The sequence below is a fragment of the Melospiza melodia genome, chromosome 2, assembly GCF_035770615.1.
Source record: "Melospiza melodia melodia isolate bMelMel2 chromosome 2, bMelMel2.pri, whole genome shotgun sequence".
In the NCBI taxonomy this organism is placed as follows: domain Eukaryota; kingdom Metazoa; phylum Chordata; class Aves; order Passeriformes; family Passerellidae; genus Melospiza; species Melospiza melodia.
This window is the reverse complement of record NC_086195.1, coordinates 19,849,852-20,326,738: the sequence shown is the minus strand read 5'-3', so window position 1 is coordinate 20,326,738 and position 476,887 is coordinate 19,849,852. Positions and strand designations below refer to the sequence as shown.

The 476,887-nt window shown below is 40.6% G+C and overlaps 2 protein-coding genes across 9 annotated transcripts; one reads left to right on the top strand and one right to left on the bottom strand.

The window, feature by feature from the left end:
* Window positions 1-104,280: 104,280 nt before the first annotated feature.
* Window positions 104,281-415,049, bottom strand: ARHGAP6 (Rho GTPase activating protein 6). Of its 6 annotated transcripts, none has more exons than XM_063147746.1 (13): window positions 414,546-415,049; window positions 163,009-163,168; window positions 145,634-145,705; window positions 136,115-136,371; window positions 131,363-131,558; window positions 128,315-128,370; window positions 124,487-124,637; window positions 123,110-123,258; window positions 119,860-120,039; window positions 115,504-115,601; window positions 109,165-109,427; window positions 107,081-107,161; window positions 104,281-106,360 (listed from the first exon to the last, which is right to left on the bottom strand). In XM_063147746.1, exons 1-13 carry the CDS (start codon window positions 415,047-415,049, stop codon window positions 105,672-105,674), a joined length of 2,856 nt encoding a protein of 951 aa, XP_063003816.1. In that variant the 3' UTR covers window positions 104,281-105,671. The 6 variants fall into 6 exon arrangements, with proteins under 6 accessions (XP_063003816.1, XP_063003822.1, XP_063003825.1 ...); XM_063147752.1 differs by lacking the exon at window positions 414,546-415,049 and adding an exon at window positions 261,476-261,554; XM_063147755.1 differs by lacking the exon at window positions 414,546-415,049 and adding an exon at window positions 209,647-209,664.
* A 38,245-nt stretch (window positions 415,050-453,294) lies between these two features.
* Window positions 453,295-473,599, top strand: MSL3 (MSL complex subunit 3). 3 transcript variants are annotated; one of them, XM_063147721.1, is made up of 13 exons: window positions 453,295-453,453; window positions 455,307-455,389; window positions 455,961-456,056; window positions 456,620-456,720; window positions 457,623-457,714; window positions 458,483-458,605; window positions 459,022-459,182; window positions 461,104-461,262; window positions 461,911-462,173; window positions 462,557-462,666; window positions 462,852-462,951; window positions 463,382-463,466; window positions 472,690-473,599. In XM_063147721.1, exons 1-13 carry the CDS (start codon window positions 453,355-453,357, stop codon window positions 472,787-472,789), a joined length of 1,572 nt encoding a protein of 523 aa, XP_063003791.1. In that variant the 5' UTR covers window positions 453,295-453,354; the 3' UTR covers window positions 472,790-473,599. The 3 variants fall into 3 exon arrangements, with proteins under 3 accessions (XP_063003791.1, XP_063003800.1, XP_063003794.1); XM_063147730.1 differs by lacking the exon at window positions 453,295-453,453 and adding an exon at window positions 454,204-454,234; XM_063147724.1 differs by lacking the exon at window positions 453,295-453,453 and adding an exon at window positions 454,431-454,463.
* Window positions 473,600-476,887: the final 3,288 nt, after the last annotated feature.

Here is a 476,887-nt window from a genome sequence, read left to right as displayed (position 1 = left end):
CATAACTATCAGATTAGTGAAATCAGTAACACAATTTGGCATGGAGGAAAAGGATGATGCTGCAAATGCAAGAGTCATTGGCAGATGATTTTTTTTATATTTCATCCCATGTAACATTGCAGAAAATAGAAGAAAGCATGTGTGCTGGAAAATCCTGGAAAATGAGCCCAGAGAGGTGTTCCAGAGCAGGAGAAGGCAGGAAGGGCAGAGCAGGGCTTCAGGTTCCCTGGATGGCCATGAGGGCAGCATCAAACCCACGGTTTGTTGACACACTTTCCCTGGTGCTTTTGGAGCACTCACAGCTTGGCAACTACATTAATTCACTTTACCTGAATACAAAGGTGAAGTGCTGAAAATTGGAGCCCAGCCACCATAAGCTCTTCTGTAATTTCTGGAAGAAAAATATTGCTGTTTCCCAGACCGTGAATAAGTGGATCACCTGAGAGAGGTGCACTTCTCTTAACCCTTCAGAGGGTGACCACACACATGGCTTAGAGTGCCAGTTACATGCCTTAAATTGGGAGATAGGACTGCTAGCCAAAGAGCACGTGAAAATGAGCTACAGGACGAAGAAAATATTGAACAAAATGGATAGTAAGCAGATTATGTGACTCAAACAGCACTATTTCTTGGTAGAACACATGGACTAGGTAGATCCTTAGTTTTAAACAGTGCATATCTTGAAGCCTGTGTGTATAACAACATCAAAATTTAGGGAAAGACAGTAAAGGCCAGAGAAAAATTTGCATTCTGGGAGATTGGAGTGTTTAAAGGAAGTGTGGATGTTTTTTTTATTTACAGGCCTTTGTTATGTGGAAATCCTGAAACACTGCTCAAAAGCAAGTTTTGTCATGGAGTTCCCAGATGAGGAAAAGGAAGGAAACCATTCAACAGCACATAAGGAGAGTTGTGTGTGTATTGCAAAATCAAAGGTTTTTAATAAAAAGTGATCTGTCCCAGCCACTACTTAAGGTAAACAGTGAACTCTTTTGTTCCAAAACTTATTGAAAATAACTAGTCAAAATGCATTTTTAGCTTTTGTGTCTAAACAAACAAAAATCAGAGATAATACTCTGATCTATTCTGAAAGAACACATATTCCAAGAACTGTATTTAAGAGTAGGGGGGTAATAAATCATGTATACACATGACAGCTGAGGCCTCACTTAGGATATCCTTTGACCTTCTCACTGTGAAGATGAGAAAGCAGCAAAGATGAAGAACATTAAGAAAGCTGCAAGCTATAAGGAACAAGATGGAAAGGACATTTAGTTTAAACAAAATATGGAACATTTAAGAAGTTTTTGAGAGAAACAAGATGAAAGAGAGAGACTTGATTGTGGTTGTTCAAGGAAAACGTTCAGCTAAAATACGACTAATTTAGATTAGATGTGAGGACAAATCTCCAAATAAGAGTTATTCATCAATAGAAAAGTCTGCCAGGAGAAACTTCTGGGATATCAGAAGAGGAAATGCTTAAAGGGAGATTAGATAGTATACTCAAAATAGTGAAGCAGATAAACCTGTAAAATATGCAAAAGACTGGAGTGGATAGCTTCTTTCAGCCTATACTAACTTCTTTCAGCCTATGCTTCGGAGTCTTTGTTTAGGACTTTACATATAAAAATTCTTTTACAGTATTTGGCTTGTGAGAGGAGTAAAGATCCAGTTCTGCAAAGTATTAAGCATTTTAAAATTTCCTAGCTATGCAAGTAGCCTCTCTGAATTCAGTTTATTTTAACTCAGTTCATATTATTATATGCATATAATATAGTGTGACCAGAAATACTCCCTAACTACCTTAATAAAAAACTATTTAGACAGCAAGCAAAGAATTGTAGCTGAAGACTGGCAGACTGGAAAAAACAGAGGTAAATTTTCATCTACTCTAAAGAAAATACGTTTCCTCCATTATTACATTGTCTCCTGCTACCCAAGGCTTGCTGGTGAGCGACACCTTGACCTCCTTAAACTGGTGTCTTCTTCCCAAGGATTTCATTACTTTTACCCATAAACACTCTTGGGATGTAGATTTAAATGTTACTAAATAACAAGTTCAGGAGAGCCATGGGGAAGAAAAGGGGGAAGCTTTATCATGCCAGACCACTCCATCATTATTCTGCTCTTATGGCCCTGCCACACAGCATCTACACTGCCAGCCACAAACCCAGGCAAAGAGAAACCATTGTCCTGATGCCTCAGGTTTTAGCTTTTATATTTTCCAGATTCTGTACTGCTTTAGTGTGTAGTTCTGAGCTTTATATTAGGGAATAGTAAGCTCTCTTCACAGAGGAGGTAGACAAAACAATTCCTTTCCTAGCTTGGGACCAATGACAAAGGATCCAAATCTCAGGCCCAAGAGTATAAACTATGGCAGAATGAAGAGAGAAAAACAAGAAGGATGGGACTTCATAACCTAAAGCTATAACTGGACAATTAACTCCAATATGCAAACGGACCAGAACTTATAAAAGTGAGAGACCCCGTGACTGGCCGTCCATTTTGTGACTGTTCTGGGTTCATCTTGGGTGCACGCCTGGCTGGGCTCTTGTGCTGCCCAAGGTGTATCCATTGAGGAACTATTCTTTATTCTTTAACTCCTTCTAGGCTCTGTTCTAGGTCAGCCTTCCCAAGGCTTCACCCTGCCAAGCTCTTGCTCTCTCAAGCAGCATTTAACACCTGGTGAGGAATGCTGGGATGGGGAGTAATTAAACTTAAACTCACTTGTCCAGGCAGCTCTCAGGTGTTGCACATGGCACAACAATCAGCTCTGTGTATGTGGAGGCCACCTTACCCTACAGCAGCATCTTCTGTAATCAGATTCCTGCCGTAGGAAAGGTTTACCCGGATCCATATTACAGCTGCCTCCACCTCTGAGCTATGGGCTGTTGCTGTATTTGAAGTCAGCACTTCCAGGGCTCGGTTTAGCTCAGCTATTTTAGGCATCTGCTTTAGGAATTATGCCCTCTAAGTGCCTGTTTTTCTCTGGGGACTGTAAAGTGAATATTGATCGTTGGCTCAGACACTTTGTCAGCTGATTCCCACCTCTAGATATTTATTTTTCTGTAAAATTTGGCATCACCTTACCAACGATGGCAGGCAGTCAGGCAGTAGTAGAAAAGTAGCAGATCTGTCACTGGAGGAATAGAAGCAAATCATCAAATAACCTCCAACCAGTCATCTTCACTGCCAGGATCCCTTGAGACATTATGTGCAATAAAAAAAGTTTAGCTATTTGTTCTTGTAACTAAATATAATCACATCTGTAAGTATTTGGTGGGTAGAAGCTGGCTGGTTAGATTACTTTTTAGCTTTTTAATATTTTTTTGTTTAACTTCACAGGAGTGCTGACTGTTCTAACTCTTTTTAGTAGAGAAAAGCAATAAGCTAGCATTTTTTTCTCGTCTTTTTCTTTTTCAAAGCCCTCCTGAAACACACTGCACTCTTCTAAGTAGGAAACTAACAGGTCTGTGAATGTTGTTTTAGACCTGCAGTTTGACCAATTCTAAAAGAAATTAGAGCTGCATGAATAATTAAAAATAATTCCTCTGTTAAAAAATCTACAGACTATTGCACAAGCATGTTGGCCCAAGCCATGTTAATCACAAAGGTGAGAAATAAATGCTCAATTAATGGCAGATAAAGAAAAAGAAGTTTAATTAAATCTAACTGTTAAGAAACTTAGTCTGTGAGCTGATCTATAGCTAGGAAAATGTAGTCACTGTCCTTGGGGTTCCATTATCCTGGCAACAACATCTACTTTTTTCCCTTTCCTATTTCCTCTGTTGCTTAAACACCTCTTGTTATTCTCTCCTCCTCCAGCAATATTGAAGGTGTAATTGAAGGAAGAAGTGGACAAAATTGTTCAGCCCATTATGGAAAATGCTGCAATACATTTTGTAAATTAATTTGGAAATATTACCAGTTGTGTAGTAAAAATTGAAGGTAGGAGTGTCTTGTTTTCAATCCAGGAGTTTTAAGTTCAAAACAGTGTTAGAATGACAGCCTTCATGGAATCAGAAAACAATTTTGTTTACTTTGGGAGCTCATAAGTCAGGGCAAATGGAAAGTTTAAAGAAGTATTTTTTTTATGGCTAGAGATACCAGAACAACCTAAAGTGCTCAGAAATCTCTGTGAACAAGACCAAAATCTCTGTGAGAAGTGAAGGCAACTTTCATTCCCTGAAACATTCACTCTTCTGTATTGGAATATAAGCTTTCTGCATGCTTTGTCTCCAAACTTGATCGCAAAAAAACCTGACAGGACCTGTTGTGGCTTGAAACATACACTCCAAAAAGAAGCATCAGAATTTACATAAAACATTTAAATACTGATTTCATTTTGCATAAAAAATTATTTATTCCACTGTTGAAGTAATTAAATGTACTTCAGTAAACACACTACAAAACGATATCGAGTAACACTTGCCCTTGTTTAAGAAGCCATGTTTCAATGGCCTGTTCAAAAGGCAGGTGCTTGAAGGTCACTTGCACTTTAAAAAAGGAAAAAACATTGCTCATTCTTCATGGGGTTGAAAGTCTAAAATAGGAAGGGTACTAATAAGAGATACTTTGACATTTTCATTGGTTGTAGGCTTAGAAGAAGCTGAGTCTTATAGGTACTTAGACCAGTACCTATAGATTTATTTATGAAACACTATTATTTGAGGACATTCAATAATGAAGAAATTATGCTGTGATATTGGAAACAAGGTATTTTAGAGCATAAAGGGAGTTGAAGCTTTAGCTGTTTATATTTATTGAGTGCTACTACTTATAATAATTTCATAAGGTTTGCAATATTAACAGTTATCTCAAATGAATTTCCAGTTCAGTTAAATCTGCATGGCATTCTCTTCACCTTTCAGTTCTTTACCTGAGCAACTTTTTGTAATAGCCATGTCCAACAAAATCCACAGCAGACTTCTAAAAAGTGAAAATCAGCAGGAGAGTCACCCATCAACATTTGAAAATGAGATCTTGTATCAGGATTATTCAAAAAGTCATACTTCAGTTGTTGCTCAGGCCACAGGAAGGCTTTGCACCTTGCTCTCTTCCAGGTCTACAACATCTCCCACACTTCCAAGAAGGGATTCCCAGCACCCTCCTCCTCTTCACTCCTTTTCCCAGCACAGGGAGTAGAGCAGTATGTGCCTTTCTCCCGAGCAGCCCCAGTACAACAGCCCAAATGGTTTCAGCAGGTGATGTGTAAGAGCTGCTGTTTGTCTGTGTGGGTGGGGATGTGTATCCAGGCTCAAGATTCCTATTGATCCTAGGTGGGAAGGCAGCTCCTTACCCTCACCTTTTCATGTATCTGCAACATATTTCTGGTTTGCCAGAAACTGGAAGAACCAGTCACCCATTTCTGCTGGGTGGGAGTGCTGGTAGATGGGGTGGCCCAGCTGTTTGTTTGTTGAGAGGCTGCTGAGCTGTTTGGAGAGGAGGTGACACTGCTGACATTGGCTTCACCTCTGCAGGGTTCAGCTGGCACATGTATGGTACATTTTGGCTTCCTGTAGAACTTAAAGAAAACACATCTAAAATTAAAAAAATTAGCAGGGGGAGCACTTTTTTTGCTGTCTACAGCAGCATATAAATAGCAGCAGCAATAGGAAATTCTGCACTAGAGCAACAGGCTGCACAATGGCTTTCTTTGAAAGTTATATGGATTAACCTGAGAACAGTTTCCAATATTCATCTTACTTACATATTAAACAATTCCTTGGCTCAACCCACCTTGTCATATTTGCTCCCAAGCCATGGAAGTAACAGATTATTAAGCTCAAGAACTGTTCAGGCTCAAGGTTTATCCCTGGACAATGCCTTCAGGAAAGCTGGGGGAAGGCAGAACCTTCTCTGCTTTTGGAGAATGGTGGACACTGCTAACATGCAGGAAAAAGAAGAGTGTTGCAGTGTTTTGTAGTTACTCATGTAGAGAAGACAGCTTTTGAGATGTAATTCCACTGTTAAAACCCAGGGGAGACGGTTCAGGTGGTAAACTGTGATGTCTCTATAATCATCCACAGTGTACATTTCCTTGAGGTCCTGCAGTAGCTTGTGCATATATTTACAAACCATGTGTCTGATTTTTTCCTTTCTTGTAAGTATAAGCTATATGATAGATGTGACAAGGCAGCTCATTAACATGACAGCAAGGTGCCCCAGTGTGTTTGATACCACAGTTTTAAGACATGAGTGACAGTAAGGTGCTAGTAAATAGATAACAAAGCTAATAATGTTCTGATTCCCTTTAATTTGGGACAGTGAAGATTTTAGAATTAGTTAGGAATTTTTCCTTTTTTTTTTTTTTCTTCTTCTTTCTGGTTTCTGTGGTTCTGTGGTTTGAAGTATGCATCCCTTGGAATTCTTCTTCAGAAACATGTCAGTTTGAGGTTTCCTCTATTTCCAGTGAACAAGAAGATAATTGAAACCCTTCCTGAGTTACAGCTATGTTTCCTGCTGGAGACAGTGACAGATCCAACCAAGCAGAGAGAACACTGAAATGCAAAAGAACATTTGCTGTTTTATTCCCTTCATACTTTTGACATATACAGGAATTCCCTGGATCAGACTACAGGTTCTAAGAGGCAAATAGCAAGAGATGCCTGATAAAGAGACAGAAACAGAGACCTCTAAATTTTCTGCAGCCTGGGAAAGCTCCAAACCCATCATCTACAACAGAGCACAGCAGCCTGGCTGCTGAGGGGCAGGGAGGGAGGCAGATCCAGAGGCCATTCACCACCTGGTTTCCCTGCTGAAAACCATCACAGTTACCTGCCCATTGTAGCAGTGGGATGGTTTGTGCCACAAACACCTGCCTGGGATGAGTGGTGTGGTTATCCCCACTGTGGGGATTGCCCGGCTTCCCAGCTGCTTCTCTGAGAATCTGGGGTCTTCTCTGCTTAGTCCTTTATGGTGGGACCTTTGTTTCCCCTTGTATCTGCACCCACAGACTAGGAGAACACAATGTAAAGCCCACCTGTGAGACACAGCAGCTACAGAAATCTGATGTGACCATAGGTATAATAGGTTTTTGTCTGATGTGATGGCACACTCAGACTGTGCTGGTAGCAACTAGCTGGGCTGGATTTTGTTTCTTCATCACAAATGGAAATGTTTATATTTCTAAGAAACAAAAAAAATTCCACTTAAAAAAAAAATAAATGTTGGAAAGTGTTTCCCAGACTCCAGACAGACTTTTCTATCAAAGGAAAAGAACAGCTGCTGGGTAGGGAATACAGAGCTGTCAAATCAGTATCCATGTTATGCCCATCGTGCACTCCTGTGACAAGGGATCTGTTGGCAAACAGCAGCACAAATTCACTGCCCCTGGGGTGGCCAGCAGAGAGCAGGGCAGCCAGAGCAGCAGGGCTGTGCTCAACAGGAGTACACTCTGTGGGAGCTGCCATGGTGGGCTTGAGCTCAGCAAGGAGCTCCACAGCCTGTCCTTGCATGTAGGAGGCATCTCTTATGTGACTGGACACCTATATTTTTATAAGGGCTGGATATGTAAACATTAAACCAGTGCAAATTATGAGAATTCCACCTTTGGGTTCTCTACCAAATTCATGCTCAGGCTATCCTAAATACAGCTAAGATTTCTCTATGATTGCAACATACAAAATACTGATAACTGTATTTTACATGATGATAAAAGTGCACTTTTCCTCCCCATTTTGATATTGAAAAAGATAGATCATATTGTTTCTGCCTTACACTGGAATTATATTCAAATATTCGTGAACAAATAAAGCATCATTATTCAATTCTTTAAGCTGTTTGCAAAATGATTCAAGATTTTGTAATGCTTTTTTCACCTTTACCCTGCAGAAAGTCTCATGAAATAAAAACAAGGAAAAAGAATATTGCCAAATTACTTGGATTTTTTAAAATAATAAAGACTCTACTCTGCTATGACCTAGGAACACAAGAGATGTAGCTTTCACAGTCTCAGACTGGACACTGAGTCCCTCTTTTTGGCTTCTGTTTAAAAATTCTAATTGATTGGAAGAGAAAGATGGAAAGAAAAGATTTCATAATTTAACACACCAGTGTAAAATCAGCATTTTGATTACAAATATAGCACTTGCATTTCCTAAATGTATGTTCTTTTTAGCATAAGATGTGTCACTAAATGCATAGCCTAATGTGCAGGGATGTGAGTGGATAACACAATAGGAGCAAATTTGAAAACATAGCATAAAAAGTAAAAGAGGGAGGCAGGCCTGCACATAATTTATATCATCAAAAATGTATTGTAATTTTTTTTCATAAAATAGATGGGGGAAGAGAATGGCAAATTTTCTTTACATTTTCTTCCAAAAATAATAAAATACTTGGAGCTTTTTCTGACTCTAATGAAGCAACTTACTGGGTGGTGGAAGTAGAGAAGGGAAGCATCAGCTGTTTTTAAGAAACTTACTGCTCTCAGTTCAGACAGTGTCTGAACACTTATGAAGACACTTCCTGACAGGACACATTTAGCAAGGAAAAACTCTGTGGGAATCACCCAGTCAGTAACAGGACAGTTATATCTATCCACAGCAGAAGCAAGACAGGGCTTTGAGTGAAGTGCTAGTGCAGAAACGTCATTTCTGTATTTTAGAATTAAAAGCCAAAAGTTACAGACCATATGAGAGTGAGCTGAGAGAATAAATAGTCCTTGGCACCAGTAAATCTCAGGACTGGGATTTAATTCTCATGATTGGTCTTTGTAGTCCAGTTTTTAGTCCTGTAGGATCACACATTTGGTAAATTTGAAGCAGAACTGCTCTCCTGGGGATGTCTGCCTTTAACCAAGTTGGCTCAGGTGTGCATCAAGCAATATCTAGCTGAGCTTCTCAGTTACCAGGCTTTTTTGGTGAACTCTGCACTCCATGAGTTTGATAATGTCATAATGCCTTCATATTTGCATACTGCTAGCTAGGTATTCCTGCTGAAACAGCTCTAAGTGACAAGCTGTCATCATTGTGACTTCAATACATACTGTTTCCAGCCTGTCCTCTGTAGTATCCCCATTTTATTGACCTGGTAGTTCATAGTTCACACTTTCAAACACATATCAGGTAGATAATGCATCAGCCTGCTTGTACACTTCAAAAAGCAGCAATGTTCCCATGGAGTGCAACTGCAGAATTCTGGTCTCCCACCAGCACAATAGCCTGGAGTGTAATATTAGAGCTTAATTTGTTTTACATATGGAAGACTTTATAAATGTACCATACATATTTCCATGCTGTGGTTGGATTTTATGGAAAGACTGCAGAACTGGACGATAAAAAATATAATGTAATTCCTGAGCAATTCACTATAAACTGAATCTTGGAGAAAGGCCTTTGCATAAACAAGAGCACCAATAATGCTCACAGAGTATTATTGTGTGGGCACAGAAACGTAGGGGCACAGAAATCATATAGACGCAACAGAAAAAGCCACCTACATTAAGTCCCAGGAGGAGAAACGCTGCATTTTATCATGAAAAAGTCATTTCAGCATGCTGTGCAATAGGCAGCACAGTAACAAACCACTGTCATTTAGATGCCACTGAAGGAATTGTTTCCATCATCAGTGCTGGTTCACCTTCCCTGCACCTCTTTGCCCACTGTTCAGCTACCTTCAAGTCTCATCCAACAGAGCAGGGACCATGTCAGACTGCAGTGCACAAAGCAGTCCCATTTACCTGTGAGCATGGACTGCATCTCTGCGAGACACACACAGAAACCTGCTGCTGCCCCAGCCTCCCGGCACACAGAGCTACTTAGAGGTCTTTAAACGTGTTAATGTAGTACTTCCTGACTGTCCACTGCTTTAATTCCTCCACTAAAGTACTTCACAGACTACACATATGTTATTGGAATTTACACCTTGGTGGAAAGCATGCCTGGGGAGGCCAAGAGAGGCCATTTATTTACACTTGCTTTCTACTTCAATCAGCCTGCTCTTTCCTCATTTTCTCTCAAACTTTTCCTCTTTATTTACCTTCATTTTCTGCTTCTCTCACCTGTTGACACCAGGAAAGAGAAAGGTCACAATAAGATCATTAGATTTAAATTGCCCTATCCCATTTGATGTTGCAAGGACCTTTCTCTGGGACTCAGCTGTATTTATTTTTCACCACCTGCAGCAGCAGTAACACTGTTATCTTCCATCTCCCTGGCTGCCCTGGAAAGCTGTCAGTCACAGCCAGAATGATGCTTGGCTTCTTTGGGATGATGTCACCGTGGTTACAGGTGGTGGGGCAGCAGGAGACAACTGAGCCTCCAAAGGTCACGAGTGAAGCCCCAGGTAGCAGCTTGGAGAAGGACATGGATGATGTCCTTGGAGAAGGATGATATAAAATCCTGCTCCTCTTCCACAGCTACTCCCCTTCCCCTTATTGGTTCTCACAGATGGGGAATCCAGGACCTCCTTGCTGCCCCACACATTAAAAATAAGCTCTGCACCTGAGCATGCCTCCCTTCTGTCTCCACGGGGCAATTATTCATGGTTTTCTGAAATGTTTTTTGGTGGATCAATATTTTATTCCATTATTATGAAAAGCAAAACAGGTATATTGCTATCAAATATTTTGTTTTGTTTCCCAGGAGAGCTCACTCTCTTTTCATGCTTCTAATTAATCTTAGAGATGCTAACAGGAACATCCCAGGTCTTGCAACAACACCCACCTCTTAGGAGACCAGCTGCCTCTTTTCACTTGGAATTTGTGGCTCTCACTGCCTTTTTCAGTGTCATTGCTGCCAGACCTCGGGCTTGTAAACATAATTCTAATTTTTCCTGTCTCTTTATTTGTTACTTATAACAAATATTTTTGCAAGCTGTTCCTCTCATACAGAACTTCATAAATTGGTCTTAGTACTGCTGGATTAAACTTTTCAGCAAATGTGAATTATAAACTTTCCTGCACATACAAAGTCAGCTGTAGTTCCAGTCATGTTTTCCACATGGACCTCTCTTAAAATTTATTTTAAAGCTGATGTGGTATTTTTTTCATATGGTTTTGGGATGAGAGTTTTCATCTGACACCTTCATGCTCTGTACCTTACAGTAAAATATGCACTTGGGCTACATTTGCTTCAGGGAGCCAAACCATCTATTTTTCACTCTTGTCCTTCTGACTGAGTAATTTCCCAGATGCAACAAGGAGAACCCAGAGGTGTATAACTAGACTGAAAGAAAATTAGACAATCCATTTCTGGTGTAATCGCTCTATTATTCTAGAGCATTTCTAACAGAAAAAAACCCCACTCCATTTCCATTTGCAAAGCTTGTGTGTCATCCCTAACCCTGTCCACAACAGCTTTCATCCCTTGGGAGACAACTTCCACTCAGGAAATGAAACTATCAACCTCAAGAGGAACAGGTGTGCAAAATACAATCAGTGGGTAAGTAAACCACGGGTTTGGAAATCCCACACATACGGAAGGAGAGCACAGCAAAACATGGCAAGGACAAGGAGAAGAGCAGAGCCAAATGTGAGCAGCTACTGAGGTGTTTTCAAGGCTGAGATCCAGCACAAGTTGCAGCTCTGCCATGAAGAGGCAGCACTGTCCTTGTGCTTCCCCTCCACCAGAGCTGGAGCCCAAACAGCCAAATGCCACAAAAATGGGGCATTTTTCCCTTTCTTCAGGGAAGCATTTGGGCTGGAAGACAATGCTCCTGGCTGAATTTGCTTACAAAGAACTGTTCCTTGACCTTCCCTCATCCTGGAACATCACATTAGCTGGTGCCAACAAAAGAGATGAAGTGGAAACAAGGATTGTGCACCCTCCTTTGAATAGTTGTGGGGATTTATCCTATGGTAAATGATGGCACAAAGCAGTAATTTGCCTAAATTTTTTTAAATTCTTTCTTTCTTTGTAAAATTTGATACCAGAGAGAGAAAACAGGTAGACAAACATATACATAGTTCTGGATTTTTACACATTATATTTAATGTTATGGACATCAAAAATCTGGATATTTTAAATTTTATCATACTTCACCTTTAGCTCATATAAATCCAGACAAATAGGTACCAGCCTTCAGCTCCAAATTCCTTTTTCACCCACTCAACTTGTGCAACCACTGTAATCTCTGTAGACTCAGTTTTGCATAATGAATTTTACATAATATGAAACTTTTTTGTTCTCTTGCTTTTCATTAGGCTTTGTGCTGGTAAATAAATTACAACTTTAAATTACAACTAACAGTGAAAACATAACTTAAGACCTCAAATAATTACTTTTACATTCTGCTCATACAAACAATTCTGAAGCCAATAGCAAGCCTGTCTTACTTGTGGGTCCCACTTCAGCTGGTGTGTGAGCCCCTTGCAGGGGGACAGGATGAGTGCAGAGACAGCCCAGTGGGTACGGGCAGGGAGCTGGCTCAGGGGCCACAAGCACAGTCAGTGTCATTGTCCTCAGCCAGACTGGCATGCCAGGCAAGAGGAGTGTGAGCAACAGGAGCAGAGCTGCACCCCAGCCTGTGCAGCCTCGCATGCAAGACTCTCTGCAGGCAGGAACCCTGACATCTAAGATCACCTTTTGCTTGCATCCTACCAGTTTAAGACATCCAGATTGCTTAACTTGGCTACTTAGTTCTCCATACTTTGACATGCTTTATATCATCCATAAATTTTATTCACAGTGCTTTTATGTTTGCTTTTTCAGTTTTTTATAAAACAGTATTTCATAGTCTTGACCTGTAACTCATCTCTGCAAAATCCTATTTGAAATACTTCTATTCAGTGATAAATCTTCCATGACACCACCTTGATGTATACCAGCTACCAAGTGTCTAAATCCATTTAATTTACACTTAATCAATATCAGATAGTGTTGACTTCTAATTACAATAACATGCAGTTCAGGGCTTTATGAAAGGCACTTTCTATGGTATGAAACAATTGCTTTAATGAAGCAAACTTATCTCATCAGAGGAATGAAACCAGATCCACAAGCCATAAAGGTTGGTTGACTCATATTCCTATCCTTTAAATTGTAAAGAATTAAATCCCATATCAGCATTCTGATGTTCACCCTGCTGTCTAGGACTGATGACAGCCTGCTTGGTCTAATAGCTTCAGTCATTCTGTCTGCCCTTTTCAGCTACTTGTATCTCCTTAGCACACACCCTCCTGCCTGGAGCCTCTGTGCCATCAGGTAGATAACTCAGGGCTTTTATTTGAATCATATGATATTAATAGATTAATTCATTTTCATAGTTATAATGAAAAGCATACACTTTTCCATATCCTTCACAAAATCTTTTTCTGAATATCTGTTTTATTAATTGAAGTAGTACCATAGAAGGCAGAAATTGCTATGGCTCTAGCACATACAAAAACTCTAATGTAGCATGACTATTCAAAATCCTTGCCTCAGAAATATTTTATTCAAGGTACAGTAGTATAAGTATTAGTACCTGGTTTTGCAAACAATCTCTCTCAACTTCAAAATGGATGGAATATAAATGCTATAAAATATATGACTTACAAACAGTGACAACAAAACAAAATCTTTTTTCCATGTTGTTTTTGCCATAACCACAAAAGTACAATTATGTAGAAAGTCTAGTTTCCAGCTTAACATACTAGAGGGCACAAGCAAAAAAAAGAAGCTCTTCAAGTGACAGACAGAAAGTTAATGCCTCCCATCTGTAGGCACGCAACTCCACAGCAGTATCAGAAAACTATTCACTATGTTAGCACTTCATTTTCAACTGCCATTTAAAAAGACCAAGTCCATTTAGTCTACCTGATCCTCAGTTATGTTAGATGAATTCAGCTTTGTTTGGAAAGATCCTCTGTACATTTTTCTTTATGGGCACAGGAAGCCTAAGAAGAAAAAGTTCAAAACATCTGACAAATGTTTCTGCCATTTGATTTTCTCTGAAGACAGATGCAATGGTTAAAATTTAGCTACACCATATTTTGGTATTAGCCATAACATTTTGAATTAACTGCAACCTATTCAAAATCTGGTATTTTCAATTAACTGGGGCTTATTCACATCTGGCAAGCTAGCAAACAGAGCGGGAGAGTGTTACAGCAGCTTAGCAGAAGCCTGCCATGAATACACATTTGGACAGTCTGGGAGAGCATCAATGTCATTCTGGGAATGTTCCTGGCATGGTGAAAGAAAAACATCAAAGACATTACTGATTTAAAACTGCCTCCAAGAGTGCAATCTGTGGTGACAGGAAATGGAAAAATTGGTCTCAAAGGGACTGTGAAGAAAGAGCCAGTCCAGCATGATAGTGGGTTCCACACATACAGCTTATGTTTTGTCACAAAAGCAAAATAATGTGGTTTCTTTTGGCTGAAACTTAGAAATAAGTCTTCAGGGCAGCTCAGAAACTGCAGGAACCAAACCAAGTTTGGGAAGGGACAGCTCAAAAAGGAAGCCTTGTCATCTGCATGGTACATCTAATATTTTAAAAGGCTACTGTAGCCTAGATACCAGCATTTAAAAAACAACAAAAGACTAATAAGGTCTGAAGATGGAACCCTAAAGAGCTATGAGAAGGAAAAAAGGTTGAGCAGAATAGCTATCTGTGAGCTCTGCCTGAGACTACTCCAAACATGCCAAAATAGTACTTGTGGTAACCCAGCAGTGCCTTTTCGAAGCTGACATTGCCTTGGTGTGATTGATGGAATCAAAAGCTTCCAATAAACACAGGGAAGAATAAGGACACAACTTTGATCCCAGGGTAGGCTGAGGACTATTATAGTCCATGGAATTACAATGCATGATTCTCCTGCCTAAGGCACAAATGCAAATTCTCAAGTATATGTTATTAAGGTTTAATTGGAGGAATTAATTGACAGAGGGTTTTGCAGTAGGAAAATCTATTTATAAGATGTGTTTTTGTAAACCATGGAAACAGCCTCTTAAGTTCCTTTAGCAGTTTTCAAGCTGAACAGCCTAGTTGCTAAAATGTATTTTTGGAAAACAGTTTAAGTATTGAGGGACAATATACAGAGCAAATTTCTTGTTACAGCCTGAATCCAATCACTACACAGTGCCCTGTAAGAGCACTTCAGTACAACATATCATGCTGTTTACTCTTTAGCATTTGAATATTGCTCCACAAAAATTAATTTTCTATAGGGAAGACAGGACATTGGTTACACTCCAACTTGGCTCCTCACTTCTGGGGCATTCCCCTTTGTCCTAGGCCACCCAGAGATTAAGTCCTAAAAAAAAAATTGAAAGAGGCTCACTACACTAAATTCATGAGCTTCAATGAACTCTTCCCACCTGCAGGGACTGTGAGAATGGTGTAAAAGGGTTGTAGTAAGGCTGAATTTTTGATCTACCACTCCTTAATGAGTCACAATATCTATTCCTATAGAAACTAAATAAATATGTACACACAGTCAATTCTTGTATTCCTGTTATGTTTTGGAGGTAACAACACCGAAAGCAACAACTAAGAGTTTTGGGAGGAAAACTGATTTTCATATATATTTCCTTGGGACATAGGTACTTATTTTTATAGCTCACCAAACAAACTGTAGATCTGGGGTATTTTTGGCTATGTCTTGGATTTGTCTGCCAAATTTATAATCACTCTTAGGTTTCCCATGTGTCCAAAAGATAATTCCAAACAGCTGCAGTATTTGACCCAGGGGGCCTGTATGACCACATCAAGAAGCTCTGAGGAAGAACAAGAGCATATGCTACAGGATGGCAGTGGTTGGGGAGTAAGTGTGCATTTGGGATACAGACAGCCTGGAAAAGCCAAGGGGATCATTCTTGCTGAGAGTCAGTCTGTGCCAGTGATCAGACCAAATGCAATCAGTCTGAATGGCAGAGGAGAAGATGGGCTGTGTTAAGGGACACAGGACGCTGGACCACATCCTGCATTTAATTCCACTTGGAAAATCCAAGGCAGCCAAGGAAGGAACGCGATTTAGAAACATTACATGCATGTGTGACTACTAAATGGCCTAAGTAGACAGCTTACATGTTTAAAAAAATAAATCTAGACAAAGCCATATCTTTGCACATGTGCTGAGCAACATTGGCAAATTTCTTCATCATTTAGATCTCTTGAGCAAATGAGTACATAATATCTCCAGTCACAAAAAAGTCAGAGGACACAAGAGATAACATTAAAAGAAAGACAAAATTACCTGGTTTCCACCAGCAAATCTGCACCTATGATCACAATGTCTTTTTTGATATCCTGAAGCAAGAAGAGGAAAACAGAAGTTACTGAGAGCAAATTGTACAATATATATTCTTTTTAACAGCATTGCCCTTGCAGTTTCCAGGGCAGAGATGTTGTACTTTGCATTAAAAAATCTCCTTTTTCTCACAGTACAAATAATACAAAATTCTGGGCCATGGTGGAAACGAAGCCAAGCATATTTTACTCTGACTCATGTTAAGCCAGGTTTTTTCTAGTCAAAGTGATTGGTAGTAAAGTCCAAGTTCCCTAATTGTTTTAGGCAACCTTCTCAAGATTAGCTGCTGTATTTTACCTGTTATTTACCTAAAGCATAGATTTCAATTCCCTGACCTTTTAAAAAAAATTGTACACGAATCTTATTTGGTTATGCAATGCCATTTTTTCCTCCCCAGTGGGGAGTTTTCATATCATGTTGGGACATTTAACATTAAATTACATAGAAAGTGTTGCCTGAACATGATATTGTACTAGATCTTCAGACAATGAAAACATTATGAAATCTTTATGGGCATCATTCCCACCAAAAAATATTTTCCATATTAAATGTTGCCATAATTTTACTCCAAAGCGCAATCAATATTTTTAAAAAAAGTAAATATAAATGTATTTTCCAAACAGTTGATAAAAAAGAATAGACAGGTGTGTTACACGTATATGACTCTAAAACAAAGAGCTACATGAATCTTTAGATTTTAATTGTTTTTTGCAGTACTGTGCTTTAAAAAAGCATTCCACCACCACAAAATTGAGAGGAAATCAATTCAGCTGGAGAGTTTTTGAGGTCATAAGGACCAAAGATACTAAAACAGGCAGAGACATTAACAGGTATAATATAATTAGCATGGAAATATTGGTATATTGCCATTTTTAGACCATCATAATAAATTTTAGAGTCTTAATCAGGGTAACTGAATTGTTGATGATGTGCAATAAAATATAAAGTAAACTGCTGCTCGGGCTATCCAAAAAACATCTCCTCCCCCTCATCAGTCCCATACCCTGACCTTACTTACATTCCTGTAGGCATCAGCAGACTGGATTTGGGATTAAGAGATTCAGACCAAATTGAAACATGGCAGGTCCTTTGACTTTAGGTTATGCTCTAACTTGTACCTTCATACTGACAGAACTGCATACTAAGAGTGTCTTCATTCACCTTTAAGCCTTTAAACCTGCCCTCAACCACACTGATTGAGCACAGTCTTTTTTGCCTTTTCATAGGCAAGCTCAAAGGACACAGCCAAGAAATGGGGAAACCCACTGGGCTCTAGTTCAGCACATTATTTCTGTTGCTGTCTCCAAAGTAAGCATTTGAAGAGAATCAACATATGCAAGTGGTAAATAGCACAAACAGTGGTAACAGCAGGACATCTAAAACACTGCTGCTTCTACACTTACTGAGAACCCTCAGCTCCTAATAATTGTCCCAGGGCCTCAGAAAGTGTTCTCAGAACATTCTTCAGAACCTGTTCCAGTAAAATACTGAAACAAGTTGCCCACAGAGGTGATGGATGCCTGATCCTTGAAAACATTCAACATTAAGTTGGATGGGATTCTGAACAACAAGGTTTAGTTGAAGAAGTCCCTGCTCATTGCTGTTCCTGCTAGTCTTGGACCAGGTGACCTTTAAAAGATCAAATTCTATGATTGTATAAACATACAAAGATGAATTTAGGAGTTAATTTTTTAAATAGAAGTAGCTGTTGTTGTAAACATCTGAGTCAAGTTACTGTTTTCTTTAGTTCACATGGGCTTTTTACCCCATTACTTTAACGTAAGAGCTGTACCTTCCTTTAAAATGTAACTTAAAAGATTTTCAGCAGGTGGGATAATTTGTGTACATTTGATATAACCAATTACTCTACGTTTTTAAACAGACACTATAGGTACACTTTTTGCTAAGCAAACCTGAAAAACCAGTAATATGAAATAGCAATAGCAGAAGTGGATCGTTTGAGAGAAAAATAAAAATTTTCTTAAGTAACTCTACCAAATTCCAGTCACAGAGAGGAAAAAAATCTTTCATATGTAACAGTGATTATCTACTGTAACATAAACTTGAGAAAATAGGGAAAACTCATTAGTAATTTAAAAATAATATTAAGGAACGGCTCATTTCAGTTGTCTGAAAAGGCACTCCATCTTCCCTCCTGCATTCAATTCTCACTATTGCACAAAAGTAACACACTAAAAATGTTATGAAGACTAAACTTTGCTTTCAGTATTGACTCTTTCAGGAAACAGATGAATTTAATAGATTATGGAGAAGAATCTTATCATACCATTTTCTAGGCATAAGATGGAAAATATTTGTCCCATTTATGCACTAGTATAAGTTCCTTTTTAAAACATTATGTCTATATATATAGTTACATAGATATGGATAAAGATATAGAATCCATGGTTTCATAATATTTTCCCTTCTTTACCTCATATGGAAGAGAAACTCTGAGACACAACTTACTGAACAAGGCAGATGGTCGGATTCAGCCATGGGATATAAAACAAAACTTGCCCACAGTTACCAATGTTTCAGCTTTTTAACCTAACTCCAGCAAAAGGAATGCAGCAGAAATTGGGGACAGATGAGGACAATGTGGCTGAAGTAATTTGCTGCATTAAGCAGACATGGTGACTCCAAGCTGAGGGAGGCTGAGTGACAAACATTACATGACAAGAAAACACCGATTTTCTCATACGACTCAAACACAAATTTAAAACTGGCAAGAACTTCAGGATATTTTTGTAGCTTCAAAAATGAGGAACATAAAGGGAGTAGATAATGCCATTGTTGTAAACTAAAGGTACGAGGAGATACAGGCAAAACTTAGTTAACCTCTTTGCCAACTCCACCACCTTGTCCTGGATTTCTTTAAGCTTTTCTCTGCCCTAGTTCATGAAGATGAATACAGGGAACATGAAATCACACAAAACCTCGGTTACATCCCTGGTGGTTGCAGAACTGTAGAGGTGGGCACATTTAAAGAGCTGGGGGCAAGGAACTGTTGGCATTACTGTCACCTGGATGTCAATATTGCCAGCAATGTGTAGCTGGATTGCAACACATCCCATCACAACTGCATGCTAAGAGTGAGCAATCTTTTTAAGAGCTTAACCTGCACAAACAAGGATCTATTTATTAGTCATATTATTAAAAAATTATGTGCCTTCCTAAGCAGTTCGAGACAGAAATCCAAAATACATCAACACTTGAGAATCTGATGAGCAATCAAGTACTAATACAGAAGCATTTGCCTCCACCCAAAATTGCTAAATACTGAGGGTCTTGTTGTAATAGTGCCATAGAACAGGACGTTAGTATTATGTTTCTTTAAGTTACTATTTCTGTGGTGAGAGGACTGCTAATTCCTGTCAGCCATCCTGGGTCTTATTGCTTTTATAGTTAGAAGTCGATAAGAGTTTACTCAATAAATTTGTAGTTAAAATTAACTCCCTTTCTGCAAGTTTGGGGTCAGCAAACACATGTAATTTTATTTGCTTCCACAGATTGCTTTCACTTTTGTTGTGCTTCAATAAAATGTCATGGTACAGCTCTGGGTATTTGCTCAGTTGTAATGAATTAAGTGATTGAATACAGGATTTTAATAAACCTACAAAAAGAATAGCAGAAAATTTCATAGTGGTGTAGTCAGACTCCACCAACTCCTAATAAAAATGCACCATTAATAATTTTGTCCAAGTTGATACCTGTGAACACCACAATGCATCTTTAAAGAATTAAAAAGCAATCCCAAAACTTTCAAACAGGCTACCTCAACAATGGCATTTGCCACCTGGTGTTTCCCTCATTTCTTTCCTTTTTTTTCTGTATCTTCTCATGAATTTGATGTGCCAAACCAAGAGGATGACCTCCTTGACTGACATGGCTCCCTGAGCTGCCCAAGGGCAGGGAAACCCTTAGAAATCCATTCCCTGACTGATGGGAGAGTTTCAGCAATATAACAGAGTAATGGTATGGTAGAATTCTCCTTCACTGCATTTCTTGCCTTGCTGTTTTCAGTTTATCAAGACATTGCACAACTTCAAAATTTGTTGAACTGCAAATAAACCTGCTTTCTGGTAAATTTATATAAAATATGATCCACAGCAGGAATATTATATTATGTTAATAAGGTAACAATATGGTTTTATGACTTGGGAGCTCTAATATCACACTATTTTTAAATCCTTGAAAATTCCAGATTTTCTATCATTTACATAACATATTCAGTATATTGCTTTATAAATCCTCTTGAACTCAATTGCAGTTTTAGGACTGCAAAATAAAATTTACAAATACTCAATGTAAAGGATCCAATATAGCTGAATTATCATCTCTCTGTATATTGGAAATTCAGCAGAGTAGCTCTGTGTGCATTTGCAGTTGTGACTGCTCGGGTCATGGCTGTTCTGAGGTGCAGGACGTGATGGATCTCGGAAGGAAAGATGCCACAAAATGGGAAGAGTCAGTCTTGCCTCAGCCATAGGAGTGCCACTGCTTGAGCTCAGTAAACCAAAGGCTCCAAAGTACCCTTTCATACCTTAGAATTACAAAGCATAAGACACTCAGATGTGAACCTCGTTGTTAATATGAAACTACCAAATGCTAAAACGGCTGAGCTGAAATTCATGGGGAAAAGGTCAATTAAAGGACTGCGTCCCTGTGAAGAGCCCATATTTGACCTATTTCTGGATCTCCTCACAGGTGTCAGTAAAACCAAAGCTTAGTTGGTACATTTCTTTCCAGCTATCCATTGACAGTAATTGGACTCTGCAAAAAGATTTTAGAGGATTGAATTGACCAAGAAACTCACTCAACATTGCTATGCCTGTGATAATTATACAAAAGTAGGTCACAACATCACTACAGGTGAAACATAAAAAGCTACACAACTTTGTATAGAAGTCCTACTAGATAGAAACCTATTCTATCACTTCTGTGGCTTTTCTACCATTAATACTTTGATATGGATATCCACAAGATCATCATATCATACCAATCTCTAAATTAAAGGTATGCTGAGGAACTCCATAGCTGACATTCTCAGTAGAACCATGTTTTTGTTACCAATTGCTTTAAACACACTATAAAAGTTCGGTAGAAATCAAGCCCTATTTGTACTCCATTAACTGCTTTGGTAGAGACTGCTCAGAACTCAAGCTCAGTGGGACAGCAGAATAGGATTCTTAAGTCATTTTTTCAGTATATATCTAAATACAGTATTCTTTAGGCATCATGACTGCCTGAAAATATAAATGACAAGGTTGCTGAAGTGATATAGTTACAACTTTTTACTCACACACATAGTTTGCTTTGCAACACATTTAAAAGATTAAATTTTAACACTTCATGCAGTTATGAACATTTTTCATCTCAATGTACTTTTAAAAGACTCCAGCTTAGGATGTACTCACGTAAATTTCCACTTCATCTTTTACAATCACTGCAGCAAAGCTGCACAATTTCCCCACATTAGTCACAGAATGAAACAAAGCAACTCGAGTGCTGCAAGTATCCTTTTGCAAACAGCTTGACAACTCTACACACTCGTTGAAAGTTAGTAGAGTACAGTTTATTTTTAGGACAACTTCAGTGTTCCCTATTGGAATTCCATTTCCTACAGTCTAAAGAATACAATTCTGATCACTGCAACTAATTAGTAACTGAAAGTAAACAGAAAAAGAAAGCAGTTATTAACTTTATTTGCATGACTTGGGGAGGAAAGAATTACCTAAGGCTTCATCCATTTTTCCATTAAGGCCTAATTTAAGACATTGACTCATAAATACATTTTAGGAGAACAATCTACAAGTAGGAGTGAGTCTCCAAATGCTTCAAAAATAAATCAGTTGCAACAACAAATTACTGAATACCCAAAGGATGTCTAATTCCCTTATTTGCCACCACCTACCATTGCAATTCATACTCAGGGGGATGACACAGATACATTACCTACAACACTGCATTTTTTATTTGTTTTTTTCTGTGTTTACAAAGTTATAGTCATTCACATAAGACTAAAAAACAACATCACAGATGGATGAGGTACAGAAGTGGGTTATTTCAGCAGAATGTACACAATATTTTCTTAAATAACACCACCAAAACCCAGCCCTAGTTCTGAAGAACAGTGAGAACAACTCTCACCCACTCAGTCCCCTTCAATGTCTCAGTTTTTCCTAATTAAATATTAGAGGGTGCCCAAAACACTGTACTATGTTGCTTGGTTTTAAACTTGAACAAAAGTAGGAAAAAATGCAGAGATTTTTGCACACTGGAATTTCATGAAGATACTACTTTTTATGATCTGCCAGGTAAATGCAGGCAAAATGTGGATTAAAGACTCTCACCCTAGTTTAGCCTCTGGCCTGAATATTCAGTCAAAATCTAACATGTAAGTGAATAAGCACATCAAGGAAAATTAACTTTCCATTTTCTGTAGTGGGCTAAGCATGAGTGCAGACTGTTTAAGTGTTTGACAAGCAGAGTGTCCTCTTTCATTGTTTCCTTGGGAAAAAACAAAAATATCTTTAAGATGTCATACAGCCAGATATTTGACAATTTGAAATTAAGTTGGTTGATTCTGACTATGGAGAAGTCTGAATTCCACTGTATTATCAATTTACATGAAGAGAAATTTCAAAATGTCATCTCCAGACCAGAGGGCAGGACAACATTCTTCAATCAAAAGAGAAAACATGTCAGCTTCTGAAATGTTAATATCTAAGCAATCTTGCACATTGATTTTTGCAGCTACAAGGAGAACTCCCTCTTCCATAAGTCAAACAGCAAAATTTTAACCCTTGCAAAGGCATCTGTGATTCTTTGTTAGATTGTAGATAGGTTAAGCAACCTCTTCACATAGATTCCAAATTTATTTAAATGTTTTCCAATTAAGATATCAAATTTGAACAAAGTTTATGATCCCTAGCATCCTTCTTAGGTTATGAGATCAAAACAAAGCATGTAGAAAACTGAAAAATAATCAGGGACATATTCCTACCTCTCTTAAGCCATAATTTTAAATTACTTGCATTTAAAAGTTTAGAGAGAGGTTATTTTAAATGCTCAAAAAGTTTAAAAGTGTGCATACCTTCTACGTGCCTAACCAAAAAGGAATGAAGTTAATAATCTTATATTTAATGCTGTACTTCTTTACTGGAATGCTTCCACCATACTTTACAAACAGTATTGAAAATGTATCAAGTAACACTCCAGAGACTCAGCAAAAATGACTTGCACAGTAGAGGTTCTTTTCTCATAAAGCTGGAGAGGATCTCAACTCTGCCATATACCTGGAGACATTTCAGAATATTCTCCCCATAAGAGGAGAAAGCCTAAAATGGTTTCATAAATTTCAATTATTATGCTCATACATCCATATCTGTGTCTATAGTTGTGTCTAGACATACAGATACACATTTATTCTGCATATGTAATATATGGTAATATACATACACCTCATGGATTTGTATACATATCACACACATTCTCACAAACACTTGGCATTTTAATATCCTCCCTCATAACTCACCATGGTGCATAACTTTCTTAACCATTTGGTTTTGTCTTTTTAAGAAAAGCATGATGTTACTTAACATCAAAATGATCTCCTGGAAAAATAATCTTTTAGTGGTAAAGAAAGTGTGCAGGAGATCATAATTTTTCCATATTCTTGCTCTCCAAGGCTGCACACATTCTCTCTATCACAAGTTTCTTCCTAACTTTAACCCTTGCACAGGCATCTGTGATTTTTTTGTTAGATAGTAGATGGGCTAAGCAACCTCTTCACATAGATTCCAAATTTATTGAAATGTTTCCCAATTAAGATGTCAAATTAAGGGTCTCAAAAGTAGATCTCTGTTTCAAAGTGAGGTTATGCTACAGCAGCATTTTCACTGCTCAGCAAGTACTAGTGACCAGCCTTCTTACCAAATTTCCTTGTCTCCATTTTTCCTCTATTGACCAGCTTCATTTGTCATGATCAATGCAGTCAGTATCATCTTGTTTCATCACTACTGTCACTCTCTCCTTACAAGTTGTTTTTCTTTTCTTTCATTTCTGCCAGCACCTTTTGCCTCCCCATCTCCAGGTGTTACTACTCATGTTCTTAGCTTTAAAGTTGTGCCTCCCAAAGTGCAGGCACAGCTTTCAAAGTCACTTCCTGTCCCTGGCATTCACTCTCAGATCTACCTGTCGGCAGGGAGTTCCTCAGAGACCAGCACTCACCCTTCCTTCAAGCCATTCTCTCCACCAGCACCCCTGTTCTGCCACCCCTGTCCCATGGGGTGTTGCAGCATTGCATGCCACTGATTGCAGCTTCCATGCCTGGCTCCCCAGTGATTTCTGAGTTTGGCACCTTGCGGCAAACAAGACACCCTGAGACAGGCATCTGCCATGAGGTACTTAACTCTGAGCTCTTTCCACCTAGACCTCATGGCCCTGAATTCTCAACTCTGTAAGAGAAAATAATGTCCCCTCCCCCCTTGACAATTAAAGGGACTGCATTGCTAATGTTTGTGGAAGGGTGCTGCCTCTCCAGCGATGAAAGTGATTGGGAGCAAAGAGCACACTTCACCTCCAGACAAGAGAAACAATGGACTTGCTGTTGTACCCCTGTGTACTACTTACCATCTCCAGTGCCCACCTTAAGGTTTCACTGCATTTTGCTAAAACTGTTAGCTGTTTCTTACTGCTTGGTTTGCTATTCTTACTCTTTTGTAACTAATTTAAATGATTTAATGAAATATTTCTGGCAAAAACACCCACACCTCCCATGATACCTCTGCACACCCAGGCTGGCAAAGCAGAGATGTGAATGGGGACAGACAGGTCTGATGCAAAATTCATTGATGGCTACTCTCATTTGTTCTAATGGACTTATGCTCAGGATGATTTGGCTCATTAGAACAAGTGAGAATCTGCCACAGTATCCCTAATCTTTGTTAGCAGATGTCTGTCTTTGGACCATATGTGGGGTGTAATCACTTTCAGTTGCCATTTCTACTGCATGGTGAGCAATTTGGCAACTACGTCCTCTCACATGAGAGGCATCTGGCATAGACAAAAGCAAACCCTGTGGATTTCTCTACCAAACAGAAAGCTTTTGAAAACAAATTATGAATATCAAAGACTGTATCTGGAATGGGCAGATAGTGTTTCCACAGCTATTTGTCTTCAGTTATTCCGTTTTCTGTGTGCATAAAATTATTATTGAAAACTCATGATATTCAGAAACATTGTTATGTGTGACTACACAGAAAGTGAATAACAACATCATGATTTTCATTAAAGCATTGGTACTTGTGTTGTTCTGGGTTTCAGGACATTCCCCCACCTGCCATACAGTGACATTGTAATTCATGCCAACAATTTGCATTTCACTATCACCAGAGTGTGTTGGTCTTTCTGTATCTCTTTTGTATCTTTTCATTATGAGCACTAAATAAGTAAATCTTGTAGAAAATTAGTAATTAAGGCTATGGAATAACATGAGCTCTTTGAAGTGTTCAATGTTTGTGATGAAATACATGAGGACAGTGAAACAGCTCATAAATACTCCTCCCGGTTTCTTTTGACAAATTTCAAATATTTTGCAGAATTCAGACTTCATTTCTTTCAGTCTTAACAAAAACATTTGAAAGATGAACATAAACCAAACAGTGTTATTCACACTGCTTCCTCCTACTTGGTCCTCATGTTCCATGTCAGGTGTCCATTGCTACTGCACTATAAAAACACTGATATTTCATCCAGCAATGATTAGTAGCAAGTTGTCCTTTAGGATTTCTTTTTGTTTTAAGGTGCCTTGTTGCTAGAGGAATGTTTCTTTGGGACACAATACAGAAATTCATTTTGATGCCCTATAAGGCAAATAGCATTTGTAGCATTTATAGCATTTTAAATAAATAATAAATTAATAAATTTTATAGAATTTTAAATAAACCCTCCCATTCTGTCACTCAGTAAAAACCTGCTGTGTTACTGGCATAGCTTTGAGTACCTTAGGGACATCTGCCAACTCATCTATGCCAGTGGCACTACTCACTTCCGCACCTCTTTGACCAATATGATTTTTTTTTTGATTTTTGTTATTTTGAAAGAAATGTGGTCTGTGGGAACAACTTCTGCTCAAGAGTTTGATCTCCTGATTGAGGCTCAAATTCCAATTTCCAAGCACAGTGACATAAATCCAATATAATATCAAACACCAGGATGATTCCAGATCCTATACCTATAGAGGAAAGTTGCTTGGTAGACTGCACACACATGAAAATGAGAACAGAATCTGAACTGCTGATGAGGGAGCACCACAAAGTTTCATTTGTTCAAAACCTCACAAATTGCAGGTAGACTTTACTCAGCATGTGTAAAGGTGGCAGACATATGCCAACATTTAAAACAAACACACTTGCTGATGTTTTAATCAAATCTTGGTTCAAAGTTAATTGAAATAAGCTTAAGAATTCTCAGCATCATTATTTGTTCAGTTCTGTGGGTACAGCATGGATGGAAGGCAAGAGACACATGCTGATGAGGGCATATTAGGGAAAGCATCCAAGGAGCATGTTTCCTTAGCAATTTACAAAGCAAATGAAGGTAATGTGAAACTTCAAATCTTACAATATCTGCTTTATTAGGCTTTAGTTTCTTGTTACTCTTTTCTCATTAGAAAACACTTTTAAACACTAAAGCCTCTATATAACTCCTCCACCTCTTTCAAATCCCCTTCTCTAAACTCTAAGTCATGTAGTAGGCTTCAAGCTTGGTACATGAATTAGTTCCTTGTGATACTGTCCCACAGAGGGTATTTTACTGATCTAATAAAACCACAATGAAATTACTGTACACAGCCTAATACTGAAGCCAAGTTATTGATTTTTAGGGCTTCATTTCCAACCCTAAAGTGGCAGCATTCTTGAAATCCATGCAACTATACATGTCTTTGGCAAAGAACCAGCCAGCCATAGCGACACACTGCTCAAGCATTACATTTTCACCACTGCTCCAAGGGCCAGGAAATGATGTGTGCCTGTGGGTACATATAGCATAGATGCCACTCAACCATACTCCACCTCTCCAATTATTTTTTATTGAACAGGTTTGGGGGTTTTTTTTCAAACATTGAGATGCCAGAATAGTAAGAAGAATGCTGGTGCCTCAGTGGGGACATGAGAAAAAAGTATAATTTTATGTCAATTTTATGTCAATCCCAAAGTGTTATTTATTCAGATTGAGGGGCTTGAGAGGAAGATTAAGTACCTGGCAAAAAAATCCCACAACCCAGCTGGTCTTGTCTGTGCTACAATACTAATTTCCACATTAACTTTGCTTCAATATAAGAAAATGTTGGAAATTTTGCCTGTGAATATTTGTTCATGAGGGATTTTATACCATAGTGACTGCATCCATGACTGATCCAAAAAATTGCCTTAATTTCTATAAACTTGTAATGAAAGTGCAAGAGTTCATTCATACAACTAATTGGTGGAAAATTTTGTAATATACTATTAGAGGAAGATTTCAATGTGCACATATAAAGCTTTCAGAGAACATAAAATAGTAAAGCAGAAACTATGCATAGGAAAAATAAGGTCAAGAACTCATATCCCATCCTGAAATGTATTCCTAAAGGAATAGCTTAAGTGCTGTATGAAACTGAATTACCTGCTTGCCTTTTCTTTTAACCCTCTGAAAACAATGGAAAATGAGAAGAGAAGGAATTAGTGGCAAAGTGTGTAGTACAAAGTTAAATAAAAGAAACAAAGTGAAGAGAATAGACAACAGTTGAACTTTTGTGGAACTTGGAGCTCTAATGTAATTTTCTTAATTTAGTTTTCTTGTTCATTTAAATCCTCTTATTTCCGGGAAACCATTGAAAATTATTTGATTTCACATTTTTCCAACCAGTCTTTCACTCACAACAACATATTAATGTCTCTAAGGAGGCTTAGTTTCTACGTGAAAATAAGAGTTTTGACCTGTATGGCTCAATAGAGAAAGTCTCAATTTGTACAAAAATTACATACACACATCAAACAAGGTCTTCTACCTTCTTGATACTTAGATTATTACTATTACTTATCAGCCTCATGTAAGAAGCAGCTGAACTGCCTATGCAGTACTCAAGAGATGGAAAAAAATAATATGTATAAAATGAATACATAAAGAGTGTCTCAGAGGTATTAATGGGAGTAGAAACAAAAAGCTAGCAGAAGAGGACATTTTGCACAAGTTTTTAGAAGCCACCAGTAGTGAAGCAAACTGTTCTGTCATTAGGGTGTACAGCCTAAAGGCATGCCTCTAGGGTATTTATTGAATTATGATGATGGTTAACATGAAGTTAAAAGTGTCACTTGATCTCTTCTGCTTATAGAAGAACTTGCCTGCCAAAAATGTTGAAGCACCAGAATCGAGTTTGGACAAAAAACCAGGAGCAGTACTGGCTCATCATGGGAAGAAGCAGTGAGTTACACTAACTATTCTCTTCTAGCAAATCTCTTAATGTATGCTTAGTGCATCTGTTTGGTTTTAGGGCATGACTTTTTTGTCTTCTAAGTACAAGAGCTGTCTGCAAACCTCTTAAAATACTTTTCATAATGGTCCCATCACACTGTGTATTATGTAAATATTTTCCCCTACTCCAATTCTAGAACCTGTGCTGTTGTTTCAGTCAGATCTTTACCTTTCCATATGGGAGGAAAAGAGTAAGGAAAGCTGAAGTCATATCTCAAGTGCTTGTTCTCCCACTGTCACTCATAATATTATGTACAAATCAAAGCAAAGTGGATTTTGAGTCTGGAAACTCCCATATATAATTTTCCTTTTAAGACTGAAAGTCAGACATTCAGACATTATCTCCAGTTCAAAGCTCCCTTATTTTATAATGCTTGCAACATTTCTTCATTACTTATAAGGAAATCAACTGAAGAACAGCTATGTAAAATTGGAAGCCATAATCTTTTGATGGAAAATCAGAGCCCAGTAGGCTGTCTTCCATAAGGAACAGTAATCTCAGTCCATTCAATCTGAAGATTTACAACAGCAAGAGTGGATTAACAGTATTCTAACTCTAGAAATTACCTCTCGATTTCACTTAATTAGAGTCTGAATTCAATATACAATTTCATGTTGAGCAAGCAAAAATAAGCTAACAAATATGCAGCCTGTCAGTTCCAGTGAGCCCAGGCTGCAGAGAGCTGACAGCATATAGTCTCATACAGCTATGAAAATTACAGATTGCAGCATGAAAGATTACATATTGTTAAGCAGTGTCAAACCATGTTGGCAGTTCTCACATGTCAAATGTGTAATTACATAAGGATTATTGCTAGAAAAGCACAAGATCCGGTGATTTGAGCTGAGTGCCAACTCAGCCATTTATTTGAAAACACTTAGGGTATATATGTGGTCTGGATTTAAAAATCACTGTGTTCCAATGAATTCGATTTTTCTTTTGCCGATTCTTGCAATGTAACACTGATGCCATATTGCCATCTCTAAAGGAGACTCCTCCAACCTGAAAGCATCATCCTGTGAATGTCCGAGTTTGAAGGCATGCACACACAGGAGCTCACTGATTCTGCAGTGCTACACAAGCATGAAACAAAGCAGCCCTTACTTCAGATTTTCTTGCCTTTGTCAGTACAAAGCAGAGTTAATATTCTATTATTTTGAATAGGATGCTCACATTTATGATTTTCAGTGGTGCTATGAAAGACTATTACCCACATTCAACTACTGCAGGTATGGCAAAATAATACAGGGTGGAGAAATGAAAAAGAACTTTGTAGAGAGATGCAATTGGACCAGCTGGGGATCAGGAAGAGAAATGAAACCTGTCAAAAGTCTAAATTTCATAAAAATGGCTGAGCTGGCAGACAGACCTCACTGCCACCTGCACTGGTCTTTCTGTGACTAAATGTGAATTTACAGGGGCCTGTGAATAGGTGACCTCTAGCTGAATTTTAAGAGCCTCTTGCTACAAGCAGAAGTTACTAACTCTTTATTAAATTTAAAACCCTGTGAATATTATCCCAAACACTTTTTTGTAATTACATAAATTATAGATGTTGCTTTTAGGGCAAATAAATGTCTATTTCTTCACTGGACAAACGTCATTACATCTATCAGGACTTGAAAATAGTGAAGCAGAGCTCAAATCTTCACAGGTGTTATCAAAAGAGGAAAAAAAAAAGAAAAATCAGAACCCAAACAACAAGTAGATATTTTCTTGGAAAAATCCTCATTTTTCTCCAACCAGGATTTTCAAGGCTATTTAGGCAGGGCCAGAAGCTGAATCCAAGTTAACATCAGAAATTTTAGATCAGAGTCTCTTCCTTGGAGACTGGTATCTTGAAAGTGCAGACAATGGACTGCCATCATCTGCCTTCTCCTGCTACTGTCTTCACTCCAGGATGTCTCACCAAGAGCAGTGGCAGGTGCTACACTAACCAGGGGAATCAGTTTCCATCTCTAAAACAGACTCACTTTGTAGGTATGCCAAGAGAGGTCACTTCTTTCTATTTTCAAGATATATCTGGCAACAATTCTCACTTCAAAGCCTGGGAAGGCAGGTTACAATTTTCCCTGAACTCCCCTGATGATGTGAATTTGTTTTGCACTGTATTAGTGAGCACTCCCAGCAAAGCACAGTTTCTCAGCTGCACTCCCTGGCAATGGTGCGGGACAGGGTCTGAATGAAGATTGCCAAGAGCTTGGCTCAGTCACTCCCAAAGTGTCGAGTACCATCTGTGATGGGCATATTCCCTAGGGAATATATCCCCTCTTTCAACTGCTGTCCCAAATTAGCAGGATCTGCCATAGTCTGATATATCCTGTGCAATATCTGTCAACTACATAAGGCTGTGAATATATTAGGGAGCCCCATAGCGTGTCTAAAAATTAATTATACCCAAATTGATTGTTGGCATCCAGCATGGTCAAGATATCTCACCAAATCATTCTATTATCCAAAAAATCATGGAACCAGACTTACCCCTTCACAGCTTGCTTTCATTAGAAGAGCTCATTGAAATATAAGTAGAACTTATCTGCCTAGTTGAATTTTGTTATTAGAAAGCTATTGTCTGTATTGACAGGGCAGCCTTATCTCAGACCTGTTTTCCTATGATGAGGATCTCCTAGCAGCTATTACTTGGGGTTTTCAGGGCCATATATCAGACCCAGTGTTTGAACACTCCTGCACAAAGGGCACATATCCCTTACCAGCTTGCAGTAATTTTAGCAATGTTTTTAAGTCATGCATAAAACATAATGAGTACCACTAGATTCCTATTTTTCCATAATATTGATAAGAGTTTTACAAATATTTGGCATTTCATATTGGTTAACTCAATTGAATTCATTTTTTGGTATGTGCTAGAGTGCACAGAAGTCTATATATTTATGCTTATAGAGTTATTTGACTAAATGAGGTCTAATATTTTCTGCATCTTACTTGAAGTCTGCTTTGCAGTAAAAAGAAGACTCTCTCTACACTGCATGTTTGGTCTAAGCTCACAGAAGGATATCATGACATGCTTCAGAGAGAATTTCTATTTAACCTAATAGGAAACCAAGCAGTAAGACTTAACAGAAATTATCTGATATTTCTCATCTTTTTTTTTCCAGGACTATGATGTGCTTCAGTGAGTATCTATACACAGACCAAAAAAGGGGAAAAAAAAAAATCACTCTAAGGCTTCTTTGGAACTCACACCAGATGGCATTTGTTGTCATTACATTACAAAGGTTCTATTGTCATTGTATTGCAAACGTTCCGTATTGCTAGAGTTTCGTACCTCCTTGACATTTCTTGTAGGCATCTCCTCTAGGCACTGACTCTTCCTTCTTCTCGCAGCAGCCGACTCCAGAAGTCCCTCAACCAACCACCCACTCTTTTATAACACTGTTCTTCTTATTGGCTACAGCTGTGGCCTGTTAAAGTCAGGCCTGTTCCCAATCTCTAGTAAGTGGTTCAGCTGCAGCTCCTTAAGGGGTAAAATTACTTTCTATACTACCTTTATTTCCTTATTTTGTATCCCCCTACAGGCATTGTCTTGAATGAAAAGTGGAGAAGGTGTAACCATGTGCCTGGCAGATAAGCTCAGGGAGGAAACAGCAGATACCGATGGAGCAGACCCACAACACATGAGGCCAGTGCTGTGCACGGTCCTCTCGTGCTGCCCCTTTTGCCACCAGACCCTTTTGCCTTTCTCTCTGGCTGATGCCCTGCTGGGTGCACCAAGCCACAGTGACCTTGTGGACACTCTGTGCCCAGGGCATGGGCCGTGCCTTGGGCATGGTGTCATTCCAGTGACACCACAGCAGTCCTACCCCCAGGCAGGAGCTTCCCTTCTAGTACATCCTCAAATTTTAAATCCTCAGCCTAAAGAATTTATGGCAAATTACCTGGCACTTTTACACACTTGATTTGCCAGAAAGATGCCTTAAATGACAATATTTGATATGATTCTTTGTAGAGGCCATTTCTAACAAGCTTGCAAATGGTGAATTTTCTAACGATCATAGTTTGGGGATCACTACCTTAATATCGAAATTCTTTGGTAAACATTGCTAATAAATAACATGGGTATGTTCCCAGGATGTTTGTCAAACTACTGCTCTGTTCAGTCTGCTCATCAGCCACATTCCTCCTTTTTCCACTGCTCTGAGTATGAGCCACTTTCAGCAGAGGATTTCTTACTCAGTATTTATAGCTCATATAAACCTCCTTTTGCTCCTTTACACATGATAAAAATATTTAAGGATTGGCAATTACATGCAGTTTAATGGGTATCCTCAACAGCCATTGTGATTTGATAGAGAAAATAATTGTCCTGTACTTCTAGCCCCAGCTTGCCTGACTTTTACAAAGATCAGCTCTCATTACCTTGTGGTTCCACAAGCTTCTGTAAGTCCTTGATGGAACTTTCTTTAATAAAGACCCTTTCCAAACTCAATACTTCTTTTCAAAAGCTTTAGAGTTGACAGACTTCAAGAAGTCAAGAACAAATATAACAAACATAGCAAAATTCCAGCTGCAGGCTGTAATAAAGAATTAAGGAATTACAACAACTACTGACTCCCATAAAATTAGCTCAAGTCTTCACATATTCACGTACTTCCAATCTTGCTATAAAAAAACGAAGGCTGATTATTAGTTTCTATATCTATGTTTATTTTCTGAATTTTAAACATAGAGTTCTGCTGACAAACTGAAGTAACAGTTAAATAAAAACAAACAAAAAATTAACCTTTTAAAAATTATTTGCATAGTTTGTGATTTTCAGATTCACCAAGGTTTCTGGGGATAAGTTTTCATCTTGACCCTCACAAAACAGTTTCTGTAAGTTTATAGGCTCAGGAATTTTTGTGAGTGTCCAGATATCTCAGAGCATCAGATTTATAAAGCCTTAAAGGGAGACAACATTCATATAAAGCTGCTTTGTTCTGTTGGAAAAATAAAAAAGCTTCTAATGAGTGTCTTATGTGAAACAACCAATACAGCTTAATATTTGCAAATTGGAACTGTTGGAAGTTCTTTTAATATTAATGTCATTTTGATATCTGCTTATTCATTTACTAGTTTGCTTTCAAATTCTTTGTTACTTGTCCCTTGTGTGCTTTGTAGCATACTGAGTTACTTTCTGCTCATAAATAACAAATGTATGTGTGTTCTGCAAGGATGTGGGACCCTCATGGAAGCAACTCTGCTACGCATCAGAGAGACAGGAGAACTTGCAGACAGTAGTTCATATCACTGGCTTTAAACCTCTGTGTCCAAGATAGGATGTAGGGACCTTTAGGAATGCTTGTTTTTTCCAGTTACTTACAGAGTATATTTAAATTTGTGGTTCAGACTATTTTTATTGACCAAAAGTGTAAATGATAGGGGTTTCCAGATATTCAGTTTTCCTGACCTTTTTTTGCCTTGAATATTTGTTGGGTTTTCCCACAAGCTTGTTAGCAAACCCTCCACAAACAATGTGTATCTCAGCTAAAGAATTTTTCAGTCTTACTAGAGTACAGATTTCTTCACAAATTATTTTTTCTAAATCTGTTCCAGTACACAAATAACAATTAATACAATCTTTACTTCCTTTGGTATTCCCAGTACAGCACAAGAAACTTTGAATTACATCTCTATGAAACTAATGTTACTTTGATAAACGAAGCATTTTCTCATTAGCAAAAAGTACCCATGCATATGATAAAATCTCCAGCAGGGTTAGCAGCTGTTTATTAATGGCTGTTGGCTTGTTGATACAGACATTTATGTTTAAACATGAGCCAACACATTACTGCAATGGGTATATCTGCTCCTGTGTTTTCCATTTCACCCAGGCATATCAGATCATATTCCTGTTTCTTTTAGCATTTGAGTCATTGCAGACTGGGAGCTAGTCCTATTAAACTCAAGCAACCACACCAGTGTAACACTAGATAAAAATGAGAAAACAGACAAAGCACATATTTTTCATGCACAAGCATTTGCCATACATTATGGGTTCTTTATGCTTTTCCTGTTCATTTTCTACTTATATTTTCTGAGATCTGATACACTAAAGTATTCAAAATTATATTGATGAATTATTCAACAACTCTCTTAACTATGATTTATCTGAAAACAGAAAGAATTCATCACCAGCAGAGCTAAAATAAACACTCTCTTATGACTCTAAGATTAAATTACTGATATAAACAGAATCTGAAATTCCTTCATACAGTGCTCTGCATGAACATCAGCAGAGAAAGGAATATTTTCTTGTGGGGGCTGCAAGAGTGCAGAGACCATTTCTTAGCAAAGATAATACTTCTTTCACAAGGGTAGCAGAAGAGCTATGCTCCTAAATATTTCCTCCAGTTGTATTTCTCACAATAAATGGTGACACAAATGGGAATTTACAGGTAGTGCTAAAGGTTTCATATAAAGCAGTTAATAAAAAGGGCAGTTTACCAAGGTTCTCTTGATGCCAGTTTTCAGCAATGAGTAAAATCTGTAGTATACAAGAGTTATATATTTTTTTATTTAACTTTACCTGGCGTGCTTTTAATTGGCCCCTGAGGAACGAGTTACAACCAGTGAATCCAGTCATCCCCTGGGTCCTGTAACCAGGGGTACACAGTTCAGCTTTAGTTCTATGCTTCATAATTAGGCATCCATGATGAATACACACACGAGATTGAAACACAGGATTCCATTGTGCTTTCACTTATTTGCAAACCCGAAAAGTTTATTTTTAAGCTCAGCATTGTATAGAGGGTCTTTTCTTTCCCTCCTGTCACATGAAATGCCAGAGAGGGATGGTTATTCTGGAAAGCCTTTTTTTGTTAAATGTGAACAGCAAAGAAATTAAATCCCAGGCCAAACATTTTAGGATTTGAAAAAGGACAAAAATTATAGAAAGCCAAAAACAAAACAAAATTCTTTTTCTGCATTAGGGGTTTTAAAGAAATTAGTGTAATTCTACTGACTTACTTCACACTTATGATAGCATAATAAAGTGTAGGACTGGTGGATTTACAGAGCATTGCACTGGGTTAGTGCTCCTCTTAATGTTTTTGTAGATTTTCCTGTCTGTTTCAAGAAGTTCTCACAGCTCCACATATATCTGTCAGATCTAGGACTGACTTTCAGGCATGTGAGCTGTTTAAATCCAAGGCCTGAATTAAGTCAAACATCTAGTGACTGGTGAAAAGTTATTATCATTAAATATAAACTTGTTGTCTTTTTTCAAAAAAGATTTTTTTCTCAGTTATCTTTCCAAAGTTTTCATAATATTTGTCAAAGTTTGATTTATCAAAACACAGCTGCTGGTAGAAAAGACAAATGTGTATTTTTAGTGTCATTTGAAAATATTAGAACTTTAAAAGCAACACTCTAGGACGTCATGTTTGGCTACAAGTGGATATTCTCACAAAATACTTTTTAAAGTACATTTTTAATCTAAAAAGTTTACATCTCAACTGCTTCATCTCTGCTGTATTCCTCATCTACTTGCTGGAATAGCCATATCCACATGACTGTTTTCATCTTGTCTCAACTCTTCTCAAACTCCCTCACCCTATAAATTTGCACAGCCTTTAACAATGGTACTTCTATCTGGGATATTATTTTAGATATGACTGAGATACCCATCATAATAGCAGTAAGAACTGTAAGCCTTTTAAAATCTTGCACAAAATCCTGCTCTTTCAATTTAAGATATTACTCCATTAGCTCTTTCACAACCTTCTTCTCCAGAGCTTAGCCTTGGGACATATGAGAAATACTTGAAGTCATTTGAAGTGTTAGATTGGCGCATTTCCTAGAACTGAAAATAAAAAACTTCAGCTTCTGAAATAAACAAAAAAGAGCAAGCAACAAGCTGTGTGTTTTAGACATTGTGAAATCCTGGATTTTATTTGACCTTTCTCCTCTTCTGGAGTGCACACTGGGGCACAAATTCTCCTTCCTGATGAAGTACAACGTGCTATACAGCTGAGGGTTTCAGAAGCAATGAAAAGCAATTTTTTATTATATTAGTTCCTACAACAATATGCCTCCCAAGGAAATATTTTCCTTTAAAGTTATTACTGCAAAATATTAAATGCATGTTTAACTTTATGTTAATTGGTAGTCCCATTGTCTTCAAGTGCAGATTCTTTAAAATTACAGCTTACATTTCTCTTGTTACACACAGATGCTTCTCCTCAGTAGCAGAAGAAGACATCAGGAAAAAAAAATGAAATTTCTCTCTAAATGGATATGTTAAAATGTTATGTCTGAATTGACAGGACCTTCTCTGCTTTAGGATTAAGAAATGGAGAAAGTGTACTTATAAAAGATAACTCCAGCAAAATGTATCCCCAAACTAAGAATCCTGGTTAGTGCAGATGTGTGGCAGCCTTTTTTCCTAGAAAGAGGAGAGTTTATTTCTGGTTTAAGGTTTTAAAATTATTTTTCATGAACTCTCAAATGTCAGTTTATGTTAAATAATATTCCAACCTTCAAAAGTTCCCTCTGGTAATGGAAGAACAAAACACAGGAGAAAGTAAATTCTCAATATGCAAGCAAACATAATAAAATCAGACCTTTATAATGCACATTGACATTTTCAAATGCCTTTTTATACTGACATATAAAATTTTCATCCTTATAATCTATAAGAAAAAATTATTTTAAAGATGGCAAAAGACATCTTCTGACACTGAGTGTAATACAGGTTTTTCGGATATTTTGACTTTCAACTCTTAGCATTTTCAAAAAAAATTAATCCAAATTGGGTTTATAATAAGAAAGAAAGAAAAAAACAGCAATAACCACAAAACCATTAACTTGACCATAAAGTATTTTTGCCTTACTTAATCAAAATTTCAGCAAGCCATAGAAGTCTTAACCTGCTAGACTTAATCTTTAGATTTGGACCTAGTTCAAAGCTTTACTAATGGACTTCATTGTTCTGAAAATTAAAATTTAAAAGAAGGGGAGAAAAAATTTAAATAAAGTGTTTTCCAAAGAGATGTCTAAGGGTATTTTTTAATTTATTACCCTGTGGCAACAAAACAATTTCAGAGGAAAACAACCCAAAATCTCTAACAGAAAGAAACTCTGTAAAACAAATAAATATTCAGGTATTTTGTCATTCACATTTTCTTGAAACAAATTTATGTCACATTTTCTTAAGTCCCTTGGGCTTATTTATTTCAGAGTAAATTAGCAAGCCTTGAAGCTTGTGGCTTGTTCTTTAGTTTTCTCTCCTAATAGCAGCTACACAAGGTAGCATCATTTTAAAATGCCCTCTTCCCAAAGCCTATTTGGGTTTACATTTATCATTTGCATATATAACAAAAATTTAGAATACCAAAATGCTGTATCTTTTGATGAAAAACTGGAAAGTTTGTTTTAGGAGCCTCTGAACAAGGATTCAGTTTGAATCTGAAGCTTTCAGAATTCTTGTTGTCTCTGTGAAATCATCTGCGGTTCAACAGCTGTGATAGGGATTCACAGAGGCTAAACCATTATTTAGGGGAAATGTGAGTCTCACTGTATGTCATACATTAGAGTGAAAAGCATGAAACATCCATTTATAAAAATCTATTTTTCCTGCGACAGAAGTAGATCAAAACTCAAGAGTATGTGTAACAGCTGTGATGCATTTAATGCACTGTTCTATCCTGTTTAAACCTGTTTTGAAATAATGTGTGAGAGGTTATTAGTGGAACTGGTATAAAGAGGGTTTTGACTGAAAAACATTTCCTTTACAGAGTGATGAGGCAAAAAACTAGAACTACCTTCCTGTGTTAAACAAAGTAAGCCATACCATTAGGAAGGCATCATTTACTTTTTTCTTATTCCTAAAGGTTATTCCTAATTATATTTAATGAAACAGAACTATATTTTTGACAGAAGCACAACTGCAAAAGTTTGATGGTCTTAATTAACAAGAGCTAATTAAAGCACTAGGAAAGACTGTAGCAGAATGGTGATTTTGGTCCATTCAGTACAAGTCTCTGCTGATTTAGAAGATAGTTTGATTCCTTGCTTGCATTCTTTAGCTAGGACTTGTGCAAGCAAATATGAATAACAGAGGAATACTATTACTGCAGGTTTGGAAGACAGCTGAAAGCCAAAAACACTACAAATGAAGCAGTGCAGATCAGATTTCTGAAAGAATTGTTTTTCTAAGCATGGCTGAAGAATTAACATTGAAAACAAATGTTAAAAGCTTTGAACAGTTGTGTGTCTTTACCTGGGTTAGATTATACCATTGTAAGTTGAAAATTAGTCAAACAAATTAACTCTGTGTACTTAAGCATCACTGAAAACAGAATTAAAAGAATTGAGATGTATTTCTTTTTTAAATGAAGTATTTACATTTAAGATATTATTGACATTATTTTAAGGTAGTCCTGAAACTTTGTTAGGACTAGTTTGGAGAAATAATATATGCCCAAATTTTGCTGAGACAATCATGTTGCACATTTTCATCACTGAAATGTACAATATTACAGGGGAATGTTTACTTTGCATACGTTAGTTTACTTGGGCCTGCTCATATATCCTGGGCTTCTGGAAGGAGAATTTTGAAGGAAGTGAGTCCTAACAGGCTGGGTTAGTCATAAACAGCATCCATCAGGATACTACAGAGTGGCTTCAATAGAAAGTATAACCCAGTAAAGTGCTTTTGTGTCTACCAATTAGTTGCTGCAAAGCTCTAAGCTCTCGGGGAATTCATCTCCAGTAAGTCATTAGAAAGTCCAAAGCTATGACTTGGGCTGCCCCTGGCCTTAAAGGATCCCTGGGACAAAAGGATACCAGAGGCTGAGACAAAAATGGACCATTTTGCGTAACAAGCCACCTATATATTCCCAAGCAAATTGATGACCATAAAATATTTCTGTACCAGCCTTGTTGAGGACATAAACTTTATCCTTACAGTCTATGCAATTCCATGCACAGAGGCCAAGACTTTTTTGAATAATGGAGGCCAGCTATCAAAGGCAGGACAGGTGCACAATTAACCTGTCATAACAGCCTCTTTTCCCTCTTCTGCCTCCAAGAAAATAGTTCCAAGCAAGGTCTGAGTCTCCTACTCCTGAAAGAGTCACCATGGCTGCTCAGCAGCAGAGGCAGTGCTGGCTTTCTGTGCCTGCCCATGACTTCCCATTCAGCCCCAGGTTATCCCCAAGAGAGGATCCATAGTTTGGATGCTGCATTGGCAGAGGCAGGACTCCAGAGCACAGAGTCTAACCACTGCCTGAAAGAGGCATTGTCCACCCAGTCAGCATAATGTTCAAAAGTTGGCTACAACTGCAATTTCTGTGCAGTGCTCCACCCACGTGGCAGCAGCAAGACATTCTTCTAAAGCACTTGGGAGCCATCAGGTGCCACGTAGCTTAGGATTTTAAGGTTCTGTATTTTAAGCAGGATTAGGTATGAAAGACTTAATGGAATTTCTCAGGGAAGACAGCAAGAGAAAGCGTGCATCACGTTTAGGCTTAAAATAGACTAGGCAGGTACTGGATGGGGATTTTTCACAGATTATGCTTCAATTGTCCACCAAGAATAATCTCAAACTCTGCATAGCAAGTGAGAACAAGAGGCATCTGAATTATTGGTTTAATTGAAGCACCTGAAATGTAAGGTAGTGCAACAGGAATGGAGACTCTCCATGCAAGTCAGCATGTGTTGGCTGACACACAGCTAGCAAGAAGTAAGACAACTAGTGGTCTTGTAGACTGTAGTAGCCTCACAGGTCATAGGGACACTGTAAGATGAGGACTTCAGGGTACAAATTTATAGCTTAAATTAGTCAATAGGATGTGTGGTTGTAAGGGTGGGATGATGACTTATCCCTTCGGGCATGCAGAATCAGATGAATTGTCTGCTGACCTCTTTAGCTACTTGGGACTTAGCAGAATTATGCATTATGCTTCCCTGGTGGTCTTCTCATGTTCTACACCATGTAAACTTAAGTTACACTACACGCAATTCTCACTTTTTAATTCCAGCTGAATAGTAGATTTGACAAAATTGTTTCACAAGAAATAAATTCACAGATGTCACAGAGAACTTCCACTTGTTTTAAATCACAGAATTATCCAGGATTTCTCTCCCTGTAAAAAGCTACGCACAACAGCAAAAATGGAAAAGAATCTTTCAATGGAAGTATCAAAATAATGTTTTTTATATAACATACACTCCTACTGGAAGCATGTCAGAGTTTATGTATCTCACACCAGAGGAAAGGTAATTAAATTCTAGATTCATGCTGAAGCCTGTTCCAAATAATTGAGCTTTAATGGGAACTTAGTGATTTGAGTCAAGAGGTCGAGGGCTATGTGATCTTTGGCATGACATTTCTCTGTAAACCATGCTGTCTTGTAAAACCATAATCTATTCTGAACCACAAAAATTGACACAACTTTTCAACCCTGGCCTAAGAGGCTCAAAAAGTTCAGGTGACTGATTCCCAGCAAGACAGGACAGGCCATAGAGCTGTAAGTGCAGGGAATAACTGTGCTCCTTTTGCAATGCCTGCAGTAATATTAAGGACACTGTCTTCCTCACAGGCAGGGGATTCTGGCCTCTTGGAAAACTTTACAACAACATTTAATCTACTCTTTCGATTCAGCCTATTTACATCATAGTTTTTTATTAAAATGACTGATGTTTTATGAGAAAGCAGACATGAGTTAGACATGCCCCATGACTTAGAAGCTAGAAAAGCAGCTTTGATTTAATTATATTATTTATTTATTATTTCATTTCAAAGTAGCATGACATGTAAAAACTGTGATCACTTCAGCGACTTAAATATGAAAAACAGTAGGTAATTTGGGGTAATAGAAAGGAACTACTATCTCAGGATTTCTAACAATGCACAAAAATGATAGAAATGTCAGACGGTATAATCCACTGCTGCTCATTAATGACCTCGTGTCAATGAGTTGTATTTGTGTGTGAGAAATACTTGCTCTCATTGGTGAGGTCTCAGGTTATATTTGATCAGGGAACTTGAGAATGTTTCCCTGCTTTACATTTGTCTCCCTGGCCCAAACTAATTCTTATAAAGACAGAACCCAAATGCACAACATCATTTCTCACTTTCCACATAAAGGAAACCCAAATACAGGGGTCAGACAAGATGCAAGTGATGCATGGACCAGAACCACAGGGCATGCATCGTATGCTCAGCAAAAAGGTTAGACACAGCTTTGAAATATTAGTAGGAAACTAATTGAAGAAATCTCATTTGGTTTGTAATGTCTGAAGTGCCCATCAAAAGTGAGTTTCCCCAACATCTTGTCACAAAACCCAGACTCTCAGAATGGGGCTCTGCAGGAAGAAACCTCACTCAAGCAAAGATTTGGCTATCAACATTTGAAAAATTCTTCAATATCCACTTTCTAGTCAATGAAAAAGTAATCTAGAAAAACTTGCATGACTGGCATCATGATAGGTACATCTTTCAATTCAGTGAGCTAAGCTAATTTAATTTTATCCCTTCTTTAGTGTATCAAGTGAAAGAATCCCCTAATCAGTGAAATATAATATTAAAGCAAAATAGAAGCTTCAATATTAACCCAGTGTAGCATATACAAAACCTCACAAACCACAGTTCTGGGTCCCCAGGTTTTCCGAATTCAAAACCACATGGGTTTCAACTTTCAAATCATAATATTATTTCATTATGCTGAAATATTTAAGATGTTACTACATTTCCTCCTCAGTCTTAGAGACAGATGGAAGAAAAAAAGGAGAAACTACCAAGGAGATGAGTGGGAATTATAATAGCACTGCACAACAAATAATACTATCACCATTTAAAACTACCTGTGTTCTGTGCATGCCAAATGAGACTAGGCTTTCAAATTTCAAAATTAGAGCTTCTAATGGCAGTTTCATTTCATTTTTTTTCCTTGTTTTTGTCCCTGTGTCACTGTAACCCTATTACATCTGAAGTTACTAGCAGATTCACATCAACACATGAAGGAGAAAAATACTCCTTTCTTTTTGTCTGGCCTCTGAAAGAGTTTTTAATGCCTCCCTTATCTATATGCATTGTTTATAAATATGCATAATTCAGTACCTAATTTGGATAGTGATGGACCAAAAGAATTTGCATGGATCACATTCAGAGCAGCTCAGAGAAAATTATTTTGTCAGAGGCACCACTAGTAATTTGTGCTAAGCAATGGATAAAAAACCTCAAAGACATCTGCTTGAAATACCTATGCGTGTATTAGAATAAAACTAACAGAAATATAGAAATTGTTTCCTTAGAAATTTAAGGCAGATTTAGTGAGCTTTAGTCAAATCAATATTGTTGCCAGAACAAATATTCTGGATACACTGGTTTAGGGATTTGTTTTGCTCAAAGTTCCACTGGAAGAATCCCAGCTACAGACTGCCCCATTGATTCGCAGGACTATGTGCAGGAATATCAGTTTTTCCCATGCTAAATTACAACAGCAGAGAGGAAAGGTCTTTCCATTCAGAAGAATATTCAGCATAAACTGCTGTAAGAAGGCTTCTTTTGAAACATTATTTCTTTTTTGTTTAATTTAGTTTGGCCGATATGAAATTTGAATAAAGACATGAAAGCCTTACGGGAAAATCTGGGGTGCTTCTAGTCTGTAAATGACAGTTTTAAGCCTCTTATTTTTCTTTTTCATTCCCTTTGTTACCATAATATTGTCAAAAAGCACTGGGGGATGGATCCATCCCTTAAAACCCTGAAGGAATCTTAGCTATTTGCTGAGCACACACAGCAGTACACAGTCAGCACTTGTCTTGTGCAGTGCAAGACTGCCTTTCTTCACAAATGCAGAAATACACTTTATGTCTACAAACATCGACACTATAAAGGTCTTTAATAATTTCAACAAAGTGCCCAAGATGTGATGAGACAGATTGCCAATATGTCTCCTAACTCAGTGACCCATTGTAACCAGCAAAGGTGGCTCTGTGCACTTTTTTCCATTAAGGAGTTCACCACTACAGCATCAGCTAAATCAGCTCCATCCTGATGCTTTACTTCACTTCTGACCTGGACTTTCAGTGAATTTTGGTGTGGACCCATAGATCTCTGCTATTTCAGTCCAAGTGCAGGCTCAGCAGCGTGACTAAGCACGGTGGTTATCCTGAAAGGATCCGTACCTAAAGGTTGTGCAGGGGGTTATGGTGCAGGATCCCCTGGTCCAGCATCGACCCAGCTTGTTCCAAATAAAAAACAATACACTCAGCAGTGAATTTGGCTGCTTTGCTCCTGGAATAGAGACTGGCCACCTTCCAAGGAATCCTGCAGTCCTAAGGAGATCTGCTACTCCGCTGTGAGTCATGGGGGCTTGTGATTTTCCCTACAGACACCGGAACTTTAAGAATCCATTAATTCTCCTACATAATGTCCTATGGCTCTGTCTCTGTGTGAGCACAGGGAAATGCCAATAGTTCATTTAGTACTAAATAGTTGACCCAGTTTTTTAGTTTTTAAGTTGACCCTCTACCTTCCTTCAGGGGCTCCATGAAGTCCAGCATCTCTTTTGTCAGACAGCCATACAGATGGGGCAGCCAAACAGTGGTTATGGTTTGAGAGAGCGGTGAAAAGGGAAAGCTGCCCCCTTCCTGTTAAGATTTCACTTTTTGGTGGCAAGGCATAAAGTTGGCTTGAGACTTTGTGGTATAATGCAAACTGAATAAAATTACTAGATCTTGGAAGGGCTGAAAGGTACTTACAACCACCACTCATTCCAAGTAAAGGTCTCAGCCTTAAACTTCACCCAACTGAACTGAACTGGCGACAGTGACTCAGGGGAGAGGGCGAGAATGCCTGTCATGGGAGGCACAACTCACAGACATCCCATGGGTGGACAAGACACAAGATGCTGGAGGTGACAGTGCTGGCAGACATGGTGCCACCCTGACAGCACACTGGGAGAAATGGATCTCCAGGAGAGGCTGACAATGAGCACTGCACGCGTTCTCAGGCTCCATCCCTGGGGATGGACAAAGCCACAAACTGTGGGTGGCTCATCTGCACTCACATGAGGCAAAATGCTGATTAGCAGCTTCAGCTTTTTCAGTCTGGGTCTCAACTGGGATAGTGTTCAAAGGCAGAAATACGACAGACTAAAAATAGCTGTCAAAAGCAGAAGTTGGAATCTGGTATAGTATCTGGGGTTATTCAGGCTTGTGAATGTGTGATGAGAGTCTAGGGAATTACAGACCTAACTCTCTTAAGGTATTCCTCCTAAGGCAAACAGTAAAACTCCTGTGATAGGAAATTAAAACATCAAATTGGGGCCTAATCATCTCAGTAGTTTGAGAAAAGAGCTTAATACCTTGACTTTCATTTTATAATTTGCTCTTGATTAAAAAGAGGATGAATTACACATCTGTGTGACTAGATTTTATTCAGACAGTATAGGAAAGGAAGAAAAAGTCAGTTTTGTGGATATTTTTAAATCTAAGTTTATTTCTTTCCTTATTTACAGTGACAAATGGATTACAGTACAAAAGCAAAGGCTGATATACTTAATTTTAGTACCATAGTGACATATTTTCCTCAGTTCACATATCAGTTTTTCTACAGCAACACTTTATAGAAGAGAGTGCAGCACAGCAGAAAATATTGCTGGCTGAAGTGCACCCTGCTAACAGCCACCTCTCTACTACACACTTGAAGAATTGAGAAATTAAAGATCTTTGCCTCTTCCCAGTAGAGAAGATGTCCAAAGTAAACCATGAGTTGCCAGCAGCTTTCCTTTTAGAGTTTAAGCCACACTCATCCAAAGCCTCCAGTGTTTGCCCTCCTTTTGCTTTATTAACCTATCAAAGTCTCAGAGAACGCATCTGTGCACAAGCTTGAACTGGCCAGGGGTGTGCTGACAACTTATCCCGTGGCCAAACACAGCATTAGCTCTTCATCCTGCAGGGCTCCCAGCCTCCCCCACACAGCCGTGAATGCAGCTCCCTGCAGGAGCACATCCCCAGCTCCCACTGCTGCCCTTCGCATTTGAGATGGAATTTGGTGTAACTCCATCCTGTCTGCTGTCCTAAACAGTTTGTGTGTTCAGACATTCTGTGTTCAAGCATCTGCAAACTCTGTGGGGACATTCCAGGATGAGACAGCTGTTTCTGTATCATTTCAGAGAATTTTAGGAGCCACTGTTGAAGCTGTGGAAGCAAGCAAGGACCTCTTTAAAAGGTCTGACTTATCATATTGCTATTAAATGTGGACTGACCACTATTAATCCACAGAAAATTTGTACAAATCTCTTGCAATAAGAAAATAGGTGTGGAGGAAATAGCAGCTTTGCAAAATTGAAGCCTGTGTTTAATTTTCTAACAGGCAAGTTTATGAACCTGATTCCTATAATTGATGGCTATACACGCAGTTCCCTGTCCTGAATTCCATCCAATACAAACATTGGGTTTCCAGCAGAGGAGAAAGCTGTGATATGAGCTGCAGCAAGAAGGCCAAGCACTAGGGAAGAGCACACACTACCCAGATGGTGCAGAATGTACAAGACAGCCTTGCTGCTTCTTTCATAAAATATATGTTTACTTTTAGTAGGTAGGTCTTGATCTAGGAAAAGAACAGGCAAGCAATGGTATATTGCCCAGATATAGCCTGGAAATTAATTTCATTTAGCCTGTGATGTCTTTCTCTTCTGACTTAGACTGTGCTTACGAAAAGAGTATGCATAAGATAGATAGATAGATAGATAGATAGATAGATAGATAGATAGATAGATAGATAGATAGATAGATAGATAGATAGACAGATAAAAATATATATATATGGATATATACATGGATAGATACAGTTTTCCAGTTGATTTAGGTTTGTTCCTTTCTACTCAACAGCGGCTGCTGTCATTCCTTCATCTTTCTCCTCTGCTCTCATTACTCCTTTCCCTCACATTTGTCCTCTTGACATTTTCTTTCTAAACTGGATGCAAAACCAAAAACGTTTTTTCTCAATGTGTTAAAGGCATTAAAAATGTTCATGAAAAGTAAATTCTCCCTAATACATAGCAGCTTGCTATATATAACTCTAATCACAGCATATAAAGCCTATCTATAAAAAGTTCTAAAAACAGTGGGGTTTTCTCACAACTTTCATTTGTCATTGACATTAGCCCTGCTACAAAAAGCTAGGTAACTATAAATAAACTAGTCAATATCTGAAAAGGGAAAACTATTAGAGCTAGCTATGGAGTGTTTGGGTTTTCACTCCTGAGGCTATACAGCAGTAAGCCCCCTATTAAAGTTGTGTTTTCTGAGATCCCAGTGAACTGCATGAAATTCCAAATATGTAACCAAGGCTTGCTTTTTTAATACTTTAGGTACTTGTTTGCATGTAAATAGAAAATGCCCCTTTCAGCTTTTGCAGTCTGTCTCTCAGAGAGGAAGATCACCAAAAACTTTCCCACAGAGGCAAGTAATTTATAACATCAGTCAATGAGCAACTGGGCCTAGGTGCAAGGGACACCAGATAATGAATATAAATGTCTGAGATTTGCCAATAGCTTTTTACTTTATGACCTTGGGCAAAATATTTCAATATTTTTTTAATTTTTGACTTTGGGCAGAACTCCTCATTATTCTTTATGTACATATGTAGAGTCATTTGTGGCTGCCTGCTACCAGAATTATCTGATAACATATGAAATATTTTAATTGTGCTTAGGATAACAAAGTTGATTCTAAGATTTCAAAAGCTGAGATCAGAGTCAAACTGAATTTGCTTTTCAGCTATGGGGGGGAAAAAAAGAATTGTATTGTATGCAGAACAACACACCATCACTTTGCATGTTGAAAGATTGTCTCCTTAGCCCTATGATTTAGTCAAAAAGGAAGCAAATTTTCTGGATAAGCAACCCACTCTTCATAAATATGAACAGTATTAACTATCAGGCAAGATAAATCCATGGTGCTGTAAGTGAACCTCACTTTAAGGTAAAAGCCATCCCTCTGGCTATTGCTTGCAAAATGTGCAAGACAGAGAATTGTACACATTTATTTTTTTTCTACTCTATTTCTCTCTCTGTCTTTTTAACTTATTTGACCACCCTGGGCTCAAAGCTCTCATTTGCAGATGAGTGTACTTTCCAGGTGGCTTTCCCCAGCCTTTCTAATGGGAGAAATTTTCTCTTTAAAGTGTATACAAACCATCACTTAAGTCCAAAGAAAAACATTGGCCGAGTGATGTCAGTTTTACGATGCTGTTTATTACCAGCTATATAATCCCAGTTTGGGGCAAGGATTACTCAGCATTTACAGATAATCCACTCAGATCACTGCTACACCAAATGAGGACAGCACAAGGTTATACCAATTTAATCACTTTAGTTTCAATAATCATTTCACAGAAAAAAACGACAAAGTGACACTAACATATGACTTTAATAAAAGTAATAAGTTTCTTTTAGCTCTCATGTTGAAAGCCACAAGGTGGAAGGTAGAGAACACAAAGCTCATTCAGAAGTACAAGGAAATTGGCAATACCAAGCATCTCCTGTGTTTCTCCAGCCCCTGTAGAATTAGGGTCACTTCACACATCAGCCTCCCAGCAAATCAGATCAAGGAAACTGAAACTGAGTATTAATGAAAATTCAGAAATAATGTCATATACTGATATTTGCTCAGCCACATCAAGCACATTTTGAGAAGCCATGTCTAACTAGATGTGACAGAAATAGCGTCTTAATTGCTAAATTTACAATCTGATTTAGCAATCACATGATTTAGGAAGTAAAGGACCTAATATGTCAGGACACAGATATACTGAATGCCTTTCCCTAGTTTTCAGGCACATATTATTCCAAACAGGGTCAGACACCACTCAGCTCAGGTAGAATCACTGAGTTCATCACGGGATGTGGGTTGTGAACATCTGTCTAATTCACAAACTCAGCCATGGGGAAGAGTCAAAAGCCAAGTGAACAACTTTTACAAATATTCCCACAAAAGCTGCAATACATGAATCACCAGAAGACTGAACTTGCAAGTGACAAACACAGAGCAATTTGGCACAGGCATCATGACAAAGACAAAGAGAAACCTCCAAGTGGGCCTGGGGAGACAGCCATGAACTGCTGATAAATCCTTCTCCTACCCATCCTCATATAAGAAGTACAAAACAACAAGTTATTCCTACCTCTACAATATGTCTTTCACAAAAAGGTTCATTTTCTTTAATAGCTGGGATAAATTCATTGCTCACAAGAGTCACTATCATGCTCTCCTAGCCCTGGCTCTGCTGTGCAAGCAGACAGCTAGCACTGAATAATTTAGCGGGGGAAGGGGCGTTACTTGGAGAAGCAGGGTGGGGGAAGGTAAAGAAAGCTAATAACTCCAGCAGTCCCCCTCAATCATCTCCTAAAAAGGGTCAAAGTGCATCTGCCCTGAAAAATCCAGGCCATGTCTTGCCTGAATTCCTGACATTTGCAGAATTCCAGACACGATTAAGAGAGCATTAACAACAGGGAAAAGCACCGACCGTGTGCAATACAAACAGCAATTATCAAAACCATTGCCAAGTTTATGTCCCAGGGATGCACACTTTGTTAAGTGAAATGGTTCTGATAAGCAAAGTATGGCAGCTAGGGAAAGCAAAGCATGGCAAAAGAGTTCTTTGGTGAGCTCTCTCCCTTGGGCTGCCAGGAGGGGCAGGAGATTCCACAGGGCTGAAGTCATCTGAGCTCAGAGAAGGTCCTCAGCGTGGGAATGACACACCTTCACTATCACCAGTTGCCAGCTTGAGAGGAAACCACCCTACCAGCCAGGGAGTTATCTGTACCTTCTCCTAGGCTTTTCTCCTCTTCTCTCACTCCTTCAGTAAATCATGTTATCAATGAAAACACAAACAAAACCCAATTTAAACCAGAAGAATCTTTCCTTTTTCTTTTTTTCTTTCTTTATTCTTCAAAAGAGAGCCAGCAGAATTTCAAACATCTTATGACTGGTGATGAGAACATGAAGAGAACATTTCACAGTATGTGGCAAACATAAATTTTTAATTTAAAGCATGTAGCTGCTTCATGAAAAAAAATTCCTTCTGGCACAGGCTAAAATGGTTACAGAATCCTGAAAACCAGTACCGGCCATATACATACTGATGTGACAGGAGGCAAACTGTCACCAGCTTGAAGGCAGTGACTGGATCCATAATCTTAAATTAATGTATATGGGGATAATTCACTTAATGCATTCAACTTTTATAAGTTATATCAAAGAGCATATTTTCTTAATTGCCAAAACTGCCAGGAGGCACACAGTAACACATTAAGATGCCAGCTACAATCCACAGTTTGCACCTCTGAAAGACTATTGAGAACATTGTGAAAGGTACAAAAGAAAGGATTTGAGGCAGAGAAAATATCTAAAATATCTTCAAGAGGCAGACATAGAGACTGAGCTTACAGGGAGAGGATTGACAGACGACATGGCTGCATGCAGTTATGTCATAGAGAAAAACAGCAGGCTCATTAATTGAGGAGCATAATCCTCACTGGTCAGAAGCTGATGCCAGATAAAGTTAAATTGAAAGTAATCATTTGTTTGGACTTTGTCAATCATCAACAAAAAGCTATCAAAGCAAACCTCCCCTAATTTCAGATCAAAACCGGATGCCTTTGGGAAGGCATGTTTAAGTTAGACAGGAAGCAATGTGTTCAACATGGATAACAGGATAAAGTGTAGCAGCCTGTGAGATACAGAGAGCAGACCACACTATTGCCTTCCAGCTCAGGCCTCGTGAATCCCTGAGTTGTTGTGGTGGGCTTGCTCAGACACTGCCATGAACCATTGCTGTGCATTTCACAAGGCTTGACCCTGGGCTGCACTGTGCATTCTCTGCATGAACCTCTCCTCAGCCTGTGTCAGAGGCAACTTGTTAGTTCACTAAAAATTCATCTGAACAAATTTAGCACAAATAAATCAGTTCTGAAACCTGTGTCTGAGAAGCTAATTTTCAAAATATGTGTAAGTTGGTGAAATAAGAATCAATTTCCTCTGGAATGTGCTTCTCCTCAGCAAGGGCTATTTCAATGCCAATGTGCTCTCTCACATCATCTGGTTTGGCTGTTATACTATTAAGTGGAAGTGGTAATGGGTAAAAATGCTAATTTTCTGATGTGACTGAGCAGGGTTTAAGGTCTAGGAGGGTTTAATAGCCTTAATATGCATATTTGAAAGAAACAAGACCTGAAATTTCCAGTGTAAAAATCAGGGAATATTAGATTACAGTGATTGAGAAAAACAGTTGGGAGAAGATTTGGAGACTTGAAAACACAACTATGCTAAAGCTGTAAGTGCAATTCTGAGAAGCGATAAACCAACCAACAAAATAACCAAAACAACCAAATATCAATGGAGTTGCAAGGAACGGGGCAGGGGGAAATCAAACCTCATCCCTGCCATGGGCTTCCTGCAGGGCAGCACAGCACAAAACATCCCCTTCCCTCAGGGCAGGCAGAGGGAGCACGTGGGGAAAAGCAGCAGCAAAACCCCAGCAAGGCTGGGAGCTCCCGGAACACTGTCTGCTCCAAGCACTGCCCAAGAAATTCATGCCAACAGTGTTCTCTGGAGGGGCTGGGGCTGAACATGCTGCCCTTTAAGGATACAGGACATGTTTGGATCCAAACATTTGAGATGCCACTCTTTGGACCCAAGCACAACAGGAGAGAGAATGGAAAATTGTGAAAGAAAAGAAAAAAGGAAAGGAAAGGAAAGGAAAGGAAAGGAAAGGAAAGGAAAGGAAAGGAAAGGAAAGGAAAGGAAAGGAAAGGAAAGGAAAGGAAAGGAAAGGAAAGGAAAGGAAAGGAAAGGAAAGGAAAGGAAAGGAAAGGAAAGGAAAGGAAAGGAAAGGAAAGGAAAGGAAAGGAAAGGAAAGGAAAGGAAAGGAAAGGAAAGGAAAGGAAAGGAAAGGAAAGAAGGAAGGAAGGAAGGAAGGAAGGAAGGAAGGAAGGAAGGAAGGAAGGAAGGAAGGAAGGAAGGAAGGAAGGAAGGAAGGAAGGAAGGAAGGAAGGAAGGAAGGAAGGAAGGAAAAGAAAGAAAGAATGAAAGAAGGAAGGAAAAGAAAGAAAGAAAGAAAGAAAGAAAGAAAGAAAGAAAGAAAGAAAGAAAGAAAGAAAGAAAGAAAGAAAGAAAGAAAGAAAGAAAGAAAGAAAGAAAGAAAGAAAGAGCATAATAAAATAATAATAATTTTAAATAAATATATATATATATATATATAAGAAGAAACAAAGAAAGAAGAGGGAAACAGGAGGGAAAGGAATATAGGATGAGAAATCTTTCCTGCTCTCTCTGAGCCCACAAATCCTCAGGACCACCCTGGATATAAGTGAAAACATGCCAAAAAGAAAAGAGGAAATGCTTTTCACAGAGCTGTTACATTTCACCTCTCAGCTTTAGAAATGCCAGGCTGCCATTTTCAGAACTTATATAAGTACTGGTTTTACCCTCAATTTTCTTTAGTAGTGAATCATTTTACAATAGCAATCTATTTTTAAAAATTATGGCAAGAATCAACTCTCAGAAAGCAGCATCTGTCATATCCATTCCTAAATGCAAACTTGTTTCATCCCATTCTGAATCCTGGTTAGTAAACAAATCCATAAATCCATTTTGACAATGTCATCAGATCAAGCACTGTTTTATTCAGGGGTGCAGGAGGGCATGACAGGACAAGAAAAAACTTCAGAAGAATAACAGAAGACTAATTTTTTTAAACGAAGTGAGAGAAAACATGAACAGTTCAGTGAAAAATAATTATTAAAACCCACACCAACCTCATTTCTTCATATCCAGCAGCATTGAACTGGGCCTGTTTCCACTAGGAGTGAAGGTTTTCCATATTCCATATGGGGAAAAAAAATCCCTTCCCAATTACACAGCTATGATGGATTTTGGTGGGGTTATTTTTGGTTTGGGTTTTTTGGGATTTTGTTTTGTGGGTTTTTGGTTTTGGGTTTTTTTTTTTTTGTGCCAAATGCAATACAGAATATTAGTCACCATCCTTCATTCATCTGAGGGGAAAAACTTGAAGCAATTTCCTTTGGTTGAGGACAAGGAGAGAGCCTTCAATACAATACAGTAAATTTACAGTACCCATGGTCTGAATGCATTTGCTTCATGACATATGAGATATTCATATGGGGCTAAAATACACACATGTCCTGCATATTTATATCTGGCAAGGGGCTACATGACATTTTCCATTCTAAAAGATTTGTGGAAGATTTTATAAAGATTAACTTCATTTAAAATGAAAAAAAAAAAAAGGCAACAACAACAGAACCAAAAGTGTTACTATTAAAAAAAAAATATCCTGGATTAGGGAAATGGCCTTTTTTATGCTGTGAAGTTTAGCTAAACTAGGAATTTTCACAACTCTGTATGTACCCTCATAGGCTTTTCTAGGGAAACTCCACGCCAAGAGCAATAAATTACACAGGGACAATTGGAGTATGCCTATAGCAGTAAGTGACACAAGGAGATGCTCCCAGGCACTGCAATTTGTATCATTTCCTTCTGGTTGGTTTTGACTTACACTGTGGGGAGCACTCACAGACTGTTTCCAGGGATAATTTGGAAGTCAGCTTGGGTCCATTGCTGACAGGTGGTCTGCATGGCTGCTTTGGAGGGTGGGAGTTTGCCAGCACAGCTGAGAGCTGCTGCCCAGGCAATGCTGAGTGCACCAGTCTGCACCAGTGCCAGGCTGGTGCTGCTCCTAAGCAAGCACACTGTGAGCAGCACATCTAGAGCTGCTCTTTTTGCCCCCAGAGAATGAGAGTCTCCATATGAGCTGTGTCAAGCTTTTCCCACAATCTCTCATGCAGTCTCAGGGCTTCCCACATCCTCTACGAGGAGGAAGGAGGAGAAAGCTCAGCCCCCTGTTCCCTGCCCACAGACCCCACACAGAGCCCAAAGCACCCTGGGCCAGCAGTTGGACAACTTCACTCATCCCCTCATCCCTAGCAGCAGAAAGCACAACAGGAGAAACTTGCTCAGTGCTTAAATAAAAGTTACATATGCTACAAGAGTGATTATAGTTTGACAACACACATTTCATTTTACTTTTTATACTGATGTTGGAAAATTTTCACAAATTCTTTATGATATTTTGGTTGACAAAGCAAATGTCTGTGAAAGCTACGAAATGCCACATTGAGATTTCTGTGCAAACATTATATATCTGCATCTCTGATGTAAGTTTCCTCCTGAACCAGTTCCCCCCCCCCCCCCCCCCCCTTGCAAATTCCTCACTGCCAAATAAATGTATTTCCAGCTGTATCTGTGGGAAACAAACAGTGTCATACAATGAATGAGCAGCTAGGAAATGCACACCTGTCATAAACTAAAGCGCATCTCGTGGGATATATTGTATTCCATTCCCAGCTTACCAAGAGAGGATACAATGAAAAAATGGATTGGTGTCAAATGCCAGATGTTTTCAAACCTCTCTAATTAGGTAAAAATTAAACAACTGCTATGTCCTATATTATAGATATTTTGCAGATGTGTAATTCACATAAACATAAAGTCTGATTTTCATTTACACAGAGGCCTCTTTACACTGCTTTGGCATCACAACATTGCTTAATATTGGCCTTAGTTACTCATGTTTGCATTTCAAGCTCTTTTTTTTTTTTTTTTTTTTACTGAGAGAGTAAAATAATCAATTTCAATTTTAAGCATCCCAGAATAAAGCCCACAGTATGATGGGGATGATTTTTGCAAGGAGTCTTGAGGGATACCAGAAGGAAAAATAAGTCATATTCTCTTTTAGTACTTATATTCCATGCAGAACAAGTCTGCTGAGAATGACTAGGTTCAATTCATCTGTACTGTACAACTTTACAAATATCATTGCATATTTGATTGCAACTGTGATTAATTTGCTCATGAGGAACACAAAATATTAAGCTATTTCCATTACCTGCTTAGCCCCTCTCCTCAGGCTCTGCACAAAACCCAAAGCTGAAGAACATCTAGGGAAAGAAATAATCAAGTAAATCCTGTTTGTACCAAAACAGGACAGTTTCTCATCTTACAGATTAAAATAAGAGGAAAATTATCATTAGTTAAGGTAAAGGGAATAAAACTTCAGTGAAAAAAATCAATATTGAACTTAATTAACTACTTAATTCTGTTCCTAACAATCTGAGGGGGATGGGGGGGAGAGAGTTCCTGTGTTTTTTTTAACAAAAAGGCTGATTTATCTGTCCCACACAGTTATCATACATTAAGAGCTATAAGATGAAGGATACTTCGGTGCAAATAGGTCTGCTCACAGGAACTCAACATGATTTCTTTGTACCTTCATCCCAAGTAAAAATTGCCAGATCTTTCTATAGTCAGATACAAATTTGTAACCATAACAATTAAGTCGTGTTTTAAAAGAAAGAATATCTCTTTTATAAAGAACTAAAGATGGGAACATGATTGACAATGTTTATCAGCATCTGACTCCAACTATTTCAAATACAGCTTTCTCATTCTCCTCAGACATGGATGTTTGTATTAGCACTGCAACTGCAACACAGTCCCTCCACTGGGGACTGCTGCTGGGAAGAAAAGCCTGATAAACCATATGGTTAATAGAAAGAATGCCTGGACTGAAAATTATTATTACTACAGAAGATTAGACAAACACATTCACAGTGTATCATTTTGCCCTTGGAGAAGATTCAAGCATGGTTATTAATGTATTTGATTTCTTTCTCAGCATTCCTGAATTATTATTTGTCTTTTAGCCATCTGGTCCAATTGTTAATTTTCCTTAGAGATGGGCAGTCACACCATGTGCTTATGGTAACCATCATTTTGGTAACTATTTTTTTTTTGCTATTATAGGCAGTATCTGTCCAAATGATATTGCACTAGTTGAAAACATTTGTCCTAAAATCCAACAAGACGCCATGAGATAATCCTGATTACAATGCTGTGAGTTTTCTTGCTATGTTACAAATTGCTCAGAGAAAGAGAGTGTTAGTCTAATCCCCGTGTTCAGCTCTGTTTGGAAGAGAGTTTTGCGAACTGCAGAGAGGTCTGGTTTCTTGCTTTATTTCTTGTTCATTTTGTGAAAAAATTCAAAATTACAAGGGGAGAATTGTTTTTCACATGCACGGAGCATAAGGATGAAGGCTGCCACCTGTTCATGGACAGCATATGCAGAAGTAAACTCAAATATGGGCTGACAAGGCAAGGAGCGCCCAGGAGACATCAGCAGTTGGGCTAGAAACACCATCCCAGTAATCCAAGATACTGTGCAATATGCATGTGGGATAAGTATGTCCAAGACCATGTAACATACCCTAAAAGTCACACATAAGTCCTGTTCCTCCTGATGTAGTCTAAGCTGCAGGCATGTCAATGTGTGTGATGTTGTCACGGTTTGGAAAGACAGGTGTCTGCTAAGGAAGGCAGGAGCCTCCCCTGAAATGGAAAAATGTAAACCCCCTCCCTCTGAATTGTTATAAATTTGAAATTAAGGGGGGCTCTTTGGAAAAAATATGGGAGCAAGAATAACAGTTCTTTAATAGGGAAGAAAATAAAAAGATAAAATAAACAATGCAGTAAACTAAAACAACACTGACAGAGTCAGAATACAACCTGGCACCCTGTGGGTCAGGGTGCTGGTAATAGTCCTGTTGGAATTGTGGCTGCAGTCCTCCTGCAGTGTCAGGTGTGCTTCTGTTGGATCAGTGATCCTGTAGAAAGGTGTAATCCTCCTCTGGAGATCCAGTGGAAGAGGCAGCTGCTCCTCTGGGAAATCCAGTGGAGAAGCTGGATTTGGTTTCAGAACCTCAAGATTATATCCAGGTAGCAATGCTTGGCTCCTCCCTCTGGGTGGAGCATCTCCCAGTGGGATGCTGTAGTTCTTATCAGTCACACAGTGACATTCAATAGCTGTTATCAGCAGATGCCTCCCCAGAGAGAGGAGTGGTTGTGGAAGAGATAAGGAAAACTGCCCATTTAACAGAAGACAACTGCCATAGAGATGGCAAATAGAATACAGATAGAATTTGCTTGGCAATCCAGGACAAATGTCAATACTTTCATATCTTTTCTGTCACTTTTGTCTCATTTGCTTACTTGTTATGTCTCCATCTCTCAATTCTTTTCCAAAGTCTTATTTAATACTTGCTCTGTCACTTTTTAACCTTTACTTCAATCATCTTTCTTCCCTGTGAAAGAATGGGAATAATTTCATGGTACGATGCAGTATTATCCAAATGCACTTGTGCAGGCTCTGGACTGGACAGGCAGTGTCTGGATTCATTAGCATGCACTCCCAGACTAAATTTCATTTGCTAAACACATCTCAGAGAGGTGTTAGTTCAGCTGCTTGTGGTGGCCATGCCTTGGTGTTCCATGCTTGGTGTTTCAGTGGAACATTGCTGCACCTCGCTGTATCAGCAGACACTGAACACAGCTGCCTCTGGTGCTCAGACTAAGGATCACCATGATTTTTTTTTTTTAAATAATAGGCACTCTCAATTCACTCAGGCATGAAAAAAGCTGCAAAAGTAAAATGCTGGTTGAGATGTAGGTCACAGGATCCAAACAAATTACACCGGCATTGTCCCTTCTATATCCTTCTCTCAACAACTCTCAACAACATCAGCACGAACAATTAAATACCAGTAACAAAAGGGCAGTATCCATCTCAGCAACACTTTACTAGTGGAGCCATTGAAGAGGGCAAAAGACTGATAGCTGCATGTATTGCCATCCATCACAAGAGCTCAGCACTTATGCAGGATGTATTAGAGAGAACTTGCCCCAGGAGTTATGGTCAAGGGGATCACAGAGGAAGGAGGAAGGGGCTGCTCCACCCCATTCACAGGCAGCAGGTAGCCCAATGAGCACTCACACCTCCAGGTTCCAAAAAAATGCTCCCAACCTGGCCCCCTGCCTGCCCAGCTATGTCTCCCAAGGCCTGTCTGGCAACTGCAAGCTGCTCCAAGAGGAGTCCCACAGTATGGGGAACAAGCTGAAATACACACCTGCCTCATATTGGAGCAGGAGAATTTCTTTCATTTTCCACTTGTCCAGCAAAACTACATGTGTGTGAACATGGAGGACAGATGCATGGCTGAGCTGGAGCTGCTGGAAACTCCTCACAAACATCTGCATCACTCAGTGGCTTTGGGAAATATCAGCAAGGCTTTATAGGATAGTGGGTATTCAGGTAGGGGAAAGGAAGTTTACCAGCAGTGTTGAACAGTGGGGACAGAGACCTCTGTCTCTCCCCACCAAAAGCCAGCCCAACCACTCATTAAAATATTCCTCTCTCTGCCAGCGCAGGAAGAGCTCTCACCTCCTCTACAGCCAGTAGATACTTTGTGCTCTAACCCGAGTGCCCTTACCCCACACAGACCAGACAGCCTGATTCCCTGCCTCTGCTCTTCACCATCCTGCCCATTCTCACCAAGGAAAGCATTTCCTTCCTCCAGTAAGAGCCCCTTTCCTTCCCTTGGTCACCCCTCACAGCACTCCTTCCTACACCCCTGTGCTTCCAGCAGCGCTGACACAGCTGGGAAAGAAGCTGTGGGAAATGTTCTCCCTGTACCGTGGGGAGAAGGAAGCCAGAGTCAGGAGGGTCCCATAGCTTGGACCTGAGGATCCTGCATCCCCACCAAAGATGGGAACCAGCCACCACTCATCCTGCAGTGCTCAGCTCCCCTGGGGATTCCTCCTGTAGCTGCACCAGCATCACGAGGCGTTTGGTGAACAGATACTCCTCCTGAAGGTGTTCTTCAGCAGGAACACCACAGGCAGCCAGCAGTCACCATCTCCTCATTCCTCTTCATCTCTGCAGACAGCTGCCTTGGGCAATCACATCATTAAAGAGCCCGATGGTTTTACTTCCACCCACTCCTTTTCCCAGCAATCCACTGAGCCCCTGGCCACCCAGACACCTCTCCCCTGAGCCTTCCCAGCCAGGAAAAACTGCTCCTTGGGGGCCTCAGAACAGACCCAGCTTTTAAGATACAGCAGCAGCAACAACAAAATTATTTGGGAAGGGTTTTAAGTACATCTGGTCCTGTAATGAGTTTGTAGCATGGCCTCTTCAATGCAACTGAGGGGATAGAAGTGAGCAGCAATCAAAGGATCCCTTTGTCCCATGGGAGCACACAATACATCACCAAACCTCATCTGTTTTAATGGCTTCCCTTCCCAAACACACCCTGGGCCTTGTAAAGCAAGAAGAGTCATTAGACCATTGGCCTCACCTTGAGGAAGTTTACTGTTGATCTGTAATCTCTTGGGTTTTATCTCTGAGAAAAGAGCAGTGGCACGTCTGGAAGAACCTCTGTCTACGTCAGTCCCTATGGCCCTGTTTGCTTGCCCCCACTGTGAGCCTCCTCAAGAGCTAAACTGCAAACAAACCAGCTCCTACTTTCAATAAAATTCAAAGGAAGTCTTCGTTGAGACTTACTGGGAATCTTAAGTGCCAAAACAAAACCTTTGTGTTCCAGTCCTTAGCTTGGGGATTTAAATGGGATGCCTATTTCTTTAACTTTCTACTTTTAAAGAGCATTCCAGTTCTTACTACATCATTATTTTTATTCTGAATATGATCATTCCTATCACAAAGGAGGAACAGATGGACTTTCTGCCCATTATTGTAAAGCAATTTAGTTCCCTCATATTGACTGTGTCAATATTGAACTCCTGAGCTTGAATGCTATCAGAGAGTGAAGCCCTTGCCGAAATCCTTTCCTCAAAACCACAATATTTCTTGATGTGTGTAACTCTGAATGTCTTAAATGAAGCGTTCAAGTGTAAAGAAGATAGGGACCTTGAAATTTGGTCTGTGATTATGAACACCTTTCTATTGGATTGGTCAATTATCACACATCACCTCCCAAGTAATCTCCCTAATCTTTTTGCATGAACATGTATCTGCATTCTAGAAATACAAAGATTAATCAGAAAAAAACCTTTCTGTGTTACTAAATCATACAGAGGAAACAAAATAGAAAGTTTAACAAAAATTGTTTCACCTAAGCTTGTTCAAATAGAAAAAACAAAACAAAACAGGTGGATATGTGACAGCTATAATTGATACAAACAATGTTTTTAATTTCAACTCAACATATAAGTATCTTCTTTGTAAGTCTGATGAAATTAAAAAACATAAAACTGTTTATCAAGTTCATCATGCACAGAACCAGAAATAAATGGTTTTAAACTGAAGCAAATGAGGTTCATGTTAGATGGGAGGTTCTGTAAAGCATTTGAGAAAGATGATTGCCTAAGGAAACTCAGAGATTTCTATCACTATAATTCCTACAAGAACAAGTTAGACAAATTTGACAAGACATATATTATATATTCACCCACGACTTCTTGGCTCAGGAAGGAACAAAAAAAAATATTCAGTGCAGATCCTTGTTCTGTGTTATCACCTAAGTGATATTAATTTTTAATTACACAGTATTTACTACCTATCATTTAAGAAACATGTAACATGTTTGTATTTTTGCAGCTTTCTTTCTTATTTGACAAATAAGAAAACAGCAGAAAAATTGTTTCATTACAGCCTTTAACAAATCTATAGCAAAGTCAACAATTCAGGAGTTTCAGCACTCATTCTTATGTCCATTAGTGGGATTTAATGGCTCTTCATAAAGGACTAGCAAACACAGATTGGTTTCTAGAGACACTACCCAGAAATTCTTTGCTATTGGTGCACTCTTTCAAATGAAATATCATTTAAAGCAAGTTTTATTAGTTTTAACCGTGGCAGCTGAACTTGCAAAAATATTCCTTCTACCATCACCTTGAGAACACAAAAGAAGTCCCAGGAGACTTCAACCAACAACTGCATGAGCTGACTGTGGTGATGCTACATGTCATGTGTGGTGGAATAGGGAAATGCAGAACTAGGGTTTTACAAGCAGACTTGAAGGGGAAAAAGAATTTAAAATCTCTTTTAGGGCTTTGTGCAACATCAGCATCTTATCTTATTCAAAATACAATTTTTAGATTTTATCAAAGTACCTAACATCAAGTCATTAAGAATTATTTTTTTTTTTTTTTGGATCCTATGCTTCCCCTTACTTTTTTTTCAAAAGCAACATGGTCAGGCTTTGATTTTCACATAAATTTAGAGTTCAGCTCTGCATTTGTTTTTTAGAAAACAAACATACTTTCAAATCTTTAGAAATGGTTTATTATTTAAAGAATCATATTTGATACATGAATTGTGATAAAGTATACTAAAAACAAAGCACAGATAATGATGAATTGTGCACAGGTAATAAAGAACTTGAAGACAAAAATCTTCAAAAGCAAAAATAAAATAGTCAGAATTAAAAAGCTATTAATAGCACTTATGGAAAGTTCTGAGATAAGATAAACCTGAAATACTTTGAAGTGTGCATTGAAGTGAAGGAAACAACCTTCCCTTTACTCTGCTTCATCAGCAGCATTGGTTTAGAGTCCTTCCTGGCTATGTGCACCCTAGGAATATATGCTCCTGAAAAGTAGTTTGCTGAATTGAACACTGGGAGGGTGGAAAAACTCATTATTTTATTAGGAACCTGAACTTCTTGGATCTGTCTCTTTGGCTACATTTGCCAAGGAGCAAAATGCACTGGAAGAATAATTTAAAAATCAAGAAACATTTTTCCAGCAGTGACATAATTTTCCATGTTGGTTATAAATGTTTTAAGGTATTTCTAGGTTTGCTGTTATAGCCCTTTGTTTTAGTACCATCATTGTATCCCATCACATAATAAATATTAGCATGCACAATGTACCAGTTTGTATAAACTGCTGTACATATTTCAACACCTACCTACCTTCAGCAACCTTGTCCAAGTATTGAGTTAATCATAACTGTACATAACTGTACTGTACCAAAGCCTGTACATTTGAGCTTTTGCATTATTTTTAATTTTGTCTGAGTTGTAGTGTATCTAGCCCCTCCATAAGACAGCCCTCATTAAGAGTGCGAGTGAAGAATGTCCTAGGAGTAGAGACTGTGTGGAAGCTGAGGTTCACGTTTGTGCAAGGACACCTCACGCCACACCATATCAGTAGTTTTGGTTCCTGGGCTACACCTGAAGGAAGGAGGAAGAGATTGATTCTTAGGAGCAATGCTTACAAACCAACACATTGTGGAGGTTGAGATTTTGTTTTCTCATGCACACCTGCAACCACAGCCCGAAATCCCAACAAGAACGGAGCTCATGTGTTTGGGCATGAGAGCATTGACTTACCCCTTAATAATACTTACATTATTGCAATAAAGTCAGCAGTAGTTGTGTCTACCTCATTGAAGACATGGTTAGAGCATTTCTCCATTTGAGCTTGTTTAAGCCACAACTCAGATTTTGCCAGAGACTGCCATAACCAGGCATTCCTCAGTTTGGGAAAGAGACAGACCGACCACTTTCGATCCTTCACGTGAATCAGAATAAAAGGCATGTGTTGGGACAGGCACATGTGGGACAGCACAATGTGCTGCTGTATTTAAGGAAGGAACACAGAATTAAGACCAAGACCTGCTGACACACATTGTGTGAAACACTTGCTGAGGACCATGGTCCAACACTAAATATATGACCTGGAGTCTGGTATCACAGGCTCCAAGACTAATTATGCTGCTGAACACAGTGGACAATTTTGTAGCTCTAACTGTGTCAACATCTCATTTTCCAACCTGTTAAACTGAGATAGTTCAATCAAGCTAATCTGTAAAGTATTTTGATATCTAGGGAAGTGCATGCTATGGAGAAGCTCACATTATCTTGCACCTGCTTTGAATGGGAACTGGATCTAGCTCATGTTGCATTTCATTTGGGTTGGCTGGCTTGGAGGTGCCCAGTACCAAAAGTCATGGCAGGCCTGGGCTGCTTGAGACCCAACCTGGTAGGAGCAGATTTGTCTGCTCAAGAGAGATTTTAGGTGCTGAGATCCAGCGTGGTGCACGTGCGTGTGAAGCTGCCCTCCCATGGACAGCATCAGCCTCGCTGATCTGGAGGGATGAGAGGTGCAGAAGGTCTCACTCAGCACCACAGAGGGGCAAGCAGGGGTCAATTGTGGCTTCACAACTCCTGAGAGTAGGACTGCTAAGGTTTGTTTCCCACAAATATCCCAGCAGCAACATTTCACTCTTCCCCTTCAGGCAGTCTCTGACTGCGGCCCAGCACTGCTGAGGGAAGGGAGAACAAGGAGGGGAGGGAATGGATGCTGTTATATAAATGCTTCCATAGGCCTGACTACTGTTTCCTGGGAAAGGAAACTCCATTCATCAAGTCTGTAATGAACTGACATCTCATCAGCAGGGGAAACAAGAGGAAGGTACTTGTGAAGGGAGAAATCTGTCCCTCTACATACAAGAACTGTTTTCCTTTGCATGCCTAATCTGTGAGGTGACTAAAGTTTCACCCACTAGTGCTATAATACTCACATGGGAAACATTAAGTTAAATATTACAAAATTAAAGTGTAAGAGTTATTGGAAACTAGAGCCGAACAAAATATTAGAATTTTCATCCTGGGGGAAATTCTAACATTTCAACGTTTGTTTTCATCCAAAATTAGAATGGAAATGTTGAAATACCTCTTATTTCAGAGAATGAACATGTTCTCAGCTACTTTAACATTAAAATGAATTTGACAAAGGTGTTACAACATCTCCTGGGAATTGTTGTTAAGGTATTTTGTACTTAGAACCGTGTTAACAAGGAATATTTCATTTGGGTTATTGAACCAGAACTGTAAAAAAATGCTTGGGGTCAGGCAGAACTTTCATTTGATTTTTGTTTCCTTTGAGGTTATTTAACCCTTGTATCCCCTTTAGCAAATGAAAAAAAAACAAAACCCAAGAAACAACAAAACAAACAAAAAATACAGAGAGAAAAAAATCTTGCTCTGTTCTGTAAAGGAAACAAGTTTTGCAACCATTCAGTTTGAAGATATTCAACAGTCTTCTGGATTTTCTATCTGATCCTCATATATGGTGCTTTTTATGGTTAAACATCAAAATGAAAAAACTAATTTTGTTTCGCATGTTCTTGCCAAGAGGAACTATTAATACAGACTCTAACAGTTGCTTCAGTTGATCCACAACTGAATTCATTGGGACAATAAATCACTGAAAAAATCTATCTCGTTTTTAAAAATATCTTCATAGGCTTCCTTCTTTGGTTGTGGGCCCCATAGTTGATCTTCAAGCCATGAAGTTGAAATCCTCTCATGGTATTCTTCAACACTGACACCTTTGCAAGTAGCATCCTGGAAACTTACTATTTTTTTTCTCTTCAGAAGGAATAATTCTTTTGTCCTGATATTGTGTTGCTGGGTGCTGCTTGCTGGGTAGGTCACTTCTTTTATTGGAGTATTGCTGGCATGCTGGCTGAAGTCTGCAGACTTAGTAAGTGATGGAAGTGAGAAGAATGGAAAAATCTCAGGGAAAAAATGCCCTTATGGAGGTGAAAAGGTATCTTGCTGTAATTAAATGCACTCTAAAACACTTGAGAAGCAAAAAGGGGAGACCCCACTGTTCAGATTCATTTTGCAGATTTAATCAGACTAGAAATTTTCCACTTACTCACAGATCATTCATTGATCTTCTGATGTTAGTTTAGTTGGCTGGTACTTTCTAAGGTCTCAGACCATTTTTTTCTATTAAATAAATAGGACCTAAGACCTCAGATGTCTATATACCCACTTTTTAAAAAATTCCTGTCCATTTTTTTTTTGCTGTTCTCATACAAAGGCTAAAGGTTAGGGTTTTAGTTTAAACATAATATTTTCATGGTTCATAAGAAAATCTGTATTGGTTTACATTTTTGGCAACTGTCATAATACCCTAGTGATTCCTAGAAGTCCTTGTACTTTCCTGCTGGTGAGAGATACTTTCCATAAAATAACATAGTATAAAAATAGTAATTATTAACTCACTGTGATGTATTTTCTTAAGGTGCAGAGAGTGTGTCCAAAGGAATAAATATATTCAGTGTCCAGTTTTGTGGCCATGTCTTCCAGTTAAAAATTATTTTGTTGTATTTAAAAATGTACTTTAAAATCAGCATTAGAAGTTTCACTAATGGGAAAGACAGGAAACAATCCTAGTTACTTGTAACATCCCCATATCCCCTACATCTGACAGACAACAACAGTTCAGTGTTTAAAAAGGATTTAAAGAGGATTTTAAAGGGTCTTTTCACTGCAGAAAAGTCCCACTTTGAAAGCAGCTCTAAAAATAATTCCAGAAATTCCAGCTCTCTGCTCTGACACATTATCTAGGTTGATACCTGCAAAATGTACATTTAAAGGCTGCAGATATTTTATATTCAGTATACCGATGCAAAAGAATTTTTCATATTGTTTTTTCCCTAAAGGATGTTTGAGTTGTCAGAAAAGTGTGGATTCAGCAAATTCTAAATAATGCACATAAAAAGCCAAGCCCATACACCACTGCTATGCACAGTGCTGCTCAGCTGAGCTCAGATCTAGGAGATGCCTTAATTTAGGTAAAGGCTCTGTGACTGGGAATGGTTGGTGACTGGTGGGAAATGGCTTGGCCTTCACACACACTGCCTGAGCTGAAGATGGGCATTGTGATGAAAGGTGATCCTGCCCAAATTACAGGAGCTCCTCTAAGCTAAAGTTGTGTCCTGCATCCCTTTGCTGACTGTGCAAATACAGAAGAGTGGCATTTGTTCCCAACAAATTTAACTTCCCACCCCTGAAACAAACTGTGCTTGCTGCCATGAGCCTTCCTAGGCCACAGAAACTGGGCCTAGCTCAGCAAGGTCAGACTGAGTAAGGCTCAGCAAGGTCAGACTGAGTAAGGCTCAGCTAGGTCAGACTGAGGAAGGCTCAGCTGGGTCAGACTGAGTAAGGCTAAGCCAGGTTAGACTGAGGAAGGCTCAGCCAGGTTAGACTGAGGAAGGCTCAGCTGGGTCAGACTGAGTAAGGCTAAGCCAGGTTAGACTGAGGAAGGCTCAGCCAGGTTAGACTGAGGAAGGCTAATCCAGGTCAGACTGAGGAAGGCTCAGCTAGGTTAGACTGAGGAAGGCTCAGCTCGGTTAGGCTCAAGTCTTCGCAAATGATCCTTGTCTTGCTGAATTTAAGATGGTGTTTCTGCAGGACCATACAAGCCCAGGTTGTGTGTGAATCTCTGAGAAAGGTAAATTAGTAGTAGTGCTGCAGGGGACTTTCTTGTGGCTATTCAATATTGATAAATGTATTATTGTCTTTTTATGGAATTCTCTTCAAGAAAGAAATGGAATTTTATGTCATTAAAGCTTTTAGAATTTCTCAGAATTATTTTTCTCCACCAAATCCCTTTGAATGTTCCCATCAAGTTGATTCACTCTAAGATTGGAATACATTAACAGACTGAAAACATTTAAAATTTTATATGCCTGTCTTTACCAAACACACTGACAAGAAGAAGTCTAGATTCATCTACAGAACAAAAACAGATAACAAAAAGAAATAGTTCTAATAGTGTGAGACATGTAGATTTTACAGAAGTATACCCTGTAACATATTTTACATGTCAACAAGAAAAAAAAAGTTGATCTATTTCTGTACATATTTAGTACAGACAAATTTCTAATGTTTCTTAAATTGCTTGAAAAGATGTCTACCAAAAATTACATCCAGAGGCATCTCATGTCACTTTGAAGTAGAAAGCAGAGCTGCAGGAAAAGATAGGGTAAAAAAAAAAGCAATCCTGGTAATCTTTCACACAAAAAATTCACCCATAGATCCAAAGCAAGTATAATATATACATTTTAAAGATGGAGAAATGCATAAGCAAGGAAAAGGAGCATTAGCCTATTTGCTTAGGTTTTTCAATTCCTTTCTGCTGGATTTCCACTTGGATTTCCCCACTCCAGTAGCTGTAGGGTCCACAGAACAGCATACAGTAAAGCAGTAAAGTCAAATACTAAAGCAGATTAAATACAGTGAAACACTGAAGATCATGAATGGAAACTCTACATTAAAGTGTGCAAGGGAACACGGTGGGTGACAAGCTGTAAAGGAAATCATTATTAGCAGGATAATATTAGGAGAATCTAAGGCAAATGCTGTGATTTCATGAAGTGCATTTAACTACTTTAATATTTTTATTAGTAAATGAAATGAAAAAAAAATAAAAATCCTACTTTGCAGAAAATAAACTCCTACCTCCTAACAGCAGAACTTTACATGCTTCTCTAGAAACAGCAATGGCATGTGTTCATCAGAGACTGTACAATTCTCACAAGTAAAAGCTAAAAGCTGAAAGCCAATAGCTTTGTCACACTGACAAAGAAAAGCCATAACTGTTCCTAGGCTGGACATGAATACTAGAGGTTCTACAGTTACAGTCTATTGACAAAAACAGAGACCTTGCCTCAGATTTTGAGAGAGGCAGGAGCAGACCAGAACTGCTTTAGCTAGAAAGAATGAATACCAAACTATCCCTTATATTCATATATTCTTTTTTACTTCTTGCATTCAAAATTCCTGTCCCTTTATTTAAAATATTTCCACTGCTCAAATTTTTCTAATCTTTCTTTCTTTTATTACTACTTTGTCTGGACATGCTGAACAAGTTATTCCTATTTATTGACTTCAGTCTGTGAGGCAAATTCTGAACATGCCAAAACAACTCATACAGATTGAGTCAGACGTGTCTGGTATCATATTTTGCAGAATACTTAAGTTACACATGTAAACACACATACACCACTGTGAGCTAATTTTTTGAGATATGTTCATTTTAATATGGTTTCCAAATTCAAGTATTTCCAAAAAAAATTTCTTGTGTCCTTTAATCTACTGATCAAGCAACTATGAGTACAAAATGAGTATTGTACATAGTCTGTGTCATATCAGAACCAGCTAGCTTGAAAATTTGTCTAGGGATAAATGAGGGGAAAAAAATCCTTTGAAATAAAATAATTCTAAGAATCCTGTATGACTCTTAATGACAATCTTTCATAATTATTTCACAACCTAGGTCATATTATATCTGAAGTGATAAGCCATGTTATATTTGAAATTATATGAGGAAAGCAGTAAAAATCGAAGCCAAGTGAAGTAAATCATCAGTTCTAAAAGATTAAATACTTAAGGAACCATTACCATAAAAGGAAACTTGCTGGAATGAGGAAAGAATATCGGATATGTTTCATCTTCAATATCCCATGTATGAAAGAAAAATTGTTCTTTTCATAATGCAACTTCAATTGCACAATTTAAAACAGTTCCAGAGCAAACAGCATGCAATCAAGAGTCCCAACAGGTAGTTATTGCTATGCACTTAACACATGAGCTCAGGTACTTGAATATTCTGCTTTTAAGGGAAGAAAAAATACTGCTGCTTTTTACATGTAGAATTTCTAAGTAGCTAAACATTAAAGATTGTTTTTTATCCCTTTATTTCTGTAAAATGCTGCACATTCCCATCATATATAATGTGGAAGCAGAAATCCACCCATACAATGTGTTGCCTGAATGATACCAAGCAGCTATTCCTTCCTGTCCCAGACAAGGTAAAGTTGCCTTGGGAAGCAACAGCAGCTTTGGCAGCACCCAGAAAAAAATACATCCACAGGCACAGAAAGCAGCTTTGCCCCCTCAAAGCCAGATTTAGCTCAGACAAAGCAAAAATCCAAAGCATCAATGAAAAGAAGGTAAATATCTTGTCTCTGCAATCAAGTTTGGAAATTCTAGATAATCTAAGTATTGAGAGAGGAGATCCTGTCTGCTCCCCAAACTATCAATTCTTCCTCACTACTGAACTGAAAAGTATTTTAGCCTTTGCAAAATCCAGTTCCTATTCACTTTTCACTTCAAATACCCCTTCAATTTTGCAATTTGGATTCTTCCTACCATTTGCAGCCTTTTGAACTTCATTGTGGATACTGCTCAGACTTCCTTTCCTCTTATTCTTAACCTTTCTTCCATCCTCTCTCCTTTATTCTTCACAAAGGCAAGACCACAAAGGCACAAAGGCTGAGATTTTAAATCTGAAACACTTCTGCAGAACTACACCTTCCAGGGAGGCATTTGGGCAGCTTGATGGTGTGTCCTTAACGATAACAGTTATTAGGGGCTACGTCAAGGAGCTCATTTTCAGTTAACAGTCTGTCTGAGCTCCTGTAAAACTGCTACGTTATAAATCACTTCACTCTGTTATTTTAAAAAGGGGGTAGCAGACAATTAGCAATATAATTATAGAATTATTATGCTCCACAAATTATACACCCAGGCCCCCAACACATGTAGCTGCAGGGCCCCAGTGCAGCCAGGAAATTTTTTTCTTCTAAAGAAACAGATGTGTCAAGACAGATTAGAAAGTTTTTGCAGATGCATATGATTTTAGGTTTGTTTTATTTTTTCTTTTGCTGATGTCTTCTATAAGAAAATGTACAAATGAAGATATGGTAACGATGTAAATGAAGGCTGTGAAGTTCAGCTTAAGATTCCAAAATTTAGGAAGCCTAGCTTGCATCTTGAAGTGAGGATGCTTGTGTGACACAAAGATGAGCCCAACATTACAGAGGGAGCTGAAGGCCAGCTGGCTTCTTCTCTCAGAAGAAATCCTGCAGAATGCTGAGCATGTCCAAGCTTCTCTGACAAAGATTGGAGTCACTTGCTGGTGCCAGGGCAGCAGCTGAGGACCCTCTTCTGCAGAGCTGAGCCCACCAGGCCTGCTGCTACTCACTGGCTGCCCCAGGACAGTAAAATACAGCACTGTTCCCAAGAGCTTAGTTAAGCCTCATTAATCAAAAAGGGTTTTGAGACAAAACTCTTGGCTATTTTGTACAGGTGCCTACTTAAAATGAGCAGTAGTACCTGACTTCTGCTTACATGAACATAAACATGAACACAGGTAGCCAGAGAAATTAACCCGCTGACATGCAAGAAAAGTTAGAAGCTGGTCATCTTCTACATAACCTGACATTTCCATAAGGTATTAAGAATAATCTGAGTTATTTATTCACCTACCCTAGCCCTAATCACACACTACCCTAGCCCTAATCACAAACATAACACAGAAACAGATTGGAATTGGATCCAATCTTTCCTTTTATGAGAGGGGATGAGGGAGAAAATAACAGTTCTTTTTTTGCCTGCATGGTGAGGCAGCTGCTGAAGTCTGTTCTAATAATAAAAAAGCAGGAGTCACCAGGATGGGTTTGCATTCTCAAAGAACAAAAAACAAAAACAGCAACTGCTAACTGCTGCATCCCACATCTTTGAGGTATCTTTGACAAACTTGAGGCACAAAGGAACATGTACAAGGTAAGCAGCATTCAACATGTCCAGGGAGACAGCAGTTTAAAATGCAGCAGGATTTCCAGGCTGCAGTGGGGCTGTGGAGTACTTCTGTCAGAAGATCTCCTGTCTCACTGTCTGGGTTCAGTTTTCTACATAGCTCCATGCTATAATTAGTCTGATAGCTGTGCACTTATTTTAATGAGTAGCAAAGCAGCTGCTGGAGTTGCCTATAGCTGAATTGGTATGTCAACTTATAAATTACAGTTCTATTGCCTACACATTGGAGCTTTAAGGCCTAAAGACATTTCTCTGCAATTTGCTAATTATTGTAATTTTGATAATTTTCCATGACCACCTCTTTACCAAACAAACAACATATTGAAGAGTTTTAATAGTTTAAACTGTCTCAGGAGTTAAAAAGAAAAGCATTTAGCACTTCCAGCATGGTTTTCAGTGTGTGAGTGCTAAGGGAACAAGTGGATACTCAACTGTTCATTTAGCTCTCAGGTGTGTAAAGAATGTCAGTCTAGCAGAAATGCCTACACAGATGAAGAGGTAATTTTATTATAAGGAAGTGAATTCTCAGTCTGCTCTCCTTCCAGACATTTGCTGTTTTTTCTCATTAATTTTTCAATGCCCAAAAAAAGCAGCTTCTTCAAGCATCTCCTACTGGCATCCGCTGAGTGGCACAGCCCTGCTCCAGCAGGAGGTCCCTGAATGAGGAGCTCAGGAATCTGCTCTTATCCATCAAACCCTCAATGACCTTCACCCACCCTCACTTTCTGCAGTTCAAGCCCTCATCACTCTGGCACCCCTGCTATATATTCAGTAGAATTCATGTCAGGGGTATGACTGCACCCCAAAATGGATTTCAGAGAGGTTAGCACTGTGCTTCAGCTGTGGACATCTATTTTAAAAAGCCAACACCAGCATGCCCCAGACACTTGTAGTGACTTCCTATTTGAACCTTATCAGCTTCCCCATGATCCAAAATAGCAGACAGCACCTCAGTAGCACGGGACCTTGGCACTCAGTGGTGTTGAGCTGTTATTCTGTCACTGCCCAGGGTCAGCCACCAGAGCGAGTTTTTCAAGGAGCAAATCTAGATGGACTGCCTGCTCCCCTGCCACTGACACCCTGCTTCCCTCCCCGACCTCCTCAGGCTCTGGAATCTTTATAAACAAAGGTCAGTAGGATTCTAGCACGGTGTTCTCTGCCTAGGAAAAAGAGAGGAAAGCACATCATTGAGCATGTATATCCAGAGTGAAGGAGAGTTAATTCCCTCTCAATTAACACCTCACCACTCTCTCCCCTCATAAAAAAAAAAAAACAAACATCAAGGAACTAATAGCCTGCTCTTGCCAATTCTTATTAAATTATCTGGAAGCTCACACCAGATTATCGCAGTGGCTCCATCTGGTCATATAAACCACTCTCTCCAAGTTCTTGCCCTTTGGAAAAGTCATCTGTTCCTATGTGAGAAGAGTGGCAGCCCACCTCACACAGCAGTGAGGTGGCACCTGATGGAATGGGGGGATGGAATCCACCATCAGTGTACCCTAATAAACACCCACAGTCCCAGCTCCCTGGCATCTGGCACTGGGTGCCAGGGTGAGCTGTCAAACCCTGCCCAGCTTCGCAAAGCACAAGCAGAGCCACATGGGACTTACAGCTTCTCAAGTCCTTTTCAGTGCATGCCTAAGAATAGAGAGTCTCTTTGAGAAAACAGCCTTTTTTATTGTAATTATTTTCCTTTTACAATATTACAGCATGTAAGTGTGGATGCACAGTAGTTATAAAGCCAGAAAAAATCAAGGGTGGACGTTCTGTATCAGCAGGAGGAATATTACTCCTCTGCTCAGTCATGAAGACTGTCCCTAAGGTGACAGGAGAAAGGGCATGATCAGGATGGTCTGAGCCCAAGCATCCTTTTTGAGCTTGGACTGCACCTGGTACCTAAGCCATGATCTCATCCAGCTGAGGGGGAGCCACAGTGGCAGAAGGAAGCATAGTGACAGGGAAGGTTTGCTCTACACTTTCATAGTTCCCACTAGACCTGTTTTTGTAGGCTTTTCTAGCAAAGCAGATTAAAAGATGTATATCAAACCACATAATAGGTACATGAAGAAATCCAAGCTGTTCCTGGTGCCCTCTGTAAGTACTTTAACTGTTCTAGCAGTGATGGTAAAATAGAAAACAAACTAAAGAATCATGGATTGTTGTTTGCTTTTCACACTTCAGTAAATATTATTCATTGTCAAGACAATTATTCATTGTCAAGACTATTAAGTTGTAAATTAGAAAAAAGGGTCATTACCTGCAATGGGCTTTGTAACAACTTCTCATGTGTCCTTTCTCACACACAGACTGAGCTGCTGCGTGCCTGTGTCTGCAAGCCTGGGGATAGCCAGCAAAATCCCCACGGCTGGCTGCTCCACAGGCACGGGAATGCAGAACTCTCTACATTCTGATGGGGTAGTTAAAAAAAGCCTAGGCATACTGTGGTTCTGGGGTTTGACATGGCTAAAACCCTTTTTTGCAGAGTAATTACCCCAAAAATTTTTACTTTGAGATTTTATTCCAAAATAATGAATCTGAGGAACCTTTTGCCATTAGTTTTCTAAATTAATTTTGGGAGGAATCCTGCTTATATTAGAAAACTTGACCAATAAATTAAATAGAAAAAGCTGCCAAGATTCTATTTACCTTTAAAAATAATTACTTAGTCATACACACTGAAAAAAAAAATTCTGAGAGCTTTAATTATGTCTTCATACCTTGTATCTTAAGTCTGCAATATCAGGTAGATAGAGAAAAACAAACCAACCTCCCTGCACTTTGTCCCTTCCCAGCTTTCATTGCTAGTTATTAAAACAGAGAATAAGCAAAACCACAATGAATGCTCTTGCACTTAGATTTTATTGAAAGATTTTGGAAGACAAAATTGGTTCAAAATACTAAAGACAAATCTACACAGAAATCTCTCCAGATCAAACCCAGAAACATGCATGCATTTATTTTTTCATTAGTTTTGGATAACCACATTAAAATTGTATTTCGTGGTCTCTCATTCCCATCTTTGCTGGATATGAACCAAAGAAAGTCCTCACTTGTAGTGAGAAGTCCAAATTTCCACACTGGGCCTTGCTCTCAGCTCCTTAGAAAACCCCAGTGGCTTAACCTTTGGAAGCTATCAGTTTTCATCTAAAAGTGTAGTTTGAACCTGTATTTTGCATCAGTAACAAGATTAGCATCAGACCATGCAGGATGATAGTTTGAATGAGTTTCAGTCAAGCTGGGTATCTTTCACAATTGGACATTACTGCCTATGAAAATGGCATTAACACACATTGACATTGGTGGCTGGCATCAAATCATCAGCCTCATTAAATCTCTTCCCTACAGAAGCTAAGAAAGTCTCAAAAGCATAAATGCAAGCTAATTTTGAGTAAGACGGGAAAAAGACGGATAAAAGTGCATAATTATATGAAAGAAAATATTTCAACATTGTTGGTTACTTCCAAGGACTTTGCCAATTCCTCTTTTTATCACCCTCTTCCTCTCCTATTTTAAGAGTAATCTAGAAATCTCAGAGAGAACTTCTAGAAATTTGTAGAAATCTCACTTCTCAACTTAATTCTTCAGGGAGATGGGTTTCATTAGTATTATTATGATTTCTTTCTTTCTATTAAAAGTTACTGGCATTTAAAGTTCATCTGTGAATTGGTGTCCAGTAATGCATGAAGGGGGAAATATGCCCTAAAGAAGTGCAACTGAAGTGTACAAAAACCAATTTAAACCTCTGAAATTAATATTTCAGAAACTATGTGTTTTGATATGAAAATGAGATTTAAATGACACAAAATATGATAAATTTATTTATTTGCTCTGTAATATCCCTTCCAAATTTTTCAAAGCTCTGTGGCCAAATCATCTTATTCCAGTGACATCAGAAGAGCACAACTGTGAGGCCTGTGCTTGCAAAATACAGTCCTTTAAAATGGGAAATAAAAGTGCCTGACTGAAATTCTCAGACTGAAGGGGGAAACACGAAAAAGGAAGTTGTAAGCAGGGAATGATATCTGCAGCAACACTTAGCAAGGATGGACAAATTGCAGTGGAAAAATAAACGGCCACTTCCTTTTCTAAAGAGAAACTAAATCAGAATAATTTGCTTTGATGTTGATGGGAAATCACTGTATACTTTGAAACTTTGGGACCTAATAGGCTGCCACTCGACTGGAACCACAGTGTCTGAATGTGAGGAGAGAGGTGTGTGGGCAGAGGAGTTCATATGGACAAAGCACAGACAGGGTTGCCCCCAGTGATGTGAAAAAGGAACAGGACAGCTGTGCTTCAAACCAGTTACCCACTGGATTTCATGGCTATTGTTAATAACACTTTGTAAAGAATATTTATTTAGTGTTAATTAGAAAATTCAGCTCTAAGGGGGAAAAAAAAGCAGTTGTAAAATTAATGTCTCTATAGAGATTGAAGTGGTCCATTTGGAATTTCAAAGGCAGGAAATTCATGAAAATGATCACACAGTGGAACTGTAAAGCATTCAGTGATATCAGTTACTTAGGGAAAGGGCTCAGTATCTCAGAGGCAGAATCTGTCACTGATTGCTAAGTATATCTAATGGTAACTTATTCAACAATTCATGTCCATGAACACAACAGGAATACCCAGTATGTGAGCTGCTATTATTGAAAATGTTCCCTTTTATTACCACAGCATATTGGGAAGTGCTATAGCTAAGCACACACTCTAGAATGGAGTGCACACTACACACTCTAAAGAAAAACTCTTGCCAAGCTTAACATCTGTGCAGGGCTTTTAATTTATGAAATAATTGCAAACAGGCAATAATGAATGGACTACAACACCAATTAGTTGTTTTTATTAATAAACTATCCATTTTATCCATTCTGACAGCCATTGCTGCTGTTTGATCAGTGAATTCTACAGCTCCTCAGATGACAAAAGCAAGGCAGGACTGAATTTTGTCACGAAGCCAAATTGCAGGGTAAAACCTTATGTAAGTTTTTATTTCTCCTCCATAATTAGCTAAAATAACTCTATTGCTGTTGTCATTCATCTCTGACCAGCTCACCTTATTTCAGTATATTTCTCTTTCTAGCTTGTCTGTGCAAAGGGATATAATTCTGCCCATATTACACATAGGGATGGGCCAAGAAAAAATAATTTTCCCCATATGTTCCTTGTGATGTATTTCAAACTACAACATAATCCACAATATATAAAAAGCCCTGTCAGATGCCATATGCTAATGGCAACTCTTCTCAATACTTTGGAAGAGTCCTGGAGTCCCCTCACTACTTCCCTTCCTGAAGGAAGGAGGAGCATCTGACAGAACTAAGCCCACATTTTTGTGATTTAGTGCAAGTAGAATATGATTCCTAAATTTCTTTGAGCAAACCCTCTACATTACCTGTACCCTTCTTTACTCTGATCTACCAGCGCCATGGGAACAACATACCCTAGGTTTACCAGCACCACCTCTACTACTTCAAACTAAGTTTAATGACAAATGCAGAGACATTTTTAGCAGAACTCTCTACTTTGCAAGATTTAAAGAAGGGGTTTTAGATGCAAGCACAGAAAAAAAAAAAAGATAAATTACTAAATCGTAACTCAAATAAAATCCTATGCTCCTGCATAGCTGTTTCAGCTCCACTCTGTCAGAACCTCTGTCTTGCCTCTCCTTGCTGCAGGTCCTGGGACCCTGAACTCCGATACTTTCCTACCTCCCCAGCTGCTCCCTTTCTTCTGGACTCAAATTTTCCTGCTAATTCAAGTGCCCCATGACAATCTACCTAGCTCAGTTTTTCAGACTACTCAGCAGGATTTCTTCAGCCCCACTTTGCTTGTAGCCATCCAGGAACACATGATCCAAAAATGAACACTGATGGGACTGCTAAAACTATGTGTTTAAGACTACTGTCCTTAGTCAGCCCTGGTGTCTGCCCCCACTCAGTGCAGATCACTCCTTTGGTCCACTAGAGATTACTAAAACATTCATATTAAATGTCATACAATGCATACATTTTGTCCAGCTCGTGATCTGGGTCCCTTGAGAGCTTTCTGTGGAGACCACACAGTGCTTTCAAATAGCTGAGAAACACTCTAAGAGGTTAGGAAGAGAAATCCATCTCTGCAGGACCACACTGAAGATCCTTTTAATTCAGAAGATGCAGTGAGAGTAGTGTTTTGGAACAGAGTAAGAGACAAGGGAAAGCAGACAGAGATCTTTCCCTTGTATATTCTACTAGTTCCTGGCCCTGCACAATCTAAAACTTTCTGAGCCAATGGTCACATCAGCATCTTAATGTTTAATAGGCCTGGGTGGAGAGTTCTTCCATGAACTTGTCTTATTGCTGTGCCTGGAAATGCTAGAAAGGCAAGCTCTTCTCCAGTCATTTGCTTTTACTGGGGTTCCCATGACACAGGAGGCAGTGAAATGCATAAGATGTTTCAGCACTTCAGAAGATAAGTACCTGGAAAACAGACAGCTGACTCAGCTTTGGTCTGGATGAGAGCTCAGTGCGGCTGTTAGATGGAAGGAAGCCTCTCAAGGGTAAACCACAAGCCTGGAATTAAATTTTAACGGAATACATCTGCCAGGCTCTGATTATAAACCACTGCACATTCAAGGGAGCTTTCTCAGCTGCCAGATGCCCAAGCAACAACACCCCAAAAATCTACATAACAAGCAGATGCATCATTTCAGAGCATGAATAGCAGCAGTCAACCTCACCCAGGCTCTCATCACACCAGAGCAGGGCTCAGAAGAGGCACCAGCCACTTTCAGCCAACCTGTGAGGTTAAGGGTGTTGGGTTAAATAGTTTAATGGTGGGATAATGTACAGGATTAACCACCAGAGGTGTTTCAAGCCGTGGGCAGCAGGAGCCTAGAGCTCAATATCCAGCTGATCCAGCTAGTGCAGACAGTGCTGCCTGTCCCAAACCCGGCGCTCTGCAGAGCCCAAGGCTGAACACGATGGCAGTGGTTTCCTCCACCCCTAACAAGGAGTCAGAGTCCTTCCATCTACACAGCAAGATTCAGGCTTGCAAACAAACACACAGCACTGACAATATATGAGACGGCCCTGAAGGGAAGAGAGCATACAAATGTCCCCAAAGAAGTAAAGTCTATGTGAGGCTCCATTCCAGGAAAAAGGATGCATATTTCCCTCTGTGTAGCTGCAAAAACATTTATGGCCATACAACAAACCTCTAGGTGGACTTAGCAGGTCATGAAAAAGTACTGAAAATATATTTTATTTCTGATGATTTTTTTTTTCCTAAAGCAAACACTTTTTGGGAGCCATGGTGACATCTAGACATCCACAGATTTCTCAAGTCATCATGTGGGTGCAAAGTCAGAGTCCCTGAAGAGCTTGGTCTCAGATTCTAACTAGACAGAAATGCAGAAAGAGCCAGAGGCACAAAAGGCTTGCCTGGAGTCAAAAAGGCCCAATATCATAGAAAAGAAAAACCCTGCTTCTCCTGAATTCCAGGCTAGTTCCCAGTGTATGCAGTCCCAGGGTCTGCACAAAATTCAAGCCATATGAAGGACAAAGAATTATAAAACCTGAGACTAATGAAGATAAACCACGGACAATATCATAAAGTGGATGTATGTGGTATAAGCTCAACAGAGCCAAGAAAATCATAGAGAATCCTTTCTATTAGTACAAATAGATGAAATTGATGTATATTTGTACAAGTCTTCTCCAAGAGCAATGGCATTAGCCCATGCTGTAATGCAAACCAAATGCAAAGGGAAATCATGTGACAAAGGCCTATTGAAAACAATAAATAAACATACACACATTTACACATACACATGCGTATATGTATATATTGTATTCTATGAATTATATATATTAAATGAATACTCTAGAGACATCTCATGGAAATCACTCTTGAACTCTTCTTTCCAGGATAAGTTTTGAAGTTAAGACTTCCGAAAAACTGTGCTGTGAAAAAAGCCTAAAGAACTCACCTATAATATTTGACATGATGGGTATTTGTAATTTTATTTTCAGTCCTTTGACATTCCTGCCAGCTGAGTGCATTCTCATCCTCTCATTTTTTCAACCTTAAAATATCCTTTATCTGCATATCAGCAATTGCGTTGAGTGTTCATCACATCTTTCTGGTTAGCTTTCCAATATTTGCAGCAGGATCCACTTGGTTGTACAGAAAATAAAATCCTATTATACAGTCTCCTATATACAGGAGACTGTACAATATACTCTGCTGCTCAGCCATAGCAAAGCAGTCTTTGTAGCACAATTCAAAGTTTGCCATTGCTGCTGTAATGGCAAAATAAACCATTCAGGACCGTATTTGGAATACCAAATTTCTGTCCTAAAGAATAAAATTGCTGATGAAGATGGTCACAAAAAGGGCTGACCCAGCATTCCTCCAAGCACTTCTTTGGAGGGTGGCAATATGAGAATGGATCCCAAGTATAACTAGTATTTCTATTAATATATTATTATTTTCCAGTGATGGAAATGTTTAACCTAATCCAAAAAAAGCACAGTTCTGGTTTGGAACAAATTCCTTTACTGCATCATGTCCAACATATGAATTACTGCAGTGCCTTCATGGATATTTTTAATTGTCTTGTTATATAAAACATAAACACTCAGGAAAAATGGGAGGAAGATCCTCATTTTATAGAAAGCCTGCTGATTCCCTAAAGACTGGAAATGCATTTCAAGCGTTATTTGTCTTAACGCAAATCGAAGCCATGGCTATTTTTGATGCAGTGACTGAACTCATAAAATGAAATAAAAACATTTGTCAGGAGTTGCAAACCAATTGTTGAAAGGCGTGCATTTATCATGGGATGTTAAATATAAATTTACACAAGTCCAGACGGCTTTCCTGTGATGAGCCCTTTACAGAAATATTTAATGTTCAATTCAATTCATTCATGGCAATTAGCAAAGGCGATCATAGTAAAGTGTCTTTAGCAGCCAATATTTGTCATCTGGAGACTGGAACAAATCTCAAAAATCGAGTTATGAATATGGGAGTGATTTAAAGTTTATTAATAATAGAACAAACAAACCTGATTTCCGTCTCTTCGAGGAATCATTGTAATTTGCAGATTGCAGTGCAAAATGAGATGGAGCACAATGATTAACCTTGTGAGCTACAGAATAACTACTATACATGTAACAGATGTCTGCTGTGACAAGGGGCACATTACCTTCATGTTTATATTAAGAAAGAAGAGGGATTCAACTGTTTCATATGGGAGAGTTGTGGGAAAGATCTCAGAAAGCTCCCTATGAGAAGGTGGGGAATTATAAATATTTGCAAGTGTTTATTCAGGTGCCACTACAGTACACGGCTTGAATGCAAAGGGGAGCGAGGAGGAAAACATCTGATCTAAATGTTACTGGATTCATTTCACTGGTACAGATATTGACCCAGTTCATCTCATTTGGTCAACATCAGCCCCGAGCCAAAACTTGCATGTTCATTAACATCAGCTGCACAAGCAACAGGACATTTTTCAAAGTAAAATCTTGCTGGAGAAATAATATTACTGAAAGTAATTACTCCTGAATAATTAGAAGCACAGGAAGCAGCTTACCTTCATAAAGGTGGGTGGATCCCAAGATGTTTGGAGACACGGCCTCGATACCCTTCTGCTTTCCTTGTGCTGGGCTTTAGTATTGAAAGGAGCTGATGCCGTTGCTCTTCTACGACCATCACCCCCACCAGTTTGCACCACAAAGCCAGGTTCTTCTAGAAATGTGTAAAGTCCATCTTTGCATGAGCTGGTACAAGGATTTAGTGATTTTAGTTGGAGTCCTCTTCAACTTCTGATGGGAGAATGAAATTATTTCTGCCCTATATGAAAAACAAAAAACCAAAACAGCAAAGCAGACAATAGACAGAAAGGGTCGGATTCAGCTAAAACCACTGACATATTGTCATATGCATGTGTGACCCCTTGTCAGCTTGGGGCTTCAGGTCCCACCACGTTCGAATTGCTCATCTGAAAATGGAGCTGTAAGTGATCTCCTGGGCAGCTGTCTGATTTCTGCTGAGCTCACTTTGCCCACATGGTGACACCTACACAGAGATATCTAAATGTAGGTGTCCTAATTTGCAAACTGAATATACCTGAATTTTGTCTTTATGAAAGAGAGACTATGAAAACCAGGACACAGTGAGCCTGTTTGTTGAGATGAGCCTTCCCTCCTCACCCGTGACTCTGAGCATCCAGAGAGATTGAAGTTTTGGAGGTCTTGACAGCAATTACACTGTAGGGCACCCATAATCATTCTCCTCTCTAAAAACTGATCCCATCATATAAAAAATTGAAGAGTCACAACTGGCTGTTTCTCTCTCCTGTTTAATAACCTTGAGCAGTCCAAATAACACACATTTCATTCCAAAATCTTGCTGTTTAAGTTTGTCCCCTAATGGGAAATAGCTCCAGTGCTCACCAAATTCCCTTCCTCCCAACCACTGCCTGCAGGGAGTGGGTCTGGGAAGAGAACTGGTTCAGAGCACACCCAGCTCCATTTGCCCCCATGGACAGTGGCAGGAAAAGATCCCAATTAATTCAGCTTTAGGAATGCTGCCATCTGTACTGACAAAGGCAAATCATGAGGCCATTGTCAGCTGGTGCTTCCTTTGCCCAGTGCTCTAGGTGGCTGATAAGAATTACTATGCTAAATGATGATAAACTGGGGGGGGGGGAAAGAAGTTAGGCTCCAATCCAATACACCCCAAGGCTTCCCCAAGTGTGGCAAGGATATAAACTCAGTAGCTGGGTATGCACAGTGTTTATTAGCTCTGCTTTTCTTATCATCAATTTCTGATTTCATTTTAAAGATCTCCCAGAGGAACTCAAATGAAAAAAAATCAATTTATGTTCCAAAGCCAAAACTGGAATAGATAATGTCTAACCAAGGGAAAAATTAAATCCAATCTGCATCTTAGTTGAGCAGAGCAACTTGATTGACTGGCTAGGCAAGCATGCTTTTTGTTTGGGGCACAAAAGGTGTGAAATTCCAACTGACTTCAAGAGAAACAGAATCAGGTCCTCCAGAAAACAATCTATAAAATATATATTCACTAAAACCCACGGGCATAAGCCTAACTGTATTTATTTCACAGAAGTTATTGGTATAAAACTGCAGTATCATCAGGCAGCAAAGCAGCATTTGGCTCAGTCTCCAATGAAAAAACTGAGAAATGCTGTACATGTAAGGTTTGTGGCACCTCCTGCCTGCCAGTTCTCTCCATGCTTCTAAAATACCAATTTCAATTGAGACCTGGCAATCTCATGTATATGTAAACAGACCTGAATTGCATGCAGTGCAAAATGTGCCAGGATCAGAAAGCAAAGTATTACTAAAAATGGCATTTTCCTACAAACCAGAAACTGGAAGTGCAACTACAAACTCTGAATCAAATCTCATCTCTAATACAAAACCATTGGCCCTGCATGGTCTCAGTGGCACCAATTAAAATTGTCTTTGTTGGAGCTGATAATCACAGGAGGCAGGAAAAGGGACACACAACATTTCTGTTTGACCTTGGAACATCCCATATGCATGAAGCAACGTGAGAAAACATAATCATGCACAGAAGATGTAAAATAAGATAAAGGCAAATTCCTGCGGAGAGGAAAGAAGCACCTCAGGCCAGCCCACATAAGCAAATAGCCACCAGGAAAGGGAACATGCTGCAGAACATGCTGGAGCCCTGACAGATGATCAGCCTGGGGATTGTAAAGGATTTCAGGGCTGCCCAGGGTTTCTCTTCCACACTGAATTTCATATGAAATGTTTAACAGAACGACTTGTAGCAAAAACAAGATGGCATTTGCTAAAAGAACCACTCAGTGTAATTAAAATATCAGGACAGTCAGAGGAATGCAGTAACCATCCTTATTCCCTGATCTACCTCCTCTGCCTGAGAGTGTGGAGAGGTGAGAGGAAGGAGAAAAGATTTCCAGTTTGCACAGTAGGATAGAAGCAATCTTGTGGGCTCCTGCTGTAGTACTCTACTTGTGTACTATCACCTTTGCTGAGGATGCAAACACAAAGGTCTACACCTACTTTTAAAAATTCAAACCAAGCACAACAGTAAGCAAAAGAAAAACTAAAAATAAACTTAGGATCAATAACTTGCAAATAAGAAACATAATGGGGAAAAAACCCAAATCCTTCTACAGGAAGATCATCCTGACAAACTTAAGCGCTAGCTCCTTTAATTTTGTACAGGAAGAACATAGCAGCAGTCTGGAAAATGGTGAAAGAAGGAAGAAAATCTAAATGCCATTTTGCAGCTGCAGGTGTCTGGACCCAGCATTTATACTAAACATAAAGAGTATAAAGAGCTTTCAGATCAGAAAAATAGCCTCTTCTGCCCAGGGGGAAGAACCTATAGAGGCAGCAAACCAGCTGTAAGGACAATTCTGACTGAGGACATTCACATGGGAATTGGGAAAAGGCCTCTAATAATCTACAAAGCTAAGCTGTGGAGCATTCAAAAGAGTAGTGGGATTAGACCTTAAGCCTATAAAGAAGAATTTATCAGGTGTTGGTAGCATATGGCTGTCTAAGTTAGCAGTGGGCTGGACAAGGTGATTGAGGTCCTTTCCTATCTGTATCTATTTCTGTTTCTGTTTCTGTATCTGTATCTGTATCTGGTCTCCACATAATGAGCACAAATAAACATGGCTACTGTAATACAAACACCACACATCACCATTTCAGAGATTTTTTTTCTGCTGAGGTAACCTGCTCACTTTCATCTAGGTAAGTAAAGTAGATCCAAAATAAAGTAAGATAGCTCCTTAAAAACAACAACAAAAGAATGATAAAAAGTTGAAAGTTCAAAATTTTTGATCAAAAATAGTTATCTGGTTAGCTAGGTTTAATTTTCATCCATGACCCTCATCTCCAGAATGCCAAAATTCATTAGGTCCCAAAGGCAAAATCTGTCTTCAAAAGTGCTTACCAAGGAGCAAGCACAGCCCCATGAGCTGCTGTACATTCTGGGTACCCAGCATGGCCCCTTTGAGGCAGAAGCTGGAGTCTGAATTTTGGTGTTCAGCTTGGTCCCTCAAGCACTGTCACTGTGTGAGAAGGGCACTCCAACTCTGCTGCCTTTAGCAGCACAGCCACGTGTCTGTCCTTCCCACAGGCACATTCCTCCTCTGACAAATGGGAGGGAGAGCAGGGGCAATGGCAATATTTGGATTAAACTGATTAATCTGGAAGTGATCCAGTTCTAATCAACACTTAAAAGAAAAGCCCAATTTCTTTCCCACTGCCAAAATTAGGCCATAGTCTCCCTGATCATCCAGCAGTATTGAACTCAGATACATTTTATGTAGCTAATTCACATATAGTCAGACAAAATGGGAAGAACAACTGCTGTCTTCCAACATATTAAAAAGGATCCAAAACAGCTCAGTCCAAATCATCACATTTGAAAATATGTTCACCACACTTGCAAAAACTTAGGACCACCTTTTATTTAATTATTTCCAGGAAATAATGGAAAATTTCTATTAAAAGTTAAATCCTAGGATCACTGTTAGCAGAGTGCACAATGTAGGAGATCCTGGTTTAATGCAGCTTTCAGGAGTCAGATTTTGCACCATGCTTCAAGATGTAGTTTGAAACAAACATCTAGTTATTAGTTGAACCCATTATTATAAAAGTGAGCAATTCTGTAGCAACAGAATATGTGAACAGCTGAAAGAAATACAGAATCATGAATCCTAAGCAAATAAAAATCTTTCATAAAGGAAACATTCCAAAATATATTTCTAAACAATGGTTGATTGCAACCAAGTAATTCACACCCCGTTGTGAAACAAACAGTAATAATTTCTAGCAGACACTGGGGCTCAGAAACAAACAACGATCCCCTTTATTTCCCCCTCCTCTTCCAACTGTGTTTACAAAAAAAAAAAAATGTGATTAAAAGTAGAATATATTAAATAAAAGAACTGAACTCACTTCCCACTCTAAGGAGAAAGTAGTTCAGTAAATGCATTTTTTCCTTTAAGTGCTATTCCCAGCAGAACAGTCCTTTAAAAAATCAATCTACAAGCTTCAAAGTCAGCTCAACACTTTAAAAAAATCACTTTCTATCAAAAATATTTTTGGCATGAGGTTTGGCTATTGTTTTCAACACTCCTCCCAAAGGCTGGTATGCTGTAACAGAGTGACTACAAGCACAGGCCCCACATAGGTGACAGCAGCTGTATGCACTAATTTTGCTGTTCCTTGAACTTGCATGAATGGGGGCAATGCTCACCTATGCTCTGTGCTGAAATCACACAGCATTTTGGTTTAAAATTATTTTGCACTTCAATACAATTAATATTTTGTATTGAAACTGTAGAGCACATTTCCTCCTTAGTCAGACAATGAATGTTTTGAGTTCTTTGAAGCATTCCAGTAATAAAACTCGCAATGTTAATAATACAGGGTTTTTGCCAAAGCTGTGTGAGTGACACTTTCTGGCACTCTTTTAGACAGGTGAGGATGAGGATCAGCAATTAGGTGTCAAGCACAGAAGGGCTGCCAAGGCGCCACAGGCTCTCCTGGCCCTCCAGGTTTGGGCAGGTGGAGCATCCTTGTCCCCAGGACCTCCCATTGTAGGACAGATGTCCTTGTGTCTGTTCTGTCTCTGACCCAGCCAACGGCAAAGGGAGGCAGCTGGCTCAGGGGCAAACCTCAAGCACGTCAGAAGTTTCTGAGGTCTGTTTAATCCCTAAAAAGTTGGGTCAATTTGAGAAATCTGTATCCCCATCTGGAATAAAGACCAGTCTGCTACGGGGCCCAGAGCTTTAATAAAAGCAGAATCTCCAGAGATTTTTAGTGGTCTTTGTGTCAGAGAAGAATTAAAGTGCCAATGTTGAGGGGGATTAGGGGGGTTCTTTTTAATCATTGACATTTTGTAGTTGATCTTTTACTTTGTTGCAAACCCTGAGGCTGTTTTCTTTTTACCAAACCATTCACCTGCAGCAGAGGTATGAACTTCAGCATTTCAGTGGTTTGGATATCATGCAAAGATTGAGGGTATTTTTTGTGCTACGTACACTGCTAACATCAGTGTGCACATCCTAATGGAAAAAAAACCACCCTGAACAAGTTAGCCAATGCTGAATTTCTCTTTTTAAAGAACAAAAGAGTTTGCTGAAGCCTGATGAGACTGACCCAATTTTACAGAAATCTCAAGAATCTGCTACTGCTCAGTAATAAAATCATAACAGAAATCCAATAATAAAAGAACTTTAACAACAAAGTTATGTGTAAATTATTTTGCTTTGCCAGCTGTTCTAAAATGCCATTCTAAAACTTTTCCTTCTAAAACTTTCTCTGAAAGTTTTTTTCCCAAGTTAGAAATCACAGACATGAAAGTTTTCAAAAGTAGAAATTTGAAAATTTTTATTGATGCAAATGAAATAATCTTTCTGTCCAGAAAGATTATTTAAAGAAGTTTCTTATGACCATGTTTGTTTTTTCCCTTGCTCTTGCCTTCTATAAATAAAAATTATTCAATTGTAATGCAGACCATCCTTATATAAGCTGTATGGAGCAAAGACAGACTTTCTTTTTATCTATCTATCTATCTATCTATCTATCTATCTATCTATCTATCTATCTATCTATCTATCTAATTATCTATCATCCATCCATCCATCCATCCATCCATCCATCCATCCATCCATCCATCCCATGGTACTTGGAGCAAAGCCTTGATTGGACACTGTAGCATACAAAGCAAGGATGCTTTTTCACAGAAAGTGAAAGATGACCAAGGTGCTGCTGCTCTTGCACCATTCTAAGCATTACTTAAATTCTGAGGCTGAGGTTGTTTAGAAAATTGGTGACTGTGACAGAATCAGCCCCAGGAGTTTGTATTACTTTCTTGTAGGAAGGCGGCAATACAATTGCCAGGATGCTAAAAAAAGAGATGTCACATTTTATTTTGTCTTGTTTGGGAAAAGGAAATATTTTTCTGTTAGTGGTTTTGATTAGCATAACCTGACTTCTCTGCTGTGAGGGACAATAATGCCCCTCAAGACAGAGGGAATAGTGAGTCAAACCCTGCATTACTATTTTCCCTGTAGATTTGATTTTTAGGCTTTGTACCATCAGGGAAGAGATTTTTGACTCTTCTACAAGTTCCCTGAAAGTCACTACCATGGCCTTCCCTCTCTTCACCTCTTTGAGCAGGAAAACTGGAAACAATAAAAAGACTTTAGAGAAAAGCCATTCTGTCTCTTACCTCTGTGCATCATCCCCAGAGGTTTCAATGCAAGTTCAGGCTCCCTGCAGGAAGAAAGAAGCAGCAGCTTATGTCCGTGAAGGCTCCAAATTGGACCTTATTCTCCATGCTGTGGATCCCCCAGATATCAAAGGAAGATAACTTAATGAATCCCAAAAACAATCTAATTAGGAAAATTATTATGGATCTGAACAGGTGTGCCTGAGCAATTAGGCGTCTGTACTCTGAGTGGACCCTACTTAAGGAAGTAGATATAAAAGTTTTGAAAATTCCAAGACAGTTGGGAACAAATTGCGTTGCATCCAAAATTTGCACACCATATGAAAAAAACTCTTCAAGCCTTATTAGGCCTTTTCCCTATCATCCCTATCCTTCTAAACCTCCAGCATGGAGATTAGGCTCACACAGACCACTTACATCCTCATTTCATGCCATCCAAAAGTTCAGCTGCACTGAGTGTTCAATGATTTGGGGAGGAAGGATTTACCACAATGAATATTAGCAAATGGTCTACAGGAAAAAGAAAAATTCAATGGACTCACATACGATGAATAAAATACTGAAGCTCCCTCACATATAGATGCCAAAGGTAAGTTTGGCTTCTTCAACTCTGTGTGTGTATATAGAAAAATAAACCCACACAGGGTTACAATGCAGAAGCTGTGCTATGTTTGTTTAACAAATGAAATATAGATACTTAAATGAATATTAAACAGTCAAAACTTTGTTATTGTAGTAGAGCCAAACGAGCGTAAAAATCCATAGAATAAATAATCTATATAATCCTCTGGTTAAAGTAATTCAACAGACCAACTCATATCAACTCCAAGGATTTGCTTATCCCTGTCTGCCTGACTAGGTCTCTGTCTTAAATTTAAACTGCAAATAGGATATGCAGTTATCTTCTGAAGGACTTTGCAATTGCTTTTCTCTAAATTGTTTGTAGGATTCAGCTGCTTCTTAATCTGGATGGGACGAGATATGTCATACAGAGAGCCTTGTTTGCAATTTCATTTCAGGTTTTTGTAATCAATTTCTTAATAGGATTATATTCAGGGTTCATTCAGTTATCTCTGCACTGAGCCTTAAGTTTCCTTGGCCCTATGCTTTACAGCAACACTCCTACTGTGACATTGGATAAAGTTGTTTACTCCTTATGTATCTGTAATTATCAGCACTGAGTGTAAATGATATAATGCTGAGCATGTATTTAAAATAACAAAAGATGGAAGAAAAGCTAGATGTCATCTCCAAGCCAAGTGTACAGCATGAAGGAGAGATACTCTGACTGCTTAGAAAATATTTAATTCTAAACCCTCAGAAGCCTAAATTGTTAGCAGTTAAATAAAGGGGGGAAATGGGAATAAGTGGGATCATATTTCTCTGAAATGATTTCATTTCTGATTTCCATAAGAAGCAGAGATGCCTCTTTGAAAATCCTGATGGACACTGATTGTAACTGCTCCCTCAGCCTGTGTCAATCTCCTGAGGGCTGCTACAAAAAGTCCTCAGGCAGAAGCCAAGCCACACTGCTTATTTTTGTTTCCTCTTTTTACAGCTTCTGTCCAAATACTTTGACCCCAAAATTTTAGGGTTTAGAAGACAATAATACTGGGTGTCAGTCAGTCTCTCTAGCAGTTTCACCAGGTGAAAGGACATTAACTACAAAGGCTGTGAGCACCAGGTAAGCCAGCACAGGGCCTTGCCTTAGAACAGAATCACAGAATAGTTTTGTTTGGAAGGGACCCTTTAAAGGTCATTTAGTCCAGACCTCCTGCCTTAAGCAGGGACACCTTCCACTAGGGCAGGTTTCTCCGAGCTTCATTCAGCCTGGTCATGAACACTCACAGGAATGGGGCATCAGCTTCTCTGGGCAGCCTGTGCCAACGCCTCACCTTCATTGTAAACAAATTCTTCGTTGCATCCAGTCTAAATCTACTCTCTTTCACTTTAGACCATTCTGCCCTTGTCTGACCTCTACATGCCCTTGTCCAAAGTCCACATCCAGATTCCTGTAGGTCCTCTGCAGGTACTGGAAAGTGCTATGGGGTCATCCCAGACACTTGTCCAGGCAGAACAGAAACTCTCAGCCTGTCCTCACAGGAGAGGTACCCCAGCTCTCTTACCATCTTCATGGCCCACATCCTCCTTTTGTTTGGGGTCCCAGGGCTGGACACAGTGCTCCAGGTAGGTTTTCACCAGTGTCCTGTTCCTTCATCTTGATAAAGAGCCACAAGGTTTGTAGGGAGGAATGGGGATGTGCATTTTTATTCTATACATGGATGTACGTGATTGGGGTCCAGAGTCATCTCAACAGAAGGTGCCTGTGGAGCACCATGGGGTGCAGTGGCCCTTGCACAGATGCCTGGGAGGGCACTGGGCAGTGGAGGAAGAGCCTCTCAGAGCAGGTTACAAAACAGCCCCCATTTTTATAGAGACCTGCAGAAAATGTCAGGTCAGTCCTGCTCCACTGGCTGCCAGATCTCCTGTGCTACCTCTGCTGGAGAGAGGTAACAGCCTGCTGTTATTCACAGCCTGCTCCAAACCCACCCAGCCTCTCCCTGGCTGCTGCTCCCCAGCCCATCCCCACTCTGAGCTGGACCTGGGAAAAGGAAAGGACCCTTATAAGGATGTTTATAGGGGAGGAAAAAACACCCCAAAAAAGCCTAAACATACAGCTGAAAGAGTTCCTCTATCACTAAGAAGTCCAGCAGTCTGGAAGTATGAAAGGTCTGGGAGCACCGACAAAAAAAATTTTTATTAGAGCCAAAAAAAAATTTTTATTACAGGAGTTTGCACCAGTATTCCCACTGCTGAGCATGATTTTCCTTGAAATCAATTATTGGAGAACAGATTGCTTCATAGGGAAAAAACCCTGACATGGCATCTCAAAAACTCAAAAATTAATATTTTTAAATATTGTTGATAGTATTATTATTATGAAAAACAACAAAAATTCGTTTCGTTGTTACCTTTAAAACCCATACTTGATGTGATTTTTGTCAGTTTAGAATCTGCATAAACCTCATTCTTGCACAAAGCAAGAAAACAGACAGTACCTCATGACATGGGTTCAGGGGTATATGGTGGAGCTTCTCTTCCATTGTGGACATCTTCCACTTCCTCTGAACACACAGCTAACAGTCATTTTTTGTATTTCTCCTTTTCTCTTCCTACCCCTATAACCCTCCATTGTTTCAGTCCTCATAAAAGGAAAATTTATGCAGTGGTCAAGCACACCTTCAGGGTGTCTTTTCTCTGAGAATCTCAGCTGTGTCCAAAGACCAAATGTTTCTTATTTGCCTATGAAAACTCTCTGATAAGGGATGCAAGATAAAAGGGTAATGGTTTACCAGAGGGCAATCAGTGTCCCAGCCCCACAATACTGACCCTACATAGGAATAGCTCTGCATTTCCCCAGGTTATCCCTGGACATCAGCCCTCCTCCACAACCTCTTCAGACAACACTGGTAAAGCATCAGCTCCTGAAAGGCAAAGGCAATGCATGGCTGTCAGGTATGCCAGTCCCACGGGGTCACAAACCTGCTGCCAGCAGCACCTGTGGAATGCAGCAGGGCTGGAGGCAGCTGGGTTGCTCCCCAAGGAGAGTCAGACCGGGACAGAAGGGGCTGAGCATCCATGGCTGCAGGGAGGGATTCGGGCTGGAGAGGAGTCACACAGGCAGCAAAAGGATGGGGTGGAGGAGAAGGCAACTTTTGAGCCCGTGCAGCAAAGGCAGCAGTAACCCAGTGGGTGCAGGTATTGCAGAGATAACTCTGGGGAGACATGCTAAGAACTCCCTGTAAAAAAATCTGCCCATTCTCCCAAAGTACTGATGACAGGAGAGAATGAAGTAAATTAATCAATCCTTAACTAAATGCATGTATTCCTGAAGTTCAAAGTGTTTTCCCATTCATTGAACCTTAACTAAATGCATGTATTCCTGAAGTTCAAAGTGTTTTCCCATTCATTGAACAAATCCTCGCTGGCTAGGATATTTCCAGTCACCTTTGTTTAGAAATCCAGTCAGTTACTAAAGAGAGGAAAGTTGGATTATTCCTGTGCTTATCTTCCAGAAGAGAAAACTCTTGCAGACTCTACTTAACAACCTAAGAGGGGAAAAATAAACAAAACCTTAGAAAGGTTTGAAGTCTTTGTGGAAGAAAGGATCTAATCCTGATTGTGAGGGGATCTTGACAGTATAATAAGATAAAATAATGCATCCCTTTAAAGTCATACTAAACATTTTGTATTGCACCTATATAATAAGATGAAATAATGCATCCCTTTAAAGTCATACTATACATTTTGTATTTTACCTATATATTCACTGGAAAGCAGAACTGAATCATAAAAATAAAAGTCATGTGAAATGCAGTGTAAAATATAAATGAGCTGGTTAAAGGACATGTGTCTCATAAGCCAAAACAGAACAGAATTTCAGTCTAGATAGCTGTACCTTCAGCATGAGCTGAGGAAAAGGGGAAAATGTGCACAAGTGCAGACAGGTTTCATATGTGCACACCTGAAGCTTTGCCCTTGTGGAAAGAAGAGGGTTGGGTGGTGCATGTGCTACACTGCATGGGGGCAAGGAAAGAGCAGAGGCTCAGACTGACTACCAAGGCAGAGCTCCCAGTCTTAAAAGAGGTATTTTGAGATTTTTAACATCCATTGCAGATAGAGTCTGAGGTGGTCCTTTAAATAGAGCTTTCATGCTTGACAATACAAAGGTTGTTATGTAGGACTTCCAGAAATGCACACACACCTGTCTCCAAGGGCTTTAAAACTAGCACAGTAATATTTAAATCAGCTGAAAATGCTACAGGAGAAATAACATCTCCTCAGGGTAAAGAACTGGTTATTCCCTCATTCCCACCCCAACCTTTACTTACCTACAGACTATAGACTACAATTGTATTTGTCATATTTGGGAACTTTCTCTTGCAAATACCAATTGTTTCCTCCTCTTGATAGACTAGATTTTTTTTTCTGCTAAATTTTCATTGTATAAAGCATCTATTTTCAAGAACCACCAACAATTGCAATGTGACTTCCTTATACCCGCAAGTGCTCTCACCTGCATTCACACTGGTGCTCACAGCCAGCTCTGAAGGCAGACAAGTTCACTGCAAGGACTGAACATGCTCAGTGTCCAGTATGTTTTTAGTAAATACAGATTTCTTAACCATCACTCTGCTGATTGCAAGGGCCAGATTTTAATGTTACAATAGAAAAACAGGTTTAACACACACCTGGAAGAAAATCTCAGTTTGCAGCACAAATTTACACAGTCAACTTTGCAAATAATATCCTGGTGTTTAGCGTGGTCTTGTTCCAAAAATCCTAGAGGGAGCTCAGTAGTTTCCACTCCAAAGAAGCAAAACATCTCATTGCCCTCTGAGATTTCTTACATATTATGTATAAACCTTCAGACACCACAATGAGTGCAGTGCATAAAAAGTAAATTATGTATATTTGGAATTTTTGTGTGCAGTAAGTAACCACGAGAACTAACAAGAGGAATACAAGCTCTTACTCAACCTAGGGTCATTATTTTCTGCTTTCTTGAATGCTTTCAGGTTATTTAGCAAGGAACCAATTCAGAATTCACTGAATGGCTATGCCCCTAGGACCAAAATATCAACATGGTCCAAAATATCTGAGAAAAGGAAAAGAAAGAGAAGATATTTTTTCTTGCAAGAATTTATTTCTCGTGCAAGCCATAACCAGCATCTCTGTCCTCCTGAAGATACCTGTGCAACCCTGGCCCAGCAGCCTGAAGGACCACACTATTTATCCATCTTTCAGCTAAATGAGCACTTTGCTGCTAGGCACCACCATGTGCCTTGGAATGGATATTTCCAGTTCAAGAGCTGGTCTTTAGGCCAAAATAAAGAACATATCACTGAATATGTTGATTTTATTTTCTTGGAAATAATTCCACATTTCATTCCAAATCAAGCAAACACTTGTCAGGACCTAAACCAAGAATTTCAGTCAGCACTGCTGCTCCCCCCAAATACACACTCCTTCATTCAAATGGTCAGGAAATTTACCTGAGGCGTGTGAAATTAAGTTTAAATCTCATTATGTATGTAAGGCTATTTAATTTTATCATCTGCCTTCTACATGCCTTGTTCTTCAAGTGATGAGGGTTGTCTGGGCAGAGTTCCCTCACTCTCCACAACACAGAACTTTGTTGAAAATACTGCGCTACTGCCTGTGGAAAGAGCTGCATTATGTCTCACACTCCCAGCATGTCTCACCTCTCAGCACTGCTGCCTATTTATTTCTAATATCTGCACATTAATAATGGATGACATAGCACCACCAGGTCGCCCTGAGGAAGATATGCCTGCAAATACCCTTTAGCCTTGCATTTCATAACCTGTCCTCAGAAAAACTGGGATGGGAGGAGGAGAGAAGGAGCTGAAACTCCTGCTCAGGAAGAGAAAGTGGTCAAAACTTGGTCTTCCACATTCCTGCTGGACTGGCTATTGAGCAAATTGCAGAGATGACTGACTCCCTTCTATTCATCTAGCATAAAACAACAGAATGCACGCTACCCAGCAAGTTCAGACACATAGCTCTAGGGTGCCAAAGCTGCATTTTTCCTTGAAGGAAATAATCCCTCTCCCCAGTCCCGTTTCCAAGGGGATTAAAAAGAATCTGTCAGCCCATCCCTCTAGGCTTGCTTGTACAAAAGCAGCACTCCATAAGAGCACTTATCTCTTGAGTCAGAATAGTTCCTCCATCTAGTAAATAAAATATTTTTTGGTTTGAATAAAGAACCATTCATAGTTAATATCTTTAAAAAGAACTTTTTATATAGTTCCAGAAAATAAACCTGCAACTAATATCCTGAGTCTGAGAGCGTTACTGATTTTGCCAAGTCAATCTAATACATTGCTTTAGAGAGTAAGAAAGATAATGTAGACCCTCTGGATGGGATTTCTTAAAATGGGCTCAGAGGAGAGAAGTTCTAGAGGCAGATCAATAACAGGGAAACCACCCCTTCTCCTCTCTGGAGAGTAGAAAAAATATTCATATTCCATCCCTGTCCCTCACAGCAGTGGTACATTATGTACCATAGATCCTGGCACAGATAAAACCCTTATCTTCCCTCACCATCCTTATCTCACTGTGGTGAGCACAGGATGGCCCATAAAGACAGCTCCATGCTGAGAAGTGTTAAAGCTTCTGGGGGTTCATGGCTGAGAAATGCAGAGGCATGGAAAGCATGAAGTATACAACAGCACAGAGCAGAGAAACAGAGATATACACAACATAGAGAAAACAAGGATTCTTTTCTTTCATAAACAGTTTTGTGAGAAGAACACATGGATGTAAACACTAAATAAAGGCTGCAGCAACTGCCCTTGGTACAATGGGAGGAGTGGTAGGGAGAGAGGCAATTTCCTATGATACTGGTCCCAAGAGGAGGGGGTTTACACAGAATTAGTAGAACAAAGGGCTTAACCACTTGCCCAGCAGCTTTCTCTACAACTCAGGACTAAAATGAGGGGTCTTCTGGAAGGACTGGACTTCATCAACAAAGCATTTGTTACCATTCCTGTGTCTGGCTCCATCAGTGAGGGGTGCTGCGAGTCCCTGTCATGAACATATGTGCCACTGTCAGTCAGGGCAACAAAAGGTCACTGAATTATCCTTTAGCTGAGGCAGATTAAGCCAAAAAACACACTACAGAAGGCCTTCAGTTGCTGCAGGATCTTAAGTGCTGATACCCAGTTTTTGTGCAAGAGTCCCAGACATTTTGTGGAAAGAAAAAGTTTGCGGGATGAAAGAGGGCAAGCAAAGATTCCTTTGATGGTGATAGGCTCTGAAAAGAATTAAAATGGTAATTTGTCTGAGTAGGTTAAGCCTAGGTATACAAAAATCTCCAAAATGCTGTAGCTGGCTGTTGAACTAGTAGGGACATAGCTATCCCATCACAGCACTGTGTGAACACAGTAGATTTTAACAGCCTGACTGAAAGCCAAAGCTCATCATCCTCTTCAAAATCCTAGAGCTTCCTGACATAGTGATGAGCTGCTTTGGAATACTGATCCTGATGTTTTACATTACAAAACAGGGTAACTCCCTATTTGGCTGGGATGGAAGGTGTTGGGATCAGCAAGGTTGAAGCTGAGCCTCCTGCTCCACCACATGTGCTCCCATATCTGCTCTTGTCTTCCACAACAGTGGAGGCCTCAGGAACCACTAATGAAGGATAGCAACCCAATCTGTTCTCCAGATAGAGCTTCCAAAAGGAGAGATTTGGGAAACTGTGTGGGTGCTTCCCAGTGGTCAGGATACAGTGGCCATCCCAGACTTTGAGAGAACAAGCTGCCAGCATGCAATTCAGCCATCCCAGGTGATGCCCAAGACACCAGAGCACAATTAGGAACAGCAGCACAGCTGGGATGCTAGCAAGGATGGGACCTTTGCTTATAAATTTGTCTTGAGAGAAAAACAAGGCAAACCCCAAACATTTTGGGTAGCTAGGGCAGCAATATCAGATAACAATTCTGAAAGGGGACTTTGTCAATTTTTATTTCATGCTGCCTGAAAGTTTATAGGTATAAGAAGTCCTTTGTAAACTACTGCATCGCATCACAGGATGTTCATCTGAGCCCACCACATTCGCTCTGCCAAGCATCTATCACGCAATATAGAGGTAAATGCTAAGAAACATTTTAGGATTGCTCCTGTCTGTGAGAACAGGCATTGGGATGTGCGCCCCCTCATGCTTGGGATGACAGAAGAGCTGAAAGGAGGGCTACAGTGTTGCTGTTCCCCAGGTGCTCTTCCAAAACTTTGGGAAATCACCCCAGCCACACCTGGGGCTGTGCAAGGATTTATCTTTTCCCCCTACAATATCCAGGAATGGATGTCTAAAATAAATGAAAGTCATTCTAAGGGTCTTCTAGAAATGACCTTTGATGTGAGCCATGAGGACATTTCTTGGGACACTGTGCTTATAATTCCATCAAGTGCTTCAGACACCGCCTGAAGAGCACACAAAGGCCTCTCTGCTGTTTCTGTCACAACACACACATTTGCTTCATACTGGTTCTTCTATACTGGCTGAAATCTCAGTTCTCCCAATGATACTTTCTGGCATTCAGTCAGGTGGAAGGGTCAGTGTTCCATGAGTCTGTTCTGCATTGCAGTGCCATCCTGTTAACATGAATCCCCAAACAGATTTTCCCTGGCAGCCCAACCATTCACTATTCACTCCGGAGTGGCCCTGGTGTTAAACATGTGACAACAACAAGTGGAAACACTGAAACAGAACTTAAAGCCCTTTGAAAAGATCTGACAAACAAAGCTATTTAATGTCTGCTCTGCTGTATCTACCAGAGTATAATGTTCAGGAAACATGAAAGGTACTTTAGCCCCCAGACTGGCAGACAGCTGGGCAATGAGACACTTTCTCTGTTTAATCCCTTTTCTGGGAACATGGTCTAAAACTCTCACACTTTACAGAAAAGGTCCACAGGTTCTGACATGCAACAGATATCTGAGTTTTCTGCTGGTCTTGCTGTGTGACTTCTATCTTGGTTTACTGAATAAATCTATAAAGCTGAAAGGAAAGGCCTGTGTGGATGTATTTTCAGAAAAGTCTTTTTTCCTGTCTCCCTTCTCACTGAACATCTAGTTCACAGGGGACAAGGTTGGCAGGGTTTTGGCTGCAGCCACGAGGAACTGAGCCCAGCAGCCTGCTTGCTGGTGGAGGAATTAAGGTATTCAGCACGGTTCTTGTTGATGCCAATATAATGGGTTTACATTAACACAATTGTGCAGTGAGCATAAACTTTCTGAGCAGAAAGGTCTGCTCCAGTTGCCCTGCTAGTGTGTTTGCATAGGCCTGCCAAATAAACAACATTCCCTGCTGGGTGATTGGGAACAAGTGTGAGAGGTCCTGAGTCTAAAATGCTAATCCTTATGGTATAATCTCATTGCTGCTCTACAAAGGCTTCTCCAGCCACTGGATCTGACAGGGTCACACAGCACAGCCTGTGGGCTGGCAGTGAGAGCTGGATGCATGGCCACTCTGAGATCCTGCCTGCAGCTGAGCTGAGGATGCAAAACTCCTGGGGCTCATGGATTTTTGCCCACCTACCCCCTGGCACAGAGTCTTGTCCTGCACAAAACTTCCAGGCAGGGAGGGATGTGCTATGGAGGGGATCAGAGCCATGGAAGGTCTCTCCACAGCACTCAAGGAGAATGGCACATCCACCAAACTGCCTACAAAGATGTGAAGTGGATCTGCACCAAGGGGCAAAAGCATCATGACTGTGGTTCATGTTTCCTTTTTCCTCTCCCTCCCATCTAAAATATCCTTTAAGGTTTTTTCAGAGGTAAATGCAAACCTGAGGGTCAGGACAAGGCAGTTTTTGGCTTTTGACATTGAGTGAGTCCAAACCTATCCCTACAATGGGCACGCAGAGTGTTTGCTGCCCTTTTCTAATATGCAGAACTGCAGAGAAGTGCCCTCCTTGCTGTGACTAGACAAGTTTATAGAAACACTAGGTTTTGTTTTTTTAAAGGAAAAAATTAAGAGGGAGGATACCATTTGTTATTAAGTTGTAAATACAAATCATGACCTGGAAACTCTGATCTTATCCTATTTATTTTAGTTTTCAGGGACTCTGCATGTTGTGGCAAATGTCCAGAATTAGGCAGAAGTTATCCACATTTTACCATTATGATTGATATGCTTTGGTACAGCAGAATATGGCATCAACACCTTAATAGAATTGTTTTGTTGTATGTGGTGCCCAAATTTATTTCCTTGCCTTATACTGTACTCAGTTCTGTCTCAATCCACTGGCTGATCAGAACTGACATGGGGTATTTCTTACTTGCTTGAAGGAAAAATGGTCATGGAAGATTTCTTTAAAAATCTTTCCTATGAAAAGGGATGGTGGAGCTTTCTGTCCTCCCAGTCTTCTATGGTTACTTTTATTCTTCCACTGCCATCTGCATCCCTGATGCTCCTTATCCACAGCCTTAAGCTAATCCCTTGATACCAGAGTAAACAACCACTGCATGTTCTCCCTGCCCACTCCCTTAAAACACAGAGCAGAAAATTGCCTGAGGGTAGCATGAATATTAAACCAAAACTCCTCTGAACAGCTCTCCTCACAGGGCAGTGCAGGTTTCTGCTCCCTCTTTAGCACACAGGGCAGATCCTACATTCCCTGTGCATGTGAAGATGCAGAGACAAAGGAACAGAGCAGACAAACACCAAACTAAACCAAGACCCCACAGCAACCACAAAGAGGACACACACCTCAGGCACAGCTCTTGTAGCAGGAGCTGAGCACTGCCCTGCCCATCCCAGGAGGGTGTGAGAGCACCTCCATGCAGTGACAATTGGATGTCTCCTTGTGGGTAGGGGCAGGAGTGATGAATTACCCCTACCAAAACAGAGGTTTCTCTGGGATCCTTAATTTCTTTTCAGAGCCTCCCCTTGGCACCTCCACATGATTCTACATTAGGAGTGAAACAGAAATTTTCTGGTACCAGCTAGCAAGGGCTCATTTTGCAGCAGTAACTCTGCTGCTTTCCCAAGGCTCCTGGCTCAGCTTATCTGGCTCTCAGGGACAACTCTCATTTGGTGTCTGAAGGTGTCCAAAGGGCTGCCTCAGAGTATGAGCCTTTCCATTTACTCACAGCACAACGTGTGGTGCTGGCACAGGGCACACAAAGCTCTCCCAAGCTCCCTGTGCCTCAAAACACCATGGGCCATACCCACATGCTCAAACCCTTGGGGCATTTGAGTCCCAGTGCAGCACAAGCCAGAACAGCTCAGGCAATTTAATCTTCAGTGCTGAGCAACTATCCAAGGGTCCTAGGGCACAGAAACTTCCACATGGATCCCAAGTACTGGGCAGCACCATCTTCAGGTGTGCTTCCCTGTCCTTGGGGAAGGCATCAGCTTCTCAGCTAAGCTCTGCCATCATGGGCTGTGGGAGAGACACACACACAATTCTGAATTCTGCCCCCAGAATTCAGCCCAGTGGGAGAGCCTTGAGGAAGGTGGGACCTGAGAGCTGTGTGTGGCCCATTGATGAGAGCTGTGCAGCTGCTGCACTGCCCTTGGTCCCTCCCATTAACCAGTGGGATGGTGAGGTATTTTCAGGGTCCCCCGTCATTGAGAGGAAAGATGAATCTAACTCCATGTTCTTAGAAGGCTATTATATTATGTTATGTTATGTTAATTATAGAATGCTATACTAAAACTATACTAAAGAATACAGAAAGGATACTTACAGAAGGCAAAAGGATAATAATGAAGACTCGTGACTCTTTCCAGAGCCCTGACACAGCTGGACTGTGATTGGTCATTAAGTCAAAACAATTCACATGAAACCAATGAAACGATGACCAGTTGGTAAACAATGTCTAAACCACATTCCAAAGCAGCAAAACACAGGAGAAACTAATCAGATAATTATTGTTTTCATTTTTCTCTGAGGCTTCCAGCTTCCCAGGAGAAGAAATCCTGGTGAAGGGATTTTTCAGAAAATATGATGGTGACAGGATGGGAGAACAAGATGATAGATACTCAGGGTTTAAATATGCCTGGTACATCCCAGAAGTATTGCTCAAATGACCAGGTGACAGGAGGGACATGTTGAAGATTACTTCTTCAGTCCTGGCTAGGGCACAAGGCAGAAGAAACGAGCCCTAAACCCAGAAGAAGAGCAGAACAAAAGGCAGTGTGGCTCTGTCCCTGCATTTGTGTAGCAATGCCATTCCAGCAAGGTTTAAAATTCACACAGATTCTCACACTCATCTTCTCACTAGCACCAGGATTAGGCAGAATTAATTCCAGTGCCATGGAGGACAAGACATGCAAGAGAGCAGGGCCTCATCACACCTGCTGGGTTCTCTGGACCTTGCTCTACTCTATCACACCACTTCTCAATGTTTCCAACTACAAATCTTGACTCTTCAAGGACAGGAAAACTTGAAGATTCGGAAACTTGTCTGCTAGAGGCAGATATGGGAAAACAGCATTCACTTTGCATCACAAACTTTGTCTCCATCTTTCTTTCCTTATTTTTTAAATTACCTTTGTTGTTCCTTTAACAGGGGAGCCTCCCAGCTCTCTAGGTTCTGCCACTTGCTTGCCACTGTCAGAGTTATAAGCAATAGGTTCACATGAAACCAATGAAAGCACCAGTGGGATGAGGCTGCTACTCCGGAGCTCTTTTTTTTCACAGGCTGAAAAGTGGCTCGTAATACCGGAGCCAGGGCTTTTTGTGTTTTTTTAGGAATATTTCAGAAGAGCCTTCCTTCAACTCTGAGCTCTTTCAGGGCTCCAGCTCTCCCTGCAATCACAAATAAGGCCACAACTACACAATGTCAATACCACCCTGGGCAATACCACCCTGGGCATGTTTTACGGTAACCTTTAGCTGCTCTTCAGATCTACAGAAATAGCTTGTGGGTGAAAGGAAGAGTTTGTTCAGCATTTCACCCTTTTAAACCTTTTTTTAGGAGAAAAGCCAGATGTTGCTTCCATATTCAACACTCCATCTCCCCAAAGTGATTCTTGTCCTCAAGTGAACAGTGTGTTTTTACTGCAGTAACACTGCTTGGCAGGTTTCCATGTGCATTTGTTATTTTCTTCATGATAAAGTGCTTTTTAGTTTGAATTTATTTATTTCCTTCCTTCCTTCCTCCCTCCCTCCCTTCCTTTTTGAATGGTGTCTCTAACTCACCTCTGTGAAGCTGAAGACAGTAATCAGGGTCAGGTAGTCTTTGGTCTTTTCTCATAATGATTGAAGAGTTTCTGTATTCTAAAGGATGCCTTGCTTGGTCAATACTCCTTTTTCAAAGCAGACAAAATTTGGATTTCTACTAAGATGATGCAGAAAGAAATATTTTTCCCAGGCCCGTTATATTTTTTTTTAATTGAAACCCATAGCTATGGTTGGAAGTAAACAAAAGAAAATGGAATTGAGCAAACACAGAAAAAGGAAATGGTGATTGAAGTGTCTATTCATGTCCCTTTTGTTCAAAAGAGACACTGTTAAAAGCTATTCTCTTTTATTTAAAAGTTTGAATAATCATTAGAAGAGTGCACAGAGTCTGGGGCGGAAGTCCTCCCCCAGAGAGTGTTTCAACCACCCAGCTGAATACTGCTCTCACCTGCACCTGCTTTCACCCCTCCCAACTGCAGCTTAAGAGAGAAGTGGATCCTCTTTCCTCCTTCCTACTCTACTCTCTGACTCTAAAACTCCAGCGGCAAAACCACTTACTTTCTCAGAAGCAGAAGAAAGAGAATTAACACCCATCTTGCAAAAGGAAGATTTCATCTGCCTGTCTCCATTTGCCAGTGTCACTTGAGAATCAATACAAACCACCTTTCTCTATATATATAATGCCCAAATTAAGTTACTTCTAGAAATCATATATTCATTTTTAAGTCTCTGAACAAATTATTCAATTTTTTTGTGTTCAACTTTGTTGTCTGTTCATAAAAACTTTCACTTCATCTGGGAACAGAGTTTCCAGTGAATAAAGAAATCCAACTTGAAAACAAACCAGCCAAGCAAGCAGTCACACATCAAAACAAAGGTTAAAATCCAGCCCAGGCAGTGTCCCTCCCTCACTTTGCACAAAGCCAGTATTTCTCCCAGAGCTGAGTGTGCCATCTCCCCAGGAGCAGCACTGACTCTGCCAGCCCCACAAGTCCCAGGTTCACCTAGGAACCACAATGCTGAGGCCTCTGGGTAAAGTTCATTTTCCTAAGGGCTGGAAACCTGTGTTGAACATTCACCATCCCATTTCTGGTTTACTAGACCCTCAGGGTGGAATTCACTCCAACAAATCTGGAGTGCAACCGTATTTGGGTGACTTATTTAGGCTCCCTTTATATAGCAGGGGAAGGAAAAAAATAGGCCCTTCTAGCAAACAGACCTTCAAAAGAGACTGTCCTTCAAAGAAAGACATGTAGGCTCTATCAAGGTGGCACAGAAATACCCACTTCTTTCCACTAAATAAAAAGGGAGCCTGTGAGTAACTTTTCCAGATGCAGATACCACCTTTTGAGATGCTTTGCACTTCAGAAAAAATTAAATTAATGCTATTCTCAGAGATGGTGCATTTTATGACCCAGCAGCCTGAGTGTCTACATGCCTGGAATAGCTGTGTGGTCTCTGCAGCACTGGATGGCTGCAGACACTTCCCCTATAGCAAGTGTAGCACAGCAGGCCTTTACAGTTCCCAGTGATGTAAAAGGACTTGGTAAAAGTCCATTACTCTTTAATGCAACTGAGAACCATTTCCACTGCTTTGCAGCTCTGTGAGGTTAAGTATTGCACAGTGGAGCTACTATTTTCTTTCTCTTTTTTTTTTTTTTAATTAATGCAAAACAACAAGGGAGGGAGAGACAGAGATGAAGCTCAGACATCCTGTTCCCCAGAGAAGAAGGAAGGCCCTGATCCCTGCAATGCAGGGCAAGCTGGTGCTCCAGAAAGGCTGGAATTGAGATTTCTGACCTCCACCAATGCCTGTGAAGCAACAAAACCAGTGAAAACCCAGATAACACCACCCTCCCCACACCATACAACCACAAGTTCCAGTCCACTGCACCTCATCATTTCAACAGCAGAGAAATTCTGAGTGGCATTAATTTATGGTGGCAGCCTGGGCTCCCAGTGCAGACAGCAGAGGGCTTGAGATTCCATGTACCCCAGGCAGCAGCTGGGTTGGCTCAGGTTTGTACCTCAGAGCCACTCTCAAGTGCTTGGCTGGGCTCCTGGCTGCAGGTTGAAGCAGCAAGCCTCAAGGTTGCTGGAGCACCTGACAGAAGAGCCAGTCTCATCCTTTTCCTCTCCCCATCTCTGACCCTGTCCATCCTCTTCCTCCCCTCTGCCCACCACTTGTGAGAGCCACTAATTTTATGTGTTCCTTGTTCAGGACAGGTTTTAGCCAGATCAACAAGCCCTGAACTCCTCCCACCACTCCTTTAATGCAGATGTGATAGACACCATGACCCCTTGGTAAAACAGGAATCCTCCTCCCAAGGGAAAGGGTCAGAGAAAAAGCTTTGGTACCCTCACACTAAAGACTTTCCCTGTAAAACAAGCTTTATGGCTATTCAAGAGCATGTGTATTCAAGCTGGTCTAAGGGATGGGATAGTAAACTGGGGAAGAGGAACAAGGTGCACCTGACCCCTCAGCTGAGGAGCATGGTCTTGGAATGCACAACACAACAGTGCGGCCATGTCTTGTTTTAAAAGATGGCAGCAACATGAATGTTTAAAGTAGTGCTTTAAGGTCTGTATTTTCTTTTTCCCCTGGCTGACAGGTTCCTCACATCTGGCTTGTGCCTAGAGCTGTACTGAATCCTTGCATTTTTTGTTTCTGAAGCAGAAGTGCAACCCCTGCCCCATGGGCAACTGGCAGGAGCCTGTCCTTGGAGCACCCACATCCCATCTCTCCTGGGCTCACCTGTGAGTGCAGCACAGCCTCCTCCCAGCTGGGAGACACCTCCTGAGAGAGGGAATTCAGCCCAGGAGGGGAAAGAGTTTATTTACAACCCTAGGTGGGAACCAGTGTGGTGTGATAAGAAGTGATAGGAGAGAAATTGAATTTGCCTAGAGGCCTTGAGACCTCCAGAGGGGGCCTTCTCTATCACATCTTCACTAAAGCCTGTGCTTTATTGGACAGTGTGATAGAGACATGAGCCCTTTGCTAAAACAGCAATCTTCCTCCCAAGGGAAAAAGTTAGAGAAAAAGTTTGATACCCTCACAATGGAAACTTTCCCTGTAAAATTATTTTTATGGCTATTCAAGAGCATGTGTATTCAAGAGCATAGGATCATTTAGAGATCTAAAATGGAATATCCCACACAGATTTATCACTCAAAATAAAACTAGAAACAAGATTTCATGGTTACCTTTCTTACAAAATATATATTAAAGAAAAAAAAAAGGCATACAAATTATGTCATTGATTTCAGCCTGGAAAGACTTACAACTAAAAAGTACATTCTTAACCTGCTCATGGTAACTCTGTAATTTTCATTTGAGCCCTGTTCAAATGAAAAGTACAGAAATTATATAGTCTTGCCAAGTGTTACTTTAATTTATTGGAATTTATTTTGTATCTTTTCCACATGACAATCTGTTGAAATGTGTGCACACAAGGCTATCCTCCAGCAGTGGTCTTGTCTTTTGTTTTCATCTTTTGTTGCATAAACTCTATGTAGATGGCAATACAAAGATATATATAAATACATACAATGAGAGGGAGTGGAAAAAAGCAATCTCTTAATGAGGCTGAGTAATCCTCAGACATCTTTCACTAAAAAGGTGCAGGTGCTCCTGTATTTAGAAGGGTTTGAAATGAAGAGATGGACATCTAGTAAATACAGTATCTTCTGCAGTAAGACTTACACTATGACTGGTTTTGACTACCTGGGAGCTAATTCCCTGTAGCAAATCTGTATAAAGCCTGGAACAATATTGAGGCAAGATCAAATAGAGAAGATTGTAAGAGCTCATTTTTGTCTGTCTTTATGTTCCACAATCATTTTAATTTAGGGTGGACTGCCTTTTTTTTGGGAATGAATTGACACTGAGCTGCTGCAACAAAGGGACACACGTGAACCTTCTCCTGTCAAGTCTCATACCACAATAATATTTGGAAAAGCTTTGCAACTACCAGAAGAGAATTTTATTTATTCTTCATAAAAAGAGCTATAACAGCCAAAAGGCCAAATCCTGCCCCTGTCTACTTGGCTTTGTGCTTTTATCTTATAACTTTACTGGGGAAATGGAGATACAATGAGAAATGGAGATCTGAAGGGAAGGACTCTTTTATATGATGGATTTTAAGCCTCAAACCAAAGTAAAACCTTGAATCTTGTATATTTAAGTTGCATTTGAAGGTGGCCCATAAGCTCCTCTTAGATGTTTTTTTATACAGACACTTAAGAATGCAATAAAAACACATCAATATCCTTAAACCTTCAAAAAAAAGGGAGCAAAAAATATGCTCATTGTTTTACTCAGCTTTTTATTCCATCAGTATGATACAAGATAGACAACATCACTGAGTAAGTCTTCAACTTCATTAAAATTAAGCCTAATATGTTTAATGAAATTATTTTGCTATGATACACTTTCCCTTGTGGCGTGCCAAGAAGGAATTTCTCTGGAACGCTGGAGTACATTGCCACCCGCTGCCCACAGGCGGCTCTGCAGCTGAAAAACAACGTGAACAGAACAGCAACATTTAACACAACACAACATTTAACACAGCTACCGAGGCAGCGGGACTGACCCCGACTTTGGCACAAATTTCATGGAAACACAGTTGTGAGCTTCTCCAAATGTCACGTTCTTTCCTGAAACTCTACTTCACTCCCTTTCATGTGTCTGTCTGCATTTTTTGCTTTTCTCTAGCTTTCTTAATACTGGAGCTTTGATATTTCAAAGGAAAAGCCATATTCTTTCTCAGTGTTACACATCTCAATTTATTAGGTTTGGTTTTCTAAAATTTGGATTCCAGTTTATTGTTTTAAAACAATACATAAAACCACACATTTATAAATATATATATTATATCCTGCATATATAACATTGGTTTTCCTTTGGAATGGGAGGGCAGACTTTGCACTACATAGTTCATTGGTTAAGGCACAATGTTGTTCTTAGATTCTCTGAGCTGCTTCCTATCAGAACCTAAAAAAATACTTTTATAATCTTGTATCAAATTTTAAAGTTTTTTGCAAATACATGTAGAAGAAAAAAATATTTTGTATTTCCCCCTCTAAGCTCACTACTACCCTTATAAAATATATGGCTTTTCATGTTCCACTTTATTTTAGTGTTTTTCAAAAGGCAGTGAAAAGAAGTACAACTTTACCCCTTAACAGCTTTTTTTTTTAATATAATATATATATATAAGCACAGAAACCAGCTTGTGCACTTTCTATAGAATTCCAATGCATATCATGGTAATGTAAGTGCAGTGATTTTTTAAAAAAGCAGTCACGATTGATTGACATCTGTATATGAAAACATAACATGATTATCATACAATACCCATTACAGAATATACAATCATCAAAACTGCAGATATATAAATACATTTTTAGCAACATCAAAGCAACAGTTTTCTTATACACAGCATATGAATACAGAGTTATTACACTTAAGTTTTCACCTTGCTTTTTCTCAAAAGCTTGCTGAAAAACAGGCACATGCTGTAGTTGCAAATTAACTGCTTGACAGTGCTGTTGAGAAATTAAAGTGAACAAAGTTTTTAAAAAGTATATGCAATTGAGTTGGTATAAAACAAACAGCCTCCCCCATTTTCCAATGTCACCGTTGTTTTCCTATGAGACGGAGGCACGGGTAAAAGCGGCAGTTCCACAGAGTCAGATCATACAAGGGTTTCTGGGAGGGCATCAGGGTTATCAGCTGATAACAGCTCCCAGATCTGCCACCTCTCCCTTTGCCACTCATTCCAGTCCGCCTCTGCAGCACTTGTACTGTTCTGGCTGTGAGGCGCTGTGGGACAGCTGCGACCCGCTGGCGTGCGCGGGGCCGGCTGCTCCTGCCTGGACGTGGCCTGCTCAGGGGCTCTGCCTGGCGGGCCTCCAGCTGCTCTCGGCCCCGAACTCTTTTCTGGGCGTTGAAGTCTCCACAAAGAGTGCAGCGTTGAGGAAACACTCGAGCTGGTTTTTGCTGGGCCTGGGTAAGGGGGCGGCGGCCGCTCTTTCCTGTAGGAGGGCTTGGCCGTGCTTTGCAAACAGCCCGCGCTCGAGTCGCGCTCGCTCAGGTCCTCCACGCTGCTCAAAGTCAAGCGCTGCTCCGAGCGGGAGTGGGACAGCCCTGAGCTCCTGCAGCCGCCGTCCCTGTGGGCGTCAGTGCACGGGCGGGACGCCGCGGGATGGAGCTGGCACTCGGCAATGGCGGCCGTGGTCTGGCTCCTCCGCATCGCCTGCCGGCCGCCGGCCAGGTCCGAGGAGCTGCCCTGCCAGCGAGGGGAGCACGTGGCCAGGTTCCCCTGGGACAGGGAGCACTGTCCGGGCCGCAGCGAGCTGCTCTCGTAAATGTTCCCGTAAGAACCTGGGCGTGGGGACAGAAACACAACATGAGCCTGCAGAGCCGTTCCTGGGGCATTTAACAAGCTACTACTGCTTTTTCCTTGGACTACACGGTAGAGGAGAAGATTGCCCAGAAACCTCATAGCACCTTTCAGTATCTGGAGGGGGCTGACAGGGAAAACAGGAACTGTAGTGATAGCACAAGGAGTAATGGGTGGAAATTGAAAGAGGGGAAATTCAGGTTAGATATGAGGAAGAAATTTTTACTATCAAGGTGGTTAAACACTGGAACAGGTTTCTTGGAGATGCTGGGGATGCATCCAACCAGTGTTTAAGGTCAGGCTGGGTAAGGCCTTGAACAAACCAGTTTAGTTGGAAGTGTCCCTGTTCAGGGGAGGGGGGTTAAGATTAGATAATCTTTAAAGTCCCTTCCAACCCTTATCACTTTATAGTTCTATGATTCATAGAATCATAATAATTTAATTTAAAACTATTTCTTGAAGCAATTTTAAAATAACTTTTAAAATTATATTTAACAGTTTGAAATGTTGCTGTTTTCTGAATTTCACTGAATACAGAGAAGTATAACCACTGTGTTCCTCTGTATTCTACTTTAGAGTCACCTTTTTGAAGTCCAGCTCTGGACAATGTGAATTCTGCTGGTTTCACTGTGATTTCCTGACAACAAGAAATTGTTTTTTTCTTTGTTAGATTTGGGCTTTAAAATTGAGAAATTACTGACCTGTGATTACTGGATCTTTGCAGCCACTTTTCAGCGTTGAATGCCAAGTGCCCCAGATATCAAAATGATCTTCAGAAACATCTGAACAGCAGTAAGAGCAGGGAAAAGATGATTAATCAATCATCTTCAAGACATTATTTAGAAATACACAAGTAGAACACTTTATGCATCAGAGTCATTAACATCCAGTGGCACCTTCACTGTGTACCTAACACAAGCACCTCATATGTGAGACCCCACCTGGAGTACTGTGTACAGTTCTGGTGACCCCAACATAAGGACATGGAAGTGCAGGAAAAAATCCAGAGGAGAGCTATAAAGCTGGTAAGAGGACTGGAGTACCTTGTGTACAAACACAGGCTGAGAAAATTGGGGCTGTTCAGCCTGGAGAAGAGAAAATAGTATGGAGACCTTGTAACAGCCTTCCAGTATCTGAACAGGGTCAACAGGGAAGCCAATAAGGGACTCTCCATCAAGAACCAGTGACAGGGCAAGGCGTAATGGGTGCAAATTGAGAGTGGGGAAATTCAGGTTAGATACTAGGAAGAATTTTTTTACTGTGAGGGTGGTGAGGCACTGGAAAAGGTTGCCTAGGAAGGCTTTGGATGCCCCAAGCCTGGCAGTGTCCAAGGCCAGGCTGGTTAAGGCTTTGAGCAATCTGACCCCCTAATGGGAGGTGTCCCTGCCCATGGTAGGGGGGGTTGGAACTGATGAACTTTAGGGTCCATTCCAACCCCCTGACATTTTATGATTCTATGTATTTGCTCACAGCTACTTGTTTCAAGAACAGACCCTGCAATGGATTCAGTGAGCTCTGTATGGGCAGGGTGCCTGAGTTTGCTGAGTTCTTAAGTCCTCTGCCTTACTGCAGTCAGAGAAATTGCACAAGAACAGGGGAAATTGCTCCACAAAAGGTGGTTTCTGGCAAAGCTCCCTCAGGCAGCCCCAGGGGTCACCATAAGGCATGATATATCAGCCCAAGGAAGCTGCCACTCTTACCCAGAAATGCAGCCACAGGACAAAGATTTAATGAAATGCTGGGTTATAAACAATTTAATGCCTTTTTCTGATTTCACTAGTCAGTAGAGGAACTTCCTAATTTGTCCTGGTCCAGTATCATTGTGATGCATATTAAAATCCAAAAGATGGTTAATACAATAAAACTTAATGTAATTTCCTATTCATAACTTAATAGAAATCTGACCAAATTCTTAAACCTCTTCAGAGATTTAGATTTTGAATACAGAAGATAAATTCCAGTTGGCATTTATAAAGCATATAATTGAGATAATAGTCTAAATCCCATTAAGTCCAAAGCAAATTAAATGCCTAGGCAGTGCATCTGAAATTAGGAGGTTTTAAAAATACCACCAAACAGTTATGTGCATCCCTAAGCATTGAAAGGTCTCAAAGTTTGGCTCACTAAGTATAAAATTAATGGATGACAATTTTTTAATATATATATATATATTTAAAGAAAAAGCATCTTGAAGTGCTGATGAGCTTATTTAAACCACAGTTCTTTACCAAAGAAATCACTCAGGTATGCACTCCACAGGTAGCTATGGGAATAATGGATCCCTGCACTAGTATTGCTCAGTGTGTAATTGGTTGCAGACGTAAAGCTGTGCAGCTCAGCTATGTTTTCCAATGACATGGTGTTGAGGTCATTCTTTGCAACTGGAAATCTTAAAATCTCAGTTTTTTCCAAAGCCTGAACCATAACCTTGCAGGTATTACAGTCCCATGGATCAGGACTAGACTTTGCCAGGCTATCAGAGACAGGCTGAAAAACTGGACATATACAGTTCTATTTTCCTAATTAATATCTCCAAGTTTTGAGAAGTGCCATACCATGAGCATGCCTGACTGATGGCTGAGTGAATGAGAAGGACTCAGCACAGATCCTTTGGGCTCAACACAAAAAAAAATTATATTGGTCTGTCATTTTTTTATAAGGTTATTTACGCTATTGCTCCTCAAATCCTGGTTGCTGATAATACAAATCTGGCCCTTTTCAATTATTTCAGGAGTGTCCATCAGTCACTGAGAAGGAGGAGGAGCACAAGCAGGATGCACTATACCTTTTTCAGCCTGTGATGCAGAAGAATTCTCCTTTGGCTTAGTTTGCAAGTGTCCAACCAGCGTGTACTGCTCAGGTACCTTGTAGAGCTTATCTGGGCTGTGGGCAACTTCTTCTGGCATTGCCACCAGCGAGCGCTCGGACAGCACTGGGGAGTTGTTGTCATAAGGGGAGACATCACCACTGGAAGCTTTGTTGGAGTCTGTGGAAGAATGTCTTTCTCCTGTGGAGTAGGAACCTTCCGACCGCAGCATCTCAGGGCTCCTGAGAAATTTTGATGAACAAACTGTTGTTAATAAAAGAATGCTTCATGTTCACAGTTACAGGTGCAGTTTGGCATCAAGGCCGGGATGGAAGGGGCTCTGAACAATCTGGTCTAGTGAAAGGTGTTCCTGCCCACAGCAGGGGGTGTGGAATTAGGTTACTTTTAAGGTCCCTTCCAACCCAACCATCCTATGATTCTACGATCATACAGATAAAATCAAACACATGAGAATGGTCACAGCTGCTGAAACGAAAACACTTCAGAAACACTTATTGAGGTGCATTTTCCATGAGTAAAACTTTTGCCATGAAGTGGCCAGCAGAGGCCACTCAAAATCAAAAGATGATGTTGTCAAGAAAGAAAACAACAAAAACCCACACAACTGTACAGTAAACCAGAGGAAACTAAGCAGTTAATAAATTCCTTATGTTACCTTGACAATGTAGCTTGTGGCAACAATAAAACTGAAGGCGTGATAGGGAAGATTAGTTTGATGCTAAGCAGTATGCTAAAACAAATTTTTGTATTCTGAAGTTTTCCAGAGAGAAATCAAACACTTAGCTTGCCTGTCAAACTACAAGAATGATCCTCTTCTAGAGACATAAGAAGGTAAATGTTCTACAAGGGACAAACAGATGTATTTATTGTACTTATGGCTGGGGCATCAAAACTGGTTCCACTGATACCTTCTACAACTTCTTTTACCTTTTCACCTTCACACCCCCAACAACATGAATTGCCTTTAATTCTGCCAAGAAAAGGCAAACACACCTCCCACCTAAGTACAGCCAAAGGTCAGAGAGACAACTAATTTTTGAAATGTGCTGGGAACATTGATGGAGATTTCTTGAACTGTCACAGTTTGCCATGCAGGTAGGAGGCAGACTGTGAGTCACTGAATATCCACAAAGAACATGCAGAACTACTCTGTAAATAAACATAATTTTTTTCCCTGTTGTTCCTTGCTAATTCATATTTCTATTACTCATTTTTCATTTCTCTGCACCTCTGTTTTGTAAATGCTTATTTTTTGCTTGAGTCAAACACTTCTTTAAGCAACCTCTCATTAATATCTGTTCTAATTTCATGTGATACAACAGAGGCTCATTCCTCTAAATGCCTGAAAATGGTCAGTCCTTTTCACAGTCAAATCCAAAGACAGCTTGAATGTAGTGAGCAGCCAAAATTCATTTCTCATTATGGAACAGTAGCTGTCTTTCCAGACAAATAAAATAAAACTGAGGAAAGAAAATAAAGAAAACACAAAAAAACCCACAGGACAATAAATATTAATACAAAAATAATGACAAAACTTAATACCACTTTCAAGCTGTTGGTTTTTTCCCTGGCTGATTTACATATCCCATGCCCCAAAAAATAAAATATATACAATCAGCAGCATAATTACTATGTTATTCAATATTCCTTTTTTCTTTTCCAGTATGAAAGCAATCATAATGTGCTGGTAACTAATTAAATAATGTTACTCCTCAGTAACTCTCAGTGACAAAACCATCACTGGAGTTAAACTCAGGCAAGCCCAAAAAGCAGAGCTGCCATTTGGCAAAGTTGCTCTGTCACAAGCTTCCCAGAGAAGCATGGTAATGCTGGGGAATCATTAAAAAAAAAGTCTCAAGTATGTAACTTCTCAACTAAATTTCTTATCTGAACATAAATCCAATGTAAATTAATCTATAAGCAGACACACATTGAGGAACTATAGTTTTGTAAGTATGTACAATTCAATCAAAAAACTTTTTTCTTGTTTTTTGTGACTTGCTTCTTTCTTTCTGTCCTCCTAAGTCCTAAAAACCCTCGTGCAGTGATATGAGATTTAAGCAATGTCTTGGGATTTTCAGAAGAACTAGAAGGACTTAGAAGAACTTAAAAAAAGGGAGAAGAAACTAGAAGAACTTAGAAAAGGGGAGAAATGTTGCTATCTGCAAGTTTCCTATGACCAAATGCCCTTTTTTCCAGCCTTCTAGATTGAATGTCATCCAAACTGGAAGGTTTATTGCATGTAAGTCTTTGCAGCATCAAAACCATCAAAACTCTGCTGCACAGGGTAAAGACAAAGGTAAAATAGCACTTAGCCATGGCAAGGTAACACAAGGAATAAGGGAAATGGAAATGAAAGAATGTGGGAACATAAACTTGAGTTTTGTGACACACTGATTTCATGTCTTACCTTGAATGATCTGTTATAGTCTACCTCTTCTCAAGACAGAGCTCCTGCTAAAAATTTACCTGAATGGAAACTTTCAAGTCTTTGGAAAGGTTCAAACATTCAAGTTTCTAAACTGATTTATAGTTTTGGCTGGTAAGTCCATACTATTTTTTATATACATATATAATATCACTTTAAAATTTGTTCAGGCAAAATAGCTTTAAAAATCAAAGGAACTGCAGTGGACTCTGTCAATCTTACTATAAGAGACCATCAAAATGGATTAAATACTTAAAAGCAGGAAATTGAACTCATACATTTGCAAGTTTGCTTCACAAACAAAATACAACAACTTGCAAGAAGACTTTGGCTTGCTTCTTTGCAAATAAAGAAAGAATTCTCACAAATCCCTTAAAATGAAAGTTTTGCATCTGTTTGCTTTACTGTTTGAGTTCATTAGCAAATGGATGTTTGCTACAATTCAAAATTCTTCCCATGGACAGTGAGATTCTCTACCCACTCACCAGGGAGCAATTAAATTGGAAGGCAAACATAAATACTGTGTAAGATACCCACTCCTCAATATGCAATATATGAGGAAGGGTAGATAATTGTCCCCACAAGGAATAATAGATGATTATTTGCAATCAAATGTGAGGAATGGGAAGGCAGGTAAAGTATTTTTCAGGGACTATGAAGTATGTTAAGGAAAAGATTTTAAAAGTGGCTAAGTAGTAATGGAAAGATTTGAAAGCAGCAGAAGAAACCTATGCCACATGAATTTAAAAATACAATTTCAGATTCCAAAACAACAGGCATCTTTCTATGAATTGATATTGTCCACCAGAGTCCAGCTGCATGGGTGAACTGGAAATGTGTTAATCACAATAACTGCTTCTACTGAGGATATTCTTACTTTTCTACTAGCATCAAGGTTATCAAAATAGGAAATCCCTTTCTGTTTCTGGCAGAAACCCTTTTCTGTTATAACTTAAAGCTTCTGAGTGGGAAAACAATTACACCTTCAAGAGGCAAATCATCTGGAGTGATATGGCTTGGCAGCACACAGTACTAATTTCCACACATATTTGAGTAACACAGGTGCTACCAACAAGGCAGATTACTGTGGGATCGTGATGAGGTTGCTGCTGTAACAGGGTAAAGGACTCAATGTTTCAGGGAGCCTCTGCAGCTTTAAAAACTGTATTTACACATACTGCATGACCTGTTGTATGGCTTCATTTTGTGTCACAGATCAGGATGGATTGAAACTCATTATCATACTCCAAAAACATCCAAAACTGCTGTAACTTTGCAACTTATTTACTCTGAAAGGACTACTAACCATGATAAGCATTAAATAACCATAAGAAATAGATTTTATTTTTTGTTAGTTTAAAGATGCTTCATCTTACAGCTGTAAACCCAAATTCCATTGCCATCAAGCCAACATACAAAAAATTGGGAAGTCACCCACAAAAGCACACTTCACAATTGCTGCCATTTGTAATTAGCACTTTATCATGAACAACTTCCATAAATTCCCTGACACACTGTTCACAATGCTTAGCTCTTAAGAGAACTGAAAGATGAGGAACATGTGATTTGTCCTCCTCTGGGGAGGAAAAGAGATTGTGTTTTCTGTGTTAGATCAGAGCCAAGAAAGCATTTATAATGACAGCAGGAGCAGAAATGTGAGGGCAATTGCAGAACAGGACCTTCAAAGCAATTAAAGTGACATTAAAGTCTCAAAGTTGATTCTATACTTATGCAGTCAACTAGCTTTTCTGATGAAGACTGTCTCAAGAATATATAAAGTTTTTTGTCCACAGATCCACATTTGTATTTTGAGTATGTGACCAGGCAATTTCCAATAAGAAAGATATATTTTGGAGGCTCATTTTTATGAAATCAAGACAAACATCTCCTTGTAGTCTGCTGTCTCACATTTCTTATAGGAAAAATAAGCAACACATTTGTAGCCTCAAAATTGAGATCATGTTGTGAAATACATTAATCTCTTAAGAGCATCACACTCCTAGCAATAACACTAAGCAACATTCTCTCTAATTGCCTGGAATATTTTAACCAAGAAGTTGCAACCACAGTGAAAACATATCGCATTAACACTAAAAGTAAATTACTTACATGACAGCAAAGTAGAAAAAAAATGACAGTAATTTTTTCCTAACTCAGTGATATTTCATCTACCCATTACTGAAAACACAATAAATTAGTACTACTGTAGCTATATGCTCCTGTTTGGCTTCAGAACATTTCCTTACAAAATGCCTTTTGTCAGTTGTGACCAGCTTTTCACAAAAGCTGCATTTTCTCCTGAAGGTGTGCATGCTGGCTAAGAGTAAGAAACTTCAAGGAAAAGTCAATTAAGGAATCAGGATCTAACAATTACCTGTTACATCCACAATGATTTGTGACTAACTTATGCACAATTGGTATGTGTAGTCACAAGTGAGATATGGATTTGATGTCTTTTTGTTATACAACAGTGAAATCCTGCATGAAGTTTTTATTAGCTTGAGCTAGAAATTATCTATCATTCCAAACTAAGGGCTGAAACATATGACATAAGCTCAACACACTACCTTATGTCATATGTTTTGTAGTGTCTGTCCTGATTGTAGTCTTGGCTTCTGGCAAATGTGAAACAAGTCTAAAAGACAGTTTATGTACCTCTAACTAACCTGCACTTACTGTGATCTAAATATACACATGATTACTTGTCAGTCAGACAAACTAGCTGAAATTACTTCACACAAAGAAAATTACCCCAAATCAGATGATCTGTGTTAATTTTCTCCTTCATGTGGTAAAGTTAGGAAACTAATAAAATCCTTTACAACTCAATATATACTGCACTTATTTTTGTTTCCAAATTTTGTAGTTAAAGAAAGCTTTTTCCTGAAGGTGTTAGTTAAACTATTTCTTGTATACCTTTCCCTTTGAAGCCAGGCACACCATTACATTACCTCCAAATATAAAATGTTAAGAGGGAGAGAAAAAAAATCATAGCTGACTACACAAATTCAATTTTAATTATATTCTGAATGCACTAGGCACTTTCCACAAACACAGGAAGACAAAGTCCAATATGTCCCAGAGAGTTTAGAGTCTACAAACCCTCTTAAAAATTACTTAAAGCAATTCTATCAAATTTTGTGATTTTGGGGTCTGCCATATTGGGATTCACTAGAATAATGACAATGAGTGTGTGGTCCCATAAGAAAGCCAGGAATACTCTTAATCTGAATGTACAAACTCACAGCATTAAGGCACAAGGGTGCAGGTACACCATACACAAGAATATGTTATGTATCATAACTGCTATAGAGACCAGTGTGATTTTTTTTCTCTTCAGATCCTTCACAAAGCATACAATTAAATAATATCCAAAGTCTCCATAGGGCTGCTGTTGTGGCAGTTGGCTTGTTCACAATGTCCTACATGTATAGGATAGGAAAAGAACGACAGAGTGGTCAAGCAGCTCGCTGTGATGGTGTTAAGGCACTCTAGGGTGTGTTTCAAGGATAGTGGAATACATGCTTCCTGTTACTGAAGACTACAATAAACCCAAGACACAAACCAGCAGATGACTAAAAAACATCCTGTCAGATAATAGTGCACTGAATATTTTTATGTACATATCATTCTGTTCTCTGCAGCAGAACACAATCTTTCCTCTGAATCAGGGAAACAAGTTTTGTCCTTAGAAAATGCTGTACAAGAGTCAGAATTTCTTTGGCAGAGTCTGTGTAATAGGGAGGATATTTCTACTCCATTGTAGACAGTGCAGAAGAGCTGTGGAAAACTAGAACCTTTTGGACACTTCCAGTGGGAGATAGAAATTCCCAGAAGAAAAAGGGATGATGAAAAAACAGATTACTCACGATGACTGGGAAGCTTTCCTCCTCAGCAAATAGTCTACAACATCTGGATCAGTCTCTAATAAGCTAATAAGCACTTCATTCTGTAAATCAGGGGAAACCTATGAAGACATAAAAGAATACTTAGTTGGAGGTTAATATCCTTTCATATACATTAATTTTGGTGCTATGCTTAATCTAAATGAACTAGTACAAGTACATTTACAGAAAGTATATAAAATATTCAGAAGCTTTCACTTAAAAGAGAAATTTCATGTAAGAACAGATGAAGTAGGACTGAAGATCACTTTGTACAATGTTCAATGCTGATTACTGTTGAATAACTGGTAGGTGTCCAGTTGGTTATTATATCTGGAAATAACAGTGGGATCACTTAGGTATCACAATCTCAAAAGCTACCGTTTAAGGTATTTACTTTACACCACCCTTCAAACATCTGAGGACATTTACCAATCTCCATCTCTGCCTCTCCAGCCACTCTGATCAACAGACTCAGAATTTGTGTCACCTTTGGAGTTTGGCCTTCTGATGTGCTTTCTCTTTGCACTTTGTATGGATATGAACCTTCAAAACCCTTGACAGCTTCAGATGCTGCAGGATACAGCAACATCTCCTGGGCAGGTAGCAGAAATGGCACCCCAAAATCTACACAAGTAAACTTTGTGTTTCCAACTGCACTTTACATGACTCTTATCAATCTTCAAGTAAGGATTTGTCTGCTTTGTCTGCATTACAGCAGAACGCTCAACACAAACTTCAAAACACTGGAACAGATGAAACCATCCAAGAACAGCCCAGGTTCACTCATGACACGTGAAAGTCAGTGCAAGACAATCTCAGCAAGGGCTCATCAGCTGGGCAATATATGTTTCTGGATGTAAGCTGTCAGAGCCTGAATCTCTTGAGCTTCAAGTCACACTTCATGGACCATTTGTTCTCCCTGATATTTCCTGGGAAATAGGAATAGCATTACTAACATGTTCCCCAGAGGAATATCCCATTTTGGAAAGTATTTAAGGAGTCTAGTTACATAAAAGGCATATTTCTTAAAATAAGGAAATAATTAGAAAATAAATAAAGATATGCATAATTTAATTCAAACTGATCCAAAATCTCTATGAAAAACTTGTGTAACCACATACTCATTTTTTTTAATATTGTTTTCAATCTCTGAACTGGAAAAATATCTTACTGATGGTCACTGATACACTGGTCTTTAAACAATTCTTTTTATAGGAATATAATTTTTAGAAACCTGGTGTACTGTAACTTCTCCATTTAGACAGCCTTTCTGTACACTAGAAGAAACTCCACATAGAGTTTAATGGTAACAAAAAAATCCACACATTTTTGTCTGTATCTTTCTACTCAGCTTTTTATCAAACAACTTTCTAAGAAACTACTGAGAGAATTTTGTCAGAAAACAAAAATACATCTTGCCTTATTAAAAAGAATGATAAATCCATCACAAAAAGTCTGAAAAAGTTCCATGAGAAGCTCAGTTCCAACAGAAAGCTTCTCTGAAACCCAAACTTAATGGTTCTACTGATTCATAGGGGTTTTACCAGAATGAATCTGCAAGTAGATTTGTACTGATGGTCTCCTTGCTAGGTGCCTATTGGGTTTGGGGGTTCCTCCTGTGCACAATTTTCTTCAGTTTAGTTCAGTAACTTGGCAAGTACAGAATTGATATGTAATTGCAAACTTACACTTATAGAGAACTACAACAGTAGTATCTCAGGAAGATGTCATCATATTACTGAATTGCTTCACTGGTAATTGCACCCAAGGAGATGGATAAGAACTTGAAATCTGGGACAGAAGGGAAGCCAAGGGAGCTGGTGAAAACACAGCTCTGGAGGACATACAGGGACATAATCAGAGGGCTCCAGGGTTGTGAGGACTCCAGTAGAGTACCAGATATTCTGAGATTTTGGGGTTTGGTGCAACATGACAGTCATAGCTGTTGACACACAGAAGGGCGGAGGAACCCTTGAAGTGTCTCCTTGTGCTGTCCCTGGCCATTGATGTGGCACAGCATGGCAGTGTGTGGCTGCCTCCACAGTGGGAAGGTCACAGTAGCCTCTAACTGTAAAAATATGAAATTTCATATACTCTGTAGTACTTCTTTGCAGCAGGGCTGGATTTGGACACTAGGAGATGAAATACATGAACAAGCTGCTGATCTCCTTTCTTCATGCAAAGCCAAGCCAAAAATGAAGAGTGGCTGAGTTGTGCTTCCTTTCATTCAGCTGCAGAGACTGGCAAAGAACAATCCTTAATTTTAATAAGTCCCCAAGACTCATTGAAATGGGCAAGATTTGGATATGAAAGTGATTATCATCACTGACATCAATGAAGCAATGACCAGATTCCATCTTCTACAGGAAATCCACTTTTGCATGCTACTGATGCTAATCATAGTTACTCAGTAAAAATGGTGCTCAATATCCTGAGTTGTTCCAAAAAACAGAATTTCTCTGATCCACCAATAAATCAGAATCATTCTGATATTGTGGTCCACCACCACATTTTGTTTTCCTAGGGTTTGGTTCCAAATGTTCTTCCAGTTTCAATGCTGAAACCAATCACAGTTTCATAACCTCCCCGTATATAAAAGTAACAGAAAGAAAAAAAAAAAAAACCCAAACACAAAAGCATCTGAGAATTAATACACCATGTTATAGTTATAGCTGAATGTTTAACTCCAGATGTTCTTTTTTTTTTTTTTTTAATGTAGCATAAATGTCGAGTATAAACAGTAAAAGCAACTCTGGAAAACCAAAGAAATTCTTTTTCCCACACTCCATTTAACCCCCAGAAGAAAGCTGAAGCACTGAAGAGAAGAAGGAATAAATCCATCAGAATTAGGGCCCTGATGCAGGTTAGTCTAACCTTAGCCCCATCCTTTCCACATTGAAAGTCACAATGCATGCCTTAAGTATCATGGACTGAGTTGTGTCTGTGCTGTTAGAAGTTCTTAAAGAGAAACAACAATAAGAGCACTTCAACTATATTAAGTATTCTTATTCAAGTATTATCTCAAACTTGATAGTGCCATCCACACTCTGGCCAGCAGACCTTCACACAGGAGTGCAATTCTGTCACTTTCTTTTACTGAGGTGGAAGGAAAAACAGCACCTAGCATTTCGCCCAACTGTAAAAAGCATTAAAAAAAAAAAAAAAGAAAGAAAACACAAAAGAAAACTATTGCAAGTGTCTCTCTGGTACAAGAATACAAATAAAAGGCAGGAAAACCACAAAGAAGTTCATCTGAGGCTAAGATATCTGAGGCAGGGCTCATGATTGCTTTCTCATGCTCTACTCCCTTGCTGAAACCTGATAGACATCTTCCATTTACAGTTCTATGTGGCCATCAGCCCACAGTTCAGGGTTGTTCATCTTCTTCCAACAAGGTCTCCAGCACTTAGCTTTGCTGAAGCACTGAAGGTTTCCAGAGTGTTCTTTCTGCCTTGGGAACTTATCTCCTCAGTGCTGCTTATTCTCACACAACAACCAAAGTTTTTTCCACTTCTTCAAGACTACTGGTTTTGTTACAATGTGTATTTTTACAAAAATGAATACAGAATAATGAAGACCACTGCTAGGTCTGACTGGCCTCTGCTACCTCCAGAGCAGGGCTCCCTCAGACACAAGTCATGCTGAGCTGACCTACAATTCTGTAGACAAAAAGAGGATGAGATAAAGCCACAGAATGAACTGCTCAGGTAACTGCTAGGCATAAGAAATGTGACCTAACTCAGCTTCATCTGAAGTAAACAACATGTCCAACTTCAAGGCCATCAGCCTTCTTATGAAGAACTTGCTTCAGCTAAAGAACTGAAGGGAACTCAGGAACTACACAGATTTATGTTTTATTCCCTTTACCCAGCTAATAAACAAGAAAGCTTTATCCTTCCTCTCCATCCGACCAATAAAAAAGTCTTGGGTAGGGAAGGTAGTTCCTTAAATTAATCAAGGATGTCTTAATCCCTGCAGAAAAATTTTCTTCCTGACTTATAAAACTGAGATGTGAAAGATCATTTTCAGTCTTGTCTATACATTGCTCAGTATACAACTGAATGGCCAACCCCATCATTTTCATGATCTTCTAAAAAATGTACCTTTACCTGCACAGAAACCATTCTAACCAAGATATAAGCACACATTTTTAATATTTTTACTTACTGCAAATCATTCTCCTTGCTAGAAGACTACTCTTTGTTACCGATAACTACTGATCCTAATTTAATGCAGCTTCTACAGTTTATTTCATCCTCATCTACTTTAATACTAATCAGCTATTTTTGTATTCATCTTACAAATATATAAGAGAAATATGAAAAAATATCCACCCACCATGAACAGGGTTTCATAGTTTTCAATCATCTTTTGCACAACAGCTATGATAGCAGTACTCTCTTCAGCTCGAGCTGAGCTCTGAACTGAGAATTCTTTGTCTGTAGATTTCTGCTTGTGCAACAAGTTAGGGCCAAAGATGGTGGCCAGATTAAGCGATGTCATTTTGTTCCCAGTAATCTAGAAAAGAGAAAAAAAAATGAGGTGGGGTCTCACAGGCCCTAATGTATACAGATATGTATATAGACACATCTATACACACTCACACTCCTAACACCCACACACAAACACACACTCTGTCCCCCCCGATTTGGTAGATGCTTCATTCATCAAAACCAAAACTGCTGCTTGTCATTAAAAACGAGCAACTTTTAGAAACACCTTGTTTTGAACATCTCTGCAACAAGCACTGTAGATTTTCTGGATATATTTTCAAGTGGATTAGAGGAGTAGAAGGTGGAAATGTTTTCTGCCTTTAATTCCCTGGGAGCTCAACAGTGGCAAACTTCTGAACTCAGAGCAACCTCCCTCCTACCTCAGCATCTCAGCACGTTACTGTCTCCTAGGACCTAATGCTGAAAGCTCCTGGCTTTCTCAAGCAGCATTCATGATTTGAAACAAATACAGTGATACTTTTCCACATTTAAACTCTTGAGATTATTAAGGAGCAGGCTCACTTCTTTTATGAGTATTTTCCTGTATTTCTACAACATGCCAAATGTTTACTTGTTTGGTGGCTTGTTTTAGTTTGTTGAGGTTTTTATCTTTTTTCCTACTTTTATAAACCTGTGCTCAAGGACGCAACGTTAACCTGAATTTTGAGGAAACAAAAGGCTAGGAATACATACTAGACTAGACAGGAATTACCTGAAAAATATGTCATATACATTATTACATCAATACTTTCGTTGTCATATTTGTGATTGGACTATTAATTTCCCTTTCTATTCTTCAATAAAAAGTAGAGGTCATTTGAACAAATAGTTTTTAGAAAGGATATAAAGAGACACCAAAAAGAGATAGTAAAAATAGAACTTCAAAAGTGAGTTGTACAAAACATGATTTCAAAGCAGTATTTTAAATTTTTTTTGTAGTTGATCATTCATCAAAGACTCTAGTCAAAACTTTAAAATTGCACTGACTACATCTGTTTTATTTTTCAAAGAACTCAACTAGACAGCACAGAAATGACAGTAAAAAGCTTTTTGTTTGTAGGAGCCGTGTGTAGTGTTGAAAAGAACCTGTACTAAGTAGGTGCATGGGCAGTCATAGCAAACATGTTGGCTCTTTGTTTAGAGATCCATCCCAGCAGGACTGTGAGAACAGCAAACCTTGTTTGCACAGCACCAAGCACCAGCTGTTTCTCAGGTGACCTGCTTTTTAAACTCTGAGTTTTGAGCCAACACAGATGCACAGGCACAGGGGGCCTCAAGTGTGCCAGGGCAGCCTCAGGCTGTGCCCAGATCTGCATGTGCAGGCTATTTGTACAGTGAGCCTTTTCTTAAGGGCAGCCTCAGGGCAGCCTTAAAAAATGTTGTAAACATTTCCACAGAAGTAAACTGAATGAGCAATTTTAATAAAATTAGTCATCCATCTTCATCTTTGTGAGAGAAGGGTTGTTGAAAGAAATCAACAAGAGGGTCTGTGTGCCAAAGCTTGGCTGTTTTCCTTCCAGTGATAGCAAACAGTCTGATAAAATACTTTCTCTTGCCCTGAATGCTTTTATTCACTTAGTTCTTCATAAGTTGCTTAAATAATTGTGAGCAGAATACTGTATTATCTATAAAAGGTATCCAGTTGCACATAATATTCCTGATGCTCACAGTACTGTCAAGATAAGTGACATAAACCTGCCTTACCAAAACACCTGTGGCAAAGCTGATGTACCATGGCTGAGCCAAATGAACTCTGCTCAGCAGCATCCCCTAGCCCTGCAATAAGATCCTCTTGGGTACATTCCTGAACCAACAGAGAACTCTTTGCAGGACCAGGGGGACCATGACCTTAGCTGGCTTATACATGTTTTTAAGCACACTAAAGTATTACAGGCTGCTTTTTTTAAATGTTTCCCATCAGAGCGATATAGTTTTTTATCAACTCCTTGCTGAGAACAAAAATAATAGCATTTAAAGTGGATTTAAAAGTGAAATGGGCCTTGAAGTCACATGCAACACTGGAAGTTAGGACTTGTAAAGATGGAATAACTGGAAGTTAGGATTTGAGGCAGAAAATTGGCAAAAATAAGTCTCAAAGTGCTAATTGTTGAAATCAAACAACTGCAAAAGGGATCCAAATATGACAAAATCAGCAGAATTTTCCATTTGGAAGACAAAATTCTCAAGGAGTTTCATAAGAGTCTCAGAAGTAGTCTCTGCTGCAGTTCAGATGACTGAGAAGTCCTTCCATAGATAAACCAGTATATTTTTGTCAAGCACTGACAGATTATATCCATTTTATTCATTTAACAGAGTTGCCTCCTTTTACACAGCAGCCTACTGGTGCCAGCACTTCCCTGGTAGGAAATGGGAAGCCTGGATTTTCAGGTTTTCTCCAGCATGAATGGGCACAGGGTGCAGACATGAAAATGCTCAGGGCTAGAGCTCAGCCCCATGGCTGGGGGTATTCTTGTCTCTGTGGGGTGAGTGCACATCAAACTCTCCACAGAATTTGGTCCAGGCTGCAAGAGTTAAGGAGGTCAGAAAGAAAATGGGCAAAGATGAACCCTGACTCCAGCTAGTGATGAGGTCTGTCAGTTGCAAGGATACAGATGGAGTTCCTGTCCTCTGTTTATTTTTCACTACCCAGGGCCCACAAGGAAGCGAAGAGAACCAAGAAGCGAACTGCTCTGTCCAAAAGTCATGTAAAACAGCAACAACAGAGAATGAAAAGTAAATGAAGAAGCATATCCTTGCATGCCTGACCTTTTCCGAGTACTTTTCCCATAAAATATTATGGGATAAAACAAGGCAGCAGGGGAAGAATGGATGACATTAGACGTTCTTGACAGCAAGGCTGGTACGCTGAATCTCCCAAAGGAAGTGGTAGATGCTTTACTCGTTAAGTCATACAAAAATTAAACCTTCACAGCCCTAAGAACATTGTAAACAAATGGCAGAAGTACAGACAAACAGATAAAGTCTCTCCCACCTTTCAGGGATATGCCACCATTGTGTATGTTTCAAGGCTTTAAAGATCTCTTTTCAGACCATGAATTCAGTAAAGTCAAAGGACACAAGTGACCAGGACTTACCTCTTGGCCATCCTTGTCTCTGGTGTCTTCTGCATGGCCAGCTACTGTGGAGAGGAACTGCAGCAGGCGGTGAAGGGTATCGCAGTTACAAGGAGGTAGAAGATAAATGAGAAGCTGTAAGGTGCTGAGCTGCTCATCTGGCTCTAATACTAAGAGGGGAAAAAATATGTTCTAAGAAATCACTCCAACTAACCTAAAAGCAGAACAAATATACTGATCCCAACCCAAAGGAAGGTATAGGAATAGCTTTGTTTAAGAACCATTTTCCTTACAACATCAGAAGAAAAAGAGAAAACTCTAAGGAAACATCAAAACTCTAAGAACTACTACTATGGGATTTTTGCCTTAGTTGGTCAACATTTTGCTCACGAGATAAGATTTTTCAATAAGATTTTTCTTATCCTGAAAGAGAGCAAAACCCATGTTTTACACTCCATCACTGTTACTGGACTCAAATATTCTGCTTACTTTTCTACTTACTCCATTCATTTAGGTATGGCTACTGGTATGTACAGTAGCTATCAAGCATTCCAGTCAGGTTTATGCTTCAGACATTTTTAATCAGTTTTCTTACAGTTTTTCATCTCGCAGAAGTACCAGGAGATTGGAAAGCCACCAGAGCAATAAAGGACACTCTGCTATCACTACCATCTACCATCTAAATGGTAGCCAGTGACAAAGGTGGGACAGAGGCAGGATCTCAGACATGAGGGCTAGAAAGCATCTGAAGAACCCATACCAGGCAGCTGCTTAAGCTTGAACTGTCCAACTTAACTTTTTTCCTAAATCCCTGACAGTGTGCACTTGGGTCTTAGGCAACACAATTGGGAGTACTTAATATGATGGCTTTGAGGACCATCAAAGAAGAATAAATGAAAGGAACAATATGAAGAAACTTGAATTTTTCAAGCCAAGCTGGAACTTTGGTCAGTAGACAGATCTAAAAATTCTAAGAGACAAAGATTCAAATGGGAGTCTGTGACCTGGCACTGCTGGATCAAAGACAGGGTCAGGTTTTAATAGAAAACATGAATTCTATCCTTACAAATGCAAAAATATATATAGTTAGTGAAACCCTTGTTCTACTTTTCTGGATTATATTTCTACAATATAAAACCAAGAAGTAAAACCAAGACCTCAGTAAATTTATACTAAAGAATATACTATATTATTTATATTCTTATACACTATATTGTATTATATATATAATTGTTATTAAATATACTATATAATTTATAGTGTATTAAACAAATACTTGGAGAAAATCGAGGCCAGAGCATTAAAGGAATAGATTAAAAGAAGGCTATTAGTAGAGATCAAAGAATTCAAACAAATTAGCCTTTGAAAATTGATAAATCAAGATGCTGTAGAGCTCACAGAGAGTGTTGATGAAAGGTGTATAAAGCTCTCTGGTGAGAAGTGGATCAGGCATGTCACGCAGAAATTCCTTTAACAAGGCAGCAACATCGTGAATGCTGTGCTCTTCATCTAATACAACATCTACACCTCGGTCAAACTCTTCACGTAACTGAAAAAAATCATGAGAGAAAACTACAGTCACTTATTGTCCCCAGTAATGCATCCCAACACAGAAAATCTTTAGAAAAGCAGATTTACTCCTTTTTAATTTCAAGAGTGAGCATGACTAGTCTTTGGTAAGGTCAACGACATAATTAATATCTAATTGCTGCTTAATATGTAATAAATAACTTAAGGTTTGCACCAGGTTGTAATAAAATACATTTTTTTTCTAGCTAATATATGACACTCTTGTATGAAAACATGTATCCAAGAATAATTTTTGCAGAAATGCAAGATTCATAGCAAAGGCAGAAACCAGAGAAAATAAGGAAAATTACAAGACAGGCTCTCATATCACCTTACTGCATTATGGAATCAGAAAGACTAAAACTGCATTTTATAACACTTATGATTTTGTAGAAAAACATTATTAGTAATATCATGTTAATATCCACCAAATTCACATTTCTCTTGTCATTTAAGACTGTATGTAAAGATAGGTATCAAGCAGACAGGTTCACTAAGACTTCACAGTATTCCTTCACACACACCTTGTTCTGCCTTCCTAATTTAGTTATGTTCATTAAGTAATCATCATTACAGAGTTCACAAACAGCAAGCTAACATCATTACAAGGTATTGCTAATTTTTTCCCCTGCTTTGGTCCTCAGACAAATGCTGTATTAAAGGCATCACACTTTGAATTAAAGGCATCACACTTCCCAAAGGCAGATGAAAACACTCTTCCAAATCCAAGATATCTTATGAAAAGGTAAAAGCTTGCCCTTCTGGAGGGATTTTCCAGCAGAAAGAGCAGAATACTTTCCTCAAGGAAGACAGCTTCACCTTTTACTCTTTTTGCATTTTGAAAACAGTCTAGAGGTTTTAAAACTATTTCCTAGAAAAAAATTGTACCTTTGCTAACCTTATGAGGTATCACAATGTCACACCTATCTTCTCAGAGAGTGATTACAGCTAAATCTTATAAACAAGGAAATGTGAGGTATCAGGTTTCTTCATCAGGAATATTACAAATATACCAAAGAGAGGAAAGAAGCTAAGTCACAAGCAAACTACATGCCTGTAAAAATTTGTAGCAAATCTTGGTCACATGCAAATCTATCTTCAGTGTGTTCAGTGTGAAAATCCTTTGTTTTCAGCTCAGACTGTGCTTTCATATTGGTTGATAGATATTCATTAAAAACCACAGTCTCCATTCTAATTTATTAGGATTACTTTTAACGTTATTAATATCAGTCATTATTAATAATAAATAATTATACTATGAGGACCAGAATATGTTCTTTATCTCATATTATTCTTTGATTTATGGTCAAAGATTTTCCAGTGCCAACTTGAGAACTTCATTTCCAGCCTAATTCTACTCTCCAGACTGGTGACAAAAGCAGAACATCCCTGCAGAGCACCATAAATTACCTCAATCCAGAAGATTGTTTCTGTGCTTAAGTGCCCAAAAGCAGCTGAGGAAACAGATTAGCACTGCATCAGGAATTCAGACTTCCCAAATAGCTGGCTAAATCACAAACTGCTGTTACAGACTTGAATATGGCACTTGTGATCTGATATCCTGTGAGACCTACAGAGATATCCTAAGCAGCAAAATATCATAGAAGCCTTGATGTGGCCAATGTGGCCACATTTCAGGCCCAGGTATCATGGCTGTTAGAACTGTATATTGTACATTTAAACTTCAGCTCTTTCAGACTCCATTCACATGGAATGCTTTCAGACTTTGGAAGATACAGGTGGTGAACCACAGCATCCACTGAATCTTGGATATGAGAGATGAGGACATCTGTGCTGGAGCAGGGGATAGGAGAGCAGAGCTCTAGCTATTTCACTCTTCATCCTCGGGGTTGAAGCTGCCGCAATGTCACCAGGCCCAGCATCAAGGGTTCCCCATCCCAATCTTGGCAACAATGCTCAGACACAAGATGGAACCTGGCACCCCGATGCACCAGATCTCCCACCTTGAGTCAAGATGAGCTGGGGAATCTCTGTCCTACACCTCACTGAACATGAAAGAAGAAGTTTGCAAGAGATACACATGTTCTATGTTTTCTCTTCCTGCTCACCAAAAAAAAACCACCTCTGGCACATGTATCTACTTACTTATGTATTTACTGCAACAAACTACAGTTGAAACAGGACATTTTCTAACTGAGGAAGGAAGGCAAACAAAATATGCTTACTTTCTACACAAGAAAAACTAATGAACAGCTGCAAAAGCACACCAAAATCTAAGTGCTGGGTTTGGCTTTCTACGGTTCAGAAAATGAGTGGAATTTTAATTGAATCAAGACTTTCCCATGTGTTCATGTTGACAGCATTTATTACTGTAACTACAAGGGCCAAGCTGATGCTTGTTGTTTAATGAAATATATCAGCTTACCTAGTTCAATAAATTAGTCCATGTAATAAAAAACATAGATACCCAAATCTCTTCATTTCCCCACCTTTTGAAAACAAAGTAGAACAAAAAGTGGTGAAAGTCATTAATGTTCAGAGTAAGGCTTAGTTTACAAGTGAATGATAGAAGCTCTCTGCTTTTTCCCCAGATGTATGATGCGATTGTACTCACCCCTAATGATTATGTATATTTTGACACTGAAGCTTGCAACGCAAATGTGAGACAACTTCACTACTTTATCTAGTTCAGTGTTGATCTGAAAACTGCCTCTGCAGATGTTTTTATAGCCTAGTGTAACACCAGTGACTCAGGAATAGAAACTGCTGGAGAATGAGCTACAATTCAGTAGGCTATGCTGTCATACCTGCCAAAATCAATTCAGTTTAGCTATTCAAGGTAACTTTCCAGAATGATAAAACATTACACTATGAAGTTTTTGCAACTTTTTGCAAAGAACTATAAACTGTAGGATCAGATGCAGTCAAGCTTTCTGTTGCCTTTTTTTTTTTCTGTTTGATGATTTTTGTCTTAACTTCCTGGAAGGGACATTTTCCTCTATCTTTTCATCTCTTCCTTATGCATCATGCAAACACTAACAACCATCTCCACTGCTCTAATTCAACATGTATTCCCAGCTGCTGGGAACGTCTAGGTGGGTATATCTAGGAGCTAACACCCACATTTGACTTTATCTCTGGAACCTAATTGCACACCATCTGTGCTTTTTCATAATTTAGCTGATACTAAGACTTGGAAGGGTCTGCTCTGACCTTGAAGTCTAGCAGGGGTAAAAGAAAGGTGATATTTAGGAGCAGCAATCTTAGGGTCAAAGAGATTGTTCTGTACTTGCATGTTTTCTCATACCGTGAGTTTTCCAAAGAAGATTTACAGTTTGAGTTTACTTTGGGAGCTTCAGCTGTTTCTGAGATGAAACGAACAGCCAAGATTTTTTTTCCCCTGCAGTGTGACCTTTGGAAAATTTCTTCACTGTAGTTTATTTGGATCTCCAACCCTGTGCTACTTTTCCAGAGCAAAACATACAGAGACTGTTAACCTGCTGAGAACCTGACAAGGATTTCACCAGATGTAAAAGATACTGGAATAGCCTTTTATGAGCCATCAAAAAATCAGCAAAGTCACTGACCCAGAAAGACTAAATTTCACCATGCTACAGATGGGAAAGAAATAACAGAAGGAATCAGATTTGTTTATATTATAGCTGATGAAAGAAAATCATATCCATATCCACTCACCTGTCTTACTCTCTTTTTTGAGCTTCCAACTCTGAATATTCCTACTGTCTGGAGACCTGCAAGTGAAACACATCATAGCACTATTTTACTGTTAAATTTTCTCCTGAAAATTGCATTGAACCAAAGCATTCTGACCTATGTGTGTACTTATAAGAATAAATAAAAAGAAAAGTAACATATTTCTCCACAAATGTTTACTTACCATTGATGCAAGATGTGATTAAGAAGCCATCCACTGTGGTTTTAAAGGATCATACTTAATCTGCAAAATGGCATCTCTGTGACATTTCTGATGCCACTTCAGATGTGCCTCTGCTATGAGGAACAGAAGTATGCAGAGACTGGGGCACTGCTCAGGGTTTGGAGGTGTAACTTCCAGGACTGATATCAAAGGAAACAGGCAGTAAAACAACTAAATATGTGGGCACTGAGCTGTGTATTTGGATACAGGATGAAGCTGGTATTTGGGGTAACTCACTGGCTCCAAAGTTCCTGTCATGACAAAGTTGAGAGTCTCCTTCAAAGGTACCTAAACTGGGCACTCAGGCAGACTGTGAGAGGGAAGAACTTCAACAGGGAGTTGTGTGCACTTTATAAGGTAGGAACAACTATTATATAGAGGGAAAGCTATAAAGAAGCATTGTGGTACTTTAGGCAAAGTGCAGAAGTGTGTCATTTAGACTTAAAGCGATTAGGAAATTTGTGTTGTCTGCTATTTCATAATAAATCAGTTCAAACCTTCTTGTAGTCCTGCAGAAAGCCACTACAAATACAAAAAATTATAATTTGGTTCTCAAGTGGACATATTTGAGAACTAACAGGACCTGAAAAATTTGAGAGGTGACATGGTCTTTAGCAATGACAATGTGCGTGGAAATTTTAGAGCCTGAAGGGCCTGTGTATATAATATAATTTTACATGGTTATACAGTTTTGCAAAAGGGATGAAATTATCCATAAGCTTGGAAGTTTATGGTCTAACAAGGACTACTCTGCAGCTCTAATCTCTACTGACATACAGGAAGTGTAAAATTTCCTTGTGAAATGCCTTCTGACAGCCATTAGGCTACATTTGCTTGCTGGAGATGTGTCAACTTGAACAGTATTTGGAGTTGCAGATCTTCATCACAGAAATTCAGATAGGATTCTGCTTTTTAGATTTTAGTCTCAACATAACACCTCTTTTCAAATCTTCTCTCTTTGCTTAACAGAAAATCACATTGATGGACTACCATTCAGTAAATCCAGGAACACTGGCAGGGAATCATCTGAGATGGAGATTACACACATTGGGCAACCTGCAGGCTGCTTACCCATTCCTACACATGCAGCGTTTTTGCTACACTGCAGGTCTACAGAAAGCCAGGCCTTTATATCTCTGGGATGTGAATCCAGGGAAAATAGGGAAGGTGAACAAGGACAGGTGCTCTAATGTCTAAAAACATAACCATTTTTGTCATACAAGGCTCAGAATTATCCTTTAAAGCAGTCATCAGAAACTGCTGGTGATCTGTTGCTGGAAAAGAACTTATGCGTATAGGCAAGTATTTCAGAATCACGAATGATGTTGCTACAGTGTCCACCTTCTACCACTTTCAGGTTTCTCTCAGTGCCAATGACTGTCTTGTGAAAAGCAGATTAAATTCAAAATTGAAGAATTTGCCCCAGATTATATCGGATTATTGCACTGTGGTATATCATAGTTTATTCTTAAACAAGGCACAATAACTCATCATAAATTTCCTTTAAAAGAACACTTCAATGTAAAGGAAATATAAAGAGCATCATATGGAAAAGAACTTTGTTGTGAAAGTGCATTAACAGGATTAAAAAATTTATCACAGATGATCAGGTGACATAAAATCACAGTATGCAAATGATGCTCAGCTGGATGGCTTTTTTAGCTGACTCAGATACTTTTATGTTCTCCAAACTCAGCTACCTTTGCTTAAAGGGGTGGAAGTCATTCATCTCAAATTTAATCATCCCATCCTTACTTGTCAGCCATGGTATCTAAGCTCTGTGAAAGACTAACAGCAACTATCTTTTGCAATGTTCCTTGATACATTAGTAAGGAAGATAGTTTTCAGTTATGAATTGTGAAAGCTCAGCATTGTTGTTTAAATTGCAGTCCCTCATCTTGCAAAAGCCTTTCATTCAGAGTTAGTAAATGATTTCTTGCTGGTGAAATTAGCATCAAATACATAATTTGCTGTTACAATCACCATTATTTTATGGTTTGTTGATTATCTGGCCATGGGATAACTCCATCTTCCTGTGGCCAAGTTATTTCAATTATCATTAAAAAACTTTACAAGGCTAAGATCCATTGGCACAGATGGTGAGCAGATACCTAGATTGACTATTGTTTCTGCGTTAGGTAAAGCTGTGGGAGGCTTGTGTCTGGACAATCATGAACACACAGGAAGAATGCTGGCAGGAGTTTGTGATTTCCTTTGGAGAGAGCAGGCCTGAGCCTGAGGCTGGTCAGGAGGAATCAAGCCAGAGACAAACTGAGTATTCAGCCTTCAAGCCTTGCAGTGAACAGGAAGAGGCTACTTGGAGGTTAATATATATGTAGCATGGAATGCTTTCTTATTCTGAACCCCCATCTTCAAATATCAGAAGCCTTACAGTATAAATAGTTAATCTAGATCTCACACCTTAAGATCCACTGGCTGTGCATGACTCCAGACTGACTGGAACATTTCAGACCTTTTGCTCTGAAGGAACAGGTAAACCTGTGGGGTGTGAAGAGCTGTTTCTGCAGAGCTGAGCACCCCAGTACAAGATGGGTGACCTCCAAGAAAAGGCTCCATCCCTGTGCTCTATGGGCCAGATTACAAGCTCACAGCACAAATCTTTAGTTTGGAAAGCTATCATGTACGGAATTACTTGTGAGACAGTATTTTTAGCAAGAGGGAAAACATGAGGGAAAATGTCTAGCTTTCAAAGATGTCCTTGCATATACTTACTTCTCAAAATAGGCATTTATTTATATTACAGTAAAAATACATCTGGCACTCCTGGGAAAACAAAATATTCTTACCATGCTTTTCCAAGTGCTGGCAGCAGCTATCTACAAGCCGGGGAACCTGCCTGTAAATAGGGTTCAGGCTTAGTTTCTTATCTCTTGCCTTTTCTTTCTTGCTCTGAGCTTCTGCTGGCAAAGAGAGCTGGAGAGCCTCCAACAATCTTGAGTGATTGTCATCAAGATCTGTGATAGAGTCCACAGACATTGCACCCTGTAAAATACACACACGTGAACAATCAGTAGGGCTGGGGAAATCTCAGCATCACAGGATGTCCAACAAAGACTTTTGCCTACCTGCATTTTAAACAAACTAATATAAAAATATCATTAGCTACAACATTTTTATAAATTAATTAAGTTATAATACCAGTGTAATGGATAGGAACGGTACCAATGTTATTCTTATCATATTACAATGAATACAAATTAAAATACTGAAAATTGAAATGCTTTCCACTCCTTCACTCCATGCTTTTACTGATGTAAGCCTGCACATACTGCAGGGCAAGGATGAATCATGGTCTGTGGGTGCACCTCTGAAGTACTGTATTCATGTGCATGGAGATATATAAATATTTTTAAATCTTATTGACTAGTTCTTCTGTATCTTGGACCATTGTATCAGTGAAATTTATGCAAAATGATTAACAACCATACACCATATATATTTAACAGTTAATATCCCAAATTCATACAGCTTTGGAGTTTGAAATAATCCCACTCTATCACAGAATAAAGATACACCAGAGAAGTTGAGGTGTAATATTTTTTAAATAATTCTATTTCACATATCTTAATTTTTTAAAATCACTAAAATTCCAATGAAAGCTTTGAAATCCAGGTTTTGATTACAGCAAGGTGCAGAAGTTCAAGCAGTCTGTAAAGGATAAAGCAGCACAAGCAGCTGGAGGTTTCTGGCATGTTTTAATTTTCACACTTTAAAAATAAGATTTTTTTTCAAAGCACAAGATTACCGTAATTTCATTTCTCATAAGTCTTATTAAACTTAGGAGGCAAAAAACATTCTAGGTCCATGTATAATAAGAAGAATAATATTAATATTATTAATAACAACAACAATTAATAATAAACACAAATAAAAGTTTCAGATTTTTTCCTATTAAAAATATCTCTTGGAAACTATTTTCTTTCTTTCTGAAACAAAACATAAATTTTACAATAACATAAAATGTACTGTAAAGGGATGAAGCCTGTCATCCTAAGAAACAATAACAAAAATGTAAATTTCTACTCAAAATTTTTCTGACAATTATAGTTTGTTAAAAGCTGACAGGCAATTTATAGACTGCTAGTCAGAACTCTTATGTCTATTAAATGAGAACTTGAGAATTAAATGAGAATTGCTTACAAGGGAATTTAAAGCTCTAAAAGTATTTTGTTCCATCAGCCCAGCCAGCTGAACTTTATGAAGATTTTCAACTCATAGGCAAAATTCACAAAAAGTCCACTGAGATTTCAAACTCATTCATACATTTCTAGTTCTTAATACCTTAAAAAAACCACATTTAACTTATCAGGTATAGTTCTGTTTCTTGTAACTCATGGTAGATGTATAAATGAAACACAGTGAAATTTTAAGATTTTTTTTACCCACATTACTATAAACAATTACTAGATCCTTTAGAATGCAACTCTTGACCTTTATTTCTGATGTCTCTCATAAGTACATCTGCTTGATTCCTTTTACCATTTCCTGCCAACAGGAAACAAAAACACAAACAAAAAAACCCTCCAGACCAAACAAGAACCTCTGGCTATGATCCATGTGTGTAAAATTCCAACTGAATGATATTTTGAGTTTATTTAAGAGTTTGGCATTCCAAACATCAAATAAAGGAATTGGCACTGAAAATCCTAACTCCACCCTCACCAGTGCAGCCCCTGTGTGACGGGTGCCCTCCTTTATAACCTGCCTTTATTGGTCCTTTCCTGTCTGCAAAGCATCCTCACCTCATGAATCATTATCAGAGTTACTTAAATCGGATTCAGATCCCTAAAATAGATGCAAATACAGTCAGTTCAACGTGGTCCTTGGGCATTTTATCAAAGTTGTGGATTAACTGGTACACTGAGCTGGCTTTAGGAAGAGTGACCTTGAGTTCAGTGACTGAAGTCATGGCTTGGCAATAACAAGTTCAGGCCAGCTCTGATTTTACAAAGTGAACAAGAAAATGTTACCAACATACTCCACAAACCCAGCTCAAACTCAGCCAGACCTATTAGTCTGGGCTCAGTCTGACCTACCTGACTGCTCAGGAACAGAGGAGGAGGAGACTGCACACCACTGCTCCAGGTCAGTAACACACACACTGCAGTGCCCAGCAACTAAAGAAAATCAAGTTCCATCTGCCAGCCATTACCTTTGCACATAATGGATGCCAGTCCCTGCTCCCCCACGATGAGATCAAAACCTAAATACACTGGGGAAGTCTCTATCTAAGCACACAGAAACATGAAGGAAAGTGGAATTTAAAGTCTCAACTTCCAACTGCTGGGCAAAAATCCTACCCAGAAAATGCAGCAACAGTGACTTTTGTCAAGCTGTTGAAGAGAGAACCACAGCACTCTCACCATGAGCTCTGCAGCCAGCATTACCTTCTTCTAACTCTTATTGAAAGTCTTAGGTGAGTGTTTGAAGACTCACTTTTGTGTTTGAAATACACAAAAGTGAATGACACAGTTGCAAAGAAGTAAATGGAGCAATGATAAACAATCTCTCCAGTTTAAGTTTAAGAGGACTGGACTCCAGGTGTCTGTGCAATATTTTTGTGATAAATTGGTTGTATCAGTTGCATTTGCTAACAAATATTTTTTTCCTTTTTTTGTAAGCATTTGTCAGTTGAAAACAGGGCAATGGTGCTCACGAGATAAAAGATAAGTGCAGGCTTCCTTATCATCCCCTAAGTAAGCTCAGGGCAGAGGGCTAAGTGCACCGAAAAACAGAATTATAGAGACAGACAAGATATGGGACATGAGTTGATATTGATGTTAAATAATGGAAAATTCATGAAGTTTATTAGGTAAGTTCATTCCCTAAAGAAAATGCCAGATCCCTCATGTCACACTGTCCACCTTAGGCTAACTTTTATTTCTCTGTGGGTGAACCACGTCCTACTGCTTCCTCATGGCTGTGGAATAAAGGCTCCAATTCTGCCCTCTGAAAGCTGCAAAGGCATTAATGACAAAAAAATCCCCAACTATCCAAACAAACAAAACAAGCAAAACCCTCCCTCAACTTCTAGGAACTTGGTCCTGATGGATCTCTGTGGATGTACCAAAGGATCCATGGCCTTCTGCCTGCTCACTGGTCAAATACAGGTCAGAAATCTTATAATCCAATCTATGTGAAAAGAACAGCAGATGAGTCACCTCTGGACACATGAGTTATCTTTCCTATGAAAAAAGGTTCTGAGGCCAATGACTACATACAGTGAAGTTTTATTTTTTGTCATTGACTGCCAAACTCTGAAAGAAGTTCATGGGTTTCCCTTAACTTAGTCAAATTCATGGGTTTCCCTTAACTTAGTCAAGTAACTTTGCACTTTTGTGTGAACACAAATGCCTGCTCATATGGTTCGCACAGACAAACAGATGTGAGTTAATGAGTACACAAGACTGCAAACACCATGCTTTCAGTTTTGCAGACAGAATATAGACACTTCAAGCTTCAGCTGGCAGCTAGACAAAGAAAGAGTCCCATGACCTGCCTTCTGCCTTCTCTCAATTTGCAATTTACTCCAGTTCCACCCCTCTTAATCCCTGGTTTGAAGAGCCCAACAGAGAATTTCTATGAAGCAGTTTTAGGCTATGGATGAAAGAAGGCGAGGTTCTTAAGAAAAAACTTTCTTTTCCAGAGTCTGTTCTTGCACCTTAATTCTTGCTCAGATTTATTAAAAGGGGTTTTATTCAAAGTATTGTATTATGCAATTTTTTTCTCTCTCCATTGCAAATGAAATTAAAAAGCCAGAAAGTCTAGAACCTCTATTCCATGGTAACAAAAGAAAAAAAATTACCAACTGTAGAACTAGAAAGTTCAGAGCATAAAATTTACTTGCAAGGAACAGGTTTATGCTAAAAAATTATCAATTTTACATGCAGATTAATATTCAACCTAAACCCACCACTATGTGTTTTGCTGTCAAAGGCTTCTTCCTAGTCTGCATGCAAAAACATCCTTTGAAGACCCTGGCACAAATCTAGTCTGACAACTCCTTACTTACCACGGAGGATATGATAAGGGTTAGAACATGAGGATTTTTATTAATATAAGGATAGGGATTAATAGTCAAGGATAATTATTATTTATTAATATAAAGATTGGGATTATTATCAAGTTAGAGCTAGATTAAGATAAGTATACCTATAAATATCAAACACTTAGGTTTCGACTTTAAAACTGCTGAAAAAAATTAGGTTGAAGACAGATCGAATTTGTTAAATCTGAAAGACTTAGAAGGAGGTAGATAAAGGGAGCAAACAGGAAGACTTCTAGATAATCTCTCTGCCTCTTTGTGATCTGTTACAGACTCACAGGGTCTATATGACCTTTTCCCACCAGCATCAGCAAAAGAAGATTTCCACTACAGTTAAGAGTTTTCTGAAGTTGATGAGGCTGACTTCCACCTGAAAAAAAAACACTATTGAACAGAAAGTAGTCCACAGTCCACACACACAACAGGGATGTCCTGGTCCAGTCAGACCCTCTGGACCTACAGTCACACACCCCATTGTGATGTGTCTACTTACACGCCTCCTTGCCCGTGGCGCTGGCTCAGGTGTGTTAGGAGAAGTGGATTCATTCGGTGTTTCTGAGGTGGAGCTGAGAGATGAGTTACTGCTGGAAAGTTCTTTGTTCTGTCTTTTAGTTCCAAATGGCAAGAGAAAGGCCACAAAATCTGAAACATCTTTTTGCTCTTCTCTCTGAGAGTCTTGCTTGAGCTTGTAGGCCCGGTCATTAGCAATCACTTGAGACAAAGGCATTCCAAAAGCCTGGGGAATAAATTCTGCAACAACAACAAACGCCTAATAGTTACCAAACATCTGGTATTTATTTAGTACAAAAAGAATTAACTCTTTCTTTGTTAAGAAAAACAATCTGAAGTCTCTTTAAATATATAGTAATTCCAATGAAGTGTTGGACTCAGCAATAATAGCAACAACCATGCCAGGTTGTTGTAGCCTATCGTATCTGAATCATACATCCAGTCACATAATGCAAGATACTCTGCACAGGATCTGGAAAATCACTTGAGATCAAATCTAATTAGGATGTTAACTTCCACCAAAAGTAAATGAAGTCAGGCACTTCTGATTACATGTAGATGGTGCACAGGGGCATCAGAAGCTCTGGTAACCATCCTGAGACTGTGAGCCTCATTGAAGTGTTCCAAAGCTCTCTCTCATGTTTCAGATCCCTCCACCAGGCTCCCTCCTCATGAATGCTGTAGGGCACCAGAGTCAAGGGGTCCTGGCATGTGCATGGGCTTTACTACAGTTCTGAGAGTATCAATCTGCCTGTGCAGAGAGCTTTGAAGTACATTCACCCCTCAGATTAAGCCTTCAAAGATATAATTTCAAATTTACACAAGAACTATACTGTTGTAAATACTGATAAGATTGAACCTGTTTAATAGTGGTATATCAGTGTAAAGTTCCTTTGTAGCAGTAAAAAAGCATGGACACATGGAAATATAGGAGAACACGTTTGTCTCCACTAAGAGAAAGAACATAATCCTTTCACATCAATACAACTGTAATGTACAAAACCAGCACATATCTCAGATCTCAAAGTAAAATGCTTAAATATTTTACAAAATAGAAAAATGTTTTACAGTGAATCAATCAGCAATTACAAAATTCTCATCAATAATTTTCAAACCATATCTATCTGAGATTAGCAGAAGCAAAACTACTGAGACAGATTTCCAACTAGAACTGGCTTGTGCTCAAAAGAAATAGAAAAAAAATTAGTTATCGATGCTATTCACTCTGGTGAAAATAAGTGCAACTTCTACTAGGCTGCAGCTTTAGACATGCTCAGATCAGGCATAAATAAAGCACCAGAGATTAAAGCCAAATTTCTTTAAGCATCAAAGAAGGAATTATTAAAAAAAATACTATACATCTCTTTTGCCACAATTACGTAAATGATGAAACCAAAATTCCTCCTGGGATTTTAAGTCTGACTAGGTCTTTGATGACACTTGCTAATTGTATCTGGATTTGTATTGAATAAGGCATTGAAAAGAAGAGGATATTTTAAGAATCTTGAATGAGGACACTACTAGTCTATCACACTAAAGAAACAACAGCCCATTGTTCTGATTTGGTAGAAACATTCCTGCTCTTTAGAAGCATGAAATGTTAAGATATGAGTTAACTTTAGTGGCCAGTCAAAACTAAATCAGGAAGCAGTGCCTCATATATCAAGCAACTCTGGAGGTGACCTGTGAGTAGAATGACACCTAAAACCATCTGCATTTAATTTAGGACAAGAAAGAATATCCTCACACAGATATCAAGCAATGCAGGATTTGCCAGTTCCTGTTAGACTTTTCAGTTAGACTTTAGACTTCAGTTAGAGTTCAGTTAGACTTCTCCCTCCTGTACTCAGCAGAGGGTGTCTACAAAATTATGACAGTATTAATTTTTTTTGACTGTCCTGAATTATCTTCCTAATGAACATTTAAGATGACAAATTTGAAACGCACATGTGCAACACGTGTCCCCTCTGGCTGTCTAACCGGGTGCTTTCTTATACTCCCAGCATCCCTTTTTATTTGTCCTTCTACAACATTTCCTGAGAAAAGCCAACACAGTATATTCCTCTGGTTTGGCTCAGAGCTGCCTATGATTCAGACTGGGAGAGGACAGCAGTATTTATTTAGCTCATGTGATGCCCAACAGCAGGCTGGTGCCATTGATGCTACATCAACTGGGGCGAGATCAGCAGGAGATGAGCTCTCAGCACTGCTTCATTAAACAAGTTTCATTAAAATGACCCTCTCCTGACTTCCGTATGTGAAGGCTGGCATTTCGAGGTAGGCATTGCCCCTCCCTGGAAACTCTCAGGTGTGGGATTCCAGGTTTTTAATTGTGCTTGCTCAACGTAGCCCAGAGAAAGGACAATGAGCCGCTACTCCAGACTGCTCTGATGTAGACCTTCTCAGAGGACACAGAACCACTTCCTCGATTTCTCAGTGTCTGGCAGAGAGGTGGAACTGGATGAAAACCAACTGGCTGAATTTCAGATTAAATACAGATGGCAGTGGGGCTGGCTGGCAGTGGTAATTACATTAAAGAGTTGGCAAACCCAGTAAAGTTTTGCTCATTTGTTGAAATTAGAGAATCAGTTGCCCCCACTGCAGACTGCCTGCAGCCTCAATTCCCACCAAAATGTATGTGTGGCTGTGGTGGCAGGGAGCATGTTCTACCCACCACTCTTCAGAAGCATTCAGTCCCAACAGCTTCCTTGTTGGACAGGTAATTAGAGTGAATGTTAGCCCTTCTGTCATTTCAGATTCATTACTAAAGAAAAGCTGTACCATGTGAAGTAATTGTGAAGTAATCAGCAACCCACGGATGGGACAGAAAGGGCTGTAACTCAAATCACAAGATGTGTGGGTTTAAAGCTCCAGTCTCACAAGAAAGGTAAAAGGACCAACTGTCTTTTTACAGATGCATGCTGGGGATCCCCTCTGTCAGAGAGGTTTCATTTGCATGAAGAAATGTACCTTAAAGCACTGGCTCAAGCCTTGGTCTGCTGTATACATACTGAGTGCCAAAGCTACTAAGTTAGTTATTCTCTGTAAATTCAACAAAAAATTGATCACTTATTCAGTGAGGAGACTGGGCAGCTTAAAAAGACATTTTGCAAAAAGCATCATGTAAAAATGTGAAACAACCTGGCAGATTGGGCAATCAGCTTGGAAACAGACTTGTATCCCTAGCCAGCACCACTTTTAATACACTCCAGTTTTCAGTGTTTACTGGCAAAGGAGGAAATTTACTATTTTGGAGAAGTGCATAATTTCTCTTACCAGAAAGTCAAGCTCGCAGCTGAAACAAGATTCTTTAAAAAATTTTGATTGAAACTGATATGTTCCTAAGAAATCTTTCTTTGGCGGTAAATCATCATTTTCTAATAAAAAGCAGCATATCACAGAAAAATTCCTAGCCAGATCAAATAGGAGTTTCAGTGATCCCAAATCCTCCTTTTTGCTAATCAAATGATAATATTCAGGATGTTGACCCACATGGTTATAGCTTACCTGACCTCATGTCACCTGTCCAAACATAGTTTAAAAGACTCTCTGAAGTTTCAGCTGGTGAAAACTGCTTTCCATTCCACAGAACATAAGAGTCTATTAGGAGCCAGTGAGATCTATATTCTAAATTCTAATGAGTCTTTCAATACTAATAAAGTGAGAAGTAACTGTGGTTAGGGTCCTTAGCATTTGGAGTTTTTTCTTAAGTACATCATAAATGTTGGTTTTGGGTTGCTAAAATCTGTGACCAGGATTTACTAAGGTGCTTGTACCATATCTATTTAAATGACAGGAATAGCTTTTAAAGGGATATTTAAATGGGGTCTTTAAGTCAATCTCCCCAGCTAGCAGACAGGGTAACTCTGTTTCTGCTAGATTTCTGTTAGATTTCTGCTAACTGAAATCAATTATTTCAGATCTGCAGAGACAGTGATGGAAGCAGAAAACACGGAAAAGAGAAACCTCAGTCCATAATGGAAACTCTGAAACTCCTTCCATCTGAAGGTTCTTCAAAACATGCACTGACTCCAGGAGATTCAAGAGAAGACAATATTTTCAGCACCAGTTCTGTGGCTGAAAAATCTCTTCTTCAGCTACTCACAGCTCACTGATCTTCAAGGAGTAATATATGACCCTCCCAATTACATACGCTTTTTTGTGGGAGTAGGTCTGGGGTTTTTTTACAAAAAATTAAAGAGACTATTTGGTACTTTACTTGACTTCAGTATAAAATATGACAATATTGATTTAAAAACCTTCTTTTATGCCTAGAGAGCATGAGAAACATATTCAAAGTTTTTTTTATAGAGGCATGGTAAGTTGGTGGAAAGACTTTAAAAAAAAAAACAATTTCTGATAAACTACAATAAAAAAGAGATTTCATTTATTCAGCTCCCTCCTTAGGCACACAGACACCACGATAGGCTGAATTACTGAGAACAAATGCAAACATTAATATATTCATTTACTGAGCATGAATAGGAAGTAAACACAAACGACATTTTCAAGAATTTTGAACTAAAGAAAAATTGAACATCTGCTGGATTTGCATATGCCACAGAGTTACCAGGAAGGCCTTTTCTCGTGAAGTCCTGCATACACAGCAGCTCTGCTAAGGCCCCAGAGATAAACCTGTTAAGTATTTACATCCCATGCAGAAACATCAACAAAAGGGATGATTCTCAGTTACTCAAGCAATCACATAACAAGTGGTTATAAATTGTGAGCAGGTCTCTTTGTTAACCTGTAGGGTTTTCTGGAACCAAGGCAAAACAAACTTGGCTTACTGATAAAATCTTCTAGGGCGAGTAATTTCTGGGAGGCATCTCTCTCAGGAATGCCTGTGTGTACTCTAGAAGTAGGTCTGCTTTCACTGACACCCCTATCACTGGCAAGGGATGGCAAAAAACCCTGCTTCTGCTGCCTTAAAGATTAGCACTGAATTCATAAGGGAACAATATCCAGCTGCCAGCAGACAGCATCCTGAGAATGTCTTATTCCAAGCAGCACAGACATGTTACTGCTCCTTCAGCCTGAGTACTGTTTGTTAGCAGCCAAAAGCAATGTTTGGAGACATCTGTAGGCAGTAGGATTGAGGGTCATGATGGCCATTAATAACAAGGAGGCCGGGTAAAGCAAAAACACTTGAACGATGGAAGCTGAAAATATTGCTTAAATGTCTGGGTGGAGTGCTGCTCTCCTGTTTAGTCTGTTTACATCCAGCAAGTTTTGCTATATCCTGCTTTGGTGAATTACTCAGAGATATAATAACAATTGAAAAAAACATTCCTTTTACAATTTCTCCACTTTTAACGAGATGTTGACAGATATAAAAAAGGACAAAGATATGCAAAACTCATTTAAAGTGCATTAAATTCTACTGTGGTGTCTTTATTGGCCTTCAGAAGCCTGACAAGTTGCTGAAACTCTCACTTAACAGACAGGTTGACTGATTATCTAAATAAAATGTGAATTTTGACAGTAAACCCTCCATAGATTGGACTGAGTCCTAAAATACAAATTATTAAATCTCCAAACAGTCCTAGAAAAAATAAGTACCATTACTTTTGGTTATGCCTTTAATGCATAGATGCCTGGTGGGGCAGGTGGGGAAGAACAGTCTTGGGCACACATTAGAGAGAGGTGGCACCTCTCCAGAGAGAGTAACCCCACAAACCTACAGCATGGGGCAGTTCAGTGCATGTCAGTGCTGAAGGAGAGGGTTTGCCAGGCAAGAGCTGCAGTGAGGCCTCCATCGTGCATCCCTGGTGACCAGCATGGTGGCCCTTTCTTTCCACCTCTGTGGCCTCCTCTGCCAGGCACATCCCTGCTATCTTTGCAACCCTCACACATGATCACATGGTGCTGCATGGCTGTCAGGATTAACCTTCAGGAGTCTGTCCTTACAAAAGGAGATTTTCAGGTGGCCCATACACTCTGGGCAGGACCAACAACATGGCCCCCTCAGCCATTACTTGTCCAGGTATGTGGGGGATCCCAGGCTGGGACAGAGAAAACGCAAAATGTTTGGGATTAATTACTCTCCCAATTGCATCTGTGTTTACAAAGTGATGCTGAAGGGATGGAAATGAAGTCTGCACTAAGGCAGCTGCATCTCCTCTCTACGGAGTGTCTGGTGAGCAGCTTCCCTGCTTCCCCTCCGACATCCTGCTGCCTGCTCTTGTTTCCTTCTCACAACAGTGCAGCTGGACAGTTACTGAAAAACCCACCACAAACCCCCCAAAGGAAACACAAGGAAGGCATTCCATTCAGGCATGAGCACTAGGGACCTGCCTGGGTGGGTGTGTGCTCCCAGCCTTTTGCGTAGCACACCCATGCTCACAGTTAGGAGTGTTTGTCCTGGAGCAGCTGCCCAGAAATGGAAGATACCCTCTCTAGAGAACAAGCCTGCTGTGAAAGGCATGTCAAGGGAGGTTAACTCTGACTCCAGGTGACATGGAGGCCACTGTCCAGGGAAGGTGGTGGGGCACGATCCTGGCGTGAACATGGCAGGCTCATCCTCATGTAGACCAGCAGCACAAGGCCTTACGTTTTTCTTTCAGAGCTAACTCATCAGCTGAAAGCTGGGCAATACTGTCCCCCCTGACTCCTGAGGCTGGAGGAGATGCTGGTGCTGCTGCTTCCCACAGGAAAACAGCCACCCTTCAAGCACTGTGCCAGGCTGATGCCCTCCTGGCACAAACCAGCACTCCTGGTTGTTCATTCCCTCTGCTGTGATGCATTCATAGTCTGCTAAACAAGTACCTGAGTGGCAGATGATCTTTAATAACTCAGAATGGCAGAGAAAAGTACACGAGGATCAACCATGGCCAGAAAACCTGACAAATAAGATGCCATATGCTGCTATTTGGGCTATTTTTGCCTAACACTTGCTGTTGGCAATTAGTAAGAGTAGATATGCCTTTCTTTTCACTCTGCTAACACAACCTGTTCAGAATGTGACTCCTTCCAATTTCCTGGACTCTTACTGACCAACCCAAGTTTTTCCTAAAGGAAGGAGAGAAACACAGATTCTACTGTTTGAAAAGTGCTGGGGTATTTTCCTCTCAGAAGGAATTTATATTTTATAAAAGTTCCTATAATACTTTATAAGTGGACAGTGCATGTAAAGCATCTCTGTAACTCAGAATAAGACAATGAGAGATGTGAGAAAAAGGATAAAAGCAGATGGGATTAAAAAAGGATAAAAGCAGTATGTTTGAAACATCTGAATTTCAAATAATAATAATAAGAAAAAAGGAATTAAAATTAGGAGAATCAGCATAGTGATTTCTAAAAATGCTTAGTATAAGTAACCAGACAGTATGAGCAAGGCTGAAAACCAGGAAGTAGATAAATTTAAACAATGATGAATAAATACAAAGTGCTGATCTTTAGTGGCAACTAGCAAGCCCTAAAAGGCAAAGTGCTCTCAGAAAACTCTTCAGAATAAAAATCAAGTATATCCCCAAAGCTACTAACTGAATGAAGTATAACTGCATATAAATGTTACCATGCAAGGTAGAGACAAAAGAAAATTCCTCAACAAAAGTGCAATAGCAGAAAATAATATTATATTGAAGTGCTCAACTGGTGCAGCTGTATAATTATCAGAAATAAAGGTCAGCTGAAATAAACCATGGCTGTAAGGAAATAAAATAGAATGCAAGGCAATATAAGAAAATAAAATGTTTGAAAGATCTTTGGCAACAGAGAATTTAGTGGAATAAAGACCAACTCTGGGTTAAGGATTTGTATCCATCACCAAAAGGACACTTTCACTTCTCAAGGCACTGCACCAAAGAGCATTGGTGGAGCTCTGAAAGTGCAACTGCAAGGATCTACCAAGTCTGGGTGACACAGCAAAATTCTGGCTTTGGTGAAATATCAAAGCACTTTATCGTGGTTAAAATCTGCTACAGTAATGAAAAAATGTGACGGAAAAAAAAAAGCCAAAATGTATTTTAACTCTCAAACTTCTAAAAATAAACTTTCAACAGAGACTACCAAAGTCATCGTATGCCTAAGGAAGGAAAGATGAAAGCTCTCAGCAGACCAAAAATTTGTGAGAGACAAAACATTTTAAAATGCAGGATGTGGTTAGCCTTTTCTGATGCAGAAGAGCACCCCACAGGCCCTATGAAGCTCAATCTCTGGCAAACATACTGAAGAGCAGAGCAGGTTTTGCACAGAATTATGTTGCTTTGCACTCTTATCTGTATGAACAACTACAGAAAAAAACCCTAGCAATGACTAATTACCATGTAACCAAATGTAGTGAATTAATAGGACAATGCAAAAAAGATTTTCCCCCAAAGGTGGCTACAAAATAATTAAATCTCTTGCTTAATGACTCCTCCTGCATGTGGCTTCACTCCTATATCAAGTAATTCTTGTAATGAATTAAAAGTTTGGTACTTGCAATATAATAATACAGGAAGCCACTGGATGCATCAAAGCAATGTGTCAGGGCACATTCCATTTTAGAAAGATTAATACAATATTTTCCAGGATCAATTTTAAATCAAGAAAATAATAATAATAATGTATTTTAACTCATCAAACAAATAAAAATGAAAAGAATAATATTTTCTTCTTGATGACTATGTAAACTAACTTGGAAATAGGGATGTTAATTTTTACCGTGGAATTTTGAAGTTCCATTCTTCTGCTAAACTAGACTTAAAGTGAGGACAGCAGAGTAACCAGGTCACTTCTTCTGTCAAAAATTCCTGGATTTGAGTGCATGTTTGTGAAACTGGGATATCAATACTGAGTTTTATAGCCATTTTTCCAGAAATGAACACAAAATTAGATGCACAATTTCCTACATGCAATTTCACAGACACTTTCCAGCATCTCAGTATTCAGACTTGGTTCAAATGGCTCTGAATTACAGGTCAACTTCAGGCCTTGGATTAGGGCCCAGCCCATAAAGCTGATTAGTGTCTAAACAAAAGAGTGCAACCATATCTGTAAATCCACGTCACGTGGGGTTTATTAAAATCCAACTGATCAGTAGCACTGAAGCATTTATGTATTTTAAACAATGGTTATTTTCCTAAGGTTAAAGAAAGAAAAGCATACCAACAGACTTGCTTGGGCAGTGCTGGGTTTATGTGCTTTGTAAATTGAGAGTACAAATGCAGGTAAAGAACTGGATCACATTATACAGACCACATTCTGCACTGGATGGTGAAAGTGGGTAGAAGGACAATTGGAGAAAAGATGCAGTCCTTTAAGTCTTCCTTTCTTTTCTCAGGAAAAAAAAACCAAACAAAACCGACAAAACCAAATCAAAACCAAAACCTTTCACTTGAAGAGATCTGACTTATACTAAAGTCAAACAGAAAAGATAAAACATATTTGTTGGGCTGAAAATAAATACTCAGACAGTATATCAGCTCAACAACATTCTACTTGAGAAAGTATTTATCAGACTAAAGAAATCTCATATGCAAAACTAAGATCTGATCACCAAATATGTACTCATTTTTACCTTTGTCTCTGTTCTTCTCCTTTCCTAAAGAGTCCAGTTTCTTTCTTAATGACTTCTTCCTCTTTTGTCCATCTGTAAGAGGCAAAAAAAAAAAAAAAAAAAAAACAAGAAAAGGAAGTAAGTGAAGAGAAGCAACCCTGAACAAACTGCTGCACAAGCTGTAGGAGCATGGAGTGAGATGGTCACAGCACTGGGGATCAGGAAGGGTGTGAGACACATCTCACAAAAGCTGGGGACTGTCACAGCCCTCTGGCCCCAAGGAGTGTGGCTTTGCTCACCCCAACACTGAGGCTGTACTGGGGAACACAAATGTATCCCCTGCATGCTGCTGGGCACATTTACACACGCATGGTCACTGAAGAGTTAACAGTGGACGTGTTTTGCTGGATGCTCTTGATAGCAATGCACCATAAACCTAAAAGCTATATCCTAAAGAATAGCCTTCATCCATGGTCACAAGGCTGTGATTCAGGGGTGGAACTAAAGGTAGTATTTGGAAAGGGAGGATTACTAACCTCCAGGATAAAGCTCTGCATACCAGCCATACCAGTTCGGTGATAGCCGACCATCTTCACATGACCCATCTGATCTGAACTCATGTTGGGAGCTGGCACTTGAGTACAGCATGTCCAGATTGGTTCAGATGGATTACAGCCTCAGAAAAGGTTTTGTTCTGACAATCGACATATTGTCCAAGTTTCCACTTGGGTACTAAGGACCAATGGTTTTAAGCAATATCAGAGGCGGGTTGGTTCTTGAAACAATTATATCAAAAAGTTGGCTATCATTATTTCCTTCAGCAACATCTTTCATAACGAAAAGTCAACAAAACAGAATTTTATTTATTAGGTCTCAACAAATACCAGGGATTAAGTCAGGGGCCTGCTTTAACTTGTACCTTTGGAATTTTTTAAATTCTAAAGCAATATAAAGTGTCTACCATAGACACTGCTCTAGATAAACTTTAATGAACATGTACCTTTGCCCTTACTGGTTTTGTATCATGGTAAAACCTCAAAAATAAGCACACCATATCCATTTCACTTTTAGAGCAAGAGAGTCACCAAGTAATGTGTCTCAACACATTTTTCTAGTTGTGTAAGCAGGTGTCTTAAATAAGTCTTAAGTCTTTTACAGCAAGGAACATACCACAAAGGAGTGAAGCAGATCTCTGTTAACAAACTCTCATCTTTGCAATAAGGAGTCATGAGAGAACACAAGCTACTTCTCCATACCTTTCCCTCAAATCCTTCTGAAAACCAAGTCCAGAATATTACCTGATAGACTGCTCAAAAAATCTGACTTTTTTTATAGCCAATTAATATCCTTTAATTTTAAAAGTAACATTTCTTCTTTTTACTTTTTGTAATGGTGGTTGAACTAACTCCACTTGTACTCTGCAGTTATTTCCAGGACACCACAGAATCACAGAATGGTTAGGGTTGGAAGGGACACCTCTAGCCCCCTTCCTAGGAGATAATCTAGTCCAACCATTGCCCCAGAGCAGGATCACCTGGAGCAGGTGACAGGAATTTGTCCAGGTGGTGCATTGTGTTTTAATTTATGGCCATTGCTCTTTGTCCTGCTGCTGGGCACCATGGCAAAAAATCTGGCACCATCCTCTTGGCACCCATCTTTGAAATGTTTATATGGACTGATGAGATCTCCTCTCAGTCCTCTCAATCCTAAACAGGCCCAGGTCCCTCAGCCTCTCCTCACAAGAGAGATGCTCCAGACCCCTCATCCTCTTTGTAGGCATTTGTTTGACCCTTGCCAGTAGCAGATTGTTTCTCTTGTGCTGAGGAGCCCACAAGTGGACACAGCACTCTGGACGTGCCTCACTGAGGGTGAGAAGATGGGCAGGATCACCTCCCCTGATCTGCTGGCAAAGCTCTTCCTGATGCACCCCAGGATACCAGCAGCCCTCCTGGATGGAAGGGCTCCCAGCACCCACAACTCTGGTATTTGGTTCCTGTCTCAAGGTACAATTGCCAAGTGTTGGTTATATTAACTCTCCCTTTCCCACACCTGCTCTGGTGAGAATTCATCTCTCTGAAATGAGAGTTCAGCAGTATAATGGTGGCAATTCATTTCCTGATATGGTCTATGATTAGATTTTCTCCTTTTTTCTTAGCCACATGACAAGGCTATAATTCAAAGTCATACTCTGATTGATGAAAAGCCCAGACTTTTCACACCCTGTGACATTTCCTGTTGTTAAGGTTGAGTTTTTTAGAGAAATTCTTTCACCTCTTGGCAATGTGAATAGTTGGTGGCCTGCTTACATGCACCTGACAGTACAGCTTGTTTTTATAAGGTTCTCTGCTACCATTGTGTTCTGGCTTTATATCTATAAAATTATTTTCAAATTATTTTCCATGTTATAAACTCAAATTACTGCTTCACAGACTCTTTTTAAAAGATGATTTATATTTCTTTGGAGTCATATTCTCCAAAAACTCATTTATTGATATACTGAGACAAAAAAAATGAGAGAAAGAATAAAAATTTGATGTAAAATGCAGTGTTTTGCTATGATCATTTACATTTACATTCACCCCACAGCAAGAGAAAAAGAGTTGCATATGAAAATAAAGCTGAGAAAATTCTCAGCAAAAGCTAAAGCTCAGAAGATCTAAAGAGGTCTAAAGTCAGTTCAAGTTTTCATCCTCCCCAGCAAAAGACATGATAAATTACAGTCCATATGCTGTACATATAAATATGTTTTCAAATTATGTTAACACAGGGCACATCAGGCACGAACATTGCTGAAATATTCATAATGTGTTTGAAGACTTATGCAACCTCAGCAGTTTTACATATTAAATGAATTCCATTCACAATAATAATGCTTAGTATTTATTAGCTGCAGTGTGGCTTTGAAAATATCATTAATATCAAACATTATTAAGAAACAAGCAAAGCATCACTACCTACTCTTAAAACCTACTACATGGTTTTTAATTAATTAGCAAATACTTCTGCAAAATAGCACAGTATCAGTCTGAAGAGCTATTAGGTATGGATGGATTGCTATTTTTTATTTCCACTTTGGAAAAGTCCAAACCACATAGTGATAAAAGCTGCTGGGCTGTTATCCAGCCTTTTGTGTCAATAAATTCTCAATTTATGTCTTCTTTCTGTAGATCAACAATACACTGCTCCTTCAACAGGTTCCACTCAAGAACATCAGCAAGACTAGAGAAGCACTCAAATGACAACTGTCGCAGTGAAGGAGGCTGTGGCTTTTTTCCTTTGCTAACCCATTCTGCTTTTCCTGAAGGACACCTGTGCAGACAGCTGTGCAGATCAGCTTGTTTGTCAGAAATGGACTTCATCTGTACAGTGCTTACTAATTTATATGCTTGCTGCATTTCTCACTGCAATGCATACATCACTCCCTAGGCATCTATTTATTAAGACTGGCACAATGAATATTTAAAGACCAAGAGTCTAGAATCAAACTCCTGAGTGCACATTAAATTGCTATGTGACCTGCTTTTCCAAAGTGGTGAGCACTTCCAGGTTCAGTTAATGCCAAAAAGACCTTTCTATCTGAAAAATTAGGTCATCTCTTTATGACTCTGCCAGTGAACCACACAGCCTACAGAATACAAGACTATTTGTACTGATCTACAGACTTTTTACAAGAATTGAACAATCTGACTTCTGAGATTATCAAAGCTTAAATATTATGAGTTAAAGTTGAAATTCACCTGCAGTGTCATCACTAGCACAATTTTTTTAGCCTTTATTCTATCAAATCCCAGATTTTCTACAGACCATTTGAGGGCTTAGATTTCTAAGTGAGACCATGGTTCTACAAACTAGGTAATAAGAAGTCATTTTCACACTGAGGATATATAAACTTCAGCTTTGACAGTCAAAACATGAAAAGAAAGAAAGAGAACTTTGTACCTTTTTAAAATTATTGTTCTGTTGCTTTGCACAAGACCACCTACTAGCCACTTACCTTCTAGGACTGCAGGAGAGAGAGTAGTGCAGGCTGAATCCTGTTACTATTTACTTCCAAAACTTTTTTATTTAACTTATATGTCTGGAAATGAACAAGTCTATTTGGTAGGCAGAAGTGTTGCTCAGCATAAGCTAAAGAATCACAAATTAGGTATAGGGAATTAGCTCAGAATTATACAGTTAGTGGCAAAATTAATACCCAGAAAGTCTTGGCCTAACAGTTTCGGATTATGTCACTTAATATCCTGTGAAACCCTAATCCAATATGCTTTTACTAATTAGTAAATGATGCAGTAAAATAGTACAACAGCATCCAAGCTTTGTACATAGTTTCTGGGACAATATTACAGTATTAGGCTTCAGATAATGAGAAAAATACCCTCTCAAATATGCTTGAAGTGAACCTGTAACAAAAATAGGATTTTTCAGCACTTTCCTTTTTTCCAGCATGGACTGGTGGATTATCTATAAGAATGATATTCCTTTTATGTTACTTACATGCAAGGACACTTTCTATTACTCAAAAACTTAATAAATTCATACAAATCCTTTAAACGAATTTAACTCAGCAGGCTTTTGACATAAGAGGTGATATGCTGCTGACAGGGTTGGAGAACAAAGAGAACTTCCCATTTATTGGCAAGTTCCTTTGCTTAAGAGAAATAAGTTTCTTGTCCATTTAGGGAAGAATGTTTGTCAAGTTCCACAATTAAGGGCTATTTTAACACAGTGTAAAAAGAGGACCTATCTCAGTGATTATTATCAGACCCATAGCTCAATTACCAAAACACAAACAGATAAAAAGGTTGATGTTATGAGATTTCTAAACTACTTCTTCATAGTAATTCTAATTCTATTCATGGTCATTTTTCTTAATAACTACTAGCAATGGGATCTAACAGCTCTTAAAGGAAAAAAAATATATATCTTCTAAGACTGCAATCAATTCTGTCTTGAAAATTACTAAATTACTACCAATGGCACCACAAAGCACAAAATTAGATCTCTCTTGAGCACTTGCTGGTTCACTTCACTCATCCAGAGCAACTCATTTCCCAAGTGCCAGCCTCCCCCAGCCAGCCTGTGTGCCAATGTCAAGTCTCTGTGGCCTGTGCAACACTGCAAGTAATTGAGAGTGTCAATCAGAAAACACTGCTAAGTTCTGTTGACAGAGCACAATAAAGGCAACACTGCACTTCATTCACTGACAGTTGCAGTGTTTGTGGTTGTAGCTTCTTTGGGTCACAATACAAAGCAAATTTACTTCTGAATATGCACTTGGGGCTGCTCTGCTGAAGAAGAGGGTGATGGTTTTACTTAGCCATTTCTGTGACTATAAATGTTCATCTTGAAATATTTATTTTTAAAAACTTGTGGAAATGCCCTGCCCCCAATGCAGTAACTTCCAAAGCACTGCCAGCTGCAACACAAATGTAAGATTAAATTCAACCAGCAAAACAGGATTCTGGCACATAAAGCAATACAAAAAGGCGAAGGCTGAGCCCTCAAATATTTCTTATCACACTCACCCTTCGCCTCAGCCATACACACACAAGACCTCCATCAGTAATGAAGATTACTGTATTTATTCAGAAGCCTTGGACTATTGTCCCATTTTTCCTTACTGTCTATGTTCCACACTTTATTTCATTTTGACTTAAATCAGCATTTCTTTATGCTTCTCAGCTGGCAGCTGATGGAAGAAAAGCCATAATAATTCAAGAATATCCCACAGCTGCAGTCATGGCCTTCTAGGTGACATCTGGCTCATAGATGCTCACCTCAGTCCACAGCACCAGGTTCAGGCTGCTCACCAAAGGCACCACACACAACAGAGGCAGCTTTCCTCTGATGCAGCAAACAAGCTTCAGCATTCCCCTCTCTGAGAGGTTCCTGAAGACTGTGCTCATGGCAGAAGGACCAGCATGAAAAAGGCAGAGCTGAAGTCAAAGCCAGTGTTTCAGAAGGGAGATCCCTCCTGTTGGACAGGGGACAGGGCTGGGCAGGGGCAGCACCTGGGCCAAACAATTCTCAGGGCAACCATGAGAAACCAGGAGAGCTGTGGGGAAAGTCAACTGTGCAGGAAGCAACGTTCTCAGCAACACACAGTGCATACAGTACAACCACCTGAGAAAACCCACAGCCAGCAGACAAAAGCATGATTTTAATTCACATCTTCTACATCCCAGCAGACTCTTTGGTAACCTGTGGCAAGTGCATTTTATCAGATCTAGCCTTCAGTGCCTCTGGGCTAAGGCACTACTAATCATTAAAGTGAAACACAGACAAATTACAAAGTCCACTTGTGCAGGTTTTAAGTGATTCAGCTGCTGAAAGTTTAAAAGCTGCACTATACACAATTTCTTTACTGTTGAACAGTAACAACTTGGTGATACTGGTAGATAAATTAAATTATTTATCTAGAACGTATTCATAAGTTCCCATGGAACTCATCTAGAAGGCAAAACTGATGGAAATCTCACCTACTTCCAAAGAAAGCTGCATCCCTATAGGAACTACAGTTTTATTTCTCAAATAACAGTTCACAATAATCTCCTGTGGTTCCGATACAAACTTTTAAAAAACCCCAAACAACCAAACTCACATAATTTGCTTGCCAGGTACTTTATACACATCAGTTGATACTTAACAGCAATTCCCAAGGCAAAGGTGATATATCAATTTATACCTGCTGAGCATATTACCAGTAGACTGCCCTGTCTTTTAGGAAAACAAATCTGAAAAGTATAGTTCCAAACTAGATTAAAATCTAGAAAAATGCACTACTTCTATTGAAACCTATTTGCAAGGCCTATTTCTATCAAAAATATAGACTCTAACTGCAGTGAGATAGGTATTAACTCTCCTTCACATAAAAACCCACAAACAAAGCAGATACAATAAACAAACAACCACCAAACAACAACAATAAAAAAACCCAAACAACCAAGACCACCACCACAACCAACAAAACAACAACTTACTTTGGTCACTGCACTAATTCAGATAGCAAATGCTATCCAGCTCCTGTGGCTAGAGGAATCATAAAAAAATGACATTTCCACTCCATTTGCCTACATGTTCCCGGGTGCATTTAAGGATTTAACTAGTCTCAAGTATATATGTTGTAAAGAAATAACTACTCCTGTATTTTCAAATACATTCTTCCATGACTCTCTGTCATGAAGAGACTTGCATTAACTGGTGGGCAAATGCAGGTGCAATGTATTCTAAGGTGAGAACCAACATGGGATTGGAGCTCTGGAGCAAGGTCAGGGCTCCTGAAGCCACAGCCAGAGGGAGGGGGATGTCAGAGCCCACCCAGGCAAGGAGAAGAGCTGGGAAGGAGCAGCTTCCCAGGCCTGGCCAGGCCACTGCGCTCCCACTGTGCAGGAAGCTGCAGGTCCTACAGATGAACACAGCACAGCTGCACCAAAAGAAACTCTTTAGCAAGTACAAAGTGGATGCCTGCCTTGTTTGTGCAAGCTGTGTATAAATATCCTTAAAATAACAGAATTTTTAATAGTTGCAGAATTTTTCGAACCACCACAACAAAACCAAGAATAAAGTTTCTTATCTTTCCTTTTAATTTGATTTTTTTTTTTGTTGAAAGAATTCTTCAATCTTTTTGCATTTGGACAAATGACTGGAAGTAACTTCATTGGAGAAGTCAGGGAAAAAAAACCTGTTCAGAAGTCAGGGAAAAAAAACCTGTTTGCCATTCCTGTAATGAAAAAATATACAGGTTTTTTGCCATTTAAATATTTTTTAACTAATAATACATTTAAGATGGCTGCATTACACAAGCTCTGAGGAACTAGATATTCAGTGAGTTTTAGTATCCAAACACTAAATTATAATTGTTTGGGAACTGATTTGTTAAATCTTCAGCTAGACCCCTGGAAAAAACTCATTTTAACCTAAAAATAAACAGCTGCTCAAGTACTTTTCTATGCCAGAATGAGGAAAATGGCTGCTGCTGCCATACATAGACGGGATGATGGAAGTAACTCAAAAAACCCATACTAAGCTACCTGGCAGCCTTTAGAGGATTATGAAGGAAAGGTCAAATGCCCTTGTGTGTGGCTGTTAGTGGAAGGCAGCAAAAAGCAGGCAGATCCCTGGGAAGGGAAAACAGATACACAATGCCAGGTCTGACTTCCCTGTGCATAAACCCACTCAGACTTTCAACTCATACACAGCTCTGCTTGCTTCAGCACCTGCATTAGCACAGGACTGCCTGTGTCATAAGAAATCCCAAGTCACAGTAATCTAACCAAATAATACCAAAAATCCCACCTCCCATCCCCCAACAAAACAGCCATAGAAGGTGGTCCAGGTCTTTTGATGGAACACATGCCTTGTGTCAATAATGGAAGTAAAACATCTCTAGGCCCACTGAAATTAGGGGCAACCACTCCTTCTAGGCTTCATATTTCTACATTGACACTGATTACAGATTCATGGAACAGTAACGTCAAGTAGCAGGTGCAAGACAAAATATAGATGCTACTTTTTCTCATTATAGCAGTATCCACAGTGTGGCAGGAGTTTCCCTGATCCCTGATAGGAAAGTTCATGACTTAAATAGCCTGGGATACACCAGGGACCCTGCTGCTGCCCCTCTCTCTAAGTGGAAGACACAGAAACCGTGATGATGGGCAAAGGTTTGAAAGCTCTGAGAAAGACTGAACAACACTCCCTTCTTGGAGTGTTTTCATAACTCAGAAAAACTGTCAACACTAAAACAGGTCAAAAAAACCCAAAAAACAACAGGTTAAAATTACCCACACTAATAAATGAAAACAACTACAGTCAATGAAAGTATTTTAGCTGTACTGAAAAAAAATTCAAAATACCAAATTAAACCCAAACAGGAGCCTTGATGCTATAGTCTGAGATAGAAAAATACAAATACAAGCTCTAAAACTGCTTTCAGTTCACTGAGGAAACAGCAGGGAGAGAGAAATTGACTGTCTCCTGGCTTCAATTGCTTAAATAAAAATTTTATAATGTGGAGGGGGAGAGTAGTTTGACACTATTGCTAATCAAAATGCCTCAATGTGATAAGGAGAGTTACCTTCAATCCAAACACTACAGGGTGGGCCAAGGCCAGAACAGACACAATCACCAGCATGCAGCTGGCCTTGGATTTACTGTTATCAATAAAGCCACTTGCACACCAGTGCTGGCAGGTGAAGGAGCAACCAAACTTCTTCACATCTCAAATCTTTCCCCCTGCATTGCTCTCAGTGTGAGCATGAGTTGAGCTCTTCAAAGGAAGAGAAATTCCTTTAACCCTCTGGAATTTAGGAGACCAGCCAGTGGTTACAGAGATGGTTCAAGGCACCCAGGTCTCTGTAGATATGACTCCTTTGTGTAAGTCTGTCCTCAGACTCTCACCTTAAAGAAGAAGCCACATAAGAAAATAAAACAGCTTTCATAGCTTACTCTCTCTAGGACTAATTAAACTAGTCCACAGTAGTCCTGCTCAGAGCTGTGATGGAGAAATGAAATGAGAAAGGAGCTCTCAGTGTGTGGAAGTGAAGTCACAGTGCAGCAGGTCTCTCACTGGACAGTTTGGTGGCTCAAATAACTGAGCTGTTATCCCTCTGAAAAATGACCAACAGATCTTACTTCTAATAATGCCTCTTTGTAGTAATTACCTGTCCTTTGAATCATCAATCATAACAGAAACAGGTGTTGAAAATGTAAACCACAGAGCAAAAAGACACAAGGAGCTCTGCAGGGAACACTTGGGTTGACTTCCTGCACAGAAATAGAGTCACATGGACATCTGTCTAATCTATTCTTAAAATCCTTCAGCAGGAGATTACATCTCCATTAAATCTCAAGGCAGCCTTTTCATTGTAGAAGCCTAATACAAAGATATATATAGTACCACAGCTCTGATAAAATAAATCTATCTGGAGTCACTTTATCTTTCCTAATCAGTATCGAGAGACATTACGCTTCTGGCACCAACCACAACTGCACTTAAATCATGCCTGTGGAAAAACTAGAGAAAATTTATTACCCAAGGCAAGAAAAAAATCATCAGGAATATTCCCTAATGCACTACTGAAAGGAGCAACACACACAAGATAATATAAATAAGCCTGATTTTCAATTGAAATTTTTGAAGAAGTATACTGGAAGAATACATGTTATACTGATGTTCCATGCTGACAAAGCTCTGCCAAAGGCAAGCAGAACATGGAAACAGGTAGGCTGAAATGTCAGTATTCTTAATAAAGGTTCAAAAGCTTTTTCCTTGGTTGGTATTTAAATTTACTGGTATTTATTATTTGGCTTTGAACCACAATAAAGCACAAATTCATAAGTCACTATCAAATCACTGGACATATACATTTGACTGTTGGCAAAACCCGGACAGCCTAGATGGCATTCAGAATTAAAGGGTAAGTACTACATGAAATGTTAAAGACAGATTTGGCAGAACATACCCAAGAATGTCTCTGTTACACTGGTGTTTTCTCAAAGGAAAAAGACTGAAATACACCTAATTTTGCAAAGCAGTTTTAGAGCCTCTCAATGTGTATTTTGCTTCCCAACACTGATTCTCTCTACCACGTGTCCCAACTTTTGAATGTGGCCAATGGTCAAGATATATGTTTTAGAATCAAAGCTGAGATTTTCAAGTCTGACACTAATAGAGACAAAATACCAAATATACTTACATGTACGTCAAGTCAATAGCTATTTCAAGTGTACTCCTAAAGAAACTATATTAGATAGGATTTTTTTTTGGTCTCAGAAGTAATTTTTAAATTCTATGAGACATAATATCAAATATATGTGGTATATATAACATCAAATACATCTCGCAGCAATCTCCGGATCTGATGTTTCAAAAGCAGTAACCTAAATGTACAACAAAGAGCATCTAAATAAGCAACTGCCCTAGTAATGAAAACCCTGGTCATGAGCCTATCTTCTCTAACTTTTCATGATATATGAATATAAGATATATGAACTTTTCATGATATATGGAAACATGGATTGTAATATTTCCTTATTTACCACAGGAATTTAAGCAAGATCTCTTTCCTTCACTGTGAAGGGAACTGAAAGACTCCTGCCTGTCAGTGCTCCTGCCAAACCAGCTCCACAGCTAAGTATTCCTTCAGTGTCCATCCCTGTCCTCATTCCTTTCCTCTCTCCACAAAATATACCTACACAACAGGTAGGTTCTCAGAAATTACACAAATCTTTATTTTAAATGTGCTAAGCTATAAACTTATTTTGTCATATTTACATTATCAGTGCCATTGATTTTCCTGTGAAGCCTACAGCGTTTTCTACCTCTTTTCTGTGTTCCTACAGCACAACGAAAATGCATGCTGCTTCTCAATCAATCAAAGCTCCTAGTTATTTACAAAATACTATTTAGTAAAAAGACAAGATTTTTTTGTTTGTAGTGATTTTTTTAATGAGTAAAACATTTTCCTTTTAAACCCATTAGCTTACCTCTGACAGAATAGCTAAGTTGAATAAAGCTTTCCTGATATAAACAGACATGTAAAACATGCCACGCGATACAAAAAAATCTCGGAAATCAATTTGCTGAGCATGGCATAGCCTTTTATAAAAAAAACTGCCTCACAGCAAAAATTAAAAAAAAGGAACATCCCTCCCTCTTAAGTTTTGAAGATAATAAATCATTTCCCCTGTTACAATGTTAGAGAAATTCTATTCTTGCAAGCTTGAAGTATTTCCATTTTGTTCTTTTCTCAACAGTGGCAATAAAGTGAATTTGAAAGAAAAAATCCCGACAAAAAATTCTGCAAATTTCCTTACTGGGAGGAAAAAAAATGAAAAAGTTTTTTTCTTGTTTTCTTATCTCTCTGCCTGGAAAAACTCCTGTCACCTTCACTTTGATAAATGACTGTGTAGCATAGTTCAAGATTGTGTCTCACAACCTCTACCCTGCAGCAGCTGGGACTTCTCCTAGCTTAAAACATTAATTCAATTTTATTTCCTTCTTTATTTTTTTTTTTTTTTACCCAGACTGAGAGATACTTAGTTTTGTTTTCTTAGAATGAAGAAAGAAATCCTTGGAAAAATACATTTTTCCATGAAATATTTAAATTGGATGCACAGGTGGGAAGTTTCAGTCTGAAAATCAGCAAGTTGAACAGTTTTTATCTCTGACCAGTCTGTCTGACACAGCATAGCCAAGATTTACTAATGTAGCATAAAGGAGGGGAATTTATCTCAACCTCACTTGTCTTAAATATGATCTTCATGAGCTCTACTACATTGAAATAAAATCCATGGACTCATAAGCCCCTGCCAGAGACAGTATTTGTATGAGAAGAATCGGCAGAGGCTGGCATTAAGAGGGGTGGTAAGAAGCCTCTATAATCAGAAGATACCCTGACTCCAGTTGAAAAGCAGCCAGTCCCTGAGCCTGTAATTCCACAATGTATATGCTGCAGTTTATTTAGATGTTTTCCACTGCCACAACAGCTATAATGTATGCAACATGGTCAGTGATTAAAAACAAAGAGCAGTTTGGAGCCCTCACAAAAATGCAAGCCCAGATAAAAATCATAGTCACTCTCAGTGTTAAGGAAAATGAAAAATGAAATATAATGGAGAGTAATGTAAACAAAAAACAGATTGAAAGAAGCACACCCTGCCAAAATAAACGAGAAGCATAGAATTGTGTAACTCTTAATTCCCTTTTCTATTCAGAGCTTAACTGGAATGGAGGGGCAAATTTTTAACATTTACAAATGAATGCTAAAAATTCAGAAAGCCCAGCCATGTTTCCCTTCATTTCAGAGACAGGGTTGTCTCAGCTCTCAGTCTGTAATCACACACTTATACCCAGCCCTGCTTCTTCAATCTCACCTTTACTAAAACAGGTCAGGTCATACAGGAGAGCAGTGCTCACTCCCTGTGAGCACATGCACGGCGTCACATGGCACAAAGCTCACATGCAAAACTATACACCAGCACACGTTCAAGCAGCTTCCTTAAAATCACCTTCCTTAAACAACTGGGACTGCATTTAGGCTTCTAAACCTGCCCTTACATCATCTTCATTACAACTAAACAAATTACCTGAGAACCAGATTTGACAGCAGAATTAAGAATTACTTTCTCTCTCCCAGAACATCACAGAATCAAAGAATCATCAAGGTTTCAAGAGACATTCAAGATCATCCAGCCCAACTGTCAAGCCAGCAGCAGCATAATCACCAGTAAACCACATATAACCCCAAAATGCTCTCCTTATTGATTGTTGCTCTCCACAAATCCTCCAGTCCCATTGCAAAGCTGAGAAGACAACATCCTGTTAGGAACTGCAAAGAACATAAGTAGTAATGTTCTCTTCTTGAATAAAGAGAAGACCCAAATATGATCCCTGAGTCTCAAATCCTATTCAAGCCCCTTCACCAGCAGGTTCCCATCATACCTTCAAAACCAAGGCAGATGCTCTAGGAGCTGAAACAGGGTTGAAGCCCTAATTCCCCATTTGCTCAACTCCTACCCCTGCTTCCAAACACAGGGTCAGTGAAGTGGGACAGGACTGTTAAGAGAGTCATTATAAACATGAGATATTTAGGAAACTGATCCAATCAAACCTCATTCAACAACCTCTCAGCTCAAGAGATACCTTGGAGACAATGAACAGAAGAAAATGAGCTCCTCTGCTGCTCTGCTCCCAGTTTTACTCTGCAGAAGCCATCTAACTTGAGTTAGCATTTGCTTGTGAAGACCTTCTGTAAAAGGTTCATTTTTCTCACTAATTCTGTGCAAGGACATACACAAAATCGTAATGTCACCAAAAAGTAAGCACACCTGAAGTGAGCTGCATCATCATTTTTTTCTCCTATTTTAAAGAGAAGATTGACTTCCCTGAAATGGGAAAAGACACACTATATTGTAAACATGAACTGCAAAGAAGCATCAGCAGAATGGTACTGTTGTGACATTCAGAATGTCAGCAAATTAAAAATCTTTCACAGAGTAATTGCATTGGTAAAGAAACTGCGTAATGCTTTGCCTGGAAATCACATCCTCTTGCAACTTAACACATTAACCAACAAAAGATAAATGACTCTTGGTCTAGTTTCTGGTGGCAAATGGGGGAATGATATGGGGGAGCAGAAAAGGAGTTGATTACAGAATTTGAAAGATAAAAGGCTGAAAAGCAAGGCAACAAGAAATAAACGTGAAACATCTCATGGTATATGTAAATCTAGTACCTCTTGACCAACTTGAATTCGTTTGAATTACCTACTTTAGTGCAATTGTAGCATATTTTAAATGACATGCTGGTTAAAGAAATTCCTGTGGGAAGTGATCCCTTCTCTGTGACCACAGGATATTTTACTAGGAGATGTTAGTAATGCTCTTCATTAACAGTAATAGCTACAATACAGTGAAGGAGAGGGATTACATATGAGGTATCACAGTCTGTGCATCCCTACACAAGGGTGGGAACAGCCAGATGAGCCCTGGAAGAGGTAAACTGCACTAGCTGTGACAAAGGGACCCTCTGAGCATAGGAGGACTGAAGCATTGTGAAGAAGCAACCAGTAACAGCATGTCTGTGGTTGGAAGATAAGGCAGAGGCTTCTGTACTCTGGTTTAACCTCCATGCATGCATTGTTTGGCACTAGCACTTGTTAGCCATGAACAATGAATTTTTATTCTTCACCATAACTATGCCAGTAAATGTAACTATTCAAATGCCTGCAGGAAGTAAGTGCCCAGCAGGCACATGCATGTTCTAATGTAATTCTCTAGCAAGTTTTGAAAAGCAGCCAAAGAAACACAAAGAAGTACACCTCTATACATAGACTTCTAAATTTTCTAATACATAAATAGTTCCACTTGCCTCTACTCATGAATATTTTCATATGCATTCTCCGAAGTAGAAGAGAGTTGTAGAGTACATATCTCATTTTTCTGGATCTCTCCAGACCTACAGAGCTCCTCTAGCTCTCTCAGACAGTACTAGTTCTACATCGCACAGTTTTAACAGTTTGTTTTTAACTTGAGTCTGGTTTTAACTTGATGGCTGTGATGGAATTTTATTTTATTTGCATTCTTGCATGCCCAGAGTGCCCAAGCCAGTTTCACATGGATAAAATTTGAAATTCCCAGTTTACACATGATGTTTGAATGTGATGATTAACTGGATGGATGCCTGTAAACTCTTGTCATACATTTTCATTCCACACATTTAAAAATTATAGGAACATGAAGAGGACTTCAGAGTGTCTCTGCAAAGGGTCTAAACCAATCTGTAATAATTTCAGAATATGGTAGATTTTTATTCTCCTATCAAAGTACCAGCACAGATGTAGCATGATGGATTGACAGAGTGATTATTAGATATACCCACTTCAAAATATTATTTATTTCTGTTGTCAAAACTGGTGCCAAGCTTTGAAACAGGATGGACAGCTAAATACAAAATGCACCTTAATTCTAGCTATTGCCTTCACTTCCTTCAATAGATGGTATTACAACATTTTGAAATTCATTTGTACTGGCTATTCTTTTGTGATGTATACCTTAAAACACAGAAAATCTAATGATGTGGCCATTCAAAGCAAGCATACAGATGTGCAATTACTTGGCTCTTATTAATTATCTCACTGGTACATCCAAACTGGAGAGCAGAACTGAATAGCCAATTTACTTCTCAGTCAAAATGAGCCAAGAGATTAATGAAATTATGGGGTCAGCACCAGCAATGAAACAGTAGCCTGGAGTTCCTGACTTTTTGAAATGCCTTTTATTTTTAATTGCTTAACAAAAATGTATATTCTTATTTAGTTTCTATGCTTACAATTACACTTTTCAGATTCAATATATCTAAAATTAATTTCATGTTTTATATTTACCCATGTATATATATGCTGTGAAAATAAAAATAGTTCTTGTGTGTGATTCAAATCTGAAAGACTCCTCAAGTATTTGGCCTTTTATGGCCAGATAGGTGGTAGATACCCAATCCCTGAATTCAAGGCCAGGTTGGATGGGACTCTGAGCAACATCTGGTTCAAGATGTCCCTGCTTATTGCAGGGGGTTGGCCTACATGACCTTTAAGGTCCCTTCCACACTAAGCTATTCTGTGAATGTGTATACTCAACTGTCTTGGATGATATTACCACACATCCATCCACATATGTAGGACCCCCATATATGTATTTTCATTTCTCTCTGGAACAGCCATTGGCAGTTCAGACTGTCAGAAATTATTGGAATGCTCTTACTGTTCCAGTTCCTCCTAGGAATATCTGATAAAATTGTTTTCCTGTTGATCAAACTTGTTTTTGAGGGAGCAGGGAAGCTGGTGAGGCTTGAAGAAATTGATAAAATCCATCTCACTACAAACTGATGCCTTGCTATATGCATGAAGTTGGACTTTGTTGGTTTTGGCAGGAGTTTTCTGCAGATACTAAAAAACTGATGAATACAAAAGCCTGTCTCTTTGACATTTGTTTCCTACGTCATTATTTTCACAGACTGGACAAATTTTTTCTGCTTAACTTAGATCCATTAAAGAATTGCTCGTGTGGCATCAGTGTGTATATGCTACCATACAGCACCTCTGGTCAAAAGCGAGAATTCAGTGATCCCTTGTTATTCCTTATGTAAGTACACAACTGCAAAGAAACCACAGGAAAGCCAGATTTGCAGATGACTGCACAACAGCTATCTCTGCTGTGCTTGATCTGCAGCCTACAGGAAACAACAGAAACTTTCTCATTATTGAGGTTTAGATCTCTTCCATGGTAACCTAAGCACAGGTCCACCACATGCACATATCCTGCATCAGGATTCCGATAGCTGAGCTTCTCCTCTTCATCTCCTGTTTCCTAGAAGTTTGATGTTTTGTGCTGAAAATTATCTTGTTTTCTAGGAAATAGGCAACACTGTCTTTAGGAAAACTTGGGTAGGACTCCTATTATTTGACATAAATATCTTCACTATCTGAACTAGTGACAGCTGGCTTCCTTCACAGACAATGTTACACAGAGTGAAAAATACCACTTGTATGGTAAGATCTACCTGACCTACATAGACATTTAATTCTGGATATCAGGAAATGTCAGAAAAGCATTTTTCTCTCAACTGAGTATCAAGACATCCCGGCATGAATGGGGTCTGATTTAAATTATCCACCCTGTAGATATCTGCCCTTGATCAGGTGATCCCACCCCTAGGTGGCCCAAATTGGACACAGCAGACAAACAACTCTACTCATAATTTTTACGTAATAACTGTGGTTAAGCAAAACTGAAATGGAAGACAGTATCTGTGGAATAAAAAACCCCCAGTGTTTACTGCTGTGATATGAAATCAGTGGCTTAACAACCTAAACAGAGACAGCTTATCAAGCCCTTACCTTTGGGGATAGTAATCTGACAGCCCAGGTCACAGTCCTGCTGCAACTGATAAAAAGCCACTTCCTGCAGCCGAGCACGCTCCAGCTCCGAGAGGCTCTGAACGGGAACTGACTTCAGCCGCACGCTGCGCCCTGACATGCTGTTCCAAGTGAAATCACCCTACAGGAAATCAAATGGAAAAATATGAAGCATCAAATGGTATGCACAGTTTAATAAACAGAACCATCTCTTTTACTGCTAGAAAAAACAACACAGGTTCTTCTCAACAAAAGGCCATTTTCTTGGACATCGCTAACTTTCCAAATATCTTTATTTTCCCTAGAGCAGCATTCCTTAAAAGGGATACAGACATGCAAAACAAGAAGTCAATTCTGTCTGAAGCCATTTAATCAAGTATTGTTGAAAAGCATTAGGATTCCAATAACAAAAAGCACAAAGCAGGGAAGGGGGGGAAAAAGCACCCTTGTCTGCTTTTCCCAGTTTACTTTCTCTGTACAGCACTTGATGTTACTTAATTATCTTCCTGCACCATCAGTCAGAGCAGCAGATCTCCATGGACAATATCCATCTTAACTCCCACATCTTGCTCATCCTACTCCAGCAGACTTGGAGAATGCACTGGCAGAGCCCCTTTTCCAACACATCTCATCTCCTCCTTACGACAAGACTGTGTTTAGAATATGAATGACTAAAGGACAAGACATTCCGTGCTTTTGAACAGCTGCAATAACAACCTATTTATTAACATTTATAGAGAAAAACAGCATGAGATATGCTACATCTCTGGAAGGTACCAATTATGCTTGGAAAGCAAACTGAAAGCTTTAGCTGTTGTATATCCCACCTGTGAGAACCTATACAAAAACAACTATTCCAAAATACTCCCAGTATTCAGCTTGGACCAGAGAAGTAATCATCACTCAAAGAGAAGAGTGAGCACAAACACAACCTTAAAGCCTGACAATTAAAGTAAAACTTCCAGAATTCATCTCAAAGAGCACAGATTAGTACAGGGAGAGAAAGAATTTGTTTTTCATTCTAACCATGTTAAAAAATAAACATCAGTCTTGTCAGTAAGTATAACCTGATGCAGCTGCTGATAATGAAAAAACTCTGTTGCACACCAGCTGGGCGGTAAGAAACCCACCAACCTGCCTTTTATCACAGCATGGCAGACTTACAATTAATAGACTTCACTCTCATTTTCAGTTTAAATTCCAACATCTTTACCTTCACTGCATATTAATTTTTTTTCACTGTAAACTTATTATTCATCTGTTCTGCACATCCATCTGCAGTCAAAGATGTCCACTGACTTTAAAAATTATTGGTGGAAGCTCCTTAATATAAAAATCAGTAAAATTAGACTTTACTTAGCAGTTATGCATCCTGATGTATGCAAACATCTTTTTGCACATTTCCATATATTTTGCCCATATATGTGCATGTACATTTATATACACACGTACAACCTGTACATACATTTGTATTTAAACACATATGCACACCTATGACTGAGTGTATCCACAGAGAAGCATGAGACAAAAACCATTAACAAATGTGCAGCACCATTTAGCAATGCTTCAATCCTTTAGATTAAAGGAATTACACAGTTAACACCCTTTCTTGTGATTCACAAAACATGTCTGAGTTTAGCAAGGAATTTTTTTTTTTGCCAGAGTAGTTTTAGTAAGTCATTAAGCAATCATAAGAGATAAAGGCATTACCTCAATGTCAGCAACTGGACCTCTACATCTTAATGCATGTACTATGATCAATGTCTTTATAGTATTTATATGCACATGAGCTACATATGCAAAACTTCTGTGTTACTCCAGTATTTAACTACTGTAATTTGTTACTTCATTTTTTTTTTTCCTCTTCACCTTCTTACTCTTCTGGTGCCTTACTGTTGACTAACCAGATTTAGTAACCTTAGACTAAAGGTTTGCACAGTGTTACAAGCCAAGCTGTGTAGCTTAACTCAAGCAAAACCAAACCAGCAAGAGTCACATAAACCTTATTTGAAAAACTGCAAGTAAACATTTACATTTTTTAAAAAGCTGTTGTCATTTATAGATAAAAGTGATCAAAAACATCATCCAAAACCAGACAGTGTATACAACAAAACTAATTCCTTTTCAACCCTGATAATGCAAAAGAAACTTTACAAGCACAGAAGAATGCCATTCAATCCTTGTGAGCAGATAATATAGAAAGTATTCTAGAGTCAAAATGATACAGACAGAGAAATATAGGTTTTTATCATAGAGTTTAGGGGTATTTTATCTTAAGTTATTTCTCCATCATGAGTATTTTCATAAACAAAAATATCACTGGTATGTCTACCATAAAAAATTTGAAATCCTAACCTTAATATTAAAACAGGAAAAGGAAGCAAAAATGACACCCTGAAGAGAATATTAAGGTAACAGAATACATGTCCTGTTTCCTGCAGACCACAAAAACCAAGTGCAGCATGGGACTTCTAAGAATTACCACAAATTAGGCAAAAGTTCCTTAACTGAATTCTGCATGAATTATTTCTCTTTTTCAGGAATGAAATAGAATTATGAAAAATAATTTATAATGACATGAAAAACCAATTACAATACATTTACAATAAATGAAAAAAAACAGGTTTTTATTCTGCCAGTTTGCACAGCCCCCAGATGTTCTTGGTGCTCACTGTCTAGCTAAAACCAGTTATTTGCAACATCAACAGGTTGATGAGATTAAAGAGTGTGCAATCACTCTGCCCAATTGCTGTGCACTAAAGAAGACATACCTTTTCAACACTTGATGGGTTTGATAAAATCTCTGCTAGGTCACATTAACATAGGTTTTTATTATGCTAATGGAACACATGACTAATAAACTAAAATATTTTTGGAAAATCACGTGGTAAGTAGGGCCAATGAAATCTCCTAATCTTTAACAGTTCAAGAAATGTTTCCTTGAAAAATTCTGTTTCATTTTGCAAATATATATCACTTCTATATCACTGTCTTCTATGAGTCAAAACACAGTATTTGAGAATTTAATCTATTCAAATACTCTGATGCTTTACAAAACACAAGGTAAATTAAAGGCCTCATCTTCCTCCCAAAACACTGCACAGTTATACAAACAGCCTGTAAATACTGCAAAATCACCCAGGCTTGGGAGAGGTCCAGAAAAGTCAAGTTCCCTTGAAGAATGGGTGCTGGTGTAATTACATCTGCCTAAAGCTATTCAGCACTCTGTGGGGCAACCAAAGGAGGACGAGGGCAGCACAGACATGAAGAATATTTTCTCTTTCTCTCTCCATGAGAGGAAACACTTCACCTGCCTAATTCAACATCAGCCTGCCCTAGCTGGAAGCTTAAAGGGAGCAGAAGACCTTTAAGCAACAAGTCAGAATGATGTGTTTGTTTTTGAAGTTCATGCTTGTATGTGTTCAGACGTAGTACACAGGTTGCTCTCTATTATTTAGATTATAGGACTGTAAGTCTGAATATCCTCTACAAATGATTCCATCACCAAGAAGAAAAAGGCAACACACAAACAGAAGAGTGCAAACAGAAATACTGTTCTGGGATAAAGTGATCAGCCTGACAGGACAAACTGCTAACTGCACAGCTGCCTTCATCAAAGAATTTTATGAAACCATAATCTAGACTAAAAGCCTTATCTGTTTTTTTCCATCAACCAGTCACGCATTTTTCCTCTCAATTCCACAACTTCAGTTGCATTTTCTCTCTGGCAGGCCCATTAACATCTAACATCTTTCCTCCACTCAACCAAGCACTTCACTTACCAGGTAACTACCTAAAATACCAGAGCAGATGACTCAGCAAAGAAGATTGCTGGAAAACTGCACCTTTTGCCTGTGAAGAATCTGAATCTGTCCATTTTCCCTGTACTTCTTGTCCACAATCATAAGCACAATCATAAGCACATTTTTAATAAGACACAGACTGCAGCTTTTCTGATGTTCTTTCAAGCATTTTTCTAATAGGTTGGATGTTTGGTAACTCCAAAATAAACATTAAGTGGTACATCCTGACTTAAGTAACACCATGCACTTAAATTACTCCTAAGCATGTCTAAGCTATTCTTGTGTGCCTGACCTCTTTCTCCCAAGCCTCCAACAGAAAATCTTGCAGATGTCTTTCAGAAAAGCCTCACTCTTCCGTCTTTGGTACAAAACAGAAACTGGCTGACAACTGCATAGAATGCTGAATGTAGATGCAAGTCTATAGGCAGTGATCAACCTTGATTTCTGTGGAGTTTGAAGCCTTAGTGAGTTAGGTGGATGGGAAATAAGGTTGGGAAATAAGAAGCTTCACACATCACAGCTTCATAAAAAAGAATTTAATACAAGATGGAGAGTGCAATTTTCATCTTTTGCCTTATTGCTATTGTTAATGACTTTGGTCTGGACTGATTTAGGTGAACACCATTATCAGATTAGCTGTCTACTTTTCACTAGTCTTTACCTCAAATCCATTTGAAACCACTGGGATCAAAACCAATTATGTCTACTTTTTTCTATCCTAGCAACTTTTAGCTATGTGCTTGTATTAGATGGGTGTCCACTATAAAAGAACTCAGTGGTTTTACACAAAAACATTATATTGCAAATAATTTGGCAAATATAGTATTAGTGTCTTAATTCTGTTTGTTTAATTACTTCTTTAAGCTTCATGAAATCATATATCACTGCCACTTTACAACCTTTTGCTTCCCCTGGTCATTTATTTCAACTCTCTCTATAATTATTTCCAGACTCCTCAGGCATAAACTCTCACAATTTGTCTACTGGTACAGGTAATGTCTCTTCATTTCCCTGGTGTTGCTATTAGTAAGAACAAAAACCAGTTCTAAAGTAAAAGTCAGTCACTTCAGTACAGCTACATACTCTGTCCTATTGAATCAACACTATACAGAATAGAGTTCCTGGACAGGATGAAAATGAAGGAGAAGGGGGAAAACTAATTTAAGCAGCCTTTTAAGCATTACATGCAGTTAAGAACTGCATGGAAAGTCCTCTACTAGTGCTATCTCAGATAACCACCTGCAAATTAATGAAGAGTTAAGAAGCAGTAGATGGTACAAATGTGCTACAACCTGACCATCTCTGCCACCCTTATTTCAGATGCTCTCCCATAGCATCCACAGCTCAGTGCATGACAGGCAGGACCCTGGTTTCCAGCAGGCATTACAAACAATTGCAACCCAAGATGCTCTCAGATCACACAGATGCTCCCAAGCATCTGCTACTACTGCAAAAGAATTCCCTCAGATGAATGAAATGCCACCTCAACGCTATACAAAGAAGCACAAGACTTGCTGTGTGACATCAAAGCGTTCAGAGGAAGAGATCCAAACCTGGATGTACAAAGTATGGGGCCCCAACAATTAATCTTCACTAAGAAAGACTGACTTCACTAAGGTTGTTATCTAGGGTGACATCCTGTTCCCCTTGACGTCAGTGGCAAAATTATTAATACAATGTCTCCTCTAGGAAGAGAGTAAGTACAGTCCAGATGATTCTGTGGTAGTTTGAAGCCTTGCACTAAAGTTGCCTCATTACACACTATATTGTATTTAAGTGTAGTTTTGCCAGAAAGATCACATTTTACAAAACACTGGTTGAGATATCAAAACTACTTAATGGCAATTAATATAACCAGTGCATTGCCACAGACAGACACTTCCTCAATTCTGGTCGCATTCCCAAGGCTGGAAATCCACGTATTCAGGATCAGTACTGCAAGGGAACTCCTGTGGGAACACTGGAAACCTCCACTCAGAGGAGACAGAACTCACACCCACAACAGAAACACTTCATCTAGCAAGAAGGCATGAACCCGTGTCCAGATAAAGATATCCATTTCAGACTGCTAATTACAGTGGTGATTTCCATTTATCAGAGTAAAAACTAACTTTAGTCTAAGGATAAACAGAGAGCAGAACAATGAGCATGCTTTCACAGCAGTATTAAAATTGTTGAAATAAAGGGGAAAATATTTCCGGATCAACCTTTCCAAGTTTTCTAAATGCCTCAGGATACTATTTCATGTTTAGAGTATTTAAAAGGCATTCTCTTACAAAAACCTGATGTGTAATGGAGATGTATTTACTCCTTTTCTGACATTAATAAACCTGAATGATGTACAAAGATATTGCCCAGCAAAATATTCATCCCTAACATATGGACTCTATACTGAACTTTTTCAACTGATCCAAAAACCAACCTACAGAAGTCAGAAAGCTGCCCTAAAATGCAACAAAATATATGGTCAGTTTTTTTGGATTTCTTACTTCTGCAGATATGAATATTTCTTAAGGGATTTATGAGGAAGAAACAATTAAACTAGACATGGCCAAATACCTTTCTGAAGGTTTCAAAATAGAGACAACACACCTTAAAAAGCCCAAATCCAACTTTTACAGATGAAATTTTGTTGGTCTTCACATAAGCAGCTTTTTGAGTGTTTTCATGTGTAACAGAGAATTAAGATTTAAGAATTAAGCCATACTGCAATACTCTGAATTTTGCTGGAGGTTTAGGGTACAAGCAGTGCTGTCACAACTATGACTGCATGAAGTAGCAAGCTGAAAAACTGCAGCAGTTAAACCATCTGAGAGCACAGCAGTGAGCTACAAAAGTTTCATCAATCTCAACACAAAAGATTTGGGATAGTCTAGTTTCACTAAGAGAAGAATTATTTTCCCTTCTATTGGTTTTTTTAGTGTACATTTTGAGAGGCTGGTGCCTCTCAAGTTTAACACTTTTCCAAGTGTTAAACTCCTGCTTCATATGGAATAGCAAAAACTCTGCAAGCTAATGGCAGTTGAACCAAAACCCAATACAGTAGCTGCAGAAATATTATTTTTATTATTATATTTATTATTAGTTGCAAAGATTACCTAGAAAGATTCCACACCAGTTCCTATGACCAACACAAATGTGACCCCAACAGCCCTCAGTGTTCAGCTGCCTGTGAAGGTGAATGGAGAACCACAGCCATGATACTCTGAAGACTGGCATCTACTCTGAGTTTTCCTGTGCCACAGGTTATGGAAAAGGGGGACTCTGTCCTGAGGACAACTCTTGCTCATTACTGCAGGTTACAGTAATCCATTCATTCCCTGAGTGCCATCTATAAAAGCTATGTCCTTACTAAAGGAAAGCTTCCAATGAGATTCTGATTATTGAAATAGTGCTCCTTCTCCTAAGCCTAAGAAAATTAATGTTAAGCACACAAAATAATAAGACAAACTATATGTGAATTGTATTTAAACAATCTGAATGAAAAAAATAAAATTTTATGTCCTATTTGGATATATGATCCTGTAGTACAAAATATTCCAGTGAAACAGTGAGGATCTCTGCTTGCACAGCACAAAATTAATCATTTCTGCACACAATTAGAGGTATCAATGTGACCACAGCCAGTGCTTTGAACAGTTAGGAGTGGCATCTATTTGTATTATGGTCTACATAAAAGAAAAAATGGCAACATTTTAGAAGAAAGGAAATTACCTACTATTTAAAAGAGAGAATGCGTGTGAAAGAGTACACATTGTAATTTCCAAGCCTGCAAAAATTGCATCTGCCAAAGTATTGTACACAAAGCTAAAAATATGTATTTGAGTACTTTAGTTTATTTCCTGGATTTTGTGCTTTTAAGACTCATGCAGATTACATGATCTGACAAGGATACTGTCACAATCTCATAATGAAAGTTAAAATCAAATAATTCTATAAGAACTAAGATCTGACTAACAGTATAGTCTTTAATTCAATACAGAACTCTATTCTTACTGTTTCAAGTGGTTCATACCAGTCTTTTCTATAAACTTGTACAACTGACAGAAAGAAAAAGGAGGTCTGTTCCACACAGGAAAACAGTCATCTGACTACCTAAATACCAGATCTGGCTGAAAAACAATTCTAGGGTGTTATTTTCTTCTTTTGGGGGGAGAGTACGGCTCTGTGTGATTTACTTGATAGGTACAAAATGCAAGACATCTCTAAATATCGACATTTGGAGAGTAAAGTCACAGCTCTCAGTTACACAGATAAAATACAAAGGACTTGGGAAGAAGTCTGGGAAGTAGTGACCTGACCTGGAACAAGAGTTTGAGCCAGGCTTTCACACATAACGAAGCATTTAGGTTGGAAAATACCTCTGAGCTCATCACATCCAACCTTTGACTGGACACCACCATGCAAACTAAACCACAAGCACTGTGTGCCACACTGTGTGTCATTTATTTAATAACTCCAGGGACAGCAACTCCACCACCTGCCTGGGCAGCACATTTCAATGCTTAACAACCCTTTCAGTGAAGAAATTACTCAGGATGTCCAACCTGAACCTGCCAAGGTGCAAATTGAGGTTATGTCCTCTCCTGTTGCTGATTGCAGAGAGCAGTAAGATCCCCCGGACCTTCTTTCTCCAGGCTAAACAATCCCACCTCCCTCAACCACCCCTGAAAGGACCTGTGCTCCAGGCCCTTCCTCATGCCCATTCTCTTTTTCATAAACTGGCTGAGATAAATGCTGAAAGAAGGTTGTAGGAGCCATTTTCTTATTTAAGGAAGTTTTCTTTTGAGTCATGAATTTATATCACCAGACAGCAGTGCTGCAGTGTAAGCAACACAGGAGTTCTGCAAGGCAGGGACAAGTGCATTTCAAACATGCAACAAGTAAAAAATTAGCTTTTAGAGAACAGGAGTTTTCACTTCTTTCGCTACATAATCACTCTACACTTCAGTTTTACCACTCTCCCACTATGTTCACAACTACCATTGCTACCCTGTGCTACACACTGATGTCATGCAGCCCAGGACAAGTCTGCACCAGTGAGTGAGTTACAGTGCCCTGCCAATCTACTCCAGTTTATGGGGACTGCGTTTCTTCCTTTGTTTGTTGGGGCTTTTGTAAGATCTGGGATATCAAATTCCACACACACCAGCAGCTGTTTTGCTGATTCTCTTTCCTGAAGACCCCACAAAGATAATTCTCTATGGAAAAGAAAATACACAAACTCTAAATTACAAGGAAAAATACTGTGAGTACAAAGAGGTGGCTTTGCACTCCTTAGTATTATGAACACTTTTCATCCATGCAATTACTTTTCCTCTTCTTTCTATGCAATGAAGCACAATGTGATCTCTTTCTGCAAAGCACAGCACAAGACATGACATTAGCTTAATGAAAAGCACTATTCTGGCATTTCTTATAAAAAAAATTACTGTTTGCACACATGACTCTGCTGATTTGCCATTAAGTGCAACACCAAACAGAGTTTAAATATTTTTTAAGAAACCACTTCAACTATACTGGAACTATTCAAACAGCTCTGAATGGATATACAGCTATAGGTAAGACTGATGGATCTTTGCATGTACCTGGAAAGATCACTAAAAAGCACCTTAAAGCTCACCATTGTTAACATGGTGGCTTGTTAAAAATGTGACTTCTAAAGTAAGAAACATAAAATGGATCCACACGAATAAAAACTGCTACAACATCAATTTTCAGGAAAAAAGGTATATTTTCTAAACTGCCCCTCCAACCTGAAGGACCCCAAATTCGAACAGACATTCCACCACTTCTCTCTTTGTTTTAAAACAGCACATTTACTTTGGACAGAAGAGGGGGAAAATAGCCATAAAGTTCTCACTGTTATGAAAAACAGAAACAATTGCTAGAGTTACAAGCTCCTCACAGACCGAGCCAGATGATGAACAGCTCTGGGTCTCTACTTTCTTGTATGCAGTTAACTCAAACTTAAAAATGCAACAGTAACACGGTCATGGCCATAAAACCTATGCATACAGATACTGTTATTTGCCAAAATGAACCTAAGCAGCGGCAGCTGTCGTGCCATCAGCTTTCAAACCCCCTTTATCTCAGCATATTTTTCTCACAACTGCCTGGGTTACGTGCCCTTCATGCACAGAGCATACAAAAAAGAGAATAAACATGTCACCACAGAATCCAAAGCAAACCACCTGACGAAGCCACTAAAATACAAATCAGCCTAATTACACAGTTTGGTTTCCAAACGTTAATGTCACTTCTCCTTCCAGAGTTTCATTACTCTCAGTCTTTATGAAAACAGGCATGGTCAGGAAACTGGTCTGAAAACAAACAGTATTTGAAGGCTCTCAGTTTGTTGATGGATTTCCAGAGCCTGGTAAGTGCTTGGTAGTGCCTGCTTTTCCCCCACCCTGAATCAAAGACGTTCACTTCTCTTCAAACTCATCTAAAGCACAAAAACATTAAACCTGATGTCACCATGAATGCCACATTCAGACCATGTTCTTCATCACACTTACCTCTATCCCAGGACATACAAGATTATTTGGTTTCCTTACCCATTAACTGAGCTCTCTTTTCAGTGTTCTTTTCAGTCTTCAGTGTTCTTTAGTATTTGATCAGATATTCAGGCTTGAATTAAGGACACAGATCCAGATATGCTGCATCATAAAATAAATTAAAAATAATGTTGTTGACCTGCAGCTGTGTACTAAGCAGCTGAGAGTGAGCTTGGCTGGAGCAGCTGCGACTCCCAGGACACCTTTTGCTGCCAGACGTCATGAATCTTAAAGAGGAAAAATTGTATTTTCCTTTCTCTGCTTTGAAGCAAGCTGAGAGGCTGGCCCAAGGAAAAGCTCAGTCACACAGACAAGCTGTGACTGGGTTCCCTGCTTCTTACTCCAGAGATGTGCTGAGCTAGTGCAAGGAGCTATGAGGAAGGGGCAGATCTCCTCCCAAAAATCCTTCAACCTGGGGATGTGGAAACTCAGAACTATCTGCAACTGCCCCAACTCTCCCTCTATCAGGAGTAGCCAAGAGTGCTGGACACAGCTGCCGTGGCACCTTAGAACACAGCAAGGAGCTCCCAGCAGCTTCTGCCTGACCTTCTTGCACAGAGCTTTTTAAAACACCTTTGAAAACTTACTCAGGCAGGCCAGATAAATTTGTAACATAATTTGACAACAGCAACACAGAGACTGAGCATTTTACACAGTCTGCTAGGGGAAAAAAAAAATCCTTGATAAAGGCACTGCTTCATAAATAATGTCTGTCATGTTCACAGTCCCCATACAGAATGCTGTCATCTATAGTGCGTGGGCAGAGAGTGTAGGAATTTGTGAGAAACAAACAGTGAATCACCAATTATTCTGATGGCAGCTCTGCCCTGTGTGGCTTTTTACCAAGTCATTCTTCAGAGAGACAACTTTGTTTGTTGGCTGGCACGACCGAGTGCTTCACCAGATTGCACACAGAACCACGGGCTGGAGTTCACAGCAATGGCAAGGCAGATTATGTAGTGCAGCTTTCTGGGTTTTTTTTTTTCCCTCCAAATATCTACCCAGATGCTTTGTCCACATCTAAATCAGCAGGCTGAAGAGCTGCCCACCAGCCAGGGTATGAGAGCCCCAGCTCAGAAACTCACAGTCCCTCTTGGATTGACAACTTGGCCATTAGCCTCACTCCTCACAGCACCAAACTCAGACATCAGATGCCCATAATTCTGAAGCCTTATGAAAAGCCCAGGGAAATCAACGCAGAGGCCTCAGCATTTTCAGTGCCTCAGATCAGACATCAAATCCTCAAATTATGCAGCTCCTCACCTCCACTTCCAGCCTCCTTCCACACTGCTGCCCAGGGCTGAGAGGTGCCAAGACCAGCTGGTGTGCTGCACATTAGGCATCACACCAGACAAGATTTCCAAGGCAAACAAGCTCTCTTATGTGCAGAGAGAGCTGAAAAACCCCAGAAAGTACTGTCACTGACTGCTGAGAAGCTGCAGCCAAAGAGCAGTGTTCTGTTAGTCCTCCCAAAAATATGCTGTACATTTGTAGTCCTTGCAATCTTTCTTCAAAAGTAAGTTTCTTTAGCCCACATATCCCTTGTGCCAGTATTCTCTGAGTTTCCTTAATGAGCAAAACTCTGCTATTTATATAACTGGAAATGGGGTTGTGCTCCTTCTTGAGCCTGGTTTACTCAAACCATGTGATGAAGGAACTGCCATTTCCAGCTCTGCAGAGCAGCTGCCCTGCAAAGAAAGTACCTAAAAATCACCAATCCTTCGTGGTGGCCTGCATAAAGATAACATTTAATGTCTGTGAAGTATTGAGATAACCATTTCCAATTTTACTTCTGAGCTCCAGAGACAGGTTTTTTCCTTTATCTTAGATTTTTTAAAAAGTGAAACAATATTGGAACTATAGGTACAAATTCATATTGCAAATACAGGTTGATAGTGTTTCCTTCTTAGAAACTGAATTCTGCTTTGAACCTGGATTCTTCAGGTTATTCACTATACACTAAAAGTGTTCCCTGCAAGAAAACCCAAGGTTCTTTGGGGCACGCTGTCTACACTGTCTAGTTGAACTTATTTGTATATAATTTCTATTAGCTACCAGCACATCCAGGGAGTTATCTTTCTCATTTCAATCTACAGTTTTTTGTAATGCACAGCTTTATATTTAAAAACATGGTATCAGAATTAAATGTTATGACACAAAATATTCATAGCTCATGGAGAGGTTATAAAAAATATACCCTATCAGCAACAAAAAAAGGAGAAAATGAGCGTTTGTTTTGTTCTTCGGATTGATTTTTTTTCCAGAACACTCAAAAATGTTCATCTCAAAATTTTGAAATGAGCTTGGCCTAAACTCTCATAGAAAAATTACACACTTCTGAGATTGTAACTTTGCCATTCACAGACAAGGAGTATGGGACTTTTAGTTTGTTTCTTAATTGTGCAAAATTCCAAGGACTCACTCACACTCTGGAGAGGTGCGGGATTAAGAGAACCAAATTACCAGGCATTGAGAATTCCTCTGGCTGATCTCTTGTTAGACCAGTGACCAATTGTAGACATAAATGCCTCATGGGACTGCCAGAAATAGCTCCAGAAACAGAATTGACCTAAAATCGCAGTTTTTTTCAGTGGGGGAAAAAATAGGATTTTGTCTTAAAAGAATATTCATAAAAGATATGTTTTCTGTGGACAATAACAATGGCATGGTGAAAATCTAAAGTGCATTTGCAGCAAAGAATGATGGTTTTGGTCCAAAATGTGCCAGTGTGCTTCATGGGGGATGCCGTTTGAGAACTTTGTAGGCATAACTATGTATCTTACCCCTTGCAAACTGGAGTTCCTAGAACAGATTCCTTCCTCCACCTCCAGGGATGGCATTGCACCACCAAAAGCCCTCCAGGCTCATGAGAAAGAACCTAGGGTATAAAACCCCCTGCAGAATGACTTCTAGGAGACACAGCAGAACTATCATGAATAAAAACATACTGGATCTTTACATTTCCATGAAAAGTAACTGCAAAGCACTAGTTTAGGCTTTCCTGTATTCTTTTTCAACTCCACCATGGAGCCTGAAGACAGACTGAGCATTCACAGTCATACAAGGTTATGTGCACTAGGTTCAGCTGAAGTAGCTCATTCAAAAATAGAAATAAATAAGAGAAGTAAAACAACCTCTATTAAATTTACACTTCATATGATCCTAAGACCTGTGAAAACAGAGAAGTGGTTGCAAGTTGCATATGCAAAAAAGACACTTTAATTATATCTCTGCTGTCTGGTCCAGTAACCACAAAACACCCATCTGCTCCAGACACTCTGCCTGCGCCTCACAATCTCTAAAAAGCAGAAAGCAAATAAAAACCAATTAAATATATTTAACTTGGGGGTTTTTATCTCTTGATTCTAAGTGTTACCCATCACCAGAAACTGAGGACTCCAAAAGAGATGATGTAAGTACTCTGACAAGTTGTATTAGACTCTAATAAAAGCCCATACATTGACACAGATGAAGAGAGAACATGCAGCATCACTCCTTTTTCCAGAAAAGGAAAAAAACATCATAAGGAGCTGCAGAGACTGAAAGTCTGATGGAGAATAGAAAGGCCATCCTGGAGGAACCAAAGCGGGGTTTGCTCCAACATGCCTGTGCTGTGGCTGTAATCTCCAAGAGGAGGATTCTCTGTATTTTCTCAAAGACTTTTTAAAAGCAGTAATTGCAATATCCTGAAAATGCCACTTTACAGCTTTGTTTTCATAAAACCACAGAGCAGATTTTATTTTGAGTGTAGCTCCAAAATCCAGGTGTGACAAGCAGCATTAGGTACAGCCCACACCTCACCAGCTCTTGAGCCACAAGGACAAACTCCCACCTTTGGAGGTGTTTAGATATCTGACCTGCAGAAAGTAGAGCAAAGAGAGAACTATGGACTTAACTGATATTTTGGAAAATTCTGCACTAGATTTTAAAAAAGAGGGGGCAGCAAGAGCCTTGTCCAGGCCTCAGAGGGAGCTGCATGGCCAGGGAGGAGCTCACAGCAGCTCCCCAAATGTGCAGCTCCAAGTCCTGTTTCAGAAACCAAGCTCAAGGAGCACAGGCCCTACTCCCAAAGCATTTGAAAAGACAAGTCTCCATCCACAGTCTCCAAAGGAAAGACAAACATAAACAAACTCAAAGGCAGACTGAAAACCTATTTTTAGATAAATGAAGAGCACAAAAACTTTCCAATGTCCTCTCCTTACCCCCTCTTCTATTTCTTGTCTTCCCCTCCCCTTATTCTCTGCATGCCTCGGCTGTTGACTGTCACAGGACTGTCAACGCCCTCTGCTCCTATTTAAATTTTTAATGGCAATCTAGTAAGCATCCCCAATCCAATTATTTTAATATGTCTGTGTTAAGTAGTCACAACAGCTCCTCTTGCCAACATTATTACTACTGCAATTAAAATATATATTAGTCAGCTCAAAGATCCACTAAAGCCTCTTCGAACTTCACCCTTCATTACCGATTGAGCAAAGTGTTTACTGAAAGAAGAGGAACCAAAAGTGTGGACTTGAAGAGACAGCATGAAGCTCTTGCAGAAAAAAGGCACAGACACAGGAAGTCAAAGAGCTTTCACTGCAGTGTCCTTGTAAAACCAACAACTGCCTCCCAGGCTGAGCTTCCTGCTGAAACTCGCACTGCTGCTGTACAAAGATCTCCCCATCCCACAGACACATAACAGCACTGCATACTGCTTTTGAACTTTTACCAAACTCTACTCACATCAAAATATCACAGCACTTCGGCTGACTATCAAAGATTTCCAGTAACATATGGATCTAGAGATTAATTTTGAGGTTTATGAAGTCTAAAGAACGCTTATCTGCATTATGCCCTTTAATGAGCTAAATAAGATTATTTGATACAGCTCATTAATAATCACAAAGTATACTCAAGGGAAACTCAATCCAAAAGCCTTTATTTTGAAATAAGAGGGATTATACACTTAAGTATCATTGCAATATGCTTCCAACAGGCTGTGGATGAGTTTTAATTGATCGCCTTAGACACGCTCCTTGTTCTCCAGACCCCCAGGGATCTCCTACAGAAACTTCTGCATTGGGGGGAAAGTCTGCTCATGCCAACCACCTTCAGAAGTTACACTCACTTTAATATAATTACACAAATGTACTCACATAAGTGTTGAGCTCTTCAGAGTATTCCCCCTGCCTTAGCTGCAGTGTGACAATTCTCAATAGCTGAAGTTGTTGCTGTTTGTTCAGAAACAGAGGGCAACAGAAAAAACTGGATATAAATAAAACTCTTTAGGAGCCTTTACTCAGGTCTGAAGAATTCAACAGCTGCATCCCATTCAAAAAACGGAGCAGAATAAATATCCTCAGCTAAAAGAATGGCTTTCCAGGGGCCAAGCTGAAAATTTGGTACATTTCTAAAAGAAGACATTGATTTTAAAGGCATTTGCAACACTTGCACATTCTGTGGCATTTTTATGAGTTTATGTGGTATCTGGTATTTGCTTTAAAGCTTTATCTCCAGGATTTATGTGAAAGTCTGGGCACACCTCATTGTATGTATTTACGTAAGGAATACAATAAAACTCCAGTTGTTGCAGAGAGAAGCCTGCAGGTGTGCCCTGTGTGCGGCTGGAAAGTGACACTGAGAGCACTGCATACAAGAGGAGTTTTGGTAGAGATGGATACAGCTAGTCAATAATGCTTCCAGCCGGAAACTGAGGGAATAATAAAAATGAAGCATTTGTTCAATCTATAACTTGGTGTTTATTATTCCACAGAAGGCTACTTCCCTTACACTTCTCCATTCAAATCCTCCACTGAATAAACATTAAATGTGCTTTTTCTCTGACTTTTCACACAGCACAGGATTAATCAAAGTGTACGTTACTGGTGTTATTACTCTTATCATTATTATTATTATTATCATCCATAAATAACTCATTACAGACTGAGCTGGAATATCCTTCAGGAATCCATTAGACTTTGTGAAATTTCACCTTTTCCATTTGACAGAGAAATGAAAGCCAATAATAACAAAAGTGCAGGCTAATTATGGATGTTTCAAATGCTGACACATCAGCTGTGGAGCAGACCAGACCTGCAGTGGGATTGTGTTCAAAATACCACCATCTCTAACAAGACATTCTCAGCACCATTTCCAACCAGCAACGAGAAACAGGAACTTTTGGGGAAGCAATTAATTTTGTTTGGCTCACAGAGATAAGGGCAAACCTCCAGAAATGCCTTTTTCCCCATTTCCTCCCATGCAGGGAGGGAGTGCAAGGTGGCCAGCACAGAGCTGTATGTCCATATTGTGCCTAAATAGCAAACATGTAATGAATGAACTGAATTCCTCCATTAAATTTTCCCTGGCTGCTGAGCACCACCAAGTCTCCTCTGAGCCCTGTGCTAATAAGGCTGCAGATACACAAAGTTGCTTCTCAGTGGCCAGCTCCACAGCTCCTTGATAAAGCCTGGGGGTTGGTGGCAAACTTGCCAACAAGTTTCCCAGGGCTGAGCACTCCTTCAGCCCCAGCCTCTCCCTCAGGCCCCTGAGAGAGGTGGCTTGGGCAGAGACTGCCCCCACCCTCAGTGCACTGAGCCATCCCAACAGAGCCCAAGCCAGGCCTCACACAAAGCTGCGGACCTGCACTGTTCACTGCACAGCTCAAGGCCATAGTTCATTAATTTCATGCCCAACAGTGAAAATGCCAGCTGCAGATGAACCTGCCATTGCTAAGCTAGTTGACTGCTGAAATTCCCTGAAGTCCAATTGCCATTTATAGCCATGGGGCTGGGTGGAGCATCCCTGGGAAGAAGGCGATCACAGGCTGCATTCTTCAGCTGCTGCAAGAGCCTTTTCCCCCAGGAGCTGGGCATTAGCTGTGCTATTAGCAAACAAACAACAGTTTTCAACTATAACTACTACTGGCTTTCAACTAATTTGGTACCAGCTTCTAAAAGAATGGTTTCCAGCAGCACAACATTTCACCATGAAAATTGCCCCAATGAGTTCTGTTACTAAGGATGTGAGCTGCCACAAAAATGAACAGCAGTACAGAGAATAAAATCCCAGATGAAACAATAATATACTCATCAAGAGTTCTGATGCATTGTGGCCATGGAACTAACAGCAAGTACTAAAAACCAATATAAACCCATGATGCTTTAAGCTCCTTGCCTTTTACTGTCTTCACTCAAAAATCACCCATAGCCTTCAACAGGAAGAGTCCAAGCTCTGTCAAGTCCATTAGGGACTTGGCTATTTCTAGTCTGTCCTACACAGGAGGCATTCAGGTTTCAATGGACTGCAGAGAGTAGCAGAGAGAAGTGCAAAGACCAGAGAATTCACATACTGCAATGACACAGTTAATACTGTCCTCCTTTCTCATCTTTTCCAAAGGGCTAAAACTGCCCTCTATCTGAAAGCAAATCAGAAAACAATAGTACAAATACCATCCACAGTTCACACTTCCAAGAAGACTGTTTAAAAGCAAATAATCTCCTAAATTGCTTTCCTAAAAAAGCTCAATTTTTCTGCTAGTTAATAATTACAAAAGAATTTTCTCAAATTTACTGATGGTGGGAAAGAGCACTGCAGTTAGAACATTGTTTTCTTGTAGAGAACTGAAATAACATTTTTTTCCAGATTTCCAGAGATGTTCAGTGGAAAAATGCCCAGTATCCTAAAACATTTCTCTCTGGAAATTAATTTCACTCTTTCCTTCCCATACAGTCTTTTATGAATGTGCAGAAAAGCACACAATAAAACACTATACAGCCTTTGAAAGCACACTGAAATATTATTTTCTGATATCTGAAATGCCTGGCTGTGAGTTTATTATATGGTATTCCAAATCAATAAATATTTTTCTACCAGCCTAAAAATTCTCAGGTTGTTTTTTAAAATAATTTCCTACCATTGCACCTGAACAGAATCAACAAGTTCAGTTTGGTTAATTTTTTATACAAATAGGTGCATAAAAAGAGGAGTGAACTCCATTTAAACATTCAGCTCTAAAGTAAAAGACTAAGATGCCAACTATTAAAGCATGACTGCACATTTCAGGTTCTCATTTATTGTCAATTCTTCTGGTAATTACAGAAGTAATTCTAAGAATCATCCATCATCCTGATGAAGATGCCTTTACAAAACGTGCCGACTTGTTTTTTCACTGTACCATGGGTGAGGGGGTAAGAATCATTTCAGACACGCGAGATGAACAGTTTGTTTAAACCTTAGATTAGCCAGACAAAAACTCCCAGACAATGATGAGAGAAAGAGGGCAGGAGAAGGTAAAATGAAGAGGGAAGAGGCACTGACCCAGCTCGTTTATCTCACGGGAGGAGAGAGCAGGGTCCATTCCAGAAGAGGAAATCATTTCCATCACAGCACTCGCACAGCCGATTTGAGTTTGCCTCGCCTTTTGCAACAGGAGCTGGTCTGTGACAAGCGTGACTGAGCCAGCCAGGAGCCAGGCAGCCATCCCACACCTTGCCACTGTCCCTGCATGACACGGGAGGCTCCTGTCCAGGGGAGAGCTGACAGAGGTGGGGCTGCAGCCTCAGCTGTCCCCCCAAAAGCTCAGGGTCAGTGTGCTACCCCTAAAAGCACTCACCTCCAGCACTGGGACTCGGCCATGAGCTGAGGGGCAAGTCCTGAAGGCACACAGGCAATCTCAGCTGGCATCACTTCAGGTTTCTAACCCTCTTAGCCCGTTTTTCTTCCATGTTTTTCTCCAGTCCTACCGCTCTTGGTAACTACTCCCCCTCCTGCCCTTCAGCCCTGCAGGACTACCACAAAAGGAAAACAACTGCTCTGCAATACAAAGGCAAATGACAAACGAAGCAGCTCTTAACATCACAAAAGAATACAGCAATAAATCAGAAGGATGAGGAGGGAAAAGGACGGTCATTTATCTTCTGCTTAATACCCCTCCTGTATTACAGCACATGCAGTATTTCAGAAGCAGTATGATTTTGAAGATAATTACCCCTTGTAAACTGTATTCCCTTTTTACCCCCCTGTGATGAATTATCTGAGGCAACTCTAGAGAATGGCAGTCCAAGCTGCATCCCACTGGCCAGGCTGCGCCCCAAGGGTTGACTCTGTCCTGCTCCCTAACACTCCTGTCACCAAACAGCCTCTCAGCAGTCAACTGCTTTGCTGTATAATGTAGCCCTGGGCTGGCCATACAGACTCATTCTAGACAACACCAGGGATTGCCTTTGCAACGCCTAAAACTAAAATAAAATGTACTTGCCCTTATTAAAACATGGTGCACAGAAAGCATTTGATAGTCTACTGATCTGTGTACCTGCAGCTGCTTAGATTTATATTATGCTGGCATAAAATCAGCAAATGCTTGAAATAAATACAGGACTTTTTTTCTGAACAAAATGCTTCAAAGGTCACTTTGTAGTACACTGCTGTTAAAGAAAACATCATTAATCAGGATGTTACCTCATGTTTTTATTTGAGTATCTTGTTTCATAATTAAGGATCCACATTTTGAATGTAAAAAATTATACTGAGTGTTTGCTCCCCACTGACCTTACCACCAGATTTGATCATTCCAGTTTGAATTAATAAGGCTTCTAAATCACTTCACATTTGTCCGCATGTAAACACAGTCACAATCTGCTGCTTCACTCTTGGTCACATTATACACTTCCTCACAGACTCTTCTTTATATAAAAGGCACCTTCTGTATAAAGACATACCCTCTGGACAGATGATAAACTCCAAACTGCAGACATTTACCTTGCCAACAGTACTGCCTTGCTGTCTCGCGCCAAGGATGCAGAATTTATTGGTTCTGTTGACAGCCACCATGGATTTTAAAACTCCACAAGCCAAGAAACATTCATCTAAGCCATCATGTGGGTTTTGTGCTCTGCTGGACCTAGACCTGTTTTCTAAATCTTGGACTCTGCCTCACCAGTAAAACAGCCCCAGGGAAACCAGTGCAAAACACAGATACAGCTGGAGCCCTGCAGAAACTGTAAGGATTCAACATAAAATGTGGAAGCAGATATGTGTGTCTGCATTACAGATATGGGTATGCATCACCAATTGAAGAGAAAAATACCTTACATTTAGAACAATTAACTGACAAAATACTAAAAACAGAATAAGAACACAGTTGTTCCAGGTTCAGAAGCAGGATGAAGACCTTACAGCTTTCTCCCATGTCCCCCATTTCCCACCCAGGCTGAGTTACTGTACGCCCCTCTAGGTGTGCTAGGGCAGCCTACAAAATTCTCATTGTGCCTTGCTAATGCACTAGCAAACACAACTGAAACAACAACAAAAAAACTCCACCTACTGAAACTTACAACATGCTGTAACGAGTTGTTACCTGTTTTAATTTGCTGCGTATTTAACAAGTTTCCATACAAAGGTACCAACAGGGGCTGAGCATAAAGAGAGCCATGCAGGACACAGGTTACAGGGTCCTTCATTAGGTGCAGTGGTTTCCAGTGGGTTAAGAGCTAACCTCACCTTGTTTATTCTACGGTGATAGTGAATATTCCTGCCTATCCTGCTTGTATGGCATCATGCTCTGAAGGCTTTGCAGGTTCCCAGGTGCTGGTAGAGACAGACCCCACTGTCCCCAAAGGGGTTTGTAGAGGCCCAGAGAAGTTGGCTTTAGTCACAGGGCTGTCACTGCCATGCCAGCCCTGACTAGAGAGCAAGCACAGCTTCATGTACATCAATGACAGAAGCTTATATTTTATAAATATAAATATTCAGAAAGTATGTGACCCCTAGGTTTGCCCCTACATTTAGGGGAACACAGCATAGTGCAATGATTATCTGTGTTAGCACTGTTAACTTGCTGCTATGGAAAGACACTATCTGCTAGCTCCTGAAGAGGATCAAAATGAATGTATTTGCAAAGTGTTTTGCCAGTCAAAGAGCATATTTATGGTTGGCTGCCTTAGCTCTACCATCTGCTAAGCTTCAGCAGCTCTGTGATGTTCCCACTAGCATGTCTTATCAGGGCTGATATGGCCAGTAGACCAGAAGGTTCTGTCACTCAGGGCTGAAGTGCTGTGTTGTCATCATGCTGGAGAAAACCACAAACCCACAACCAAAGACTGAAATGTAGATTCACAAACTAGCCATGTCTGAGCTCCTGCAGTGACCCAGCTGGCAGGGAACAGCCTTAACCCACACTACAAAACTGCCTCCCCCTGCAGACTGGCCATGTCCAAGTGGTCTGTCAGAAGTAACTCCCGGCCTGTGCCTGCTCTATACACTGATGGTGCAGATGATCCAGCCCCAGCCCCAGGGAAGTTCTCTGACACAGTTTGATCTCTGTGCAGCCATGGCCCAAGAGAGCAGAGCAGGAGGCAGAAAGGCAGGCACGGCATTGAGGTATCTCCAAGAAATGCTCTGCAATCAAGTGAAAAGACATGAAGCAGTACTGTCAAGAGTAAAGCAAGGTGGCACAGGGAGAAGCATTTTCTTGGCTTAATTCTCTTTCATGGTTGTACTACACCCATGCTGCCTATTGCCTCACCTTCAGCATGCATATGAAAGAGAGAAAGAGCAGGTCAATTCTTCAAACCTGCACAAAAAGAGGTAATACTGCATTTTATGGTTGATTTTTGCTGCCCAAGCTTTGTGAAATATTCATGTAAGAATGAACTTGTGTGTACACTCTACAGTTTTAACTCACAACAAAAAATAACCTACATTTCTCATTAATATCAGTGCTATACAATAATTAACATGTTACCCACATTAGGACAATCTTCCCAAGGTACTCTCAGTCCTACTGACAGGGTCACACTAAAACTGGCTTAAAACTTCTTAAACTGGCTCCAAACTTCACCCAACCTTCAGCTAGACTAAGGTCAAATGCCAGAAGATTCAAGGTATCCCAAGTCAGGCGGTTTATACAATTGTTACCATTCAATGCTGCTTTCTTACAAAGCAGACACTGGGACTGCTTCTCCAACATTACACATAAATTGCACACTGCAGCTGACAAAGCTGAAGCTACCAGTGCTATTTACAGACAGGGCAAGGACTCCTTTCACCTGCTGGCAGCACACACCAGCCAGTGCAATCGCATGGCCAAGTGTGATGCACTTACGCACAAGATGACTTGTTCTTTTCTGTGACAGCCAAATCAATAAATCTCTGAAAATACAAAGGATATTTCTCCTTTGGCCACTCTGTTGTATTTGACTTGCTGTTGGCAGTCCTTAGCTCTGCAAGAGCTAACTGCTGCCACAGAGCTGTCTTCATTGCACATTTTACACCAGATTTGTCAGTTCAGCGTATTTTTCTATTTTCACTCCTGCACAATTCTCCTGATTCCAGAACAAAAACAAAAACCCCATGAAGGGCTTGCTCTGACACAATAGGCTCCCTGATGGCTGCAGTATTCCAGTTACTAAGAGGAGATTCCACTGTTTCCAAGCCCCTCTCTCCTGGTTCTTCTGGGACAAGAGAACACTGACATTGCTTTTGGAAAAGCAAATGAAAAAAAGGAGACCTATAATCTACCAGATTTATTTTCCTACCTTGAGAAGGCTAAGAAGGAGCTTTGCAGCCTATTTAATCTTTTTCCTTTAGCCCAGAGAAAATTATCTTTCCAAAGGAAAGGAGCTATTCCTCTCACTCTTTGGCAGAAGGTGATCCCATTACTCCTTGAAAAGCAATAGCAGAAGGGATATTCTCATCTCCACAATAAACCACTAACAGGCTCTAAGTCGTGCAGAGCAGGAAGTTCAGGTTGCATAAGGATTTTCAATAGAGGCTGGCTGTGCCAGCAGAAAAGGTACTTGTCATTTTCTGTTCAGTTAATGCTGAGCATTTTACCCCACCTAATGGCTACCCAATCAAACCACTGTTCAACTCCTTCTCCTACTTAATGCAAAACATTAACACCAGATCCTCATTAAAGAATTCTCACATGATATGAAATTTTATGTCATAGAAAATATTTGGATTGTTTCACACTACTATTGCATTATTTTTCATTGTGTGAAAAAACATCTGTAATCTACTGTGCCTTACTCAGTATTTCTGCAATGTTCTTCCTTACTGAGGCTTTAATAATGTTAATAATATAATCACATTGGAACCTTGAGTAGTATAATAAAATTTTTTAATTACTTAAAAATTTAGTGTATTAGCCTTTTATCACTATGAAAACCCTGAATATTTTTGTCCTGAAACTTCACACCAGGACAGCAGAAACGCTATGTCTAGCTTGCAAAATACATGCCTAAATACCTGAGAAGCCAGGAGCTTTATACATAAAAACTGAAATTTTGTTTCCTGAAATTATTTCTGAATATTATCAAACCACACAGTTAAGCTTATTTTCATGACCTGATATAGCACTACTAACATGGAACATGACCTAAATTGGCTTATTGCAAGAAAAGCAAAATACCTTACTTCTCTTCAGCTCCCAGCTGTGACAATGTGAATGATGGATGACCTCAAAGCCTTATTTGTAAAGGCATGAAGTCATTAAGTGCTGTGAGATGGAAAGCCCTTCAGAATGTGATCCAAATGCAGGAATTCACCCATCCACTCTTCTCCTCTTCACTGGGGAGAGCAAGGATGCTCCCCATAGGGAGATCTGGGTGCTCATTCTCTGGGAAAGGCACGAGTGACAGTTCTGTGATCACTTAAAACTATGTGCAAATAGATACTAATCCTCTTCCTCCTCCAATACTAAATCTTGAAGCTGTGAAATCTTTTTGTTGGAAACCTATTATTTCTCAAAACGATGAGAACGGGACAAATTCCTGCCGTGGAAATATCAACTCCACCCAGATTCTTAGCTCTGCTCATAGCAGCACACTGAAGGCGTGACCTCCTTAACTTTGATGCACACTTCTGAGCAGAGGTCACTTCAGCTAATACTTTCAGCAAGACAAATGCACCACACCATTATAATAATAAACGCCATGAGAATTTGGAACAAAATGCTATGATCTGTGAACTAAGTTACAGTAAGATAGATAAAACAGCCAGGGAAAGGAGAAAAAAAAATTAACTCTAGCGAGGGAGTGGTCTTCAAGGCAGCTCTTAAGTAAATATTTTTATCAATTTTTTTTAAAGACTTCTGAGATGTTTCCTAAGAAAAAGATCGTAAACCCAACCCACAAAAAAATCTTTAGAGCAGAAACTCAACACAGCAAGAAGAGATCAGAGATCATGCACAGTTCTCAAATATTTTTGCAGATTCTCCATTTGCTAAAGCTTATTGTTGTTTTTTTAAGGCTATGACTGCTCCCACATTCCTATCTCAGAATCTACTAAAGCTGTGCTGTTGGCAAGTATTGCTACATTACTTTTAAATGACATTTAGTCCTTTTGCTCTTGGTACTCATGAACAGGGCTTCAAAATTAAAGGGAACTGCCCTCAGAGATTGCAAAAACAATGGGGACCAAAACCAAAAAAAGTTCAAACATTTGCATTCTGTCTTAAGATAAATTCCAAAGTCCAATTTTATCACCAGTTTGCTGTTCTCACCAAATACTTAATAATAAATGAACAGAGTATCCAAATTGACTGCAGAAAATCTGTTCCTGATATCTCAGACGCTAATATATGACCATTCTTTTCTTCTGATAATGACAAGTAAAGCATTATTTTTCCCCCTCTTGTTACAGATACTAAAATTTGAGAAAGACAAAGCGATGAATGCTGACCACTTGCCTCCTTGGTGCAACATTTGCTGTCCCAGTGGGCAATGGAGTCACATCATGACTACAACAGTAATTCAGTGTTGTTAAACTTCCACAGTGAATAGTCTTCCTACTTTCTGATGCAACATCAACCACACCTATACAGAACTATGAAGTGAAAATTCCAAATGGAAGAATAAAGCTGATCTGTACACAAAGCATTGTGACCAGATTTTAGCAGACCTCTTGGAAATTAAAGCCTTGTCTGATCAATGAGTGCCACTGGCTGGGGAAGGCAGAACCCTGGTGCTGAGAGCTGCTGTGGTGCAGGGAAGGACACCTTCCTTCAGATCAAGGGTCCCCCTAAACCCCCAGGGCTCCTCCAGACAGCCAGTGGTCAGAGAGATGGAGGAGAGCCACAGCCCAGCGCACACACACACACCATGGAGGTGCAGGGCATTATCAACTTATGTCAAAGTCCCATACCTTCTCAGTGATTTCTCATGGACACCTCCTCACAGCACTGACTCCTTCTTCACAGTACAGACAACAAACTCCATTTCTCTTCACAACACAACTAACTAACTCCAGCTCTCTCCTCACCCAGCTAACCCACTCTTGTAGCGCTCGTCCTCTTACTGGACACAGCTGTGGCCTATTAAGGGCAGGCCTGTTCCTAATCTTTGGTGATTAGTGCAGCTGCAACTCCTCTGGTGTGAGATTCCCTTCTGCACTACCTTTATTTTCTTACACTCTATCCCCCCGCAGTAGGGGAGTGGTAACAGGGACAGAGACCCCCACCTTGGCCTCAGAGAGAGAACATGGCATTTACCAGCCCTGTGCCATCACTGCTTTCAGAATGCTCCCAAACTCCCCATGACCAGCACACAGTAAAGTTTAGTCTTGCAAAACCAAACTTGCTCTCCTGATACCTGGAACGGCATGATGTGACAGAATTGGCAGCCATTCCAGGCCAAAGGGCAAGATTTCTTTTCCAAACTCCTACAAACTTTTTAATCTTTCCATATCAATGAAGCAGAGAGCAACACTGTTTTGACTGCAAATGCTTAATGTAAAAATAAGCTCCTAATGACTTCAGACTGAAGGCAAATTTGCCAGTCAGCAAAACACTTGAGTACATGCTTAGTTTGAAAAGTTTTGCTATCTATTGTATGCAATTAATCTCTTGGATCACAGATGCAGGCTGGGTTTTGTAAGGCTGAGCTATTTTGCACATCATCTCACTCATCCTGCCATCCTTTGACCTAAAGAGGTGCTCCCTGTGTTGAATAGAGTGAGGTACAAGACAATTGCCTTATATGTTTAACTGGCAGATGAGAGAGCTCATGCTTGAAAAATCCTACCCTTAGTGGCAGAGCAGTAACTCAAGAGACAAATCCATCACAGCCACACTCGTTACAGGAACTCAAACACTGCCAGCCAAACCCAGGCTAAAAGCTATGCTACTTCAGGGTAATTTTACCTCGTAACACTAAGGTAAACAAAATGCATCTTACAGTTTATTTGACCATCCAATACAACCTGTTTTTATCAACTTCAGCTACAATGTAAAGTATTTCAATCCTTCTGACACACTTGTTCACTTTAGAATAGCTGGCAGCAGGCAGACAGTGATTCACTGAGTTACATCAGTGTCAAACAGCTTCCAGTGATATAAAACCAGAGCGCAGCAAAGTGAACCTGACTCACTGGATCTTCAGACAGAGACAATCAGTTTTAAAACGAGTTTGGAAGATGAAAACACACCATCATAGGGAATATCCTGGTTATTTTCCTGGTTTATCAGTCCAGAAATTGTTTTGAACATGGAAGTTTGCACAGTAAATTAAATTCTGGGGTTTTTTTCTATTTTATGACAAAGAAATTTGCCTTAAAATGGGAGATGTTCATACATTTGTATTCAGGCAACTTCATATTCATGAAAGTCCATTATATCCTTTAAATGAAAGGGGGAAAAACCCCCCAAAATCTTGTCCAGTTTCAAGGAGCTTTTTTTTTTTTTTTTTGCCTGAACCAGAAAGTTCAGAAGTGTTGAGTATTTGGAAAAGGTTATCTGCATAAAAGAAAACTTGATCATTACATCAGGAAAAGAAAACTGCAGATTTTGGAAACTATGATATTTGGGATTTGGGTTTTTTTCCTGCTTTAGTGTTTTAGCTAGTACAAAAATATTTCCCATTCCTCTAAGAGCAGATGGCTTTAAGTTTTAGCCTTGTGGACTGTAGCAGAGAAGTTGAAACAGAACTAGAAACACAGAGTTTTCATTTTCATGAAATTGTAACAGTTTAAAAATTTAGTTTCAGGAGGCTCTGCTCTCTTGGGGAAAAAGACAAAAAAAGGTTTACTACAATGTCTTGTCTGCCTTTTCACCAGGCAAAATCAGAATTTCTCAAATGTTATGACATTGGCCCAGTAGGCAACTCTAAACCAGAATTTTCTGGCTTCCAGACTCACCTGAAAAGGCATTCTGGTAGAATTGTCAATTTAACATCTGCATCTTTGAATTATCAGAAATTAATCAAACTTTGTAAGTTCTGATACAACAAGTCCAATACTTTTTTTCATGGAATTATTTTACTTAAATTGTTGTGTCTTCTTATAGGGCTGTTTAGCACCCAAAGGATACTGAAAACTTTCTCTAGGAAATGATGCCATCCTAGGTGTTACAACTGATTCAAAGCATAGCAGAACAACCAACACAATGCTTGGCTCTGCCATCTGTTCTCAGGCAAGGGAAAATACCAAGCTAACATACCTATGGATTATCATTGAATCCTTTTCTTCACTGGATGAAGGAAGAACTTCTTTGGAAGGTGGCAACACCTCTGAAATGCTAGCAGAGCCTGGTAAGACCTCAGGTGACATTTCAATTTCTTCTGATTTTGACTATATACACAAAATCTCTATCACAAACAGTGTGGCATTCACTGACTGCGTGTGAATGTGTGTACAGAGGCAGATTGCTACTGCACAAAAACCCCAACAGCTGAACATTTAAAAGTGCTGTGTATCAAGACACCTGAAAAATTAAATGCTTCAGTACCCTCATGGTCCACCTAAGTTAGGAGAAAGCAAAAGAAACTTCTTCCCAGCATGCTCCATAGTTTGAATTCAAATAGAAGGGAAGACAATGTATGAAGCCATATGCTACATGGACAGATATGACACTGTACTGTGTAGTCCAGACATTTTCCTCTGAAATACCTCACAAGGGTAAGCATCTGGCACGCTTCTTCTGTTATCACAGAATCATAAACTGGTTTGGGTTGAAAGGAACCTCAAAGATCATCTATTTCCAACCCATGGGCAGGAATTCCTTCCACAAGGCCAGACTGCCACACCCAACCTGGCTGTGAACACTTTCAGGGATGGGACATCCACAGCTTCTTCAAGCCAGCTTCTCTGAGCAAGTGTTTCAGAGCCTCACCAACCTTAAAGCAAAGGATTTCTTCCCAATATCTAATTTAAACCTACTCTCTTTCAGTTTAAAGCCATTGCTCCTTGTCCTGCCACTATTATGCTTCTATTGTATCACCCTGCCAATTGAGGAAGAGGGCATATTTTAAAAAATAGTAAGACCCCCATTTTGGAAAATATAACAGTGTTGTTATGTGGTTCAAAAAGATGCAGATCACCAAATGACAGGGAAGACAAGATGTGGTCTTTGAATAAAATAAGTATAGTCCAGACAGCATAACAGGCAACATCCTCAAGAGTCAACACCTGCCACCAGAGCATACATGCTACATTTACATCAAGAACACAACCCAATCTGTGTCTTTCTCCAGCTCTGCATTCATCCGTGGCTACAATTCCATAGCTGCTGCCCACCCTGCCAAGCACCAGGCACAGATGCAGAGCCCCCCATCAGCTCCCCAGCACAGCCTCACATGGCCCCCAGGCTGGGGGTGTCCCCAGCAGCCCTGCCTGCTCCATCTGCACAGGGGGAGCAACTCAACTGCCCGAGCAGCCTCAGCATCCCAGACATGCCAGCCAACCCATGTGGCCCCAGCTTGCAGGGGAATCCCACCCGCCCAGGTGCCCCATGAACCCACCATCCTGCCTGCTCCTGGACACCTGGAGCCACAGAGCTTCACCAAAAAGAAAAAGCAGGAAGCAGCAATAAAAAAGCTTCTCCTTCATACCCACCTTCCCCTGAGCCAGAAACTGTGTTAGTTAAATCACTGTATCCATCCATCTCTGTGCAGTCACACTCTTGTCAGGTTGGGATTGGTTTGTATCAGTTTAGCTTCTCCAGATTGGAGAAAAAGATAAAATTTTAAACCGATTTGTAATTAAGCAATTATTTGATTGTAATTATCTGATCTGACAGTCATCTCTCTCTGTGGAGCTGTGATATCAATACAGCCTTGAGTCTGTTCTGTCAAAGTTCATCAAGTTACATGGAATTTCAGAACAGGAAATCTGTATTAACAAACCCTGCAATGCTGCCCAAAGGGAATACCACACTCTGCAGGACCTTCCATCCTAGAGGAAAACATAAACACAAGCACCATGGCCTTTGCAACAGAAAGAGCCAATAACATATCCTGCTGTTTAAAAGGAACCAAGCCTGCAGTGTAGTACATGCTCACTAAGTGATCCAGAAGGCATCAAGATTATAGGAGGTTCTTCTAACAGTGCAACAAGCTTTCACAATACTTAGCTCACCACTTTTCTCCTCATTTCATACTTTGAAGTCACTAATGCTTTTACTCATCAAAAGGCCAAAGAATTTCATTCTTTCAGAATCTTTGAACTCATTTCTAATCACCACTAGAAGAGACAAAACACAAACCCCATCACCTCATTGCATGAGAGCTCTCTGTAAGGCTGGTTTTAATTTCATTTTTTCCTTTTCCTTCAGGATTAAAGATCAGGAAACCAGAAAAAAAAAAAAAAAGCTGAAGCATTTAAGGCATTTTCACTTGCTTTCAGAAATCAATCCATCTCCTGCAGTCAGCAGTGCATACCTCCATTAACCCTCCTCCTCAAGGAGCACTCTAACTTAAAAAAAACTAAAGTGTGTAAAAAAGAAAAGAATAAAAATACTTCCAGACAAAAACAAAACAAACAAAAAAAAATCCAAACCAAAAAACAAACCAAGCAGCAATTCTTTCAATGATCTTTGGATTTAAAAGGTGAGCTTTGGTATACGTTGTACTAAAACCAGCAGTGATTAAACTGAATAAACACATTATCCTGAAAAATGGTCACACTGGGGTTTGAAAAGCTACAATATAACACATTATAAAGACTACCTGATAACTTTAATCTGAAAAAATTACTTGAAATACAGATATGTTATTTAAAATACTTAAATAATCCACACCATGTATGTATTTCATGATTGAACTTAACACTGTTACAAAGTACCCTGCAGTTCTTATAAAAAAAGAGAATTAGATCTCCACAGACTGTTTCCAGTTTTGTTTTTGCAAATTATACAAGAACACAAGGCCATACTCATCCCCTTAACAAGGAGGAAAGAGAAAAAAACCTTTTTGAGAGAACTGATCTTAATTAAAAAAAAAAATTATAATTATTATATTAGCTTCACTAGCTCCATGTCACAAGAGAGACTTAACCATTTATACTTCTGTAAATTGGCACATTCAAACAGGGAGTTATTAACTATAATATCCTTAAATTAAATTGGACAGGCTTATACCATAAAAGTCAATGCAGTTCAAGTCACAGTGCCAGTTCACAGGCTGTACCAGCATCCTCAACAGACATATCTAAGGGGAAGGCAGGTGAGAGGTATTTCCTACCAATGCAGTGAGGGCTATCACTGGGCTGGCGTGCTGGCAGTGGATTTATGCCACACTTGTCAGAATTCTCTCTCCCAAAGAGCCATGAAAACAATGAAAGAGGCTTCAACCCTTCCAGTAAAAAAGATCTCCTGGAAGCCAGAGCCACACTGCCTGTCAGCCTGCTGGGACACAGAAGTGCTGCCAGGGCTCTCCTGGAGAGAGGCAGCAGAGCCGGTGATGGGAAAGCAGAGACCCAGAAATCCAGCCACCAGTGGTGAGCACAGGGTGCTGAGCAATCCCAGTGTGTCCCAGAGGGGAGCACAGGGTGCTGAGCCATCCCAGTGTGTCCCAGCAATGAGCACAGGGTGCTGAGCCATCCCAGTGTGTCCCAGCAATGAGCACAGGGTGCTGAGCAATCCCAGTGTGTCCCAGAGGGGAGCACAGGGTGCTGAGCCATCCCAGTGTGTCCCAGCAATGAGCACAGGGTGCTGAGCCATCCCAGTGTGTCCCAGCAATGAGCACAGGGTGCTGAGCAATCCCAGTGTGTCCCAGCAATGAGCACAGGGTGCTGAGCAATCCCAGCGTGTCCCAGCAATGAGCACAGGGTGCTGAGCCATCCCCAGTGTGTCCCTGAGGTGAGCACAGGGTGCTGAGCAATCCCCAGTGTGTCCCAGTGGTGAGCACAGGGTGCTGAGCAATCCCAGTGTGTTCCAGAGGGGAGCACAGGGTGCTGAGCCATCCCCAGTGTGTCCCAGTGGTGAGCACAGGGTGCTGAGCAATCCCAGTGTGTCCCAGCAATGAGCACAGGGTGCTGAGCAATCCCAGTGTCTCCCAGCAATGAGCACAGGGTGCTGAGCCATCCCAGTGTGTCCCAGCAATGAGCACAGGGTGCTGAGCAATCCCAGTGTCTCCCAGCAATGAGCACAGGGTGCTGAGCCATCCCAGTGTGTCCCAGAGGGGAGCACAGGGTGCTGAGCAGTCCCCAGTGTGTCCCAGAGGGGAGCACAGGGTGCTGAGCCATCCCCAGTGTGTCCCAGCAATGAGCACAGGGTGCTGAGCCATCCCAGTGTGTCCCAGCAATGAGCACAGGGTGCTGAGCAATCCCAGTGTGTCCCAGTGGTGAGCACAGGGTGCTGAGCCATCCCCAGTGTGTCCCAGCAATGAGCACAGGGTGCTGAGCCATCCCAGTGTGTCCCAGCAATGAGCACAGGGTGCTGAGCCATCCCCAGTGTGTCCCAGAGGTGAGCAGTGGCATTTCAAAACTGCTCTTCAAGGCACGATCTTTTCTGCTCTCATCTCCTTGGTGCATGATAGAACTGCTAAAGCTTAGTTCTCGTTAGCTTAATTGTCGGGGGAGCATCCCCTGAAGCCAAAAGAAAGTCAGAATTCTACTACCAAATCCACTTTTCATCCAAAATACTCTGTATTTTTAGAATGCATAGCTAATTAGAAAAAAATAATTACTTTTTTCTCTGTTATAAAAACCAAAGAAATGTAAGACTGACAGCAACCACCTAGAGAGAGAAGGAGGGGCAAAAAGCTTCACTCGACTCCAAACCAACCATTTGCTTTTCTAATCAACATGAAACATAACCTTCACATTGTGCTGCCCATCCACAGAGTCTTTTATTCTACATACTGGCAACATCCCCCTGCATGGATGTTTGCTCTAAGTATCAAATGGTATCAAACATTAATGGTTAATGTTAATGGTATCAAACATTTCAAAATAACTGTATGGTAATTGTTCTTATTTAAAAAGCAAGTATTTTCCATACTACACTGGACATCTTGCAGAATACCATTATTTTAGATAATTCCTCAGTGTCCATGCCAGCCTTAGGAAGCTGCACACAGCTCATCTCAAAGACCTACAGAGGAAGAAATAGGGACAACTGGAAAGGAGCTATTGCAGCACTGGGGATCAAGCACTTCAATTCCTCTCTAACTCCACCACATGGGATTGCCCCACCACGTAACACAAGAAACAGAAGAGTTTAACCTCTACTTGCTTCCCTTGGACTGGTCCTGTATCTGCCTCTGGATCTCAAAGAGCAGCTTACAGCAATAAATGTTTACACACAAAACACAGGAGGTGCAGTTCACAAGAAGAGAAAAGCAGCAGCAATGGGGCAAGAAAAATCTCCTTTCCAAAAGAGATTACTCAAGATAAAAAAATCAAAGAAGGCAAAAATAGAAGAAGACAATTTAAAAAAGAAGAGATCAGTGCTCTGATCAGTGGGGGGAATGGTAACAATAAGCAGTATTGGAATGACAAAACTAATATTGATTAAAAATTTACTAACCTTATAGCACAAGTAGAAGCAAGAATACTGAATTCAAGTGGAAGATGTCCAGCTTAGTTTGTTGTTAAAACTGATTTGCAAGTTAAGACTGGAATGATCGCCTTCATTTTTTTCTGAGAACCAAAGTGAGACTTTTAGAGAAATGAGAATCAGGAACTGGTACCAGAAAAAGGAAGACCCAAATTGAGTTCATTTGAATAAGACTGGAAAAAATAGAGCCAACAACTTCTGCATGTAGGCCAGTGGATCTGAATGGCAACCAAAATCTTGCATATTGACATTTTGAGGGATCTCTGCATCTTCTTACCTACTGGCTTACTATGAGCCTGCTTCCAAGGTCACAAATGACAGCTCAGATCCACAATCTACTGGGAAGAACACTGGCACATTAACCATTTGCAAACACAATAAATGAGTATTTCTGAGTGCATGCTTTTGAAAACCATTCTCCTAGGATGGAAATTTTGCAAGATGAAGTCAGCTCTCAGTTAGATGTCTATGTACTACCACCTTGCAATGACTTATAACTGTCATCTATGATTTCAGAAAGGTCCATTTTCATGACTACCCTGACAATAGACATGAAGTGACAAGAGAATAAGTCCAAACAATCTTTCTTTCATACATAGTTCACTTCTACAAAAATGCTCACTACTTCAATGTCACTTGTTCCAGAATCCCTTCCCCATGGATTTACCGCTTCTAAATTTTGAAAGCAGCCTGACCCAGTTTGCTAACTCATGCCTGACAGAGAATCATTCTCTTATTTCCTCACATATTAAGCAAGGAAGAACAAAAAGTAAGCTCAACTCACCATGAAGCAACATACCCACTACCTTCACATTCTCCTCTCAGAAAGAAGTTACACACCTGGATTTAAGTCTTATTCCCTCACCTTTACCTTTGATATACAGCCTTTCATATCAAAAGAAAGCATAAAGGCATAACATATTTACATGGAGCAGACAACTTGAGGAAAATCACCTGCATCTTGCTGAGCTCCTTTTTCTTCCCACAGCTACTGACTTACTGCAGGAAAAAGGTAACCTCTATAAATGCACATCATATTTGGCACAGGGCACTGCTGGAACTCAAGGTAGAGATAAAAAATGCCAGAAAAAAACCTCCTTTTCTTCAGTCTCAGCCAACTGCAAGATAATTAATGAGACAAAAATCCTGTAAGTCACTGAAAGGGACAGGAAAAAAACCAAGAAGGGGAAAATGACAAGAAAAAGAGTGGAAACCTCCAGCAGATTGCAAGAGACATTACATTACCAACCTGAGAGAAGATAAAGGAGTTTCCTAAGGTACAGAACCAAGTTGGGCTGAGAGTGTGACATAAACTGAACATCCCATTAGAGACAGTGGAAAAAGTAGATGGAACTTCAGGGAAAGCAAAGGCACACTGGTGTAAAGCAAAGAATAAAGAAGAGACAGAGAACTTACAGAAAGAAGATGAAAATCCATGTGAGACCACAAGAAATTAATTTAAATTCATCTAGAAAGCAAAACATCTATTATTTCCCCAAGAGATTAATATCTCTGTCTCTTGATGCAAGTTCACATGCAAAGACTATTTATTATTGTTCCTGAAAAAAAATCAGCAAAGTACAAGAATTCTCAAGTCTAAAGCATCCATGGGAAATTTATCTTCATGACAGCTAAAATCAACCAAATTGCAAAGTTTCAAATATCGTAACATGACAAAAAAGAACAGCATGAAGTGACTCGGGTATTTCTTTCCATCACTTACATTCTACCATTAAAGCCCTGTAAAATGACTGAAAAACATTATTTTAAAAACAAGAGAGTTAAGAATTTTTTGGGGCTCCACGAGGATTCCCAGCAACTCAGCTGTTTGTGGAATGAAGCTGCCCTGGGAGGCTTCATCTCTTCACCAAGCAGGAGCAAAGGGATCCCATCAGATATTAATTGTCCACAGAAAATGTTTCCAGCAATAAGATCAATTAGAGAATTATCTCCTGAGAGAAGTATATTATGCCATTAACTTAAATTAGTCTGCATGTTATCATATGTTAAAGAATGGAGAATTTCTACGGAACTTAAAAACTTAGTGCTTGAAGTCCATTTAGATCCCTGTAATCTGATTAGGTTCTTGATAAATGAAGAGAAAGGGATGATTCTGAAGGCCTCTATAAGGTAGAAATCACTCCCCTGGAGCTGAGAAAGAGAGCAGCCCACAGGTGGAGCAAACACTAAAGAGCCCAACTGGAACAGACTGCTTTGAAAGAGGCAATTAACAGAGACCTTGACTGCAAGGTCAGCCACTCTCCTGGTTCCTCCCGGCCCTTCCAACCACATGGGCAGCCCAGAAGAAGCAATTGTCCATCCAAGTGCAATATCTCTATGAAGACAACCACTGGTAAGATCAGGAACATGGACATTTCTAGACACAGGCTCTTCTTTCACGTGACTCAGTGTTTAAATTTTGTGTCTGTGCAAGGACTGTTACTTTACACCCAAGTGAGCTCCTCCTTAGGTTAATGGTTACACTGGTAACTCCAAAAGCATGCCTGCTATTATTGTCAGATCATATTTTCTCTCCCATCTAGTTATGCAAAGCATGAACTCAGATCAAGCTAAGCATGGCACCAGGGAAAACAGCTTAAACAGTAAAGACTAAATGGAGGGGGCAGAAGAGATCAGAAATAGGAAAAGCAAGGTTGAGGAAGGAACAGGAAATGCACACCTCAAGGTGGAATTCCTTCAGCCCTGGTGAATGGCAAGACGATCAAACTCCCCTTGATCATACATTGTAGAGAAAGGTTAGGTACTTATTTCTTTCCTGAGCAGCCCAGGATGCATCCAGATACTTAAACAGTGTCCTCCTTCATCCTCTTCCACAGAGGCTTGGGCAAGATAAAACGGGTGGCGATCAAACATTCATTAAATGAGAGAGGAGCCTTCCAGAGAAGAACCAGGGCAGGAAGAAAAGTCAGTTCACATTACAACCCCCAAACAGAGGAAGGCAGGTAAATTAATAACTTCATCCCTCCTCAGCACAGGGCAAGATGTGGCTAACAAGATTCCTGCTCAGTTATCAAATTTTTCCTCTTCAAAACTGTAAGAAATATGTTCTGTGCCTCCCTGAGCTCTCCTAACAAACACACACCTCTTTCATCAGACTATGGATAAATTATCTCAGTAAAGCTTCTGCCTTGGTAATGCTAATCTGTAATGATTAGAGAAATGTACATATTGCTGTCATCTTCCAAGCACTGCCCAAACAGTAACTAGCTGATCAATGAACACTGCACTGGGACTGTTAGCACAGGATTCATGTGTTTGTAAGGATGTATGTGGCTAATGTTTACGGTCAGCATTTAATTTATGTGCTCGATTTCACCTTCCAAGAAAGGTCACTCCCTTAAGGCAGGTCATCTGTCTGCCTGCAAGGGAAGGGTGAGAACCAGGAAGCAGGGGCTGACTCAGTGCCAGACCCTGCCTGACAGTGGAAAAAGCAGCTTCAGAAAAGCCCTGGAATGGTCCCAAAACCTCCCCGCCTCCCGAGCCAAGAGAAGAGAGGGAGAGAAAACTTTACAACTCAGGCAGGGTAAGGCCGGAGGTGGCTGACATTTCAAACAATAGCAGACTAAACTGGAAAAGTAAACCTTGGGACACAAAGCAGGCCTGAAGCAACTCTGTGATGGAGCACCCTGCAAACACCCAGAGGAAGAGTGGGTATGTGCAGGAGAGCACCCAAGCGCTTCTTTCTCAAGCCATTCGTCACCCCACGTGTTCAGGCTGTTGGAGCCAAAGAAACCTGGCACCACCTAAGCCAATATGCCAGATTTGTTATCATTTGGAGAACCTGCTTACTTGTCTGATAAGATCCCAAAAGGTAAAAGATGAAGGCAATGCAGCACTATCTCTCTCTATGGGTAAACAGCTCCTGTCATCACATTCCTGTGAGCACATCTACAGCCCGAGGGGGACAATCCATGAGTGACCAGTCTTAAACCACAATAAGACCATGTTAATAAATCTCTAGATTGACTACGTGCACAGTAAATCAAGATATTTTTATTGTAATCCCATTAACTGACAGCTTTCCAGTTAAGCTTTTCCCAACCTGCCACTGTCATCTCCTCTTTCCAGCCACAGTTTCCCTACCCATTTCTGAGCTCCAGTCTCCAGGGCACTCCACTGCCAAGCGGCTGTTTTGTAACAGCAAGGTAACTGCACAGGATTATTATCTAGATGTAAAATCTTAATTGGTGAAAGCTCCTGCACATTTAGCTACCAGAAAAAAAAACCTCCAGCTTCTGTTCTCAATTGTTATCTCCTATGTTACGTACCTGTTAGCAGAGTTTAGCAATCAACAAGTGGTACAGAGTAATTTGACTGAGAGATAAGCCTAACAAGTTACCTGGGATGACTATCACCATGAAGGCCGTGTTACTCTTCAGAAAGAAAACCCAATGTCAACTAGAGAGGCCCAGGGAAATGGTGCAACCATTTCCCCATTCTGCTTACATTTCCAGGCTGAGATGCTCTGTGTGGCACATGCTGGGGAAGAGAGGGCCAGTCTTGGACCTTGGGAAGTCCCAGCTTGGTTTCCTCCAGCCCAGGAGCACAGCTGCCTGCCAAGGGAACCTGCACTTCCAACAGCACAACTTTCCTGCATGAGAAAAGAGGCAGCCTTGATCCACACTCCTGAAAAGAGGAATCTCACCACAAGTAGCAGAGGCTCTTCCATGGCTGCCTTTGCTTCTGCAGAAAAAGCAACACCCTGGCAGTATGGAAGCTCTCAAAAGCTGACAGCTGCTACACTCTCACAGCCTGGCTTGATTTACACCCCTGAAGAAGTTACCACCCAAATCAATAATGACTTCACCACAGTGTGATAAGGTAATTGTTATTTTTGAGAAAAATTAGTATTCTGACAATGTGCCAGAATTTGGCATTGCTAACACAGATGCTCCATGGTAAACACATCTAGGAAGGGGTGAACAAACGGCTGCTATTCTTCCATAACTTGTGTTAGGAGTTTGCACTGTTAAATTTAGGTGGCAGAAGCTGCATTTGTTCATCAGTGAGCGTTCTAAGTACAGTTGTTGATGCTCCTGTCCTTATTTTGCCCTATCAGTTTTGCTAATAGAATTCCCCATGAATGAGTGTCAATAACAGCTTCTACTAACAGAGATTATTTCCATACCCATAAATACATGGAGAACTATGTAACCACCCAGGCTGCACCAACGCAGCGAGAGCTATGGAAATTCTTTCAGTCAGAGATCTGATGTGTGCACAGTTCACACACCTCACCAGCACCACCACACAGGCAAGGGGACAGTGACAAACCCACTGCTTGGCCAGGATGCATGGGAAACAGCAGAAATACAAACCAGGATGAAAGACTTGTCAGATGTGTGAATGTAAATAAGTGTGTGACAAAGAAGTGACAGCCCTACACAAGTACTGCTGTTACATTAGATGTTAAACACACCTCCTTGTAAAAGTGCATGTAACTATCAATATTCCAGGCAATGTGGATTATATAAACACTTAGAAACAAAGGCTGGGCCTCACTGAAAACTCTCCAAATATCTTTGGGTTAAAAATACTGCAGCCCTTTTTGCTGCAAGGTTGGGCTCACATTTAACACTCCAGGATATCATATATCAGAGAGCTTCCTCTTGCAAAGAGCTGAGTGCCTTTCTTAGAAAGCTACCAGAACTTCTTTCCTTTTTATTTTGGCAGTCTCATGTAACCAAACTTATCATATGCAGACATCAGGAAACAGAGATAACACTCCATAACTCTCCATATAGTGGACCAAGTACTGGATAAAGACCTACTGCAACTGGTCCAAACAGGGCTGGAACTGTCAAAAGTTTCACTCTCAGGCTATGAGCACAGCTGATCCAACAAACTCAAATCCAATTCCTTTTAGCAGAGCATCAATTGTTCAATTACAAAAGTCAGTATCTCTCAGTCACCTGTTATCTGCAGCTAACTCTGTAACTGCACCCTTATGTAAGGCTGTAGCTTGCACGTTGACTTGCCAGGTTTCACAGGCTATGGAAGAGCTTTTCCCAGAGGCTCCAGCAATGCAGCACCATGAATTCCCATGCTCCAGGCAGCACCTGGACATCTCTGCCAGGAACCCCCACAGAGCAGGATGGTTACAGTGCAACACCAATGGTGCCAAGGGGGTGTTTCTTCACAGGATGTGATCAAGGGATGCTCAAGGAATCCTCAGAGGCACATCCTCCTCACCACAGCCTCACAGGGTGAGCTCTCTGAGAGCCACAAGAGCCCACTGCACAAAGCCCCCCTCCTTAGCTAAGGGAACCAGTAGGGAAGGGGATGCACTCACCAGGGGCTGCCCCTCACAGAGAGGAGAAGCTCCTCCTGAGGTGTGCAGAACATTCCCTGTGCGTGTCCCTGAGCCTCCCAGCCTGGCAGCATTTGCACTGACACCCTGAGCACCACCTCCCCAGCCCCTGCCTCAGCTCCCTCCCTCTCCTGCTGCAGGGGATTTAGCAAGTCTCTGATGCTGGGCTGGCTTGGGCAGGGTAGGCTGCACAGAGACAGCCAGGAGACATCTCCTCCAGATCATGTTCTTATGTTCACTGCTGTGAAGCTGTGCAGTCTGTAAGATGCAATCTCCTTGCTGCAGCTTTGGGGTTTTTTTGGTTTGTGTTGAATATAACAACCTTCTACCATTCAATTTAGATCAGTGCCTTTAGTGGTGCATTAGTACTAAACTACAGAATGGAAACCCAGTCATTCCTACAGTTTTATATATGACCCTGTTAACAGAGTAAAATCAATAGAAACTAAATCAGATTTTTTTTCCTACCCAATAAAATGCAGTGGTGCCTCAGGTGAGCTTGTGCATCTGCCTTAGAGAAAGACAAGGGCATTGGAAAAACATATTCTATTTGTAACAAGGTGAACCCAAGCCAAGTCAGCTTTCCTTTCAAAGACACAGAATTTTGCTTGCTAAATTTAATGTTTGTGGACAATTCTGCATGCTGTCTCTTAATATTAACAGCTGACCACCTGTTTTCATAAAAACCATTTGCTGGAAAACATAGAATTATTCTGTTCAGTTTTCCAAATTACACTTTTCTGTCTTTAAAAAATGCTGGAGATAAAGACAGGAGTGCTGCTTTCTGACCATAAAATACTATCATCAGTTGCATAAACTGGGCTTCAGTTCAACTCCTTTGGTCTGTAATGTCATCAGTATGAAGGCAGAAAAATCTTTGGCTTAATGCTACTTTGAAAATACTTAAGAGTAGCTATTTCTAACCATTTAGCAAGAATTCACTTTCAAGACAACTGCAAATAACTTCCTGCCATTTTTAATCTGGGGAAAAAATAAGTAAAAAGCGATGACTACTTTTCTTTCAAGTTTTTTAGGGGAAAAAATGCATGTGTAATATCCATGCCCAAAAGGATTTGAAATAACACTAGTTTATTGTTATTTCAAAGTTTAGGTTACTAAATTAAACTGGATAAGCTTCTTCTGATTATCTTCATATATTTCTGCCTCAACCTTCCTAAGCTTTTTACTGATGCCAGTGATGACTGATTAATCTTACAAACTGCAAGTAACCTGCCTTTGCTTTCAGATTATACCATTTCTTCAGGTGAGAAACTCCAGTTTATCTAAAGAAAAGTCTGAAGTGGTTGGCTAAATGAGACACTAAAATATTCATATCACCCAGCAAAAGTTTAGTTGTTCAGACAATTTACGTAAGTGCTGCATGCCTACAGCTGTCAGCAGCATTGGCACACTCCAGATGAGTACCCATGAATCAGAGATCCAATAATTGTATGAAAAGGAAACCACATACCCAGTTTTGGGGAAAAAAATGTAATAAATACCTGCATGTACTCTCATGTCAGAGCATAATCCACAGTATTAAGTAGAAGACTTACCTGAAACACAGTTAAATACAGCTGAGAGGAGAAACATTTAACTTCCAAAGTATGGGAGGTTTGCATACTGTGTAATTGCACCCTGACCATCACACTTTCTCAACAATTTTTTACGTTGTGTAACACCATAGAAGAACTGAAATGTTAACATTTTCAGTTACATATAGTTTTCATATCACAGGTATCCTTATGTGATTCCTCCACATTCACTAACAATTCAGTGGAGCTGAAAGACTTCCACTTTGTGTGACCTGAAGGGCAGCAAGAATGCACTGATCTCAAGTGCAAGGTCTGCTGGTGTCCCTCTGAAAACATGGAGTGCTGTTTGGCAGTCATGGAATGCTGGACAAGGGCAGTCAGGGGCCATGGAGGGGATGAGAGCCAGCCTAGAAGCCCAGATGGTAATGAAAAAATAACTGAGGAGGAGCTGAATCAATCTATTTGATAGAAAGGCAAGAAAGGAGATGGGCAGCAGTTGAAATAGCACAGGCTCCTTAAGATTAAAGAGATGAAAGCAGGTTTGTCCTGCTGAGGGAGAGATGGTGAGACATAAAGGAGAATCTTGTGGTAGGGTGACCCTAAGGGACCCTGAAGGAGTGAGAGTAAAAGAGATTTGGAGATGGGGTTGTGTCACCAGGGCAAGTGAATGAGTCAGAGAAGCAAAAAGGATAAACCATGTCAAGGTCTGGGTAAGGATGGAGGAGGAGAGGGTTGTAGGAGGAAGAAAATGGCAGACAGGATGCTATGGGAGGAACACATTCATATTGCAGAATTCAAACTCTGCAATTTCTTTTCTAATAACTACTGGTCACTAACACATGAATATCTAAAAGGAGATCTTTTTGTCAGTCTTCCCTTTAGCTCAGATATTTCAGTTATTTCTCTCATCTCACGTGAATGCACAAAATGCCAAAATGAATGCAAGAAGGCAGTAATTATCCTCTACTGAGTTTTAAAATGCATAAAATTGGTAGCAAAGGTTTATTACTTTTTCATCCGTGAAAAAAAATGTGCATGCTTCATGCACTGCTTCCCAGCAACTTGAGAGCAGTGAACTTATTCCAGTTAAATACCTCAGTGTCATTCACTTGAAAACTGGGTCTTAGTTCAGTCATAGTTTTCTGAAAATGCACTGTGTAATACTGTCATGAATTCTACTGAAGATAACTTTTTTCTTTTAAACTGCAAAATGAAAGACGAGAAACAAACCTACAGATCTGGGAGCTCTGGTTATGAGTTGTTAATGCTCAAAACATTAGCAAGGGCATCTGTAAAATAAATCTTACTTCTGAAGAGCTAGGTAAACATGTTTGGTTCATGAAAACAAGGCTTAAAAACTGAGTAAGAACTGCAAAAACATCTATTTAAGGTTCTGTAACTGTGCATATTTGTGTTTCATTTACAAATATATTAATGGCTTAATACCTGTTCTTCAATTAAAATCAGCAACCTTAACTAAGAATTACCTCTGATTTGGCATAAAGAACCCAAGGGGGAGGCAAAGAGCCCTTTTGCAGCCTAAGTCTTCCAGTGACATTTCAAAGAACAGGAGCATTATCCAAACTCTCTTCCCCTGAAATGCAGCTGTTAAATGCCCTTAAATTTCAGTAGTAAAAATCACCACTAAATTAAAATATGTAAATTTAAACTAGTGAATGGACAACAGGCACTTTTTTGAAACCTAAAGTGAGTGTTTCTATACTCTGAGATGTGATGTGTGGTTTCCACTCTTGTATCATTCCTCCTGGATAATAGCAAGCAGCTGAGTCCCAAAAAATTGCAAGGGTTAAAGTCTCTCCATGGACAGCAATTACTGGAGCACATCTGTGCCAGGGCTGCTTCTGTAACACTGCTGCAGAGACAGCCAGCAGAATTCCCCTCTGCCACAGGTTTGCATCATCTTTCATTTACTCTATAATACATAATCATTCCTACACTACAAAGAACTCCATAGTAACCAAAAAGAGTTTTAACAACTTTGCAAAAAAAATCACGGTCGGGAGGAAGGGAGAGGACGAGAAGAAAGGAAGCTATGAGATAAAAAACCTTGTCCCACTGATATCCACATCAAACAAAATTTCATCAGGCAGAACAAGGGATGCATTTGTCCCTTGAAAAGCATTCTTTTCAGAGATGCTTGAATCCCTGCTTTCTGTTATGTAAATAATTTCTTTTCTGTTGTCTCTGTTAAGATCACGCAGTCTTGCAAACGACTCTGAGCTGGGCAAACACAGAGCCATTTCTCAGCTCAAGTCATAAATTACTGATTGTTTTAATATACTGGAAAATTGGCAGGAAGCGGGGGAAGGTACGTCAGTTACACAAGGCTTTACACCATCACTTATCCCTGCCTTCCATTAAAAAAGCCTTAGTTGCTGTGGCAACTGTCAAACCACACTCTGGTTCCTCTTCCTCCAAGATACAGAACTTCTCCAAAACACTCACACACAACACAGCTCTGCTCCAGCCACAGGACAGGTTCCTGGCACTTTTGCACTGTTTAAAAAGAGGCTCTCCAAGGAGCTGACAAATCCTTTGTAGGCCTTTTATTCCAAGGACTGCTCCTGTAGAATAGAACTCCTTAAGAAACCCTTAAAATTCTTGTATTTCTCCCATACATCTACCCTCTTTTTCTTCTCTTCCTTTTTCCCCTTCTTTCTCTGCATTATACAGAATGTTACTCCACTCAGCTTAATTCACCACTCCATCCTCCAGCATTAAACAAAATGCCCACACATCTGTCAGATGTCCCTTCCCCTCTCATTCCTCCCGTCCTGGGAGAGGCACATGCAATGGGACAATGTCACAAAACACATTGCAACATCTCTAGGTCAGGAAATCCAACAGCAGAGAGAGGCTTCCTACCCAGCACCTGAAGAGAAAATCCCTCTTCTCAATCACTCCTGGGAAACCCCTGCTCTGTCACCAGGGAGGACAAGTCTTTTCTCGCTGGTTGAAATTTTACTCCATAGGACAGAGATTTGACCACACTAAAAAAAAAAAAAAAAAAAAAAACCAAAACCAAAAAGCAACAAAACACCAAAAAAACCAACCAACCAAAAAAACCCCACTCAAAAAAATTACAGAGAGCAGAGAAGAAACCATTAGCATGAACAGAAAGTTCTGTCAGAAGCAGGACAAAATCATACACTACTGAAGAAAATCTCATAAGGAAGTGAAAACATATTCCTCCCCTTTGTGCAGCATGCCAATATTAATGATAAGCAAAGTTCTGGAAGTTCTTACGTGTTCAAGGCCACTACCCAGGGCAGGATGCTTGCACAATAAAGGGAGGGCTTACCCACCTTCTATCCTCCTTCAATCCTTAGTAGCTCCATCCTATTTCTAGCTGGAATGTGATGCTTAAGAAAATGTTCATGCCTAAATGTTTTTTTGTTTTAGAAACACTTAACACAAGCAAATTTGTTACACAAAATGGGATGATTATTTTTAATTGCTATTCTGAAAAGAAAGCATCATAGTATTGCACACATTATCTTCAAAACACATACAAATTCTGCTCTTCCAAAAGAATTTCCACCTTGGATATACTTGTCTTTTCCAGTTTTATAATGATTCTTCTGAACTGTGTTGTAGAAGGAGGAGGATTAATGGTTCCACGTAGAATTATTTTTGGTTCCTCTAGCAAGACCTAAATTACCCAACCACTTCACCCTGTAGTTCATTTCTTCAGCACCATAAGCATCACTTTCATTCCTTTCTACCCACACACTTGTTTCTCTGACAGGGCAAAAATGAACCAAAAATGAACAATGCACTTGTGCTGCCTGCAGCAGCAAGAAGCACTGAGGCAGCTGTGGGAGAAGGGCATGAGTGTCCATACAAAGTTAATTGCAAAGCAATATGCACAAGCACACCCTGAACCCAGCTTTCTGGGAGTTTACAGTGGAAACAGCTGCATACTGGCCCAGCTACACATTATAAGTAAGGTCATTTCCCTCCTGGGAGCAGTGACACACCAGCACTGCTCCGAACCACAGACCAGTCTGCTCCCCAAGAGAACAAAAATCACTCCTGCAGCTAAGGGAGGAGCACTGAGGGATGTTTGCACTCACTCCCAGCTCTGCCCACCAAGAGCGGTCACTGAATAGGCATTGGTGGCTGCTCTTCAAAAATTCTCAGACCACACAATGTATTTCTGCTGCACTTAAGTGATTGATGGACTGTTCTCATACCTTTGTTCTTCTGGTCTCTCTCTTTTGTGTCTTGTGTTTGAGCAGGTGCTCTAAGGGGGTTTGTTTTTCTGTGCTCAGCCACTCTTTCCTGCTTCTGGTGCTGCCCCTCTTTTACCATATCCCTAATTTTGTGGTACCCCATGATTTATCCAGGCTCATGCACTCACAGGACAAGGGCTCAGGCTGCTATGCTAATGAAACAACCCGTAAGGAAGTGCAGGATACCATTTGCTTTTTATTACCACTGAGCATCTGTACACCTTGCACAGAATGAAGAAGCAGGGCAGCCAGCAGCTCAAGGCCACCTTGGGACATTTTGACTGTCAGGTTTCAGGCTACAACAGAGAACATCACAGCAATAAACAAGGGCTGCTGTCATTTGCACTAAAGTTCCCAAACCACAACTTTGAGATTTACATCCAAAAAAGGTGTGATGGAGTAGAGCCTAATTCATTACAGTGTGCTTAAATACAAAGCAAAGCAAGCACTCAATTAATTCACCAGCTAAGATCAGTCTGAAATCAGCCAGGGATCTTCATCCTAAACATAAAAACATACATGTAGTTCCAAAGCCATACACCAGAACGCTTTCCCAGATGTGAACAGATTGGATTGAAAAGTTACTGACCATAGAAATTCATCACCACTTCTCAGCTGGCATATCATATTTCGGCTTTTTTTTCCTATTATCCCTATACAAAATTGTCCAGATTACACAAATCTCTTCAAATACAGCATTTTAAATGTGACAGCCAGTTGACAGAGCCAGCCATTGAGCACAAGGCAAGTATTTATAATACTTTCTTAAATACTTCCTCTATTATTTACAGCTTTATTTTAAATGTTACATTATGAGCTGTATCACCCATTTTTGCTGCTCCAGTAGTTGCAAAGTTGATTTCACTTTCAGTACTCCACCTCTTTAATCTGAATTCTTTTGGGTTTGAATGATCATGTATAACAAGTAGCTCTACTTCCTCAAATATTATTTTACTAAAAGCTATTGTAAAGGGACTACATCTTCAAGCCAAGTTTTACTCATATATAAACAAGGTGACACTTTAAAAGCTGAAATTATAAAATGTGGAACAGTATCTGTCTAACTTCACTACAGAGAGAGATTTTAAAATACTTTTTTTTATAACTTCAGATTTTATACTTTAGAACGTTGTCTCTGTCTGCCCGTAAATAATGAAGTGAATCTGTCCTTTAGAACAAGCAAATTTTGGTAATGTTTTGAGTTCTGCTTTACCTACAAACCAAAATGGACCTCTTGCCACACATATCCCACTCCTGGAGCTGATCAGACAGCTCTCTTTGGATAAAAAAACCCAATCAAACAAACAAACAAAATATACAACCAAACAAACAAAACCCCAACGAAAACCCCCAGGGCATAAGGAGAAAAAGAAACTTACACTCATTTCCCAAGACAGGAAGTTTGAGTACATATGGCCTGATAGAAGGAGGGGGAAAAACCCCTCCAATGTCTGAGCCTAGCAGCTTGGCTACTTCTGAATCCGTACCAGGATACAGCAAGTTCCTCCTTCCAAAAAAAGCACGATAAGTCACACACTACAGCACAAGCCCTTAGGGGTTTTGTTTGGTTTTTCCGGTTTCTTTGGGGGGAGGGGGGCTGTTTTCGTGTTTTTAAGTTTCTAAACAAAAAGTTTTACAGCACTACAGAGGAGTAAACAGCTCCAGCTCAGGGCAAGAAAACATAAGAAAGTTTAGATTAGGAAAGATTTCCCCACATGACCACCTGCAACAGTACCAAAAAGCAAAGAAAATCAATCTCCTGAGAAAGTAGGATTCTTTTTTTCCTTTCATTCTTTGTACTTTCATTCTCTTCATTCATATGAGGAGCTACTGTTACTTAAAGGTGATGCACTGCAATTGCTCAAACAGCTTCTACTTCATCTCCTCCAAAGGCAGTTTGTAAACCCTGCCCCCCTAAAAAACAAACCACAAAGCCCCCACTTCCCTTAGCAACATTTTCAGAGCAAAGAAAAAAAATTTGCAGATATCAAGTACCAGTAGCATATTGAGTTATCACGAATTTTAAAAAGTAAAATAAAAACCTGTATTTCAACAAAGTGCAATATAATCACATTCCAATAATAAAGTCAACATTATGATGTAGAAAACTAACAGGAGACTGCAAGATCTTGAATATCTACTGCTGAACCACAGAATAGCATTGGTGAAATAAGTCAATACTTTGTTTTTAGAGGAAGGAATCCAGCTCCAACCTCTTGCTAGGACATATCTACAATATTAGTTCCTAAAATATCAGTCTTAATCCACAGAGAATTTTCCCAATCAAATTTCTCTTGCTGCTGTGAGAAGACAGAAGGCTGACTATAGCTTATGGATGTACCATGACATCTGTGTATGGACTTGGCCACGTTTCTAACTGCATGTAAGAGCACAGAAACTCAGGCTACACAACAAGTCAGGTCTAGCCTGCCCAAAAATTTTGTTTGCATTACTTGCCCTTTTGTTTTTTTCTGCTCCATATTCTGGAAGCTCCATAGTCCTCTCCCAAGCACACACCTGGCATAAATGCTCTTACATGACAGTGCCAGCTCCCTCCCCATCAAGTGCACGGTGCAAATCTGTTAAGTGCACCACTGGCTCACATAGCAAGGGCTGTTGTGCTTTACTAAAATGAAAACACAGCTTAAAAAAGTTAAATCCCTCACTCCTTTCTACAGAACTAAGCTATCAAAATGTTGCTCAGAAACTAGCACTGGTTATCTGAGTGCAGAACTTGATCAATGCAGAAAACAACCAGGCAAGCCATGTAGGTACTCAGAAATTAATGACTACAAGTAATCCTGAGATATTCAATTATTATTAGCATTTGTTAAATGTGAATAGGAGAAAAGAAGATGAAACAATACCATGATTATATTGACATACAATTTACATCAAGCTATGATGTCACTTGCAATGACAAGACGAGGAATTCACACATGCACTAAAAGAATGCAAGACATTCTGAATTCTGTCCTGCAAATCTTGTAGAGTTCAGAGAGCAAATTACTTTACAAATGCCCTTGTTTATCATGATTCCAGCAGTATTAAATTCACTGTGAAACTACGATATGATATATAAGGTTTGTGGGTTTTTTACAAGGAATCGCAGGAGGAATACATTGCAAACAAAATGCAACAGAAACTTACCAGTCAGATGCATCTATATTGATCTTGCCCCTACATCCACACGGATAAGTAGCAGAGCATCAGAAAAATAGCTGTTTGTGAGAAACGAGCAGGAGCTTATCTCCAGAAATAATACTATTTTTAAAACTTTAGCACATCTGCTATTTCAGTTGTCTGTAATTGTCACCCCAAAGACTGACTCACATGTCACATGATTTTTACAAAAAGCATAGTTTTGTTAAACTATGCATACATTTACTTTTATTAACCTGCTACATATATACAAAATACATCTGTGGATGTTTAAAGGGGCAGTACTTTTCTGGACTTTTCTCCTTGGACTCCTGGCATGTCCTGCTCTTTCATGTTTCAATTGTTGTTAAAGCTGTAGTTACCATTAGAATTACTGTCATAGATCAGGTTAATACAAGTGGCTTGTCCAAATGCTTAACAATAATAACAGAAGCAATATAAACAGGCTCTACTGCAAGGAATAAAATTTTAGAGCATTTTTTTGCATCTGGATGAAGACATACCAAGAGTTTCTATGTAAAACACAGCAATCTTGGAAGCCATGAAGCAGGCTTGTTCAGTCACACTGGCCCAGCATCTCATGTGAGCTGCATTTCCTGCCTAAGCACCACAAGTTCTGTCAGACAGAGATACCAGCAGAGGCAGGGGAGCAGAGCCTGGTGTCTCTGTAAACACCCCAGCAGAGCAGGAACCAGAAAAGCACCAGCAGCTGGACACAGCTGAGCTGAAGGACGAGCAGAGGAAGTGTGAGGCTGTAGTGGCCAAGCTAAGAGTGAGGCAAAGATGGCAGGGCAGGCAGAAGAAAAGTATTTTACTTATCATGTCCCCAGCCAACATTATCAACCAGTTCTTGCCTGCTCTGTTCAAAACTGGATGATTACTGTCATTTTAGTTTCATTTTTCCATGCTAGCACAAAATCAACTCCAAATGGTTTCTAAGTACCCAGGAAGCAGCAACCCACACCAACTTCCAACACCAGTCAGCTTTGATGAAGCAATCCCATTTAATGAAAAGCCATTATGGTCTCAGATTACAACAGGGTGACATTTGTGAAAAGCTGTTGCATTTCAGAACCAATCTTTCATAGCAATCAAAGTATGAACATGTACACTCACAGAAGAAATGTAGAATCCTTCTAAATTCTTTTCTGTGGAGAGAATGGGGGATTAACAAAAAATAACAGTGGGGAACAGCATCATCAAAAGAAAGAGAAGCAGTTACATGTACTGGAAGGCTGCAATAAGGTCTCCTCAGAATCTTCTCATCTCCAAGCTGAACAACCCCAGCTTTTCCAGCCTGTCTTCCTAGAAGAGGTGCTCCAGCCCTCTGATCATCTTTATGACTTCCTCTGGACCTGCTCTAGCTCATCCATGTCTTTCTGATGCTGAGGAGCCCAGACCTGCAGGCAGCACTCCAGGTGGGGAGTCACAAGGGCAGAGTAGAGGGGGTGAATAATCTCCCTTGACCTGCTGGCTACCCTTGTTTTGATGCAGAGTACCACTGACCTTCTGGGCTGCAAGCACACACTGCTGGCTCACGTGCAGCTCTTCATCCACAGGAGCCCCCAAGCCCTTCTCTGCAGGGCTGCTCTCAGTGACTTCCTCTCCCAGTCTGTGCTCATGTCTGGGATTGCCCTGACTCAGGTGCAGCACCTTGCACTCAGGCTTGTTGAACCTCAGGAGGTGCTCACAGGCCCAACTCCTCAAGTTTGTCCAGGTTCCCCTGGATGGCATCTTGTCCTGCTGTGGTATCATCTGCAAACTTGCTGAGGGTGCACCAATGCCACTGCCCATGTCACTGATGAAAATATTAAAAGGTGCCTGTCCCATGAGTGTCCTGAGGGACACCATTTGTCACCAGCCTTCACTTGGTCCTAGAGCCACTGACCTCAACTCTCTGTCCATCCACCCAATTTCTTACTGAGTATTGATCCACCCTTCAAATCCACGTCTCCAAACTGGAGATGAGGATGTTGTGTGGGACCATGTCAAAGCCCAAACAGAAATCTAAGAAGATTACATTGGTCAGTTTTCCCTTGTTGACCACTGCAGTCACTTGATCACAGAAGGCCATCAGGCTGGTCAGGCATGATTTGTCCTTAAGGAAGCTGTGCTGGATGTCTCGGATCATCTCCTTGTCTTCTATGTCCCTTAACAAGGCTTCCATGAGGATCTGCTCCATCATTTTCAGTATGGGAAGAAGGTTCACCAGTCTGCAGTTCCCTAGGTCTTCTTTTCTCCCCTTTCTAAAAATAGGACTGATGTTTCCTTTTTTCCAGTCACCGGGGACTTCATCTGACTCTCAAGACTTTTCAAATGTAGAGAAATATATTCCATCTTTGGAGTAATCAATAATTCAAATAATCTATTACCAGAAGTGTAAACTTTAAATGACTGGGCTGCACATTCACATTTTGTCTCTGTGTCCATGTATAAACTTTTTTAAGCTAAACTGGAAGAGTAGGGGGAGGGATCGGATTAGAAAATGCCATGCAAATTAGAAAATGCCATGCAAAAATTTATGTTAGTAGTAATGCTTCTGCACTGATTAAACTACATGCAAGCCAGTTTTATAAATGCACAGCTCTTGAGGACACAAGCTCTTACAACAGTTCTATAAATATGCTTTGTAAAATGTTTATGTGGGCTCAGTGTGTGGGCAAATTCACAAATAGACATGCTAACTCCCTTCTTCCTGATGACCAATAACCAGAAGAGGAAAAAGAAGAGATCCCTTTTAGAAGAATAGTCTAGACAGTTCAAAAATAGCCTCTGTTCCCTTGCCAGGTACATAGAAAACTGAAAAAGTAGGAACCATGGTGCTTACTTAAACCAGAATGTTGTTCTGACTGTTTTCCATCCACCCTCAACCTTCTGGATTTCAGCATGGAGATTCACACCCGTTCAGTTCCCAGAGAAGGCTCCTTCATCCCAAGGCTTAACTGAGACGAACCATCAGCAGGTTTCCAGACCTTCATATTGAATGAATATTAGGAGTATTGGTGATGCAAAGTGGCAACAGGTTTCAGAAGCTGAGACGTCTTCAGAGCTTTGGCTGATCCTTTCCCTATTTGTTCTAATAAAATTCTTTTCTGCTTGCTAGCTTATGACACATGCTTGGCCTGGGGAAGGAGTTAAAGGTAGCAAGGGAAATCACATTCCCTCTTTCCTGTCCCTGTGTTTCAAAAAAAATAGCAAAGAAGAGCTGTTTATTCTTCCAAGTCAGTGTGCATGTTCTGTGCACTCAGGATGTCTTCCTCCACTGGAGACATGTGGAGTTAGATAACATCAATTTATGTTAAATAATCTTAAAATAGAAACACATACAGTGCTGTTTGAAACTTACTAGATAATCCTTTCTCACAGTCTGATTCTGCATGTTGTTTTTTGTTTTCTTTCAGTGTGTGGGAGATATTATCTCATGTTTCAGTGGATGTGGTCATTTTCTCTCTGTAGCCAAGTTTATGGATTCTTGCAGGTTCTGTTCCCACATTTGGGGACTCTACATTTCCCTCAAGATCCTGGGTGAGCAGGAATTTGTAAAACTCCACTCTGCAAGTGAGCCTTCACAAACGTGAAGTGACTGAAACTAGAGAGCCCAGGGACAGCAAGAGCTGCTGCAGGAAGGTTTATCACGCAATGATCTGGGTGTTACACACTAATTTCTCAGCAGAGTGCTAATGCTGCATGCACACCCTGTACCAATATAATAAAGTAATGCTGCAACCATCACATCATATCATAGATGGACCAATTTTAATTGACAGTACTGAATTATAAATTATTATGTTTAGCACCAAACTTCAAGTCTGTAAACACTAACTCCATTCTGCTCTTACTAGCTGCTATAAATTTGCCTGTGGAGAGACTAAAGTTTAATTGTTTTTTTATCTTCTCCTCACAAAGTTTTGATACTGTCAATATGAAGACAGTTCTGCAGGTGAAAACTGACAAAGTCACCAAGCTTCTAAAGGCTGAGCTGCCATGACCTGGCTCTGCTCAATATTTCTCCTGCCATGGCCAGCAGGCTCTTTAACTGCTCCTTTCCCAGCCTTCCAGCATGCTGTAAATTTGTCCAGTAGCTAAATAGTCAACACAGCACACTATACTGAAGACAAAAGAGATTGGGCTTGAATACATCAGTGCAACTAGAAAAAGAGAAAGTGAGCCTAAATTTAACAGGTTTTGTGTTGTGCCTACTTTTTCCTTGGCCCCCTTCCTTAACTCCACAATATGCATCAGCTCTAACTTGTTTCCCAAGGAACATCACCAAAGTCATTGTCAATCTCTAGACTCAATTTCCCACAGAAAGCATGGAAGTTCCTAAACCCCAAAATATTACAAGTGGGAAACATTAATTCTGGATGGAGTCCAGATCTGATGATACAAAGTACAATTAAAGGCTTGGCAAGTTAACAAATGACAGAAGCTGCCTAACCACATTAAGAAATACCTCACAATGCACACACTTCAAGAGGCATTTTCTGAAGCTTTATAAGTACCCAGTTTCTTGTATTTACACTCTCCAAAAAGCCACTGTTAATGGTTCTCATAAAGCACAAATCAGACAAATTAAATGCTGCAGCCAAAGGTGATTCCTCCCAGCCCTTAGAAGCAACCATGCTTACACTGCTGAAATGATGATGCATTTATATATATATGTATTTGAATGCAAAGATGCTAGAGTTTTACTCCATTATATAATTCAAGCAAGAAGCAAAAGAAAAGGAAACAATAGAAAATTACTTACCTGGGAAATGAATTCTTGATCCTCAGCAGACTATCTAACTTTATTTAAAACTACAGCTGCCTGAGTTTTGCTCTAAAAAGTACAAAAAGTTCATACTTGTTTGCCCTATTGAGTGGAAGTAATTATTTTCTGAACTGACAAGTCATTGTGAATGTAACTTTGCATTTTTAACCCCAAATCGTTTAAGTATAGACTGAATCCTAACTTTGATCTAAGGTGTCACACCACCATATCTATTTGAATTCCTACATCATATAGGGAGACTCAATACAACCAAATTTTCACAGAGCAGGCAATCAAAACAACCTGAGGTGACGAATTAGGGTAATGCTGAAGGAACTAAAGCAAATCTTTCCAAATCAATAAAATCCTACACCAGACTTCCAACCTATCCCACAAGCATCAAACTTGCCTAATAAGCTGCTATTCATCATTCAAATCTTAGGCTGCAGAAAAAGAACTGTATATATGGTATCAGATTAAGAGAGAAACAAGAAAAAAAAATTGACCCAGCCTTCTGCATCATGATCCTGATCAGTTTTTTATTCAGCCAAGTGTGACACTTAAGTACACTATTGCTACACTTTTGCTCCTAGAGAAATTGCATTTTGACACCTAGTTCATAACCTGTTACAAATGGTCTTTTCTGTTCAGAGATGAGAATTCTGTAATGGGTATTCCTCCATCTTCCCACAGGTGTGTCAGACATGGGGATGTCCTTCAAGCAGACCTGAGGCTCATGCACAGCAAGCCCCCTCCTGTGACAGAGAGTACTTCAAAGCCTGAGAGAGGCCTCTCATAATGTGGAGTTTACACTCAGAATCAGACAACTCTGATAATACTGCATCAAAACAAACAAAGAAAAAGACAAGTCACTGAAGTGTTTCTGTTCCTGTAAGCAGGAATGGCTGGAATGAAGGTAAACCGTGATCATGTGCATGGTTCCTTGCATTTCTAGGTCTTCATGTTGGTACTTCACTAAGGGTTTTGTATTTTTTCAGTCAGTTTGGAGAGTTCCCAAAGCACTGCTCACTTCTAAAATGCATGAATTGGCTTCCCTGGAAATAGCACTCAGCTGGAAAAGAACATGAGTTATAAAAGTAAAAATTACACCAGGGAATAAAAGAAAGAAATCCTCTGCCTTTACATTTTAAATTTATGAAGCACTTTGCTATAGTGAAAAATTCACGTAGCACAAAATCTTGGGGAGCAGACTGAAGAAAAGACAATTTTGATAGCCTGGTTTTCCTTTAATTCTATGTTTCTTCCATCTCCCCTTTAATCAATACTCTGCTGCCCACATCAGCTTACAGAACCAGAAGCACTCTGGGCACCCAGATACTGCATTATCCTGTAGACAGAGACCATTTCACTTTTCCATACAGCCAGACTGGTATGGTGGAAGATGTGTTACCCAAAAGCTCAGACATTTCCAGAAAAAGCCTTTGCTAACAGCCAGTCATCATTCCCTGAGAAAGATGAGCTAATTAGAAAATGAGTACATTTTTGCAACTTCTTTGAAATATCATCTCAGGAGCTCCCTGAGTTTTCATGAGGAATAAAATCTCCTCCTGCTTTTTTTCAACAAGACCTTTAAATTCTCCTCTTTCCTTCGGGTAGCTTTTTCTACAGCCAAGACCATAACATTTCCTTACATTGTTACTGATGCTCTCATTATGAGTGCAGCATTTGCTCTGGAAATATAATAGGAACTCATAGATTATATTATCTAAACTAAGTACTATTTCCCTTCCCACTCATTTGGAAACTATCCCAAATAAAGCCTAACACACAGTTTACAGTTCATGCCCATTTAGGATTACATTAACAGCAGCAGATTTGCATGTAAGTAAATGCATCATAATTCTATGCTGTCACAGCTTTTGGTTGATGGACACTTGGAAATTCACAGTAAACTCTGTGAAGTGCAGTGAAGTTTCTGTGTTTTTAAACCACAATTACATGAAAATCTGAATTTCACATTTCATCCTGCCTCTTAAAGCGAGGTTTGAGCCCTCAGAGTTGTGCATACAGCTTGGAAATGTGAATGTTAAGAAAACAAAAATCTAAAGGCTCACTGAATACAGATTTTTTAAAATATATCTCTATATTTTTCAAACCATCTCATGATTTCTTAATGCTCCTGATTGGACAGTTTGGCTGCAAAGGATTTTTACAGAAGTTTAAAAGAGTTATGGCATGCTATGAGAAAGATGTAAATGCATGCACAGCTTTCTCTCTGTCAAAGCATGATTTGCAGGTCTCCTTAATAAAAAGGCAGCTGGAAAGCAAAACACTTTGAGGGATTAACAGCAGAATTAATTTGCTGTTGGTTTGGTCATTTGTGAATTTTACAGATATGCTCCCACAGCAGAGAGAGAAACCAAATTATTTATAATGCTCCAATAGGAGAGCAGTTCTAGTGTACTACATCTAGAAATGAATATTTATATACTGAATAAGTTTTGCTATTAAAATTAAACTACACAAAACTCTAAGCATGGACTGTGTATCTTTTAAAAATACAAACAAAAATACACATCACTGCAGTATTGATAATAAACTAAAAAAGCTCCAACATCCACAAGAAATTACACAGTTCAATATCAGACTATGGTTATACCTAAGTTTATGTCCAAACATATCTTTACTCACATCTCACTAAACAAGGCATATCTATTCAGGATATGAAGTCACAACAGTGCAACAGTGATAGTTACCTTCACAGAACTCAGATGATTTTCACTGTGGTGAAAATAAAATACAGGAAACTGAGATTATGTCAGATCTTTACAAAAAACAACAAAAAAGAGAAGAAGAAAGAGTTAAATCTGATCTGGTTAAATCTAAATCTGCAGCCCTTTATACCTGCTGAGCACTGCTGACTGCATTTCAGATCACTCTACCATGTGCCAGTGTTCCATTAAATGGCAGCCTGCGAACTGCACTCTGGGATAACTGCATGTGAACAAAACACATCCTCTGCTCTTGCTGTCAAACCCCCAAGCAACCAAACACATACATGAAATGAGTAATATTTGATATTCTCTGAATGAGACACTCTGAATATGAGAGATATTCTGAATATAATGATACACTCAATATTCAGAGATGATATTCTCTGAATATTCTCTGAATGATTTCAATGCTGAGCATGGTAGTCCATAGTCCACTTCAAATTTAGCTTAGTTTAATGTATATTCAACTGTTAAATGTTATGATCTGAGACAATGAGTGACTTCTCTTTGAGCAACATGTCTTACAGAAATGTGGTTTTCAACTTCTTTGAAGACCATGGTTAGGGTAATCCTTTCCTAAAAAAAAGCACCGTGTGCTATAGATAAAGCTGTAGATAACTGTAGATAACTTGTACTAAATATAGAAGTAATGTGAAGAATTTCACCACATAACACATACATTTTAATAAACATACACTTTAATGGGTTGATGTGCCACCAATCTCCCCTCTATTCCACAAGATTCCACTTCTTCCTCTCAGAAATAAAAAAAACCCAAAACAGTCTGGAAAAAAACCCCTCAAACTATTTGCAAAGTAAGTTCACCAAGGAATTGTTTTGGATTGACACTAGTATCACATTTTCTTCTGACATTCTATGGTCTACTAGATTTAATCACAATCAATATTTATATTGCCTAACTTTGACACACATCAAGGTAACATGTCTGACATTATACTCACTGTAGGCAGTTCCCACTTCTTAGGATAACAATTCAGTCAGATGTAAGGCTAAATAAGATTTTAAGACAGCAGATGGCATCACTTAGTTATTTTTAACTGTTGCACACTGACCATTTACTGTGTATCATAATCCATTTTTCATTATGATAATCCATAATCCAGGAAATAACAGCCAGGATGAAAACAAACTGACTCTAAGCTTTGAGAGGGACTATGAAACCAGATCTGCTATTCCGTCTTTCTTTTAGAATTTCTTTCTCAGTGTTCCTTGTATAATATCTAGGATATTGTAGGGTGATGAAAAAAGTGAAAAAAGAAGGCAGAAAGATGTATTTCCTTTGTCAATTCAGATGATATGCAGATTTGAAAATGTAAATAAAAAAAAAAAAAAATTGTCTTTACACAGGTTCAAACTGCCTGGAAAAAGGGGAATTCAGAGATGGCAATGTACCCAGTCATTTTTCTGGACCCTTTTCAGAATAATAGAAACATGCTCTACACAGGGTGTTTGGCAAGGTCCTGTCACAGTAGTTAGCAGGTGTTACAGCCACAGTGTGTGATCACAGAAGTGCGTTTTCCCATGTACTGTGAGGAACCCGAGCTTACAATGCCACCAGGGAAGAGTCAGCTGGACCACCCTCATCAGGGTCCTGGCAAGACTGTAAACTCCAGGATGGCAGCCCATGGTGCAGACCTGCTGCCCCTATGCTGGCTGGTTCCAGGTAAGGCTGCTGGAATCTGTCTCCTCCTGAACCACAAACAATTCCACAGTACAACAGAGGGTCCCTTGATGCATGGGAAAGGGGGAATAAACCATACAGAGAAGGGCAAAAACAAGATCAGAATACGAGAAACACTCTCCTCCTCACCCACACATGCACAGTTCTGCTTTCCTTTGCCCACTCCTAACATTTTCTCTGGTCTTACTTTTTTAAAAGTCTTTTCAAAGAGCCATGCTGTACACACTGTCTGAATTTGGAGACGGCAGTCTTAGAGAATATTGAGCAATTCTCTGCAGGGTTCCCAAGAGCATCCTTACTTGCTGGGTAAGTGCAAATGCCCACCAGAATTCATGCTGAGTGTTTAGTGTGCATTTTATAGCAGCCAAGAGCTTGACCTGAGCATCTTCTGTTGGTAGTAATAGATTGTTAATGAATAACAAGTCACGAAAACCAACAGGGCAAAGGAACTTGTGTGGAAGCTATAGGTTTCTTCAGAAAAGAAGAAAATACTGCAGAAAATACTGAAAACAAATGTTAAAAGCAATGAAGGCATTATAAAGTCTTTTCATTTTCCATCTTCATAAAGCTCAATTTTCTCCCCTAGTGTTCAGATCAGCATTATACCTCCAAAGCATTCATCCTTTATGCTCTAAGCCTATGGCAGAAATAAGCCTTTTAGTCACTCAGAGCACATCATTACACCTCTGGAAAGCAAACAGAGCTCCAAAAGCTGTGAGGAACAGAGGGCAAAGAAGAGAAAAGTATCAGTCTCTGGTACAATTAATTACTCTTTTTTTTTTTTTTTTTTATGGAAGTCACTTTCTAAAGTGTTGTTAGCGCATATATTAGACAAAATTTCTTTCCTCCATGGGTTCTTTTCCAGCCTGCTAGCAATACAAATTGAATGTTACTGAAAATAGAATCCATAATAGAATGAATTAAACTTATAGATCCAACAATAATGTGAATCCAAACTAACAGCAGTATTACTGATGTCATGATAATTGGCATTGATACTCACTGTAGCCATATGCTTTCTGCTGAGTCAGTTTTTTAAAAACCGAAGTCCAAAAGACAGACAAAAGAATAAATTCCTAGAGGTCACCAAATAGTTGGTAATGTTATTTGTAGTGAACATCACGACCATAAAAACACGAATTATCTGATGCATTTGTCTCCAGTACCAGTGGTTTGCCTCAAGTAATCTTGTCCTGTCCTAGGGTAGAGCTGCAGCTCCACAAAACACAATTTGGACACAAAATCCACAAGACACAAACTCAGGAGGTCTGTCCTCAGTGTCAGAGGTGAGGTCAGGTAGACTTTAAATTTTAGCTGAAGGATACTCATTGAAGCATCAGACCATATTCTGACATTACTTAGAGGACTAAAATTACACACAGAGGTCTTGCAGGGCTGTCTAAACCAGAAGCAAGTCAGCTGCCTAAGCCCTGCGGCAATCAGCAGCTATTAAATTGCTTTAAACCCTGCAAAATACCACTGAGGACTTCCAGTGGTATTTTACAAACATTTATGTACCTAGGCATTTCCAAATATCTGGTCTCTAGATACAGCTGGAGCCCTTTAAAATTCCTCAATATGGAAGCCATTCTGTCCTATTTTATGAATTTTGTGGTAACTGAATCTCACAGTCAACCTATGTACTGCATTCTTTATGCACAGGCACACACACAGAAACAGAGGAAATGCATTTTCTAAAATCACAGGGAAGTTCTGTAGACATGCCTACATTATTTTACAGTCAGCTACATAGAGCTTTTGAGCTAAGCTGTGTTAATGAAGCATTATATTCCCCCCGGAGAATTTATTTATTTTCTTACGACAGGAATAAGCAGATCTCCAGAGCTCCAACAATTCCTACCACAAACCCCGAAAGGATTCAGGTCATGATCTGCCTTCCTGCACCTACAGAATAATTTCCTTCCCAAATACCCCTTCCCATTTTTTCTAGACTAGTCTTCCCACCTAAATTCTGAATTTAAATAAGCAGTAAGAACATTTCTCAAGTGCATATAACAATCTACTTACACCTTTATCCCAATCCCAGCTGTCCTAGTTGGTTTGCAGACACCTGTGCAGAAAATGCCAAAGGGACTGGCAATCTCCTCAGTTCCTTTAACAGAGAGCAATTCTGAAAACAAGACAAATTATCTCCTCCTTTCTGTCTTCTACAGTGCTTCTGAACTGGTGGTAGGAGGAGCAGAAAGTCTCCCTATCTTGCAATGTGAGAAAAAGCGAAAATTCCCATCAGAAGTGACTCACCAACATTAATCATTTATACACCAGATTGAAAGGCACTCAGAACATGAAGTCAGAATCCCAGCCTCAGCTAAGCAAATGAGAAGTAAATGTCTCAGTACTACCATATTCTTTTAACTGCTCTATCTGTACAGTTTTGCACAAAGAAGCTGATGAATATAAATTTATTGTTTCTAGCACTGAACTTCCACTGAGAAGTGCTGCAGAATCTTTTGGAAGAACAAGCAGCTGAGAAGCATGGAACTTCCTGTGTCTTGACATGAATAAGCACCAGTGTAAAAATTTTCACATGTAAAGCATTCATATTCACATGACTTGCCACCTGGCCTGTGCATTAAAATGAATATCCTTATAGCTTAAACAAGCAGATGAAGATCAGAATCTTAAATAACCAAATTATACTGCAAGTCAAGATATTTAGTCTCCTGTTTGCTTCTCATGGGGAGTACTGTGAATTTTTATTCACCAGCACAAAATCCAAGTAAAAAAAAATCCATAGTGTACTGTTTAAATTCAGGACTACAGCTGAATATAGGGGATGAATAGGCTTAAAGAAAAATAGTAAGAAAAAGTCCTACTGACTCCAAAAGAAAGTTTGAGAATGAGAATATTTATTTTCTTATTTTAAAAAAACCACAATGAAGCCATCTTTGGACATATACACATACTACTTGAATCTACAAAGCAGGGAATTTCCCCATTCACACATCTGCCATACTGCTCTACATTCTTCATAAACTGGACTCAGACTTTTTGCCTTTCTAGTAGTCTTAACTCTATATAATACTAATGATCCAGGTCTCACAGCACTATACCCAGAATTATATATAATATATGAACAATATTCTATTAGCCACAAAAAACCAACTGTACAAATACAAAAAGTAAACGACACTCCTCCTATTTTTCAGGGAAGTATTCCAATGCCCAGAACTAGATTATAGTCTGTCACAGTCCTGTAAACTCAGGATAAATCAAGTGCTGCTCTAGCATTACCTTGGCATAAAAGAAATCAAGCCTCACTGCAATACAGTGCTTGAGCTGCTGCCAAGTTAACAATTTCTATTGGCATTCCATTACATTGCATTTCTGGAAGCTGAGGCACAATTTCAGCATGAGCAGGGCTGCTCTGAGCAAGAGATCTGTTCTGTTCAGCTCAACACTCACCTGACAAACAGGTTTAATATACAGCACCGTGTGACACACAAAACCAGGTAAGGATGTAAATTTAGCTCCTCACTGATTGCTCGAGGATATTTAACTCAAACATTGTAACTTTAAATAATAACAATATCACTGTAAATAATAACAATACTTACGTAAATCCTGCCTATGACTTGCAAACTTAAGAACAAAATGGTCAGATTTTCTTCTGAGTAGATGTATTTAAAAGAGTCCTGGTTTAAACTGGGTTCTGTTAATACTTCAGACATTTATATTTCCCTAGAGAAATGCCTGCATGACTTCAGAGCTTCAGTCTGTTCTATTTCCTCACACAACACAAGACCTTGCTGCTTTGGACAGATCACGTCTGGCTTCTGGTATTCCCTCTCCCAAATCCTGACAGGGAGCAAGACCCCCAGGATGAGCACAGGGATAACCTCACTCTCTGTGACATGGGAGTATGGCTTTTTGCACAAACATGCTGCTTCAGACTTAGATCACAGCCACCCACTTTGAGAAGCTTTCTGAGGCAGATTGATGCTGTGCCCTCATCCTTTGAAAAAAAAATCAAACTTGATTTCATCATCTGAAATCTGAGGCACCCCAAAACACTCCTCACTTCTGAGACACTTGGGTCTGCTTGTGCATCATTCAAGAAAACAAAAATATAGAAAATAGAATCATAAACTGTCCATGATGCCACATTTAAAGGGGTCCCTAGCAATGTCAGTAAACTAAGTTAGCCAATGAGAAAGGAGTTTAAAAAGTTAAATGGCAGGGTGGAATAGCTACCAAACTCCAGTACAGATCCAATACCATCTCCCTCTCTCTCTGTTATGAATACAAAGGAAGACAACTCTGCCCTAAAGGAAGCTCACATCAATCTTTCAGTAAATGTCAGCTGGAGCAGGACCACGCTCATTTATTCTGCTTTCTCACCTTGTTTGTGGAAGTTTTTCCAATGTCTTAACTGTCAAAAACACTGGACACAAGGAAAGCCTTTTTTAAAACAGAGCCAGGCTAAGGTTCACAAACTTCTCATGAGGTTCCTGAAGGTTTTATCTTACAGATTCAGTCACTGCTTTGTAAAGCAAGAAAGACAGATGTTCTAATTTTTGGTGACTAGGCTTTTCCACATGTATTTTGACACGTTTGAAAGAAATGCACTTAGTAGAAAGGGTTAGAGACATCCTAAGATGAAATGTCCCTGAAGAATAACTCCATATCCTCTAGGTAAAGATTTTATGTAGTAAGTAAAAAGAAAAACTGGTGATAAAGTGATCCAAATTGCTACTGATGGTCCCAAAACCATGTTATTGTAGTCTGATGAGCAAAAACATGCAAGATATTGAAAAGTTATATTAATAACGTACAAAAGTTCAGTCTAAGGACTATCACTTTAGTTGTTACATAAGATCCTATGAAGAAAAAAATCGAAGAAGGCAAATATTTGTTTCTTGGTAGATTTTGAGAACATAAAAAATGACTGCTTGATTTTACTTTGAAAATTAACATCTTTACTCTCTTTTGTGCAGTGTTAGAAGCGAGTGGGAATAATACCTCACAGGATCTGAGAGTTGTGACTATTAAGAACAAATCAACCATGATCAGCTTGCAGTCTCCATTTATAACAACATATACAGCTTATTGAATCCAGAGCAACAGAGGGGACCAATCCATACTCCTGTGAAATTCCCAGCTCTCAACAATCACTCAAATTCACATGTGAGAAAACCAAAATAAAAGGTTGCTGCCACATGCCTAACAGGGACTGTACACAGGTGTTTAAATTTCGAGTGGAAAACTGCCCAGCTTTCCAGAGCCCTTCTGTCATGATCAGTGAAATGTCAGTCTGGTGGCCAAAGCTCAGCCCCACCACACTGAGATCCACACAGCAGTGCCTGAGAAGGCAGAAAGCACAGGAGGTGGTCTCCCAAAGGTACATGTGAAAGGCCACATGCTTACAGGACAAAGAGATGACCAGTTTTCCTTCCAAAACATGGAAATACGCTATTCTGAAAAAAAAATAGCCTCATGGTCAGAACACTACACAGATATCAGAGCATATTTCTAAAAAACAAACAAAAAAAAAAACCAAAAAAACCCCAAAAAACAACACCCCAAAAATAAACTAAGAAAAGGGCAAATGAAAAAAAAAAAAAAAAAAACCACACAAATAAACCATCAAATCAAACTCAAAAGTCAGACATGACCACCAGTGAAAAAAAAAACCAAACCAACATAATGAACCACAGCAAACATAAACAGAGATTCCACTTTTAGGCTATTCTCTAACCTAGTGGCTTGTACCTCTTCCAAGACACCGGCCTTGGAACCTCCCTCCAGGCCACTCTAGAGAACAGTGAACCCAGATTTTCTGGGTCCTGTGGAGCCCTCTCTGGCACACTGATAGGTCTGTGATGCAGCTCCTGCTTCATCCTTTCCATTGCTCAGGGAGCTCAGGCACTCAGTCAAGGCTGCAGCTTCCCCTCCAGAAAAAGCCATTTCAAAAGTCTGTTACAACTTTGCCGCTTCCCCCCCCTATTTTCACGGAGCCCCAAGGAAATTGTTTAAGGTCAGCAGGAAAGCATTTGCAGGGCAGGCACAGCAGTGCAGCAGCAGTGTCAGATGCAGACCCCACCCTGCAGCTCTCTGCCCAACTATGAGTGCATCCGTGTCCAAGGTCCAGGGCTTAATCCCTTCTCCTCTCCAGATGCTTTACAGCAACTGCTCTCAGACAGGCTGGAACACAGTGTGAAGTGCTAAATTTCAAGTACATGTCTCTGCTCTTAAGACTCTGATTCCTCTTCCTTGTCTGTTTAGAAACATGCTGAAGTAACATACACCATAAATAAAACAAATGTCTTTGGAAAAGGCCTCAGCAAGATGCTCAGAAAGTCTTCTGCAGTTTGTGATTCAATCTGTTTCCTTCTCCAGTTTAACCTGACACGTTGGCTTGTTATTAATCTGTGCGATACTTCAGAAATTTTCAGTAAGTCCTACTGAAAAATTTTCCTCCCATTTAGACTAAATGTGAGTTTTCAGCCATGTTATCTGAATTTTTTCACTGATCAGAGAACAAGTTCTAAACTAAGTTCTCCATTGATAGAAAGGGGCTGATCTGAATACGGAAAATCAGAAATTGCAATCTAATTAGAAAACTCTCATGAAATTTAAGTCTCAGAGGCGAGGGGACAGTTTTATCTTCTACATTTCTAATTAATTTCTACCCTGTTAAGTACACCCAAATTCACATTTGCTTTCATTTGTACCTAATGATATAAAAGTCCCAGAAAATTATGCTGGTAAACAGGAATAATGATCAGTCTTGATGGTGATATAACAAGAAAGGAACAAAAGAAGGATCATGAAAAATTGTAGAAGTAAGCATTCAATACCCAAAGGGAACAATTCATGGGAAGTTAATGAGTAGCCAATATGGGACCGAACAGGAAATCAACAGTGTCAGAAACCTATGGAAGAAAAGCAGCAAATGTAAACAAGGAGAGCACAGAATGAAAGAGGATGTTGGCAACAGGTAGAGAAAAATTCACGGCTTTAGAAAATGAAAAGCATTGAAATGAATTTCAATTGAATTGAAATCCATTGAAAGTCAGATGCAGGAAGGTGAGAAAAAAACAAGGCCAGAAGAATCACAAATAATTTCAAAAAATAAGCCACTGTTTAAAAAAATTATGCGATACACAAATTTTGGCAGCCTGTCAAATTTTAATTACATTTTCAATTACTAATTATGTGTTCTAATTGATTAAGACAGAATTTCAAGAGTTTTAATGTTACCCTTTTTTTTAATCTCTGCGATCTTCTCATCATGGTGGAAAACCAAATCTCTTCAACGACCAGAACAGGACATTTGCTAAAAGATAATCTCTGTCCCTTAACACTACAAGAAACCCAAGTAAAGGTCTATGCTAAATGAAGAACAAGGCAGAAACTTAAACTACATCAGTGAAATAAGGTTTTATAGGTCTTTGTGAAAATAAACCTCTCTGAGAAAGCAACCTATGTTACTGATATACAACCAAGTTACTCACATACTCGCCTGAAGCATCTCCATTTCTTCCTAACTGTTCTCCAGACTGACTTCCCTTCAATCAAATCAGAGACATAAAGACACTGTTGGGTCCAAAGCCAGTGTTATCACCTCCAGGTCACCTCCTATCCCTCCTCTGTGGGCAGCAGCACAGGAAGGGCAGGGAGCAGATTCAGGCATTTTCCCTGCAGATGAGTGCTGTAAGTAATGCCTGGCCCAAAGCGCTCCTGCTCCTTCAGGGACAGTAACACAGAACAAGTTGTCATTTACAAACAAATGAAAAAAGGCCAACTGCACACCTTTCACTTATGATGCCTTTCAACTACACGTGTCTAATCTTAAAATTATATAACTTAAGGTGCATTGGCCATGGGAACATGAACTCATTTTTGTACTACTGCTTTTCCTAAAATTACTTTAACAGGCAGATTATTCATTTAAGATAGAGCATTAAGTCTTTTTGTTCAAATTCAATGGGAACACTTATGCAATGCATGTCAAAATGAAATTAATGTGCATTAAAATCTGGCCTTTGATGAGATTCAATGTATAGAGAGTAGTGCTTACTCTGGAGCCACCTGGGAAGACATCCTTTATATCTTTTTTTAATTTTAGCATTTAAGACTAATTCTTCCAATAACTGTTAATGCTTAATTAAGAAAGATGAGAAGTAATCTCTCTTAGAGGATCCAAAACAAATATAAATGCCATTTCAGAACGTCTGTTGTTATAGATTAGGTATAATTAATATTGTTGCAAATGGAAAAAAACTGGATTAAACTGATACTGTATATCATGGGAACCCTGATAAAGTAAAACCTCCTGTTCACAGCTCTCTGAGAACAGAGGATTTTCTGTATTCTGAAGAACTGCATAAAATGCAGAGCAAACAAAGATTAATCATTTCTGTGCTCATGGTCACTAAAAGGCAAGGAAAAATTTTACAAATTTTATAGAAGAAAACTGGGTATGAAATTGTAGGGAAAAAATGTTCAGAGTACCTGAAATTTTGCTGGAAATGAAAGAAAAGTTCAAAGGAAAGGAAACTTCCATTTTTGCAGTGGAGAAGGCAGCAGTGAGAAAATTAATCTTGTGCATTAATCTTAGCATTCCTCCCAAGTGACTCAGGCCTGCAGAAGAAAACATTCCCACTATCGGGTTAGAAAACGTCATGTTTCCCACACAGAAGGGAGGAAAAAAGCCTGAGCAGGGCTGGTTTTACTACTTTTCTCCTGATTAATTTGCTTGGAGACCCTTCTGTTGTTCAGTTTCAAATTGTTGAGGAAAATAGTTGCCATTTACGAAAAAAAAATTGAATTAGTCCTCGTATGTACAATAAGCTTGAGTCAGAGCATTTCTAAACAGTTATTTAACTATTTATAATTTATTCTAATAGTTCTTGGTAAAAGCATCTTAGAACCACATCAGCAGCAAAACAGAAGATAGGCTAATAAACTCTGTGGCAACGTTTACACGCTTAAGAGTTATAAATACAATACTTTATGTGGTGACAAGCAGAAAAGAGAGCCCAGTAAGCAATGAAGAGTGGGCTCCCCCTTGGTGAGCTGGAAGAGTGAGAGAGGTCAGACAGCCACCAGCAGCACCTGAACCTCCACCATTTCTAATGTCTGAGCCAAATGTCTCTCTAAAAGCGAAACCCCAGCTCTGTTGGGAGCACTGACCACACACAGTTCTCAGGTGCCTCTGTAAAAGCCAACGCTGTTACCAACAGGGAAAAAAAATGTGTGTGCAAAAAGGACAGTCAGTTCTGATGCTTCACTCAAACCCTCCATGCCTGCAGAGCGGAATCCTCCTGCTGGGCACCACAGCACTAAGGGCAGCTACAACCGGTGCTTCCACAACCAGCAGGGCTCACTCAGCAGGCGGCTCCCGAAGCTGAGCCCAAGGGAGCAGCAGGTGTGCAGATGTGCCCCAGCTGCAGGTGTGCAGATGTGTCCCAGCAGGCGTGCCCCAGCAGGTGAGCAGATGTGCCCCAGCTGCAGATATGCAGATGTGCCCCAGCAGGTATGCAGATGTGCCCCAGCTGCAGATATGCAGATGTGCCCCAGCTGCAGATATGCAGATGTGCCCCAGCTGCAGGGGCTCAGAGCAGCAGCGTCCCCACTGAGCAGCAGGAGAGCCTCGTGCCACAGCAGCCCTGGGCCTGCTCACCCTCCCTGGGACAGGAGAGTCGCCCCTGTGCAGGTACAAGAGGGAGCAGCAGGATGGTCACACCCACACCTGCAGGACTCAAGGCAGACCCCGATGCATTTGGAGGCAGGATGGGCAGGACACAGCTGAGCACTGAAAACTGATTTAACTAATTTAGTGTCTTCATAAAACATGTGGGACAGCAAGGTAGAAGACTCAAAAATGCCTCCTGTAGAGCCAGGTAAAAAACACCAAAGCTTAACCACTTGCAAAACAAGAAGGAATAAATTAAACTATACAGAACACTATATAGATTTTTATTTATTAATCTTTAAATTATTGCCCAAACAGTCACTCAGCTGAGCTTCTGATTTGTTTTGTACTAGTGCCACATGAAAGTTGAATTTTGAATGGTTTTTTCTCTATTGCTATTTATACATGTGGCAACCATTTACAATTCAAAAACAGTATTTTACTATGTCCCTGAAAGAAAATTATCAGTTTGGACTGAACAGTTTTTCTGTACCAGCTTAGGTCTTTCACTAATTGCCTTTTCACAATACAACATTTGAAAAAGAACTGAGATTTCTGAAAATAATTGTATTGGCAAGGAAGGAAGGCAAAATATTAAGGGCAAATATTTCAAGTTTTTAAAGCCAAGTCTTCCTATTATCAAGTCCCCCTCTATTCCCAACTTCCTGCAATTTTATTTTATTCTAGCAGACAGAAACACTGTAGGAAGACATAAAACATGATTTAAATGTTTTTCCTCTCCTTATATATCTTGCATGTTAGGTCAGTTGCTCCACTTCACAGCTCAGCTGAAAATTTGTAATAAAAACACAGAGGTAAAATACATTTGAAGAATGCTGCCATAAAATATACAAATTCTTTTATCTTTCAAAGAAACTCAAGGAATTTTTCCACTTGTCACACAATGGTAAGTGATGTAAGATAAAAGGATGGAATGAAAGTTATTAACAGATTTTTCCATCTTTCTTCTCTATCTCACAGTGGTTTACAATATCCTTAGTTTTGTGTTGTTAGAGGGATTTTCTTTTTGGTTGCTGTTGAGTTTGGCACAAAGTATCTGCAAGCCATTACCTATTAGAAACTTCCATACAAAAAAAAAAAAAATAAAGCTTATTACTAGCTCAGTGTTCATTTTCATCTGTCAGCAGGTTACAAAGAAAAGATGAAAGTAAGCACAAAGAATTATTATATACCAACTACATTTGACTGATGAGTTTTCAAGGTGATTTTAAAAATTAACACTGTCACAAAATGTGTATATTGCAGACTTTGCATTACATATGTGAAAAAAAGACTGTGGCATTTATTTCAAGACAGAATACAATACAGAAAGGTCAGATTTTATGTTCTTATTAAAAAGTTTGAAAATTAACATCTTCTTTCCCCTTCTGTCACCAGGTTCTTAACAATTTCACCAAAAAGGAGCACCAAGTAGACAACCAGATATACTCATTTTTTCATCCATTCATAGCCATTTTTTCATCCCTTCACAGCCCACTAATTGTTGTAATCGGCATTCATGTTAACATTCGTATTTACTGATTTGTTATAAGCACCTTTCATACATACACAGACATGGATGTGAACTTGGGGAAGGATTATAAAAAAACTTCATAAAGAACTCTACTAATGTCATCAATGTCTGACAGCTTCACTGAAAGATACAACCCAGGACTAGATTTTAAACCTAGCTAACCCTCACCCAGTAGGGCAGAAACTGCAGATTTTGTTTCATTTGAAGTACCTGGTGTTCTAATGCTTCAGAGTATCTCAATCACATAAGAAAGGCATCTCTTACAGGCAGAATCTATAAAAACAGGAATAAAGCCAGATGCTGATCCCTAATAAATGAAGTAAGAACAACTATCAGACAGACATTCTCAGAATCAATAGAGATAGGGAAACTTAAACCATTGAGAAGTGAAATAACATCCCACAAAAAAGTGAGTAGAAGAAAAAGATGCCAAATTCTATTGGCATATTAGATTGGCCTCAGGGTGGGATATTCAACCTCAAAAAAGTCAAACATACCAAGTAAGGTCAACTATAATTTAAGATTTGTTATAGTACCCTTATTCTCTATTAAAAAAAATAAATCAGAGAATTCTTTGACCCAAATTTTACATAAATAATTAGAAAGCTTAGAATTCTAAGTGTTAAAGAAACAATCTTTATATAGGTCCAGATCTTAAAATGTGAATTTTTTATAAGAGCCCCTCAGGTATATTTCAAGCGGTCAGTTTGGTTAGTAGGATACTGAAAGCTTAAGAGTAGAAACACTCTGCTGAAGTCAGTAGGTCTACACACACTGAATTCAGTCACACAGGATTTTCTCTTTAATGCTGATGCTCCAGAACTGCTCAGGAAAATGCTTTCATGGTAGATAAAGATTAAAACTACAACCCACTTCGTTTAGCACTGAAGTCAGCCATTACTCACCTCTTTCATTCAATAAAGATTGACTTCTTGATCTACAAAACTTGCTGGTCGCCTATCAAAACATTACCTATTTGCTCCACTGCTTATTGTTATTAGGGATCTTTCTCAGGCCTGCCCCTCATTGATATTGTCCCATTGCCTGTAATATTTGTCTTCTAATCCAGCTCATCTCCCTGGATGAGCTCTGCATCCTCCTTTGCCCGTTTTCTCCTCTTAAAGAGTTCTTGACTCTCTTCAGGGCATCTTCCTCTTCACTTGCTTTTACATCCGTGCTATATCCCAGAAATGCACCGACAGAAAAGGACAATCCCTTGGAAAATAGGACTGTTCCCCCTGCTTCTACTCTTCTTGCACTCATTAAAATATCAGTAGTTTGGTTTCTTCTTGGCCTGGAACACAGGCATTAGGCAGCTGCAGCAGCAGTGCCCCTGGGTGAGCGCTGTGCTAAGACCACAGTGGAGAACACTGTGCTCACACGGCAGCTCCACAGTGGCTGGGAGCTGCCTTTGTCACCCTTCTGTGGCAAAGGAACAGGCCACTTCCTGCGCATCACTCAGTAAGAGCGATCCATTTTTATGGACAGAAACGTCTTAATACAGATATGCAACAAACTAACGTTTATCCTCATGGAACTTCCTGACATTTCCAAAGCATAAATCATTCAGAAGAGCCGTTTCAAGTCTTGCTGTCACATAAGGCACCTTCAGAGTATACATACTGTACCATTAAAGATGCTTTACACAGTCAGAAAGTGTAAAGGAATGTTACTGTAATTAACAACTGATCATTTCACTTTGCATGTAAGGGAAAATACATTAAAAAAAAAAAAATCTGCTATCTGTGACAGTCCATCAAATCCCTCTAAAATGCTTTGTTTCTGTTATTTACTTTAACCTTGCCCAAATGCTGTGGGGGTTTTTAATTAAGGAGACTAAAAATTCAATATTCTTATATAATAAATAATGCAACAGAACCTCATTGTAGGTATTCTTCAGAGCAACTAAGAATGTTTAATCACTTTTTTCCTAGGATCCTCCTATAACTTGACATTTCAAAAGTTGTACAGCATGTCAGCAAAAAATAATGCACTGATGGGAATATCCTGATAGAAGTGAAGTAATCTGCCACTGCCACACTTGAAGCAATTTTCTTAAAAAAAAAAAAAAAAAAAAACAAAAAAAAAACCCTACACAAAAATAAAGAAACCACAACTACAAGACCTAAAAGACTATTTAACCACAAAACTATAATTTATTTTCTAATATGTCTCTTCATATATACTAACTAGCTCCTGTCTCTTTTCTTTTAAGAAAGTACTAGACAACTTGGCAAATGTATGTCAATAAAACAAACTTTAAAAAGGTCTCCAGGTGTTCAACCCTGCAAAGGTCTGAGCACCTGAAAGGTGAGATGTTCCCCAGATGCTTAATGCTTAACAAGAATTTTCCATATCTCTTGAGGCCAAACCTAAAAGAGCTTTTTATTTCTTGGTGCCAACCCAATTAACATAAATGTATCTTCCTCATGATGTGTTTTCTGGGAAATGTGAGCAGTGTCCTGTCTTTGAATAAAGCTTTATCTTCTTGAGCCACAGAGTTCTTGGTAACATTTTAGCCATACACATCTGCAGCTTACTTTGTGTGAATTAATGTGGCTTTCCCATCAAAGTTGGCTTTAACATCATAAATAACTGACAAGTGCTAAATAAAATCTTTGGAAAGCAAAGCTCAGGATGAGATGGAGATTCCCTGCAGCCACCCCACCTGGCACCAACACAGCAGAGGCCACCACAGCTGCTTGTCCCCACCGGCCCAAAGCTAACCGGGGCATTCCAAGAGCTGTGGCTCCTGGAAATATATTGAATGTCACATTCACAAGGAACATAACTGGGCAAACCAAGTGCACCACTGGGATGGAAGTTACTCTGAGAAGATGCAGGTTTTTAAGGACTAATGCTTTCTGATTCCCTGCTTATGAAAAATCCTGGGCTAGCATATAGCCAAGTTTTCACAGGTTTTCTCCCATTTTTCAAGTTACAGAGCAATATACACATGCTAAAAATCAGGCAGAAAAAAAATATTTACAAGCACTTCTGGCATTTGCCCTAACACATCATTGTCTACCATTTTCTTTGACTTTCTACCTGTTCTTTCCACCCTAAACCCATGCATCAGTACTTCAGCCCTTTCACCTCCACTCCTACATGGTGCCATCCCGTAGTGATATCCATGGGGAAACTCACTGTGCCCAGGCTCCCTACACACTTCCATTTCTCCAACTCAGGCAAGGAGAAAAGGTAAGATCAGGGGCTTGAAGAGAACCATCAAGAGCTGTTTTAGAAGATGACTGAGCAACACACATTTCCAGCATAGCTGTATGCATGTATGCCTGCTCTGTGCATGCATACCCGAGGTCCAGGGAGGTAACACAGCCAAGGAAGACAGAGTCTCCTCTTGCTGGCTGAGAAGGCTGTCTCGAGGAGGAATTAGAGGGCAAGGACAGGACTCTTCCTCAGCACTGGGCCTCTGCCAAGACCAGGCAATGGGATGAAAGGACTTGACCTCTGAAGCTGGCTTGAGGATTAAATAAGCTGCTTCACATGGTGTACAAATGTAACTGTTTTGATTGTGGTTTGCCATCCTACTAGACTGTAATACAAGGTTTTCTCTCAGCATAAACAAATTACATCAACAGTCTTGTGGGACACCATGCACACATTTCCCCCATGAGTACCTCCTCTGTGTGACATTGCACCAACCCTGCCAGGCACAGGCCACCACAGGCAGATCCTTGCTGGACACCATCATGGTACTCAGTCAAGACAATATCAAAAGAGACAGCCCATGCAAAACCTAATATGACAAGGATCCTTCAATAACTTTGGTAAATTACCAAATCTCCTCATTCTCTACCCTGATGATCACCAGTGACAGCTTCTCAAAGCCTAATGTGAAGATGACCAAGGGCTGGGTTCCACCACCTTTACCAAAGAAAATACAGAGGCATGGAGAGAGTAGTTTTGAAGCTAAGAATATTTTAAGTAACTGAGTTAAAAGCAGATGCAAAAATTTTTACCAGCAGAGGTAAAACCTAAAGCAGAATCTGATAAAAATCTGAAAGAAGTAGCTTCTACCAACTGAATGATTGAACTGATGTATGTAGAACATTCTTTCTTTCATGTAGTGATACACTGAGCCTGGTCCTGTTATAAATACATCCAGCACAAGAATAATCACATCTACTGCCAGGGATAAGAGGATTCTGTGTACATGGCAATCAGCCCTGGTCACCCTGAGTGAAACACTCAGGGAACCACAGGGGAAAAAATGAGAATATAAAGTCTATTGTAAAGATAGAGAGCAGTGTCATTTCTATTATTCACTTCATTACACTGATGAAGAGTTTCTCTGATCAACTGGGGAACACAGCCACAAACTTCAGAGCGCAGCTTTCCAAAAGGAACAGATTTAGCAGCTTTCTCATTTTAAATTCCATGAGAACACTGATACTGCAACAAATCAACCTCTGTGTGTTTCCAAAAATCCAGGGGGATATTTGCGTTTAACAATATAACAACACATTAATGCCTCCCAAACATTAACAATGTGACACTCATAGTCAAACAGAAACTCACTCATTCACAGCTAGAATGGATGATTAAGTCCTAGCTGCTAAGAACTAAAGAACAGACCAGTTTAATGTGTAGAAGGGATGATGTGTGCAGTGTTCTCCCTCATCAACTGAAGACAGCTTCTTGAAAGGCTTTCTGCAGGTTCAATGAACACTAAGCAACAGAAGTGAGCTGAAGTGAGTACTTGAGCTACTAAGGCTGCTGCCTTAGCGTGAAGAGAATCTCTGCACTGAGGGGTCTTGCATGCAGCAAGAGCTGGCAAGAGCTGCCATGAGCTCCATGGAGGTGCCAGAGGGCTGCAAAAGAAAAGGACGCATCCAAAAACCTTGTATTTTAACACTAAGGAGAAATTGGAAGCTCACTTATCAGAAATATCTGCTTTTCACATACAGGACAGCAATGGGGAAACCATTCAATGAGAGCAGAAACCTTTAAAAGGGAGCAGGAAGGAAACTATTCTACTCCAACACATCCTTACCTCACTTCACACATCCATGTGCCTACTATCTAGGATTTGCACACAGGTTCTTATTTCAGTCCAGATCTTGTAGGGATTCCTCTGTGAGTACTGACAAGTATGAGCAGTTGAGTCCAAAACTTTGTGCACGTCACGTAAGGTGAATACTGCTCAGCTTGAGTAGAAATAGCCACTGTTAGAAAAGGAGCCTCCTAAATCATTAATCATTTCTACATCAGCATACATATTCCAGGCACATTCCTTGCTCTGGTGCACCTCTGAGAGTACACATTTACAGTCCAGAGGAAGGCTACAAAGAGATGACAAATTACCTCACACTTTAAACCAGAAATATTTGGCTAACTAACTGGTACTGAGGAGCATCCAAAACAACAAAATGTTGTTATTTCTTTTCTGCTACAAAGCTCAGCACTCTGCTCCTTCTTTCCCCTTTCCTTTCACTGAGTGAAGATGGTTGGTCCAGCTGTTTTTATCTCAGTGACTTGCAACACCTGTGCTCTTCTTCACTAAAACTACACGTGGCTCATCACAACAATTTGTTTCTGAAAGACACTACCAGTCTTCCATTGGACCTTTGCATCTGGTAAAAATATTAAATGTCTTTGTAAAATCACTGTGGTGTAAAGTTACAATGTTAGAGGTCTTTAATTTCCTTGCTTTTGTTTCAAAATATTATTCATGTTTGATGAAGATTTCATAAGATATCTTAAGTCCACATGTTTGATTTCTTGGCCCTGAACCATGCATAAAGCTTTCCAGCTTCCCTAATTTCATACACATGAAAATACGAGGAGGGGTGAGCTGCAATCCAGCATAACTACAATAGGAAGCTATGAGTAGTGACAGGTAATATGTCTGCTGAGTATTACAAAGCTTTGCTGGTTTACACGCTTCTTCCTTACTGTCAGTGAAAGATTCACACTACAAAGAAAGAAGGCTTGCATCTACAAACCACTCAGGGAAAGTGGGTATGTAAAAACCAGAGAACTTCACTGGCTTTAGAGGACAAGACCATTTCTCTCTGTGTTAAAACCTTTCAGGTACTAGCTCACATTTTTCTGTATGGTAAGACATGAAGCTACCTGCCACAGAGGAAGCTCAATGTGGAACCAAGCTTGTGTATACTTGTCCCCACCGTGTGAACAAGCAGAGCACTTGGTATTGATTGATTCCAGCCTGGGACCCTGCTCCCTTGCAGGTCACTGCAGCCATGTCCAGCTGCCATCACAAGGCTCCCAAGCCAGCTGCAGATGACAAATGCTGCCTGAGTTGCTGGGAATGCAGACTGCCTCTGCACAAAGGCACACAAACCTCATGACAAGGTCACCTCTCAGCCCCACATCACAGCTGACCTGCCTGGCCTCTAGGGAAACTTGGGTGCAAAGCAAGAACTGCTCAGCATATGAGCCAAATATAGCTGGAAAATAACTTTATTGAAGAGGCCCTGGTTCTGAACTTGAGCCAGAAATGTGCCCTCACAGCAAAGAAGGCCATCAGCTCCCTATGTTGCATAAGCTGCATTAGACAAAGTGTCACCAGCAGGTCAAGGGAGAGGATCCTTGCCCTGCTCAGCATGGCTGAGACACTCACACTTGGAATGTGGGATCCAATTCTGGGGTCCCCAACACAAGAGAGACAAGGACTGACTTACTGGAGCAAGTTCTCCAGCAAAGGGCCACAAAGATGATTAGCATCTCTCATACAAGGGGAGGCTGAGAGAGCTGAAAGGGAAGAGACGCCTAAGAAAGGTCTTCTCAATCTGCAGAAATACCTGAAGGAGGAAGCAAGTACAGACTCTTCTCTTTGGTGGCAAGACACAGGACAAGAGACAGTGGCCACAGGCTGAAATTCCACTCTAAACATAGGAAGAAACTTCTACAGTGAGGGTGGTCAAACACTGGCATGGATGCCCACACAGACTGTGTAGTCTCCACCTCTGAAGATGCCCAAAATAAAACTGAAGAGGCCTGAGCAAGCTGCAGCAGCTGACCCTGACCTGAACAAAGCATTGGACTAGATGATCTCCAGAGGAACTCTTCCAATCTTAACTATTCTCTAATTCTGTAAAAAATAAAGAGAAAAGATAAGTCATATTAGTTTGTAAAACTAGTAAGAATGCATATAAAGAAATATGGGGATTTTAAGCTGACAGTGTCAGTCACTAAAGCTTTATCAGGAGACTCAAGAGAGTCATTACTTTCACTCTTCCTCCTCCACAAAGGAAAAACTGTTTTAACTCCATAAAATTTCTTCTGTCAGAAAAACAGAAACTTTCATCAACAGTAGCTAACCAACCAGCTGAGAGAATAAGTGGCAAAATAATACTTTAAAAAACCCAGATTAGTACATTATGCTATTTTCCCCAAGCCTTCACTGCCAGTCTTGAATTTTTAAAGTTATTAACATGCTAATTAGTACACTGAAATAAAAAGTACCTATTGTGTTAAGTAATTACACCCCAGAGAATATTGAAAAGTTTGTGAAAACAAATTTCTTCATAATTCAAAATGATAGCACACATTTTTTCATTATGCAGCACATGAAAGCACGCTGGCTGCACGCTCATATTTCATCTACTTGTGGCTAGTGAAAATCATTGCCAAAAGCAGGAGTTCTCCTTGAGAGAACAAACAAAAAAAATTAAGTAAAAAAGAACATAATAAAAACATTTGTCTGAGTAACTCATTACTGAGTTACATGAAATTAATAACCTAATAACCTTTTTCATTTCAAAAAAATCCATCTCACTTAGATTTTATTTTACTATTTCATGCCAATGATGAGACTGACTCAAATAATTTACATTCAAATGCAAATGTGAAGTTGCCCAAGACTGTGCGTCTAGGGAAGAAATCCAAGGAAACAGTCTGGTCTCTTGCTGCAAACCAAAGAAAGCAATTCTCAAAATAAAAACTGACATTTTGTGAAGTCATAAAGCAATAAAGTCAGACCATTTCTTCCTTTGAGGAGTTTTTGTCTCACTGCCTTGAAAGGGTGATATCTTCCATTAGGACTCAAGGCTGTTGATGGGCAGCTCCATTCAAACCCACAAATCCTGGCATCCCTCTGACGCTGACACTCAGCACTGCCCTGACCAAATCTTTTGCCTTCCTGCCAGGATGCTTTTTCACAAAAGCTCTGTCCCAATGTCTCAGCATCTCCTGAGCCCATTTTCCCACAAAAAGGGACTCAGATGTGCAGAATTAGCTAATTGCATACTCCATGACAAATGGGACATGTGACTTGCACTGATGTCACAACAGCATCAGCTGTGGAAGTTGACTCAATGTTAAGGAGAAGATAACATGAGAAGACAGCACAAGTCTTTATGCCTGGTGTTCCTTACTAACAGAGGTAAATGAACTTCTCAGGTTTGCAAGCATTTACCCACAGCTGGATTCAGCTGCATCCTGTACTGCCAAGGCATGCTAATATTTATTGTCAATAAAAATACTGAGTACTGTAAAGTAGGAAAGGTTGTTCTGCCCTCCGTGTCATGATGATTACAAATGAAGACAATGCCCAGTTAAAGAGACACTATTCAAAGTCTGCTAAAAAAGCCATTTCCAGAAGCAAAACAGACAGACACTTGGGAATGCTTAAGCAGTGCTGGAGTGTCTGACATACCAGCAATATCTGGGAGGGAAGAAAGAGTGAGAGAAGAAACAGCTCCCATTCACGTTAAAGGGATTAGGATCAGAGTCTTGCAGACAGAGGTACTCCACAAGCCACACAGAAATCAAGTATGTTTTAGAAGTTCTACATATAATAGAAGCAATGCCAGGAATTTTTTCAGGATAGACTTTACTGCACTACATATATTTCCAGCCAGATCATACTCACAGCCTGTTGCCCATACTAGAGAGCAGCTTGGCTAAGGCAAGGCCATTCCAGAGAGGCTTCACAGATCAGAAGATGCATTAAGGGATTTGATTTACAGGAATTATTTTAATGTTTTATCTAAGTGATACTGCATTAAACCTATTCTAATACCCAAATTAATACAGTTTAGAATAGGAAAAGAAAAGACTGCTCTGTCAGCTTGCAAAGCCAAGCACCTCCTGACCATCAACTCAATATATATTTCATAATAAAGCCACACATTGGAGAGGGCATTAAATGTTAAATGTAGTAATGTAAGAGTAGTGAAGCACAGTGCCTGGTGGGAGCAGAGTTATGTAAAGTGCCCATTTCAACCACAACAGCTCCATGTGGGAGAAAGACAGAAATGTAAGGCATATAGGAAAGAATGAAGTTGTCCCAAAGCAGCAATCCTATTTCCCACTTTGTTCAAAGGCTCACTGGGTTTACCTTCTACATAATAACTGTAACCTAAGGAAACACACTGAAAAAATTACAAGCAAATGAGTATTCCACCACTTTGATCCTATTAGCAAACCATGTATGCTGAAATCCAAAAAGCCTCCTTCACTGCAGTCTTTAGTAATTCATGGAAGCTAACTAGTGAGCGCTTTTGAAACACTCCTCAGATGCTTCTTTGATGCTCTAGCTCAGCTAGGTTTGCACAACAGACACAAACCACACGCTCCCCAGCCACTTGAAACAATTTGAAGGTAAAGAAGCCCAGATGCACACTAAACCTCCAGCTAACTTTCACAGAACTTTGCATTTCTGCTGCTGTTTCTGGTTTCCATTTTATTCCAGTACCCCTCCCATTATTTAATGATTTACATAGCACCTATATCCATAGCTATCAGCCATCCTTCCCATACAGCCTTAAAAGGACTTGTTTAGATTTGCAGGGGGAGGGAGAGGGGAGGAAAGGGGGTTTCTTCAGACCGTGCTATGTCAAGGTTGTTGGAAGCCAGCAAATCCTGGCCTCCTGACCCATTTTTAAATAGCAAATTATCAAAACAGTCCTCACGCTGTTTCTCACTAAAATCACTTTTATGATTCTGCTCATAGTGAGAGATAGAAATCTGCATTTTGGTGACAAACAGAATGTGAAGCATTCTATAATTTTCACTTTAAAAGGATGCAAGAATCGCTGGCTCCTTACAAACTTGACATACTCAGCACACACACAAAAATTTAAACAAGTCCTTTTAAGGCTGCATAGCTTCTGTCTTAAAAAAAAAACAAACCCTCACATATTTGCTGGACTGGGTTGCTAGCGCTTCCCAGGGCTCTTCTCCATCCCTTTATGAGAATCAAACTGTGCCCTGTCCCCAGCCAATCCCACCACCTCATTCCTCACCAGTGGGGAAGGGATGGCCAAGGAACATTTCTGCCACCTGGCAGAAACCTTAGAATAAATTATAAAATATAAGAATAATTTAAAATTACACTACAAATGGCAAAAACAAAATGGATTCAATAACTGAAAATACACATTTTTTCTTCCTGGCACAGTGAAACTAAGGCTCAATCTTAATTTTCCTAATGCTCTTGATTACCAATCTTTGCTGGCTTCAGTTTTCCATTTCCTGCCTTTGTGATATTAATGTACTTTAAAGCCCAGAAGACCAATTGGTACATAGGATCTGTCCCCATCATAAATACATTCCATAATACAAAAATTCTAGAGATGAAAATATCTTCTAACTTTTTCAGTTTTCATGTCTTCCAGCACGTTTTGTCTCCATGACTACTCAAAGCTCTACTTTTCATTTATTCTGTGTGGAATATGAGCCTTTGAACAGATACATACAACACTAATAGTCCTTACACACAAAAACCACCACAAATTCCTCAATGCAAAAATTTTTAATATAAAATACTTGTTCTGTGAAAATCAATATTTCTTGTGGGCCCTATGAGTCCTGGGCAAAAATATTTCAGTCAACATTTTTTATGAGAAGATGTGACAAGAGAAAGGTGAACAGCAACAGACCGAGAGGCTATTGAAGAAACACCCTACTTCTATGGAATAAGCTCCTAATTGCCAACCTGAGTTTATTTATGCCCACTTTAAGATTCATAGCTGTGCTTTCATGGAAAGAATTCTTTCTTTTCTGTTTATTCCCTTCATGTATCATTGACAATAATTGCAGCCTTCTCATCTTCCCTTTCACTACGCTAAGCAACATTATTCTCCTTCAGTCCTCAGGATGAGGATACCTCTATTTCCTTAATTGTTTTCACACAATTTCTCCAGACAATAATTCATCTTCCTTGAACACAGGGCATTGGAAATGTACTTATATTCCCAGTGGAAACTGTATCAGTGCTCTTTGCAATGCTATAAACACTTTTCTTTCTCTCCCAGAAATCTAACAGCAAATCCAAGGCATGTGGTTAGAAAAGAAAAAACAAAAAAAAGAATACCCTACTTTTCAAAAATGCAACAACTATCAAGGACAACCATCAGATTATTCTGAGCTATCTGGCTATGGTAAAATTATGCTTCATTTTCCTTGCCCATTCATCATTATTCTTTGTTTTTTATTACTTCCTTGTTCTAAACTCTTTTTCATAACAAATGTCAGAATAATCAATCTGTTGGTACTCAAGTCAGATTTTACCTTGTTTTTAACAGGTAAAAAATATATTTGTTATTCTCCACTCATATGTGAGCAGCTCAGGAAGGACTGACCTATCAAAAATGGTTGAGATCAGATTTTAAGGTTTATGTGTCAACCCCTCCAATATTTTGAGCTGATGTCTAATTCATAGGCAACACAAACCTTGTAGAGAAAGTAACATATTCTACAACAATGAATACAGCTAGGGAGAGGACCTTGTGCCATTCATTATTACTGTCCTCTAGGGATGGCCATCATATGGTTCCCAGGATCCAGGAAGATCAGACTCTTGGGTTTTATTCTTAAAACAGAGATTCTATTTTTCAGGCCATCATTTACACAAACAATCACAGCACCTCCAACATTACCACTCATTGACAGTGGCATAGAAAATATCTCCTTTTGAGATAATTTCTGTATTCTTTTTGAGGTATACTACTTATTCAATGCATCATGGCTTCATCTCAGTCCCTGATTCTGTCTGAAGGACCTCTTTTATTTGCATCAGCCTCCTCTGCATAGGACTCAGCTTGACCTTTTACAATTTGCACAGAGGCCTTTAGCCTTCTTTGTTTGCAGGATCTCTGCTTACCCTTTATTCTGAGGCAGTTAATTGTCCATTTGCACTTCCAATAGAATGCTTTATGAATGATTCTGAAAGTTTGGGGACTTTGCCTTCTGGAGAAAAATAAATTAACTGTCCCCTGACCTCTTCTGTTTGGTTAATTAATTCCCTCAACTTGACCCCCTGCATTTTGTTCAAATTCCATTTGAAATTCGTTAAGTTGTCAGCATTTGTTCCAGAATTGTTTTCATAGTCAGCTCTTCCATAAGGTCATTCCTACATCCCAAAGCCAAGCCTGAAATGGAGTGATCTTTTCATTCAGTAACTATTAGGAGAAATATGTTGACTACTACATCCAGAAATATCCTTGCTATCATTATTAATAGCATCTTCTCCAAGGACTAAAAGTTTCCCATAGATATGGATCTCCCAGTAGTATTTCCTTCTCTAGCAATGCTGACTTCTACACAAAAGCTGAACTTGGCATCTAGAGCAGACCCCTAACACGCCCTCAGTGCACCTCACACCTGCCCAGGTAAGGTAGAGCAGGACAAGGAGCAGGGACCTGTGCACTTGTCCATCCCATCAACCAGCAGCTGGGATGAACTCCTCATCACCCCCAGGCCATTCTGCCACTGTGTGAACAAGAACAACTAACACTGTTGCCTATTTCATAAAAATAAAATGGATTCACCCAGAATCCATTTTTAAAGTAATCCAAATGACAGAAAAATTTTAAATTTTAGAAACTTTGCCATGGTTTTAAAAATTTCTTAACTTTGTGGATCCCTTCTATCAAAAATTGTGAGACAATTAGCCAGTCTGACCTAACAAAAGATTTTTATCATTATTAGACATATGTTTACAGACAGACAAGTTTGAAGAGAATTTATTCTTAATTTGGCATTTCAGAAGCACCTCTCACCTTAGCAATGTAACAAAGGCAGCTTTCAGTACTTGAGTGCAGTTGTATTTATTAACACTTTGCATGAGTCACCACTTCCAAATGCCTTATGCTGTCCTTAAAATCATACTAGCATATATTTCCTTTTAACATTTTGCTAAGCGCTACTAAAACTTTACAGCCCTGGGGGAAAATTATGTAGGAGAGAGCTGGCACACTTACACTTGAAACAAGGAGGACACATAGATCTGTTCATCCTTTACCCATTCAGATTCACAACAAGCAAAAAAACCACCTTTACTTAATGTAATGTCATCTGTAAAATTTTGCAAGTATGAATGACATTTCCCCCAGAAAATGCAATGTATCTCTGGTAAGCCTGCATAAAGGGCCACTGGTTAGCACAAGATAATGATCCTAAATCCTAGGAGTAGTCATGTAAGAGAGGAAAAAAGGCAATATGAATTTTAAAAAATATGTATTTAATTTCAGAAATAAATAGGTGCACAATAGATTCTCTTTAAAGTATGGTCTGACTTCTTAGTCTTATGTTTTCTGTTTTGAAAAGTTTGGCAAAACAGAAAGAATAGCACCACTGAAGTGAGTTAGTTATGAAGAGGACTGAAAATGTTAACATTATTTAAGGTGGTGAGGTCATCTCTGTTAAACACCTATATAAGCTCCAGGCAGATATGTGCTTCTCCCATTTACATCCCAATATATCCATAATCACTGACAGTGAAATGTAAAAGTTGGAGTTTCCCTCCAAATTAAGCTATCCATACGAAAAGGAGTTACTATCACAAGAGCAGTGGTGCAAACAAAAGGAACCTGTCCATATGAGCAGAGGGTTTGCCCACAGTAATGAACATTTGCTTCACCCCTGTGGTTTAACGTGGCAGGGACACACCTAGGAGCTGCCTCCCCAGCTGCTGCTCCAAGTGCCAGGAGCTCTTACACGCCCTGGGCCAAGGCACAGAGGCTGAGAGAGGCCAGGGGGCTGCAGCAGCTGCAAGGGATCCGTGCTGGGGCTGTGGGCTGGCTGCCAGACCCAACAGCAGCAGGGTCACCCTGTCCATGCCTTCCCCTCTCCCATCAGTACTTGGCAACTTCTCCTCCTTTTTGTCCCCCCCTTATCTTCAGTTTGCTGTCTCCCAACTCCACCTCTCCCTTTTCTGTGCCCAAAACCAACCATTAACAGAGACATTTCAAGAGAAACTCCAGCAGAATGAGGAAGATGAGGTAGGTCCTTGGCTTCCCTCTCCTGCTCCACCTGCAGAGGCAGCAGATCTCAGTCTCTGAGAGGGTGATTTGTCCTAACTAAGGAAGAGCAGAACAAAGTAGATTAAAGCAACTATTTAAAAGATGGGAAATAAAAAGAAAAAAGTAAAGCCATCAGCTGAAAAGGTTGCCAAGAGCAGTACTCATCTAAATGAAGAGCACTGCAGCATTGATGTCAGCTGCTAAGCTTGGGCTCCATTTATAGTTGGGGTGAGGAAGGGATCATGACAGAGGACATTTTCCCTTTGACTTCAGGCAATGAAACCAGCTCCTGTCACTCTGCTCTCACATTTTTCCCTACTGTCTGTGAAGTCCATCCCTGAAGAAGGCAACAAATGCAGAGGACACTTTCTAGGCAGAGACAGAGAATAAGGGTGTCCCTCACAGCAGAGCCAGCATCCTTTCTGCAGGCAAAACAAATAAAGGAAGGAAAGCTTGGATAACTAACAGGCCAACAAAAGTGCAGTTTCAGCTAAAAGCTCACATATTCATGGTGCCCCAAGAATAAATTTAAGTCAATATGAAAAGTTGGTCACAGGGGTCTGGAAGAGCCCTTTAGCTGAATCAGTGAATGAAAACACCATCCAATTTCTGAGACACAGACCCTGGTGTGTTTATCTAAGAGGTTACACACATACCTGTGTGCAACAGCAAGGGGCAGGGATCCACAGCTCAGGAGGGCCCCCATGTCTTACAGTCTGAGATACTGGCCAGGTGAATTCTGCTAACTTTTCAAGTATTTTCCTTCCCAAGAAATCACTTTCCAGTTTTAAGCAATTATGAAGAGTTAAGGCTCAAAGACTGATTTTCTCATAAAAAGTAAAAATAAAGCAGAACAAATATGCTTCTTTGAAACTTTCAGGAAAAGGATCAGTCCCCTAATTTGCCAGAAGTGTAAGTAATAATTGCACTAGCATGTTTCCAGAGTGACTTTTATCTCTTTGCTATTGCCATTCTCTTTGAAGAAGAAGCAGATTCTCGGGAGAGCAATAATTAATAGAGTCAGCCCAGAGATAATTTCCTCCAATCCCTCTGCAGTGCTAAATTGCATGAGTCTGCAGGAAATAAAGTGGACAATATAAAAACAATCTAAATCTACTACAAATGGGAGGAAGATGTGTACCAAAGCAATGGGGGGCATGCTCATGTTTAAGAGAGCTCCACAAAAGCTACTATTTCTTTGTCTTTTTGCTTTCCTTGATGCACAAACCTATAGAGATTTACTAAGACTAGAAGTACATGTTTCAGAGGTCATTTGGGAAGCAATTCAAATACATTTAAGATTGCATACATGTAAAACTATGTAAAGTGCAGGTGAGCAGGGAGACTACCAAACACTCCTGACACAAATAAAAGAAATCCATGACTAAGAGACAGGATTGTCACACACCTTCCCCCCAGAATAAGGCTAAATGGCAGACACAGTTTTGATGCCACAGTAGAGAAATCACACAGGAGCATCAAAAGAAGGCACCAGAAAGCAGGCTGTCAAAACTAATAAAGGACCTCAGAAACTTCTGGATGAATTATTTTTATGCCTCAAATCCAGCCTATGAACTGCAGAAAAGGCACCTTCTTGCAAGCACAGCTACAAGTAAAAGTGCAGCAGTGTAATCACTGCAAGTTCACCTCTGCTTTACTAACACACATACCTGGGCCCTTATCTTTTTCTCCCAGTTGGTATAGTGTTCATTTCTGTAACTAAGGCAATTACTTCTCCTGCAGTCAAAACTGCAACTTTTTTCTTCTTTCTTTTTATTTTATGGAAGTTAACACTGGAAAGAGACAATTTTTAAGGAAAAGGAATTCTGAGAAATAATTATACCAAACTCACAGGTGAGGTTGCAGTAACACTAACACTGAAAATGCCACAACATTTCTAATCCCCAGTTGTGAACATACTCACAACTGGGGATTAGAACAGCAAATCTAAGCTTGCATCATGGCATGCTGCTCTCTGCTTTACAAGATACAAGAAATGACTGTACTCATAAAGGAAATGTTTTTAAATGGATAGCTGAACTTAGTTTTGGCAAGGTAACTTAAGCATCTTCCAGCAAGTGTTGCAACCTCAGGAGGCCAAGCAGCAAGCCTTGCTCTCTCCTCCCATGTGGTGGCCATTGATACCAATGATTTCTGTTAAAAACCAACTGTGATGTGGGGATTGGGTAATCTTATGGATAATCTGAAGTGAATACTTCCAACAGAAAATACAAGAACAGTATAAAAAACACACACAACTAATACATTGTAATACACATTCATATAGGAAGCAGACAAGCTTGTGACTACAAAGATCTATCTTTCCCCAAAGAAACATCTTTTGGGCATTGCTCCTTGCTAACATGATGGTTTGGCCTTCATTTACATGGGTATATCAGCAGGGCTGCTTATGTGAATGTGTAATTCAGCCTCAAGTGCTGCTCTTGAGTGATGCTGATGCCTCAGTGAGCAAACAAATCTGCAGCTTAAGTCTGGGGGAGCCATCAACCCGCAAGACTAACGAAAACCAAGACATTGGTAAGTAGTTGACAAGACTCAGGATTCATGGAACACCAGAGGACAGGAGTATTTTTTCAACCCTTTCTTGAGTGTCAACACAGTTTCTATACAAGGAGTTCTTTTAAAGAGTTACTCAGACAGAGATGGCACCAAACACAGGTGTATGCTGGCCAAAGGGACAGTGATCCAGCCAGCAGGAGCAGTGCTCAGGAAGGAATCCAGCTGCACCATCAGCAGCACTGTATCTACAATGCCCACCCAAACACCACATTACTTCTCTTGTTTGAAACAAATGTCAACACTCCTGTAGCTCTGAGGAGGGCAGGATAGTCCTGATCTCAGTCTTCACTATATTTGCTTATTTATAACCATCACTGAGGCTCAAAGTGCCACTGGTAGAGGCTGGGACCACCTGAACTGCATGTGGCTTAACATGGACAAAAAGGACTCCCAAATGCAATGAATTTGCATGATAAGACATAATTATAATGGTGACATGGAATCCAGAGCCATTCATTTACCCACTTCTGCTTCAAGCAGGGAAGCCTTGAGGAGATTCAAAGAAACTCACGTAAAAGCAACCTCATTTGCCTGATGAATGGAATCAAAATGTCTGTTTCTTTGTCTGCTTTGGAGCCAGATTGAGAAATTGCATTTAGAGTTAAATCTATGTCTAAATACCTAAACACGCACTGTTATGAGTCAGAGTATTTATTGTTGCCTTGCTCCAATCACCCTGCTAAAGCTGCATTCAAGCTTGCTTTAAAAGGGATCCACAAAGATATCTAGAGGCCGGTTTAGGCAAAATAACAAGACATTAATTCCTCATGATAACTCATCCCAGAAGAAACGTGACCTCCCCTTTTCCCCCTTGATTTTGCATTCTTAATAGATAAATAGAAATTCTACCGAGTTCACAGAAAACTGAGTAGTATTACCATTAGTGGGAAAAAAAGCTTCATGGGAGAAAACAGCAAGATGAATCACCAAGAACATAACAAGGTTATTTGTGAAAAGCAAGGAAATACGTACACACTCCATTACACATTATTGCTTCTAAATGCACCAAAATGCATTAAGCACTTTACAGAACAAGCTATGTACAAACTCTGCTCTTGTCAGTTTATAAATCTGGCTTCATAAACACTGAAACCATCCTCACCCCTTGTCAAGCAGCCATGTGACTGCTGGCATTTTCAGAAGCAATGACTGAAATCTGCTCTCTGTTTTGAAGTCTGTTTTACACTAGACCTCGGGAGCAGAGCTGCACCGTTTCAGAAAACTTCAGTAATATATACTGTAAAAAAAATACTCATCCATGTAAAATGAAACCTTGACTTGGCCTGGCCTTGCACACTTAGGAGAGAGGCAGTGTTAGACAAGAGACCAAACCTACAAGTGTCTCAAACACACAAGAATAACACACACAATGCTATGACAATCTGTAAGGACAAGGGGAAAAACCAAAGCAGTCATTTTAACATCAATCTTTGGAGCTGAAGGTCTATCTGAATTTGAAGAGTTCAAACCAAAGCCCCACCTTGCAAAAGGACACCAGCAAAATTAAAGTAAATATAATTAATAAATGGCAACAGCATGAAGATCTGAGCCCTACCAGCCCTAAATTGGGAGAATGTGTATTACCAAATTACACACATAACTTGGGAAAAGTGATAAACCTTGTTATTTCCTGTAAATTTTAGTGAAAGGGACACTCTAATCTGCAAAGCCTCACACATTTAAGTCAATAGCTATTAATAGCCAATGTATGGTATTATGTGGTATATAGAAAATCGATCAAAAAGTATAAATATTCCAACAGAAATCATACAAAATGAGTTAGGCTGATAAATGTGCTCTGCATTTTTATTAAAAATTGTTGCCCATGATCTACAGAGCATCTGTACTTCCTGATAGTTCATTTTCTCACTTTCCTGCAAGAGAAAGCATTTAAGAGAACTTAAAAATAAGCAATACATAAAAAACCACCGTCAGAAACATGATAGTAAAGGAAAGGAATTCAATAATACTTCTTCAGCTGGAATTTCAGGCATGAATTCTACATAAAGAGGAAATGATTTAAACAACTAGTGCAAAATATAGTAAGATATAAGTAAATTCTGCTTAATATTGCATGCTAGCTAAAATAACAGACACTCTATTTGCAGGCATAGGTAATAATTGTAAGGACTTCCTGGCAATAATAGTTCTTGTCAAACACTTTGATGTTATGCCCGAGAGAGAGGAAAAAAAAAGCAACAGCAGCTTGTTACTAATCAGATTTCCTCCCTGTGCACATTTTAGTTACTCTTTATTTAGTGTAGGGCAGAAACACTGTCCCTTTCACCTTTTTCAATCTTGCTGAGAGAAAAGGACTTGCAACAGCACAGAATTGCTTTGCTGCACAGCAACAATTACTGGGTATTATCTGGCAATGCCACACAAGAAAGAAAAAAGCCTCAGCAGGCCAAATGAACAGGGTCAGCTCCTAGTAAAAGTATATTTTCAAATTCAGCTGTACAGACCTCAAAGTTGCTGAAAGACACTAAATTTGACAGTCAGCCACGTAATTCTTTCCCATCACTTCACAGAAGATGACTAAAGGCACCTATGACATATTTAAGGGCACAAAAATAGTTCATGCTTACCTGGGTTTGAGAAAGCCTGCACCAACAAAAATACATAATGGGATGACTGTACATGGATGATGGAAATGCAGAAAGGAAAAATGATACAAACTTGCGTGACAACACAGTATTGACAAAATCAAGGTCATAGCAGTGTAGCAAGGGCCACAGTCTTGACTCAAGTTCAGCCTAATTTAGAGACCAACAGGCACAATGGCAATATTAACTCATGGCCAGAAATGCTGTTCTAATATGGAAGGATTTAAATACTCCCCAGCCATTGTGTATACTTCCTGGAAGTAAAATACATAATTCAGGATCACTCACAATAAACTATCCAAAATCATGCAGAGAGACTCAGTAGCTGGAGACTCACAAATTCCTCATAGAAAGGAATGCTTTCAAGACTACAGTGCTATCAGAAAATAAAGATTTGCAAGGACCACTTCCAAAGCCATGAGTCACCTGTAGTGGGACAACCATTGTTCATTAGAGAACTCACAGCAGGGAGAATGCCTCCCCAAAAAAATACAGTTAGCCAGAAGCGAAATCATCAACTGATCAGCATCCAAAAAGGACAAGACCATCTCTTCTGTAAATAAATATAAACGACTCTTTTTGTTACAATAAAGTAACAAAAACATTTGACAAAGTAATGTACAATGTACAGAGGACTGCACAGTTTGCTCTTTTTACCCCTTTTCTCCTCTGTATTTCTGACTGAGGTTAATTCTGCCCTCTTGCAACATTTTATCATAGTAAATTCCTAAAATTTAGGAATTCGACATTGCTTCACATGGGCTGTGCATTCATGCATGGGAAACCTTGACTAAAATGCAGATACATTGTAGAAGAAGACAGGTGAGGGGTAATGAAGCTCAAAAATTTGCATTTAATTAGTCCATTCTCCTGTGGCCTCAGACTGAATTTCAGATTTACATCAATCTAAATCAAACCTTGTGAATACAGTTCAGGGTAAGACATGCAAAAATAAAAAAATTTAAAAACCAAAAGTATTTATAGAGAAATTCAGGCCTCAGTAACTCTGAAAACAAAGCTCATCACTAGCAACTTCATTTCTTCCAGCCACAGTGTCCAGCTATGGGCTCACTCAGCCACAAGGAAACAAAGCAGCCCAGAATGATGCACCAGCAAGACCCTTACCCAAAAGGCAAAATTGTGTGTCCAGAATCACAACTGAGCAGGAGTTCACCTTCTGCTGAAGAAGGACTGTGAACTGCCCCTGGAAATCCCAGTGGCTTTAAATCCAAACCCACCAGGTCATGCTGAGAGCTGGACTGACTCATGCACTTGTGTGACACTGCAGTTTTCACTCCTGGAAAACTTCGGCTTGTGTCCATCGTGCACAGCTGGGAGTGAGTGGTGCAATTCTCAGGTGCTCACAGTCTGTGTCACAGCTGGCTGTCATCTCCTGTGCTCCTCCAACAGCAGCTCAGGTAATTCAGCTCCTGAGGTCACAAGGACACGGCTCAGCAGCTCCCCTGCTCCTGAGCTAAACAGAGGTGTTGGAATGTGCTGCCTGTCACCAGATAATGCTGAGAGCTATGCATGTGCATCTCTCCAGTGAAAACCCACCAAACCCACCACTGAGACATGAACCTGGGCTCAAGACATGAACATTTTGCAGGGGCAGCCCATGTGCTTCTCAAGGGTTGAAACAAAACCCCCTGGTCATTGCTGCTGCTTGTGCAAGACACTGCAGACACCACAAGAAGAGATTCAGCAGCTACAGCTCTGAAAGACGTGCGCCCTCCAGTTAAAAGTCAAGCCATTACTTCCCCTCCTGCCACCTGTTCCTGCCATTTGTCCAGATGTGCTCAGAGGACAGAACAGGCTGAGAACTCTGCAACAAAAACGTTCATAAAGGAGACCACAGAAACACACATCTGGGAGAGGAAGCAACCAGCTAATTGCGGGTTCCTCAATTACTCATAGGGATCTCTGCCTGCAAACAAGAAAACCCCACTGACATTCTACCAAAAGTTCCTCAGTGCCATACTCTGCAGTAAAATAAATCACTCATTTTTATTTAAAATAACTTTCATAGAAATTGGGAATATTTCCAACATTCAATATGTGCAGCTACAAAATCTGACATTTAAAGGGATACATAATAACAGTATGCAAATATTAATGACAGCCTGCAGTGATACAGAACAAGAGCAATTTACCACAAAAGAAAAAAATAAACATTTAAGGCCAGAGTACCAGTTAAAGGATGGTTTTATCCAGAGGGTCACAGGAATGTGAGACAATATGCCAAGGGAAATGGAGGGTGTGGCCTCGGCACAAAGTTGGACTCCACATCTGTTTCATGAGCTGGGATATATTTCAGCAAGAACAGGACTAGGCAGCAAGTACCTATGGTTTGTTTTCTTCCAGCACAATTTGTTTATGGTTTGCTGTTTGCTTTTTTTTTTTTTTTTTTTTTGGTATGTAGAAATAGCTCTAAATACTGTGCTTATTCAAAACCCCATCTGAAAAGCAGAAATACATTTCCAAGTTTTTAAGCAAGCTTAATCAAACAATGATCTTCAGATTCTTTTCCACAGCTAGTGTTTAAACAAAGTGCTTTGCAAGCCTCAAGATCTTTATTAATAGGACCAGACCGGAAAAAATACAGTAATCACACAAATGAGAATTTCAGCCAGCAAAGATACTGGATCCAAATGCCAAGTCATGTATAGATGAGTGTAACAGAACCTTTTACAAACTAACAGGAAAAAGGGAAAAAATACTCATCATTAAACAACATTTAACTTAGGTGTCTGCATCAAACCTGACATCCCAAACAACACAACTGACTTTGTAAATATTTAAAACTTTGCAAGTATTATACCTTTATCAACATCAAAAGAAGACAACAGCAAGTTTCAGGAGATTAGACAGGCCAAAGTCTGGGTGCTACAGTTATACTTAGTTATACAAGATGCTCAGTTTCAAAGAAATTGATCATCTACAGTAAACAGTGAAGACTGGCTCTAATCTACTGTAGTTACATAGAACTGTAGTAGTTATAAAATCAAAGGATCATCATCTATCTTCATGGCAGCGCAGCAAAAGTGACTGATAATCAGATTCACATAAACTAATGCACAAAAGTATGAGGTATTATTTAGAAGTAAACAATTCAATTGTATGATGTAATAGCAACAGCCTCCAGTATAATTTCCACAGCTTCAATCACCTGTTTCAAAAATGCAAAGCATCCATGTATGAAATAACAGCAGGCAGTTAAGATCAGCACTTACTCTTCCTGCATACCTGAGGGCACCACAGCCTGAAAAACCCAAACTTTACTCAGGTTGCCCTTAGCAACTGAACACTAAATACAGTCTATTTAAGTACTGCTGTAATATTCAATTTTCCATCAGCATATCATAACATTGTTTGCTTTAGTAGAGAACATATTCAGAAAATCCTTTTAAATGTGAGCTATCAATAACACTTAGATAGTAAGCATTAGAAAGAAAAAACATTACTTACCTTTCTTTTTTAGTCAGCCATGCCTGATAAGATCCAGGTATCTCCCAAGGGAGCACTAAGGTTTGACACCCCTTTAGAGAAACTTAATGTGAACCATGTGGACTTGTCAGCCAAGGCATGCTACAGAAAGGCTGTCAGATTCTTTTTGTAAGCAGTACAATGCATGCAGACCTCCTTTATTCCCTAGACAAGTAAAAGCCATTTCACTCCATGAAGTGAAATGTCTTTCTATATTCTCAAATGTCATAGAAAGGCAGCAATAGTGTGGAATTTGAACTCTGAGTACATCTTTTCCAAGTCACTAAGAGTTCATCTGTATTTCTGCCACAGGTAGAGGTATTCCTTTAGAACAAGAGCAGCAAACACACCTAGCCCAGAAATAGTAGTGCGTGAACAACAGAGGTCCTTAGCAGACGAATGAAAGAAGTTCAAAAATCCCTGCTTACATGATGACATGTAAACCAGAGTATTCCTTAGGTGTCATTTTCATTTGAGATTTAAATTCTAAATATATATGAAATTTTGAAGAGCTGTAGCCAGCAAAACTACTTTACTAAATATAACTCTACAGAAACAAATCTCCTGAGTAAGTAAATTTCCTTCCTCACAGTTGTACACAGACATTTGTGCATAAAAGGTAACCAATTTGCAACTGAAGATAAATACAAGTAGAACCAACTACCTAAATATATCTGTGCCCTCAATCATCTTCCATTTACTTCACTCTTCAGGCTGAAAGAAGTGTGAAGACACATCTGCAAATTTCAAAAAGCTTCTGGAAAACAGAACTGGAATACAAACCATCAGCTTGTGTGGGGAATATTGACTAGGTGGAGTTCAACATTTTTACTTCAGGGTAGTTCTGTATTCACACCACCATCATACCTGAACAATCTCTAAAGGCTAGCACGTTTGCACACACAGGTTCTTTAGGAAGAGAAGTATTTCCATAGGGTAAGAAATAATTGAAAAGGACCAGAGAACAGCCTTGCTCTAAAGTCACCAATAAAGGACATAACAGAGACTGAAATGCTCATCTTGCACTTCATCTACATGGCTAACCTTCATTGCAGGCACAGGTGCTGATTTTAGCCACACATGACCTTGCTGCTCAGGCAGAGCTGAGCCCAAAACATCACCATGAAGCTTTGCAGAGGACTGGTGCTGGTTGATTCAGTCTTCTCCTGGAGAAGCTGTATAAGCATAAACCTTCCTGGGGAAGCACACCACCACACCTGAGCCTAATGGCTGTGCGCCCCTCTGCAGAGAAACCCTGAAGATCCCCTCACGTGGGAGTTTTGTTAAACAGCATCTTTGCAAGTACTACTACAAGAACTGTAATTGCTCTGCAGGGACAGATTATGCTAGAGACAAACTGAATAAAGGGAAGCTTTACCTCCTGCTGTCTATACACAGGGTGGCCACTTTTCTCTGTACTTTAGGCCACTTTTATTTCCGCACAGTGTCTGGGAGCAGACTAATAAACCACATCAGTGTGGCTCTGCACCTAACCTAGCAAGTCCCGCCCAACTCCACCTGCATCTGCCCCCATCTTGTCCTGCACATGAGAGGAAGAACAGTGATACCCACATGTCAGTAAGAGCTCCCAGAATACATGAGGTGTACAACAGCTATAAAAAAATAGAATCTGATCAGAATGGAAATCTACTTCCTGTAACTTTTTTAAATCCTGTGACACACACCAGCCCCTTGCTTCCTGGATTCCAGCTCTTTGGTGTTAACTCATGGCCACTTTGCATAGCAGATAAAAAACAGCTGGACTCACTTCAATTCCATCAATCCCAGTCAAAGCTTGGTCTTGGTGTTCATACTGAGTGACAAAGAGAGCTCACTTCCTATATTTATACATGCTCTTTAGAGATTAGCAATAAAAGTACTTTCAAACGTTGCAGAAGTGCAAGCATGAGTCACCACTGTCACTGGGAATTTCACCCAAATGAAGAATGAAGCACTGGGCTCAACATTGCTCAGAAATCATATTCCTCCTTCCAAAAAATCCAACGTTCATAAGGTGAGATAAGTCCTTGACAAATAAAATCCAAGAATCAGATGCCAGAAATCTGACATTTAACTATTCCTCTACTGCTAATTGCCTCTTCTGTAGCTTGTTTATTTGGTGAATTTGATAGTTTTCTTCAAAATTTCCTAATTTGAAAACAACACCTACAGAGCAATTAAACCTCCTGAACAAGTTAACTCTGCTTGTGACTATTCAGGATAGGAGAAAATAGGCAGCCACCTTTTGTGAAGTAGAGATGTTTAAGATTTTTTGATGGGCAGGAACTTACTCTCCAGCCCACAGCCTGTCCTTAACCTCACGAAACCCAAGCACAAAAATACACTATGACTGATCTGGGTACACAATGGCCCAGCCTGGTCCTATGCTGTTTCTTGCTGGCAAGACTGTTGGCAATAGAGAGAAACCAGTCAAATGGTCTAGGTGAAGACAGCACTCTTATTAGTCCAGTAAAATAAATTAGTTGTAGGATTTCCCACAATTATGGTAACAAGCGTGGTCTGCTTGTGGCATGTAAGTTTGTTGTTAAAACCCATGAGTGGCTGAAGTCATAAGGCAATGCGTCCTGAAATCAGAAACACAAGGAACTGTCTTTAAAAGAGGATTCTTGCAAAACACAAGCAAGCCCATAGGAGGATGGCAGTGCTTGGGTCCTCTTCCCAAGGAGATTTTTACCATTCCAGTTTACAGCTTTACAGCATCACCACCAATCTTGGTACTCCACCTTGAATTATTCTAATATCTAATTCTTAGTTATCATTAGTACAACTGGAATACTGGAGGAAAATGTCTGTTATCCTCTTTTTACTCCCTCTGTGCTCCAGAAAGCAGGAGGTTTCCTAGTGTCATAGTTTCCAGTGAAAACTGTTTCTTCTGTTTTCTCCATCCTTCCATGCAGCCTCGTGGATTTAAGACACTAAAGAGGGAGCAGCAAGTCTGCCTATCAGCCCAGCAAGGGTCAGCTGGGCACAGGCTGAGCAAACACACAATGCAGTGCCCCAAACACTGCTGGAGGCTGGGAAAAAACCTTCTTTTCTCAAAATACTCTCCAATGTCTGAATCTGAGGTGAGAAGCTTAAACCAACTCAAAGTTGTTGTCCAAGGACTCACATATCCCTTCCACTCTGGATGCCAGAACACTCAATTTTTGGCCCCAAGAAAGTCTCATATTTTCTCCTTAGATGAATTCCCCAAGGTATCTCTCAAGCCATGGCAGCCACTTCCAAATCCCAGCTCCTCCCCATTTTCTCATATTCCCTGGTGAAAGACAGTCACAGTTTCCTCATCAGGGTAAAATGTCCTTTCCCTTGAGGGAAATCCTTTCTGGTAAATGTTTCAAGACAAAACAAGATTAAAGATATTACACTAAGATTAAAATGACTATATCCAAACCAGATCATTCTTCAATCTTTCTGGTTTGAACCACTGAGGGACCGGCTGATTGGGCAACAGCTGAGGCTGTTTTGAGTCTTTTTGTCACAGGAAAAAATTCTACATCTCAAGTAGCCAATGGATCTCTCTGATGTTTTAGCCAAAATACACGAAGCAGCTTTTTAGTTCCCCCATAAAGCTACTAAGATGGAGGGGGGGGAAAAAAAAGAATTTAGCAATAAACAAAAAGAAATCCCAAGTCAGGAAGGTGACCATCCCTTTTAATGAAACTATAGAAAACTGTTCCTGGAACATTTGGAGATTTTAGTATCAGTTACAAACACCATGATACCGAAAAGAGCTTTTAATTCAGAGAAATTCAGCCAGATCATTAATGGACAGATAAATTAACCCATGTCTAAAAAATAAAGAGTACAGTTTGGCCAGGCAACATACATCAAGAATGAGATATTATTTACCTTTCTCTAAGTTTTAATACAAATGTCATCTAAACATATAAGAAAGGTAAAAGAGTCTTTGGACTAATGAAAAGATATGAGGAGGGAAAAAAAATTGTTTCTCTGATCTAATGCAAGTATAACCGTCTCCCAGTCTGCATTTTGGTTTGTTTTTCTTACACCTACTCCTTTAATAACATTTTTTTTTTCATTTTCAACTGGCTGGTTTCTTTTAATTTACTTTTCACTGAAAACAATATTTCAGCATATTAAAATGACCTCTTTGCCCAGTGGAGTTTTTAGGTAAGTCAACACCAATGCCGAGTTCAGAATGGAACTGTGACATAATTATCAGTCATTCCACTCTCACTTAACACACACAGGATCCAATGTGCTATAGGTGATGGGAACATAGCCACTGACATAACAGTCTTAAGCTATTAAGTCTGTGTTTGCATAAGCTATGCTTGCAAACACACTAGGAAGCCTCAGTGCCATCCCTGTTGATTTATGGCTACACTATTGTGTTGCACTGGCTGTAGCACACTGCAGAGCTCAGGGGCTGGTACAGCGGATGGAATGCCCAAACAACACGAATTTTCCAAGTTTAGCTGACTCTAGCTTGGTCCTGAGGCTCAAATACCCTCCAAGCTGAGAAGCACCAGGAGCACATTCCCCAGTTCAGCATCACCTGAACAAATGCTGTTTCCCATGATCAGTCCACCCTGAGACATGAAGCAAAGCAAACAACTGGGAAGACTGGGAAACTGCCTTCAGAAGCACAGTGCTGTCTGGAACGAAGATGCCAGTGCAGATGCTTCCTTTTATGAAAACCATGAAATTTTAATTATCAGTCCTGAAAATCAGAAGAGAAGCTCACCACAGAAATCACTATAATTTCTTCTGCCAATAAATTAATGGCTATTAAATGCTGTAACACTGCATAATTTTTATTTCACAGTTATCAAAACAATCCAAGAACTTGATTTGTATTTACACCATGCAACTACTTAATGAGAACAGTACTTCACTACATTTAAGCAGTAATTACTAAGGTTCAATACAAGAAAGCTCTACAGTCTTAGTTCATCATCAAGTCAACACACTTTTCATCTCATCTAGGTTTTCACAGACTCCATGTTAAGCCTGGATTATGCACAGCATCCAGCCCCCAATTCTCCAGGCAAGCCAGTGATATAAACTATAAATGTCACTTACCTCCAAGATATAACTATGTGTTGCTACTTCATCATTGAAATACATCCTAAAATAGTAAAACAAACTTTGAAGTTTCATTCTCAGGTGTGCAGTTTCCCTTTTGCTGCGATATACAGCAATCAAAGACCAGGGGTTTTGTCAAAGGGGCAATGGTCATCCGATATGGCTGGCCATCCTTCTTCCCTTGCATGCCTGCTGTCCTGAATTCAATGCACTACCTGCTGTTGGCTCCAAGCATGAAACAGGACTGATACCCAACTGACAGAAACAATAATGTGTTTGCAGCTAGTAGTTAATGGCAGACTGACAAGCACAATCACAGGAAGTAATAAAAGTTTCATGGTGCTAGCACGTGACGTGACTAGCAGTGGTCACCACATCGAAATACTCACGGCACCATTACCCTGCTGAAAGAGTGGTTCCAATTTGTTTGGTGTATGACAACAAGAGTCCTGATGAAATCACTATCACTACAAAGGTATTTGTTTCTATTAACTAATTTAGCTAACTTACCATTACCTCTAAAAACTCATATTACTACAGCAGCTGAATGCACTAACACCTACAGTTGAGTGGGTACAAAAATATGTATAGAGACAGACATTAAACCCTGCTGCCCAAAAAAACCCAAGTAGTCTCTTCCAAATTGTTTACACAAGGTTTTAAAATAAAAGAGTGTATAAAAAGAAGTTTAATTTCATGTCCAATACTGAAGGAATCAAAGTGAAGCAAGTAAAAAAAAGCACATCGCAGTGTGTCCCGTAATTGATACAATTAAATATCCATCAACCCATCCCGCCAATCCAGCCGCCGTGCTCCCAGGACCAGCGAGGCAAGCCTGCTCCGACTGACAATTCCCACACAACTTTAACAACAGCAATAAAAGTATTCATCACTGACATGGGTGCAAACGAGAGCGGCACCAGCCCTCGCATGCAATAGCAATAACTCGTGCTGGAGTTTATTTATGACTTCAGGAGAGGAGGCAGCTGGCTGTTTTTACGCGGTTTTTTTTTTTTTTTTTTTTTTACCCGCCGGAGCAAACGAGAAAATGCTCCTAATAAGGCTGGTGGAAGGGCAGCGGCTTTTCAACAGCACCAGCTCTCGTGAAGGAAATTAAATAAAGTACGGTGTCATTATCGGAACCGCCGCGGGAGCGGAGCCGGAACCAGCCACCGAGAGCCCTGCCGGCGCTGGGCTCACCCCAGCACCAGGACAGGACAAGGGCGGCGGGGCCGGACCCGGGGCTCCCGGGATCCCCCGATAGCCCTGCCGGTGCAGGGCTCACCCCAGCACCAGGACAGGGCAAGGGCAGCGGGGCCGGACAGGGCTCCCGGGATCCCCGAGCCGGAGCGCCCCGCTACCCCCGGGGAGAGGCGGCACCGCCACCGCTCCGGCCGGCTGCAGCCCGGCTGCCCCGCATCGCCCGCTCCTTTATTAATTAAAATACATATATTTTATGTCATCTCCAGCAAAGCGCGACACTCCCAGGTAGGAAAGCGGGGAAAGCCTCCAGCTCAGCGCCGTGCCTGCAGGCTGCGCGCATCGAGTCCCCGCCGGGGCAGGACTGCAGCCGCCTCCCCCTGACCCGCGGCTCCGCGCCTGTGCGGACGGACAGACGGACGCTCCCACACCCCACGGCACACGTGGGCGCCCCGGTCCGCGCAGCCCCCCTCCGCCCCGGCACTCACCGCGTAGCGCAGCGCCGGCCTCTCGCTGAACACCGAGTCCCCCATGGGCGCGAACGGGCGGGCGGCGGCGCCGCTCCCTGCACCCGGGCGCCGCTGGGCACTGCCGCCGTCCGCCGCAGCGCTGGGCTCCCGCCCGGCAGCCCGCGGCCCCCGGCGCTCCTCCTCGTAACTCCCGCCCGCGGCCCGCCCCCGGCTGTCCCCACCCCGCGGCGGGAGCCGGCAGCCCCTCGGCAGAGCCGGGCGGCAGCGGCAGGAGGCGGCTCCCGGCGCTGCCTGAGGGGCGGCGGTTTCGCTTCTCCCGCCCAGCGCTCAGCCCGGCGCACCTGCGAGCCCTCCCCGCACGGGCGGCTCCGTTCCCGGCTCCGTTCCCGGCTCCGGCCCTCCCGGGCGGACCCCGACGCCGGCTCGGGGCCCCGCGGAGCCGCCCCGCTGTGCCGAGCCCCGGCCGCCCGGCAGCGGCGGCTCCAGCCAGCCCGTCCCACAGCCCCCGACAAACCGCACCAGCCCCCGGCAGCACCGGCGGCGAGGAACCTGGTCCTGCAGGCGAGGAGCTAAAGGTGAAGGAGAGAGGGACAAATAAAACAACTTTCCTGTTCATGGTTTTACAGTGCGTACTTTCAGTGAACTGGCTCGTGATTCTTTAACACGTAGACTTTCAAAACAAAATGCTGTCATGGCATATTTGTTATTTCATAAATGTGTCTTTACACAAACTGTAGAAGATCGAACACATTCTGAAGGAAAATTGCATTCTGCTGTGTTATATAATTAGTAGTGACTTCTGTGTGACTTGCCTGGGGAGATTATTCCATCAATGGAAGGGTTTAAAAATGCATAAACCTCCCTCAGCTAAGCATAGCCTAGGCCAGGCTGTATGTTTCCTGAGCCCTCTTTCACCCTTATAATAATTTTTAAATGCCCTGTACAAATTTTGGTAAGGGCAGCAACCCCCCCAGTTACTCTCAGCTGTTCTCTGAGAAAGTGGCCTTATCCTAGTGCTGCATGACATAAATGGAATTCATCAGTTTCCAACCTACAATCTAGGCAAATGCTACTAGTCCATCACATTATCTCAGAACACAGGTAGCACAGTACTTTAGGGGAAAAGGAGAAGGTATTTTGAGAAAAAAAAAAAATGTGTACAATATCATAAAATATATTCTGGAAAGATAAACCAGTTGAGTCAAAGTTTTTATGTGCTCTGATGCTGATGTACTGTACTCAACAAGCTTCCAGTTATGGATCTTCCATGGATCTTAATCCCTATTGCAGAGGAAATAATCTTTAAGTGTTCCCATGGACAGTCAACTTGGCATGAACAAAGAACACAGTATCTGCATTTACCAATAAAGTCCATTTTTGTCTCTTGGGTGAACAATCTGTGCTACTCCCCTTCCTGGAAAACAAGGCAGGGTAGATACTTGAGCAGTTGCAGAGCATCTATTGGAAAGCAGCACCCAACAGAAAGAAACCTTATATAACAAACTTCAAATCATCAGAATCTCCAGGCAGGTAGGCGGGAGAAAAAAGGGTAAAAAAATAAAACCCTGAATGCCTGTTTTTCTCTTCTATATTTCTACTTCTTATTTCAAGGAGATGTTTTCAGTTGAGAACTCTGCATATATCATATGCTCTGATTCCCAGTATTTGTTTGTCTGCTCTGCAGGTTTGACCACAGAAAGTAGATGAGCAAGATGGGAAAAGGTTTGCAGGATTTCTAGGCTCAAGTTCTATACCATCACCAGCTTCTTCTAACCACAGATGCAATGCAAAAGAAAATGGAAAACATTGCAAAAGGATTAAAACAGAGGTGTTATTTCTAATAAATACCCCAAGGTGAAAAGAATAGAAGGAGAGCAGAACCCCCATGGTAGAGAAGGTAGAGAAGCAGCAAACCAGTAAAGGGAGAGATGCAGAACTTAAAGAAAACAGAGTAATTCATGGAAAGGGGAAAAAACAGGAAGGTAAAGAATGCCCTAGAGGGAGAAGCCAAAGAGAGGAAGGACTAAAGGTGAAATTTCGCAGGTCAAACTTGTTTGGCTTAGAAACTCATTGCCACTGAAAAGGAGAGTCTGCCTCCCATTAACCCTCTTCATCCCCCTCTCCCAGCCACACACTGCCACCACCTCCCTTCCCTCTGCCTCCGTGCTTCTCACAAACCAATACAGCAAATGAAGCACACACCTTGCTTTCCATTTAGCAGACTGATTCAGCCCTCTGAGGGAGGAGATGACTGCCAGAGCTGGCACAAAAGAAATCTGGAGACTGTCTAGTTGGGAGTAGGATACTGGGGGCAGATGAAGAGCATGCATGGAAGTGCTTTGCAATAATAACAGGTTGTTACATTAGTGCAGCTAAGATTAAAAATAAAGAATACATGATAAGGAAACTGCAGTTGAACTTTTTATGATGACAAGGAAGAAGTTGTGAGCAAAAACTTACAGATTGGGGGTTATCAACCCCAAAAAGCACAGGATACTAGATCTGGCTTTATTCTGTACACATAATATAAAAAACAGGGAGAAAAGATTCCTTGTCTACCTCGTATCAGAATTTAAAACTAATTGCTGACTAGCAATTAGTGTTTTCAAAGGCCAGATCTCAACAAAAGCTTTCTGGATTTTGAACACAAGCTACTGTGGCTGTGATTAGAAAGCTCCCTTACACTGTATTTATGGTGGCCAAGGATTTTCTGATTTCAAACTGCTCAGGGTTTGGAGCCCACCCTGGACTGCAGTGAAGAGGAACCCACTGAGCTGTATTACTCAGCTGCTTGCAATCATCTGCCCCTCTCTTAAGCCACTTAGCAGCCAAGATTTACAGACAGATCTTTCTGGCCATTCTGATTACATTTTACCCTTTCACATTCCACCCTTATTCACTTATGATGCATTTATGATTCCTCCCTGCTGTTCTTTCCAAATTTTCTTCCTCCTTAATTTACCTGACAATGTGTGCCCAAGGAATGCATGCAGCTCACTTTGGGAAGTGTAAACCTCCCAGGTCAGTTTCTCTTAAGAGAGGACATAAAGCATCACAGTTATCTTCCTGTATGTTCATTCCAGGGTAACTCAATCAATTCATGCTTTCCATGATTCCCATTGTGGCTGTTCCTTACACAGCTTTCAGGAGCTGTAATGTGGGATTTACATCTGCAAACAGATCTTATTAAAATTGTCAGTCCTCTCCTGTGTATCATTTGTCATTGACAACAGAAAAGAAGAATGAACAGTTTCAGCTAAAATTTAGTTGTTTACAACACAGCAGCTGGGAAATTAGTAGGTAATGGAATCTTACCTACCTGATCATTAATGAAGCCAAGTTTTGTTTTTCCAATATTACTGTAGGAATTGAGTGCTTTCTCAACAGTAACTGCTAATAAACAAAGGAAAATAGCTATACAGTTTCAGACAGCACACAATTATGAAACTGGAGTGAAGAGACTTCTCTACTTCTCTGCCATGAACTTCACCTGGAGCTCGTGACTCAAGGTATCTGATGTCTCATCAGATGAAGCAGGAGAAAGTTTCCAAATGCATCCTGTTTTGGGAGGACAGCCAGAATGATCCTTACTGCAGTAAAGGATTTGTCTTACCTGAATGTAAACATCTACAATCCCCATCTCAGCTTACCACCCTATGCTTCCCACTTCTACAGGAAGAAGCCCACAGATCTGGTGTGTATGTATGTCATTCCAAGTAGACATCTAAAGCAGGGCACAGAAATTGAAGTGCTACTTCAGAGGAGGTCCATGACAATGAGATCAGAGGCTGCCCTTCAGGCATCTGCAGTTAAGTGAGGAGAAGCCCACCTGGGAGACCAGCTATTAAATCTCATCTGACTTTCAGTAAAGTCCTTAACTGTCTCAGTGCCTTGGTTCTCTGCATTCAGAAAAGCAGGGGCCACCATACAGGTGAAAACACAATCAATATCTTCAGGTGAAAAAGCCTGAAGCAAGCATGAAGGTCTTGTTTCACCTGACCTTCCCAGTAGTGCATGAATGCAGCTTCCATACAGAGGTAACTCCACATCTGGAAAAAACTTGCCTCTGTGGCTGCTGAACCAGAGCCAAGAGTGATACTGGCAGCACACTGCTTCCTTGAGGAATTAGCACTTTTCTTATCCTGGCCAAATGTTCATTCAGGTGCTACAACTAATAGTTTAAGTCTATTTCCCAAAAAGAAGAGAGAGAAAAGATGACAGACAAGTATATGAAATGCATAAAGTTCTATAAACAAAACCTAGAAACTAAGGAATCAGAATTTAGGGATAACACATTACAAAAATATTTTATTTAGAACCTTTTTTCTTTTATTTATTTGCTACCTATCAAAATATGTTGATAACTTCTCACCAGTTTGTAACAGAACTTAGGGAAATAGTACTTAATGCCCATGAAGAATGAAGTGCTACCTCACTCCTGGAGATGCTTCTTTACAATAACCATGCAAATCTTCTTAGACAGAAAGAAATCCTATTTGGAAAGAACTTGATCACTGTAATTTCCTCGATGTCTGAAAGCTCTTTATATGAGATCTAATACATGAGAAGAGTATACATACCCTGTTACTGCTCTCAAGGCGTTGCCCAAGTGTTGCTCATACTGGTGAAGAAGTGAGTGGGAGGCTGGTGCAAAGCAACCTGAATGCAAACACTCATCTGTGCTTGCAGCAGGTGGTGCAAGGAAGAGGAACTGCACCTTGTGCACACCCTGGAACGCTCCTACACGGCCAACAACGAGGAGCCCTCGAGGGCAAACCAGACTCCAGATTATAACCTAAAGCCGCAAATGTGCTGTGCAGAGGGGCAGGAGGAGCAGCTTTTCTCAAGAATGTGATCAGTACATATCTAGAGGAGGACCCTTGACTCTTCTCCATGCCCTCTGCCTGTGGTCACTCAGCCAGAGCTGCCAGAGCTGCTGCTGCCTGATGGGGCATCAGCCCGGAAAGGGCAGCAGCAACAAATGTAGCCTTAGGGAAAGGCTAGAATCCAGACAACATGGCCCGGGGCCAAAACCAGCTGTTCTGATAAGCACTTGATACAAGAAATGGACAACCCATGGAGCAATCCCCAGGGAAACCTTTCCCATAATGTGAAAGATGTTAGCAAACATCCAGGAGTTTGTTAGCACTGGTGGGCTACCAGAACCTCACACAGGATAAATCACTACACTTCCTACTTTATAAGTCCCTATATATATATATGCATACTGTATAATTGACTCTTGGTCAGTGATGTCCTACATGTGTTAGTGCATATTACTGCACTATGAGTTATCAGCAGCATGGCAAAGAAATTTAATCTAAAATACTTTTGGTTTAGAAAAAGGTTAAATTAATTTGTATCCCTTACATGTGCACAATGGTCTCTGTTTCCGGCATCAGTGAAAATTCACTAGAATATCTTTGAACTAAAACTGCAAACCACTAACTTGTAGGTCAAAAAAGGTACCCTAAAACATAGCATAAAATATTTTTTCAACAAAAATTATCATTAACCTCATGGGTCACTAGAATTCATTTGGGCTTTAAAGCTGCAAAAGAAAATACCAGTTATCCTGTCATATTTTTCTCGCCTTAGAGGCTGTAGTTTAAATAAATGTAACCATTCACAGTTTCATGTGAACATGAATGACTGCGTTTCAGGCCTAATTTTTTTTAAATGTTTGATTTTCCTTGCTGACACAGACCAAGATAAAAATAAGGGGAAGAATGCTGGAGTTGGGGGAGGGATGGGGGAAAATAAGGGGGAAAAGAAAGAAATGTAACTTCCAGGCTAAGAGTATCAAAACAGCTTAGGAGACTTAGGCATGCAAGCCAAAATCTCAGTGAAGTCTCATCTCTGTAAATCATACATATCTGGGAAAATAACAATTCACTGGAAGATTTTTCTAGTTCCTGAGAGTGGGTAGATCTCCATGTATTTCCTTCCTTGTTTATCTCCTTGGAACTCACCTTCACTGTAAAGTAAAACTGGGCTGTGCTCTCACTAGCAATTATCCTTCTCCCTTAAATGTCTTCCAAGAACTGAAGAAGGAGAAAAACACAATTTTCTTTCATTACATATGACTTTTACAGAAATTGCAGCTATATAAGAAAAGTTTTTAAACCACTAACTTGAAACAAGTCACTCACAGATACATGATCGGGTTGCTCAGATTAGAAAGAAGAATGCTTATCAACAACAGACAGAAGCATGGGCTCCTATCTAAATTTACCATCTAAATATTTGACAAGAATTTAGGAGGAGGAAGGGCTCTTTCACAAACCAAAAGTTTATTCAAAATTGTTTCATGAATAGTATGGGATTGTTAAAATCCATTTAGTCTGCGGAGTAATAACTACACAATAAACCTCCCAAGAAGTAACGTGACTACTGTACATTTTGATTTAATGTTGTAATTCATAAACCAGTTTTGCAGTGTAAAAGTAATTACTTCAAGACTGGAACAAGACCAAGCCTCTTGTGACCCACAATAATAATATTCATAATGTTAACAAACCTCTTCAAATGAAGTCATTGTTTAATACATTTCAGGCTATATGTGAAGTGGTTACAAACATCATGTTTTTGTAGTTGTCAATAATTTGGGGATCATGTAAGCAGATGGACATTGTGTTCTTCTGGATTTCAACTGTAAATTAAGAGTCAGCGTATTATTATTCATAGTATTCACTGAGGCTGGTTGAAAAGCTAGTGTTCCAGCTGAGAAGGAACTTTGCTTTTCAAAATTTGACTTTCATCTGATTGAGTCTAAAGCCAACATTTTCAAAGGTTTTGTGAACTATTAATTCCTTTTTTTTTTTTTTTTTTTTTTGGAGCCAGATAAAGACAAATCATGAAGCAGTCTGCTGGTTAGCAATGTGCCTGACAAAAATTCCTCTTTTCTCTGAGCCCTGGCAGAGCACTCATGCAAACTGCCCTTGGAGTGACAGTCCCTGGGAGGCATCCCAGTGCATCTCTGCTCCAGGGCAGGGAGCCTGGGAAGCCAGAAAGGCAGGTTGAGAATTACTATGGAATTAGGATTTGCCACAGTGCTGTGAAGCCCTGAGGCCTTGGCACTGACAAGCTGCAGGGCTGTGCCATCCCTGGCAGTGCCAAGCCCTGGCAGGCAGCCTGTCCTGTAGCTGGGAGGCCTCTGCAGAGCAGCTCTGCCAGCCAGCCCACACTGATATTGGAACTGAGAATTTTCAGGATCACTGGGCCTGGCCTTGGATCGCTCTATGGATGTTACCAAAGATATACACTCTTGAATCAGTCCCAGGCCTTGGGCTGTGGGACAGCCCAGCAGGATTTTTTCTCAGTCATAAACCCAGAGTGTCCATGCAGCCTGCTTGTAACTCAGGGATAGTTCTCCTGGATTGATTAGAAGTGAATACAAGGAGTTGCAAATGAAATATTTGAAAGCCAACGAATCAGTTTTTCCCACTATAGTAAATTTCTACTCATTAGCGTGATTAATGGCTTTTGAAATGTTTCTTCTTTTGTATTTATAAAACAGAATCATATCCAATAACCTCACAAACTGAGTTCCTTATGAGGTATTTTGAACTTGTATATCTGACTGTTCACTGAATTAGCAATGAGCATCTTTACAGAGTGCTCTAGCAATTTATATTCACTGTCTGGTTTTACTCTGAAGAACAGGAATGGTTACAATTTCACTGCGTGGAATCTGAGGGTTTCAAGAAGTAATGAGTTTTATTTAAGCATCATTTTCCCTGGCCATAAGTTTCTTGTTATTTTCACCTTGAGACTGCAAAAGCATCAAAGCATATTTGTTTTTTATTAAGAAACTTCAGTCACCTAATGATTCAGGCATAAAAGTTCCTCTGACCTGTCATGACAAGTGAGAGAAAATATGAGGGAACAGACTTCAGTACTCAAAGGGAAGATGGAGAAATGCAGGATGTTAAACACTCTGGATGACTCTTACCCTAAGTCTAAAAACATTGTAAAGAAGTTAGGAAAAGAACAACAACAACAACAACCAAGTCCAAGTGTTCCAGGTGCATCTTCAGATTGTTCCCATCAGTGTCTATGCATGAGTTATGCATCTTGGTCCCCATTTGGTCCTACTCTATACAGAAAGGGTTTGGGACATGGCAGTCTGAAGCAGATGCTGTGTTTGAATGTGCTCAACACATTTCCAGACCCAGATGAGTGCACTGACTGTATGTGCCCACCTGGAGAAGCTGCCATTGCAGACACATCCATTACAGAACCCTAGAACAAGCTGTGCTATTCAAAGGTAGGAATGACTGTGTTAAAGACCTTTGGTCCAACTGCCTGGATAGCCTGTTTCAATAGTCATGTGTTTCTACAATCTAAACCAATGCAAGCTGGAGCTTGGGGAAGGGATCTGCAAGAAGCCCTTTCTTACAAGTCCAGGCAAAAAGGATTCATACCTTACCCAACAAGACCCATGGACTAACTCAGTACTCAGCAGTGCACATTGCTGAAAACACATCCCAGTAAACATAAAGCAAAAGGTGCATTTATTGTACTTATGTTCTCCCCTGCAGCAGTCATGACAGCTGTACTACATGTGACTGCATGTAAATGTGGCATGTCACCCTCACAAATGAGTCTACATTCCAAAAGAGCTGAGTTTAACTGAAGAGTTATAATATGTTAGTGCTCAAACTGCTTCCCAGTTGTATTCAGACAAAAAGGTTAAATCACCCAGCACTTGGGCGTCTGGTTCTCCCTGTTACCTGGAAACTGGAGCTCTGAGTGCAAGCACTGTAGAGAAAGTGATTTAAAAAGCAACGGGAACATGAAAGCACCATTCATATAAGACATGCACCATCATCCAAGCAGTTTCTCCGATTGCAGAGCTGTATTGTTTTAATCTGCAGGACCCTTTACTTGATGGAAGTATATGGAATTCCTCATGGCCTGGGTGCAATTATTCCAGCGTACCCCATACTGTGGCTATTCCCTTTGCAGGAGTGGGAGGAAGGTGAAGGCAAAGCACAATCCACAGCCTTCCAGATCTAGGGATCCAGAGGTGCTATAGTCCCAGTGCTGCTGAGCAAGGACTCTTATGCTAATCTGGGAGGGGAAGATCCCCCTGGGCAAAACAGCTTGGGAAAGGCTGGGTTGTATAAAAATGTTGGCCATTCTCAGGCAATTGTTTTGTAAAAAGGTAAGCTATGAATTGAAAGCACTGAAGCTGTTGCTAAAGATTCTCCCACCAGTCTGCTCTCCTTTGGCAGTAAGGACGCCCAGTTCCTTTGTAGTTAAATTCTTCTCAAGTGACTTGTATTGCTTTAACTGTCCTGGTAAGTCTCGAAAAAATGTAAGTATGGAAAAGGGTTTGAAAAGGCTCACTGCAGTTTTACACTAACTTGATAATAGTGGTGATTTCAATGAAGCCAGTATAGGGAAAAGCAGGAATAATGCAGCAGGGAAAGAGAGCCGTACTAGAGCTGTGCTCTTTATTCCCCCTTTTTGTCCTGTTCCCTTGATTAAACAGTCGAGGAGAAATCTTGGAAGTGATCCTGTACATGATTTGTGCTCCTAAGCAGAGCCAGAATGCAGCGAGCCAAGCGCCAGGCTGAATATCCAAACTTTTGCTGTTTACATTGAGGCATGTATTCACAGGGTGCTGGAGTTTGAGACCACTGCTCCCCACACACCAGCTGGGAGGTATCAGAGTCCGTGTGCATTATCCACCCATTCACCTCCAATTAGAAAAACTGTCCACAAGATGCTGGGAACATCAAAGTGTTTAGGAAAAGGAATTCATGCACACAGGACAAAGAATTTAGGCTGTTTACAACTTTCCACTCTCTGATGTTTATTACAACCCCCACTACAAAATCTGTCTCCATCTGCAGTACCTTGTAGTGAGAGAGTTAATGAAAACCCAAGCCACATTCCAAGGATGGCAATTCAGAATGAGAGCGACCTCAGCATTGTTTTGCTAAGATCTCAAATTGCCAATACTGCAAAATGAAGTAATGCTCTCTGTCAACATGTAGTATGCTCTATAAATGGGATTGCCTGTTCATCTGTCAGTAAAACATGCAGAAAAGCACTATTTGATTGGCCTGAGAGAAGCTGACTGCTTGCTTTGACTTCTTCCTTAAGATTTACTTGAAGTGTGAAACTGCTGAAAATCTCCAGTGAGTAAAAAAGACAAAAATGTATTAAAATTAATTAAAATAATTTGCAAATAGACCTCACTTTATGTAGTTGGTCTTGAGTTAGCATTTCTTTATCAGAAGAATTAAATCCAAACTTAACTAAAGCACTGAATGTTGAAAGTTAATTTCCATGGACTTCAGTATTAACTTATAAAACTTACATCTTTTTACAAACAGAATATTACTTCAATAGTTAACTCAGAAACCTCAGACAGTTTTAATAAATTTATAGACAGCTTCCAGATTGAATTTTGCTGATCCAGGCTTCTTAGGCAGAGTTTATGGAGCCAGACTTGTCATATGAGCTATTTCTACAAGCCTCAGGTAAATATACACAGGGTTTGTGTTGTTAGAGAAAGTGTTTTTTTCTCTTCTAAAAAATTTAAGTTAATCTTAAGCAAAAACAAAAGTTCATTCAGTACATTTTGTATTTGTTATTTTTGACCCATTTTGGGAAGTATTTTCCTTCCACAGATCTGCACTGTCCCTGCTTTTGTCCAACTCATTTTAACTCTTTCATTTATTTTACCACTCTGTTTCACAGACTGCTGCTCTGGTCTCTGAGTTAGAAACAGCCAGATGGCACAGCTGGAGAAAAGGAAAGGTTTTTCAGGTATTTCCTTCTCCTTCCCACCCAGCAGCTCTCATGTGCTCCCTTTCCTACCTGTCTGCTTTAACTCAAGTTTCATAGAAAAGTTTGGCCTGTATTGCAAAACCAATTTAGAAGTTTAAGTTATTACTCATATAGCTGAAGTCTTGACATGGATGCAATTACAGGGATCAAATGGATATGTTTTATTTCCATTGCAATTCAAAACTGCTATGGCCATCTAAAGCAGCTTTATTGGAATATCACTCTGTAATAACAGGGTTCTCTACTTTACATAATTTGGAATTTGTAAACTCCATAGCCAAAGCTGTGCCTCTTAGGATTTCACTTTAATGTTCTTTCGATGGAGTGTCATGTAAAAGATTACCCATAAAACCCAGAATTAGAGTCAAAAGTACACCAAAGTACTCAGAGACAGGATGTCAGGATCAAAGGATCTGTAGCTTTCCTTTTAGGTAATACATGGGCCTGCAAGCAAGATGGGAAAACATGCCTCCCCCAGGTTTCATCTATAACATCTCTCCATCCACCATTGGTACTAAGCTGAAATTTGCAAAGCAATGCAGTTTGGTTTTTTCTACTAAAGTATGATATACCATACAGGCAAAGGATTGTTAAGTCTTGCTATGACAGCTAATGTGATGAAAGGTATTAACAGATAAAGAATGAAGAAACTGATATTGCAATACAACAGGGATGACCAAAACTCTTGCCCTTTAGCTGAGAATGGACACTTTAATGTGATCAATGCCTGAGCTTGAGGGCCTGCTGGAGCAGTTCTCAGAGATGAACACATGATGGCCAGAAGTTCCCACTGCTCCTGTCTGAGACACCACTAAATTTCTGAAACTGGGAACCCAGTCAGCCCAGCAAGGTATTAATTGTCCAAGCAATTACTGTTGGCTCAGCTCTACTCACAGCCAAGGATACAGATCAGTCACTGTGCAGCACAACTTCACTGCTGCCTCATGATGGAATTACAGCCCTTGAAATGCCCTGTGAGGACTGGAGAGACTGGCTGTAACCCATGGAAACTCCAAACAAAACAAGAGCAATGTTCACATGACAGACACCCAGGCACACTGTCCGAGATGAAAAAAAGTAGATTGTCACTTTTTGTTGGTTCTTATGAGAAGGCAGGCAGCAGTATTTTGCTGATGATGGTGTTTAGGCTCGTGTTGTTCTATACAACACTCCAACAAAAGAGATGAGACAACAAGACCATGTCTGAAAATCACCCATGACAGACTCTCCTGCTCCCTCTGTACTGTGCTGCTACCAGCTGTACCAGCACATAAAGTTCTTTTGTGATCCTGGGTAAATTAGTGTGCTAACAGAAATTACTGATCCCATGGGTTCACCGAGAGAAAAAACTGTATGCTGCTCCTTATTTAATTTTAAGTAAAAGCATCTTGGCTTACTTAAATGGTCCACACTGAAGATTTGACTGATTTCTTGCTTGAACCATAAACATCCAGCTTGCATGCATCCTGGTCAGTTGGTAGCTCTGAGACCCACCAGCACAGTACAGTGATGAACAGATGGTTGCAGTGATCTGTGCCATCAGCCTAGAGGGACCCAGAAGACAATGCTTGTATATGTCTGCCTACCATCTGGATTATTCCAACAAATGGGATAATTTTTAGACTGCTGTGGTTACCCTGCTGATGTGTGAATGAATGCTCTCAGTATTGTGTTACTTCACTTCAAAAAACATTGTGAAACGTCCACATTCATACACATCTCCCTCTTACTCTTCATTTAATCACAGGCTGCTGACAATGGCTGTAATTCAAGGTAGCAGCTCACTACTCACATAGCTTTGAGTATGTCTGTACCAAAGACTGTTCATACTTTAAAAATTCTAAATCTAACTTGGTTAATTTTGCCTTTGATTGTTTATAAAGCATTAGAGCAGTGTGGTGAATCCCACAGTGACCCCTGGAAATTTTAACTATGGGATTCACATGGAAAATTGCTTCTAAACCAAAGGCAGAGGAAACTACACACCTCTGGTTGTGATATCTGCTATATCAAAGCTTGATCTGCTACCTTTGGTATGATCTCAGATCCAGCTAAGGGTCTCAGATGGAGAAGCCAATTCTCAGGCACTGTACTTCAACTGGACAGAAAGCCACAGAGCAAAGTTTCACTATTGCACCCTGTGTCATGACCTTTTATCAGTCCTTCCACATTCACCTACAAAGTACCATCCAAGGAGCAGAGTGTTCCACCTTGGACTCTGAAGTGTGTAATCCTGCCAGAGGTGCAGCACAAAAAATGCTGCAGGAGGTGCCAGCCCAGGAACCATGGTGCCCACTTGATGGAGGCCAAAAAGAACCTGGCAGTTCTGCTGCTCGAGGGCTGGCTGACACACAGACCTACACTCTCCCTTGTTTTGGTGGGAATCCAACCACAACAAGTGCAGGACAACTCTCAGCTGAGGGGAGGAGAGTTCACTGTGCCTGCAGTGAACTGAAGCCACCCATGGGCCTCAGCCTCGCTGCAGCTGGACCATAGCATTCCTTTGGAGCTCATGCATTTCTCAGAGGCTTTTCTGTTTGTTTTCTTAACAAAGCTTTGCAGACTTTTTAAGTGAGGGAAGGGAGACTCAGCTATTCCCCTCCTTCCGTTTTAAAAAATCAGGCTCAAGTTTTTAAATACATATAGGAAAAAAAATCTTTATTAGAATCTCCCAATCCTTTAAGGTCTGAACTTCATGGCTTTTTTTAGTTGACTCGGGATCTTTTAATGTTTTAACTATCACATTTATTTTCAGCTGAATATTACTAAATGAGCAATTCCATTATGGCAAAATTGATATTATTGTAATTGAACAATATGAGATATATCCAAAGGAAAAGAAATTAAGTGAATCACTCTTCTTTTGATTTAATTCGGAAGTTAAATCCAAATACCTAAGTGAACTTGACAGCATCTGTCACTTCGTCTGCAAGTAAATTCTTATTTCTTCCCTCCAGCACTGGAACATAAAGGTGCTGCCAATATGCGGATAAGCAGTGTGCATTACACAAAACAGCAGTACATTCATGCCTTGTGTTGTAATGGAAACTCTCAATTTAAGATCTGAAGAGCAATAATAGAGAGAAGGAAAACTTGGAGCTACAATTTTTATCATAGCTGGTAGGATTTTTTTCCCCAAGTGAGGTCAGGGAAACAGACTGGAGAACTACATTTACAACACTCGTTGCCAAGCACAATAGGACTGAAGCGTTGTTCTCCTGAGTTTCACTCAAACTCAGCTGGCTGTTGTGCCCATGTTACTGAGGGTGGAATTTGTCTTAATAGACTGCAAAAAACCAAAGAAGTTTCTCACTTAATGAGAAAGCCCTGAAAAGGTCTGGTATCTGTGCAGTAGGTTAAACAAACAGCTGCCCTACACCTTTCAAACACTGAGACTCTGTGCAGACTCATGAAGGGTTTGATCCATCCAGGGGTGGATTGCCACTGGAGGAATGACCCTGCATTCCTCTAGTCTTCCCATATCCATCCCCTCCAGGTTTAGTGTGTTTGTGGCAAGGCTGCCACTCTGAAGGGAAGTTAATAGCCTTGTGGTGGATTAACTGTCTGACACATCAATTCCCCCTGAGGTCACTCAGCTGCTGTAGTGTTGCAGGGGAAGTGGAGGAATGGATGATTTCAGGTTGCTTTTAACTGGAGTAATTAAATCCTTAAATGGGCGTAATTAAGCATTTAATGCAACTGTACATTCTCTTCTCCCAAATCCTGGATATTTAGGGCACACTACTCCAAAAAGAGATGGCATTATGTATTGATTTTTCTACCAAAGGAAATCCTTTATCAGCACTAGGAAATAATTCCATTGTGGAATTTACTGTAGCAACAGTGAGAACCAAGAGTAAAAATGGGTTAAGGATTTTAAAAACTCAGTAAAGATGTTCCCAGCCATCAGTGGCTATTAAACAACATCACTCAGATTGTTTTGTACAGAAGACCCTAAAACACTAACCACAAGGAAGGGGAAAATCTAACTTTTGTCTTACACTTCTTAATTGTTCTGCTGTCTACTACACCTTCTTTAATCATCACTCCTGCCTCCCACAGGAAAGAGCATTAGGGTGTTAGGGATGCTCTCTTCATCTCCACCAGGGTTCCAGTTCTTATGTTAATGTACCCACACCTCACAGGAGTCTGGCACCTCACCTGTGGAGACCCTCTGTGCTATCACTAGCATTCTTGACCTGCCACTACCAAAAGTTTACAAATGCTGAACTCCTCTGTAAAGAGTTGCTTGAAAAGGGGAGCCTGAAAAGGGGAGGAAAGAAAGGAGAACCATGAAACCAAATGTCTTCAAAAAGAAAAATGAAGCAGGGAAAACAGTATAGCTGCAAAGTGAACTGCTTTTGGACCAAGTGATAACAGCAAAGATGATTTTTTTACTAAAAGGATAAATAAGAACAAATACTAAGAGGAAATATTTTTTTAAATTTTAGATTTCAGATTTGATTTTAATTTATCATGATGTATTAACTTAAGCTTTTGCATAAAGATTCAGGTTTGGACAGATCAAGTTTCTCGGCAGAAGGGGCCTTTAGGTCTCAGTAGGCTGAAGGGGATGTAGTCAGAGATTTCAGTACTGCTGTTCACTGGTGCCCCCATTTTACAGGACATTAATTTGCCTTTCATTCTAGAAACCAGGATGCTATAAAAACAGATCTACAAATGAAAGCAGGTGCTCAAGAATACTCTTGAAGAAGGATGCTTTGATGAACTTGGAGCCAGAGGATTGGTGTGGACTCAGCTCATTAATGCCTGCATTAATTCATGACATTGAAACACAGTCCTTTGATGTGTAGACTCATATTCAGAGAACAAGACCCTCTGCTGGATGGCTCTTCTGACTTTTATTTTCAATTCATCACTGATGGGGAGACCTAGGCAGAGCATAGCATAATTTGACAGACACCCTGTCCTGAGCCCCAAATGGCCCCTGAGCTGTGTGCACAGCCAGACACTCCCCTGCCTCCTTAGGGCACAGCCACAGCAGGGCAGGCAGGTCCTGCTCCCTGCCCAGCACAGGCTCCACGCTGGGAACAGCAGGCACAGGGGGAGCAGCAGAGCTTTCACAGCTCTGCCACAGAGCTGGGCACAGCAGGCACGAGGGGGACAGCAGGAGTGGAAAGTATGGAGTCTGCTAGAAAGGATAGAGACAAAGCTGACAACTTTGGTGCCCACAGCCAAGCACACTTACTGACAGGGAAGGAGAAAGGCAGGCCTGTATTTAACAAAAAAAGCAGATATTCTCTCTTGAGAAATGCTTACAGCTTTGAAAGATCAACATAAAGCAGCAGCCTTATCCCTGGCCTTCTGCAGAGGCCGCCAGCAGTGCCTGTATTCCCCCACTGTCACCACTCTCTCTGTCCCCTCACTTCCCAAGTGCTTTGGAGGCTTGGAGAAGGCTCTCCTGGAGAGCCCCACTCATTTGCTGCTGCTCAGACATGCAAAACCCATGCATGCCTTGGCTGCTGCCATTTATTGAGCGTGGACTAGGAAAGAAACCCAATTGTTTGGTAATTTTTTAAGTGGACACTACTTTTAGATTATTTGGGCTTGTTGTCCAGAAGCAAAAGGGCATTTACTTAACCCACCACACTGCAGAGTTTGCAAGCCAGATAATTTGTAGTCTGCAGAAGATATGGACCTGAACTCAAGAGTGTCTGTTGGTCTTTAAAGCTATTTTTGCTGTCTAAATGCTAAGGATTCAGAACAGAAGCACAATGTACACCACAGCTTTACTCCTTGTTTTCCACTGACATATTTTTCATATTTTTCTCCATGAGCTCAGGGCAGTGAGGCAAAGGGAAGGCAGAAAACTGCAGAAGTTTCCCTTTTCTGCAAGGAAAACAGTTTTGAAGAACCATAGGGGATGGAGACTGCTCTCCTGCCACACATTTCAGAGATGCAAGGAAGAAAGGAGCTCCTGGTTGACCTCTTTCCTCTTGCTGCCACTGCTTTAACATCACTATCACCCTCAAGCACCTCTGCAGCAGGGGACAGGATAAGCTCAGAGTTTGAGGTGCTCTGCCCTCTTGGATGCCTGATCATGGATGTACTCTCCACTTCACACTTCATTTACAGCCACATCTTGTTCACAAAATCAAAGTTTTTACCAATCACCTCACAGGGAGGTGATTGGAAAAAACTGTGCCTTTATGAAAAAGTTTTGCTTCTGTTCCAGTACATAATGTAAATTATCAGCAGAATATCTCAATATTTAGTAATTTGTTTTTAATTTAAGGGAATCTATTGACAAAAAAATGTTTTTTCAGTATGGTGAGCACTTTTTGAGGTTATATTGTGTGTTATTGAAGCTCAGCTTTTCCACAGAAAATAAAGTTTCCTTATAATCACTCTAAGAACTAAGCTGGCTTTCAGCACATCAAACTCCATGGGAGATGCAAATCCTTCCTTTTTTGTTCTTCAACCAGTCTTACATATTTTCCCAAATACATTGTTTTGTTTGACTCACCTTTTCTCTGCTGGCGTATTTCTTTGGTCACCTGCAGTAATTATTTTCTTTCTGTTACTACTTTTAAAAATACCAACATTTTGGTTTAAAGTCATTTAATAGTGCTCATGGCTCTCCTCTTAGACTGTGTATTTTCAGCTCCACCTGCCTTCTCATGAAAGGTGGCCTTAAGCCTAATTTTTCCTAACTTTTGAAGTTATCCCTGTCCCTTGTTCATTGAAGTGGCTTGTTGTTTGCTTTCTGTTCTTCCCAGTGTTTCCTGATCATTCCCAGTCTTGTTCAGTCTTGTTCTGTCTTGTTCAGAATTTGACAACTTAAAGGGAAGACAAAGGATAAAAAGAACTCAGAATCATTACCATGACCTGTAACAATACATGTCCAGGGCATACACCCACTGAGAAACCCCCACTGTACACAACCTGAAACTAAAATCTGCCATTGCTTGAACACATTTCATCTTTAAACTGTGCAGTTTTCCTATAGGGAAGAACTGGATGTAATCCTGGATCAGATGCAGCAGAAACATTAGGAGCCTTGCCTGGAACAGACTTGGCCTTTTTGCAAATTAAATTACTATGTTGTGTGTTTAATTTGTTATCTATTAACGCCCAGACCCTCTCCCTCACTGTTACTATATAACCTTTTTTTCTCTGGGTTTTGATTGATAAAAATTTGTCTTTGGAGGTTTTCTTTTTCCTCTCATGGACATAACTTTATAATGTTGAATTTCCTCTTGGGAGCCATAGATTTTGCTAGAATTCTCCAAGGCAGTTTCAGCGCTCTAAAATTGTAACTTCCCACAAACTGCAAGAATCAACTAGTTTAGAATTCCACATCATTCATGAAAGCAAAATTAAATATGGAGTTACCCTTGACACAAAGATATTTAAAGGTGTTCATTCATTCCTAAACTCAGTTTCACTGTGACGATACCAGCCCTGAATTTCATATCAACTGCCTTATTAAAAAGCTTGTGATTTCTTCAAAAATAGACAAGCATTGCAAAGTTTTCTGTATTCTAAAGATATATATTCCCCACAGTCTATCAACATACTATATATGTATAGTATATATTTCCCCCAGTATATCAGCCAGTTACCACCTGACCATTTACAGAAGAATCTCTATTTGCTTTTTGCTCTGCTACATCATGAAGTGAGAGAGACTGGCCAGCAGCTCCCTGGGTTGTTTACTTAGCCATTTACAAAGAGGAGACCTCAGCAGAAATAAGTGCTGGTATTTCCCCTTTTTATATCATCTGAGTGGCTCTATTTCTCCCTTCAGGATGCTCTGGTCCAAATCTCCAGGTCTAGCTTATCCTAAAGTGTTCTACTTATCTGAGACCGAGGAGTTTGTTATTATGAGTAAGGAACAACACACAGTTTTCCTCCCTGGAGCTGTGCACAAACCCTGGCTGGGTGTGAGCTCTGGAGGCCAGGAGCAGGATATGGTTCCAGCAGGAGCCTCTCAGCACTGGCACTGTTTGTCCCACCAACAAACAGTGCCAGCTCATTCCCTGGGGAACATGGACTAGCCTTTTCTGAACCACCATGCAACAGCAGGAGCATTCTCTGCTGAACAAAAATCTACCTTCAAGTCACAGAATATTCTCAGTTGCAAGGGACCCACAAGGATCAAGTCCACAACCCTGGCATTATTAGCATCACGCTCTAACCAGGTGCGCTCATGTCAGTCCCATTTGACCACTTAATAATTATTCTACTGTGTATCACACTGTAAAATGCATTCAGCCATTCATAAGCCTGATGACCCAGAATTCCTTGATGCCCAAGAGCTGTCTCCCTCCCAGCAGCATCAAAGGCAAAGCCCCACTGTACAGCAGTTGCACTGCCCTGAGCACAGAGCCAGGGGCAGGACCTTGTTCATCCAGAGCTGCTGCCAAACCACTCGCGCTGTGGAACCACAGCCCAAAACACACAACGTTTAATCACGAAACTTGCTTAGGCAGCTGCTGAAAAGGAGAGACAAGTTGCTTACACATGCATAGTCCTGAATGGCCTATCTTATGTGGACTTCAAGGTGCTTCAAAAATATCATCTAAACCCAAATATTATTTAAGCCATCTAAAAAGAAACCGCTTCTCTGCGAGTCAGAGCTCTGGTTCACACGCAGCGAGGTGATGAAGTGGGTACTGACATCCACCAACCACTTGCTGCTCAAACACAGTGACCACAGCAGGGAAAGCTGAACTCTGAAGCAACTTCTAGAGCCCCATAGCCCAGGACTTCAAAATAAATTGAAATTGTATCACTGTATCAGGAAGGGTATGACAGTAACCAGCTCCTGTTTCAAATCACCAAATGCAGCTAAAACATGATTATATTGTATTAAGTAGCTTTCTGAATGCACATTCATATTAGAACAGCAATGCTGTAGTCTGTAGAGGGAACATGGTTTTGAAGCTGAGAGCACAGACCATGGCTTCTGATCACCTGGAATTCCTTATGCTGGATCATAGCTTGCCTGTGGACTAGGCAGTACTGCCAGCAGCTCACTCCCCTGCTGGTGCACATTTCTTTTCCAGTGCTTCTCACAATGTTATTACTGCTTTTCCCTCCAGTTTTAGCAAAAATTAGAACCTTATTTAGCATTTTTCTCTGTATTCTTCTACTTATTGTGATATTTTCAAAGTTTCTTTTGACTCATTTTTTATTTCTCCCAAATATTTTTGTAGCCTGGAGAAAGACTCTGATGTCAAGATGGGCCTAGCTTTGAACCCAGGGTGGAGAAACTTTTGATACACTTCCAGACTATTTAATTCTCTACTCAGGTCTCTCGAGTATCCAGAAGAACCAACTTTCCCAGGCCCTGCTTGCCTGTGAGATGCTGGAGAGCAAAGCACCCAGTCTTTCTGAGAGGTGAGGTGCTGATTACACAGCTTTCAGCACATCCTGAAAGCTGATGCCAAAAACTAATATTGTTTTTGGCATCACACAGACTTCTTCACATACCCTGTAGAGGGAAAAGCAAGTGCAGGAAGGTGAGGGGTTTTTAATATAACTTGCAAAGAAGAGAAGTATGGTGTTGTGAAAGACAACCTAAGATCCAGCTCAGACTTAGCCAAATCTCAGCTGCATCATTCAGGAGATTTGGCTTTTGTCCTCTCAGTTCAGTGTGGTCATGCATCAAAGGTTACTCCACAAAATTGTATTGGACTGAAAATTTTACACTCTCTCCTCTAGCACTCAGGATGGGTGTGCTGCAGAATTTCAGTATAAACTGCTGGTACATGGAGACAAGAAAGCTCAGGGATTTCAAAACCCCTCCTCAAGTAAGTTTGACACTTCTTCCCAAACTGATGTCATATGTGTCGTATGTGTTCTTAACACATTTAGTAGTCAAGAAGACAGCCATCAAAAATGATCAAAACTTCACAGCGTGTCTTAGAGCAACTCTATTGTTAAAATAAAAAGTTATCAGTAAAACATCAAAGTGTGCTGAACAAAAAACCCCTTATTACAAAACAAAATAATTTCTACATATATATAACATATTTATATATTCACACACACACATATATATGTACGTGTGTGTGTGTATAAATATGTGGAAATTATTTTATATATATATAATGTAAATAATATATAAATAACATTATATATATATACATACATATATATACATAAACATACACACACATATATATATATATATGGAAAAGGAAGCAGGGCAATGCAAACTTTCCCTAGAGGCTGGAAGCAAAATTTTCTTTATTGGCAACTACCCAACTAACTTTCCTTAAAATACAATACAGTAAAAGGATCTTTTCTTCCCATCTCTTATGTTCAAGTTATCCAAAATATTTACCTCCTTACAGTCACGTGCACCAAGACACCCTCCTGAACACTGATTTTGTTTCATGTAAGAGGGCCCTTGGGTCAGACTGGGTGTGATGGGGGATGTCTGTGTGGCTGCTGCCCCAAAGCCAGCCCCCACGTGCGGTGCTTCCCTACAGCCACTTCTCCCAGAGAGGAGCTCATCCCTCTCAGCATCCCTTTCTCCCCTCCTGCAATGGACAACAGCTGTAAATTAGGAGCACTTCACCAATGCTGGCTGGAGGCCAGAGAGACCGGCAAACACATGGAGCCAGCAGCCTTCCCAGCTCCGTGGTATTCCCAGTGATATTCCCAGAGCAGCATGATTCCTTCAGCATGGCTCTGATAGCAGAGTCCTGGGTGTGAGCTGAGACCTCTCTCTGCCAGGTGCTGCACAAACAGCAGAAACCCACAGTTTACTGAAAAAGCAACCAGAACCTGAAATGGACACTCCCTTCCTCCAGAGCAAAGGAAGGGAAAATAAATGAGATAGATAAATAGAAGCCAGCAGAGAAATTAGTGTCTAGCCTAGAAAATATTTCAGAAAAAGGGTGAGCCTCTCAAAATGGTATCTTGAGAAAGAAGCACAGTTGCCAGGAATCAGAATGATTTCCCACCAGGTTTAATATGTTTTAACAAAACATAATTAATTTCTTCTGTCCTGAAAGAATATTTAAGCATTCTTTTAATCAGTGGGAATTTTCTCAACCTTCAGTTCATGGCTGTTTTCACTCTTGGCTTTGGAGCAAAAAGCTCTAACCTATTTCTCTCTACCACCGGAGAAAAATAAAAAAAATCAAAAAAGGAAAAAAAGGAACCAGGCATAGATAAGATGCTATCAGTTTCTTTTCCAAGACAAAAGAAGTCTTTTAAGATTGCAAGCATGTTCAGCACTAAGCCTCTGAAGCTAGTGTATTTCCCCAGGTGTATTTTCCTGGATGGAGTATCTGGTGGAATAGCAGTGGACGTCATGGAAGGCAGCCCATTGACAACACACTACTGGGAACAGCTAATCATCCTGCTGTTTTCCTGCATGATCATCACTTACCAGGTATTTGAGCTAGTATGGAGAAGACAGAGACCATGTTCTTATGCCATGCCTGTGAGAAGGACAGAAATCTGACTTTTGCCCAAGAAGATGGACTGGATGATTCCTCAAGTCTGTCTTTTTTCAACACCCAGGAAAAAAAGGGACACCATGCTTCTCATACTTGTTTGATTTAAGGTAAAGAGAGATTTCAAAAAAGGGATTCTCAAAAATGGAAAAGAGTAAACCCAAGCAAAAGGACAAAACCATGAGACCCAGTGAGCAGTTATCAATCAGCAGTGGAAATAGGTTTTGCAGTTTATTTAACGTGGTTTTGCTGCATAGTTTGGCATTTGAGCCATATACTGGACAGTTTTTTCCCGAGCATTTTTCTGAGCATATTGCTCCCAAGATGGTGTCCTTTTAACAACCCAAGTCACACATCCAGAGGTCTTTTCTAGCAGCAATGCCTTCATAAGCATATAGATCTGAGAAGTGAATTTGCTTGGTATGCTCATGTGGGACATCAGGGCTCTGGCTGACTCCTGTGCATTTGGTGTCCACAGCACATGGTGACATGGAGGGGCTCTGCTCTGTTCTACACAAACCCAGGGTAGGTGGGACAAGCACACACCCCACAAGGAAGCACAAGTGCTGCTGAAATGTGGTGCCTGTGACTTATTTCTTTTCCAGAAATCTCTCCCAGAACAAACACTTTTCTTTCCTTGTTTAAAAAAAAGCATTGGCACTAATGAATCCAGGAGAAATCTGCTTTTTAGCAGGGCCTGTGGCAATAGAATGAGGGGCAATGGTTTTAAAATAAAAGGGGGGGTCATTTTAGATTAGATATAAGTAAGTTTTTCACAGTGAGGGTGGTGAAACACCAGGACAGGTTCCCAGGAAGCAACCTGTGGTACATGTCTGAACCCTGGAAACATTTAAGGTCAGGTTGCATGGGAGCCCGATCTTATTGAAGATGTCCCTGCAGGGGATTGGATCCAGATGTCCTTTAAACACCTCTTTCAACTCAATTATTCTACAAGAATCCAAAGGATTTCAATAGTTCCTCTTGTTGTCAAAGTAGTATCAGACAAAACCCACCTTTCTTCCTGAAGGAAAGCAAGTTCCAAAAAAGCCCAAATTTTAGAAAAACATTACATTATTGTGCAAATGATCACAGTTTCTTATCACATTAGGTATTCAAGCAATTTCAAATTGATTCTCCCAGTAACACTTGCAAACCATATTAGTAATAATTTTAGAAAACATTTACCTATATCCAGGGATATCCATTTACCTATATCCATATATGGTATCCATATCCCACCAATTGATTACTCAAAAGTTCAGTGAGCTAAAAACCCACTTGTTTTTCATCCAGAGAGAAATCTTTAGCACCCAAAATATGTAATTAAGATACGCATCCAAGCATTAAAAAATATGCTTATTGATAAGTACTTTTCCAAGCCAGCAATGTTGAAGGCCTAAAGCGTGGATTTTTCTAAGGATGGATTTACTCATGTAGGCATATTTACTGTAGATGTGTTTTTATTTGTGTTCATTGGTGCTGCAGGTTGCACTAGAATCCATAAATCTATCATGCTGTGCTTTTTATACCCCAGAAATTCAGCACTGTACTCTTGAGGCTCAGCATGGTAAGTACATCAAGTGACATTCCCAACAACACCGAGGATGAGTTTTAATCTGCAGCTGTAGTAATAAGACTCTGCCACTGAAAGCCTTCAGAAGCTTTGTGCCAGCACAATTAAATGAGGATCTAGAGAGGTTTGCAGGGATGCAAACTAACTTTTCATTTGCTTCATGTGCACAAATTATATTTATGTATCAGCCCATCAGCACTGTTGATGTGATCTTCAGCATCAGCTGGATGCTGCCTGATGAGATGGTGCCTGTGAGATCTCATTAGCTCTGCCTGGTATCTCAAACCTCTTCTCATCCACAGGGCAGTATTGGCAAGTGAAGCAATAATGATGGCAGAGAGAAAAGGTTCTGCAGTGCTGTCTGAGATTCAGGGCATCTCCCAGCACCTTAAGGAGTGTTCCTAGATGAGATTTCCAGAGGGACATCAGTCTGAAGCAAAAAAATGGATGCTATAAAAGGTGGTGTTGGTATGAGCCTGTGCTTGTTTTCCACTCTGCCACAGCCTCAGAAGAATGAGGTAAATGACTCAGCTCTCTACACAGATGTAAAAGGCATTTCCACTGGCCCTGGAAGATCCCAGTTTTGTGACATGCAATAAATCAAAGAATCTCTGCCATCATGAAATCAGGCTTCTCCACAAAGACTTTCAACTCCTGGGACATTTTTACAATGAATATAATTATCCTCATTTTAAAGCTGGCAACAAAAGCAGAGAAGAACATGGAAAAGATCACACACATGGGTCAGTCTTCCGTGGCAGATCCACTTAATTCCAGGCAAGTACTTAAAACAGAAGGCTCTCATGAATTTAAAACTGAATTTCCACCATGTCCTGTATTGGTCATGCTGAGGAGTATTATTAAAATTAATTCAGCCCAAAATCTTAGAGTTAAAGTAATTTTTAAATGTAGCCTTAAAAAAAAAAAAAGAAATACATGAGCAAAGACAAGATCTGCAATAACAGAGAGAAAATTAATTACCTAGGCAGACTCCTTTTCAAGTTCATGACTCATGCCAGCATGTAAATGTCTGCATGAAGCCAGTTCTTAATGCTAATTTTGTCACTGTAAGAAAATCATAATGTTCTCTGAGAAAAACTGAGTGCATACCTTGCTATTGATTTTTCAAGAGTCTGACTGGCAGAGTGCTCTACTATAACAGCAGATTTGTGCTAATGCTCTAAAATGCTTTGCTAAATTTTATCTTTCACCACAGATATAGGGGACTCCTGACCATGCTGCAGTTGGCCTCAGCTCCAGAGAAGCTGTGGTCACAGCCACTTAATTAATCCCTTTTTACTGAATATAGACATGCAAGTGTAGCTCTCAATAAGCCAAAAATCCCATTCCATGTAATGACAAAACCACAGTACAAAGAATACAGAGAGCAGGAGTAAGAAAAGATGCATTTCTGTTAGAACTAATCTGTGGTTCAAATGTTGCCCCTGCTGCTGTGTTTATCAGCCTGGCTGGCACGGGGTCGCAGCGCCAGGCACTGACAGAGCTGCTGAGGACCCAGCCCTCCACAAGACCCTCCTTGGAACTATCACCTCTGAGCCCAGAGTTAATTTAGAGACATGAGCTACCAACTGGAGGTATCTGCTTTTTATCTAAGAAGTGCTCCTTGGGTTCCTTTAATCTGAATGGAGCATTACAAGAGAAAGTAAATGTGTCTCATGGTCCATATGCACGGCCCTACTTGGCAACATGGTGCCAAAAGCTACACATGCCATGGCTGGAAGTATGTGGGCAGCATCTCCATTAGGGGTCATGACCTCATAAAAGTGGGGAAAAAAGAAACACAGGCACACCAACATGAGCATTTCTCTGCTGGTGGCAGGCAGAGCCCAGGCAGCGCAGGGAGGAGGGAGCCAGCTGCACTGCTGGGCTCTACCACCCCAAAAGCTGCTGCTCCTCTTCATCTCCCCTGGAAAGTCCCTGGCAGTGGTGGGGTGTCAGCACCATGCTGACACCAGAGGTGTCATCAACACAAGGACCTCATTGTGACAGGGCCTCTCCAAACATGCAGCCACACAAGGGGCCTGAAGCACCATGTCTGACAAGAAGGCACTGAGCTCAGCAGAGGTTTTTCACTGGCAGGCTGAGAGCAGGTCAAGCGTCCTGGCAGATCCTGGCATGCCACAGGCTGCCTTCCCACTACACAAAGCAAAAACAGCACAAGAGAAAGGTTAAGATAGGGAAAAATGCCTCCTGCCCAGCATGACTTTCTCTTTGCCTATGGCAGCATGCACAGGGAGCAAGGCTCAGTCCACGAAAGCCAAGGCCTGGGGAAAATGTCACCTGCTGCACCCAGCCTCACCCCAGACACTGTGCAGCAGGGGAACAGCATCCAACTGGTCCAGTGTTCACAGGGAAGGGGTAGGAGATGAAGGCAACGTGGGGAGTGTCCCTGTGCACCCCCACCTGCCCCTATCCTGCTCTGAAGGGTGGCTGGGCTGGCCCCAGGCTGGCCCCAGGGGAAGAAGAGATGAGTGGAGGGTAAGACAGAGAGAGAGTGCTGCTTCATCACATAGAGCCACACAATGCAGCATTGGCACCCAAGCCAGCACAGGTCCAGGCAGGGACCTTTGTTTGAAACAATGGCACATGGGGTGGAAGTCTGAGCTTGTGTCTCCAAAGCAGCCCAGTCTTATCCCAAAGTGCTGACCCCAAGCAGCACCTGGAGGCAACATGAAGATCTCTACATCCCACTTTCTAGGCTATGTGGAGGCAGTACTTACATTCAAAGGTGTTAGAGGGAAAGGTAACCAAAACATGTATTCTTTTTATTTTCAGAAAAAAATTATATATCCTGCACTTTTTGAAAGCTAATTTTAAATGTGGAGCGATTGGTTACTAAGCTCCTTAATTCCTTGCAAGTATTCTCAGAAAGAGAATGTGATCAGCCTATATTGATTTTATGACTTTGTTATATTTTATTCATATCACTGTCATGGACTCATGCACACATGGAACAATCAGGCAACTGGACAAATATTAGCATTTCTAGCTAAAGTGAAATAAAACCATTTGCTGGATGTTCCTGCTTCTGTAGCAAATCAATAATGGGTATTTAAATTGTTGTTCAGACATCAAAGCTAAGATAAATAGGGACATTCTCATTTCTTTCCTGCTGCTATGCTTTCAGGCTGTGCCTTTTAAATAAGACCTGGCATGTGCAATTCACATCACAGAATAATTTATACTTAAAAGGTACAGGTATTATTTTAGAACAACATGCCAGCCACCTCCATACAATGGTACATTGATTTGGCCTGTTCATCTTAATTGCAGCAATTAAAAAGCATCCCCAGTAATCTGTTTTGTGGCTTGAATACCTCCTTCATTATTGCATCCAGACAGCACAGCACATGTTGGCACTAACCACTTAGCCTGCCAGGGAAAATCTATGGCACACCCTGCTCAGGAACCCATCCCATGCTAGACAGCTTCCAGAAACCAGGACAGTTCTGGGGCTTGAGATCAAACTTGCACACAGTCAGGATTATATTCTCAGGGTCCATTAATTGTGCCTGTGTCACTTCCCAAACACAAAAAATTCTCATCTTTGTGAGGTCAAATCTATTGGTATTTTACTATATTTCATGGGAGGCTGGAGAGGGAAAAGGCAGGGTATCATGAGGTGTCTGAGGCAGCAATGATTCTTAGAAATGTTATGGATGTATTTATTCAACTAAGAGGTTCTTTACTGGATATATTATTGGATATGTGATTTATTTGTTATTTGATGCTCTGCTCAAGATTAATTATTTTAAAGGCTTTACTCTGTATAACTAGAAGGGTGAGGGATGGCTCAATTTTACAGAAAACAGGGATGTGGCTTTTTAAATACCTGAGAAAATATTTGCATTTGCAAAATAGGACAAACACAAGAGCATAAATCAACAAAAAGCACTGCAAGTACACTGCCAAGGACACTGCCCTTAAGGAGGCCATTTAGCTTGTGTAACTTAGGCCATACTTGGAGATGTACAATTCCACAGGAAGGTTATGTAACTTCTCTTCTAAGCGATGCAGAAAATAACAGTAATTAATTTGTATTTCTGAAATGTGCAACGAAAACAAGACGCCTGCAGGTCCCAGATGCATTCTGTAATGCCCCTACTTTCCTGCTCTGGCCATGTTGACTCCAACACTGCATCAACCTCCCCTTTCCTCTGGGCCACCTGCAATAAAGCACCATGAGCCTCTCTTTGAGAGTGAGCAGGACCACACTTCTCTACTGACAAGAGATTAGGAGCTCCACTGAAGCAGAAGCTGATCCTTTGGAGAGGTCTGTGGCTCTGCAATGCTCTCGAGCCTTTGTCTTGCAGGTATCAACAAAGAGATGCAACAGAGGCTAAATCTGCACTTGTATTTTAAATTTTAAGCACCAAGCAGACCTATTATGAAAGCAGCCAAGGCATAAGTGGTCCCCAAATGTTGCTCCCAGATATCTGGTGTAAACCCTGGATGAAATGAGGAAACGAGCTAAGGAGCTGAAGAGATGAGTGGGACACAATCCCCAGGCGTAATTGATGGCTGCTTTCACCTGATCTTCATGTGATGAAACTGAGCCTCTGACTCATTACATTACATTAAATTATATTTCCAAGCTGCCACAGTGGAGAAGTGAAGAGCAAAAATATCACTCAGAAACTGGGAGCTCTGGCTTTCAACAGCAGGTGGACACGGTAAGGAGCCAGAAGAAACTACAGCCACGGTGGCATCTTAATTTCAGTCAATGTTACTTGATTTGGCCAATAGTATGTCCCTTACCAAAGGCTTTGAATTTCTGACTTTTAAATAAAAAGGCTGGCAAAAAAATTCAGAATTGTAAAGACAATAGGCTATTAAATAAATATTCTTCAGCTCTTCACTTCTATCAGGTATCCATCCATAGGTACTTAGCTGGTCTGTCATGTTGGTATTAAGAACATATCCCAAAAAATCAGGATAGAAATAGCAACACTCTTATAATGTCAGGTGACAAGAGAAAAAGGTATTTTAAAGGTATATCTATACAATAAAGAAATGTTTTCATTTTTCAGCTGATTAATAAGTTAAGAGGTCTGCTGTGTTCTTGTGACACAGAGTAAGTGCAAATCAATGCTCAGCTTTTAAACAAGTGAAGTCAGTGGACCTCCTAAATTCTGTTCAAAAACTATATCTGCCCTCTATGCCAACAGTTCATATTGTCATGGCCTATTATTGAAACACTGGGTTAGTTTTTATATCAGTATTGTGATAAAAATGGAGTTTGATCACACATTTTTCATGGGATAGCATCACATATATTTAATTCTTTTCTGTGGTGGCTTCCAGAACTCAATGGAAAACATACAGTTTAACAAAAGTTTAGGTCTTTCTGAACTACTTCAAGAATATTATGTTTTATGCAATCTTTAATATCTTTTTTTGTTCTCTGTGAAATTACACAGTTAGTATGAACTTTGAATAAGAAGACACAAATTATGAAGCCTCTGTTCTCAAAAGCTTCATGCATGGAAAGAAAATCCAGATATCCACCTAGAGAATAAGGTGCAGACGTGATTTCCTTCCCTTCACTGTGTTTTTTCACAGCTAATTGAAAAATTGAAAAATTTTAAATGCTAGTTAAAACCATGCCAACCTATCCCAGCCAACCCTTTCACTCAGTGTTCCCACTGTCACTTTTAACCATGTCCTTCAAATGTGAAGAAATTTTTTCTCATATGCACATATTAAAATCGCTTTGTTTTCTTAACTGCTCCTTACAGATTTATTTGGCTATATAATAAAATAAACTAATGTGTCTCAATCTGTTGCAGTCAATACTGTGGTCACACTCACTTTTTGTTCTTGTTGGAAGTATTATCAGCAAACTTGGCTGCACATAGCCCATAATTTACCTATAAAAATAGCCCAAATAATCTAGCAGTAATGCAGGCTTTACATAAGTGAGTCCTTTCCTGTAATCCCTTCATTGTGATCCTCCACGTGGTTACTATACTGAAGCAACACAGGAAGAGCTCAGGAAAGATATTTAGTGTGCACAGAGTAAGGGATACTCCCTGGTGCAAAAATCCTGCAGTTCAAGTGAATGACACAGACTGAAGCTATAAGGTCTCATTTTACTATGAGATTGATGGAATGGAATAAATATAAATCAAGACACTCATTCATAAATATTCATGTCACAAAAGCACTCTCTTGGTAATGAAAAGCCTTTCTGAAGGAAAGGGCAATGTGTTAAGAAAATAAAGGACTGCTTCAATCAGGGAACAGGGTCAATCCACACTAACTTTTTGTGTGTGGGGATATTTGTGGCTAAGATACTATGATAAACCTTGCACATCTTCAGTATATTAAACTGTAATATCATGAAGCCTTTCTCTGCCAAAGGTTTGACACACATTGAAGATAAGTAAACATGAGTACTTTCATTATAGACTCAGGTTCAGGGAAGTTAAATGTGGCATAGTTGAAAGAAAAAAGAAACCTCCCAGTAATGTTTGGTTTCCCATTTTATTCAGTCACTAGTCCACATGTCCCCCTGAGTCCATTACATTTCAGTCCCTAAATTATTATTTCTCATTCTGTGTTCCTGATATTATCTTGATATTCTTGGCATATGTTAATAACACCCACAGGGCAGATAAACTGTTCTAGTGGTCTCAAAGTAATAAAAGAACAGTTCTTACCAGGCACAGAGGAGATTCCTCAGAAACCCATTAACAGCTGCAATGATTCACTCAGTTTTCCATGGATCTGTATTCGCTGTGGCATCAGCTTTTCATATTAAGAAATGTCAGATTTGGTAAATCCCCAGTAAATGGCAATTTTCCCTCAGCTCGTGCAGTTGGATATGCACAGCTTTGAAGATCTGCATTGTGGGATGCAGTCCAGGAATGCATCTCTTTGGTTCAGGGGATTTGCCCAGCTCTGGAGCAACCTCCACCCTCCTCATTTTATCAGAGAGCCAGGATACTGACTTAAATGAGTTTTTGTATTTCAGGCATCACTGCCCCCCTTACACCCCCTATCTTTCTTAGTATGGTCTCTCCTCCTCCCATCTTAGGCTTTGTCTAGCTCCAGAGAAAGCCACTGAGGCTCACAGCTGCTTTTTCTCACTCTGGGCTCCCTCCACAGAGGCAGCAGGAACAGAAAACCTCCCCAACCTGGACTGCTCAGCTGCTGACAGCAGTGATTTATCCAAGACTTCTCAGCAGCCATGACCTAACAGCATTTCTGAGATGTGACTTGAATTCACAATTATGAAAGAGCTGAATGCTGCAGCTTATGTGGTTTTTAAACCCTCATAGCTGTTGTCACCTCAAAGCATGCTCCAGGTCAAAAGGCAGGGTTTATACACACAAATACATACGTACTTATTTCGTATTTAAACAATGACACAAACGTTCCTCAAGGAGGATAACTGCACAACCAAGCCTCCAGCTAACAAAACTCAATGGATGTGAAGTCTGTGTGTGTTCATACACAAATGACAGATTTATTTGTTTATGTGGTTTTTCTCACAATGGAATTCTTACCGCCTCATCACATCTTATCAGTGACTTTCCACGGTATCAACAAACTCGAGGACACTGGGAAAGCAGAAATTATTATTAAAGTATAACAAGATTGTATTGGATAAACAGGCATGGATTTATTTTACCAGTGGTGATATTACCCAAATATCTAGGTTTTAGGGCAGGTCTTGGGGCAGCTGTCAGGTTGCCTTTGGACAAGGCCATGACAAACCTGACGTTGTTTAAGTTTAGGTTTCCTACTGGCACTGACACTTCAAAGGTGGGGACTCCTGAATGAGGGGCCCTGGGAAAGGAGGAACAAAATATCCTCAGCAACCAGCCAGTCAGCAAAGGCTTGTAAGGCTGTCACAGCCTTGATGACTGACAGGAAAAATGAAGAAAAAGTCCAGAGTAGACAAGGGGGCCCCTAGAATCACAAACAACAAAGATAAATATTTTTTTAATAGACTTGCCAACGTCTGATGAAACAAATGAAAGCTGCTAGCTGCCCTTGGATGTTGGTTCTGGATGCCAGTATTTCCCAGGCTTTAGCTCTTTTTGCTCTGACTTAACACACCATGTTGCAATTTATGGAAACAGATTTCACAGTGCTTGAGAGCAAAGAAATGTGATTTTTTAAAAAAAATTGTTGTTATTTAGAAAAGTTGATCTAGAAGGCAGCAGTCCCAGCTCCAACATGCCTTAATGGCAGTTTAAGTAGAAGTGTATTTTTTAATTTATTCAAATTATAATTAGGTAATTATAAGCAATCAAGAGAGAGCTGTTTAAAAGCTGCTGGCCACAGCTGTTAGCTCCCTCATCTCGTCAGCAATCAGCACCCCCCAGCTGGGGGATTTAAGCAAACCTGGTTTATGACAGCCAAGTGTAAGTGCTCACGTCCTCAATTACTCAGCTGAGAAATCAGTAGCTTCTGGGAGCAGGGCAGTAAGCTTGTTACAGCTCCACATGGACCTGGAAAGGGCAGATCTGACTGTGCCCACCAATTTGAGCTGTTTTTTCTCCAAAAGTGACTGTCAGTTTCTAGTTCATATTGCTACTAATATTCCTCTCTGGGCTGTTATGATAGTATGCATTTAAAATGCTGTTCTCCTCTGAAAAATTATTTTAATTAAAATGATATTCAGGGGTCCCATATTCTTTGGTTTTTACTAATTATCTTTGCACATTTTTACAGTTTTCAAGCTAAAGGGTGCTTTCACTAACTGCCAGCTCCCAAATTAAACATGGGATCTGAAAAGGCTTTTTATTTCTCATGTCATGTTTTCCTGCCCTTCCATCTTCTGGGATTGCATAGTCACTGTGAGGAGAGCATCTTTCAAATTCTCTTTGCATAAAACTCACAGATGAGCCTGGCTGAATGTGCCTGACAGCACAGTACATGGTCCAGCCACTGTGCTAGGTCTGTGGATGAAATGGGAGCACGGAAATACTTTAGAGCTTAAAGTAAGCAAGACATAACTACTATGAAATCATTAGCAGAGAGCACAAAACACAGAACAGTTAAGCAGAGAGGTGTAATTTGGATACACAAGCAAGCAGTGCTTAAAGACACAGCGAGAGAATGCATCCAGAGCAGTGGTTTTTGTCCAGCAGTTCATCATGTGGCTTTCTTCTTCCATCAGCTCTCCTGCAATTCACACAGATTGCACACACATGGAAACGTAATGGAACTAGGAGAGGATTTCTAATACAGCACAGTCTTGAAAACCTGAATACATAATGGGTTTTTCATAAAAAGTGTTTGCAATACACCAGATTTTTCAGGATGAGATTTGTGTTAGTTACTTTGGCCTCTACATACCGTATTTGTTTGTTTCCGAAATGCAAGCTAACATGCTGAAGTTATACAAGCCAAGCCTATCAAGAAGATCACAGTTAACTTTCCATGGAAACCCCTATTCAGAAGTCAGGAAGATTTAACTTAGCCCAGTAGAAACAGTCAGTGGACACACAGATTCTTCCAGTCCTTGCAAAGGACTCCCACCTTGGTATGTACTTAGCCAGTGTCCAACACAGAGAGCAAAACATTTCAGCCCTTGCAAATAATGCTGCTCTTTTGCCTGCTCAGAAACTATGAGCTAGAACACAGGGGTGCACAGAGCATAAACTGGGGACAGATTGGGCCCCAATGACATCCATGTGCAGGGCTCAATGCGTGGAAATGAAACACCCTGCACAGAGAGAAAGGATGCACGGGAAATTTCTGAAAAGACAGGAGTGTAACCATCATTGTAAAATATATTGTTGTACAATATTAAGGTTAAACACTCTTTTTGCTGTGCATTGTCCTCCCAAAACAAACAAACAAACAAAAAACCAGGTGTACACTAGTAAATACAGCTGTGAGCTAGTCCATGAGCAGCTCCAGCAACTTTTTTCCCCAAGAAACCCAAACATGACTCCTGACAACCTCTTCTGTGGGCTCACAGAGGCAACTGCTCCCCTAAGAAAACTGCTACTCCCAGAATCCAATGAATGAATTTATCAGAGGGTGCAGGGACAGAGGACATGTAGGGAGGAGAGGCTGGAATAAGAATGCTCAAGAGAAAGGGGTCAGGGGAACCAGCACCTGCACTTCCACTGAGGAAATTATTCTATTCAAGAAAAGTGATGGCTTTATCACTAGAAAATCAAAACAGTTCTTTGCTTTCTAAATGTTTCAGTTACTCTATCAGTCTGACACTTCCATAGAGGTAGCACACTCATAATTGCCTCAAAAACATTGTGCACTCAATCCTTGGAAATAAACTTACTGAAAATACTGATAGAATCCACAGACACACAAGTGCTTCAAATTATATTTGGAAAGATACTGCTTGAGGGCTGACCTATGCACTCAGTTTCTGGATGGATATGACTATTTCTAGAATTTAGAGGTTACTGTGTTTACACCAGATGTGTCAAAGCAACTCTCCTAAATCAAGATACTCTAGCAACAGCAGATCAAGCAGAGATGGGACATAAGGCAGTGAGCAGTTTTCTGGAGGACTCTGTGGCTTGGGCTGCCCTGGAGGAGGAATTCAAGCCTCTCAAGTCCTTCACAGCCGCTCTGCAGGAGGTGAAGCCCCTTCAGGCCTGCAGGCTCTGTTTCTCAGCCAAGGACCTCCCAAATCATGCCCAAATGATTCAAGATAACTCAATCCCTGGGGTTTGATTAACCTGGCTCTACAAGTAAATATGAGGAAACACAAGGGCAGGTGAATGCATATAAAGGAACCACTTTTTTTGTTTCTTTTGTTTAAATTAAGAATATTTCTCATTCCTTCTTGTGCAACAAAGATGATCTGGGAGCCACTGCATGTCCCAACACCCACAGCCTGGCCAATGCTGCCAGCTCCTCCAAGTCTTGCTCCTGATCCCACTGTAAGCAGATATACACTGGCATTCCTATTACTCACCTGCATCCCTTGACATTTGCCATTTTTGTCACACATGATTGAATGCCAGACCACTTTGAGATATGGTCTTGGTGGTTTTGTGTACATACATGGGTATGAGAGAGTACGTGAAATTGTGTGAAATGGATTTTATTTTAAAATGAAACTAATTTCCCCTGCCATACAGCTCTACAACAGTAGATAGTTTTTGTTTCTGAAATGTTGCATCTTTTACTATGCTGTGGCCTTGATTTTGTTGACCATCATCCAGGTGCTGTTATCATACAGCTGTGAAGTAAATGTGTGGCCCTTCTATAAGTAAGAGCAAAGTTAGTTTTGTTTTGTGTACTATGAAAAAGCCCTTCAGTTGCCATGCTGTGTACAAGAGAACTTAATCCATTTTTGAGGAAAACCAGTCTATTTCATTTCACATAGCAGAACAGCAACTGTACAGGATGGGTGCAGGATCTATTAATGCACTGCTCCCTGTGGTGCCTGCAGTGAAGCCAGTGCTGTGTGCTCTGAGCAACTGCAGCTGGGTACCCTCTGCAGATTGAATGGGAGCTGAACAATGGCACTAAATACAGAAAACAGGACAAAATTGAAGTTGTGTTTTAAGCAACTTTAAGGAAATGAAGAAATGAATGCTGATCACTCAGAAAGGTGAATAATGAGAAAACTAAGGAGAAATGTATAATCAAAGCTTGAGCTGGACTCTCCTAAGGGTTGCACATCACTGTGCTGACCCAAAACACAGCATCAAGATTTTGCATCCTTCATTCCAGCATCTGCACCTGCACAGCAAAAGGACTGTGGTGTCCTACCTCATCCTTAATGCACCTTTACATACCTGCTTTGTAATAACACAACTGCACAGAGTGACATAATAAACTTCACACTTGTCGTTGCTTTGTAAAACTATAACAACTTTAGGGCTGTTTCTTGTCATGCATGGTCTGTACTAGTTTCTTATTAAGCATTAATGAATCACCCACATACCAGCAGCACTGAACACTGCTGAGCAGGACCCAGGTCGTGATGTACCTGCTCCTACCCAGTTGCAACAGAATATCTCTACCTCTCCCACAGAAAATAAAGATGTTTCTACAGCCAAATCACACCAGTTATTCTAAGAAGCCATCACCAACTTTCAGTTACCAGAAGGACTTAAAAAGGCTACCAAGAAAATCAGAGAAATTCAGAACAACTTTATTAACCTGGTAGCTGTAAAACAGCAGTTCATGTTGCATGGCAAAGCTCAGTCTGCCTCACCAGGCTCTTTCTTCCTCTCCTTAGAACAGACAATGCTCAAGGGAGCATTTGGAACAAAATTCTTCTTTGCTAATAGCCCACTAATTACTAGGATTGCTACATCATATATGCACGTGTACAAGGAACAGCAGCAGTGATGTCAGGGATGCCTTTGAAAAATGCTGAAGCTGAAGTGTTCCAAGCTCTGCAATTCCCACTGTGTACACTTTTCTGCTGTTTCATTTACTTAACATGTCAGATGAGGCAATGAGTCCTCAATTCCTTTAGAGCCCAGAAAAAGAAGCAATAGTAAAGGCGATTGTGCAGCTGCAAGCTCACGTGAAGCCTGACTCAGGACTGCTTTCATAACAGACTGGACACATCATTTGGTTTTACCCTGATAATGTAACTTTTTCAGTAACTACCAGGTGAAGTGTGCCCAGAAGTCTAATAATTTCCGTGAACACTCCATCGCAAACCAGAGTTTTACCCCAAACAAGTGCACTTGTACCAAGAACAACTATTAAGAACTTCATTGCACAAGCCAGGACTCTCTGGTTCAGAGATCTTGCTTAGAGCAGAGGCAATAAATCCATTACTTCCTGTAAGCATAGCCCACTGGGTCGATTTGGGACTGCCCAGAAAGTTTTGGAGAGGTAAATTAAAAAAAATGAATAAAGTCATCAGTAGACAGACAAGCAGCTCTGTGGAGTTCATCTGCAGTTACCCACAAGTATGGCACTGAGACTAAAGCTCATATAAAACACTGGATTTACCCGAATCTGGTGCTACACAATTGCATGGCAGTTCAGTTTGGGATGTAAGACATTTGAAAGAACCACAGAAAAATCCTCAACAGTTACCCTGACAAAATTTCCAGGCATGTAGGGAACAGTAGATCTAGAGAAACATAGAAGCAGAATGATGTTGAGCATAAGTAGCAAAGTCAGAGACAGACCATGCCCAGTACTGCAGGAAACCAGAAATACATGGAGAACTGAACCATCAGTGTTCAGTCAGGTGGCTTGAACAGAAAATTATTGGGTTTTTAAACACAATTCCACCTATCAAATAATCCTTAATATAGGTTTTAAACAAAATTTACAAATTTCTCAATGTGGTCATCTTTTTATTCTATGAACAATTTTATATTGGAAACATGTAATTTACAGATGGTTCATTAATTCAGAGTCAAGATCGATTATTAAAAAAGAAAAATTGCTTTCCATTTATTTAAACAACTTGAAATTATTTCATTATTTCATTTAATTCATGGTTAGTTTAAGTCCGTTGCTGTGTATAGTTCCAACAGCACCATCCTTCTGAGTTTAGATATGGAGCTGTATAGGCAGCAGGTAACAGAGCTCATTAAAGTGTTAACAATGTTTCATTTCCTTCAGTCAACAAAATATTTTCTAATACTTTAATTTTCATGTTACAGTTCTTCGAAAAATCTCACGAATTAGAGGAGTGCATGAATCATAAGCATCCATTTTATGAAAAAAATTGTATTTCTGTTCTTTTTTCCCTTTTAAAATGGGATGAAAGGCTGGAAATGTGACATATTCTACTGAATAGATACTTCTGAGAAATAACAGCCTGTCATACCACCTCCCTGTATGGCTGTCACTCAGCAATTTCAAGCAGCCTGCCTTGCTCATAGCTTACCTACTGCACTGGATGGGTAGGAGGGAAAAGCAGGCTTCACCTCCATCAAGAATTGCAGCAGAATTGCATACATCACCAGGGATGTTTTGATTCTAACATACAAGACTTCTCTGAACAAAAGTGCACTTAAGCATTGTGGTCAGCACACATGCATGTGTTCACATCCAGATACTGTTTGGTAGAGGTCAGAGTGCACAGATGTTGAACCAAGCAAAATCCTTGTGATTTTGTCTGTATGAGGTACTGAGAGGTGATGATAAAAATGGAATGCCAATGGAATCATCTTTAGGATGAGAACACTATCAGAGCACATCTTCTACTCAAAGGACTGGAAAAGCCTTGGGAAAAGACTCAGACAGCCCTTGTAGACTTTTTTTTCCTATTCAACAAGAGACCTGTAGATACAGAATGGAGGCGTGGTAAGGGACAGTAGCTCACCAAACTTTCCACAGATATGGTTCCAGCTACAGCTAAAGGGCTCAGATTATAATGGCAATAAATTTTAAAAAATCAAATCAGGAAGAAAGCTAAGACTATTAGAATTTGCTTCTATACAAGCAAAGCTCACTTTGAGCCATTGCACTCACAGGTAGACAGACACAGGAACTTGGGACTGAGGTGAGCAGTCCTAGAAATCTCCCAGACACACATACTGTTCACCCTTTCTAAATTCACTCTGCCCTAATCCATGTGTTATTGTAGCTGGCTATTCTCTTTGATCATGGCAATTGGCAGTACCTTGCTACAGCCAAAGCCTCTGCCTGAAGTCCATGAACCTTTGCTGTGCCACCCTACAGGAAATGGGCACCTCTGGAGTGGCACAGTGCCAACATCCTCCTGCTGAGCCCGGGTGGCCTCGTGGGCTTAGTGCACAACACTCAGACACCTGGCACACTTTCCTGCAATGGGAATATTTTATCTCCTAAATACGAGATTATTGATAGAAATTTGGGCAAACCCCTGTGTCTCCAAGCTGCAAGGAGCACTTACAAAGCTCTGACTCAATGCATACCTGTGGCACAATGTTTGAACAAGCTCTGCTGACAACCTGCAGCAACAGCTGGGAGAGGTGTGACCTTCCTCAGTTCAGAGCAATTTTGAAAACCAGTGATAAATCAACACCAGCTTTGTTAGCAACCTAATGAAATTACCAGAAGTAAGAGGGAAGATCACACTCTGAAGTAAGCAGCTTGAATAGCTTAGGAACAGCATTTACAATAATGTCAGCGGGGTTTTTTTTTTCAGATATTCTCAGCCAGGAAAAATAATATTGAATTCTGCATCTCAAGTCAAATCTTCTCCTCTCACAAACATCCACATCAGACAAAACTTTCTGTAAATCACCTAAGCACACAGGCAGAAATAGGTAAACATCTCCATTTCTCTCACTGGGAAGCTGTTGCAGAATTTTGGGCCTCTGCAGGCTCAAAATATTTTCTAATTTTCAGCCTACATGTGCAGCTCTTCAGAGAATCTGTTTATACAGTAGGACAGGCCTAAAACTGAAACAGTCCTAAGCATTCCCTGATTTTTATCTTCCAGACAGGCAACAATCAAATCCTTTCAGGTTTTGCTTTTCTAACCCAAACTGCCAAACTCTCCATCCCATCTCCTTAAAAAGTCACTTTGCTCCCCATATCACATCACTTCATTTGTCTGATTTGCAAGATCCAGCTCCTTCCTTCCCCTTAAGTAAGGGATATGTGAATCCTCCTTTCTCTTCATTACAACTCCAAGCTTTGAGTCATCAGCATATTTCACTAGTACTGTTATTTTATTGCAAAGGTCTATTGAACTAAATTGCTCCCAAGGCCAACAGGAATTTCTCTAATAAGTTCCAACATTTCAGGTTCCAGCACTAATTGTCATATCCCTATTAGCCAATTCCTTACTCATCTCAGATTTTTCTCCTACTAATCTGACTCATTGTATATAATGATTCTCCATGTAATAAAAACATTTTCGTCAATTAAAGAACTATACATCAAAAAACCACCATATTAAGGGAAAAGCTCAGGCAAATACTTCATGAAATCATCTCCCAAAACCACTAGAGCCAGAACAGAGTAAAACCATCTGCTAACTGGCCAGTCCTCCAGTGGGGAATACTCAGCCCCCTTTTCCCTTTGTCTTCACCCAGCCTGAGCACACAAAGTGAGCGTGGCATGGCTTTCACCTCAGCTCTGGCTATTTGCATTGTAGGAGCACTTGTGCCAAAGCTGATTTGGCAGGGTGTTGGCTGCTCAGTTAAGCTGCTCCTGATGGTGGTTTTATGCCAAGGTTTGACAGTGTCCACCCAAGTGACAGACCTTTTATTCTGTTTCACTGTGCCCCAGCTGCTGTGAGTTGCCCATTTCCAGCTGGGAGATGGAGTGAGAAAGGGGGGAATAACTTCTTAGACAGCTGAAGTCAGGTTTTCAAGAGCACCTTCAATGACATGCTAGAAAGAGCATTTTAAACTAATCTCCCTAAATCAGGAGATGAAGTGAATTAAAGCCAATCAAGGGTGCAATTCCATGTTACAGGTTATGATGAAGTGCCACCAAGAGGTGCAGCACAGCTGCACCAGCTCCTGCCTGACCTTAGAGTGTGCTGATAGCAGAAATTCAGACAGAATAAAAACTATCACTTCAGGGGTTTTTCAGAAAGTTGTTTCTCTCTCTCAAGCAGTTTGCCAGAAGCACCAATGCCAGCACTAGTGAAGCTGTTTAAAGCTGTACTGGAATACGTGTACTCATCAGGCAGTTGTGCTGCCTGCAAAAACAATTTATAAAAAGACTTAAATAGAAGGAATGCAGATTTTTTTTTCCCTTTCCTTTCCTTTCCTTTCCTTTCCTTTCCTTTCCTTTCCTTTCCTTTCCTTTCCTTTCCTTTCCTTTCCTTTCCTTTCCTTTCCTTTCCTTTCCTTTCCTTTCCTTTCCTTTCCTTTCCTTTCCTTTCCTTTCCTTTCCTTTCCTTTTCTCTTCTTTTTCTTTTTTTCTTTTTTTCTTTTTTCTTGTTTTCGTTTTTCTCTTTTTCCTCTTTTTCTTTTTTCTGTGACAGTGAAGCCTGTGAGCCCAGATTCAGGTTGGGTGCTCCCATCCCCAGCTGTCTGTCTTGCCCCCTTGCCAGAAAATATTTTGCCTGTAATAGGGACGACAAAAATGGATGTGTCTGTGATCAGGTAGCCTGCCTGAGCATCATCATCCAGGTCTGTTTTCCCTACTTCAGGCAACATCTAAAGTCATGCCAGCAAAGAACAGCAAGGATGTCCACTGAAAGATCTGGGGTTTTGATCACCAGAGACATAGCTATCACTTCCTCAGAAGGATAAGTGGAAATCTATCCTAGGCCTATGTTAATCTTACATCCATTTAACTCTTACACCCACTTGTAAAGAATTTGTGTTGAGCTAACTTTTGCGGCATATAGCTTTGTGTTGTCTAAAATAATGCACCAGAAATAAGACAGTGGTCTGGGAGACGGAAGCTGTTGAACCCCCAGAATGAAAAATCTACATTAGGAATGAAAATGTTTTTCATTTTCTCGCAGAACTTGAAGCACACAAATACTCTAGGCAGTCAGTTTGCAGATGAAAGTAAGTTTTTCTCATAAAATATGGCATTTCAAATGAGATATGCTAACATTTTTAATTCATGTGCTTCCTTCTAAAGAGTTCTCTTGACAAAATTGTGAGTGCTCTTATCAACATTAGGAAGTTTTGCCATATCACTTATTCTACATGCCTGAGTGAAAGACTTGAGCTTCCCAAGGAGTGCAGTAATCTCCCATTGTTTGAAAGGCTGCATTGTTTTCCTGTAGAAGGGTGAAGATGGAAAAGTCCATGTTTATGTACTTAGGTACATTCTTCATACACAACCAGGAAACTCTTCTTAAAGTATCTCCAAACTCAGGTTCAAATAATGTACAATACTGTAAATCCTGCCCATGTGTAATCCCATCATCTGAGATGAATCATGTTCCTCTGAAATAAAAGAAAGTCCCATGGGTTGTCTTGCTGAGGAACTACTAACCATGGCAGAACTAGAACTATGTATGAAAATGAAAATTTAAAATTCTGAATCACATCAAAGTATTAAAAGCATCAATATAAACTGCTAGGCCAAATCCCCACATTTGACACATGCAGCACATGGTGGACCTAGCATAGTCCTGAGCAGTAACTCTACAAGCTTTGCACTCTCGTGCTGTTTCCCATGCTCTCATACCACCAAATATTCTTGATTTTACGCTATAGAACATATTTTGTGTGGCTGTGACATAGCCACCTCTTTATCCCATATGCTTTGTTATTATTTCTCTTTGCATTTCTCTCTCTAACAACACCCAGTGTGAACCTTGTGCAGCTTTGGGAGGTCAATCTCACCATACAAATCAGAGGACAGGGCACCTTCTACTTCACATATACTTGGCCAGAGGTAAGTCTCTCTTTCTGTCTTGAGTTAAAGCAGCATGGAAGGCTGACAAAAGAAGACTTGCTGCCAAATTTATTGATCCTGCAGACCTGGGCAGCCAAACCTCTACCAAACCAATCCTCTGGCAGCAGCACTGGCATAGGGCATCCTCAGCTCCCTGATGCCTCTTTCCCTTCTCTGCCCATGGCTGAGCACCACCACACTCATGGTGCCAATGTGGGATTGCATTGTTACACAGGCTGTGCCCACTGAGACCACGGGCATTTTGGCAGCAGAGCAGAGTGTGGCAATTTGGAGCACAGGGGTAGGGAAGAGGAAGCAGTGCCAGAGGAAGGCCTGCATTTGGAATAAATAATCAGAAAGCTCTATATCAGCACAGTTTACACAGATAACCTGTTCTTAAATTTCTCTGGTTAGAAAGTGGAGAAAGTTGGAAGGAAAAAGACAATGTAAAAAGTGACGATTCTGTTTCCATCTCCCACATTCAGAAATCCTCAGAAATACGACTTTTATTTTGCTCTCCACTAACTTCATCCCAGTGTACAAAACCTAGAAGTATTTCCCAAAAAGCTGAGCTGTTGGAATTTGAATTTTTCTCAATTATCTATCATTATTTTTTGCTACAAGTTATTTTTTCCTATTCGTTCACTGGCTTTATAATACAAATATTACAAATTCTAAACTCTTGTAAATATTTGCTGTATAAATATTATAATTTACTATGATAAATGATCTCTAAGTAAAAGCTGATCTCAGTCAAGATTCTCATATTAATGCTACGGACTACTAAAAAAAACTGTATAGAAACAGGTTTTGTTTTATACAACATACAACAACATACCATCTTTTATGTTCTGGGTCTTTTAGCCTCGCCAAGAATTACTTCATCTGGAAAATATCCTGGTAGGGAGACGTACTTGTAACTTTAGATACCATGAAGCACAAGTCTGAAACTTCAAACTTCAGCACTTTCTTCATAACAGTAAGGGGTAAAAGAACTCCAACTGGAATATAAATAAAGTTAAGTGAAAATATTATTGCTTAGTAGTCCAGCTAGCAAGCAGTAGCAAAGAAACCAACAAAGTGAAATTAAAGCAATGTTAAGTCATTTACAAAATGTCAAGAAAATTCAAGATTCACAAATCTCCCTTTTTGTGTAAGGCTTGCTACTTTTGTTCTACGTTCCTCAACGCTGGGTGTAACAAAATCATAGAAACACAGAACCACAGGATGGTTTGCCTTGGAAGAGATGTTAAAGATCTTGTACTTCCAAGCCCCCTGCCATGGGCAGGGACACTTTTCACCAGACCAGGTTGTTTAGGGCTCCATCCAACCTGGCCTTGAATGCTTGCAGGGATGGGGCAGCCTCAAGTTTAGCGGGCAACTTGTTCCAGTGTCTCACCACCCTCACAGTAGGGAACTCCTTCCTAATACCTAACCTACACGTACTCTCAGTTTGAATCCATTTCCCCCTGTTGTCCTTTCACAACAGGCCCTGGCAAAAAGTCCCTCTCCAGCTTTCTTGTAGGCCCCCCTTTGGGCACTGGAAGGATGTTGTAGGGTTTCCCCAGAGTTGGAGCTGAACTACCCCAACTCTCTCAGCCTTTCCTCATAGGAGAGATGCCCAAAAGTAAGTCTGGTTTCCTGACAGCTTACTTTCAAAGAGTGTAATATCTTGAAGTCCTATTCAATGGCAGAAATTTTCATTCCAGGATTTTCATTAAAAACCAGCAAGAAAAGAAACAAACAAGCACAGAGAAAAACAAACAGAACACAAGCATTTCAGCCTCTGAATATGTCTGGATTTTCAGGCCTTCAAAGCTTGGCCACTGCCAGCCTAAATCTCTGGATGTGCCAGTCTCCAATATCCAAAAGACTGCCAAAGACTAAACCCACCTGCAGATCATAGGAGGGAAGGGATTGAGTTGTGCATAGGTGAGCAAAGCTTACTGCTGGCCAGTACCTTGACCCCTGAAGAGACATCAAAGAACCACCTCATAAAACTACTGAGATGCTGCTGTCATTCCTGAATCACACGTTCTTTGTTATGCAGTTCTACCTCTCTAATGCAATTTCTCCATCATAGAAAGTTTTTAAAATTTATACCAGGCAAGCACTGCTAAAGAAGCAGTCACCAGAAACGTATCACTGAGTGCTCTGACCAGTCTGTTCCTCCAGCTCTCCAGCTGCATACTTGGAGGCAGTAATTCTCAATTATCTTCCCTTCCCAGAGCAGTATGAGATCACTGTACTAAATTCTAATCTCTTCACAAGAGGCTGTTTATACAGGCATGTCTGTTTGGCTATGGGAAAGAGAACCTCTTTGCACAGGTTTGTCTATATCCCACTGAGAGCCACTAAATATTTATGTCAGCTTAAAAATTAAGATGTTTTCCTGATTTGTTTAATCCAGTTTTAGTGTAACTGCTTCCTGAAGTGATGGTCACACCTTCCCATCATTTCTGCCTTCATGGTCCCAGTCTCCTCCTCATCACAATGCTAAAAATTGTGTGACTGCATGATAAAGGAAATGACTCGCTGTAAATTCACCCAGTGGCAAAAAAAGCAGCAAAAGATGAGTTTTCAGCTGGAGCAGCTCTCTGGTCCAACAGCTTGCTATGTAGTCTTGTCTTTACTGAGTGCTGACACAGGAAGCAGAAAAACAACAACTGCCTTAAATCATGAAATAGCAACCTAACCAAAATATGGCAACAGTGGCTGAAGGTATTGTATGCTCCCTAGGGCTACTCAGAGTACCAGTCCAGTCAGGGGAGTGGTGTCACAAGGAAATCTCCACCTGCATGACCCCAGGGACCCCTCAGCAGTCTGATGGGCGCAGTGCAAGCAGGGCCCTCACACTCCCCTCATAATTAAGGGTGTCTGTGTCACAGTATATTAATAGTGCTGTGCAGAGAAAAGCACAAGCAGCAGTTATTGCTATCAGAAAGGCTTGATACAAACACCTCTGCAAAAACAGCAAGGCAATTTTCTGTGAGAAGCCAGGAAGCTGGGCCTTCTTGCAGACATTTTGCTTTTGTTCAGCATTACTTATTCAGATATTGTCATACTTTCATTTTAGGGAATGGTTGGCTCTGATACTTTTACATCTTTCTTTTGTGTTTTTATGATTTGTATATTCAGAAAAAGTTTTCTGTGAGATTCATTATCACCTTATTAAATGCCTAATCCCATAGGGCATGACTGACACAAATACTAACTTTAAATTTCTGGCATCAAATATGGCCATGTAATTCTACCTTGATGTTAAATTTTGCTTTTGTCTAATTTAGATGACCTTGAATGACAGGTCAACAGAAGTAGAACTACAAACTAAGCACATACCAAAAGGTACAAAGCCTGCCATGAAACCAACTCCAAGAAACACTGATTTATGAGACATACTTGTGCCCAGCCTAGTGCCAAAGACAAGGAGATGCTGCCTCCAGAAGAAGTCAAATGTGAGCTGCTTCTTTCCTCAGCAGGAGAGAGCAGCACTGGGGGCAGCTCCACACCAGCTGGGCACTCCTGGCCATGGTCTGCTGGGTTTGCAAGGACGCCATTTGTGAGCACAGATCTGTCCAGGAGCTGTCACAAAGAAAGGAAACTAAAGCAAGAACTTGCCATAAAAAATGTTTTCCCCATTCCAGAAATGTTTTATAGCAAACCAGTTCACACTTTTGAAGATCCTGTTGTAAAATGAAAATGTCACCAAGCACCAACATGGCGTGGCACTGACACAATAATCACCTGCACCAGTGAACTGTGGAGTTAATGTCAGTTCTCCAGTTCCTTGAACACTAACTTTGGTCCCCAAAATGTGACCCAAGTAATTGGGGTTAACAACAGCTCAAGTCAGAACTCTGGTCAGTTCAGTTTTAGAAAATGCTATTGTAACAAAGACCTATTAAAAAGGTGTGAGTGCAGCTCCTCACTGATTTTAATTGTAACAATCCCTATGAAAGTCCTCTCCTGTTTTCCCCATGCTCCTTCAAATACACTGCAGTCACAAGGGGGATGTAAACCATGCTGCAAGGAGGACAGCTGACAGTAACCTTATCTTTGGCCTCTGGATAATGTGGTGACACAAAACTGGGAGGCTTGCCTAGGATTGGGAGCAATCTCCCTCCTTCCATCCTTATCAGACCATAAAACTGGGGCATGTGGTTTCTTCGTCATTCCTATTGTCTCATGCTTCCATGCTGAACTGGAATGTCAAGAGCACACAGTGTTACCTTAGCAAGAGAGGGTTCATCAGCTGAGATGTGACACAGAAAAGAGCCCCCACATAAGTGGCCAACTCCTTCTAGACAGAGTGGCTCATCAGGAGCTGCATGGGGGTCCGCAGCACACCTACATAATTTTTTTTGCCCCCTCCAAGAGACATTCTCTTGCACCCTCTGGGGTCCCTGTCACTACTGAAATGGAGGCATTCCTCATGACTTATCGGTCCCCCAGTCCTGGTGCTGAGCTTGATTTCTGGTTGCACAGACCAGACATGTCAAGCTGCCTCAGAGGGCAGCAGCTCCTTTCTGTAGCTGTGAGCTCATCTGAATCACTCCCCATCACACTGATGCCAGGGAAGAAGCAGGAACATTCTGCAGAGGGAAAGCCTCACAAAAGCCTCTCCCAGGTGCAGGTAGGAATGAGGAGGAGTAGTGAAACAGGCTAATGTGCTGATCTAGATTGAAAATAAACTTTAACCTGTTTTGTGCTGGCTCCATTTTAAGTGGGATGGCAGCTCTGGTTGGGCCAGCTCATTGTGTGAGCTGCTGACCTGTACGAGAGAGGTGATCTGTCAGGCTGCTGTGGGGACATCAAATCAGAGTCACTGCAGTGCACAGTGACCTACACAGGGACCTGTCCACCTGGGCACAGAACTCATGGTTCATGAGCCTGTGGTTGGCCAAACACAGAGTCCTCCTTGCCACAAGGAGAAAAAGCAGCACAGACTCCACTGGGAATGATCCAGCTTAGCTCTTCACTTTCCCCATGATCTTAGCCTTGATGACTAACATGATAATCCCGTATTCTCAACAAAACAAAGTTTATATGTGACTGGTTTATATCCAGGCCTCAAGGGCACATCAAGGCTGAATTTCTGACTTCTCTGTGATAATTAGGTTTGGTTCCAGTAATTTAAATTCTCAATGGGGTTTCTGTCCCTTATACTGAAAGTCTTTAGGCACTGAAAGTACAGTAAGACATTTTTAAATGCCCAAGGGGTAGACTGGAGCTTTCCAGATAATTCTGAGTGAGAAGTGACTAAAATGGTACCTCATGATAGTCAAATTAAGTTTGGTCACTTTGGGTTAAATAACTGTTTGTCCTAGCCTTGTAAAACCTTGGCTGGGTTTGAGAGATGAACTGGTTCACTACAAAAAATGCCAAGACCTAATGAGAGGTGGAAGACACATTGGGGAAGATCAAGAGAGGAAAGAGTGAGTCTGTCCCTGCTGGCAGATGTGAGCTCTCAGCCTGACCTACTCATAAGGTGACTTAAGAGTCCTGTGAGCCACGATTGGTCCTTTGTTAAGGATTTTTGCAGTCCCACACATGCTCACATTTAAGATGCTATTTTCCTTGAGTTTTAGTATTTTAACACTTGTGCCAAGCTTAAAAGGTGATTCACTGCTGTATCACAGCAAATGCATTTCTGTGCAAATTTGACAAGCACAGTAATAATTCTCCTTTCTTTCTTCTTATGATCCTAATCTCTGGCAAGAAACTGTGAAAAACTATTCCCAGCAAATAACTATGATAAGTGCAAAAAATTCAGTGACATTTTTATAGCAATGTGCTTTCAAGCTATCATTAAGTCTGTGTGAGAAAAACAACCACAAAAACCACTGCAGCACACTGAACCCCAATTGAAGGCTTTAGTGCATCTGTCACTTTCCATTGTGTATATATATATTAAGAAACTCAAACCAACAAACCTTTCTGGCATGCAGAACTGTTGTATTCATAAAAGTTAGCAACATTAGGCTTCAAAAAATGTACATGTACATCTTTCAGATTTCTACACACTGATTTACTTGATCTCACTGCAGTTATCCAGAGGTACTAAATTTTAGGGCTATGTAAAAATTTGAAACATGGAGACCTAAACTAGCATGTTGCAACTCTTGTGGAAGTACTTGAGACCAAGAAGGAACAAGAGGATAAATAAAACATTGCAAACTCCTAATTTCCACATAAACCTTAAGGAGAAAGGGCAGTGAAAACAGACATCTGTGTTATACTATCTGTGGACAGTGCTGTGTGTGTTTTGTCTAAAATGGGAGAGACTATCAGTTTTAAATGTCTCCTTTCCAGTGGTATTGATGTTCATCTTTGTGAGCACCTAACAAAAATCAGTCTAGCCTTTCTAAACCTGCAGACAAGATTATAGTTAAACAGTTTGTCCTTCACAGCTCAACACTGGGCTTGTTCCCTTAGGAAAGATCACATTAGTGCCAATTCACTCATTCATGCTTTTTTAAACTGAATTCCACTAGGAACCTTTTAATGCCACTCTTCCATGCAAGCTTATGGAATAATGAAATATAGAAGATTATCCAGTGCTTGGGCACTGAGAGATCATGATATCAGGCTGGCCTGTCACCTAATAAGAAATGCAGTTGCTTCTGAAAACATATGAATGCCTACATTAGCTCCTTTTTTTCTACCCCTTTCTCATATGTCTCAGTGTTTAAGGAGTTATACATATGATCTTAGAAGATGGTTTTCCTTAGCCAAAAAGGCATTACCTATGATAAAAGACAGCAATAATAAATGATACAAAATAAATACAGGACTCCCACTGATTTTGAAAGAACATGGATACTTCCTGAGTGAGTTAAAACTCATATTGCCATACACTTTTAATTTTTCTCATTCAAAATCTTTTCTACCAGTACTTAAAATCTTTACTTGAATGTAAAGGATATCATTTATTCGGCATCCCAGTATTTATTGGCCACTGGTATTTTGCTCTTATGGTAGGATTAAAAAATATATTATTCAAGATAATTTCTTGATGTATGCAATGCATTTCCTTAAGTGTTGAGCAGATCAATGAAATACTCTGCTTCCAGGAGGAATTAGAAAACAAGACCAAAGCAGAGTAGAAGTTAGAAAACAATAGTAATAACTCTCCTAGCTATGGAGAGTTATTACTATTTTAGTCATTATTTTAAACCAGTCTGTTTGTATTTTGGGTCATGTTATGTTTCTAACTCACAGGCAAAATACTTATTTTTCAGTGCATGATTAATACGTGGTATTTCTCTGCCACATGTTTGACTTCGCGTGTAATTTGTGGATTGAAATTTTTTTTCACAGCCCCTCTGGATTTGAACTTGCAATGGTCTCTGCCATCATCCTTTACCTCACAAAAGTATTCCAAAGATGTGTTCCCCAAATACTAAACTTACATCACTTGAACCAGCATTCAGCAAGAAACCATCCTGTGGCTTAAGTTTTCCAGCCAATTCTCTTTCAAGCAGTGAGGAAAAGCATTCATAGCATTCTTAGTATTCCCTGCCATCCCAGCCCACACTTTACAGTGTTTTTGTTGGAGGCAAGAAGAAGGAAACATACAGAATAACCTCACACAAAAGAGCCATGGTTTAACACTATAAAAAACGAATTCTGCTGCATCTGCCACAGCATATAAACCCTGCTGTATCCTGTCCAGTGGCAGCCAACATTAAAAGTGTTGGCATTTTCCTAGTGCTTTCTATCTTAAGCTTGCTGGCCTAAATTAGACACCTAAAATTGCTAGTCCCTTTCGAAAAACTGGAAGGTTTTTAAATACAGACCACATTTTCTGAAAAGCATGCAGTAATCCATGCCTTTTTCAAGATTCTTCAAGCTGGGCAAACAAAATCACCCACAACTACTCTTTAATATCTCCAGCAAACAAATGCAGCATTTCATCACCAAACTGAGTTTTTGAGTGCTGCAGCCCTACCATGTAACAATGGACTATCAAGAGGGACAAAGGTACAAGAACAAGCTGATGAGAAAGCTATTACCCATCCCCAAGTGCCCCAGTACAACTTACTGTTAAATGTACACGGAATCTGCCAAATCACTTCTCTAGATTTCCCTACCCCAAGGCTCCCAACCATTTCAGTCCCATGGGAAGGCTGATCTGTTAAACCTGCCTCTGGCTAGGATATCCTTCTTTCAGCAGGGCTGCTCTTTGCTGTACAGAAAACCTCCAGCCCAGAGAAGAAACACACAGCAAGCTGTGTGCAGCCTTGCCAGAGGGACTACCTGCACACCAGGCATTCCTGCCAGGAAAAACCATGGATTTCAAGGCTCTTGTAGCTTCACACCCCATATGTGACCCAGCTGCCTTGGCAAAGGTCTGGAGCACAGAGCTGGCCTCAGCTTTGGGTTGTAACCACAGAACTCTCCTCTCTGTCAGCAGGATGAGTCAACTCATTTAATTCCTCTTGATAGATGGACTTTTATGCAATTTCACCTGGTTTTCTTTCTCCCAGAAAGAAAACTATAAATATTTAGGCTTCTGAAAAATAAAGAGGGCCAACTTCCTGAACGTGATCCACATGCAATTCTTTTACTGCTACAAGGAAATGGAGAGTGAAGATATTTGAGTGCCATCTGGACAAACAACTTCCATCTACATAAACATGTCTCAGCAAGTTCAAGTCCCATGGGCAGGATACTTGCCACCAACTTTTAGATTCACATGACCCTTCTCACAAACACTTCCAGGCCTTAAGATTAGGCATCTCTATTCCTGGCACAGCCTTTTGGGGCATATCAGGGGAAGAAGGAGCTCATCTATCTGACTCTGGTCCCACCAGCTCCATGAGACCCCAGTCACACAACTGCTGCCGAGTACATGGGACATACTTGATTTGTACATTTGGCAGCCCTTTGAGCAGTTCTTCCCTTTCCCAAACAGTAATAGATTTTAAAAGCTGTATTGAAGTTTGGTTTTAACTAGTACATAATGCCTCTTGCTGTGTCAGGGCATAACAGTGTGTGAAGGAACAGGGGCACCCCAGACCTGCTGGGAAGACCTGGCACATTCTCAGCCTGACCCTTGGCTCCAGGCGGTGAACCACGCTGTGTCAGACAGTTCTCTGGCCTGTAACAGGGCACTGTGCTCGCCTAAAGCAGGCAGGAAAGCCATAAGGCTGTGCAGGAGATGGCTGAGTCCAGTGCATCACTTGCCTGCTCTGTCTGTCCAGGTACAACTGATGTCCTTACTGGAATCAAGAGAAATCAGTGGGAGTCAAGCTAGAGATGCCTCTCCATTTCTACTGCTCCCCTGCCACCACCTTTCTCTCTCCAAATCCTCTTCCACCCAGTCTCTTCTGCAATATCCTTCAAACAGTTTTGTCATCCTCTGACTCCCTTTCCAGCCCTTTAAGTGGCTCCTCTCCCTCAAAATGGAGTCAGGCTTATTCCTGCTGTGAGGAGCAGGGAGAGCTGGAAATCTCTGAACAGCTTATTCTCCAGCATTATTCTGTGGTATGCCTCCTGTGCTGGGGAAGAGGTGGGAGAATGCAAGATAATTTGTAGGTGTACTAAGCAGTACAATGGTAATTGCATTATTAAAATCCTCTAATGTAAGACTGCCTGGAGAAAGAAAGAAAAACAGCTAAACTGCCTACTCAATATTTCTTTGTATAAACAAGACCATGGAAATGTATGCTGTGTACCATGGAGACTGGCTTATGAGAGCCTCCTTACAATCTCTGACACTCTCTAGGGCTACATTTGATCTGTTGTTCACTTGACTCTCTTGTTTCTTTATTCCGTGTTAGCTAGTTATTCATAAACAGGAGTTCACACCAGTCACAAAAATGCTTTTTTACCTTTCTACCAAAACCATTAAATTCCTACACCAATATTTTTCAAGAATAGTCAAGAAAAATAGAATATTTTTCAATCAAAGTCAAGAATCAGAAAGAGGAAGCTGTGAGAAAAAAACTAGGGATATTTAAAGGATCATTTTATTAGTGCTAAAAAAAACCCCAAAAAACAAAAGAAGAGAGAGAATCCAACAGAAAACAGAACCAACATGTATTGATTTTGTACCACTTTTTACACACATGCCAGGTAGACACAGGCCTCTTTTTACTCCTACCTGACGGCAGTCCAGACTGAATCCCATCTTTAGGTAAGCCCTCCCTCCCACAGGCCTCTTGAAGCATGCTTACCCTGTAATCATTTCAAAAAAGCCCCATTCTCAAACAGAGTTCAGAGCTTCGGTAACCACCTGCCTGGGGACTCACAAGCCCTGTCCCTAACTCATCCCACACTTGACTCCCCCTGTCCCCTACAGAGTTGGCACTGATAGTCAAGAAGCAGAGTCTTACACCTGGAGATGCTGCTACAGAGCAACACTAACCACAATGCTTCAGCAGCTGAAGCCAAAGCCACAGATTTGGCTAGACTAACAGCCTGCTTAAAGAATCCATTTGGAATGTGTGCTGACTGTGCCTAGTGGCTTTTCTGGATATCTCTTCATGCTGACAAATAAAAAGTATTTCTAAAAGGTATGCCTGGAAGTAAACTAGGCTTGGCCTATAGCTACAGAAACTACATTTCAGGGACTGGAAGAGACCTCTGAGACAAGAGCCCTGGGTATGGACAAAGATGACAGTATTTGCTCAAGCCAAAATCACAGCTTCCTGAGGAGACAAATATTTCATGAACCTGCCTTTACTTCCATTACTTTCATTCTGAAGAGTCTTAAAGTCTCACTAGCTGGAAACCATCTTCTCATTTCTGTCCTAAGGTTATTCAGTGCCACATTACAGCCCTTTAAATCATTAGCTTAAATAGCTCTTCTCTTTCATCCCTAGTATTTGGTCCCTACTAAGAAAGGATAATCCTACTGCCTTCCCAATGTCCTTCTTTTGTGAGGCTAAGCAATCTAAAATCTTTTGATCTTTCCCCTCCCTGATTTTAGCAGCACTTACTTGGATCTACTCCAGCCCTGGCTCATTTTACCTGAATAGGAATGCCCAAAATTGCACAAGAAGTCTTAGTCATGCTTTGTACAATGGAGTAACACTTTTTCAAATAAAATTATATATACACATGTAAATCAATAGTTTTCCAAAGACCATAACGTGTGCCGTGAATGCTGTCCCTCAGGGGCTGGTATTGGGACCAGAGGTGTTCAGTGTCTTTGCTGGTGACATGGACAGGGAGATCCAGTGCACCCCTGGCCAGTTAGCCCACGACATTCAGCTGTGGGGCCCACGGGAGGGAAGGGATGCCATCCAGAGGGATGGACAGGCTGGAGATGTGGGCCTGCGTGAACCTCATGACCTTCAGTGAGGCCAAATGCAAGGTCCTGCACCTGGGTACAGGCAATTCCAATCACCAATACAGGAGAGCAGACTGAGAGCCCCCATGAGGAGAAGAACCTGAGGGTATTGGTTGGCAAGAAGCTCAACATGACCTGCTCTTGCAGCCCAGAGAGCCAACTGTGAGCTGGGCTGTATCAAAAGCTGTGTGGCCTGCAGCTCATGATGCCTAAAATAGTAGGGGCAAGTATTTTGCACTTACTGTGAAATTTAAAAGTAGTTTCCATTTTTACCCATTTTCCTGTTCTTCAAATTCCACTACAGTAAAGCGACTCATTCTCCAAAGTGTTCCTCATAAATCTTTACAATTTCTATACTAAAACAGTTTTGGAGCAGCTGTAGCATTGAGAAGGCTGTGCAAATACACCAACACTTGAAAGTCTAAGGATTTAAAGGTCATCATTTAGGAAGACTACAGCACAAAAACCCCCAAATTTCTATCCTGTGAATGGGTCTCTCTGAGGCCTGGTGTATCAGAGCAAAGGCTGGATCGATCTCAGCCCGTTCCTCTGTCACTGCATGTTTAACAATAGCATATGAGCACTGGGCAATTATGAAGTTATCCTTACACTGACTGGCTTCCCCCTCAGTTCTAGCAATACAAGTGTAAGGAGTGCCACAAGCTACATTCAAAACATGCTGGTTTTTATCTATGTACTTGTCCCTCTTCATGTTCTGCAGGAATGCAATCAGGCACTTTCAAAAAACACCAGTTCTATTGCAGAAATATAACCTGGGAGCACCACTCAGCATCCCTCAGCAAAAAGTATGTTGTGATCCGCCACTGGAAAGGATCTGTCCCTCTGTCCAGATAATGATAAATTCATTATCATTCACTGCTGTTTTCAGGTACATTTGACCTGCTACAAGGCAGTATTTGTTCTATCTTGCAAAGAAGCTGGGCAGAAGGTTAAAATCCTTCTCATAACCAGAGGCCTAACAAATACTCAGCTCTCCTGGCTGATGGGGCCTCTTGCTGAAAGCTTGGCCAACAACAAGAGGAGATGTGGCTGAATGAAGAGAAGTTGGGCAACTGTGTGCTTCTGGAAGATCACCAGTTACATGGCATAGCCATGCCCTCAGCTTTCTCTTTCTCAGAGGGGAACTGTTCACAGCAGCTTGCCCAATATCCTGAATAATACACAAGAGCAGGAACTGAAGAGACTTTTGAAAATTTTGGGCAGTTTTAGAAGCTACCTCTGAGAGAAAAAGTGGAATTTGTCAAGGAAATAGGTCATAAACACATTAGTGTTGCCACTTCAATAGCAAGGGCAAATGTGTTACGAAATGCTCTGCTGGATAAGAAATATACTTTTGCATAGGGAAAGAGGGAAGAAAAATGGAAAAGTTAAGCATAAAGAATGCAAAAAGCTGGCATATTCTAATTTGCAGATTGACCAGAGGTATATTAAGTTTTTTTGATATATAGTTAAAATGCATTTGCTGGTTTCAGAAAACAGAAGCATTTGTTCCACAAAAACTGGAAATTTTTAAACTTGGGAAGAAGAGAACTAAGTCATACCAAGGAATATTTTATGTCCTCTGGGACTGAGTATGGTGGAAACAATCTGCAAGTTGGCTGATTGAAATGGATATTCCAGTGTGGAGTGTTTACTCCATTTTGCAGAGCATTGGAATACTTGATCTTGTAAAACGAGGTGCAACCTATCGTCTGTGTTCATCTGTAGGTTTTAATCACACCACTATACAAAGCTGTGTTACCATTTGCTCCACTGAGACTGCTCCAGGAAGCTAAATCCACATGTCTGATTTTGCATCTCTCCGCTGTGATGAACCAAATGTTTCCTGGAACAATTTGGAGCTATTTAGGGAGTCCTGAGAGAATTACTTGATCATTTACTACTCTTGTCAAACAGAATACTTTCTTTGCTTTAACTCCCACAAGCCAAGCTAAAGCACATCTCCAAACTGACTGAGTTTTCTATCTGACCACCACACATGACAGCGCTTTTAGCACATCAGCATTTTGAACTCTGAGCATCCCTGTATGAAGCCTTTGAATTATGACCTCTGAAGTTTCATGAAGGAGGAATGCATGGACAAGACGCCATAAAAAATAAAAAATGAAATATTTCAATCTCCAGCATAGAGGCCACCAGGGAAAATCTGTCAGTAGGAGGCTGACACATTATTAGAGAGGTACTTTCTTCTAACCAACAAAGTGTTAGGCCATATGTAGCTAGGAAAATTAGCTGAAATACATGTGCTAAATTACACTGCAGGGAGAGATCACACTTCTGGAGAGACTCATAAAATAGTGCTTTCAAAGGGATTGTCCTCTGAGGGGTCTCCTGGAGCATCACTCCCAATGAACATCATAATGTTCCTTTTCAAATTGATTGGCAAGTGGTCTCTGCAGGGCTCTTCACATTTCCCTTTTGATGTGTGGTAGCATTTTGTCCAAAAAGTAGGTTCCAGTCTTCAACAGAGAAGTAGATATTGGAAGAATCGCCCAAAGTCTTGTTCTGGGTGCATCTACCATACAGACCTCATTTAACACCTGAAGAGTTACAAGTCCTGGCAGTATCCAGCAGCCACCTGTCCTATGGGACATGCAAACACAGATAACAGCTCCAGTTCTAACTTTGTGTCTCAGGACTTAAAGCTGCACCACTTGTTTCTTCAATGCAAACATCACCCTTGATGCCACAAGCAGCAGAAAAGAGTCAAGCAACTCAAGAGAATGCAGTTACCAAGCATCTAGGTTTAATTCATGTAGGATGCCAGCCTGAGGCAACAATGCAGCACCAAAGAATCTGTCTATGCAAGCTTTAAAGCAAACACCTGCTCTGTGACACAGAAGGTGTATGCTCTGAGAAGATTATATACTAAAATTTAAAAACCAAAATAAATTATGTTGGACAACATTTCCAACGTAGCAGATGCTCTAACACGAACCAGTGAACTGGAGGTAGAAGGTTTGCAGGTCAGCTCCAACTGAACTTGTGCTTCTACAGGAAGGGAAAGAGAGAAGCAGGAAGCACACAAAGCAAACCCTGCCTGCTTTCCCCTGACTCATCTTCCCACACCACACACGCTCCCAGCACGGCTGGTGCACACGCAGGAAAGTTGGTGTGCCATTATGAAACTACAAATTCCAAATACTCTCCATTGAAAAAAAAAAAAAAAAGTTTGGGATTATTGAAAAACTACAGCCTGGAAAAAGCTGAGAACTGCTAAAGAAAATATTTTCCTTTAACAGGGTGAAAAACCACGGAGTTTAAGTGCCCTTGCTAGCAAGAGAGCTGCTTGCAGCCACACACGCAGAACAACACTCCCTCGTGTGGTCTCTGAAATAAGAGTTCTTCCTTCCTGAAAAGCTGAATCAGATTTGCCACCAAATACAGGCTGGGAAAAACTCTATCAGCTTTAGCCAAACGTTGACATCAAACTAGGGACATTGGAAAATAATGGCAAAAAAAGTCTAAACTCTTCAAGAGGGACTATCCCATGACAAACTTTAACTGAAACAGATGCCATTGAACAGCACAGCAGGTGCCCAGCTTTTTCCTCCCTAGGAGTGGTGGCTTCCAAAGTTTTTGACTTTTTTCTCCCAACAGAATTTTTTTCATTTTCAGTTATTATGGGAAAACTCTGAGGTGGTCAAACAGAAACATCTGTTTATTTATGTAAATGAGAACAAAAGCTAGGGTTTGGAAGAACAGAACATTCTTCATATAATTTTATCCTTTTTTTCCTAAGAACTAGCCATCTCTCCTGTAGCTAGGCATCAGAAATAGGCATTGCTTCAAGCTTAATACTTGTAGCATTTCTCAAGTGTTTTGTCTAGCTCATTTGTCCTTATCTAAAGAAATAAGGGATTCTTTTTTCCCTTAAGGGATTCTCAAGGAAAACTTAATTTGTATTCAAATACATCTAACTCTCAAATTATTAAAGCCTGTGTGAACCTTTCCTTAAATTCTGGTAAAAGTTGTTAAGCTTTGTTTCTGCTTAACGGAAAAAGAAAGCGTGAGGGAAAAAGTGAGTCATCAGAGGAGGCATCCTCATGTTGTGTATCAGTGAATCACTGAACACTCTTTGCATCACAGACGTCCCGTGCAGCACCCGCAGTATCTGCCACAGCTAAAGATGCAGGAACTTGTGTATGTCTGTACATAAACAAAAATGAATGACGCTTTCTTCTACTTTACAAAGCTGCATACACATACTCCTCTAATCTCAGTCCAGTGAGGTTTATATCTGTATCGTCAGGCTTCTTGAAAACTACAGCTTGAAAAATGATTAAGCAAAACATTTTCAGACTCTGATCCCTACATTTGCAGCAAACATGCTGTAAAAGACACACGTCCTGACGCACAGGCCTCAGCTTTTTGGTCAGTTGAAATGAACACATCTCCACTGGTACATGCTGTAATCACGGCCTGCTGTTCCATTCAGAGTCACTGCAAAACACCACGTACAAGCCCCCAAGAAGTAAGGAAAATCACTAAGCAGAGTTCTTTTTAATTAGTAATTTTTGAAAAATTAGTCATTATTCCATCACAAAGAACAGTCACCGACAACCTTTAAAGTAAAGCAGTGTAATGTTCTAACTCCCAATCACCACTTGTCTCCTTATTCCCATACATATAAAGAAATATCACACGGCAAATTGCAGCTTTTTTCTTTCAAAAAAATCTCACATACACCCACAACCTTTACAGAAGGTGCTTTAAAAGCAAATCTGATGGCTATGGCACGACTCTGAGGTCATGGGCAATATGAAAAAAATAAGCAACAAAACTAAAAGAGCTATAAAAAAGAAGAAATGGCTGAAATTTCTGAAATTTTTTTGAGGTGAAGACTGGAAAAGAATTTTCTCTGGAACTGGTTTGCTAACTGAAACACTAGTAACAAAGCACGAGAGGTTTCTCCAAAGTCCACACCTGCTTTCTTTTGGATATGACTAGGCCTGGCTCCTGCTGACAGGGCAGCCACTCCCTATCCCATCCCTGCAGTCCCTATTGCCCACACCAGGAGGAACCCAGAGTTGCAGTGGGGCTGAAAACAGCAAACCCAGGACATGAAAAACAGTACTGGAAAAATCCAACCTGATACAGTGGAGCTGTCTAAACGTTCATGCACTATGGGGTGATATTTCATGAGCCTGCAACTACAGCTTCAGACAAGCCAGGTATACACAGAGTTGAGAGGCCCCTCAGCATCAATTCCCTGGGCTGGCAAGGGCTGCATTTTCCCTGAGAGGATTCATTTTTCCAAACTCTGGGCAGCATTGACCCAGGCCAGCACATGACTAACAGAGCGGCTGTGAGCCACGATGGATGCATCTCCCTCGCAACACAACAGAAACAGTCAGATTGCCAAGAAACACTGAGTGAAAATAATTTTATCTCTTTTCACCTGCCAAGCAATCAATTACTCAAAAAATTAATTTGTTTTGCAGCAGCTCATGAGCAGACATGAACAGAGTCTTAGACCAGACAGAGGACACAGGCAGTGCTCTGGGATGGGACAGTATCAATGTCAGAGTGGGCTGTTCCACTTGGGTTCATGTGGTAATCATATATCTCTGAACAGAGAGAGACACAGATCTCCCAGATTTTTCTGGGAAGCTGTGAGAAAGCTCAGAGAAAGAATTAAAACAATTATTATCTCAATCTCTGTACCTGGCAGGCAATCTCTGTTTGTCAAAGATGTTTACAAGAAAGAGTTGTCCCTTCTTGACCAGTAGGTGAGAGAAGATTCCTAAAGGCCAAGCAGGTCTTAGGTCTCCATTGTTTCTATAAGAACTGTGGATTTCTAACAGGTCCTCTTAGGCCCACCATTGTTTCTTTAAGAACTGTGGGTTTCTAATAAAACAGTGCCTTTTCATGCCTTCTGATGATGGTCTCTGTATCACCTTTGTCTGTCCCCAATATCCCTTTGGTGATAGGTTCAAGCAGGGCTCACATCTCCAAGGATTCAGCAGCAAACCAGACAGGCACTGTTCAATAAAACCCCACCCTTTCAGGTGAAGGCAGTGCTGGAGGAGGAGCCAAAGTTATTGAACATGAGAGCCACCTTCATCACACCTGTGGTCCCTCCCTGGTGCCTCTGCTGAGCAATCCCAGTGACTCTGCAGGACCCCAGCAGCATTCCATGGAAAACCATGGAATGCCACTCACAGCTGGGGAAAGGGAAGCTTCAGGCAGCATGCAGAGAGCTTCACACTTCTGCCAACTGCACCTTGCCAAGCTGCCTCCTTTGTGAATGTCTTTAACCCTTAATTTTCCTGAGAATTTCAGGACTGATAGCATGTTATGTGCCACCTAAAAGAAAAAACTTGACTACAAGTACCTAATTAGAGTGTACCAGTCATTTGAGAACATATTCATTCCTTGAGATAAGATATCAAAAACAGTATTTATGAATCTCAAGAAAAAAAAATCTCATGCATTTTTTCAGTTTTCTGCCAGAAAACCAGATTTGAGGTCATGGATAGATGTAGGGGGATAGAATATAAGTAAAAAAAGGTGGCATAGAAAGTAATCTTACCCCCTAAAGAGTTGCAGCTGGGTTAATTATCAAAGATTAGGAGCACGCCTGATGTTAACAGGCCACAGCTGTAGCTGATAATAAGAAAAGTGTTATAAAAGAGTGGATTGGTTAGCTGAAGGGAACTGGAGTCAGTTGGCTGCTGTGAGAAGAAGGAAGAGACAGTGCACAGAGGAGATGCCTATGAGAAATATCAAGAAGGTATGAAACTCTAGCAATGTGAAACTCTTGCACTAAACAGACCACAATATGAAACGTTGCAATATAATGACAACAGAGAGAGGAATTGGAGAAATTTATTATGGTCAGCAAAATTAAATTATTACTTTTTTACATGTTTCATTTTTTCTTTTATATAGAATTATTTATATATTATTATTTATATATTATTTATATATTATTTTTATTTATATATTGTTTATAAGGAATTATGAAGTATATTTAAAAAATTCAAAATAAGGTAACATTTATCATCTTCAATGAAAAACAGAGGCTTGGAATAATGGAATTTAATATAATCTATAAACTTCATTTCAGCAAAATTGAAAAATACCAATTACCTTGAGAAGAAAGCAAAATTAGCAGGAAAAAAATTAAGATATCACAGTAAGACAATAGTAAGATAATTATTTAATATCGAAAATTAACAAAACTCTTATTTTCTTTTTAAAATTAGTGGGTTTGCATCTTTATTAGTAAGAGATCCCTATTTGCATTTTTTACTTTGTTCAGGAGCAGACCATATTCCTCTTCTCCACTGGGTGGCACTACTACCTAGAGTAATGCAAATAAAGCACTACCGAGTGATGTGCTTGACGACCACATGAAGTTGCCACAATTAAGTAAATGTCTCTCACACCTTACTGCTCTGAATTTATAGAATTAAACCACCTAAGACAACCTGAGACAACCACCTAAGCTAGTCTGCTGATGTGCAAAACTACCCCTTCTTAGCCAAATAGTCGTGTCTGATAGTTTTGGAATGAGTATTGCTGTAAAAAATAAGATATTTCAGCTTAATTTAATTCATTCCACTGTGCTTGCCAATGCTGAATCATCTCTACAAAGAATAAATCCAGAGGGATGTATTAATACAGTAAAAACATTGTCATTATATGTGAAACAGAAAAATACAAGAAGAAAATTTGGATATGAAATAACTCCCAACTTCTAGGTCTGAAACAGCATTTGAGCTTTAGCAAATATCAGTGTTCAAGCAGTGAAGCAGTCCCAATGAAGTGCACCACAAGCTCACAAGCACACCTTGATGAAGTGTGCTGAGGGTGTCAGAAAAAGGCAAGAGAGTGGATGTTATTGTGTGCTGCACATGAACAAGATACCTGGGCTCTACGGAGCATCCTATAAATCCCATCACCATGTGCCATGACCATTCTGCCTGTTTTCCTTCCAGGAAAACCAAAGTGTAGGGAAGGAGGAAAGAAGCTTAAAATCCTAGTTAGGTGTTAGTTGGCATGAAGGTGTGCACACACAAATGCTGGGTTTGGAAATATTTGGGGTCATTGTTTAGACAGCCATGCAGCACTAGCAGGAAATACATGAGGAATAGGAAAACTTCTTCACAAGCTCTCTTTTCCCCTCCCTTTTGCAAAATTAAAAAGCAGGAGGTCAGTAGTAAAAAGATCAATCCAGTTGTTATTCAAAAATCCATATAAATAAATATAAACAGAGAGAGGGTTAGATTACAGGATAACAGCCTAAAAAGATTTTCTGATGTTGTTAAGGATTTAATTTTAATCTGGTTTTACTGTAAGTCTTAGACCATGATCCCTGAGTTCTGTTTGTTTGGTTATCCTTTTTCTCTACTGCTTTTCCCCGCTGCTGTTGACCTCTGAAATAGACTGTCTTGATGTGCACACACCTAATGCACATCAGGCTTTCATCCTTGAAGGACTTGCACACAATTAATGACAGGACAGTGAACCCAGCATTTTTTGCAGCTCCCTCACTATGGAGTTCTGTTCTCATCTTACTATTTTGTTCCAAGCCTTATCCCAGGCTTGAGCATCTTCACAGCTGGGAGGAGGAACACAGAGGAATCTGTCCTGACTGACCCTTCTAGGAAAACAAAATGAAAACCCAAATCAACCTTCCTATATCAACCTCAACTCCTCTGAAATAAAAAAATCAAAAGACTTCATAGCCCCAGTAGTGCCCTCTTAAATAATGAGAATAAAACCTTCCCGGGGTGAGGGCCATTTACATTGCACACCATCTTTCTTCTTTTATGTTTATTCCAGAAAAATCCACTTGAAAGGATTTATAGTCTGAACTGAGGCCTGAGCATGCCCCAGCTGGCTCCCACACAGGGAAGGGGAGCTGTGCATTCCTGTCCCCCACCCCTGCATGCACAATGGACAGGGCTGCCCACGCCCATCCCCAGGCATGTGCAAAGGGAAGCTCAAGACACAATGTGCAGTGCGTTTCTACACTGCTGAATTAATGTAAATGTAATTTAGAAAAAGAGAAACCTCTTTGTGATATGCTCTACCCACTACTTCCTTTGCTCTGGTATTCTCTCTATGAGCACGTACATTTTGGGTAAGAACTTGATTAAAGACCCAAATTTGTCTTTCCCTGAAAGGTTTGTATTTAAAATCTCCCCACAGAAACAAGGATGGAATTCTTTTTCCTTCTTTCACTTACATTTAGAATCCACATTTAATCTAATTTTGTTGCTTCCTGAGACGTCGTGATTTTTGTTTCTATTCATCTTTAGAGCAGCTTCTGGAAATTGTGGTGTTTGTTCTCTAACAGGAGACTAGAATAGGTGGAATGAAGTTTTTCTATAATAATTGTTCCTTTCGATAAAGCAAGTTACAGGTTTCATTTACGTCACCAGGACGAAGTTATTTTTATAATGTGATTGTTACTCAAAAGTAACCAGAATTACTCTATTATTGCCAAATCCTGTTTATCGGCTTACTGTTTTGAACATCATCTCAGTTCTGGTATTTTAACTATTTGTCCAGTGTTAGCCTAACCCAATTTTCTCAGTTGATCCAAATTATGAAAAAAGAGGCAATAGGGAGAGAAAGAAAAAAAGAAAGAAAATCTAATACCAGGTGTCCTACACACATACACGTTTTGCAGACCATTTAAAAAAAAATGTTTATTTCACAAATTTGGAAGAAAAGCTCTAGTGGGAAAATAAAAATATCAACCACATGAGCCAAATCTATCATCAAGAGAATAACCTCTTCCACTCAAATGAGTTTTGGATCAGCACCTTATGAAGGTAGTTTCTGTAATGTAATCTCTACTCATGCATTTGGGCATTGCTTGGGGTTTGTCCAACAAACACATTTTCCTGCTCCTTTACCATATCAACCACATCAAAGAAGCAATGTCACCTGCAGAACTCGGCCATACCTTTATAGTAAAGGCAGAGAAGGCATCTTCCTCCTTGTTTCACACTCCCAAAGTCTTGGGCTAGAGCCCCACTGTGGGGCTGAGCTCTTAGGAGATAGAGGCAGTATTTTTTGGCACATACTGTGGGTGCCAGAACTGCATTTCTGGTCATGCTGAGGCAAGTGATGTTCCCCACCAACCTTGAAAAGATGTTGCTCTCTATTTTAATGAGTATACAGAATAAGCAATTTTCAGCTCCATATGCCACATTATGTAGCAAGTAGAAATAAAGTCCTGCTACAACAGCTAGACTGACTGACTAACACACAGCTGCAGCTGCACTGCTGTGCTCAAGAAACATCTTGCCATATCCAAGACAGGCTGGGTTTAAAATGAGCAGTCTTTTTCCTCATATGAGGGACTTGAAAATAATCCTACAGATCTCTCAGGTGTCTGGGTATGTAGGTTATGCAGAGCATGTGCACTGCTATTAATTGCTATATCCTCTTTGTAAAGCAGCTTGTCAACAGAGGACTTGATGCAGTCTTTGATTCCTTCACTTGACACTTAATGGGACATTCTGTCATGCATTTTTCAGTGATTTAAAAAATACAGCAGGATCTATCTCATTTTACAGTGGAATTCACCAACAAACTCTAGGAAGTGTGATCTACACACACTTCCTCTTTCTAAAACAACACATTGTGACCTTGTCTACTTGTTCTTATCACTGTGTAAACGCTTGTGCTCAGCTGTATACAAACATTAAGTCACTGAACACAACTGGAAAACCCTGACAGCCCCAACCAGCTGCAGCTGAGCTATTCCAAGACACAGCTACCTATCAACGCCATGAAATCACTGTACCTAGAAGGTCAGAACAGGTTAGACAATCTATTTCAATTCTGAACTATCCTGATCATCAGAGAAATACTGATGTTGACATGTCTCCATTTCATTCTGTTTTGTTTGGAGAGTCTTATTTCCTGTGGATGCAGAGAATTATATTGCCTGTTCGCCTGTGGTTATATGCAAGAAACTTGGAATGTTTATCTCGCATATTTTCTTTAAATTAATAAAACCCACTGCTTTCAAACTTTAATACATAAAATTCTGTAAACTTTCGGTAGATCAGAACCACCTCAAGATGGCCCTCATAGTTCTTGATGAAGGATGCCTGAAAGGGGTACTTTTCCAGTCAAGCTTCAGCAGAGCCAAGTAGAGCAGGCAGATGTCTTTGCATACAGCCTTTGTATACAGCAGTCCTGTTTATGCCCACTGGATGGTTTTGCTTCCAACACACGCCACTCTGAACCACAGATTAAATGCAAGGCAACAATGACCACCACATCTTCCTCTGCAGACCTTTTGCCAAGCAAAGAATTCATTCCCTAACAGGAGGATGTGCCCTTGATAGCTCATAAACAAACACAGAATTTTGTACTCAACTTGTATTTCACACCCAGCTAACAAAATCAAGTTTTAATCCCATTCAGTTAACAAATTCATATTGCCTAGATCACATTTTTCTACCTGTTCTTAAAATTGATTACTATGTTTCTGGCTGTGTGTTTCTTTAAGGACAGTCACCAATTTAACAGAATCGATAGTCATTTAAAAATCCTTGTCAGATCTACTATTTAATTCACTTTAAGATTCTGGCAATAACCAGAGAAACACTCCCTGATTCACTCACTTGAGTCCACTTGGTTGTGCTATTTTCCACTCCCAACCTCTGCTTCCAGCAGCTCTCTTTCTTTCAATGGACACCACTGACAGCTGGAGCGCATTTTTCATTTAATCATTTTGGTTCTCTGCTCTGCAATCTCTGCAGAGCAAATGCAATCCCTTATTTTCTAAAAAAGAACTTTACTATTGGCACATCTCTTTTATGGTAACCAAGCAGGATTCGTGGTTTTTTACTACAGGTCTCTGTTTCAGACTTTTAGACATTTCTTTATTGAGGCTTCTGTTCTTTTTTCTAATCTTTATGGAAAATGCACTGCTTTCTTCTGACTACCTCAAAAAGTTCTTTGTTTGACTGGGCTGAGTAGGCTGCTCTGCAAGCATTTCTCCTCAGTTTGAAATACCACCTCCAGTTCCTCTGTAATATTAACACTATTCACCAAACCACACATAAAAAGAGTATTAACAGCTTCATTGGTTATTTGGTGAGAGCCCTTTACATCTAGGAATAGTTAAAAACCACTTTTTCCAACCTCCACACCTGTTGTGATGATCAGTGCCAGCAGCCTGGTAATGCTGACTTTGTGGCACAGGGACTGAGGGAGGGAAGAGTTTCCCTGGGCTCGTCTCCATGAAGCTGTGCAAGCCTGAGTCCTCTTTGCAGAGACACTTACTGGCTTTTCTGCCCTACCCTTCAGATAATACACTGACACTTTTCCTTCCAAATGTTTTAGTCTCTCACCCTGATCAAACAGTGAAAATGAGACAGCAGCCCACCACTAATGCCGAAAGTAAAGAAGAAAGTAGTATTAAAATCAGTTCTTTTGCTCTCATAATGCCTTTTTTTTCCCAAAAAACCCCTACCTCTGTAAGAAAATACAAAGAAGAAACATTTATTTCAAGACATCTGACTGCTCTAACCTTTCTAGATAATGTCATCCTCATTTTCTAAGTAAAAATTCAAGAAGTAGAATCTCAATCAAAGGCTGAAGCAGTTTCTGTGACCTTTCCTTTATCAACCCTTTCATCTCCCGCCAGCAGGAAAAGCTCCCATCACCTTCTCCCAGCACCCACACCAGCCCACAGCCAGGGAACAGAACCTGACCCTGTCCACAAATTCACAGAGTGTGCTCTTGGACCATCTGTTTGCTCTCCTGGGCTGCTCAGAGTGTGACCTCTCCAAAGGATGAGTCCCTGCCAGATACAAACCAGGTTCTGTGCTCCATCCAAAGGGAGGCCAGCACAGGAAAAGCTTTGAAAGACAACTCTATCAAAAGAAAATTGCATCAAATGCACTCTAAAGGACTCTCCCAACAGCTTCCCTAGGAACCAAGGGCTTGTGTGACAGAAAACAAACAGAAAGTCATTAAACACATTAAACACATTAAACACTTAGAAAAAATATATTTTAAAAAACAGAGGCCAGGGATTATGGATTTGCAAAGGAGTGACCCAGAGGATGATGACAGCTGCCCCTCAGCACCAGGAGACTTTTTCAATAATACACATTTCAGGAAGTTTTTCAAGAATTCAGGCACTACAGTGGATGAGTTTGCAACTGATTTTGTTAAGAATCATCTTTCTTTTCTCAGGCTTTTTTGTTGAACTGTGATAGCATTTTACTATCCTGCAACACTACTTTTAGAAATTATCCACCAGTGATATAAGGAAATAAAGGAATTTTGTCTTGCCTTTATATTAACATCTTCATCTTGTCATTTTGTGAAAGATATATTAAAACATGGAAAAATATCCCAGGGATCTGTGTCTCTTCAATATTAAATGATCCTTTTGTGAAGATTTTATCTTAAACAGTATCTGTTTCAAGAAAATGCTCATTTCCTACTCACAGGCCAGTTCTTCTTATCATTTTATAAACATGGATTTTGCAGATCTTTCAAAGCAAGATTCTTCTCTTTGCTAACTTTTCTAAATTAAGCCAGTACTGCTAGATGTTATCTGCAGGATATGTACAGAACACTCCCTTACTGCATCTTTTGGCCTGCATCATTGTAAGTTTTCTTCTGAAATATCTAATTTTTACTATCTCTACACACACACTCATGCTTTACTGCACTCATGTTTTACTGTGTAGCTGCCCTTCAAAGCTGTGAATAACCAAAATGACTTTTGGGCAGTCCAGACCAAGCAAGTGAAATGCTTCACTGATCAACACCAGAAACTGAGGCGTGAACAAATACAAGCTTGTGGATTACAGATATTTTATGTTCCCAACTGCCACCACTAAGTGGAAGATACAGGGCCACACCTTCTCAGGACAGTAATTCTCCTACAGCTACATTGGGGCACAGTTAAATAATTTACAAAGTCTTTTGCTGATCTGAAAGAGCACTTCTCACATCCAGCAAAAGGCACAAAAGAAGACTTTGAGGGTTCATGCTAGGCTGCAGACCAGGTGCCTTCCACCAAACATAACTGGCGCTGGTGGCCTCTCCCTTCCTGAACGGAAGAAACACAGTAAACACCACTGATGCTGTTTTACCCAGGAGCAACCTGGTCCATAAAGCTGGAGGAGAAAACTCCTTTCAACTCTTCCCTATTCATGTGCAAACCCTACCTATACTCTGAAAATAACCCACAAAAGCCAGCCTGTGGTTAGGCCAAAGGGAAGATGAGATGCTGGCAGACACACCATGTTCCCTCAAAGCACAGCATCTGATTTTTGCAGCGATGGTAGGAGTGCCCCGCCAGCTCCCCAAAGAAGGGTTTTGCAACACGACAGGCCACTGGCATGCTGAGCCTTACAGGGACAGTCAGTCAACAAAGCAGAACACCAGGACCTTCACACCAGTGAGAAACCAGAACCACAGCAAGAGCTAAGGATGCTTGGTACACATCCCACATTTAGAAATTATTTACTGGGGAAATAAACTCGTAAGCAATTTATCCTTTGATATTCGGCTCGCAATTCCCCATGGAATCATAGGTACTATAGAAACTATTATAAATAATCAGTAAAAAACCATCTGCTACTTACACAATGTTTCATACACAATGTTTCCAGTATGAAACCAAGCTTGAACTTAACAGATGAGTTCTTCTAGTATGGGATCATTTTGTGGATAATTCTCCCAAATGAACTTAAATGCTTTTATATTTTCCATTACCAAATTTAAGCTTCCTCACCCTCTCTTCTTGATGGCAGCCCATTTTGGAGGAAGCTGCCCGATTTTAAAATGCAATAAATTCTGTACAAGAAAATATTTTCATCTGATTCAGAAACTCAAGGATTGTCACAGTAGCTCACCTGCAAACATGAGGAATAATCAGAAAGCTGCTACAAAGAGTACAGTTTTAGCAGTAACTTCTTTTTTCAGCAGAACTCTAGTGTTAAAATTAAACCCAGAGGTTCTTCAGATGAAGTTCTGCGAGATAACATGGTAAAGAAAAGGGGTGATAGCAACATGTCTTCAATTATTTTCTGCTGTGATTATATGATAAATGTGTGCTTTTAAGTCTTATGAATAATCTCTGTGAAAAGAAGAGGATGAGTCTAAGTCTGGAAAATTTCCAAGTGTGTCTCTCCCACATCCTTTCAGATTTCAGTTTAACAAAAACACCCACACATACATACAGGAGGTCTACTTCCATACTAATGAGTAAAAGTACTCACTAGCAATCTAAAAGAGGCTTCTTTAATGGATCCAATGAGGCTTAAGCACAACTGCCATTAATTTAACATTTGGTCATTTTCTTGCCAGCATTCTGCCATCACTAACATCAATATCTCTTTAATGACACACAAGTTCTTCTCGTAATTGACTGAACTAAAGTATACCACCATGAGAGAGCTGTTCTTAAGCCAGTCAACTTTTTGCTTCCCAAGAGTTCAAGGACAGGATGTGATATCCCTTCTTCTGTCGTTTCTTAAGAAAATTCAAAGCAGAGAAAGCTCCCCAGAGCATCCCCAAAGATTCAGTGTTATCTTAGCATTGACTCTTTCTTTGTTCTGTGCATATTTAATGTTGTTTCTACAGAGCTGAAACACCACTGCCAAACACCAAGATTGACTTAGGGTCTAATCTTTCTCTTGAAGAGGGCAAAACATGTTATTGCCTTGCCTTTGCACCAGCTTCTGATGGGCCCAGCCTGTAAGATTGGTCCTCAGAGTGGAAGCCCTAAAAATCCACAAAAGCAATGTTGTAATACAGCTACCATCTGGGGAAAGACCAGTGTGTCTCTGGAGCAGAATAGAAAAGACTCAAAGCAAAAGGCTGAAATCAAAAGGCCCAAGCACAACCTGACCCTGCCAAAGGTGAAATGGATTATTTGTACTAGCCCTGGCCAGACCGTGGACTGGCTTTGTTGATATTTTCTTGAAGAAAAGCAACTGTCCTGTACATATTCAAAAAGAAAGGGACATGCTTTATTTATTTTTGCCACTCTCCAGGAAGAGTTTGTTTTATCATCCCAGAGCCAGGGGTCCAGCTTAGTTTTTAATTCAAGGAGAAATGTTTTTTGTATACAAAGAAGTAAAGGGGGAAGACCCAAACCTACACTGTCTGCAGCGATCCCCTCCTAGTGCATTAACTCCTCTCCTGCCAGGAGTCCTGAAGCTTCCTGAGACATAGATCCAGAGAAAAACAGAGGATACAGGATGATAGGATTTCCCTTTATAAAAACTTAGGACTACAGAATAAATTCCTTCACAGGAAGAGCACACTGGCAGCACAACCCGTGTTCTGGCCAGAAGCACAGACACTGTGGCAAGTGACAGCACAATGTGGGCTCTGACCAAATGACAACCAAAACAAGAAAGCCCTCACAGATCGGTAATTCCATCTGTAATATTCATGGAAATGTCATGCCTACAAACATCTGTGCAGGTCTCATTTTAGGAAGTGCACACTCAGTTTTACAACAGAAAGTACAATGGATTTCTGGATTAAAGAATAAAAAAAAGTCGTTATACCTGCTTGAAGGGAAAGCATGATTGTGATTGTTTCTTTCACTATAAGGCATCTAAAGACAGTCCCTGAAAAGCAAATGCTTTCTTAGACCAGTTTCTAGGTCACCCTTCCTGAGCAGAAAATATGGAATCTTCCTGGCAGACTTCATGCCTTAGGCCTCCTTCACTTCCACTCTCTTCTGAAACTCTAGTACTTGGAGCAACCAAATATGAAATACATGTTATTTACATAAAGTATTACTGGAATATGCATCCTGATGAAAAAGCCAAAACCAAACCATTCCTTTATTTTAATTGTCATTTTTAAGAAGTTCTCATCAGGGACTGACAGGCTAGGATTCAACCGTGCAAATCCAAGCTGCTCATCAAGAGGCTTTTTATAGGCAAGAGCAACACTGCCAGGATACTACTCATGCCATTCTTGAACAGGTACAAGAAGTGCTGGTGTTGTTCTCCCCACAGGACTGACTGCAGAGACACCCTGGGGGATAATGCCCATGTAGAGATTTACATTGAGAACATCCAGAATTAGACTAGACAAACCTCTACCCTCCAAGGACAAGGAGAAGGGGAGAAAGAAGGCCTTGGGCTGAGAAGGGTGCAGCTTGAGCCTGGGGATGAGCTGTTCTCAGAGGGACAGGTCGGTACAATGAAGCCAGCACATGCAGCTGGAATCAGAGCATCCAACACAGCAGCACAGGGGTGGCCTCCAGCCCATGGCATCGCAGCAGCAATGGTTTGCTAAAATTGGCACTTTACTCTCAAGTATTGGCTGTCTTAATACTTTGCCCTCTTCCTTGGAAACAAAAGATTTTCCTCTGAAGCTCCAAGCAGGTTACTCTGAAGACACATCCCCACTGCATTATCTTAAAGACACAGGCCCCCAGTGAGGAGAAAAGGTTCAGTCAGGGACACCACCAAAAGCTTTGATTTTTAGTGATTAAGGGATTCAGGCGTGACATTTCCTACTCCCAATTCCATCTCATCTCTTTCAAATTAAGGACTGGATTCAATCAATGGCTTGTTTTTAGAGGCATTTAATCATAATAAAAAAGTAAACAAAAAAAGCTGGAGATGAGACAAGCTCTGTAGCCTGCCTTCTTCCTTAACACTGCTACAGCTCATTACCAGGCAATTCAATTCAGTTGTGAAAATGCCAGTACCTATTCAGATGCAATGCAGAATCCTGTAAAACATTCCCAGGCCTCTGGACAGCAATGAGAACTGTTCAAAATTGAAAACAAGCACGAGACACTTTCTTACAATTATAAGTAGCTATGGCAGAATATTAGCAAATGTTATTTTAAAAAAAGCTGATATCACCCTCACCCTACAGAAGGTCTTAGAATTACCCTGTTATCCAATTCTGAATACAGTGTTTTAAAAAAAAAGTGTTAGGCTTATTGCCTGGGTCCAAATATTTGTTTTTTCTAAAAAGGGCCTGAGAAGCCAAGCAAATCAACTGCCTTAGGTTTCTGTTGGAGTCTAGAAAGTATCTGAAGTTCTGAACAAATAGGGTTTGTCACATGATGTGGGAGAAAAATGAAGGCAGAATAATAAAACACAACATCAGCATCTCCCTGGGAGAATCAGAGTTTTTGCATCATGTTCTTGCTAGTTCCCAATTTGAGGCTGTGTATTTTACATAAAAAATCTAGTATGATCATTCTTATTAACTTTGGCAGGAAATTCAGTTCAATCAAATGACTACTTATTATCGTCTTTGACCAAAACCATGATTAACATAGAAGAACCCAGTAATAATATTTTGATGATTTTTAGGAATTTCTTACATGAAAGGGAGGGGAGACCAGAGACAGGGGAAATGATTAAAGACTGTGCCATCTAATGAAATTAAATTAAGAAATGTCTGTGAAATGGAGTTGGACCTCAAAGTACAACATGCAAGAAACAAAATACCCTACACCTATGATACTGAATTTTGGAAGGCAGACAACTTTTCCCCATTCTCATCCCTGGGGAAGCCCCTGAAGCATCATAGAGGAGTCCTCACTGCTGAGACTGGCAAAGGAAATAATCCATTAATAAGCCCTGACCCACAGCAGCTCTGCCATCTGTGCCACACTCGCAGGCAGATCTTTCTGACAGAGGCCACTGCTGGGGAAATCATCAAGCCCACGATGCACTCTGAGCCTTTCCAAGCAAACCTCTCTCTCTGTTGTTTTTCTTTCACCTTCCTTATGGCAGTGCAGGCAGGAGGGGCTGAACCCAGCACGGGTACCTGGCTTTGGGCACAGCCCCCAGCTTTGCCCTTGGCCCTGCCCTGCCCAGCAGTACAGGCACACTCCAGACACTGGCACCTCTTTGTACTGCTGAAGCAGCTTTGCAGTTATACTCAGAATTAATAAACATAATCACCATTCACTTCTGGAGACAGAGTGATCTTAAATGCCACTGGGAACAAAAAATGATGCTGTTACAGGAAAGAAAACTGCACACCACTACAGGGTGAAATCATGACGATGCAAGGCATAAAATCAGGCTGTTGGTGACAGGAATTTTCAGCATATCCTCTGCAGAATTGATTAAAAATGTTCAAAGCACAGAGTTAACTCAGCTTCAAAATATGACATGCTGCTTTCTTGCAAACATTTCCATTAAATATTTTCCTGATCACCATCCAGTTCTCCATCTGCATGCCAAACGGGATTGCTGTCAATCTCACTGAGCAGCAGTAACTCACCTTTCCTTTCTAGCTCCCCTCTCCTGGAAGCTTTTCCTATCCAGTAAGTGATATTTGGCTTTAAGCTGATTGAAAGTGTCTGTACTTAAATATTCAGGACTCCTAAAACAGTCTTAGGAATTCAGGGAGGAACTACGGTCGCCCTGTCCTTAGTGGAGACTGTCTTCTGCAGGATGGCAGCAGCAGAGGGTAAAGCTTCTAATATCAAAGGAAACAAATCTCTTCCTCTCTCAACAGCTTAGTAAAATAAATAAAATGAAACCTGAGCAACATTAAACAAATACCAAGTGAGAAGGCATACCCATTCTGTAAGCCACAGATTGGTGTTCTGTTTGCAGTATGAGCTTTAATGGAAAAACACACTTCTCATGTGGCAGATCCTACACAGCTATTACTTCCAAGCAAGCCTTTTTGACATCATGCTCTTTTTGAGGTCCAAAAAATTACTATTATTGGTGTGCTACACTCCCATTACAAGAATGAATGTTCTCTGGTCCTTTCTGTATCCAGGTGGTGAAAACTTTTATGCATTTCCTTAGCCAGCATAGCTTATATGGATGCCTTATTTATTTCCTCTCACCCTTCACTGATTTCCACTGTCTTCCTGCAAATTAAGGAAGATTAGAAGCACTTTAACAGTACTGGAAGATTTCCATATTTTTTCTTTAATACAAAAGAGTCATTAGAAAGAGATAATAGCCATCTGCAAAGAGATCTGTAAATCTAGGACTGCTCAGCATTCTAATGAAAACAGAATCCCAAAGGCATTATCTTAATGCTTCTAAAACTGGCTCCCTCTGTTTTGGGGAAGGAAACCCACCACACTAATCATCGCATTTTGCAGTTACTGTAGAATTAAACAGAAGGGCCACCCGTGGTTGCAAGCGGCTGAAACAAAGCATTCAGTAATACATGACAGCTAAAATCAAGTTCCTCCTTCTTGTTATTAAAATGCAGTACACATGAGAAATATTTTATTGTCTGCTTCAGAAAGATGGTAACAGTCAATCTGAAATTTGTATGCTCTAGTATGGCAATCCAGTTTATCCTCCTGTTCACCATCAGTGTTTATTAGACCCAAAGATGGGAGATAAGAAAAAAAACACAAATGTAACAAAATGAGAACCAGTGACTCACCTTGGGGACCAAGAGCTTATGGAGAGGAAAAAGGTGGAAGCTTAATGCTAAACAAGTTCTGAGCCTTCACTGTAACTTGTGCTATATAATTTGCAGAACTAATGTTCTGTACATTAAATAGCAGAACAAAGTAAAATGACTTTGCAGAACAAACTCAAATTACTTTATTTTCCTATACAGGTGTTATTGCTGTAGCCACAAATGAAGGGAAGTGCATATGGCAGAAGAAGATGAAGTATGGTATTATCAAGAATTGGTGCAGAAATGTGACATAATACATAAACAAGCTATTTAATTTGTGTGTAATTGTAGCAAATTGTTACAGCTTGCCTGCGTTTACAACAGGGACAGTTGTGAGTAATTCACCTTGCTCTGCTCCATGTCCCTCTAACAAAATATATCTCCTGCTGACAACACCTTTTTTTTTACCATCACATTGTTCTTCTGGGAGGAAAGACAATGGAACAAGAAGATGGTATGAGCAGTATGAAATTAGATTTCTTCTGAGTCTTGAACTCAGGAGTCATTTGCTTTGTTCACTCCTCAGCCTTGCTCTTCTTTTTCCACCCCCCACCCAAGAGATAACCTATCAGTACTTAAACAGGAAAGCAAAGAGAAGTAGGAATGTCTTTCTAACTGAGGTCTTTGGTGTGTTAATTTTTTTCCCCAGCCTGTTTATTTTAAACCGCTTTAAACACTCAGCAAGATCATGTAAGTGCTCTGAGCCCCAACCTGGCAGCAGGGGCACCTTGCAGGGCAGCGAGGCTGGGCTGGCAGCGTGTGAGGCTGCAGCAGAGCAGTGTGCACAGTGTGCAGCGTCACTCACTGTGGGACAGCACCTCCCTGTGTGCCCAGGGCTCACTCACTGTGGGACAGCATCACCCACTGTGGGACAGCATCTCCCTGTGTGCCCAGGGCTCATCCACTGTGGGACAGCATGACCCACTGTGGGACAGCACCTCCCTGTGTGCCCAGGACTCATCCACTGTACGACAGCATCACCCTGTGTGCCCAGGGCTCACTCACTGTGGGACAGCATCTCCCTGTGTGCCCAGGGCTCACCCACTGTGGGACAGCATCTCCCTGTGTGCCCAGGGCTCACTCACTGTGGGACAGCATCTCCACTGCTGCCAGCAGCAAAAGCTGTGTCTGCATCTAGGAGTGCCAGAGACAGCATCCTGTGCACAGAAATCCTGAATGGGGAGGTCCAGCATTCACCACACAGATGGATTTTGTGGTCAGTGCCCTTTCCAGCTGGAGGGCTGGTGTTGAGGGCAGGACACCACAGCTGCAGCAGCTTCTGCCAGAGGTGTTCCCTGTGCTTTTTTCCTTTGGATCCCAAGCATATACTGGGAGATTTAAGATATATATTAAGACTCCTGTCCCCACCATGGTGCACAATTCCTCCCCTTCTCTGCCACACAAGCTTACTGCCATCCCAAAGGCTGGAACCTCTTTAAAACCACATGAGCTCTTAGCACTGGGCTCTCACAGTGGCATTCACAGGAGTCAAGCAAGTTATAAACACAAGGAAAAAAAGAGAGCGAGACAACTACCCCAAGAGCACACTACTGTTGTCTCTCCCAGTAAAAACTGAGCTGTGCCTGTTTTTCATCCCACTTAAACTTGTCACTGCCTTGCTTTCTGGCTTTCTAGGATCACACTAGATATGGCCACTGATGCCCTCTAAGGGATTTTTGTAGGGATCCTACTATTAATAGAACAATTTGCCTTCCCCTCAGAATTGACCTGAACACCCCTCAGCAGGGATGGAGCACACGGCACCTCGGTGCAACACAGCACCTCTGGAACACACAGCACCTCTGTGGTCCCTGCCAAAATTATCTGCCTCAAAGTATCCAGGGTTTGTCCCTGCTGTCATGGCTACACCCTAGTCTGCAGAGAGAGAGGGGAAAAAAAAACCCCACATGAAAACTGGAAGCCAGGTTTGAGGGAAAGCTACAATCTGGCCTTCCTACTGGCACAGGGGTGTGGTCTCTCAAAGTTGCATTCACACCACAAAGAAAAAAAAGCCAAACAATCCAAACCAAAACTTTCAAAAGACAGCTTGCATTAACCCAAAAAGCACAGGTTTTGTAAGTGTAAAATCTCAGAAAAAATATATTTTTTCTTTACAAATGCCTCAGTTTTCTTAAGAACTTTTCCCAATGGCCTGCAGCATTTGGCAGCAGGTTCTTGGTAACAATGAGGGTCCTTGTCACTACACTTCCCCCAGGGGAGGTATCTCAGAGCATAAGGATGGCTGGGAATGGTGACCTTTTCCCTTCCACCACACAAAACACTCTTGTAGGTCTATGACACCAGGGTAAGCAGCAAGGTCACTTTTTTCTCTAGCAAAACACACTAAAGGCAGTCCAGACACCATGGAGACCAGGAAAAAGTTAATGGTTCTAAACTGAACGATATTTTGAAACACGTACTTAAATTTTTTCCCAAAATGTTACTTTTGACAGATACTTACAGATTTCTCTTTCTTCCTCCCAGGCTGTGACCACCTGTGATTTGACTGTGCAGGACTTTGCCTTCCTCACAGAATAGGGAAATTAAAAAGAAAGTAGGGGGCTGGCTTCCTCCAAGAGCTCTTTTTAAAGTCCTCTTTGCTATTCACAAAGCCCTGGTTAACACTGATGAGATTCATGGGTTTGGGTTACTATAGGTTGCCTTATGCTACAAATATCCCCTGATTTTAGTGGGATATTCTTAAAAAAAAAAAAAAACAAACCACAAACCACAGTATTTCCTACAGTGGCGTGTAATCTCAGAGTATAGAACATATAAAATACAAGAAATATCTCTTCTCAGTTAATTTCCAAATTTATTAGGAAGAAGGGTAAAATATACAGTCTATAAATTCAAGTGAGCATTTGTACCATGCTTTGCCACTCATGATCTTTCAATGGGTAGAGTTCTTCCTGAATGAAATACTATTTTTAAAAGGAACCTGTTGTTCTCTTTAAAATGTCATGCATTCTTTTAATGCCATACACCAACACTGAACAATGAAAACCATTTTATCCTTCTGGAATTCATACTTAGAAAACATAGTTCTGCAAAAATAAATTATTTGAAAAAAATTTTTCATCAGAAGTTTTGAATTCTAATAGGTTTGTAATGTTCATCTACCCTGTTTCTAGGCTACAGGTACTATGGGAGCGTGATTCTATTAACAGATAATGTATTTTCACTGGAAAATTTGCCTATTACAAAGAAACTATTTGAAAAACAAAAAATGTTCCAAAACTATACAGTAATTAAGTGAAAACTAAAAATTTGTTGATTTGTCTGTATACAAATGTTTTAATTCTATCCAAAAAGACTCAAAAGCTAAAAACAAATTTTGCCTTAAAATTTTTCATTTTCAAGTTTTCAACCAGTTAAAAGACAGAAATGCTACAGAAAGCACATTTCAAATTTCTGGCAGCTAGAAAGCCCTGGTTTAAACAGGGTTATAGGCATCCCACTGTATCCTTTCATAGGACAGTAAATCAGGTACATCCTCACTGAAAATTTGCTCCCTATCTCTTGTATAAAGTTCACCAGCTTACAGTAAGTGAATTCATTATATTTCTTTTTCAGGTAAGTTAAAAGCCAAGGTGTATCTGACAGACTCTTACAAGCCAGAGTAACCATGCAAACAGGGAGGTGCTGTGGAGAGAGGTTTTAAATGGACACAGAACAAAGGGCCTGAACTGCCATCAACATTTCCCTCCTCTACTGCTCTAACTCTCTGGAATTTGCTTTCATGATTAAGTTTCCAAAGGCTGTTGCAATACCAGATTTGCAACACCTTTTGCAGTTTTGGTAATTACACATCCAGAGTAAGCAGCAAGTGGAGTCACACAGGGCTGGCAAGATCACCACACATTTCAGGTGAGAGAGACAACCCTGATTGGGTCAAAGGTACAGAGAAGTGAGCCCATTTGGGGATACCTGTCTTGGTGGCAAAATGAATCTGAATTGCAACTGTCTGAGTACCTGCTTGTACTTTATTATTTTACAGATTCAGCAAGAGAAAAAGAACATTTAGGCTGATTTTAGGAAAAAAAAAAAAAAACAACAAAAAACTTCAAAGTTTTCTCATTGAAGTTAAACAAGAAAAGCAGCCCATATTTTACTGCAAGTGAAAGGAAGTATTAAAATTTGCACTGAAATGCCTGTTCCCTGGGCTATTTTCTATCACCATAGGGAAGGGGGGACAGCAGCTGTGGGGGCAGCAAGGTGCTCAGCTGTAGGAAATGACAAGCTGCTACAAGCACATAGAAAACCATGCTGGCCAGGTCTGGATCTGAGCATGTGCCCTAACCACGCTGGCACCCCCGCCCTTAATTCCTAGGGCTCACCAAATATGTAAATCTTTTATTTTATTGTTTTTAAAGGAACGGGATTGAAAGGAGACATAAGGAGTGATATACCCTCGAATATAACTTATTTTGTAGATCATATTACTTTCTTAAGAGATGATTGATATGGCTTTGAGTCCTTTTGGTCTTGAACCCATTCTTCACTATCACTTCCTCATCAAGAGGAATTACCACTTTAGCCTGAAGCATTTTGTTGTCCAAACCTAATCAGCCAATCATCCCAAATTTCCAAATAGTTGCACAGAGAAATCACATTCCATTTTGGGACAAACTGTTTTCAAAAATAATGTTCAACTCAAAAGTATGTTTTTCATGGTTTATGTGGATCTATTGCAAAAAAATGCCCATAAATCCCACTTTCAGGTTAAATGTAAGGTATTCCACTCCTTTCTAAGATGAAATAAAATGACCAAGACATTTAACACTGTTACTGTTAAAGTTTTTGAATGTTGTTTTGGTGGAAATTTTCTTCCTAGGCAAAATAAAGAGCTTGAGCACGTGTTTCTTCCCCTGAGTCAACAAGTTCCTGTGTGCCAGCTGGTGTGCCATTACCTCTTCTTACACGTGCTTAGAGTTAGATAAATGCAAGCAATACAACTTAAATTCTCCTACTTTCACTGCAATCTAAGCTAAATTGGATTACTTAGTTCCTTCCATGGCCAAGCAACATGAGCACACACTACTACAAAACAGTTTCTTTCCTAAAATACAGTACATTATGAAGCAGCAGTAATGTGATTATGCAACTGACACCCAATGTATCTACTGCAGTGCTCCCAAACTCACAATTTCATTAAGTTTTAATTGCTTTTTTAGACTGCAAATGCAATATCTGAAAGCTATAACAGTCTTGTAATTCAGTTCCCTTCCCTCACCACATTACTAATATTTCCTACCAAATTTCACTGGAGTTTAACAAAACTTGCCCTTTGCTATTAAGAAAGAGCATTCAATATTACAAGACACAATTACAGAGTGCCTAAGAATATTGTCAATTAGCAAGATGACTATAAATATGGAAATCTCATTACAAAGAGCTGTTTGAAACTTAAACCAACCAGCTCCTGACAAAACATGCTAAATTATAATTTTATTCCTATCCTATTTTTAAGGAGAATGCTGGTGTCACAATAAGAAACCAGTTACTCTCACTTCAGTCTTGCAAATCGCTCTATGAGGAAAAAAACCACAAAGGTTGGTTTAATTTTTGCTTCTAACAGTATAGGAAAAGATGGAAGGAAACAGAAAAGGGAACATGTTGAAATTATTAAAGCACAATGGTCACAGGGAATTGCCAGAAAAAACAAACAGTATAAATTGAAAGATGTTTTTTAAAGACTGGATTCTCTACTCCATTACAAAATTGAGTGTTTTCTTTTTGGATGGATAAGGAACATTTATGAGAAACATCCCTTGCATAAACTGCAGCACAGCAGTCAAAAGTACAGCAGGTGTTGAGGGACAGAGGAAGCCTTCTCCTTTGAAGGACCTCAAAACAGGGTGGATAAAGTACACATGGATGTTACTTTGTTAATTTGTGAATATTTGTACACAAACATAAATACTTTGCAAGTTTGCCAGTTATAATGGCTCTTTTAGCTTCCCCTGAGGCTAAACTGTACAGCAAAGCTGTCCCCTCTGGCAGACACTGCAGATTTCTCATTCCACATTCTACATGAAATGTTAGCAGCAGAGTTACTATTCAGAGAAAATCTTTATGTAAAGGCAATCAACTCATACTTTTATCATAATTTTATCACTTCTCAAGCAATAACTGTTTTAGTGTTAATTGATTATAGTTTTAATATCAAGAATAATATGAATATTCCATTACAGAAAAAGTTCTTCATCAACTACTTCAAAATGTGTTAAGAAAAGTGCTATTGGTCCCATATAAAAAGTGAAATAAATGCTTTTCTTCCTTGCTTTTAGACTTCACATTTAAAAGTCTAATGAACAACTGTAAAGTGCATGGGGCTGCTATGAACTCAAGCTCAAGCACTTGCACTCTTTGAGCCAGGAACTTATTACTGGATATGGAGTTTACCCATGCAGGAGAAACAGTTTGTGCTCCACCAGAGAAAAATGCTGGTGCTCAGAAGGGTCAGAAGGTTCTGACTGTGCTTCTTTCCCTTAAAGCCCTACACTCTGATGGGGCTGTGTGTGAAAGTCCACAGAGGGGACCAGCTGGCAGCCAGCAGCTCCTCACATGTCATCTGACCCAGGGCACATTAGAGTTAAATCTCAGAGCTTGGGCCCATAAAATAAACTTCATGCAAGATATTAACAAAAAGTTTTATTTTTACATTAACAGGATACACATAATACATTTGCTATGAAAATAAATCTCGTTGAGCGAACCAAAAAATGCCCTTATTTCTAATAATAGGAGGGAAAATTACAGTTGGCAAACTTAAGAGACAATTAAGCCAGTGTTTCAGAGAACTCCAGATCACTGCCAAAACAAATATTCAGATAAAAGAATGCAGCTTCCACTCCCTGCTTCCTTATTAACTGTGTTTTCTTCTCTAGCCATTACAAATAGGTTTGTAAAATATATTCAGAAAGTATATGGGTCTCTGGTTTTCATTTGAACTTGATTGTTGTTTCTGAAGATGCTACCAGCTGCTGAAGGAGAAAGCATTGCACTAATATTCACTCTATAAATAATGTAAGAAAAAAAAAGGAAGTCACTGCACAGCAAGGTTAAATGAGGACAACGTGGGAAATTCAGTGTAAGGGACTGTGAGGCCTCTCACTTGGATTTCCAAGTGCAACATATTCATTGCATTTTATTAGCTGATTAACGAGGTGGCTGGCAATTCATCTGGAGCTACTGAGGTCTTTGATCCACCCTTCCTACAAGCGCTCCTCTCAAGAGACACTAAAAGTTCTTTGCAGCTAAAATCCCTGTGTCCAGCAGGAGGATGCTGCTGGGGGCAGCACGGTCTCCCCACACCAAGGGGGACAGGTCCAGCTGTCCCATTCACCCCCCAGAGCCCACCACTCACCCCTGTGGGGCAGCTGAGGCTGCATTCCCCACGCTGTGCCAGGCAGGCACATGAGCTGGCAGTGGGAGGCTCCGAGGGCTCTCCCCGCTCCAGCTCTCAACGGGACATGCAGCTGCTGCATGGGCACTGCTGGACATGTCTGCTTGCTTTGGGGAAGCTCTCAACCTCCAAAAGCTCTCTTGCATGCACAGGTATCAAAATCCTCAATACAAGAATTTCAAAGAATTTTTTTTACACAGAAATCATGGCCTCAGAGCTGCATATGGTTTGTAATGTTGAAGCCTAAAAATTTCCAGTAATAAAACCCTTCAGTTTGCTCTTGGGTGCTGAAAAAAGCCTCTCCACACAGTGCCATAGGCAGACATATACAGAGCCCACTGGACCAACCATCTGTGGAGCAGCAGCAGTGAAGATCGGGACCAAATGGCTCAAGAGTTCTGCTAATCTACAGCTGACAAATGCCAAGGTTTAGCTCTCTGTGGTAGGGTACAATTCCCTGGCTGCATGCAGCCTACAGTGGTGTCTTGCTGCTTAATGTACAGCTTTAGAATGACACAAAACAGTACAATCTTCATCAGACACTCTCAAAAGGCAGAGAATTGCCTTACAAAAGAGGCAGCTTTATGTAAGTGTTCTCTTTTCTGCCATCTTCACTTCAGACCAAAACCCTCAAAGCTGTCCTTATCTTGTGGTTTTGGATGTCACTCCAAGCAACACAGAACAGCAGGTGAAGTGAATCCAGGGGGAGCAGCAAAGGAAAGAGGCAGGAAAAGCAGAGTGACAAGAAGCAGGAGAGAGCAGCTTTCATCTTGATCAAGATGAGAGTACAGAGTCTCTGGAGAGCAGCTGGGATCTCCATCTGTACTGAAAGAACAGAGACATGATAGTTTCACAAAGCTCTCTGAGATGGGATGAGGCAGTCCTAGACCTACACCAGCTGAGCATCACAGCAACAGCTGATGAGCTTTACAGTCAAATATTACCCAGAACTGAATTCTTAGCATGCTTCTGTAATCAGAAGAATTAGTTAGCATGTTTCTGTAATCAGAAGAAACAAAATTTTCTAAAATAATCCTATCTTGTTTTAATCTTCCTCCCTAGTAACAGGGTGAACTCAGAAGAATCAGAGGCACTAAAACACCCAGCTCATATGGGTGTGTGCATATATTTTGGGAGGCAGCCTGGGGCCTAAGCACAGCCATCTAGTGCCACTTCAAATGCACTTTAGGGTAAACAAGACTTCTGGGGGACCAAGCAGAGTGATGTGAGCCCTCTGCTGGACTCACAGCAGGTGGGACAGCCAAGGTCACCTCAACTGGTTCCAAACAGTTGTGAACCCCAAATGCCCGTCTCAGTGCCAGGGTCACCTAAGAAATAAATTAGGATTCTGAGAAAATGAAGACATATTTTTCTCTAGCAAGCTGTAAAGGGCATTTTAAAAACAGAAATCTACCTGTGGCAGGTCTAAACCTACACCCTTTAGCAAACAGCAACTGGTGGAGAAGTACCTTATGGTTAAAGTTTACACAGAAGCGTCATTATGGAGCCACTCAGTAAGATGGAGACAAAAAAGTGAACTCCAGTGACACCCTGAAGGACAGGGGTCTTGCAGGAATTAGAACTGCTGCTGCTCCTGCCTCATCTGGAAGGCAGTACCCACTGCAGCTCTGTTGTGAGCGAGCTTCTGAGTCCATTAACTGGAAGCTGATGCTGCTGTTAATGATTAAAATCCAGGTTAAGTTTTATGGATACCTAGCTGTAATGGAGTTTCCCATATCCAGCACCCTGTGCCTGGCACTGACCAGCCTGTCATGGTTACTACAGGGATCAATTGTTACTACAATTTCAAGTGTCAGTTGTGCCCAAGTCTCAATCATGCACAGTTCAATGATAACTTTCTGTTAAGAAATCAAATGTGCAGAGTAGAACAGTAAATGAACTGCAGTGCTAAAGATTTGCATATAATCATTAACAAAAAGCCAACACATTACTTGAATTTTTTAAGAAGGGAATCCTATGCTGTATTTTCCAATAGTAAGTTGCAAGGGATAAAACAAAGCTAACATGAAACAGTGCTAACAGCCACTTTCAAACAGAAATTTAATTTATTCTGTCATGACCTGTGTCAGATTAAAATCTTTTCTCCAGTAACATTCAAAATTACCTTCTCCAAAGCTTTAATACAGCAAAGGAAGTATAGGAGGAACAGGAAAAATTTGAAATAAATGAAGTGGGCAGATGTAGATGCAATCTACCATGCCATTCCTCCATGTTGATATTTCTGCAGCACGGATTGGCCACACTAGTGTTTGCTCCCTCTGGTTTTATGTCATTCCTGGGCAGTGAGGGAGGGGAAGAGGGTCAGGCTGTGCTGTGATTCTAGGGAGAGGCTGATGCTGCTGTCTTTTTCAACACACTGAGTATTTCCTGCAATTCTTGCCATAATTTCCTGGAGCCACAATTTGACATTTCCCTTAGTAAACCTCCTTTGCATCAAACAGATGCATCTTTTACTGCAGTCATTTAATTGATATTCCCTTGACAAGGTATAGAGCAGCATGAGGCAAGACCTAAGAGTAGATTCTCAAAAAGGCAAAAACTAACTCTAATTCTGGTATCCCTGTGCTCATCAAAGTCACAGGTGGCAGAAGTCTCACTCTCCATGAGGGGATGTCCTTGCAGGAAGCTTGAAGCAGCTATGAGCCATCACAAGCAACCAAACACCCTTTTTCAGCTGAGGTCTCTGCACCAGGAACACTGGGTGCAACTTCAGGAGTGAATGAATGCTTGACCACCTTGTTCTTCAGCTGCTGCTGTGGGGTTCATTAACCCTTCTGGGTTTAGGCTACCTACCTACCTACCTGCCTACCTACCTGCCTACCTACCTACCTGCCCCTCTGACACCCTGTGACTGTCACCCCTGCGGCAGCAGCTGCTCACCCAGGGCTCTGTGAGGCTGGACTTCCAAACCAGTGGGGCCAGATTTGGGTACAAGATGAAAGTGCTCCCTCGGGACTTTCCAGTGCATGTCACACAGCCATCACGGCACCACAATCTTTTGCCTCTCCATTTCTGTACCACTGAAACACTTGTATCAATGCATTAGCAGTTCCAAAACAACTGATGTGCTTCAAAATTTTTAAAATTATCTGGTGTTCTTCCTCAAAGCAATCTTTTAGTTTCAAAATGTTATTTGCATAAACAGCAAAAACACTTGAAAGGCAAAATTCCACCAAATCCTGTGAAATTAATCTTCTCATTCAGTCGGAAATAAATATGCTTGTTATTTATCATCCAGGATTTACTTAAATAGTTTTGAGGACTTGACCCCAGAGGAATGTATGCATTTCTGGACATGCTGACAAACCAGTAACACCCCAGGCTCACATCCAACACTATCGATTTTCATGGCTGCCAGTGTGAGTTGGAGACATTAGGATGTTAAAAACAGCGCAGCCACACTTACAAGCACTCCCAACAAAAAAGCACAACCAGAAACAATTGCAGTTACTAAATATATTCAGTAAAACTCCCAAAGCATGCAAAAGCCAGCCATGGCAAATGCCTGCTTAGTAACTGGATCCACTCTGAGACTGCCCTCGATGTCCCTTGGCTTACAGGAAAATGACATCCCTTAATGAGGACAATCAGGAAGATGGGGAAGTTAGGGGAAATGCTTCTTCATTCTACAATTATAACTTAATTTTGAGATTAAACTGATCATTTAATGACTCCTACCAGTTTGAAAACAGGATCCAGGAAGAGAAGTGACCAAGCAGAGACAGCTGCCATGTCCCATCTCTGATAAACTCCCAGCTGCTAAAAGCAGTGTTGCCTGGTGGGAACTCCTTGTGCACCCCCAGGTGGGATGAGCCCCTCATGTCCCTCCTGCCTCACACTTCTGGCAGGAACACAGACCTGGGGACATTTCCAGGAAGCCAAAGTGCATTTGGGATGTCTGTCTCTCCCATCTTTCGGTACACATCCAAAAACCAAACCAAAACCCTCCAAAATGTGACTTAGGACCTCAAAACCTTGATGTGGAGTGAAGACGTCCCTGAGGAATGGCAGCTGCCTGCTGAGCTGCCCCAGGAGCTGCCCTCATGGCAATGCTCATCCATACCACTCTTCTACCTGAACCTGACTTCTGCAAAACTGGGCAGAGCTCTTCCCTGTCTCCCAACTCGTGCACAAAATCAAAGTTATTCATGAGGGGCAGTGTGGTTGTGTGAGATTCGCTCGCGGAGCAAAACAACCTAAAAATAACTTGAAACTACCACTGGGTAGTTTCTACTTGTCCTTATCTTTCAAGGTATTTTCTGCAAGTCCAAACAATTTTTTTCGTTTTGGACAACTGCGGTCATCACATGTGTACATCCCCCGCTTAGTATAAGCTTAAGGCATGCAAAAAACAGAGAAAGACAACAGATGGCAATGGGAGTGGATGAGAGGGTATGGCATCACACCATGGGAAGACCTTTTCCAGCAGCAGAGGTCCTGGCAGAGAGGGAATGTGTGAGCAAGGCCACAGGAGAAGCAGTGGGAACAACACCACCACCACCAACACAAGGCTGATGCAGCCAGCTGAAGGGACACCTGCACTGCAAAGCTCCATATCTGAATGTGTGGGAATGGCTGGGGTTTATGAACCTCTCCACCTGAAAAAAACTCAGAGAAGCACCTGCATGGAATCTAGAAAGTATGAGCCCTGGAAAGAGGAAACAAAAATGAATCAAGAAATAGTCAAAAAGGCAAGGGAAAGAATTTGACCCTGAATCTAACATATTGCAAGATGAATGCATTTGCAGGCAAAGCACTCTCCACTGCTCAATGAAAATCAGGAAGGTATCTAATATTTTCCGGAGAATCAGTCCACCAGCCTGTGCTAAGGGTATCCAGCCTGAAATTTTGCAATTCTTTATCTGCTGTTTGTAAATGATTTCTGATTTATTTTCCCAGCAAGGAGAAGACAGGCTAATCTAAAAATAAGCTGTGTGAGCAAAACCACAGAATTACATTCAGAGCTTCAGCACTTGACAATTTTTAGGCTGCAGTTCCAAATCATCTCATTTTCTTTCAGCACAAAGAAGCAGCAAAATATTTTGCTTAAGTGAGGTCATATAATACATATGTTTGATAGATAGACATAAAAATATCCTTTTGTCCCCACCACTGGGCATGCTGAAAACACTATGTTAAGAATAACATCAGGATGCCTCATTTTCAAGCATGAAAATCCTAAATGGTTTACATGGCAACACATACTACTCAGGACTCAGAGCTTTCTCTTCCACCTTTGCTCCCTCCCTAAATAAGGCAAATATGGTTACTTAAAGTTTCCTTCAGTGGTTGTGCCAAAAATTTAAAAGAACAGGAAGAAAAATCTATCTATGTAGATTTTCATCAAAACAGTATACTTGCAAGCACAATGGTGTGCTATTTTTTTTAAAGATTACCAAAAAGAAAGTGGCATGGTTATTCTGTAAAAAACTTCTCATAAAACCTCAGTCTCTGTGCAGCAGTAACATGGACTGTGTTAGTCAATGTGTGCTGCTAGGTCTTTCCTCCTGAAGAAACTATTTTAAATGTTTTAATTCAACAAAATCTAATCAATTTTTAAACTCTCATATCTCTAATTATAGGTTTGATTTTATAATCATCATACAGAGAGCCAACCTTGCCTACCATTCATTCACACATCTGTTAGTATTCCTACCACTGTCGATGTGACAAGAAGCCCCAAACACTTCTATGCTTTTCATTTTAGCAAAGCTCTTGGTCCTGAAGCATCAACAGCTTTTAGGGAAGACTCCACACTGGAAAGGGGAGTTTGATAAATATTCTTCCATTTTGAGTCCAGTTCTCTAAGGTAACAAGGCTAATGCCCTTTTTCCTGTCTGTCTGTCTGTCTGTCTGTCTGTTAGTCCTCTTACAGCCTGCAATCTGGGACAGCACAAGGCATATTCTCCAGGAGCAGAGAAGACTGGCAGAAGATGAGCTGCATTGCCACAGGCTTTGCAACATCCCTGGCTGACAAGCAGAAGCCCAGAGGGAAAAACCACAGAGTGAGCACAGCAAAAGTGTGTTTGACCTGCTGGGCTGCCTGTCACTGTGTGTGCCAGCCAGGCCATCACAGGGGACCTGGGAGGGACAGGGCCTGTTTGCCCCCTGGCCAAGCAGTGCCAGCAGGATGGACCCACACAGGGAAGGATGGGAGAAAGACCACCAGAAATATCAGTGACTGCCAGCAATTAGCAAGTCAAGTGACTACCAAGTCAAGGGTGAGACTTAGGAAAGAACACATTCTGTTAGTCTTTTTCCTCACAGGACAGCCTGTTATTGTGTTATATATAAGATATATAGAGATGGAAAATAGAGAAAAGCTCTGCTTTTTTAGTTTTTGGGCCCACAGCTCAGTGTGCTGTGAACAGCCAATCAAGAAACAAAATCACAACTATTAAAAGAGCATGTGGGCATATCTATGCACCCCCAAGGAGAACGGTGCTGGCACCAGCAATGTCCATTCTCCCCAGAAGTGAGGTGGTAAAAGGTGTGTTGGTGTGTATCCGTGAGCCAGAGGCAGACAGATACCCAGGGCAGTGGGCTGGATTCAGTCACTAAAGCAAAACATTTGCTGACCCTCCACACCTGCAGTGCCACAAGTTCCCCACCCAGACACCAAGCCCTGTCTCCTACCAGCAGACACTGCCCTGCTACAATTTTAGTTTATAAAGCACCATTCTAGAAAGTGTTGTTTTTCCTGCAAATCAAAACCCTCCCAGGTACCTGCTCACAGGGCAGCACTTGCTCAGCAACAGATTCCCTCTGTGGCTGAGAAAACTATCTGACAACCCAAAGCCTCCTTTCCTCCTCACTGTGCTCACGTCACTGCATGTCAGGAGTTTTACTGGTAGCTGCTCCCAACCAGACAGCTCATGGCAGTGAGGGCTGGCAGGAGCTCCCAGTATATTTCTACATGAATGGGAAGTCATTCTCTCTCTGGAGGGTTTATAAATGAGCCCCTACACTCACAGCTACCAAATGTTTCATTCTAGGCATTTTATCTATGTAAACCAAACAGATAACAAGGAGAGCAAAGACCTTTGAAATATTTATTAATCAATTAAAGTCTTAAAGATTTCTACAGCACAGTGATAAAGGGCAAATTCTCACATAAGACGCCAAGGCATATGGAGAAACTGATTTTATATGAGTCCAGAAAATGTAGGTTTGCACAAAGAGAAAGGAAGAAAAAATGAGCTATATACAGGTTTCAAGATAGACACTAGATACCATGAAAGCAATATGCAATAAATTAATGCAACAGAACATACAAACTAAAACAATGTGAAAGGTTTATTAGCCAAACCTAGGAACTATAAATATAGACTGATTTACTGATAGAATACTTTTGGATTGATCTGTTTTCTCAACCATTCACTATATGTTAATTTTATGACAGCAGACAAAATATGTGTAAAAATACAGATAATACATAACAACACTTGTTCAATGTGTGCAAAATTTATTCTCCTTTTCCCTGTGTTGCAAAGGTGCTTATTTCTCTCATAAACACCATGTCTGAGGAAACCTGAATGTGAACATAAATGGCTTCATTTTGCTGCTTTGGTGTACTCAGTTTCACGAAAATGAAGCATGACAGCGTGAAGGTCACTGCTCAATATGCACAACACTGGAAAAATTAAGAGAGTACAGGGACGCCCTGACAGAAATGGGGACTTGAAACAGGTTTGAAAAATAACCCAATGCAGCAGGATCCCAGCAACACTGAAATACCATAGAGGCCTGGGTGGTGCCATCTCTCTAAATTTCTCACCATCTGAAGACAAGAAAGGAGGAAGGGGCATGCAAAAGCAATGCCACAGTTCCATTATATCAATCAACTGTTCAGGATCTTTACCCTGAATGAAGCTGTGTTCTCCTAACTTGCTTCTTCATAGTGATTTTTAAAACTTTGAAGCTGAAATTAAAGCAGTCTCAACTGATGAAAAAAACAACTGAATAAACACACCAGAAAACAAAGTGCTTGTCTCCACACACTGTCACTGCAGGGGCAGGTGCTGCTGGGACATGTGTATGTATCTCCCCAGGAGATTCTGGTGAATCTGTCACTGTGGTAAGAAGGAGCTTTTAGTCTGTCAGCCACAGTCACACGGGCATCACCGGTGCACAGTCCACAAACAAAGCCAGGTCCTAAATTCAACTCTTCACTTAGCTGGGAAACAACTAAAATGTTGCATCCCTTGTGTGTTACAGTCTTGCAACAGCGCCAGAGAAAGGGGGAAAAGAGGAATTTTACAATAAAGCAATTGGACTTTCTATTTCTAGCTATTTTTTCACTTACATTTTGTTAACCCACTTGCAAGAACAAAAAAAAAGGCACCAAAAAAATCCCAAACCACAAAACCTTGCTATCATCATTCCTGAAAACTCCTTGGGCAAAATGCTTTCCCTTTGGAACATGACAGTTCTTGGAGCATGAAACATTTCAGCATGAAACATTGTCAAACCCATATCCTTACAGAAGAAATAGTACTGTTTTCCCAAGTACTTCTTACCTCCCTGACAGCTCCTAGGCTGGCAGGCAGTCTGTGCCTGTGGGAGACCAAAAATCAGGCTCCCAGATCTCATGACAGCATAAAGACCCTCACTGATATCTATTTAAAACTTTATATGTGCCACCTTTATAATTACATAAAACTCATCCTGTGGGAGCACTGACTCCAACATTTCTAACAACCTTTAGAAAATATCTTTTTGCCTCCTTCTTTCAGGGTAAATTATTACCATTTAGAGGTCACAGAGCATGACCCTGCCTGTGCTGGCTCTTCTTTGGAGACAGAACTGAGAGAGGCACATGAAGAGGAGCAAGTGTTCTCTGAGCTGCACTCTTCCTGGGCAGTAGGCAATCCTGTCTGGGTCAGGAAATGTTACCTCCTCAAATGGCAATTTATAAACAACACTGTGGCTTGTAGGACCAGCTCATACAGCCTCTAACTGAATGTTTTATAATTTATGTGAAGACCAACTTCAGAGATTTAAATACTTCACTGTAAAAGGTGCAAGAGTAGACATCTTTTCATTGTTTTGCCCTAAAGCTGTCCCACGGGGAGGGGAAGCCCTTGGAGGACAGCAGGGGAGCTGCTGGTGCTACGCAAGGGCTGGAGAGCCCTGGGGTCATGTTTTACATTGGGGCAGGGAGCCTGCTGCCCACATTAACATCCCCCAGCCGTGCCTCTGTGCCTGTACCCATACATTACCTGCTGTTCCTGCCTGTTACAGCCCATAAACAGCACAGGGAGAGCTGAACCCTGTGCCATTAGCAGCTGAACTGGGCACCTGCAGAGGCACAAAGGGCTGCTCCATTGGCACTGGCATCTCATAGAGCTGCCTCTGCTGTCACCTCTCCCCAGCCCTTCTCCACCACCACTCAGGGCAGAAGGACAAGCTGCTTTGCACTCTTGTCCCTGTTTTCTCTCTGGGTGGTTTACTTACTCATCTCCTTATTATTCACAGTCTCACTGAAATTTATTTCTATCCCACAGACAGTGATGGTGGAAGCAGATGAGACATAAAGGAAGTTGCTTTTGTACAGAGAAGGAAAGAAAACAGTCTCTGTAAATAGAGCATGATATTAACAGGCTGATGCCTGACACTAAGCAAAAATAGCATCTTCTCCAAGAAACTTAATTTGCTGTAAAGATCACCAGATATGTGAGGATCTTTGATCTTCACAATTATTCACCCATGAAGCCTCTTGATCTAAATGGCCAACACATTTCCTTTTGGGACAGCAATGGGGACTTCTCTTTAAAAGGAGATAATCATGTGTCAAACATGTTTAAGAGAAGAACTGATATTAAGAAGTGAAGTAGACACAAAAATAGAGCATAATCAGTGGTAAAGTAGAAATTAACATGCAAATTAATAAAAGCAGGAGTTTAGAATATGAATGCAATGAGTGCCAAGCAGACTATGACATTCTCCTTTTATGTCAGCATGCTGGCTCCTTGGCAGAAAGACAGCTGCTGCTTTTGTTTCTTCAGCAGCCTCCCCTGTACATGCAAAAGAAGTGGTCTCAACTCACTTCATCCTCTGTTTATTGATGAGAAACTGATGCAACAAGGAACAAGCATTGTCAAAATATTTGGGGTTTAGCAGATCTTGCTTTGACTTCTATAAAGCTTGGAGTCAAAATGCAGCTGCAGGCAAGCCTGTGCTGCAGACTGCCCAGTCTGCATCCTGGACAGCACCAGGGGGCTGAGTGGGGCTGGCAGCCCTTGGTGCACACCTGAAAACTCCAGGGCAGGGTGACACCAACTCTGCCTTGCCCCAAGCACCACCAGGCTGGGACACCAGGGCATTAGCTCCACCAAAAGGGCCAAAACAGTGAACTGGCAGCATGCACTGGTCCCAAGGAAATATGAGCAAGAACTAGAAAAGGCACAGGAGTGGAGATTCGCCTTTAAACACATCTGAAAGACATGTAACCACTCAGGACCTGCAGTGAGACAAACCAGACGAGTTCTTGGGACCACAGTATTAGGATTCCCAGAGTAAAATGAGCACCATAAATCTTTGCTTCTTCCAGCCAAAAGCAACACTGCCCCAGGTGCAGGCAGCCCACGGCTGGGATGGAAACAGCACTGGCTCACCAGATCAACCAAGATGAGCCTTCACTAGCAAAAAAACCTGAGAAGCAGCTGTGCTGCCTTGTCCCAGATGTGAACTTCTCATCTCCAAGAGCAGCACAGTTTCTGTGGTGCTGCAGCACGGCTGCTGACCTACAGTTCAGTCCCACACTCTGCACAGCTGCTGCTGCTGGACTTTCAGAGGGAGAACAATTAGTCAACAATTTAGGGTTGGAAAACAAAGTACTCAGTGACATAAAAATGGTAAAGTGAGATGCTTATTCCTTTTCTCACTAGCAGTTTGAGTCTCCGGATGGCATCAAGAGATGCCCACAGCTCCTCATGTACCAGAATAACTCTTTTTCTAGCCTACCTCAATAATACCTGAAGCATTAACTTCAACAGGATGTTAAATATTTTTCAAGGCCATGTATGTATGTGTATATATATATATGTATACATGGTATGCTGATTTGTTACAGTAAGATTAAAGTCACATTTTCTCATCCTAAAAAGAAATTATAATTTTAAAATTAGATGTTAAACTTAGCAGAAAATTAACCTAGGTACATTTTTAATGCAATGACATTTAAAATAGAAATAATTGTTTGCTATACAAATTTGCCCATCCAAACTGTGAATCATATGATCTAATTATTTTACCAGTATATAAACAGTTTGGGGTTTTTCTCTGGCACAAGCTATGAATACACTCTTTTTCTATTTCTGTCATGTGTAAACACATTTTTCTCATGACTTCCATATTTCAGTACATGAAGGGTACCCTGCAAACAGCACGTTCATGAAGCCATAGTGATTGCAATAAACCATTTATATGCAAAGCACTGAAGTTTCAAACCATGTGCTTTTCATTTTATGTGCACAATAAAATTACTACACCTGGACTAAATCCAAACAGAACCTCAAGTCCCAGATCATTAACAACTTACTTTACGTGTTTACGCTACAATTCAGATCTGAAATGAGACCATAAGAAGCCATAATAATAAAATGCTATAAAACTACACAACGCTGTCAAATTGAAATATCTTTTAACATAGATGTATTTACCCGATTTTAAACAGACTTGTTTCCAAAACTATGTCAACATCTGCTATAATATTATATTCAAACTTTCAACAATGTTCATCAAGTCAGAACAACCTGATGAGACCCTTCAGTAGTCAGCAAGAGTGACATAAATGTCCCAGGTGTGAGATCCCACCTGGAGCTCTGCACCCAGGTCTGGGATCCTCAGCACAGCAAAACAGGGACCTGTAAAAGGAGGAGCACAGACGTGATGAGAGGCTGGAGCAACTCTCCTGAACCCTGTGAGGACAGGACTGAGGGAGCTGGAGTTGTTCAGTCTCAAGAAGATTCCAGGGAGACCTTAGAGCAAGAAAGAATACAGGCTTTCTTTATAGGGCCTGTTGTGATGGGAGAAAGGATAATGGTTTTAAACTGAAAGAGGATAGATTTAGACTAGTTATAAGGAAGCAATTATTTACTGTGAGTGAGGGTGGTGAGGCACTGGAACAGGGTGCCCAGAGGTCCTAAGTGCCCCTAACCTGGACTGTTCAGCCAGGCTGGATGGGGCTCTGAACCACCTGGCCTAGGGGGAAGTGTTCCTGCCCATGGCAAGGAGATGATCTTTAAGGTCCCTTTCCAAACCAAACCATTCTATGAATATACACATAAGCAGTTGTTGTTTACATATGTATTGTTTATTACACACATATCCTTAAAATGAGAAGACCAGTATGATTCTGACACCTTATGGCATTGAGACACTACATGTATTCCTACATTCATGTCATAAACTGATTTTTCTGAATCAATGTAAAAATTGAAGAATTGCAGAAAATACAATTTTCTTATACAGAAGCCATTTCTGTTTTCTTCCTGAAACAACTGCCCATAATCAATATCACTATAAATTAAATCAAGAAGTTCATCAACTCAGTGTTTCCCATTCTTTCTTCTAGGAAGCTAGAGGCTACTTTTTACTTTCTTTTAAATAAATTTAATTTATATTCAGTGTCAAGTGCTATTTCACAACACAAGAAAGGAAACATTAATTTCTAAGATGACAAATGCTTTGATTTTTCAGTAATGTGTCTCCTTGTTTTTCCAGCTGAAATTATTCACTGAAGGTGTATGTCATTTTTATTCCATGTTCAACCAAACTCTGACACAAATTTACTACTTCTTAATGGACTGTTTATTTTATTTGATACAATAAATTAGCAAAACCACTCAATATAGAGCAGTAGAAGAATGAAAAAGAGAAACAAATGTTCAGATCCCACCCATGCCCTGTATCTAGAATTATTAGCTCACACGTCTCATCTGCCTCAAGCTGAGTTTAGGAAGAGTGCAAATAAATTAACATCATCTTTGAAAGCTAAGGGGGGGCAATATTAAAACAAGGCGGGGGAAAAAAGTGCAATTTCTAACTATGGAAAGAATTATTGAAAAATTGTATATTCATTATGTGACAAAGGACTTAAATGATGTCTGCTCTAGAAACTCTTTCAGGAATGGCCTGGATAGGGAGTCAGAGGATTTTAGGATGCCTGATGAAACACAATTTACCTATTTTGTACATTTCTTCAGTGATGGTGACATTTTTCAGAGTTAAAAAGAATTCCCTTTGAAGAAAAGAAAAAGTTACATATACAGGAATAAGATGTACCAGCTCTTCATGCCAAATATAATCACACTTATGAAACTGATCTATTTAGAAAATATAATACCACTAAACCAGTTGTTATAGTTGATTAATCCAAGCCCTTCTTGTTAAAAACAGATGGCACATGCAAGAATAACAAAACACATTCTGAAGGGTTTCTGATGAGAAAGCCCATTAACTTTCATTAGTTTCTTATATATACAGAGAGTAACAGCTGGACCACAAATAATTACAAAATATAAACAGAATGGAAGGCTGAAAGCAGAGACCAGTTCACAACATGTATGGACAAGTACTTTTACAGATATTGAGCAGATTTAAGCTCAGGATTCTCCTGGTCCTCACCTTAAAAAAAAAATATTCTCTTTTGGAAACATCATCTGGAAATATATATCTATGAAGAGAAGCAGCATTTCCCATTCTCATGAGTTCCTAAAGTGACTCTGTTTGACTGTACTGAGCTTATGTCCATTTATCCAGCCCTTCGTCATGGCCTGATTGAGGCCCCACCATCCTTTACTTGTCTTTATTTATCCTTTGCTTGTCTAAGTTGGATGGTGTGCTAAATGAGAGCTTGGAAAACATTCAATTATTAATAATGCTATTTCAGTGTCCTATAAGATAAAATGCCTGGAATGAAAGAAAAGCCACAGGAGAAGAAAAATTACAAACTCTGCTGAGTGGCCTGAAACCCACACCTTTATTGAAGGCAATGAGAGCAGCTGGAGCACAAGGGAGGAAACAGCAAAACATACTGTCATCATTTGACAAACATCATTACATGTCTGAAAAGCAGGAAGTTGGAGCTGAGGCTAACCAGGGCACCGTTCAGCAGCTGCAGATGGCTTTTATGTGCCATGGACTGGAAGGAGGAAGCCCCAGAGATGGGCAGCACAGACCATATGTCAGTATCTCCATGCAGCCTGTTCCTCTGGGAGCCACCACGGTCGTGACCACATCCAATCCTGCTGCAAAACACCCACAGTATCACAGAGCTCTCACCAGCAAATCTGTGCTGGCAGCATGGGGCACCAATTCCCCAGGGTCCCCAGGCATCATGCTCCAGTGCAGCAACCCAGCACCAGCCCGATATCCTCATCCAGAAGTCTGCTGGTGTGAATGCCACTGCCCCCCGTTCCCCATACAAAACCCCATCAGCATGGTGCAGCCACAGGCACTCTGCCAAGGTTCCCCACTGCACCAATAATGGCCAGGGAACATGCCCCTGCTCCTTGGATGGGCAGAAACCATAGTGTCCACCATGTGGGCAGACAAGCCTTCCTGCATCCAGCAAAACCAGGGCACTGCTCCAAAACCCCTCTCACTCAGGAAGTGAACACTGTAAATAATTGCTAAACTTCATCCCACTTCAGTCTGGATCAAAATGTACAGCCTTTCTGCAGCTATGAGAGCTCTTATCCCTTCTGCACAGTGCTTACACCTCCTCCAGACAGGACTCTCTGTAACAACCAGACCAATTTCTTTGGAAGCCCCAGAATCGTCACGTGAATTCTTAGTGAAGAAATTTACATTTCCTCTTCATAATAAGCATTCAAGGAGGAAAAAACAACATCTGGAGCTGAGTCCTCTCTGAGATCATGTATCAGGTCACAACCTCAACATCCTTCAACTTTCAAAAAGGGAACAGTTTACAGTTTAGCCCTTTTCCTATAAAGTCCTTTCAGTTTCTTTCCCATTACCCTTCTCTCTGACATGCATATTTTAAAAAATTTAACTGCATGAGTCTCCTGGCCTTACCTGAGGCTGAGGCAGGTATCGCCCTCTGCCTCTCTCCTGGCTGTAATCCTGTCTCCTGATATGGCCTGCTGCCAGGAACACCAGGGGACAACCCCACTGGCTTCCTTCTTAGATGAGTAAAAAAAGGAAACTTTGTGTGAAATGGCATGCTGTGTGCTAAACCTATGGTTTTTCAACACTCTTCTACCATTTTAGGATGGATTAAACACTTTGCTTTCCCTGTATCCTGCAGCATGCTGGAGGCAAAACTCTCCAAGTTCCCAGAAACACTTCTCCAAAGCAAAGAGGATCACAACAGGAATGGGCTATGAGGACTCTATTACAGCCTTCAGTCAGAAGCAAAGCCTGATGTTAAAAGAGCCAAAGAGAATTTTGGGGGGGAATAAACATTGTAGTAAAAAATGAAACATGCATATGCAAGACTTGTGCAAGAAACAGCAATGATGTGAGCCACGTGCAAAGGCTTACAGAGTGCATGCAATTGGTTTCTGTCCATTAGAAGTCTGCTTTAGACTCCCATTTAACAAGAACTGTAGCTTTGCCTTGATTTTCTCTGATCACAATAAAATAGCATTATTATGAAAAATAACAAATTTGCATTTAGAAGACATCTGGAAGAATTATCTTCTCCAGCTGGCCTTGATGATAAATTCAGGCATGGAATTTCATACTTTTCATACTCTTATTATCTGCTTCCCTAAGCACTAGCATTGCCTGCAAAGCCAAATGTACCCTCCTTGGGATAACAGCGCACTTCAGGCTGCCCAGGGGAGAGCTGAAGGAGCACCCACACCTCCTTGAGAGCAGCCTCCATCAGGAGCTGGGAAGGGAACAGGATTTCCTAATTAGGTCTGGAGCTGAAGACCAGCCTAGAGCTCAAACAAGTCCATAGGGTTAGACAACGTCACAGGAAGGGTCTCTGCCATGCAGGGAATTACAGCAGTACCTTCTGCTATTTCCTAAAGCACATGCACAAAGCAAATGCACGTGTAAAATGAACAGAGGAGTTTTCCTCAAGGCAAGGGCCTGTGTTTTTTATGGGTGTAGCCAGTATGCTTCTCTGACTCTCAATGTTTAAGCTGCACTTACTGGATAAGAGAGGATTCAAAAAACCTGGAAGTGTCACAAGGAGTTACACCAACCTGTTTGGTTTTCCCAGCCCCTACATTCATAAGCCAGTGCTTCTCTGAGTTTGCTCAGAAACTTCTCACCAAGCTCCAGACTCCATCCAGCTCTCTTTAGCAAGCAGCACGAGGCAACTCTTGCCAGGTCTGGCCCCTGGCTAGGGCAGAAGCCAGCCCAGCCCAGCCCAGCCGGGCTGAGCAGCTCAGGAGCAGGCTGGCTGCAAAGCCCCTCAGGCTGCCCTGATGCTCCATGGGCAGCCCCAAAGCCCAAGCTTCCAAACAAAGCCCAAGCTTCCTGCTCTGCCAGCAGGAGGGCCTCTTACAAACAAATATGAAATGCAACATTTCAGAAGAAAACATTTTTACATTTACAGAATTCCATTAAACCCACTGGCAAAGCTCCCACCAACTGCAGCAGGATGCCAGGATTTTACCCATTATATTTTAAGCAAAAATACCAAAAAAATCCACATAAATAAGATTAAAAAAAAAAACCCAGCCATCAAAAAGATACTGAGAGGCCCTTTGGGGATCTTCACCTAGGGACTATCAGACACCCACATACCATTGCAAAGTCCTTGGTAGGCCCAAGTGCTGTCCCACGCCTTTCCTCTTCAGCCATGTAAACACTATAGTGACATCTCCAGAGATAGGAAACCATCTCTCTCTTTCCCCAGGGATCCTGTGGATATCTGATTAAAGATGGTGCTGCTTTCTTGGGACTCTTCAGAGGGATGCAGGAGATGCTGCAGAATGGACGGAGTGGAGCTGCCTATCACCCAGCCCAAGGGAGCACCGTGCCAGAGACAGCAACGGAAGAGCCAGTTCCTGGAGAGCTTTTTCCAAGTCTAGACAGGAAGCTTGAAAGAAAAAGAGTTGCTTCATAGAGGTTCAGATTTGATTTTTTTCCTTTTCAATTAAAAGGATATTCCTTTAACATGATATCATATATTCTATATAAGATAGGCAAGACAGTGACTCAGGCACATTAAAACTTGTGCTTTCCTTCTATTTTTCCATGACACAAAAAAAGCTATTCATATGTTTTAAATATGAACAATATCACCTAAACAATATCTGGAAAATAACAGCAAATTTTCTATCCAAATGCTATGTTTAACTAGAATTAAAGTTATGTTAAAGTAATAATAAGATAATTTACTCATTATAAGTTAATTGCAAATAGAAACATAAGCGCCACATTTTCATTTCCTCCAAAACAAGCACTATTACCCATAAAAAAGTAAAATTCAAGTGCAAATTGGAAATTAAAATATCAAGCATTGCTGCAGAAATGTAGAGGAAGGACACCAAAGGAGCAACTGAGGACTTAAACCTCCTCAGGTTATAAATGGTTTATATGGCCCCAAACAGTACTAGAATGAGATGGTTTTCACATGGGAATCTGATTGCCTTGTGTTCTGATTTCTTTCCTCCTCCTTAGGTAAGAGATCTCTGGCACCACATCCAGGTCTGATAAAACACTATTCCTTAAAAACAAACAAATAAACAAACAAACAAACAAAGACATTAGCAAGAGAAAGAAAAATAATAATTGAGCAAAATGGTGGTGACAATGATTCCCACTGTTTCAGTGACTAGTAAGTGGGTGAGAAGCTAAAAATGACATTTGGGAAAAAAACCCACTTCATATACCAGTGTTTTGAGGAGTAGAGGGAGTGGCTAGATCAGAGTTTGGGGAAGCAGTAGACAAATTTCAATGCGTGGGATTCTCCAGTGGAACTAAAGGGCAGGCTGCAAAGCTGTAAATGGGGAACAGGAATTCCAGAATACCACAAACCAGAGGGTGAAAGGACATCCCAGTGACACTACCAGGGCCTTCAAATGCCTCCACCACAGGTCTGGCTGATGTAAAAAATTTACTATTTATTTATGCAGATTAGCAGTGTAGTCCCCAGACATTTGCTTCCACCTTGACTTCAGCAGCGCATCCTGGTGTCCCTGCCCATGGCAGGGTTTGGACAAGATGATCTTCCAAGGTCCCTTCCAACCCGAATTATTCTATGATTCTATGTTCCTGTCCTTAGCATCTGATCTACTTGCTCTATATAAACCCTGCAGTAGCCAGCATTCATCCCAGAGGCCAGCAAGGCCAGGCAAGAGTGAAGAGCAAGGACAGCTCCACGGGGAGGCAAAGGTGGCTGAGATGACTTTGCCACAGCAGTAACCCACAAGGAGCAGGATGCTGACCCACCACTGAAACTCACTCCAGCTGTGCTTGCAAACCAGATAGAAGCTGAAGGGCTGCCTGCAAAGTCCTGCTGCTCTCTCAAGGCACTGTTATTATGTAGATAAGAAATGAAAAAGTGTATTGTTTACTATAAACTCTGCTTCAGGGACACTTTTAGTCATGTCTTACTATCTAATTAATAATCACACTGAAGTTTCTGTGCTGAATCAAGGGTAAGGTACAAGGCAAGCAGTTGTAATGCAGATCTCTGAAACTGGAAGCCAAGAATATTTTTTTTTTCATATTTCAGAAGTGAGGAGGATCTTTTATCAAGATTGGCAGCAAAACTTTGCATTTCTTATTGCTCTAGAAGAGCAACAGTAACACTGAACTAACCAGATGAAGAAAAAAATTCTGGCATCAGAAAATCTAGTTCACAATTTGTGTAGGATGTTATAAAATATCCAGAAAAAAATTGCTTCTATAACCTTAAATATATTTTCATCATTGGCACACACAGATATAAATCCTCAAAAATCAGTACTGATGCTTTTATTTTGTGGGGCAAGCAAAATACCAGACAAAACTTGATGTTTATATAAGTTACAATAGTAAAATATTTCTCCATTTAAAATATTCTTTAGACACTAAGTCATTTATAGGAATACTGTAATAAGACTTATACAATTTGACTGACAAGGAGGTAGGTTTTCTAGTACAGTTTCTTGCTCTTAGTGCAGCATTACTGGAAGCTAAGTGAAAAACAACTCCATTATAAAAATTTATTTGAACATAACAAAAGGAATGTTCCTGGAAGAAAATCATTACAGTGCAGATAGTGACCTGCTTGTAAAATATGTGATTAGCTAAGGCAAAATTTAGAATAATACTACTTGCTTCTTTCCTTTGAGAGAAAACTATGGGCTTTGAAGGACTTTGCTAAAAGAGGCTGAAGCATTTCAATACCACTGGTAAAATGAATTCTTTAATAAGCTTATGATGCCTAAACTCTTTGTCCAATGAAACAGGTCATTCTTAGGATGGACAGAGTAGGAGTAGGCTAATTTACAAGCTGATCCCAAGGCAGGCTATCCAGCATTCCAGAAGGCATTTCAAGCCAAGACGGAGCATGGCCATGGGCACGTTTCCAACTGGCACTTGGCACAAGCCATGCCTGCAGCCTCACTGCTGTGTCACACCCCATGTACTGGAGTGCACCTCACAGCACCTGCCCCAGGGCAAAGGGCTCCCTCCTGCTCTGCACCACATGAGCTTTACTCCCAAAAGGGTTTTGTGCATGGGATGATGACCACAAGCACAATCAGAAGTTCCTCCAGAGTCTGCAAGACAGATTGCTATTGGAAGTGCTGGGTTTTGCTTCATGAAGGTGCCTTTGCTTCCTGATAGCCAAGACAAGCCTTGGTCCTCAGTGTAGAAAGAGGGCAAGGATAGGATGGAGCAACTCCTCTGGAAGAGGGAATGTCTTTGATGTTTGCAGCTTCCCTTATCTGTTTTGATCTTCTTTTTGTTACTACTGCTGCCTGTCATTATATAGTATTTCCTTATTGAATATTTTGCTTTGTGGTTTAGTAAATACAGATGCAGTCAGCGATACTTACTCAGTTTAGCCTGACATAAATGTTTAAGGAGGCTCACTGCTGGGCCACATATATGTTGCAATATATAAATTTATAATGTATACCCAGCGAAATGGGAGAAAGGATAAAAAGGACAAAAAATTAGTAACAAGAGCAGAACAACAAGACAGGTAAGTTGATTCACTTTGAACTCAATTGTTTCTGCTACTTTGAAGGTTTCTTGGTCCTTCTGCCTGTTGCAGCCCAACAGCTTCCACCACAGCAGGTGGCTCATGCTATGTGAGTTAATGCAAAGATCAAGGGCTTGAGGGATTGAGCGTCTCCTGAGTAATTCCAGATTTGCTGGGGTTACTTCAACTACACTGAGAGATGAGAATTTGATCCTCTGTCCTTAAAGAGATTAGTTTTACGAAGGAGTTATGCAATTCAGAAAAATGAAGGCTGTGGTCCCACATTCTTCTTCTCCTGTTTTACTGTATTTAGCCAGCCTGTCATACCATGGTTGTATGTGATAAACAACTGAAATGTTCAAGTCTACCCAGGGCATTTTACTGTGCAAGGGCATGCATGGGCAATCGCTGCTTCCATATATGATGCAGTGTTTTCAAACACTGTGACACCAGTGCCAAAAGTCAGCACGCTGACAAGAAATGCACCAGCACCTAAATTAAGTAATTAAAATGTTCTGTATTGCAAAAATCCCATCAATCTCAAAATTTAAGGCTGCCTTCACAGCTGTTTGTGCCTGATGAATTCCCATAATCTCTTAAATAGGCTTTCTCCACATAACTTTGCCTGACAGAGTCAGGGCATTAAGTTTCTATCATTCCAGAAACACCAAGATTTTTTCCTCAGTCTTTTCAACAGTGGATGATATATGTTTGCTGCATATCATCACCATCTTTCTGAGTATTACTGAAGTATGCTACAAAATCCCAGAGTTACTTTCTTGCAAATGTATTTTTGTTTCACTAATCTCTGTAAAAAAAGATAGAAAAAGAAGAGCAAGAAACTTTACTAGAGGTCATCTCTGACTTTCTTTTCCACAAAGAGGATGTTCCCCCTTGGTTTACAAGAGATGACACCTCCTTCACCTGAAGATGGATGGGATTCTTGGTGAATGCATGACATTATAGAAGGGGAAAACAGAGCTACAACACGACACTACTTCCTGCAACTTAATGCTTTTGAACCAACTTTCCTCATACAGGATACTTAAATATGGAGGAGGTCATCCACAGAGGAGAGCCAGAGACCCCACAGAGCAGGGATGGTGCTGCAAACAGGTAGCTGGCACCTGTGGTGCCACCCATCTGGGACCTGGCAGCAGAGGAGCACAGACTGGTATTGGGCATCTCCTTTGTCCCATGCAGCCCTCTTGTTCCCCATCAGAGCCCTGACCTCCGTGCTGGCAGCCACAAGGACTCCTCCTCAGGGAGAGGCTGTCCCTCTCCATGAACCCAGAACACAAACCCCACAGACTCACAGCCCCAGCTCCTTGCTGGAGTTCTGCCACAAGTGACCTGATGGTAATGAAGTGAGGACTTGCAACAAAATGGAACTGGAAACAATGAAGTTTTATGCCCTGGAACAAGTTATTAATTGTAGGCAACCCATGTTGTAAGCATAGTAACTTGAGACCAGATAGACATTATTACTAACAATCTGATCCAGTGCCATGCCCTGAATCTGAGGCTAATCATGAAAATATTTCTCTCACACCCACTCACTTCAACAACAAACACAGCCAAGGGTAATAAATTACCCTTTTTTTGTTGATCAGCCTATGTCCAGAGTTTGCTGTCTTTCTGTTAAGATCATTCCAACAAGAACAGCAGAGACACTTCTCCAGCTGACGCATTATCAGTAACTGCACTTCTTGAGAGATATTTTGCCTGGTTTTACCACCCAAGAAGATATTAATAGATAAACAGAAACAGTGAAGAGGAGAAAAAAGATCAATACCTTAAAATTTGAGCACAACCAGGTCTTTAAAGTAAACATAAGCACTCCATCCTCCCACTGGTAATACACACTTTTCTGGAAAGGTTACACACTTTACATGAAAGTGTCAGTCTTAATGTGTGCCAGCTCAATGTTCCAGCACGGCTCCTCTGTGGTGCCAGGCCCCAGCCAGCTCTCCAAGCTCACAGAGTAGTTGTGCCTGACCTCCTGCCTCTGTGTCCTCCCCTGGCCTGCTCTGGCCATGCTTTATCTCATCCATGGGCATCCACACGTGCTCAGGCCCAAGGCAGTGAGGTCAGTCAGCATCCTGAAGCACAGGTTCACCAAGCCCTGCTTTACTCACTGCTGCTCTCATGGCCTTTGCCACCATGGTCCAGCCAATAAGAGTTTTCTCCTCCCAAAATCAGTGCCAGGCTATTTTCTTGTCACCTCTCCTCTTGAGAAGATGGTTTTGTGATTATACCAATTCAATAAATCAACCAAAGGTCTTCAAAAGCATTTTTCAGATCTCCTCCCAGCCTGGACAAATGTTATTTAACAACTTTATTTTACAGAGCTTTTCCCTCTGAATTTAATGCTTAAAGCAATCATCCATTTTGGATGATACAGGTGCTCAAGTAACAAAATCAGGATTACTGGGGAAATGTGCTACAGTGAAAAATGCTTGGGGGTATGAATTGCATTCTGAAGGGTAATCATCTACCACTTAGCACAAGCAGCTCTTTTATAGCATTAAACTGTCTGTAGTAACATAAAATGCAGTGTTGGAATGTAGCAAATGCACCAAAATACCACAAAAGAACATCTTCATATCCATGAATACATATTTTCCATCCCAAATGAAACTATTGCTTCCTTGAAAGAAACAGATGTTATGGCAAAGCTGGTTTCTCTTTTAGACTGATGGTTTTTGGCAATTTAAAATTTTTCAGCTAGTATTCAAGGATATGATTTTGATCAGTCATTGCTTTACCATGGAAATAGAAGGAAAAATGAAATCTCCCCAAGATGATGAATCTTAATCACAGTAGGGAAAAACAATATTTTGTGCTGCTTCTGTAGAAGCAGTGACACAATTATAAGAAAATAAACTGAGGTAGACTGGCAGCTCAATTTCACAGCACCACTGAAAGCAAAACTTTTATGGTTTAAAATATAACATTGCTCAGTACTCTACTTTGAGCTAAATTGATACAGCAAAACAATTCAAAAATTCTTAATGTTTTCATTTTATTTTATTTCCCCTTTGAAATTCCTAACTATTCAGGATTGAGTAGTAACACAGCGGTCAAGAACTATGCCTGAAATATTATGAAAGCAATATTATTTTTCCATTTGTCACTTGCAAGAAAGTGAGATGATACACTAAGATCACCACTATTTTTTCTTAGCCTCTGTTTGTGGTAGCTGAAAACATCTGTCCCACACACAGAGGTGCAGCTCACAGGCAGCTCACATGGCTCGAAACGTCAACTCTTCCCAGGCCAAGCAGATGCAAAAACACAGAGAGTGTTTATCACTGGAGTCTTAAAAGTGCAGAGTTGCCTGCCTGATCCTGCATGCTAAGTACCAAGAGCGGTGTGAATAACATTAACTGTAACAGATAAAACTCCGAAATTTGCTAATGATGATCTACATTTCAATATGGACCCTTTCATTCCTGGTCCAGTCATAGCAAAGACCATGAAAATACACCCAGGAAGGGCCTTTGATCATGGGTGGTTCCATGCTCCATTATATTCACCCTGTACACTGCTGAATAAGACAGCAATAGAAATTTGATCCAGGCCAGGAACAGACACACAATTACATTTTTGTTGAATAAGCCAAATCACTATACTGTTATGCAGGCTGCAGAAGGCCAAAACAACATCTGACACTGAGAAATCTTGCTGGCATAAGGTTAACTCCTAAGTATTGAAAGAGCAGAAGAAGTCAACATTGGATGACTGCTTTGCTCCACATAGCCACAACATTTCTGATCTGAGAACTAGGACCAAAAAGTTAGATGGATTTGTGACAGGCCCTGCATTCAGTATGAGGAAAAAAAACTTTCCAACAACCACTCAGTTTGTAAGAAAATAAATGGTTAACAAAGGAATGATCTTGCCTTCAGAAAAGTTACTAAGGTGTTCAATATACTGCCTGTGCTTTCCATAACCAGTCCAGACTATATTTCATAAAAATCTTATGAGACTAGAACTGCTTAGTCAGAAAAGAAACAGAAACCTGAATTTTAGAAATTTGGAGAATCAAGGAAAGGAAGATTTAACCAACAAGTGGGAGGGATGGAGAGGACCTGCCATTCACCCTCCTTGTGTGCTCAGTCAGGTCTGTGGGAGACAAAGCAGTGTCCTGTACCTCTGCTTCTCCTACAATGAAAATTGCTTCAGACTGATCTCTCTTTTCAGTAAGTCTGAGTGGAGCTTAATGCTCTTTAACACAACTATTAACATGTTACTAAGTCCTCAAACAGCATATTTATAAAGGACATTACAGATAGGAATTACCATTCTCTGGAGCAGCCTAAGATCATTGTTAATGTTCAGTTCTTGTCAGTCATCCTCCATACACCAACACTAACAGGGCTAAAAATAGCAACACAATTTTGGAGAAGGATATTCTCCAATGTAAACAATTCATAAATTAAGGCAGATTTTTAGATTGGGTATATATCACCAGGAGAGCCAGTTAATTATGGCACAAAGTAAATTGTCCATGAAAACAAAATAAAACCTTCCATATTTTCTTAGACTGCTAGAAAGAAAAATTACTGAAATTATTCTTTTTTCTGACTCTGTTTAATGTGTCATTGGACTGAACTCTGGATAACACCCAGGAATGTGGAGCCTCCTCTTTAACTAAATGTGTATCTTCTAGAATGGAGCTGGAATTAGCACATAGCTTCATGTTTCAGATAACCTGCCTTTAAGATACAAGCAATATATTACAAAATACTCAAGAATTACTCCTCACCTGCTAAAAGAAAAAAATAAATAAAAGCCTGTAGTAATAATAGCTGATAGTTGAAACACACAGAACATACAGATTTTTTTCTGCAGTATGATCAGTCCAAACTACAAATCCCACGACTGTCTTCTAATAAACACCCCACCTTGCTGTAACTTCCCTAGGGGCATACCCATGTTACTCCTAAGACACATGCAGAGCAGCATGTGGTGGAACAGAAGAAACATATGGTTTGTGGTTCTTGCCCACACCCTATTTGACAGTCGTGGGTTTAATAAAAGCTGGTTGGCTTAGGTTAAATTACTGGTGCAAAACCAACCAGACGTAGCTGGGCATGTGCACATGTCCTCACGGGCAGGGATCCCAGTGCATGGTGTGTGTGTGTGTGTGTGTGCTGGAAATGTCTGTGTGTGGTACGTGGGAACACTCTCTGTTCTCCCTGGTGCTTAAGGAGAGATCCAAGGTAAAAGACAGCAGTCACTGAACCACAGGGAGAAACAAGGCCAGGCAAAGGAAAAGATAATGAAGAAAAAAAGAAGGGAAATTGGAATACAGAATAAAGGGAGGAAATGAAAAACTGACAGTACGCATAGCAGAAGGATAAATCTGTGGCTAACGTACAGGACAAAGAGTCCTTGCCAAGCACCATGTGCAACCACAGTCACATCTTCCCTTATTATTTCAGTTAACACATCTGCCAAGCAGGAAATACTGAGCTACTGCAGGTAGGAAAGGAACACTGCAGAAAGTCCTGCGAGTAACACTGCTGAATTGCTGTTAGCACAAAATGAACTGAAGGTGTCCCAACCTTTTTTGTTCAAAAGCCAAATAAAGCCTATTATTTTGAAGAGGTCAGAACTACAATGAACACCTGCTGACAAGACTTCTGCCTTGTTTTGATCTGCACCCCAAAATCACCTGGGAGGAACTAGCCATGGGGAGGCTGGGGCACCACTGCTGCTTGGGAGGGACCTCGGGTGATGGGCTAGTGGGGACAAATGAAAGCAGTGCCCAGCCTGTCCATTCTCAATGGGACCAGCAGCTATTCCTAGCTGCCCACACTCAGCTCTCTCCTTCCCTTCTTCTGCCACCAACAACTCAGGGGAGTGGAACTCAAAGCAATCACCTGCAAAAATCTCCCCTTGGCTACTTCCATAGAGATGCAAGAGTTTGAGGAGGCCAAACCTCCTTCTCCTCTGTTCCACCCCGGACAGCAGAGGAGCAGCTGAGCTGGGCAGGGTACAGGCTGCAAGCCCCCAGCTCACACTGTGGCTACAGCTGCAAGCCCAGCAGCAGCCACACCACAAAGTGCCAATACCCTGCTTTGTGTTTTCCCAGGAAATACCCCCCTCAGTGCAATTTGGGAATCTCATTTTGTACACAATGAAGCTTTTTCTCCAAAACAAAGACATCCAAAGGGGCCAAAAGTGACAACCACCCAGCTCTAAGTAAAGGAAGCCCCAGGTAACCCTATAACATTTGCTCTCTTCCACTGGAATCCCAAAAATAGCTGTTGATCCAGAAACTACTTCAGGCCTCTTCAGAGCAGCTGTAGATCTGAAAGCTGTCTTTTACTTTTCCACGGTATCTCTGCTGACCTAGCCAGCAACCCGGTCTCCTAATTTGGTAGCAATCCTCTGGCTTCTCCTGCTGTGGGCTGTGTGTTTGCTTGCAGACCAAGGAAACTGCTGCCAGGCAAGGATCTGTTTCAGCACAGCAAAGGGCAGTGGAGGTGAATTTCTAGGATGATGAAACCTGCACCCCAGATATCTTGGGCCCACATGCAGTAAAAGAGTAAGGAAGCAAGAGAAAAGAATGAGTGGTTTGGTATTGCCCAGGCCACAAACAAGACCGTTAATAAAGAAATTGCAGCAGTGATACATAATTTTGCCTCACAAAACACAGTTCTTTAACATTGTGGGGACAGATACATCTTCCTCCACCTCCTCAGTTCACCCTTTGGTTCAGGGAAGCTCCTGTCTCTCAGGCACACATCCTCATCAGCGAGTTACGGGGCTTACGTGTCAGCCAGACTAAAAAAAGGCTGCTCTGGAAAACACCCAAAATTTTCAGCCAGGTTGTTACAGCACTGAATAGGGTAGAGAAAGACCCTGAACCTGGCTCCTCATAGCCAGATGACAGATTGGGAGAGGTCCATCACTACTAATTCATAGGGGTTTTTTTTCTTTCATATATGTATTTGCCAGTAGGAATCCAACCCTAGATCCAAAAAAAATACACAATATAGAAATTTTCTGCCTGTGTAATTAGAAATTTCTGATACAAAACATATTTTAAAAAATTTGCAACCATCTCTACAAAAGTTTCTCATTTGTAAGCACAAACCCAGCATGTGCTCTGTAAATGTGCAATAGCTTCAGGGTGAGAGTAAATTTTAGTGCATTTCTCCTGTAAAAACCACATACAAACACAAAGGCAGAAGGGAGTTCTCCCTGTATTTCAGCTGCGAGGACCCTCCATCCAAGTACTGAGCAGTAACTGCAGAGAGTCCTGTTTCCCCCGTGGGATGGAAACACATAAATTCCAAATAATTCAAGGTGAGCCAAAGAGAAAAATTGCCCAGGCAGGATAAAAAATTCCAGCTGCACACTGACCGCAATAGAAATCAAGACAACTGTTCAAAGAGCTGTGCCAGGCATCCAGATGCTGCTCTGGCATGAGATCTTCCACAGCCCGATAGCAGCTGGTTCCAGGGATGGCAGCCAAAGCCTGCACATAAATCAGAGAAAAGGAGAGAGAAGGGAGAACTGACAGCTCACCACCTGATCAGCACCATTCCTGCTATATGGGCATATGCATGTTAGTTACTAATCATTTTATATTAAAAAGCCAAGATTGATACCAAGGCCTATGACCTTGGAATGAATAGGACTGACATCTGCAAAAACCTCACTGCTCATGTAAGGCAGGGCCACTGAGACAATTCTTTAGGATACCTGAATAAGAAAGAAAAACTGCTTGAGAGCATGGAGCCAGAGCCTTCCCTCAAGTTTCACAATTTCTGCAGAGTGCTCTGTCTTAAAATGTTTACTTCTTTGATTACTGGAGCAATTGGGGGTTTTCAAATATTCTATGCATCTGTACCTATCCCCCTTCCTCTAAAACTGCTGCCTACCTTCTGCTGCTGAAACCCTCCTTCAGCCTCATGGCACATGATTTGGGCACTGCACCAAGGAACTGCCTCAAACTGAAAGGCTGGTATGTGTCAAGAAATTGGAGGCAACTTGAAATGTCCCTATAATTAACTGTCCCCAGGTTGTGCTTCCCAGGCAGTTTCATGCATGCTTGTGGCTCGGAAAACACATATTGTCTACACTCCTTCCACTCCCAGCAAGCTGAGACTGATAAAACAAGTTACCAAAGAGCAGGAGCTTAAGTTTCCCCTCCACTCTGCTCTGCCTCTCTGTTTTTCTCTGGTGAGATCCCACCTGGATTCTGTGCCCAGCTCTGGGGGCCCCAGCACAAGACTGACATGGTCGAGTTGGAGTGGGTCCACAAGGCTGGAGCCCCTCTCCTATGCAGACAGGCTAAGAGAGCTGGGTTTGCTCAGCCTGGAGAAGAGAAGGTTTCAGGGAGACCTCACAGCACCTTCCAGTACTTGAAGGGACCTGCGAGACAACTGGGGAGGGACTTTTCCCATGGGCATGTAGCAACACGTAGTAACACTTAAAAAAAAAAAAAAAAGAGGGAAAGTTGAAACTGGACATAGAGGAATAATTTTTTGTGATGAATGTGATGAGATACTGAAACAGGTTGCACTGTTGTAGATGCTGCAATCCTGGCAGTGTTCAAGGCCAGGCTGGATGGGGCTTTTAGAAACCTGGTCTAGTGAAAGGTGTCCCTGCCCATGACAGGAGTCTCATGCCCTTGGGATCTTTAAGAGACCTTCAACCGAAATCATTCTTTGGTCCTGTGATTCCAAGTAACATGTTGAATTGGCAAACAGAAGTAGTGACTGACAGAGTTAAGTAACTCAAAGGACCTGAGTTAGGTGTCTGCTTCTGGGCACATTTCAAGTAGCCAGAGTTCAGTCACTGTTGTGACGTGGTAGAAAAAAACTGTTGTGGTTCACACGCAGATGGTGACAATTAACTAGGACACTATATTCAAGTTACATAGGACAGAATGAATTAAGCTGGATCATCACCAGGAAGAAAAAATATCCTCTGACATGAAAAGGTTACAGAGGGAAAGCTTCCAGGATGGACAGAGTTGGAGTGCAGCTCAGCCAGAGGATCCCGTTCCCAGGCCTTTGCTAACAGCAGCAGTAAATTTAATTCTCATGAGAGAGATAAGCTTGTGCTTAATGAGGGATGTGGACTGTATTAGCTACAGGATGCATGTTCCTCTCTCTTGCATGGAGAAAGGGACACAACAAATACATTGTTCCTGGTAACGTCCCTAGTTATCAAATGACCCAAAAAGAAAAAATGACTCAAATGACCCAAAAAAATATGGCCATTTTTATTTTTCAGTAACTCTCAGTAGCATTTCTATTAGTGTCTCCATTAGAATTCAGGTTCTGAGATCCTTCAGCCAAGCAGAACAGCCCAGAGGTGCAGCCTGGCCCAGTGTCAGGTCCCCAGGAGCCACCCAGGGAGGAGAACAGGGGCACAGAGAGCTCAGACATACAGGCCACTCCTGTCCACCCACCTCCACCACCACAGGGGCTGCTGTGCAGAGAGGAGGACCTGGCCCTATGTACCTGTTTGGGGGTGCTATATTGGAACAGATAAGACTCAATGTCCCTTTGCACATAGAAAATATTAGGTGTGCTTCCAAAGTCCATCTTCTGGGTGAGTTTCACCTAAAACAACTTCAGCTTGAGGGCCTGAAGCTACTCCCAGGCAAGCCAAAACACAGGAGGCAGGGATGGATCAGACAACTGCTTCAAAAATTGTTTCTGGTTGCTCTTTGTTCCTTCTCTATAACTTCTAACTTTTTTTTTTCTTTTTTGACAGCTATTGAACTGTGTCTACAAAATTAGCTTATTCCTAAGGCCCATCAAATTGCTTAGACCCACTATCAGCAGTGAAAAAGTAGATACAAGAAACCTGAACCACGCCCAGCTTTTTCTACATTCTTTTATGGATCAGATCACAATTATGATCAAATATATCCCATCCCCAAAACCACAATTAATTCCTCCACCAGATTTTCTCTCAACATTCCTGATCATCAGTGAGCTTCAAATGAACTACTTATTTTGACTAAGTATCTCAGAGGAAGATGTTATTTTCTTCCACTTTGCAGAATAAAAATGTTATGGTTGGAGGCACTGGGCAAGACCATGTGCTGAAAAGCAGGAAGAGTAATTGCACTCTCACAAACAAGGTCATCACATGAGTAAGTCTGGCAGCTGGCATCTCTGCACGACTGAAAGGAAGTTCTCTACACCACCAGAGAAGTTTCTCAAGCTCCAATTGCACCAAGCTAAATAGTCCGGTCTTGGAAAAAGAGGCTCCTCAAGTCAGAGGCAACATGTGTGTTTCCTCACAGCTCCAAGGGGTCCCTGGAGCAAAGGGCCAAGGTATGCCAGTGATCCCAGTTGCGCAACATGGAAGAGGCCCCGCTAGAGATGACAAAAATCATGTCTCACCAAACTTTGTGGGTCTTCACTGCGTGCTTCAAGTGCATTTGTTTTCTTTCTTGAGCAAACCTGATCCTTATAAAAGTCATTATAAATCAACCCCAGCCTAGAATGTTGTTCTGCTAAAAATACAAGCACTCTTTGGTTCCTCTTATGCCTGCTCAGCAAAACAGCACACTGCTGCTGGAGATGCAGTGACAGTGTGCTAACTGGGCTGCCCCAGGGGGGCGAGGACAAAGGCTGGGAATGAGCAAACAGGGGAGAGAGGGGACAGAAATTCCTGACTTTGGGGTCATCCTAGTTGGAACATCTCCTGCCTCAGGCCCATGGGCTCTGGAAGTGGTGGCCTCACAACAGACAAACTGTACTGGAGATGGAGATGTGGTCCTCAAGGGAGGCAGCCAGCAATCCCATCCAGTCAAGCATCTCCTGGAGTCTGTCTACCTTTGGTAAGAATTCACCACACCTAAACTGCTCTAGAAACCATCAGTTTCTTCAATCAATAAGATTGTTCTAATAAATTTACATTTATATTTTTTATTCATTCTAGTCTTTAACAAGAATTTAAAATTCTTGAAAGTATTCTTCTGCATATGTACAGTAATTTATGTGTGTTATACATGATAGAGAAGTTTCTTAGAATAGTTTCCCCTTCATTTACCATGTCCTGAATAACTCATTTGCTGGCCCTTGCCCAGAAATAACACAACTATTCCCATGTTAGTGCTGATAAAGCTTTCCTTCAAATCATCCTGAATTTTCTTTCCTATTTTATATTATATACACAAGAAAAAAAAAAAAAAACATGGACAGATGCACCAAAATGCACTAAATTAAAGAATTACAACAAAACAGAAAATAAGTTTACTGCAACTTTATATACTGAAAACAAAATGTGGTCACACCAAGGCAAAGTCCAGAGCGAGAAGTCAGTCAACTCAGCATGAAATTAAACAAATATGCAAGGAAGAAGGTCTACAAGAAGGTCCAGATTTCATCCAAGGATGCAAGTTCAAAGGGGAGGCAAGGTGACAGCTCAGGGCACATAAACCTTCTTACATGCATGGAGAGTAGGAACTGGTTGTCAACAGAGGTAATAAAAAGCAGCTTGCAATATCCTACAGAACAAATTGGCTGTTGGTGGGAGCTTGCTGAAGCAAGTGTTCAGGGACTGCAAGAGATTGATATCTCTATCTCTAATCTGCAGACTCCAGGATTTTGATTTTCATTTTGCGGTCTCACCTTTGGTTGGGATCTAAAAGGAGATCGAGAAAAATGGGAAAACATCAATAAATCCACTCAATTTCCCTGTTCAGTAAGACCATCCTGGAAGATTAACTGCAGCCCACTTTCAATACAAAAATCAAAGGAGTGTGCAGAAAAGGCTGAGAGAAGTAACTGAAATAATCCAATAATTGGATTCAAACACTGGACCCAGATCTCAAATCTAATGTCCAGCCCCCAAAAAAGGAAGAAAATAAAAAAGAGCAAAGCAAGGGAAATAAGGACAACCAATCTTATATACTGCCAGAATATTCCAGGCATAGCCTAGTTACTTATGAATATACATAGTTTTGACTAAACGCCCAACTACCATGCAAAAATGATGATGGTAACTCTAATGCAACTTTGTTCACTATAGCATAAATGCCAAACAAAGGTACAATATTCCACATATACTCTTTCTATGATTTTGTTAGGTATTTATTTTAAAATGGAGTCAGCCAAAACAAACAGCAGCCAAGAATCTCTGCCAGTATACGAGCAATCTCCTTCTAATATTTACCATATTGCGGGCTTGCCTTTAGAGAAAAGGAAAAAAAGAAAAAAAGTCCAGTGTTTGGATACAAGAAGTCACATGCAAAATGCTACGTGTCACCTCTTGCTGCATCATCCCCTATGCACAGGTAAATTCCTCTTCCATTAGAAACATCTGCATCCCTTCCAGAGGATGAGAGACCAGCCCAGTGTTTCCATCAGACAGCAATGGCACTCATCCCAGGACAAGCAGGTGGTTTTTTTCAGTCTGCAGCATTTCATGATGGCACTGTTCCCTACCACTGCTTATCTTCCAGCTGCAAGTGATAGCGTTTCAAATTTTGAACCAAATAAATCAGAATTAAGATATTACCTGATCCTCTATATTTTTAGAACTAGGTCAATAGTTACTTTTTTTGCTGGAGCCAAAGAAGTTTGAGCAAGACAAACTGTGTCAATCAGTACAAAATGTATTCATTAGTTTTGCATGTGTATTGGCTTAGATGTCTAGTCCAGCTTCACCATTTGTGTACTGAAATGAAATACATTACAATGAAGCAGACAACCTTATTAGATTTTGACCTTCATTACTAATGCTGTCTGGTTAATCTGCTGTATCAGAAATATAAGTTACATGTGTGCTCAAAGGTGTGCATACTGTGCATATAAGCATTTATGCATTTCTAACCCATAAAATCAAATTTCTGCTTTTGCATGTTGTGTCAGAAAAAGAAACCACAATGGGATTGTACATGTGCCTGATAAAGCTCAACTCTATCACAAAAAGCAGGCAGTGCCCTTTCCCCTTCTACACAATACAACCAATGCAAGGAGAGTTTCTTTAACAGTTCCCAGTCCTACCCTGTCAACACTTAGCCTGTAAAACCTGTTGGTCACAGTATTTTCTCCACTCCTGTGGAGATTTTGTTCTGATTGTGTCCTGCTTTCCTAATGATCTTCCCTTAACCACTCATGTCTTTAACACACCATCTTCCCATCCCAGGAACAGTTACCAGATCACAGGGAGTACCTATTCTGCCCTAAAGATAAGCCTCTATGCCAACCAAAGGACAGAACTTTGGGGAGCAGGAGGCTTTCAGGCTTTTGGCTATTTTTATAATGCCCTTCTTAGCTTCACTATGAGTAAGTTATATCAAACATTTAGCTAGGTCATCCAGTCCACAATACATCTTCTATGCAACACAAAAAGGCTAAGGGGAAAAAAGGAATCAAATTTTCAAACAGGTTATGTACGTGACATCTGGAGCCAGCGTATCTAACAAATATTAGTGTAAGTATTCATTTGCATTTAATTTTGTACATATTAAAACAAATGTCACAAGTTGATTTATTTCAACTATAAGATGCTGGGATAGATATAGGAACAGTTGGCCTCAGCAGAGGTCAACCTTAATCATCAGGTCCTGTTCTTGCCCTAAAGTCTAATACATTATTCAGGATACAGCAGCAATTAATCTGAAGAGCACACAGAGAAATTTTATTTATGCATAGGCATTTGAAAAAAAGAAAAATGCTAAAGCAGAAATATATACTGTTGTCTATTGCCAGTCTATTGCAAAACATACATTTCAGTCTTCCAAACTCTCAGTGCAGAAAAGTCTCAGATCGGATGGGAACTGGCATAACTCTTCTAATTCGTAGAGCAGTTTATTTAACATTTAAAGATTTGATGTCTCCTCTGTGATTTTTCTGTCATGTTCACACACATTATTGCCCTTCTATAAAAATAACTTTATTTATTTTTAAAATATAAACTCCGTATGATGAACAAAAATAACAGTGTCTCAGTTGAATTTCCTGCCACCCCAATTTCAATGCCTGAAGATGTGGAGGAACAAATCAGTAACAATTGGATTTGCGCTCAGATTTCACAAACATGATGAGGAAATGGAGACTGTATTTCATCAACCTAACTGCTCTCATGTAACATAAATATTAAATTCTTTTCCTGGCATCCATCATGAAATAATCACTATAGTTTTTCTCGATCATGTATTCAATTAATCAAAGAAATCTCAAGTTCAGTTAAATTCACCTTGCATTACAGAAAGTCAAACATTTTTTTGGTGTAGTTACAGAGTTTTTAGTCCAGTAAGGACATCTCTGGCACTGGGATAATCCTTACATGCAACTTTCCTCTTCCTGACTGGTGAACAATATCCTGGGAGGCAGCCTAGTAGGGACCTGGACCTCTTTTGCTTTGTTTTATGTACTGAAATGGCAGTAAAGAATAAACATTCAAGAGTTTTTAGAAAGTAAGAATAAAGACTGAACACTGTGAAAATAAAGGCAAACTACAAAAATTTCAGTCCACAATCAATAAATAAACTCCCTGTTTTAAATCAGCTGGTTCTGCAGCATAAACTTAACTTGATAACAAAGGTCAGCGGATTCTACTGGGAACAGATGTGTCAGGAATAAGGGAAGGATATGCTACTGCCATTTTTGGAGCTCCTTTATACAAATCCACCATCAGATACATATAAGAAGCACAATTAAGGAGAAAAATAAATCTGCAAGTATCGCATTTCTAGAATTTTTAAATTCAATCAATAACTATAAACTTGAACTGCATGACTGTTTGCTCAAAGCACTATAAAAGAGCTTTAGGTGTCTTCAACGCCAAATGAAACTACTGAACCGGAGGAAAAAAAGAGATAAACACTTCTGGCATAGTATTCTGTTCAGAAGCTGGCAAAGTTCAAAACCTTAGTGGACTGTGGTAAGTACCCTGTAAAAACTTGGCACATTTGGGGCTCCATGAGAAGACTGCATAAGTTAGAAATTCAGACAGAACTTCACAAATACCTTCTCTGGATATCCAGCCTGCGGTGTGGGAGTTGTCTTTTAAAGCTGGTAAAGTGCTCTGTAGGCCATTGATTTTTCACAATTATTTTGAACTAAATCTGTGTCAGTAACAGACAGAAAGCTTCTTCCAACCATTATGAATAGCAATTAAACAGCAAAGCAGCAGAGATCCAAGAACCATTTTCTTGATTCCTTTATTGACTATGTGATAGAAGAGCCACAAAAAACCAGTCATGCTGGGCTGTGAGACAAATGGCAACCTAATATCAACTGTAAATGTCTGGGTTTATTTAGTACCCAGAAATGTGATGAATCCCCAATAGATATATTAATTGCTGCAGGAATGCAGATGAATTCCTGCATGAATATCCTTCAGCAGTGTCACTCTTTTATCCTTTCTTTGCTGGCTGTTGAGGTTGCAAATACTTGGAGCAGGGAGAGAAAATAAATCCCAATGTCTTCTGATCTGGAAGGATATGAAACAGAGCACTAAACAAGCTCAGAGAGTTGCCACCTCCTCTGCCTCACAAAGTCTCAGGAAACATTAGCCTATAGCATCTAACAGCACATTCAGAACTAGATAGATAGATAGATAGATAGATAGATAGATAGATAGATAGATAGATAGATAGATAGAAGATTAAAATTATTTACATTACAGTTTTCACACTGAATTTCCTTGACTGAAGTATTACATTAGTTAGAAACCAAGACTATTTACATACACACAAAATCCAGCCGTTTTATTTGGAAAGCCTTTCTAAAACAGTTAGTGTGAGCACAGTTCTACAGAAAACATTCTTCATCTCTCCTGAGTTTAGTTTTAAAAAGTTATCATAGTAAAAGTTGTTGGGGCTTTTTTAAAGGAACAACTGGTGTAGTCTTTAAAATGGCTTATTTATTAATAAAACATTTGTGTGCATGGTGACATTTGTTAACTGTCTTGGTGCTGCTTTGTTATGACCCCATCCTTTGTAACACTATGAGATTCTTACAATTCAGGCTAAAGCTACTGAAGCAAAAAGGTGAGGTAGTACTTCATGAGCAGTTACTTTCTGTAGAGCTCTGAAAACTGGATATTTTAATATCAGTTTATATTTCAGAAGAGTTGACCAAATGCAAAAAATGTAGAACCTAAAAAATCAGGACTATTTACAAGGCTAAGCTGAATATTTGAGGCAGAAATTTTACAGGAACATGGAAGATGAATATTTGTTTAATTTTGACTACTTATGGCACACTACAATACAATAATGATTTCCAAAAATGCTCTGGAGATGTTAGGGCCTTTAAGACACCTGTTAAGAGTTTAAACAAGCCCATACAAAACAGCAGTACTTGCACAACACACACACTGACATTATGGTCAAAAGGCTTTAGACAGAATAGTCCAAAATCATGTCAGTGCTCATGACTTGCAAAACCACCAAGGAAAAATGATGTTTATCTTAAGTGAATGTCAACAAAAGCCTTCCACAAAGCTCAGCGGTCAAGTGTTTTTTGTAAGTCGTTACCGTTCGGGGAAGGTTTGTATTAATATCTGTAGTGAGATCCAGCCCGGAGAATTTCCAGCCTGCAGTGGGCAGCAGCCAGACAAAAGCCACACAAGGGCTGGTCCCAGTTCTTGACACAGCCCTTACTGACAGGGAATGCTGCAAAGCACTGCAGGGATCACTGCTTGGTCCTGCAGGAGCCATGTGAGGCTGAGACACAGCAGCACCAGACATTTTTTATTGACAATGCCCTGCCTCCCCACTGCCATAACAAAGGTAATTCATTGGGCTGCCTTTTCCGTCCACACTCCTGCGAGGCTGAGCTGTTTCATTCATGGCATCTAGCTTCAACGTGGAGTTATAAATGTAAATCCCAACTCTGAAATATTTACCCTTCTCTTTATCTCTTCAGTGTCTACTTCTTTAGTATTTCCTCTATTTTGCCCAATACAACAATAGTGTAAAATGCCTCCTCTTGGGACACACCGTAACTATAAATGTTGGACAATTCCACTAGGAAGAGGGGACTGCTTGCTTTCTAGTAGTGTGAGGCTTATTTTTATAGTCTTATTAACTCACAAGTTACCAGGCTGTACATCTGCCATTATTCTAATATACTGTATTTTGGCTCCTCTGCCCGTCAAGCTACCACATACTTTTCAACCTTATAGGAGAAGAAACCTGACATTTTGAAGAAGGAAACATTTCTGTAGACAACAGTAAGGAGGATGTTTCAGCCAGCAAACAAAACACAGAAACCAGTCATCTGATAAATATGTATTTTACCTTTAACTGCAAACTCTACAGTGTTCTTGTTAAACACATATGCATACTTGGCCAATGAACTTAGAAACAATTTCAGAAAATTAGTAAGACAGTCCTTACAAACTGATCATGTGACTGGTTTGAAAGAATCTTTTTTTAACTGAATGATAAATAGTATTCCTCTTTCTGTATACTTGCCTTTCTAATGAACAGACTTTGTTGATACCTGATTATAGCAAATTAAAAAGTGAATTAAAAATTTAAAAATTTAAAAAGTTAAAAAGTTAAAAATTAAAAGTAAATTAAAAAATTAAATTTAATAGTCACAATACACAGGAGAGTTTCAAGCTTTTTGTAGTTCAAATTTTATACAGAAAACTTCAAATGATAGAAAAAGACTTACTACAGACCAAATTATTCCTCCACAGCTACAATGACTCCTACTTAATATTGTTACTCCCAAATTCAGCAGCCTCCACCCTCCTTGTGGAGGGGTAAAAGCAAGCATGGAAAAGATGTTACAGAAGGGCCATTAACACACTGCAACTTCTTGGAACTCGGAAGAATGTTGTCTCCTGTGATGCTTTACAAAACCAAACACAGGGGTTTTTTTGTGATATTATGCTTCCTCAAGTCTTTTTAACCCTAAATTAGTCAACAAATCCTGTGCACTCCTCCCACAAAGGCCAAGGCTGTCTATCTGGAATGTCCTTAGAGAACTTTATACCATAAAAAGTTGAATCTGTGACACTTTTATGTAAGGATAAGCTGGCTGGAAATCATGCAGTCATGACCAGCTCCAAACAAAGCCCCCTGTCCCTCTTCCCATGAGGGTGATAACACTAAATCAGCCCTCAGAAAGCTGCTATCACACAAACCATTCCTCTTTTGGAGAGACAGACAGCCTCAAGAGCAAACACCAAAGACACCAAGTTGAGAAAGAACAGATCCACGAGCTGGGAGTTTTTCTTTAGCTCTATGCCAAATATGACATCATGCTTGAACTACAAACAAAAGCTAATAATAGTTTCTGATCTTAATTTACAAAACAGAGTTTTTACACATTTTTGGAGTCTTACCAGAGTTGAAAGATCCATAAAACCTAATCATTGCCCAGCAGAACATTCAAATTCCTCTCCAGCAACTAGAAACAATTAATTGCTCTGCATCTAGTACAGGATCCCACAAACATTCAAAAGGTCGAAACTATTGATTACCAACTGCCAAAGCCCATTTATCAGTAGGGGGGGGAAATCAATATTTGGTATTAAAATAAGGTCAAGTTATTGCTTTTTCATTTTAATCCAGTGTTTTCTACAGTAAAAAATAAATAAAGCCCTACCAGATGCTCACAACACAGGATCTAGGGAACCTCCTTGAATTTTGAAAGAAAAACTGAACAGACCTGTCCCACCAAGGATACCAGAGCTTTCAGCAGTTCAGAAGAGCATTATATAAGATAGCTCTCAAAGCTAATGGAAAAATTTGTTGAGATGAAGTCAACCAAGTAAGCAGTGAAGCAATGACACCAATTTTGCTCAAACAGTGATTCTTCTAGTGCCAATGCATTGCTCCAGCTGACACCTACCAAGAGAGGCAGCAGCTGGAAAAAACTGCTTGAATGATGCTATTTCCATGGAGAAAGACAGTGCACATCAGCAGCTATCATGACTAAAGCAACCTTCGATATTATAATCACAGACTCAGACATTTAGGCTGTAGAAGGTCCTTGGCACATCAAAACTGAGGACTACACTTAATGTTGGTGCAGCAGATGGCTGGCATCTCAAATATCTATCTGCAAGCATTCCCATCATTATGTAATTAAAACTGTTCTAATTTCAAGGCTGGTTCAGTCTTTCCGGCTAAATGTTGATATTTGAAATGCAGTTTACTGGCTCACCACTCAGGACAATCTTACAAATCAATAGACCTTCCTGGTGGTGTCATCCCCATGATTCTGGTCCTCAGCTGTCTCATACTACAGGACAGCCAACCAGTGCAATGAACTGAAAAGGTCACCTTGGATCAATTAATTTCACTCCACTTATGACAGAAGTCCTTTCTAATTTCACCCTAAATGCAAAAAAATCATATTTTTTTAATACCTGAAGGTCAGCCTATGTCTTCTATCCTTTCCTTCAGTTTCAGTCACAAATTCAGCCCAGGGGCTTGTACTTTAATTTCAATCAAGTGTTGATTATTTTAAGTTCCAAAACCAGATCTGAAGCTCAAAATTTCTAATAAGCTTACTTCCTCTTCTTTAGGCATTCCTTCTTCATTATTTCCATTCCATCAAAGACACTTCCAGCGCAGCAAAACAAAATAAACTTGGTAAGAACCAGACTCTGGCAGGTCCTTGGAGATGCTTAGCTTTTAGATAGGAAAAGATCACAGTGCCCAGGTGCTCTGTTCCTCTTTCCATGAGTTTACAGACCTGGGGTAGCTTCTCTGCAGAGTACCAAGTACAACCAATATAGTGAAGAAAAAATCTATTACTGTTATTGCTCATGAAATAAAACCCTTAAGTCACATGCTGCATTGAGTATAAAAACACAATGAAAGCAGTTTAATGCCTACTTAAACCACTGCTAGGAGGAAATGCTCATCAATCCCGGGTGGTGAGATGTGGGTGTGAGTGACTGTCACCCACCACAGGGACCAGGGCCAGTTACACAGGAAAGGGGCAGGAGCTTGTTCCCTCCTGAGCCAGCAGTGGAGGGAATTACCCAGGGCAGCTCTCCCTGGAAACCAAAGCCAGCTCCCCATAACTCATCATTTAATTGGAAGTACTTTGCAGAGCACACTGCAAGAGCAAAAGAGCCTCACAAATCTAAATTGCTGAAGCTGAAAAGAAGAATTTGCGTTGTGTACCCTTAGCAATATGTTTTTGTGATTTTTAACTTTTTTATGACTTCATTCCATTCCTGTAACTCTGTATTTTGAATAAACATGCTTTTATCATTAAATCTCCTCAGTGATAAAGCTGACTCAGAGTAATATGACACACACCAAGACCTCCTTCTTTCCAGGGTACCGACTCATCCTTCCAGGGCAAACCAGTGCTCTCTTTGTTTCCCACTGAATAGCTCAAAGCCTTCCTGAAAGCCTCCCTGCAGTCTACCACAGGGGCACAAGGTTTCAGCTATAGTTTCTCAAAAGCTATGTCTGTGCAGTTCCCTTCTCTCAGCAGTGTGAAGTCAGTGGGAGAAAATCTGAGAACTCGAATATCAAAAGAAAACATATTCACACTCAGCTTTCCAGGAAAAAAAGAAAAAAGAATACAAACAGTGCTGTAACAAATATTCAACAGAGTCCTTAAGGAAACGAGCATAATTCATAACCTTTAGGTACCACCACACCTCAGGGTTCCTGCCTACCCCACCAGTTTGTAAAGAAATAGGAGGAACATCTCAGTTGAGACACACAGCCTGAGCCTCAGCAGCTATGAGCACAGAGCCCCTCCACTAGGGTGGCTGCTTAATTACCAAAGATATTCATCATCCCCAAGCTATCACAGGAGGGGGCCATCCCGGTGGGAAGTCTGTTCTGCCTGCACATGTTTGTGGAAGGCTCTGAATGCAGCAGTTTGGGCAGAGAGGTCCCTGTTTTGGGGTACCAGCAGCTGCACTGGCTGGCACGCCCAGGTGCCAGCAGCCGGGGACACTGGCAGGGATCCAGAGGCAGCTACAGGCTGGGCTGAGAGCAGGTATGTGCAGGCATACAGTGTATATTTGTGTACAAAGATGTGCCTACATTTGACTTTCACCCTGCACAGCTGGAGAGGACAAACCAACCAGGCCATTGATGGCACTGCTATCTGTGTCACAGCTGTGCATCCTGCCTGTGCTGATCTGTGTGTCTGTGCAACTATGTTTATACACACACACACACACACACACACACATATATATATATAGTGTGCACAGGTGCCTCTTGGGGACACAACCACACCTGGGGACACAGCCACAGCAGCCTCACCTCTCTTTGCCTCTTAGAGTCTGCACCCCCTCACTCTGCACATTCTTGACATGCTACCAGCCCTCCAGAATGTATTTGGAAAATTATTAGTATACCTTAAAATGTAAAGTGCTGTTGGAAAGCATCAAGCAGTTCTCCTGAAGACTGCATCACCAGATACCAGCCTGAATCATAAAATGCTTTTTGCAGCTCTGCATGATATCCCTGGATCCATCTGAAAAAGCCTAATAACTACAGAAGGCTTCAAATGTCTTTACATAACAATCTGAAATACAAAAATACACTGGCTTACTTTATACTGCTAAAACACTTAAGGTTCTCTCTTTTAGCATCTCAGAAAGCAATCAAAGAATCACCCTTCTTTCAATGCTAGATTCTTGTAAAAACAGTTTCATCACCTTGATCATGTGTATCTGAATGTTGTTACAGAGCAACATAGATAAAACAAGGAACTGGACTAATTCAATTTTCTTAAGAAATCTATACATATAGGTAACTAGAAAAAGTTCAAGAGGCCATCCTCAACAAGAAAATAAGGATATACTACAAATACATTTTGGAAAATGGAGGAAAAGAGTTTCCTGCTCTGAGAACTCATTTCAGTTGTGGAGTACAATGAGGACATAAGACAGCCAAGACAGCACAGGGGCAATTTATTCACTGGCTCAAAGTGACAGGAACAGTCTAGGAAAAAGTTAAATGAGGAACCAGTACTAGGTACTGCTTTTCATTGGGGTATATATAAAACCAAAAACAAAGAACTGATTCTCCTCTTCTAGGTTCAGTTTGGAGAAGCAGTAAGCTCTGGTTCTCAGTGTTACTCAGGATGAGATAAGCTATACCATGGGAGCTGCAATCAGTTACAAACATGGAGAGTTTTGAGACTTCCAATTTCTAGTGGGAATGGGGGTTCTCTGGTGTAGCTTTAGCTACTGGGAAAGGGTCTGACACTAAGTTCACTGAAGTCTCTCTGACTACAGATAGCTTTACATCAGGTACAGAGGACCATGCAAGGTGACTAACATTTATAGAGCAGCAACATCAGGACCTGAGGGGATACAGCTGGTAAGAGCAGTCTCCATCACAAGGAAGATCCTGAAGGGATGCCTGTGGGCAGAAAGGATATTTGGCTATGGGCAGAAAAGCCAAACTGCACAGAAATGCTAAAAGAAGACCCCAGACCAGAGTTTTCACATTCCTGATGCTGAATTCTGCACCAGTCATTGAATGTAACATGAGCCACAAGTTTCTTCAGAGGTTATGAATTAAAACGAAGAGATACAGACTTATTTGGGACATCAAAAACATACTGCATTGGTACAGTACAAAGCACTGTAACCAGGTACACACATTTATTTCCCATTTAAGGCTGTAGACATTCAGGTACTCTTAAATTTTTAAGCTGTCTCAGACTTCATTTAAGCAAACATAGTCAGGAAAAGAACTGACTGTGCCTGAGTTCACATAACTTAAAATGTACAGCTGCAATCCAGGTTTATAACCTGTCATCTGGTGGTATATCTGTGGCTGCTGCTACACAAAACCGAAGTGGCAAGAAAACCTCTTATTCTTCCTGAGACTATGCTTAAGAAGGTTAGAAACTTTTTTTCTCAGACACAGACACTTCACAGGTAATCATATCTTCCCTGAAGATAAGGATTCTCAGAGTGGCTTAGTTAAAGCCACTTAAGTTAACGTGAGGATTATGCTGCACCTCCTGAGGATTATGTCATCCACCTCAGAACAGCCGTGCAGGTACAGCAAGTCCCCCTCAGCAGAAGGATGGCCTGAGATGGACACAAATTTCCCTTGGGGTGCTGGAAGTGCTTCCCCAGGGGTGAATGAGCAAGGAAGAGACTGCCATTGAGTTTAGTTTAGCATGCACCCTGTTAATATTAACAAATTCTTACTTTACTTCAATTTGAGCCAAGGAAGGCTCTATGAACAATTTAATTTGTGCTAAGAAACACATATTTAGCATAAAACAGTTACAGTGTGCTTTGATAATACCTCAATTACAGAGAATAAAAACCTGTATGTTTCCTATTAAAATAACAGTATGAGTTCACACTGAGGTTAGTTCCCAGCACCAATTTTCGGTAGTCTAGCTCAGGAGGTTAAAATCCAAAAAGTAAGCTTTTCACCATTTATGGCTCGTGTTTTCTTGTTTACACTGCACTCTGCCTTCAGAGAGACAAGGCCAGTCAATTAGAGTTTCAGTTCTCCAACATCAGAGCTATGTTACAGTGCATGGGTTTCCAACACTAACAAAATTACTTGTATCCAAAATAAAACTATTAAATGAAATTAAGAAAAATATTTCACGTTCATAGGAGCAACATAGCTATTCAGAGCAAATTAAATGCCCTGTTTTACACTCTGAAAAATTAATTTAGAAGAAAAACTGCATAAGCCTAAAAAAATTGGGGCGTGCCATACTAAATCACAGAAATATAAATCACACTTATTGCACTTATCTGGTTATTTTTAATCCTAAAAATGGAATTGTTTGAGGACAAAGTCACTTTGCTGACTGTTATAAAACAGCTGTATACAGGTTTCATTAGGCCATATGGGGATGGGGGCACACTGCGGACATGCATGCACAGCAGGTCACTCTGCAGGATGTTCTTGTGAGCCCCACCACAGTAAAAAGTTGAGCACTACTATTTTAGCTTGTTCTGAATATATTTGTTAATGTTAATCAGAAGCTCAACAGCAAAGGAGGGGAAAAAAAATCCACATTTCCTATAAAAAGCTTTGAAGAAACCCCCAAATGCTGTTTCTACCCCATGGGAAAGTTCCTAAGAGGTCCCCAAATGTGCCTCATGCCTTAATACAACAGGAAATCTAGTTAGATTCAAATGCTGACACACTTGTGTGCTCTATCCAAGAGGTTTCAGGTCATGAAACAGACCTCACTCAGCTAAATACTACACTCATGTTCACAGGACAAACCGCAGCAATACTTTCAAACCACAGCTAATCCTATCCAAATGGGAATGTAATCTGTTTGAATAAATAAGAAATAAAAGGAAGAGTGAAGCCAAGGAATAATGAGTGTTTCTCAGGGCTGTGTGTCTCGGCTGAGTGTTTGAAAGTGGGGTTGCATCATTTGTACTGCATCTGCTGGAGAAGACAAAATGTGCCCTGTAAGGCAACACGGACAAATGTCTTGGGGCAGAAGACTCCATGCGTTAAACTGTGATTTTCTGCCTGCTGGAGAGTGCTCTTTGAAGTTACTGTGGACAAATTCCTTCTGTAATTGTATTCACACAGGCACACACACTTGCATTATGAATTTTTCATCTGCTTCTATAGCACTGAGCATTAGGCACAGCCAGTGATAGAATGCCTGATTCCACAGCATAAGGTCTGACTAATGCAGAGCTCCTTCAGCAGCAAGCACTAACTTAACTTATATTGATGTCCAAATGCTGCATTCCTGATGCTTTTTGCCATAACCACTCAAAATGTTTTAAATGGCTGCAGTGGAGCCTACATTTATATTGCAACTATTCCTACTGCAAAATGATTCTTATATACCATGCAGAATGGATGGATATTGCAAATCAATGAGTTTTATCCCCAGCAGAAAAATCTTTCACTGCATAAGTTAAAGATAACATACTTGGTATGTATAATGACAAATAAAAGCACAGCGGGTATTAAGTGCCTGGGTATTAAGATGAGGTATTTGCCCACGTGTCACTCTGGCATGCTAGCTGTGCTGACTGCAAAGGTTACAGCCCCTGGCCTGCCTCACTACCTGTCATCTCCCCTTCACTGGAGATCAGCACCTGCCCTGCACTGCTGGCACAGCCACCCCAAGAGAATTCCAGCACCTTTTCAGCAGAATCAGCTGCACTAAGAGAGCACAGTACTGGAAGCTAGCCTGGACAACTGAGACTTAACACAACGTGGATCCCACAAGTGGCTGTGCTGCTCACCTGGAGCACGGCTGTGCAGGTAGGAGCAGCCTGTGAGCAGCTGGATGGGGACTTCTCTGTCTCAGGCAGCTAGATAGGCAGTGTGACCATAAGCAGGACACAAAACCCTGTTTCTTTGCCTGACATCACAAAATGTCATGGATTTGCACCCACAAGACACAGCACCCCACAGACCTACAAGCACCAAACCTGCTCTGAGCACATATCTTTTCCAAGTCCAGAAGGGACTGAAGTGCTGAACGCTGCAGGTCTGGCAGATTTCTTTCATTTATGTATCATTTTTAAAGAAACAACCTCTTAATATGTATGAAAGGTGAAATGAGTGTTCCCAATATGTCCTACAATAAATCTCTCTGGAAATACCCAAAATCTCCCTCCCTCCCTCTAGATGATCCCACCTTCCCCATCAGGATTTCTTCAGAGTTTGGGTCTAGGATGAAGGCATCCTAAGCCTGTACCTCCAGTCCTCTACTCCAGTTTTTTAGTGTTTCTATTTCTCCTTCCCTGTGAATATTCATGAACTAGCTTTTATAACTATTCCTGTCATCCAGAAGAAATTGAAGTGGAAGCACGTGTGACTTTTGCCACTTTCCTTTCTGTCCCAAGGATTGAAATAGCCACAAGGAAACTGCCTAGTATGTTATCAGAATCACTTGTTTGCAGTTTGGCAAAGTTTGTGAAGTGGCAAGTTCTGGAGCTGTCTAATGGCAAAATCTGGAAAAGAGCTTTCAGCACATTTGAACTACAGATGTTTTTAGCTGAACTTAAACTCTACTGGAGCTGGTAATGCAGGCATCTTACTCCCTCAGCTATAAAATACAGCCTCACTTTTTTCTGAAATGATGACCTTGAAACTTCTTTGAAAATATCCCCGAATAATAAGATCTAAAAACCACTAGAATAACTCATGAATTATATAACCATGTGAAAAGAATAGAGCCTCTCTCTCAACAATAAAGATTCTCAGAGATAATACAAGGACATTGGTGATGGGGTGATCTGTAAAGGACTCCAAATGTGCCTGTAACCAAAACCTCTTTAAAGTACAGCCTGGGTTAAATAAACAAAGACTGATCATTACAAGCAGCAGTGCTCAGCTGAGTTCAGTCACTGCATATCCAAAGGTCCTGCTGGATGAATATTCAAACAATGCATTCAGCCTCATGACCTTGGACTCTACTAAAGAAAATTCCAGAAGACCATCGAGGTCTGATTTTCCTCAATCTCTCTGGGCAGAGAACGCAGAGATTAATGACCTGAAAGCATAATGCAACAATCTGGATGAAAATATAAACCATACTGAACTAGAGTTGTGAAAAAGGTAAATAACTGCAAATAGCCATAAGGCCACTTCAACAGATATGAAAACCACAGTAGGGGCAGGGTAGGAAAGGAAGGGAATAATATAAAACTGCAGTATCAAATGACAGCACATAATATGCCAAAGTAAAACTTTGTAGAGAATGGACATAAAACTGTGCACACATTGTGAAATTTTGCTGCTGTAGTCAAACTTGAGAAAATGAGAAAATAAGCCAAGAGTTGACAGTACTCCCTACTCAGAAGAGCTGTGATGCTTAACACATTGTTCAAGTACACTCATCAGCTAGAAGAAAGAAACACTGAAAGGAATCTACTACTTTCCTTAGTAGACAAAAGCACAGATTTTGCAAAGATCTCACTTTGAACAAAATATAGTCTTTTTTTTCAGTATCAGTGCTTACCTTGGACCTAGGGAGTCCAAAAGCAACAGCGGAATTTTTTCCTCCACTTTCAGTTGTTGCATATACAGACAACTGCAACCCTGTGCCAGGTAAGCACAAGGACAATGAGTTTATTGATCTGCATCCCACTGGGCACAGTCTGTGCTCTCATGGGATACACGGATACTACACAAAAGTTTCAAACACTGCCTGCTTGGCCAGCTCCAGGCTGGGGCTCACACTCTGCTATGCAAAGTACAAAGTCACAAACCCAAAACCACTCATCCTCCCCCCTACAGTCCCCACTAGCCCATGTAGGCACACAGTTTGTGGTAATTGAGAGTGGGGCTGCTGCAGAGCCCCATCCCCAATGGGCTACAGCTGTGAGAAGCAGGTGAACAGCATTGACAGCAATGAGCCAAGGAGTGCCCAGGTGCACTGACCAATCACCAAGGGACACACAGGTGCAGTGCACGGACATGAAGGGTATAAAAGGTTGGGCTAAAGACCAAGAAGGGCAGACATGTGCAGCCTTCTGAAGTGATATGGTGCTACTCTGTATGGGCAGGTGCTGGAAGCCTTCTGATGGGCTATGCTGTTACTCTGTATGGCTGAATGCTTAAAGCCTTCTGATATTCTATGGTGAGGCTCTGTGTGTTGTGGCTGTCTCAACTGCAACAAGCCCACAGGGCCAGTTCTGAAAATGCACTAAGGACAGACCAGGGGGCCACAACCACAGAAATGCTTCTTCCCAGCACACAGATGCACTGCTCCTTTGCTCTATTTGTCACAGCCCAGGAGCACACAGACAGCTCTGAGTACATGGGACATCCACGCTGATACAACTGAGTGGTCACCGGGAGGCAGCAGAGCATGATTTTTCTTCCCACCCATCCCTGACACTTGTGTGCTTACATCACTGCTGATGTGAGTACAAGCACAGAAGAGTTCATTTTCTCCAAGACCACATCTTAGAAACACACAATCATGGACTGGTTTGGGATGGAAGGACCTTAAAAGACCATGCTACCCACTACTATAGGAGGGACACCTTTCACAAGACCAAATTGCTCAAAGTCCCATTGAACCTGGCCTCAAACACTTCCAGGAATCCACAGCTTTGCTGGATAACTTGTTTGAGTGCCTCATCGGTCACACAGTGAAAAATCCCTTCCTAACATCTAACCCAAACTATCCCCTTTTGCTTTAAAGCCATTCACCCTTGTCCTGTCACCTTCAGGTGCTGGAAGGTGCTATAAGGTCTCCCTGGAGCCTTCTTTTCCCAGTCTGATCTTACAGGAGAGACAGTCCAGCCTTTTGATCATTTTCATGGCCCTTCTATGGACCCACTCCAACAGATCCACGTTCTTCTTATTTTGGGGGTCTGAGAGCTGGATGCAGCACATCCAGTGCTGGTAGCAGGGTCTCACAAGAGAAGAGTAGAAGGGAAGAAGCATCTCTCTTGACCTGCCTAGGTGCTCCTACCCATGTTCTGGAAGAGCCACTTTGAAATAACATCGAACAAAACAGGTACAAGAGGTAAAAACAAGAAAAAAAGGAAAATACACAAAAGATGCCTGATTTCTTTGCATCTTCTGTATTCTATATTTATAGTGGAAGGATATTAGCAAAGTAACATCCATACTTACTCTTCCTGAAATATACTGTTGAGAGATGAACATTAGAAAGAGCAGAAATAATGAGGGCCAGGTATAATTTACATCCAAGGATTTTGGAGACTAGAAGTATCAGTGACTGACAGAATAACTATTTCTGTAGAGATAAAAACTTTAAAACAGCACACAAGTCATTATAACTCGGCTACAGACAGTGTATGACTGTCCTTAACACTCAGAAAATATCCCCAAAAAATTAAATTTCAGAATGTGAAAATTTCATTACTATAACCTTAAGCTTTGTTATTGTATTAAAGAATTTGTATTAAATTCAAAGAGTAAATAGCTCCTGAAGTTTGCAAGGAAGCAAACACTCAACAGGAAAACAAACTTCTAATCACAAACTATTTTGTTGATTATAAAGAGCATTTTCTTTAGTTCAGCCCAGTTCAAGAACAGGTTTCCTTAAAGCCTGGAGAACTGATTTGGAAGAGGAAAAGTCCTTACTTCTAACCTATACACACTTGGCAGAAGAGGCTGACACAGCTCCAAAAAGAAATGGAGACCAAAACCAGTCCGTTCAGACACCAACATAGTCCTACCTAAAAATGCTGTCCAAGAGATCTAACAACCTGCCCTCAGCTGTAGAGGCAAAGCACAGTTTGTTCAGTTTGCTTTTTCAAAGATCCTGAGTAGCTGATGTAGGCTGAGCACACAGTGGTGCCCTTGGCATTCTAATTTCATACAAAAACAATTGCATTCACATTCTCCAAGGCTGCTCCAGGATGTGAACCCAATGAAGCTCAATGAGTGCAGATAAGCAACAGAGTGGTTCAAAATACACACACCTGATCCAAATTAAATTAATCATTTTAATGCAAATTAACCGATTTTCTGATAATTCTCTTAATTTCAATAACAATGTGGTTTTACACATTTTCCACTTCTTCTATGTACTCAGTATTTTTAAACCAATTTTATAATACTGATTTTCTGCCTTATGAACTGAATTCCAAGACATCATCAACAAATAAAACATGACCACATGTTATATATATTATTCACCATTTATAAAAAAGAGTATGTATGTAATTTGTCAGTCTGAACAGCAAAAGAAGTACTAAATTAAGGAAAAGATTATATTGCCATTGACACTCAACACATGAAACAACTATCAATCAATGCAAATCATCTTGCAAGCAAAATAACTCTGAAATATGATCCAAAAAGTTTTAAGCCCCTCACTTACTAAATTAAGTACACATTTAAAATCAGTGATGAAAATCAAACTGCAAACCCAAATATGATTTAAAGGTCTACTAATAAAACATAACAGAAGAACCAGTCAAGAGACAAAGGGTTATAACTCAGATAATAGGCAGCATATGACATCCTTAGCACTTGTGAAATTCTCACAAAAGACCAAGTAACAAAACTTAGAGAATGCCAAAAGCACCTGAGGACAAAAGACAACTGAATAATTCTTAGTTTGCTAATTTATTGTAATTTTAATGAAATTACAGATGTGATTCACATGTTTGTCTGTATTTTCCAGAAAAATTTTACAGGTTTAGTGATAGTCCCAGTGACCACTTTCCTTCTCTTTTCCTTGATTAAAGGAAGTTTTGTTTCTCTAGATAACCACAGCTCATGTCTGCAGTTACATGTATTTTAGTAACGGGATAAGGCAAAGTTTTGATGTTTACCTACTCAAAACACAGAAGAAACCTTTGCAAAAGTTATTTGATGAGAGCCCCCAGATCACTTCAAATTAGCTACATTTTCCCTGGGAGTCTGTCCCTTATTCCTGAAGGCTGTTTGGCAACCCACAATTACATTACCCTAAAGAAATTAATCCCAATCACCTTCAACTCTTTTCAAAGAGTTACAGGTGAATGCATTTTCAAAAAATAGCCAATATACAATTCACCTGAGCTCTGACAAACAACAGGGAAACCGTGGAGTGGGAATAGGTGATGACACCTCACCTATCCCTGTCATTAGCCAGGGAAGCATCAAGCATTTTAAATAATCTTAATGGAGCAGGCCCCAATAAAGCATATCAGAGTGTAAAATAGATAATGAAGACACTGAATAAAGACTGAAAATATTTTAGATTAAAACTAAAAGAGGCCTGGCCTTCTGAAGGCCTGTGTTTATACAGATTGTGCTGAAGTGGATGGAATTTTAATCATTTCATTGGCAGCTCACCATTAACAAAGCCAAATAAAACAACACCAAAAAAAAAAAAATCAACTGCAACCACTCCACATTTCCACACATATATAGAACTGTAACAAAGTAACTGTTGTTTTTTTGAATGTTCCCAGAATTCTGATCTGGATAAACTGACTTAGAGAAATAAAAAAAGAAAAATGGCATCCTTCTCTTTCAGGCTTTTTGGCAGTTGGTAAATTTAATCCTGCATGAGAGGCCACCTCATAAGAAGACAAAGTGTTCAAACCCAGAAGCTTTTGATGATAATATTGCTCATGTAACTTTGACTCTAAACTCAAGTGGGAAGCAGTCATTAAGCAAGTACACAATCACCAGAATTTCTCTAGCATGATGCTCTACAGGCTTTTTCTGTAACTCTAAACATAATAGCATTGTTGGTGGAAAAAGCAGTGGCCACGTCACGTGAAAACAGTCACATGCAAAATCAAAGAGCACTTGTGAAAGTCACATAATACAAGTCACCAGTTATACAGAGATTTCTCCCTCATACACAGAAAAGCATTAAGAATGCAAAGAGGCGGCCAAACTAAATTTTCAGCTAAATTAGCTACATGGAGTTCGTCTTCAGTGACAGACTCAGGAGTTCCTCTGTGCCCATCGGTCCTGCTGCCTCTTCTCCCAGCCCAGGGGCAGGACCTTGGTTCACACTAGACCTTCTCAGCCCACACCCTGGCCTCTTCATTTCTACATGAAGGAAGGAGTCAGACACAAGGGAAGCAAGATTTAACCTATTCAGGTGGCCCTTGGATGCCAGCAGATGGGGATCAGCTCCCCAGCACATCCCTGTCCTAACACAGCGCTTAGGTGGAGATGTGCTACACTCAGTTCTCAGTTTGCTTGGCAGTATTTGATGAGAATAGCACTGAACAGGAAGATCTGAAGCTCATTTACTAAATACAAGCCTAAAGAGGACTCTGGAGGAAAATATTATGCTCTAGAGCTTCCTCAGATGTGAGGCCAATAATCAATCTTTCTGTTTGTCCAGTTTTCACACATAAAATTCAGCCTGCCAGAGCCAAATTCTGGAAATACTTTGTCCTTCATTTGAACACACACAAATTATTCATGCACAAATCTATACAGGAATATACAGATGTACAAGAAATATATTTGTAATGATATATGGATATTGTTGTTTCAAACCTTATCTTTTCAGCTGCATGTTTGTTTCTGGTCTCAGCATGTGTAAGTGAAATTATATTTATATGGAAACATCAAAATCATTAATGTCCTTCAATTCACGGAATACAGAATATAATACTGCTTGTATATATAGAGACAAATAATACATAGTTTGTTGAATGCTATTTCTAACATGAATGACATGTCAACTGTCTGCCTCCAAAGTGTGGTAAGACATCTAAGAAAAGCTATGTAATACCCCATACAAAAATGATGAAAAGCATTTCAAAACAAATGCTATCTCATAAATTAATTCATGTGCTAATTGACCAGCTGCAAACAGCACAACAGGTAACTGAATAATCATACCTTGGAGCAAGTCATAGGAGCAACATGATTTCTAGATGAATGTTGCTTACTCGTCTTGCAATATCCTTGAGTGTCTCTATGAAAATTGCCAAAGCCATGAAGTACTGAGTTATCTACAGAAAAAAGGACAGTGAAGTGAAGGAGTCTCAAAATTAAATAAGCCTGTGGATGTATGAAGTCTGGAAGGAGACAGATTGCATCTCATAAAAGATTATCAAGATACTCATGCAGAGACACACTGGAGTCAGCCACAGCATTGCTGATGGAGTGAAACACAGTAGTGATTGATGGGACAGCCTAAACAAATATGCCCACAAACCAAAATTTTCAAAATGTTCTTTAAAGAAATATGGTAAATATGAAACAGTCAAGTAAAAGCAAATCAGGTCCTTATCTCACCACTGCAGTTGACATTGTATTACAGCTTCCCAGCAGGTGTTCAGGTTAGATTAGGCAGGGTAACATCTAATAAATACATTCCTCCCTACTATGGGGAGGCAAATTAACTGTAAAAACAAACCCCCATCACAGAAAGAAAGAAACACTGTCAAGTGAAGACTGCAACAGAGTCCTGACTGACAACATCACACCAGAGCTTTATTATTGAATAATACTTCTCATTTTATTAAAATAAACATGAGTTAAAAATGGACCATGTGTTGTGATTCGCTGACAAAAAAATATATTGCTTCAGTCCCAAAATAGGAACCAGGATACCCTCTATTTTTCCAGTATAAAAGAACACATTTCCTTCATGAGCATTACATGATCAACCCTAACTTTAAAGCTGAGTTATTTGTGACCTTTTCCTGTTAGGAAGGGCAGGGTGTTTACACATCTGTTGAAACACCAAATCATTTGCAACTAATAATTAACTGATTCCACAAGGTGTTAAGACATGTTTTAAATAAGACCACCACTAAAAAAGAAACCAAGGCAATTAATATTAGCATGCTGCTTGATAAAGCTTCATATTTCTTGGCCATAGCAATCTTCTTTTTATTTTTTGGTTTGTTTTGGTTTTGTTTTTTTTGTTAAAAAAAAAAAAAGCAGAATTTGCTACAAAAATCTCCAATTTTCCGACCAGAAATATTTTTCCTACAGACTAATGCCTTTTTTGCAAAACAATCAAAGCATGGCTATTTGAAGTTGGACACATTCTAGCAGGATAAATGTACCATAAATACTAATTAATTCTTCATGTGACCAACTCTCTCCTATGTCTGTGAGCAGAACTGGAGCCCAGGATCAGAAATCAAACAGAAGCTGATACTTTAAGGAGAATCAACTGTATTCCTTTTAAATTGAAGTTTTTATTTTTTCAAATAGTATAAAGAGATTTATCAATTAAGATGAAATACATAATTCAGTGAATTCTAAGATTCAACTAGGTTGCTGCCATTTAAGATGAAAAAATTCAAAAATAAAAGTATGCAAAATCTTGTATTTAAATATTCACTCAAGACTGTCAATTTCTTGTCCTGTTAATGGAATTGCATGTGTTGAGGAGAAAGGTATCCAACAGGGCATGGGGACACACACCCAAGGACAGCCAGGGATGTTCAGCTGTGTCACCAGTGCCACCACTGCTGCACAGCAACCCTGCAGTGGCTGAGCCTGGGCATGCAGAGCTGTCCCACGAGTCACAAACGCTGCACAGGGAAGGCTTTGCCTCCAAAAACACGGATTTAGAGCTGGCAGAACAGGCTTCACTGCATCTGCCACTGGATCCTTCCTGCTCTCCTTTCAGGAGAAGTTTGTCCAGAAAAAGGTAAATCATTAGATTGATTCCTCTTGGTAATGGCTAACTACCAGGGCAAGGACTTCTGTAAAAGCCATCAGTGCCCTAACAAGGCTGAAATATTGGAAAGAGGAGCTGCCTGTTCCACTCCAACTTCTCACTCAAAGATCTCCTCAATCAAGGAACTGAAATCCCCATCTTCAAGGACAAAAGATAACAATTAATTCCTAATAATTAATTCTCAACAATTAATTCTTAAGTGGCAAGGCACCAATAATTCAAGTCACATTTCTGAACTTGCATTTCCAAGTAAGATATTTTGCCTCCTAAACAGAGAAGGGTCTTCAGGTTGTGGTGGTTTTGTTGCATCTTTTTCTCCCTTTTTCCCTCCAGTACTACAAAGTGGTCACTGCAAAACAAATTAACTTTCTTCTTATCAAAGCAAGCTCTCACAGAAGTAGTCCCTGGTTAGGGGAGGATGACAGTTCTGAAGGCAGCAGGATTGGGATCAGGAACTGTAGCATGCACCTTGGCTATAATCCCCAGCAGCTTCCTTCAGAGGTGTAATTACAAGGTGGAAGCTTGACAGCCTGTCCCCAGAAAGGTACTGAAAGGAGAACACAGACACCCATCCAAATGGAGACAGTGAGGAGCTCTGGCTGCACCTCTCCGTGCCAGAGGGCTGAGGTGCTGACAAGGGAAATGCTGTGCTTGGCTCTGTGCCCCACAGCTGCTGTGCTCCAGCCCGGGGTATGGGCAGCAATGGGGCTCCAGGGAATGGAGCCCCCCAGACTGCTGTGTATGGCTGAAGGCTGGTTTACCCTCTCAGAGAGCAATAATGAAACAGGTATTTGGAGAAGAGGCTTGCTATTGCTGCTGCTGACAGAGTAACAGTTCAGAAGTAGTTAAGTGGTCATAACAAACAGGTAAAAAACCCTAAAGTTCATTAATAGTAACACTGGAGGAGGCTCAGCACGACTGTTAACATAAAAAAACCAACAGCCACTTTCTTCTACATCCTCTGCACCTTCATTAAAGCACAGGCTTGCAAACTCAATGTTTTCATACCGAATTACAGAGCTAGGTTTCAAGGCAAACATATGTAAACATCCATTAGGTAAGTGTTAATAATTCACAGCAAGATGCCAGCTCTCCAGTAAGACATTTAATGGGCAAAGAGACCATTGCAAAAGGTCCTTGGAATAAACTGGACAACTTTCAAACAAAGGGATCTCCTTTCTGTATTAGTATTGTTCATCAAGACTTAATTTTGCTGCTCTTGAATATTTTTAAAATAAAAATGTTTCTACCTAATGTTTATATTTGTGTATTTAAAATCACACATATAACCTGTTCCTTTTCTGATGGTGATTCCTCTGCCTTTGCTAGCCAAAAGGCCAGAATGGGGCGGTATCAAGTGTCAACCAGGATTCAGCTGCCTACCACAGGGGGTGGTACCCTGTGGAGGTAGGAAACAGCTACCACAGTACCTGGGTAACTGATTCATCCCAGGTACTGGGAAGTAGCACCATCCCACACACTCAGCAGATTGATGGGGTAACAACAACACTGCCCAGGGGGATCAAAAAAGATTGTATGACACCTCTTGGGAAGAGGAGTAGAACTGCCCCAGGGGAGGAGCTGTCAGAAACCCAGCCAGCTGGGACAGGAGCTCAAGTGGGTGAGCTGTCCCTACAGGGGCAGGAGCTGAACTTGCTTCATCTCTGGGTAATCTCACACATAAAGGTGTCAAACTCCTTTCACAGCACAAGCATCGTCCAACACCACCCAAGTAAGCTATACCATGTGCTAATCCAAACAGACTTAGTTCTGTAGAAATAAAAGTAGACTGATCCTTAAATACAATCACTTTTAATTTATTATTGTGACTTACCAGATTAGCAAGTTTTATTATATTTCTTAGCTTGGTCACTGTGGGACTGTGGGCGCACTACTTTGGGACCTCAACAGACCTTGTGCCACAGCCATACACTGCATCAGCTTCTCAGTTTAGAGATCCTTACACCATACACCCTACACAGTCTCCAGGACTGGGAAAATCTGATGCCTGTGGAAAGGGAGGCAGGAAGGTAACAAAGATCAGTATTTGCCATATTCCTCCTATCACTGACCCTTGTCTAGAAGCTAAAGAAAGCTATATTTATATGCAAATTACAAATACACAGCCTTTTCAATACAAAAAACAGGTAGAAATCCTGGGCAGACTGCTTTCTTCTCAGTTGCTCTGGTCTTCTCTTCCCTCACCTTTCCAACACAATGCTGCTCTGCTTACATTCATCCACAACGCTCTGCAAAGGCACCTTGGCTTTGACAATGCCACCTTTTTCTCTGTAGCATTCCATTATATCTCAGCCTGCTATCACACCAATTATTAAGCATTTTCCTTCCTAATTAGTCCCATCCTCTCCATCATCCTCATCTACTGCCTATGTTCATTCCACCATGTCAGGTCTCTGTCACACAGTTTTCTGCACTGGGAACTTCTCTCCTTCTCCTCTCATTTCTGAAGAAATTACCACTAAATATTATTATATTATATTAATTCTATTTATTGTTATATTTATTAATATATTTTATTATACTTCTTATTATGCTTATTATTACAACATTATCCCCATGCTTTAAGAATCTCTAAAACTTAGCAAGGCCAAACATCTGCTTGCTGAGTCCACTATATATCACAAAACAGTCTGTACAAATCTTGGTGCAATTGTATTGTCTTTATTGTATCTATTGTCACTTATGTAAAATTTCTGGAAATAAAAGTCACCTGTGTTTATACACCTTGTACAGTGATGTCCTAACCCACAAATAGGGTGCCAAGATACTATGGCAATGTAAAAATCACCTCTGCAATGCAGGGTGACCTGTGATGCAGAGATGCCCACACAAATTCCCTGGATTCTTTATGGATTTGCACAGGGCTGGATGCCCATTTCTGTCCCTCAACCCCCCACAGTCAGGGCAGAAACAACAGATACTCTTATCACTCACTTTTACTGTCTCATCCCTAATTTGGGCATAATCCCAATTTAAACCAGCTATCTAACATCTAAATATCATTTCTCTAGGCTGTGTGGTTTCCAGAAATAACTGATGCTGCATCCCCTTCCCCCATCAGGGAAACACACCCAGCAGCAATTGCCAAACCCAAGCCCCAGTGCCCTCCTCTGTAGGGCCCTGAGGCACACAGACCCGGCTCTCACAAACCCTGCGTGCATCAGCCACCACATCCACAGGCTCATGTGTAGCTCTGGCTTTTAAAGCCTTGTCCCTCCCCAGTGCTTCAGTGAGCACCCCCAGGCAGCTCCTAAGGACCAAGCAATCACTTGCCCACTGCTTCTGTCCCACTCTTTGGGAGGAAGTCAAGAGATACTCCAACAAGCATCTGAGCTGTGCATACTGTAAATAAACGATATATTTCTACAGAGTGGACGTAACCCTCATCCATACCACAGAGGAGGAAGAAGGAATATGCAAAAACTTTCTTAGTCCCTGCAGCAAAATCTGTAATTGATCCTTTTCCAAGCTGAGCAAATAAATTTTTCCCTCAATGGTCTTGAGCACTGTCTCAACCCTTTTAATTCAAATATTTCCTAAAAAGCTGGGAAGAACAAAAGCAAAATCAGAAACAGAATATTTCCAGAGTTATCCTAATACAAAGCATGCATAAAAATATTTCTTCATTTCTTTCAAATACAGTATGTTAGATCCTCTTCTACACATTGATGTTGCGCCAGTTGAGCACAATTAATTAATTCCTCACTCTAAAGTAAAGGCAAAAGCCCTCCAGTTGTCTTTGGGAGCAAGTGACCTGCAGCTATTTGACCTCACAACCACCCCTGTGCCTCACTGTTTGGGAAGCTCCTCCACGGGAGGCTCTGAAGGAGCTGGGTCAGGACACCCAATGTCACCTGGAGCGAGCACCATGGTGCCTGTGGGGAGCACGGAGCTGTGGAGCTGCTGTACTGGGATGCAGGGCAGCATCCCACTGACTCCCCACAGCGAGCACTCGCACATGAGGAGCCCTGGCTCTACCCACTGCAACCTTCACCCACCCAGCTCTGCAGGGTCTCATCTCCAGGAAACAGCACCTCAGAGCTGGGAGACGTTTCCTGACAAAATTAAAAATATTGACAATAAAACCTTGACTTACATTATTAAGAAATAGTACATTTTGTATTATTTTCATTTTCCCTGACATTGTGCATTGCAATGTTGTATAAGTAACAGCTTTTTAGTAACCTGGACTCCAGATGTACTTAAATTATTGTGGAATGCTTAAATTAATATTTTTCAATGTGGTAATCATTCAAGTCAGAAAAAAATACAGACACAATGAGTATCCCATGCAAAAATATAACACAGCAAACATAATTTCCAAGTTTAGAAAGAAAGAAACAGTTTATGTATTAAATATAAATATATTTTACAGTCAAATTGTTTTGCCACAAAGGTTAAATAATTCCCCTGCAGTTCACAATTTCAAGCATCCCAAAGTACCTCTAGTTTCCTTTACCCTTAATGTGCTCCTAAACTCTTCTCCTTTCTCCCATCAAATATTTGCAGCCTGACTTTCCTGGGCAACTACACCTCACAAAGGATGTGATAATATAGAGATGTAATTCCCAATTTCTCTCATCCAGGGTTCAATTTCAAGCTTCATTAAGGTTTGACAAATAAATTAGAGTGCTTTGCCACTGCACACAATAATCTTCACTTCTAAGGCAAGCCCTAGCAATTCAACTGCTTATCCTGAAATATATATATGACACTGAGTGCATCAACACTCAAAGCTTGGAACAACTAACCCAGTTCCACTTCACACCATGCAATCACTGATCTACAGATCTCTGTTCAGTCATCCCAGTCCTTCCAAAATCTTTCATGCCTTTCCCCAGCAGGGCTTCTCTGCCAGAAAAGGCTGGGTTATAAAATAACCAAAATAGTAAAAAAAAATTTTTTAAATAATCTTTGGACCTGATGGGAGGTCCCATTACACTTCCCACATGCTGATTTTTCTGTGTCCTCAACAGTTCAGCAGCTGCTTCTGCTGCACCAACACCCCCAGCACTCAAACACAAAAATGGATTTGGAAGCAAATCCCTTCCCTTGCTCTTCTGGCCCTTTCTCACTGGCTCCAAGGGACATGCCATGCAAACTCCCCTCTGCTTTTCTGTTTTCAGCCTCCTCTACTCTTAGACTTTATTTCAAGAGGGGTCAGCAAGCAAGCCCTTCGGTAGCTCCCCCTGCTATGTACCTTCAACAGAAATCCCCACATTCTCCTTGGGAACATCCTAACAAATTGCTCCCTTCCAGCTTTTCTTTGATTTGGCCCAGATGTTGACAACCATATTTTTTCTTTCCCATTGGCTTCCACTCTACCTCCATCTGTCTGAGTCAGATCCAGCACAAGAGGCCAGTCACCCTCTTGCAGAGCACTATGGTCATTAAATGCCTTTATCTCAGCTAAGGTTGTGTGTTTCAAAAAACTGTAAGGAAGCCAGAAATAAATAATTCACTGCAGTAATCTTATTCTTTTCACCCATAATTCAAGTTAATTCATCTTAAGCCTGCTATCTTCAGCACGAAGAAGTTCTATAGTTAAATCTCATGCTGAAAGCTAAGTCCAAGTAGCTGGACTTGGTCCAAAAGAAGGGGCTCCAAGAGCTCAAACCACTTAGGAAAGGTGTCCTGCCACCTGAGACCATGGCCACCACAACTGCAGTATGGCCATGAAGATAAGCTCATTGCTGCTCCCAGTGCTTCTATTCCCAGGGCTCAACAGCTCTTCAACCTGCCAGGTGATGAGGGATCTCTCTATTCCCTACTCCATCATCAGGACTCAGCAGCTTTGGCAGAAAAGTTTGTGTTTGTGGAGCACAGGCAGTAAGGATCATGCCCTGTTATCTCCACCCACCCCTCCTGCAGTGGCACCTCACTGTCCCTGCAGGGCTGCAGCCTTCAGCAGCCTGCCAGGATAAGGGAAAGACTTCCCTGGTAGAAAGCAAAATGCTATCTAGTTTCCAGCCAGTTTGTCAGACAGATTCCCAAACCAGGCCTTCAAACACCTGAGAGCTTTGCTTAAAAATGATTTCCAGAAAGGAAGCCCAGACAATTATAGCAGTGCAGCCTAGCTCCCTCTCTGGAAGCCCCCTCCCAGCCAGCTATAACACATAAATTACCAAAGAACATCAAGTTACCAAAGAACAGCAGATACTCTCTTTTTGATTTTGGCACCTATGCCAGACCCCATATTCTATAGCAATCAGTATTTCCATTTACCATCTGATCAGCTGGATGCTCCTGGTTAAAAGAGCTAAAGGGAATGCATTTGGACTTCAACAATGCACTGATACAGCCTTCAGATGTGTTTCTAAAAAAACAAGCAGGTAAGCTATCACAAGCAAAAAACAACCAATCATAGTAGAGGCAAATATAATTTAGCAAGTTATATCTACCATCACAAAACAAGCACAAACAAAGCATGAACATTTGAAACAACAAAAGCTGAAAATGCTACTAAAATTTAAAACTGCACAGGGAAACATATGAACAAGGCTTAAATCCCTTTTGCTAAAAACCAGTATTCAGTTTTGTGGAAGATCTCAGCATTATAGTCCTTCTCTAGGAAGGAAGAAGAAAGAAAGAAGGCTCTAATTACAATAACAAAAAATAACAATACAGAAGATCTAGATTAAGATTTTTTAAAACTATCAAAAAAATTTGGGAACTCAAGGTTCATCTTCAGAAGTGAGTCAAAAGCTTCAGAAAATCTCATTGCAGAGATGATGGTGAGAACTATTCAGGGAGCACCGAGCACTGTGGCAGCCAGGACAGACCATGCACCGCTGGGTGCAGCCCCAGCCTTGCATCTGCCTGAAGCACACTGAGGGCCAGGTGGTGTGGCAAGCAGAGCCCCAGCGTGCTGAAGCACGCCATGACCTGAGCACCCTGGGCTCAGCACTCCCAGCAGTAAACCAGGACATCACACCATGAGCAGGGCAGGGCAGGAACACCCAAGCAGGAGTCAAAGCTCTCCTCTGCCCAGCGGTGGTGGCACTTCAGTGGCAATCCTGCTTTCCAGCTGATGTTCACTAAGCTACTCATTTACCATACTGTGTTGTCTTCTGTGTTGTCTTCCTTGTTTCCTTCCATTTGAACCACACAGCTGGAATCACCTTTTCTTCCTCTTATGTTCTGGTCCATGAAGGAAAAAAGTACTTACCAAGACTGCAAACACTTATGAGTCCAAGCTTTGTTCTACTGTGGGCAAGATCCTTCAGTCAGCCCATTTTCATACTCCATGCTGGAGGCTGAACCTGCTTGACAAAACCTTTGCCAGCTAAATGATGACTTGCCAAAGTAATTTCTCAAGAGCAAGGAAAAGACACACAGGTCTGATACTGATCAACATGCTTCAGAAGCTCAAAAAAGCCCACTGCTGCATTGTAAACAGCAGCAAATTATGACCTGTGCTCCTTTTAAATAGCAGAATGGAAGCATTTATTTCAGCAAGCCAATTTGGTACCAGCTTTTTCCAGGCTGTGTGGCCCCATCTGCCTATTCCAGTTCAGTTTAGCTCTGACTGATCCCAGTTACATAACTGTACCCTTAAGCTCATAAATCACTAGGTCAGTATCAGGTTAAACTCTTGCTGTGTAAGACAATATAGGCAAATCCTGAACAGTCCCATTGCCACACCTATTTTTCTCTGTGTTTGATGCAATTCCCAGCTCAAAGCTCGGCAGGAAATATCCTTTCCTTCTTCCATTTCTCTCACAGGTTATTTTTACTTTTATAATGCAAGATGACAAAAATGAAATTTAGAAAAGCTAAATTGACAGCAATGCTTCTGTACCATCATTTTATTATAGGCATTGAACTGATGCGTTTTAGGCAGCATATCATATGGCCTGTCATAAGCACACTGAGCTACCATGAAATGGTAGGAAAAGTTAACAGTGTTCTACCAAATGTTCAATATTTTTAAGTGTAAACAACCCACAAAAACAGACAAGCTCAATGTCAGAACAAGTATGTCCTAACAACACAATGTCCTAAAGGTGTAAGCCCTTCTTACCCTGGGCTCCCTGGTGCTGGAAGAAGCAGACTGGCTTGGTTAAATGAGGTGGCAGGAAACCAACCTGGCAAGTAGTTACTGAAAGTTCCCTGCCAAATCCCTGCTGAAGTTCTGCTAGGGCACTGTCTGTCTCCCTCTGCAAAACACTTGAATTTCAGAAAGGTTTGGTTGGGGTTTGTTTTGAATTTTACTGACACCTTTAAAGAGCTACTGTGGCTTACTTCGCATTTGTGAGACACCAGCAGAGTAGGAGTGAGAGTAAGGATATGCCTCACAGAGTAGAAACACACCAACAGCTTTGGAGAATGATTGAATGAAAGAAATTACTCTTCCTACAAGCCTGCTTCCAATGCTGGTGCTGGAGAGCATCATAATTTCTGCAACTCAGCAACTTCTGTCCCATCAAAGGTATGTTGCAGCACAAGGGAGAACAGCAGTTTTCATTCTACTGTGGAAAGAAATTATACTTGGGAGTCACAGAATCACAGAAAATATTAGGTCAGAAGGGACCTCTGCAGGTCATCTGGTCCAATTTTCTACTCAAAGCTGGGTCTCATCTTCAAAATTTGATTGAATCCTTTGGGCCTTGACCTGTCAAGGACTGAAAATTTCCAAGAACAGAGACTCCACAGCCTCTCTGGGGAGCCCATCTCAAAAGTTAACCACTCCTGCTGTGAATGCTTTTTTACTTAGACCTACTCAAAATTCCTCATGCTGCAACTTGTGACTGTCATTGTGCAACTGACAATATCCAGCTGCACCTTCTCCTTAGTCCCATGTAGGTAGTAAAAGTGGATTTTCATTCCCCCTTGATTCTTCTCCAGGCTGAAACAAACCTCATCCTTTCCTCATGCACTAAGCACCCTCATCCTTTAAGTGTCCTGATGGCCCTCCAGTCCATTTGCTCCAGTTTGTCAACATCTCCCTTGTAGAAAGAGCCCAGATGGGGCCCCACAAGGGTGAAGTCCCTTCCCTTGACCTGCTTGCTACCTTTCTGCTCATGCAGTATGCAGATATCCTGCTCTCCACATTACACACCTTCCACAGCTCACTAAATGATAATGATGGTTAGCTTCTTTTCCTTTGGCCCACATGAGGTGGTGTAATTTATCTGCATTTGGGCTAAGAGACAGGTGGGAGGCTCTGTCACACAATTTACTCCAAGAAAAGTATGTTTATCTGTTACATTCACTCTGCCTCTGTTCAGGAGAGGTTTATGGAGCAGAAAGGCTCCATCTGAGCCTTGGCAGGGTGAGGAAATCATATGTGCTCATACCTCAAGAAGAGAAAAGCGCTGAGAAGCCTTTTGGACAGTGTGCCAGAGACCGAAAGTACGTCAATTTGCCAATGTAAATCTTACCAACTATTATGCTAAAAAGTTTCTTTAAAATTCTCCATATATGTTGGCTGCCAATTACATTGGATTCCTTTAGTGAATACAGAATTAAGGCCCTTTATCTCTGAAATATGTAAAACTTCTAATTGTGTCTATTTAAGTAACCTGGCTGCCTCATTCTCCTGGCTTGCTGTGGTTTGGTACCCACTCCCTGGCAGAGCCCACTCTGTGTAGCATTTCTGAGTCCACTGCCCCCTTCTAAAGACCTACAAGACCTGTTCCTGTGGTGTGCTGGAACAAAAGCTGTCACTGGATGCAGACACAAACACATGCTTGAGAAACAGTAGTGAAGCAATGAGCAAGAGGCACGCCATATTTTGTCAGTAGGAATGTTATGGAACAGCCACAAGAAAACTCAACCATATTTTTCTAATTTATGGTAGAGTAGATAGAGTCTTATTTTGGAGTATGAAAATGTAATTTATCCCAATCTCTCTTTCCCCACCACCCCTTTCAAACAGAAGTCTGCACGGTCATCAAATTAAATTAACAGCTAAATAGAGCTGATTTCCAACCAGGACATTATGAGGATTTAACCTTCCTATACACACATACACTTACAAAAGGAATTGTGGTGATGAGATTGAGAGCAACATATTACCCAGAATCCTTTTAAGATTGAAGACAGGGGAAAGAGAAAAGGGATTGATTATGGTTTAAGAAGGGCAAATTTGAAATATGAACTATCAAAATAACAATATTTGAGAAGTGACAGCAGATGTCTCAATTCACATTCTTTAGCTTCAAATTCTCCCATTTCACATAATTGTTAGCTGGCCCCAGAGCCTCATAGCACTGTATAAAGAAACAATTGCACATCTTCTAAAAACGGAAGATGGTGAGATCTCTTAAACAGCTTGCCCAAAGACCCTATTGTGCCAAAAATTTTATGGGTTTATTCAATAAATTAAAAGGAATACCTCCTGTGGGAAGCAAAAGACATAACAGAACTGAAAACATTTCCTGTAGGAGGAGTATTTTTAAATTTTTACAGAGAGAGGCAAATGAAAACTGAACACAGCACAGCCAACTGGTTTCTCACCACATTAGTCTCAGTAGGGTGCTACTCAACTGAAATTACCCTTCAGAGAAAAAATGAGAAAGTAAGTGCTCAGAAACGATCTTGCCATATTACAACAGTGGCAGAAAACAAAGGGATAAAGTAAATAAAACCTGAAAATAGAAATGGAAATTTTGTATTAGTCCTCCTCTTGCAAAATCAGTTATATGTGCTCAGCGGAGGTACATGTAGTTCCACCACTGAAAATCAAGTCCAGGCTAATTCCAAGGCAATGCAAAAGAAATCCTAATTGCACTAAAAAACCTAAACCTAAATCCTTCCTTTGTTAGCAAGGTCTGCAACACACTTTGTACTTTGCTGAAAACCAGTTTGTCCGATTATGAGAAAAGTACTTATCATTTGACTTGGCCAATCCAAATAGCAGGCAACAGCTACAGTAAAACAGCTTTTTTTTTTTTTTCTTTTTTTTTTTTTTTCAGTGTGAATTTCAGGTGATGAACAAGACTCAGTATCTTCCTTTTTAATTCTTGGCAGGGAGGATAAAGGAAGCTATTGATAACAAGGTGTATTAGAAATGGATAAAAGACATGCCCAACATAAAAAGGTCCAAGTGTGTGGAACAGAACTCAGAACCTAAGAGGAGAGAAAGAGAAAAGCAAGTTCCTGGCAGCCACAAGGAGAGTTTGTGCGTTGGACTGACTGCTCATGTGCCTCCTCACTACGTGCAGTGCTCAAAAATCTCTTTCTGACCCCACACACTCAGAGTCCTCATGGGTAAATAGTGTAAGTAAGAAGGTCTTTTCTTTGAGAGGATACAGATGAGATGAAGTAGGAAGATCCAGAAAAGACAGTTCTGGTTTCATAACTGGGGATGCTGATGCAAGCTGTTCCCATGGCCAGGACTGTGAGGATGATGACCCAGGGATGACAGCTTTAGGGTGTGAAACTGATGCTTGGTTTTATGAGCCAGAGACCTACTACAGTACCTAACCTACTTAGGTCCAAAAACACAAACATGTGGTACCCAGCAGCTGGTTCCAGTACAACAATGTGGCAAGCATCAGGCACTGGAAGCTCATCAAATCCTTCAAAAACAGTCTCAACTCTCCCGGGGATTTAATAATTCTTAACTGACAACCGGAGTGGAAAAAACATGTAACTTGAAATAGCCAGTCTGTACACATCTAGGAAAAACTAAAACTCAACCAGAAAGCCTCCACATACATTTCCATTGACATGTATTATTGTTACAGGATAAGAAAAGACTTAAAAAATAAGAATTATTTTGAACAAGCACAGCTTAAAAATTTGTACACAATAATTAATACAAAAGCTTTAAAGTGAGGTGAAGAAAGTAAATTCCGAGGACTGAATGGTAGCTAAAGGCTTGCTTCCTTCCTGATACTCTGGTTTGATTAGCAGTCACTGGCCAAAAGGAAGGCACACATTTGAGTACTCTGTTGAAGTCTGAAAGCTCAGTACCTTCCAAAACTGCCCAATGAGTTGCAAACTCAAATGAAGTCTGAACCTTGCTCTGAACCTCCTTATTGCTCTCCTTACAGTTTCTACAAGGTGAATGGAAAATTTGGCCTCTTCTCCCACAATCCAGACACCTGGTCCAGTTAGCAACCAGTGGGACCCAGGATGCACAAAAGTTGCATTTTAAAATGTTAGCTTAATTTCAGTGGTGCTTATGCTCTCAAATACTGTGCCACATAGCCAGAGAATTAAATATGAGCAGCGTTATATCATGTCTAAGGAGACTAAGACAGGATTGGCATTATGATTTTGATTTTTAGTACCTTTTTTAATTAAGATTTTAACTCTACAACTCTGACACTAATACACTGAAGTTACTACTATGCCATCATGACTGTTCTGCCCTACTTGATCAGAACCCCCTGCTGGCTTCAATTATGAAATTTACATCTGGAAGGAAAAAAAAAAATCCCCCAAACAGGCTTAACACTTGTACAGCCTTAATACTTGTACAGCCAGAACACTGTAGAAGAGACTTCTGAAATGTTCTTCACCTGCAAGCTGTCACAGCTGCAGTTCTTTTCATGCAATAGAGTCTGCAAAACTAAATGTGCTTCAACTCCACCATCAAGTCAAGACAGCAGTCTGGGTTGTTAATATTTTAGAGGTTACTCAAAATTACTTTTCAGTCTCATTTCTATTATTTTCACAAGTTCCTTTCCCATTACTTAAGCAATGCACACTTGAAAAATTCTGTCTGTCCTAGCCATCAACCCCCATATTCTCATCCAGTGTCTTCAGACGTAATTTAGTCGAGAATGGGAAGAGACCACTTGCCAAAATCGGAAATACTGAATATATTTAGTTCCTTTTAGTTGCATTCCTGTCATGAGAGACCCACAACATTCCTGCCCACCAAATTTCGTAATTATAGAACACTTACAGCATTGAATGGAATGGACTCAGGCTGAGACTAACTAATCTGTATGTCCAGTGGTTTGGAATGTCTTAGGAAGGAAAATAAAGCAGAACAGTGTTTATATATATATTCTCTCCAGAGCCGAGCAGTTCACTGGTAAATACCAGCACATACAGTTTTTAGTTTATAAAAAAAAAAAAAATCTTCCAAAGTCCAGTTCTCACACATCTTATTAAGAAGACCCCTCAACAGAAAAAATGCAAGTTATAGATTTAAACATGCTACACCCCCATTTTGCTTCCAGGACAGTTAATCAGAGCTCTGTAAGGGAAAATGTTCCAATATGTCTTCTATCCATACAGCAAAATCTCTGGGTTAGGTGTCAAGGTGCTTAAGGGTAACAGATACTGCTCTCACAATTGATGTCCACCTAAACCACCACTGACACAGCTTGAGGTCGTTTCCTCTTGTCCTGAGAGGAGAGAGGACCCCCACTTGCTACAAGGAAAGAGAGAATCTACACTGCCTTTCCAATGAATTTAAACTCCTTAAGTACCAAGCCAGTGAATTTACCAAAGCTGACCTGCCAAGGCACCTGTCACCTGAAACCTGTGCTGTGAACGTTCACTACTCCTGATGGCCATGCTATAAAACAATTCAGCTAAACCAATGTTGTTCTGGTAGTGCAGATTAGTTTCTCCAACATCCTTGCAGCTCATCACAGCTTGGCCAGCCAGCAGTGCAGGAGACACCTGGACAAATCCTGGCTTCTCCCCCAAGACCTGGTGAGGAACCAGGGCAACCTTCCCTCCCATGCCATGGAAAACTCCTCCTGTAGTGCTCAACGGCGAGCAAGTGGATCACAGGGTAGGTCAGGAGGAGGAGGAGGAGGAGGTGTGGAAGGCTGAGCCATCCACCCACAACCCGACTTCACTGAGAAGCAAATTGCAAGCTAAGGATGCTGCTCCCTGCCTCACAGGGGCCAGGCATGCAGGTGGGAAGGCTGCAGATGTTTTGCTACCATAACTTTAAAATCAGCTCTCCCCCCAAAAAAGCATACTAGTTGGAGATGGTAATGTTTAACCAGTCAGTAACACACAGATTATGACAGCAAAATCATCAGACCATATAAATTTAAGTGTGCAGATTTGGTTTCTCACAACAAATAGATTGCTTGGATACATTCCCATGATTTCCCTTATTTTTTATCCACTTGCTGTGGCTTTCCATTACCATTTTTAAGACAGAAAAATAAGCACAAGAATTAACACAACTTGAGACTTCACACAGATCTATTAATCTTGAGCTATTCTGGTGCCAGCAAATGTATTTCAGCCAGTCAGTCAGTGTAAACACTTGCATCCTTAACTTGTGCAGGTCTACTCAGGTATGTTAGCATAAATGTATGATAAATTTTGGCAGAATCAAGGCATTAAAGTATTTCTAGGTATTTTTACCACCTTATCCATGATATTTAGCTTACTTAGAGACTTACCTGAGCATATGAAACACTTAATGAAAGGATAATAGACTTAATTTTGCAAGTGAAAGTGAATTTTCTTTAAGGAAAACGGCATAAAAGGACAGCTGAGATCAGATGGGAATTAAAGATTAATGCTTTTTTTCCTTATTAAAAATCTCCCTTGGCTTTGTCCTGCTGAAACCACTGGAAATGTAGTTGCTGATTTCCACAGACCCAGGAAAAGGTTTTTTATTTAAGCAGCTTATATACATAAGCAGAAAATAGAAAGGTGAAAGAATGCTTGTCAGAGAAGTAAAGTTCTGCCAAAGACTAATCTTTATAGTTGTAAAAAGGTTCTTGCGAAGAAAACAACATGTCAATAAAGAACTGCCAGGTCACTGGGCAGTGAGAGACACATCTGTCAGATGATGCTTCACATTCAAAAATCTGTGGACCTAAGAATACAGGGCAAACGCATTTAGGTGTGACCTGAAATTGGAAATCCCCTGTGCATTCAGGCATTCCATTAAAAATTATTTATGAATGGTGGCATGAACTTAGCAGCAACCTTTCTCTCCCTAGGCCAGTAGACAGGCTTGTCATATAAAATGCAGAAGTCAAATAATTACAATGAAAAAAAGGTAAAATAAGCAATCCATTTTATTCTCCTGGCATCATAACAAAGCCAATATGGGCACTGTGGCCTCATATACAGAAATCTCAGATCAGTGGGGCATGCCTGCTGTAAAACCTGACTGGAGCTGGGCCAGGTGCCCTGCCCCTGCAGCCCCAAGGTGCCAGCTGTCCCAGGGCAGGATTCATCCAGTGCAGGCTGCAAACCCCACCTTCAACGTGTCCCTGTGGATGCCACCACACTGATCCAGCTTGGGACAGGTGCAGGAGGTCTGGCCCAGAAGTTATCATTTTGAAGGGGTTCTGATGGGAAGTTCCATGGCATTTTTACTTCACTTTACTCCTTTAAAGATTAAGGTAGTGGGAGAGAAAATAATTCCCACACTTATCTCCTGGTCCATAACCCTGTGGCTTCCACAGTGGGTATAGAGCAATATTTCCTAAAAAGGGCAATTATAATGAAGGTGTAGGAATGAAGGTAAAGAAAACTGATTTTGCATTTATTTTATTCCCAACTTACAGGATGGGAATAAAATACTAAACTACAACTAAAACTTTCAATGTTTATTTTCATTAGGCAGTCATCTATTCAGTTGTTTTTTACAGCCAAGTAAAATCATTACTGTGATGTATTTAATTTCCTAAGCTGAACAGAAATGGAACTACAGATTTTCTACTGAGAATACAATAATTTGAATAATGGGACCTTTTAAAGCTATAATATTATAAACAGTTACTTCCTTTTCACCCAATAAAATGTGGGTTTTGCCACCTCCTCAAGCACACTTGCTTTGCCACAGCCAGGATGAAGCTGTAGAGACAAAAAATCATTCACTTAAAAAAATGCACCTCTTCAAATAAACACTAAATAGGAAGCAAACAACTAAGTCCTTTTTTAATAATGCTATTTTATAATGAGACCAGACTGAATGACCATTAGGATGCATCCCTAAAATAATAGGGAGAACAACAAAAATATTATGTATGAGCAGTTTCTTCTAAAATATAGATTTATATAATTTGTAGATGTCTTTGCTGAACAACTAAGTTCATGTCTGTATAACGTCTTGAAATAGCAACTCTGAAACCAGCGAGTATCAGGTTAAATGAGAACTGACATAAAATTCACAATGACAACACTGGCCCACTGCAGGAGGCCAGCACACCCTGCTCCTGACATCACAGCCTTACCACCGTAGCTGCTGGGACAATGACATCCCTCCCAAAAAAAAGGGTGAGGTGTTAACTATTTAAAAATGCTCAACACACACCAAATTAAGGAAGAACCAGTACTTGGCAATATGCAGTCTGAAGATGTGATATGCTGTGTGTTTTGACACACAGCAGATCTGAAAAAAATGCCCCAAGTGTCCACCACCACAGATTCAGTGAAAAAAAGGAAGATCTGCCTAGATTTACATATCAGAAGCCATGCTGTGAGTCTTGGACCCAGTAAGGAAACTCTGCACAGAAACCTTATGTACATTACACTTTTTGATAGACCTTATAACATCATTAGTGGATAAGCAGCAAACTTACTCTTAAGTAGTGTGATCACTTTTTATCTCACTGTCCACTGGAGGTTTTTATCCTTGATTAGTGTGATCACCTATTTTCTCACTGTTCACTGATGCTACAAATCCCACAAAGTTCTTTGACACCATGAATTTTTTACTATTTTAAAATTCAAGCATCAGGATGAAATATTGCTTAGAGTAACTTCTGATTACAAGACTTCATAATAATCCATTTTTAAAAACTGCTAAGATTCTTCACCACCTCTTTCAACCTTAGCCAGCATGTGGATGTTGCCAGCATGCCTGAAGTTGCCATCCACATGTTGACACTCCATTCCAATTGAGACACTAACAACTTTTACACTCCAAGCAGACAGGGAGATATGAGAGCTCAGGGTAAGATGCAGCCTTTGCCTATGAGAACTGCATTTTGTGATCTTGTGCTTTGTATCATGATGCCCAGTTTGGCTTTGATCTGATATTGCTATGTAAGGTAACCATTTTACAAGAACTTACACATCCCATGGCAACAGTGGGTCTGTTTTATTGGTGCATCTAATTATTACCAACTGTGTATAATAAGTTCATCTGAAATGGAAACGGAAATGGAAATGCTGTTTTCTGATCCCAGTTCTCCAGAAAGCATTATTAAACAGTTAAGCGGGAAACCTCATCACCATGAACAGGATGGAGAAATTCTCAAAACAAAAAAATTTCTTCTTCTTCTGCTACAAAGGGCTCAGCATAACCAACTCGATGAGCAATTGCTACCAGGAAACAATGCCACATTTTTTGAAAACATTCATCCACATGGTATGGTATCTGCAGCCCAACATCGATGACGTCCAAGTTAAATTAATAAATATTTGCATTGCAAAGTTGCATTTGTCTTGGAATACAATTATTCTTCATGTGGTACTGACACATGTGCATTTTCAAATAAATCACAACTCACTGGGTGTGCGCACATTAAAAACAATTTGTCTATCTTGTTAGAAGCCATCACGTGCTTTAGGAGGTGTGAAACTGGGAGGGGAAGGTTTTACAGGCCTGGGACACATACACACGGAACCCGTCGAGGGAACCTCACATATCCGGCCGTCCAGCGCCGCAGATGCCAGCTCCCGGCACCAACACCCGCGCCGGCCTCGACGGCCCCGCTGCACCGCGCACCCACCGCGGTGAGGCAGCCCCGCCGGGCCGGGCGGCGGCAAACACGGGGACGGGAACGGGGACGGGGACGGGGGCGAGGGCGGCGCGGCGTGTGCCCGTCCCCGGGGGCGGGCGTGCCTACCTCGGATTTCCACACGACGTAGGCGGCGGGGCGAGGCTCGGGCGGCGAGGGTTGCCCCTTCCTTTGCTGCAGCCAGCGCCGGGGCGAGGAGAAGATGCTGTTGGCGGGGCTGGCGGCGCCGCTCAGCGCCAGGGCCGAGGGGGTGCGCGCCAGGAAGGGCAGCTCGCAGCCGGGACTGCGCTTCCCGCGGAGGCTCTCCTCGTCAAAGAGAGCACTGCCGGGCGGCGAGCGCTCCAGTGGGGTGCAGGGGGTGGAAAAGGAGGCGCCGTGGGGCGGCGGGGCTCCCCGAAGAGCGCGGCGCTCCCCCGGGGGGCTGCCGGCGGCCCGCGCCCGCGGTGCCCGCCCCGCGCCCTCGCCGTCCTCCCGGCCGCCGCCGATGATGGCGGGGTCGAGGCTGCGCGTCTGGCGGAGCCTCCGCTTGGAGAGGCTCTTGGCGGCGGCGGGGGCGGCGGCGGCCGGGGAGGAGCAGGAGAAGACGCTGCTCAGCAGGCTCTGCGCCGACATCGCGGCGGCCGCTGCCCCGGGCACGGCGGGGCGGCCGGGGGTCCTGCCTGGGCTCTATCTGCCTCTGCCTCCAGCCCCCGCCAGGGCGGCGCGGAGCGACCCTCGGGGCGTTCTCTCGGCCGGGCTCAGCCCCCGGCAGCGCGGCCCGACGGCGGCACAGCGGGGCTCATGGCGGCGTCCGGCGCTGGGGCTGCTCCGGGGCTGCCGCCGGCGCGGTCACTTTGCTGGGAGGGAAAGGGAAAAAAAAAAAAAAAAAAGTTACGAGAGAAAAGGGGAGGGAAAACGGCAGCAGCGGAGCTTTTATCTGGGCTCGCCGCAGGCTGCCAGAGTCACTCCCCCCTCGGCCGCGATGGGCAGGGAGTCGCGGGCCGCCCCACACACACACGCACAGCCGGTCGGGTCCGGCGGTGGCGGGGCCCGTCCGCCTCCCTTCACGGGGCGGGAAGGGCCGCTGCCGGTGTCGCCCGCACCTCACTGTGCCGCGGGACGGCCCCGTCGGGGGCGCGGGGCAGGCAGCCCCGCCGGGCTACGCGGGCACCGGCGCTGCGGGCCCTGGGACGGTGCGGTTGCGTTTGGGGACGGATCGAGCAGCGGCGGGCAGCTGTTCTCCGGAGCGATCGCTCCCGAGGTGCAGCCGAGCCTGGGTCTGACCCTTCTGAGCCCTGCGCCGCGTCCCACTCCGGCCCCGCTGCTGCTTATGGAGCCTCCGTCCGCCCCGGCCCGGCTGTGTCGGGCAGAGATGATGTCTCCAGAAAAAACTTCCAGCAACAAACAGGATACTCACATTGCGCAGCACACGGGACAGGGTCTTCAACGGAGCTCGATTGGTAGCTGTGTTCTGGCCCACGTCTCTTCCATCCTCTGAAATACCTCCTTTGAGGGCGCATGGACGTGAGCCCCACAGGCAGCGTGGGTCACCTGTAACTCGTCTGCTGAGTACCTCACTGCCACAGAAAAGGACAGGAGTGGGACCAGTGCCTCCTCAGGACAAGTAACTGAACATGTTTATCTTCCATTGAGACTTTCTCTGTTCCCACTGCAAGCATAAGGAATGAAACATTTACCAGAGAGACAGAGCAAACTTAGAGAAAGCAAAATTGTAAAGAAATGCAGAAACAGAACGCACAGAGAGGGACAATACCATGCAGCTCCATGAAGGCAGCCAGCCCCTTCTCACCTGGAGTGAAGGAAGCAGCCCCTCAGCTGCAGAATCTGGCTCCTGCCGCTGCTCCTAGCTGGGAATATCAACAGTTCTCCTCCCCTCACTGGGGGAGTTCAGCTGCGATGTTTGTCAGGTTTTTCCTGGATCTCCAACACCATCATTTACTCTGTGTTTAAACTTTATTAAGTAACCTTTAGCTTCATGGGTCGGTTTGGTTCTGTTGCTATTGTGTCAGTGAATGCTACAGCTGCTAAATTTTTCAAGTTGGAAAGCAAAACACACAGCACCAAACCCTGTTTTTCTTCTTGACCTTTTATTTGTGGAGTAAGTGGAAGATGCCCAAGGACAACCCCTGTGCAAGTGGCGAACCTCCCCGGTCTCAGATGAGCTCACAGTTAGACTGCTGATTCCATGGGGCCTAAGCATCCTTCTTTTGACTTGAAAACCCACCAGCTCCAAAAAGCCCAGTCTCCCCAAAACTGTTGCAAGCAGCTCTTAGAAAATTTGTTTAGAAAAAGATTGGTTATTTTGGAAAAAAAAAAAAAAAGTGCTTTAGAAAATAACACAAGGGTTATTTTCTCCTCCTGCTGCATTTTCTCCTCAAACCCTAGTGAAGGGTTGTGTTGTTTCCTCTGGGGTCCTGGAGCCAATGCAGGTAAATGCTCTATGGCAGCACTTTCTGGTTTCATCAATAGAGTAGGCAGTTCTCTCCTCTGTGGCTTTGTTTAAAGTGAACAGCTACAGCACACAAGTACATCCTCTTTCAAAGGGAGGTGTTCTGCTTTTAGGTAATGTTTCCAAATTAGATTTTTTTTTTCTTGGTCTGCAAAGTAACTTTTCCCTCTTATTTTCATAAACTGTCCTATTGCCTAATTCCAAGTTCCTCCACAGCTAAGGTTGCAGCTGTTTCTGTTTAGAGCTTCATTTCATTTTGCCTCCTCATTAATGCCTTCAATAATGTCTCATGCTTGAGACTAAAAAGAAGGTCTGAAGCATCAGACAATCTGCATTTGTTTTTGCAGTTCTGAGCCTATTCTAGCAATTTAGTTGAGACACATCTGCAATACAAATATACACGTGTGGCTCCAAGTATTTGCTCTTTTTGTCCTGTACAAACATCATAGGAACATAAAGGGACAGGAAGACATGAGGAAAAAGGCAGAGAGGGAAATTCGGAGCTGTAAGGAACTCATCACATGAGGAGCAGAGAGGACAAGCACATTTGCCTCCAGAATTCACCAGCAGCAGTTCCCTGAAGCAGTGAGGTGCCCTGGCCACTTTGAAGGGCTGACACTCCTGGGCACAGCCGGTTGCCAGCAGGCAAACCCCCAAGTTTCCAATTCAGATCCTTACAGGCTGCACACACAGCCTGTGAAAGGAGACTGAAACAATCAGATAAGTGCATAGTTAGGAGCATTCGTCACAAGCAGCAGCTCTAAATGAAGTGGAGGCAATGCATTCTTATTTCCACCTGCTCAGCCCAGGTATTACTTATTGCTCAGCTGGTTTTCTTCGTGAAAGCCTCCATCAAAAATTACAGTTTTCATGAGACAGAGAGGATCACAGCTGCAATTCAAAGAGTAAATGCAGCATGTGCATAGAGATGATCCATGTAGACAACTTCACTGCTGCTCTTAGCTGCTGTCTGCATCTTTCAGGGGTAATAGCAATAAAAACACTTACTGATTATTTTTGAAGTTTCTGTTCATTATCACTATGAACTGCATTATTGTGAGACCTGGCACCACCATCCTGAAATAGGCCTGAGCTCTTAGTGGGCATGGTGCAGGCACAGGACAAAAACACAGTCCTAATTCCCAAATTTTACTGATAACTTCCAGCCACAAGATACTGTCTGGGCAGCCATATCTGCAGAGGATTAGTGAGATAATACTAGTTGATCTGATGCTGCTAGCCCTTCCTTTCTGAGGCAAAACACTGGAACAGGGTGCCCAAGGAAGTGGTGGAGGCACTGTCCTAGGAGGTATTTAAAAAACCTGTAGAATTGGCACAAAATAATTTCTATTTATGCCTTCATTGCCTTGACATTCACCAACAAAGTCTCCCAGCCCTTTGTGCCTCAAGGTGAAAAAACCTCTAAACAGGGGGAAAGGACCAGGTTGTGGATCTTTTCTTGAGGAGTCACAGACAAATGAAGTCTCAGGAACCAGAAGGGATGAATCCGAGGGTGTTCAAATAGCTGGATAATGTCACTGGAAAGCCACTTTTTATATTTGAAAGGCCATCAAAATTTGGAGAAATACCTAATGGCTTGGAAAAGGCTAAAAGTTGCACCTGTCTTCAAAAAGAGCAAGGACTACCTAAGCTGCTAAAGGCTGGTGGCTTCGCTTCAGGAAAATCACAAAAGCAAGTTCTCTTGGAAGAGAACTTGTGGGCACATGGAGGAGAAAAACGTGACTGGAAAGACTCAGCATGGATTTACCAAGAGTAATCATCAATACTGGAACAGGTTATGGGATCCCTATCACTGATGGTTTTCAAGATCTAACTGAAGCAGGCACTAAGCAATCTTGTCTTAGTTGAGTTTTTGCCCTTCTGTGACCAGGAGGTTGGAGTATAGACCTCTTGAGCTTCCCTCCAACTTTAATCACTTTCTGGTTCTAAACAAATATTAATTTTGAAGCAAAGTCAAGAAAACCTTAACCTGCAGAAAATTTTCAGAGACTTTGTGTAAATGGCTATCACTTGACTTTGTAACAAGCATGTAACATGGTTACATTTTAGAGAAACTATGGTCTTATTGTTATTTTAACAATGTCTGGTTTTATTAATGCCTGGTTAAACTGAAATTGGAAGGAGTGACTGTCACCTGTTATTGGTTGAATTTTAAAAAAATATTTTTTTATCAAAATGAGAGTGTATTCATCTTAAGAATGAAAAAAAGCCTGGTTTGTTCAGATTTCTGAAAAATCCCTGAAAATAAAGGTGATTTGGAAAATAGTAACTTTTTGCTACTCTAATTATTTATTTAGAATTTATTAAGCATTAAAAAAAAAATCCAAAGCCACTCTTTTACCTTACTTTTTTTTTCTTAAAGAAGAATTCCTAAGTTTGTCATTCCTGGGATTTGATTTTTTTGTTCAAAAAGGATTTAATCTAAAATGTATCTCTTCCAGTCTTTCTGTGAAAATGAAAGAACTGTTATATTTTTTAACAGAACTTTTGTCTTTGTTGTGGTGCAATTGATCTATAAACACTTCAGCACAGCACTCAAGGCTGCTCCTCCAGAAGAGAAGTGTTTGTGGAAGCAGCTGTGGAGTGGGGTGCATAAGTCCACACAAGGAGCCAGCACCCAGCTTTTACTCCAGTGGGGCTCAACCTTCCTAGCTAAGCACTACTCAGTTCTTAGCTAGGAAAGCTCAATCTGTGTGACAGCATCCCCAAAAAAAAATTAAAAAGCAATTTTCTGTAAAGAGAAAAAGGCTTATTTAGACTGGGAGAAGCAATGTAATGCCATTGTTCCTCAAAACATTTGCTATACTGAAGCAATAATAATGACATATAAGGATATGTAGTAGGCACCTCATGTAGACATAAGGTGCTTACTACATATCCTTACAGAAGTTATATATACAGTGTGCAAATCTGTTATATAGCATATGGTATATGTAACTAAAAGTGGTGTACGTATTTGTAAATGTGTGTGCACATACATACGTACATTTAGATATACATGTATGTATGGAGCATGCACATATATATACACGGGGATTGGGGTCATTTTTTGAGCGAGAGGCAGAGTGTTCCGCTCTCTGCGCTCCCGTCCCGGCATTCCAGCGCCGCCCGGACAATCCCCTGGAACGTCCCGGGGATCGCGGAGCCGCGGGGGGCGGGGCCGGGGCCGCCCGGGGGCGGGGATTCGGCTCTGGCCCCGCCCCGCGGCCCCGCCCCCCGCGGCGCGCGCCGCCCGCAGCCGCCGTGCCGATGCCACGTGGGAGGCGGCGGAGCCGCCGCCGCCGCCGGGCCGGAGTCGCGGCCCCGCTAACGCTGGGGACGGCGCTCGCCGGCCGCCGCGAGGAGGGGAGGTCGCGGAGCCCCCGGGACCGCACCGGGATCGCCGAGACCCGATGGGTGCTCGGCGCGGTGGCGCCCGGCTCGCGGCTCGGCCTCCCAGGCCTAGAGGCGCTGGCGGCGGCGGCCGGGCCTAGGGGCGGCTCGCCGCCCTGGGCGGCGCCCTCGCTGCTGCAGGTGCCGGCGGCGGCCCAGCCGGCCCCGCGGCGGGACGGCAGCGACCTGCCCGCCGGCGCGCCCGCCGCCCTGGCCGTGCTGCGGCTTCAGCCCGGCGCCGAGGGCTCGGCGCGGGCGGCGGCAGCGGCGGCGGCCGGGGCCGCGCCGCGCCTGCGGACCGTCTACGTGAACCCGCGCTGGCTGGAGCGCCAGGCCGCGCTGGGGGCGGCGGCGGCAGCGGCGGCGGCCGCCAGCCCCTGCGCCGAGGCGGCAGCGGCGAGCGGCGCGGCCGGGGCCCCGGCCCCGGCTCCGGCCCCAGCTCCAGCCCCTGCTCCTGCTCCGGCCCCGGCTCCGGCTCCGGCAGCAGCGGCGGCGGCGGGGCAGGGCGAGGCCGAGGCGGCGGCCACCCCCTACGTGGGGCTGCGGCGGCCGCTGGGCTACAAGTTGGCCAAGGCCACGAAGGAGCGGATCTGGCGGGGGGAGTTCATTGACCTCTTTTCCTTGCTCCACACAGAGCTGGCCCCCGAGCACGGCCCGCGCCCGGGGGACACGCTGGACCAGTGGGTCTCGGCCTTCCTGGTGTACGCCAGCGTGCTGTGCGAGAAGCACCCGGCGCGCTGCGGAGCCATGTTCAAGTACCTGGACACCATCCGCAAGCTGCACGCCACCTACGGGGGCACCTCCTGGATGAACTACGATGAGGATTTCCGGCGGCGGGCGGCCAAGAACCCCTCGCTGCCCTGGGGCGACGTCGACTTGGACCTGTGGATGAAGTGGATGGCGCCCCTCAAGTCTCTTGTCCCCAGACGCCTGCGTACCGACAGCGAGACACAGGCCTCGCCGGCCCAGCCGCCACCGCCGGGCCAGAGCCCCAAGCAGGAGGAGAAAAGCCAGGTGTGATGGGCCGATGGCCGCGTGTTTCTCTGCTCTGCTGGCCGGGCATGGCGCTCCCTCGCATGGGAAGAGGAGAAAGGGGCAGTTGGGGTGCCCTTGTTTGGTCGGCAGCTCTCGTTTCGTGGCACTGACCCTTTGCTCGTGTTGACCATAGGGACACGGTATCATGGGTGCCCGGCTGGCCACCGTGAGCGGTGTGCACGCGGATGGATGCTCTGAGCAAATGTTTGAGCATTTATTGCTCCAGGCACCAGAAAATAGGAACCCCATTAATTCCTTCTTCTGGTGTATTTTTGTATTTTCCTGAAGACATTAGAAGAAAGATGTTCTGTGGTTTTGTTGTTTTCCTTTGAGTTGTCTTTAAAAATCAACTTTCTGAGCAATACAGTTATCTGTATGTAAGGCAGAGAGTACAGACTCTCCTTTATTATGGGAGCATGTGGGCAGTTGCAGACAGCATGGGATGGCAAAAAATTGATATGAATAAAGCTAAACTTAACAAGAATGGCCACAGTGTGCAAATTCACCATGATTTGAAGATTAAACCTGTTTGGAGGCTTGCTAGATTTAATTCACAAGTTAGAGCCTGTTTTGTGGGAAAAGATGAGTGTGATTAGCAGAAGCAGGGAGGATTTTGTGTACTTGGTTTGCTTTCAGTACAGGCATCACTGTATGAATTGGTATAGTCTGTGGTGGATGCAGGCAGGTCTACCCTTTGTCCTGCCTGAGGCGTGATGCTGAGCTCCACAGCCAGCTGCCTGTCTGTATTGGGGTTGTGCTGCTTCTCTTACACCGGTGACTGCAGTCTGCCAAATCCCCAGCACAGAAAATTCAGCTGGATGCTGAGCTTCATGCCAGCTGAATGGTGACAGATTCTGTTATAATGGCTATGTTTATTTCTAATAAATTATTTTTTACCATTGTAGAAAGAACCTTTGCTTTCCAGAAGAATTTTTGTTGCTTTATCAGATGCTGTGCTTGTCTGATTGCCAGCACAGGGGGACTAAGTTCTTTGCTTTGACTCATGTTAGCCTGGTCCCTTTTCAAGGCATCTGAAAGTGCTTGGTGTATCACAGCAAGTCTTGCCTTTGGTACATATCAAAAGTAACTTCTCTAGGCCAACCTGTGACATAGAAAGGGAGCAAACACCACGCAGTAAGATAGATAAACCCAGGCCTGCTGGCCTTGCACCTTCTGTGGTTGATGCTCTGTGTTCTGCAATTTTTCTGATATGTCTGTTTACATTTCTCCATTCTCAAGGTGAACAGCTCAGTTCTTGTTTTCCTGCAGATCTTATGTGAGCACCAGATGGGCAGTGGCTTATAGCTTTCATCTCATGTGAGACTGGACCTTCAGCTTGTCATGTTAACCACTCTTGTAACTTCTTCCACAGCAGCTGGTCTGTCAGTGCTGAGCTTTGCTGGGTTTTCTGCTGAGGCACCAGGGGTCTCAATCCCCTTTGATTTCATAGAAACTTCCTAGTTGATTTTTATCAGTGGCATTGTTGTATTTTTTTCCCCCAGAAAGTGTAAAGAAAAAAAATAAACATGTTTATTTTAACTCTTACAAAATAGCAAAAGTTTAATGTTTGTAAAATGAGTGGTACTTTCACAGCACAATGAAAAAGTAAAACTTGGGCAATTGTGGTTTCAGCCACCTTTCTGTTACTGGAGCAGTTCTTAATTGGTAGCATATAGTGTCTTATAACTCTTTAAAAATGTCCTTAAATGAAATGACGATTTGGGCACCTGTCAAATGTAGATGAGGCCTAGGATAAAGCATGAATTTGTCATTGGCATGCTCACAGCAAGGAAATATTTTCTTGGAGGTGACCTGTGTGTTTTCCCCATATCTCCTCAGTTTGTTGCAAGCTCTCTTTATGTTGTATAAAACTACGTCAACAAAATAAGATGCGACATCACACTTGGGCAAAAGAGCTGGAGAATTAAAATGGGAGAGAATAGCCTTTTATGGCCTCAAGACTTTGGACAGAACCTAAGCTTTTCAACATTCACACTGTCAAGAGAAAGAGGAGGTGTTTTACAAAAACCTTTTTTACCAGGCTGTTGTTTTGAAATTATTTTCTTTTTGTAGTTTCGAGGGATAGTGTTAGGCAGCCTGACTGGATTTCATTCCCCCTTTTAGTCCAAGACTCCTTGAATTTCAGCATCATTTAGTTTTTATTGCCTGTATCTCTAATTCTGCATTTCCACAGAGGGTTAAACAGTAAAAATTAAGTCAAAGTGTAGAAAGCATTGTGTCTGAGCACAACTGTCCTTTCTAAGGCACTGGTGAAGAGCTGTAACTTTGCATTACACGGAAAGAACAAAGTGAGAAATCCTAGTTGTAGTTTGAGTGCGATAATTGGTGTGTGTGTAGGATAGGTGAGAGTCATTCCTGCAAATTTATGTCTGTGTGTATAACTTCAGACAACTCTCTTTTTTTTTCCCCAGACTCCATGAAAACAGAAGACCAGTTGGGATGGGAGTCAGACTAAGTGGGTGAGTTTATTTATAAAACTGAATAACTTTGGATCTTAAATATTTGCAGATTTGTTAAATACAGAATTTCTTATTGGTGCCAACAGCCTGACTCCGTTGGTGTTTAAGTGGAGCTCTGGTATTCTAGTGCATTCTTTTACCTCTGCTTCTGTTGCGTTGCAAGCTGTGCTAGAGAAGACGTAGGAAATTCATTTTACCAATCAGCAATTGTAACAATGGACTACAAACCTGCAGAGCAAGCCAGTTTGCTGGAAAACAGGAATTCCTGCAGCGCAGCACTTGTCACAGACTATCCAAAGAGGGCAAAGATTCAGGAAGGTGAATAAATTGAACACTGGTTGAATGAGGTCAGGAGCACTCTCCCGGAGGAGAATCCTGCCCTAAAATACTACTTTGAAAGTAAAAGCCAATTTAATGCGCAGATTAAACCTTCTCATTTGACCAAACTTGTGTGCAATCCTGGATCTTTGCAGATCACAACCGGACACTTCAGAACCCTATGTATTATATTTGTTTAAAAAAAATAAATCATAACTTGTATTGTTACAGCTGTTACTTTTGCCATTTCATTGAGAGTATCTGCAACATAAATGTGTATTTGACTCAGAAAAGTATCATACTTGGGATAATAACTCAGGTTGTCAACAGAATTATTCTGTTAGGCTCAGTATCCTCTTTCCATTGTTCTGCATTAACCATTACTGTCATTGTCAAATAGCCCAATTGTGCATTACAAAATTCTTCATCAATTATAATGATTGACCTAAGTTATAATTTTGTTTTTATCCTAGTAGATTACTTAAAATCGTGACCATCAGACTAGACCTTTGTAGTTTGGTGTTCATGAAAATCTTTTTCACTGATTCACAGTTTTCATTTTGCATCTCAGTATGTTGTTTTCTTCTCCTTTTTCCTTGCATACTAAGGGGTGTGGTCAGGGTAATGCTATGATCCAGTAATGCGCATGATGGTAAGGGTTGGCCTTTAGTTGTTTCAGGAAAAAGCTGCCCTTATGTCCTCTCCCTTTCTCAATATTTCCAATAATATGCATAACATAAAGTGTTTGTAAATTGATATCAAACTGTTTGTGACTTCACCTAAATAAATTTTTATATTTAAATGCTATTCTTAATCTTACCAGGTTTTTTCCTCCCTTGTTCTTGTATTGCCACTTCACTTTTGTATTTGCTTTTTTTATCACCTGACTTTTTACACAATTTCTGGTTTTCAGTTATTAAAGCACAACTGAATTTTAATTAACAAGTGAAAATAAATTAGCCTTTGGAATTTTCTTCTAATATTTTGCATAAAGACTTCATAATGTAGCTGTAGCTATCATAGCTTATTCATCTGCCAGTTTTTGAGACAGTGATAGCACATATTGGGCCTTGAAAATGAAATAGCTTCTGTACTAAATACTTAATGGTCTCCAAAACTGATCTAGTGAATGCTGAGATTCCTGCATTTGATACAGTAGAATATAGAGCACTTTTACACGTTACAAAAGTACTTTTTGTTTTCAAGAAGGGGCTTAAGCTCAATCATCTGATCACTCATGCTATTTTTCCTTTGTCCTCCTGTTTTAAGAAATCAGAACCTGGTTACTCACTGGTCTGTGCTGTGTTTGTTACCATCATTGCTACATGAACCACATGGCTGCTCCATCACTGCAGGCATCTCTGCCTGAGCAAGTGCTGTAGTGTCAGGATTTGGGAAGAGGTCTGGGAAGATGTGGATGTGGAGTGAGGAAGAGTGAGCAAAAACTGGTCTCGTCTGTCTCCCTGATGAATTGTACGAGTGTGGGTCTTAACCTACAGACTCAGAGCAGCACAGAAGCAAGTTTTGGTTTTTGTGTCTGCTTTGAAAGCAGCATAGCCAGCTGGAGTCTAAAACACTTCCTAATGTTCTTTGCTGAGTCCTTCTGCCAAGAATGTTTTGGTTTGTTTGTTACTCCAGCTTTATACAGTCTGGTCCCCTTCCTGGCTCTGTCACCACCCAGTCTCCTGCCTGCTGCTGGTTCTGGGTTGGACCACCCTGTCTTCCATATCTGCTGTAGAGAATTGCCAGAGCTCCACCTTGCTCTCCAGTGCCAGTGCCTGCTTTAAAGTCACTGTCTGCTTTCATAATGAAGTTGTGTTTCATGTCATTGGCCGTGATGTTTTTGCAACGTGTGGGACCTCCTCCCCTCTTTGCTGTTTTTCTTCTTCACTCTGAGCCACCCTGTAATTTCACTGTGGTACTTGTGCATCCTTGCATTAGGGTTTATGGTTGCATGTGTGCTTTGCCTCTCATTGCTGTGCTGTAAGATTCTGCAGGAAATTTCCTTCTACACTGGTTTCTCATTAAAATGTTGCACTTCAAGGGATTTCTTCAAATTTCAGCACTTAAGTTACTGCATGGATTTGCCTCTATCCTTGACACTGGGGATAACCCTTTAAAGTGCTGTGTGAGGATAGAGCACACATTTGGAGAGAGGCTTGGGATTTGACCATGATTCTGTTGCTCTTGGAGTAACTGTGATCTGCAGTGGAAACCAGTGATGCATAGAGAGTTATTTTTCTACAAATACTATTTCCTTAAGTGCTGTTTCATAGCATGGGGGGATGTCTTTGGTATAGTTGAAATTTCTTATGCTTTGCTCTAAAGATTTTGAGCATTTGTACAAAGATGATGCAAAACTTTTCAGTAAGACTGATGGAATTTCCATTTGGGAATATTTGTGTAGTGTGTGGGAATTTATTTGTACGGGGGGACCTGAAGCTTATGGAAAAACAGTTTTCTCTCAATTAACTAGAATTAAGGAGTGTACTTTTGGCGAGTAATTTCAAATAAGTTTATTTTTAGGGATTTCTAGCAGGATAGCTTTTTTTTCCCCACAGATGTGCTTTTTCATGTGCTGGATTTATATGCATTGTTATTGCAAAGAACAAATCAAAACTAATGCAGTGTGATTCTGACAAAACACAAAACAAGTTGCAATGTAGGGATAAGACTAAAATACGTAGTTCTTTCAGTAAGCTGACGTGCTTGCGGAGTTCAGAGTTGAGCTGTAGCAGAAGTAGAGTCAAATAATTGGGATTTCTAACTTCCACCTGTGTGCAGCAGTTCAGTTTGAGGTATTTAAAGCATCTGAAAAGACAAGGCTTATTAGTAGGCTCTTCTGGCCTTATTAGTACAATGTTGTGTCTTTAGAGATACGGTGACAGTAGAATGTTTTGCATGTGAGGTAGCCTGTTGCATCTGCAGTTGAGCAAAATTACTTCCATCATCTGATGAGATCTTCTCAGTGTGACTTCCAATTTAAGCTTCAGACATTGCTTTCCCATCTTCTGCTGTCTTGAATCATTGTACCAACTTGGTTATCTTCTTTATAAAAATCTGGTGAGCACAGCAGACATCTGAGGGCAGTGTCTGATCAGCCTGTCTGTATTTACAGAGCCTTTCATGTGTGGTTAGTTCTGCCAGGTTGTGTGGTCTAGCATGAAGGAAGTCAGAGAGTGTCTAAGCGTGGCTGGGTGGAGAGCACACAGGAGGCTCCCGATACCTGCAAGGCTTGTGTGGTTTTGAGGAGCCAGTGGCATTGGCAGCATTTGTTTCTGTCCACTCCTCTGGTAAAATCAAAGCCCCCAAGACTGTTGTAACCATAGAGGGAGGGGATGTGAGTCAGTTCCAACAGCTTTGGTGTTGGTGAAGGTGTTGCCTGGTGAAGTTACCAAACTTCTTTTCAGGTCATAGGCTTAACAGGGACTGCAACAATTGATAGTGTCTGTGGGAGTGCTTTGGTAACTCTTCCTACGAAGAGATTAAATCTCTGAAAACTTGGCTGGAGAAATGATAAAGATCTTATTTTCCCCTCTTGTTTTGGTACCCAGGTTTGGTTTTTGCCTCAGCCCAACCCAATAAAGGAGCTTTGATCCATAAAATCTTCTAGGTCCAGAATTTTTTTTTTCTTCACCTTGAAATTCTCATCAAAACCACTTGGCATTGGTGCAGTTTAGCAGTTTACTGGGCAATCAGCAAAAGAGCAGCAGAGATTTAAATAGCTGGAACGTGTTTACAATATCTTGCTATATGTAAACTTGAAATAATTCAATAAGTACTTTTACCTTTTTTGGTGGTTGTAGCTCTTTCTTTACTTTAAGGAATACTTTATTTTCTGCAACGTTTCAGGGCACTGTTGCTGTGTCAATATTTCCAAGGCAGCAGGGGAATGTTTACATAAAAACACCAAAGTGTTTTCTTTAAATTTTTTAATTGCAAACATTTGCGTCCATAAAATCCTTTGCACAAAACTTAGGTTGCTTGTTATTTATTCCATTCATAGCTAAACCTGGATCATATTCAGTTTCCAGATTTTTTTTTTTTTTTTTTTTTTAGTTTTCTGAACTGTGCAATGTGAGGATTTTATCTGAACCTACATCAGCAGGTGTAGAAGATTCCACCTGCCACTTCAAATGGCAGTTCTAATGATCTGAAGTCAGGAGTGATTGTTTAAAACCAGCTACATTGCTTACACTGGCTGCAGTGTAAGTGCTTTTGATACAAGCACCATCTGCATTGCTGATATTCAGTGTCCATAAATGCCCTCTGTTACCCCCAAATATGAGGTTACATGAAGGTAGTGGGCAGTAAAGTGTGTTGATGTTGGTTGGTGGGGCTGCTTAGTTGATAACCTGCAAAACAACATGGTGGCAGAGGACCTGGAGTGTGTGTCCAGGAGTAGATGTTGCTGGCATCAACAGGGACAAGGCATGTCCTTGAAATGTGTAACATGAACCAGGAGTTCAAACCTCCTCTGCCTAAACTTCCTGCCCTGCACTTGGGCATTCTGGCATGTGTCTCCCACCATACCTGCCTAGTCTCAGCTCCTGGGTTTTTTTCACTTTGTAACAATGAAATGTCATTGATGGTGTTTGGAGCAAACAAATACCACCAGGGCAGGCAGATGGTTCCCTGCTGTGTGCTTCTCCCTGGGATGGTCTATGCAGTGCTAAGGGAAAATACTGTTTTCCCCATCTTTTAGCTGTGGAATGATAATTACACAAGTACTTAACAGAGGTGCTGGGATTACAAATGTTAGCAAGTCCACACTGACATTAATAAAGTAAGGTTGGTTTGAGGTGGGGAAATCTCTGAGGGTGCCTTTGCTCAGGGCATGCAGGTGTGTGTCTTGCTGCACTTGGTGTGTCTGAGTGGACTTGAAGCAGTAGAGTCCATGAAGTGGTGTTGGACTGGGAGAAGCACTTTGTTTTCCTTGTCTGTGTCACTTTCCTTGTCCTTTCTCCCTCACCAGCACTCTCCCAAGCGGGATATGTGACCTTGTTATTGAGTATAGGTGGATACCAGGGGAAATCTCACTACCATTACATGGGATTGCTGGGAGAAATGACTGAGTTTACACCTGTAAGATCATCAAGTTTTTCCAGGAGCAGCACAAAAAATTTGGTGGTATTCAAAGGCAAAAACAGCGACTTTGAGGGTACCCAGTCTGGAAATTATTTTCCCACTGAGGAAAAGAAGATGTAGCTTTGTGGCTTAGTGTGGCCAGTGGAAAGGCTTTGGGCAGAATATCTCAAGGGGGTTTGGTTGCAGAAAGTAAATTACACGTGCACCAGTATTGCTGCAGGTGCTGTGTGGGCCAGTATGTGAGCAGGAAAAGGTGCCCTGGCCAGTGGGTGAAGCTGACCAGGCTCTCAGTGATGCTGATCCACCAAGCTTGAGGGCATTTCATGGAACTGATTACAGAACTATGGAGTCCAAGGAGGGACCTTAAAAGACCACTTCTTGTGCCTAAGCATGCTTTAAAAAAACCCCAAAACAGCAGAAAATCACACAGCCACAAAGTACTTTCATTGTATGCGTGGGATATAGTTGCAAATGCTTTCTGAGAGGACAGTGAGTGATACCTGCTATGCACCATTTCCTACCATGCATTTTCTGGTTTAAACATTTTGATTACCTGCAAATGAAATGGAGTAAAATTTAATCTTTCAGTGTTAGAAAACAATACAATTTACCTGTGTGTTACGACAGGTATGTCTGTCTTAACACACAGGTAAATTGTATGTGTTAAGACAAAATGTTCTTTACTTTTGTTAGCAAGCATTTAAAAACACGTTTGATTTGTTTGGGGTTTTTGGTCAGTACTCAAAGCATTGAAGACAAACCCTTAGCAGGTTGCAATGCTGTTGCACTGCTGACAACAGGACAAGTTGTTCACAGGCCTGTGTTGCACAGAGGTGTAAATAATCTCAGTTGTTCCCCTCAGATGTGGAGGAATGGATGGGCACGTCCTTTACCTGCTTCTTGCATGAGGAAGCTGTTCATACAGAGTGCTTCCCCAAATGGAGGAGCTGAGAACGAGACCTTGGCTCACCTGCTTCCCCACTGGTTCACTGCATCAGAGCTGCGGGGCTGGGATAAACTGTTCCTTTTTGCTTCTCTTGATCTCCCCAGCCCACAGTCCCTGAAAGAGCAGTTTCTGCAGAGCATGGGAACAAAGAAACTTTCCTTTTGTGTTACTCCCCCCCCCCTCATTGTTCTGCAGCTTCAGTCTTGACACCTTGTTCTCTGAAGGTCCTGCAAGCAGTGCTGTAACTGAGAAACAGAACCGGCTGAGATGTTTACTGTTGAGTGTAAGAAAAGTGCAATGCTACTTAGCTTTCCTAAGTCTGGGAATTGTTTGTTATAGCCTGGTTAATATCTCCAAGTGGTAGAGGACAAGATAAACCTACTTATTGCTGTGGCTTGTGTTGTCCAGGAGAGTACCACAGCGTGCCCTGTATATTGAATAGCATGAGCATGGGAAGATTTGCCTGTGGTAGGAGGTAAAAATTACTCAACAGATATGTTCTGGTAAGATGGCTTACTCTGTGGCTTAACCTGGCAAGCCACAGAAAAGTAAAACATGTCTTCTCTTTCAAAATGCAGAAGTTACTTTCTTGAGAGGATGTTGTTGCCTTGAGTGTGTGGGCCTTTTTGATGTAGTGTTTTAAAAGTGATGATGCAAGTGATGGGCCCTGTCAAGCAAGAACTGAAACTTTGAAATGTTTGCTGTAGATGCTTCATCTGTGAGTGTGCTCTGCTCAAGACTACTAGCAATTAAATTAACTGATGTATTCATATTTTAATGTCTGTGAAGTTGCACCACAGGTTTAGTGTCATTATTGATTAATTATTTTATGCGCAGCAATCAAAGGACCTAATCTTCTGATTTGTCATCTCCCCTCCTCCACCCCCTCCTTCCCCCTTCCCCCCATTCCAGTCTGTGGGAGAGATGCCAGTGTGAAAAGGGAGCCCCTCAGGCATCGAGGTGAAGGCTGGACTGACTTAGGGAGCTTCAGAGAGTGCCATTTACCTGATGTTCTCCTCTCTGTTGCTGCACCCTTGAACACAGGCAGGACTAGAGGCAAAGAGCCAGCAGCCCCTGAGTGGGTCAGTGGGTAGGAGTGAGCCCTTTGAGATAGGTAAGGATGGGAAAGTTGCCAATATTTAATAACTTTCACCTATGGTGTCCATTCTAAGGATTTGGTGAAGTAGGAAATGCACTCACCCCACACACTAGTGCTTATACAGAGCTCCAGAAAAGGGATGAAGTTTGGGGCTGGCTTTAGATTCCCTGCTTTCCCTCCTTGTCTCTTTGCTGTGCAAGCTGTGCTTGCTGTGGAGGCTTTGGCAGGAGGAGAGGGTCAGTTCACCACCCCTGTTCCTTGTGACACCTGGCTGGTGGAGTTCCAGGTGATGCTGGAACAGTTGGTGCTGCTGGGAGAGGTGGGTGAGCTGTGGCTGAGGGCTGGTGGGAGCAGTGCAGGAAATCACATTGTGCTGTGCCAGGGCTGCACAACGACTGCCTGAGTTCATCATGCTCTAGGAGCTCATGGTGGAGACAGAAATCTAGTTAATGTCTAGAACAGATGAGTTTGGCAAATCTGTATGTAAGTATTGCAAATTGTAACTACAGAGCCACAGGAGGCTGGAGAAAATATAGTCTACTGGGGAAAACAGCAAACTAGGGCCTCTTTCAAGCAGTAAGGAAATTGAGTCTGTAAGACTTTGTTGTGTGTCATGTTAAGGACAGTCAATACTGAGTGATAAATTATAGTGATGCATTGTGTAGATCAAATTATTGAGAGTGGCACATGAATATTTGTTCCCTGTGTTGTTTCCTGTTGCAGTTTCTACTCCAGTCTTTGTCCTGGAATTGTTTTTTTTTTCTTTAACTAGGAGTTTCCAGGGGCAGTCAGTAGCAATGCCCTGAGTAGAAACTCTTCAGAGCTCTCCTAGATACACTCATGGTTTACCTTTCATGTGTGCTCCTTTGCTTTTATGTAGGGTGGATTTTACCTCCTGTTGTTCAGTGTAGTTTTCCAGGGCCCTTGGTAATTTCTCTGTTTCCTTTAAAGATAATGATTCACCCCACAAATTTCCAAATATCCCAGTGTTCTTCTAATCCTTCTAATTTCTTCCAAATGAAGGTGCTTCGAACATCTCGAAATACCGCTGCTAGGTAGTGGGTAAGAGAAGCTCAACTTCTGTGTGTGAGTTTATTTTCTTCCTTATTTTCTTGTCCTCTGACTCACTGTGCTGTTCTTTACAGTGCAAGGTTTTACTTCTCATGTTCTTAAAACAAAGCTTAGTCACCTGACCTAGGATGCAGCATTATGTCAAAAAAGTATCATTCAGCCCATTTTGTTCAAAGTGAAGCTGCTCCTGCTGCAACTATATAAAAATTACTCCATTTTTTCTTAACAGATGAGCCTCTTATGTTCCACACACTCATGTACATTTATTTATTTCTAATTTTACAATTGAGTCTTTTCATTGTTGAAGATGTTATTTTAACAGGTTGTGGCATCAGAAAAGTTATTTGTTTCTTCCAGAGAAAAGCAATTCCTATAAAACAGAAACAGTCCTGAAAACCCATCTCAATTATTCTAAGATGCTTTCTTCCTTTTTACGCCCTGAAAGGAAAATTGAGTGATCTAGGAATTTGCACAGAAATTTTTCCCACTTTACTGCAAAGCCCTAGAAATACATTATAACAATCTTTTCATGCACTTTTTACTGCACAAAGGTGTGTTTGGTAACAAAACATGAGTCTTAGCTTTTCCATTAATGAAGATGGCTTGCAATACTAGTGAGATGTTTCAAAACATTTTTAAAACAGAATTTTAAAATAATTTCTCTATTTACTTAGAGGATAAACAAATTATGTGAACCAATTTCTGAGACTATATTTGTAGCACTGTCTTTAGTTTCTATTTTGGTGGTCTGGCCTGGAGCCAGACTTTTTTTTTGTTAACTTGGAGTTTTTCTGGCACAATGCAAAAATGGCTCTCTTTTATTATTCCGAACATTTTGCAAAATCTCCTTTCCAAGTAGACTTTTCTAAGTTAACCAACACTTGTGCAGTTATTTTCTACTTCTTAGAAAACCACAGCTGAAAGGAGCAATTAAAAACTTGATTGCTGCTTTAAATTTGGAATTTAATCTGTATTTAACACAAATAAGCTCTCATTTCAAGATTACTTAAAGCAGCTGTTTCCCCTGTCAGTGTTAATCATACTTTTGGGTATGTGCAGACTGTAGGATCTGGCACTTGGGGATTTAGAAATCATGGGCTCTCATACAAGTGATTCCAGATGGGTGGATTTTTCCTTTGGAGACTCCCGGGCCTTCCCAAGACGTGACTTGTACCAGGCAGTCCACACTTGCAACACGACGCCTCTCGAGAGTTGTTTGGTGTAGCTGGGCTGTATTGTCCTTGGTAAAGATGCACTGAATTGCTCTCACCCAGACTTGCAAGCAGATTAATACTAGGTCTTGCCAATATCAATATGAAAAGAAACAGATGAAAAATCCCTGGAGGTGGCTCGCTGCGTGCTCCCTGACTTTCACTGTCACTGCAGGAGCAGGGAGGTGCTCTGTGCAGAGACAGCTGAGCTGGTCCTGGCATCAGGTGCCACAGAGCTGTGGCAGCATCCTGGGCATGTGGGTCCTGGTGAGTCCCAGTCCCTGCTGGCTATAAACAGCATCCCCAGCAGGAACACAGAGGAGGTGAACTGCTGCTTGGAGAAGGCAGATGCGCACCTCTGCGGTGTGCGGTGCAGAGCTGGGATGTACTCACACAGCAGTCTAACACAGGAGAGCACTGGACCCAAGTCACGCCAGTCCCAGCCATGGCAATGACTAAACCTGCATGTCACTGAGCTGTGAGTCGCTGTACAGGATGCAAAAACATTGTGCTGCCTACCTTTACTCTCCTTCCCCCCAAAACACAAAGCTAAGTTTATATAAATGTAAAACTCTCATATGCAAATACCAAGTGGATTTCATTCTCAAGTTTTAAATAAATGTCAATGGTCCAAGCATGACAAATAAATAAATAAATAAATAAATGGCTATATGTGTCTGTTTTATTTATTTTGCAATTCAGAAATGTTTGTTGGAGCCATCAGACTTTTCCCAGCTCTCAAGCAGACAGGGAATCTTATGTTGGAAAGTCAGCTGCCTCAGGTGATGCACTACTCATGGGTGTGTTACATCTATTAACTGCAACAGCAATCCCTGTCTGAAATTTGGAGTGGTTGGGGGGCGCAGCTACCATCTCACAAGTGCATCACAAAAGGCACCTCCAGTTGGACCAGCTTGGGTAAGCAGCACAAGGACAGAAAATCTGATCATGAACAGTTGTAAGACAGTGTCTTTTGGATGCTCTCTTGGTGTTCATCATTCCTGTATCCCAGGAAAAGTTCCCACCATCAAAAAAAAAGTCTTTTTTAAAAACAGGATGAAACTTCACATGCACAGGCTTGGTATCCACAAAGTTTCAATGTAAACTTTTATTTCCTGGGCAATAAGAGTTTCCACTCTCCTCCTGAGGCATTGATAGTCTTTTCATTTTCATTCTTTCAGCAGACTACAGAGCAAATAACAAATGAGTACTTTGATTTTTACCAACTCCTAGTAGTTGGCCTGTTTTCATGATGCAGAAATTATTACACAGATTGTTGTTTTGGCTGGAGGAATAAGTTCTAACACATTGCAGATACTTAGTAGGGAGAAATTGTTCTGGAGACAACCATGTGTCCTGGGAAAGAGATGAGAAAAGATAAACAAAATAAATGAACATTTGGAATGGAAATAGTGAGGTAGTAGCTGCCCAAAGTGGAAAGCAAGAATTCAAGTGTATTTCTTCTCATGCATGTGCAGTAGTTTGGTATCTTGAATCAAAAGAAAGAACACACAGAATGCCCATTCTTTCCAGTAACTGCCTGCATGTTCACATCCAGCTAACATTTGCATTTTCAGTTTAAGCAGGAATACTGTAACAAGTCCTAGCAAACCAACAGACAATATATTGCAATGGTTATTACTGTATTGTTAGTCATTTTTGTTCCCACTACATTTAGATACTCATTTGTTCTCAGCTTGAAAATTTAAGGTGTGAGCTCTGCTTTTGATTAGCTATATAGACCCATCCCACAGTGCATCACTCATTGGTGGGATTTTAATGTGGTAAAGCTAGACTGAAATACAGCATTAGCAATGGACCCATCCTCCTTTGCCCTGATTACAGGTCAGCTGAGGATTTCAGTGGTGTGGGAAGATGTATGGCAGATGTGAATCAGCAAAGCTGGCCCTGCACTGCACTCATCTGGTCCCCTGCCAGCATCAGAGCCATGCCTGCCTGAAAGCAGGAGGTCACACTCAGGGCAGTGCTGAAATACGCCTGGTGTTGGCAGGAGGGTCCCTACTGCAGAGCCCTGAAATTCAGCACAGTCCTCAGGATCAGCCTGGCAGCAGCTCGTGGGTAGGAAGGCACTTTGTCATTCTCCTCAGGACGTGCTGAACAAGTCCTTAGCCAAGCAATGGAAACGAGGCATGTTTCCAAGGCGTGTCAGTGAGTTCCAGGGAAGTGCTTGTCAGTAACTGTGTGTGCTCCCACTCTGCCTTGCTAAGAGATGTGTTTCAGCCTCTCCTGGAGAGGGATGAACTTTTGCAGCTTGCAAAGTATCTGTAACTGCTCTGGCTGAGCCTCAGACTGATTTTTCAGCTCCTTAAAACAAACCAAGAGATTAAAAGAAAAAGCACTCTCAGTCTGTTTAAGCTGAATTTTTGTTCTTCTGAAAAAATAAATATTTCCTTTTAAGCAAAAAAATTCTAGAAAAAGTTGTAGGGGGTAAAAAGACACAGACCTATTTCTTACTGATGAGAAAGAAACAATAATTTGACAAGGCACTTTTCAAGGATGTCATTTGCTCCTTGTCAATACATACCTACAATACAGATTTAATTATTAAATCTGAATTATTCCTCTTCTAAAGTTTCTTCTGAGCTTTCTCTTTACACATAGTCACTATGCTGTTTGTTTCTTTCTTCCTCTGTCTTTAATACATTTTTTAATTTTTAAAAATTCTTTTTACTATTAATTTGATTAAAAACACCACAGTTAAGTTTTTTTTCCTTGCCTTACCACTGGGACCTTCACCACGCAGCCAGTTTCCCACGACTGTCTCTTCATATTGTATGCCAGAGCCTCTCTATGCCCCATCTCCCCACACCACCATCCTCTGCTTGTCTTGCTTTGCCCGAGGCTCTGCACGTCCTCCCACCTGATCTTTCTTCACACTTCAGAGTGCCATCAATGTCCCTCTCAATCTCAGTTGGTCCTCATGCTTGCCCCCACTGTGTCCCTCCCCAGGCCCACACCCCAGTCCCCACTGCCTTCCTTGACACCTGCATTTGCCCTCCCAAATCAGCCCTCAGATTAGGAGATTCTCCTGTTCCTCCTGATGCTTTATTTTCCATCTCACCCACTGACATTCCTAAGCAGCCTGGGATCTGGGTGAAACCCTGAGCATTGGTTTTGCAATAAACAAACAAACAAACAAACAAATAAATAAATCTTTAAGGCTTTTCATGTCTCTATTCAGAAAAGAACACAGAAAAATACTCTTGTCCTAATAGAAATCACAGGGGTAAAATGGCACACAGTGGGATTAAGGAGGACAGATGAAGCAAATCACAGAAATCACAGAGGTAAAATGGCACACAGTGGGAGTAAGGAGGACCAATGAAGCAAATCACAGAAGCACATAATGGGTAAGGTTGGAAGGAACCACAGTGGATCATCAGCTCCAGCCTTCCTGCTCAAGCAGGGTCATCCTGGAACACGTGGCACAGGACTGAGTCCAGACAGTTCTGGAATATCCCCAGTGATAGAGACTCCACAGCCTCCCTGAGCAATCCAGTGCTCAGTCCTATGCACAGCAGGACAGTTCTTTACCTTCAGGTGGAACTTTCTGTGCATCAGTTTCTGCCCATTGCCTCTTGTCCTCATGCTCAGCACCACTGAGCAGAGCCTGCCTCTGTCCTGTTGACACCCTCCCTGCAGATACTACAGACATTAATGAGATCCCCTCTCATTAATCTCTTCTCCAGGCTGAACAGGCCCAGCTTCCCCAGCTCTTCCTCCCAAGAGAGATGCTCCAGTCCCTTAGTCATCTTTTTTGCCCTCCAGTGGATCCAAGTCCAGGAACTCCATGTCCATCTTTTATTGAGGAGCCCAAAACTGGACACAGCACTCCAAATGTGGCTTCACCAGGGCTGAGCAGAGGGCAGGATCACCTCTCTGCTGGCAATGCTCTTCCTAATGCATCCCAGGATGCCACTGGCCTTCTTGGCTACAAGGACACACTGCTGGCTCATGGATTGTTGTCCACCAGCACCCCCAGGTCCTTCTCCACAGAGCTGCTTTCCAGCAGGTCAGCGCCCAGCCTGTACTGGTGCAGGGGGGTATTGTAAATTTTGCAGCTATTTTTTTGTTAATTGGTACTGCCATCACTCAATAATCTCCTTTTCCAGTGTGTCCTATATGCCCATAATACTGCCTAAATTGGCTTCATTGCCCCCCTTCCACTTCCAAGCCTTTGGGTCTATAGCTGCCATGTTCCAGGGAAGAAGAGAATGCAGGAACTCAAAGGAAATGCCACAAATGCCTGCTGACTGTTTTTCCCAACTATTCCCAAAACAACCTACAGCCCTTTTTTAGGCTGCAGCCAGCAGCACGTGTGTGCAAGCAGGTGAATGATTATCTGGAGAGATGAGGCAATGTGGTTTCACTGCAATGTGAAACCTCCCCAACTCCATGAGCTCCTGGATAAGACCAGCCCCACTCGGTGTGGCAGGTGCACTCCTTTTGGAAGACAAGGCAGAGAAACATATCTTGGGAATATTCTGCAGGTCTGGAAAGGTTTGAGGCACAGCTTTGTGAGCAGCTTTTATTTTTTACTCCAGTCACGAGCCTTATCATGGGTATGACTTTGGGAAAGGGTTGTGGTCAAGAGAATCAGGAGTGCATTGAGGTTTGCTGCTAGGAAAAGAAACCAGCAGCAGCCTGTGGTAACAGAGCATTGCAATTAAGCCAGGTGAAAACTAAAACCACATTGAAACTCTCCCATAATTTGAGGTCTTTGAAATCCCAAACTATATCTACTTTTTGTAGCTTAAGCAGGTACTGCTGTTAGACATATTAGCTATCTACCTTAGGCTGAGTCAGGGGTGATCTCATGACTGAAATCCTACCACGTGTTCCTTTCTTGCTCTTCCCAAGACTACTGTATGAACAAGTCAATAACTACACTGAAGATTACTTTCAAGAACCCCTTAAATACATAATTTTTAAAAATTAGCTAAGATATTCCACTGTTAAATATAAAATGTACTGCTCCTCATTTGTGGCAAATTCACTTTTATAGCATTTTACTAAATGAACTTAAGTCAAAATTATTCTCTTGAAAAATGAAGCATTCTTTTAAAACCTATTAAGATCCCCAGTCTGTTTCAACTTGGAGGAAGCAAGGCAAATAAGACACTGACTTGATCCAAAGCCATGTGACTGAAGAGAAGTTTTTGGCTCATTTTTTGAATAGGTTGTCCCATAAAAAATGATGTAAGTCATGGTAATGGATACAGAAGTTGTATTACTGGATCTCCCAGCAGCTCAAATCTGGTATCAGATGTGAACACCTCTGCATTATGCCAAATCAGAGTGAAAAGTATTTCAGGTATGTTGATTTCTTGCCAGGTACAGGAGAACAAACAATACCACAGCCAAAAGAAAGTGTTATAATACCTTATGTAATATTTTGCATATAGCTTATGTAATAAGAATTCAGACAGCCTGTGCAAGTCTAGGACAAGACATACCTCCTACATACATTTATTGAACCAGTATGAACCAGCAGAGTGAGTTTGCCCAGTACCTTGCAATTTGTATCTATTAGATAGGGTATGAAACACCCTAAATAATCATGTCAAACCACAGCCTGAGCACATAATAAAACAAGCCATTTCAAACAAAATTTCAATCTTACAAGCACAGTAATGTAGCTGAAAACAGAAAACACACACATGGTTAAGGGAACCCCTCATGTTCAGAATTAAGTAATTAGCTGAGAAGTTGCACAAAAGGGAGGTTAATCCATGATTTCCACATTTCAGTTTGGCCACAAACCTGGCAATGTTTAGCTAATACCCCAGAGATCATTCTAGGCTGGAAGGATATCTTTCCACCCTCAGCTGGAAATATTAAACAAGAAGTTCTCTGCGTGGTGGGATCCAAACAGTGCTGCTATAACATATTTGTGCAATCTCTGCAGCTGGGCTTCTCAAGAGGTTCATGTACCAGAGGTCCAGAGGCTCTCAGTGGTATCAGAGGCACACTTTGCACCTGAAAATATGAAAAGGGCACATCCTAGAAGAGTGTTTCCCTGTTGTTAATATATGGAGTGCTGTTCATTCCCTTATGTGACTCTTTAATAGAAGAAGCCAAATATCAAGAAGAATCTTTGCATTTGCCTCCACAAGAATCAAGGATGCTTTTGCAAATTATTTGCACCAAAAATCATCTATTTGAAAAATGCTATCCTATAACATCATGAAAAAACCCAATCCAAAGTCCAGGAAATACAACAGCATGCTTAAACACCGCTAACAACACAGAACCATGCCAGGTTGAGGGTGAATATTCTGGAAGTTTACTTTTGGCTCTGTTCAGCCCTATTAATTAGGAGTGTTGCAGAAAGTTTTACTATCTTCCCAAACTCCTTTGAGATCACTGCTAAAGGAAATATAGGCAGTGATGTAACCACAGCAAGTCTCTCAAAAGATTAGATACTTAATTTTGCTTAAACAGAAAATACATCCTGAGGAAGAGAGGAGATTTATTTTCATAATAGGGTGGAAAACATAATCATCTGTCTCCAGAGAGACTATACACTGTTGGCAATAAACATTTAACAAATAAAATGTAATCTGGTAATCAGTTTAGTGCTGTGCCTTTACCCTGAAACATTCTGTCTGAACTCAGAGCAGAACACCATTAACACCTGGCACCCGAGCTATGGCCAGGCAATGCCAAGCTGGAGTGAAGGCATTTCCATACACCTTCCTGCATCCATGCCAAGAGCACACAGAGCTGTCCTGAAATGCTGAAAACTAACAACTGCACAAGGGAAAGAACAGTGCCACAAAGAAGCCCCAGAAAGGTGGGGAGAAAGCTGCAGTTATCCATCAGGCCCTGCTTCCCTGCACAAGAAGGGGCTCAGCAGTGGCCACTCGCTGGGAGTGCCACAGTGCCCCAGTCAGGGACAGCATCCCCAGCAGGGTGAAAGGCTGCAGTACCCTCAGCTGGCCTGGGGAGCCCAGGTCGCTTATTTGGGCATTTATCTCCCATTTAGGAGATAAATGGGCTTCAATCCCTCCCTGGAAGTAAACTTTAACAATTCATACTGTCTTTTAAGCTGGAAAGAGTCTCTGTATTATTTTGTAGCTTGCCCACATTTAGATTTCACTTCAAGACATCGTTAAAGTGTGGGAGATGGCCATAAAGCAATCAGATGAAGTGTTTTCCTTTCCTCGGACTGTGTTTAGCATTGAAGTGACAGGTTACATTACTGTGGAGTAAGGACTGCATTTGTTTACTCATTGAAACATAGTCAGAATTCAAGAGTATTTGAGTTCCTTTTTCAGCCTTTAAATATCCGTTTTCACATCTGTTAGGTTTTTCTGGAACTCAATCAATAAAATGTATTTTATTTTCATTTTTAAGTTCATGTTCTATATATAGACCATATGTTTCTTAACATTTTATGTTCTGACTATATGATCCCCTATAGGCATAATTCAGTTTCCTTGTTTCCTTTTCAAAAGATAGTTAAAACTTTCTCAGAAACTATTTTCTAGTCCTTGATATTCTCAGATATCTATGAAATATAAATCTATGCCACTTCCAGTAGCCAAGGCTATTCTTAGTATACATGATCCAAAGAAGTTTGGACATTGCATGAGTAGTCTGATATAAACAATTGCATTCAATAAATAAACTAAGTAGAAATATAAAAAATAACAATGTAATGCAATGTGATTTAGTTTACACAGAAATCTAAGTGCAAAATGTCATAGTTTGGATGACAAATACTGTATTAATATTGGATAAAAATGAGCTGCTTGCTCCAAGTAGCTTCTCTGTAATCCCAACATCCTGTCTTTCCAATATCAGTACTGGAAAGAACAATATTCTAGGCTATTGGAGTCATCCACTTCATGGCTTATTCAGCCTTTTCCAGCTCTCCTCTTATGTTATGAACAATCTGAGAAGACCCCAAAGACTCATATCAGCATTCACTGCCCAAGAAGATTTCAGCCAGCACCAGCTCTGCAGGTTTTGTCATGAACTCCCCAAACAGCCCTTGTCTGATGCTTGATGGAGATGAACCCCAGAGCTCTCCCCAGGCCCCTGAGCCCTGAGGTGCTGGGCATAGCAGGAGCAGAGCTGGACCAGGGCTGAGGGCCCCGGCTCCTCTGGGGCTTGAAGGCCTCTGTTAGCCAGCCACCTTTAGTCATTCTTAACTGGCACATGCAAGGAAAATAAGCATAACACATCTTGTATCCTGCTGGCTGACTCCAAGATATCTATTTCTTTTTTCCTAGTAGGCTGTCAAGAAGATCATCACTCTGTTCATTTAGAAATAATTCAGAAGTGCTCTTGTCATGTCAAATGAAAAACTGTTAAGAAAATCATTAAAGATTTTCACGTTTTCTCCAGACTTGGGTCCACTGTTTTTGACATGATTCATCCTGGCCTTGGGCTACTGATTGTATACTGACTGCAATTCCCCTTTCACCCCATCATAGTACAGTATCTACCAAATCTAGCATTGTTGAAGGGGTAAACTACTTGTGATTGATTTAATTAGGACATTAAATTGTCCTTTAATGTCCTGTCCCCACTACAGATGGGACATCACCCTCAAGTCTGTCCTTCTGCCCTCAGGAGCCCAAGAGGGTCCCTGGAGAACCCATGTACACAAACAGGGATGATGTTCACCCTTTGACTTTGGATGTGACAAAGCAGGAACCTTCAGTGTTGTCACACTGAAGTAGCTACTGATATTTCACCATGTGTTAATACTCTTTGCTGAATAGGAACAGAGTTCAGCTTTTGCTTCATTTCCAACAAAACAGAGACTTTCAAACATGGGCTAATCATGTGTTTTGCTGAATTTTCAGCCTCAAGCAAAACAACCAAAGAACAGAGGCGAGCCCACCATCTGAGAAGCCTTCCTTCTTCCTCTTTCCAGGGTGCATTACCTCTGTTTACTTGTATTTGCAAATGGTAAAAAAAATAAATTGCACTGTGTGTTCTTTAGTTGAACCATTCTTCCCTGGGAAAGGCTGGTTAGTCCAGAGCGCACCAAGTAATATTAGAAGGCAAAAATGACAAGAAAGAACAAAGACACATTCATTTAGCACAAAATAAATACGTTGAAAAAGGAATTACTCAAGGCTTGAAAGAATATGAACCCACATTTTTAATTCTTTATGTAACAGTGACAGCAGCCTGAGTAATCAACAAGAGGAAGCAATTGCTTTAAATTAGCATAAACTACATGCTCAGTTTTACTAATAAAAGACAGTGGGAACATTTATATTACTAGATTATGAATAATAAATCTTATGTCTAAAATGGAGTGAAAGAAAAAAACTAAAAAATTCATGCTCACTGGGAAAACAATTTAAACATTAGGTATTAGATAGGTTCGATTAGGGAAAAACTCACAGAACTATCAGAGGGAAAGTTGTTATTTTCAGTTAATTGAGGAGAATTCACTGGAGGTGGGGTAAACCAGGCTATGGTAGTTTCTCTGCCTTAGATATCTAAATCCTCCTCTACTCACGCCTGAGGAATTGCTGTGTTCATCTGCTGGACTAGGCTACACTGACAGTTTTAACTCTTGTCATCCTGCAGTCTCTGAGAATGAACCTTGCCTGCAGCAGGGGCAGGCCCAGGTCCTGCCTCCTGGAGGAAAGACCCAGCCAGCGGCCTGAGCAGTCAGTCCCCATCACTGAGTCTTTTTTCACAGCAGTATTTACACACAGTGAAGCAATATTAAGGGAAGCCTGGAGAAAGCTCATTGTGAACAACTTTCAAATTGAATGTTGGGTGGTATTCTAAGAAATGGGAGAAAATCTCTGGCAATGAGGGTGTGGGGAAAACAAAAGCTTTATTTTTCCATTCTCATTTTCAGACTGGTTTGTGTAGCCTTTCTTATAAATTAATTAGGATGGACTGAGTGGGAAGAAGGGATGGGGAACTTGTGCACTTTATTTCTGAACTGGTTTCCAAGTCAGAGCTTGGAAGCAAAGGAAGAACTGAAAGGATTGGATTTCACACCACAAAGACAATTCACAGAGATCAAATTGGCTTCTCAAATTCTTTCCCACACCATCTGCTGCTCACCACTCCTGGTCCTTGACTCGTAAACCCACCTCTGACCTCTACCTCATGCCAAATATCCTTCATTTTATAATTGTAGACAGGGCTATTGTCTGTCCACAATAATTTGTCTCAGTTTGGGAAGAAATGAAGAAAATATGGGAAGACACATAACTGCTTCCAGAACTACACTCCTTTCTATACTTATTTTTCTAAGAGCCATCAGTCAGATCCTCAGTCTGAGGATACCAAAGGCCATTCATGGTTATTTCCCATGAAATCAGGACTGCCACTCTAAAGTACTTTTTGCAAATACATGTCATGTGGGGAAGGGCATGGAGAGCTTCACTGTTTCAGAGAGAATTTTCGTTTTGCACGCTCAGGAAAATGACATTCTGTTCCAAAGCATCTGCGTGCCAAGTTTGTAGCTAGAGTCATTCTGAAGCTATCCAAGCAAGGAAGGAAAGGAAATACATATCCCAAAAATGTTTTACTCATGGAAATTTATGTTTAGGGTCTAAATAACCTAAGAGATGCCTAAAAACAGTTTATGAATTCTGAAAAGACAGAATCACTTAAAAGCATAGGGGCCAAATAAAGCATTGAAAATATCAGACTACTGGGCAGATTACAAACACATGAAAATGTTCATTTAAAGCTTTAAAATTGGTCCTATCTCCACCATTATTTCTTTAATGAAAAGAGTAAAAGTAAGTTAAGTCAGGAAACAATCTCCCCCATGTGGATTTTTGCTTTTCAGCCCATTTAGAAATAATTCAGAAATGCTCTTGTCATGTCAAATGAAAAACTGTTAAGAATGCTTCAAGGAAATATATCTTCATTATAGCAGGCTTGTTATTTGGATCTTCCAAAGGTTACCTTGGTAACTTTTTACATTGATCTTCAAGTATAATTCACATCCTGTTGTATTAGAAACAACTAAACATTTCAAGAATGCTAAATCATATTTCAATATCACTCTGTACTTTGACTTTTCAAACTGCTTTGGCTGACTCGTTCAATGTGCAGGTAAAGAAGCAAAGGGAGGAACAGAAAGTGTTGACTGAGTGATCTTTCAGAATAAAAGACCACATTGTACCTTGTTATCTAAGGTATTTCTTTTTTAAAGTCTCTCCCCTTCTTTATACTTTGGAATAAGGTGACCATGAAAAATAGAGCTTAGCAAAAGAATGGGCATATGAAAAGAAAGACTTTACTGTACCATACATCAGTTGAAACTACACAGCATGTTTGGCAGCAGGAGGACATGCCTTTCTTTGGAAAAGGTAATTTCACAGATCAAGCAGAAAAGGTGTAATTTGCTTACCTGTACTTTATAATAACCCTTCTGCCTCTTTTAATAAATGCACAGTCAGTTTTGGGTTGGTTGGTTGTTTTGTTTTGTTTTTTATCAATCACCATTTATTTTCATTAATTACTAGATTATACTCTTACACCAACATGAGGAAAAATCTTGAACTCATGCATATTCTCACCCTTCCCTTTCTGAGTCATGCAAAAACCCTTGCATCCAAAGACATTCCTGGGAACATGCACTCCAACCAAGGCATTGTGAAGCTGTGGCATGGGCAAGTTTCTTTTGTTGGGATTCTTTCCTGATCACTACTAGAAATCTTCAGGGAGGTGCTCTCAAGCTACTTTGTTTGGGTTTTTTTGGTTGGTTTGTTTGTTTTTTGGTTTTTTGGTTTTTTTTTTTGTTTTGTTTTGTTTTTTAAGAAGGGGAGTGAAAAAAAGGCTTAGGTGGAAAAGCAGATGCAAATTTTGTCACATGCCAAATAGAAATAGCAGCCCATTGTGTTATGGAACAAAGTGTCAGTTCATCTCTCCCCACCCTACAAAAACGGAAAGTGGGTGAGAAAAACACTTCAGAAAAACCAAACGGTTGTGTGCGATCACAAGCGATACAAATAAAAGAGGGGAAAGTAAACAGTGTTGAAATAGAAAATGGAGGTGGTAAAAAGCAGGACTGCTGGGGTTACAGCCGTTACATTAAAGAGCAAAACAAGAGCCATGCGTGCATCCCAAGATCCCTCCAAAAGTAAAGAATTTCACCTCAGCCTGTGCAACTGCCTGAATTGAGGACTTCTCTGCACCACCTCAAGGGACTGCCTGCAACTTCTAGCAGCTCTAGAGCAACACAAGCATCAATACCAGGGAGTGGCTCTGCAGAAAAGAAGAAAGCAAAGAACACTTCGGTGCTATGGGAAGGCAGGATGGACAGGGCTGACTTCCAAGCTGTGTTCCTGAGAGCCTGGGTGACCCAGGCTGACAGCTGGGGGCTGCCTGCTGCTGCACAGCCTGGCCGTGCTCCACAAATCCAGAAAGCAGCTTCCTCTGCCCTCAGTCTCGGGGCATTGGGATGCTCTCTGGTGAACTAAACAGGGCCAGGAGACTTCTTCTCCTTTTTAATGCCTTTATTAAAAGCGATCAGCTCAGGATTGGGCGGCTCGACAGTCTGCAGCGTCCATCGTCTCTCCCAAGGCGACTCAGGAGGAGAATATGCACAGCTCTGGTCACTAGGGGCAGAGCTGGGGATCAGATCCTCTTGGGAGCCTTTTGGGTCTCCTGATCCCGTCAGATGGTACCTCGGTCCGCGTCTCGCTCCCTCCCAGACCTGGCCCGGGGGATCTCGAGGACAGGGTGAGGAACGATGAAGGTTTCCCGCATCTCTGCAGGCCTAGCGCTCGGCTCCTCACATCCAGACATCACTCCAGTCTCTCAATTCTTATTTGGCTCGTTGTTTTTGGGGTCTTCTCAATACAGTGGGGGACCATGCTGCATTGGTCTTGGAGTCACTTTGCATAACCCCCCCCACCTTCTCAGGTGTCTTCACTATGAGAAAGGTACAACTTAGCCTCGGGCAAGGCTCTGCTGATACAAAAGGAGCGATTAGCCTCAACGACCCGTGATTACAATAACAAAACACACAGAACTTGGGTAGGGCCAGTGATCTGGCTGCCTTTTTGAAACTTTTTCTCATAAAAAAAAATATTAACCGAATTTTTGTTCATAACATCTGGCACTGGCTGCATCTGGTGTGCCCCAAAACGCCCAGCTGACCCTCCTGCAGTGGCCCCAGCCGTTCTCTCCTGACTGGAACTGCACATGCCCTCTTGCACAGCCTGCCTTGCTCAGCACTTCTCTGCTCACCAAGGCAGACACAAGGTCTGTTTCTTTTCCTTCCTTTCCAAGCTCTGACTTGGGGGCAGCAGCTTGCTGTATTATTTACGATGTTGCAGTGTGAAGGCCAGGAATGAGGGAGGTTTGCATTCCAAGAGAGCCATTTCTTTCCCATGAAAAGTATGCACAGTCCTAACACCCAGAGTATGTTTTCTACTACAGACAAATAATTTCCATGATACGTGGTGTGTATAAATACCTTATTTCTACCTCTTCTCCTACAACTTTTGCCCTCCGTAGCAACATAAAATAATGACAGGCTCTAAAGGAAAACAGCAAAATTTTGTCCATTTTTCTTGTATTTATTCTATGCAGATGGGGATGAGCATTTTAAAAGCCTCAGTGCACACCCTTTGAATTACTTATGATTATGATTATTTTATCCTTTTTTCCCCCTCCAAGTACTTCTGCAGCTTCATTGACCCCTCTCTGCTACGGTGGTCAAGCCTCTCTCACAATAAGCGTGTTCAGTATGTTTTCTCCTAAAAGTCTTGGGCCACCAAAAACCTGAAGATAAAACTGGAAATACAACTGAAGGCATGAAGATTGTACAGCCTGCTGCCTGGATGCCTGCAGGCCCCATGCCTTGATGCCAGCACCATTTCACACTGCATGATTCCTTCACAGTCCAGAAAGTTAGAAAAGTTTTAGCTTTAGCTCTCTGCTAGATTGAAGTTTTATTGTTATTTCATAAGACAGGGACCGAAGCAAAAAACCTGAAGTCAAAAGTAATGTGTATTTGTAATGACTCTACCTGGAGTTATTAAAATCTTGATTAGTTTCTAGGAATATTTGTCACTATATGTTGTTTGTACTTCAGCCCAAGCTTCTGCTCAACTTTGCCACAGCTATATTTGTTCAATCTATATTCCAAGGAGGCTCCTTATTGCACACACAGCCATGCCAGGACAGCTGGTAGTGGAGGGGGAAAACAGCCAGCAGCAGAAACTTCTTAAGCTTCTTCAAGGAATCCTGGCCTGAGACCTTCTAAAATAAAATAAATCTCTACCAATCACATGCAGTATAATGTGGGGTGGGTTTCTTTTGCCCAAAGGGCTCTAAAGTTATGACCACAGCACTAGAAAAAACAGGGCCTGGAAATGAGCTTAAGCACTGAACTGCTAATTGCCCATTATGCTTAACTGCAAGCATGTGTCCTGGAAAAGGTTTGGCACATGTCATCTCCCACTGTCCCAGACAGAATCCAGACCAGGAGATGGTGAGTGTGCAGCCCATTCCAGCAGACAGCATGCACCAGGCAAACACCAGAGCAGCTTCCCCTTTTCCCTCTTCCTGTGCCTAGCATCACCTTTTTTCACTGCCTTCAGACTCTCCAGAGCATAGGACACATGTTCTCAGCTTCATACTATGAAAATGTCACTCCAATAACCCTTTTTTTTTTTTTCAGGAAAATAAAGAGCCAATAAAAAGCACAAACATGCTAACAGTTGTATCATAGGTCCATGAAAAAGAATCAGCTGGTTTGTAAAATGGATCTGGTCAGGTCTTGGTACTTGGCCAAAAAGGCAAGTGCCTTCACTTTATTATTTATTATTTGTTTTATTTGGTGTTATAAATATAGTCCAGCTGCAAGAATCTGGTCTTACCTTCACAGGGATGGCAGAAGGCACCTGTGACGTTGAGGTCACCATCATTTGGGCAATACTGTCAGGCACACTGTGGATGGAGCTGTGAAGGGCCAGGAGTTGCATTCAGTGATCCTTGTGGGTCCCCTCCAACTCAGTATATTCTGTGATTTTATGATCCTGCTGAAACCCTTCTAATGCCTTGAGGGCATTAGAGCCAGGAAAGATTTTTTATCTTGTGCAGAACAAATGTTAGTTTTGATCCTAGAAATAACAATTGCTTTGGCTGAAACCTCTCTGTTTAAACAGACACCCAAATAAGAACATCAGGAGGAATGTCCTTCATAGGTAACAATAATCTCGCCATCTGTAGTTCTTTTTTATCCTTGAGACGTCTGTAGCTTTAAGAGTAAATTAGGGTGGGTTTTTTCTTCTCTTTGTTTTTATTTTTAAGATCTCAGAATTGAATTATGTTGAAACAGGAAGCATGCTTCATTTAAGTGATGTCAGAATTTCTTTCTTGAGCTGTTCATGGGAAGAATCCTTACTTCTTTTTCTCTGTTTACACTGAAGGTTCATGAAGCCAATGTAAACAGCAAAAAGAGTGTAAACATCAGGGATTAACTTTAGGAGATTTGAAAACAACAGGGTTTGTTTTAATAAAATCAAGCAAATAATTAAGCAGCAGTGTTTGCCTTAATAAAATTAAGCAGATAGTTTAGTATTTATGTGTATATATATATATATATATATATATATATATATATATATATATATATAGTGTGTTCCCATTATTAAGCATTCACCATTTCAGCTTTTTGAGGATTTCTCAAATAATCAAGGATAGCATTATGTTGGTGTTAAGCTAATTTTTTATTAACTTCAGGGAGAAGACAAGTGGATTATTGCTTCATAAATGTGCAGAAACTCACTGAAGTTGTATTCTCTGCATTGCAATACAGCAAGATTTTTATACAATAGAATATTCTTAAAGGGTTGTTGTCTCTTTCTTGTGAGCTGTGCTTTAACTGCCTCCTCCTCCTGCTTATTGTGGATGTCCTTTGCTTCCTCTGAGTGTCCTGTGATATTATTGGGGAAATTTCCATGATCCTAATACTAAAACTCCTGGTTATAATTACTTGTAAAAAATGAGGGGGCAAAAAAGAAGAATGTCACTCTGAAAAAAAGAAAAGAAATTATCTAATTTTTTTGCCCAAATCAATGTCAGAACAAATAATTTTGCTTTCTAACAAGCAAAACATAGAAGATAACATGCAGGTGATACCTGTTGAATAAAAGTATAGGAAGAAAGTTACACAGTTTTAAAATATTCCAATGTGGCCAATGTGATGAGAGCTTCATAAAGCCAAAATACTCTCAGAATGCTTCAAAGTGTCTGCTTGCCATTTCCAGGCTGAAAAAATCAAGGAGGGATTTTAAAGAACTCAGTGCAGGGCTAAAAGAATTATTGATTTCTTAGGCAGAATTGAAATCTCACCGGGATTTACAAGCAGCAGTGACAGTGTGGGTGCTGGGGTTCATGGAAACACCCCTTGTCTCTACCGCCGTGTCTTCCCTTCAGCACCGCACAGCCCAGGTGAGCCAGGTAAATACACACCCGAACAACGATCCCAGGAGAAACAATGAAAAGCAGGGCAGATTCAAACAACAACAGGAACTAACAGTTTGCATATTGCATCTTGCCAGACTATCCGGGTGTGTCTTTAGGCTGCTGTCACCTTTGTTGGCCTGCGGACGTGCAGCGAGAAGCGCGGCACCAGCAGCCGTGCGGGCAAAACTGAGGGTACACCCAGCCTAACCGCGGCACTGGAGGCTCCGCACAGAGCAGACCGTGGGCAGGCCGCGGGCACCCCTGTGCTCCCCTCGGTGCTCCCAGTGCTCTGGGCAGGAAGGATCCAGGCGGGGAATTCTCCTCTTCAGGGGACCCCGACACCTTTTCCCCGCGGGGCCGGCGCGCTGCCCGCGCCCGCCGCAGGACTACAGCTCCCAGCGAGCCTTGCGCCGCCTCCATCTTCCCCCTCACAAACGCTCCTTGTTGAAATAAAAGCTGTCCTTGAACAAAACTTTCTCAGAGCGTGCTTTGAGCCTGCGGGGAGGCGCGCAGCTGAAACAGATCCTCGAATTAGCTGAATTAGCCCTCATGATCTCGTTGGGTTCACTTTGGCAGGAGGCCGGAGTCTCCACTCCCGGGCTGCTCTGCCTCCCAGAGGAGCTGTAAATCTGCTTTTCTTTCCTGGAGGCGATGTAGTGTCCTGGGAATGTCCTCAAAATACGTGGTGGGTCAGTTCATCTCCTGCTTCAGCAATATTCAGCAAACCCGGCCGCTGGCCTCTCCCACAACCCACCCCCCTTCACTGTTCCTCAGTGTCTGGAGGATGCTCCTGCAGATGCTGCCCGACATTGCAGCCTGTGCTCTCTCCTTGCTGCCTATGAGTGAGGAGCTGTAGTTGAAGCTTTGCTAAATCTCGTAGATCTATACCGGCCCTTTTGTTTATGTGCTGTACATGGCAGCAACAACTCACGGCAGGTGCTACATGGGCAGTATGTAGATACACACACAAATACCATTTTCCAAGTGGCTGTCACTCTATATTCTTGATTTTGGGCAGCCATTTGGCAATCTTCACTATGGAGGACTCAGTAGCTTTGAAAAGTCCATGTTCTGTATTTTACCTAGAAGTAGGAATTGCCTGGGTAGCACTATCACAGGTTTTCCATAAACACACCAGCATTTCTCCTCTCCCGTCTCCCTTTGGGTGGATGTGTAGTCAAGCACAGCTCACATACAGGATTTTGAGAGCCCTGCTAGAGGAGGAGCTTTGGTAGGAGACCTGGCAAGGCCAGGCATCTGCAGGCAAGGATTATCTACAGCAAGGTGGCTCAGGGAGATAAGATGGATGTACATGTGCATCTATCCCAGAGTGGGAGCAGGGAGAGAGTAGAAAGGGCAACAACTGGATCTCAAATGCTATGGCAGAGAGCTGTATATAATATTAGGAGACCCAAGTAGAAAGAAATTTGAGTCCAAAGATTTGAGGAGTAGATTGGGTGGGAGCCATAACAGTGGGCTGGGGTGAACTAGGAGAAGCTGAGATGAACAAGAAGCAGAGTCTGCAAGTGGACACCAGTGGGGAGGAAGGAAAAGGAGGAATCTAGGAGGCAGTGTGGAAACACATAAGCTGTTTATGCAGAAGTGGTGTGAGCTCCTCTTGTCTGAGTACTCTTATCACCAGGTTGGAGGCAGGGACACGAGCACAAATTGGTGATTCTCCTTCCCTTGTTTTGTTTTGTTGTTGCTGGTTCCCCCCCATTTTTAAAGCATGGAAACAGCTGTTTTCTCCAAATGTGCAACACTATTTTCTTTATCTCGCAAAAAAAAAAAAAAAACCAAACAAAACAAAACAAAAAAAAACCCCACAAACAAACAAACAAAAAAACCAAGCCCCAAAAAAACCCACAAAAAGTAACTTAAGTAACACTTCCTGCAATTGACATTGCATTCATGCACTTTTGGAGCCTGTTTTCTAACCTTAGCATCCGTGGGCACTGAACAATTTCAGGAATGCCTCCTTAATTTCTCTCTCTCTTTTCCATCAATTGGCTTCTCTCACCAAAAAGTTTCAGCAGAAGGTTTACAGGTTTTCCTACCATTCCCACTATAAAAAAAAGTACATATAAAAATATGTATTTTTGAATCAAAAGAAATTGAGTACTCAGTCCATCCTATTCCAAGGAGCAGTCACCTTCTCAGAATCTTGTTTTCTGGTACCCCCTATCACTTTTTACCTTCAGAAACTTTCTGGTAATACACCAGAACTCCATGTTCTTTCCCATGGCATTCCTCACAGCTTCCAGATTTGCTATCAGCCTCAGTGAGTGGAAAAAAGATAGGAGGATTTAAAATCCTCTTCTCCTTAGCACCAAACTAGTGTATGCACAGTTGCACAGTCTAGAGTCATCCATCCCCTGAACAGCTTCTACAGAAAAACAACTTCAGAAATGCTAAATAATCACAAATTAACTGGTCTTTCCACAAGGCTGGCTAAGCCCAGGCCTCCCTGTTATGGTCTTGTGTAAATCAGAAATCCAGAATTGGCATAAAAACTGCAACAGCCTGAGGGAGCATCTAATAACACCGTGTGGGAAACTGCAGCGTTCCCCCGGCTGAGCCCCATGAGGTCCCTTCCAGGCATCACTCAGCATAAACTGGCAAGAAAGCTGAGTATTGATTTTGATTATCTGCACTATATGTGTGCTTGTAGAATCTGAAATTAAACAGCGGATTGGGTTTCTAGTCCCAACACCCTATTTATTTCTGGTTTTATTTTCCTGAAGGAAGGCTGAAAGAACAACGGAGAGCAAAACAAACCTTGCGGGAGGTTACAATGTACACAAAGCCATCTTGGGAGTAGGGGCGGTTCTTCGCTTAGCGGAGAACGCGGGAAAGAGGGTGAGGGATGGGGATGTCTGCTGATGTTTAGGGGAAGCAGCAGCAGAGAGAAGGGCAGCTGTTGTTCTCGGGGTGCACTTAACCCTCACCCGCACCCCGCTCCGCGGCGGGCACAGGCCCAGCGCACGCCCCGGCCCCCATGGCGCCGAGGCACCGCCGCCAGGGCCGGGAGCTCTCGCCTCCTGCAGGGACTCCCCCGGCCCAGGGCGGGCGGCCGCCCCTCCGCCGGCGGGACGCGTCCCCCGCGCCGCCGCCGCCCCTCCCGCCGCCGGCTCCCGCATCCCGCGCCGCGCACCCCGCGTGACCGGCGGGGCGGGCACAGGCGGGCGGCCCGTCCCCGCAGCGCCCGGGGCCGAACGCCGCTCTCCCGCCGAGGGCAGAGGAAGCCGGGCGCTGCATCCCCGCTCCGTCCCGGCCGCCCGCCCCCGCCGGAGGAGCCGGGGGCGGGGCGGGGCCGGGCCGTCCGCGGCGCCTCCCCGCGGGAGCGGGCGGGGCTCCTCTCCTTTGCGCCATGATGAACAAATGACCTCGCGGGGAATGAAATTTAAGTTCCACCGGGGAGAGAGAGTTCTCTGCTTCGAGCCCGACCCCACCAAAGCCAAAGTGCTCTATGATGCCAAGGTGACCGGCCGCGCGCGCTCCTGCCTCCCCCTCCCGCGTCTCCCCGGGCGGGAGGGCGCGGGGCGGGGCCGGCGCGCGGCCCGCCCGCTCCCGTTACGGCTCCTGCTCTCCCGTTACCGCTCCCGCCGGGCGCTGGGCGCGCCCTCGGGCGGGAGGCGGCGCGGGAAGCGGCCCTGGGCCCGGCCGGGGACGCGGCTCCGCCGGCAGCTGCACTTGTTGCGGGAAACCGGCGCCGGCCCGGGGAGGGGGGAGCAGGCGGGGAGGCCGCGGTGCGGGGGCCGCCACGGGACAGGGAGACGAAGCGAGGCGGTGCCGTCCCCGCCGGGCCTGGCCTCCCTCCGTTATTGCTCCCTGCGGGCGGCTCAGGCCGGTGCCCCGGTGGGGCTCAGCTCTCTCCCCGCGCCACGGGAGCCCCGGGGGTGGGGGTGCGCGTAGTGGCTGTTTGGGAGCCTCTGGGCCTTGGCCGCGCCGGGAGCGGAGGCGATGGGGCCTGCCCGCCGCGGCAGGTAGACAGCGGGGCCCCGAGCCGCCCTGGGAGCGCCGCCGGCCGCGCTCCCCGCCGGCCGCTCTCGGCTGAACACCTGCAAAGTAATTCTGAAGTCTCGCTGCCACCCCTGCAGTTTTGTAGTGTAGCAGGATCTATTTCCTGTCACGCTTTCCCACGCTTACTGCCCGCCCCTCTGCCTTTCAGAAAGGTGTAAGTGGTAGCGCTGGTGAAGGAGAATATACGGCAATAGGAGAGTGAGCAGTGCGCGGTGGGCCGTAGGTGCTGCAGTTAGAGGTGACTGCCTCAGTTAGGGCCTAACCGTAAGGGTAGTGAGAGTAATGATAGAGCTTTATGTAAATAGTGTTGCTTTAAGGTATCAGTGGTACACAAGATTATTTTTCAATCCTGAATCATCTGTGTCCGACTTAGAAACAGAATTCTGAGTGTTTTTTTGTTACAGAGAGGGATAAAAAAGGAAGTGTTGTAACTGGATCCTTAATGAAATTAGTACTTTTTGCTGCAGGTTTGTGAGTGTGCTTATCCGTGTTTCTCAAACATCTTTGTTTAGGAATGCCACCGTCCTGTAATATCTTGCTGCCCTTTTGTTTGTACATTTACTCCAATGTCCTAACAACCTGGCAGCTGTAGTTGCTATCCCTATAAACTATAACCTGAGTACAAAAATGCATTGTACCTCTTCTTCTCTACTGTCAAGTACTGTAAACAGCATAACTGTCTGTGAATCCATCAATGGTTCTTAAATTCTGGACACCCAAATTGAAACCTCACTAGTAGCCTAAGTACTGATAATGATCTGTATTGAAAGCTACTCAAGTATAGGCACCATATGTTTTTCTTCTGAGGTGCAGGCCCTTTCAGACTGGCCATTGCACATTTGTAAAAATGGAAGAAAACAAGGGTTGAGATATTCCCAAAGCCTCTTAATGTTTTGTGACCGAGAGTCTGTGGTGTTCAACAGAGCAGTATTTCTATGGTTTATGTATAGAAAACTGTGTTTCCTGCTTAGGTGCTTGAGCAGACAGCACAGAAGAGAAAGTGTAAGTAGCCCAAATCTGCATATCCACGCTGTGCTACTGCACAGTTTGATGTTTCCCTTTGTCTGTCTTGAAAGCATGGGACCTTTGAGGATAGGATCAAGACAGTGAGCAGTCTGCAATGTTAAGAGTAGTCAACAAGAAAGCTAAGTTTTCTGATCATTTAGTATGATCCTGTTCATGTCAATATTAGCTGTCAGAATATTGTCTGTTTAATTTTCTTTTTTTTCTTTGTGCATAAACTTTCTAAATACCCGATGGCTTACTTTCTCTCAAGTTTTTTAATATGTACCCCTCAATATTTGTTTCAGATTGTTGATATTGTTGTTGGAAAAGATGAGAAGGGCAGAAAGATTCCAGAATATCTGATCCATTTTAACGGTTGGAACAGAAGGTAAGAACCTATACGTGTGGTTTCAGTTCTTCCATTTTTTCTGTTATTCTGCAAAGGTAGGCTTTGCATAGAATATCAAAGGACCAATGTTTGCAGGAGTATTTTGTTTTTGTGAATGCCTTTAATATACTTGCTCATGTTGACATTTGTTTGTATCCATAAATTTCAGTGAATCGGTTTGATAGATGTGAGTTTAAACCTTATGGGATATCTGCCTGTGCCATATACTTATGGCACCTAAGTTTCCATTAGTAAAAGGTATATGCTTTGTTAAATCTAGCTCTGCATTGTTTGATTATCAGTACATGAGTGCTGTGTCTTGACTGTGACTGATAGTATGTGTCAGTGCTAGAAATGCTGTTTTGGATTAAGTCAACGCTTGACAGATTTTAGATGGCAACGTGAGAGCTGAAGCCATGTTAGCAGAGAAGAGTGCAAACCTTGTGATGCAGGGCTTGCTTCTGAGTGCATTAAACAAGTCCTTTGTAGATTTAAAGTGTATTAATTCATTGGCAATCATTAGTGGCATATATTCATAGTCATTTTTTACTTTCTTTTGACCTGTCCTTAGCTGGGATAGATGGGCAGCTGAAGATCATGTTCTTCGGGATACAGACGAAAACCGCAGATTACAGCGTAAATTGGCACGGAAGGCTGTGGCTCGCATGTAAGGAATCCTTTTGGCCTCAAAATTAATCAGATTCATTTTCAGATTCAGACAGATACATCCAGGTGTCTACAACTGAGCTTGGTGTCTGAGCTCATGCTGTAGGTGGTAGATAGATGCATAATGCAGTCAGTGCATTCTAGAGAGCATCTCTAAGCTAGAGACATGTGGATTGTTACTAACACTCTAAATGACTAACAACTCAATAGCTGTGTTATTCCTAACTATTGCTGTGAAATGCCTGTGTGTTGTATCTGCATCTTCCCAAAGAAATGTACTTGCAAAACACTTCAGGAAAACCTGAAGTATTTTTGAGCTAAAGGCAATAATCTAATATTGGTTGGCTATGGCTAGAGGATCTGCTTGAGAACGTGAATGTGAGGTAATGTACAGACCTTGGGGTATCCAGTCTGAAATAGGCATTGTCCAAATAATTTCAGCTTTAATTAATGAAAATAACTCAAACATAGGTTTCCTGTGCATTTGCACATAATCAAATTAGTTAGGATAAACAAATGAAATAATACTACCCAGATGTCAGTGAACCATTTTACATTCTGTAGGAGAAGAAAGGGAAGAAAGAAGAGACGCTGCAGGTTGCCTGGTGTTGACTCTGTGTTAAAAAGCCTTCCTGCTGAAGAAAATGATGAGAGTAGTGAAAACTGTGAGTTTGTTTTCCTCCTGTGGTGACTGGTGGGATGCCTTGACCTGGGGATAGGTGCTTGGTGTCAGTTGCCATGGGAGTTGCCATCCTGGTCCTTCCTATCTGAAATACTCAAAGGCAGTCATATGTAGAGTGGGAACTATGTTTCATGCTAAGCATCTGTTAAGTTGGAATATCTGTTTTCTTCTTGTAGTCCAGAGGCGTCTCCTTGCATCTCTTCTATTCAACTGTTTTAATCAGTGATTTCAGAGCTCAGTACTGTTTTATTTAGTGTAGTGTTAATAGGTGTGAGAACCCCTCAGATTTCTTCGTTTGATGTTCGGAAACGCAACATTTCTCTGCTAGTGTTTGTGTATTTTTGAGGGCAATAAGATTATTTTTTTCCCCAGTCTACCTCACACAAAGGTCTGTTTCTTGTCAACTGACTGTCTGATTTCACTTTCAAGACAGATTTTTAATTTCCTGCATTTTCCTTTGTGACTAGAAAGCCAGCAGGAACATTGGCTGGCACTTAACTGATGTTCTGGGAACTACTGCTGCACAGATTCATGCCTTTTGATTGAGTGATTAATATGTTAATCCTCTGTGGAGAACTAAAGTCCAATGAAAATGTGGGTGTTCAGGAATGTAGGGAGCTTTTAAAAGTGAATGTTTTTCAGTTAGAGAGGAGGCAAGAATACTTCCTATTAACTCACATGTTTAAAATATTTGTAGTGGGCTGTAAATAATGCATGTTTAATTCAATTAGAATTACTCATCCTCATTAAATATAACAAGATAATTGTGGTTTTTTTAGTGGGTTGGGTTTTTTTTTTTTTGGGGTTTTTTGCATTGAGGCCTCAAACTGACTGGTCATAACCTCTGTAATGTAATAATGAATATGTGAAATCTCTTTTATGCAGCTATAAGTAGTTCTTCTTCTGACGACAGTGATGAAGGAACAGATGAAGAAATAAAGAGTGAAGAAAGTGACATAGATGAGAGGACAGAAATGGTATTTTTGTGTGTTCCTTAAGTTAATAGTATTTATTATTTATTAGTATTAAGTATTAGTATTAATAGTATTTAGCATTTATTATCATCTGCACTTGAAATTCTGGGAAAATTGAAGTAGATAAAATATAGGCCACAACTGGTTATTTAGCTGGAATTAAAAGTATAATTTTCTTATTCCTGGTGTTTACTGTGATTGTGATTTTGAAAATTACACAATGTCATTTTCTTATAGAACTGTATGATATACTGCTAAAAATACACTTTTTCCCCCCCCTCTCATTCTACACAAAAGACTCACGTGGAGAAAATGTAGCAGACTACATTTTCCACTTTTGTGGGTGCTGTAAAAATTTGCTTGTCTAGGCAGGTTGAACAAACTGATAGCAGCAGGATGTTTGTCATGTATTTTACTGTGAAACAGGCATGTCAACCCTGGTCTTAAGTTAAAATGTAGAGAGGACTGTTCTGTTTTCAAGAAAAAAAACATTTATTTTTCCACAGTAAACAGTTGATCTGAAGATGTGTCGACTTTAACAACTACGGTGTGGGTGATCTGCGACAGCAACACCTAACAAATTTGTTTGCTTTTTTTTAAAGTTAAATACTTAAGAGAACATTAAATTAAAAAAAATTAAAAAATGAATTTTCAGATGTTTTCAAGAGCAGTATTGTTAAATAGTTTAAGCCTATTATCCACTTGTATCCTTACTATTGAAGTTATTGTTTCACAACCAATATATTGTTTTCTTTCACTGATCTGTTGTAGAAAGAAGAACAAGACACTCATACAAAAAGGGACATGGAAGAAAGAGCAATAAGCATAGAAATTCCTGAAGTCTTGAAAAAGAAGCTTGAGGAAGACTGCTACTATATTAATAGAAGAAAAAGGGTATAAAATAAAAGTTGGGGCTCTAATGTGCATAAGGGTGTGAGGTAGTTTTTGTTTATACAACTGGAGTTTTTAACTTCACCTTTTTAGCTTCATTTGAGCTCAGGGCAAGGAAGAATACAAAGAGTGTAGGGAGTAGCATTCTCTATAGCTGTAACAGTGGCTTGTCATATTTAGCAGTGTACTGTTGTGGTTCCTCATGGTGCTTTAGAATGCAGATTGGTTTTGAAAGCTGCAAATGCAGCAGGCTTGTTAATCTGACCATGTTTCTTCTTTCTCCTGATGTTGATAAAAAATTCAGTTTAAGGGTTGAAATTATACAGTCCTGAATTTGCTTTATGCGCTAGATATTTACTAAATTAGTTGGTACATTATAACTTACGCTTTTTATAAGACATTTTTTGTTTCTTTTTCAGCTAGTGAAGCTTCCTTGCCAGACAAATATAATAACCATCTTGGAGTCATATGTAAAACACTTTGCAATTAATGCTGCTTTTTCAGCCAATGAAAGGTCTCGGCACCATCAGATGACTCCACATGCTAATATGAATCTTCATTATGTGCCACCAGAGAAGAAGTGAGTAATCTTTAGTCCACTGCTGTTGTCACAAGAAGAATGACCTTGCATGCTGTGTTCTGTTTTATGGCTGTTCACTTCTGTGAGCTTATACCATAATGTATATCTATTTACAGGGCTCAAAGTATGTGACAGATAACTATAGCAGAGTAACACTGATAACGTGTTTACCAGTGAGAGAGTCCCTGTACTCTGAAAAGTCATTATGCAAAATAATAATATTCTGTTTTATCATGTAAATCCTTATATTCTAAATATTGAGATCTGTTTTGAAGAATGTGTTGCTGTTGTCAATGTGGAGAATTTCATATCTGATATAAGAATAGCCTACTTAGATAAACTTGAACAGATTCATGTTTTAAAACGGATAAAAATTTAATACAAACACTTATAAAGATCTCCAAGTGCAAGTTGTTGGTTTGTTTTAAGTGGATATATGATCTTAAATCTTAGAGTCAGTATGTAGGGAAACTGAGGTAACACAAATCCTGATTTGTTGAAATTCATGTTTTAGTCTGTTTTCTCAGCTGAGCTGTCTGTTCTTCTACCATGTTACAAATGCATTGACCATACATGTTTGCAGTGTGGTAGTTTTTCATTGTTTTGGGGATTTTTTTCTCTTATGTTAAAGATTTTTGATATTAGATAAGACTGCTTCTATCTAAGTACAATGGGGTGAAATCTTGTTATTTTTATCAACAAGAAATCCTGACTTGTGTTAGTGTTCTATTTCAATGGTGTGTATTTATGCTATTCCTTGAAGTATTTTAGCCTGAGTGTCTTGTTTTACATTTGGTGTCATTTATTCTTTGACAGATTGACACTTCCTTCTTTGTAGTATAATCTCCCAAACAAAAGGTTAGATAAAATATCAGAAATATAAACAGAAGGTTTTGCACACATTATGATTTTTACAGGTTTATGTTTAAGTAACTTCCTCAATAAAAACAATGTTTTACTAAAAAAAAAAAGGTACAGTTTCAGTGATCATTAAGTGGGAGAAATTCAGCTGACATCTTAATTGTTTTTCCCTTAGTGCTCTAACACTGAAGGTTATTGACCTTCTTGGATTTATAGAATTTCTGCACATGATGGTCCCCTGGCCCAATTCATGTGTATCAGTGTTAGTAGGTGGTATGAAATATTGGAGGTTTGGAATTTCTAACATGGATAATTTTGGGAGAATCAAATTGTTAACCATACACATATGTGCACTTGAAACATGAGAGGGGAAAGCTTCACAAAGGTGAGAGGTGTTGCTGGTGTGCTGCACTTTGTGTTTTTGGTTCTTGTAATAGCTTGTATAGTCACCACCTAACCTTGTAAGTCTTCCACACAGACCTGAAACTGAAATTCCTGGTAGCCTCCAAATGTCAGTGCTCTAATTAGGAGAACAGACCACTGGAAACTGCTCTCCCATGCACATGTATCTGGTTTTGTTGGTTCACTGGATAACTCTTGAGCACAGCTCAACTGCAGCTTAGTAGCTGTAGGTCAAATTCTGCTTTTGCCTTTTAGACAGAGATTCAGTCTATTGAGTACTTACTTGTTCTGGTGCACAGGTGCCTCTTTTTCAGCATAGTGAACTTGGAAAACCAAAACAATGTTTACCTGAAAAACATCTAACGAACTTTATTTATTCCACAGTAGATTTTATTAGTTTAGTGAATAGTGTAATATAACAGTTGTGTGATTTTGTTTGAGGTTGTGAAGCAGACCTTTTAAAAGAACTTGTATTTCTGAAGTTAACAAGAGCAATCACCTTCTTTTTAAGTGTGTTTTTAATCACTTATCATTCCTTAGTGATTGAATCACCATATTGTAGTTATGTTAATCGACTGTATTATTGAGCAATTTTGTGCAACTGTGCTGAAAAATAGTGGCATGCAACTTTGAAATTTATAATTTTTTTCCCCTCTAGTGTCGAGCTATGTAAAGAGATGGTGGATGGGCTGAGAATAACCTTTGACTTCACACTTCCCTTAATTTTGCTCTATCCTTATGAACAAGCTCAATTTAAGAAGGTGACTTCATCAAAATTCTTTCTTCCCATCAAAGAAAACTCAACAAATACCAACAGGTAGGTTAGATATAAGAAGTTTATTATGCCTTATCTCAAAAGGTAGGAGAATGTGGTATCCTTGGTTCTTAACTAATTTGAAGAAAAGTATACTTCTGGAGAATAGAATTCAGTAGAAGAGCTCATCACTTTAATAGTTATTGGAAGGAGACTGTTTTCCCTGAATAAAAGTGTTCAATAAGTGTGACAGTGTTCGCAGGGGTCTTGGGATGAGGAAAGAGACAAGGATCTGACTCCATGTTTCAGAAAGCTTGTTATTTTATGGTATATATTATATTAAAACTATGCTAAAAGAATAGAAGAAAGGATTTTATCAGAAGGCTAGCTAAGAATAGAAAAAGAAGGAATGAATAACAAAGGCTTGTGTCTCAGACAGAGAGTCTGAGCCAGCTCACTGTGATTGGCCATTAATTAGAAACAATCACATGAGACCAATCACAGATGCACCTGTTGCATTCCACAGCAGCAGGTAACCATTGTTTAAATTTTGTTCCTGAGGCCTCTCAGCTTCTCAGGAGGAAAAATCCTAAAGAAAGGATTTTTCAGAAAATATCATAGCTACAAATAAGATCTGTGAAACTAGAAGAATTTCTTTTGTTGCTAGAGCCCTGACCATCTCAATTCTGTAAACCTGCCCTAATTTCCTAGAAATCAGGAGGAACTTTCCCCAAGCCCTCCTCTGCTGAATCCACCCACGCCTCAATCGACTGACAGCCAGCCCACCACAGGGGAGCCAGCCACACCAAAGAGGAGGAAAGCTGAGCCCGAGATCCTGCAGTCTCTGAGGCGTTCGACGCGCCACAGCTCCAACTGTGACAGGCTGTCGGAGAGCAGCGCGTCCCCGCAGCCCAAACGGCGGCACCTCGACACCCCCGCGTCCATGCCAAAGCTCTTCCTGCACCTGGAAAAAAGTAGGCTTTTCTTCTTACATTGTGGGCCTAAACAAAGCATAAAGTTCTGTTCTCTTAGTGCTGCATGGGCTGTAAACTCAGAGAAAGAAATGGAAGTCGTTAACTTCTTGTATCGGTTCTTTAACTCTGAGGCCTCATTACCAAAGAGAGAAATACAAGGCAATATTGTCAGTACTTTGGGATATTTTTCCACAGAATGCAATGAGCTGCTTTTCTGAGAGTCTATTTTAGGATAACCTTTATTGAATTTCAGTGTTTTAAGACTTCAAACATTTTAGCAGCAGGCCTTAGATGCATTTAATGGCTTATAGTTCCAGGTAGTAGTTTACAAGTAATAAAATTTTCCTTTTTTCTTTTGTTTTGTTTTTCCTTTCAATTTGAAGAAACCCCTGTCCATAGCGGGTCATCTTCACCTATAACTTTGACTCCTAGCAAAGAAGGGAGCACGGTGTTTACTGGCTTTGAAGGTAGAAGAAACAACGAATTGAATGAGGTAACATTTTGATGTTTCTGTCCTAGATGTAATGATTGAGTGTTTTGCAGACCTCAGAGTAAGGCTATGTAAGAAAAGATTTTGTTGGTATTACTTATTTCATCTTTGAATTTGAAGTTCTATACATTCTAAATTGTTTATGACATAAAATTTTCATAACCGGTATTTTCATATTTTATCTATAGGTTTTGTCCTGGAAATTGATGCCAGAGAATTATCCACCAAGTGATCAACCACCACCTCCTTCATATATCTATGGATCTCAACATTTGCTGAGGATGTTTGGTAAACTAATGCAAAATTCTCTGCTCAAAGTTGCTTTATATTTTTTGTTTCCAGTCCTGATATCTGTGTGATTTTTCTGTTTGCTTTATTAAATTTATTTTTATTCTTGGAGGAATGTACATTTTAATCTATTTGGAACTTTAGGCTATTCATAGATTTGGTTATCTTTTATTGGCTCTGTATGCCTTCATTTAAGAAAGGCAAAGCAGTGTACTTCCAGTACACTGTCAAACATCATTAAACCCAGCATCATTCACCTTCACAGCATGTTTCTGTTTAGTAAGGCTTTGAAAGATCAAAAGTAGCTTGCAAGGGAAAGTGGGGTCTGTGGTGAGAAGAAATTTTTATATTCTTTTCTATGTAGTGGATAAAAGTAATTTGAAGTTGCATTTACAAGAAGAGGTATAAACATTATTTCTTTTATTCACAGTAAAACTACCAGAAATACTGGGGAAGATGTGCTTTCCTGACAAAAACCTGAAGGCTTTAGTAAAACACTTTGAGATGTTTCTGAGGTAATGTGACACTGTACCACAGCAGTGTTTCTATTGTTACATAGATCTAAATGTCTCGGAATGGCAAAGGAGGCTTAAAATAAAATACTTATTTTCTATAACTACAAGATTAGGATAAAATTAGTATACCCTTTTTTACAATAGCAATTTGAATAAAGATGAATATATAAGATTTTTTTATTTTTTAATTCCACTTGAAGGGAACCAGAATTTTCTACTTTGAATTTTAATAAACACATTGATATAGAACTGAAGTGTGAAAGTTTATTGATGTGTATAGAATGACAAGTCTGACTTGGTTAAGTAGCATGTTTTATGAAGAAATGCAAAGTCTGCATTGGTATTTTTTATCAATATTAGCAGGAGGAGAAACTCGTTCTTCAAAAGGTGTTTTTAATTATGGTGATTTCTTACAATAAATGTCTGTCTTAACTGAGCTTTGAACAGAAGGATTTCTCTGTGATGCAGTGCAGTCGTTTGTAGGGATACACAACTCTGTGTGGCTGCACTAGCTCCACCACTGGAGTCAGTAAGGTCATACCTGCCCCATGATCACATTGGTTTAGCAGGTACTGTAATTACTATTTCTGCATGACATTGAGCATGTGGTTAGATATCTAGTGTTGCTCTGTGTTGTGCAGTGTCAGTACACTGGAAAACAAAATTGCCGAGGAAAACTTTCAGGAAAAGGTGTTGTAGATGGTAATGGAACAGATATGGAAATTGTAGATTAAATTTGGTCAGTGACATAGGGAAAGGTAACCTAGTATTACACCAGCATAAAAAAACCCCTTGTGTTAGATATCAGGGAGATGAAAGCTTTAAAATGCTTTTACTTTAATTACTTATTGAAAATAAAAAAAGGTTTCCAATGTCAAAAGTTTCTACAGTACACAGTTTTTCTCTGGGAGCAGTTAGTTGTCAAGTTTTACTGATTCCATTTTGCATCTCTTTTGTTAGATTCTTGTTGGCATTCAAAATACCTTTAAATTAAACAGGACATAATTAGAGCTCATTGTTGAAAGACTGTTTTTGCTTGAAGTGAATATTTTTTAGGGAGCTTAACTCGCTGTGGATCAGATCAGTTTTTATGAGACTTTTGACTGTTCAGATTCTTCTGTGTTGGTAGAGCAGATCTCTAGTGTCTTTAGTGTCTTTAATAAGCATGTTTTCATATCCATTCTTTAATAAACTTTAATGGAGTAGAATAGATGGAAGGAGAAACATGTCCCCTACACCCCATAAAATAAAGGTTGCTTATTGGGAAAGGGTTGCTGAAGGGAACTGAAATTTCTAGTGATAGTATCTGTATGTGTTTTGCTTTTCCATCTGAGCATTTCATTGAAATGTGTAGTCATCTATAAATGGAAATAAAAATCATATTTCCACATCAGCATTTTTAGGGGAGATAGAACTGTGGTTTTGAAGCAAATCTTTCAGTAGTTCCCCTTTTCCATGCTTTGTGTTGTGGTGGAGAGTCCTCCAAATACACAACCTGCATTCCTTTCAGAAAACACTTAACCAGAGGTGTGCTTCAGTCCTTGAGGCCAGGCTACAACAAAACCAAATGAGCCCCACAAGGCAAGGATAATGTGGATATCACATATCTATATTTGAACGCTGGTTTTTTTCCAAGCACTTTCTTTTTTGACAGTGTCAAGAAAGCTTCAAAGTTACAGTTACTACTGTAGGAAGCATTTGATCTTTGATAGCTTTGTAATAAATACTTTCCTTAGTCTGCTTTCCTTGTCAGCTATGCTACTGGGCAACATAAACCAGTACAAATTATTTGATACTTGTTTCCTAATGTGTATTCATATGGTGCTTTGAAAAATTTTTCATTTGGGTATTTATTTCTCATTATGCTTGTCATTGGAAGTGGTCAAAAAATTATTTTCTAGACATTTGTTCGAGCTTGATTTTTATCACAGAAATAGTTCTGCATTTTCTGGTTGTAATCACGAGAAAACTTGAGTTTGAGGTGACATCTGGTACTGATGCCTGGAAAATAGCATAGATGTTCCCAACAATATTAGAGTGAATATAAAAGCAAAGCTTTACTTGAAAGCTTTCAGGTAGACAATATGGCAGAAATCACACGTGGTATAGTAATTCCACAATTTTTATAAAGTCAGTCAAGTAGTGTACTTACCATATACTGTCCAATTAAAAGGTTAATTGGTTAGGTAATAATCCCTGGGGTCCTGCCCCACTGAAGGCAGAGGTTTCTTTTGCCCCACTTTTTTTATGTCTGGTCCAGATTCTGGTTGAAAAACAGAATGTCTGTGTAGTTGGTTTTCTTCTTGGAGTAAGACTAAACAATATTTTTAAGGTTAGCTTTTTGAATGTAGGGAAGAAAGGTAGGAAAATTGCTAGAAACTACATGCTTTAGCAATCTACAAAGCTACAAATACCTGAAAGATACAAAAACCTAAAAATCTTTAGGCATCAGTACTAGTTCTTCAGTTTTCACATTCTGCCTTTTCCTTTTTGGGAATTAAAAGATTAATGAGTGATTATTATAAATATTTTATATCAGTTCTGTTCTGGCTTAACTTTTGAACAGTAAGATCTTCCCTACAACATCTGTATGCATTAGGTAATAGCAGCCAGTTTACTTAGGACTGCTTAATTATTTTTGGGGTTTTTTTAGTGAACTGCTCTTGAGTGAGAAGCTTAAGTACTCTCCTTTTCTTTATTTCTCTAATAACAGGCTCTAATAGCAAAGGATTGATGGGTCTGCTTGCATTAATTAAACTACTCCTGAATCTTCTTTGATGTCTAGTAGAGTAGTCCAAGCATTAGTAGTTTATGTATTCTTAAATAAAACTTTCATGCATTGCACAACTGATTTAGTTCTTGCGTAGATACTGATATAATTTTGATTTATGATTTTGTGGCTAAAATTTATAGTTTACCATTTATATTATTAATCTCCTGTGAGCTGAGAAACTGACACTTATGTAATGTAATACTTTTTCTGGGAGCTTGTTGTCTTGAGTTTGCTTAGTTCATGATAGATACATTAAATTAGCTTTGAGATGCCACATGGATAATATTTTCCAGTCATGCCCTCAGACTGCTGCTAGACAAGATTTTTCTCAATTTCCCAGACAACATATATTTTTAAGAAATGTATGAAATGCATCTTTTTGACTTTCTTGTTAAGTAGAAACTCTGCCCTCTTAATCCAGCTTCCTACAAGTGTGTAAAATGAAAATTTCTTCATGGAAAACAGGAAAGTTTATTTCTCAATAATAGAATTTGCAGAAGAAAATCAGATTCTCAAATTATGTACAAAACTCTGAATCTTAAATTATTTCTGAAATAATTCATAGTACTTGCAGTCTAAAATAGACTCACCAGTTGATTTCACTGAATTTCACTTAGTGCACATTCAGTCTGTGGGAGTTAATGCTTTAGCTGGTGCTTACTGGTGCTAACAGGTAATTGGACTAGTGAAAGGCCCCTGATTAAATCTCCTTGCCTGTTAATAGCTTTAGAGTAAGAGGAAGTATTAGCTTTAAACTAATTCCATTATTTCAGCCACTTTTGAAATAAAATGCTGCATATGCTCCATTTTACAATTTCCTGGCATTGCAAGGGGCCTAACAGGCCTCCAAAGGTTGCCTCAGTGGTGAGAAGTGACTGACAGGAAGGTGCCCATTTCTGTTTTGCTATTTCCATTAATTTGCACACAGCCTTGGCTTGGAAAACTGTTTTGGAATTAGAGGCCCCCTCCCAAGTCTGTTAACCAATAGGGGCTACTTAAGAGTTAACAGTATGTCTGTTTTTACAAGAGCAAGACCCATCTTCACTGAGGTAATTTCAGAGACTGTCATTTGCATTTTGGGAAAAAAGGCAAAATGAAGTGGTATAGAAATGCATAGACAGATATTTTGACTTTGATGAAATACAGAAGAATAAATAAGTGATGAAATATTTCTAAAATACTTCTAAAATTTCTAGTAAGTTTTTTTTTTAGATGATGCCAATGTATTAGTTCAGATTATGGACAGGTAACAGTCAAATATTTTAGTTTTGTTAAAAACCCACAGATATTTCAAACTCAGTATTTCCTTTAAGCTTAAATATCTTTTTTTTTTTCCCCACTGATGCTCTAAAATATGCTTTTATCTATTGTGCCACTCTGCTCCATGGGTAGGAAAATATTTTGATGCTGATGAATTTTTCTGAGAAGGAAGCCAAATCAGAGGACTGTAATAATAAAATGTGTGTATACAAAGTTGACAAGTTGTTTCACGTAACTTTAAGAAATAGATCTCTGGTCCTGACAGCAAATTTTGAGTGTAGTAATTTTATTATATATAACTGCAGTGGTGAATCATCACCACTAGTCTGTGCTAATGTACAATTATGAGAGGTTATTTGTGTCTGAGAATGAAAAAATTAATCATTGCAAATGGTGAATATATTAGAAGACATCTTTAGTTAGGCAAAGTTGCTTTGTAATAGAGTTCCTGTTCATTGTGAGTCATTGTGGCTTCAGTTGCAAAAGGGCAAGTAATTAAAAATCACATTCTGAAAGATGGAAAAGAATGCAATTGTGCCAGTGTTTCTTATATTGTATTATTAATTGATTAATATTGTTGAATTATACTGGGTTTTTTCCTCTCAGTTTTTTGAATTAACCAGTTACTTGGTTATGACACACTAGAAAACTTCATAGAATTGGAACATAAATTGAGAGAAAATCAAGTTTCTGGGTATAAATGGAGACCTGGGTTTAGCGTGCACAAACACGTGAAGCAACATTTTTTTCCAAGTTTTGAAACACTTTGAAGGGAAGGAATTTTTTGTGCCCAGTTGGGTAGAAAGGGGCCCTCTCAAACTTTTGGCACCTTTATGTAGAATGCTTCCCACTGAGTACCTGGTATTGTGCAGGTTCTTACTTTCAGTGGGCTTTGTTGGCTGCTTGGTCTGCAGAATGTGCTCGTTGGTTTATTGTCCTCAGCTAAGGTTTTACTGCATTGCCAAAAACTGTTCATGAAGCTCTCCATGTGGATTGCTTCTCTTCCTTCTGCTTTCCAAATCTTCGGGTGCTTGGGAGTTTGAATGAGCATATTGGTAGTCAATAGCTGAGGCTTGGATCATGTATCTACATGTAGAGGTTGCCCCAAGTACTTTAAATGTGTTATGGTAGCTTTTTTAGAAGGCAGCTCTAGGGACCTGTGCTGGTCTGGTCACGGGGTCTTCATCCTCAAGACAAACCAAGGACTCCTGTATTGAGCTCTTGTAGGACTGTTTTTTTCCAAAAGGTCCTTGGGAAAATTAAATTTGCACTCACTCAATCTGATTCTTGGAAATGTTATGATGGTAGCTTGGCATCTTCAGGGTTCTCCACACTTCCTCTTAAAAGGCCAAGGAATATTATCTCAGTTTCTGTATATCAGTGAGTGATAAGAGTCCAGTCAACAAAACAGGCCAGTTTACTCCTTTAGCATGGTTCTTTAGCCATTGGGTATTAGAACAAACCTCTGAAACCTCGATTCACTTCTTCTGTTGACTGCAATGGTGTTATGATGGACTTTGTCATCTGAACAACTTTCCAGATGAAGACAGGCCTGCAAACTGGGGAGGGGTGAGGGTCAGATAGTTGTATGTGTTTCTTCGTGAACCTAAAGCCTTTTAGTTTTCAAATCCTGCACTTGAGTAGTAGTGTCAGAGATGAGGTAGCTTCTTAATCTGCAAATGACATTTCTTTTGATGAGGTGACTCACAGAGCTAGGACTCATAATGGTCTTCTAGCAAATTTGGATAGATGATTACAGTAGCCTTTCAGACAGGTCACTGATCTCAAAGCATCTGCTTACTTTTTAAAATTCTGTAGGAGAATTTTGTAAGGTCACCTTCCTGGAAACTTTTCCTTTGGACTCTGTCTTCTTATACCTTAATGGCTGAGGATGTCTTTCTGAAAACTAAGGTTTTCTTTTCTTTGTCATTTTCACACTTTCTGGGCTGTCCCTAAGTTTATTCATGTGATGGTAGCTGACATTTGTAAGAATTTTTTTTCTTCATTCAGAGACTTCTAGTAATAAATTTTGTTGGTGGTGTCAAGGCAAGGCCCACCAGAGTGTGCTCTTAAAACTCATACTAATTCAGTGACTCTTTTTGATGTATGTTCATGACATGTATCATATGGCCTTCTAATGTGGATAGTGATAATTCAGTTCTTCTTTTTGGTAAATCTACCTGTATAAATCAGTCAGGTGGTAGTGTATTTATGAGGCTATTGCTTGCTTAAAAACACCCACACTTGAAGATCAGAACATAGCTTGAGGAATTACTAAGTTGCCCACATCTTTTTCACTTGTCTCCATCCCCTCTAGACCTTTCTGAAGTGTTGCCCTTCTAGGAACCTGAGGTTGGAGGAAAATAACTGCATTGTGCCATGTTACCTCTGTTCTCTAAGCATAAAGTGTGAGTTTGTTTTTGAGGACATTCATGATGAAAAATGCATGCAGTCTCAAATCAGTATGGACTGTGCCTCCCAGAAGTTGGTTGCTCATCAGCAGTCTTGCTTTATAGATGTATGCATATGAACTCTGTAAAAAGTATAAAAATGAAAGAGGCAATAATGCAGCAGGTGACTGAATGGATCAGATTTGTGAGTTAATCATGAAACAATTTCTGAATAGCTCCATAGCAATATGCTTTCTGATCTATTGCTGAACATTGGCTCTGTCTGCTAATTACAGCTCCCTCTGTCTTTAAATCTTGGCTCATGACTTTCAGGTAGCAGTGTAATTGATCTTGATGCTGGTTTAGCTTGTCCAAGAGCAAAGCAATAGTGAAATATCTGGGAGGTAGAAGTCTTAGGAGACTCCTAATATTTCTGTGCCAGCGTTCTGCACTCTGATGTCTTTTGAATAGAAAGCAGCTTCAGAAGGGCCCCTGCTCTTTGTATGCAGGTATAGAAAGGATTGTGACAAAGGCTGACTGTGTTCCTTCAGTAGTTTTCTTCTACTTCTCTGCAGAAAATAATTTGTGTTTGCTAGCTCTGGGGTGTTTTGCTTTTCACAACTGTTATGTGAAGAACAGGGAGATGTATGTTTGATTGTGTGCGGTTTCTTTTGAGTTGTAGCTGTAGCACACCATCTCAGCTAAAATTTCTCATCTGTACCAGCTGTCACTTTAGCATGCACCAAACTGGCATGTATCACTGATGATTTAAGCAATAGTCAGGAAATTTGGAAGAGAAAGTGAACCTGTTTCCCATTACATGCTGATAAAATTCTTGGAACTGTCAGCTACCCAAATGCCCTCTGAAACATGTTCCCTTCTGTGATCTAGCTTGTAGTACTGTGTTTTACTAAATGTTATCCAAAGATAGTAAGATTTTCATCAACCTCTGTAATTTTTTTAATGTCTTGGAGTCATTAATGTGTGTTAATGAAGAATTATCAATCAAATACCACTTGTTGTTCATCTGAACTGTATACAATCTAAGTACATCCAAAGTTAGGTTCAAGTCTGTTAAGTTTTAAGCTTTTCCACACTTGCTTCATACCAACTCCTCATCCTAGAAAGTGATTTGTAGCTAACTAAAGTCAGAGGTCATAGCAGTTGATGACTTGAGTATTTTATTAGCTTCTTAATTGCTATTTTTTTTAGTGGTTTGAAACATTTTACATCAGAAACCATTTAGGTCCCTTTATATACTGTTAATTGCAGAGCTGCTGTGAAATAAAGAAGTATGAAGGAAGTTGACAATGTGCCTTCTAAATTAACAGTGACACACCATAAAGGATTGATTTCTTTTAAAAGAGTTTCTATTTCTCACTGCTTTTTCTAGTTACATCCAGTAGGATGTAACTAGTTATAACTCCAGTTTAGCATTTGTTTAGCACTTGCAAGGATTGGGGAAAAATCAACTCTTTTTCATTTATCTGCAGTTTTGTACTGTCACCATTTTCTATGAGCTCTGAGCAATTAATATATTTCTTATTGAATATAAATGCTTTATTTAGAGGATCTTGCCAGTATTCTTTGATGCTTTGGCTCTCTTTAGATCAAAGAACATGCCTAGTTCAGGCAGTGCAGCAGTGAGTGAGGTTGGAGAAGGCCTGTAGTTTTTATGCCATTTACATGAATATTTTTTTTTAAATTGTACTTTCTATGTCCAAAGTGTTGGCTATGCAAAACTGATATTTTCAGCTTCCAATAGTGAAGTCATCAGCCCAGCCACTGTTTCTTGAGAGAGCACAGATTCTGTAAATGACATTGTTTTCTGTTGTTTCTTTTGCTTCCTACTCTTAAAACACGTAGCTAGCATTTTGCCACGCTTATTGATGCTGATCTTTAATATCCAGGTATTTTTGAAGGTCTTTGTTTTTTTTTTCTGAAGTACAGCTTGAGTGTAATCTTGAGTTTAATAACCATTTTGCCCTTTTTCCCCTGTTTATATACCTAGTATCTTTGAAATCAAAGGAAGGAACAGGGAGCTTATAGTCATTCTAGCTGTTTGTTACTGGTGTTTGTAGCAGCACTGTTTTCATTTTCAGTCCTAAACCAAAGAAACAGTTGTGTGTTAGCAGAGCAGGAAAACATGATAAAATATTGGGTGCTTGGTGGTTTGAATAGTATTTGCAGACCATCTTGCAGAAATATGAAATTAAGGAACTGAATTTGTGAAGGATGTGTTTTGTCATTGAAACCCATATTTAAATCAGAAAGATGGAGACCCTAAAGGCACATGAAATATATGAAAAATCATAACTTTACTTGCCTTAAAAGATATAGTTTGGCTCCTTAATGAATCCTGGCTATTTGTATAAGATACTGACAAGGTGATAACTGAAAATACTGGTTTGGGCATAAATGAAAGTAGTGTGCTGAGCAGGTAACTTACAGAAGTTGCAGAAAGATCTCTTCTTTTTCCTTCTGTGCTAGTTCTTTGAATTCTTTTTCTGAGTATAGTTTAACTTTCTGGGGTTTTTTGTTTGTTTTTTTTTTTTTTTTTGAGATTGAGGAATTTTTTTTTTAATTCTTGTTGGATTTCAGAATGCTAGAGGAAGGCTGTTTTTCACTATGTGAAACTTGTAAAAAATAGGGCAAATCCTTTGTATGCCAAATTTGAAAGAGTAATAATTCTTAATTCCCAGGCTGTGTTTTTGCTGAGCTTAAAAATCAATTTGAAAAAAGCTTTTCTCTTAAATGTTTTATATTCTGTTCTTTTTTTTTTGGTGTGCTTTCTTCTCAGGTTTTTAGCAGAATACCATGATGATTTCTTCCCCGAATCTGCCTATGTAGCTGCATGTGAAGCCTACTACAGTACTAAAAATCCTCGGGCCATCTACTGAAGCTATTAATAAGGATTAAATCCTGCTATACATAGCCCATGACAATGCTATTCTGCTACATGGCTACAAGATGAGAAAGGAATTAAAACAACTTCTGGAGTTGAAGACATTGGAAAATATCTTTATGATGGTTGGATTACTTAGGAATGGAGAACTGCTTTTCACAGATGTGTATAAACAGTGGTGTGAGTCACTTAGAAGGCTGGATATAAATCTGACTCCAGATGAATGAAGAAGCCTTGTTCTGACTTTACTGCACAGGACTACACAGAGTAATAAAAAGCAAAGGAGGCAAAAGCAGATGCATTGGCAACAGGACATTCTCATGAAGATAAATCACCATGTTGTGTTTCATTGTAGCTCAGCCTCTCCTGCCTGAGAAATAAGACTTGACTAAACAGTTACATGAAGAGAATTTGTGACTGGTATCTTATGGATTGTTTTCCTCAAAAATTACATTTCATCTGTGGAACTGTCATGATAGAAAGGATTGCTTAATGTAAAGGTGGCTTTGCTGTTTGGCTAGTGTGACATCTGCCTCAAAAATGACTTTGTTGCTTGAATGAAAGATGTGTTGCTGACTTTGCATTTTGCAGAGGTGTATATAGACCTTTCATGGTAAAGCTGACAGGGTTCTGAGCAGACCAGACACAGCCAGGGATTTGGCATTTACCTGGCAATAAATGATTTCCAGAGCCGTTATGAAAGAACTCATTTTCTACAAGTAAATGGGAAAGTCAGTGAAGTCATTGCTCTTTAATTGGCAAACATTTATTTTCTTAATAAAGTTCACAGTGGCTGCTGTGTGGATGTGTGATTTTGACTGTCTAAAACATCTTGTTCGTGCTCAATTAGTATTTTTGAGGGTGCTAAGTGTGCGTATAATGAGAGGTGGGAGCACTGACAACATATGGAGAGGAGCCCTTTCTGTATCATTGGATGTTCTTCTGCAGACTTGAAGGATGTCTCTTTAGACTTTTTTAGACACTTTGGCTCTGGAAATAGCAGTTCAGTGAGAACTGAGTTCCTACAAATGTGACAACACATTCAGTATAAATTAATTGAAACATAATTCTTGTTGTGGAAACCACATGCAGGACTTAAAACACTGGCCTTCAGAATCCTTGGCTCTATCAAGATAGACACAGATTTTAAAAGCACTGAGAGAAAACAGGACTGGGTTACAGACTGCATTAATGACTCTGTAATCCTTCTTGGTTCAGAAAACTTCCACCTATAATGCAGAGCTCAAGTTTCCTCACATTTGTAGAAACTAGTAATTTGAAGACATCCTCTTTCACACATAAATGGCAGGCTCAGGCTAAAAGGCCAAAAAAAAGAGTAAAATCTGCTGTTGATATTCATTGTCACTTTTCAGAGTTCTGTGGTGTGCTCAAGCTTATGAATTCAAAAGATTAGGATTACTCTGGTTTTAGTAATTTTATGAAGAGTCTACTGAACTCAGTTGTTAAACCAGTGGCATGGATGCATGCAGATTTGATGATTGTTAATTCTAAAAATTGCCATTTAGCAGCACTACTCTTTTTTAAACACGTTTCTCTTGTACCAAGAAAACCCTGTATTTGTAAGCTTTCATCGTTCTTGAATGACAGAGTTTTGAATCTCTAGCAGAATCCATGCACATCAAAACTTTGCCAACATGTTTCATTCTAGGTTTAAATGCTGTTTCTCTAAAAGAGAGTTCAACAAAATACAGACAAACTGTCTAACACGAGATGAGTCTAGGAATGCTGCCTGAAACTTCAAAATTAATCCTTTCTATTTTAAGAATGCTCATGTGCAATAGGACTGATCTGGTTTTGTTCCATTTTTTGCACCTGTGAGTATAAGACACATTACAAACTGAGTCCCGTTGTGTGACTGTTTAACTGTTGAAATGAAAATTTCTGCATCAAGGGGTCGGGAGTACTGTTGGTATTCCCTTGTGGAGATGCTCAAGAGATGTGAGGGGGGAAAAATTCTGATGGTCCAGTTATAGTGTAGTCTTTGTGAACAGAATTTTTCATAAAATTCTCTTGAGGCTGCCGTTGGATGTAATATTACAAACTATCTTACTCTCATAAAAATCAAAAGCTTTTCTCCAAAGTTGTACGCCTTTGTGCTTCTTGACACTTCTAACTGATATAACTTTCATATTTGAGTATATATTTGAATTTTAAAAGTTTAGTTTTATAAATTCAGTTACAGTAATGTGCAACTTTGACATCCCTTTTTACTGTTACTCCTCATTTATGGCGTTCCAAATTTTAATACCTGATTTTTAATTTTTTTTTAAGCTGCAGCAGTGGGGCACTCTTGCAAAAACTTGAAACAGAGTGCTCAAGAGGGACAGTTCTTACTGGTCTTCAAATATATAGAGAATTACCAGAGAGGGCCCGAAAATTCACTTGGAATGTAATGTTCAAAGGTTCTTGAACTCAGGAAGCTTAATAATGTAGCTATAGAGCCAGTGTGAATCTGGAGGAACTCTTTCAGTGTCCTTGACTGATCAGATGCTTGATGGGATCCACATCCATCTGAGGTGATGAAAGATGCACTGAACTATTTGCCATTATTTAGTTGCTCTTTGTAGAGTTACTCACACCGTGTTTTCTAACCTGGTTGAGTCACAATGGCATGGACCAGCTGCAGGAATATGAAAGCCTGACTGAAGCAGGCTGCAGGAGCCTTCAGAGGACAAGTCTGCCAGCAGACTTGAGAGGCAGTCCCCTGGAGCAGAGGAGTTGAGGAAGCAGGTTAATGGGCAGTGATAGATCATACCAACGTACCTGTTTGTACAAGGCACACGTGCTCTGTTTCCAAGGGACAGCAGATTTGTTTGTGTATTTCAGGAAATTATCCCACTGTAATTACAGTGCACAATTACACTGGTAAGTTTCCATGCTGGAGGTGAGTCCTGCACTTCCCTTCAAGAGTGGGGTGCTCCCATAGTGGGTGTGATGTTTTGGATATGACTGTTCTTGGGAAAAGGCAGAGGAGAGCAATTGCAGCCTAGGTTTAGAAGCAGTGGTGCAGCTGATGGGTGGGAAGAGAGCTGCCACCTGCACACCCAAGGTGCTTGGGCTGCACTCGTAGGACTCATTTCAGTACCTGCTCTGACTTGGCACAGGAAGGTACTTGAGGAGCTTTATGTGGTGCCACAGGACTATGAAACTGACCTTATGTTTAGTGCTTTACACAGACAGTAAAGTTTACCAAAGAAGAATAAACAAAACAAAACTTTAATATTCTTCTGTTTTATTCCTGATTTTAAGCTTGATTCTGTACCTATCATTCTTCAGGAAAAAAGAAGGAAATCAATACTGTTCTTTCAAGTGCACTGTCCAGAATTGCCATGTTGCCTTTCGTTTTGCTGTTGTGTTTTTCAAGCTCAGGCTTTCATCGGGGTCCTTTTCAACTGAGATGATGAATGTGAATGTGACCAAATGCTAATTAAGAATATCTTCCATGTCCCATTCTGAAAGCTTAGGCACATGTTAGGGTTTCCCTTGGCACTTGGTGTGCGCTAACAGCAAATGTGTCGTCACTCCTTACATCAGGAATGTGTGATAGGAACTCGTCAAACACTAGTGGAGGATAACCTTGCTCTGGATTATGCTGAGAGAAATGTCTGCAGTCAAGGAGGAAATAAAAAGCTGATTGGAAGTAAAAAGCTGTTACTGCTTTTCATGTTTATATCATCAAAAATGTTATCAACACATTTGGGAAGAATGCCGAGGAGATTGTTATTGGAGTTAAAATGTATATGTGTATATTAAATCCTTCATTTTGTGAAAATTACACATTTTCTCCCCTGGCATCTGTAGCATATCTTCCAAAAATATGTATACTGGGGTGGAAATAAGCTGCTGAAGGCAGGGGGCAGGAAGGAACATTTATTATTCTTCACCAAGTCTCAAGTCAAGCCTTTATTGTAGTACCTGGCTGTAGGAAAGCAAATGCTGACAGCTCTTGGACAGAGAGCCTCGTCTTAACTTTGGGCTGTTGCATGTTTGATCACTTTCAAATTCTGGACCAATAACAGAGGCAGAAAGTAAGATTGCACTTCACAGCACATAAAGGCTAGTCCAAATTCAA

What these genes read in the sequence shown, in the direction of transcription:
- MSL3 (XM_063147721.1), top strand. Translation starts at nt 453,355, where the DNA reads ATGACCTCGCGGGGAATGAAATTTAAGTTCCACCGGGGAGAGAGAGTT. An exon ending in TAGATGAGAGGACAGAAATG is followed by an intron (nt 457,715 to 458,482) that starts GTATTTTTGTGT and finishes GATCTGTTGTAG; the next exon opens with AAAGAAGAACAAGACACTCA. An exon ending in ACATTTGCTGAGGATGTTTG is followed by an intron (nt 462,952 to 463,381) that starts GTAAACTAATGC and finishes TTTTATTCACAG; the next exon opens with TAAAACTACCAGAAATACTG.
- ARHGAP6 (XM_063147746.1), bottom strand. Translation starts at nt 415,049, where the DNA reads ATGTCGGCGCAGAGCCTGCTGAGCAGCGTCTTCTCCTGCTCCTCCCCG. An exon ending in ACGTCGTGTGGAAATCCGAG is followed by an intron (nt 163,169 to 414,545) that starts GTAGGCACGCCC and finishes GATTTCCTGTAG; the next exon opens with GGTGATTTCACTTGGAACAG. An exon ending in ACCTTTCATCAACACTCTCT is followed by an intron (nt 123,259 to 124,486) that starts GTGAGCTCTACA and finishes TTCCCCTCTTAG; the next exon opens with TATTAGAGCCAGATGAGCAG.